Below are 465,277 nucleotides of genomic sequence, written 5' to 3' on the forward strand. Positions count from 1 at the left end.
AAAAATAAAAATACCTGGGAAAACTCAGCAGGTCTGGCAGCATCTGCGGAGAGGAACACAGTTAACATTTCGAGTCCGTGTGACTCTTCCCCTCCCGTAACCCCCCCACCCCCCACCCCCCGCCTTAAACCAGCTTATATTTCACCTCTTTTCTATTTTTACTTAGTTCTGTTGAAGAGTCATACGGACTCGAAAAGTTAACTGTGTTCCTCTCCGCAGATGCTGCCAGACCTGCTGAGTTTTTCCAGGTATTTTTTATTTTTGTCTCCCAAAACAATTGTTCTACTCAGAGCTTGATCACACCAGAAGACTCCCAGGAGGGCAGTGGAAATGCTTTAGGGATGTCCTCAAAGCATCCCTGAAGAGATCAAACATCCTCAACGACTCATGGGAGCCTTTTGCTTATGTCCGACCAAAATGGAGAAAGGAAGTTTATTCGGGAAGGCACCAAACGCATTTGGAGATTTTGTTGAGAACAATGCAAAGGCAAAGTCAAGACATTGGGAGACAGCATACAAATCTCCATACGCCTCAGCTGCCTGACCCTTCCAGCACCACCTGCCCCGCATGTGGCAGAGTCTGCAGTTTGTGCATTGGACTTATCAGCCAATTCAGAATCCATCGAACCGGAGTGGAAGCATGTCATCCTCGATCCCAAGGAACTGCCTAAAAAGGAGGCCTTCCTAGTTTGTACAGGACAGTCCCATTTACTTACTACGGTTGATCTTGACTTTGCATGACAATGTATGATAGGTGATAGCAAGTCAGCAGCCTATTGTCCATCTCTCCCGATTAAGTGCAATGGAAATATTATGATGAGAAGAGACGTTAATCGGGCTGCCATTCACTGTCACTCATTTTACACAATTGCACAAAGTTGCTCGAGTCATTGAGAGAGCAGCCAGGTCAAACAATGATTATCTTTCATAGTCTCACGTTTCTGTCTCATTTGAAGTCCATTCTTAAAAGAAGAACATGTTTCAGTTGCAAATATCAATGGAGACAACTAGCTTGCAGAGCACGTTAGATCACAAAGGCTGAGATGCTAATGGAGAGTGAGCGGCTGACATTTCAATTAGATACTCCAGAAAGGATCAAAGGTGTCCATTTCAACTAACCTGTCAATAGAATAGAAACAGAAGTTGGTGCAGTACCATGGGAGGCTTAACTTCCTGAGGTAAAACACAGATCACTGCATTGGTATAAAATTCCAGATATATTGAATCATAAAAACCTACATTTCAGTTAAAAGTCCCTCCAAGGCCTTGTTTCTTTCTCTCTCTCCTCCAGCCCTAAAGGGCAACACTGACACTCCATTTTACCTATTCTGTGTCAGCGGTGGCTCAGGGAACTCCTATTCTCACCTATGACTCAAAATATTGTGTGTTCACATCCACCCCAGTGACTTCAGCATATAATCCAGGCTGATACTCCAGTGCAGCCATGAGGGAGTGCTGCACTGTCGGAGATGCCATCTATGAGACTTTAAACTGAGGCCCTGTGTACTCTCTCAGATAGATGTAAAAGATCTCACAGCCATTATCCAAACAGGAGGAGGGAAGTTATCCTTGGTGTACTGCCCAATATTTATCCATCAACCAGGAAGTACATATTAATTTCAGGAACACTGCAGAAGCAGCCCAAGAGAAATATCACAGGGGACATTAAAAAGGAATTGTGCATTTTTTTCACTTTCTTTGACAGTTTCATATTTTTAGTTATTGGAGAAGGAGGAAAAGATAGTTTGATTGACAGATCAAGAATCATCCAATCAGGCAATGAGGAGGCTGTTTGCTTTGCAACTGTTGAGAAGGCAGTGTCGTACTGGGATGGATGCGTTGGGTGAACAACCAATAAATGACAGGACTGTGGGGAGTGAGACTTAGGGGGATGGATGTCAATGATGAGACATCTTGGAATACGGCCAAGCAGAGTTAATAACTTTAGCCTTGACTTCACCATTCAGGTGAATGATCGAGGCAGATCAATTAATCTCTGTGCCATAGGAACATAGAAAATAGGAGCAGGAGTAGGTCATTTGGCCCTTTGAGCCTCCCCTGCCATTCAATATGATCATGGCTGATCCTCTATCTCAGCGCCATACTCCCACTCTCTCCCCATAACCCTTGATACCTTTAAAGTTCAGAAATCTATCTATTTCCTTCTTAAATATATTCAGTGACTTGGCCTCCACAGCTTTCTATGGTAGAGAATTCCACAGGCTCACCGCCCTCTGAGTGAAGATGTTTCTCCTCATCTCAGTCCTAAATGGCCTACCCCATATCCTGAGACTGTGACCCCTTGTTCTAGACCCCCCCAGCCAGAGGAAACATCATTCCTGCATCCAGTCTGTCCAGCCCTGTCAGAATTTTATACATTTCAATGAGATCCCCTCTCATTCTCCTAAACTGCAGTGAATACAGTCTAGTCGGCCCAATCTCTCCTCATACGACAACATACCATTTGCCTTCTTAACTGCATGCTTGCTTTCAGTGATTGGCGTACAAGGATACTTTGTATATCAACATTTCCCAATCTATCACCATTTAAATAATACTCTGCCATTCTGTTTTTCCTACTGAAGTGGATAACTTCGCATTTATCCATGTCATACTGCATCTGCCATGTATTTGCCCACTCACTCAACCTGTCTAAATCATTTTGAAGGCTCTTAACACCCTCCTTATCGCTCATATTCCCATCAACCTTTGCGTCATCAGCAAACTTGGAAATATTACATTTGGTTCCCTCATCCAAATAATTGATATATTTTGTGAATAGCTGGCGCCCAAGCACTGATCCCTCTGGTACCGCACTAGCCATTTGAGTATGGCTGTGATCCCAGATGCATAGGTAGGAAAATATATATATTTGTACTTTCTGTCAAAAAAACTGAATTTGTCAAAGAAATGCTCCATTTTGATTGCTGACTGTGACATCCTCTGATATACCCCACAACCCTCACTGTAACACTCTGATATACCCCACAACCCTCACTTTAACTCTCTGATATACCCCACACCCATCATGTAACACTCTTTGTCATAAACCACATATCTCATGATATCAGATCGAACAATATTTCGCCACCAATGCAAATTGCTTCTTTCCTTTATGATTAGAAGATTCATCATTGTATCAGACCAGTTACAAACAGCACTATTTAAAATCTTGTATCATCTGTGCCTTGCACCTGCTAAATGGAGATGTGAGTACATAGCAGGCGATGGGGAATGGAAGGCGCTTTGGATGAATAAACTGTGGAGACTGAGGTGTCATATCTTTGGCCAAACAACTGTGACAGAATTAATACCTGGTGCTGAAGGGTCCTGTCACTAGAGTGTTAATGACTGGAAACAAAAGACAGTCTGGAAAAATAGGGATCACAGGTATAAGGTGGATTTGGAAGGGGATGCAATAACACAGAGATTTTTTTTGAAAAAAGCTCAAAAATTATCTATATATCTTAGAAGCTGCCCAGTGGAGGCAGTTCCCCATCCAATGAACTCACTCAATCAGCCGCTACCCTACAGCAGTGTCTGCATGAGTGGTTGAGAATGAGGAGAAGGAAGCCATTCAGTCCATCGAGTCTGTGCCAGCTCATTCAATGAACAATCCAGTTAGGCCCATTTCCCCTGCAATTCTGTTTTTCATTCAAGTATTTCTGCAATGCTCTTTTGAAGGTCATTACTGAATCTGCTTCCACTTCCACATCAGGAAGTGCATTCCAAATCCTAACCAATTGTTTAGTAAATATGATTTCCCTCATGTCGCCAGTGTTTCTTTTGAAAATCTCCTTAAGTCTGTGCCTTCTGGTTATCAACCATTCAGCAATTGGAAGCAGATTTTCTTTATTTACTCGATCTAAATCCTTAATGATTTGAAACACCTCTATCAGATCTCCTCTCAGCCTTTTCTTTGAGGAGAACAATCCCAGCATCTCCAGTCTATCCATGTAACTATCATCCCTCATCCCTGGAATCGGCGCATTCCTGAAAAAAGAGGCATGTCTAAGCTTTTCGTCTTGCATTCATCAGGGCACTCGCAAGAATACCAATATAAGGGGAAAACAACAATTTATACTGTATGTGAAGAGAGTGCTGATTGGTTGGCAAGTGGTGTTGCAAGATGAAAAGCTTAGACATGTCTCTTTTTCCAGCAATACTCAAGTTCTATCCTACCAGACAACTATCCCTGGCACTATTCTAGGTAATCGAGGAATATGGAGATAGGGAGGTGGAAGTGGAAGCAGATTCAGTAATGACCTTCAAAAGAGCATTGCAGAAATACTTGAATGAAAAACAAAATTGCAGGGGAAGTGGGCCTAACTGGATTGTTCATTGAATGAGCTGGCGCAGACTCGATGGACTGAATGGCTTCCTTCTCCTCATTCTCAACCACTCATGCAGACACTGCTGTAGGATAGCGGCTGATTGAGTGAGTTCATGCGAGTGGAATTGAAGGAGCAGATCAACCATGATCTTATTGAATGGCAGGGCAGCACAAGGGCTGTATACTCCTGCTCCTACTTCTTACATTCTCATGAGACCAGCTGCTGGATATGCCCAATGGAACAGGGGGTCTCCCTGGTCACCAGTCTCAGAAAAACTGGACAAGGTTCCCTTCTGGGTTTCAGCCAGCTGTAATGAGAGAGATGTATTGAGAGTTGGCACCAGTAACATGCCTCTCATACAGTAAAAGATTGGCTGCAATTACAGAGTGATTCAACCCTGCTTTCTCTTTACCAGCTGGTATCTGACTGCACTCGGTACAGATTCATCTTGTGACAGAATGAGATAGTGCTAAATTGCCCAAGGGAACGCCCTCCTAATCTCCTGGAGCTACCAGGGATAACTTGGACTTTGTGTGAACTCAGTGAAAATAAAAACTGGGGGAATTGTAAAACAAGCTGCTGTTTCACACTATTGCATAAAGTCCAAATTACCTCCATTAGCTCTTGTTGAGAGTTATGAGAGAATAAAGGAGCTGGGATTGTTCTCCTTGGAGCTGAGAAGGTTAATGAGAGATCTATAAATCTATAGATTTATAGGGAATGGAAGCATAGTGGTTATGTTATTGGGCTATTTATCCAGAGGCCTGGACAAATGATCCAGAGACATGGGGCTGGATTATACACTGAGGGTAGGCTCCCCACCCCCCAGCGTAAATGCCGGGAACGGGCCCACCTCCACTCAGTTGGTTCGCCCCACTTTAATTTTACATCCAACAGACCGTTAATTTTGAGACAAGCCTTCTGCCCCCATCCAGTAGGAAGTCCCACCTTATAGAGCTGCAGGCCAATCAGAGGCTGGCAACTCTGCAGTACCAGCAGCGCCACTAGGAGTGGTGGTCATTGTCAGTATTGCAGGAGATCCAGGAGGAAGAGCGACCATGGATGCCCGAAGCCCAGGAACTGAGGGGTTTGTGGGGGAGGGTGCCATATTGGACACAGCAGGGGTTGGGAGTGCGGATGCAAGGAGGGAAAACTGTGGAGGGGGTGTTGGGTAGAGGCCTCCGATTGGCACCGGGGATCCGGAAAGGAGGCGCTTCCCCTTTCAGTGGCCAGAAGCCCGTAGGGTCAAACTTGTTGGGCTGCAGGTTAGGCACAGGCCTCTCCTGCTGCCCATTAAATCAGAGTGGTGGCAAGATGAGGCCCTTTGATGGGCATTAATTGCTCACTTAAGGACCTCAATTGGGCCATGAGCAGGCAGCCCACCTGACACCTCCCCCTCTGCTCATAAAATCGCAATCCATCAGAAAAGATAATAGTAGCAGGAGGAGACCAGTCAGCCTCTTGAGCTGGTTGTGCCAATCAATTAGATCATGTTTGATCTGTTTCCTAACTCCATTGATCTGCCCTTGTTCTGTAACCCTTAATACCTTTGCCTAATGAAAATCTGTAAAAGTCCATTTTGAATGTTTTAATTAGCCACCAGCCTACAGAGCTTTTTACAGGGAGACTGTTCCAGATGTTCACCACCCTTTATGCTCCTGACATCACCCTGAAAGGACTAGCTCTCGTTTTAAGGTTATGCCGCCTTGTTCTGGACTCCCCCACCAGAGGAAATAGTTCCCCTCTATCTATTCCTATCAAATTCATTTTTGCTACAGAAAGGAATGCTAATGTAATTAAAAATACATCAAGGCACCAATCTCGTATCAGGCCTGGCCATCTTCAGAGTAGGAAGATATTTGGACTCCATAACATGCACATGGTATGTTACTCTCTTGAGCCTGGTCCTCTGGTTAATGTTGCTGCAAGGATTCTGAGGCCATGTAGACATCTAGTAAATCACATTCCAGGTTTTGAACTGGCCTTGGTTGCCTCAAATTGATGTGTTTAGATTGGATTCCTGCCACGACACAGTGAACTTCTGTCCAAATATTTAGCTTTAAATATTATTTTAAGTTTTTTCTAAATGGAGACCCCAATATTTCAAAAGGGAATGGACGAGTTGAGCACAATCAGGCTGTGTCTGAAGTGCCAGTCTGAGAACTCCAGGGCATCATTTACTGGGCCTAAATTATCCAAAGGATCACCGCCCATTTCCTATATTCCTGCACTGCATCCCGATCACCCCTGTCTTCACTGAGCCCCATTGATTCCCTTTACCCCATCACATGGACTTCAAAATCTCTGTGCACATTTGCAAATCTCTCTGTGGCCTCACCCCTCCACCTTTCCCCCTCTCCCGGGTTCTATGTGCCCTCTACACTTCTGACTCTAACCACTATGCATCCACTCACTCTGCTCCACCTTCAGAGACAGAGCTTCCAGCTATCTTTCGACTCCAAATTCTGTCCCCATCTCCCTATAGTTGCCTCTCCCCTCACCGTCAAAACGTGCTTCTGGTCACCTCATCTAACTCCACAGTTAATAGGTTGCCAATCAGATCATGGCGAGTCTGCATCTTGAAGGATATATTGGCCTTGGATGGAGTGCAGCGTAGATTTACCTGAATGATACCTGGACTTTAATTATGAGGGGAGATGACACAAACTAAGGTTACTTCCTTGAAATTTAGTCGATTAACTGATGATTTGATGTTTTCAAGATATTAAGGGAAACAGGGTGGATTGGACAGCACTATTTCCATTGGTTTGTTTGGGTGTCTAGGATGAGGGGGTCATAGACTAAAAAATTACAGCCAGACCTTTCAGGAGAGATCTCACCACACAAATGGTGGTAGGGTTGCCAAAAGTATTTAGGGTTATGGGGCAAAGGCGGGTATATGGAGTTAGATTGCAGATCAGCCATGATCTGATTGATTGGCGGAATAGCTTCAAGGGGCTAAATAGCTCCTATGTTTCAATGTTAACTCCATTCACCCACCTTGATTCCATAATACCCTCACCTAACAAAAAAATCTCAGTTTTGAAATGTTCAATTGCCACACCCTCACCCCACTTCCGCGACCCCATCACCACGCTCCCCCCCTTCACAATCTCAACAACCTTTCAGGAGATGAGTTCCAGATTTCCACTACCTTTTGCGTGAAGAAGTGTTTCCTGAAATCACCTGCTATTTTATTTTTCTTGTTCAAATTTCCTTCTGCCCTCAACCCTCCCCCCATTTCTGAAAACTTTTCAAATAGGGCCCCGTAGCTTTTTATCACTATCTTCTTATAAAGCTAATAATCCAGGTGACAGGAACCAATACGTTTCACAGGTCTAAAGGGGATTAACAGTAAACTCATTTAATGAACTATTTAGTTTGCCTTGTGCTCTACTCCTCATTAAAACAATCTGGTCAATACCACATCCAATACTGTCAGCTGATGGGCTCCTGACTGCAGTGTGGTGGAACAGTGAGTACGCGACTGTGGCAGTTCTGTCACAAAATGTCGCCCAATGACTGGGAGAAATTGACAGCGCAAAGCCTAAATCAGACAGATCAATAATTTGCGAATATGGGCCTGAAGATAAATAAATACGTGAGTTAGCTGCCTGTCTCTATGGATCAGATGATGATGGTTTGGGGGGGGAAGTGCGGAGAGCACATGGGCGACGGGGAGTGTAGTGGAATGGGTGATGTGGAAAACAATTTGAGCCTTAAAGGTATATTGGCCTAGATTTACCAATATTCTTGTGGTTTATGGCACTTGTTCTAAATTATTCATTTTTCCTCCCAGTACCATTATTTCCCACTTCCTAGATAGGTTCATACAGCACAGGAGGCGGCCATTTGGCCCATCATGCTTGCGCCAGCTCTTTAAAAGTGCTATCTAATTAGTCTCACATCCTTGCTCTGCCACCATAGTCCTGCAGCCTTTTCACCTTCAAGTATTTATCCAATTCCCTGTTGAAAGCTATGATTGAATCTGCTTCCATCACCTTTCCTTCCAGATCATAACAATTGGCTGACGAAACAAAAACTTGTCTCATCTCCTGAAACCTGTGTCCTCTGGTTACTGAACCTCCTGCCATTGGAAACAGTTCTATTTATTCTGTTATAGCACTTCCTAATTGTGAACACCTCTATAAAGAAAAGAAAGACTTGCATTTATATTGTGCCTTTCGTGGCCTCAGGATGTCTCAAAGTGCATTACAGCCTGTGAAGCACCTTTGAAGTACAGTCACTGTTGTAATATAGAAAATGTGACAGCCAATTTGCACACAATAGGCTCCCACATACAGTAACGTAACAATGACCAGATAATGTTTTTTTTGATGCTGATTGGAGGATGAACATTGATCAGACACTCGGGAGAATTCTCCTGCTCTTCTTCAAAATAGTGCAATGGGAGAGAGCAGACATCATAGCCAAAGTATGGAACATCTTACACTGTAGCACTCCCTCAGCAGTGCACTGGAGTGTCAGCCTAGAGTTTCTATTCAAGTTCCTGGAGGGGGACTTGAACCCACAACCTTCTGATTTGTTTATTAAATCTTCCCTTAAACCTCTCTGCTCTTTGGAGAATAGCACAAACTTTTCCAGCCTCCCCACATAACTGAAATCGCTCATCCCTGGTAGCAGCCTAGTAAATCTCCTCTGTGCGCATTCCAGCATTGACATCCTTTCAAATGCTGCCAGAGCTGCTGAGTATTTCCCAGCATTTTCTGTTATTTCAGATTTGCAGCATCCACAGTATTTTGCTTTCCACCTGGTCAGCTCTTGTTTACAGTATTGTGTCCAGCTTTAGTTCCTTCACAGAAACAAAAATAGCTGGAAAAACTCAGCAGGTCTGACAGCATCTGCGGAGAGGAATGCAGTTAACGTTTTGAGTTCGTATGACTCTTCATCAGGACTAAGGAAAAATAGAAAAGAGGTGAAATATAAGCTGGTTGAGGGGGGTAGGACAGGTAGAGCTGGATTTAAAGGTTTATTAGGAGGATCATTAGATTGCTGGTTAACTTAAAGGCCCACAATAGGTTTACTGAGGTGGAGTGATTTATTTCAGCCATGGTTCAGTTTGCAGAGCTCTCCCCTCTGAGTCAGACAGTTGGTGGATTCAAATCCCACTCCAGAAATTTGAGCACAAAAATCTAGGCTGATGCTCCAGGACTGTACTGAGGGAGTGCTGCACAGTTGGAGGTGCCGTCTTTCAGGGTGAAATGTTAAGCTGAGGCCCTGCTTGCTCTCTCAGATGGATGTAAAAGATTCTATGGTACTATTCGAAGGAGAAAAGGGGAGTTATTTCCAGTGTCTTGGCCAATATTTATGGTAAGTCCTCACTTTGAGTGGTTCACTTAACATAGTTTCATTTTAACATTGTTTATTCTTTAGGTTTTTCCAATTTGTGTTTCCATTTTTACTTTACATCATTTACACGCCAGCTCCCGCCACTTACCCCCCACTCCTCCCACCCCGCACTGCATCCTGGGTCAGTTGCCATGATGTTTTGCCGGAGCAGCCAATGCCACCACCAGAGGCCAAAGCTGCAGGGAGAAAGTAAGGGCCCGAGATCTAAGAGCAGGAGTGCAGGGAAGGGATCCTGACCCAGAGGCTGGGACAGTCACTGCCATTCGGAGTGGTGCTATGGCTGCTTGGGACCGGAAGCTGCCAATTGGATGCAGTGTGAATAACTGGGGCAGTTGGGGGTTGGGGTGGGGAAGGGTCTCCAGGTCAATCTGCAGCCCCCCCCCCCCAGCTTATTACGCAGCACTAACAGCACGCTTCCCCCTCCCACAACCCCCCGGCCCCCCCTCTCCACCACCCTGGCTGCCCAGAAGAACAGGGGCTCAGCCCCATGCAGCCTGTCAGGAAGGGGTCTAGACTCCGGGTCCAAGTGCAGCCTTGGACTAGGACTTGGCCAGAGAGAGGCAAAAGAGAGAGAGAGAGAGAGACAGAGTGGGAAAGGAGAGAGAAAGAGACAGAATGAGAAAGGAGAGCAAGCAAAAAGTTGAGCTGATTTTCAGGAATGTTGTGAGTGAGACACAGAAACTGTACTACTCAGGGCTTGTTTGGGTGATTTAGTGTTATCCAATTTGAATTTGTACAGTATTTCTGTTACATTCAGTGATTTATTTTATTTTGCATGTTATTCCAGCTAGGAATCCACAGTGCTGCACATGTACGGTACAGTATTTCAACTTGTACATTGGCTTATCCGGGCAAGGAATGTCCAAAGGAACCTCACTGTGGCTTTAAGATTGATTCACTTAAAGTTGTGATTTTCAGGAATGCAACCACAACTTTAAGTGAGGACTTATTGTATTCCTCAACTACGATCACTAAAATAGATTAACTGGCGATGATTCATATAATACACAATTGTTGTTTGTGGGGTCTTGTGTTTCCAACATTACAGCAGTGAACGAATTTCAAAAATACTTCAACAACAGAAATACTTCTTTGGCTGCAGAGTGCTTTGGGGTGTCCTAAAGTTGATTTATTAATGGAAGTCTTTCTTTCTCTAAAAAAAAGTGTCAACTTCGAGGAGATTTGATTGAGGTCTTGAAAATAATAAAAGGATTTGATTCTGTCCATATTTTGTAATTTAAATTAGTTTGGTTAGGGTGAACATGCTATATAGATTTAGTACTAGGTTAGATATCAGAGGTTAAGTTGTCACTCCATGGAAATATTTCCCAGCTCAAGCAGTGACTTCAGATTTACTGCAAACGTTCCAATGGAGCTGGATATGTTCCTGTCGGTAGCCAACATCACTACATATAAAAGGTAGGGGGGATATTGGGGACTATGTCTCTCTGTCACAATTATCTTCTGGAACTTGGCTGATTACATTTTGGTGTCAGAGAGAAATTTTGCCTCTTGAATATATTGAAGAATAGCCAGAAAATAGGGGTCATGTTCCAGTCATTACCTACTGCTCAGATCTTCTTTCCCTTCATTGTTGCCTCTCCCTTGTTAGTCTCTGATACATCAGCTTTGCAAAGGCTGACGTTGGGTTGAGGATCTCCAAAAACTTTCAGAGCTTATGTCATCCTCTCTCCTCCTGAAAACCTTCATCTTTGGCCAAGTTTTTGGTTGTCTGCCCTAGTATCATCTGACATGGCTCTTCCTGCAAAGCACTTCATGATGTTTGACTGTGTTAAAAGATACTATGTAAATGCAAGCAGATAAAAGCAAAATACTGCGGATGCTGGAAATCTGAAATAAAAACAGAAAATGCTGGAAAAACCCAGCAGGTCTGACAGCATCTGTGGAAAGAGAAACAGGGTTAACATTTCAAGTCCGTATGACCCCTTCCTCAGAGCTAAAGAGAAGTAGAAATGTGATGAAATTTATACTTCTTTAAGGGAGGCAGGAGCAGGTGAAGATGGACAAAAGGCCAGCGATAAGTCGGGGTAGGGGAGAGATTGACAAAGATGCCATAAACAAAAGGACAAAGGGAGTGTTAATGGTAGTGGTAAGGGCTAAATAAGGTGCTGATAGTGGCATAAAGGTAAGGAAACAGAATGTGTGAATAGCAGAACAAAGGTCAGCACTCAGTGAAAGAACAACATAGAACAAGTAACAGGTGGTCCTTTTGGGGGTGGGGTGGGGGGAAGGGCCAGTGGTTGGGGAGAAAAGGATAGAAAAAGAAATAATAAAGGGGATAAAACAATGAGTAAATGGATTTTCAAAAAAGTGACTGTCCCGGTAGACTGATTGTGTCAGCCTGTTCCTGCCCCACAGAACTCATTTCTTCCTGTCTTGACTCCATTCTCTCTCCCCTTGTCCAGTCTCTTCACACCTACATTCGTGATTCCTCTGATGCCCTACAACATATCAACAATTTCCAGTTCCCTGGCCCTAACCGTCTTCTCTTCACCATGTACGGCCAATCCCTCTACACCTCCATCCCCCACTAGAATGGTCTGAGAGCTCTCGAGCAGAGGCCCGAACAATCCCCATCCACTACCACTCTCCTCCATCTGGCTGAACTATTTCTATCACTGAACAATTTCTCCTCAAACTTGACTCACTTCCTCCAAATAAAAGGTGTGGTTATGGGTTCCTGCATGGGCCCCAGTTATACCTGTCTCTTTATGGGGTATGTGGAACATTCCTCGTTCCAGTCCTACTCAGGCCCCTTCTCAACTCTTTCTCCGGTACATCGATGATGGTTTCGGTGCCGCTTCAGGCTCTCGTCTGGACCTGGAAAAATTGATCAATTTTGCTTCGAATTTCTACCTCTCTATCACATTCACATGATCCATCTCCGACACTTCCCTTCCCTTTCTTGACCTCTCTGTCTCCATTTCTGGTGATAGACTGTCCACCAATATTCATTACAAGCCCACCGACTCCTACAGCTGCCTCGACTACAGCTCCTCACACCCTGCTTCCTCTAAGAATTCATCTCATTTTCTCAGTTCCTTCGCCTCCGTTGCATCTGTTCTGATGATGCCACTTTCCAAAACGGTGCTTCTGACATGTCGTCCTTCTGGAATCAAAAGTCTAATGATGATCATTGTCAATTGTCGTAAAAATCCATCTGGTTCACTAATGTCCTTTAGGGAAGGAAATCTGCTGACCTTACCTGGTCTGGCCTACATGTGACTCCACACCCACAGCAATTTGGTTGACTCTTAAATGCCCCCTGAAATGGTCCAGCAAATCACTCAGTTCTCAAGAGCAATTAGGGATGGGCAATAAATGCTGGCCCAGCCAGCGACGCCCACATCCTATGAATGAATAGAACAATCACAGAAGGCGCAACACCCACCCCTTTACTTCCTCCCACCTCACGGTCCAAGGGTCCAAACACTCCTTTCAGATGAAGCAGTGCTTCACTTGCACCTCCTTCAATTTGCTCTACTGCATTCGTTGTTCCCAATGTGGTCTCCTCTACATTGGAGAGACCAAACGCAGACTGGGTGACCACTTTGCAGAGCACCTTTGGGCTGTCCGCAAGTATGACCCAGGCCTTCCTGTCGCTTGCCATTTCAATACACCACCCTGCCCACATGTCCGTCCTTAGCCTGCTGCAATGTTCCAGTGAAGCCTAGTGCAAACTGGAGGAACAGCACCTCATCTTCCGATTAGGCACTTTACAGCCTTCTGGACTTAACAGTGAGTTCAATGCCTTCAGAGCATGAACTCTCTCCCCTATCTTCACCCCCTTTTTAATCCCTTTTTAAAACTTATTTTAATTTTTATCTACTTATTTTTATTTTCATTTTTTAAAATTCATTTATTCTTTGTTTTATCCCTTTTTAAATCCCTTTTCTATCCTATTTTCTCCAACCACCGCCCCCCTCCCCTCCAAAAGGACCAACTGTTACTTGTTCCATGTTGTTCTTTCACAGAGCGCTGACCCTTGTTCTGCTATTCACACATTCGGCTTTCTTACCTTTATGCCACTATCAGCACCCTTACCACTAACATTAACACGCCCTTTGTCTTTTTGTCCATGACATCTTTGTCAATCACTCCTCAGCTCCCACCTATTGCTGGCCTTCTATCCAGCTTCACCTGCTCCACTTTCCTCAAACAGTATAAATTTAATCACATTTCTACTTCTCTTTAGCTCTGAAGAAGAGTCATATGGACTCGAAACGTTAACTCGGTTTCTCTCTACACAGATGCTGTCAGACCTGCTGAGTTTTGTCGGCATTTTCTGTTTTTAATCTATGTAGATGCAAGTTGCGCTGTTACTGTGACATTCGGCAATAATTGTTCCTTATCTCTCTAAATTTAATTTCACAGAATCACAGAATTGTTATGGCGTAGAAGGAAACCATTCGGCCCATCTCTGAGCATTTTAACTTAATGCCAACCTCCTGCCTTTCCCCCGCTACCCTGCACATTATGTAAATAGAAACAATGATGCAATGCCCTCTTAAATGCCTCAATTGAACCTGCCTCCACGACAGTTCCAGGTTGTGCAAACCCTAACTACTCGCGGTGTGAAGAAGTTTTTTCTCACGTCGCATTTGCAGTCTAGATGCAGTCTCCTACTCCCACCACTGGTACATGCACTTGCATGTCCAGATGCGCACCTTGAACTAAGCTCAGACACTGGCCGCAGAAAACTGGGGCGCAAATCTTTGAGTCTAAAAACCAGCCATCAGCCAATCACCATAAATTATGCTAATAAGGCAACATTTAGGCTTCACAGTTCTAGGCTCACCCATGAAGAATGGCCATTGGTTGTGGTACTGGAGGGCTGTAGCCACCTGTGAAATCTTTGCACCAGTAATCTGAGAACTCTGGAGAGGAGAGGGAGAAGAACACTGGGGTAGGAGGAACCTGTTGGTGGATATTTCATCATCAGACAGAGAGGTCATGCAAGGCAAACTCTATTAGTCCAGCTGGACATGTCTAAACAAAGAACTGGAGGCCTGGCTGCCCCTTCCAAACTCAGCTTAATCGTTTTCTATCCATATTTAGACAATTTTATAACAGGATCGTTAAACAATTGTTAAATATTGAAAAATCATAGCATCATAACTCTTGTTAAACATCAACTAATAGTTCGCAACAAAGTGAAGGTCTCCCCAAACATGACCTGCTTGCTTAATTATCCGGTGTAGTGAACTTCCAACATCAACACAGCTTTAGTAACTACAGTCAACATTAATCATTCAATATCTAATGTCAACAACAGGGCACACCACAACATCAACGTTTGCCAGTTTTAAAACTTCTGAACGGGTAAACACACTGATTTATATATCGAGGTGTCATTCCGATGTAGGCCTGTGTTATGTGTGAGATTTAACACCACACTCCTGTTTCAATATTTATCTTCAGTTCATCAAATTAAGTCCCGGGTCACTCCAATGCCCGATAACCAAGGTTTATCTTGTACCTGAGGATTTGGGAGACTCGCAACATGAAGATTTTTTGGAAGAAACGTGATTATATAAGAAGCAAATACAGATGAGGACAGAATGTTTTTGCTGTAATTTTATAATCAAGGCTCCTCCCTTTCTCCTTTCAGACTCTTTATCCAGTGTTTGTCCAGCCCATTAACTAATCACTGCAATGCAGCTCCATAAGTATTTCCAGTATATCACTCAACAGTTGATCCTTGATTGTGAGCACCATAGAAACAGAAGAAGGCCATTCAGCCCAAAGAGCTTATTCTGCCATTCAGTTAAACCATTGCTGATCTCTAGCTCAATCCCACCTAGGTTCAGTAATCCTTAATATCCTTACTTAACAAAAATCTCTCAATCTCAGTTTTGACATTTCCAATTGACCCTCAGCTTCAACAGCTTTTGTTTTGGGATGGAGGGGGTGAAGAATTCCAGGTTTTCACTATGCTTTGTGTGAAGAAATGCTTCCTGACATCAGCCCCTGAACTGCTCCCTGATACTCACGTAGCACTCAAAACACCACCATGGCTGAGATCAGTGAACTCACCACAGACTGTGAATTGAACCTGGGAATTTCAACAACAACAATTTTGCATCTGTATAATGTTTTAATGTAGTAAAACATCCCAAGGTACCTCACAAGAGCACTATCAAAGGGATACGGTGGCACAGTGGTAATATCACTGGACTAGTAACCCAGAGGCCCAGGCTAATGCTCTGTGGACACGTGTTACAATCCCAGCTGATGTTACTACTGGACAAGTTAGATCCCAGAGTGGAACCTGGCTTGATAGATCCTCTTTTTTTAAGAAACCGTGAAGGAAAGTTGATATTCCTTTACCAAACAATATCTTTACATTCACAAACTAGTGAAGAGTTACCACTAGCTCGACACAAAGGCTCCTTGCTTGGGACTGGCACACATGCACATGTTTTTCTCCTGGTGAATTCTTCAGCATTCACTTGATGCTTCTCACCCAACTCATATCCAACTCATATCCCTCCCCAAGACACCCAAAAATAACTGCGCTCCAAACACACTGGCAGGGATTTTCCGTGATCGATTTCAGAACGGTGTGAAACCAGTTTGTGATTGTCCGCTCCGCCCGCCAATATATCAGCATATCATTATTAGGCCTGCCCACTGGAATCGTCCCCCCACCGCTCCATCATCCGCCTGCCCACATCAGTGGGAAAACTCACCTACATGTTTCACAACAGCACATAAGCGACGTGCACCTGGCGGGCTGCACTTCACTTAGGACTTGAAGGTTTGTTTGCCTACGTTGCTTCAGTCAGCACTCGCAGTCATCAGTGCCAGGCTTCACAGACAGCACTACATCACTGTTAGGGGGTGGGAGTGGTGGGCTCATGGCAGGTCTCTACCAACCAGACCAGCCGTGAGGTATATCTGACGTGTTACGAGGTGAAAACAGAAAATATGTTGGTTTAATATCACACATGGTGGTTTAGGTGCTTCTGATATTTCAATCACGGGGTGCAGGTGTCAGGTAAAAATCCACTTCAAAGCTACAAAACCATAATAATAATTCCTGAATTTCCCACATTCAAACATTACAATTTCAAAAACTGATGGATTCCTTCATCCACGATATACTTCTTGATCAAATCACAACTCCTCTTGCATTTCCTTACAAAGGAAAGAATGCAGATTTAACAAAGGTAAAGATACATCTAAAAATATAAATGATTATTGCTGCTGAATTGAAAGTGATAGAACTTTCATCATGGTTTTAGAGTGTTGGCACCGCATCTCCCACTTTATTGCACCTGGCAAATTTCCATTTTTAACCCCACCTCCAATTTTCCTCCTTTCCTTCTGAGGAAAGGCATCAAAATTAGAGCAAGGTCATTGCAGGGTGATGTCAAGAAGCACTTCTTTACACAAAGGGTACTGGAAATTTGGAACTCTCTCCTGTGCATTCCTATGTTTCTATATCCTGTTTCACTTGCTTCCATTCAAGTGATGAGAAAGGTGCTATATAAATGCAACTATAATAATAGCAATATAAATGTCAATCTGCCATTAAATTAACAGGTGGCAGCTTTGCTGACCTACTATGTAATCAGATCACAGAACAACTGCACAAAAGTCTTGATGACCTCAAACACAGATGCCTTTACTCAGGGGTGCAGTTCCTGCCTGGGCACTCACCATATCCAATTGCAGTTTCTCCCATCTCCTAAACAAGGCAACTCTTGACTCAGTGAGGACCATTTACCAAGTGATTTTCATTCAGTTGCACTAATTCTCTCATAAATCTCCAGGCCTGCCACTAACCAGAAAAGAAAAAGTGTGTATAATCTACAGGAAAAGAAAATCAGTCTGTAAAATTACCAGAAAGATTAACAATAAAAATGGAAGAAACTGCACATTATTTCGAAATAAAAATATCGAATATTGGATAGATCAGTCAGCATCTAAAATAGATAAAGGAGTTCAATTTCCTTTTGTTTGTACTGCTGTTTGAATGCAGAAATAAAAGCCCAAGTTAATGGTAAAATAACATACAATTCTTTAAAGTAGTGCATCACGAGAGGAAATTAAACCAAGATATAGGTTAACTGTTTCAGAGCTGGACCCTGCAGAGCTGAGTTCTCAGGAATAGTCCACACTGTTAACCAGTCCTTTCCCTCATCAGAAGCTGATCAGCCTGTTGCATACTTGCAGTATAATTTTTCTCTGAAGCACAATACCCGACGGAAAGACTTTCTTGATCTTTGCTGATCAATGGGAAGGCAATGGTGTAGTGGTATTGTCGCTAGACTAGTAATCCAGAGATTATCCCTAATGCTCTGGGGCCCTAGGTTTGAATCCCGCCAAGGAGAATGGTGGAATTTGAATTCAATAAAAGTCTGGATTAATGATGACTACGATTGTTGTAAAAACTCATCTGGTTCACTAATATCCTTTAAGAAAGGGAATTTGCCATCCTTACCTGTCTGGCCTACATGTGACTCCAGAGCAATGTGGTTAACTCTTAAATGCCCTCTGAACTAGGGGACTAGGGATGGGGTAATAAAATGCTAACCGAGCCAGCGATGCCCGCATCCCATGAGTGAATTTTTTAAAATTCCAATTACTTCCTGGTAATCAAAGTTTGATTACCTGTTGGTGCAAACTGTATTATGCTTTAATAAAAAAGGAAACATGGAATAATAAAAAAGGAAAACAGTGCAATGATAACTAATTTTGTAAAAAAGGCTCAAAAGGGAAATGAAGCCATTCATTAGGTATTAATAGAAAAAAGAATGACTGAGTGATTCCATGGAATCTCATACCAAGGTTCAGATGACAAGATATGACCCACACAGCTTCTGCTCTACGTGCTTCGTGTTGTCATCCAAAACCATCTGATTGGAGGGCTGGCATGTCATAAATGCCAGGTATGGGATATAGAATAATAGAAAGGTTACAGCACAGAAGGAGGTCATTTGACCCATCAAATTCATGCCCGCAACAAGAGCAATTCAGCTAGTCCCATTCCCATAACTCTGCACATTTTTTAATCTTTGGTTGTTTATCCAATTCCCTTTCAACAGCCATGATTGAATCTGCCTCCATTGCCCTGTCAGGCAGTGCATTCCAGTTCTTAACCACTCTCTGCGGGAAAAAAATTCTCATGTCACATTTGGTTCTTTTGGCAATCATTTTAAATGTGTCCTCTAGTTCTTGATCCCTGAGCCAAAGGGAAGAATTTCTCTTGATCTACTCTGTCGAGTCCCCTCATGATTTTGAACACCTCAATCAAAATTTTACAATTATTGGTGCATTATTTGATTCATTAACAATTAACTACATTGAATTTAAGGAACAGGAACAGGCCATTCAGCCCAAATAGTCTGTGCTAGCATTAATGCTCAACACAAGTCTCTTCCCATTTCATCTACCATCGCCTTCCTATTCTCTTTTACCCTCATATAGTTTTCTTTTGAAAGCCTCTAAGATATTTACCTCAAGTGCTTCCTGTGGTAGCGAGTTCCACTTTCTAATCACTCTCTGAGCAAAGCAATTTCTCTTTATTTCCCTGTTGGATTTATTAGTAACTGTCTTGTATTTATAGCTGTGGTTTTAGATTCTCCCACATTCTCGACATCTATCTTGTCCATTCCACTCAAAATGTTGAAAGCTCTATTTTCTGTGCACTCAGAGAAATCCAACAAGCGCACTTTTGCACCTTCCAAAATGAACACCTGATCCTTGTGTAACTTTGTCTGGAATTTTTGTCTTTTCACACAGGGGTTGGGTTTGCAGTGTATTTTAAGAGCCACAAAGGAGCGAGGGGGCTGAGGTGGACTGGTTAGAATGCCCACCTCGGTTCTCTAACACAGCAGCCCTGTTCCCAAAATCATTTAAAGGCTTCCTAAACTTCATCCCTCACCCCTCACCTGTCCAATGCTTTTTAGATTGCCTAGGCCATCTCAAAACCCCCACATGCCACTCCATGCCCCCCATGTACCTTCCATAGATACTTATCGAGTGTCCACTATGTACAATTCTTAGCAGCCATAAAATAGCTAAAATCCATAAAATGGAAATTACATTAAAATCATTAGACAAAAATTAAACCTCTAATAATCTAATAAAACCATGACTTCAAACCGGCTATCATCAATACTGGGGAAAAAGCTACTCCCAATGTAAAAAAAATATAATCCTTTAAGTGCCCATTAGGTTTATAAACAAACAAGAAACCACATCAAAGGCATATTCTGTTATTACAGCTTCTTACAAGTGCCAATCATTCTTGGATCAATAGAACACCTGCTGAGTTGAAGCCATTAGTAGCTTTTGAAACCCAGCCAAGCATTCATAATGGCTACAGGTGTCGCAACACGTTGCTTGAAACTGACAGAACAGAATGGTGTTTTGTTTCCATTTCAAAGCAGAGTACCTGTCAATCAATGGAGAGAAGCAGGTTCAGAGCTTTTTATCAACTTTCAAAAGCAGGGTTTATTTTTTAACAAGCAGAGCAGTCAGTCATTTAAGTCACAGCATAAAGATAACAGCAGAGGCTGATATTTCTTTTTTTTTTACATTTCTTAATGCATTATGGCACTTGCCTCAATGGAAAAAGTACTACATTACATGTCAACGCTCAATGTAAGAGTCAACTTACCTTTGCAAGACAGATCCATATGATGAATCACTGCACTAAAAACACAACTACATTACAATACAACATCTAATAGTGACATTTAAAGGTGTGCAAAGGAAATGTCACTTTTTTCCTAATATTGCTGTGGGATACTTTAAAGCAAGCTTGTGGGGACTGTGTTGTGTGTATATGTTTGTGTATATGTTTGTGTGTTGTGTGTGTGTGTCCCATTTAATTAAACTAAAGATGGTCAGACTGCAAGGTTTGAATCATCAAAGGGGTTAAATGTAAAAAACAGGCATTTTGAAATGGAGATGTGTAAGCTAGGATGAGGTCTCAGCAAATACAGTGTGAATGGAATTTGCATTTTAGGTAAATTGAGAGGTTTTTTGATTTCAAAGGGCATGATAAGATGTTTTGCAACTGGCAAGATAAATAAGGCAAAGTCACTAAGTTTATTTTTTCCCGAAGGGGCTGGCCATAAGGACAACATGAAAGGTTTTTATATTCTGGGAAAAGTAATTTCCAAAGCAAGGGTGAAACAAATGGATTTACAGGTCAAAAGGGAAAAAATATATTCAAAGAAAGATGGAAAGTTGTTTCAGGAGTGGCCCTGTGAGATATTGAGAGGTGGACTGTGTGAAATAGACCTGTGAAAAGCAGCCTCTAGCCACCTCAGAGAAGTGCTAGTTTGGCCCAGAATGCAAGGTTTTGGTAAAAGCCTTGAAGTTCCATTGTTGAGTGAGAGGGAGAGAGAAGCTGTGAAATACCTCCCTTATAGCAACAGTGGGTGCTTGTGGTAATATTGTTGGATGTTTTATAGATTAAGAGTCTATTCTGACTGTTGCCTGAAAGGGGTGTGTAGTTGGGAGTCTAGTTAAGTAGAAATCTTTTAGGAACTGTTATAAGGCGAAGTTTAACAATATAACTGTACTCTTTTGTGTATTTAATTTTTTTCTTTTCTTTTGTTAATAAATGTATTAATTTAATCTTTAAAATCTCCAAAGGTGGTAGTGGACTCTTTACTTCTGACTTCAGAGTACATACCTTCGCGTAATAAAAACAAATTGCAAAATTGTTGTGATAGCTTGACCAAGTGTCCCATTGAGATTTGGTCAGCCTGGCAATTACCATCTGCCATATCACAACAGGCATCAAAACATTTTACGCATACCTTTCAGAATGTTCCTGACTTCTCAGCAGGCTTCTTCGGATGGTCACAAACTCTATAAGGAGGTGCATTTTTTTTACATTCTAAAACCCACACCAGCACACGAAAATTGTGTGCAGGAGGAAATGCAGTTTTCCTGTAACCTTCACAATGGGGACCCCCCCGACCTTAGAAGAGGAGCGTGTGCGTTTTGCACCCAAGGCCTTTCTGACCCACAAAAAGGCCACACGAAAATGGTGTGAGATCAGGAAGGCAGAGGAAAATTGTTTTTCCAGCAACAGAAAAAAAAAATAAGTTCAGCATTTTGCAACCTGTTTGGCACCTCCATTGGGAGATGAAAATCCAGCCCGAAATCTCCTCTTAGTCTTCCCTTTTCTAAAGAAGTAGGCCCCAATCTGTTCCATCTTTGCCGATAACTGTAATCTCATTTATTTATTTTAGGTTGGCTGAGGGAGCCTAGTGGATGACATAGAAACAGGAAATAGGAGCAGGAGTAGGTCATTCGGCCCTTCAAGCCTGCTCTGCCATTCAGTATGATCATGGCTGATCCTCTAGCTCAACGCCATACTCCTGTGCTCTCCCCATATCCATTGACGCCTTTAGGTTTCAGAAATCTATCTATTTCCTTCTTAAATATGACAGCCTGGTCTAATCTTATTCAATCTGGAAACAAAGTACTGAACCAATGATTCATATTTTCTGATCACAATCCCTAATTCCTGAGCTACATACTTCTTGTTGGGAAACAACCCAAATGTCAAAAAAAAAATAATTGTGAACACAGATGATGTTATTTATCCCAGGTCCTTCTAGCCAGGGAAACCAAGGTTGCCAAACGCAATTTCTCAGTAAGGAGCTGAGTACATTGGCATTCCTGTTCTTTCCCTGTTCTTTCCCTTTCCCACCGCCACCACCCCCCCTCCCAACCCAACTTGTGCCCCTTTGCTGCCATTTTTGATGAATGGCCCCTTGTTTGTTGTGTCCCTACTTGTACTTCTCTATGTCTACCATTGTATGGGTGCCTCCTTTGCATGTTTCAACTGTGGCTCAGTGGCTTGTTTCTGAATCAGGAGGTTGTAGGTTCAAGCTCCACCCCATGGGTGGAATTTTAAGCCAGTGGGATTTTACGTTCCCAGCAAAATTAATGGACTTTTGAACGGCTCGTTGTATTTTACAGCCCTGCCCCCACCACAACAGGGCCGTAAAATTCCACCCCATGAGATTTCAGCACAAAAATCTAGTCAAACACTCCAGGAGGAGGTGCTGTCTGAGATGTTAACCTGCTCTGTCTGTCCTGTCAGGTGAATGTTAAGGTTTCCAAGGCACTACTCTGAGGAAGAGCAGGGGAGTTCTGTTATAAATCTGAATGACAATGAGGCTTACAACCTCATCATCGTATGAAAAGTTTCAACCAGCCTCCTTGGAGCGGATTGGCTGCCAGCTCAACTTCTGGCCCCAGTTAAAGGTGGAGATTGGTGAGCTGGAGTTGGGTTTGAGTTGGGAAACAGATTTCTCTCACTTGAAACACCACCCACCTCCTACCACCCAATCCAACCCCACTCATTTTCTTGGTTAAAGTACAGCCCCACATGTCTGTGCTTAAATTAAAACACATCAAATTGAACATATTCCGTGACATGGTGAGGTACGTCTGAAATCAGAATAGTGATTGTATATATCCAACACAATAGCAGGCCATTGGTGTCTCATTATATACCCTGAGTGTTATAATGCAAGGACAGATTGCAAAAGTGTCTAACACACTTAGTGGAACCATATCAATGCAAGACTAACAGGAAGGGGCTGCACACACCTTTCTGTGATGCATTCCCAACAGAGTACTGCATTCCACATGCTGCAGCATTCCTCTATCAGCACACATAGAGCTGGGGCTCAGGGGAGTAGTGCAAGCAGCACAGATGGCATTTCTATCAGGGACGTCAAAGTGCTGATAATGGCACATCCAAACTTAAATGCATCAGCAAATCCAGAGGGAGGTAAAGCCAGGGACTGAGGGCTTCAAACCTGCAAACACACAGAGGGAATCATTATAAAATAGCCTCTTCTTAAAGCTGAGCAGGGTGTTTGTCAGTATGGTCACTGTTTTTTTACATGACAGGAGATATTACAGATCTTGGCCTAGAATTAATTTGTGGTCTGTATGTTTTGTAGGCCACCTAAGGGTGTAATATGCTGCTGACTTAAACACGCCTACTCAAAAGCAGATATGCGTCACCTGCCATTTTGGTTTTAGGTTCCTGTGCAGAGCTGCAGAATCTGCACATGTGGTTGCTCCACATAAGAAGTAGGTTGCTAAAGGCTATAACAACACTTGCATTTAGTTCCTTTAACCTACTAAAATGTCCCAAGGCACTTCACATGAGTGTTATCAAACAAAATAACAGAGGTATGGACAGGTGACCAAAAGTGAGTCTAAGAGGTAGGTTTTAAGAAATAACTTGAAGGAGAAGAGAGAGGCTTAGGGGGAGAATTCCAGGGCTTAGGCCCTGGGCAGCTGAAGGCATGGCTGCCATGATGGGGCGATGCAAATTGGAGAGGTGCAAGAGGCCGGAATTAGAGCAGAGCAGAAACCTTGAAGCACTGGAAGGCTGAAGGAGGTTATAGGCATAGCAAGGTGTGACACCATGAAAGAGAGTTGAAAGACAAGGTTGAAAACTTCATTATCGAGGTGTTGTCAGGCCAAGAACCGACCTAGGTCAGCAGCTCTTGGGCGGCGATGGGTGAATGGGGCTTGGTGCGAGTTAGGATAGGATAAAGGCAGCAGTGCTTTTGCAACCCTCAGGATCCCACCCATTCTTGTGTGAGGCAGGATATTGAGTGTGAGCAAGGAGTTCACCATAGCCCAACTTGATTATGCTGTCTCCCTTCATTCACACATGCCAAACTGAGAACCGTGGCTGATCCTTCTCCTCTCTGGCCCAGAAGTCCAGAGTCCAAGGCCCTAATCCTTACTACTTCTTGTATCAAGCCATCAATCATTGCTTTGTTTCACAATGTCATTTTGCAGGCAATGTGAGTAATCTCTTTCCAACCAGCTTATGCTCAACATTAAAATTCTTTCCAAAGCCCTGTTGCTTTGTAAACCATCTAGCATTAACCAGAACTCATAGGCATTAGTGAAATATAGACTGCACATGTGGCAGTAGTGCAAGTACTGAAGAGGACAACAGCCTCCAATTGAAGTGTAAAGCTCCAAAAAACGAGAAATATCAAAGGGCTAGGATTGATCAGAAATCTCCCCACATCCTACAACAATCAAAGGATTTAGTTGGAACATCTGCAGTAAGTCAGATTTGAAGAAGTTACAGAGGGACTAGGTCATGAAATGTCAGCTACAGTGGAACCTGCTGTGGCAATGAATGTGGGCAATCAAGTTGATGTGGAAAGTCACACAGACAGAAAACAGCATTGAGGATACCATGATGGCTGAGACGACAGATGTAACTTAGTCATTATAAAGCAACACTGTTTTTCCCCGATGGAAAAAAGAATGCCTTATAGAGTCATAGAGGTCTACAGCACAGAAAAAGGCCCTTCGGCCCATTGAGTCTGTGCCAGTCAAACAAGTACCTAGCTATTCTAATCCTATTTTCCAGCACTAGGCCCATAGCCTTGTATGCCATGGCATCGCAAGTGCACCTCCAAGTACTTCTTAAATGTTGAGGGTTTCTGCCTCTACCACCCTTTCAGACAGCGAGTTCCAGATTCCCACCACCCTTTGGGTGAAAAAATTCTTTCTCACATCCCCTCTAAACCTCCTGTCCCTTACCTTAAATCTTGTACCAATGCACTAAGCATAGGTTTTGTTGCCAGGTCCTAAAGTAGACAGGAGGGCAGGACTGAGGTGGGATCATAGCAGAGCAAACATCAACACTCAAGCTAACAATCAAAATTCATTAAAAACAAAAACATCATTACCTTAATAACAAGTGCCATTAAAAGACAGAAGCAAAAGCAAAAAAGAAATAGGGAATTTTTACAAAATAATTTGGTGTAGCCTTGAGAAATCCATGGATAACCCATTCACTTATCAGACTCCAATAAACTGAAAAGCAGAGAAGTTATGTTAAACTTTTATAGAATCTTGGTCAGACTACATTTACTGTTTTGTGCACAGTTCTGGTCTCCATATTATAACAACTGTTTAGGTGCACTGCAGTAGGTACAAAAAAGATTTGTAAAGATGTTACCAGAAATGAGAAAGTATACTTATTCAGAAATGCTGAACAGGCTGCGGTTCTTTTCTCTAGAAAAGAGACAGCTGAGGGATGACCTTGCTGGTCTTTAAAATATTGAAGAGGTTTAATAGGGTAGCTGTCGAAATGTTTCCACTTGTGGGAGAGTCCAAAACTAGAGCTGGAATCTTCCAGTACCTGCTCCGTGGCAGGTTTCCCGGTGGCAGGGCTGGTGAGCTATTGAAATCCCTGTTCACGTCAGCGGGACCAGAAGATCCCACCAGCATGAGGGGCTGGAAAATTCCAACCTGGGTGCCATAAATATAAGATAATAACTAATAAACCCAGTAAGGAATTCAGGAGAAATTTCTTTACCCAGAGAATGTGGAATTTGCTCCCACAGGGAGCGGTTGAGGCGAATAGCATCGGTTTGATTGATGGTTTGATACAAGATGTAGTAGCTATAAGGATTAGGGCCTCGGGCTATGGACCTCTGGGCCAGAGAGGAGAAGGATCAGCCTGGTTCTCAAGTGGGCATGTGTGAATGAAGGGAGGCAGCATAATCAAGTTTGGCTATGGTGAATTCCTTGCTCACACTTACTACCCTGTCTCACACAAGAATGAGTGGGATCCTGGAGGTTTGCAAAGGCAGTGCTGCCTGTATCTTAACTTGCACCAAATCCCATTTGAGGAGGAGATAGAGAAGTACATGTGGGAGAAAGGAATAGAACATACGAACACACAAATTAGGAGCAGGAGTAGGTCACTCGGCCCTTCGAGCCTGCTCCACCATTCAATAAGATCATGGCTTACCCGATTGTAACCCCAACTCTACATTCCCATCTATCCCGATAGCTTTTCACCCTCTTGCTTATCAAGAATCTATCTAGCTCCGCCTTAAAAATATTCAAAGACTCTGCTTCTACTGCCTTTTGAGGAAGACTCACAACCCTCTGAGATAAAAAAAATTCTCCTCATCTCTGTCTTAAATGGGCGACCCTTTTTTTTTTGGAAACAGGACCCCTAGTTCTAGATTCTCCCACAAGAGGAAGAATCCTCTCCACATCCACCCTGTCAGACCCCTCAGGATCTTACGCGTTTCAATCAAGTCGCCTCTTACTCTGCTAAACTCCAGCGGATACAAGCCCAGCCTGTCCAACCTCTCCTCATAAAACAACCCTCCCATTCCAGGTATTAGTTTAGTAAACCTTCTCTGAGCTGCTTCCAGTGCATTTACATCTTTCCTTAAGTAGGGAAACCAATGTTGTACACAGTACTCCAGATGTGGTCTCCCCAATGCCCTGTATAACTGAAGCATAACATCCCTACTTTTGTATTCAATTCCCCTTGCAATAAATTATAACATTCTATTAGCTTTCCTAATTACTTGCTGTACCTGCATACTAGACTGTTGCGATTCATGCACTAGGACACCCAGATCCCTTTGCATCTCAGAGCTCTGCAATCTCTCACCATTTAGATAATATGCTTCTTTTTTAATTTCTCTGCCAAAATGGACAATTTCACATGTTCCCACATTATACTCCATTTGCCAGATCTTTGCCCACTCACCTAACATATCTATATCCCTTTGTAGTCTCTTCATGTTCTCTTCACGACTTATTTTCCTACCTTTCTTTGTGACATCAGCAAATTTAGCAACCATGACTTCAGTCCATTCGTGCAAGTCATTTATATAAATTGTAAAAAGTTGAGGCCCCAGCACTGATCCCTGTGGCACACTATTCGTTACATCTTGCAAACCAGAAAAAGACCCATTTATGCCTGCCCTCTGTTCCTGGTAGCTAGCCAATTTTCTATCCAGGCCAATATGTTTCCCCCTATACCATGAACTTTTATTTTTCACAATAATCTTTGATGTGACACCTTATCAAATGCCTTCTGGAAATCTAAGTACTGTGCATCCACCAGTTCCTCTTTATCCATAGTATATGTTACTTCTTCAAAGTCCAATAAATTGCTTAAACATGATTTCCCTTTCACAAAACCATGTTGACTCTGCCTGATTACCTTGAGATTTTCCAAGTGCCCTGTTATAATAATATCTTTAATAAAGCTTCTAACATTTTCCCTATGACAGATGTTTAGCTAACTGGCCTTTTGCGATTCATGCACTAGGACACCCAGATTCCTTTGCATCTCAGAGCTCTGCATTCTCTCACCATTTAGATAATATGCTTTTTTTTTTATTTTCCCTGCCAAAATGGACAATTTCACATGTTCCCACATTATACTCCATTTGCCAGATCTTTGCCCACTCACCTAACATATCTATATCCCTTTGTAGTCTCTTCATGTTGTCTTCATGACTTATTTTCCTCCCTATCTTTGTGACATCAGCAAATTTAGCAACCATGACTTCAGTTCATTCGTGCAAGTCATTTATATAAATTGTAAAAAGTTGAGGCCCCAGCACTGATCCCTGCTTTCTCTCTGCCTCCCTTTTTGAGTAAAGGAGTTAGGGTTGATAAAGTCAATTGAAGAGGGATGGGAGGAGGAATGCATGGAGCATAAACACTGACATGGAACGGTTAGTCTTTTGTCTTTTCCAATATCTCTGTCTTCATCTCGACGTAAATTTTTGTCTCCAGTCATTTCTCTGAGCGCCTTGGGACATTTTTACAATGTTAAAGGTGCCATATAAATGCATGAAGTTGTTGTTGAACTGCTGCCCAGGCTAAGATTAGCTAACTTAACAATGAGCACGAATGGAACTAGAGATCTTTTGTTCTGAATGACTTCGAGCAACATCATGTGATGCCTTTACCAAGCAAGCCATCAGGGAGTTGGAAAAAAAAAGAAATTATTTTCAAGTAAGGAAAAAGAAATGGAGAAATCTTTAACCTATTTACAATGAATACCTGGAGAGTTTAAAATAGATCGCCAAGGGACTTTTATATGACAGGGAATCATCAAAGCAATGCTGATGAAATCATAAATGAGATCATGCTCATGAATCTTACCCGAATTGCAGAATAGAATAATTCCTCTCGCTAAGCTCAATGCTAAGCTTTACCATGCTTTGTATCCTAGAGACCTTTCTTCATTTTAAAGAAACTGAATGTTAATTTATGTATTATTTTTCAAATAGTTATTTCTGATTATTATTCTATTAGTATTCTAATAATTAATTGATCTAAATTGTGAAATACCTGAACTGGGAATGAAAAATGAGATGAAGCAGTGCTCAACTTTTCAACAGTGATCCAGCATGGATTAAATAAATGCCCAGGATAAACAAAAATGTAAAAAGAAACCCACAGAATTACTGGAATTATGCTTTTTGAGCCACAACTCTGATTTGAGAAGTGATGGTTTAACATCTGGACTGGCACTATTTTGAGAAATTTTCACAGATGCAACACAAGACAGTTTGATGTTGAAACCTGTGTTTCACACACAGTCCCAGCACCCATTAAAAAGCTTCAAGCATCAGACTAATTCGACTAAACATTTTTTTTTTTTATTCACAGCTCAGCAAAGGTGCAAATTTGTTCCCAGTTCTGTGAAGGGTATTACAGAAAAAAGTTTTCAACCTGTGTAACTCCAATTAATTGCCCCAGTTAATTCAAATTATTGCAGATACATCCGCTTCATCTTGAAGTGGTTCATCCAATTTTTTTCCCTATGACCTATATTTTTTAAAAAATCCTTGACATAAAACTCTTAACTAACTAAATAGGACATACCACTGAAACCCAAGTAAGGCTATTTTTCCGATATGAATTCATAGGTGGGCCAGACCCTTCCCAATGTAATTCTGGCAAAACCAAAGTCACCCTTTTAGCTCTATTAACAACTTTCAGAGCATAGGGGTAGAGTAGGCCATTCAGCCCCTCGAGCTGTTCTGTCATTCTGAGAGATCATGGCTGGTCTGTATTTTATCTCCATCCAACTGCGTTGGCTCCACATCCCTTCATACCTTTATCTAGCAAAAATCTATTGACCTCAGATTTATAATGAGTAACGGAGCTAGCATCTACTGTGTAACCTGGTAACCAATCCTTCCGCCACTGGAACCAGTTACTCTTTATTTAATCTATAAAATCTATTCATGTCTGGAACAACTCTATTAAATCTCCTCTTAACCTTCTCTGCTCTAAGAAGAACAATTCCAGCTTCTCCTGTCTCTTCACATAACTGAAGTTCCTCATCCCTGGTACCATTCTAGTAAATCTCCAAGGCTTACCAGCCTCCAGGATTAAATTCTCAAACCTTTTTCATCCATGACTTTGTTAGCAGGAAAAGTGAACATTAAGTTGTTGGATTGTTGTAAAAACTCAACTGCTTCATTAATGACTGCTAAGGAAGGAAACTTGCTGTCCTTAGTTAGTCTAGCCTATATGTGACGCCATGTCATTGTGGTTAATTCTTAACTGCTCTCTAAAGTAATCCAACTGTGCTTCAAGAAAAAAGCCCCATCATAGTCTCTGGGCAACTAGGGATGGGCAATAAATGCCAATCTTGCCTAAAGCACACACATCTGGAGAATGAATTTTAAAAAGCCTTTCAATTTTCCATGTCTTTCTCTACCTTCAAAACACACCTCATTGGTTGAGATTCTAGTTACCTGCCCTAACTCTTCTCCCTGTACCTGCTTGATGACTGGTACCCTTTACAAAAGCATCTTGGGCATGTTGCTACGTTAAAGGTCCTATCTTAGTGCACATTGTCATGGTTACCTTTGGTGGGTGCCATAGTAACATTTACCGTGTCTGAACTGGTAGTCAAAGATGAACATGCATAAAATGGTGGACAGGAAAAGACCAGAGTCACACTCACACTCATATCTGGAGCCCCATGGAAAGAAATTTCCAACCTCACCCCCTAACAACCACCACCCCCTTTCCCCACATCCCCAACCTCCCCACCGGCCATCGGCACATAATATCCTGTGAGAGGCAAAAAACATGGGAAAAAACAGGGTCAATAATGGGAAACTGTTTCGAGAAAATTCCTCTCCAACTCCCTGAGGCAATTAAAACCAGTCTGGAGATTGCACGGACTACGCATATGTAAACCATCAATCCTTCAACATGATGAAATCTGTGCTCTGATCAAGAACCATTTGAGTTCCCTCTCAAAGGCATTCAGAGAGAAGGATGTGCAACAACCTTGCAAACACTGATCCTACGGCTGGAGTCTTGAGTAGCTATTGGAATTTGCCAGCATTACAACAGACAGTCATTTGACCTCAGTATCTCGTGCACAGCTGTATTCATAGTGGTACTTAAACAAGCTACATTACATGCATCTTTCGATCTCTGTGGTAGTGGAGAAAGCTGAATTGCGTGTCATTTACATGGCAATGATGTCCATTTAATATAAGAATATTTAATATTTATCAAATGCAAGTCTTTCTTTCTGAGCCTCTGACCCCATTTCCTCCCCATCACTAAAACTGCTGAAAAGCAAAATACTGCAGATGCTGAAAATCTGAAATAAAAACAAAAGATGCTGGAAAAACTATAAGACTGGAAACATTAACTCTGTTTTTCTCTCCACAGATGCTGCCAGACCTGCTGAGTTCTTCCAGCTCTTTCTGTTTTGAGACTGAAACTGCCTCATTCCATCTCTGTAATATCCCCCATCTCCAGCAATGTTCCCTTAAATTTCTCTGTGCTTGTTGCATTGTGCAGTCCATTTTCGATTGCCCGGGTTATACATGCATGCATCTTAAAGGGAGCATGTTTGTCCACACCCTGCTTATCCCCTGCGCAGTAAGTTCCTAATTGCTGCATGGACGTAGGCCTGTGCAGCTTAGAGGGAACATTGATCCCCATCTCTGCATCTGCTGTTGAAGCCTTCATGTATGCTCATGTTATCTCCAGTCTTGACTATCCCAATGCTCTTCTGAACATCCTCCCATCATTCACCATCGGCGAATGAGCTCATCCAAAACTCTGCTGCCTGCTTCCTAACTTGTACCAAGTCCTGCTTGCCCCTCGTTCCCTGTGCTCGCTGGTCTGCATTGGTTCCTGGTCCAGCAATGTATCAAATTTAAAATGTTCATCCTAAATTCAAGTCCCTAAATGGTCTTTCCTGCCCCCACCCCCATCTCTCTGACCTCCACCAACATTACAAACCTTGGATGTCTCTCTGCTCCTCCAATTCTGGACTCTTGAAAATCTCCCTCTCATTTAACCCCTTTGTTGGGGGTCGTGTGTTCAGTCAGCTGGTCTCTAAACTCTGCAATTCCCTCCGTATACTCTCTGCTTCTCTACTACTTTTTCCTTCTTCAAGACTCCCTTTAACCAAGTATCTCCTTATGTGACTATGTTAAATTCTGTCTGATTACGCTCCTGTGAAGCACACGTTTTATTACATCAAAGGCGCTAGATAAATACAAATTGTCGTTTCATGCAAAATAACATCAGATTTCTAATGCAATGGGTTTTCGACACAATATTTATATCCTTGTGTCTGGCGTGCAAAAAAAAAATTCGCAACATACATTTTTCACAAAGGCAGTGTCGCTTTAAAGAGGATAATTTCGGTAGCTGCGTCTGAAGTGGTTGGATCTGCCAATTCCGGTTTTATTAATTAGCAACTTGCATTTTGCATTGAATCCTTTGCAGACGCACCTGAAACACACAAGGAGCCACATTTAGTCAATTTCACTTTGTTTTTTAAAAAATTCTAGTATATATAATGCAGCTTGCTTGCAAAGTTTATGTAAAACCGTTCCAGTTTTTAACACTCTAACAAGATCTGTCCCGCTTACTTCACTTTCCGCTAGCTAGAAACAAAATTAACTACCGCGTTGTAACCATCCCGGACGCACGGTCCCCAAACTATGGCTATCCCCGAGGAGATCAGGAGATTGTTGGAAGGTAACGTTCAAATCTGAAATCGCAATTCATTTATTAAATTCTGGTCCTTTATTCGGATCAGGACAAAGCAATTTCCCTTGTATCTTTTCCCCCAAACTAAGAACAGTTTGCACCTTGTACGTATTGATAGAATTGCTCGTTAAATACTTCTTGGGAAGGGGGGAGTGGTCTAACTTTGTGACTGAAGAGAGGAATGTTTTTCTTTTTCTTGGAGGGGAGAGGGAAGCGGTTAATATGCCCAGCTTTCCACTTCCCTTCCGGAAGCGTAGTGAATATTTTTTTGCGTTTTAATGTTTGGTTGAAAATTATCTCTTTTTATAATAGTTCCAACAAGGTCACTATTCAATGCTGACAGTTTACAAATTTATTTAAGTGTTCATGTTGTGGGGGGGGGGCTCATTTGGATTGGTTCTTTTTACATGGTCTCTCATTAGGGGCATAATGAAAAATCTTCTTGCCTGTGGGTGGTTGTTGGTTTTTTTGGGGGGGCGGAGAGTTTCCAAAATGGAGTCAGATCAATAAAGAAATTCTACAATAACTTGCACTTAAAGTACTGCCTTTTGTCAGATTTTACACTGGGTTACCAGGGAGAATTTGACACTGAACTACATGAGGATGCTGGGAAAGGTGGCCCAAAGCTTGGTCAGAGATGTAGGTTTTAAGGATGTTAGAGAGATGGTGAGGTTTAGAGAGGGGGATTGCAAAGCTTAGGACCCAGGTGGCTGAAGGTGCAGTTGCCAATGGTGGGGTGATTAAAATTGGGATGTGAAAGAGGTCAGAATTAAGCAAGTGATCTTGGAGTGCAGTTGCAGAAATAGATGGGGTGAGGTTGTAGAAGGTTTTGAAAGCAAGGATGAGAAGTTTAACAACTCTTGGGTACATAGGGAACTACAGGCCAGTCAGTCTAACCTCAATGGTGGGGAAACTATTGGAAGCAATTTTGAGGGACAGAATTAATCTACGCTTTGAGAGGCAGGGATTAATCAAGGAAAGTCAGCATGGTTTTGTTAAGGGGAGGTCATGTCTGACCAATATGATTAAATTTTTTGAAAAGGTGACCAGGTGTGTAGATGAGGGCAATGCATTTGACGTAGTCTACTTGGACTTCAGCAAGGCTTTTGATAGGGTCCTACATGGGAGATTAATAACGAAGCGAAAGTCCATGGGAATCCAAGGCAAATTGGATCCAGAATTGGCTGAGTGGCAGGAAGCAGAGGGTGATCGTTTTTGTGACTGGATGCCTGTGTCCAGTGGGGTTCCACAGGGATCGGTGCTGGATCCCTTGCTGTTGTGTGTGTTTTGTGTGTGTGGTGTGTGTGTGTATATAAACGATTTGGACTTGAATGTAGGAGGGTTGATCAGTAAGTTTGCAGATGACACGAAAATTGGTGGGGTGGTAAATATTGAGGAAGATAGCCTTAGATTACAGGAGGCTGGTTGGTGGCAAATGGAATTTAATCGGGATAAGTGTGAGGTGATGCACTTGGGCAGGACGAACAAGGCATGGGAATACATGATGAATGGTAGGACCCTAGGAAGTACCGAGGATCAGGGGGACCTTGATGTGCATATCCACTGGTCCCTTAAGGTAGCGGGACAGGTAGACAAGGTGGTTAAGAAGGCATATGGTTTACTTGCCTTTATTAGCCGAGGCATAGAATATAAGAGCAGGGAGGTTATGCTGGAACTGTATAAAATGCTGGTTAGGCCACAGCTAGAGTATTGTGTGCAATTCTGGAATCCGCATTATAGGAAGGGTATGATTGCATTGGAGAGAGTGCAGAGGAGATTTACCAGGATGTTGCCTGGGCTGGAGTGTTTTAGTTATGAGGAGAGATTTTCCCTGGAGCAGAGGAGATTTGAGGGGGACATGATTGAGGTTTATAAAATTTGAGGAGTATAGATAAGGTAGACAGGAAGGAACTTTTCCCCTTGGTGGAGGGATCAATAACCAGGGGGCATAGATTTAAGGTAAGGGGCAGGAGGTTTAGAGGGTTGTGAGGAAGAATTTTTTTTCACCCAGAGGGTGGTGGGAATCTGGAACTCACTGCTTGAAAGGGCGGTAGAGGCAGAAACCCTCATAACATTTAAGAAGTATTTGGATGTGCACTTGCGATGCCATGGCATACAAGGCTATGGGCCTAGTGCTGGAAAATTGGATTAGAATAGTTACGTACTTGTTTGACCGGTGCAGACTCGATGGGCTGAAGGGCCCTTTTCTGTGCTGTAGACTCTGACTCTATAGTGTGATAACCATACAGTGAAGTCTTAGTGATGGATTTGACCAGTGGCTAATTGATCCTAAAGTGGTAGTCATTTCCTGGTGAGGGTTCCCTTGTAAAAGTTGGATTTGGAGAATCTTGCATTTAATTACTGACACTAACGTTACCTCCTTTAAACTGGTGTAAACTGGCAGATGAATTTGAAGATTTTTTAAAAAAAAGGTTTGAATTGAATAATGCAGCATGAAAGGAGGCCATTTGGCCCACTACCTGTTGCTAACTCTTTGACAGAGCTATTCAGTTAACTGTCCTTCCTGCAAAGCCCTGTAGACATTTCCTTTTCTGATATTTATCTAATTATCTTTTAAATCTGCCCTGATCACCCTCTTCAGCCAGTGTTTCCAGATCAGAACTGTTTTTTTAAAATCTAAAAATAGTTGACGGGGATTGGCTGTTTTATCACCGTGTAGATGTTCTATTGGCTCTGGCTCTGTTTGGAGCCCTTGACTAGCTTGGGGGTGAGGTGGAGGGGATTGATGTGGCATAGTCCTAATGTTGTCCCTGGATATGTGAAGTCAAAAGACTTGGGCATGCTGTGGGCAGTATTGCAAGAATTCTGTTCTACGCTATTGTAATTGGCTTTTGATGCAATGGGTTTATATATTCTAGTTTGGTTTACTTTTGGGTATTGACATTTACATTTTTTCCAAAGTTGGGAAAGGGATTGTCCACAGGATTTCAATATTTGGAGGGTTTCCCTACACGGCTGTCTGAATCATTTCCCTTGTGGGCTATTGAATCAGACCAATCACCAGACATCCTGTCCTAAAGATGAAAACTGAATGTTGAAAATATGCAGCAGATACTTGTACTGAAAGATGCTCTAATCTGAGCAAACTGATCAGAATTCATCTGAAACATCAGCTATATGTCCATATATTTAAAAAAATCATGCCAATAGTATGCTGTTTGCATTTAAGGTGATACACAATTCATTATTCTGCTACGTGGTGAGAGTTTATGCATGCTTTTTTGCTCTTGAGGGAAAAATCATGCTGATACTGGAGTACGTAGAAACAGGATTTAACCCCTCAAGCCTGTACTGCCCTTAGGGTTAGAACCTGGTCGAACTGTATCATAACTCCATTTACTTGCCTCTGTTCTGTAACCTTTACACTTATCAGTCATTTTGACAATTTCAATTGACCATAGCTCCTCAGCTTTTTGAGGGAGTGTTCCAGACTTCCAATGTTTTGCATGAAGAAGTGCATCCTGACATCACTAGACTAGCTGTAAAGGTCATGTCCTCTTGTTCTGGACTCTTCTAGGAGAAGAATAGTTCTGTTTCTGTCTCTCTCTCTATCCTGTTTCTCTATCTATCCTATCAAGTTGTTTAATCATTTCTAGCACCTCAATTTAAATTACTCTTGATGTTCTGTGCTCAGCAAAATGCGCCTACTCTTTGCATCCTGTCCTTAACCCTTTTGGTCCCATATCTGTTCTGTACTTTTTAAGATCCATATCACCTTCCTGAAGTGCAGTGTGAAGACCCTTCAGATAGGGTCTAACCAGAGCAATGATGACATATTTTTGACCCTGTTCCTTTGAGATGAAAGCTAACACTCCACAATTAATTTTTTAAAAAAAATTCTTTCAAGTTATCAACAGTCACAGATTGCAACTCTTTCGAGTACAATCACAGTTCTTGGTTTCCGGGAGTGGGACATGAACCCACAACCCTCTGATTCAAAGGCGAGGGTCCTATGAACTGAGCCACAGCTGACACCTCTACAATTAATTTTAATGGTGGCCATTAGTTTTTGTTCAATTGCTGTTTGCAGATTGGCAGTTGCTTGAAAAAATTACTAGCTTCAAGTTTGTGGTTGGGGTGGATATATGCTTTAGTGTTTTATGATTGAGGGTGTCATGTGACACTTCTCTCAAAGATGAGAGAGGCACAAAGGTTCCAGGAGATTGGGAAGTCCAGTGGGTGTTGAAATTTAAAATTAGCATAAATAAAAACACACAATGCTGGAAAACCTCAGCAGGGAAGAGTCAAATGGACTCGAAACGTTAACTCTGTTTCTCTCTCCACAGATGCTGTCAGACTTGAGGTTTTCTGTTATTTCAAATTTCCAGCATCTGCAGTATTTTGATTTAAAATTAGCATGTTGCTTAATAGCACTGGGAACAAGTCATTTTCACTTTCATTGTTTGGGCAGCAAGCTGATGAAGAGGATGGTCCGATTTGGAAATGAAAATCAGTGTGATTCTCATTGGCACAAATGCATCCTGTGAATTGTAGTCCAAGTGTCACATGATGCGTTGAGGCTATTATTTGGCATTCACCTCTTCACTGAGACAGAATGCAAGGCAGTGGGCAAGACCTCTTTCTTTTCCCAAAGAATCCACTTGCATTTGGAGAACCTTTTGCAACCTAATGATGTCCCAAAGTGTACACTTAGTGCAGCCACTGTTGTAATGTAGGAAACATGGCAGCTAACTTGTAGACAGCAAGTTCCCACAAATGGCAGTCAAGTGCACATCAAGTATCACCATGTTTTAATACTGAAATTGCTTTATAATAATTTATTACTGCCTCATGAGTTGTGTGACACTTGTGAAGAAAAACCAATTGATTTTACTGAGCCCTGATCATTGGCAGGTATGTACTTCCTGTTGATTTTGTGATGGGTTGTTTTCATACATTAATGGTGTTTCATTGAACAGTTACAAATTTCTGTTGCTGAAAATTGAGCCAATAGTGAATGTCACGGAAATATGTTTTCAGTGACGAGGTTGATTTTGTTGGGCGGGGAGAGTAAACTACATATACTCTGAATCTTGAAATGTTTGTGGTAATTCAGGGACGATGCTTTTTTGACAGGAAACTTCACCAGTATATTTTGACGTGTTAGTGGTATTCTGCTTCTTGATCTGTGTAGACTGAAAGACATTTCCAGCTTGCTGTAACAGCTGCTTGTGCAGTTGGCGTATGCTCTGCTTGCTGACTGCACAACAAGACTGTCAGTGAGCTGAGAGAGCAGAACTCTGGTAATTTCAAACATATCACTGATCAAATCTTTCTGACTTTGTGTAAGTTTTTTTGATTTGGTCTCTTGTTTCTTGCTCTCCTATTTTCATTGACTGACCAATTTTATCCCTCATCTGTTTTACACACTCGCGTTAATGTGCTCACATACTCTCTCTTTCTTCACCTTTTTTTTTCCATGGAGTTATAGGTTTTCCCCAAACGTTTATCCCTCAAACAATCCAAAGCAGATGACCTGCTCATTTATTCCCTGTTTGTGGAGCTGGCTATGTTTCTTATTGTCAGCACTGAACAGCCAATGAAGAAATTGTGGTGTTGTGAAAGATGCTATAGATATGTAAGTTTATTGTCTTTACCACTGTGTGCCTAAAATGTAGAGGGAGTGAAGGGTAAAGCTACCCTGGTGTCATGCTTTTGTTCTGGCTCTTGGCATGAAGCTAGTTCCAAGCACAATGTAGTGTATTCTTCTATTATCAGAACTGTAATTAATTAGATTTTACAGTGGGATAACCCTAGTAATCCAAGTAGCTTTGAGCAACAAGGTCCAAGCTGAGCAGGTGTCACTTTTTATTTGGAAAGTTTGAGGTCTGTTTTTTTTTTTAAATGCAAAGAAAGTTTATTGTGAAGACAACTTTCATTTCTACAGGACCTTTCACATCCTTGGGACATTCCAAAGTGCTTTACAACCAATTAACTAGAGTAGTCACTGTTTTGGAAAACTCAACAGCCAATTTGTGCATGGCAAGGTTCCACGAACAGTAATCGCCAGAATCTGTTTGGCTGAGTGATAAATATTAGCCAGGAGAATTCCTCTGCTCTTGAATAGTGTCATGGTTTCCATCTGAGAGTAAGAACTTTGGTTTAACATCCCCTCTGAGCATGGCAACACCAGTGTAGCACTCCCTTCATATTGCACTGAGTGTCAGCGTAGATTTTGTGCTCAATCTCGATGAGGATTGAACACAACTTCTGACTTTGAGCTTTTGTATTCTATCTCAAAACGTTATCTCATTCTGTTTCTATCATCCAACTCTTTTCATTTTATTGGATGTGGGTATGCTGGCTAGGCCAGCAATATTGCCCATCCCTAATTGCCCTTCAGAAGGTGGTGGTGAACTGCCTTCTTGAACTGCTGCAGTGCATATGGTGTAGGTGCACCCATAGTGCTGTTAGGGAGGGAGGTCCAGGATTTTGACCTAGTGACAATGAAGGAACGGCAATATATTTCCAAGTCAGGATAGTGTGTGGCTTGGAGGAGAACTTCTAGGTGATGGTGTTCCCATGTACTTGCTGCCCTTGCCCTTCTAGACGGTAGCAGTCATGGGTTTGGAAGGTGCTGTCTAAGGAGCCTTTGTTGAGTTTCTGCAGTGCATCTTGTAGATGGCACACACTGCTGCCACTGTTTTAGTGGTGGAGGGAGTGAATGGCACCTCTTCCAGAAACAATAAAGTGGGCTGCTTTGGCCTGGATGGTGTGGAGCTGCTTGAGGGTTGTGGGAGCTGCACTCATCTAGGCAAATGGAGAGTATTCAATCACACTTCCGACTTGGGCCTTGTAGATGGTGGACAGGCTTTGTGGAGTCAGGAGGTGAGAATCTCTGCAGGATTCCTAGCCTCTGACCTGCTCTTGTAGCCACGGTATTTATATGGCTAGTCCAGTTCCATTTGTGGTTAATGGTAACACCAGGATGTTGATAGTGGGGGAATTAGGTGATGGTAATGCCATTGAATGTCAGGGGGTGATGGTTAGATTCTCTCCTTTTGGAGATGGTCATTGCATGGCGCTTGTGTAGCATGAATGTTACTTGCCACTTGTCAGTCCAAGCCTGGATATTGCCCAGGTCTTGCTGCATTTGGACGTGGACTGCTTCAGTATCTGAGGAGTCGTGGATGGTGCTGAACATTGTACAATATTCAGTGAACATCCCCACTTCTGCCCTTATGATGGAGGAAGGTCATTGAAGCAGCTGAAGATAGTTGGGCGGAGGAGACGATGCTAGACTTTCCTTCTTGCACTCTTCCCAATGAATTTGATTTAATTAACCAAGAATAACATTTCAGAAGAAGGATTGCTCAGTCTCAATGCACGGTTTGACCTGATCAATTTCTATTATGGAAAGTGGCTCTAATGTAAAGGCATTTCACTTCTGAGTGAAACTTCTGGATGCTTATTAACCACTCCTTAGACACGAGGCAACGTAACAGTTTCAGCTGCACTTAACCGCATGAAATGTTAGCTTCAATTTATTCCAGTCACATTTTTCCTTATCTCTGATGAAAGCCCTTTCAGAAGGGGACACTCCAGCAGATAATATTTGAACAATACAGTGTAGGAGCCCCTAAATTAGTGTAAAGAAGGATTTTCATTTATATGGTACTTTTCATGTTCATCGGAGTCTGGAAGTGCTTTTATAACCAATGAAATACTTGGAAGTATAGTCAATTTTCCAATCTCAGTTGTCTTCTAGCAACATACTAGTCATTGCACTGGCAAAATTTGAGGTGTTGGTCTGTCTCCAGTTACTTAACTCCCTTGTCTGTACTTTCAAGCACTGACCCAGCTAAAAATCTCTTCCTGATACTAAGCTGTTAGCCCCCAGCTATGAGGCAAATGCCACAGATGGGTTCTTACAATCTTCTCAGCAGGCTTTGTACTGCTGGCCTAACCAAAACTCTCTTGGGTGGAATCATCACAATTTCAAACTGTCTGCCTTTCAAAATACATTCCTTGCCTGCTTTATCCCATCAATCTGATCGCCAGACCTAGGTTTGAAACAAGGCAACAGGCCAGCGTCTAAACCACTCTGCTGGTCTCCTGTGTTTTTTAACATAACTCTGAAACTTGGCAATCTTGCAGCTTAATTTACAAAAAATACTCTGCCTGGATAAATATTTGTTTGTGCAAATTTCAACTAAAAATAAAACTGATTTGCAAATCTTTATACTGGAATAATTTAGTCATTCTTCCACAACTTGGTCCAAAAAATACATTGAGTTAAAAACACTTTTTAAAAAATTTTGTATACATTGGGAGATTTTTTCTCAAGTGGATTGACTGTGCTTAGTGAAGTGAACATTAAGTACTTGGCAAATGGACCAGGATATAAATGTTTAAATGTGTTTGGGTCAGAACTCTTTCCTGCTTAAGTGAATAGCTAGGGATCTGAGCCACCTGGAATTGTGCAGTAGAAGTCAATGGGAAAGGACTTGGGCTCATTGGGATTCTGCACAATAGTGAATGGAAAGGGTTTAGGCCAGTTGGGATTCTTTACAAGGGGAGTGAAGAAGAGAGCTAAAACAGTCATACCATGTGTTTGACTTTTTTACACTGCCATCTGAAGTGGGCTGGCAATTGCTCAGTTGGCTACTTTGATCCACCACTTTGGAGAAAACCCACCCCTTTTAGGGTAATTAAGGATGTGTGATAAATGCTGGCCTTGCCAGTGACACCCACATCCTGAGAATGTCATGATTGCTGCCCCATGGCTTGGGTTAATCCAACTTGAAAATGTAGCATCTATGCATTTATGTTCTTCCATCAGTTGCAGCTGTCCTGTTATAAACATTTTTATCCACATCTGTCATCTGAATGTTTTAAATTTGTTTCTGGCTTGTTTAATTGTTCATTTGAAATAACTTCATTATTCTCAACATCAATAATATATATTATGTGCACCCAAGACAGAGTCTTAAGGGGCTGTGATCTGTCCAGGCCTGCACTCCTGCTGAAAGGCAATTTATTGAGCTGTTCCCATGACCACTTTACTAATTCAATAGATTATTTAGTAAACTAGTTGTCCTTCTTTCTGAAGTTGCTATTTTCTGTAGTTGATTTGACTGACGCTGGTTGCCCTCTGGTGCCAATACGTGCATGGCCACTTAGTGTGGTGGGGTAATTGGCCATATAGCAGAGGAGATTTGATAGACGTATTCAAAATAATTGTTTTAGTAGACTGAATAAGGAGAAATGCGTGCTCTCCAGTAGAAAAAAAGGTCAGTACCCCTCAAACAACATCACCACTAAAACTGGTCATGTGGGAGCTTGCTGTGTACAAGTTGGCTGCTGCTTTTCTTGCATTACAACAGTGACTACACTTGAATGAACTTCATTGGCTGTTAAGTGCTTTGAGACATTGTCAAAGGCAGGCACTATATATGTTTTGATTAAATCAACAAAATGCTATCTTAAAATGGCACATGTTAAGGGACTAACACAAACTCTTGAATTTTTCTTTTCTCTCTCTGGCCAGACTCTGAATACTTTATAGGTGAAGTTCTACATGGTGAAAAGCTTAGCAAAAAGGCAAAAGAAAAAAGAGAAGCACTCCTAGAAGGCTTCCATCTGGTGAAACACAAGTAAGTGGAATGCTTCATGGTAAACTGACTTGTCACTCTACATAAGTAGCTTGCGGCCTAAGATTGAAAACTATGGGTGGAGTTGTTATGACCCAAAATCCCCCTTTTGTTTGCAGCAGCAGAAACCACAAATATGCCAGTTGCCATTTGGTGGAAAATGGGGAGGGGAGGATTCCCTTTATCTGTGGATATACAACTGCTGATGAATCTGTGGTGCTGCCTCTCATTCTTGCCTGCTCTCTGCTGAATTAATAGAACTTGAAGCACAGAATTTACAGCACAAAACAGGCCATTTGGCCCAACTAATCTATGCTGTCGTTTTAAGCCTCATGTGAGCCCTTTCCACCCTATTTACATTTTTTTTTGTTGTACACTACAACTCTCCTCAAATGTGGCAATGCTATTTGGTTTACTACTCCATGTGGTAGTAAGTTCTACATTTGAGTAAAGGAGTTTCTCCTGAATTCTTCATTGGGATTAACTTGTGACTATCTTGCATTTGTGATTGCTCAGTGCTGGACTTCCCCACAAGTGGAAACATCTTGATCAATATTGTGGTATCCCTATTCAACCCCTTCATGAATTTAAAGACTTTGTGGGTCACCCTCACAGTTTTTTTTCCTAGAGAATTGGTTCTGTACTCTGGTTTTTGTCTCTTGACAGAGGTCAAGTTGCTCTAAAGCGCAGTGAGCAGCATGTTGATAACAGAACAGCTCAGCTCCACTAATCTCACTATCCAGCCTTTCAATGCCTCTCGTCCATGCCTAAACCTGTCTATGCCTTCTGGCATTCTAACACTTCAGAAATGATGTTCAAGTGACAGATACTTTTATTTATTTAAACACATTTGCTCCTGACATACACCTGAGTAAAATTCAACAAAGGCAAACTGGGGGAGGGGGAAATATTGACAGCTGAACTATAAAACGAGTCAACTTAAGTGCAGAAGTGTCAAATGAAGTTCAGTACGGGTAAAAGTTACATATTACATGCTCATACACAAGTAGTGCTGCCAAATCGGTAATGAATGAAGATTTGAAATAATACTATTAGTTGGTTGGCTTTAATATAAAACAGCAATCAATACCCTTCCTTCTATCAATTCTTGTCTGATTTTACACTCTTGTGAATGCTTTGGATTATTTTCCTACATTTAAGGACACTATGAACATGCATTGTAATGAATTAGGTACTTCAATGTGAGACAGCAGTTAATTTTCATATGCATCACCAAGTCAACAGTTTTCTTTTTTTAATTGCTAAACTTTGCATGACTTCCTCCTGTCCACATCCACCATAGGAACTCCTATCTGGTGCTCAGATCAGGGTCCATTGCTGCTAGGTGCATTGCTTTTGCTGAAATGCTTGTTTCTGTTGACATTGTTTCCATAGCCATGACTGTGTTACAGTCCTCAGCAAGGTGTGTTTAATGCATTTCCCATTATTAAAATATTAGAAAACGAGGGGGGAGATTTTTACCTGTGCAATAAAACTACATTACGTGCTTACAATTTTGCTCATGGAATAGAGTAAGTCTTTGTCCAGAGTCATCTCTCAATGGAAGAGTCAACAGATGTCCAGATTTCAATTTTAATAAATTAATTCTTGGCATGTGGACATCATGAGCCAGGCCTAGTCCTTTTGTTGAAGGCTTTAACATCGAGCTGAAATCCTGGCATGTGGACATCACAAGGACTAGGCCTGGCTCATGTTGTCCGCATGCCAAGAATTAATTCAGCCCAATGTTAATGCCTTCACCACAAGGACTAGGTCTGGCAAATGATGAAGGCATTAACATTTGGGCTGGATTAATTGAAGGTGTTTGGTTCATGACACCATGTCATATTACTAGCCAGGGACAAAGCCCACATCCCAGGCATGTGTTGTCTTTTGAATTAGTACCCAGCCCTCTGGCCATGACCACTCTTGCTTTAGAGAAGCACTTAGTCTAACATTGATACCCTCTGTGTGTGGGTTGATCACGTTGATGAACTTATGTTTTAGCACTGTAACTTGCACAGAATTGTGACTACTAGGTCACATTGGCAGTGTTAGTATTTTGTTTCTTCTATTGTGCTCCTAAAGGTGATAAATCTCTTTGCTGTATACAGGTCTACAGGCTCTTCAACTTGCCCACTTGCTCATCCTCTGTTCAAATGTGGGCTGTTGAGTGGTGATGGGCTGTTTGGCTGTGGGATGTCATATCTGAGCCCCAGTAGGTGTTTTCTTTTAGTGCAATTATTTTTTTCAAGAAGGGAATCTGTTACCCGGCTGCTGCCAGAGGTCAATAACAAAAGTGAGTTTTAAATTTGTATCATTTGGATACTCTTGCTGCATATGACCTGGCTCCCATTTTGTACCAATTAAGATGGGGGAATCTGAAATGGTTATTGCTCCCCCAACCACCACCTTAGCTATATTGAAGAAGGGCAATATTAACTAATTGGGTATAATTTAAGGGGTACAGAAGCAGATTTAGGGTGTGTATGCATCTCTGGAAACAGTAGGACAAGTCAAAGACATTGGTTTGTTGCAACTGGTCCCCAGGCAAGGTCTCCAATTTTGTTATTCTCCCAAGTGAGGAGGGATGAGCTGGTTCCCCTTTTATCCAATGCCCTCGGTCACAGCAAGGTTAATTTTAAAAGGGATCCCTTTTTCCCCCCCATCCCCATGGATATCTTTTTTTCCTAGTCCAGATGTATTTATTATTTTAGGAGCCAAGTTAACCAGGTTTTCTTAGGTCAGAGAAAGTTTTTTAGTTACTGAAAACCCAAGGCCGGTGGGGTGGAGAAAATTAATAAAAACGCAACACGTGCATCAGGAATGAGAAGTTAAGAGCCTGAATAAAAGTTGGAAGACATACAAATAGGTCTTTGGCTTGTCTGTGAGGCGTAGATGGTGAAACATTGCAACAGTTAAGTTGGGTGATTCCAGTAGAACTGACATTGGCAGTTTTGCAGCTGGTTTGGCGACACTTTGTTCTGCAGGTTGGCTGAAGAAGCTTTTTCCTTTTTGATTTGTGGCTTCTGCTAAGCCTTCTCTTCCAGCAACAGAGAGACTTCACCTGCAACTGCGGGAGGGACTAGTTGGTCGTTGTCTTGCTGTCACACTTCGCATACTAACACTGTTCTGCAGCTAGCTTTTTAACCCATTTTTCTCTATCCCTGTAAGGGGTGGGGGAAAACCATATCTTGTGCCCAGAGTCTGTTTCCTTTGATCTCTGACCATTTTACCCATTGAGATATAAATCAACAGGAGATGGATTTTAGATGACTGCTGAGATGTGGTAATCAGTCTTGGCCTGTTTCCACAGTCTCTTGCATTTTGCCTATCTCCCTTTTCAAGTGTGTCTGCTTGAAGAAGGCCATGACATCTTTTCAGGCGCAACATTCCATGTCCCCTCAGGACAGGTCTGTCAGTATATCCACAAGAATTTGACAAAGTTATCACTTTACATTATCAGCCATCTTCCTTTTAAAGTTCAATATGCCTAGTAATTTGTGGCTGTAAATCAGCTTTCGTGAAAGTTTAAAGCCAAGAATCCCTTTTTTTTTATTTGAAAAGCCAAGTCATCCTAAAGCCTGGGACTCTGCTTGGGTAGTGTTCAATTCTACATGTGGCACTTCAGGAAGGAAGCCAAATCCCTGGCATGGGTGCAGAGGAGGATTACTACAATGGTGCCAGGAAGGGAGACTTCAGTCACACAGAAGCTGGGGTTGTTGTGATCAAAATAATTTGATGGAATAAAGAGAAACTATTGTCAGTGGCAGAAAGATCAGTGCAAAGGGCACTGAGCGTGAGGTGACTGTCAAAGTTAGTGAAATGAGGAACTTATTATGATGTGCTATATAGAATATTAATTTGTAATGTCATCTGTTGGAGATGTATATTGAACATTTTGTGCTAAACAAAGGACACTGGACTAAGTAGCTAAGTTGCATTGTGAAGGCCCAAGCTACTTTTATAGGGTCTACAGAGCTCAGACACAAGCCTCAGATTGAAAGGGTAATTCATGGGGGCAACATCCTTAAAGGAGGATTCCAATTCGGCACCACTGAATCTTGCTGTTCAAGAGAAAACAGTCGACCAGCCACAACTGCAGCATGAAACCCAAGTACCAGCAGCCACCATGAAAAATGACTAGCTGTGAACAAGCATATGGATAATACATCAGTTTTTCTGACTTTACTTTTTTTACTTGGCCAAGTTTTAATGCCCGGTACCCTGTGAAAGTTTTAAATTTTGTGCATGTCTGGGGAAGTTGTGGGTATGTTTTTATGCATTTGTGAGAAGTTGGGCATATTCATACATTTTAAACCTTGTTAATTTCTGTATCTTTACTGAGTTTTTAATAGAACTAACTTGTTCATTCAATCTGGCTGGCTTGGTGTAACAATTAAGTACATTGACCTGGCAATATAGCCTCTTTTTTTAAAATTCAAATTCTCTACTAACCAAGAGGAGTCAGTTCATCTCTCCTAACCTGGTTTTAATACTAGATTTTTCTATAAATGATCCGAAATGGTGGAATTAGTAGATTCAAAGTGAATTGGATAAATAAGCTGAAGGGAAAACATTTTACCGGGAGTGGGATTCAGTAGCTACCTCTTGCTAGCAGCAGACATATGGGCTGAATGGCCTCCTAAGCTGTATCTGCTCTGGATTGTTGCTAACTCTCAATCTTCTCATTGTCTGGGATGAGATCAGTGAATGGAGCACATGGGCTTAACTTTAATCCTGGTCTGTGCAGTAAGATTACAAATTAAATGTTAGATATCCAGTGAAACCACTCACTTGCAGTTTTCACAAAATCCAATCCAAGGCACCAGGAAATCCCAAACACTTAAACTCCATTTCATTTAACTTATTAACATTGTGAATTAGTGGCTGCAATTATCCCCACACGCACAAGTTTCCCTGTTATCAAACAATGCATCCTTGCTCTTCACGAGCAATGCCATGGGAGATTTAACTAGTAAATGGATTACCTATGCCCCTCCTCCCCCTCTGGTGTCCTATGCCCCTAATCTCCATGTTTATATTTGCAATGGCAGCTGCCTCTGTAAACTTGCCATAATGTTACTTCCTTTGCAGATGAAGTCTAAAACAAAAGTTGTAACTCTGCTGTACAAGGCCATTAAGGGCAGCCACAAGGGAAATAGAGCAGCAATAAATACTGCCTTGCTAGTATTGCTAACATCTAACAAAATTGTAGTACAAAAGTGTTTCACAGAAGCATAATCTGGAAAATCCATGATGAGCCATAGGAAATGTTTGATCCAGGAGAGCTTTAGCAGAAGAGATTTGGGAGGGAATTAGGGCTTGGATGGCTCTAGACATGCTGTGGATGTGGAGGGTCAGTCATCTCTCCAGTGCAGCGTCAGTGTCCATTTTGCTTTTGTTTTTTCATTCATGGGATGTGGGCATTGCTGGCTGGGCCAACATTTATTGCCCATCCCTAATTGCCCTTGAGAACTGGCTCACTAGGGCATTTAAGAGTCAACCACACTGCTGTGGGTCTGGAGTCACATGTAGGCTTAAACCCATTACTTTATGACTGAAGTGAAGGTGCAAATGGCTACCACCAAACCAAAGTTGATGCCTAACATCTGAATACATTCTTCCTGGGCCTGTCTGGTTCACTCTTTCTTCAGGATGTCAGATGTGATGGACATCCAGATATAACATCACTGCTCTAATCTTGCAGATGCAGTAGTTATAATGTTTAATTTATTTGTTCATGGGATGTGAGCGGTGCTGGTTAGACGAGCATTTATTGCCCTTGAGAAGGTGGTGGTGAGCTGCTTTCTTGAACTCTGGCATCCCATGTGTAGGTACACCCACAGTGCTGTTAGGGAGTTCCAGGATTTTGACCCAGTGACAGTGAAGGAACAGCAATTATACTTCCAAGTTAGGGTAGTGTGGCTTGGAGGCGAACTTGCGGTGATGGTGTCCCATGCACCTGCTGCCCTTGTCCTAGGCAGGATGTTGCAAGTTTTGAAGATGCTGTTGAAGGAGCCTTGGTGAGTTGCTGCAGTGCATCTTGTAGATAGCAGCAGCAATGTGTACTGTATGTCAGTGAGGTGGAGGCAGTGAATATTTAAGGTGGTGGATGGAGTGCCAGTCAAGGGGGCTGCTTTGTCCTGGATGGTGTCGAGCTTCTGGGTGTTGTTTGAGCTGCACTCATCCAAACCATCACACTTCTGACTTGTGCCTTGGGTAGATGGTGGACAAGTATATACATATTTAATCTAGGCTTGTAAGAGAGCAATTGGGCTAATGGTAACTTTTTTAGATAATTTCTTAGTAACAAAAAGCTACAACTTCAGCATCGTCTTAACAAGTGTCGTACACACTTTTGCAAACCATTTGGTTTTTTTTTACTTGACTCTGGAGTGCTACCAGAATTGTATCATGCTCCAATTGGAGTTTGGAGCTTGTCCCTTGAGATGTTTGGCCACATTCAACTGATTAGCAGCATTATGTAGAACCTGTTTGAATTTACAAAGGGGTTAAGACGTGAAGAAATTGGACATTGAAATGTAGAAGTGATTTGATGTTTAATGTTAGTGAACAGGAGGTAAGGTTGGTGTGGTTATTTATGTACTGTACAGACTGTCCAATTGAGCTTCTAGCAAAAGCAGTGACAATTTTATAAGGCTACCATATTAACTGACTTTGTTCCAACAATAATAGTGCAGAGAAGTTCATAGCTTTTATTGTACTAGAAAGAGGCTCCAGTTCGTGCCCTGGCACCTTTTACAAAAAAAAACAACCTTTTGGTAGCTTGTAGCGTAAGTGTGTCTTTAAACAGCTTTCATGCTGACACTGTGGAATGCTTTCATAAGTGATACAGCTTGCAATTTATTTTTTCATAAAGGTCTAATTTATTTTTTTGATTGCAAGTCATTGGAAAGGGTTCAGAGAAAGGGCCCCAAGGGTGGCAATGGGCCATAAACCAAAAAGCTATGAAAAGAAGCTGTGAGCTAAACTGGCTGATTGGGGAGGGGAAAGAAATAGATTTGAAGGGGAAAGATTAAAAGGCCAACCTAAATAATTCTTTGTTTGTCTTTCAGCCAACTTGTCTGCACAACTTGACACTTGGTTTTCATGTGAGTTTTGTGTTTCAGATGAGAAAGGAACACTTTCACTGTAGCTGGCATTCATAGTCCATCCTCAGGTTACCCTGAGAAGCTGGTGGTGGTGAGCCACTCAAGTTCATGCAGTGATGTTCCGCTGTTGAGGGATTTTTATTTGTAGTGGCTTTATACTGAATAGTTTGCTTGGCTGTTTCATAAAGCAGTTAATCAGTTGCATGGATGCAGATCTAGTAAGGGTGGCAAGTTTGCTTCTCAAAAGGTATTGAACCAATTGTGGGGCGCAGTTATGACTTGCTGAGACCAATTTTCTAATTCCAGGTGTCTGAACCATTCTCTAACGGTGGAGCAACCCAGTGTCTGTCTTTTTGAGCTCATGTTAAACTAGCCTGAGAATCTCTATATGGGCGTGCCTACCAAACTCACGGCTCACTGATTTATATTAAATGGTGCCTTTTCCATATATTCACCCAAATACATGTCCACCATGTTGGATGGGAATCATTGCCTTTCTCTGGTGGTAATTGTAGCTTTAGGTAATGGGTTACCTCTTGGACCCTAGGGGCTGTGTGGTCATGGAAGGGTAAAATTGAGAAATGCTTCAAAAGTATGTTTATGGTAAGGTTGTTAGAGGAAAAGCACTTCTTTGGGTAACCCTCAAGCCAAGTTAAAAATGATACTAGTCAGGAGTAACATGTTTGTGCCAGTCAGGGTTGTATTTGAATAGGTGCCAGTGTTCCTGGGCTAGTGAATAATCCTATTGATTGCTGTGTTTTTTATAGGTGTTGGAATGGTTAGTTTGGCTGCCTGCACCAGGAAGGATAGGGAAGGGGCAAAAGTCACCTAATCCTAATCCTTTACAAAACTTGTGCTGATGTTAAAGGAGTTGGTACAATGGGGAAACCCTGTTTGATACACAATACAATGAAAAATATCATTGACTTTTATTTCTAAAGTGAACTTTTTCTTTCTTTTACAGATATCAACAGGAATTTCAGTTGAAAGGTAAGTGAGGCAATACCTAGCTTGAGTTTGAGATACTGGAAAATGTTTTGCTTGCTTGAGTTTATGCTTCAAGTGAGGGGTGTTGATGCTGATGCAGGCTGTAAAACACCAAGTATTCTGGATCAGGTAGAACATGATTTGGATGCAAAATAAAACTGCCTGCTCCTCCACTACAATAGTGCTTCAACCCTAACACTCAATACTATCCCTATCCTACTGTCCCAGTGGAAGATTTTTATTTTCTACATCTTGTGAAAACCACAGGTTTGTAATTTCACATGTGGGTTAAAAATTACTTGATGCAAGGACTTAAGCAGACAACCTTGGGTAGACAGGCAATCTTCTGTCCCACTCAGTTCTCTCTCCCTTGCTCATCACTGAAGGTAGGAAACTCTCCAAGCAATTAGCTCAGTGGAGGAATTGGTCATGGCTGAAATTTTTTTTTTTAAAAGCCAGGCATAACAGACCTAATTACAATGTGCTAAATTAAGGTAAGAATGCAATGAGCCTGCAGACTTTGAAGGGCCAGGTTACAGAAAATGCTGATAGGCCTCTAACAACTGTTAAGGAGAGCTGGACAGCCTGCCAGAGTCTGTATGCAATGGCCTGAGGCATGGGGAAGTCCAGCTCAACTTGTCAAAGCTTAGTGCAGAATATGGGAGAGAATGGGTCCTATTGATCAACACTGACTCCCACCAAGTTGGCTGTCCTGGAGGCTCTGACGGCTGAGGCATAGTGCAGGCTTCTGGCTTGAATATCAGATGGCCCTCAGTGACAGTTTCAAGCCAACCGTAACTGCTCCTGAAGCATAAACCTTGGACGTGTAGTCCACTGCAGATAGATCTCTGTGCTCCTCGCACAATGTTGCCTGTGGCTTAGTGCAGCAAAAGACTAAGCTCATTGACTCCCTCCTTGGTGAGGCAAAGGCATCTTCTGCATCACACTTAGATAAAAAGTTGAGTTGGAAGACATGCCTGAATTGAGGGTAAAATTCCCTTGCACAATGTTTGTTTGTTCTGCTGGAGTGTTTGGTTTTTCTGGCATCCTGTAGGACTGAATGCAGCCTTGAGTGTCCATCCACGTGTACAGAGACAGCATCTGACACATGCCAAAAGATCAATATTTGCCTAAGCAGGTAAAGGGAAGTTTGTATATACACTCCTTTGCAAATCAAGCCTGATCCTCCTTTAACACTGCAATTTGATTACATTACGTGGGATGGGATAGGATAAATGGCACAAACAGACCATTCAGGCTAACAAATCAGCACTTGGCAGGACCATCATTTGAGAATTGAGGAGTACCACAGAACTTTTATAGGAAATAGAGACAATTCAAGTAAGTTGTATTTGTATTTTTTTGGGTGTTAGGAATGAGTTTTAGCTTGATGTTTTGTTTGATTTGTATTTCAGAACCTGTTAAAGGCCAAATTGCATTTTAATTTTCTTTTTAAGGCTTGCATTTCTAATGAGTTTTATGACTTAAGAGAAATTAAGTAAACATGAGTAGAAAAAAGTGCTGTTGCCTAGCAACAGGGGTCCAGAGAGGTAGGTCCCTCTCATACCAAAAAGCTAGAAACAGCAGTTTGTTTTGGAAGCTGTTTGAGCTCAGCTGTTTTGAAGATGGCTCCCAGGGAAGCAACCTAGAAGGGGACAGATGGCCAGTCCCAAGCTAAGGAAAAGACTCCAAAATCCAGGGGAGTGGAACAGGGGAAGTCCCAAGCAGACTCTCTGGGTGGGGGGATGGGGGGGAGGTGAAGGACAAGAATCTGGAAAAGGTCCTGCTAAGAGTGAAGGACAGAGAGCAACTCAAGTTTCAGAGTTACAGACAAAAGCTGCAGAAAGCAGATTTAAAGTGAACAGCTTGCAAGAGGCAAGAAGATCCAAAAAGATGACAAAGTCTAACTCTTTGCTATGGGCATGTGACGCAGTGGTGTACTGTTAACTTTGAGTCGATGAGTGTGTGTGGAAGACAGCTTGGATGCATGTGGTGACCCAGGGAAGAGGAACATCAGAAGGAGAGTTCGCCACCTTGGAGGTGACCCCTTGCAGAAGGTCTTTGTCAGTTTGGGAGAAGATTCCAAGGAGAGCTCTTGGAAGAATGGAGATTGGAAACCCTTGTGTGAAAGCCAGAGTTCAGTGAGACTGGTTGACTCATTGTGGGACAAGCATCTGGGGGAGCTGGTGAGATCCATAGCAACTGTGGCATCTATCACTTGGTTTCAGAGTATGGTGTGTCTGACCATAGGGTGCCTTTCGGTTTACAAGCACTGTGTACTTACTGTGAACATTAAGATAGCTTTTATAAGTTATCCTTACAAACCTGTATATATCTATAAAAAGTATAGTTGTGGGTGAAGGAGTAATATAGTTCATATTTTGTTAAATGTTTTATGCTTTTAAAAGTTCATCAGCTGACTCCTGTGACTCTGTTCAGTAGCTACTCTCCACATATCTAAACAAGCAGATAAAAGTTAGGATCTAGCAAGCTGGGTTCCACTCTGGGTTCAGGCTTGTACAGGGATAGCCTCACTGGGATCATTTTAAATTTTAACAGTGCTGCCAAGTGCAACTAATGAACTCAGCCTGAGGTGTGGGACACACAGGAATGGGCAACTTCACTGGGGATGCTGAATCTTTCACTTTTTTTCCTTCGAAGGTTTACATTTCTAAATACAGGTGACCAGGTACGATGTGAACTTGCATAATGCAATTTCACTTCTATTAAAGGCCCAGCTCACAGATGAAGAGGGAGGTCTGATTTAATGAGTGGTCCCTGGATGTATTGGGTTCAGGGAGGAGGGCATCTTTACTAACAGTAAGTCAAAAAAAAACCTGCCACCAGCATTGGCTGAAGTAAATGAGCTAGTGCTTGACAGAGTACCTGGATCCACTGTAGGGGGTGTCTCAATTACTTTACCAGATAAGAAAAGGTAAACAAAGTTGCAGATTCACTTAGACAAAGGCAAAATACTGCAGATGCAGGAAATCTGAAATAAAAGCAAAGTGCTGGAAAAACTGAGCAGGTCTGACAACTGTCTTTCTCTCCACAACAGCTAACGTTTTGAGTTTGACCCTGTAGTGTACCTGGCCTGGCTCCTTTGCCAAACATAACTCTAATCACAGTATTTCTCTCACCAGCTCTACTTTCAGCCACACGCCTAATTCTGTTTCACTGCACTTCCTCACTTCCCCAGTCCTTGCACAATCTGACAACATCTCAATCAGTACCCTCAATTCTCCATGCGCATCCATAAATGATACCAGCTCCTTCCTCAAATGTACATCAACAATGCAGCTGCCTGATTAACTTTCCCCCTTCCCCATCCTCCATAAATACACTGGATTAATAGATACTCACATGCCTTGGAGCCACTCCTGAGTGCCAAGAAGTGGTCAAGAGGCAGATCATGATGCATTATCCAGCAGAGGAAGAAACATTGGAAATTAGCTGCATATCAGCCTCCCCCAGCATTGCTGATGACAAGATTGTTGTGACTTGGAACAGGGTGACCAACTTCCATCTCCAAGACACAACCAACTTCACTTAATTAAATACAATGATCTGCATTTCAACATTTTTGTACAACTCCATGACTGAACATAAATTAAAACAGAAAATGCTGGAAAAACTCAGGTCCAGCAGCATCTGTGGAGAGAGGAACAGTTAACATTTCGAGTCTGTATGACTTTTCAGAGCCCAAAGGCATAAATTATGGGGCATATGCACAGCTTGGGCATAAATGCAAGTGGATTCCTGGATAGACAGCTAGGTGGGATTGACACGGCACAAGTGAACACTGGTGGGCAGGACAGCTGTGGGAGCTCATGGAAGAAGACGCAGCCCCCTCCAAGCTCTGCTTGGCCAGACAGAACTGAACCTGGGGAGCTGTCAATGAAAATGCATAGCTGCTACAAATCATTGTTGGCAGTTCTGGATTCTCCATTTAAAGCACGGAGGATGGCCAAGTCCAACTGCACCATCTGTGGACAGGTGTCATAGCTCTGCTCTAGTCTTTCCACTTGAGAACCTGGCCACCCCTAGAAGTTGACTCTCAGCCACTCCAAGTCAGTAGTGACCTTGCAAATTTTTTCCAGCAGCATTTCTACCGCCTTGTGTAGATTGGCACAGAGACCAAACATGGTTATGAGACATCTCTGATCTGCAGAAGAAGGATTGATGCTTTATTAGGTGAGGGAGAATGGCCAAAAGGAGATGAAGGTGAAATCTTATTTGCACATCCCACCAGTACCTGAAAAGCTGCCTCTTCTCACTGGTACAGTCTGCAAAAAGGTGCATTGGAGCAGTCTTTGTCAGGGCCCATTGCAACCTCTTGTGTTGGAGCTTGTCAGCCATGAGGACATCAGTAGAGGTTGTAGCAAGCTGCTTGGACATCTGAAGTGATAGGCCATAGCACCATGTAGATGTGCCAGAGACAGGAAAACAAAGCTTCATGGTACAGATGTAGATGGGTGTTTTCTGGTTCATTAAATTATATTGAACTTATTATTTTGCACCAATTGCCCATGTTCTCCATTCTTGAATTGCCCATGTTGGTGAATGCAATCCACTTGATCTTTAAATTGGCTTAACAGTCATCCTAAAATTTGGATGTCCTGGTGTCCGCTGCCATAGTTTTGTTTAAAGGTAAGTATTTTGGAGTTGTTCCACAAATTACACTACCCACATAACCTTCCCATAACAGGTTATTGAATTTTGCGGCCCACGCTTCACTTGTTTGAAAACACATGCTGGCCTATAAACTCTGTAGCCTGCTGTGCAAAACAAATTGCACATGGTAGACTTATTTTTTGTGGGGGGGATGTTAAAGGGAAAAACTGCCCAAGCTCCAACATTCCCCTTGCTTCATACAGTAACTACTTTAGCTTAAATTATTATCACATGGTTTGGCAGTGGTGCTCAGGATGAAATTCCTGTCCACAAAATTCAAACTTATTAAGCTGACATTTGATACACAATTTTGTTCAGGTTTTGAAATATGATTCTAATTTCAGGTCACAGCAGTCTTGCCAGGAAGGTCAAGTAATTGAACGATAATTGGTCCTTTTTTTCCCCCTGCCTTGAATTTGCTGTGCTTTTTGGACAATGTACAACTGAGTTATGCCAGCACTCAGACTAATTCAACACACTTAAGCTTTTTTTTTCATTCAACATGTTTTTTTCATTCAGCATGTTTTAAACTTTTTTAAAGGGGATTATGGTTTAATGATGAATGGTTTACTTAAAAAAAAAAGGCATGGTAGCCTAATGGCTCTTGTACTAAACAAATAGCCCAAAGGTTGTAAGTTTAAATCTCTCAATGGGAGGTTGTGAAATTGAATTTAATAAATCCGTTAATTTGTGGAACTGACCATGAATGCTATTGGACACCATAAAAACCTAATGGGCTCACATAATGCCCTTCAGGGAAGGGAACCTGACACTCAGCCTGGCTGCCATGTGACTCCAGTAGTGAACCCCTGATGTGCTTCAGGTAATTATGGATTGGCAATAAATGATGCATCATGTCCCCAAAATGAAACTTCCTTCTGCCTTTAATAGAAAGGGACCTTTATGGGGGCAGTTCAGAGGCTTTTCTTGTCCAGTTAGCTTTCATATTTCAAAGTTCACCCATTAAATGTGTTATGAGGCCAAATTCTCCTGCTAGGACTTGGACTGACTAGTAGTCAGGGAGCCCAGTAATGATGGAGCAGACCTTAAACTTGAACCCAGCCATGTATTAGCATCCTGCTTCTGGGTTTCCTGAACAAAGATGTGGACATGACACTCACCTGTCATGTGAAGGATCCTTAAAAGGAACTCACAGGGTTTAAATGACTCCATTGTAGCTCTTCAGTCTGATTACCAGAAGGATAAGAGCACAGTGGGATGCTGTCCATCATCCATCCACTGCTAAAACCAGATTCTGCTTCCCTGGAGGTCATGTGTGCACATGGGAGGAAGAAACCAATCCCACAAACCAAATGAGTGTGGTTGAAAGTGCTGACATGGTGAGCAACCATGTAGCTGAATTCGCTGCTGTAGGTGGTTCATTGAGTTCGAGGTCAGGTGAATAAGTGGCACTGGAAATGGGGGATTCCAACACCCCCCTCAGACCAGCGCACCTTGCAGTCCCACTCATTCCTGTCTCCACCTCACACTGCCTGTCTGAGCAGCCAGTACGGGCACATGGCCTCATCTTGGTGCCATCTCGCACCTTGAATACATTCCGCAGTGGAGCATCCACTACCCTCCGGGGTACAGAATTCTAAATATTCATTAGCCTCTGAGTGACTGAAAGTAATTTCTCCCCTTCTTAGTTCTAAAGGTCTAACCCTTATTGTGAAGTTGTGTTGCCAGGGAAACTACAATGGGTTTAGTGGCAAAGATGCAGGTCTCAGTGGTGGCACCAGAAGTAGCAGCTGTTTCCATTTGATTCAGTGGCTGGCCAATTAACTCAAGGCATTGGAGCCAACCTGCTGAGGTCCAAAGGAATGTAGCCAGGCAGCTTAAGTTGGCATCAGCAGACATTGCTACAGTGGCTGGCGCCATGTTTAAAACAGATGCAGCCCTGCATTCACTGCCATCTACTTGTTGAGGAGTCCCTCACTTGTCCTTGGTTAGAGGGTACAGTCCTGATTGGAAGGCTGCACCAAGAATGGCAGAAGGAAGTCCTCAGTTGTCCCCATGGTTCAGTAATACCTCCCTGCAGGCTGCAAGGGCAAGGTGAAATTTCCTCTCCTCCAGGATGGGAGGAGGAGAGGGCTCCACCTGACTCAAAGTCTGGGCTGAGATTACAGAAGTGAGTAGCTGGGAGATAGCGCTTTTTTTTCCCCCTTCTTTCCGTGCGAACAAGGGTTTAGCAAGCAACATTAGGATGGGGAAACCCTAATTAAATGTTGGCTGTCTCCTGTAGATCCGGTTTACAGTGAAGGGTACAGAGCTGGAGGGACTAGGATACAGTTGGTCACCTCCTGAGGAGCCTCCATCCTCATCCTCCAGGATGCAGTGTCACATCATTCCCTTGCACCCTGCACCAGTGCAGATACACACTCATTGGTGGGTATGCACTTGTGATTAGGTCCAGGGTCACAAGCTGTACACCACACATGCCAAGCAACTGACGAGTCATCCACAAAATAGCAACTGCTGGAGCTGCAGCAATAGGTGAATATCTGGCAGAGCTTTCAAAGGCATTGCACACCCATACTAGGACCATGGAGCAGGAAATGGGCGTTATCTTGTCTCTGGAGTGTGCACACGTGGCTTCCTCCATTGAGAGAGTGGTGACCTCTGGAGAGCCTGTTCCAGGAAAACACTCAATGGATGCTGGAGATTTGTGCAGACCTGCATGCCATGTTGTCTGAGCTCAATGCACCAGTGGCGAGATGAGGGGGATGGAGGTGCCTAGATTCTCCACCAGGCCCTTTCCCTTCTCAGGTCAGTAGAGAGATACAAGTGTGCCTTGCAAAGGAGGAGCATCAGCTGAGCTCAACTTCTGGGGGCTCCTCTCAGGGGGCTTCTGATGTGGACAGCAGCTTCTCAGTCCCTCTGCCAGTGACACCAGCCCCTCAAGTCACTGTGATAGGAGGCCCCTGCACCCATGCAGGAGTCCATCAGCATGCTGGGGTCCTCGAGCGGCCAGAGGCCAGCTGCCCAGGTCATTCCAGGCCACCTGGCAGTATGATCAACAGCCTTAAAAAGCACTTTTAAAAGAATTAAGAGGAGCACTTAACTGCACTTGGAGTTCACAGATGAATAGAATATGTAGATATTAAATCTCATTTTCTGTGTGGCTCAAATCTTATTCGAATTTTTGATGCCCCATGAGATCTGACCTGCACCCTTGCTCTCTCAATTTAACTTTGAACCATTCCCATGTCTGTTCTAATTCTTCACTTTATCTCCCATAAGTCCTTAATGTGACACTGAAGCAAGAGGAAGCACTGCCACGTGATTCATGTGCCCCCTTCACAAGCTCAGATACACATACCTGAGCCTTCAAGGAAGGAAGTTAGTTGGTCACATGAAGCACTGATCACAAGTGAGTGAGAGCAGGTGTTGGAGACTTCACTGTTGTCTGAGCCTCCATAGGCACAGGACCCTCAACTCTGATCCAACTGGATGTAGATGTTAAGTCTTGGGGTGGGGGATCATTCTTGAAAAAGAAACTCGTGGCGAAACAATGGAAAATGTGTGTGGCTCTGTTTGAATTTCCAGAGCACTGCACACTCTCTTGGAGGGACATCTTGAGTGCCATGATGTCTAGGGCCTTTCCATGGAGTTGGACATCAATGTAAAGAATGGCTGCCTTCATGGAGAATCCAATTCTGGCAAGCAAAGAATTCATGCTGGCCCACAGTAATGGCTTGCAAACTCTAACAGTAGGATGATAGAACTTTGATTTGGCCATTCAGCAAGTCTTGCAAGTGCAGCCAAGTATTCACTAGCTCCTGACCCTCTTGCTGAAATGTGGATGAGTCATGAGAAGGAAGATTAAGAGAAGGCATTGGAAATGGGGTCTCTTCTCAGCTTCAACTTTTCATTCCTTGTCACTCCTCCTTATTCTCCCACACACCCCAGCCCCTGTGCTGCTACATTAGTCAGAGCTTTATGGGCTGCCTCTTTCTTTAATAATTCATGGGATGTGGGCATCACTGGCTAGACAAACACTTATTGCCCATCCCTAATTGCCCTTGAAGGTGGTGGTGAGTTGCTGCCTTGAACCGCTGCAGCCCCTGTGGTGTAGATACACCCACAGTGATGTTGGGGAGGGAATTCCAGGGTTTTGACCTTGCCTAGATGACCAAGTCTGCCCCTGCACATGTGCAAGAGGAGCCCCAACACCCAGAGGACATTGAAAGCCATTATGCCTGTGGTCGAAGTAGGAGAATGAGCAGCCTGCTTCCAGCACTGCTGGAGCCATGGGTCCAATACTAACTACACACCATTCACTTGGGTGTTTTTAACAATTCACTTTAATATATTTGAAAATGTAAAGGAATCATGCCCTTTATTTCAAGTCTCTATTGTCCAGTTATCTCAATTGTTACCTTCAAAATGGGTGTTAGCTTCAAGATTGGGGTGAGTGAGACTAAGGGATTTTAGACTGTGGAAATGATGTGTCCTGACTTCATTTGGAGACCAATTTAAATCAATCCATTTTATAGATTGCTTTCCTCCATTTTTAAACCCATGTGAATTGGGTCGTGAGCATTACTTTTTTTGCTGGGGCAGACTGATATGGAGTTTCTGTCCAGAACCAAAATCATTAAAACTTCTGGGGGAGATTGAAGGCTTCTGTAGCATCTTGTTGACTATTCAAGCTTTGCCTTGATTTCATTTTGAGCACCTGGACTAGGTCACTCTCCCATATAAATCAGAAGCTACTGAACATACTCCAGTTTGAGCCTATTTCCCTGGATTTACTGTGTGACTGATGCTACAACATAACTCATGAATCCAACAGTTTATGGATTTTTGATGGTTAACAATTCATGCTGACAATTTGGCAGTTTCTGCATTTAAATTGAAGATTTTTGGGCATTGTAGGACTCCTGTGAGTTTTCAAATGTCTGCTTACCTATAAGTTACAACAAATAGGCCACGTGACCTAACTGGTGCACACAGGTGCTTGTGTTCCGTGTCCCGTTTATCCTTTGTTGATGTGCTTGAATAGCATCCCCGCTATCTAACATTCCAGCCTGTAACTCACTGGCTGGGTACTATTGGGAATTTAAGCACAGACCATCTGAAACCCCTGATTCAGTTCCTAACTTGGGGATTTTTTTTCAATTAGTTAAATCAGGAATCCTCAGTAATGGTGACCATGAAATTATTTTAAAAATCAGGTTCACTAAGGAAGGAAATGTGCTGTCCTTAACTGGCTTAGTTTGTGAATCTAGGCCCACAGCACTGCAACTACTTGCCAAGTCGCCTTTGAAAAAAATAGCACATTTGGAAGGTGTATCTACCACTTAGCAGGACAAGGGCAGTAGCTGCATGGGAACACCACCACCACCTGCAAATTTTTCTCCAAGCCACATCATTCTGACCTGGAAGTATATCAAACAGCGCTCTGGGCATACCTGTACCCAGACTGCCAAGGTTCAGAAAGCAGCTTACCACCACCTCAAGGGCAATTGGGGATGAGCAACAAATGCTGGCCTTGCCAGTGATCTCATCTCTTTAACTTTGGGGTTGGTTGTTCTTTTAGGAGTTAAGCCATAAAGACCCCATTGTCAGGTTCTCATCTACCAGTACAGATTCGTTAATAGTGAAAACTGAAACTCTGCCACTGTTTTTGCTTGATGGATTTAAAAATGGTTCCCTAAAGGGTGGAGTTCAGAAAAAGCCCAGCCAAAAGGTTGAGTTCAGCCAGCAGAGGCCTGTAAATGGGGATACTATGTTATGGCTGTAAATTTGATGGAAAGGGCTGCACAAGTGTTTTTATCAACTGCCAACAGACAAAGTAGTTTGATTAGTGGTTTCTGAGGAACAAACATGTTTTGTTGGATTATCAACATAGTCAGTGATTTATTCCAGCCACCCTGCTATTATTTTGGTGTTGCATATTAGCAAAACTGTGTTCACACCAGTACACTTTTTTTGCTGTCCTCTCATTTCCTTAGCCCTTGAGGCTTCTCATTAAAGGTGAGTAGCAGGGAAGAATATTTTTTTTTTCTTTTGTAAGTTTTTGAGAAGTTGTAGTTTAAGGTGATGCCCAAATGTGGTCCATCTACTGTGTTGCAGAGTGGTGGTTTTATAACCTGCAGTTCACCAAGCAATCAATTCTAGTTATTGACACTACTATCTGGGGCAGTGATCGTGATGAGCTGTATCCATACCTATCCCTAAATCATTCAGACCTGTTTTCAGACTTTTAAGCATCTCCATTTTTTTTTTTGGAGGACATAAGTTATTAGCTGATTTTTTTTTTCATTCATTCATGGGATGTGAGTGTCGCCTGTTAAGCCAGCATTTATTGCCCATCCCTAATTGCACATAAGGTGGATGTGAGTTGTTGCCTTGAACTTCTGCAATCCATATGGTGTCGGTACACCCACAGTGCTGTTAAGGAGGGAGTTCTAGGATTTTGACCCAGCGACAGTGAAGGAGCAGCAATATTGAGGGAGGTGGTGGTATTGTCACTGGACTAGTATTCCAGAGACCCAGGGTAATGCTCTAGAGACTTGGGTTCAAATCCCACAGCAGATGGTGAAATTTGAATTCCAATAAAAATCTGGATTTAAAAGCCTGACCCTGAAACCATTGCCGATTGCCATAAAAACCCACCTGGTTCACTAATGTCCTTTTTAGGGAAGGAAATCTGCCACCCTTACCTGGTCTGGCCTACATGTGACTCCAGACTCTCGGCAATGTGGCTGACTCTTAAATGCACCCTGAACAAAGGCAATTAGGAATGGGTGATAAACGGATGGTGAGTGATTTGGAGGGGGACTTCCAGGTGGTGGTGTTACCATGTGTCTGTTGCACTTGTCCTTCTGGATGGTAGTGGTCGTGGGCTTGGAAGGTCCTGTCTAAGGAGTCTTGGTGAGTTCCTGCAGTGTATCTTGTAGATGGTACACATTGCTACTGTGTGTTGGTGATGAAGTGAATGACACTCCATCCACAATTAATCAAGCGGATTGCTTTGTTCTCGATGGTGTTAAGCTGTACACATCCAGGCAAGTGGGGAGTATTCCATCACACTCCTGACTTGTGTCTTGTAGATGGTGGACAGTCTTTGGGGAGTCAGGAGGAGAGTTACTCACTGCAGGATTCCTAGCCTCTGACCTGCTCTTGTGGCCACAGTATTTATATGGCTAGTCCAGTTCAGTTCCTGGCCAATGGTAACCCCAGAATGTTGTTAGAGGGGGATTCAGTGATGGTAATGCCATTGAATGACAAGGGGCAATAATTAGATTCTCTCTTGGTTATTGCCCAGCACTTGTATGGCGTGAATGTTACTTGCCACTTGTCAGCCCAAACCTGGATATTGCCCAGGTCTTGCTGCATTTTGTACATGACTCCTCATACTGAAGCAGTTCATGAATGGTGCTGAACATTGTGCAATCATCAGCGAACATCCCCACTTCTGATCACATGGGGGAGGGAAGGTCATTGAAGTAGCTGAAGCTGGTTTGGCCTCTGAATCATAGTCTACTGCACATAAAAAGGCCCAGAAAAAAACTCTCCAGCCTAGGCAACATCCTGGTAAATCTCCTCTGCACTCTCTCTAGTGCAAGGCCTAGGACACTACCCTGAGGAACTCCTGCAGTGATGTCCTGGAACTGAGATGATTGACCTCCAGCAACCACAGCCACCTTCCTTTATGCTAGGTATGGCTCCAACCAGCGGAGAGTTTCACCCGATTCCCATTGACTCCAGTTTTGCTAGAGCTCCTTGATACCACACTCGATCAAATGTGGCCTTGACATCAGGGGCAGTCACATTCTGCTCAGAGAATTTATTTTGTGGTTTATGAGGTCAGTTAAGTAGATTGGATGGAATGGTTTAGTTTTGGTGCTGTTAACACAGTTCAACATGACACAACCTGAGCAGGGCAAGTAAGTGGAAAATTAATCTCTCCTTTTTGGAGATCATTTATAAAGGGATCCAATGGGAATGGTACACATCAATACAGAAGGAATAACGCTGTGGAAACAGGGAGCAGTAGGTAATTCATATTAAAATGTTAGAATGGCAGTGTTTATGGCCCAGGTCTTTTTTGATATTGAGCAGTATTCTTTACCACTTCCTCCTCACCAACAAAGACGGTATCATGGTACTAACGAGAATAATTGAGACTTTTTTTTGGAAAGAATTCTAGACTTTGGGGGTAGGGATGTGGGGTTGGTGCAGTTTTTAGTCTGTTTCCTTGCCACAGGAACCCTGACATACTGCTAACTCGTGCTGAAGAGTTTTAATGCGTCAAAACTGAGGATAGCCCATCTTGTACTGGTACTCCAGTTTTTGTTGGAATTATTTTGTCCCTTGATTTCCTAAACACAGTTTTGACAGTCTGAGGTGACCATTCTCTGAGCTGCACCTAGAGCCTGATGTGACCTGTAATAGGTTCTGTGTAAAACACCAAAACGTTTCTATAAATATTTACATGTGAGCCATTAATAATTAACCCACCCCAGTTTATTCCCATCAGATACGTTTGTCCTGCTTCTGTTGCTAGCCTCTATCCTATTTTGGCTAACTGTTTGGACAATCGGATAATTTTCATATGGGTTTTATTCCTTTTAATTTACACGCTGCAATGTGGAATCAATTCTACTTTTGAAGCTGACATCAAAGGCCAGCTAAAAATGCTGTCTGGTCACATGACAAGTGCTGAGTAACACTCCATCTTGCTCTAGTGTGACCACACAGCCCAGAATAGCACTGTCTACTACACTAGTGTGAATTTCCTATTTTCACTCGTCAGCTGGTTCTGTGGCCTTCTGAGATAGGCTCTCAGTATTGAGCTGTGTGGTTAGTTGTAGCCAGTGGGTCAGTGCCTGTGAGTGAGTGATTGGTTCAAGACTTCCATTTACTACACCAAACTCCTCATGAGACTGGTAGGGAAGAAATGACTTGTAATTATTTAATGCCTAATGCATTTCATGATATCAATGAGCTATTTTGGAATTGTTGTCACTGGCTGTCATGTTCTCTACATTAGAACAAGTGCAGAATAAGGTTTAATGAACAACAACGTGATGGCCAAATCTGTTTAAGGTATGAAACTAGGTCTACTGCATTTGCTGCTCCCAATGCGGTCTCCTCTACATTGGGGACACTAAATGCAGACTGGGTGACTGCTTTGCAGAACACCTTTGCTCAGTCCACAAACATGACCCAGACCTTCCTGTCACTTGCCATTTCATCACACCATCCTGCTTTCATGCCCATATGTCCATCTTTGGCCTGCTGCAATGCCCCAGTGAAGCCCAATGCAAACTGGAGGAACAGCACCCCATCTTCTGATTAGGCACTTTACAGACTTCTGGACTTGATATTAAATTCAATTTTCTTCCCCAACCAACAGGGCCATCTGTCACTTGTTTCTATGCTGTGCTTTCAGAGCGCTGACCCTTGTTCTGCTATCTTGCCATAGTACCACTATCAGCACCCTCTTTAGTCTTTAACACTACCATTAACATGCCGTTTGTCATATCCATGACATCTTTGTTGAATCTCTTCCGAGCTCTCATCTACCCCTGACCTTCTATTTTGCTCCACCTGCTCCATCCCCTCCTTAAACAGTATAAAATCCATCGCATTTCTACCCCCCTCAGCTTTGAAGAATAGTCATACAGACTCAATGTTAACTCTGTTTCTCTCCACAGATGCTGCCAGACATGCTGAGTTTTTCAAGCATTTTGTTTTTATTTCAGATTTCCAGCATCAACAGTATTTTACTTTTATGTTGATCTGTTTGTGTTGGTTGAGGGGAAATTATTCCCCAGGGCACGAGGAAGAACTTTGCTGCTCTTCAGAATATTGGAACAGGATCTTTTACATCAGCCAGAGCCTCAGTTTAATATCTTGCCAGAAAGAGTGCCTCCCACAGCTTAGCACTTTCCCAAGTACTGCACTGGGAGTGTCTGCCTAGATTATGGCCTCATGTTTGGAGTAGCAGACAATGAAAAGACAAATCTCTCACCAATAGTACTAAATTCTTGTGAATTGTTTCATGTTGTTCAGAATGTTACCATTAATGGATGTTTGAGTGTGAGAGGGGTATAGCATTAATTTCCCACTTTAGCCTGACTCCATCATTGTTCAGTGACAATGTCTGGCAGCCTTTTAGAATCAAAATTGCAACAACCCCCATTTGTCTTCCTTCAGTTCTCTGAGCCAAAGGCAGGTCTGACCAACAGTGCCACAACCTCCACCATAGACAAGGAAGCAGCTCTTAAATCTGCCCCAGCCCGAACAGGGATTGACCCCTGTGCTGTTGGACCAATCTGATCCACACCCACCATCCAGCCAACTGGACCCCTAGGTCTGTAGCAACATACACTTTTTTTTAATATTCCTGTTGTAGCCTGGAGCTATGAAAAGTGATGGTTGGGATTCTGTCAAATGGCTGACCAGGAATCTCTCCTGCCCTTACCACCTGCCATTGATGTATTGTGGAATGATTTGCATGTTGATACTCAACCTGTTTGGCCTTATGAGTGCACCTTCCTTGGCCATTTGAGTCATGGAGTGAGACTTGAACCTGGAGCTACTGGCTCAGAAGCAGAGATACTACCCACTGCAACACCAGAGCTCCTTCATGGAGTTTTTACTGTAGCAATGAACTTCCCAAGATGCTAAACTTAAAACTCTTCTCTTCAGCTTGAGGGGTTTTGAACTTCAACATTGGTTGTGACTGAGTTGCTAGGTCCCAACTGCAATAGAAAAACTATTTATCTGAGATTCCTCTCCTGCATAACTTTGCAATTATTGTCTTTGAAATCTTGGTTAAAAATGCACCAAGTAGGTTTTCAGACATCCAGCTGTGCAACGAATCTCACCCTCATCTGAAGGGCAAAATTATCAGGCAAAGATGCAAGACAAATGAGGACCGAACTGACAATTCGAAAGTTGTATGGGATAGCTTGCCTGGCTTGGAGCCAGTAATGTCACAAAGAAAATGCATTATGATCGCAGGATATTAAAGAATAATAGTATTTGCAAACCAGAGTGATCTTATTTGTTATCTGGCCAGTGCAGTAACAGAGATGTGTTTTTAGTAGATAATATATTTCTGTAATAAAAGTTTGGATCCCTCCCAGTAGGTTTGGCAGAGGCCCACGGAGACTCCCTGTTAAACTGCTGCTGAGAATGCTTGCCTTCACAGCCTTGCCCTCATTTGTCTTTGAATGCCTCTAATAATATCACTCTTAAATAGGTCAAGTATCCAAATGTGGATGGCATTTAACCCTCTAAGCTTCAAAACATTAAATCCTCTGCTTCTATCTGGAGCAATCTAACTTGCAACTAAAAATTATTTATAATAAGGCAGCTGCATAGGGACTGGTCCAGAGGAAAAAAGAGGTTTCACCTAGATATTCACTGCCCAAAGTGTGGAGTTGAGGCAGGATCAATCGAGGCATGAAGGGGGGAATTGGACTATTGTCTGTAAAGGAAGAATGTGCAGGGTTATGGGGAGAAGTGGGGGAATAGCACTGGCACTGTGCATTGCTCATTCTGAGCGCTGGTGTAGAAATGATGGGCTGAATGGCCTCCTGTGTTGAAATGTTTGTAATACTCTGTTCTTAATGATACTTTGAGAGAGATTTTAAATTGGTGCCTCTGTCCAGTGACGATAAGATTAGGAAGCTGAGTGAAACACTTTTTAAGGAAAATATACATTTGCAGCCTACTTTTATCTTGGCAGTCCTTCTCTCCATTGGCAAGCTCTTGTGCTGTCTCAGACTTTCTAATTCTGTCCTAGCCATGGTTCAGTGGGTGGCACTTTTGCCTTCGAGTCAGAAAATCATGGGTTTAATTCTCACTTGAGACATGATCAGAAAAGCCGGCCTGATACTCTAATGGAGTGCTGCCCTGATGGAGGTGTTGCCTTTTGGCTGAGACGTTAAACTGAAGCTTCATCTGCTTTCTCTGGTCTCGATCCTATGTTCTCCATGTGTCCTGACCAATATTTTTATTCTTTAATCATCACCTCTGATTATCTAGTCATTATTAGTTGCCTGTGAGAACTTGCTGAGTGCATATTGGCTTTCACATTTTCTACGTTACAGCAGTGAGTGTTTTTTACACTTCAGAAGTACCTAATTAGCATTGAAGCACTTGCATTTACATAACCCTTTTTTCACAACCTCTGGATGTCCTCAAGCACTTAGCCAATGAAATACTCTTGATGTGGTCATTGGCTGTTCTTTGTCTACATTACAACAATTTAGGCACAGCAAGCTCCCACAAATAGCAATGTGATAATGACCAGGTAATCTTACTAGTGTTGATTGAGTGATTCAAATAGGGTCCAGGCCAATTTGAAAACTTTTGTCCTGATGTGAGTGCCACATGGGAATAGTTGAGGTCAGCCATGCCCTCTTTCTGACTGGAAACTATACTATTACAGGGAGTATGGTAACAAAATGATTGTTGCTGGAGCAGTAATTTGAGAACAGAACTAATGGTCCAGAAACATTCAAATCCCACTGCAGCAGCTGGGCAAATTTAAGTTTAATTAAATAAAGCTGGAGTCAGTAATGGTGATCACAAAATGACTGGATCACTTAAATCCATCTGGTTCACAACCTTCTTCTAGGGAGGAGAATCTGCCATCCTCAACCTGCCTGGTCTAAATGGGGCCTCCAGGCCCACTGAAATAGCCTCATATGCCACTCAGTTGTATTCAAGAAGGCAGCTCACCATCACCTTCTCGAGGGTAATTAGTAATGGGCAATAAATACTTGCCTTGCCAGTGAGGCCCATGTCTTGTGATAAACTTCAAAAAAAAAATTCCCAGCCAGTCACTAGTATTCCCTCTTAAGCTGTGTGATTGCACAGCAATCTGGAATGTACCATACAGTGCAAAAAAAACTGTGCAGAACAATAAGATTAAGAGGGAATGGGACCAGTGATATTTTATCTTTGGTGATATTGGGCTCCACTAAGGCTTCAGTTATTAATGATCATAGAGACTAAATGAGCCTTTGGATTTGGGACTCCTTGCTGAACTGAGTTCACAGGTTTCCTCAGCTGGGAGCTATGAGTAAAGGACAAGAACAGTGCTGGGAATATGAAGAAGCTTTGTTTGACAAAGAGCTAAATATAAGTCTCAAAGAACTGTTATGGGAACTATTGCCTACGAGTTAAGAACAATTGATTATCATAGTTCCCTTGTCACTTGCAGCCTTGACTGCAGTGACCTGAAGAAAGTTGAGGTTGTGAACCTTTCTTGAGTGAAAGCTTTTGAGTAATTTTGAGCAGAGATGCCTGCTGATTTAGAATTTTGGGAATCATCTCCGCAGTTCTCAAATTATCCTACATCAAATCCTGTTAACGTATCACCTGTGCTCGCTGGCCTGCAATTGGCTCTAGTCAATTAAATTCTTTATCTGTTTTCAAATTCTTCTGATGCCCTGCCCCTCCCTATCATCTCCTCCTCCACCACCAACACCCACGATCTCTCCACTCCAATTTTAGCCGCTAGTGCATCTGTAAGTTTCATCGCCACATCATTGGACATGACTTCAACCCCCTGGGCCCTACACTCTGGAAATCCATCCTTAAACAACCTCCCTCCCCAAACAATCTCCTTTTTAAAAGCTACCTCCTTGAACAAGCTTTGGTCACCTGTCCTAATTTCTCCTTGTGGCTGCCAAATTTTGTGATAATATTTTGTGGAGCACCTTGGGACATTTTACAACATTTGTGTTACATAAATGCATGTTGAGGGGAGATGGTGGCATAGTGGTAATGTCACTAGACTAGTAATCCAGAAACCCAGGCTAATGCTCTGGGGACATGGGTTCGAATCCCACCATGGCAGCTGGTGACATTTGAATTCAGTTAATAAATCTGGAATATAAAGTTAGTCTCAGTGAAACTATCATCAATTGTTGCAAAGACCCACCTGGTTCACTAATGTCCTTTTAGGGACATTGTGTGTCCCTATGTGACTCCAGACCCACAGCAATGTGGTTGACTCTTAATTGCTCTCTGAAATGACCATTCAAGGGTAATTAGGGATGGGCAACAAATGCTGGCCTTGCCAGTGATGCCCACATCCCGTGAAAGAATAAAAAGCTGTTGCACCCTAAACTGAACCAATTTCAAACTCGCCCCCACCATGCCCACTCTTGAATGTGATTGACATTGGGGGAATCGAATGCTTATTTGATGTCAATTTCGTGGAGTTAAGATACAAATTATTTTCATTGGTATTTCGTTAACGTTGACCTGGAGTTCTAGATATTGTCGTTGTGCTTGGTCATCAGTTAACTATCTTAGTGAGTTTGCAGCTGAGACCGATCAGTTCAGTGTCTGAGCCTCTTGATTCAATGTTTTCATTTTGGGGGCAGTGCAGGTTGACGTATTGGACAATGTGCCAGACTCATGCCCCTTGTTATTTCGTTGAAATCCACCTTAGTGGGAGGGAGTCTGTAACTATGCGAATGGGGTGCTTTGTTCCTGTGCTGTGTACCAAGCCATACAGAGCAGGAAGCTGCAGGTGCAGTCTGCTGGGATAAAACAGGGATGAGGGACTTTGGTTATGAGAGAATTCCGAAGCTGGGATTGTTCTGAGCAGAAGATTTTCCATTTTGGACACTGGTGAGCGAGATGGCTCTTGCTACAGTCCTCGGAGGAACCAAGTTCGTGGCACCACGGACACCTCAGCTGCACAGGAAGGGGGGAGGAGGAAGAGTGGAAGTGTTATAATGGTGGGGGATTCCATAGAGGAGCAGACAGGCCTTTCTGCGGCCATAGATGTGACTTGAGGATGGTACATCACCTCCCTGGTGCCAGGGTCAAGGGTGTCAGAGTGGCTGCAGGATAATCTTTTGGGGGAGAGTGAGCAGCCAGAGCTCATGGTCCACATTGAGACTGATGACATAGGTAGGAGAAGGGATGAGGCCCTAAAAGCAAATTTCAGGGAGCTGGGAAGGAAATTAAAAAGCAGGACCTCGAGCGGTAATCTCCGGATTACTCCCAGTGCCACATGCTAGTGAGCACAAGAATAGGAAGATTGAGCAGTTCAGTACATGGCTGGATAAATGGAGTAGGAGGGAGGGCTTTAAATTCCTAAGGCATTGAGACTGGTTCTGGGGCAGGTGGGGCCTGGACAAGAAGGACGGGTTACACCTTAACAGGACTGGGACTAATGCCCTCGCGGGGAGGTCTGCTAGTGTTGTTTGGGGGGGTGGAGGGGGGAGGTTTAAACTGGATGGGAAGGGGGCTAGGGACCTGAAGGGAAATTCAGGGCAGAGAGGAGAAAAACTGGTCGTGGAAAGTAGAAAAGTATTAACTGCTGAGGATATATCAAGATAAATAGAATACCTTAAGAGTTAGAGTAGGCAACAGTAAGCCATTCTGAGGTCAGAGTAAGGGGCTAAAGTAAAAAAAGCTTAAATCAGGGTTAATGCACATGTATGTGAATGCACAGAGTGTGGTTACCAAGATTTGTGAATTACAAGCACAGGATGACAAATGGAATTATGATATTGTTATAACAGAGACCTGGCTCAAAGAAGGGCAGGCCTGGGTGATAAATATTCCTTGGTACAAGGTGTTTAGGAGACAGGAAAGGAAGAAAAGGGGATGGGGGTGGTGGGGAAAAGCAGTATTGATTAAAGATAGCATCACAGTATTGGAGAGAGAGATGTTCCAGAGGGGTCAAGGACTGAATCTCTCTGGCTAAAGGTGAGGAATGAAAAAGGTGCAATGGCATTGATCGGTGTAGTATATAGACAGCCAACTAGTGAAAGGGATGCAGAGAAACAAACTTGCAAAGAAATTAGAGGTGTAATTGTTATAGAGTAATTATGGGGAACTTCAATTATCCAAACACCAACGGTTATTGCAGAAAATAAAAGCTGATGGTGTAGGGGGTAACATATTGGCATGGATAGATGATTGGCTAGCTAACAGGAAGCAGAGTTAGCATAAAAGGTCTTTTTCTGGCTGGCAGGATGTGACAAGTAGTGTGCCATATTGGCAGAAAACAATAGGCCACCTTCAAAGAAAAAGTATCGCAGACAATGTCAAGGTATATACCCTTTAAGGGGAAAGGTTGGCCAGATAAATCCAGAGCATCCTGGATCACCAGCGAGATAGAGGTGAAGATGAAAAGGAAGAAGTGCATGTACGACAGATGTCAGGTAGAAAATATAATGGAGAATCAGGCTGAATATAGAAGGACCAGAGGGGAGGTGAAAAAAGCTAATGAAAGCAAGGAGAGCACAAAAGGAGACTGGCAGTGAACATAACAGAGAATCCCAAGGTTTTCTATAAGCATATAAATAATGAAAGGGTGATAAGAGTAGGACCAATTAGGGATTGAAAAGGGGGGACTTGCACTTGGAGGCAGGAGCAGTAGTAGTAAACGAGTACTTTGCATCTGTCGTTACAAAGGAAGAAGATGCTACCTAGGCCAAGGTGAGAGGAGGTAATTGGTTTATTTGAAGAATTTACAAATGAGAAGGAGGTGGTGTTAGGCTAGCTTTCCTTAAAATAGATAAGGTACCAGGACCAGATGAGATGCATCCAAGGGTACTGAGGGAAGCGAGTGGAAATTTCAGGGGCACTGGTGATAATCTTACGGTCTGCCTTAGACACGGGTGGTGCCAGAGGACTGGAGAATTGCAACCGTTGCACCCCCTTTTTTTTTTTTACGTAAGTGTAAGGATAAAGCCGGCAACTGCAGACCAGTCAATTTGACTTCAGTAGTGGGGAAACCTCTGGAAACTCGTTCGGGACAAAATCAATAGACGGTTGGACAAGTGTAGGATAATTAAGGAAAAAGTTGGCATAGATTTAAGAGAAAATCATGTTTAACTAACTTTGTTAGAGTTTTTTGAGGAGGTAACCGGGAAGGTTGAGGGCAATGCTGCTGATGTGATGTATATAGATTTTCAAAGGCATTTGATACACATAACAGACTTGCGAGCAAAATTCTAGCTCATGAAATAAAAGTGTGTGTAGCACTTGGGCAAGAAATTAGCTGAATGACAGGAAACAGAGTAGTGATAAATGGCTGTTTTTCAGATTGGAGGAAGGTTTGTAGTGGGGTTCTTGGGTCAGTATTGGGGCCCTTGCTCTTAATTTTTATTAATGACCTAGACTGTGGTGTTCAGGGCATGATTTCAAAATTTGCAGATGATACAAAGATTGGAACCATCAACTGTGATGGGGATAGCCTTGAACTTGAAAAGAACATAGACATGTTGGTGGATTGGGCAGAGAAGTGACAGATGAGGTTCAATGCAGAGATGTGTGATTCGTTTTGGCAGGAAGAATATGGAGAGAGAGAGAGAGTATAAAATAAAGGAACAAACTCTAAAGGAGGTGCAGGAGCAGAGGGACCTTGGTTTATATGTACATAAATCATTGAAGATGGCAGAACATGTTGAAAGAGCAGTTAATAAAGCATATAATATCTTAGGCTTTATTAATAGGGGCATTGAGTTCAAGAGTAAGGAGGTCATGTTGAACTTGTATAAGACACTAGTTAGGTCTCATCTGGAGTACTGTGTCCAGTTCTGGGTGCCATACTTGAGGAAGGATGTGAAGGTATTGAAGAGAGTACAGAGGAGATTCACAAGAATGATTCCCGGATGAAGAACTGTAGCTATGAGGATAGATTTGTGAGGTTGGGACTGTTTTCCTTGGAGTAAAGAAGGCTGAGAGGAGACTTGATAGAGGTATTCAAGATCCTGAGGCATATGGACAGGGTAAATAATGAGAAACTGTTCCCACTCAAGAGAACATCAAGAACTAGAGGGTACAGATTCAAACTAATGGGCAAGAGTAGAAATGATGTGAGGAAAAATGTTTTCACCCAGAGGGTGGTTGGAGTCTGGAATGAACTTCCTGAAAGGGTGGTGGAGGCAGATTCGGTTGAGGTATTCAAAAGGGAATTGGATGGCTAAAAAAGAAGTGTGTGCAAGGTTATGGGGATAAGGCAGGAGGGTGGGACTAGGTAGAACGCTCTTTCAAAGAGCCAGTGCAGACTCTGGGCTGAATAGCCTCCTTCTGCACTATATAGATTCTGAAGGTTATGGGGAGATTTAATAGACGTGCTTAAATTTGAGGGGTTTTGGCAGGGTAGATTTGGAACTGTCCTTAATAACTGGAGGGCTGATAACCAGGGGGCACACCTGAAGGGCAAAAGAACCAGAAGGAAAGATGAGGGTTTTTTTAAACAGCAATTTGCTATGATCTAGAATGCACTGTCTGAAATAGCAGTGTAGCAGTTACAATTGTAACATTCACAGCATAAGAGCCCATGAAGGTCATTTGACCTCTGCCATTCAACAAGATTATGGCTCAACTGCACTTCTCACATTATCCCTATAATCCCTAATTCCCTTGGTACCCAAAAATGTATCGACCTCTCTCAAATATACTTGATGTCTGAGTATCCATAGCTGTCTGGGGCAAAGAATTTCAAAGATTCACAACCCTCAATGAATAAATTTCTCCTCGTCTCCATTCTAAATGGCCAACCCCTTATTCTGAACTGCCCTCGTGCTTTTAATTCCCTAGCAAAGAGAAACTGCCTCCCAACATCTACTGGCTCAAGGTGCTCAAGAATTTACATGTTTCATTTAGATCATCCCTCATTCTTTGAGACTCCAGGGCATATAATCTACTTGATCTTTCCTCCACAGAACAATTCTCTCACCCAGAAACCACTCTCCCTCTAGCTGCTCTCCCTCTAGGGCAAGCGTGTCCTTCCTTTATGTACTGAGACCAAAACTGCCCACAGTTTCCAGTATGGCCTCACCAATGTGCTGTATGATTGGAGGAAGATTCTTCTATACTCAAATCTCTAACAAAAGCTAGCAAACCATTTTCCTTCCTAATTGCTTTGCAGTATCTGCACATTTATGTTCTTTAATTCATGCGCAAGGGCACCAGGATGAACACTTGAAGAGGAAAAAATGACAGAGCTATGGGGAAGGAGGGGGTGACTGGGACTAATTGGATAGTTCTTTCAGAGACCTGGCACAATGGAGTAGATGACCTTCTGTACTGTACGATTCCACAACTCGAGACACTAGTGGTTGGAGGGATGCCAGTAATTTGGCTCTTTCAGGGTGATATCAACAACGAATGCTCCATGAAGGGATGGGTTCTTGTCAGTCTGCTTTTACATCCACAACCTCTTCCATCCCGACACTTTCCACCTCTACTCAACGCAAGTTGTCATTGGTACAGATTTTTAATCCGCTTTTTAATATCAACTAAAGAGAAAATGGTACAGCAGGCTATTACAAGTTTGTCTGTCAAATACCAAGTGTTCAGATAATGTCAGTACAGCTGGCTTGAGATTATGGTAAATTTTAATAGTCTTAACGCAAATACTGCCTGTCTGCCACTTTAAAATGTCAAACGGGCTGTTCTGCCAGACTCCCAAGAGGTTCATGTTATCACATTTTAATATAGAGTACCCATAGCCTTTTCTTCCATAATTGCTTTGAACCTATTGTTTGTGCCCTTGCATCCAGTATTAAACATCTGGTGTTATTAAATTACTTAATAAAATGAGCCCATTTCATTTGGGGGGGGGAAAGCGATTTTGCAAATGGCCTGAATACAAAATGAATTTGGAAAAAGCCCTTTCCACAGTAGTCCTTTCCACCCTTTGTAGTGATATTTCGATACCCTTTTCCATATCAATAAATATACATTTAATCCCAGATTTCAATTTTGTACAAATCAGTTTGATTAAATTTAATTCTGAAGGAAGAGCATTTCTTGAGATTTCAACAATAACCTATTTTATAAATTGTATAAATGTATCTTTAATGTGGCAAGGTGTCTGATTAAAATCAAGCCACATTGACGATATTAGGACAGGTGATCAAAAGCTTGATGAAGCAGGTGAGTTTTGAAGAGCATCTTAAAAAGAGAGAGGCAGAGAGATTTAGAAAGGAAATTACCTCAGCGGTTGAAGCGAATGGTATAGATGCATTGAAGAGACCGCAAGATAAACAAATGAGGGAGTGGAGGGTTATGATAGATTTAGATGAGGAAAGATGACAGGAGGCTCAGGCAATGCATAAACATGAGTTTGGATTGGTGGGGCTGAATGGCCTGTTTCTGTGCCAAAAACCCTATGAATTCCAGATCTTGGGGACTAAGCAGCTGAAGGCACAGATGCCAATTGCAGAGTGAAGAAACTTTTTAACATTCATTTACGGGGTGTGGGCATCACTGGCTAGGCCAGCATTTATTGCCCATCCTTAATTGCCCTTGAGAAGGTGCTGGTGAGCTGCCTTCTTGAATCACTGCAGTCCATGTGGTGTAGGTACACCCACAGTGCTGTTAGGGAGGGAGTTTGAGGATTTTGACCCAACGACAGTCAAGGAACAGCGATATATTTCCAAGTCAGGACGGTGAGTGGCTTGGAGAGGAACTTCCAGTTGGTGGTGTTCCCAAGTATCTGCTGCCCTTGTCCTTCTAGATGGTAGTGGTCGTGGGTTTGGAAGGTGCTGTCTAAGGAGCTTTGGTGAATTCCTGCTGCGCATCTTGTAGATTGGGGATACACAAGGCCAAAATTGGGGGAGCATGGATTATTGGGAGTGTTGGAGGCGTGATGGAGATGAAAGATAGGGTTGAGGCCATGGAGGGGTTTGAGAAGAGAATTTTTAAAAGTGAGGCTCCATGTTGATGTAAGCAAGCACAGGTGGTAGTGTGACTGAGGATACAGGGGCAGGGTTTTGGAGTTTAGTGGTACAAGGAAAATGAGTGCAAGATTGGTGATTTTTTTTTTCACCCTCTTCGTGCATGATTTTTCCCCCCCTTTGCATGACTTACTTTAACCTTTTCTCTGTTCTCTGCCCTGCACAATGTTAAATGGTGGGGGGGTGGCTGGTGGAGATGTGGAAGTGGGGTTAAAATTTGAGGATGACTAATCACCTGCTTTGTGATGCTTAAACACCAATTGTTGGCCATTGCCTTTGTTTGGGAATGCTGAGGCAGACAATGAAATCTATCCACATTGCAAATAGAATGAGAAAAAGCCATTTTACCCTATCAAGCTCATTCCTTCCATGGGTCACAAAGTTGCTTGACTGGGGACACTGGCCATAATGTTTTGGCTGACACAAGCATTGACTGGGGCTGGGCTGTTCGAGGCAGGAGGTCCTGCAATCATATAACCTCCAGAATTACATCGCACCACCTTTTGAAAGCCTTAGGCGTAACTGCAAGTTAACTGGTCATTCTCACATTGTGTGAGCGAGCTTGCTGTGCGCAAAATGGCTGCCATATTTCGTACATTACAAAAGTGACTATGCTTCAAATGCTTTTGAAGCCCTTTGGGACACCCCGAGGTTGTGAAAGCAGCTTTGCGACACATTCTCTGGCAAATTGAACTGCCTGTCTCAAATCTTGCAGAAGTTTGTCCAATTTTATGCTTTTATTACTCTGTGGTGTGAATGTATGGGAGTTGTTTGGAAGTGGTTGCCTTCTGTGGAAGGTGAAGCTATGTTGCTACAAGGAATGTAATCATATCAGCTAATGCATCTGATCCCTTTTTTTAAGTTAAGTTCCTTATCTCTATGCATTAATTGCTGAACAAGAAGTTCAAAGTGCAATATAATGAGATAGTAATTGTCAATACAATGTGAGAAATACCGCAATAAGAGTTGATGCAATCTGGTTGCGGTCAGGACAGTGTAGAGGGAGTTTTACTCTGTATCTAACCTGAGCTATACCTGCCCTGGGAGTGTTTAATTGGTCAGCAGTCAATGTGAAGTAAGAGTAGGAGGCATCCAAAGTTTTTGTTTCGTTACAGATATAGTTGCCGTCACAGTCAAGTAACATTTGTGCCACAAGTGCCAGGCAATAACCATCTCCAGAGAGAATCTAACTGTCTCCCATTGACATTTAGTAGCATTACTATTGCTGAAATCCCCCACATCCTGGGAATTACCACTGACCAGAAACTTAACAGGACCAGCCATGTAAATTTTGTGACTACAAGATCTGGTCAGAGGCTGGGAATTCTGTGGTGAGTAACACATCCCAAGATGCTCCACAAAACCTGCCCACCATCTATAAGGCCCAAGTCAGGAGTGTGATGGAATACTGTCCACTTGCAAGGATGAGTGCAGCTCCAAGTTTAACATCATCCAGGACAAAATAACCCACTTGATTGGCACCCCATCCACACCTTAAATATTCACTCCCTCTACCATCAACGCACAGTGGCAGCAGTGTGTATCATCTACAAGATGCACTGTAGAAATTTGCCTAGGCTCCTTTTAACAGCACCTTCCAAAGAAACAGCCTCAACCCCTAGAAGGACAAGGGCAGCAGACTCATGGGAGCAACAACACCTGCAAGACCCCTCTAAGCCACTCACCAACCTGACTTGAAAATATATCGCCCATTCCTTCACTGTCGCTGGGTCAAAATCCTGGAACTCCCTCCCTAATAGCACTGTAGGTGTACCTACACCACATGGACTGCAGTGGTTCAAGAAGGCGGCCCACCACCACCTTCTTGAGGGCAAATAGAGATGGACAACAAATGCTGGCCTAGCCAACAATGCTCATGTCGTGAATGATTTAAGAAAAACAGAAGCAGTTGTCCTGAGTTATGGTTAAAATTTGCTTCCAAATTGCTGTAATATATAACGAAATAACCATTTTAGTGTCTGTCAGCCTATTTATCAGCACTATCTCTATGTAAAGGAGATATGGTTGATGCTTCATCTGTGGAAATTCTGTTGTATGTGTACTGTTTTATTTCTCTCTTATCTGATCCTGCATATAACACTGAATTAATTCTTCCATTCATAGTTATGTTGCTTCAGAAAGACTTTTATTCCAAAAGGCATAAATGCAGCCATAACAACCCAATTTTTGTCCACTTCTTGCAGCTTTGTTTATCCTGTCACCATTCACTATTTCTAAACCATTTTTTTACCATTTCATTATAAGTAATGAACATAATAAATCTTCCCACGTTTATTGAGAATGTTGCAGACATGTATTGACCAGAGAACAAACAAGTAGCCTGTTTTGTAGCATAGGACCTTCCCATTCAGCCCACCATGTCTGTGCCAGCTCTTTGAAAGCGCTATTCAATATTTCCTTATGCAAAAACACAATGTATTTTCTCATGTTTACATATATTTGAGGTCAGTGTAGGTTAACACATTCTCCATTCACTTTGCTTGCTTCACTCCTCTTGTTGCAAGCATCTCTTGCTATTAGTCACCTCCAGTTGTAGTGTATTTCAGTGGAAAGATTTTAGAAGGTGGGATGGAATCAAAAGAGGAGCCAGCTGTCAGCTGATGGTCGAGGAAGGGAAGTATATTTCTTTGGAGCTCAGAAGCACAAGAATAATGACCATGAAAGCAATCATTTATGTTTTATATATTTGCTCACAGGATTTGAGCAACACTAGCAAGGCCAGCATTTATTGCGTAACTCGAATTGCCCTTGAAGGTAGTGGTGAGCTGCCTTGTTGAACTGCTGCAGTCTACAGTGAAGATATTCTCACAGTGCTGTTAGGGAAGGAGTTCCAGGATTTTGACCTAGTGACAGTGAAGGAACAGCAATGGAGTTCCAAGTCAAGATGGTGTGAGACTCGAAGGGCAGTTTGCAGGTAGTGGTATTCCTGCTCACCTGCTGCCCTTTTCCTTCTAGGCATTAAGTGCTCACAGGTTTGGCAGGAGCTGTTGATGAGGCCTTGGCAAGTTGCTGCAGTGCATCTTATAGGTGGCACACGCTGCTGCGACTTGTGTTAGTGGTGGAGCGAGTGGATGTTTAAGGTCATGGACACTCAATTAAATTGAGAGAGAGACAAAAGTAGCAAGAGGAAAATTGTAAGAAGGAAAAGCTGAGGAGCTTCACGGTGTTGGAAGTCCTGGAAAAGCATAAATTAGAGGGTACAATGAACGATTTCAACACAGTTGAACTATTTGATGTGGTTCCTTGAGTTGGGGCCAGATTGAAAATATCTGAATCGTTAATAACATTTTGCATTGCGTTTATGGTGATAGAAAATAGCTTCTCTGTCTAGAGAGGAAAATCATGGCGCCATTTTCTTGGCAAATGTCTCCAACATCTGCACTGAAACTTGGCTGCCTTACTCCTGGGAGTAGATAGAAGTAAGAAACTACTGTGACAAAATATATGCGTGTGTGTTCCTTTTAAGTGATTATTGTAAATCATGCATTTTCAGCAAATTTCAAGTCAACTGATTTATTGAAGACATGGAATTTAAAATGTGAAATCCTCTAGGCTACTCCATTTAAAACTATCATCAATGCATGCCCCAGAACTGCAGAACAGCAGGGTTCCTTCAATAGCAACATTCTGTAATTTACTGAGAGAAAGATGGGCATTAAAATTTCATCAGATATCATTTTGGTACAAGGTTAGGCACCAAACAACAAGAGCTTTCATTTCTGTTGAAGGGTCACGAGGACTCGAAACGTCAACTCTTTTCTTCTCCGCCGATGCTGCCAGACCTGCTGAGTTTTTCCAGGTAATTCTGTTTTTGTTAAGAGCTTTCATTTGGTCAGTGCCACGTACGTTTAATATTCCATGCATCATTCTGCGGTGGTGAACTGAAATGGGCATTGTAGAGTTAGCCCTTTGAACCTGCTGAATGGAGTTGTATCCAGTATCTGTGTCAGCCATAGTTCAGCTGGAAGGTGGGGTCAACACCCACTCCACAAAATTCAGACTGTTCCTGGTGCAGTATGAAGGGATTGCTGCGCTTGGAGGTACGACCTTGCAGATGAGACATTAAACCAAGGCACTGTCTGCCTCTTCAGGTGGATGAGAGCAATCCAGTGGCCCTATTTTGAAGAGCAGTCGTGCTCTCTTTGGTGTCCTGGCCGATTATTTAGCCCTCAACCAATATTACAAACAACAGGTCATCTCGTTGTCATAACCCTACTTGTGGGAGTTTGCTGCATGCGAATTGGCTGCCATGTTATATTACAAACAGTAACTGCACTTCAAATAGTATTCCATTGGCTATAAGAGTGCTTTGGGCTATCCTGAGATGGTGAAAGGTGCTATATAAATGCAGGTCCTTTTTTTTCTTTAACCTGTCTCGGAAACATAACATGCAGCAGCAATGATTAACTTGTAACAGTCATGTAACATCGACAAACGTAACTGCCATTTGATGTCTCTCATACTTTGGTTTTGTTTGAGGGAGGAATGTTGGTTTGGGTCTCTCCTCAAATAGTCACTCGGTATCTAGAAATGTCTGCCTAAATCACTGGAAAAGTTAGATATAGCTTGGTTAAACGTCTCATCCAAAAGATGGTATATTTGACAGTGCAGCCATACTTCATTGTTGCACTGTCCAGCCCATGTTATATGCTCAAAGTCCTGGAGTGGGACTTGAACACAGCTTGCTGACCCAGAGGAAAGGACACTATTGACTGAGCTAAATGTTAGGTTAAGCCAAATTTAAGCTGTGAACTGGAATTCTTGTTTTTGTGGGACTTTAGAGAGTGTGGGGAGGGGGAGTTCAAACAAGAACTGCAGATTAGTATAGTTTTCACTTTTGGAAATTGGAAGATGTAAGTTAGAGATTTTTTAAAAACTTAATTCTCAGGATGTGGGCTTCGCTGGTAAGCAACTCTTCCTCCGAGCTGCAGGGGTGAGTGGCCGAGCAGCAATCAGGATTTGTTTTTACATCGGTTCATCGGATGTGGGGATTGCTGGCAATTTATTTCCAATCCCTAACTGCCCTTGAAGATGAGGGTGAGTCGTTGTCTTGAACCGTTGCTGTAGGTACACTCAGTGCTGTTAGGAAGGGAGTTCCAGGGTTTTGACCCAGCAACAGTGAAGGAATGGCTATTATAGTTCTAAATCAGGATGGTGTGTATCTTGGATGGCAATTTGGTGGTGGGTTTCGCATGTGCTGTGCAGAGCACAAACAGGCTATGTACAAGTAACAGTCTCTTCAAGAAATATGTTTGGCTGTGCAGGGCAACAATGGGCCGTTCATAGCTCAGGGAAATTAGATGGAATTTTGCTAACGAGGCCAGCATTTATTGCTGACTCCTGGCAAGGTGGTGGTGGGCTTTCCTTGTGAACTGTTGCAAACCATGTGGGAATTCTCCATCCCCCTTGCAGTGGTTTGATACAATCCAAGTTGGGGGAGGACTTGCTCAGCTATATTTTTCCATTACATCCAGTACCTATTATTAAAACGGAACTGTGTGAACAGGGGCAGTCATTCTATCCTTTCAGTTAAGCAATGTTGAAAAGGTGCAGCCAATTATTTGCGGAAAATGAAGAGGGTAGGTAGCGAAGAATGTGTAGAATTGCAGAACCAGAGTAGTTACTAGTCCAGTAGCAAAACTACTGCAGTATGGGTATGGTAGTAGTGTGTAACTGGAATAGTAACCCTGAAAACATATGTTCAAATCTCACAATTGCAGTTTTGAGCATTTGAATTCTGTTTAATAAAATATGGAAATGAAAAACTGATATCAGTGGCTGTAGAGCTTTGAATTGTTGTTTAAAAACTCGACTGGTTCTGACCCTGAAGGAAAGGCTTGGCCTATATGTGACTCCCGTCCCACATTGACATGGTTAACTCTTCATTGCACCCTGAAGTAGACAAGCTACGCAGTTGTCAAACTTCTACAAAGAATTACAAGAATAAAACTAGGCCTTGCAGCACCGAGTGAATCACTGCACAGGCTGAAGCTGTTCACTAACGCACTAACTTCTCAAGGGCGTCGTGGGATGGGCAGTAAATGACGGCCTTGCCAGCGGCACCCACGTACCAGGGATTTTTTTTTTAACAAGAAATTTATTTTGGCAGGATGATTTATATCCAATTAGAATTTATTAAGAAAATCTGCCCCTGTAGTTGAAGAATAGTGAGAAACTGAGAATTTTCACAGTCTAGCGAGAGGAAATAAAAAGTAGCAAGGTTAAACAAATTTAGCTTCAAGTGAAACATTTATTAGTGACTCCAAGACAAATGAAATGGTTATTGTGTTAATTCTTTAAGTGCCATTTTATTCTTTTTAATGTGCAGTAAATCAAACTCTTAAGAGATCGTGTTTTTTTTGAGGGAATGGTGTTGGTGCAGAGGCTTTGCAGCTTCTTAACCGTACAAATGATTGAGGGTCAGTGCTGGCTGAATGTGGCTTGAGGTGAAAGGATGTTGAGTAGTGTTTGGGAATGACTCCAGTATAAAAAAGTTTAAACCTTGAACTGTACTTTTTCTAGCTTAGTTGCTTAAACAGGAAGCTGCAAAATAGAATGAAATATGTGACAATAAAACGTTACACTTTAAAAGCTGACAGTATAACGGACTTAATGTATTCATTAATTTCAAATTTATTTATTACTGTCTGTGCTAGTCTCCAACAAAGCAGGAGGCTAATAGAAAGAACTCCCCAGATAACAAGAAATGTAGACAACGAACAATAAAAGACAGATTAATAGTTACTCGCTAAGAGTGGAGCACTCCAAGTGGCTGCCTTGTGAATCATAGACACGTTTAATTGTGAATTATACTCAGATTTAAAGTTGGTGCGAGCACTGGCATGCCACTCAGCTCAGATCTGCAAACACTTCCCAAACTCTACAATGGAACTTTTTTTTATTACATTTGTACATGTCTATTAACAGAGGAAATGATCTTCACTTTCCTGGCTGAGTAACAATGATTCACTGAAAAATAAAAAAACTTAGCCCACTGGAGTGAAATAGTTAAGGAATTCTTGATATTCGGCTCCATTCCAGAATTAGTTTTGACAACATGCGCTCTCTCTCTCTCTCTCTCTCTCTCTCTCTCTCTCTCTCTCTCTCTCACTGTCCCCCTTGCACTCACTCTTGCCCTCTCTTTACCCAACCCCACTCCACACCTACCCTTGAGGCACTGAGGTACCTTGTAGCTAACCAGATTCCCAAGCTTGCTAACATAAGCTAAGCCATCATGAGACAAATGAGAATTCCACAGCAAGTAATACAATGAGCAAAGCTTTGATTCCATCTTGGTCTGTCTATCTAGAAAGAACTTAAACCCCTAACTCCATCCAATGAGTCGAAAGCTATTCCAAGGATTTTGCTTCTGTTATCTTGTTGGGAAATCCTCTTCAAATGTTGATCACTCTTTGCATAAACAACTTCCTGAGTGAGATATTTATAGTAGAGGAAGAAACTAGCATTCCAGAAACCCAAGGAAATTAATATTAAATCAGGGCCATGGAATCAGCAAAACAAGACTAAGCAAGATAACGGTATTGAGGAAAATAATGGCACTAAAGAGTGACAGATACCCAGGACCAGATGGTTTCTAACCCAAGATCTCTCACAAAGTAGGTGAGAACTTTGCAGATGCCCAAATAATTTTCCAAAATTCTCTCAATTTGGGGGAGCTGTTCCTTTTAGATTGGAAAATTGAGCATGTCACAACACCATTTAAGAAAACCGGGGAATTATAGACTAGATAGCCTAACATTTGTTGTTTTGAAATTACTGTATAATCAAGGACCAGTGACTGAACATCTTGAAAATTTTCAGTTGATCAGAGAGAGCCAGCATGGTTTTGTAAAGGGTAGATCATGCCTGACACATCTAATTTAACCATAACATAACTAATTTAACACCAGGGTATATTTAAGGCCTTGATTATTCACTGGATTTATTAACAACTTAGATAATGGGATAGAAAGCTGCATATCCACATTTGCCAATGATGGGCAGCATTGTAAGTAGTGAAGATGGAACATAAGATGGCAAAATTGTGGCAAATGGATGTCAATGGTTGATAGCTCTGGAATTATGGCTTAGCCTGCTCAGTAAGTAAGTGGATTCTCCCTGGGACAAGGAGGAGAAGAAAAGCGTGAAATACAAGGGGTATAGCTAGAGAAGTGAAGTTTGAACACATGACAGCTAATTAGTTGTCCTAGCCTTGGTCGACACCAATCTTTTACACATTCCTTCCTAGCAACTGGATCAAACCAATGTCATTTATTCTTTGGGATGTGGGTTTCACTGGCAAGGCTGACATTGTTACCCATCCCTAATTGCCCTTGAGAAGGTGGTGGTGAGCTGCCTTAGTCATAGAGTCAGAGTTATACAGCACAGAAACAGGCCCTTCAGCCTACCGTGTCCGTGCCAGCCATCAAGCACCTATCTATTCTAATGCTATTTTCCAGTACTTGGCCTGTAGTCCTGTATGCAATGGCATTTCAAGTGCTCATCTAAATACTTAAATGCTGAGGGTTCCTGCCTCTGCCACCCCCTCAGGCATTGTGTTCAAATCCCCTCTAAACTTCCTGCCCCTTACCTTAAATCTATGCCCCCGGTTATTGACAACTCCACTAAGGGGGAAGGTTTCTTCCTATCTATGCCCTTCATAATCTTGTATACCTCCTATCAGGTATCCCCTCAGCCTTCTCTGCTAAGGAAAACAACCCTAGCCTATCCAGTCTCTTCATAGCTGAAACGCTCCAGCCCAGGCAACATCCTGGTGAATCTCCTTTGCACGCTCTCCAGTGCAATCACACCTTCCTATAGCGTGGCGACCAGAACTGCACATAGTACTCCAGCTGTGGCCTAACTAGCATTTTGTACAGCTCCAACATAACCTCCCTGCTCTTATACTCTATGCCTCGGCTAATAAAGGCAAGTATCCCACATGCCTTCTTGCCCATGTTATCTACCTGTACTGCTACATTCAGGGATCTATGGATATGTACACCAAGGTCTCTTTGATGCTCTGTATTTCCTAGGGTCCTACCATTCATTGTGTATTCCCTTGCCGTGTTAGTCCTCCCAAAATGCATCACCTCACACTTCTCAGGATTAAATTCCATTTGCTACTGCTCTGCCCATCTTACCAGCCTATCTCTACTGTCCTGTAATCTAAGGCTTTCCTCCTCACTATTTACGACACCACCAATTTTCATGTCATCTGCGAATTTACTGATCATACCGCCTAGATTCATGTCTAAATCATTAATGTACACTACAAACAGCAAGGGTGCCAGCACCAATCCCTGTGGTACACCACAGGCTTCCAATCACAAAAACAACCTTCGACCATCACCCTCTGCCTCCTGCCCCTAAGCCAATTTTGGATCCAAATTGCCCTGGATCCCATGAGCTCTTGCCACCTTGACCATTCTCCCATGCGGGACCTTGTCAAAAGCCTTACTGAAGTCCATGTAGACTACGTCAACTGCACTACCCTCATCTACACAACTAGTCACCTCCTTGAAAACTTCAATCAAATTTGTTAGACATGATCTCCCCCTGACAAAGCCATGCTGACTATCCGTGATTAATCCCTGCCTCTCCAAGTGGAGATTAATCCTGTCCCTCAATTTTTTTCCAATAGTTTCCCTACCACTGATGTTAGACTCACTGGCCTGTAATTACCTGGTTTATCCCTCCCACCCTTCTTGAATAATGGTACCACATTCGTTGTCCTACAGTCCTCTAGTGCCTCTCCTGTGGCCAGAGAGGATTTGAAAATTAGTGTCAGAGCCCCTGAAATCTACCCCCTTGCCTCACAAAGCAACCTGGGATACATCTCATCTGGGCCTAGGGATTTATCCACTTTTTTAAGTATGCTAATACCACCTCCCTTCTAATGCTAATTTGTTCAAGTATATCATGGTCCCCCTCCCTGATTTCTACACCTACATTATCCTTCTCCATAGTTAACACAGATGAAAAGTAATCATTTAAAACCTCACCTACATCCTCTGGCTCCACACACACATTGCCACTTTGGACCCTAATGGGCCCTACTCTTTCCCTGGTTATCCTCTTGCCCTTAATAATATTTATAAAATGCCTTGGGAATTTCTTTTATCTTGCTCGCCAGTGTTTTTTCATGCCCCCTCTTTGCTCTAATAATTACTAACCTAAGTACTCTACACTTTCCATACTCCTCTAGTGCTTCTGCTATTTTCTGCCATAAGCCTCCTTTTTCCTTATCCAGTCCTCTATATCCCTTGACGTCCAGGGTTCCCTGGACTTGTAGGTCCTACCCTTCTTGAACTGCTGCAGATCATGTGGTGTGGCTACACCCACAGTGCTATAAGGGAGGGAGTTCCACTATTTTGACCCAGTGACAGTGAAGGAATGGTGATATATTTTTCAAGTCAGGATGGTGAGTGGCTTGGAGGGGAACTTGCAGGTGGTGGTGTTCCCCTGCATCTGTTGCCCTTGTCCTTCTAGGTGGTAGAACTTGTGGGTTTTGAAGATGCTGTTGAAGGAACCTTGGAAAATTGCTGCACTGCCTCTTGTAGATGGTACACTCTAGTGCTACCCTCTGCACTGGTGGTAAAGGGAGTGGATGTTTAATGAGGTAGATGGGGTGCTAATCAAATGAGCTGCTTTATCCTGGATGCTGACGGGCTTCTTGAGTGTTGAGTGCAGCTCCATTCAGGCAAGTGGAGAGTAATCCATCACACTCCTGACTGTGTGTGAGTGAAGCTAAAAATTCTTCTCTGCCACAGTCAAAATGATACTAAGATAACTGTGTGTATATCCGATCTCTGTCCTACTTCCATTTATGGGGAGTTTTATCTTCCCGCCCTGTGGTTAGGTCACATTTTACTTCCAGGGAATTATTAATTTATATTTCAGTTTATAATATTTTCATTTTTATTCATTTTTGAAGCTTAGAAATGACTTTGTCCAATGCAAATAATTCCTCAGTCTCGCTTCGGAGTCAGAAGGCTGGGGGTTCAAGCCCAGCTCCAGAAAAACCTACTTGACCTCGGCCTCACCTGTTGTAGATGCATCTGTCCATGACAATATTGGCAGGAGTGACCACTACACAGTCCTTGTGGAGACGAAGTTCCGATTTTTCTACTCAAAACCAGGGCATCCATGAGGCGCTGTGGGCCATTAACAGCAGCAGAATTATATTCAACCACAATTTGCAACCTCATGTCCTGGCAAGCTGGGGATCATCCCTGGTTCAATAAAGAGTGCGGGAGGGCATGCTAGGAACAGTATCAGGCATACCTAAAAATGAGCTGTCAACCTGGTTAAGCTACAACACAGGACTACTTACGTGCCAAACAAAAGCAGCAAGTGATAGACAGGGCTAAGCGATTCACAAACAATGGATCAGATCTAAACTCTGTCGTCCTGTTAAATCCAGCCATGAATGATGGCGGACAATTAAACAACTAACAGTAGGAGGAGGCTCCACAAATGTTCCCAGCCTCAATAACGGGGGAGCTCAGCACATCAGTGCAAAAGATGAGACTGAAGCATTTGCTACAATCTTCAGCCAGAAGTGCTGAGTGGATGATCCACCTCGGCCTCCTCCGGAGGTCCCCAGCATCACAGATGCCAGTCTTCAGCCAATTCGATTCACTGCATGTGATATCAGGAAATGGCTGAAGGCACTGGATACAGCAAAGGCTATGGGCTCTGACAATGTTCCAGCAATAGTACTGAAGACTTGTGCTCCACAACTTGCTGCGCCCCTAGCCAGCCTGTTCCAGTACAGCCGCAACACTGACATTTACTTGACAATATGGAAAATTGCCCAGTTATGTCCTGTGTACACAAAGCGGGACAAATCCAACCTGGCCAATTACTGCCCCATCAGTCTACTCTTGATCCTCAGTAAAGTAATGGAAGGGGTCATCAACTGTGCTATCAAGTGGCACTTACTCAGCAATAACCTGCTCACTGATGCTCAGTTTGGGTTTTGCCAGGGCCACTCAGCTCCTGACCTCATGTAAGCCTTGATCAAAACATGGACAAAAGAGTTGAACTCCCGAGGTGAGAGTGACTGCCCTTGACATCAAGACAGCATTTGATCGAGTGTGGCATTAAGGTGCCCTAACAAAACTCAAGTCAATGGTAATCGGGGAAAACTCTCCACTGGTTGGATTCATACCTAGCACAAAGGGAGATGGTTGTGGTTGTTGGAGGTCAGTCACCTCAGTCCTCGGTCATTGCTGCAGGAGTTCCTCAGGATAGTGTCCTAGCCCAGCCATCTTCAGCTGCTTCATCAATGACCTTCTGTCTATCATAAAGTCAGAAGTGGGGATGTTCACTGAAGATCACACAATGTTCAGCACCATTTGTAACTCCTCAGATACTGTCTGTGTTCATATGCAGCAAGACTTGGACAATATCCAGGCTTGGGCGGACAAGTGGCAAGTAACATTCATGCCACACAAGTACCAGACAATGAGCATCTCTAACAAGAGAGAATCCAGCCATCTCCCATTGACATTCAATTGCATTACCATTGCTGAATCCGCCACTAACAACATTCTGGGCATTACCATTGACCAGAAACCGAACTGGACCAGCCATATAACTTTTGTGATCACCTGCAAGATGCATTGCAGCAACTCACCAAGGCTTCTGAGGCAGCACCTTCCAAACCTGCAACCTCTACCACCTGGAAAGACAAGGGCAGCAGAAGCATGGGAACATCACTATCTGCAAGTTCCCCCTTCAAGCTAAACACTACCCTGACTTGGAACTATATCATCGTTCTTTCACTGTCGCTGGGTTGAAATCCTCAAACTCCCTCACAGAACTGTGGTGTCCCTACACCACATGGACTGCAGCAGGTCAAGAAGGCAGCTCACCACCTTCTCAAGGACAATTAGGGACGTGCAATAAATGCTGGCCTCGCCTGTGGAACTCACATCCCGTGAACAAAAAGTTTTTAAAAAAATCTCCTCATATATAATTGAAGCTGATACTGCAGTGCAGGACTGAGGGAGTGCTGCATTGAGAGATGGTGTGCTCTGAATGAAATGTCTATACCAAGTCTGTCTACATCTGCGGTCAGATGTGAAGGATTCCCCAACACCAGTCAGAAAATAAGGAAGAGTTGTTTTTGATATCTTGGTCAATGTTCCTCCCCTACAAAACACATTAAAAACAGAATAACTGGTTGGGAGCCTGCATGGGTTATCTTTGCATGGCGGTGGGAGCTGGTGAGGAAGAATTTATTTTTTTAATGCTGCCCAAAAGATCATCCATTTTGAGAAATTGAAGTGGGTGTTTGTGAGGGGTGGGAAAGACAGAGCTTACATTTGTACAGAAGAACAAATGAACAAAATGCAATTTCTATTGTGCCTTTAAAGCAATCTAAGAATAGCCAATGAATTACTTTTGGAGTGTAGCCGCTGTCGTAATGTAATGAAATAGTTTTATATCAAAGCTAAATGTTATTATATCACATCTGACCCATCTAAATGAGGCGTTGGTGGCTGTTATTCATTCTGTGGGCGAGTTCTCAGCTCTGGTGGGACATATTCCTGGAGGTTTCATCACATTGAGCACCTTTTCTCCAACTGCCCCACCCAGCCAGACAGCTTTTTTTTACTCCTATCATCTCCAATATTATTATAACTGATTCAGTGAAAGCGTTCAAAGAAAATTGGGGGGGGAAACACACTTTTTTGGCTAATGCTCCTATGATTTAGTGTCCTGGAGATTAATGTTTAATTTCGGGAGACTCCAGGGCAATCCTGGAGGGTTGGTAAACCTCTATTGCAGGGACCCATCGAAAATCTAAGAACATTAAAAATATAAATAGGAGCTGGAGTAGGCCATTTGTCCCTTTTGCGACTGTTCTGCCATTCAACAAGATCACGGTTGATCTATCTCGCCTCCGCTCTCCTGCACTATCCCAATATCCCTTAATTCCTGTAGTCCCTAAAAATCTATCAACTTCTGTTTTGAATATACTAATTGAGTCAGCATCCATTGCTTCCTGAGGTGTAGAGAATTTCAAAGATTTACAACCATTTTGAGTGAAGAGATGTCTCCTCATAGTTCTCAATGGCTGACCCCTAATCCTGAGACTGTGACCCCCATGCTGTAGATTCTCCGATTAGTGCACAAAGGTCATCTTTGATTCTTATGTGATGCAGTGAGGCATTAATTTCAGTGCACCGAGATATCACAGAGGAGGAAAGGTGTGTAGGACAGAGAGTGCAGGTTGGTGTCGGGAGCCCTGATTTAAATCCTGCATATGTGTAAAGTATCCCTAACTAATAGGGTGAAAGGCTAAATACCCTCCTGGCTTGTTTTTATTAAAATTGCAAGTCTTAATTCAATTTTCATTTTGTGCTGCAGGTTTGCATACTCCAGCAAACCTTAATATCTTAATGGAAATGATCATAGCTTAATGATGTGTAATAACAGTTGTCAATTAATGATGGCTGTGCTGGAGGGGGTGTGGTGAGGCTGCCCTTTATCTAATGGACTACGCAAGCAAGCCATGTTGTAAAGTTGCTTGGTTTATTAGCTGTCCCTTCTCATCTACCCAGCTTTGCCCAAAATAATGGGAAACGATGATGTGAGAAAGTGCTTGCACCTTATTACGTTTATTGAGTTACCCCACAGCACTTTTTATAACCCATGAATTACTATTTGAGAGGCAGTCACTTATGTAGGTAAGTGTGTCAGCTGCTTCATACTCAGCAAGGTTATTGAAAGAGTAAATAGAATTGTAGAGCATAGAAGGAGGACATTCAGCCCATTTTGTCTGTTGGCCCCTTGAAACAGCTACCAATAAGTTGTCCTTCTCCGCTTTTTTGCGAAATGTCCTGTACTTGTTTTCCTTTTTTGAAATGTAGTGGTTTGTGTGGAGCATAAATGCTGGCATGAATGTGTTAGGCCAAATACCTCTATTAAATCTCTTCTTAACCTCCTCCTGCTCTTAAGTTAAACCAAACTCAGCTTCTCTAGTTGAAATGAGGTGAGTTTTTTTTTTTGCTGGCGTTGGTTGAAATTCCCCCAAAAAAAGTCTCACATCATCCCAACATTGATATGTTTCGACCATTCTTTCATCGTCACTGGGTCAAAATTGGAACCCCCTCCTTTAACAATGCTTTGGATGCACCTACGTCACATGGACTGCAACGATTCAGGAAGGCAGCTCACCACCACCAGATGGATTACACCCCAGAGTTCTGAAGGAGATAGCTGAAGAGATAGTGGAGGCGTTAGTGGTGATCTTTCAGGAATCACTGGAGTCAGGGAGGGTCCCAGAGGACTGGAAAATCGTTAATGTAACCCCCCTGTTTAAGAAGGGAGTGAGGCAAAAGACGGGAAATTACAGGCCGATTAGCCTGACCTTGGTCATTGGTAAGATTTTAGAGTCCATTATTAAGGATGAGATTTCAGAATACTTGGAAGTGCATGGTAAAATCGGGCAAAGGTTTCATCAAGGGGAGGTCATGCCTGACAAATCTGTTAGAATTCTTTGAGGAGGTAACGAGTAGGTTAGACAAAGGAGAGCCAATGGATGTTATTTACTTGGACTTCCAGAAGGCCTTTGACAAGGTACCGCACAGGAGGCTGCTCAAGATAAGAGCCCATGGTGTTAGAGGCAAGGTACAAGTATGGATAGAAGATTGGCTGTCTGGCAGGAGGCAGAGAGTGGGGATAAGGGGGTCCTTCTCAGGATGGTGGCCGGTGACTAGTGGAGTTCCGCAGGGGTCAGTGTTGGGACCATAACTTTTCACTTTATACATTAATGATCTAGATGAAGGAACTGAGGGCATCCTGGCTAAGTTTGCAGATGATACAAAGATAGATGGAGGGACAGGTAGTATTGAGGAGGCGGGGAGGCTGCAGAAGGATTTGGACAGGTTAGGAGAATGGGCAAAGAAGTGGCAGATGGAATACAACGTGGGGGAAATGTGAGGTCATGCACTTTGGTAGGAAGAATAGAGGCATAGACTATTTTCTAAATGGGAAGAGAATTCAGAAATCTGGAGTGCAAAAGGACTTGGGAGTCCTAGTCCAGGATTCTCTTAAGGTTAACTTGCAGGTTGAGTCAGTAGTTAGGAAGGCAAATGCAATGTTGGCATTTATTTCGAGAGGACTAGAATATAAAAGCAGGGATGTGCTGCTGCGGCTTTATAAGGCTCTGGTCAGACCACATTTAGAATATTGTGAGCAATTTTGGGCCCCGTATCTCAGGAAGGATGCTCTGGCCGTGGAGAGGGTCCTGAGGAGGTTCACGAGAACGATCCCAGGAATGAAAGGCTTAACATATGAGGAACGTTTGAGGACTCTGGGTCTATACTCGATGGAGTTTAGAAGGATGAGGGGGGATCTGATTGAAACTTGCAGAATACTGAAAGGCCTGGATAGAGTGCACATGGGGAAGATGTTTCCATTAGTAGGAGAGACTAGGACCCGAGGGCACAGCTTCAGAGTAAAGGGAAGATCTTTTAGAACAGAGATGAGGAGAAACTTCTTTAGCCAGAGAGTGGTGAATCTATGGAATTCATTGCCACAGAAGGCTGTGGAGGCCAGGTCATTGAGTGTATTTGAGACCGAGATAGATAGGTTCTTGATTGGTATGGGGATCAAAGGTTATGGGGAGAAGGCGGGAGAATGGGGTTGAGAAACTTATCAGCCATGATTGAATGGTGGAGCAAATTCGATGGGCCGAATGGCCTAATTTCTGCTCCTATGTCTTATGGTCTTACCATCTTTTCCAGGGGCAATAAATGCCAGTGATGCCCATATCCTGACTTTATTTTTAAAAGTGTAGGAATATTGACTATGATGCCAAGAGAAATCCCAGCTTTACTACATACACTCCAAGCGACCTTTCAAAGGTTGACCTGATTCATCAGCATAGACACCTGGAGCCTCTGTTAAATTCTCACTGAATGACGGTGTCTCTGACCATGCAGCGCTCCCTCAGCACTGCCCAGGAGTGTCAGATGGAGCTAAGTGTTGGGATGGGGGTTCAATCCCATAACATTGAGTCAGATTGAAGAGTCCTTCCAAATGAGTGAGGCTGATGTTCTGACCTTCCTGGCCACGGGTTCAGATTATTAGTATAATATACAGAGGGTATGATGTTCCTCTTAATTGGCAAAAATGGTAAAAGCCTTGTGAGCATTTTTCACAATAGTGAATTTCTAAGCAATTCCTTCAAGACCAAACTACGCCAACAGGAGCTGGTGATGTCAATCATGCAGCCACAGTCAGATGCCATCAATTGAGTAATAGATCTACGAACAGTCTCTCACCACGCTCACCTCTGTGATAATCATTCCAATCTACATGTTAAATGTAACTGGCAAAATAACCCCTCCACTCCACAAATTATGAACTTATTAGGTATCAGACTGTCAAACAGTAATAAGATAAAGACTCAATAATCTGTTACAGTTGATAAAAGCAAAATACTGCGGATGCTGGAAATCTGAAACAAATAGCTGGAAAGACTCAGCAGGTCTGACAGCATCTGCGGAGAGGAATACAGTTAACGTTTCGAGTCCGTATGACTCTTCATCAGAACTAAGAAATATAGAAATGAGGTGAAATATAAGCTGGTTGAGGGGGGTGGGACAGGTAGAGCTGGATAGAGGGCCAGTGATAGGTGGAGGCAAAGAAGAGATTGCCAAAGATGTCATAGACAAAAGGACAAAGGGGTATTGACGGTGGTGATATTAGCTAAGGAATGTGCTAATGATGACATTAAGGGTAGAAAGCAGGACGAGCAAGTGACAGCCCTAGTAGGGGTGGGGTGGGTGAAGGCATCGAAATAGGCTAAAAGGTAGAGATAAAACAATGGATGGAAATACATTTAAAAATAACGGAAATAGGCGGGAAAAGATAAATATGTATTAAAAAAATATAAAAATTTTATAAATGATTGGAAAAGGGGGGATCAGAAAGGGGGTGAGGATGGGGGAGAGAGTTCATGATCTGAAGTTGTTGAGGTCAATATTAAGTCCGGAAGGCTGTAAAGTGCCTAGTCGGAAGATGAGGTGCTGTTCCTCCGGTTTGCGTTGAGCTTCACTGGAACATTGCAGCAGGCCAAGGACAGACATGTGGGCATGAGAGCAGGGTGGAGTGTTGAAATGGCAAGCGACAGGGAGGTCTGGGTCATGCTTGCGGACAGACTGAAGGTGTTCTGCAAAGCGGTCACAGTTGATGTTGGTTGATGAATAAATATTGGCCAGGACACTGGGCAACAGTCCCCTGCTCTTACAGATGAGAAAACTGGAATGATTACAGAAAGGGGAACATTCAGTCCATCATATCTATGCTGGCTCTCTGCAAGACCAACTCCCCTTTTCCTCCAGCCCTGTAGACTTTTTCTCCTTTTATCCTTTTTGAAAGCCATGAATCTGCCTGTACCACATGCTCAGGCTGATCTCACCACTCGCTGCACAAAAATGTTTGTTCTTCTGTCGCCTTTGGTTCTTTTAGCCAGTCACCTGAAATCGGAGTCCTATGGTTCTCGACCATTCCATCAATGGGAATAGCTTCTCTCTACTCTGTGCAGACCCCTCTATCAAAACTCATTTCAACCTTCTCTTCAAAATAATGTCAGGTGATCTTTTACATTGACCTGAGATGGCAGAGGGGGTTTTGGAAGACGATCTCATTGAAAAGACCATCAGGTTTCATTACCTTAAAGATTTTTGCTTAAAAAAATATAGGGGGAGGGATGGGGGATATTGTCACAAATTAGCAGATATTGTAACGCTGCAACTATGAAAGTACAGGAATAATTTCTGTGGTTTCCAGCAGCATTATGGTGATAAATATCACTTTGTACTTTTATTCGTGGAACAATAACCATGTGATATAGTGACAAAATGGAACATCATTCAACAGTTTGTCTGAGAATTAAATAGAAGGCAACAGATGTTGTCAAGGTCTTGCAAGGCACTCATCCAGTCTAGTGTCTGTGTTATCAACCACCAGAGTGAACCTCAGATTTGTGAGATTGGATTACTGCTTTAAACTGACTGCCAGGGATCTTGATAGTGTTATATTGTGGTCAAAAAGCATTGCTTATTCAGACTAGGAGCTCCCAGCTTCAAACAATACTCTGTTCACGGAGTTAATTTCAACCGGGGCAATAGGTTGGCACAATCATGCGGCTCACTTGGGCTAGAGAAGGGGTAAATCAGTAAAGGTTCTGATGCCTTATTACCATCCAGCAATCAGTGCGTTGCGCATGGACAGAATCAGGCTTGGCTGTGATGCCCCTTGTGGTTCAATAGCCTTTTGACACTCATGGTCTCAGCTGTTGTTGGATGAGGGATAAATATTGACCAGGACACCACCAAGAACTCTCTGTTGAAATAATGCTGTGGGATCTTTTTACTTGCACCTGAGAGGACCTCAATTTACCATCTGCTCTGAAAGTTGGCGCCTCTCACAGTGCAGCACTCCCTCACGATTGCACTAAGTGTCAGCCTGGATTGTATGCTCAAGGCTTTTGAATGGATCTTGCATTTAGAGGCAAGAGTACCACACACTAAGCCATGACTGACGAGGTTAAATCTGTCCCCTCTGGTTACCGACACTGATGTCAGTGGAAAGTTTCTCCCTATCTACGTATGATTTTTAAAAATCATTCTTCAATGCAGAGTAGTACTTAACATTGTATGGCCCACTGGGTGTTGAAAGGACCTCTAGTAAAAGTGGCCATTTTTCTACATTAAGTAGAGAAAACTACACCACAAGTCATCATGGGTCATGTTGCGCACATCATCTAGACTGATTGCAATATGATTGTTGCACGAGTTTTAGGGGTGAGCTGCCCAGCAGAGGAATGATACTGAAGAAGCAAATCAAATGAGGCACAGTTACATTTTAAGAAAAAAAATTATAGAGCAGTGGGGGAGGGGAGGGTGGTGGAAAAACTAGAAAAGTTTTCACAGACCCAGGGCTGGAAAGAAAAATTAGCGTCACCCACTAATTACCAGTGTCACCTGGCACCAGAGAAAATTGTATTTGGGCCTTTTTGAAAACTCAACCTGCTTCACGAAGTGAAAGGGAATTCTGTCTTTGGAAGCTTAGCTCTGATTACTGCTGTGAAATCCTTGAACTGAATTGACATAAAATATGTTCAGCTGTATGAGGGCAGGCTGCCTGGAACACAGAACGACTGTGTTGGCCAACAATAGCAGGACTGTAGCTCGCCAAGATTTAGTGGAAGTCTCTTTGCTTTAGAAACAGCTCTCCCTACTGGTCAGACAAGAGAAGGGAAAATGCACTGCTCAGTTTTCAGACAATGTCCACAGATTGCGATTGGTTTCCCATTGACCAGTCGGTGAAAGAGATTGGGACTGATGCCTGAATAGTCAATGAGGCTATTATGCAAAGTGAGCTTGGATACTCTGAAGGGAGTTGAACCTCTGTTTATACACAGAAAGAATTAACACCTAACCTCTAGGTTTCAGGTCATTGACTGATATTTGTTTTGAGATGGGGTTGCTTTCTTTGTCTTGCTCAAACAATCCACCCTTTTCCATGTGAATATTTTTGTTATTTCCTTACTCACAAGCATTGAGTGTAGATGTAAATGGAAATTACATTTAACAGTAAGGTAGGGTATGGGATTTAAATTATGATCTATTAAAAATCATACAATGGTTACAGCACCCAAGGAGGCTATTTGGCCCATCAAGCCCATGCTGGCTCTCTGCAAGAATAATTTTTAGTTAGTGCCACTCCCCTATTCTTACCCCATTAGCCCTGCAAATTCTTTTCCCTTCTGGTGCTAATCCAATTCCCTTTGAAAACTTTGATTGAATTTGCCTCCACCACACTCTTAGGCAGTGCATTTCAGATCCTAACCACTTGCTGCTTGAACAGATTTTTCTTCATGTTGCCTTTGGTTCTTTGTGCCCCCTCATTCTTGACCTTTCTGCCAATGGGAACCGTTTCTATCTACTATGTTTAAGCCCCTCCTATTATTGAATATCTCTGTCAAATCTTCTTTCCTCCAGGAAGAACAATCTCAGCTTCTCCAATCTATCCATTGAATTGGCACAAACTCCCTTTTTTAAAAGGTGAACTGTTGGCAAGACCCAGTCTTGCTGGTGGGTAAAGGTGGTTTTCAACATCTTTGATTGCAATGGCCAATTTCACAAATGCAGGCTGAGGAATTGTAAACAGCAAGATTCTGATTTCTCTGTGTCACCAGTGAGTAGGGCAGATGCAACTTTTATATGATTGGTCCAAATGGCTGCAACACAGCACTCTTAATGTTTTATGGTGCCCAGCATTTTTGTAAATGGAAGATCTCTTTTTAAAGAAAGAAGCAGAGATTCATCCATGCAGTTGTTACCTCCAGACTCGATTATTCCAACACAGAGATAAAAACAAAGAACTGCGGATGCTGGAAATCCAAAACAAAAACAGAATTACCTGGAAAAACTCAGCAGGTCTGGCAGCATCGGCGGAGAAGAAAAGAGTTGACGTTTCAAGTCCTCAGTTCTGTTGAAGGGTCATGAGGACTCGAAACGTCAACTCTTTTCTTCTCCGCCAATGCTGCCAGACCTGCTGAGTTTTTCCAGGTAATTCTGTTTTTGTTTTCGATTATTCCAATGCTGTCCTGGCCAGCCTCTCTCCTTACACTCTCTGTAAACTTGAGTTACTTCAAAACTCTGCCCAGATCCAAATGAACTCACACCAAGCCCATTCACCATCACTCGTGTTCATTGAACTACATTGGCTCCAGGTTCAAAAATGACGGTATTTCAAAATTCTCATCATTCAAATCTCGATGTTCTCACACCCCATCTCAATAGCATCCTGCAGCCAGAGAACCCTCTGTGATCTCTGTGCACAGCCTCTTGCGCATCCCCGATACTCACGGCTGTGGAGAATTCAGCTGCCTGGACCCTAACCCCTGGAATTCCCTCGCTAAACCTCTTTGCCTCTCTTTCTTCCTTTTTGACTACGCTTTTTAAAATCTCTTTGACCCAGCTTTTGATCATCTGTTCTAATATTTCCTTATGTGTCTTGGTATCCATTTCATTTGGTAACCATTCTTGTGAAGCACCTTGGGAGCTTTTACTGCCTTAATGGCACTATATGAATGCTGAAGTTTCCACCTTGAGACCAAGAAGGAAGCTTGTATTCATAAGAATGCCTTGCACATTTTCGGAAGGTCCCAACTTGTATTTGCTAGACCATGCAATTAGGAGTCAACCACATTGGAGTGAGGCTGGAGTCACATCTAGATAAAGAGAAGAGATTCCCTTTCCCAAAGGACATTTGGGAATCGGCTGGGTTTTTACAACAATTTGACAGCTTCATGGTGACCTTTGCCAAATGCCAATAATTTTTTATTTAACCAAATTCAAAATCTCTCCTCATGCAGCAAGACCTGGACAATATCCAGGCTTGGGCTGACAAGTAGCAAGTAACATTCGCACCACACAAGTGTCAGGCAATGACCATCTCCAACAAGACAGAATCCATCCATCGCCCCTTGACATTCAATGGCATTGCCACCACTGAATCCCCCACTATCAACATCCTGGGGGTTACCATTGACCAGAAACAGAACTGGACTAGCCATATAAATACTGTGGCTACAAGAGCAGATCAGAGGCTAGGAATTGTGTGACGAGTAACCCACCTCCCGACTCCCCAAAGCCTGTCCACTATCTATAAGGCACAAGTCAGGAATGTGATGGAATACTCCCCACTTGCCTGGATGAGTGCAGTTCCCACAACACTGAAGAAGCTGGACACCATCCAGGACAAAGCAGCCCACTTGATCGGCACCACATTCACTCCCTCCTCCACTGACTCACAGTAGCAGCAGTGTGTACCATCTACAAGATGCACTGCAGGGATCCACCAGGGCTCCTTAGGCAGCAACTTCCTAACCCACGACTACAACCACCTAGAAGGACAAGGGCAGCAGAACGATGGGAACACCACCACCTGGAGGTTCCCCTCCAAGTAACTCACCATCCTGACTTGGAAATATATCACCGTTCCTTCATTGTCGCTGGGTCAAAATCCTGGAGCACCCTTCCTATCAGCGCTGTGGGTGTACCTACACCACATGGACTGCAGCGGTTCAAGAAGGCAGCTCACCACCAAGGACAATTGGGGATGGACAATAAATGTTGGTCCAGCCAGCGAAGCCCACATCCTGTAAATGATTTTTAAAAAAAACTTCACTTGGCAATGCTCGGGATGATTGGTTGTGTTAGGCAAGGTGGGAGAATAAGATTTTGCTGACAACATGTAAATACATCTGCTTGCCGAGGACCCATTGGAGGGGAGTGCTCCTCCTTGCAGGACAAACACCACCAAATTGAGTAAGTCAACAAATGCAGAAATCTGATGCAACAAAAATCTGTTGACCTGTGGGAACCCAAGTTTCCATGTGCAGTTTTGTGTTTAACTGTTCTGAAGGGAGTAAAGCCACGTACTCGTATTCCAGGAATCAATGAAGCTATACAGTTTCACACTTTCTAGGAGATTTATTGCAAAATTATTGTGTTCAGCTACCAGTAATCATTAGTTTATATAAAAAAATACACAACACTGATACAGATGTCTTGAGGTTTTAATGAAACCAGTTTAGCTTTTCCCTTGTGGGAAATATGAAGTTATTTATGAGCATTGGAAACAAAATAGAATCAGTTCTTGTTAAAGCATTAACTGTGGTGGGAGCTGGTGCAGAGATGAGGCAAAGATATTTAGCGAAAGACAGCCAATAGAAATGACTAAAAGTTGTGGAATTATCAACAAGGCCTGGGTTTTTGAGTTTGTGCAGCTACACATTTCACTTTGCAATGGCATCATCGCGCTACTGGAGCCCTTGCATTTTTGTGGGAGAAGCACATAAATGGAGAGAGCGTGGAATGCAAGATAAAAAGAACTTGTAATGAAATAGCAAGATTATCAGTCACAAGACATCCCAAAGAGCTTTACTGCCAGTGAAGCACTGTTGTAATGTAGGAAACGCAGCAGCTAAATTGTGCACAGGAAGATCCCACAAGTGGCAATGAGATTTTGTTCTAATGATTTTGGTTGAGGACTAAATATTGTCCAAGATACTGGGGAAAACTCCCCTGCTCTTTGAAATAGGGGCCGTGGGATCTTTTACATCACTTGCGAGGGCAGATGGGGCCAGTTTAACAGAATCTCAGAATTGTTACAACACACAAGGAGGCCATTCGGCCCATCATGTCTGCACCGGTTCTCTGAATGAGCAACTCCCCTTGTGCCATTCCCCCACCTTCTCCCTGCACATTCTTCCTTTTCAGATAACAACAGTCTATTTCCCTTTTGAATGTTTCAATTGAATCTACCTCTACCACACTCTCAGGCAGTGCATTCCAAAGCTGCATGGAAAAAGTTTCTCCTCGAATCACTTTTTTTTTTGTTTCTTTTACTAATTACTTTAAACCTGTGCCCTCTTTTCTTGATTTTTTTCATGAGTGGAAACAGTTTCTCCCTATCGACTCTGTCGAGACCCCTCATGATTTTGAACACCTCTATCAAATCTCCGCTCAGCCTTCTTTTCTCGAAAGAAAACAGTCCTGACTTCTCCAATCCATTAGTATCTCACCCAAATATAGCACCTCCAACAGTGCAGTACTCCCTCAGTACTGCACTGGCTCTGTTGTTAATGTTGAAATTGTGCTGCGGTTGAATACATGCTTTAACTTGGTAATCAAGCACAGCTGTTCCCGATTGGGGAAGGATTAGGGAATCATTGCAGGAGTATATAAACCAGTTCGCTCTGGGCGATTGGGAGAGTTTATGAATTTGCTTTGCTGTATTGGAAATAAACCTGTTTTAAGGTACATGCTTGTACTTCCTTAACATACAATTATTGGAATTAACATGTGTCGGCCTGGATTATGTGATCAAGCTTCTGGAGTGTGACACAGTATGATCACCATTTTGTGCAAATAAGGCAATGTGTTTTTCTTTAAAAAGTTAAAAACTTGTATAATTTTATGGCAGCATAATGAGACTTGACCTTCAGATGTCACTGAGCTACTGTGACGTCAGCGTGAGCATTATAACTCATGGCACCGCTGATTATAATCAGTCATAATTAGTGTAATTAAAAAGTGCCATGTTAATGAGGCTCAAAGCATGGCATTCCAAAGCCCAGCCCAAATTGATCCACTTTCTCTCCAAGATCAGAATGTCTTCACATCAGTCTGTTAACTATGAGCTATCCCATTTTATGCTTTGTTTTGGAGCACACAAGGATTGTAGTGCTGACCATCACACCTCGCATCATTTTTTAAAATCCCAAAACCCCCAAATGATATGTTTAATTAAGGTAATAATACAAGATTTAAATCCACCGTACCACAGTAAAGATTGGATTTAATCCCATATAGTCCCTTCTTTCTCCTTAAGTCTTCCATATTTTTATTATTGATATATATGGAATCCCTTTTGAACATTACAATTGAATCTCTTTCTACCTTTCTTTCAAGCAGCAAATTCTAGCTATCAACAACTCACTGAACTTCTCATCTGTTCCTTTTGCTAATTATTCTAATCTGGTTTCTGACCTTTCTGTTGCTTTCTCCTTATTTACTACATGAAAGCCCATCGTAATGTTGAAGACCTCTATTAAACCTCCTCTTAACCAAGGACAACAATCCCAGCTTCTCCAGTCTTTCTACGTTAGCTGAAATCCCTCATCCTGGTTCCATTCTAGTAAATTCCCTCCGCACTCTCTCCAAGGCCTTGACATCCTTCCTAAAGTGCGGTACTTAGAATTGGACACAATCCTCTAGCTGAGGCCTACCCAGTGATTTCTAAAGGGTTTACCTTAATTTCTTTGCTTTGGTGCTCTTGGCCTCTTTTTATAAAGTCAATGATCCAATGTACTTTTTAATAATGTTTTTTTAATAGTTTTATTTTAACTAGTGTAGATGTGTATAAACACCAACAACAAATTATTTTTATATACCACTTGAGAATTGTGTCCCACCCACTGAGATGTTTCAGTTCTAACTTGCACACCATACAACATTGAGCGAAGTGAGCAATGATTGACTAACCACAAGCAAAGCAGCTCCTTGGGCGGCCAGGGTTTGACAAATGGGGCCCATATTCACACATCTTCACTCAAGGTGCCGAGTGGAATTCAAGATCAGAAAATGGTCTAATTTTTGGGGACCTCAATCCTGCCACTGTTTCCTTTGCTCCACCGCTGGTGCCGTGTTTTCAGCTGCCTCTGCCCTGAGCACTGGAATTCCCACCCTAAACTTCTCCACCTCTCTATTCTATCTCCTCCTTTAAGTCAGTTCTAACCTTTATCTCTTTGACCAGGCTTCTGGATCACCTAATCTCTCCTTTATATGGCAGTGTGTCAAATATTTGTCTGAACATTCCTGTGAAGTGCCTTGGTACTTCTTTTAAAATTCTTTCATGGGATGTGGGTGGTGTTGGTCAAGGTTGGCATTTGTTGCCCATCCCTAAATGCCCTTGAACTGAGTGGCTTGCTAGATCATTTCAGAGGGCAATTAAAAGTCAGCCACATTGCTCTGGTGTCGCCTGTAGGCCAGGCCAGGTAAGGATGGCAGATTTCCTTCCCTCAAGGGCACTAGTGAACCAGATGGGTTTGTACAACAATCAATGATAGTTGTCATGGTCACTGTTACTGAGACTAGTTTTATATTCCAGATTTATTATTAATTGAATTTAAATTCCTGCCAGCTGCCATGGCGAGATTTGAATCCATATCCCCAGAGGATTAGCCTGGGCCTCTGGATTACTAACCCAATGACATTACCACTACGCCACCTTCTCCACTGTTAAAAATGCTATATAAATGCAAGTTGTTGTTGTTTGGGCTGTCTGCCTTTTGGATATTTAAAGTATGAGTCATCCGTTTTTGTTTGTTTCGGTTGACCTTTAAACATTTATTTTTAAGTGTTGCCAATTTATATCGCCTGGGAGACAGTTTTGGAGGAGTTACTCGAGTCCATTAGTGTGAGAGAGCTGAATTAACATCCGTAAAGATGTAAGCATGACCTCGGGGGGGTGTTTTAGCTCCAACTGTCTGCGTGTTAATTAATCTCCCTCGCACTGTTGGGACCAGCAGTTCCTTCATTGTGTCATCAGCACTTGCTTTTGGAACAAAAATAGTCTTGAAAAATTAGGATATCGTAACATGAGACAAGTTTGGGGCAGTTCCAGGACAGTTCCTCATGGCTGTGAATCAACAGCTCAAAACTGCACATAATTCTGTACTAATTGGCAGAGAACTCAAAATCTGTAGAGATAGCTGATGAAGATAAGAAATATCAAGGTGGTGCATTAGGAAATGGCCACTTTATTTTGTGATTAAGACATGTTGGGGCTTTATTTTGTAATTAATTCTGCTGTACATGGCCTTGGAGTGTTTGATGGGGCAGTATGTGTTTTCCAGTCCATTGCGGGGTTTTACTTGGAGCTGGTGTACTTGGTCACCGCCTTTATCCCTTCCGACACGGCGTGCTTGGCTAGTTCCCCGGGCAGCAGCAGGCGCACGGCGGCCTGGATCTCCCGGGAGCTGATGGCGCTGCGCTTGTTGTAATGGGCTAGGCGGGAAGCCTCACCCGCAATGCGCTTGAAAATATCGTTCACAAACGAGTTCATGATGCTCATGGCCTTGGAGGAGATGGCGGTGTAGGGGTGAACCTGCTTCATCACTTTGTAGATGCAGATGGAGTAACTCTCCTTCCTTGACCTTCGCTGCTTCTTTCTTGGTATCTAATCCGTTCTGTCCCTACCCTGGGAATGTTTGGGGACAGTATGGAGGGTGCTTTACTCTGTATCTAACATGTACGATAGCTGCCCTGGGAGTGTTTGATGGAACAATATTGTGGGAGCTTTACTCTGCAACTATCCCTCTGTTTGATCTGAGTGTGTCTGATACTGACTCTGTGGCAAAAGTACAACAGCGCTGGAGTTCTGCATTCAGTACAATGGGCATTCACCCTAGATATTCAGCATTGCTCCATGATGCATCACTCTGGGGAAGGGAAGAAAGGATATTTTCTTAATGCTCACACCTTATGAGCACTGAAAGAGTATATTTGGGCAACAGCACAATGAAGAATAAAAATCTAACACTCTAGAGTGTCTAATAGGTGACTCTACATTGTGGACAGTTTTGCCTCCCCTTCCCCGTTAAACAGTCACTGATTTGGATAACCAAATCACTGGATGTAAATTAGATTTAGAAATTGAAGGTGATTTTAGTAACAGCCCCTCCTAAACTCCCATAAATGTGTTGTAAAATCCTCATTATGTTACACTGCACACTGGTTCCACATATGGGAACAGTCAACGTAATGAAGAGCATGGATTTTCAAAATGTCTGTTTCAGATTGGTGCACCCTTTAAGTAGCAGGTCCTGAGGGTTTACAGTTATCCATGATTAGATGCAGTTAGTTGGTTTATTGTATTTGTAGAATTGTAGACATTTCAGAATGAAAGCGGTCATCGTACCGCTCTGGAGTTATTTAATCCCGATTCCTTGCTCCTTCCGTTACCCTTAAATATTTTCTCCTTCATCTAATTCACTATTAGATGTCAACAATTGACTCAACTTCTGTAGTCTCTTGTGGCAATGTGTTCCACATTCTAAGAAACTTGTAGTAAAAAAAGGCCTTCTAACCCTCAGCCTCTATATTGACTGGAAAATGAGAGTGGGTGGGAGGAAGAAAGAAACGAAGAACTCCCAGTTCTACAGTGCCTTTTGTGACCTCAGTCCATTCCAATAAAGTACTTTTGAAGTGTAATCACTTGTAAGAAATGTGGCAGCCAAATTGTACAGAGCAAGCTCCAACAGTCATGAGCTAAGGCACCAGAGAATCTGTTTCACTGATGTTGTTTGAGGCATACACGTTGAACCGGGAAGAACTTGTAATGGGTTTAAAATGGCACCTTGATATACAGTTAACTTTATCCCTGAATTAATATGTTCAAAACTTACTAAAAGTTCTTTTCTTCACAAAGTTTCACACAAGCTGTTTCTAGCCCAGTTAACTTCTCATTCAACTGAGGAGAGAAGTCTGATGCCCAAGGATGGGAGAAAATCAAGTTAAGAGTATAGGAAGGAGCTGATTGAAATGTAGGCAATATTCAGTGGTATAGGTATGGTAGATGGGGAATACTTTTGGAGTTATTTCAGCCCAGTGAGACAAACCATCAATTTAAAATAGTGAAAAGTTAACCTAAGTTGGATCTCTAGAGTTTCTCGTCATTCAAGTGTAATAATCCAATGGGTTAATGCAGTAAACACTGCATTGGAGAACTTAAAACAGTGAATCACAGAATAGTACAGCACACGGGAGGCTATTCTGCCCATCATGATTGTGCCAGCTCTTTGAAGGAGCTACCTAATTAGTTCCACTCCTCCTGCTCTTTCCCCATAGCCCTGCAAATTTTTTGCCTTTTCAAGTATGTATCCAATCTCCGTTTGAAAGTTGTTATTGAATTTTCTTCCAGTGCTTTTCAAGCAGCATGATCCAGATCATAATGACCATTGATGCTAAAGTGAGGGAGTTGCGAGTACTGGGAGAGAAAATCATTGGGCCAATAGGTTAACTTTTCCTTCCATTCTTATTTTCAATGTTGAGCCAGAGGAGATGATACTGGATCCAGTCATTGCTGCCCCTCTGATTTTAACATGGCTGAACTTTGTCTGGGACTAAACAGCATCCCTAGCCCTTGTGCTGCTTGCATTGTTGCTGCATGCTCTATACCAGCAGTTCTAGATTGTGAACTCTCCCTTCTCACTGTAATATGTTCTTAAACTAGCTGTTGGGGAACAAGTCTTTGTTTTAGTGGGAGCATTCCTGCCTGGGAGCCAGAAGGTTCAGGGTTCAAATCCCACTGTAGACAGTCCCAGTGATTGTGAAGACTGGAATTCTGACTCAGAATTCAGGGTTGATATTCTGTGGGTTCCTTGCATCTGGTAGGTGTGATTGACTCATCTCTCCCCAGCCCCCCAACCACCACCACCATGTACCCTCCTGTCTTAAAGCACTAACCCCCTATCGGCTGATATAAAAGTGGTTATGGCCATGGAAAGAGTGTTCATGTCGCAGCCTGTCAGGCCGTTAATCTTTCCCCTGCCTCTTACTGTTCTCCAAAGGAAGATTACGAAGATACAATAACAATGGACGGTTCATTTAAATAGAAAATCATGAAACCTGGTTGAAGAGTCAGTGTACGTTGCTCTTATTAAGGTTAAGGATGTTGGAGAATGGATCATTTTAATTTTCAAATTGAGTATTGGTTCCATGCATTCCCGGCTCAGGCGCACAATGAATCGGATGCAAAAGAACACAGCCTGCACTTGTGAGGGAGTACATTCAAAATTAATCTGCGGAAGCATTATTTCAGTGAGTGAGTGATCAATCTGTGGAAGAGATTCCCAAGGGAGATCATGGAAGCAGTTTGTATTGAACCATTCAAATGCAGATTAGAGAGATTACTTTCAGAAAACAACATGTTAGGATTGAGTATTACTTGAGACATGACATGTCGTGAGTGTAGCGCATTTGCGAAGAACAGGTGACTTTGGACCATCTCTGCTTTGGGACGAGTTAGGGTAAGAGCAGTGATGTTTTGGATGGGTTCCAGTTTATGGCGTGACTAAAGACTTAACACCATCCTAAACAGATTTTTTGAGCAGGGAACGTTGGCCAAGTCACCCAGAGAGGATCTGAGCAACAGAGAGCTACTATGGGACCTTTTATTGCTCCTTGAACTGGCAAGCCGAACCTTCGTTTCATTTCTCGTCAACAGTTAGAACCTCCAGCAATGCAGCTCTTTTGATTTGTGCTGGAATGGGACTTGATCTCATGACCTCCTGACTGAAAGAGCAAGAGTGCTTCTGTCTGAGACCGGTTTTACTGGTCAGAGCAGATTCTTGTGGCTCCCTGACATTTTTTGGGTGTTATGCTTATGATTGTATCCGAATTCGCAACAAATCCTGTTCACCAATCACCCCTGTGTTCGCTGACCTACATTTGGCTTCTTGTCTGGCAATGCCTGGAATTTTAAAATTTTCATCCTTGTTTTCAAATCTCTTCATGGCCTTGCCCTCCCTATTTCAGTAACCTTCTCCAGTTCTACAGCCATCCGAGATCTCTGCACTCCCCCAATTCTGACCGATTGCACATCATATTTTATTGCTGCACCTTAGTGGCTGTGCCTTTGGCTGTCCTGGCCCTAAGCTGTAGAATTCCTCCCTGCCCAGTGAAGGATGCTTTTGTTCATTTGTCCTAATGTCTCCTTGTGTGCCTTGGTGTCAAATTTTCTGTATTAAAATTCCTGTGAAGCACCTTAGGATGCTTTACTATTCTAAAGGTGCTATATAAATGCAAGTTGTTGTTACTGTACATGGGAAGGGGGAAAGAGAGGATTGTTTTCGGATACACAGGGTTCAGAGAGACACTTACTTCCTACTTGAGATTCACAAGCTGTGACAACTTTAAACAGATGATGGAATAAGTATATTTGTTGTCTAGTTTGCTTTAAGAATTGGAATTTATTAGCACCTTGTACATCTTCCAAGTCTTGAAGGCCATCGCTGCCAGTTGAGTTTTTTCAGTGATACAGTAACCATTGTTTTTCAAATGAATTTGACAAATCAACTTTTGCACAGCAAGGTCCCACGATCAGAGAAATTAATTGACCATTTAAATCTGTTTCTGGTGCTGATTGAAGTGAGAGTATAGGGCAAAACACTGATAATAACATTGAGATACCCCTAAACTGGCAGATGGGGATCTTGATTTAATATTTTATCTCTACTGCCCAGGAAACCAAGTGTTTTACAGTACTGAAATCCTGGAGTAAAGCTTGAACTGCAAGCCTTCTGAGCCAGAAGGAAGATTGCAGTAACATCCTTTTTATATTGATGCTGGCATTTAAAAAAAAAAATAATGCATGCAAATTATAACACACAGGCCATCACAGGCTAAAGTGAGGTAGCTGAATTCACTTTAACAGAAATGCTGCTCTAAGCCATCACTGCTTCAATAACTGTGCGTTTCAATTTGGCCTTTAAAACTGTTTCAAACTTGCCTACTCATTCTGTAAATTAAAAGATTGCAACAAATGGGACAAATGCAGTTGATTTGAGATCATTCAAATTCCTGGCGGTTTTTAAAAATATGACACTCCCCGGCTGGTAACTGTTAATAATAACACCCCAAACTGCTCTGCAATTACTCATGAAAACCAAGTTCGAGAAACCCAATTGTTGAGATTTATTCTGTTTGTTATTTGAATCTCTCAACTTGTTCAGTGTAAAGTTTTTAATTCACTCTTTTTTTTGTTCCTCTTTTTGTCGGACAGGAGAATCTGGTGACTCCTACTTGGGATCAAGACATGAGGACAGTTCTGATGATAGCCAGAGTTTGAGCCATGTTCCATCAGGGCTCTCGGACAGTATTTCAGTGGCCTCCGATAACCAGGATGAAGGTATGTATAATTTCTTTTCTCTCTGTCCTCACATCAGTATGTGAATCTGGCCGTCCGGTCTCGACCTTGTGTGCTGTTTGATGCTGATCTACCAGGAGCCTGATAAGAAACTAGCTGTCAGCAGCAGAGTTAAGGGATGTTTATCTTTGTTAACGGGAGGGGCATGGAGAGATAGCAGCAACTCTGAAGCTTTCTGGACTGGTTCCAGGAAAGCTGTGACGTGTCACCTCCACGAGGCAGGAGAAGGGAGTGGAAATTAAGCAATGGGATATCCTTGGACCTGAATTGTTTTGCAGGGAGGGGAATAGAATAATCGATTGATAATCTGCCTTAATGGCCAGGTCTGGTCCTTTTTCTAACACTGGGCACCATTCATTTGTCTCCAAATAACTAAATTGCTGTTTGCTCTCAATATTAGTTTGGAAAACGTGACTTGATCTGAGAAATAGCAAAGAATGACTATTTATCAATTATGTGCAATTCCAGGAAAGTGACGTAAATGTTTCCATCTCTCTCTCTCTCTCTCGCATAATGGTTCTTTTCCCTCCCTACTTTATACTGGGTCTGGGAAACTGGTCTCTTTCTATCCAGAGACTAAACATAAGGGGGTTAGTTTTCCCCATGTTCATTAGGAGCTGGGACTGCCTTACCCCAACAGTGCAATTGTACATTTGGCACTTCAGTCAGTCTGGGTTGGTCTAGCTTCCTGAAGCCTGGGCTTGTTTATGCTAAGAGGGCCCAGCCAATCAAAGCAGACTTGTGTCTGCAGTTGCCAGCATTCCTATAGTGTAAAAATTGACCTAGGAGTAAAAAGAACATGAGCCCAGTTTATGTGAGTTGTAGTTGTCCTCCTATGCAAACATACGAATTAGAAGCAGGAGATGGTCATTCGGCCCCTCAAGCCTATTCTGCCATTTGATAGGATCATGGCTGATCTGATTGTGGCCTCAACTCCACATTCCACCTACCCCCGATAACCTTTGACTCCCTTGTTAGTCAAATCTATCTACCTCTGCCTTAAAAATATTCAGTGACCCTGCCTCCACTGCTCTCTGGGGGAAGAGGGTTCCAAAGATTCACGACCCTTTGAGAGGAAAAAATTCTTCTAATCTCCCTTAATGAGGGAGATCCCTTATTTTTAAACTGTGTCCCCTCGCTCTAGTCTCTCCCACAAGGGGAAACATCCTTTCAGCATCCACCCTGTCAAGTCCCCTCAGGATCTGACATGTTTCAATAAGATCACCTCTCATTCTTTCAAACTCTAATGGATACAGCCCAGCCTGTCTAACCTTTTCTCTCAAGCATCAGTCGAGTGACCTTTCTCTGAACAGCTTCTAATGCATTTACATCCTTCCTTAAATAAGGAGACCAAGACTGTACACAGTACTCTAGATGTGGTCTCACCAACACCTTTTACAACTGTGGCAAAACATTCCCACTCTTATACTCCATTCCCCTTGTAGTAAACAACAATATTCCATTTGCTTTCCTAATCACTTGCTGTGTCTGCATACTAACTTTTCCTGATTCATGTACCAGGACACCCAGATCCCTCTGTATCTCAGAGTTCTGCAATCTCTCTCCATTTAAATAATATACTATTTTTCTATTCTTCCTGCCAAAATGGATGAGTTCACATTTTCCCACATTATATTCCATCTGCCAAATTATTTTTCCCACTTACTTAACCTATCTGTGTCCCTTTGCAAACTCATGTCCTCTTCACAATTTACTTTCCTATCTATCTTTGTGTGATCAGCAAATTTAGCCATCATACATTCGGTCCCTTCATCCAAGTCATTGATACAAATTATAAACATTTGAGGCCCCAGCACTGATCCATGTGGCATTCCACTTGTCACATCTTGAAAAAGACCCATTTATCCCTCTTCTCTGCTTCCTGTTGGCTAACCAATTCTCTGTCATTGCTAATATGTTACCCCCTACACCATGAGCCCTTATTTTGCGTAGTAACCTTTTGTTGTGGCACCTTGTCAAATGCCTACTGGAAATCTAAGTACAACACATCCACAGGTTCCCCTTTAGCCATGTTGCTTGTTACTTCCTCAGAGAACTCCAATAAATTCGTCAAACATGATTTCCCTTTCACAAAACCATGTTGACTCTGTTTGATTGCATTGAGATGTTCCAAATGTCCCGCTAGAACATCCTTAATAATAGATTGCAGCAATTTTCTCTAGGCCAGATGTTAAGCTAACTGGCCTGTAGTTTCATGCTTTCTGTTTCGTTCCTTTCTTGAATAGAGGAGTCACATTTGTTATTTTCCAATCTGATGGGATCTTTCCAAAATGTAGGGAATTTTGGAAAACCAACGCATCTACCATCTCAGCAGCCACTTTTTTAAGACCCTAGGATAAAGTCCATCAGGAGCTGGGGACTTGTCAGCTTTTAGTTCCAATAATTTTCTGAGATTGTCTCTGAAGTCCTTTTTTTAAAGGTGTGTTAAGGTTACATCTGTCTTTGCTTCTTATAGCCTTGTCTTAAGAACACAAGATAAGAAATAGGAGTAAGCTGTACAGCTCCTCGAACTTGCTTTGCCATTCAATAAAATCTTGGCTGAACTTCTAATTCAACTTCACTTTCCTGCCTTATCCGCAGATTCATTGATTCCCTCAATGTCAAAAAGTCGATCAATCTCCATCCTAAATGTACACAATGACTGACAGTCCACAGTTGTCTGCAAAGATTTTCAACCCTCTGAGTGAAGAATTTTCCCTTAACCTGAGTCCCAAATGATTGACCGCTTGCTGAGACTATGACCCCTAGTTCTAGACTCACCATCCAGGGGAAACAGCCTCTCGGTTTTTTGACAACTATCTTACATTTGGTGGTCTCTGGTTACAAATCTTCCAGCCAGTGGAAACAATTTCTCCCTAACTATTCATAATTTTGAACCCTGCTATTGAATCTTCCTTTAACCATCTCCACTCTAAGGAAAACAACTGCAATATCTCTAGTCTCTCTATGTAAAAGAATTTCATTGTTGGAAGTGTTGCTGCTGTTGCAGCCGATGTTGAGTGAGTGCGGAGTCTTCGTCATGGTGGAATGGGGGAAACACAAAGGGATGAGATGAGGTTGATGGCACTGAACCTGGATCAAGGAACAACTTCAGGTAATTGTGGAGGCTTATGACAAATAATATGCTCATGCTCTTGGCCAGGGTTATTGTTTGACAAGCAAGTCCTAAAGAGAGAGAGAGAATGCGAGAGAGAATGCCTTTTCCAAATGCAATAGGAAACCAGATATGCAAACACCAAATATCGAGCAAAATCCCTTTCAACAGCACCGACATTACATTTGCATTTCCCACATCTGTCATCCAGGTGACCTCAAATGGTTGTTGTGAATGTGTATGACCCAAGGCATTAATTTGAGATTGGCCAGTTATAGTCTGCCTCGAAACTGGAGGAGGCCATTCAGCTTCTCGAGACTGTCCCCCATTCATGGCTGATCTGTATTTTAACTTCATCTACCCACCTTTGTTTTGTAAACCCATAATACCATGACCTAATAGGATGTAAGGACTCCACAATTGAGCTAGGGTAAGAGACAGTGCATAAGAGAGCAGGAGAGCAGGTTTTCAGTGCTGAGGATATACTTCTGCTGTTGCTCAAGGTCACAGGAATAGTGTTAAATGTAAAACTCATATTTGAAGTATTCTAATAGCCACCTTTTCTAATTAATGACCCCCAATTCACTTGGATTCAGCAGCCCCATCTGTTTAAATGGTGGATTTACTCATTTTTGTAAATTGAATACTGGAGAGAGAGGGAAAAAGGTGGCATCTGAAATGATCACCTAAAATTAATACTGGAAAAAAAATGAAGTAATGACAAAGTTCAAACATAATTACCTTAATCTACAAAATGTGACATTTAATTAGAAATTAACTTTTAAGAAACTGTCCTCATAGTTCACCCTTGGGGCTTTTAAATAAAGAGTTTTTAAAAAATCCTTGGTGCTGAAGCTAATTAAACAAGGGAAAATGGTTTTGAACACAAGAATTAGTGCATGCAGTGTACTGAGAGTTCTCATTGCTGCTCTGTGACATGGTTCTGTGGCATTACATGAGGTGGTAGGTGGTGTGAAAACTGGGTGAGTTCGATGCAAAACACTTGCACGCCTCGTCCGGGAAGACTGACTGAAAGATCTCAGTTATTTATTTGATTCTTTATACATTTTCCCCCAAAGAAATCTGTACATGGGGCAGAAAAGTAAAGCTGGTTTGATTTGTGTAGGTCATTTAAGGACTCGCCCTGTGACCAGGGTGGGGGCAGATAACAATTTCTCCATGTTTGTCTATGCAGCAAGTCTTTATGATCTGGTGGGACAAGCTGCCTGAAAGGAAGGTGGAATCATTTCGAATTAGATAAATACTTGAAATGGAAAAAAATGACATCTCTATGGAGAAAGAGCAGGGGAGTGGAACTAATTGAATAACTGTTTCAAAGAGCCGGCACAGGGAAAATGGGCCAAATGGACTCCTCCTGAGCTATAAGAGCCTATGTCCTATGATTGGATAGCAGTTGTTGCCTCAGTCGGTGTACAGATCTTCAAGTTGCCCTTTGGTATGACACTGCAAAGTTTTTGTGCTAATTAACCCCATAGCCTATCGGAATTCAACTGAGTTTCTGAAAACCTGTTTACTTGGGAACCTCTGGGCCTTTATTGGATGACAGAAACTTGCAAATCCTTTCCTTTAAAGTGCTTTTGCGTAATGTGATGTAGGGAAATACAGCAGCCAGTTTGTGCACAGCAAGCTTCCAGCAATGAGATGACTGACCCGATAATGAGTTTTTTGTGCTATTTTTATGAGTGATAAATATCGACCGGGCCAAAATTGCTATGGGATCTTTTACATCAACCTGAGAGGCCAGATGAGGTTTCAGTTTTGTCTCAATGGAAAGGTGGGACCTCTGACAGTGTCAGCCGGGATTATGTGCTGAAATCTCAAGTGGGGCTTGAACATATGACCTTCTGACACTGAGGTGGGAGTGTTAGCACTGAGCCAAAGCTGACACCCTTGACAAAGCACAGACTGTGATGGGTGTGCACCATATCTGTTGGCTATAAGAACTCTGAGTAAAATTGGCTTGGGCCAAATAGTGTTAAGTGTCTGCACCCTCAGGTGGATGTAATGGATCACATGGCACTGTTCAAAGAACAGGGCAGTTCTCTCTGATGTCCTAGCCAATATTTATTTCTCAAGCAACATCTGATCATTATCACATTGCTGCTTGTGGGATCTTGCTGTTGCATTTCCTACATTACCATAATGACTGGCTCTTTGTAAAGCTTTTTGAGACATCCTGATATTGTGAAAGGTGCTATGGTAATGCAAGGTTTTTTTCTAGTGCTGCACACCACATTTTCCCTCCTACTGAGTGCTTTAAAAAAACTTGCATTTAAATAGTGCCTTTCATGACCACTGGATAGCTAAAAGCGTTTCACAACCACAAACAGCTATTTGATAATCACCAGATCATCTGTTTTAGTGATGTTGACTAAGGGATAAATATTGGCCTGGACGATCTCCCCTGCTGTTCTTTGAAATATTGCCATGAGATCTTTTATGAAAACCTGAGAGGACAGGTTTTCTTTCCTCAGTTTAATGTTTCATTTGAAAGGCAGCAATGCCAACAGTGCAGCTCTCCCTCAGCACTGCACTGGTAGTGCCAGCCTCAATTTTTTTTGTGCTCAAATCCATGAACCTGGAACCTTCTGACTCTCAGAATCACAGAATCTCACTGTGCAGAAGAGGCCCTTAACTGAGATCTTATTCAGACAGGCCACAGGATGGCAGGTGTGCAGGGGTGGTGGGCGAGGGTGCAGATGCCACAAGGGGCTCTTCTGAGATTAGGACTGAAGCAGATTTTGAGGTTAGAGGGAGCTATGCTCTGCTTCTGACTACAACATTACTCAAGTGGGAGTGCTTTGTGTTGACAATACCAGGAGACATCAAAGAAGAAAGTGTTCCATCCCCCAGGCCTATCATTCCTCACCTTAACTAGCACAAATTCACAAGAAGAGACAGAAATACGCAAAATCTTTTAAGTTTCAGTAAGATTCATCTGCCTTGCTACAACTCCAAGGCACCTTTAGTGCAGAGTGTGGCCTGCATACTGGCAGAGATAATGCTTTTTGTTTCACTGTGTTGTTCATTAAAGGGAGTAATGACTGTGGAGGTGAGAGCCACTTTGCAAAATGTTTATTGTTATAGGTAGGACAGACAGATTATAGCTGTCTTAATACTGACAGAAACTCAAAGAGCTGTAAGAATAAACTTAACCAATAAATTAAGCTTAATTACTTTGTGCTGCAGTCCAATCTCCTAAAATGCTGAGGTTTGCTGAGAGGTTTATGCCAAACTTAGATTAACTATCACATGCAAATTCAACAAACAGCATTTGAAAATTGTAAAAACACTGAGGTGTAAATGCAATTGTCTGATTGTACTGCCTAGAATTGTTATGATCCATCCATACCAGTGTTGTATCATGTTTAACGGATGGCCTTTGCTGAGGTTAGCTGCCCCCACCTTCTAACCTCCAATAATCTGATGTCATCCAAAACACTTTGTGTACACTAACTCGCACTTAGTCCCATTCATCCGTCACCTGCCCCTTGCTCACTGAAATACACCCTCCACCGATTTTAAAATGTTAAATTCTCATCCATGCTTTCAAATCCCTCTATAGCCTTGCCCCTCCTCCCTTCGTAACCTCATCCAGCCCATCCCTAATTGTCCTTCAGAAGGTGGTAGCGATCTGCCTTCTTGAGCCACTTTGGTCTAGGTGGTGTCTTCTTCTTAGGCTGTCCCTTGGGATCGAGGATGACTTGCTTCCACACTAAAAATGAGTTCTCAGGCGACAGAAGAGTCCAATGCACAACCTACAGTCTCAGTCACAGGTGGGGCAGATGGTGGTAGGGGGAACGGGTGGGTGGGGTGCCCGGGTTGCCACGCGCTCCTTTCGCTGTCAACGCTTGGCTTTAGCTAAGCCCTTGGCGATGAGACTCGAGGTGTTCAGCTACTCCCCGGATGCTTTCCCTCCACTTCGGGTGGTCTTGGGCCAGGAATTCCCAGATGTCGGTTGGGATGTTGCACTTTTTCAAGGAGGCTTTGAGGGTGTCCTTGAAGCATTTCCTCTGCTCTCCTGGGACTCGCTTGCAGTGTCGAAGGTCCAAGTAGAGCACTTGTTTCGGGACTCTCGTGTCAGGCATGCGGACGATGTGTCCCGCCCAGCGGAGCTAATCGAGTGTGGTCAATGCTGCGACGTTGGGGATGTTGGCCTGAGCAGGAACACTGACGTTGGTGCGTATATCCTGTTATCCTGCCAATGGATTTGCAGGATCCTGCAGACACAGCGCTGGTGGTATTTCTCCAGAGTTTTGAGGTGCCTGTTGTACATAGTCCATGCCTCTGAGCCATATAGGAGGGCGGGTATCAATACTACGTTGTAGACCATGAGGTTGGTGCCGGGTTTGAGGTCCTGATCTTCAAGTAGAAGTACTCTCTTCCTCATGCGGTCGAAGGCCGCGCTAGCACATTGAAGGCAGTGTTGAACCTTGTCGCTGATATCTGCCATGTGGTGTAGGTACACACACACACCACACCACACCAATGAATTTTTTGTAGTGAACTGAGTGGCTTGTTAGGTTCAATTAAGAGTCAACTTCATTGCTGTGGATCTGGGGTCAACTATAGGCCAGACCAGGTATGGATGGCAGATGCCCTTCCATCTTCCTTCCTCCACCACCACCCCCTCTCCCCTGGACATTAGTGAACCAGATGGACTTTTTACACCAATCTGGTAGTTGCAAGATCATAATTAATGAGACTAGCATTTTCTTCCCAATTTATTAATTCATGGAATTTAGATTTCCCAGTTGCCTTGATGGGATTTGAACTCATGTTTCCGGACATTAGTTTGGGCCTCCTGGATTACTAGTCCAGTAACATTACCACTTTGCCTCCCATTCCCATAACTTGTGTTTATAAAGCACTGTTAAAGTACTAAAACACCCCAAAGTGCTTCAGAGAAACTGTTAGGAACAATATATAGCTTTAAGTTTAATTTATATTTTGTATTTGGGTGTTAAGAAAGGTGAAACCTGGTTTTAGTTTTATTTAGAGATTTTTGTGAGCTGAGTGCCAGGAAGCCTGGAGCCCTGTTTGTGTACATGCATTTTTAATGAGGTTTTACAACTCTTGTGAAGAGATGGGTTACCGAGAGGTTAGTAGTTTAAGTTTTAAACCTACACTATCAAACAAAATTTGACACCAAGATGCAGCAAATGGTTTTTGGGCAGGCGACTAAAAGCTTGGTCAAAGGGTTAGGTTTTAAGGAATGCCTTAAAGGAGGAAATGTGGTAATGAGGTTTAGGGAGGAAGCTCCAGAGCTTGGATCCGAGGCAGCTGAAGACATGGCCACCAATGGTTGAGTGATTAAAATTGGGGATACACGAGGAGGGCAGGGATCTCAGAGGGCTGTAGGGTCTGGTGCAGATTAGAGTTATGGAGGGGGAGAAGCCATGGAGGGATTTGAAAACAAGGGTGAGAATTTAAAAATTGAGGTGTTGCTTAACTGGAAGCATGGGCCAGTGAGCACGGGGGTGATGGTATTTACAAGGGCAGCAGAGGTTGGATGGATTCCAGTTTTAATGAGGGTGAAATATGGGAGGTTGGCCAGGAGTGTGTTGAAATCGTTGAGGCTAGAGGTACTGAGGCTTTTAGCAGAAGATGAACTCAGACATAGCAGAGTTGAATAATGATATAGAGGTGGAAATAGGCAGCGTTAGTGATGGCGCAGATATGTGAATGCAAACTTCTCTGTCTTGCCTGGCACATGAAGACAAGGCCACACGTTCAAAGTGAAGGAAGGTCTCTAGAAATGAGTGACCAGCAGCATGACCCAGCACCTTCTGTCGGGAAGGGCTAGGTTGGGAATTCTGATGGATAATTAGCCCTTGTTAAGATTACAACGATGCCCTTCTATTGCTGGTGGCCATGGCAGTTTTATCTTTTCAACAGTCATGTGCTTTTGTAGAATGTGTCCCCAAACCTCTCCACTGTTTTACTGCATCAGTAGTTAGCTGCAGTGCAGATAGAATCTTCTCAAAACAGTTTAAAACTGCAAAGTGCGGGTGTCCCTGAGCTGGTGTCGGTGTGGTGTACAAAGGGTTAAAACAAGGTCACTTTTTTTTTCCCATTTTGCCTTTAAACTGAAATTAATTGGTTTAATTTTATGGTACTGAGAGGGGGGAGAAATTAACTTCCAAAGAAACCCGATGTAATCCTTGGAGGCCAATCTAAAAGATTTATTGGGAAATGAATGAGGTATTTTTTTAAAGGAAACAGAGGTGGAAGGAAAAAGTACATTATTAAATTTTTTTGTTTGTACTTTTTTGGGGGAAAGAAAAAGTAACAAACAGCCAGATTATTAAAGAGGAAAAAATAAATAGTGGCGTTCCTTACTACATCATGATTTCTCTGCTCTGAGAAACATCTTAACAATGACCCATGGCCCTTTTTTACCCATATTTTAATATATAATTGCACTGTCTAATTATTAAGCTGGATCAATGAGCAATGTACAACTTTTAGGATGAGTAATAAGCGTGAATAAATTGTTTTGGAAGTGATTCCCTCTTCAGGGAATAAGCACTTTGAATCACATTTCAGTGGCCTTCAGCCAGCTGTTTCTGACCCTGCTATATTCCTTTCCATGTATTTGCAGCAAGTGTGGATGGCCTGCAGACCCAAGACCACTGCAACCGTTCCCCATTGGCAAAGGCCACTTCTTTTCCACATTTTTCTCCTAATCACTCCCTATGGAGAGCTGCTTTTGTTCCAATCAAGCCATGCTTCCTAAATGATCCAGAGCAGGATGCAAAGCAAAGATTGAGAGCTTGGAATGTGAGGAATCACAAGCCCGGCTGTACAATCTCCCGCCTAATCTAGGCAGACACTCTCAGTGCCAGTACTGAGGGGGTGCTGCACTGTCATAGTGACCATTACACACAAGTCCCAATTACCCCCTCAGGTTTACGTAAAATACCCCTTAATGCTAATTCAAAGAAGAGCAGGGGAGTTCTTCCTGGTGTCCTGGCCAATACTTACCCCTCAACCAATGACTCCTAAAACAAATTATCTGGTCATTTGTCTCCATCTCAATCCACATTTATCTGTTTGTGGGACCTTGCTGTGCATAAATTGGCTGTCGCATTTTCTTGCGTAACAACAAGTTACTAAGCCTTAAAAAAAACCATTTTGCTGTAAAGTGCTTTAAGACATCCCGTGAAAGGCACGATATTCATGTAAGTTTGTTCATTTATTGTCACCTCTTGTAATGTTTCCTCTGTTAGCTCGGCCAGCTTTTGTCTGAGTCTGTGGACCACCTTGGGACAGTTTTCCAGTGTGTGATTACCACCTGTCTCCACAATGAATTGTGGATTGACAGTGATGAGCTTGCAGTTATGTTGCACGATGTGTACTGCTGTTAAGACAAACCTACTGTGCAGCAATGCAAAGAGTGCTGTATAATTGCACTCTAATAGAACATAATTTAAACTAATAAACAATAATTATTGACTCTAGATCCTGTCAGCTGGTAGAATTATTAGAAGGCATGACCACAGCAAGTTCTGAAATAAGATTGAACATGTAAATATACTTTCCAAAAAAAATTCACTTACGGGATGTGGGCATCCTTGGCAAGGGTAACATTTATTCCCTATTCGCTGGTTGCCCTTGATTGAAACATGTAAGACCCTGAGAGGTCTTGACAGGGTGTATGTGGAGATGATGTTTCCTCTCGTGGGAGAATCTAGAACTAGGGGTTGCTGTTTAAAATGGGGATGAAGTGTAATTTTTTTGAGGGTCATTGTTCCTTGGAACTCTCTTCCTGAAAAGGCTGTTGAATAATTTTTAAGGCAGAGGTGGACAGCTTCTTGGTAAGCAAAGGGGTGATAGATTATCGGGTGTAGGCAGGATGCAGATTTGAGATTACTATCAGATCATCCATCATCTCATTAAATGGTGGAGCAGGCTCGAGGGGCCGAATGGCCTACACTTGCTCCATGTTCATATGGTCGTATGTTTAGAAGGTTGTAGTGAGCCACCTTCTTGAACTGTTGCTGCCTCTGTGGCGTATGTGGACTCACTGTGCTGTGGGTCAGGTGTTCTAGGATTTTGACCCAGCAGCTGTAAAGGAACAGCCAATATATTTCCTTGGGTTGATGAGTGACTTGGAGGGAAATTTGGACATGATGGTGTTCCCATGTACCTGTCCATGTCTTTCTGATTGTTGGAAATCTCGGGTTTGCTAATTTGTGGACTTTTTAAAAACTTTTTCACCGATGTGGGCTGGCACGGCCAGCATTTATTGCCCATCCCTAATCGCCCTTGAGAAGGTGGAGGTGAGCAACCTTCTTGAACCACTACGGTCCATGCGGTGTAGGTACACCCCAGTGCTGTTAGTAAGGGAGTTCCAGGATTTTGACCCAGTGACAATGAAGGAATGTTGATAACTCTTTCGAGTTATCAACAGTCACAGATTGCAACTCTTTCGAGTACAATCACAGTTCTTGGTTTCCGGGAGTGGGACATGAACCCACAACCCTCTGACTCAAAGGCGAGGGTGCTATGAACTGAGCCACAGCTGACACCTCCAGGAATGTTGATACTCTTTCGAGTTATCAACAGTCACAGATTGCAACTCTTTTCGAGTACAATCACAGTTCTTGGTTTCCGGGAGTGGGACATGAACCCACAACCCTCTGATTCAAGGGCGAGGGTGCTATGAACTGAGCCACAGCTGACACCTCCAAGGAATGTTGATATATGCACTTATTTAAACAAGGTACCAATCATTGTTATAAATACATGGAATTTTGCAAGTAACCTGTTCAATACAACTTCATGAATGCAGTGCTTTATTCAATTGTTTAAACTTGAACATTTTGCTGCATACTGAAAATCTTGTGTATTCCAGTTTTCAGCGTTTATTTTGCGTGTTACTTTTGCTTTGCCAAATTGAGTGGTTTTAGTGCAGCTTTAATTTTTAGAAGGTTAAAATTGACATTGAATGGTATTTTAGATGTTTTGGATATAGTGTAATGTTGTTATTTTATGGCATCAATGGTCAGGAGCTGCAAGCTTGAGGTTTATCTGTCAAAGGAGCTAAAATTGTCAGCCTGTTTTTTCTATTTATAATAAATATATATATTAACATAGACACACATCTGATTTTCATTGCTGTACCAGTTGGCCGTTGTTCCTTTAGCTGCCTAGGAACTAAGCTCTGGAATGCCCACCTTAAACCTCTCTCTTTCTCTTCCCCCTCCTCCCTCTCTCTCTCTCTTTCCCCCCCACCCTCTCTCTCTCTCTCTCTCTCTCTCTCTCTCTCTCCCCCTCCCTCTCTCCCCCCTCTCTCTCTCCCCCCCTCTCTCTTTCAAACACTCTCCTCCTCCTTTAAGATGCTTATTTAAAATGCTTATTTAAACTTACCTCTTTAACCAAGCTTTCAGCAACATATCCTAATGTTTTCTCATGTGGTCAGTGTCAAATTCTCTCTGATAATGGTCTTATGAAGTGCCTTGGGACGTTTTACTTTATTAAAGGCACTATACAAGTGTAATTTGTTGTTGGATAAGCCATTTTACTAGAATCTCTAATTGGAGCTTAATTTTCCTAATTCACTTTTTGGGTCTGTATTTGTGCAGGCAGTGTATTCCATTTAGACTCTCTCACACCGCTCTACGCTATCACTAGGGAGAGTAAGGGAGTGAGATTGATTGGCCAGTTCTTTCAAGGAGCCAGCATAGGTACGATGGGCCGAATGGGCATATGTTTCCATGATTCTCTTGTGACAATGTGCATATTGGTCTATTAATGAATATCGGGAAATTATTTATGTCTGACTACTGTGAAATGTTACATCCTGTGCATGTGTAACCTTGCCAATCATGCACAGCTTCTCATACATAATAGATTGTTGGACAAGTGGTACAAACTAGCTTCCACAGTACGGAGCCTGAGGAAGTGATACTAGACATCTTTTCAAATGCTACAATTGCCTTCTTAATCACTCCCACAATGGCATGTTTAAAATTGCCTTTATTTGTGCATTATTATTTCAACTGTTCATCTCTAGTGCTGTCTTAATTTCTGAAGAGATTTCATCAGTGTTGCATGTAGAACAAAAGCATCTCAAATGGCACATCAGTAGTAAGTCACAAACCAGCCAGGGATTCAATGCATAGTTAAAACTACAAACTGTCTATCCAAGTATGCAGTCGGTGCAAAATTAGCTTTGGAGCGCTATTCTCACCAACCTCCCCTCCCCATGCTAATAGATTCAATCCAGGCCGTATTAAACTCACAGCAGCTTGGGCTCAGGATGTTCAACACTGGTTCAAAAGTTCATGCAATTCCCTGAAGACCCTCTTCCACCCTCCCTCCCCTCCCCTCCCCTCCCCTATGGCCGTGACTTCGTCTCACATTGTGGAGAGAGTGCAATGAATACTTGGAAACTGAGACACATTAGTCACATTTCTGATTGCAAGTCACCCACGCCTCTGCGTTGAGGGTCCCTTTTATTTTTTTCATAGACAAAACCCTTTTACATGTAATGACAGAAGAACCTTACTAGGTTGCGGAATGGTAAATAGATTGTGTAAATTACAACCCCACCACCACCCCCACCTCCCCCCTTAAATAAGAGGGAAGATTGGCAAAAAATCACAGGCCCGGTGTCACTAATCTGCCTCCTGGCTGTCCACTGCACTGACTAATGACAGAACCATAACTGGATCTACACTAAAAGGAAGAGTTCATCCAAAGGTTATCGTTACCAGGTACCATGTTAGATGAGGTTTTGATTTTTTTTTGTATTGGACTTTGCTGCATTAGATTAATGGAATTTCAATTACTGCTTGGGTGCCCCAAAGCTTTGTTCACAATATAAATGGAGATTCTATAGGCGTGACAGCTTGCTAGTGCAGAACGCGAAGGTGTACATCTCTACAATGCTGGGTGACTGCAAGAAATTGATTTTAAGGAGCAATTAAATCCGCTTCATTATAAATGATTGATTTTAAATGTTTTCTTCTTTTTGCATTTTTGTCAAGTGTTCTTTTTCTTGCTGTGTATCTGTCTGTCTCTCCCCTCGTGTCGGTCTGTCTCATTGTCTCTCTGCCTGTGCATGTCTGTTTTTCTCTCTCTCTCTCTCTCTCTCTCTCTCTCCAATTCTTCTTTCTCTTTCTATTAATCTACCTTTGTCTCTAATTTTATTCCATCTCTCTCTATCTATCTCTCATTGCCTCTTTCTCTTTCTATTAATCTTTGTCTCTAATTTTATTCTTTCTCTCTCTCTCCTCTCTCTCTCTCTATCTATCTCTATCTCTTTTTCTCTCTCGCTATGTCTCTGTCTCCCTCCCCCTTTCTCTCAGTACCATGTGCAAAGTTACGCAAGGCATTAAAATCATTCTTAATCATTGTCGTTGTCACAATTCTGTATTAAAAGATTTCAGCTTGTTGGGGAAACAACATTTCTTTATTGCACACAACAGAAATAAAACGTTGGAATTGTCCAGTAAATCAGTCAGCATCAACTGAGAACCTTTCATCAGATCTGGGACTGACATCTTCCTATAAAAGTAGAAAATGTTCAAAATACTCAGCAGGTCAGGCAGCATCCGTAGGGGAGAAACAGAATTCTGACAAAAGTCGTTGATCTGAAACATTAACTCTCTTTCTTTCTCCACAGATTCTGTCTGACCTGCTGATTTTGAGCATTTTCTTTCTCTATTTCAGATTTCCAGCATTTTGCTTTAGCAGTAACATCTTCCTATCCTGAATATAGCCCCATTCTCTTTAATTCCCTCATCAGTTTTCTCCCCTATTCTGCTGAAGGCGTCAATGCCTTGCCAAGCCTGAGTTGCTGTGTCTAACCAACTTCTTCTGCCCGCAAACAAAATAATTGACATTCCTCTCCCGAGTACTAATTAATTCATTGCAGAATCTCTTAAGTGACGCCAGTGAAGACCAGACTAATTATTCATGGGCTGTGATTTGCAGGTGAGCTAAAATGCATCCCAGAACAAAGAGAAACTGCTTGGGATAAAGTCAGCCTTGTCTGATTGATTACTTTTTAAAATATTTTTGCATTTTTCTCTACTCCCCTTAAGGCACAATTCACCCTGGTGTTCAGTTCCATAGATATAGCAGGAGGGGTTGCCAACTCTCCTGATCAGGATTGCTCTGATCATTAAAAATTGATCTTCTGGACTGGAGGAACAGCGTTGGGGTGTTTTTCCTTTAAATCTTTTCCCATTTTTGTTGACTACTATTGTTTGTTCTTCATTAAAAAAAAATTTGAAAGAAGGGGAAAAGGTTGTTTGACAGTCAAGAATCTTTCAATTGCATAACAAAGGCAATTTGTTTTCCATTTGGCTGTGGGAAGATGGGACATTAGGAAGATGAACATGTCAGGTGACTAATGGCAAAGGTGTGGGTGGGGGAGCAGCAAATATAGGTAGAAGGGTCATATGACGATGCCTCTAGGGGTGGTCAGCAGTCAACTACACATCATACCTCATCCACTGGCCAATTCCTTAGCTGCGAGTTTAGAGATTGAGGAGCACTCTAATCTTTGTTCAGGAGTCAATGGCGGATCAGAGATTGGCTAAGAATTTGTCACTGGGGGGCTTTTGCTCTTGATTTTTGTCTTCCAATTATCTCCCCCTCTTCCTGCCCCCATCCATCTGGGAGATGCAAGGTATCTTTGGCTGTAGACTGACTAGCCTTGGCAGTGATGGTTTCAATGGTTGGATTGCCTGCTGGCTCTCACACAGGACCTGCTGCCCAGGAGGAGTTTAACTCCCTTGGGATGAGTGGGGATGAGGTCAGGGGAGAAAGTACCAGCAAAAAATCATTAACAAAAACAATGCTCCAGATGCTGGAAATCTGAAATAAAAGGGGAGATGGTGGTGTAGTGCATATCTGGTAATCCAGAGGTCCTGGCTCTGGGGACATGAGTTCAAAGTTCAAATCCCACCACGGCAGCTTTTGGAATTTGAATTCAGTTAATAAATCTGGAATATAAAGCTAATCTCGGTAATGGTGACCATGAAATTATCATTGATTGTCCTAAAAACCTATCTGGTTCACTAATGTCCTTTTAGGGAAGGAAATCTGCTGTCCTTACCCAGTCTGGTGTACATGTGACTGCTGACCCACAGCAATGTGGTTGATTTTTAACTGCCCTCTGAAATGACCTAACAAGCTACTCAGTTCAAGGGCAATTAGGGATGGGCAGCAACTTTTAGCTTTGCTGCGATTCCCACATCTCATGAAAGAATTAAAAAAAAACACACAATGTTGGAAACGATCAGGCAGTGGTCGAGGGGAGAGAAACAGTTACCATTTCATGTTGATGACCTTTCATTCCAACTAGGTGAAGTTGGAGATTGAAAACACTATGAGCAGGTAAGAGGCATAAAATGGGGATGGTGAGGTAGGAAAGAACACAAGGAAAGGTTTGTGTTGGGATGGAAGTCGGGAGACCTTTTAATGATGAAATGGATGACGCAGCAAGGGAAAAAGGGGGTGAAGAAGTGGGAAACAAAGGGTAGGTGCAGAGGAGGTGTAAATGGCAATAGCAGAACCATTAGCAGCACCTGCTGTCTGAGAACATAGGAGTGGAGGTTGTGATCTGAAATCACTGAACAGTGTCAAGACAGGTTTTCAATCAAAACGAGCTTGAGGCTGCTAAACCTGGTGTTAGATGTAGTTATCTTTTACTGTCTATAAATGCCAAGGGGAAAATCTTCATTTTCAGGCAGTCTGCTTTACTTATTATCAGTCCCCGTTGAGTTAATGAGTCATAGAGTTGGAGGATGATTATATTTAGCTGAGGAATGATGCAATATATCTTTGTGTATTGGGTTGACTTCAGTGACACTAGCATGCTGTTAGTCAAACTTTACTTCTGGGTTGGTGAGGAATGATGGGAAGGTCATGGAAGCAGAGATACTGGAGAAAGTTGAGTAGCTTGAATGTTTTTGACCAGAGAAGGGATTGTTCTCCTTGGAGCAATGAAGGTTAAGGTGGGGAATCAAATAGAGATGTTCAAAATTATCAAAGGTTTTGATAGGGTAAATACAGAAAAATTTGTTTCCTCTGGCAGGAGGGTCAGTAAGCAAAAAAACACAGTTTGATAATTGGTAAAAGATCCAAAGGGGCAATCAGGAGAATTTTTTTGACATCGCGATCTGGAAGGACAGTGGAAGCAGATTCAATAATTACATTCGAAAGGGAATTGGATAGTTTTTAAAATCTGCAAGGCTATGGGTAGGAGGAGTGAGACTAATTGGATAACTCTGGTTGGCACAGGCATGATAGACTGAATAGCCTCACTCTCTCTGCTGTATAATTCTTTGAAGATTGGCCATTTACCTGAGGTCAAATAAATGTAGAACGTAGGAAATAAGAGCCATAAATAATTCAGCCTGTAAACCCTTCACTGTCATTCAAACAGATCATGGCTGATCATCTACCTCTGCGCCATTTTTCCCCATTATCCCCATATCCCTTGATGTCATTAGTATCCTGAAATCTTTGAGCATGTTTAAGACAGAAAGCCAATGATTGAGTTTCCACAGCCCTCGGGTAGAGAATTCCAAAGATTCACCACCTTCTGAGCGAAGAAATTCCTCCTCACCTCCGTCTTAAGTGGCCTACCACTTATTCTGAGACTGTGCCCCCGGTTCTAGATTCACCAGCCAGGGGAAACATCCTATCCACATCTACCCTGTCAGGCCCTGAAAGAATTTTAACGTTCCAATGAGATTATCTTTCATTCTTCAAAACTCTAGAGAATTCAGGCTTGGTTTCCTCAATCTCTCCTTAAAAAAGCAATCCTGCCATCTCTGGAATTAGCATAGTGAACCTTTGCTGCGCTCCTTCTATGGCAAGTATATCCTTCCTTAAGTAAGGAGACCAAAATTGTGCACAATACTCCAGATACAGTCTCGCCAAGGCTCTATACAATTGCAGTAAGACATCTTTGTTCCTGTACTCAAATCCCCTTGTGATGAAGCCAACATATCATTTGTTTTCCTAATTGCTTGTTGCACCTGCCAGCTAACTTTTAGTGACTCGTGAGCAAGGACACCCAGGTCCCTTTGGACATCAACACGTCCCAACCTCTCACCATTTAAAAAATACTCTTGCCTTTTGGTTTTTCCAACCAAAGTGGATACAAAGTTCACACTCATTCACATTATATTCCATCTGCCATGTTCTTGCCCATTCACTTAGCCTGTCCAAGTCTGCTTGAAGCCTCCTTGCATCCTCCTCGCTACTCACATTCCCACCTTGGTTTTGTGTCATCAGCAAATTTGGAAATATTACATTTGGCCCCACATTGAAATCGTTTATATAGATTGTGAATAGCTGTGGCCCCAGCACTGATCCTTGTGGTACCCCACTAGTAACAGCTTGCCACCCTGAGAATGACCCATTTATTCCTGTCTCTGTTTTCTGACTGTTGACCAATTCTCAATCCATAATATGTTACCCCCAATTCCATGTGCTCTAATTTTGTTTACTAGCCTCCTGTTTGGGACCTTATCAAAAGCCTCTGAAAATCCAAATAAACCACATCCACTGGTTCTCCTTTATCTATGCTACAGGCAACACCCTCAAAAAATTCCAACAGGTTTGTCAAACATGATTTCCCTTTCATAAATCTATGTTGACTCTGCCCAATCATATCATTATTTTCTAAGTGTCCAGCTATCATGTCCTTTATAATGGATTCTAACATTTTCCCCACTATTGACGCTAAACTAACAGGTTTGTAGTTCTGTTTTCTCTCTTCTTCCCTTCTTAAATAGTGGGGTTACATTTGCTACTTTCCAGTCTGCAGGAACCTTTCCAGAATCTCTAGAATTTTGAAAGATGACCACCAATGCATCCACTATCTCTATAGCCACCTCCTTCAATACTCTGGGACGTAGCTCATCTGGTTCTGGTCCAGGGGATTTATCAACCTTCAATCCAATTAATTTTTCGATTACTGCCTCTTTATTAACACTCATTGCTTTCAGTTCCTTATTTTCACAAGTCCCTTGGTTCCCAAGTATCTCTGGGAGATTTTCTGTATCTTCCTCCATGAAGACAGACGCAAAGTAATTGTTTAGTTTCTCTGCCATTTCCCTATTCTCCATTATAAATTCTACTCCTCCACCTGTAATGAACCCACATTTGTCATCGCTAATCTTTTCCTTTTCATGGACCTAAAGAAGCTTTTACAGTCCACCTTTGTTATTCACTAGCTTGCATTCATATTCTCTTTTCATCAGTTTCTTGGTCATCCTTTGCTGGACTCTAAATTGCTGTCAATCCTTGGGTTTACCACTTTTTCTGATGACCTTATAAGCCACTTCTTTTGATTTAATGCGATCTTTAACTTTTTTTGTTAGCCATGGTTGAATCAACTTTCCTGTTGGGTTTTTGTGTCTTAGAGGAATGTATATTTGTTGTGAATATTTTGAATTCCTTCCTTTAATAAATAGCCAACAGCACAGCTTACATCTGATGATAAATTCATTAGAAATGATGCTACCAAATATATTCAGCCTTCATAGTCCCCTCTGACATGCAGACCAGCCCTCTGACCACAGCAGATCAGTTTTCACATCTTTTTAGGTCTTCAGCAAGAACTTGCATTTATATAGCGCCTTTAATGGAATAACATGTCCCACAGTGCTTCACAGGGTTGTTATAGCATCCAACCACCAGAGGATGGGGCATCATAGAGGCACTAAGAAGAAGAGAGCCCACGTTCATATAGCGCCATTCACAAACTCAGGACATCCTAAGTCTCTTTATAGCCAAGGAAGCATTTTTGAAGTGTAGTCACTGTTGCACACAGCAAGCTCCCACAAACAGCAATGTGGTAATGATGTTGATTGAGGGATAAATATTAGACTCCAGACAGAACTCCCTTGTTCTTCAAAATAGCGGCTACAGGATATTTTACATCTGCCTAAAGAGGGCAGACAAGGCCTCATTTAACATCTAGCCAAAAAATGGCCTCTTCAGTGATGCATAGCTCCCTCAGAACTGCTCTTCCGACAGTGCAGCACTCCCTCAGTACTAGATTTTTGTGCTCAAGTTGGGGGAATGGGGTTTGAACCCATGACTGGTGAGTCTGGTGGGAGTGCTACCCACTGAGCCATGGTTGACACCGTGAACCTTAACCTGAAGCTCTGTCTGAGTGTTGAGGTTTGGGTTGCATCATCCTCAAGTTTCAGGCTCCTAGGATGCCATCCGGGTCCCTCAATTAGATTTCCGTCTGAGTCTTACTCCAGGTTATGTACCAATCTCAGTGTAAGCTTTAAACGCAGTAATTTGTTGTTGAAAACCGCTTGATCTAAATCCGTACCAGTGATTAGAGTTAAGACACAGCTGACCTTATTTGGTAAGATTCTCAAATGTAAATCAGCAATGGTACTGACTTGTTCCATCTCAGTGTTATTTCATTTACTCTTGAGAATCTGCCTCTTTCCTCAGTTGCGTTCTCCTAAACTGGATCTTGTTGTTTTCCAGGGTAAGGACTGGGGTCAATTACCCACTCGTTGTCAGCTGGTTTAGACAGTGCCCTCCTTGACCATCTCATGAGCTGTTCTGGGATTCCTCCAGAAGCTGAGTCCCAAAAATCCATATTCCTTGATCGAAGTAGGGCCACCTGGACCACACCTCCGACCACAGCAGATCAGTTTTCACATCTTTTTATGTCATTCAGCAGAACTTGCATTTATATAGCACCTTTAATGGAATAACATGTCCCACGGTGCTTCATAGGGTTGTTATAGCAGTATGAGACGTAAGGAGAGGTGACCAAAGCTTGGTCAAAGAAGTTGGTTTTAAGGAGCCTCTTAAGATAGAGAGATGGAGATACTTAGGGAGGGAATTCCAGAGCTTAGGGCCCAGGCAGCTGACGGCACAACCACCAGCGGTGGAATGATGGAAACCCTGGATGCTCGAGGCCAGAATTGGGGGAGCACAGAGAACTCAGGCAGTTGTGGGATTGGAGAAGGTTACAAAAATAGGGAGGGTTTAAAATTTAAAAATTTTTTTAACTTAAAAACGCGGATCTTCCCCTGATATTAGGGAATGGGCAGAATGAAAAAGCCAACATTCGTGTAGTTATTGTAGCGTTCTTACTGGTGCTGGGAATTTATCTAGTCACGTGAAGAGAGCAGTCTAGAAACACCAGCAAACCCAGGCACTAGACTCAGCAGAAGGTGCTGTCACATTACAGGGAAGAGAGTGGGAAGGCAGTGGGTAACAGAGTTTTCCTCTGCTGTCTTCCATCCTGCAAATGGCCGCTTAGCATTTGAGGAGCTGACAGTATTATAGGCTCTTGAAAATGTGGGCAATAAATGTTGTTAGTTTTAGCAGGAGTCAGCTGTGACTCCGTGAGTAGCGTTCTCCACTCCAGAGACACAGGTACAAAATCTAGGCTGATTCTCCCAGTGTAGAAGCGAGGGAGTGATGCATTGTCAGAGGTGCCACCTCTTGGATGTGATGTTAAGCCAAGGCATTGTCTGCCCCTTTGGATGGATATGAAAAGTCCCATATTTCAGTGTTAAGAACATAATAATTTTATGTTGAGGAAGAATGAGTCTGAACTAGCCTGTGCCTTAAATCAGGATTATTTTCAAGACAACAAAGTCCCAGTTCCTCCCAGATGCTCAGAATGAACTGGTTTATATACTCTCACTGTGATTGCCTAATCCTTCCCCGACTGGGGGCAGCTGTGCTGAATTACCAGCTTAAAGCATGTATTCTGCTGCAACACAATTTCAACATTAACAAGCAGGAGAGAGTTCCCCAGTGTTCTGGCTAATATTTATCCCACAACCAATATCACGAAAACGAAAACAGATGATGTGGTCATTATTATGTCTGTTTAGAGGGGCCATGCTGTGTGCAAATTAACATTACAACCTTGGCTCCAGTTTAGGGGCGCCCTTGAGGTGGTGAAAGGTGCTTTATAAATACAATTTCCTCCTTTCTTCCGCTTTAACATGGGGAGACAGTTCCACTTGCTTATACTGGCAGCTCCTGTATTGCAGAGCAGAGGCCTGCTGGCTGGCAGCAATCTGCTCCTGGCACCATGAGGGGTTTGTGAATGTTTCACAAACTGCATCTCCGTCTACCAGTTAAACACTGAAATGAAAAAGCCTGAAGAAGGATGAGATCAAATGATACCAAGGGACCCCCCTTGTCCAAATCTCTTGTGGTCTTGCCCTATCTCCTCTGCACCATAATTTGACATTATCCAACATGTCAGGATTGAGTGACGGGACTGTGTACATGGAATAAAGCTAGTTTACATTGAGGAGAGAGAGGGAGGGACCAGATTTTCACAGAATTTCAGAAATGTTACAAATTGAACCAAAGGCTCCCCTAGCAATGTGTGGTAATAGTCTGGAGAGCCCATCGTGGGATATATGTTTCCTCATCCGTCAAGGACAACAGGAAAAGGAGCAAGGGAGGAAAACCAGGAGAAAGAGGGCAGCACTTTCAGCCTCTCAGTCATTGTAAGGCAGCGGGGATTGCTAACCTGACCTTGTGCTCCACATGCTCATTTACTCATACAAACACACAGGGCTGGATTTTACCAGCCCCCGCTGGGCAGGTTTTCGGTAGGGTGTGGGTGGGTGGGAGGGGGGCAAGCCATGTAAAATATGACAGGTGACTAGCCCACCACCTTCCTGCCAACACCCAACTCAGCCCCCATAATACAGTAGGGGGTTGGAGGTCAAAATTGTCAGCCTGCTTGCCATTTTGAAAATAATCATTAATGGGCAATTGAGCTTGTTAATAAGCCAGTTGACCTGAATATTATGCTGCCCACATGCTGTAATGCAGCCGCATGGGCAGCTCGCAAAGGTGGGGCTTTTTTGTAAAGGTTGATGGGGGGATTTGTGAACAAGACAAAACATCTCCCCCGTGAAACTCAGTCCACGCCAGGGTGACCAACTCTTAGGGAATATAAACTAAGGGACACTTTGACTGTGGGACTGGGTGATTTTTTGGGGGGGGTGGCGGGGGGGCGTGGATTATCACAAACACACCCCCCTCCACCCCAACCAATGGAAAACGGCCACAGTATGTGAGCTCACACAATAAAAAGAGGCAAAGTTTGCCATAGCCTCCAGGGCTATGGGCCAAGCTCTGGAAAATGGGATTGGTGTAGTCGGATCTTTGGCCAGCGCTAACGCGATGGGCCGAATGGCCGCCTCCTGTGCTGTAGATGTCTGAGTCTATAGCCTATGAGGTAGAAGGAGACTCAGACTCAGTGCCTCACAGGCTGTCATTGAAATAAGGGGCAAAAGACATTCCTTAAGGGATATGGGACAAATGGTCAAAATAAAGCACAATCCCTTAAAATAAAATCCTTGGCCCTGCACATACTGACCCTCAATTTCAGTCACTTCCACAAACACGCTCAAACACACTCACATAGACATCCCCACATTCTCACACTCTCACACACTCACACTCACTCACACTCACACTCTCTCACACACACACATACATGTTGAAAAACACACACACCTATTTGTAAGCAGTGATCAACATAATTGCTCTGCTTGTGCCTGGTAGAATGCAGCCTGATTGCACATTAGGGAATACTCCTGAATTATCCAGGATAAAAATCAGTTTTAGGCTAAAGGTTAAATGGATCCTTGAGTATGTCAGGAGAGACGGTGTACTTGCTGATATTTTCCATGGGAGTGTGAGAGTCTGACTGGTCTGGCAATCATCATATTTCTAAGTCAAAAGTGTAAACATTTCTTCCTTTTGTAATTCTCGGCCTTTCAAATTGTCCTGTTATTTTTTAACATTTTTCAATCCTGCTTTAATGCAAAATAAGCCAGAGAAAAGAATACACCACAGTTAAGCATTTGTAATATAATAACTGCAAATGAATATCTGCACACTGCCCCATCGGGGGGTGGGTGCCGAGGGGGTGGCGCCCCGTCGGGGGGGTGGGCGCCGAGGGGGTGGCGCCCCCTCGGGGGGGGGGGGGGGGGGGGCGCCGAGGGGGTGGCGCCCCGTCGGGGGGGTGGGCGCCGAGGGGGTGGGCGCCGAGGGGGTGGCGCCCCGTCGGGGGGGTGGGTGCCGAGGGGATGGCGTCCCGTCGGGGGGGGTGGGTGCCGAGGGGGTGCTGCCCCGTCGGGGGGTGGGTGCCGAGGGGGTGCTGCCCCGTCGGGAGGTGGGTGCTCAGCAGGTCCGTGCCGAGGGGGCACCGCCCCGTTGGGGGGTGGGTGCCGAGGGGGCGCCGCCCCGTCGGGGGGGTGGGTGCCGAGGGGGTGCCGCCCCTTCGGGTGGGGTGGGTGCTGAGGGGGCGCCGCCCCGTCGGGGGGTGGGTGCTGAGGGGGCACCGCCCCGTCGGGGGGTGGGTGCCGAGGGGGTGCTGGAATTTGGATGGGTTGTTAAATCCTGTCTTCCTTTTTATGAACTTTACAGATTGAAATTTCTAAGTGATGCTGCTTTGCTCTATTTTCTCCTCTTCCTTCATCCCCACCATAGCATCCAATAAAACCCTGAGCTCCGCACTGGAGGCCTGGAGAGGAATCTTTCTTGTTTCATTTAGTGGTCAGGCTAAGCCTGAGCAGCACTAATGTATCAGAGCTCAAATTTTGTTTGAAATCCCAAAAAGGTGCTATGAAATAATTGTTATTATTCCTCTCGTTCCTTCAGGGCCTGATGAATTTTCAGAAAAGAGTAAAGGCCATTGGCAAAAGACACAGGAACAGGGGGCAGGAGATGATATCATTTTCATGTTTCTGAATTGTATCTCCTTCAGGATACGGGCCGTTTCCAACATGACGGAACATGATATTGTTTTCATTTTTTCCTGCAGTTCTTTTATTTCCTAGAGCCTTAAAATGATACAGCACAGAACAAGGCCATTTGGCCCATCATACCTGTGCCAGCTCTTTGGTGAAACTATCCCAATTAATCCCACTCCTCTGCCTTCTCCCCATAGCCTTGTAAATTTTTCCCTTTCCGGTATTTATCCAGCCCTCTCTTGAAAGTTACTATTTAATCTGCTTCCACTGCCCTTTTCAGGTGGCGCAATCCTGAAATTGAAATCTCATTGAAACCTACAAGAATCTGAAAGGGTTTCACAGGGTTGACTCTGGTGGCGGGGGGGGGGTTGTTTCCCCTGATTGGGGGGATCCATTAAACGAGGGTGCAGTCTCATTTATTAGTGATGGATCATTTAGGACTGAGATGAGGAGAAATTTCTTCACTTAGAGGGTTGAATCTTTAGAATTCTCCACACCAGAGGGTTGTGGATGCTCCATTGTTGAATGTGTTTAAGGCTGTGATAGACAGATTTAGGGGGTCTCTGAGTCGAGGGATACGGGGAGAGGGTGGGAAAATGCAGTTGAGGTAGAAGATCAGCCATGATCATATTTAATGGTGGAGCAGGCTCGAGGGGCTGAATAGTAAACCCCTGCTCTGAATTCCTATAGTATATGTTACAACTCACTGAGTAAAAGAACATTTCCTCCTTATCATCTTCAATCTGTGTCCTCTGGTTACCATCCCTCTGCTACTGGAAACAGTTTCTCCTTATTTACTCTATCTGAACACCTCTATCAAATCTCCCCTTAACCTCTCTGCTCTAAGAAGGGCAATCCCAGCTTCTCCATGTAACTAAGTCCCCCATCCCTGATTGCATTCCAGTAAATCTTTTTCCACACAGTCTCCAAGGCCTTAACACCTTTCTTTAAATGTGGTCAGAATTGGACACAATACTCCAACTGAGGCCTAACCAGTGTTTTGTAAAGGTCTAGGAACAATCATCTTGTTTTAAGGTTTTTTTTTCTCTATGTTATACACCAATAGGAATCTGATGCTTTTTCCAGCTCTCTAGGCCCTATGCTGAGTTTATAAAGCATGTGCCTATGTGGAATAGGCTAAACCCTTTGAATAGAAAATTGTGCTAGAATCAAAGCTGACCTGCTGTCCATTAGAGAGAGCCAGTTTCACCCCACTACCAGACATCCCCTAACTTCTGAAGCTTTGATGACACAGCACCAGGGGGAGGCCATTCAGCCCCTTTGAGCATGTACAATTAAATTGTGTCTGGTCTATAACTCAACCCCATTTACCAGTCATTGCTCCACATCTAAAGCCACGGTTCTATCTATTGCCACAGAGCAATGTTCAATTCTCGCTGGCTTGAATGGGATTTGCCTGTCTTTCCAACCAGTAATTACTGTTTACAAATCCTCTTTTCATGATGCTTCCTCAGAGGTTGAAGCAAGCGACAGATGCAGTGCCAGCATAAGGCCGGTTGGATCCAAATGGTCTGTTTCTGTGCTGTAAACACTGTGTAAAAGAATTTTGCTGACCTCATCAATGCACCAGTTGTCATATTCTAATGGACAGGAGTTCAGGCAAGTGGGGAATAAATGATGGTTAGACATTGAGCTTTGGTTTGCCTTTGCAGCTAATCTAAATGTCTCTCTGACTTCACTCTCTTATAATTCCCTCAGAGGCATAGCTTCCCCCAATTAGAATGTTTATATTCTAGCCTGACACTTGAGTTCACCAATGAGGGACTGCTGCATTGCTAGACCACTGCATTGTGGAACTGCCCTTTAGACTGAGTTCCTGTCTGCCATTTGTGGTCCTTCAAGACTCCACTCCACTATTTGAGAGAGGCCTTCCGGTTTTCTGGCAAACATTTGCTCCTGAACCAACACCACCAATGGTGAGACTCAGTGGGCGCAGGACGTGTTGTTGGTGGGACCTTGTCATGTGCAAAGGTTGCTTCAGTGCCTGCATACATGTCAACAGAGCCTGAACTCCACAAACAATTCATTGTCTGTGAAGCACTTTGAGATGTTTCTGGAGCTTCTACTCCATAGTGCTGTGTTACAAGTTCATCTAGGTATAAACGGGCAATGGCAGATTGGCAGCATCTCCACCCAATGGAAGAGAAAATCAGGCAAAACACAAAACTTGCTGGTGATTCTCCACCACTCATTTTGAGCTCTCCCTGAAGAACTTGTACCCTTGCATCTTGTCTTTAATCACTCATTAGTTTCTGTTCTTTCTTGGGGACTAGGGGAATTAAGGGATATGGAGGTAGTGCAAGAAGGTGGAGTCAAGCTAGAAGATCAGCCATTGTCTTATTGAACTGCTGAGCAAGCTTGAAGGGCCAGATAGCCTACTGCAGCTCCTATTTCTTCTGTTCTTAATCCATTCTAAAATCGGTCAACCAAGTTAGGAATCATTTAAAAGTACTTCATAGATCCACTCAGCCACTAGCCTTGTCACCCTCCTGGGTAACTCCTGTTCTGCTCTCAGTGACAAATTGCATGTGGCACGCGATTCAATTGAGTTAAACACCTGCTTTCATCCCCAGCAGGAGAAAGCCGTAGCCAGAAGTTACTTTTTGCTAAAAGGATAAGATGTTTGCTATCTTGGAATGAAAGCAACAAACAAGCATGAGTTTAAAGTTTTGGTAATAGGTGTTTGTTCTGAAAGATGGAGAGGAGTTACCATCTCCGTATCTCTCCTCACAGCATTTAATATTCTTAATGTTTTTAAAACTAAAATGTTGTGATTGTGCCTGTGACTGATAATCACAAAAAGACTTGGTTCTGTCACTGTTGCTCCTGCAGTTGTTAAAAAAGAGAAATGAGCTGTGTGAATGATTGCATCGTAAATGTTTACTGTTACTGATACCAAACACATAAGGAGGCAGCCCTGGGTGTGTGAGGGACACAGGAAAAGGAATGCAGGAATTGTAACGAGGTTTGAAATGGCACAGGAGCAGCACCATAAACGCAGGAGTGGAACGGCCAACATTGTCTGAATGGCGAGTCAGCTGGCAGATGTGCAGCGGTAGTTATCGTAAGAACGCAGGTGAAAAGGTTACAGTCTGGCCTCATTATGTCCATCTCCTGAGAGGGTAAAAGGTCATTTGCACAATGACAATTTTTTTTGTCGTTTGAGGGAGTGTTGGGGTGGTTGGTGGTGGGGGTGGGTGGGTGCAGGGAAACAGCCGCCTGCACGTTTTGAATTGTTGAGGGCCAGGAGAAAACTTCTCTTGGTGGGTGCTGGTGTTTCTCAATTATCAATAAACATGAGGCATGGGCCCTGGTGATGCTACAGGCAGTTCCTCTGGGTCATTGGTTGTGTATTTTTTTTATTGGTGGCTGTGGAGGAGGGTGGGGGGCATGTGGGGGAAGAATGCACGGCTAAGAGAGGGCGAATGGTGTGTCAGACTCATTAGAATCGGGGGTCAGTTGGCGGTCAAAACCAAATAATTTGAGATTGTTTCTATGTTTGTGGCTGGTGGAATTTGCTTGTTGTCAGCGAGGCTGCTGATTCTGGCCATCTCCGGCTGGGGAAGATCTGGCATACTTGTTCCTTAGCAACTGTGTTCACACAAACACGCAGCATTTAAACTGCCCTTGGGTTTCACCAGCGCAAAGGCGCACAATGGCACTTTATTGCTGATGAATAGACAATGCCAGTCGCCGTAATACTGCGCTGCTTTCCAGGAGAGAGAAATTCAAATGCAAGATTCCTTCATCAATTTTTTTTTTAAAATACATAAATTCTGGGACGAAGGAATCGATTGATTGGATAAAATATTACTTTTTTCTAAATTTTCAATTTGTAGCTCATATATTCCATTATTCTCCAAAAATTCCTGGAAGCCCTGACAAAAAAATGTAAAGTTTCCAATTCATTCCATTTCTCTCTTTTGTTTTTTTTTAGGAAGCCACCTTACATCTGTATAATGGCAGTCGCAGACTATGTCATTACTGCCATCTACTTGCCAAATGCAGGTTGACAGCTGAAAGCTGTACTGCAAATGGACTTTATTAAAGTTGGTTCCATGATTGAGATTTGTGAAGTATGGAAAAAAAGTTCCTCCCCGACCAAATCCAGCTTAACAGAATACCATCAGTCTATTCGCAGTTTTTAAAATCTTCCCCTCCACTGCCAACTAAATAGAACCGATTTTTATGCAATAAGGTGAATCCTTCAATCATTTAATTTTATTTTCCATTCCACAAGATTCATCACCTTGATATGAGTGAATTTTTGGAATACAGAAATTGAGTAGAGAATGACACCAGATTTGGTTGGTGCACCTGTCACCAAAACGTTTAGTGTTATTAATATTTGGAGTGCCTAGAAAGTTCCAACTAACTCGATGCTCTTGCCAGCGACCTCTGCATTCGCACGGTTCCCCCCCCTTCCAGTATTTTTTTTCCTTTTGGAAGGTTCCGTCTGTTGCTTGGAAACAGCTGATGGCTGTACTCTGGCACCTAAACCAAGCTGCTATATTTGCAACCTGAGAGTGTGGGCAGGATATTAGCCGAGGGCAGTTTTGATAACTGGGCCAATGCACCACTCAGTTGGCCTACCCCATTTCGCATACCCTCCCCTGCAACTCCCAAAACACTCCCCACCGCACAGGCTAACTCTCTATAAATACACGCACACGCCTCAACACCTACCTGAGATCAGAAATATAGGTGTGTGTTTTTTCTTCCTTTCCCCCATCTTAGCCAAAGTAAGTTATCAGTTTGTGAATGAGAAATTAACAAGGACTCCTTAACATCAGTAATTATTATATCAGTGTTGCAGTTGGTTAAATCTGGACCAGAAAAGTGTGCAAAATGGAGTTTGCATGCTAGTGCTGAGATAGTATACAAAATCATGTTTTCAACCAGATCAAATAAAGTTTGTTTACTTTATTTCCCACTGGTTAATTAAAAACTCAAAAAACAATATCTATAATACATTTAAATTCTTGCCGACCTATCAAACTTTATTTCCTATTTCCGCATTTATATCCTCCCACCAGTGGAGGTGCTACTGCACCACATTCAAGCTTCACACTAACTCCTCACATCCCACCCCACCGAGTCACATATGTTATGCCTAGATTTCTGCCTCATATTTCGATCTGATTGTGTCTTAATTCTTCATTCCAGAAAATTGTCATTCTGACCAGTAAGAATTTGGGGGGGGGGGAATTCTTCATTCCAAGAACAGCAAGAATTCAGAAAATTGTCTTTCTGACCAGTAAGAATTTGGGGGGAAAAGGGTTAACTTATCATAGAGTTGCATAGACTGGGCTTGTATTCCATAGCGTTTAGTAGATTAAGGTGTGATCTCACTTGAGGTGTTTAAGACAATTAAAAGAGTTGATAGAGTAGTTGGAGCGAAACTGTTTTCTCTGGTAGGGAAATGCAAAACAAAGGGTGTAACCTTAAATTAGAGCTAGACTGTTCAGGGGTGATGTCAGGAAGCACTTCTCACATACATAAGGGCAGTGGAAATCTGGAACTTTCTTTCCCCTAAAAAAAGCTTTTGAGACTAGGGGGTCAATTGAAAATTACAAAACTCAGTTTGCTAGATTCTTGTTAAGTAAGGATACTGAGTTTTTACAGAACCAAAACAGGTAGACGGAATTAAGAAAAGATCAACCATGACCTAACTGAATGATAGAATTAGCTTGAAGAGCAAATGGCCTCCTGTTCCTAAGGCTAAATATCTGTTAAATCAAGCAAAAACCAAATGAATCAACTATTTTTGTATCTTTTTTGCTGCTACATAATCGGAATTCTGCAACCACAGAGATTAAAATCCACCAACAAAAATGTAGCAATTGATCCAATTAAACTCAATAACTTTTTTGAAAACCTTTTCTCTAATTTCCTTCCCCTCAACTCAAAATCCATCAAGAGTCCAGAATGTGTTTCTAACAAAATGAAAACCCTAGAATTCCTCTCTTGTGTCTTTGAAGACCATCAGGAACTTTTTTTTCCCCCACAGAGAGGCTACTGTCTGTCTTTGGATTTGATAATTTCCCCAGAGTTACAGGCTGTCAGCCAAAGGGAATTATTAGCTACCCTGTACCTGTGATTCCCAGGATATGATGCTCCGCCCTTGTCCAATTTGCCAGCTTCAGTCATTATAATTCTCTCCGTGCTGCTGCTGCGACTATCTGTTGTATGTTTTCTTTTGTCTATTTTCCAAATGACTTTGGAAACAAGGTGGATAATGAACTTTAAAAGCAATTTGAGATAGGAAGACTATTATCGAGTGCTGATTTTTCACAACTGGAGCCTCATGAAAGACTTAAAAGAGCTTGCATTTATATAGCACTTTCTGCAACCTCGGGTTGTCTCAAAACATGTTACAGCCAGAGAATTGCGTCTGAAGGGTGGTCACTGTTATAATGTAGAAAACGTGGTAGCCAATTTGCACACAGCAAGATCCCACAAAAAAAATAACGGGATAATGAGCAGGTAATCTATTTTTTTTCAGTGATGTTGGTTGAGGGATTAATATTGGCCAGGGCATTGGAGAGAACTTCCCCTGCTCTTCTTTGAATAATGGCTATGGGACCTTTTACATCCACCTGACAGGGCAGACAGAGCCTCGGTTTAAGGTCTCATCTGAAAAACGGCACCTCCGTTAGAGCAACACTCTCTCCGTGCAGGCAATGAGAATGTCAGCCTGGATGTTGAAGTTTCTGCAGTGACTTGAACCCATCACCTTCTGACTTGGAGATAATGCTATTTACTGAAGCACAGCCGATACCTGATACAGATAGAGAAAGGGGATCATTTGAGATTATTTTACTTCTGCCCAACATTTAAAAAGAGATCTTTATGAAAAGTGTGTATATTATTGTTGATGGAAATGTTGATGTGTCCTTGCTCAGGCTTTGAGCACATTAGGTTTGTTCTTCCAAATTATCTGTGAATATGTTGGGAAGATGAATGTTAAAAGCTCTTAAGAAGAAGCTTCACGGGAAAACTATTATTGTGTTAATTTTTACTTCAGTGAAAAGAGGTTAGCTCAGAAGAAGAGAGTTGATAACAGAGCCCCATTTTGTTTTGCTGATATTGAGAATTGAGAGCAATGATTGTTTAACGATGGAGCTGTGTTGGATATTTGTTAATCAAGCCGCAGAGGGAAAGGAAGCACAGAAACACAGGCCTGCTGCAATATTCCAGTGAAGCCCAACTCACACTGGAGGAACAGCACCTCATCTTCCGACTAGGCACTTTACAGCCTTCCGGACTGAACATCGAGTTCAACAACTTCAGACCATGAACTCTCTTCTCCAACTTGACGCTTTTTTAAATCCAATTTAAAAATGTTTTATTTATTTTTTATCTATTCATTATTTTCCCTTTTCTTAACCGCTTTTATCCTTTTTCTTAACATTCCCCCCACCCCAAACTGCCCCACCCAACAGGGCCATCTGTCACTTGTTTCAATGCTGTGCTTTCACAGAGCGTTGACCCTTGTTCTGCTAGTAACACATCCTGCTATCTTACCTTTATGCCACTATTAGCACCTTCTTTAGTCTTTAACACTACCGTTAACATGCCCTTTGTCTTGTGTCCATGATATCTTTGTCAATCTCTCCTGAGTTCCCACCTATCCCTGACCTTCTATTTTGCTCCACCTGTTCACCAGCCCCTCTTAAACATTATAAAACCCGTCACATTTCTACCTCTCTTTTTAGCTCTGGAGAAGTGTCATATGGCCTCGATGTTAACTCTGTTTCTCTCTTCCCACTGATGCTCACTGATGCTGCCAGACCTGCTCAGTTTTTCCAGCATTTTGTGTTTTAATTTCAGGTTTCTAGCATCTGCAGTATTTTGCTTTTATATTTGAACAATCGCATTCTTGCTCAATTTGAAGAAGCTAAGCCCTGGGCTTGATCTCATTTTCCCCAAGGGTGTGTCAGAGATTTGTAACCAGCTAACAACATAGAGATAAGCTACCCCCTGCAGCAGTTATTAGCTTCAAATTGATCTCACTTCATTGGGAGATTGGAAAAGATTGCAGAATAACTCTAGCCTACATTGGCTCCCAATCCAGCAATATCCTTATCTTAAAATTCTCATCCTGCTTTCAAATCCATCCATGGTGACACACCACCCTACCTCTGTGACCTTCTCCAGCTTGACAATCATCCATGATATCTGTGCTCATCTAGTTTGGGCCTTGGGGCTGCAACCCTGGATTCCTTGCTCTGCCATCGGCAGCCGTGCCTTCAGCTGCCTCAGCCCTAAACTCTGGAATTCCCTTCCTAAAGCTCTCTTTCCCTCTACCTCTCTCTTTCCCTCAAAGTCGTTTCTTAGAACTTCTTGAGCAAGCTCTCTGTCACCTGTCTTTATATTTCCTTATGTGGCTCCGTGTCAGATTTGATCTATAATGTTGCTATGAAGCATCTTTGGCCATTTTTCTGTCCTAAAGCTGCTATATAAATGCAAGTTATTGCTACAATTGTGGGTGGTTATGATAAACTTGATGGCACAGTCAGGAGCAGGTATACTGTCAAAAGGAAGGTGTGCAGCTTACGACACATCTGAAGACGATGAATAGTGCTGCCATCTGTAGTGGTTCCAGCTGATTTTAGTTCATAGCCTTTGAAAATTTCAATTGAATAAGAGCAGGGCTCACATTACACGCTCAAAGTTTCACAGAATAAAGAAACTCTATATTACTATAATCAACTCTGAAGGATCGTGCTGTTAACCAGATGCAGCACTGCGGTTGTGAATTGATAATATGTTATCCCAGCTATAAATGCAAAATAAAAAGGGGATGAAGGAGTTGGGAGACCATAAAGGAAAATGGATGAACTGAAGGAATGTGAACTCCTTAGTTCTCACTGATAAAAGAGAATGGTAAATTGCAAATCTTGTTGAAAGGCAATATCTCCAGCAGAATGCAATGATAGCAGTTTGCAAATGCAAAAGTCTACTGGATTCTGGTAACCGAGTCTGTATGAAGCAAGTTTTGGGATGTTCAGTGCTCATTGTGTTAGGCATAGTTTCTCATCTCTTCTGCCCTGCCTAGGCTCCACTCTGCAAATCCATCACAGAAAGTGGTCCATGTGATATATGAGCTCAGACACAGTGTGTGACATGACTGTGTGAAGTTGGTCCAAACAGGAATGTGATGTCAGACCCTTGGAAAGTACTTCCAACTTAATGGACTAATTAAGGAAAATGTGGGTTTGTAGTTGACATTTCTGGCTGCCCATTGCCAGGATAGAATTAAGTACAAAAGCCTCCACTGTTCCGTGTTGCTGCATCCACTTAGTCCTTCTGTCTGGTGTGAAATAAAGAAATAACTTGTGATTATGCAGCACTTTTCACAACTTCAGGATGTTCCAAACTGTGTCTCAGCCAATTACCCATTTTGGAATGTAATTGCTGTTATAATGTAGGAATTATGACAGCCGTTGTGCACAGCAAGCTCCCACAAACAGCAATGTGTTGGTGACCAGGTAATCTGCTTTTCCCAATGACATTGGTTGAGAGATAAAAATTGGCCAGGACACTGCCGGGGGTGGGGGGGGGAACTCTCCAACTCCTCCTTCATAATAGTGCTGTGGGATCTTTCACGTTCAGCTGAGAGGGCAGATGGAGACCCATTTAACATCTCATCTGAAACATGGCAGCTCCGGCAGTGCAGCACTCCCTCTGCACTGGCACTGGAATGTCAGCCTGGATCCTGTATTCAAGTCTCTAGAGTGGGCCTTTAATGCATGATCTCCTAACTCAGGTGAGCGTGCAAGCGACTGAGCCATGTCTGACACCGATAAGTTCAAACTAAAGTTTTCTTAGAGAAAGTATAGTCAGTGAGTGGAGCTGGAATGACAATAGGAAGAAACATGGAAAGTATAAGGACACTGCTCATGCAGGTCCCTGGTTCACAAGGTCAGTGATCCTGAAAGCACAGTAAGAATGTCAGCTGATGTCTTCCAGACAGGATTGGAGACTGTGCTGCAGCCAAAGCTTGATGTTTGATGAAAACCCATCACTGATGCATCACATTCATTGACTATGTGGAGCACACATTAAAGAGGAATGAGTATACATTATGTTGCCTTGCAAAATGTCCAGTCAGTTTGTGGTTGTTATTCCATTAATGCCACAACCATTGAATTGCTCTGTTTGTGGAATGTTTTGAATGATTGTCCATTACGAATGCAAAGAATGTTGATCAGGCTACACAGGTATAAACTAAAGGTGTCGCACACACCTGGAAACATAACCCATCAAGAATGCAAAACACAATGAAAAACTAATTTGAGGAAACGTAAGCTTATGATGACTATGTGCCTATATTCCCTGGAATTTACAAGAATGAGAGGTGATCTCCTAGGAACATAAAATGTTTAAAAAGTTGATACAGTAGATGCTGGGTGGGTGATTCCCCTGGCTGTGAAGTCTAGAACCCAGGGCCGCTGACCCAGGATAAGAGGTCATCCATTTAGGACTGATGAAACATTTCTTCACTCTGAGGGTTGTGAATCTTTGGAATTCCAGAGAGCTGTGGGTGCTCTGTTAAATATATTCAAGACAGAAATCGATAGATTTTTGGATACGAAGGAAATTGACGAATCTGGGGATAGGACTGGAAGGTGAAGTTGAGGTAGAGGATCATCCAAAAACTTAATGTAAGGTGGAGCACGCTCGAAGGGCCAAATGCTCACGTGCTGATCCTGTTTCTAATGATGTTGGCTATTAGCAGGGATGGCTACAAATAAAAGGATGCTGGAGAGTACTGGAAAAGATGAGCTAATCAGTCATTCATGTAATTTGTGAAAAATGGTCTACATGTTCTCCATGACTCTAAGTGTTGTCAGACATGTTTGAGACACCACGCTACAGAAATGTCTCTCCCTCTGTCTTTATTTCAGAGACGTAGAGTATAAGGCTGTAAGAGTGAAATTCTTGTGTAAAGAATTCTTCCAAAAGTTTCACATGAAACATGGAGAAGTGTAAAAATAAAGCTGGTATGTGGGGTCATGGACTGACCCAAATAAATCAGGATATCACTTTCATGGAACAAATTACTCATTCTGTTCAAAATCTAGGCCAGACCAATGAGCAAAACCACTGAAACCTCTGGCAGTGCTGCATCAACAGAACCAGGAAGCTAGCACACCTTAGGAACATGGGATCAGGAGAAGGCCATTCAGCCCCTCAAGCCTGTTCCACTATTCAATCAGATCGTGGCTGATCTGTACTTCAACTCCATTTACCCACCATATTTCCATAACCCTAAATACCTTTACCCAGCAGAAATCTGTGAATCTTAGTTTTGAAATTTCAATTGACCCTCGAGCCTTAACAGTTTATTGAAGGAGAGAGTCCCAGATTTCCATAACCCTTTGTTCATGGGACTGGAGAAGGCCCCACTGGATGATTGCTGGTGATTATTGAACTTACCCAAAAGTCTGCTCAATACACAATAATGATAAAATAATGATAAAACCAGCCTTTCCAGATATGGAATACTTATTGATGTTGCTTGCTTATGCTGGACCATAGCTTGACAAACTGTCTCCAGTCAATACTTGCAAAGAATAGACTTTTGTTTGCACAACTTCAAAGACAAATTACTGATTTACAGTTTGACTTGTGGAGAAGTCAGTACAAAGAACCTGAGAAAGAAATCATGGTGGAATAAGATTGAAGTGTGGAGACATCAAGTTTACTATTGGAGAATAAGTGATGTCCAATACAACTACTGCCCAAAAGGAAAACACGAACTAACCAGCTATCCATTCAAAGAAGTCAATGATTAGAAAAAAAAAACAACTTTAAGACAAAATGCACTCATCCAGCAGTAAAGTCTTTAGTGAGGCAGCTTGACCCATGTCACGAATACAGTAGAGACTAGCGACTAACACAAACAGGATGTATTAATTGGATGTAATATCGGAGGACCAAAATGAGGAATTGGATTTCTAATGACACGCTACATACAAATATTTATCCTAACATCATCTCACTTGATCAGTGGTGATTTAAAACAGATGAACCCTTGTTATGGATTCTCCAAACAAAAGAAATAATTGTGGCTTATTTGCTCTTTCACAACCCTTAGTAACTGAAAAGAAAATCCCTATTAAATCCCCTATTAGCTTTCTCAGTTCCAGTGCAAATAACCTTATCTTGAGACTCTTTTCATGAATATAGTTTCTCATCCCGGGCATGGTCCTATATGTTCTTATATGAAGCACGTTGGTTTAACTTCCATTTTTCTCATTGCTGTTAAGCTTGACTTGTTAGACTGTGGTTCCTGGGACCTACGTTACTTTTTGGAAAGTGTGTGTTTTACCAAGTTCATATCCAAGTGCAACTTCACCTGATGATGCTGCGTTCCCAGGGTTGCTTTTGTGAGGAAATCTGATCAGTTTTCACTGGCTACTATTGGTTGAGCTAATTAGCGAACAATAAGGATCTTCAAAAACAACCAAATTATTGTACTTACACACAAAAATGATGAGCAGGAAAAAGCCAGCTGGCTCATGAAGCCTGCCTCTGCTGGAACATCATGACTAGATCCTTCTTCCCTCTCCCCTGATCCCTGAAGCCAATGGAATCTCACAGGTGAGGCAAAACACAGAGAAAAACCCCAGAACCAATACTCTGGAAAATTCCTCTCTGGCTCCCATTGCCTGAGGGAATCAATCCGGGAGCTTGCAGACCAAGTGTCTCTAGAAAGGCACTTCTACATGATGTGATCTCTGCCTCAGTCAGGAACTGGTCTAGCCCGCCCTTGAAGACGTATAGAGTCAGCACCAGCCACACCAGGAACACATTCCAGAGGCTCTCAGCTCCTTGGGATAAGGAGAAGCTCCTCTGACATCCAGTGAAAACATGGTGAAATTGTTGGAGAAAATAGCCTTTCAGTTTTGATACATTCCTGCAATATTTTAATTATTCTGTACCTGTTTTGTGAAATCCCAGGGAATTCTGTTGGAAAAGATGTAGGTGCCTGTGTTTGAGCCTGAAGCACAACACACAGGAATAGCTGACTCAGAGAGTCAGACAGTGATTCAGTTCAAACACTCTAATAACATTCCAAATTACGCAAGTGAGGTTTGAGTGGTACATGAATGTTGTGAGCTATTGAACTGTTGTCTTAAATTCCAGGCCAGAAATCTGCTGTTACAGTCCATGTGTTAAGGTTATTGCTGCAGGACTAGAGCGAGAAAAGGAAATCGGTGAATACTGGAAATGTGAAACAAGAATACCAAATACACCAAACTAATTGGTATCTGAGAAGGATGGACTAGTAAATGCTTTATTGGGACATTAGGAAGAGCCTCTCAAGTGTGTTCCACCATTCAGTTAGTTCATGACTGATCAGTGTCTCAGCAACATATTTCCTTGATGCCCTTATTTAACAAAAATCTATCAATCTGTCTTAAAAGCTCTAGTTGACCCTCAGTATCCACAGCCTTTTGGAAGAGGGAGTTTCAGATTCCCACCACCAATTGTATAGAAGATTCTCTCTGATTTCACTCCTGAATATCCTAGCTTTAATTTTGAGGTTCTGTCTCATGTATCTTGATTCCCGTCATTAGAATTGTGGACAGAGAGACGTGATGTAGATTCAAAAGGTAGCAAAAGCTATAAAGCTTAAAGAGGAGGCAGTCAAGAACAGAAAGACATTGGGAGTTTGCATGCACAAATCCTTGAATGTGACTGGGGAAAGTTGATGAGGCTGTTTTTAAAATAAAAAATGGAACCCTGGGCTTTATAAATAGTGGCATAGAGTACAAAAGCTATGAAATTGCGCTAAACCTTCATAAATCACTCATTAGGTCTTGCTGCAGTATTGTGATCAATTCTGAGCACCACACTTAAGGAAGGATGTCAAGGCCCCTGGAGAGCGTGCTAAGGAGTTTAACTGGAATTGTACCAGGGATGAGAGAATTCAGTTATGTGGAAAGACTGGAGAAGCTGATGTTGCTCCTCTTTGAACAGAAAATTTTAAGGGGGAATTTAATAGAGGTGTTCAAAATTATGAAAAGTATGGATAACGGGTGGGGGGTGGGGGGTGGAGGGGGGGGTGGGGGTGGTATTGGAGAACACAAATTTAAGGTGATTAGCAAAGGAGCCAACGGTAGATGAGAAGGAATGGTTTTGCACAGCAAGTTGTTGTGATCCAGAATGTATTGCCCGAAAGGGCGGTGAAAGTGGATTCAATAGGCGCTTTCAAAAGGGAAATGGATAAATATCTGAAGGGGAGGCAATTGCAGGGATAGAGCAGTGGGAGTGAGTCTAATTGGATAACTCTCTCAAAGAGCTGGCACAGGCACAAATAGGTTGAATGGCCTCCCTTCTGAGCTGTAGGATTCTATGAACCGTGAGATATGTAAATTGGAAATGTACTCAAACGCCTGGGAACTGGATCTAAGGATTCTATGAGCAGACGAGGATGATCAAATATCCTCAAGGACATGATGGCCTTTCTGCTCCAGGACTCTGTCGGGAGGTGGAATTTTTGTCGGTGCAAGATAGCAGACCAGGATTTGGACAATCTAAACTCTGTTACAGCCCATAACTATGCCTAATTCAACACTACACACAAAGGGTAAGGGAAATCTCTCCCCTTCAAAAAGCTGTTGAGGCTAAGGAGTCAAAATTACAAAATGAAGACTGATGGATTTTTGATAAGGGTATTGAGGATTACAGGACCCTCAGCTTTTAAATGGAGCTAAGGCACAGATCAGTCATGGTCTAATTGGATACTAGAACAAGCTTGAGGAGCTAAATAATCAATTTTAATTCCTGTTATCTAATGCAGCACCAAACTGCACACTTGCTCAAAATGGCTGGTGTTGAAAATTGTAATGTCATGTTGACAAGTGAGGGGCTGAGATTCAGGCATCCTTGGGCCGAGCTGAGGGTTCTTCGCCCCAGACCGAACCGTGCTTTGCCTGAGCTGAAAACGCTTGATGCTGACATCACCCGGAGTTGCTTTCCCCAACGCAAAACATTGCTAATCCCAATGAACAAAGAGTACCAAAATCATTTTCAATATTTTTAAAAAAAAAATAGAGCTCAGGTTCTACAAGTTGTCAGGTTGCGATGAGCTTCCCTGACCTCAACATTTGTAATTTAATATTCTACATATCAACAAACGAATTAGAAGGTGGAGGAGACCATTTGGCCCCTCGAGCCTACTCTGCCATTTGATAAGATCATGGCTGGTCTGATTGTGGCCTCAACTCCACATTCCTGTCTGTCCTCCGTAGCTCTTGACTCCCTTGTCTACCAAAACTCTAACTCAGCCTTAAGAATATTCAACGACTCTGCCTCCATTGCTCTCTGGGGAAGAGAATTCCACAGACTGATAACTCTCTGAGAAGATATTTCTCCTCATCTCTTTCTTAAACGGGAAAATATTCTAATTTCTAGACTACTGCGAATAGTAGGTGTTTGGAGGGCAGCTTCTTCTACAATCCCTTAACATGAGGTGCAGATACAGTGCGACTGCCACAGAACATTTTCTCACCGAAACACAGAATATTTGAAAGAGAGATCCATGGTTTATGAGTTACAGCTTGAGTGGGGGGTGAACAGGGGGAGATAAGATAAAAGACTGTATCACATTGAGTCTTTTACGACATCCCAGGGCTAGCGAACAACAGGATAATTTCTGTATCCCAGGTCTTTATCTCTTTTTATTTTCCCTGAATGTAAAATACTTGTGTTCTGTGAATGCTGCCCTGATGAACAGCTCTGGGAAAGGCATTTACAACCATCAGTGGCAGACAAAGACTAAAATGAGCACCGAGCCAACAGGCTAAATGCAGGAAATGTTTATGGAGGCCGTTTACTGTGAGTTGAATGGAAAGGCATCAGTTTTATTACTTTGTGCCCTCCTGTGGTATTTTTCATTTGTCTTAAAACCTTTTTACATTGAGGTTGTTCGTAAAATGGCTCAACAGGTTTGAACAGTTGATTGGTTACCCTTATATGCAGCAGGACAATGGGGGTGGGGGGGGGAATATCCTTTTCATGAGCAAGATAATGAGCGAGAACCTCTGTGCTAACTTTCTCTGAAGCGCTATCTTTTACTGTGTTTTTAACTCTATGGGCTTTCTCCAGAAATGCCCGTCTCTGTGGGGGTGGGGGAATTATTGTTCCCCAAGCCACGGAGAGAATTTGTGATTTTCCTCACTTGTCAGGCTTCTTGAGAAGACGTGAAGGGTAAAATTGAAAATCGGAGAATAATTCAAATTATGTTCATTCACGCCATCTTCTAACAGTTGGATTTAAGTTGGCACTGGTTTTGTTTCATGGCCTGACCTCCTGGGTTTGGTGACAATGCCCGGCATTGAAAGCGACTAAAGAGGAAAATGGGGGTGTTGGAAACAAGAATGTAGAATTCACCGATTTGTTTGCACACTCGCACACTCGCCAAGCAATGCCCAAATAGCATTCGGCCACACTCATTACAAGGCTCCCTTGTAACATTGTAATACTGTCTGTTTTACAAGGCTGCATAAGTTCCCAGTTACCGTTTTGGCCCAAGCTCCATTATAAGGCATGATGGAGAAAGTAAATTTAAAGTTTGCTTTCAGATGCAGCAGCATGAGAGGGTATGGGGTCACGATTCTGAAGAGAGGCGCCAGGAAGCATTTCTTTACACAGTGAGCAAATGCTGAAACAGGTTTGGCAGGGAAGGAAGGAGGTGGCCAGAGGCCTTATTTGGGCTGGATGCAATAACAGGGAGAGGGAGGTTAATATTTTGGAAATAGGAGATTAAATTAGCCAAATGGGTACCCTTGCCCATATCTACCTTCTGGGAGGATTGCTGCAGCTTGCACCTTGTTGTAACATGCAAGACTATTGACTTTCTGTCTAGGCCACACTGAGAGTGAAATGTGTGCTATAAACCATAAAATTTGCACTCGGGAGGGGGTGTTTTGGCCCATAGTTCCAGTGCCAGCACTTTGGCAGGGCAATTGATGGGGGTTGTCTATAGACCCCCAAATAGTAATGGAGATGTAAGGGATGGCATTAAACAGGAAATTAGAGAGCATGCAATAAGAGTACAACTGTAATCATGGGTGGCTTTAATCTACATATAGATTGGACATACCAAACTAGCAATAATACTGTGAAGGAGGATTTCCTGGAGCGTGCATGTGATGTTTTTTTAGGCCAATATATTTAGGAACCTAGACTGGATATTGTGCAATGAGAAAAGATTAATTAACAATCTTGTTGTGCAGGGTCCCTTGGGGAAGAGCGACCATAAAAGGATACAATTGTTCATTAGGATGGAGAGTGAAGAAGTTGAATCTGAAACTAGGGTCCTGAATCTAAAAGGGAACTATGAGGGTATGAGGCTTGAGTTGGCAATGATGATTGGGGAACCTTACTAAAAGGGTTGACAGTGGATAGGCAATGGCTAATATTTAAGGAACATATGCATGAATTATAACAATTATTCATTCCTGTCTGGCGCAAAAATAAAACAGGAAATGTGGCTCAGCCATGGCTTACAAAAGAAATTGGATAGTATTAGATCCAAAGAGGAGATATATAAAATTGCCAGAAAAAGCAGCAAGCCTGAGGATTGGGAGCAGTTTAGAATTCAGCAAAAGTGGACAAAAAGATTGATCAAGAAGAGGAAAATGGAGTATGAGAGTAAACTTGCAAGGAACATAAAAACTGACTGTAAAAGCTTCTATAAATATGCGAAGAGAAAAAGATTAGTGAAGACTGACATAGGTCCCTTACAATCAGAATGGGGAACAAAGAAATGGCAGAGGAATTGAACACATATTTCGGCTCTGTCTTCACAAAAGAGACACAAATAATTTTCCAGAAATGTTAGGGAACCAAGGGTCTAGTGAGAGGGAGGATTTGAAGAAAATCAGTATTAGTAAAAAAAATGGTGCTAGAGAAATTAATGGGGTTGCAAAATCCCCAGGGCCTGATCATCTACATCCCAGAGTACTAAGGAAGCGGCCCTGGAAATATTGGATGCATTGGTGGTCACCTTCCAAATTTCTATATGGATCTGGAGCAGTTCCTACAGATTGGAGATTGGCAAATGTAACCCCACTATTTAAAAAAGGAGGGAGAGAAAAAACAGAGAATTACAGACCAGTTAGCCTAACATCATTAGTGGGGAAAATGCTAGAGTTATTATAAAAGACGTGGTAACAGAAGACTTGGAAAGCATTAACGGGATTAGACAAAGTCAGCATGGGTTTATGAAAGGGAAATCATGCTTAACTAATCTACTGGAGTTTTTTGAGGGTGTAACTAGTAGAACAGATAAGGGAGAACCAGTGGATGTAAGGTCCCACATAAGAGGCTAGTGGGCAAAATTAAAGCACACGGGATTGGGGGTAATATACAGGCATGGATTGAGAGCTGGTTGACAGACCAGAAACAGAGTGGGAATAAATGGGTCTTTTTCCGGGTAGCAGACTAGTGGTGTACCACAGAGATCAGTGCTTGGGCCCCAACTATTCACGATATATATAAATGACCTGGATGAGGGAACCAAATACAATATTTCCAAGTTTGCTGACGACAGAAAACTGGGCGGGGTTGAGAGCAAGATGAAAGGAGGCTTCAGGGCAATTTAGACAAGTGTGTGTGTGGGCAAATACATGGCAGATGCAGTTTAACGTGGATAAATGTGAAGTTATACACTTCGGTGTGAGAAACAGAAAGGCAGAGTATTATTTAAATGGTGATATATTGGGAAATGTGGATGTACAAAGGGATCTGGGTGTCCTTGTACACCAGTCAATGAAAGTAAATAGGCAGGTGCAGCAAGCAATTAGGAAGGCAAATGGCATGTTGGTTTTCATTGCAAGAGGATTTGAGTTCAGAAGTAGGAATGCCTACTGCAGTTATACAGGGCCTTGGTGAGACGACACCCGAAGTATTGCATGCAGTTTTGGTCCCCTTGCCCTATACTTGCCATAGAGGGGGAGTGCAGCAAAGGTTCACTAGGCTGATACCGGGGATGGCAGGACTGTCGTCTGAGGAAAGATTGGTTCGACTGGGTCTGTATTCACTAGAGTTTAGAAGAATGAGAGGGGATCTGATTGAAACGTATAAAATTCTAACAGAGCTAGGCAGACTGGATGCAGGGAGGATGTTTCCCCTCATTGGGGAGTCCAGAACCAGGGGCCACAGTCTTGGGATACGGGGTAGGCCATTTAGGACTGAGATGAGGAAAAATTTCTTCACTCAGAGGGTGGTCAACCTGTGGAATTCTCTGCCACAGAAGGCTGTGGAGGCCGGATCACTGAGTATATTCAAAAAAGAAATTGACAATTTTTTGGATATTAGGGGCGTCAAGTGATATGGAGAGAAAGTGGGAATATGACATTGAGATAGAGTATCAGCCATGATCATATTGAATGGCGGAGGAGGCTCGAAGGGCCGAATGGTCTACTCCTGCTCCTAGTTTCTATGTATCTATATTTCAAAGAACCCATCTATCCAACCCTTCAAGCACCACCTGCCCCATTCATGATAGAGTCTGCAGATCACACATTGGACATTGTTTTCAGAACCCATTGAAACAGAGTGGAAGCAAGTCATCCTGATCCTAAGTGACTGCCCGAGAAGGAGACGGGGATCTTGTGTATTCTTTTAAATTCCTGTGTTGACAATGCTTTCCAATGCAGTGCAAGGGAGCTTGTTCAGTTGCTGCTCCACTGAGTAATTCTTGGCTCATTCATCCATCCTCATGCTAAACAAATAGCTTGTGTTCAGAATGGGACACTCTATGTAGTTTCAATGTGTACGGATATGAAGATCATTTAACAAAACTTTAAAATTTTAAAAACGGCAAATATACCTGAAAATGGTCACCAACTCTCCACGATTGTTCTCTAGCAACTAAAAGGTTAATCTCCTGAACACTACTGGGAGCAAACCTTGGAGAAACATTATTTTGGCATTAGAAAAATGTGTTTTTTCATTGAACACATTCGTTGATTAGTTTTGTATATTTAAAAAATGGAGATACAAAGGCTGCTTTCGTCCAACCAGAGTTGGCAACAATGTGCACTTAAAATCTTGCACTGTTCCTGATTTGCAGCGCAAACAAGATTAAAACACTCTTGAGCTCTCCCGAATAAGGATTAAAAAAGTCCAATATTTGGTTATCTGTTCAGTGTTGCTTCACCAGTATTGAGACATTGCACCAAAAGTATCTGCATTCACCTGCATTAATGTAACAGAGAAGAGCAGCTGATTGTTCTATATGGAGGAGAGGTAGCTACTGAGAGGGTGCCTGGAGGGAAAAGCAAAGTCAAATTGAAAAATACTAAGGGCAGAATTTTTCGCTCGGTGTGCGGGCGCGCACTGGACCCACTCGAACGTGAAATAGCATGTGATGACATTGGGCGAGTGTCCCAACGTCATCGTGCACTCGCGCGATATTTTGCTTGGCGGGCACGTGCGTGAGTCGGAAGCGCGCCCGCCAACAATTCAGAGGCCCTATTAAGGCCATTAAAGTAGCAATTCATTGAGATTTTTCATTGGTCGTCCATTGTTACGGTTGGCAGGTCAGCAAATTGTCCAGGTGGCCTTTGCAGTTTTCAGGAAACCTCATCCATGGGTAGGATGAGGTTTTCGATATTAATTTTTAAAAAATGGACAAAATTTTTATCATATGTTCCGATGACTGATTCTGATGCGTGGGCATTTTTTTCCCCAGTTTTTAAAATCTTTATTTTTTTGTATTTAAATTCTTTAGCTCCCTGAGGCAGCCCTCTGCCTTCAGGGAACTTTCATTCTGCGCCCACACTGACTTCAGCACTCGCCCTCCTCCCGCTCCCAACCCAGCAGCGCTAAGCCTTTCAGTTAATTAGCCAGCTAGCATGAAATCGCAGTCAGGGGTCCGTTCCCTGGCCACTCCCTGGCCCACCGATCACGGGCACCCGCCAAACTAAAAATCCTGCCCTAAATCTTCAGGAGGATTTTAAGGCACAGTGGGAGCTGGTGAGACCAATGGTTAATGGAGAGAGTTAGAGGGCAGGAGAATTATGGTTGAAGGATTGGGTTGCAGTAGTGGAACAAATGGAGTGACAAAGAAACAGTCAAGAGGTGTGGATGTTTTGAGCTCACAGATATGACTGAAAGTAAGTTGGGGCAAGGCCGTGAAGGCTTTTTGGAAACAAAGGTGAGTGAGCACATTGAAGTTGATTTGCCAAGACATGGAGTCAACAAAAGACCAATTGGGGAACTCCTCATGCAAGTCCAACTGAGAACAATCGACTGCACACAAGGATGGGCCATCAATTATGCAGGGAATAAAAGGTTGATTGGTGTATGGCACAAGTTGGATGTAAGTTCTGAGACCTTAAACTGTGAAAGAAAATGACATCAGCCATCAGGGATCTGAACCATGATGTTCTAACTTTGCACAGAGCCTTAGATCAGGCAAATGTCTGTTCCCAAACAAACAATTCCAATGCTTTTAATTCAATGAAGAATCCGTGATGTTCTTTGCTTTCTTTCCTCTCTGTTTCTCTAACTTCCTCTCCTCCTCTAAAAAGATGCTCCTTAAACTTCAGCAGTTTGATTAGTCTTTGATTTCATACCCCTTCAAATAGCTCCTCTTTTGGCATCCAGTTTTTTCATGCTGCTGTGAAGCAGCTTTGGACATTTTATGTTAAAGATACAAAGTAAATACAAATTCTTCTTCAATATTATCTTCAATATCATGTTCTTCAACATCAGCATTGTCAACCTCCACATCACCCAACATCAGCATCCACTTTCTTCATCATTTATTATCTTGCGAGCATATGCAAAAGATGAGGCCTTAATTTTTCCCAAATCATCTCCAACAGGCTCAAATGGGAGTGAAGGTAAAAGATCTAAGTAAAGAATGGGGCAGGGAAGTTACTTTGTCAAAGATGATCCCCAACTGGTACAGGCAATAAGCATGACAATCCTATATAGGTGCAGTGATCATGGCTTCATACTTGTCATGGGCAGGTCAGAACTGATGGTTCCTCTGTTGTAGGCCTGTAATCACACATTTAGTGTATAAATTACAAAAATTAAAATGCCACTAATTCACCTCAGAAGACACCTTTTAAACAGAAAAGCTCCATGCGATAGTTTTACTGAGCCTAGACTTCTGGAAAACACAGAACAGATGTGTTTCACATTGTTCAGATTATACACTGTTGAAATACTCGTGTATTAAATCACAATTATGTCATCCATTTGGACAGGGGTTAAACACAGATTAAACCCATTGTGTGGAACATAAACTGTGCTGCCTATTTTTTGGAAAAAATAAATAATTAGTAGTTTGAACTTGAAAATAAATCACATGGGAAAAGATAACTAGGCCTTTCCAATTGCAGCAGTCACGCTTTCCTCCAAAGTTAAGGAGTTGCCTTTTGGGACAAAAAAGTCTTATTTTTCTCCCTCCTTGCCCTGAAGGTACAGAGCAGTGCTGGGATATGGATCCCTGCTACTTTATTCTTCCTCATTCATGTTGTTATTCTGTTCGTGTAGTCTATATAGAGGCAGGCTGCTCACTGAGTGAGGAGGGGGCTTCACATCCAGGCTTGATCCTGTTGTCTGCCGATGTGATACACAAGAATTGCACATGGAAAGCGAGTTATGATCCAGGAGTTCAACCAGTTCAATTAACTGGTCAGTTCAGAGGTAAATAGCTTTGAAATTACTCCTTCGTGTGCAATTTATTACTACAATTCCCATGAATGCAAGATCACCACTTGAGTGTAATCTTCTCTTCGCTGTTAAGGAGATGTTTCTTTGGTGATTCTGTGTCTGCTTGTCATTAGAACAACACAGACTATGTGGCAGTATAATGGTGTTTAAAATGGTGAGATCTTGGGATAGGGTAGATCAGAGCCAGCTGCTCCCACTGGAAGAGGGGTCTAGAACAAGGGATATAAATTTGTATGTAAGAGATTGCGAACAGAGTGCAGGAGAAATCAGTTCGCACAGTGCATTGTGAGGCCGTGGTATTCACTTCCAAGGTTAGTGGTTGACGTGGGAACTGTCAACATTTAAGTTTAAATTGGATAGGAAGATGAAGGGAAAAGTCAGGTGACGGGATGTGGAGTCAGGGTGGGTGACTTGATGATCCATTCAGTCAGATGGTAAACCCAGTCTTGGACTGGTTGGCCTGAACGTTCTGTTTTCCATGTTGCAACTGTAAAATATTGTTTTTTCGGTATATTTATGAATTAACTTCTAAGAAGGACTGGATAAATATTTGGTTGAGGATGAGACTGGGAGTTAGAAGAACAGGTGCGGACAGAGATGATTAAGTAATCCATGGAAAGCTGATGGCAGCCAAGCTCCTAGAAGTGGATATTATCCATGAGGAATAATGGGACAGAGGGTTGTGAATCTCTGGAATTCTTTACCCTAGAGGGCTGTGAATGTTCCATCATTGAATTTATTCAAGACTGAGAGAGAGAATTTTGGTCTCTTGAGGAATTGGGGATTATGGGAATGGGCAGGAAGTGGAGTTGAGTTAGAAGATCAGCTGTGATCATATTGAATGGCGGGGCAATCTCAAGGGGCTGAATGGTCTACTCCTGCTCCTAGTTCTTATGTTCTTAGGATAGTGTTAACGTAGAGATATGGGAACTCAGTTGAACACACTGTAGTTTTTGCTTAACTTAAGGCATCAGCAAGTATTATTACAGTGCTGTATCCCTTGGAGATTAGATGGATGGGATAAGTTAAATAACAGGATTAAAAAAAGAACTCCAATTTATATAGCACCTTCCCCAACCTCAGGGTATCCCAAAGTGCTTCACAGCCATTGAAATGCTTTTGAAGTGTGGTCACCGTTTATAATGGCAGCCAATTTTACGTACAGCAGGATCCCATGAAAGCAAAGTGATGTTAACAAATAATTGGTTTTAGTGATGTTGATTGAGGGATAATATTTGGCCAGGACACTGGGGAGAACTACCCTGCTTCAAATTAATGCCAAGAGATCATTTAGGTGCGCCTGAAAAAGTCGATGAGGCCTCAGTTTAATGTCTGGAGGTAACAAAGACATTGAGGGTTTCCCAGGTGGGTTTGAACAGTTACTTGAGGCTCATCAGGGAAAGATTTTCAGATATTGAGAGTGGGTTTTGGGGGTAGGGGAGCAATAACGATGCAACTTTTCCAAGCACTGTATCGGCTGTATTACGCATACGGCACAGGTAGGAAATCTTTGCAGTTTGGAACTAATGTTGGGTGGAGAAGCATGACAGCATTGCTGGACAATTCTGTGGTTGCTCAGGGGTAAACAGTATCAATTTAGAAGTCACTGAATTGTGATGAATGGTGTGAAAAAACAATTCTGACCTGACCTTTTGTGTAATGTACATGCTGACCAAGGAGCCCTGCTTCAATTTAGTTTGATGTATATAGGAATCGTTTCTTGTTTTCTAACCCTCTCCTGCCGAATAGAATGCAGTTTCCTTCACATGGGAAACTACTTCGACATGGGAAGCTTTAGGAGATGGTCATCTGAGCAAGATGTTCTCCAGGTGCAGGTTGGCCTGAAGTGCGTGTACTCCACAATCAATCTCGCCAACCCCCCCTCCAATTGGTGTAATGTTGAAATCTTACTTAAAGACTGAATCAATGGTTCATGCTTTGATGTACTTTAATCAGGCTTCATGAATTAGCTGGCCAGTAGATTGGGGATTGGCGGCGGAACGGGAGAGTTTCCATTTCAGAATAATCACTGGAACAGGAGGAGGCCATTCAGCCCCTCAAGCCTGTTCCACCATTCAGTGAGATCATGGGTGATCTGTGACCTAATGCCCTATTTGCCGCTGTGGCTTTGTGCTATCTCACTTGGTGAAATCGACATCTGCCTGTCCACAAGGTTCGCAGAATCCAACAAATATGATCATTGAGAAACTACAGTACCTGTTAAATAGGGATAGGGGGTTGGGGGCTGGGTGTGGCATGTTGTACCTCCAGAGCTGGCTGGGAGCAGGCATGAAATGAGGCAGTCAGCTGGTCAGATTTCTTTTCCCCATCTTCACCCTCTGCACCCCCCTACCCCCCACCATTCGGACAGGCCTCATCCGTTATGGTGAGTGGCTACCTTGGCCTGGCCAGGCCAGGAGCAGACACGAGAGGTGATCCTCCAACCTGCTCTCACCCTGCCCACACCAGGCAGCCAAAGACCAGGAGTGTGTGGGGACAGAAGTGAAGTTGAGTGTTGAGCAGCAGCAGCACCCCCCGCCCCAGGCCCTGCTTCAAATAAAACAGAGGCTGCGACTTCTCACATGCTTAAGAAAATATGTAATGCCAGAATTATCTAGGCTGCAAAGATATAAGGATTGTTGCCACTGTTTATGGCATCCCAGGGGAGCCCTTTCCATTTCCTACAGATGATGTCCATAAATTCCTTCACAGCAGCAGATCAAAGAGGGGAAAGTGTAGCCATTTTCTTCAGAGTTACGAGATCTCAGGCATTGTTAGGATAATGCTGTGCCCCTCAACCAACCAGTTTGCAGCTGCGATGTTCACAGTGCAATATATTCATGAGTGGCAGATCCTTTTGGAAAAGCATTATTGATAATTGCAGTATTCAGCACAATTATCACCTCCACTCTAATGCAATTTTTCTCCAGCTTAGAAGATTTTGTGTCAACCTTTGCGACCAACCTTTACAGACCTGAGGTCAAATAGCTTCAGAATTTCAGAATTACCTGGAAAAACTCAGCAGGTCTGGCAGCATCGGCGGAGAAGAAAAGAGTTGGCCAGATTGCTAAAATTGGACATTAAATTTACTGCTTCTTTTTGGGGGGGGGAAATGGTAAATTGAGATTACACCAGTAAGCAACTTGTGCACTGCGCTGGGAGAAGGTTTAGCAAACATACACATATTAAGGGATTGAACACAGTGAATTGAAAGAATTAGATGATTGTGCACAGTGGATTGAGAGGCAGACACTGGTGAATAAAGAGAGAGAGAGAGAGAGAGAGAGAGACGTACACTCAGTGATTTGAGAGAGACACAGTAAGTTGAGAGAGGAAGGCGTGTATATCATAAACTGAGAAACATAAGAAATAGGAACAGGAGTAGGCCATTAGGCCTCTCAAGCCTGCCGTGCCTTTCAATACGGTCATGGCTGATCTTCTGTCTCAACTCCAGTTTCCTGCCTGCTCCCCACTCTGATTTTCTGAGACAGATTTTTTCTATCTCAGTCTTGAATATATTAAACAATGGAACATCCACAATCCTCTGAGGTAGAGAATTCCAAAGGTTCGCAACCCCCTGAGTGAAGAAATTTCTCCTCATCTCAGTCCTAAATAATAAGCCCCTTATCCTGAGAGGCAAACACATTTGGTTGATTGAGAGGAGTGAAGCATAGTGGTTGGAGAGAGAGGCATGCACACCCTGTAAATCGAGAGATTCACACTGTAAATTGAGAAAAAATGTGTCAATTCATGAGAACATGATGAGAAAGAGACATGCAGAGAATGATTGGAATGAAAGGCACACAGACCCAATGAATTGGGGGAAACATGTAAATAAAGGAAAGTGACAGGAAAACTCCAAAATACTAAAGGTAGAGAATATGTTGGTAAGATGGCAATAGAGGACCACAAAGTGATGACTTTCTAACAGCAGAGATGAAAATTCTTTCTTTCTGTGTAATTACAGTATCTGGATCAATGAATTTGAAAGCTGGATTTGTTGTTTTCTGGACCAGTAATCCAGAAAAATTATGTTTGACCCTGAGTCAAGTTGCAGTGCAACATTGATTTAAATAGAACTTCACGGGCACTTGTGAATGTTTTCCGCTTCTAGCTGAGATTTTCTGGTCTCTTTCTCTGTCTGCTAACATAACAGACTCAAAGGGCTGAATGATCTTCCCCTGTGTTCCTCACCACCTCTGGAATCCACATACGACTGAGAGCATCAGGGGCTGTTTTGCTTGGCAGCTGCGTAGTTACTCTCTCCATCGAAAGATCTATCTTGGCATGAACGGAAAGATGGCAGTAGTTTTCAAATTTATAATCTTGCTGGTTGTGCCCAATCACTGTCGTTTGAGTTCACTTCAGTATAATGAAGGCCATTCCCGTCTTGAGGGTTTGGTGCTATGAGTTGCTCCCAGTATGAGGTTGAGGATTAATGAACAGTTTTAGTTAAAATGAAGTTGGGTTAAATGATTAACGCAGGGAAAGGATTCCGTTTCCTGCCGTGACTTTGAAATAATTCCCCAGCCTAGATTACTAATTGAAACCTATTTTTTAAAATTAAATTCCCCATTGTTAAACATCCTTTGTAAAGTCCAATTAAAACGTCATGGGGTTTAGTTTTCTTTTCCACTGAGTCATAAAATAGAACTTTAGAATCTTAGAGCAATGAAGGAGGCCATTCAACCCATTGTACCCATACGGGCCCTTTGAAAGATCTATCCATTAAGCCCCACTTTACCCAGCTCTTTCCCCATAGCCCTGTAATTTTTTTTCATTAAGTGTTTATCCAGTTTCCAATTTGAAAGCTGCTGTGGAATCTGCTTCCACTGCCCTTTCATACAGCGCATCGGAGATCAGAACAACTCAGTGAGTTTAAAAAGAAACTCTGCATCTCCCCTCTGGTTCTTTTGTCAATTATCATAATGGGATTTGGTACAAGCGAGGTTTCAAGGTGAGAGGCTGGCCAGGAGAGTATTAGAATAGTTGAGTCTCGAGGAAACAAAGATGTAGATGAGGGTTTCAGCAGTAGGTGATGTTACACAGGGCCAGATGTTTTGTCTTTACACAGTGACTTGACGGACAGATCACTGGTGTGTTGTAAAACCTGTCCAACTTTCATTCCAGACAATGACCCAATGCACAGGATTATTACCCGAGTTAAAAATGAAGATTCACACCCCAGGAGTGGCCAAGATGCAGAAAACAGTTACTGCTGCCGGGGAGTTTAGAAGAAACTTAGAGGAGGATAGACGGGGTAAAAAAAAAAGACAACATTCTTGAGCTGAATTTATGCTGCTAGAGGCTGGAAGATAATGAGCAGAGAGATGAGAAAGCGTAGATATCCCTGGATTGTTGTATAGGAGAAACTAGATTTCAAGGAAAGCTCCGGGGAAGCTGACAAAAAAAGAAAATCATATTTTCCAGCCGTACCCTGGTATCTAGTGGTTGCTAAGGTTGGAAATTAATTTTGAACTTGGCTAAGATTGGATATATTAAAATTGAATCCATGAGCGTCTTGGCTCGCACACTGGGACTAACATGACCAATAGAGCTTTGTGCTCTCATTTCCGGAGGGTCCTGCTGCTGATGGTGCTGAGGTACTGGATGCCAAGACCCGTGTTCCCCTGATGACAGCACTGAGCAGAGCTTTGAGTGAAAGGATAACATTATTACAGCAATATATTTCCCTCCCACAGGGTAGAGCTTCAACACTTCATCTCATAATGCAACAGCACATCATACATAAGTGGATGCAATAAGCTCCTACCTCTGTTCATTTGCTGCTGAAATCCTCCTGCGATCTCTAGACTTGACTATTCAAACACTCTGCTGGCCCACTTCCCAGCTACCACCCTCCATTAACTTCAGTTCATCCAAAACTCTACTTCCCATATCCTACCTTGCAGCAAGTCCCGTTCGCCCATCACCCCCCAGTCCTTGTTGACCAACATTGAATCCTGGTCTGGCAACACATTGATTTTAAAGTTTTTACCCTTGTTTTTCAATGCCATGACCTTGTCTTGCCCTGTCTCTGACTGCTACAGTGCTCAGAGATCTTAGTGCTGCTCCAGTTCTGGCCTCATGCACAGCCCCAATTTTCATCACACCACCATTGGTGGCTGTGATTTCAGCTGCCTGGGCCCTAAATTCTAGACTTCCCTCCCTAAATATCTCTCCATCTCGGTCTCTGTGTGTCTCTCTGTCTCGGTCTCTTTGTCACTATGTGTGTGTGCGGCTATGCGTGTACGTGCGCCACTCCTCTCTAAGATGCTCCTTTAAAACCTACCTCTTTGATCAAGCTTTTGGTCACCCATCCTAATATCTCTTGAGGTTTGGTGTCACGTTTTGTCCAATAATGCTTCTGTGAAATGTCTTGCAATGTTTTAGTTGATAAAGGTGCCATATCAATGCATGTTGTAGTTGTATCTCGTCTCTGTGACTAATTGAGAGGTAAGATCCGAAGACGGAATATGGACCTGGGTTGGTTGATATCCCCTGCTCTCAATCTTGCCCCTCCTGCTCTGAGAGCAGTTGTGTACAGGAATACCGGTACCACGACAGCGTTGTGTGACTTTGTCCAATTGCCTGTACTTTGTCGTACATCAGCTGTGGCTGGGTGGGTAACGCTCTCTCCTCTGCACACAAAAAGGTTGACACTCCAGTGCAGTACTGAGGGAGGCGCTGCACCGTCAATGGTGATGAGACTTTAAACCAAGGCCTGCTCTCTCAGGTACTTGTGAAAGATCCCATGGCACAATTCAAAGCAGAGCAGGGAAGTCTGGTGTCCTGGTCAATATTTATCCAACATCACAAGAATAGATTATCTGGTCAGTACCTCATTGTTGCTTATGGGATCTTGCTGTGTGCAAATTTGGCTGCTGTCTTTCCTACATTAAAGCAGTGGCGCACTTATTAGTACTTCATTAGTTCCAAAGTAATTTGAGACATCCTGTGATTGTGAGAGGCACTATATATTTATTATATTCAGGCCATGTGGGTGTCATTGGCTAGGCCAGCATTTATTGCCCATCCCTAATTGCCCTTGTTGAGGGCATTTAAGAGTCAACTACATTGCTGGGGGTCTGGAGTCACATGTAGGCTAGATCAGGCAACGACAGCAGATTTCCTTCACGTTAGTGAACCAGATGGGTTTTTATGATGATCAGCAATGGTTTTATGGTCATCATCAGACGTTTAATTCCAGATTTTGATTGAATTCAAATTTCACCATCTGCTGTGGTGGGATTTGAACCCAGAGCATTACCCTGGGCCTCTGGATTAATAGTCCAGTAGCAATACCATTATGCCACCAACTCCCCTAAATGCAAGTTTGTCTGTCTTTATGGGTGAACAAACAGATTTTTGTAGGCAACGTGAGCATGTGGATATCCCAGTCAACTCAACATTCTTGTTCTCATCTGATGAAAGTATACACATTCTGACCGGAAGATGCCAGAATCCTTGGCAATTGGGAGTGGGAATAATCTTATCCTACTGAAGGCCTCCTCTGATGGTTCAGATGGTTGCGACATTGACCCATACAGTCCCATGTTCAATGTCTGCTCTGTTAGCTTTTCTGATCTCAGTAGTTGGGACACCACAATTAGTCTCAGCACCCTTGGACTAGTGAGAAGGAGAATCGACCTGCATTCCCACCCCTTGCCTCAATCCAGAACATCTGCTAAAACCACGTGCCTGGATGTTGGGTGAGGGCAAGTTGAGCTCTCTGTTCTGTTGTGGTGAAATACCCTGTGGACATTCACCTTCCAAACAAAGCAGCTCAATTGACCAGCAACCCATCCGCCACCTCAAAACTCCTCCACCACCAGTGCACTCTGCCTCTACAAGATATACCGCAGCAACTCGCTAAGGCTTCTTCAACAGCACCTCCTAAACTCACAGCCTCAGTCACCTAGAAGGACAAGGGCCACAGGCAGATGGGAACACAATTAACTCCAAGTTCCTGGCCAAGTCACTCTCACATTCCCAATTTCAACACAAGCGGCCGTTCCTTCGTTGTGGTTGAGTCAGAATCTGGAACTCCCTCCGTACCGGCACTGTGGGAGCACCTTCACCACACACAATGCAGTGGTCCAAGAGAAAGGGCAGTGTTGAAGAGTGGAGGACCAGGGGATGGCTATGAAACTGAACCTCAGCAAGATTCCGTTGTTTTAGGGAAAAGCTGGAGAATGAAAAACAAGGTAACTTCAGGACACAGGATCTTGGGTAATTAGCATAGTCCACAAAGGACCATAGGCATCTTTGTCCAGGAGAGAAAGGTAGTTGGTTAGGTATAGCCTGAGGGGCACAACTCCACAAGCCATGGAGCAAGATAAAGAGGCAGGCCTCCATGAACTACCATGGGTTAGTTCCCGAGTGTAGGGATTGAATCCAGGCCATTGGCATCATTCTGCATCACACTCTAGCCAACTGAGCTAACTCCTGGACAGCATTAATCAAAAGATATATTGGCCCACTGTGGCATTAATGAATCATCCCTGTGTGGCACTCTGTAGATGAGGTGTATATGAGACAGATGGGACTCAGTACAATGTCATAAATAGGTAATTCTATCCCAATGCAGAGCAGAGAGGTCCCATAGAAAGCCTGGAGGGTCAATGGATGACCTTCAGGGAAGGGTTAGAGATCCATCAGTAAATTCTGCCCATAGCTGATTGGAAACTAGCACTGGTTCAGGTTACAGTCATTCTGAAAACACTTGCCTCAGTTTGACCTTACATTGATGCCCCTCTGTTGTTTTTGAAACGTAAGGTACTTATTTTTAACCAATATTCTCTCCTTCTCTTGCTGGACTCTGACACCTCCTGGAGTCCAGGTTCCATGGGTACAGTCACACTTGCCTTTCCTTGTCTAAATGGCCTTCATGTGTGAGCCCAGACCGAGACGATGCTGAATATTACATCACGATGTTCCGTTCACCCATTATCCCTGTATTCACTGATCACTGGCAACACCGCAACAAAAATCCCCCTCTTTGTGGTCAATTCCCTCCATGGCCTCACCCTGCACCACCAACACTCCCCCCTCCCCCGCATCTGCCCCAATCTCCATAACCTCCCCCAGTCCGACAACTTGCTGAGATCTCTGCACTCCTCTAAAACTGCTCTTTTGCGCATCCCAATTTTCGTCACTCCCGCTTGCGGCCGTGCCTTCAGCTGCCCGAGTCCTAAGCCCTGAAATACCGTCCTTCAGCCTCTCCGCCTGTCCATCTCTGCCTATCCTCCTTTTAAACATTCTTTTAAGACCTACTTGTTTGATGGAACCTATCTCCCTTCTGAGGCTTGGTGTCAAGTTTTGTTTCATAATACTCCTGTGAAGCACTTTGGAATGTTTTACTATATTAAAGGTGCTACATAAATGCAAGTTGTTGTAAAAGACCAAACTAGGGATTGCAGCATGAACAGTGCATTGGAGGAGTCAGGTCTGAAGTGGACGAGCACGTTCACAAAGAGCAATTTCCAGAAAAGGTCTGTGGGGAGTAGCAGCTACTCTGGCTGGTTTTATTTTCTAATTCCTTAGTCACAGGGACTGAAGGCACATTGTAGAACAACGCAGCATGGAAGGAGGCCATTTGTCCCATTATTCCTATGCTAGCTCTTTGAAAGAGATAATAAAGTGCTCTCATTGCCTGTACTTGTTTCCCATAGCCCTGCAAATTTCTCCTTTTCAAGTATTTATCCAACTGCCTTTTTATAAGTTATCAAATCTGTTTCTCCACCTTTTTTCAGCAACACATTCTGGATCACAATAATTCACTGTGGAATTAAAAAAACTCTTATCTCCCACTTTGGTTCCTTTGTCAATCATCTGAAATCTGTGCCCCTGGTTACTGACCCCCCTGCCAGTGGAAACAGTTTCTCTTTATTTACCTTTATCAAAATCCCCTGGTGATTTTGAACACCTCTATTAAATCTCTCCTTAATTTTCTCTGCTCCATATTTCTTGTCCTCACTGAGCTCACCCAGTGTGCAGTTGTACCAATCTGAAGCCCTTAATAACTGAAAGGCTTTTATGTTTTAACAGCTGCTTCACAGCACACAAGTGAATAATTTGCTTTGAGGGAAGTTTTACAAGGGCAGAATTTGAAAACGTTGGAATTCAGGAAAAAAATGTGTATCCATATTGCCGAGAGCTGGTGCTGATTATCAGACAAAGAACGCGGTCACAGTTCAGTGGGATTGAGCCTCTGTCTCACATTTTAAGCTAAGTCGTTGACAACAGCACTTAAAAATGGAATTTTCTAGATTAATCTCATGTTCCAGAGCCTGTGAACAAAGGCGTATAGTTTGCATTAAAGATATTTTTGTGTTCAGCTCCCACAGATTCAATTACTTGGTTAATGCATCGTTTGGGCTGGAGGTTTTGAGGAACACTGGATTCAGTCTTTTTGTTCTTTCTCTCTGCCCAAGGTGCTGACTCTTTGGGCTGTGCTCCCAGTCCCAGTCAATATTTTCTATCTCCTCTGCTCATTGCAAGGATCCAGTGTGAAGTGTATTTTGGGGCAATTCATAGCAGACACAGTACAGAATTACTACGTACATAGGAACAGGAGGAGGCCATTAAGCCCCTCAAACCTGTTCCGGTAATTTATTTTGATCATGGTTGATCTGTATCTGAACTCCATCCAACTGTCTTGGTTCAATATCTTTTGATGCCCATACCCAACAAACAGCAACAGCTTGTATTTGTATAGCATCTTTGATGTAATAAAACATCCCAAGGTGCTTCATGGGAGCATTATAAAACAAAATTTGACACCAAACCACAAAGGAGATATTAGGACAGGTAATCAAAAGCTTGGTCATTAAGGTAGGCTTTATGGAGCATCTTAAAGGATGCGAGAGAGGTAGAGAGATGGTGAGATTTAGGAGAGAATTCCAGAGCTTGGGGCCTTGGTAGTTGAAGAACGGCCAACAATGATGGAGCAATTAAAATTGAGGATGCTTAAGAAGCCAGAATTGGAGGAGTGCTACTATCTCAGAGGGTTGTTGGGTTGGAGCAGGTGACAGATGTTAAAAGGATCCATGCCAGTTGGTGAACTAGGAACCAAGGCACAGAGCTTTTCTTTGAGATAGTTTATTCACTTGTTCAGTCTCAGAGCTCTCCTCCCCCATTACCCAGTGTCCCAGCTATCTCCTATTTATATGTGCTTGAAGCAATTAATACCCATCACCTGATTCTCTTAACCTTCACAATGGAATTGACATTAACAAATCTTAACAATGTAATTGATGAGACATTGACGACTGAGATGGGGAAAGGCGAGGCCATGGAGAAATTTGAAACAAACATGAGAATTTTAAAATTGAGGAGCACAAAAATCTATCAATTTGTCATAAGCACCTTAACACTTCAGTCAGGTAACTCATAACATACTTCATCTACAACAAATTACTGTCAGTTTTGCAATGTGAACAAATATAGCAGCCATTCTGCACATTGCAAGCTCCCAAAAATGGCAGCAAGGTGAATGAGCAGGCAAGATCATCTCAGTGGCATTAGCTGAGCAAAGAATGTTGGCCGGTTCACCGGGCAAACTTCCTCTTTGAGATGGCACATCTTAGGGATGTGACATCCACTAATTACCACACCAGATCTACATTATCTGCTAGTGCAACTGCACTAGTTCTGCCGGGGGCTCAGAGAAAAGGTTAAGGTTTGACATTGGATTCTCTTCATTGTGGCGCAAGTTAGCGATTTTTGTTTCTTTCTCTCTCTCTCCCCTTTTTTATGTTGCATGCTGAGTTTCTTTCCATTAATCAAATGATCTTTTGCTTTATGGATGGGGATCAGTCTGAGACTCATTTGCTATTCCTAACATCTGTCACTTGGAACTCAAAAGGTATAATCATCTGTTAATGCTCTGGCCCATTGTTGTAATGTGAAAGAAAAACAGGGGTTTTACGATGATGGTTTGCTCAGCATTGTTTTACCAAACTCTCAGTGCAGGCTAATGACATAATTCTTCATCTTTAAGGTAATTATATCTGTTAACGATAGAACTCTGCGCTTCCATTTCTTTTAAGTGTATATTCTCTTTGTTTCGGAAGGAGGGTAGGTTCACGAATCAATGTCAATTGATCTGCGTTTTTATCATACACTCATGTACAGATCTGATTTTCATAATGAACACCCTCGCTGACCCCTGCATTTTCCAGAACATTCTGCTTCACCTTGCTAAAAGTTCATGCAGGGGTCAGCCTTGGTCCTCGCTTCCTGTTGGTGTTGGGGGTGAGAGAGGGGGGTGTGATGCTGGGTTAGGGTGGAGAGCAGCTGCTGCTTCTTCAACATGGAAATACGTGGCTGTGGTCTGGTGTTAAGTCATTTCAATCACCACAGGCCTGGTTTCTGCCCAGGTCATCTCATCTTTAGCACATTTATCACGATTCAGAAAGAATAAGGATTATTTTGCTCCAAGACAGCCTTTTTAAAAAAAAATATATTTCTTTTGGAGTTGCTAATCCTGCCTGGGTCTGTTACACGGTGTCACTGACGCTGAATAGATAATGTCTTTGACGGCTTCCAACCCACTTTGCGAGGCGGTGTGTTTTTGTTGGTTTGTTGCTCGGGGAAGGGAGCTGGAGCGGTCTCCAATGGAGACAGGAGCAATCTCTCTGAAGCGGGCTGGACCTTGGAGGTCATGTTCAGTGCACGGAAATCCATCGGCAGGAAGAAAAATGGGGCTGATCGGGAAGGAGGCGATTGGCAAATGTGCCGCTAAACAGGAACACAGGGACTGAAAGGCAGGGAGAGTCCTGGATTCCAGTCCCGAGTTTAGACACCTGGACACGGGCTGAATCTGCTTTCAAGACAACCAAGTAGAATTCAACAGAGATTTAAAAACCTGCTTTAAGCTCCTTTTGGTAAATTTTCACTTAGAAAGATGGATGTTCACAATTGAGTGGTCATTTTCCTATCTGCTTCATGCACTTATGCTGCAGACCACTGGACACTGTATGTTAAAGACGAGCTTGAATCTGTTCTATTAGAAAGGGTTAATGCTGTATAAGTATGAGCACATTGAATATTGAACTTTATCAATTGGGACAATGGCCTGTGAATGCACATATGCATTTGTGCAGTTTATTGTAAATTAATTTTTTGTTCAAGGTTTTGTCTATGCACTAATTTGAAAACTGTGTAGTGATTTGCACATGAACCATTAACATAAACCATAAATGACACAGGAAACAGCCACTGGGTAAAATATAGAGAGTAACAGATGGGCCGGAGCATGTTACAAGACGAGTGTACTCGAGGGGCTTTGGATAATGCTCAAAACTGAGTGCAAAGCCTCATCAGTTGATAAAGTTGTCAGAACCTCTTGAGAGCTTTCATGGCCTTGAACATACAGCAGCTACTTTTCTCTTGTAATAAATCTGCAGTTTTTGGAGTTGGATGTTTTTCTCTGCTCTCTGCCCCCACTGCCATCCTCTGACAACAGCACTATGGCTACTAGGTTTGCCCATGTCCCTCAGCACGTATTGTTGAAGTACTGTCCCTCACGTGAGACGTTATACAATTCCTAGTGTCTGCTTGCCCTGATGAATTCAGGTGGAAATCCCACAGCACTATCCGAGGAAAAGCAGGGAATTCCTTGAGTGTCTTTGCCAACACTCTTCCCTCAACCAGTACCAACGGCAAAAGATAAATTGAATGATCCATCTTATTACTGTTGCAAAATATCTGGTGCGCTAGCTTTCATAACAGCTGTGTCTGTACGTTGAATTCATTTATTGTTTTTGAAATACTTGGAGATGTTTTCAGAGATGGGTTAAGGTACAAGATAATAGCGATGTTCTTCAGCTATCTACATGAGCAATGCATCCCAACATTGTGGTCTCAATCTAGAAGTCCTGGTGAAGTTTCTCACGTTGCTCTTAGCCAAATAGCTCATCCTTTCAGAAAGTATCGTCATCTAAAGTTTACTCCTTGTACACACACACCTCAAACAGCATTCGACATCACACCAGTAAATGAGAAGATGAGGTCATTCAAATGCAGTGTTTTAAGATAAAGTAGAGGGGAAGGGTGGCTTAGAGAGGGTGTGCATGAGAGTTACTAGAATGGTACCAGGGATGAGGGTCTTCAGTTGTGTGAAGAGACTGGAGAAGTTGGGGTTGTTCTACTTAGATTGGAGAAAGCTAAGAGGAGGTTTGATGGAAGTGTCCAAAATCATGAAGGATTTTGATAGCGTAAATAGGGAGAAACTGTTTCCAGTGGCAGAGGGGTCAGTAACGAAAGGAAAACGATTTAAGGAGATGATGACATTAAGAAACCTGTGTTTACACAGTCAGTTGTGATCTTGAATGTGCTGCCTTAAAGGGTGATGGAGGCTGATTCAGTGGTAACTTTCAAAAGTGAATTGGTTAAGTACTTGAAGGGAATAAATTTGCAGGGCTATTGGGGGGGAAAGTAGGCAGTGGGATTAATTGGATAGCTATTGAAGAGCCACATAGGCATGATGGGCTAAATGGCCTCCAACAATGCTGTATCATTCTGGTTTAAGGGGTGTAAGGAGCATTGCTTGGTCCTGGGGAAGAAGAGGCGCAGTGGAAGGTTTTGTGAGAAGGTTTGGTTCTAATACAGAAGGAAGGGAAGGAGGGTAAGGCACCATGTTCCCTTTTTAGGATGGACAAATGAAGAGAATTCACAGGAACATTGGCCATAAACTTATCGACAAATAGAGGCAAGGAATGTTGCAGTAAAGAGAGAGATTGGAGGTTAGAGACGAGTTAGGATGGTCTGGGTATAGTGGATTTATTTATCTACCTCTCCGGAAGAAAGAAGGACAAACTTTCATTTCTGGAGCACCTCTCGCAACCTCAAGATGCCCCAAAGCATTTTACAAACAAAGCACTTTTTTGAAGAGTAATCACTATTATAAGTTAGGCAGCACAGCAGCCAATTTACACACAGCAAGCTCCCACAAACAGATGATCAGATAATCTCTTTTAGTAACACCGGTTGAGGGATAAATATTGACCAGAATTACTGAGGAGAACTACCCGTTTCTTAAAAATAGTTTTGTGGGATATTTTATGCCTAAGTGAGAGGGCAGATGTGGCCTTGATTTAATCTTTTATCCAAAAGACCTCTGACACTGCAGCACTGCCTCAGTACTGCACCAGGAGTGTCAGACTCCAGGCACTAGAGTGGTAGCTTGAACACAATAACCTTTTAACTCGAGAGTTAAATGTGCTGCCCACAGAACCATGGCTGACACAGGAAGGATTTAACAATCCCTGAGGCATGGCTGTAAATCATCAGTGTGAACCCAGTGTTCCATTACTCTGATGTGCAATGCCGCTATATCCCTGATTGTAACTATATCCTCGCCACTGATTTGAATTGAAAGAATGCTGTGCCTGAATTTATGAAAAATAAATTCACATTTGCACAACCTGCTTTGCAGTGACCTAGATTTAAGCAGGGGGTGTTCAGTCGTTTTTTTGTCAATCAATGCATGGGCTATATTTAGGGAGTATCCTGTTGCTGTATTAATCAGTCTCTCTGCAAATTCCTCGGGTTTTTTTTTGTCAGGATTGCAGGATCACTTCCAAGAAATGTTCTGGCGGCCTCCATTCCACACACTTTCCTATTGGAAATAAAGGAGAGCCTGCCCTGGAAACCAGGGAGCAGTTCTCGTCAATGTTTGGATAGATCTTCTGTACAGCATAAGAGAGCAGTGTAAATAAATATGGCAGCAATTGCTGGTCATGTCTACTTGATACTTTCCTTCTGAGGGGAGTTTTGTTAGAAGAACAGACGGTATTAACACAGTTATTTTCTCATCTCTCCCGTCCCTGCCCTTGAATTGCTGGTTGTTGCGAGGGTTTGGTTCTGTGGCACCAACTCCCTCTGACAGGTCAAAGCAGCCATGTAACTGATATTGATTTTCAGCTGAGTTAAGGATGAGGTGGTGCCTTTTGGTAAGAGCATTAAAGAGACACCTACACCTTGAAAAATAAGGCACGAAAACCTGAGCACAGGAGCTGGAGTTTCAGGTTTTTGAGTGGGATTTCTTTTATATTCATTCACAGGATGAGGGCTTTGCTGGCTGGGCCAGCATTTATTGCCCATCCCTAGTTGCCCTTTGAGAAGGTGGTGAGCTGCCTTCTTGAACCACTGCAGTCAAGAAGGATAAAGGAGTCCACTTGGAAGGTAAGTCTAGGGCTAAAGAGAGGGAAGATTGTTGCTAGCTCCAAGCATATGGAGCTCAGAAGCCTGTGAGGAGCTGGGACTCGAGTCCAGGAGCAGTTGATAGCTCTGGGCTGCTGGGCTCAGAAGGCCATGGAGAGCTGGAGCTAAGATCAGCCCCAAGAGTAGTTGTTGCCAACAGTGTGGCTGAGGAGCTGGAATCATGCCTGGGTTTAGATGCTGGGGTGTAACCTGGCCAACTCAGTAGGCTACAGTCTCAGAAGTAGGTCAGCTCAGCTGGAAAAGAAGACCAAGAAGGCTGGATCTGGGAGCAGATCTGAGTAACATCCGGAATAGTGTGTCTTTTGGTGAGGATTGTACCTGTGGAACTCAGTTGGAGTATGAGGAAGATAGAGTTTTATCGGACTTTTTTGTGAATAACAGTGATCACTGATGTCTGGGAGGGTTGCTGAGAAAAACCGTGGGATTTGCCTTGGTTGTGTCTGCTGTTTAACGTATAGTTTGTGGTGTATTCAACCACAGTTTGCCTGTTAATTCATGCTTACCTCATGTTAACTCTGGATGTTAGAGTATGAGATAGATAATATTGACTGTTTACTTTGTTTACACTTTTATAGTATAATTTCTTCTGTTTATTTAAAACTGTGGAATCTTTATTCTCTTAGTAAATACCTAGGATTTCAAATTTTGTTTACTTTAACCGGATCCTAACAATGTCCTCTTCTTCTGGCCTAAATGAATAGCTAAGTGTTAATCTCTTGGGTCTGTGGTCATCCAACACTCTTACTGGTCACAAGGGAGTGTTGACTCCTAGTTCCCCGATTGTAGTGAACTCTCAGGAAAACGGTCCTGTGCTGTGAAATACTCTATATTGATTTATGTTGCACATGTGGTGGGAGATAGTAAATCCGAGAAGGGAAATGGGAGTGGTCTTACTTGAGGGGGGCAAGGGAGGGAAGCTCTGGCACATGGCATGGGGCTGAGCATGAGGAGATGAACTGTAAGGAATGATATGTGTCTTGCCATGGGGATCCATTGTATTACTAGCACTCTGTGTACTTCTCCCCACACCGTATTAATTAACCGCCTTGCATGTCAGTGACATCTGCTGAGAAGCTGTTAAAATTGGCACAAGTTGTGGAGGCTGCAGAGTTAACTCTTTGTGGGCTATGTAGCATTTCTTCTAGAAACTTTCAATACACATTCAAGGTGCTAACTGTTTCACATCTTTACACATTCTCTGGTTTTAGGGTTTTCTTTTAAGGCTAAGACTGCTTTGAAGAGGATTGACCAACTGGGGACTATCTCAAAGAGAGACTACAAATTTCACTGTCAGAACCTGGCCACACAAATGGTCTCTGACCATCTCTTAATGCCAGTAAGTTTGTGTGCCACCATCCCTATCCCCTACCCATGCCCCACTCCCTTGGCATCTGGTGAGCATTCCCATAGTGATCGGGATCAGGATCTCAGTACTTTGGAGGGGGTGGGGGGAGGACTTGTGTGAAATCCCTCATCCCACCACCTCCTGAGTGAGAAGGTTGTGTGTTCAAGTCCTGTTCCAGACTGATGCCCCCGCTGCCAGTGCTGAGAGGGCACTGCACAGTTGGAGGTGCCAGCTTTTTATGGGGCCTTAAAGTGAGTCTGCCCTCTCAGATGGACATAAAAGATCCCATGGCCACAATTTGGAAGAAGAGCAGGAGAGTTCTCCCTGTTATGGTGACCCAATATTTATCCCTCAGCCAACATCACAAACAGATTATCTGGACATTATCACGTTGCTGTTTGTGGGATCTTGCTGTGTGCAAATTAACTGCTGCATTTCCTGCATTACAACAGTGACTGCATTTCAAAAAATACTTAATTGACTGTAAAGCTCTTTGAGGTGCCCAGAGGTTCTGAAAGGTGCTATAGAAATGTAAGTCTTTCTTTGTTTGACATGTTGCTACATATTGATATTCCAATACAGTGCAACATTCTGTTGCAATGCAATCTGTTTGGGGTTGAAGAACTGAGTTAGTCTTTCCCTTGAGTTGATATTCTGATCAATAGTCCTAATTGTGACACATGGATCGTGAAAGGAGAGGGCACTAAACCTACCTCTGTTAATCAGCCAACTGAAACAGCATGTGAAGGAACCAGTCAGAGAAGGTGCTTCACTCCCTCTTGGATTGGGAGTACATTTGAAAAATACTATCATCTTAAAAATAATACGGCTGAATTACTTGGCACACGCATACACTGTACATATAGAGCACACAACAGGGACCATAGTTCATGGGAAATAAACCATTTGTGTTATAGCTGCTATAATCCACTGCTGCTTATAGTGACCTGGACTTGAATGGCTGCTGACACTTGATGTGTATGATCTGTAAGCTGCTATTCCCTGATGATGTCTGTATTATTTCTCTAAATTATGTCCTGCCTATCCCCACGCTGTGACCCCATTTAGTTTGTAAAATAGTTTTTAGTTCTTTAATTTACAGCCATGATAGGACAGGTTGGCAGTTAGCGCAGTCTTTTTATTATTCGTTCTGCAGATGGGAAAGAAGCAATCCTCCATGTTTGCCCGGAGAATCTGGTGATATGGATCACGTTTAAAGGGTGTTGGATTCTTTTTATATCTTCACATCCTTTCCTTGGAGGACAGTGAGAAGGAAAGGAGGGAATCGCAGGCCAATTAGCATTGTGACCGGTAATAACATGAACACTCCTTCCATGGCCATAATTGTGTATCCCAAAAGATGGGGAGGGATTTTCCCTTTACAATGGGTGGTTTATTTGGGCTGTACAGCCAACAGGAGAGACCAACCACCCAACCACCCATCCACCCACTGGATGTCAGTAATCCAATGGGTGTCAACCCAGAATTCACTGGGAATGGGCCTTGAATCCTGCATCTTCTGACTCTGAATGCTCCCACTGATTAAATATCCATTTCTAAATATGTAGTGGGAATTAGAATTGTGCATTAGCCAGGATGGTCAAGGGTGGCAGACTCCCTTTAAAGGAGATTAGTAAATTTACCAGCTTGACTTCCTTGGCATGGTTTGCACTGTGGGCTGCCAGCTCATCACTTTAGCCACTATACTGCTGTACCCATCCTGCGACAGAAATCATTCACTGTTGGTCCTGCCTTGAACGCCAATGGAATGGGACTTTTGTTTTTGCCCAGGAGAACTGCAGCAGGCTGCTGGCCAGCAAGTAAAGCTTATGATTTTTCCCTGTGTAGTTTTTTTTTCTCTTGTAAAATGAACTATAAGAGGCCAGTTTTGCTGCACAGCTTTAGCCAACACAAAGTGGTTTTGGCTTCTGCTCAAACTGTGTAGAACACCAGAATGTAGCTGGCCAGGTTGACGAGAGACCACCACAAGGAACAGGACTGCAGCTGGTGAGAAGCAAACAACTAGAGAATGTTTCCAGATGTTTCATTAAGAAAGTTGCCAAAAATAAGTCCTGTCGATTCCCTTTCCTAACATTGAATTTAAGCAGCTTTTGGATCCCAAATTATGGGGCAGAACTGTGCGGAGAGTTCTACCCTATTGGCAATACTCTGAGGAAGTGTCACACCCAAGCTGTGATGATGTTCAAAGTCCAGTAGTTTGCATACCTTTCTTCCATATTCCTCAACCAGAGGAACTCCCTCCCCTCATATAATCCTTGCGCACAGTGGATCAAACTGAGCAGAAACAGATCTAAACCTTAATGCACAAATTTTATTTTCAAGCCTTGAGCCAAGTAATTAAAAAACTTATTTATCTCAATTTTCCACATCTAAGCTGAACTTAACTGCAATGTTTAACGCCATCAAGAAGCCTGCTCTTTATTATCAAAAAAGCCACAGCTAGATAATAAATGGCCAGTTTATTCTTTAACTAAACAAAATCAAGCTGCACATTAATTTTAACGTTTTGTGACAAGACCACAAAATTGTTGCTTGTTATTTTCTGCTGTTAAGGATAACAAAATGTTTTGATTGGATATGAGGGGGTGCAGTATCAAGTAATTCACAAATTTTCACCGTATTTACTGGACAATGTATCATGGACTAAATGTTTGGTATACCTAACAGTTTAAATTATGTAAAATAGACCACAGGGACCACGACATAACAAAGTGGCTGAAAGTGAAACAGAACCCTGAGGAGGAACTATTCCTTCAGCTCAGACTTCACATCCACTGTTGTTTTGAAAAAAATTACTTTGATCTCGCTGCAGTAATTGCAGGAGGTGGAGCTTGACAGGTTAGATCAGTGGTTCCCAAACCATGGGTTGCAACCCCAGGTGTGGTCGTGGGATGAGATTTTGGGGTCGCGAGTTCCGAGACACTAATGGCGGCTGCGGAGTGGAGACTCTGTTCAGAAAGTCCTGAGACCAGCTTCGAAGTCCCATGTGCTCGATTTTTTTTTTTGTTCTGACTTGCGGTTTGCTGGGAGGGGAGGGTGGGGTGGACACATTTTGCACGGGCAGCCTCAGTGTCTGCCATGAGCACGTCCGGTTACTTTTTTTAAGCCCACTGATCTGCATCAAATCTCAATATTGATCAAACCTGCATGTCACACTGGAGATTACATGCAGGGTCTGGGAGAGTGGGGTGCGGATGGTGTTAATCACCGGGGCCCAAGATCGGACAGCACCACCACTACCTCAGATGGCCATCTCATGCCCTAGGAATAGTGAGTGAGTGCCAGGGGCAGGGCTCGGGCTCAACTTGCAGTTGTCCTCGATTCCAGGTTCTCCTAAACTGACTGGTCTCCACGTGGCTTCTATTCCCTGTGGCAGTGGTCAAGTGGTGTCACTGGGCAGCAGGTAGAGGTGTGGATTAGGATGCAGTTTGGCGAAAAACCTGTATCACTAATCTTCCGGGCTATTGGAGAGAGTGCACGGGGAGGAATCCCTGATTCCGGGAAATTCTGCATTATTCCCGGAGGGCTGGGAATCCCAGTACATTAGCTTATGACAGGCTGAACCCCAATCCAAATCACTGTTACCCACCAGAGCAGAAGATGTGCAGGGTCTCTCCACATACAGAGAAAAGCAACCAATGGCCCTGACGTGAGGAGGGGACTGGTCCAGACAGAGAATGGGCTGCAAGGAAATGAATCGAGGAAAGAACAAGAGAAAGAGGGGGGAGCATTTAAACACCTCTAATTAGAAAGGATATCCAAGTAATAGAAAAGGGGCATTCTAGGTTCACTAGGTTATAATGAAGAACAAGGAGACAGAGTTAGGATGTGAAACTTGAGGAGTTTGGGCTTTTTCACAAAAGCTGCAAAGAGTGAGTGTGAGTGTGAGCCCTGAGACTGGGAGTGAGCTGGACACATACGCATGCACGCACACACCATTTTACCCCCCCCTCCCCAAAAACCTATCCACACACCAGGCTGGGGGAGGAGGAAAACCCAGGCTGAAAGGCAACCCACTTCCGAGCCCCACTTTCATATGAATTCCACTGAGGCGAGCTCAGAGTGTGTGTCACCAAGAGGCAAACGCAAGATCGGTGTTAGTTAAATCCAACTCCTTAGCTCCGCCCTGGCTCCCTCCCCCTTCGCTGGTGACCAGCACTTGCGGCCTAGTCTCTCTCTCTCTCTCTCTCTCTCTCTCTCTCTATAGCTCTGCTTTGTAAGTGAAAAGGCAAAAATCATTTCATTTGTTAGCTCTGCTGCTTGGCATTTTTTAATGGTCATTTTTATTAATTCCAAGGGGAGGACCCACCATCCTTGGCTGATTAAAGAAGTTAAGGAAAGCATCAAACTTGAGGAAAAAGCATATAACTGCGCAAAGATGAGTGGCAGGTCAGATAATTGGTCTGAATATAAAGAACGGCAGAGAATGATTAAAAGGTTAATCAAGTGAAAGAAATTAGATTATGAGAGGAAGCTAGCTAGAAATGTAAAAATGGGTAGCAAGAGTTTCTACAGGTATTTAAACAGAAAAAGAGTAAGTAAAGTGAGTGTTGGTCCTCTAGAGAGTGAGAATGGTAGATAATAAGAAACTGGCGGATGAAATGATCAAATATTTTGCTTCTGTCTTCACTATAGAAGATACAAAAAACTTTCCAATAATAGCTGCAAATCAGGAGGTAGAGGGGAGAGAGAAACTTGGTGAAATTACAATCACTAGGGAAGTGGTACTGAGCATATAATGGAGCTGCGGACTGACCAGTCTCCGGGTCCTGATGGGTTTCACCCTGGGGTTTTAAAAGAGGAGGCTAATGAGGTAGTAGATGCGTTGGTGTTAATTTTCCAAAATTCCTTAGATTCTGGAAAGGTTCCATCAGACTGGAAAGTAGCAAATGTAACCCCTCTATTCAAGAGGGAGGGAGGCAGAAAACAGGAAACTATAGGCCAGTTAGCTTGACACCTGCCATGGGGAAGGTGTTAGAATCGATCATTAAGGAGGTTATAGCTGGGCACTTAGAATAACTCAGGTAATCAGGAAGAGTCAGCATAACTTTGTGAAAGGGAAATCATGTTTAAACAATTTGTTAGAGTTCTTTGAAGGAGTAACACGTGCTGTGGATAAAGGGGAGCCTGTGGATGTACTGTACTTAGATTTCCAGAAGGCATTTGATAAGGTGCCACATCAAAGGTTGTTACCCCCTACACCATGCGCTTTTATTTCCCGTAACATATTAGCATGGATAGAAGATTAGCTGGCTGGCAGAAAACAGAGTGTGCATAAATTAGTCTTCTTCTGATTGGCAGGATGTGACGGGTGAAGTCTCACAGGGGTCTGTGCTGGGGCCTCAACTTTTTACAATTTATATCAATGACTTAGATGAGGGGAGCGAAGGCACGGCAGCTAAATTTGCAGATGACACTAAGATAGGTAGGAAAGTAGGTTGTTAAGAGGACATAAGGAGGATATAGATAAGTTGAGTGGGTGGGCAAAAATCTGGCCGATGGAATATCATGTGGGAAAATGTGAAGTTGTTCACTTTGGCAGGAAGAATAAAAAAGCAGAGTATTACTTAAACAGAAAGCGATTGCAGAATTCTGAGGTGCAGAGGGATCGAGGTGTTATAGTGTGTGTGTCACAAAAAGTTAGTATCCAGGCACAGCAAGTAATTAGGAAAGCTAATGGAATACCATCCTTTATTATGAGAGGAACTGAATGCAAAATTAAGGATGTCATTTATGCTTCACTTATACAGGGCATTGGTGAGATCACATCTTGAATACTGGACTTTTAGTCTCCTTATTTAGGGAAGGATGTAAATGTGTTGGAGTCGGTTCAAAGGAGGTTGACTAGATTGCTACCTGGAATGAGTGGGGTGTCTTATGAGGAAAGGTTGGACAGACTGGGCTTGTTTCCACTGGAGTTTAGAAGGGTGAGGGGTGATTTGATTGAAGTATACAAGATCCTGAATGGCCTTGACAAGGTGGATGTGAAGAGGATGTTTCTTCTTGTGGGTCAGTCCAGCACTAGGGGGCACTGTTTTAAAATTAGGGGGCGCCTTTTTAGGACAGAGATGAAGAGAAGCTTTTTCTGTCAGAGTCGTGCAACTTTGGAACTCTCTTCATCAGAAGGCGGTGGAGGTGGGGTCATTGAATATTTTTAAGGCAGAGGTAGATAGATTCTTGTTAGGCAAGGGAATCAAAAGTTATCAGGGTAGATTAGAATGTGGAATTAGAAACACAAACAGATCGACCGTGACACACTCTCACTTGCTCAGTCTCTTGTGCTATCTTTACCTTTTCCTCTGCCTCTCTCTTTCCCCCTCTCGGGAATTGTGAGACAATCCAAAAGAACACACTGTTACTGATTGGTGGGACACAGGCCCCGCCCTGCAGTTTCCGGACACTAGTGAATTTAAAACTGAGAGAGAGGGAAGGGAAAGTTTGAGGCCATTGAGTTTTTTTTCATTCATTTACGGAATGTGTCCATCGCTGGCTGGGCCAGCATTTATTGCCCATCTTTTATTGCCCTTGAGAAGGTGGTGGTGAGCTGCCTTCATGAATTGCTACAGTCCATGTGGTGTAGGTACACCCACAGTGCTACTAGGGAGGGAGTTCCGCGATTTTGACCCAGTGACAGTGAAGGAACGACCGATATATTTCCAAGTCAGGATGGTGAGTGGCTTGGAGGGGAACCTCGAGGTGGTGGTGTTCCCATGTGTCTGCTGCCCTGGTCTTTCCAGATGGTATGGTATCATGCGTTTGGAAGGTGCTGCTAACTCATTCTAAGTTATTTTCCAGTGACTTAATTTACAATCAGTTTGAAACTTTGCCAATAGCAATGCCAGAGTGACCAATTGTCCTGTATTTTAAGGGATTGCCCATTACTTTGACTGCTTGCCCTGTGTCTTATTTCTAAGACAGCCGAGGAGAGACTGAACCTGGAAGTCCTCACTTGCCTTGCCTCGTCATTTTGTTTTTGTGTGAGCATGGGCACTGTGGCTGCTGGCCACTAATGGGAATTATGACCCACACCCTCACTCTTATAGCCACATGGCCACCACCACACCACGCCTCTCCTTCCCCCTGTACTCCTGTCCCACAAAGTGACCCTCATTTTATTTCATAAGACTCACAGAATGGGTTACCATTATGCCTGATCACTATTATTCAGTGTGCTCAGTATCTGATCTCCACCCTCAGCACCCCCCCCCCCCCCCCACTACATCCCCAACCCTTGTGCAGCATCTTGAGAACATTTTGTTGTATTGAACTTTCAAAATACAAAATGTGATTTGTTCTTCCTCGGTAACTTAAGAGACTGTAGTAGGCAGGAGGAGTTCGGAGAGCCCGAAGTAAATTGAACGTACAGATGGATGGGGTGAGCTGAATCATTGCTTGCACTCTGGGGCGAATTTTCACTCAAAGCCAGTGATAATGAAAATTGCAGTGTGTGTCGCACAGGCAGCTCATCCACCATTGTCCGATTTATGCTCAATAGCCAGAGTGAAAATTTGCCCCAGTGCAAAAGCGAGATGTATTTTCAACCTTTCAGCCCCATCGTCTTCATTTACTTCCGAGGGAGGGAGCATGTTGCTATTTGGTTGAAGTTCCTGTCTCTTGTGAAGGAAGATGAAAGCTCTGGATTGTCTGAAGAAAGTGGAGTTGGGTCTCGGAGATGGTTAAATGGGAGTTAAAATAATGCAGTAACATTCTTTTGCGCATTCACACAGGCATATTTATGATTGACTTCAGCATCAATTTACAATAACCATAATTTAATACAAAATGTCTTTAGCTGTAAAAATATTAACTCCTCAAGGGTCATTTTCATAAATCATTGCATCACTCCCAGCACTAGGTTTAGTAGTGGGCTGTTGAAATGTTAATTTATAGCAGGTACTGAAGGAAGCTGCTGTATGAGAATAATGAGGAGGGTGAAGAAGGGGATGAATTTACAGCCTATCTGACAAATTGGACTAATATATTTACAGTGTTGGTATGGCAACAGGAGAAAGTACTTTTGCAAGGAGCCATGGCCCTACGCAATTGCTCTATGTCAGAACTATCAGAAATTGGGGAACATTATCTTTAAATTTGATGGGAAGAAGTGGGGGAAGGGTGGCTATTGCTAAAGGTTCTTCCTCAATCTCTGAAGGTGTTAGAGTGGGAATCAGCTGGTTCAAGGAATGATTGATTGCAATTTCCATTTTTCTTCAGTTTGGGGCCTGGGCCGAGACACATTCATTTTAAAAAATGGAGCCTTTTATTTTGATTTTCTATTTTAAAGAAAGTTCTCCAATAATTTATTGTGTCTCTTAAACCAACAACTGTCTGCACAGGACGCAAACCACTTTGAGTAGAGTGCGTTGAGTTTCCTGAGACCATGTACTCCATGTGCCTAAAGCAAGATTGGGAGGGTGGCCAGATAGGAAAGGGAAGTCTGTATACAAAGCAGCACTGTTTGACTATGGTTCCCCACCCAATATCCAGAATTAATCATCATTTTTTTTTAAACAGCCTCTTCAGTTGAAAAAGAGGAAATTTGCTGGGCTCTGTGGAAAGAAAAGGGTAGGGGACAGGAAGATTAATTGGATAACTCTTTCCAGGAACTCTTTCCAAGGACATATATGATGGGCTGCAAGGCTTCCTTTTGTGCTGTATCAGACTAGGTGTAATGTATCCAAGTTTGCTGACGATACAAAACTAGGTGGGAAGGTAGGTAGTGAGGAGGACACAAAGTGACTGCAAACGGATATAGACTGGTTCAGTGAGTGGGCAAGAAGGTGGAAGATGGGTATGATTTGGGGAAGTATGAAATTATCCACTTTGATAGGAAGAATAGGAGAGCAGAGTATGTTTAAAAAGGTGAGAGACTAGTAAATGTTGGTACTCAGAGGGATTCAGGGGACCCTGTCCATGAATGAAAGTTAACTTGCAGATATAGCAAGTAATCCGGAAGGCTACTAAAACTCCCTTTTACTGCAAGGGAGTTGGAATACAAGAGTAAAGAATTGCTGCAATTATATAGGGCCATGGTGAGACCACACCTGGAAGACTGAACACAGTTTTGGTCTCCTCACCTAAGGAAGGATATGCTTGTCTTAGAGGGTATGCAACAATTTTTTTTATTTTTTCACGGAATGTGGACATCACTGGCTGGGCCAGCATTTATTGCCCATCCCTAATTGCCCTTGAGAAGGTGATGGTGAGTTGCCTTCTTGAACCGCTGCAGTCCATGTGGTGTAAGTACACCCACAGTGCTGTTAGGGAGGGAGTTCCAGGATTTGATCCAGCAACAGTGAAGGAACAGTGATATATTTCCAAGTCAGGTTGGTGTGTGACTTGGAGGGGAACTTCCAGGTGGTGGTGTTCCCATTTATCTGTCAGTGGTGGAAGGAGTGGATATTCAAGGTTCTCCACTAGACAGATTCCTGGGATGAGAAGATTGTCCTATAAGGAGAGACTGAGTAGACTAGGCCTACATTCTCTGGAATTTAGAAGAATGAAAGATGTTTTCATTGAAACGTTTAAATTCTTAAGGGACTTGACAGAGTAAATGCTGATTCTCCTGATTCAGAACTAGGAGTCATAATCTGAGAATGAGGTTGGCCATTTAGGACCGAGATGAGAAATTTCTACACTTAGGTGGTTGTGGACCTTTGGAAATCTCTAATCCAGAGAGCTGTGGATGCTCATTTGTTGAATAGATTCAAAGCTGAGATCGATAGGTTTTTTTGGAACTCAAGGCATCAAGATACATGGGGATTGGGGAGCCATGATTTTATTAGAGTGGGGTAGCAGGTCCGAGATGCCAAATGGCCTACCTGCACTCTTATCGTCTTTTGATTGCAGAGCCATTTCAGTCGCCCAGTGGTCACTTGCAACTCAAATTCAATTGAGGAAGCACTCCCACTGGCAACTCACTGTCCGACCTGAATGGAGAGTCTGTTGATCTCACCCGGGGCAGGGTGGGATTGGTATGAGGAGTGAAGGTGCTCCTATTCAGTCTCAGCTTCACCAGGTCAAACAAGCAGAGAGAAACAGTCTGGGCTCTTTACTCCATGGGATAGAGTTTCCACTTTAGTCACAATCAGAAAAATTCCCCCAAAAGTGGGCTGGTTAGGTTACAATTCATGTTTCTGCTAAAATTCATTCGCATAATCATCATCTTCAACATGTTTAACAATGTTGGTGTTCATGGCTCCACAGCTTCACTGTCCTTGATAGCAGCAACACCTCGGTGGTGTTCTCAAATCTTGTACCTGTTTTGCTTCATAAATGGGTGGTGTATTTCCTCCTTTATCTACCTTTTGCTCTGCTGCTCTCAATTTTACCAGTTACTGTCAGATGTTCTAGTTTCTCTCTCCTAAGTACATGCCCAAAGACATGTAGCTGTCTCTTGGTGATCATCTGCAAAAGTTCGTCTCGTGTGCCTGCTTTCCTCAAATTTTCCTCATTAGTCGTGTGTGTTGTCCAACTCATCCTCATCTTACATCTCAGAAACTACGTCCCTATTACCTTTTAATTTATCTTCCATTGTCTTGCTTATATTCCAACTTTCGCATCTATATAGTGACATTGACCAGATGTAGCATTTTAGTCATCTCATTCTGCTCACCATAGAGATGTTCTTATTTCTATGGAAGTCGGACATTCTGTGCAGGGCTTTGCATCACAAATGTAAAATCTTGCATGGAGTAGCCCAATTGGACAGTGCAATAGAACAGAATTGGTACTTTTAATTGTCTTTCCATTAAGAAGTATTCCCTGATATATTTAGGAGGGTTAGCCTGGCGTTTTTATTAATATAGCTGAAAATGAGTTTATCATCCAAAAAAAAATGAACCTTTTTAACTAGTGTCTAGTTCCTCATCTGAGGAGCCTGAACTAAAATCATGAAAAACGACTCTTTTGAAAAGTAGCTCTGCCATGTTTCATTGGGGTACGCTAGTCAGTTTCTTAGAAATTTAAATATTTTTGGATATGGAAGAACTTTTTTAGTCACGCACACTAGTGCCTCTACCATAAAAAAAATGATTGCAATTTGAAGAGATTTTCAGTGCAAAGTCTCCCTGATGTGGCCAATTTTGTGGGTAGGGCCTGATTCAGATAAATTGAATCTTAAACCAGCGTATAAGATTGTGGAAATTATGATCATAAGCATTTTTAGCCATGACTCATTCGTGTTTAGAATTCCTCGTTGCACTGGTTCAGCCAATTATGCCTGGACTGTGATGATATTCTTGGCACGAAAGGATCAGAAACTCGACCCGCTGGCCATTATCCATCAGGCTCCTTGTTCCGTTATAAATTCCCCGCTCAAACAATGAGCATTTTAAAGACATCTTGCAACGGATATATTGTGGTGTTATAGACTGGGGATGCTGCCCTCCATTTAACTGGGGAAAGAGGCTACAGCTTCAGGTTGACCCAGAACCTCCATCAAACATGAGAAGAACAGTTCCAACCTGCCGTTCCTCCAAGAGTGAGCATTGCAAATTCCCAGCTCACAGTCCTGCAGCCTAATTGGCTCCAAACACTGGAATTGGGCAATTCACAATGTGCTGTCCGGTGTAATGGGATAGAGTGTTTACCTGCTAACGAAGACCATTCATGATGGTGAAGACTAATTTGAATAAATGTTGTTTATACTTGTGATAATGATAAAAAGACCTTCATTTCTATAGCACCTGTCACAACCTCAAGACACCCTAGTGTTATAGCCAATGAAGTGCTTTTTGAAGTGTAATCGCTATAGTAACACAGGAAATGTGGTGACCAGTTTGTGCACAGCAAGCTCCCACAAACAGCAATGTGATGATGACCAGGTAATCTTTTTATTGAGTTGGTTGATGGCACAGGATATTGATATTGGTGCAGGACACTGGGAAGAACTCCCCTGTTCAGCTTTAAAATAGTGTACATGAGATCTTTTACATCCAAACGAGAGGACAGTTGGGGCCTCGGTTAAAACTCTCATCTGATATATGACGCCTCCAACCGTGCAGCATTCCCTCAGTACTGCACTGGAAGTGTCAGCCTGGATTGTGTTTGCTGAAGTCTGTGGAGTGGGTGCGAGTGCCCATTGAGCTGTGGCTGAGCCAAATATGATCTGTCTGGAAGCTTGTTGATGGATGCAGTTTTTTTTCTTTATTCTTTCATGGGATGTGGGTGTTGCTGACAAGGCCAACATTTGTTGCCCATCCCTAATTGCCTTTGAACTGAATGAAATGATGTGGCAAGCCAGAGGTCAGTCCCTCACATTGCTGTGGGTCTGCAGTCGCATATAGGCCAGGTCAGGTAAGGATGGCAGATTTCCTTCCCTAAAGGGCACTAGTGAACCAGATGGGGTTTTTACAACAATCGATAGTTTCCTGGTCACCATTACTGAGACACGCTTTCAATTCCAGATTAATTAATTGAATTTAAATTCCATCAGCTGCCTTGGTGGGATTTGAGCCTATGTCCCCAGAGCCTGGGCCTCTGGATTACTAGTCCATGTTGAACAGTCTAACTTCAGAGCTTTTACCATACTTCCATATTCAGCGAGTGCCTGGCTGTGAATCTGCTGGTTATAGAATTTCTTTTTTGCCGAACACTCATCCATCGAAACAACAATGGGAGAATCCATCGTAATGAATCCATCGTAATGAATCCATCGTAATGCATGGGCACGTGACCCTGGTAGAAGCCCCCGTCTGTCCCAAAGGCTACAGTCCATGGTCACTAATCCATGAGGGCCATTTATCCCCTGTCCAGCAAAGGTAGCGTTGATGGCCTATTCGACTTTGGAGGGCATCACAGCTGAGTACCACCATGTGGTCAGCTGGTATTCCCCCTCCAACATCAAACTGAAAACTGATTGGTGCTGAAAGCTGCCACTGAGCCTCTTGCTGTAACTATCCCAGCATACAGCTCCAGCTGCATTTAAATTCAGCAGAATCTTACACGCAAGACAAGCCACGTTTCAGTGATACTGAATCCTGAGGTGAAGAAAAGATTTCTTCCCACTTCGAGCAGCCCATTCTTTCTTTTTATTTTCTAAGGAATGTCTGAGCTCATCCTGACTCTTGCTGCAATATTAGAGCAGGGGATTAATAACTGACAGTCCCTGACTGATATTACGTACAGTCCTGTAACACACATTGCATCCCAGGAGACTGAGACAAGCATGTTGCTGTTTGTCAAAGCATATTGGCATTATTGAGCTGGGGCTGGTTCCTGGAATTATTAATCCCATTTTACTGATGACATGACGTGAATGGATGTCGGAACAAGCTATTGAAAACCCTGCAAGTGGAGTTCATCTGCAGGTTATCATCATCAGGAAGAGAATGACGGACAGAGCAGTATGCATCCTGGCAATAGCTAGGTACTTAGCGATTAAAAATAGATAAGGAAACTGGGGTGTGTGTGTGTCTGCTGACGTAGAGTTTGTGTGGGTGAGGGAGGGAGATGTGTGGGGTGAGGGACGGAGGCATGTGAATGTGGGGTGCGAGGGAGGCGTGCGAGGGTGGGGTGCGAGTGCGAGGGTGGGGTGCGAGTGCGAGGGTCGAGTGCGAGTGCGAGGGTCGAGTGCGAGGTGCGAGTGCGAGGGTGGGGTGCGAGTGCGAGGGTGGGGTGCGAGTGCGAGGGTGGGGTGCGAGGGAGTAGGGAGGCGTGAGAGTGTGGGGGGTTGAGGGAGGGAGGTGCATGTTTCCACTTGCTCGTGCTTATGTTAATCCTTGGACTATTCTATTTTTAATACTCTTAATAGAAATATTCTACTTAAAAAAAATAAAATCATCCCTCCCAAAACTGGTACTTGCTAATAGGGTCACCTATTAAGATGATAGTGATGGATTGGACTGGTCACTCTGTGGCGGCTGTGGCTCGTGTTTATCTACACATTGACCCATCAGATGGTGAGCGTACAGTCCTGTTAAGGGTCTTCCGTGGTGACATTGGCCATATATCATTCCAGCTGTGGCCTTTGATTACTGCGAAGGGTCCTGGGACATGATTAATAGCCAGAATCGATGCCTCTTCCCAGGACATGACTTTCTGTCACAACCTGCTCACCTATTCCCATCTGGTCAGGAGGTTTCAATAAGTAAAGGATGCGATCTATCATCTTCCTATCAGAGAGCTTCTGTTGTATAGAAAACCAGTAAAAGTTGACTTGCAGGAATGATTCCTCCATCACATTAATAGAGAGGCTTAAATGCCAGTAGGTAGGAAACTTACAGCTGAAGAAGGCATCCAGACGGAACATAGATCGAATACAATAGTTAACTGGATCACCCTTATTTATTAGAATTTAATTAAAGAGTTGAGCAACTGTGTGTTTGAAATTTCGGAACTCCTTTCCAAAATCTCAGTGGAGGCTAATCAGAGCAACTGAAACGGCAACAGATATTTTACAGTTGAGGTTTGACACAGCAAATATTTTATTTACACAGGTAGAAACTCAATTTCTCCCATTCTGGCTGCCGTTGGCTATCTCTGATTAATCTCTGATATATGCTAGAGGTTTTTTTTTTGAGGGGCTGGGAGAGTGCCCTGTAAATTATCTTTTTCCAAAATATTTCTTATGATTGCTTGATTTTTAAGCAAGTGATCTCCTATGCATTTAATGATAGAATTTGCATTTCTGTAATTCCTTTTCTGACTTCAGGACATCCCAAAGCTCTTCACAGCCAATAAAGTACTTTTGGAAGTGTCTTCACTGTTGTAATGTGTTGGTTGAGCGATAATTTTTAACAAGACTTGAATGGTGGGTCAGATAAGGTACTAGGAATCTATCAATGCCCCACTTCCATTGTACTGTGTTTGAACCTTAGAACATGCCACTTTGATAGTTCGGGCCAATTGAATTATACCTTTGAGGAGGTCAGATAACTCAATGCAGAATGGACATTGAACCATGTTGCTCAGCTATATCTCATTGCCCTCTACTTCCATTTTCCCCATTCCCTTCCTCTCCAGCTCATGAAAGCTTCTCTATGTCATGTCTTCTCAGACTGGAGAATAAGCCTGGAAGGCGATATGTCTTTTTTAATCTATTCGTTCATGAGGTGTGGGCATCATGGGATAGGCCCATCCCTAATTGCCCTTGAGAAGGTGGTGGTGAGCTGCCGCCTTGAACCGCTGCAGTCCATGTGGTGTAGGTACACCCACAGTGCTGTTAGGGAGGGAGTTCCAGGATTTTGACCCAGTGACAGTGAAGGAACGACGATATATTTCCAAGTCAGGATGGTGAGTGGCTTGCAGGGGAACTTGCAGATGGTGGTGTTCCCATCCATCTGTTGCCCTTGTCCTTCTAGTTGGTAGAGGTCACAGGTTTGGAAGGTGCTGTCTAAGGAGCTTTGGTGAGTTTCTGCAGTGCATTTTGTAGATGGTACACACTGCTGCTACTGTGCATCGGTGGTGGAGGGAGTGAATGTGGATGTGGTGCTATTCAAGCGGGCTGCTTTGTCCTGGACGGTGTCGAGCTTCTTGAGCGTTGTTGGAGCTGCACTCACCCATGTAAGTGGAGAGTATTCTATCCCTTGACTTGTGCCTTGTAGATGGTGAACAGGTTTTGGGGAGTCAGGGGGTGAGTTTCTCGCCTCAGAATCCCCAGCCTCTGACCTGCTGTTGTAGCCACAGAATTTATATGGCTAGTCCAGTTCAGTTTCTGGTCAATGGTAACCCCCAGAATGTTGATAGTGAGGGATTCAGTGATGGTAATGCCATTGAACATCAAGGGGCGATGATTAGATTCTCTCTTGTTGGAGATGGTCATTGCCTGACACTTGAGGCACGAATGTTACTTCCACTTATCAGCCCAAATCTGAATGTTGCTGCATCTGGACATGGACCGTTTCAATATCTGAGGAGTTGCAAATGGTGTTGAACATTGTGGAATCATCAGTGAACATCCCCACCTCTGACCTTATGATGGAAGGAAGGTCAAGGAAGATGGTTGGGCCTAAGACACTACCCTGAGGAACTCCTGCAGTGATGTCCTGGGACTGAAGTGATTGATTGCCAACAACCACAACCATCTTCCTTTGTGCTAGGTATGACTCAACCAGTCCCATTGACTTCATTTTTGCTAGGGCTCCTTGATGCCACACTTGGTCAAATGTTGCCTTGACGTCAAGGACATTCACTCTCACCTCACTTCTGGAGTTCAGCTCTTTTGTCCATGTTTGGACTAAGGCTGTGATGAGGTCAGGAACTGAGTGGCCCTGGCGGAACCCAAACTGAGCGTCAGTGAGGAGGTTATTGCCGTTTGAGTAAGTGCTGCTTGATGGCACTGATTCCATCACTTTGCTGCTGATCGAGAGTTGACTTGTTGGGTGGTAATTGGCTGATTGGATTTGTCCTCCTTTTTGTAGATGAGCAAAAGGGTATTTTTTCCTAACTCATTCACAGGAAATGGGTATCATTGTAAGGCCAGCATTTATTGCCCTCCCTAAATGTCCTTAACTGTCTGGCTTGCTAGGACATTTCAGAGGGCAGTTAAGAGCCAACCAAATTACCATGGGCCTGGAGTCACATGTAGGCCAGGTAAGGACGGCAGATTTCATTCCCTAAAGGACATTAGTGAACCAGATGGATTTTTACACCAATTCAGTAGTTTCTTGGTAACAATACTGATACTAGCTTTTTATTCCATATTTATTTATTAACTAAATTTAAATTTTCCAGCTTCTATGATGGGATTTCACTTCATGTTTCCAGATCATCAGTCCAGGCTCAAGATCACTAGCCCAGTAACGTAACCACTAACACTCCCTTGTTTGGAGTTTGGATTTGGATCTAACTGATCCTGGCGCAATGCATCAGAATGTCATCTTCTGGAGTTTTATTGCAAAAATGTCATGATAAGGGAAAGCAGACTTTCATACCACCTCCTCACAGCACACCCCAATGCTCCCTTTTTCACCCTTGCCTCCTTGAAGGTTCTGAGCATTGCCAGAGTGTGCTGCTGTGGGCACTGCCAACTCCCCAGTTCCATGTGACCTCACAGTGCCTTTCTGTATCCGTGAACCTCACTGTCAGCATCAGGCACTGCTCATCCACCAAAGGATTTCACTGACAAGCCTGAACTTGTTCTTGCCCAACATCTGCTATGGGCTTCATGAGCCGAATGCCACCTTCTGTGCCACAATGAATCTTTGACATTAGTACATATACACACGACTCTCTGACATTAGTACATATACACACGACTCTCTGACATTAGTACATATACACACGACTCTCTGACATTAGTACATATACACACGACTCTTCTGACATTAGCACACATCCACCTTGCAGGAAGGGGATGACAGGGGAGGGAATTTGCTGGAAACCTTGGTTGTTGTTTCCTCTCCCTAATCCAGGACATATGAAGCGAGTTGGAGAGACCCAACTGTTACCATGGCAGATAACTCGATGCAGACTGGGAATGGAACCTGCAACTTTCTCTCCTTAACACTCAGTTGTATCTCAGGCAATGGCTTGACCCATAGAGACATTAGGGGAAGCTACTACCTTGTCCCCGTATATTAAAAAAAAACCCGGTTATAAATCCAACCCTGAAAAGGTCCCTGACACTGGAGTCAGTCTAACTTTCAATGCAGCATTCCACTTGCCTTTTCTACCTTTGCCGAGGATTGATACTGGAGTATCTTTACAAATGACTTATTCCTTTATCACGGTTCAACAGTGTTCCTATAATACCAACCAAACTAAAATATGCTATTGTTAACTCCAGTTTCTTGCTTTTTGCATTACAAATTGTTAAAGGCAATTATTGCTCAGGGACTGTGTTCAAATATGGAATTGAAAAAGTCCATTTCACCCATGAAACCCATTTAAACAACAGGCACCTTCTCCAGATTAATCACACGTTCATCAATAGGAAATTCTACTTAACAAACCAGAACATTTCTGATTGAGCCTTGTCCAGATGAATGCTTTGGAAAGAGTAGACCAGTGCAGTACTGAGGGAGTGCAGCACTGTCCGAAGTGTTGTAAGTTCAGTAGGTTTCACAAAGAGGTTTTGAGTCTTGTTTGGTTGAACATTAAGAGTTTAATGATAACACACAACTTTTTCATATATACAGGGAATAGCCCAAGCTATAAGCTAACTCCATGCTTGCTGCTACACAGGTCTCTGCTCAGTCCACAACTGACTCTAGTCTCGGGTCATGTGTCTCTTTACATTACATTGTGGGTGGTACGATTTCTCAGTTCCTCATTAACCCTTGCTATGCCAGCTGCCAGATAACTTATATTACACCTCCCCCCAAATCTTTACCCAACTTATTTACAGAACAATTGTGTCACCCCTTCCACCCCCCCCAAGTCTCTGACTTTATAAATTCAGATGGTCTGGAGGCTTGACAGTTCTTCCAGATCTCGTACTGGTCACATTCGGAGGAATGGTAGGCTCTGTTGATTTGGGCAACCTTTGTTGGTTCAGAGTTTGAGTTGTAGTCTGTGTTTCTGGCACTTGGCTGTCTTCTGATATGCCTTTTCTGGTCCTTGGAGTTGAACCTCCCTTTGCCAACTCCCCATCTGCTTTGCTCGGGGACCACTGGCTTGCCATGTTCACTCTGCTCCTTCCTGGTATGAACCCGATTTTTCTTTTTCCGTGTGGTCTGCTGTGATCTCTGTGGGAGTTGAAGGTGTGTCTCTCTGTTGTTTGGATGTTCCTCATCAGTGGACTCACCTTACAGTTCGGCTTTTATTGTGACACTGTCCTTCTGTGTGTCTCCATGCTTCACTCCATGCTTCTCCATGTGCTCTGGTGAGTTGATGGTTGCTAATTCCTTGCTCCAGCAACATCTTGCAGCTTTGCACGTTGACTGGAGGTTACAGTGTCTGTGCTGTGTGCTTACAGATAGTGTGACAGCAGCTATTGGAACCTGGGGTTGGGGCTCATTCTTATGTTGCTGGTCGTTTTCCTGTGTGTCTTCCACTCGAGGTACAGTGGAAATTATCTGAAGGATTGGCTGGTCTGCCCAAAGAGGAGCTTCTGCCGCCTGCAAAGAAATTGGACAAACGGGCTCTGCGGAGAGTAAAGACAATTGAGAGTTGAAGTCCCTGTCAAGAGTCTCTTTACTGGTGGCCTCTCAGGAACTTGTAGTTCCGTGTTATTGACGACAGAAGTTGTCTTGACGTCTTCTGCCATTTTAAGAAGGTTAAGGGCAACGTAGGCATCTCACAGGCAATCAAAGGATTGTTTATGGATGACGTAAAAGACTTCAAATATCTGCTTGTTGCCGTACCTTAGTGGTTCTAGGCTCAGACCCATGACAGCCTATGATTCCTCCATAGAGGAATGTGTCTGCCGTTCGTAGCCAGAGGTGTCTCAGCCACTGCTCCTTATCTGAGAGGACTGTAACACTGGCTCCCATGTCGAATTTGAAATTGGTGAGGTGACCATTTACAGAGATGTCCACATTCCAAAAAGAGAATCCAGGATCCTTGACCTCACCCAAGAAGCACAACTGGGTCTCTTCCAGGTGTGGTACCTCAGTCTCATGGATTGCCTTGGGATCCTCCACCCATCTGGGTGTCTTAGCTTTGCATAGCTTTCCGAAGTGTCCCAGGTAGTTGCAGTTGAAACACTGCACTGAGATTGCTGGACATTGCTCTTGCCTGTGAGTTCGTTTTGGCTCCACAGCACTGACATGGTTGCGCACCCTCTTGTGATCAGTTTGGGTATTTCTTGCCTTGACCTGGGGGCTTTCTGTCCCTTTGGCTGGAATTTTCCAACACCCACCCCGCCCCCCACCCCCACCCCCCACCCCATGTGGCGGGTTCCCCCACGGCGGGGCCTGTGAGCCATTGAAATCCCCATTCACATCGGCAGGACCAGAAGATCCAGCCGGCATGAGGGGCTGGAAAATTCTGGCCGTTGTTGCTTTACTAGCTGGTAGCTGGGGTTGCTCTGAACCATGGCTTGCTTTCACCACATAGAATGGATTGGTGCTGTTGGTGAATTTCAGACTGCCTGACTATTTGGATGGCCTTTTCCAGAGTCAGATCTTCCTTGGCCTGTAGTAGATCTGAAAGGGTATCGTCAGCCACTATGACAGCAGTTATGTCCTTTTTGAGTTCCGACTTAAGGTCACCATAGTCACAGTCTTCAGCCAATCTATATAATTCATTTATAAAAGAGTCAACTGGTTCTTCAAGCTATTGGACACATTTGTTGAATTTCACTCTCTAAAATGTTGTTACTTCTTAGATTAAAATACATATCTAATTATTTCAGAATTTCATCAAATTTATCTGAGACTTTGTTTATTCCTTGCCTCGCAATAATATCATTGGCTATTGAACCTACTGAATAAAGTAGTGTATTCACTTGTTAAGCTTCTATCTTTTTCTCAAATCCTGAAGCTATCATGCATCTTAAGAATCTTTTCTGCCAAAGCCCATAATTTGGTGTTTGGTCCGGCTCTTGGATCAGTCCAGATTGGTCTGGTAATGTTAATTTGTTGTCCATGGTTGCTTTCAAGTTCAGGGGAGGACAGCTTTAAATGCTGTGCAAGTTTTAAAGATGGCGCCGCAGTAACCGCTTTTTCAGAGTCTTGCCGCACTTGTCATGTTTTGGCAGGCTCCCCTGGTGATGGCGGTGCCGACCTTGTTGCCTTTAGCTTTTGTGCAGCGATTCACTCAGTCAACTATTGTGGGCCTTCCCTGTGATATTGGAGGATTTTTGGGTGTTTTACAATTGATTTCTGGCCTTGGCGGAGGTTTTTGAACCTTCCGCTTCCCTCTCTGCTCTCACAATGAGTTCGCTGCCATGTGGTATGGTGGTGATTCTGAACCCGGGCTGGCCCTGGTGCTTTTCGAAAAGCTCTGAGTTTTTTTACAGTACTGAAGCTTTTTTAACGAGCCCTGGCTTACAACGGATTTTATTTTTTGTTTGCTCACCCTTGCTGGGCCCTTTGACTCTCCACTCTTTGGGCATTCACAATGGACCTCCACTAGATCTTGTGGAGTCCCAGCTGCAGAGTTTCTTTCAGGCGATCTCCCTCTGTGCCTTCACTTCAGGTACTTTCAGTCAGGTCAGAATGCTGTCACTTTAATTTTCCAGCGTTTGAATTTCTGCTCCAGCTTCTCCGAGGTTCTGGCTTTTACCATACGTTGCCACCATGTTGTATGACCAGTAGGTCTCATGAAGAGGTTCTGAGTCTTGTATGGTTGAACATTAAGTATTTATTGATAACACATAACTATTTACACATATACAGGGTATAACCCAAGCTTTGAGCTAACTCCACGCTTGCTTCGACACAGGTCTCTATCCAGTCCACAACTGACTCTGGTCTTAGGCCATGTGTCTCTTTACATTACACTGAGTGGAACTGTTTCCCATTCATACATTAACTGTTGCTGTGCCAGATACCCTTATACCAGAGGAAGCATTAAACAGAGACCTCCTCTGCCCTTTCAGTAGGGCCTTAAAATTCCACTATTTGAAAGAGAATAGAGAAGTTCTCCCCGGTGTCTGAGCCGATATTTATCCCTCAATCAACATCACTAAAAAAAGATTATTTGATTATTATCACATTGCCATTAGTGGGATCTTTCTGTGTGCAAATTGGCTGCCATGTTCCCTACATTACAACAGTGGCTTAATTGTACTTAATTGGTTGCAAAGCACTTTGGGACCTCCTGAGGCTGTGAAAGGTGCTGTAGAAATGGACATCTGTCCTTCCTTCATTGTTACCTTCCTTCTTTGCTTCTGTTCTTCATTCATTCATTAGTGATAACATCCTACTTTAGTGACAATGTTGCTTGACTAACTGTGTAACCAAAAAGGGTCTGAAATAGTTGTGCTGCATCACTTTATGCTGAAGCTGTGTTTCTGTCACTATACCCCCACAGAGTGTTGGGCATCTGTGTGCGATTGAAACTTCCTGACATGTTGAAAAGCTGATTTTGGGGTAGGGTCTGGTGGGAATGTGGAAAGGGAACTGGATGATTCCCTGTGAGAGGGCTTGAATATCAGACGCTGAATCTCCTTGAAATGCCTTTTGTGCAACTCTCAATGAGAGCCACAGATTTCCCCACTGATCGTGGGAAATGGGGCATCCATCAGGGATCCAAAGTCATGTTTGCAGCGGCTCGAAATTTTAAAATGCTTTTTTTGTTAAATATTGCTGTTTATCAATATCACAGCGAGAGAGTCAAACACTTTCCAATTTATGCCATCTGCTGCCAGGCTTTAGCACACACATGTCCCCATCAAACACTCCCAGGACAGGTACAGCACGGGGTTAGATACAGAGTAAAGCTCCCTCTACACTGTCCCATCCAAACATTCCCAGGACAGGTACAGCACGGGGTTAGATACAGAGTAAAGCTCCCTCTACACTGTCCCATCCAAACATTCCCAGGACAGGTACAGCACGGGGTTAGATACAGAGTAAAGCTCCCTCTACACTGTCCCCATCAAACACTCCCAGGACAGGTACAGCACGGGGTTAGATACAGAGTAAAGCTCCCTCTACACTGTCCCCATCAAACACTTCCAGGTCAGGTACAGCACGGGGTTAGATACAGAGTAAAGCTCTCTCTACACTGTCCCCATCAAACACACCCAGGACAGATACAGCACGGGGTTAGATACAGAGTAAAGCTCCCTCTACACTGTCCCCATCAAACACTCCCAGGACAGGTACAGCACAGGGTTAGATGCCTCTACATGGTTGAAACAATGTTCATTCATCCCAAGTCTAGAGGAACACTCCTGATGGCAATTGTCTTTGGAGTTTGTTACTGAAGTTGCCAGTGTTACATCATTTAAGAACATGCATTGTCAGCATCTATTTGAGAGAATCTGTCATGATGCATTGGGTTAAAATTAAAATGAAATGGAGGGACTATTGTGAATAAGGTGTGTGTCTGCAGTTTTGACTGGACCCTGTGGTGTGTAAGGATCTGCCTGAATGTCTGCTTCAGATTAATCAACTCTTTGAGTTCCAGTTCTGTGAACCTGGCAGAGAGAATGACTCTGACTCTGTAACATGTGTCTGAGCTGGACTGAAGCACAGGCTCCTGAGGGAGAAGGGAAGCTGAGTAATCTCTTCCACCAGTAAACTCCATTCCATTACCCCTAAAGAAGTCAAACTCACAAGAATCCAAGCTTTACAGATGGTAATCTGATCTGAGTGATTTGGGAAGCATTAAGGTATTCTGTGTGAAAGGTCAGAGTGGAACTGTAATGTAGGAGTTGTTCTTTGTAGGTGTGGGAAAGGTACTTTGAGATCCCAGCAATAAGAAAATTAGAAAGACTTGCATTTCTATAGCACCTTTCACAACCCCAGGATGTTCTAAAGCACTTAAAAGCCAATGAAGTACTTTTGAAGTGTAGTCACTGTTATAATGTGCCAATTTGCACACAGCAAGATCCCACAAACAGTAATATGATAATTACCATTTCATCTGATTTTAATGTTGTTGTTTGAGGATAAATATTGACCAGGACACCAGGGTGAACTCCTCCACTCTCCTTTGAATAGTGCTGTGGGATATTTTACATCCACCTTAAAGGATAGATGAGGCTTTGGTTTAACCTCTCATCCAAAAGTCAGCATCTCTGACAGTGCAGCACTCCCTCAGTACTGCAGTGGTGTCAGCCTGAATTCTTGTGCTCAAGTTCCGAGAATGAAACTAGGAGCCACAATCTTCTGACTCAGAGACACGAGTGCTGCCCATTGAGATAATGACGATAAGAAATTAAACTACAGTTAACCTGTCACTGGGGCTGTTGAATTGTTTTTGCATAAATCAAGCTAAAGCCTCATAACACAAAAGAGCGAAATAAATCTTTTCACATTTGATCTTGCATTTGAAGTGTGAGCATGTGCAGAGTGCCTCTGTTTTCTCAGTAGCCCTCCCTTGAATTAATAGTTTGTGATGTTTATATCCTCTCAGCCTGTACACCACACAGTCACAGACTTGCTCTTTCATCTTCCTATGTGGAAGATTATTCTCAGAAAACAAATACATTTTTATGACCCACTCTTGCTCGTTTGAAAATGTCTCTTCAGTGGCCTCGTGGTTAAAGGGCATGAAGCCAGGCATACCAGCAATCTCTGCTGAGTGAGCGGATCTTGTCTGGGTGGGGGTAGGGACACAGCAATTCACCTCACAGACCCCAAACTAGTGAAGGGAAATTTGTCTGACCTGCTCCCTCTGGAAAAGTGCCTGGAGATTAGTTGAGAAGAGAAACAGTCTCAGCTGTGATGAAAGAGAGACAAACTTGGATTTATATCAGGCCCTTCACAACCTCAGGACATCCAGAATGTATTACAGCCAAAGGAAGTGTAGTTACTGTGTATGGCCTCACCCCCTCCTATCTCTGTTAACCCCATTCAGCCTGACAACCCTCCAAGACCTCTGCATTCCTTTAATTCTGGCCTCTTGTGCACCCCTGATTTCCATTGCACTACCATTGACAGTTGTGTCTTCAGCTGCCCAGGTCCTAAGCTCTGGAATGCAAATAGAAAATGCTGGAAATACTCAGCAGGTCTGACAGCATCTGTGAAGAGAGAAACAGAGATAACGCTTCAGGTCTGTGACCTTTCATCAGAAGTAAGCTTTAGAATTCCTTTAAACCTGCCTCTTTGACCAAGCTTTTGGTCATATCTCCTAATATCTCCTTTAACTGTTTGGATTCTTTAAAGAAGTAAAGGATCGTTAAAGTCATTGTGCTATTTTTTTGAAATACAGTGGAAGCTGCAGTTAAGAGTTTGAGGCTGGGCTTTTCAATGAATTCAAATCAAATCAGTTGGATTCTTCCCTTGATGGACCTTGAGCGCCTCACCTGTTTAATCTAAGCAACTGCGCCTCCAAATGTTTACATTCAGAAACCCTAATCCCAATTTGCCCTGTCAGTATTGAGGGCAAATTTCCCTCTGTTACTCTTGGGTACAGATAATTATTTGGGCTGCATCCATGGGGGAATCTAAGGCCAGGGGCCAGGGATTAGAAAGTGCCTTAGTGCAGGCAGCCAGATGTTTTGTGTGTTATCTTGAAGCCCCTTCAATGCCTATCTCTCGCTGCTGTGATTCTGCAATGATCGTCCACACTTTGCATTGCCAGGGAATTGATTGCAAATTTATTAGTGATTTAAAGTGATTGACAAAAGAACCAAAGGCGACAAGAAGAGTTGTGGAATGGCAGGGCATGGGTCACATTAGAGCATGGTACAGTGACTTGCTCAGTAAACTCTCAATCTTTATCATACCATAGGAGACTGGCACTGAGCAAAGTGGCAACTATTCCCTCACCCAACAAGACAGAATCTAACCATCTTCCCTTGACATTCAATGATATTGCCATCGCTGAATCCCCCACTATCAACATCCTGGGGGTTACCATTAACCAGAAACTGAACTGGACCAGCCATATAAATACTATGGCTACAAGAGCAGTTCAGAGACTGGGAATTCTGTGGCAGGTAACTCCCCTGACTCCCCAAAGGCAGAAGTCAGGAGTTTGATGGAATACTCTCCACTTGCCTGGATGAGTGTAGCTTCAACAACATTCAAGGTTTGACACCATCCAGGACAAAGCCACCCACTTGATTGGTACCCCCACCCACCACTTTCAACATTCACTCTCTCCACCACCACCGCACACACACGCAGAATGGCAGCATCTACAAGATGCACTGCAGCAACTCCCCAAGGCTCCTTCGACAGCACCTTCCAAACTCGTAACCTCTGCCAACTAGAAGGACAAGGGCAGCAGACCGATGGGAACACCACCGCCTGCAACTTATCTTCCAAGTCCCTCACTATCCTGACTTGGAACGATATTGCCGTTCCTTCACTGTCGCTGGGTCAAAATCCTAGAACTACCTCCCTAACAGCACGATGAGTGTACCTACACCACAGGGACTGCAGTGGTTAAAGAAAGCATCTCACCACCACCTTCTCAAGGGCAATTAGGGATGGGCAGCAAATGCTGGCCCAGCCGCGATACCCACATCTGTGAAAGAATAAGAAAAAAGCCATCGCCCATTGTCACCTCCAACAATCGGGGGGAGATCTGAAGCAACTGTAAAGCCAGAAATTGCTGCCACTCGCGAGTGGAATCATGAGTTGATGCTGGTTATGTGGTTAAAAAAACAATTGAGGCTCTTCAAGCTTTATGATGTAATGGAACCCTCATAGGAGGCAAGAAAAAACAGTGGCAAAGGTGTGTTAGAAACATATTTCTCAAGCTTGCTTCTGGCTTTCATGCATCTTGTTAAAGCACTTTTTATAAAAAAAGAAACCTGTATACAATAAATCTGTACGTTAAACAAATGGAAAGTGTGTCTGAGGGCACTGAGGGGTCGTGCAGACATTGACGAACTGTTTGAGCTTCTCCCTCCCAGTTTATCATCCCATCTGAACCTCTAGACATGAGTACCTTGTAACACACTCCTACCTAGCACTCCTCTATTGCAGCTTGCTCTAAGCTATCTATTATCCCTGTTTAATGTGGGTGTGAAATGGCAGCTGCAGCAAATTGTTTGGTAGCAAATTGTCGATAAATTACTATCGAGAGGTAGTACAGGCGCACTGTAGTTACAAGCTGAGGAGGCTGTTATTTTTCCTGCACTGTCAAAGGGACATGATGGTAGTACTAACCCTGTTTAGAGCCTGTGCTATTAGCTTGACAGCAGAGACATTGCTCAGATCAGCGTAATGTGTCTGGGGCAGCTCCTGATAAATTGCAGGTTAGCCCAGGATGGCATTGTATGGATAAGACCAATCAGACCTGTCTGCAGTTCACCAACACACAATCAAAACATTGCAGAAATCTCAGCACTGTTTGTTATTTAAAAGTATTAGAAAGAGACACTGTCACAACTGTTGCTATTACGAAGGTTTTGTGCAAGTAAATGACTCTTGTATACATTAACCCACTCTGCTCTGATTTTGAGATATCCCATATTGATCGTTCCAAACTGGGGAAAGTCGTTTCCCCTGTCCTTTCCTGCCTTCAGTTTATTTCTTGTTCTCTGCAGGCATCCTCTGGTTTCTGTCGCTTCACTACTGGGGACTGTGCCTTTAGCCTACTCGGCATTCAGCCCTGGAATTTCCTCCCAACCTCTCCCTCCTCCCAAAATGCTCCTTAAATCCTAACTCTTTGACCAAGCTTTTGGTCACTTGTCCTTTGTCAAATTTTGTCTGATTTACACCCCTGTCAAGTGCTTTGGGCCATTTTATTTTAGCTGAAGACTGCCAACAGGGGAGTGATGAAAATTGGGGATGTCTGAGAGGCCAGAATTGCAGAGGTCTCCGGGTGGTGGGGGGTGTTGTAGGATCGAGGAGGTTGCACAGATTGGCAGACAGGGTGGGTGCATGAGGCCACAAGGATCGGGGTATTAAAAATCGATACATTGCCTGACTAGGAGGTAAATTCAAAACTCAACCAGATTAAACTGTGACAGGAGGACTCATGTTCACATTCATGGTCGATGACCAAAGCGGTTCTTCATGTAAAGGGGCAAGCTGTAGTATAAAGGGTTAATGTAAAGTAAGTACATATATAATCTACATCATCAGTGACAAGATCACAGGACAACAGAACATGGAGAGAGCGAGAGTTCTATGTGGAGCCTCGTGCAGAGTCTACCTTGTGAATAATTAGAATAATGTTCAATAAAAGATAGAATTTGCTAACAGTATCTCCTCCAGCATTGCTTTTGAGTCTAGATCCATGACTCCACACCTAAGACCACAACACAATAACAAGCAGACAGTAAGTGTACTTCTGGAGTGGAGCAGGGAAGCAAGATGCTCAAGAAAGAGGTGGATGCTATGACATTTCTTTCAGAATGGCCATGTTAGGGTGGCTTGAGCAGCCTTCCCCATCTCTCTTATGGACAGGAGCAGTGAGATACAGAAGTACTTAACAATGGCATTGATTAGGTTAGGCTCGAATGTGGAGATTGATATTTAATTGTTGCACATCAAAAGCAGTTGCCTTGGATATTCCTGGCAAAGGCACATTTTCTCTATCCAGTCTTGACCTAATCATGGGCAGCTCATGAAATATTGAACTATCAGCATATCTGCTCTTTAGTTTTGACCTGACATGGTCCAGTGAATTTGCACTATAATGTGTGTGTCGGTGTGGAGTTTTTTTAAATGTGGCTTGTCATTGAAAATCAGTCATGGATGATGAACAGTATCTGATCTGGGACAATTTCAGTCCATGTCCAAATGCAGCAAGACCTGGACAATATCCAGGCTTGGGCTGACAAGTGACAAGTAACATTCGCAGCACACAAGTGTCAGGCAATGACCATCCAACAAGAGAGAATCCAACCATCATCCCTTGATGTTCAATGGCATTACCATCATTGAATCCCCATCTATCAACACCCTGGGGGTTACCATTGACCAGAAACTAAACTGGAACAGACATATAAATACTGTGGTTACAAGAGCAGGTCAGAGGCTAGGAATCGTGTGACAGATAATTCACCTCCTGACTCCCCAAAGTTTGTCCACCATCTACAAGGGACAAGTCAGGAATGTGATGGAATACTCTCCACTTGCCTGGATGAGTGCAGCTCCTACAACACTGAAGAAGCTGGACACCGTCCAGGACAAAGCAGCCCACTTGATTGGCACCAGATCCAAAAACATTCACTCCCTCCACCGCTGATGCACAGTAGCAGCAGTGTGTACCATCTACAAGATGCACTGCAAGAATTCACCAAGGCTCCTTAGACAGCACCTTCCAAACCACTACCACCTAGAAGGGCAAGGGCAGCAGATCGATGGGAACACCACCACCTGGAAGTTCCCCTCCAAGTCACTCACCAACCTGGCTTGGAAATATATCGCCGTCCCTTCACTGTTGCTGGGTCAAAATCCTGGAACTCCCTCTCTAACAGCACTGTGGGTGTACCTACACCACATGGACTGCAGCAGTCCAAGAAGGCAGCTCACCACCACTTTCTCAAGGGCAATTAGGGATGGGCAATAAATGCTGGCCCAGCCAGCAATACCCACATCCCATGAATGAATAAAAAAAAATTCATCCATTCCTCACTATTTCCAACATCTTTCAGGTAGATTTTGGCCTGGTGCTGTTCTCAACAACAACGCATCCTAACTTCATCAGTGTCTCGTGGGCTGTGGGTGTTCGCTGTGCCTTCGCAGTGTGGGCACACCAACAGCCCTCGTATGTATTGGCAGAATGGGTATTGGGGGCGGGCTAATGGGTAGCAGTGTGGAGAACACACAATCATGACTCCTGTGGATTTGGGAAACAGCCCTGCTCTTTCTGGCTCAACAGAATCGGTTTGTTTCAGAAAAACTTTGGTTTTTTTATCCCGTTGATGTCCTCTGAAGATTCCTGTGCAGCACCCCTAAATTACGTATCTAAGGGGCCTGACACAAGAAAAGACCTGCAAGAGTTTGGCAGTGGGACCAGTTAGCTGCGAGGATTGGGCAATGGGCTATCTGATTGTTAAATTGGGAGTCTTTATGTCTAAAGATTGGGCACAGTGCATTCCGATTTCTGATCTCCTTGTATTGTATAAAATGGCTGTCGTGTTTGTCAATCTGACAGATTAACTAAATTCACTTTGGGACATTTGAGAGGGGCAATAAAATGTGACATAAATGCCAGTCTGCCTCACTCCAGCTTGCATGAAAGATGTTGATGGGGGTCGATTTGAAACTGAAGCAAAATTCCAGGGCTGAGGTCACGATGTTTTATATCCTGACATCTAACCAGCTTTATTTGAAACCAGTGTGTAGAAGTTGAAAATCCTAAAGTTGCTGCTTCAGTGCAATTGGTTAAATAACATTAATTGCCCTCCTGAACCGGCCCTGTGACTGATGTCGGGAGCTGGATACATAATGTTTGGCGGTGCAACCCTGATTGAACCCGAGCTGACACGGAGAAACGAACAGCAACATAAATTTGGCCATAAAACTGCGAATCTCCAGTCGCCACAATGAAGCTTTTCTGACTGTTATTTAGTGGGCTGTAAAAGGTGAGTTTTCATCTCCACCTGAGTCAAGCTCAGTGCCTGGCCTGGAATTCGACCTCCCTGCTCTATCCAAGGATATCATAGAACAACCTGACCGTCATGGCTCTTGTGAGGGTTTAATGACTGTTCATAAGGGATAATAAATCAGGCAAATGCCGCATGGAAAGAAAATGTTTCCGCTGTGGAGCTTGTGCCTGTTAGTATTTTTTTTCTTTCTTTTCATTCCCCCCAGATTTTATTTTATTGTAATATTCAGTGACTGTCGAGAGTTTAATTTCCATCTTGATTGGCGTCTTTAAATGTTCTGCCACCTCCCAGAGTTCAGGGAACGTGGAATTAAGTTGGTTGCAACTTAGCTCTTAGCAGGAATGATCAAAAAGAATGCAAAGCAAATGCCTTTACGTAGCGCCTTACACAGCTTCAGGACATCTTCACAGCCAATTAAGTACATTTGAAGTGGGGGCACTGTTGTAATATAGGGAACTTAGCAGCCAATTTGCACACAGCAACAACAGGAACAAGAACTTGCATTCATGTAGCAGCTTTACCATAGTAAAACATCCCAAATTGGTCCACAGGAGCTTTATCAAATAAAAATTAACACCAAGGTCCATAAACATATATTAGGTCAGGTGAAAAAGGTAGGTTTGAAGGTGTGTCTTAAAACTCTGAGGGGGAAGAGGTGAAGTGGTTTAGGGAGGGAATTCCAGAGTTTAGGCCCCAGGTAGCTGAAGGCACAGCCAGCAATGGTGGAGTGATATAAATTGGGGATGTACAAGGTGCTAGAATCAGTGGAGCACAGAGATCTCAGTGGGTCATAGGGCTGGAGGAGATTATAGAAAGTGAGAGGGGTGAGTCTATGCAGAAAGACCTGACAAATGTGATAAATGTTGCAACACCTGAAAGACAGCACCCCTGACAGTGCAGCACTCCCTCAGCACTGCAATGGGAGTATCAGCCTGGAGTTTATGCTCAAGCCTCTGGAGTGGGGCTTAAACCCACGATCTCTGACTCAGAAGCAAGAATAAAATGGCTGACACCTTACCAATCAATAATAAACATGAACAGTGTTTCCCCCACTAAACTTTTCCACATCAGTGCTCTTCCCACAATGTTCCCTAAACCTCTTTGCCTCTCCCTCTCTTTCTGTCTTTCGGACGGTCCTTAAAATCCACCCTTTTACCAAGCTTTTGATTATCTGTCCTAAATGTTGCCTTAAGCAACTCAGTAAAGCTCCCAAGAAGCGTCTTGGGCCATCTTTAAGATGCTATATAAATGCAAGTTGTTGTTGATTAACCTTATCTCTCCCACCCCCACCCCCACCCCCATCCCCATTCTTCTGAAGATTCTTAAGACGAAGGTTCCTCATTAACAAAACAATTTGGTTCCTGCATGAGCTCAAAGTGAAACATTGGAGTCTACCAATTACAGCAATGAGGTACTTTGCATAATCTTTTTTTTTTGAAACCTAACCTCCTTTCCCAGTATTCTTCTGAGAATTAAGATTTAAAAGGTTCTCTGTAAACTTATTGAAAATGCAGGACAGGGGTTGGGAACTGTCTGGTGCCTAAAGTGGTTGAGCATTTGACACTCCATTACAAGGTCATCAGCTTGAGTCTCATCACTGCCCCTCGCTTAGACTCTTTCTTCAGATCTGGTCATGTTCCATCTATTCTCCTGTGTGGCTCCAAGACTGCACATAAAGGGAAGTGTGCCATTCCTCGGAGTACAAGGTCCTGCCTTAACTCCCATTAAATTGAACCTCATCTCGCATCCCACCCAGGCCTATTCCTGTGGTCACAGTGATATCCAGAAACCAGACCGAGCCTATCTGACCACGGGCTGATAGCTGTTGCTGATTTCCCGAGGCTGTTTTCTCACACTTCCCCAATCCTCCCCACCCTTCAACAGCTGAGAATGGGTGAAGAGGTCTGCTTTAATCCACCCATTTTGTGGAATCATAGACTCCCATGGCACAGCGGGAGGGCATTCAATCCGTCGTGCTGGCTCTTTGAAAGAATTAATCACGCTCCCCCTGCTCTTTTCCCATAGCCCAGCAATTTTTTTCCTTTGAGTCCAATCCCAGGTATAATTCCAGCATCTTGAGCATCCTTGATTGTAATCGCTCCATCATTGATGGCCGTGCTTTCAGATGCCTGGGCCCTAAGGTCTAGAAATCCACCCCCCCCCCCATAAACCTCTCCTCCTTCCTTTTAAGAGGCTCCTTAAAATTGCTCTTTGACCAACTTGTCTTACTAGCTCCTTATATGGCTCAGTGTCAGGCCTTGTCTGATTTATGTGCCTGCTTTGGGATGTTTTGCTACATTAAGTGCGCTATATAATTGCAAGTTAAGGGGAGGCAGTGGTGTAGCGGTATTGTCACTGGACTAGTATTTTAGAGACCCAGGGTAATGCGCTGGGGACCCAGGTTTGAATCCCACCACGCCAGATGGTGAAATTTGACTTCAATAAAAATCTGGAATTAAATGATGACCATGAAACCGTTGTCGATTGTTGTAAAAAAACCCATCTGGTTCATTAATGTCCTTTAGGGAAGGAAATCTTTACCTGGTCTGGTCTACATATGACTCCAAACTCACAGCAATGTGATTGGCTGTTAATTGCCCTATTTCAGAGGGCATTTAAAGATGGACAATAAATGCCAGCCTAGCCAGCAACACCCACGCCCCGTAAATGAATATAAGAAAGAGACAAGCACCTGGTGAGCTGCACTTCACTCAGGACTTCGAGGTTTGTTTGCCGACCTCGCTTCAGGTAGCGGTCATCAGCGCCAGGCTTCACAGACAGCACCATATCACTGTTAGGGGGCTCACGGGCAGGTCTCTACCTACCAGACCAGCCGAAAGGCGGGGATGGCTTTTCAATGGCTGCAGGGCGAGGGCTGTACTGGGGAAGGGGGAGAAGTGGCTGCAGGGTGAGGGCTGTACTGGGGGAGAAGTGGCTGCAGGGTGAGGGCTGTACTGGGGGAGAAGTGGCTGCAGGGCGAGGGCTGTACTGGGGGAGAAGTGGCTGCAGGGCGAGGGCTGTACTGGGGGAGAAGTGGCTGCAGGGCGAGGGCTGTACTGGGGAAGGAGGGTATCCCAGGGCGTGTGTGGGGGCACATGTTGATCTGTGCAAATGGCTTCAAGATGGGGATGAGGAGGCAGTCTCCAGAGTAGATGAGGCCGGATGGAGATGTGAGGATATGTGTGCGTGCAAGTGAGTGGTGATGTCCCTTGAGCTGGCAGTGAGTGAGGTGCCAGTAAATGTGTAAGTTCAGAGTAATGAGATGGTTGTCTTACCCTGGCAGCATGGATGAGTTCATTCATCCTCTTTCTGCACTGGATGGCCAGCCTCTCCTGCACAACATTGGCACTGACCACCTCTGCCACTACCTCCTAAACCGGAGTGAATGGTGACACTGATGGGCCTCCTGCGGCCAGAGCGGAAGTAGAGGACATTGTGGCGGGCTCCATTGGTGTCCAGAAGGTGCCCCAGGGATGTGTCACTGATTCAGGGGCTGCAGTCTTCTTGCCTTTTGGGGCCATGTCTTTTGTGCAGCAGATCTGGGCTGGGAGCACTGAAAGGTGTGTGTGCGCAGCTACACTTTAAAGAGGGCGCCCATGGTGAGGAAGCGGTGAGGTGATGCGTGGTGGGTGAACGAGAGCCCGCCCGCCATCGAAATGGTGTTTTTCCTGGGAATGCATGATTAATGAGGCGATATTGGGACGATACAGTATGAAACGCTGGCATTGCAGCCGGCAGATAATACATTCTTTTTCCTGCCCGCTACTGGACTTGGTGCAAATCTGAGACGATTCTGCCCTCGGTCTGTTTTTACTGTCCTAGTCCCAGTGCTACTTCCTGTCCAAAACCTCTTTGAGAAAGAAAAAAATTGAGGACAAACTGGGAAGAGAGAAATCAATTAGCAGAGAAGGGAGGCGATGGGATTGTGATTGAAATTTATGGGCCATTATGATAATTTTCCAGTGATTCTGAGTTTCGCTATCTAACTTCAATATTGTTATTTCATTATTATTATTTTCAGTTGAACTCTCCTGTGTAATTTAATTGGAAAATGGTCATTTATTCCTATTTAAAGAGCCATTTTCATATTTATTAATAGCAAGTAAATCAAATTTAAAAAAAATATAATCACTCTAAGATTTAGATGCATTGTGACTGGTGTAAATTTTAATCCATGTTTGAGATGAGCCTGTTTGTGACATGGATAAAATTCTGAAATGCATATCTAGTGCTGAGTTTCCTTTTCCTGTTTTGCGTTTACTTAGCATTTATATCCTACTGAAAGGTTGGAAAAACTCGCATTTCTCTAATGCCTTCTACAGAATCACAGAATTATTACAGTGCAGAAGGAGACCATTCTGCCCATCGTGTCTGCACTTTGAAGCATTTCACCTAATGACATTCTCCTGCCTTCTCCCCGTAACCCTGCACATTGTTTCCTTTCAAATAATCATCTCGTTCCCTCTTGAAAGCCTCGATTAAACCTGCCTCAGCCACACTCTCAGGCAGAGCATTCCAGACCTTTAATCATTCGCTGTGTGAAAACGTTTTTTTCTCGTATCGCTTTTGCTTCTTAAACCTCAGGATGCCCCAAAGTGCTTCACATAAAATGAAATATTTATTGAAGTGTAGTCTCTGTTGTAATGTAGGAAATACAGCAGCAAATTTGCATGTGGAAAGCGTCCACAAGCAAATGAGATAAAGGCCAGATAGTCTGATTTTTTTCGGTGATGTTCGTTAATGATAAAAATTGAGAATGAAAGAGAAATCCAGAGGATTCCTTGTTCTTCCTCAGGTTTGGCCATGGTGTCCCCAGCATCGACTTTAACCAGCAGCACAATCAGCAAGGAGACTTCATTTAATGTTTCATCAATAGGGCAACACTTCAGACAATGTGGCACCTGCTTAAAACTACAGAGATTCTGAACCTTGAACCCAAGTTGGAAAGGATGGGCAGGCAGCCTGCCTACTTCCATAGGTGGCACCACATGGCCATCTTACTGGCATTGTAGGAGCAATTTTCAATAGGGGTCTCACACATTCCACTCTTTGCCTCCCAATTGTTACTGTAGGTGCGAGTATGTGTCTGTGCGTCTGTGTATATTTGTGCGTGTGATCTCATTTGTGTCCGTGCTTGTGTGTACCCACACAAATGAACGCCTGTGCCTGTGCGCGCCTGGGCCTGTGCGCGCCTGGGCCTGTGCGCGCCTGGGCCTGTGCGCGCCTGGGCCTGTGCGCGCCTGGGCCTGTGCGCGCCTGGGCCTGTGCGCGCCTGGGCCTGTGCGCGCCTGGGCCTGTGCGCGCCTGGGCCTGTGCGCGCGCCTGGGCCTGTGCACGCGTCTGTGCCTGTGCGCGCGTCTGTGCCTGTGTGTATGTGTGTGTTTGATTTTTTTAAAGTTTAGTAAAATTGAGGAAGTTTATACAGTTATGACCAAACATTCTAGGTTTGATTTAAGGGAACAGTAGCTACCTACAGGGCCGGGGACAGTAACCTGGGAATTCCTCCCTCTCCATCTCCCCATCACATATTCACATGTGAAGACACGACTTTCTGTCTCTGAATATGTGACCCAGAGCAGCAGAGCTGAGATCAGGCACTCAGTGAAGAGACAGGGAGTTGAAGGAGGGGTTGGAGGAAAAACAAAGTGAAAAGAAAGGGGAGAGATTTGGGGTCTGGGGGTAAAGTAGGGAATGGGAATGATGAGCCTGTTTCTGTAACGCGTTTGTTTATCTTGTGTTTTTTTTTTAAATGCTTTCTCCGATAATTGATTCCTTTCTTTCGCAGTGCAGTGCAGTGGCAGATGATAGTAAGCTGTTAATGGCAGCAACTGCTGTGCCTTCCTTTACCTTGGCTGTAGCTGAGCCGAGGATTGGAAAACTGCCTGTGCAGCTGATGAAAACTCGGTGACAATCTGAGCAACTGCTGGAGAGGTGTCCAAACTAGACCTGAGGGTGCAGACACAGCCCTAAACTCTGACTGTCCAACCTGCACAGATGTTCTACACATTCCCCGCAGCCTGCTCCTGAATCCGAGGCTTCATTCAAACACATAGTTTGTAACTCAGCCTCCAGGCTGTTTCTAATGGCTCTTGAATTTTGGCATTTTGTTTTATAACCCTGCGACTAAATGGTACAACTAACCTGAATGTTCAGGCACTCCAACTACAACCTCCACATTACAAGATCTAGAAGTCGAAAAGAGGAGTTTTGATGGACTAAAGAAGAAGAAATATAGATTTAAGATAATTGGTAAAAGAAATAGAGGGGGAAATGAGGAGGGGGATGCAGGGTTAAGGGGAAAGAGCAGGGCAATTAGGAAGGCAAATGGCCTGTTGGCCTTTGTTTCAAGGGGATTGGAGTACAAGAATAAAGAAGTCTCACAGGGTTTTGGTGAGACCACATCTGGAGTCGTGTGTGCAATTTTGGTCTCCACGTTTAAGAAAAGGCAGTACAACAAAGGCTCACTAAGTTGGTCCCTGTGATGAGGGGGTTGTCCTATGATGAGAAGCTGAGTAAATTGGGTTTATATTCTCTGGAGTTTAGAAGAATGAGAGGCGATCTCATTGAAACCTACAAAATTCTGAAGGGGTTTGATAGGGTGGACGCGGAGAGATTGTTTCCACTGGCTGGGGAATCTAAAACTCGGGGGCACAGCCTCTGGAGAAGGGGCTGATCATTTAGGACTGAGATGAGGAGAAATTACTTCACTCAAAGGGTTGTGAATCTTTGGAATTCTCTACCCCAGAGGGTTGTGGATGCTCCATCTTTGAATACATTTAAGGCAGAGAGACAGATTCTTGGTGTCTCAGGGAATTAAGTGATATGGGGAACGGGTGGGAAAGTGGAGTTGAAGCTGAAAATCAGCCATGACAGCATTGAATGGCGGAGCAGACTCAATGGGCCACGTGGTTTACACCTGCTCCTATTTCTTGTGTTCTTGTGACTAATTTGACAGCTTGTTCAAAGAGCTGGCACAGGCAATGGGATGAATGGCCATTTCCAGTGCTGTATCATGCTGTGATTCTAGTCTTATATTGTTGTTTACAGTTGAGATGTTTTCTAAGTGTTTCGTCCAAAACTGGGTAAGTGGTGATTCCAACAGTGATTCGTTATCATTCATTATCTTTAACACGGAAGAATGTTCTGAGTGATTTACAATGAGGTGAGAATGTCCCGAGTGGGAGACGGAACAGACTGAGGGGAGATGATCAGACACTTTTTTTGTTCATTCATGGGATGGGGGTATTGTTGGCTGGGCCAGCATTTATTGCCCAACCCTTGTTGCCCTTGAGAAGGTGGTGGTGAGCTGCCTTCTTGAACCACTGCAGTCCATGTGGTGTAGGTACACCCACAGTGCTGTTAGGAAGGGAGTTCCAGGATTTTGACCCAGTGACAATGAAGGAACGGCGATATAATTCCAAGTCAGGATGGTGAGTAACTTGGAGGGGATCTTCCAGGTGGTGATGTTCCCATCCATCTGCTGCCCTTGTCCTTCTAGGTGGTCGTGGGTTTGGAAGGTGCTGTTGAAGGAGCCTTAGTGAATTCTTGCAGTGCATCTTGTAGTTGGTACACACTGCTGCTATTGTGTGTCGGTGGTGGAGGGAGTGAATGTTTGTGGATATGGTGCCAATCAATGCTGCTTTGTCCTGGACGGTATCTTCAGTATTGTAGGAGCTACACTCATCCAGGCAAGTGGGGAGTATTCCATCACACTCCTGACTTGTGCTTTGTAGATGGTGGACAGGCTTTGGGGAGTCAGGAGGTGAGTTACTCGTCGCAGGATTCCTAGCCTCTGACCTGCTCTTGTGGCCACAGTATTTATTTGGCTAGTCCAGTTCAGTTTCTGGTCAATAGTAATCCCCAGGATGTTGATAGTGGGAGATTCAGTGATGGTAATGCCATTGAACATCAAGGGGTGATGGATGGATTCTCTCTTGTTGAACACTGTTGATGATCTTTTCCATCACTGATGATCAAGAGTAGACTGATGAGGCAGTAATTGGCCGGGTTGGATTTGTCCTGCTTTTTGTGTACAGGACATACCTGGGCAATTTTCCACATGGCCAGGTAGATGCCAGTGTTGTAGCTGGACTGGAACAGCTTGGCTAGGGGTGCAGCAAGTTCTGGAGCACAAGTCTTCAGCACTGTTGCTGGAATATTGTCAGGGCCATAGTCTTTGCAGTATCCATTGCTGAAAACCAGCATCTGTGATGCTGGGGACCTCTGGAGGAGGCCGAGATGGATCATCCACTTGACACTTCTGGCTGAAGATTGTTGCGAATGCTTCAGCCATATCTTTGGCACTGTTGCTGTGCTGAGCTCCTCCATCATTGAGGATGGGGATATTTGTGGAGCCTCCTCCTCCAGTGAGTTGTTTAATTGTCCACCACCATTCACGACTGGATGTGGCAGGACAGCAGAGCCCATTGGTTGTGGGATCGCATAGCCCTGTCTATCAATTGCTGCTTCTGCTGTTTGGCATGCAAGTAGTCCTGTGTTATGGCTTCATCAGGTTGACACGTTATTTTTAGGTTTGCCTGGTGCTGCTCCTGGCATGCCCTCCTGCACTCTTCATTGAACCAAGGTTGATCCCCTGGCTTGATGGTAATGGTAGAGTGGGGGATATGCCAGGCCATGAGGTTACAGATTGTGTTCAAGTACAATTCTGTTGCTGCTGATGGCCCACAGCGCCTCATGGATGTCCAGTCTTGAGTTGCTAGATCTGTTCAAAATCTATCCCATTTAGCACGGTGGTAGTGCCGCACAACCCGATGGAGGGTATCCTCAATATGAAGCTGGGACTTCGTCTCCGCAACGACTGTGTGCGGTGGTCACTCCTACCAATACTGTTATGGACAGATGCATCTATGGCTGGCAGGTTGGTGAGGATGAGGTCAAGTATGTTTTCCCCTCTTGTTGGTTGCTGCAGACCCAGTCTAGCAGCTATGTCCTTTAGGACTCGTCCAGCTCGGTCAGTAGTGGTGCTACCGAGCCACTCTAGGTGGTGGATGTTGAAATCCTCCACCCAGAGTACATTCTGTGCCCTTGCTACCCTCAGTGCTTCCTCAAAGTGGTGGTCAACTTGGAGGAGCGCTGATTGATCAGCTGAGGAGGGGGGTCGGTATGTGGTAATCAGCAGAGGCTTCCTTGCCCATGTTTGACCTGATGCCATGAGACCTCATGGGGTCCGGAGTCGATGTTGAGGGCTCCCAGGGCAACTCCCTCCTGACTGTATACCACTGTGCCGCTACCTCCTCCGGGTCTGTCCTGCCGGTGGGACAGGATATACCCAGGGATGGTGATGTTGGTGTCTGGGACATTAGCGGGTAAGGTATGATTCTGTGAGGATGACTATGTCAGGCTATTGCTTGACTAGTCTGCGAGACAGCTCTCCCAATTTTGGCACTAGCCCCCAGATGTTAGTAAGGAGGACTTTGCAGGGTCAACAGGGCTACGATTGCCGTTGTCGTTTCCGGTGCCTAGGTCGATGCCGGGTGGTCCGTCAGATTTCATTCCTTTTCTTTGTTACAACTGAGTGGCTTGCTAGGCCATTTCAGAGGGCATTTAAGAGTCAACCAAGAGAGTCACATGTTGGCAGATTTCCTTCCCTGAAGGGCATTTGTGAACCAGATGGGTTTTTATAACAGTCGACAATGGTTATTATTTGACTTTTAATTCCAGATTTTTATTGCATTCAAATTCCACCATCTGCCGTGGCGGGATTCGAACCTGGATCCCCAGAGCATTACGCTGGATCACTGGGCCAGCGACAATACCACTACACCATCACCTCCCCATATGGTTGAACAGAGAACTTAAAAGAGATTTTTGAATGGAGGGAGAGAAGGGAAGTCTAACTTTGAGGGAGAGTCTTTCAAGTCTAGGAATGTGTTAGTGGAATGGCCGTTCTGTGAAGGGTGAAGTAGGCTGCATGTGAGTGAGCGACAGTGACATTTCAAATCAGCATTAGGGTTTACACTTCACCCAGTATACCTGTGACAATGGGTAACACTCCATTCTCTGGTTCAGTTTTGGGCTCAAAGCCCACTGCAGAGACTTGAGCTCAAAACTCAGTCCTAATGCTCCAAGTGCAGGGATGCCATCTTTTTGATTAGACATTAAACCGAGGCCCTGCCCACCCTCTCAGGTGGATGTGGTGCCAATTCTAGGAAGTGCAGGGGAGTTGTTCCCAGTTTGCTGGCCAATATTTATCCCTCACCATACACCACTAAAAAAAAATCACAAAACGCTGGAAATACTCACCAGAACAGGCAGCATCCTTGAGGGAGGTGGTTTTGTACCATTGAAGGAAATAGTTCAATTGATGATATATCTAATTGCTGTTTGTGGGAGCTTGCTGTGTGTAAATTGGCTGCCATGTTCCCCACAGTGACTACACTTCAAAAATTACTTCACTAGTGGTAAAGTGCTTTGGAACATCCTCAGGTTGTGAAAGTTGCTACAGAAATGTGAATGTTGTCTTTCTTTCATTACTGTGTAGTGGTTGTGCTGCCTTCTGCCAAAATGGTGAACAGCTAAAGGGCGAGAAACTTGAATGATTCAGGAGATCGATGTCATTTACCACTTACACCAGGGGTGGTATTTCACGTAGGCAATGGGAGCTTCACCCACTGGCTGATGAGCTGGCAAGTGCCCCACATCTCGTCTTTTCGGGAAGGCCCATCGCATTAAGCTCCAATCAGCAGCGGCTCTTCCATGGGATCAAGGACACCAGGGGTGGAAATCCCATCCCCTCCCCCACCCACCGAGAGCTGCCAGCCAATCAGAGACCGGCAAGCTGTGCATTGCCACTGTGGGGGAGCCGGTGGCTGCTGCTGGTAATGCACCCACCTGAGGCCCAGGATCGCAAAGGGATCCAGGACACAGGTGAGTGATGGCGAGAGGAGGGGGTGGCAGGGGAGGGTGGGAGGGGGTGAGAAGCAAGGTCAAGGAGGTGGCACTCAGTGGGGTCCCCCTTCCTGATGCCAGGTCCCTCAATCAGGTACTGAGTACCTTCGAACGAGGGACTCCCTCTCATCAAAAGCAGGTGAACAACCCCAACAGTGTTTGCTTTTCCGGCTTCCTGCAGGTGAGTTCCCATGTTTCAGAGGAAACAGGGAAATTTGTGTAAAAAAAAAAGCTATTTTACACGTGGTTGCTGGACAACTTTTAACGAGAAAAGACAGTGTGAAAATTAATAAAATTAAAAGAAACAGATCAGAGTGTGACCAGGGTTAAAAGGATTAAATTGTGAGGAGAGGTTGTATAGACGAGGCCGGCATTCCCTTGAGCATAGGTGATTTCACTGAGGTGTTCAAGATGATTAAGGAGATGATAAGGTAAATTGAGAGAAACAATTTCCTCTGGAGTGGGTGTTGAGGGAGGGAGGGGGAGGGAGTCCAGAACAAGGGGCAGAACCCTAAAATTCGAGCCAGGCCATTCAGGGTGATGTCAGGAAGCATTTCTTCACACAAAAGGGAGGGGAAACCTGGAACTTTGTCTCCCAAAAATACTACTGAGGCCGAGAGTCCATTGAAAATTTCCACACGGAGATTGATAGGTTTTTATCGGGTGCAGGAATTACAGATTAGTAACCACAGCAGGTAGATGGGGTTAAGGGACAAATCACCCATGATCTAATTGAATGCCGGAACAGGCTCGATGGGCTGAATGGCCTCCTCATGTTCGGATGTTAGCAGACATGGGAGAGCAGTAATCCTTATGGTAGAAAGCTCTCAGAAAACTTGTTTTTGGATTATCTTCATTTAAAGTTCCTTGTGGAGAGCGATAGATATTAACTCACCTTGTTGGCTGATTTATCTGGTCTGTTGCTAATCTGTGTGTAGCCTGCTGTTTCTAGAAGATCTGTTTGACGTGTTTGCTTTGGTAATACTTGTGCATGTGCTAGGATGGGGGGCCGGTGGTGGGGGGGCGGTGATGGTGGGGGGGGGAAAATAAAGGCAAGTTTTGAATTTAAATAAAACCAGACTGCTTCCTCAGTTCAACTAAACCTGGGCTTATACTGCTACCCAGTGGTGAAGAGAGGAGGGTGCAGCTCCAAGTGTTTTTCAGTGTTTTGTTTGAGTTGAGTTCATTTAACTCTTGCCTCCACTGTAATGTTCCTTCAGTCAGTTCACCAACTGCCTTCAGACAGACACGAAAGGATGATGTGTGGGCTTGTTGCGGGGGTTAGGTTGGACATTTAAAAACTCCTTGCTTCTGTTCACAGAAGAGCAACACATTTTTCCTGTAGGCCAATACAATATTATTCCTTCAACGAATGTGCAAAAGGCAGAGGGGTTAGATGGTGGCATAGCAGTAATGTCACTCGACTAGTAATCCAGAGACCGAGGTTAATGCTCTGGGGACAAGGGTTCAAATCCCACTACGGCAGCTGGTGGAATTTAAATTCAATGAATAAAGTCCAGAATATGAAGTTAGTTTCATGGTCACCATTACTGAGACTATCATTGATTATTGTAAAAACCCATCTGGCTCATGAATGTTCTTTAGGGAAAGAAATCTAACATCCTTACCCGGTCTAGCTTACTTGTGACTCCAGACTCTCAGCAATGTGGTTGACTCTTAACTGCCCTCTGAAATGGCCGAGCAAGAGGATAATTAGGGATGGACAACAAAAGCTGACCTTGTGTCCAGTTGCAATTTGAAGGACTTTTACTGTGTGTGCCGAATGCCTTCAGGATTTGCCAATTGTCTTCAGGATTTGTCGATTTAACAGCAGTCACTGATCTCAAAAATAATTCAAGGTGTCAGCCGTGGCTCAGTGGCACTCTCACCTCTGTATATCGGGGTTCAAACCCCACTCCAGAGACTTAAGCACATAATCAAACTGACACTCCCAGTGCAGTACTAGGAAGGTGCTGCACTGTCAGAGGTGCTGGCTTTCGGACTTTAAACTGAGGCCCTATCTTCCCCCTCAGTCTTAAAAGACCTCTTGACCACTATTTTGAAGAACAGCAGATGTGTTCATCTCTACCCACCCACCCCCCTCCCCCCACCCCGGTGTCCTGGGTGCTGATATTTATCCCTCAACTATTACTGTTCCGTAATATAAGACCGTCACTGACAAATCCAGTAGGGAATTCAGGAGAAATTTCTTTACCCAGAGAGTGGTGAGAATGTGGAACTCGCTACCACAGGGATTGGCTGAGGTGAACAGTATAGATGCATTTAAGGGGAAGCTAGATGAGCACATGAGGGAGAAAGTGAGAGGAAGAAGGGTGGGAGGAGGCTTGTGTGGAGCATAAACACCAGCATTGACCAGCTGGGCCAAATGGCCTGTTTCTGTGCTGTAAATTCCGATGTAATTCTCCGTTCCCATGCATTTGCTCTGCGGTCAATTTCAAAACAATCACAATGGCCGGTATATTGTTTAGAGCAGTTAGCTCAGTTTTGTTAATGACCAGTTTGAGTTCCTGATCCATGTAAATGACTCTGGAATTACAGGGAGAGTCAGCAATCCCTTTGTCTCAGTGCCTGGGACAAGCAGCAAGAATGAAAACCTCAGAATGGCAGCAGATCATTATAAATCACTCGCAATTCCTGTTTCTTTCGAAGAAATTGTGGTTCAGCCCACGTGAAAGTTGCATCCTGGCAAATGAACACTTGCCTTTCAAAGGAGAATCAAGAACTAGCTGGATGATGAGCCCATTAAACGGCTTTGGAAGCCGTTGCAATAAATAGCCCGTTGAAGATTGAAGGGACAGTAACTCACTCTGATAGGGGAGAAGGAAAGACTTGCACTTCTATAGCACCTTTTCCTGATTGCAGGGTGTCCCAAAGTGCTTTGCAACCAATGAAGTAGTTTTAAAGTACAGCCACTGTTGTAGTGTAGGAAACACAACAGCCAATTTATGCACAGCAATACCCCACAACCAGCAATAGGATACTGATCGGATCACTTTCTCTTTTACTGCTGTTGATCGAGAGACAAATGGGCCAGAGCACTGGGGAGAACTCGTCCTCTGCTCTTCTTCAAAAGAGTGCCATGGGATCTTTTACGTCCACCCGAGAGGGCAAAGGGGACTTCGGTTTAACACCCCACCCAAAAAACAGCACCTCTGATTAGTGTAGCACTCCCTCAGTACTGCACTGGGGGCAACCTACCGCTAATTGTTTGGCTAAGAGCGTGGCCCCTTTAAATTTTCTTCTACAGACATGTGGTAAGTTAAAGGGGCTAACTTGTTTGTGTTGCTGCTTGGCTGTGTAGCTTAGAGGAAACATTGGCTCAGACCATTAACCTGGATTTTATGCTCAAGTCTCTGGAGTGGGAGTTGAACCCACAACCTTCTGACTCCAAGCTGAGAGTGTTACCCACTGATCCACAGCTGAAATTACACTGATATTGCAAGGTCGTTTGTTACATCTGCGTTTTTGCAAAAATTGATTGGAATTGCTCTCTCCATCTCAATCCATTCTTTATTGGCAATAGGAAGTGTGGAGAGTGAACATTTGGAAAATGTCTAACGGTAATTATACCATTGGACAAAGCATTAAACAAGAAATTATTGGAGCTTGTAACAAAGGCAATGTAATGGTTGTGGGAGACTTTAATCTCCATATAAGCTGGACCATTCAAATTGGTAAAGGTGGCTCTGAGTTTGTAGAATACTTTCCTGACAGTTACTTGGAGCAATATGTTGTGGAACCAACTAGGGATAGGGCCAATTTAGATCTAGTTTTGTGCAATGATGCTGGATTAATTAGTAATGTCATAGTAAAAAATTCACTGGGAAATAGTGATCATAATATAGTCTAATTTCACGTTAAGTTTGAAAATGACATATTCCGATCACAACAAGGATCTTAAATGTAAACTAAAGCAAGTATATAGGTATATGGGGAGAACTGGCCAAGGTTGATTGGGTAAATAGACTAAAATGTTATAGCAGTAAATAAACAGTGGGAAACATTTTAAAGAAACAATTCAAAATGTTCAACAAAAATACATTTCATTGAAAAACAAAAACTCAGCAAGAACGACCCATCCATGGCTCACTCATGAAGTTAAGGATAGTATTAGATTAATAGAAGAGGCTTAGAATGTTGCAAAGAATAGAAGTAAGTCTGAGGTTTTGGAATGTTTTAGAAACCAACAAAGGGCCACCAAAAAGCTGATAAAAATGGAAAATATACAATATGAGAGTAAACTAGCCAGGAATATAAAAACAGATTATCAGAGATTTTTTAAGTATATTAAAAAGTAAGAGAGTAGCTAAAGAAATGTTGGTCCCTTAGAAGTAGGGACAGGGGAAATTATCATGGGCAGCATTTTTTCCCATCGGGGTGGGGTGGGGTTTGTGTGGGAGCGGGCGCGAGCGGGCAGGCTCCCGATCGGTGCCCCCCGGTCACCACCATTTTACGCGGGTGGGCCAATTAAGGCCTGCCCAGCATGACGTCTGCCCAGAAGTGCTGTGCGCTCCCTGTGCGGGCAGCGGGGGATTCCCTGAGCCAGGAGTGCACATTCACGAAAGAGCGCACGCATCTCCCTGAGGCAAAGTGCTGCCTCAGGGAGATCAGCTCAAGATTCAAAAGTTGATCAAAGGCAGAAAAAAATATTCTTGACATGTCCCCTCGTGACACCGTCACATAAGCTGGGACGTGTCAATTTCTTTTACTTAAACATTTGATACAAAGTTTAAAACCCTCATGAAACCTCCTCCCGCCCGTGGATGAGGTTTCATGTTTTTTTCTGAAGGCCGCCTGGGCTCTTCGCCCGCCCGCCAACCTTAAGGTTAGACGGGCAGCTCCTTTAACTGTTTTAATTATTTTTCAATAGGCCTTTGACAGTCGGCTGTGCGCCCGCTGAACTGAAAATCTAAATGACGCGCGGTGACATCGGGACACGCGCCCGACGTTACCAGGCGTCATTTTACACGTTGGTGAGCGGGCCCCACCCCTACTCACCGAAGGGAGAATTCTGCCCCATGGGAAATGAAGAAATGGCAGAAACTTTGGACGAATGTTTTGTCTGTCTACACAGTAGCAGACACAAGTTACATACCAGAAATAGAGGGAAACCTAGGGGCTAATAAGAGTGAGGAAATTAATATCAACAGAAAAAAAAAACGGAGAAATTCAGGAGACTAAAATCTGACAAATCCCCAGGATCTGATGGCCTATATCCTAGAATTCTAAAAGAGATACCTGCAGAGATAGTGGATGTACTGGTTATGATTTTCCAAAATTCCCTAGATTCTAGAACAGTCGCAGCAGATTGGATGTTAGCAAATGTAACGATGCTATTCAAGAAAGGAGGGAGAGAGAAAACAGGAACTACAGGCCAGTTAGCCAAACATCTCATTAGGAAAGTGCTGGAATCTATTAAGGAAGTCTTAACAATGCACTTAGAAAAGAATAGCATGATTAGAGCAAGTCAATATGGCTTTACAAAAGGGAAATCCTGTTTGACAAATTTAGTTAAGTTTTTTTTGAGTATATAACTCTTTCTCCGACCTTCGAGGTGAAGGTAGAGTTCCGGTGGGCACTCGGGTAACTGCTAAGTCCGTTAGCACCAGAAAGGTTCTGCTGCACATAGGACAGGACACCACAGATGTTTGAATTTTAGATGAGTTGTTGGCTCGGGATTTCCTCCTGTTTTCTCTCTGTCACTGAGATGCTCTTGTTTTTGAAGGAGGCCGCACTGTTTTTTATTTGGGCTGCGCCGGGTGCAGTGATCCTGGGTGAGTTTCTCCCAGGGCACAAAGTCAATATCAGAACTCCTATGTGAAGCCTTCAGTGTCCCTGTAATGCTTCCTTTCACTGGGTATACACTGAGAGTGTACCGCAGACTCGCTGCCGTGAGAGTGTACCACGTACTCACCGCCATCAGAATGCAGCCCAGACTTGAGCTCCCCCATTGAGTAGGGTAGATAAAGGAAAACCAGTAGATGTAACATATGTGATTTCTAAAAGGCATTTGATAAGGTACCACAAGCTAAGGGCTCATGGTGTTGGGGATGATATATTAGCGTAGATAGAGGCTTGTTTAACAGACAGGAAGCAGGGAGTAGGGATAAATGGGACATTTTCAAGTTGACAGGCTGTGACTAGTGGAGTGCCGCAAGGATCAGTGCTGGGGCCTTAGCTATTTACAACCCATATTAATGACTTACATGAAGAGACAGAGAGTAATGTATCCAAGTTTGCTGATGATAGAAAGCTAGGTGGGAATGCCAGCTGTGAAGAGGGCACAAAGAGGCTGCAAAGAGATAAAGACCGATTCAACGAGCAGGCAACAAGGTGACAGATAAAGTATAATAAGGGGGAGTGTGAGGATTCACTTTGATTGTAAGAATCTTCATTTTCCTGCATCTAGTAGCACATGAGACAGAAAAAGCACACGCTTATGTCTGTTTTCATAACTAGTTTTTCCTGGAACAGCTCACTAGCCTGTCGCCAGAGGCTGTAGTTTCAGCAGTGCCTCTCCATATCAAGCATGGCTGACCAGGAGACTCTTCCACTCTTGCTGCCTGCCATAGGCATATTGGAAGGATTTAGTGGTTGATAATCAACCTATTTGGCCACATTATGAACTCACCTTCCCTGGCCATCAAGTCCTGGAGTGGGATTGGAACTTGGATGGAGCTCCTAGCGTAGAGGCAGGGACGCCACCCACTGTGTCACAAGACCTTCTCATTTTAAGTGTAGAAAAGCAGAATGTTTGTTTTTTTTTAAAAGGTGTGAAACTTGTAAATGTGAAGGTTCACAGAGACTCATGCAGAAAACACAAGAAGTTGGCGTGCAGGTACAGCAAGTAATTAGGAAGGCAAATGGCATGTTGGACTTTATTGCAAAGGGGTTTAGAGTATAGGATAAAGAAGTCTTACTACAATTGTACAGGACTTTGGCGAGACCACTCCTGGAATACTCGGTACAATTTTTGTTTCCATATCTAAGGAAGGATATATTTGCAATGGAGGCCGTACAGTGAAAGTTCACTAGATTGGTCCCTGGGATGAGGAGATTGTCCTATGAACAGAAGCTGACTAAATTGTGCCTATATTCTCCAGAGTTTAGAAGAATGAGAGGTGATATCATTGAAACGTTTGAGATTCTGAAGGGGTTTGATAGGGTGGATGCTGAGAGATTGTTTCCATTGGTCGGGAAATCTACAAAGCAGGGACATAGTCTCAGGAGAAGGGGCTGATCATTTAGGACTGAGATGAGGAGAAATTTCTTCACTCAAAGGATTGTAAATCTTTGGAATTTTCTCCCCCAGAGGGTTGTGGATGCTCCATTGTTTAGTATATTTAAGGCTGAGATAGACAGATTTTTGGTCTCTCAGGGAACCTGTCCTAATATCTCCTCACATGGCTTAGTGCCAAATTCCATCTGTTAACGTTCCTGTGAAGTGCCTTGGAATATAATACTATGTTAAAGGTGCTATATAAATGCAAGTTGTTGTTATTGTTCTGCATTGCCTTCTCTCTCTAACCTGCTTTAGGTACTGCTTAGCCACAGAGTGCACAGAATCCCAGGTTTAACTGCTCTGTACTGTAGAGGAGATGAGACTGGTGACTTGCAGAAGAGCCTGAAGTGTACAGTTAGGAGTGGTTTTAGTAATTTCAGCATTTGTCATATACACATCATAATACTTGGATAAACAGTTGGAGAGATGGTAAGAAAGGTTCACAAAAATTGACCTTTTAAACCTAGGCATCAAAAACACAAACCGTTATTAATAAGCTCTCCACTTCAAAACTGGTTCTAGATCATTGTAACTTGGTGTCTGGTTTTATATTCACTGCAGACGTACAGAAAGCAATTTTCGAGGCAGCTGCCTTTTCAAAAAATAACAAAATTAAAAGTGAAGTTGCTCTTGACAGAAAGAGGAGGATAGCAAATTGTATCTTATAGGTTGCTGAAGACTTTGCATGTTCCTGGTGATAAAACCCTGTATATTACGTTGTTTCTGTGGACAGAATGACACGATTAGATAAAGCACTCAATGCCAGTGATGTATGAGACTTTTATCAGGCATTTTTGGCAAAAAGTGTTGGCAAACTTTTATCCTTGCTCCAAGATAACCCTCATCCGGAAAGTTAACACACTTGACAACTTCACAATGGCTACAAGTGCAGTGTGAAGGTCAAAGGGGAGTGGGTGTAATGTCACTTCCTCACTAAGCACAGCTCACGTCTTGTGTTGTGTCCTGAACTGTCCTGTTGTCCACAGGATACACGCGAGTATTTACAGCTTGCCCTCTCATTGACGTAAACATTTCTCTCTCAACAATAATTTGCATTAATACAAAATCATAGAATGATACAGCATAGGAAGAGGCATTTGGCCCATCCTGCATCTTCCGGCTATCCAATTAATCATATGCAGTGCCTTTAACATAGTAAAGCATCCCAAGGTGCTTCACAGAGAGAGAGAGAGAGTCAGAGAGGTTTAGGGAGGAAATTCCAGAGCTCGGGGTTCAGACATCTGAAGGCACGGCTGCCAAGGCTGGAGAGATAAAATTGGGGATGCTGAAGGGACTCTAACGTTTAGAAAGACTTACTCAGTGTATTTCCAATTTGCGACACTGCTCGGGCAATCTGCTAGGTGGATGAAAAATTGTTCTTGTGCGGAGTTTAAACAAGGGTGATGGCAAATCGCACAATTTGCTTTTCCATTAAAATCACTATTACGCATTGTGAACTAGTGTCTCCGACCAATTTGTGTCCATTGAACAGGTCTCAAACATTGTTACATCCACCTGAGGAGGAAGACGGGGCCTGGATGTAACATCTCTGAAAGATGGCATCTCCACAGTGCACTAGTACCCCAGCATTGCATTGGTGTGTCAGCCAAGATTGGATACTCCAGCCTCTGGAGTGGGACGTAGATTAACTTGGGTAGAATCAATACAGTTCCTAATGGTCATGACCTCTTCCCTTGCCACCAAACTGGGAAGGGACTGGGTGTATTTCTTCAACACTGTTTACAGCACTTACATTCCTGTGTGCTCAATTTTAATAAAGTTGTTAACCCATTTAGTTTCAGTGACTTACTGACTGTTAAAATAGCTCACACAGGAATTTGACATGGAGACACTAACTAGTAAACTAAAAACAGCGCACACTGGATTGGCTGGGTGAATTTTTTTATAAATGTTCCATGGGAGCAATAGCAGTTGCCACATTGATGGGGACAGTGTAGAGGGAGCTTTACTCTGTATCTAACCCCGTGCTGTACCTGTCCTGGGAGTGTTTGATGGGGACGGTGTAGAGGGAGCTTTACTCTGTATCTAACCCCGTGCTGTACCTGTCCTGGGAGTGTTTGATGGGGACGGTGTAGAGGGAGCTTTACTCTGTATCTAACCCCGTGCTGTACCTGTCCTGGGAGCATGAGCCTAGATTTTATGCTCTCATCTCTGGAGTGTGTTTTGAAACCATGACCTTCTGACTCAGAGCCAGTGTTGACATATTGGAGGCCTTTTGGCACCTGGAAAGCCAGGTTCTGTTTTTGGACATGTAACCCATCAGCAAAGCGAAAGATGAAAAGATTTATTAACCTGTCTCCTCTTGAGACTCAGACAGAGATTTCCCGTGTGTTTTCAGCAATTTTTGCCTTAATTTGATTTTTTTTCCCCACTTCCTCTTTCTATTCCTTCAGTTTTCTATTTTATCTGCAAACGTAATAATTGTTTATTCTGGAATATTCGGTGTGGTCAGAGAAGGAAAGGCTGTGAGTGAAGAGCAGTGGTTGTTCATGGCTCCCAGTTGCATGCAAAGCTGGATAGGGTTAGATGGATTGGTCATGGCAGATCTGCCCTTGATGGGCAGGTACCTGGTCCAACCCTAGTGAGTGATTTCAGAATCCAGCGCAGAACTGCAGAAATAGCCGTGTTGGCTTGTTGCCTAGGAAACCAGCATCTGCTCATCGCACCACAGTGATTCTTCGTAGCTGAAATTTATTCTAGCAAAAATGATTTTTAATCTGGCAATGTGCCAAGCGTTGCCATCGATAAGAATTATTACTTAACAGAAAAAGATGTACATCCAAAACTCGTTTCCTAACTCCTAGAAAAACATCCCAAGGCACTTTGCACGAATGTTATCAAAGCAAAATCTAACACTGAGCCACATAAGGAGATATTAGGGCAGGGAACAGGGTAGGTTCTAAAGAGAGTATTAAAGGAAGAGAGAGAGAGAGAGGCAGATAGGTTTTGGGAAGGAATTTCAGAGCTTAGTTGAAGGCTGCCAATGTTGGAGCAATTGAAATCAGGGATAAAAGCAAAAAAACTGCGGATGCTGGAAATCTAAACCAAAAACAGAAACAGAAATACCTGGAAAAACTCAGCAGGTCTGGCAGCATCGGCGGAGGAGAGCACAGTTGACGTTTCGAGTCCTCATGACCCTTCAAAGGTTCTGTTGAAGGGTCATGAGGACTCGAAACGTCAATTGAATTCAGGGATGCAGAATAGGCCAAAGTTGGAAGAGTACAGAGATGTGTGTGTGTGGTAAGGATGTAGAAGGTTAGAGATTGGAAAGGGGTGAGGCCATGGAGGGATTTGGAAACAAAGATGAGAATTTTAAGTTAGAGGCATTGCCAGTTGCTGTATCACCGGTGCATGGTAGCGAATACAGGCCAATGTGCGGGTTTTAGTTCATCAAAAGCGCAGGTACTACTCCTTTGGAACATTCATATTTTTGGTGACTTTTTGTGCTTTAGAAGGGAGTTGTCAACACTCTGTAATGTGGGGCCAGAATCTACCGCAGCAATATGCCTCAATCCCAGCTTTCTACCATCCCGGTGTGATATTTACATTTCCCGGCCCGAGCTGGGCCAGACTCCTTTTGTCCTGACTCTTTCGCATGGTGACTTCCAGACTTTTCTCTGTCGGAGGATGGGAGCCCGGCTGATATCAACACACTTCTGGGGTCCTGTGACAAACCTTTGGTGAACTGCATATCTTTAGCCACAAAAGACAGTGTTAACTTCTCAAAAGCAAACTGTGTGTCATTGCAGATGGTGAACAGAGTTAACATGTTAACATAAATACAGAAATGCCTTCAGCACTGGACATTTCGAGAAGCTGTCCCTCCCCGTGTGCTCTGTTTCCCCCAAGTTAGACACAAATCTGATGATGTGAGACTTGCAGGGCTCTCTGTACCCAGACTGGTTTCAAATGAATAATCAAGAAAAGTGTGTACTGGCGTTAGGAATCTTCCATTCCCTCCTTGGAATGGCTTCTTGGCTCTTGTCCATAATCATACAAGTATTTCCCTTTCCAGTGTAGATCCACTTCCCTTTTGAACGTTACAGTTGAATCTGGTTTGTCCAGCTGAGGTATGCTCTTGGTGGGATTTGTAAAGGGAGGGTCATCCAACATGTTCCCAGTTAGATTATCCTCTGAACCAGGTAAATGATGGAGGAGCCGGAGTGGTTATTTAATGTTTCATCTGAAGGGCAGTCTGTAGCAATGTAACAGTAGCACACTGTATTTGTACCAGTAAGTTATTGCACCTCCCCCTGTGCCCCACCACTTGCACAGCACAACTGAGTTAGTCACCTTGCTGTTTGGCTAAATGGTGAGTGCACAGTTGAGTGCTGGCACTCTCTGCCCCTGTGCGGTACTGTGCCAAAGACCATTACATTCAACCACCTTTTTCTGCTACATTTAATAAGAGTTGGCACGTGGTTGGCAATCTGCTATCAAGCTGTAGCAGATGGCTTCTTGTTTCTGGCCTGTGTTTTTATATTCAGTGTTTTATTGTGGAGCATTTTGCTGCCAATTTAGGTGGATTTTCTTTTAATGGTGAAATAATGTTACATATTAGAAAAAGTAAAAACTCTCCATTTCAGTGAGTGTGTCAGTTGGTTAACCCTTACACAGCCAAATCAAACAGCAAGGAACCGTTCCCCTTCCAGTCTAAGGTTAGCAGGGATAAACAAATACCCTGTCCCAAACTGTGGGACAAGGTCATTAGCAGTGCCAAGGTGCATCACTTGTGCACATGTGTAGGTGATGCTCAAAGTGACAGAAGCCCCGGAGTATCAGAGATACTCCAGCACAGCACGGGAGGATCAGAGATAGGGTAGCAGAAGTCTTCAGCTCCCAAAGGAGCCCTCAGCCTATCCATGTAATCAATTCTCACTGGGACTGACTGCCTCTGAGTCAACTTGTTACCCAGACATAGTCCATTGATGTGAGGAGGGGCTCTTCCCCACCCTTTCCTCCTCAACACCAGCCTCCTCTGCATGGGACAGAATATTTCCCATTTTTTGGTTGCCATTTCATCAGAGTTGCACAGGCCCAGGTTGGAATTTTAGGCCCAACTCTACATTTGAGCAGCAAGGAACCCTTATTTTGCTGAAAAACCAGAACTGTAGAGTTACACAGTGAATAATCCTTACCCTGCTGAATAAACCAAGAACTGCACAGAGTTACACAGTGAATAATCCTTACCCTGCTGAATAAACAGGAACTGCACAGTGAATAATCCTACCCCTGCTCAATGCACAGGAACTGCATAGTTACACAGTGAATAATCCTTACCCTGCTGAATAAACCAAGAACTGCACAGAGTTACACAGTGAATAATCCTTACCCTGCTGAATAAACCAAGAACTGCACAGAGTTACAGTAAATAATCCTTACCCTGCTGAATAAACCAAGAACTGCACAGAGTTACAGTAAATAATCCTTACCCTGCTGAATAAACAGGAACTGCACAGAGTTACACAGTGAATAATCCTTACCCTGCTGAATAAACAGGAACTGCACAGAGTTACAGTAAATAATCCTTACCCTGCTGAAGAAATAGGAGTTCTGGCCATTTACACGGTGAGTAATTCCTATCCTGCTGAATAAGCAGGAACTGCATAGAGTTGCATAGTAAAAAATCCTTACCCTGCTGAAAAGAGTAGGTTCTATGTTCCTGTGTAAAAATTGTGTTGACGAGCTTGAACGCATACAAGATAGTGGGATTCGATACCTGGGGGCGTTCAGTACGATCTCTGGCTGGCAGATGACTCTGACCTGTGAAAAACTTTTGTTTTATTGTACGAAATATCCATAAGGGTTATATGTACCTGAAGTAACCAACGAAGTTCTCAGTGTATTAATGCACTCTCTTACACGACATAGCTCAATGGTTAGCAGTAGATATCATCTACATTGCCGACTGTCAACACATAACATGAACTGTGGTGATGCTTAAATAAATAAAAGGCAACAATTTTTTTTAAAAAGTCCTCGGTCAGGCAGCTGGATGGAGTTGGCATCCAGCAGTGATATCTTCTGGTGTTGAAACGGGAGGTGGAAACGGATATCATCCAGTACAAACAGCAGTGCCAACTCTTTGATGGTGTGAATTGAGTGTTAGCCAGGGATTCCTCTGGGCTTTTACCGCTCCACATAAAGGAGCACTGGCGGAAATCCCCTTTGCCGTGGCTGAGCAGGAGAAACCCTGAGGAAACTCAGTGATCCTTTAATAATTGAATCCAGTGGGATAGGAGTTACTGGGATACTGTCCAGGCCTGTTTGCCCTGATATGTGCCACGTTGCGGTTAGTGATTTGTAGTCTGACATGACCACTGGCTGATGTGTTGACAGGTGAGCTCTCCACTGGAGAAAACAACAATTGTCAGACACTTTCAGGAATTCACTTGTGGCTCTTGTTCCAAACTTAAGGTTAACAGATGGGTGGCCTCAGCTCATTTCCATCCCTTGCTAAAGGAACAAGAATTACTCCAGTAATTTGTCATCTTGCAGCGAGCACCAGAACTTGATTCTTAAGCAAATGCCATTAAGTGACTCCCTGTGTGAGGGTTAACTTTGCTTCATCCTTTCATGCTTTAGTTTCAATAGGAATTTGGGGATTAGCTCCAGACTGCTCCATAAATGACATTTATTTACGAACATTAGCATTTATTAACTCAATTTTTTAGAGGTGTCCGGCTTGGCTGAGCAGTGACTTGTGGGTCTGAGTCAAAAGGTCATGAGTTCAGGTCCCTCTCTAGGAGACTCCAGAATCCTGACTGGCACTGTCAGAGGGTCAGTACTGAGGGAGTGCTGCACTGTCGGAGGATAAGTATTGAGGGAGCACTGCGCTGTAAGGGGCGGTACTGAACGAGTGCTGCACTGTTAGAGGGCCAGCACTGAAGGTGTGCTGCACTGTTAGGCCAGTACTGAGGGAGTGCTGCACTGTCGGAGGGGCGGTACTGAGGGAGTGCTGCACTGTCGGAGGGGCGGTACTGAGGGAGTGCTGCACTGTCGGAGGGGCGGTACTGAGGGAGTGCTGCACTGTCGGAGGGGCGGTACTGAGGGAGTGCTGCGCTGTCGGAGGGGCGGTACTGAGGGAGTGCTGCGCTGTCGGAGGGGCGGTACTGAGGGAGTGCTGCGCTGTCGGAGGGGCGGTACTGAGGGAGTGCTGCGCTGTCGGAGGGGCGGTACTGAGGGAGTGCTGCACTGTCGGAGGGGCGGTACTGAGGGAGTGCTGCACTGTTTGTGGCAGATTGGAAGTGGCACTGCACTGAGGGCCAGTAGTGAAGGAATGCTGCACTGTTTGCGGAGGTACTAAGGGAGCGCTACACTGTTAGTGCTGCGGATCTGAGGGAGTGCTGCGCTGTCAGAGGAGCTGTCTTTCAAGTGAAACATTGAACTGAGGCCATGTCTGCCCTCTCTGCTGTATGTAAAACATCAAATGTTGCTATTCTGAAGAGGAACAGAGGAGTTCTTATGGGCGCCGTGGCCAACATTTATCCTTCGACAAAAATCACGAAAAGCAGATTCATGTCTCATTTTGTGTAGTGCCTTTCCCAATCTCCCAATCTCTGCATGCCCCAAAATGCTTTACTGCCAATGAAGTACTTTTGAAGCTTGGTCACTTGTAATGTTGGAATTAGCTGATCGTTATATATTGCTGTTTGTGGAATCTTAATGTGCTCATTAGCTGCCACATTTTCTATATTAAATCAGCGACTACAATTTAGAAAGTACTTTGGTGTTAAAGCATTTTGGGATGTCTGAGCTTCCCAGTGTAAAACTGGCATCAGTGATTAGACCTTCCCCCCACCATTGGCCGCACCCCCCCCTCCCCCCCCCCCTACTGCAATCAGGCCCTCCGACCTCATTTAGTGCTCAAATAGCCTTGAGGATCTAATCCTCCATATCTCGGTGATTGGCAGGGTCAGTCACTGATAATAGTGGGAAGTACAAAGTGGGGGAATGAGAAGAACAGAGAGTTTAGCAGAATGGAACACACTGCCACCAGAGGCAATCAGAAATAAGAGAATTGTATAAATATTTGAAAAGAAAATGTTTGGTGAAAGCAAGAAAATTTGATTGAAGTAGGGTCGGTCCAGCTCCTGCTTACCAGCACGAGTTCTACATGCTGAATGACCTCCTCCTCTGCCTCAGTCTTTATTAAAAAGCTTGCCGTGACTTGCTTTGATAACCTTGCTGATGTCCTGCACTCGAGGGCCTCAGCTGGTTTGCTGAGAGTTTCTTGATTTTAAAGCTAGAAGTTGGAATAAATCCTTGACCAATAGCCCAACTATCTAACATGATGGTTAATCTTTATTTCCACACACTGAAGTTGCACAGTCTTGGGAAAATGTCATTGGATGGATATTCCATCTTATTTAATGCTTTAGTTTCACGACTGCTCTGGACATGTACTGATTTTGTGCCCATTTGAATTAATGCCAGAATATTGTCAAAGGAATCTCATTCACTTGCCTTCTGGATTATATAATTTTCTGTTGAGGTTATATTTCAGGCGTGTCGTTGCTTTTTTTTTTAAGAGAGTAAAACACAATATTGTTATAGATGCTGGCCACTCACAGAGCAGTGAGAGTTGGAGCATTCTAACCATGCTGTGTTAACCTGGCTGTTTTATTGGTGCAAGAATTCGAGGTCTGAATATGAGTTTTTTTTTCTGCTGTTACCCACACTACACAGACATTTCCATCACTGCCTGTTTTTAAGGCTTCCCTTTGAGGTCATACAATCAAGTAGGATAGAAGGAGGCCATTCGACCCATTGTGCCTGTGCTGGCTCTTTGAAAGAGTTATCCAATTTGTCCCACTCCCCTGCTCTTTCCCCATAGCCCTGCAAATTTTTTCAAGTATTTATCCAATTCCATTTTGAAAGTTGCTGTTGAATCTACTTGCACCGCCCTTTCAGGCTGCGCGTTCCAGATCACAACAACTTGTTGCTTGAGTAAATTTGTCCTTGTCCTCCCTCCCGTTTTTTTGCCAATTATCGTAAAGCTGTGTTCTCAGGTTACCACCCAACCTGCTAGTGGAGAACCTGAAATAGTGAAAGTAAAAGAAAGGCCTGTTTAGAGAGCTCCATCACACTGTCCAGAAAGTGAAGCCACAATCAACTCGTTTGAAACACTTTTCAGGCGGAACTTCCCGCTCCCGCCAGTGGCAGGAATTGTTGGGGGGAGGGGGCACTTAATTTGGCAGGAGACAGAAAATCTGTTTCCCACTACAGGATGACCTGTTGGAATTTTGTTCTCCTGGCTTTCAAGGCGGGTTAAAGGCAGGTCGAGCTTCCCAATGAACAATGTTGGGAACACACCATTTGCAAGTATTAGCATCTCATCCATGAATTTTAAAAGGTCACCTCACCGGAATTAAGCTCACGCCAGCAAGAATTTAGGGCGTTCAGTTTTACAGCTGTGTATAAGTGGCATGCACCTGGTGAGCTTCACTTCTCCCATGACTTTGAGGTCAGTAGATGTAGCTTTCTCCTTCTTGGGGACCTCGCATAACTTCACGAGTGCCATTGGCAAACGCTGCGCCAGGGCTGGACGCAGGAGGCAGGCGAAGGCTGGAAGAGGGGTAGGGTGGAATGGTGGAGCCAAGGCTGGGCAGAGGAGGCAAACATGCGGGGGAATGGTGGGGAGAGTGCCCGGGGAAGGGTGGGGTGAGAGTGTCTGGGGAAATAGCGGGGCAGGGAGGAGGAGAATGTCTGTCTTTGAGGGAGGGGTTGGTGGTGTTGACAGTGGGACCCTGGGGCGAGAACTAAGGGTACTGGTGATAGGAGGCAACAGTCACAGTCAGAGGGGAGAGTGGGATATGGTAGTGGTGGGGGGCAGGTCCAGGGTGAGAGTCTGGTAGGTGAAGGTCTCATCAGGTGGGTCTTGGAGAGGGACAAGACGGGTAGCTCAGATAATGGGGGGGTGGGCGGGGCAGGGGTGCAGGTTCAGAGCGAGCATGGGGTCGGTAACGGGTGTTGGCTCTGAAGGGAGGAAAGGCATGTGGAGGTGGATCGGGATAAGATCCAGGGTGACGGGGGAAGGAAGGTTCAAGGGTGACAGAGGGGAGAGGAATGGCGATATCGGGTGGGTCAAGGGTGATGCGAGGAAGTTGGGTGACGGGGGAGGGTAGAAGGTGATAGAGCAAGTTTGACAGTTGATTTACACCATTTTTCCAAACTGACCCTGACCACGCAGTTAGTCAGTCAGTGAGATCCCTCGAGGTGGGAGGAGGGTCTTTTCAGGTGGGTGGAGTTCAAGATCAGTTGTGCTCTCCTCTCTACGGTGAAGCCCAGGCGGCAGCAGGTTTGTTCCTGACTCATGGGCCGCATAACTTCAAGATCCCAGCAAGGTGTGGATCTGCCGTTCATTTTGTGCCTTTTGCCATTGGCTGCAGTCAGAGGCAGGAGTGAAGGGAGGGACGGAGGGAGGTGGATGTCTCTAAGGGGCACGGCTAGTGGACGGCAGCCAACTCCCAACTCCAAACCTCCAACCTCCTGGGTGAATGGTCATGGCTGACAAGGGTTCGTGTGCTGCTTCTTTCTATGCTGCCAAGGCACTGGTCTCTCTATAGAGTCTTGAGGGTAGTGGAGGCAAAAGGAATAGTGTCAGAGGGAGGGTTCTTGCACATGGCTCTCATCACCCAGGTCAAAGAGCATTGTGTCCATGTGCAGTCATGTATGAACAGGAGGAACACCCATCTCTGATCCTCCACGACGTCCTTCATCTGGGATGGGTGGGGTGGAAATACCATGTGTAGACAGAGGCCAGGCAAGTGCTTAGCACTTGCCTGTTGGTTTTGAGATGGAGGGAAACCTGTAAAGGATATGCTCACTTGTATCACATCAATTCATTCACACATCCACTGAGGTGTCGATAATGCAGGCTGCAGGCAACCCTGCCTTGGTAATGGTTCTCATCCAGCCATGAGCAGCAAAGACCTGAACAACCAGAGGCAGTGGGGCCTCTACAAGGTCAAAGTGCTGGTGAACATGGACCACACAGCATCGGCGAGCATTGGCCTGACCATGAGTGTATCGCTGGCAGTGCTCTCATCTAGAGATGAGGGAGAGGCAATGCCGGAGACGCTCTCGTATGTCCCGGGATGTGGTTGCTCACATCTCCCAGCTTCCCCAGTACAAGCTGCAGCCACAAGGACTGTGGAGGAAGAGAAATGTGGAGTTCCTGGCCTGCAGTGAGCGAGGCCGTTTGGGTGCCCTTTAAATCTGGTGCCAGGACCTTCGACCCCATGAGGTAATGGCAGGGAGGGCAACTTTCTGCTGGCCCTGCCATGAGATTCGCTGAACTCCTCGCGGATGCATAATTAATGATCTGAAAAGCAGATCGCATGTGTTCATCCACCCCGCCGCCCAGTGGGAATAATGCTGACTTTCCCGCCTACCCACTTCTTGTCATGCAGGTGTATATGACAACTGTATGTGTATATATATGTCTATAGATGACAACTGTATGTGCACAGCAACAAATGGCAATGAGACAACAGGCAGGTTGAACTGTGATTTTGATGATACTCGATGCGGGGGAAGGTTTGGTCAGGACACTGGGCGAACTCGCCTGCTCTTAGGTTATGGTTTCTGAAAATCTGAGCCATTGGAGCCATCGGGTATCCACCTAAAGTGAGATACAGTTTTATGAAACTCAGCTTCGACAATAATCTAGAACAGGCGCATCGCATCTCAGGAAGGATATATTGGCTTGGAGGGAGGGCAGCATAGATTGATATAGGGGTGGGGGCGGTTGGGGAGGGGTGGGGGGGCGGTTGGGGGGGGATGGGGGTGCGGTTGGGGGGCGGTTGGGGGGATGGGGGGGATGGGGGGGATGGGGGGGAGAGTCCTAAATGAGGGGAGGGAACCTTAAAACGAGAGCCAGACTGTTCGGGGGTGATGTCAGGAAGCACTTCCTCACACAGGGGAGTGGAAATCTGGAACTCTCTCACCTTGGAAATTCAAGAATGGAGATAGATAGATAGAATGATTTTTAAAACAGAGAGTGCTGGAAAAACTCAGCAGGCCTGGCAACATCTGTGGAGAGAGAAACCGAGCTGACGTTTCAGCTCAATGACCTTTCATCAGATTTCATATTTGCGGCATTTTGCTTTTGTAGAGAGAGATTTTTGTTGGGTGCAGGTATTTCTGTTCCGATGTCAGGAAGGATAACCCCACGCACAGTACAGCGATTCCTCAGTGCAGCTTTGTGCACTCCAGCGCTGAAGCAGGATGTGCACGGTTAATCGATAAGTCAGAGGCGACGGTGCTACCCTGTGAGCTGAGCTAAGAGAGAAGGGATTGATTTGGGATTTGAAAACACTGGTGGGAGGTGGTGCAAAGTGCTTTATAGAAATAATGGGCAATGTCAATTAGAACAGTCAGCAAGCAGAATGGGAGATATCGTTCTGCTATAGTTGACTTCCCTGCTCATTGTTGACATATATTGATGGGGACAGCGTAGAGGGAGCTTTACTCTGTCCCTAACAAACACTCCCAGGGCAGGAACAGCACGGGGTTAGATATATGTAGAGGGAGTTTGACTCTGTATCTAATCCTCTGCTGTGCCTGCCTTGGAAGTGTTTTAATACCAGCATTGAGTTCAAAAAGTGAAAACAATTTCCATTTGTAATTCTGCAACTCGGGCAATTCTGCACTCCCTCCGTTCAGTTCAGCATCTTTAACAAACCTACCACTTTGACTCCTGTATAGGCCCAGATTACACACTGAAACCCTGGAGTAGAATCCAAACCCACAACCTCCTGTCTCAGAGGTGAGAATAAAGCAAACTGGTAATATGAAACAAATTACAAAAGAAACATTTTGAGCAATTTAATATCCATCTTTAAACCAAATTAATTTCTGGGTTTTGAGGAGGTGCCCCTTGAGATTCCTGAGCAGCAGATTTATAAAGAAGGAAAGCTTAAACGCATTTTATTAAGAGAAGCAATTAATTCCAGTCATGCATCGTAGGTAACTGAGATGATTCTTCCTTTGCTGGGTGTAGTGAAGAGGAGTTTTCAAAATCGGCTTGGGCTGAAGTAGAATTCCTGTCAAAATAATAATTCATAAGGTAGCTTTTAATATTTTTATTTATCTTTGCTGTGAGATTGACACTTGAGATTATCAGTTTATTTCATGCTGAAGGTTGTCCTCTCTGCAAAACTGGAAGTGTATCTGTGAGAAGCTCAAAGGTGTCTCTTAGAAGGAATGAGTTCAGTGTGGCATCAGTGGATTGTTAGGCTCAATAAAACCATTGGAGTGTAGAAAAAGCCAGAGGCCATTTAGCCCCTCAAGCCTAATTCGCTAATCAATGAGATCATAGCTGATCTGTGATTTAACTGCATATACCCGCCTTTGCCCCATATTTCTAAATACCTTTGGCTAACAAAAATCTATCAATTTCACATTTAAAATTAACAATTGATCTAACATCAATTGTGGCAGAGAGAGCATTCGAAGGGATGCTCAGCCAAATGCAAGTAGGAAGTCTTGCATCACTGCTCTTTAAAATTCCCATCCTTGTTTTCAGATTTCTCCTTGGCCTTGCCCCTCCCTATCCCTGTAATCTCCTCCAGGTCTACAATTCTCCGAGATCTCTGCGTTCCTCCAATTCTGGCCTCTTATACATTGCCGATTCTGAGCACTCCACGATTGGCGGCCGTGTCTTCAGTTGCCTGGGCCCTAAGCTCTGGAATATCCTCCATGAAGCTCTCCAGCTCTCTTTCCTTTGCCTTTCCTTAGAACCATCTTTTTGACCAAGCTTTTAGTCACTGGTCTAATATCTCTTTGTGGCTCAGTGTTAATATGTATCTGTCATGCCTTTGCAGTGCATTGGGTTATTTTACTCTGTTAAAGGGTGCTATGTAAATGCAAGTTGTTTTACATGTAGGCTTCTGATGAAGGGGGGAGATGGTACTCCTTGTGATGCCCCTAGAGACAAATAGCCACTCCCTTTTTTGGTCCCACATATAAATCCTGGTTACTTAAGTGAGGTACAGGAAGGTGCCCGACACCCTTATCACAGGCAAGTAGTCAACATATCTGAGAGAAGAGAATTTGTCGAGAAATTTTAAAACCAAAAAAACTTGCATTTATGCAGACACAGACTCAATGGCCAAATGGCCTCCTTCTGTTTTGTACTATTGTATGATTCTATACATCACCTTTCACAACCTCGGGTTGTCAAAAACTGTTTTATAGCCAATAAAGTACTTTTTGAATGTAGTCACTGTTGGAAGAAACATGGGATCCAATTTATGCATGGCAAGACCCCACAAACAACAATGCGATAAATGACCAGATTCAGTTGGCTCCTCTGTGTTGTAACTTTTAGTTATATTGCTTTCTTCAAAAAAAAAGAGGGAGTACGCCAATTGAAGGCTAGGTTGCCAGAACTTGCTTCCTTCTCTGAGTGAGTGAGTGATCTAGTGAATTATGAGTGCTGGTCCCAATATATCTATCTTATCAGTTCATCTGTGTGTTAGCCAGCATTGGTGTTTATGTCAAAGTGTAGCCATTTATAAGACTATATAAGTAGACTATTGGTGTAATTTTATTGTAGGATACATTATTAATGTCTGAACCCTATGTTGATATGAATGATTAAACTATATATCACAATGTCAATTTTTAAAACTTATTGTACTTTGTTTTACATTTAGCCACAGTGGGGTGTGTGGAGGTGACTTAATGGAATCAAGTGAAGTCTAATGTGTTGTAGCTCTGTGAGTAATGGTTGGTATTTAAGCACTGAATCCATTGAGATTGGCTATCCAATAGTTTTAAAATATCCTTTGAACCCTCTGAGATCTCTGTGCTCCTCCAATTCTGACCTCTTGAACATCAGTTTTAATTGCTCCACCATTGGTGTTCTTACCTTCAGTTGTTTGGACCTTAAACTCTGGAATTCTCTCCCTAACCTCTCTACCTCTCTTTTCTTCTTTAAGACACTCCTTAAAGCCTACCTTTTAGACCAAGTTTTGGTCACTTCTCCCAATAGCTCCATACGTGGCTTGGTGCCAAATTTTGTTTGATAACATCCTTTAAAAGCACGTTGGGCCATTTTACTGTGTTAAACGTGCTATATAAATGAAAGCTATTGTTGAATTCATAAAACTCGCAATAAAACTCAAGCGCTGATTAACACAAATGTTCTAATTTGGAGAGGGGGTTTTAGAATTACGGAAATGCAGCTAATGTTAGCTGGGTCACATTGTGCACTGGATTCTGGTGTGTTTCACAAATGGAATATAGGTCAGCGAAGGAATTGGGAAATGTTGGCAGTGACTGGATGCTAATTTGCAGAGACCTGTAACCCGTCTCAAACCTGTTACTTGACATTTGAGCCAAATTTCAAATCCCAAATTAGTTACAGCTGTAAGCTCTTAGATTTTGTGATCAGGCCCAGTACAGGTCAGAAGTCTCTGTTTCAATCACAGGTCAGTGCTGTGTTATCTGCTCTATGCAGGATTGCAGTGACTTCATGTTCTTGGGCTGGGAAAATGGTGGGGGTGGAGAGGGGAAATCAGGATCCTCCTACTTGTGTATCATCGGTGGCTCAGTTGCTGGCACTCTTCTGTGTCAGAGGATCATGGGCTCAAGTCCCACTCCAGACACTTGTGCACAAAATCTAGGCTGATGCTCCAATGCTGTACTGAGGGAGTGCTGCACTGTCAGAAGAGCAGTATGGAGACAGCACTGAAGTGTTGGAGGAGCACTACTGAGGGACTGCTGCAGTCAATGCTGCCCATCCAACAGTGCAGCACTCCCTCAGTAATGTCCCAATCCCTCAGTACTGACACTGCAGCACTCCCTTGATGCTGGACTGCAGTGTCAGCTTAGATTGTGTTCAAATTCTGTACTTGAACCCATGACCTTCTGACTCAGAGGTGAGAGTGCGACCCTCTGAGACTTAGCTGACACCTACATTGTTGAGGCTTTTTAAATCACTTTTAAAACTCAAACTGCACTTATTATCCGGTTTGGACTTCTCAAACCTTGGGTGTTTAATATCCATGAATGTGGATAAAGGAGACATGTTTTATTCACCAGCACAGACATTGATCACCATAAGTGTTAAAGTTTAATCTCCATCTCTTCTTGTCAAGAAGAAAACATAGAATCTCTTCAATTCAGTGAATATTTTGATGGAGGAAAACATTTGCGTTTTCAAGAGAGTGAGATCTGGTTCATTTTGTTTACATTTCATATGTTCCTGCAAAGAATGCTTAAGGGAAGCAAAATATAACAAGTAAAATTGCAGCACCCTGCTCTCAGACTGCTGAATAGAGGAGTGAGATTCTTGCCCTCGGTGAGTGCACAGACTGTGACAACTCTGGGAAACGAGGATCCACAGCCACTACATTCATTTCTCCCGAGATGGAGACAGAGCACATTACTAACCTTGCTGTTTTCTGTCTCAGCGAAGAATGGCTCAGTTGGTTAAATGGACCGTGACTCCATATTGGTTGAGATTTTTCGTTGCTGTTTGATAGTTTGCAAATGATTTGAAGAGAAATGAATATATACATATTTTTTTAAATGGGGAATGGAGATGAGGAATATAAAATATTTTCAATTGCTCCCTGCGGAGATGCATGGAAGAATTTTCATTGTTTATTTGAAAGTACACTGTGCCCTTTTGGAGTTGGGAATCAAGGGGCCAATGTAGGCAGCACCTCCAAAACAGGGTGTTCCAAACTATGGGTATTGAGCTATGTCAGGCTCCTGTGACTGGGAAACCCAACCTTTTAAAGCAATTTCAGGGCAATTTTATTTGTATTTCTTACTGGCCGGTTCATCCTGTTTGAATTTCTAGGCTTCAGTTAATGAGCGAGCTGTAGCTGCTCTTTGTAGTTACAAAGGTGACCACGCCAGACCTACACACACAACTTCCAACCCTCCAGGATTGACCTGGAGTCTCCAGCAATTAATCTCTGGGACACCGCAGCGAGAAACTTTGAGCAAAGATAGGATTCCGTAGAATATACAGCACAGAAACAGGCCATTTGGCCCAACTAATCCATGCTCCACTCGAGCCTCCTATCACCTTTTCTCACACAAAAATCTATCACAGTAGCCATCTCTTCCCTTCTCCCTCGTATACTTGTCTAGCTCCCCTTTAATGAATCTATACTATTTACTTCAACCATTCCTTGTGGTAGCGAGTTTAACGGTCTCACCACTCTCTGGGTCAAGAAGTTTCTTCTAAATTCCCGATTGCATTTCTTGTTGACTATCTTATATTGATGGCTGGAAGTGATGCTCTTTCTCACAAGAGGAAACATTCTCCTTGTGCCTACTCTAGTAAAACCTTCCATGATTTAAAAAAATGTCAATTAGAGTGGCATGAAAAATAATTTTTTTTTAAAATTTTGTTTAAATGTTCCTTGTTATTTGTTCTAGCAATATGGGAGATGGGAAAGAAAAGATTGGTTAAACCAATCAGGTAATGAAGAGTTTGTTTTTAATTGCCCCCAAGAAAGTGGAGCGGCAATGGATGGGTCAGGTGGCCAACGGTAGCAGGGTAGAGGTGGGGGCGGTTTGATGGAGGAGGTCATGTGACCACACCTCCAGGAATCTGTCAGACTGGAGTTGGCAGCCCTCAATGTGACATCTCCTGTTCCTGTGGTCAGAAGTTGAGCAGGAAAGCATAGCAAGCGATGCAAATGGAGCAGGGAACAGGATCAGAGTGAGAAGCAATAAGGAAACCAAAAAATGCCGGAAAAACTCAGCAGCTCAGGAAGCATCTGTGGAGAGAAAGAGTTAATATCTCAGGTCACTGACCTTTAATTCGAGCCTTCTGGTATAAGGTCATCACCCTGAAACATTAACTCTGTTGCCCTCTACAGATGCTGCCTGAGCTGCTGAGTTTTTCTAGCATTTCTTGTTTATATTTCAGATTTCCAGCATCCGCAGTATTTTGTTTTTGTCGGAGTGAGAAGCTCCTGGTGGCTGATGTACAGTCAGTCGGTACTGAGATTTCTGTGACCCAGTGAAACTTGCTCCTTTTTTTTGCAATTAGGCAACGACCCTTCATCCACCAAAACCTTTCGTAATAAAAACACATTCTTATTTTAAACTTCTCCCATATTTACCGGGCTGCAGATCAGATGAATATCCCCATAATTAGGAGGAATACCCCTCCCAGGCCATGGCTTGTTGATTCATGGCAATTTTATTTATTGTTTTGTGGATTTTCTGGCAAATCTTTGAGCATCAATTTCAGCAACTTAATATTTTGGTGACTTTTAAAAAATGTTGGAGCTGTTGTCAGATCAGAGCACATGATTTGAGCTCAATGATTCTCTTGGCTCTGAGATTCCAGGAATCACAGAATCTCACAGTGCGGAAGAGGCCCTTCGGCCCATCGAGTCTGCACCTGACCTACCTACCTACCTCATCCCATTTACCAGCACTTGGTCCATAGCCTTGAATGTTATGACGTGCCAAGTGCTTATCCAGGTACTTTTTAAAGGATGTGAGGCAACCCGCCTCCACCAGCCTCCCAGGCAGCGCATTCCAGACCGTCACCACCCTCTAGGTAAAAAAGTTTTTCCTCACATCCCCCCTAAACCTCCTGCCCCTCACCTTGAACTTATGTCCCCTCGTGACTGACCCTTCAACTAAGGGGAATAGCGGCTCCCTATCCACCCTGTCCATGCCCCTCATAATCTTGTACACCTCGATCAGGTCGCCCCTCAGTCTTCTCTGCTCCAACGAAAACAACCCAAGTCTATCCAACCTCTCTTCATAACTTAAATGTTTCATCCCAGGCAACATCCTGTTGAATCTCCTCTGCACCCACTCCAGTGCAATCACATCCTTCCTATAATGTGATGACCAGAACTGCACACAGTACTCCAGCTGTGGCCTCACCAAGGTTCTATACAACTCCAACATGACCTCCCTACTTTTGTAATCTATGCCTCGATTGATAAAGGCAAGTGTCCCATATGCCTTTTTCGCCACCCCACTAACATGCCCCTCCACCTTCAGAGATCTATGAATGATTATGTAGGCTGGATTTTTAAATCAAGCTGATGGATTTAGTTTAAAACCTGGTGTAAATATTGTGTACATTTTGTTTAGTTATTGAGAGCTGGGCGTGGAGGGAGCATATTGAAACAATGCATAATCACTGCAGAGAACTCAGAGGCTGCGTTGCAACGATGACTACACTTCAACAAGTACTTCATTGACTGTCAACAACAGCACCTTTAAAGTAGTAAAACATCCCAAGATGCTTCTGAGGGTTGTAAATTAGACAACGTTTGAGACTGAGCCACATGAGGTCTCTGGACAGGTGACCAGAAGCTTGATCAAACAGTAGGTTTGGGATGTCCTGAGTCCATGAAAGGTGCTATATTAATGCAAATTTTATTTACAATTTTGCTACAAATAGCAGACAAAGATGCTCCCTTAGCCTTCTCCCCCAGAGAGAATATTCTGTTAGTTGGCATCTTGTCCTGTAATTATAATTTATTTCAATAATGTTTTCAAATTAAATAGAATTTTGCCTACCTAAAGTTTTTAATCAGTTTAAAGCATGTACCTGAGCAATATCCTTCAAATACAGCCTATACTGGCTGAATGAAAGTGTCCTCTGTGATGCTGATATGGATCCTGCACGAAATGAGTTTGACAGTTTCAATCCAGTTCTTCAAGTGACTGCCGTGAAGATTTAAACTGCTCCCACTCTGGTTCTATTTCCCCATCTCCCTCGGACAGTGCACAGACCAGCTGAGGTACATGCTCCACTGATGCAGTATAGGAGTCCCTCTCTGAGATTGGAGTTCTGGCACATTGATAGAGCAGCATTGATGGAAGCTTTACTCTACAAATGTCTGGTCTTTGCTTGACCTCTGAGTGTGTGGCAGTGGTACCAAAATGCACTAACATCCTTCATCATTATGATCACAAGAATTGCCCAATTAATTAAAACCCAATTAGTATATACAATAACCAGAAGAATCTGGCAAAGTGTGATTGACTTATTAGCAAATTATTCCACTGTCCACTCCAGAATTCTTCCACATTTGTGTTGTATGAAGCGTATTGCTGAGTTGATGAACACACTTATGTGTCATGCATTCCTGAAATCCCAAAAGGATCAGTGAGTAAGGGCACAGCTTCAGATTGTACTGAGTCACAGACAGCAGGGAGATCCCACGTTGGATCCATGGCGTTTGTGGCTGGGTTAGTTGATCTCCGACAAGGCGACTGTGGAGATGCTGCCATTGGTCTCACTGCCATTGCGGGGCATGGCTCAAGGAGGACAATAACCAGCAGGGTTGCTGGATGGTGTACAGGAGCAGCAACCCTGAAGAAAGTATACCCGAGTGGCTGTGAGCAGGATGGGTTATGCCTGATTTGGCCTTGTAAAGTAAGACTTGCATTTATATAGCACCCTCCATGATCTCAGCATGTCCTAAAATGTCTTACAACCAATGAAGTACTTTTTGTAAGTGTGGTCACTGTTTTAGCAAACATGGCTGCCAACTTGCACACAACATCCTGCAAACAGCATGAGCAGATAATCTGTTTCTTTGTAAGGTTGAGAGATAAATATTGGCTGAGACAGTGGGAAGAACTCCCCTGCTCTTCTTCGAGCTAGTGGAATGGCATTTTGACGTTAAGCTGAGAGGGCAGACAGGGCCTCTGACAGTGCAGCACCACCTCAGCACTGCACTGGGTGTGTCAGCTGGGATTTTGTGCACAAGTCTTCAGAGTGGGACCCAAACGCTCAACCTTCTGACTCAGAGGTGCAAGTTGGTTGCTTACTGCGAGATTGCTGTTAAAGAGGCTGGCTGGCTAGAGCCGCTGGTGTAGAATGACTACAGGCATGAGTCAGAGCAGCTGGTACCCAAGGAGTTTATACTCCCAAGTTGGAGTCAGTGGGCTCCAGGACAGGAGGGGAGAAGACAGCGAGGGAATTAAATAAAATATGTTTGGAAGCTGGCAAGAAATTGTTGGTCTGAGTGCAGCTGCCCAGCTTTTATGTTAATCACAGCAGCCATGTCTGTATATTATATAACCCTGTGTGATTGCTGCTGTGTAGTAGCTCAGGCTAGTGTGGATTAGACAGCCAGCTGTTTAGTGAGAGAGGAAGGGGTTTTAAAACAAAAATAATAATAAAAAGCAGTAATATTAAAGAAATAACTAACTGGGTGTGCATGTGGGCTTCAATGCAACGTTTTGCTCGCATCATTAACCTGCACATAACAAAAGGGCCAATCAGATAAATTAAATGCGGAGAAAGAGGCAAAATGCTGTTAGTGTCTGTAGGGTTTGCAGGACCTTAATTGATCTTTTAATGGACCAGATGAAGCTTTCAATTCCGTGGCTTATTTCATTGAATTACCAGCCTGCGCTCAATGATTTATGCACTCGGAGGTTGTATGAGAATCACAGGGAATCTCAGCTCTGCTTCTGGAACTCAGCGAGTGTGCGCGCAATGAAATTAACCGCTGAAGCAACGCGCGCGGAACAATGTAGCTCCCCGGGTAATTCAATTCTGTTTAAACCATGCATATTGATGTGAGCCACATCAGGAGGGCGAAGGGAATATTTCCTCCCAGGCCCTGAGCAGGATATTGTGTGTGAGTTGTTGTACTGAGAGCGAAATTTGAAAGAAGAGAAATATATTTATTGCATCTGGAGAGAGTGAGGGGTGAGATATTGCTGCCCTGGTAATTTGCGCTCGTCTCTCCCCAGTTGCTCAGATGTACGAGCGTGCTCAGGAAGAGCTTTCATCCCAACACGACTTCCTCCTGCTTTTTTTTAATATATATATGACTCTTTGCGCATCGTCTGACGAATAAATAGAAGTTTAATGAGCCTCACCAGAAAAAAAAACCGCTCTTGCATAAGAAAGTTGCAGCATAATTCTAATGTGAATTTCAGCATGTTAACTCGACGTGCAAATGTGTGCTCGCTGGCCTGTGTCTTTATTTATCTTATTTGCAAACGGCCAATTCCAGCACGTGTGGGAGTAGATAAATAAAGCTTAAAGAGAATTGTTGTCTCCTACAAAGCCCCCTTTTGTCGTCTCCTCTCTAGAATGCCCCCACTCCTTGCCCTGACACAGTTTTGTCGGTGTCTGCATTCCTGGTGCTCTGTCCAAAATGGCCATTCATCACAGACCAGCTTTGATAATGAGTGCCAGAGGGGCTATTTGACTGCGGGATGCTTTGTAGAAAGCAAAAACAATCTTGATTTCATTTTGTAGATATGCAATTGCATATTCCAGCAAAATAACAATCAGGCACGTTTTTTTTTTGGTCTACCAACCACTCCAAAGGGGCCAGCCTTAGCTGCAGCCATCTGGGCAAAGTTCAGGGTTTTAACATTTTCTTTGTGCATTCATGGGATTTGAGCATCAATAACAAGACTAGGATATATTAAAAATTCCTTGAAGTGGTGAGCTGCCTTACTGAACCGCTGCAGTCCATGTAATGTCGGTATACCCACAGTGCTTTTAGGGAGGGAGTTCCAGGATTTTGATCCAGCCACAGTGAAGGAACAGCAATATATTTCAGGATGTTGAGTGGCTTGGAGGGGAACTTCCAAGTGGTGTTCCTAAGTATCTGGTGTCCTTGTCCTTCTAGATGGTAAAGATTGAGGTTTGGAAGGTGCTGTTGAAGGAACCTTGGTGAATTCCTGCACTGCATCTTGTAGATGGTTCACATTGCTGCTACTGTGCATCAGTAGTGGAGGGAGTGAATATTTCTGGATGTGGTGCCAATCAAGTGGGCTGCTTTGTCCTGGATGGTGTCAAGCTTCTTGAGTGTTGTTTGAACTACACTCATCCAGGCAAGTGGGGAGCATTCCATCACATTCCTAACTTGTGCCTTGTAGATGGTGGACAGGGGGGAGTCAGGAGGTGAGTTACTCGCCACAGAATTCCCAGGTCAATGGTAACACCCAGGATATTTATAGTGAGGAATTCAGCGACAGTGATGCCATTGATTGTTAAGGGGAGGTGGTTAGATTCTCTCTTGTTGGAGATGCTCATTGCCTGGCACTTGTGCTGGAAAAAGGGATGAGAATAGAGATATGCTTGATGGCCAGCATGGACACGATGGGCCGAAGGGCCTGTTTCTGTTCTGTATACCTCTATGATTCTATGATAAATGTTACTTGCTACTTAACTGCCCAAGCCTGAATGTATGGGAGCACCACCGCTGCAAGTTCCACTCCAAGCCGCGTATGTTGCCGTTCCTTCACTGTCGGTTCAAAATCCTGGAACTCCCTCCCTAACAGCACTGTGGGTGTACCTACAGCACATGGACTGCAGCGGTTCAAGAAGGCAGCTCACCACCACCTTCTCAAGGGCAATAAATGCTGGCCTAGCCAGGGAAGCTTATATCAGAGAATTAAATTTAAAAATATGCTTTTTACTACAAAATCTCACACTGAGATTTTTACATAATGAAATTTTTTGGTTCTTTGTTATGTTCTTTTATTGAGCGAGCGAAGGGAATTATTCTGTTTACTGGAAAATATTCGAGAATTCTCTGGGCACAGTAAGTGAGCTCAATTTTCCATCTCAAGTTTCAGTGCTTTGATGAATATTTAACTTAAAGGTGCCTCTGCCTTTTAAGAAGAAAAAAGTGAAAATGATTGTTACAGGAAGGTATGAGTCCCCTTCCCTTACTGTCTGTAATCAGTGTGTTTCTGAAAAGGAAGATGTGGGTGTTTCTTAACCCCTGAGTGTGTGATCAATCTGAATAATGAGTAAGCTTTTCTTGGATTTAAATAAAGAGAAATATTCATTCACATGTTCACCCTGAAAATCCAATGCCATGTCACTCAAGCACCAGACACACACACGCAAGGAAAATAGAGTTAATGAGTTTAGTGCACTTTTACAAGTTACAAACAAAGGAATAGTTTGTAGATCATGTGATGGGCTTGCCTTGGTGCAGGCTTGGTGAAGAAGGGTTCTTTCCCACTCTTGAAGTGTAGCTAGGCGAATTCAATAACAAAAGTCGTATACCAAAGTCATTGCAGGATTCCATCGAAGAGAGGGATTTATCAGCAGGTCACAAAGTTAGTTGTTTGTAGTTTCATTAGTAGGAGGTTGGTTTTCTGGTGGACCTGAAAAGGAACAGGCTTGGCTACCTTACGATGTTGCAGTCTCCAGTTTTAAGGCATTGATGTTGCTGCCTTTGCTGCTGTTTCTTACTATGTTGCCTTCAGGATCTTGCAGGATTCTCCCTGGTGCATGAAGCATGTAAGATTATCTAAAGTCAGTTTCGATCAGGTGACCACCTGATCAATAATTCTATTTTCCACCCAGGATGATTTGAAGTTCGAAGCCATTGCTACACCATGGGGAGTGGGTGGCGGCCATTTACATTTACTTATGATGAACTGGTTTCGCTGCAGCTCTCTTTGTTAAGTTTTGAGCTCGGAAACAGGGAGTCTATAAGAGTTCATAGAATTTGAGTTTTGGCTGAGTTCACAAACAATAGGTGGTGTGAATTCCATAAATGGTATTGCCTTGGTATGTCCATTCAAAGGGGGCACCCTACACATGGTCATTCAATGAGCAACTTTCCAGAGACTTGAAGTTGTCTGTGGGGAAACAGCAAAAGTCACCTCAGCAATCATCTTAGCCTTTTAATATCCATTTTTTAAAAAGACAGTTCCAGAAAATTCTATACTGAATCCAGTCCATGTTTAAAATTATGAATATGATACACTTTTACTGGGCATGTCAATGGTTCTGAAATATTCTGAATTCCTGGGAATCTACTCATTGTGATTTGTGTGTATGTCAGGTCTTCTGCCTCAAACCCCTCAAAAAGACTAGCATTTCCATAGCACCTTTTGCAACTTCAGGACATCCCAAAATGCTTTGAAGGCAATTAAGTACTTTATGAAGTCAAGCCACTGATGTAATATGGGAAATGTGGGAGCCGATTTGCACACAGCAAGTTCCCACAAACAACTGTGTGATGATGACCAGATAATTTTTTTTTGGTGTGATGCTGATTGAGGGATAAGTGTTGATGAAGACACCATGGAGAACTCCCCTGCTCTTCTTCGAAATAGCAGCTGTGGGGTCTTTTATATCCACGTGAGAGGGTAGACCTCTCAAGTTAAAGCTGCCATCTCTGACACTGTAGCACTCCCTCAGTACTGCACTGGATGGTCAGCCTAGACTTTTGTGCCCCAGTCTCTGAAATGGGCTGGCGTAGAGCATCCTGAGCTTGAATCAAAAACAACACATTCTTGATAAGTGTTCTTTTCTTATTCCTCTCTTACCTGGGGAATGGACTGAGCCTTTAGTTCAGTGGGAGTATTCCTGCCTCTGGGTTAGAAGATGCAGGGTTCGAATCCCATCCCACACAACCTCAGAGAATGGAGACCAGGCCTCTGGCTTGGAAATCTGGGGTTGACATCCAGTGAGATGCTCATGTCCAGCGACTGAGGGTAGCTCTCCTCCACCACTCATTGTACAGGTTCTGGGAGGCTATAAAACACCTACTGCCAAAGAGGACTGGCCCCAGATTGACTGGTGTAAAGATCCTAAAGGCCAAGTGACAGATTGTTCATGAAACTGTGAATCTTTCCACAACTTTACACCATTCTGTCCAGGATAAGAACATGAACATAGCGAAACACAGTGCAGGATCCGACCTGATTGTTCAAGGTTAGAGGAATCTCCTTATCCCATTTCTGCTGGTGGACATTTACAAGGAAGTGGTGAACAGGATCTCATTACTCAGATCTTGTAGAATAAAAGCTAAACAATGAAAGAGGCTGTGCAGATACCCAGGGAATCTCTGAACATATTATGGGATATTAAAAGGTCATTGCTCTTTGCATATGTCAGTGTTCAATATAATGTTCGAAGTCATTAAGTTTTCAGTGCTGTCTATTGTTTTTCTTAATGTGTATTTATTGTTCTCTTTTCCCGTCTCCCACGTGCTACACACCAGGAGGCTGCCTGTCAGCCTACAATGGTGTTCCTCTGAAGTAGCTTCTGTCGGGAGATGACTTCCCCCCTCCCCCTGTTGTTTTTCCTTACTCTTCAGTCTTCTCCCCCTCCCCAGTTTGTACCCCTTATTAGTCCTCTCTGGAAGACTGACTCCAACATGGTACAATTATCTAGACACCTGCAAATCTGCATTACCTCCCCAAAGTGGACATTGAAATGTTGGCTTAAATAGACTGTCAATATTGAATCTATCATAACCAAATCTGCTCCTGTCGTCATCCCCATCTGCCTTCCCCCTTCCCCTCCTCCTCTTCTTCCCTTTCCTCCACCTCCTCTCTGTCTTAAGAGCCTCATTCTTTTTCGGCTGTGCTCATCCAGTATATGTAGCCCTCTTCATGTCTTTTCCATGAAGGATTTTTTGCTGTATACTGAGATGCTGGCAAAGCATGTTTTTGATGATGACTGATAAAGAATCACTTATGCTCTTACTGCTTGCCGTGGGCATAGTGAAAGGATTAGTAGGTTGGTTATCAACCTGTTTGGCACGTCATGAATGCTCCTTGCATGGCTAGCAAGTCCTGGAGTGGGACTTGAGCCTGGAGCTTCTGGCTCAGAGCCAGAGGCATTACCCTCTGTAACAAAAGATCTCCAGAGCCTCATTAAAATATCTAAGTGACCAACCTGCATCTTGGGAGCCCGGCCCAACATCCCTACATTCCCCCTTCCCCCACCTTTAAAACCAGGAGTAGGTGAGTTTGGTTTGAGTTTGAGATTTTTAAATTTTAGCATCCCATCTGACCTCCAACCCTCCGGTTTCTAGGGGTTAATAGTTCACTCATAATTCCTGAGAAGACATTTATGTTAAAATTTTCCTCTGCTAAGACTGTGATTCTAATTTTGTTACATGGGAGCAAACTATTGATTTTTCTGCCTCTGTTCTGTTTTACATTAGTGCAATGTGGAGATATCGCAAACATCGCAGCTCAGGACCTGCCCAGCATTATGAAGCAGGGTTATTTGGAGAAAAAGCGCAGAGGTACAGAATAAAAAGAAACATTTCTCTCTCTCTCTCTTTAATATTTTCTCCTTGTGACCTTCTTGGAATTTAGGAAATGCATCATTTTTTTTCCTTCTGGTGAACATACTGAATAGTCAAATGAAGAAGTTGGTTTTTACTGTTTTACCCCCAGGACCTGTTTATATCCAGCTGAGAGTGATGGGGTGAAAGTTTTCATTCTCAGGATACCTGTGAAATGTCTGAAGAACAGTTTGAGCTCAGTCTCAGTGCACAGATTCTCAAAGTTCAGCACCTAACAAGCTGTTGCTCTTTGTAGAGCGTATAGATACAAGAGAGAATGAGAAAATATAACTCAGTCCATTGTACCCACTCCTTGCCATATCAGAATATTAGTAAGCATAAAATCGAGGAGAGGCTATTCAGCCAATCGCCCCCTTAAATTCCACTACCTTACCAACAAGTATCCTGAATGTTACCATTATCCTCCACGTCTTGTCATCCTTTGAGTGAAATAAGTTTTCCTGAAATCTGTTTATAATGACAGCTAGCATTTATAAAGCGCCTTAAACAAGAAAATTGTCCCAAGGCACTACACAGAAGCTTAATGAGGCAAAGATAAAGGTCAAGCCAAAGGAGGCAATATTCGGAATCTTGGTCAGAGGTGTGGATTTTATGGTAGATTTTAAATGAGGTGAGAAAGTGAATTCCAGTGCTTGGAGCCGAGATGGATAATGGCACAGCCAACAATAGTGGAACTAAGGAAATGGAAGATACACAAAAGCCAAAGTTGGAGGAATGCAGAGATTTGGAGGGTTTTAGGGCTGGAGGGAGAGATAGAATGGGATGGGGGAAGTCATGGAACAGAAAGGTGAGAATTTTAAATTTGAGGTGTTTGAGAAGCGGGAGCCAATGTAGATCGATGAGCAATGGGGTGATGGGCAAACTGGATATAAATTTAATTTTTCAGTAATTTAAATTTATATTGTCTTGTCCCTCTGGCCTGACTTATGCGGAAATAATATTCTGGATTCACCTTATCTGTACACCATTTATTCTTTTGTATACCTTGGTAAGACTCTTTTTAACTTCCTTTTCTCTCAGCCACAGAGTTTAATCTTCTCTAATCTTTCCTCATAACTCATCTCCTGTACACTTCCAATCGTTCTTGTTCCTTTCCTGTTGATTATCATCAATGTATGCGTGTTCTATTTAGGAGCATTGTAACCAGAATAATGTGCAGTATTCCATGTACAATCTGTGCTGTCACTGACTTTTCTCAATTCATTTAATCCTTAAAGAAAGCTACAGCTGTCATGAGAAGAAATCTGAAAAAAAATTTCTACCACCCCCAAAAAGCAATTAAACACCCATGCCAACATTTGAAGGACCTCACCTAGGGGACTGAGCACAGTTCTGATCTCCATATTATAAAAAGGATATTGAGGCACTGGGGAAGGTGCAAAAAAAATTTTGCAAGGCTGGTTCCAGAGGTTATTACTATCAAGAGAGACTGAACAGGCTGGGGCTCTTTTCTCTAGAAAATAGAAAACTGAGAGGTGACCTGGTAGAGATCTTAAAAAAAAAAATAAGATGGGGTTTGATAGAGAGAGGATGTTTCCACTTGAGGGAAACCAAAACTGGGGACCATAAATATAAGATGGTCACTAATAAATCCAATAGGGAATACAGGAGAAACATTTCTTTTGAGAAGGTAATGAGGATAGTGCATTTCATATAGTCTATATGGATTTTGGTAAGACTCTTGGTATGGCCCCACATGGCAGACTGGTAACAAAAGTAAAAGCCCATGAGATCCAAGGCAAAGTGGCAAGTTGGATCCAGTATTGGCTCAGAGGCAGGAAGCAAAGGGTAATGGTTGACATGTGTTTTTGTGACTGGAAGTCTGTTTCTAGTGGGATTCCGCAGGGCTCAGTACTGGGTCCCTTGCTTTTCTGGTATATATCAATGATTTGGTCTTGAATGTAGTGGGGTATGATTAAGATGTTTGCAAGCAATGCAAAAATTGGCTGTATGGTTGACAACGAAGAAGAAAGTTATAGAGAGCAGCAAGATATCAATGGACTAGCCAAGTGGGCAGAACAGTGGTAAATAAAGTTCAATGCAGAAAGTGTGAGGTAATGCATTTGGGAATAAACAATAAATGGTAGGATACTGAGAGGTGTAGAGAAACAGAGGGACCTTGCATGTATGTCCATAGATCCCTTCAGGGTGGTTGAAAAGGCAGATAAGGTGATCAAGATTGAGGTACCAGCAGAACGTTGTTACATAGTGGATCATTTATTGTATGTTATTGTTAAGGTTGCCAACCCTCCCAGATACTGCAAATACCCAGCAGAAAATTCAAAATGAGGTCAATGAAAGATTGTTTTTTTTTTGTAATTGTCTTTCAACCATTATTGTTTCTGACTTATAAAAAATATCAGACATAGAGAAGTAAAGGCTGCTTGTCCAACCGTCAAATACCATCCAGTTGGGTAGCAAAGGAGCACTCGCTTTCCAATTGGGCATTGGAAGGTGGGGCACCACGAGATGGACATGTTGGATGACCAATGGCAGGAGTGTGGTGGTCATACAAAGGCATCTCCAGGGGTACATCCAAACAGAGTAACGGCTGAGATAGGCAAAACTGCAAGTACTCCTTCTGATAAACACAAAACTCCTGAAAGATGTTTGTGTGGACACACTGCAGACAACTTGGATTTGAATTGTGTGATTCAACAGGCCTCATATTTTTTTTTAAAATTTTACTGGTTGATTTTAGAGATAATAGAGATCAGTAATATAAAATGTCTACAGTATTAGGCCGAGAACAGCATTTTTAGTTAATTAGCGCAATCTACCATTATCTGCAAGGTTTTATCTCTTGCAATCAAGTAGCTAAGGTTTCACAAAATTTCCCTGTCAGTTTGAAAGACACTCTCATCTGCCAGTATTTCCACAGAGGCCTCTTTTTCCCTAAGTGTCTTATATTGTTTCTTTGTGATCTACACAGTCCATTACACAGGAAGACATTGCTGATTGAATGTTGTGTTCATTACACAGGGGAGAACGGCCTTGTACAGGAGGGCGCCATCCTTTCTTAAAGTTAATTAAGATCAAAAATTTCAGGAATAAGAAAAGGCCAGTAGGACCCAGCCAACCTGTCCCTTTTTTTTCCAGTGTCCAAACCCAGCTACCTGCCTTCTCACCAGCTCCCTCAATCCCTCCTCTCTGACCAAACGCATCCAGGAACAGGAGAAGACCATTCAGCCCCTTGAGTTTGTTCTGCCATTCAGTTAAATCATGGCTGATTTGTATTTTCTCTTTATCTTTCTTTATTGGCTCTGTAGCCCTTAGTAACCCTATCCAATGAAAATTAATTAATCTCAGTTTCAAAATTGTCAAATGTCCTCCAGCCTCAATAGCTTTTTTAGGGGGAGAGTTCCAGATTTCCATTCCCCTTTGTGTGAAGAAGTGCTTCCTGACATCACCCCTGAATGGTCTGACTCTAATTTTAAGGTTAAGCTTATTCTGGACCCTTGTTTCCGGGTGGCAGGCGGTGACTAGTGGTGTACCGCAGGGATCAGTGCTTGGGCCCCAGCTATTCACAATATATATACATGACCTGGATGAGGAAACCAAATGCAATATTTCCAAGTTTGCTGATGACACAAAACTGGGTGGGATTGTGAGGAGGATGCAAAGAGGCTTCAGGGAGATTTAGACAAGTTGTGTGTGTGGGCAAATACATGGCAGATGCAGTATAACATGGATAAATGTGAAGTTATATGCTTCGGTGTGAGAAACAGAAAGGCAGAGTATTATTTAAATGGTGATATATTGGGAAATGTGGATGTACAAAGGGATCTGGGTGTCCTTGTACACCAGTCAACGAAAGTAAACAGGCAGGTGCAACAAGCAATTAGGAAGGCAAATGGTGTGTTGGCCTTCATTGCAAGAGGATTTGAGTTCAGAAGTAGGCATGTCTTACTGCAGTTATACAGGGCCTTGGTGAGATCACACCTGGAGTATTGCATGCAGTTTTGGTCTCCCTACCTAAGAAAGGATATACTTGCCATAGAGGGAGTGCAGCGAAGGTTCACTAGGCTGATACTGGGGACCGCAGGACTGTCGTATGAGGGGAGATTGATTCGACTGGGCCTGTATTCACTAGAGTTTAGAAGAATGAGGGGATTTGATTGAAACTTGTAAAATTCTAATAGGGCTAGACAGACTGGATGCAGGGAGGATGTTTCCCCAGGTTGGGAGGGTCTAGAACCAGGAGCCACAGTCTCAGGATATTTAGGCCATTTAGGACTGAGATGAGGAAATATTTCTTCACTCAGAGGGTGGTCAACCTGTGAAATTATCTACCACAGAAGGCTGTGGAGGCCAGGCCACTGAGTATATTCAAGAAAGAAATTGTTAATTTTTTGGATATTAGGGGCATGAAGGGGTACGGAGAGAAAACGGGAATATTGCATTGAGATAGAGGATCAGTCATGATCATATTGAATGGCAGAGCAGACTCAAAGAGCCAAATGGCCTACTCCTCCTAGCTTCTATGTTTCTACGACTCTCCACCCCCCCCCCCCACCCCCCCCAACCAAACCAACCACCACCCTCACTCTCTAATTTGAACCTTGTCTCCCTAGAATTTTCACTCTTGCCTATTGTGGAAAATTTGCTAGAATCAGCTTTTCCTGGGAAGGAAAAATCCTTTAGGTTGCTATCACTATCACCTCAAACATCTGGTCACAGGAAACAGATCATGCAATGAGCAGATAGTGATGGAATCTGAGCTGTGGGAATGTGGGAATTACTGGTTAAAAGACCAGGGCCCATCCTGTTCTCCTACCATCCTGTCAGTCACAAAATGCAACGGTAATGCAGTTGCTGCTAATCACAGCAATCAGTCTCTACCTGGGTAGGTCCCAGTTACTGCTGAGCTGCTGCCTCTTTTTGCCACCCAACAGAGTTCAGATGTGGTAAGGGTGGGCACATCATCAGCTAACCAGCTAAAGGTAGGTGACTGTGATGTCATGCTAACATGCAATAAAAAGACCGACCTGAATTTATATAGTGCCTTTCATGGCCTCAATGTCCCAAAGTTCATGGCCAATTAAATGCTTTTTACAGTCGCTTGTAGGAAACTCGACAGAAAGTTTGAGATGGGAACCAGGAGCAGGAGTCAGTTGGCCTTTTGAGCCTGCCTCAATATTCAATAACTGACGATCTACACTAACTCCATTTCCTCGCACGATCCCCATCTTATCCCTATGATTTCCTCAGTGTGCCAAAAACGTTTGATTTTGACCTTGAATTTACTAAATGACTGAACATCCACAGCCATCTGAGTGAAAGAATTCTGGAAAGTCCCAAGCGCCTGAGTGAAGAAACGTCTCCCCATCTCAGTCCTAAACAGCCGACCCTTTGTTTTGAGATTGTGACAGGTAGTTCAAAACTACCTAACTGGAGGAAATTTTCTCCCAGCATCTTGAGCACAGTAAGCTCCCACAAACAGCAATATAATAATCACCAGATAATAGGTTTCTTTTAATGATGTCAGTTGAGGTATAAAAATCACAGAGTCGCACAGTGTAGAAGAGGCCCTTCGGCCCATCGAGTCTGCACCGACCAAAAATGGGCCAGGACACTAGGGAGAACTCTCCTCTGCTTTGAAGGAGTGCCATGGGATCTTTTACGTCAACTTAAGAGAGCAGACATGACATACTCCAGTCACTGCCGCAGTTCAACAAGGCAGCTCACCGCCGCCTTCTCAAGGGCAATTAGGGATGGGCAATAAATGCTGGCCCAGCCAGCGATGCCCACATCCCATAAATGAATAAAAAAAATATATTTAATGAATATTCTAATTCCCACTCCCAGCTTTATTCTCTAGAAGCGATCAATTCCAGATAGTCAACACACCTTGAATTCCTCATCCAAGCCCATATTCTTCATGTCTGACTTTGACTGCTTGTTGACACAAGACTGTTCACCTGCTGAATCCCTCATTGCTGCCTTTGTTACCCCCAGACTATTCGAGCACTGTCTTGGCCGACCTCCCATCTTCCACCTTCTGTAAACTTGAGCTCATCCAAAAAGCTGCTGCCCCCACATCCTCACTCGTACAAAATCCCCTGTGTTTGCACCTGGTCTAGCAATGCATCAGCTTTTTTTTCAAAAACTCACCCTCGTGTTCAGTCCCTCCATGGCCTCATCCCTCCCTATCGTTGAAATCTGTACAGCCCCTACAACCCGCCAAGATCTCTGCACTCTTCCAATTCTGGCCTCGTGCACCTCCCCAATTTTAATTGCTCCACCATTGGAGGCTACAACTTCAGCCACGCCTTGAGATGTTTTACTACATTAAAGATGCTATAGAAATGCAAGTTGTTGTTATTGGAGGATATCAAAATCAATCCTGATCCTGTCCTCAGATTCATTGTGCTGAGGTGGGTGGGAGAGGGGTTGGTGGTGGACGGTTGGTGAATTGGGAATGGATCTGGGAGATGGAGGCAGGGGGGGTAGAATGATGCTGGTTCATTTTAACATCTCTCAATTAAATCCTTTTGAAAATTAAATTTTGACTGTTCTTCCATTTACTTTTCTTTAGATCACAGTTTCTTTGGTTCCGAGTGGCAGAGGCGTTTCTGTGTGTTGAACACAAATATGTTCTATTACTATGGCAACGAGAAAGGTATCAGTGAAACCCTTGCAATGTCCTCACGGTCTTTTACACGGGACTCCTGCTGAAATGTAGATCTCTTAAACCCCTTTTTACATTCACCAGAGATATGCATCTTAATATTCGCAGGATGTACTTGCCTCTGGCAAGGATGGCATTCATTGCCTGTTCCTTAATCGCCCTGAGGTTTTGTGCGACTGAATGGCTTGTTTGGCCATTTCAGAGAGCAGTAAGGAGTTAACCACTTTGAGGTAGAAAATGCTGTTGTCGGTTTGGATTTTTAGACCTCTGAGTTTTCACCGTGGAACTCTGAAAATGGGGAGATGGTAGTGTAATGGTAATGTCACTGGACTAGTAATCCAGAGGCCCAGGCGAATGTTCTGGAGAAACAGGTTCCAATCCCACCATGGAAGCTGGTGGAATTTAAATTCAGTTAATAAATCTGGAGTATAAAGCTAGTCTCAGTAATGGTGACCATGACAACTGTTATGATTGTTATTAAAACTCATCTACTTCCCTTCAGGGAAGGGAATCTGCCATTCTTACCTGGTCTGGCCTACATGTGACTCCAGACCCACAGCAATGTGGCTGAATCTTAACTGCCCTCTGAAATGACCTAGCAGTTCACTCAGTTGTCGAGGGCAATTAAGGATGGGTAACAAGCTGGCCTCGTTACTGATGCCCACATCAAATGAAAGAATAAAGAACAAGAAATGTCGCCCAGCTATACTTTGTTGCCGTGTTCCATTCTTTGTTCAGTTCGTTTCTCTGGTTTCTTGCAGATAAGCAGCAGAGAGGCGCCTTTTATCTCTACGATGCTAACCTGACTCCAATCCTCCGGAAAGATTCCAAGAAGAATGCCTGCTTTGAGATCATTAGTTCAGACAGGAAGGTGTATCAGGTACCGACTCCCCCGTTTTATGGAATATCTTTGCAACTGTGAGGATTTAGAGGTGAAAGTGTTCAATTGAGCAGCTTCAAAATATTTGGATGAAAGAAGGCCTGCATTTATATAGCTCTTTTCACAATCTCTGAACATCCAGTAGTGCTTTTTAAAGTCAATGAAGCATTTTGTAAGAATGTAATGCAGGAAACACAGCAGTCAATTTGCGCACAGCAAGCTCCCACAAATAGCAATTAAATAATGACCAGATTATCTAGGAAATCTCCCGTGCTTTTACTTGAAATAGTACTAGGGGATCATTTACATCCATCTGAGAGAGCAGGCATGACCCCAGTTTAACATCTCATCCGAAAGATGGAAACTCTGACAGTGCAGCTCTCCCTCAGTACTGCATTGGAATGTCAGCTTGGAATATGTAATGAAGTCTGTGGAGAAGGGCTTGAATATATAACTCTCAGTGGTGAGAGTGTTTCCCACTAAGTCATGACAACTAATAGATGGTTGTTGCTCATTGCAAGGTACAAATCCAGTTAAGGGCATAGGATGGCCACCATAATGCTCATCAACCCCTTCACCTTTAAGGGTGGAACGAGATAATGGTAATATTGCTATGAGATTAAGGTAATAGTGTAATATTTGTCCCCAGTGTACTAAAATAAAGTTGAGGCACACAGCCATTCTTCATGTCACCTTTGTGCCTCCCTTTCTTCCTTTTAAGATTCTCCCTAAAACTTACCTCTGACAAAGTTTCTGGTTATCTGTCCTAATATCTCCTTATGTGGTAATGGAATTTAGTGTCAAATTTTATCTGAGATCACTCCTGTGAAACACCTTGGGATGTTTTTTACTGTGTTGAATGTTCTAGATAAATGCAAGTTGTTCTTTGGTCGCTGAAACAATTAACAGAGGGAACCATATAAAGGGTGCTCTCTTTCTTTCCAGCGTTTGCAGTAGGAATGACACCAAAGCATCGCAGCAAGTGACTGACACCAGTGCTCTCCTCCCTCAGGCAGGGAAACACTCGGTACTATCTCCACCCTTCCCCTGTTTCACCTCCTCCTTAAGACGCTGCTGTGGGTAACCGTGGGGATCTCGCTCCATCGCAAACTTCACTGCAGTCTCCTGCTCCTCTGGGAATTGCTCCCCGTTAAAAGCAAAATCGATTTTAAATAAACAAGTTGAAATTTGTGTCTGCTGAGCTGTCTCTGTGGCTGCCGTATATACATTCACCAGAGTGATCCTTGGTGCACTGAATTAGATTCTCAGTGCATTCCCTGCTACAATATCAGATTCCTCTGGCGCCACCTCAAGCATCTATAAATTGGGTATAATTAGGTTTATAGTGAGTGTGATTATTAGCCAGAATGAAGGAGAGGCACTGGTGATAGATTTCTGTTGAAGATGTATAATATTTCAGGAGGTGGGCTAACTTCCTAATTGAAATGTTTAACTCTTTTTTTAAAATGGGGTGTATCTGCAATTTCTGCACAGTGCTGTGTATTTATCATCATCGTTAATGTGAGAACAGCAATAGGATGAAAGTTTGAAGATGCACTTAGTGTACAACTAAGTGTGTCGTCCATCTGTCTCTCCTCTTCCCAAGATTTTACTCTCAAAAAGAAACCACAAATTAAAGGGTCAAATATGAGGCCAGGTTGCACAAATATTACTTCTATTCCCTTGAGTTTAGAAGGTTGACAGGTGATCTAATCAAAGCCTTTAAAATAATAAAAGGATTCATAGAGTAGATACAGAGAAACTATTTCCTCTGGTGGACAAATCAAAAACAATTGGGGGGGATAATCGCCAGTCCTTCATTGTCACTGGGTCAAAATCCTGGAACTCCGTCCCTAACAGCACTGTGGGTGTACCTACACCACATGGACTGCAGCAGTTCAAGAAGGCAGCTCACCACCACCACCTCAAGGACAATTGGGGATGGGCAATAAATGCTGGCCTAGCCAATGACGCCCACATCCCAGGAATAATTATTTTTTAAAAACCTTAAAATTAGAGCTCAGCCATTCAGGGGTGAGGTCAGGAAACATTTCTTTGCTCAGGATCTTAATGAGACCGAACCTGGAGAACTGTGTATGGGGTGGGTCTCCTTACCGAAGAAACAATCTCCTAAATTCAAGGGATTCCTGGAATCGGGATTCTCCTATGAGGAGAGATTGAGTAGATTGGGCCGATATCCTTTAGCGTTTAGAAGAATGAGAGGTGATCTTATTGAAATATGTATCATTCTTAAAGGGTCTAACAGGGCTTTAAGGGGAGGCGATGCAGTAGTGGTATTGGCGATGCAGTAGTGGTATTGTCGTTGGACTAGTAATCCAGAGACCCAGGGTAATGCTCTGGGTTCGAATCCCACCATGGCAGATGGTGAAATTGAATTCAATAAAAATCTGGAATTAAAAGTCTAATTGTTGATTGTCATAAAAACTCATGTGGTTCACTAATGTCCTTTAGGAAAGGAAATCTGTCATCCTACATGTGGCCTACATGTGACTCTTAAATGCCCTGTAAACAAGGGCAATAAATGCTTGCCTAGCCAACAACGCCCACATCCAGCTGAGAGGCTGCTTCCCCTGACTGGAGAATCTGGAACTGGAGGTCAGAGTTTCATGATAAGGGTTTGGCCATTTCGGTCTGAGATTAGGAGCAATGTCTTCGTTTAGAGGGCTGTAAATCTTTGGAATTCTCTACCCCAGAGAACTGTGGATGCTCAGGCGATGAATATGTTTAAAACAGAGAACTGTTTACACATTTGTGAACTGAGGGAATCGAGGGATAGAGTGGGAAAATGTAACTGATGTGAAAGTTCAGCCATGATCTTATTGAATGGCAGAGCAGGCTCAATGGGCCGAATGGCCTGCTGCTGGTTCTTGTTATCTTTCTCTGCACAAAGGGTAGTTGATATCTGGAACTGACATCCCTGCAAAAGGTGGTGGTGCTGAGGTTCAGATGGAATGTTCAAGATTGAGATTGGAGAGATTTATGTTGGGTAAGAGCATTAAGGATTACAGCACCAAGATGGGTAGGTGGAGATAAGATACAAATCAGCCATGATCTAATTGAGTGTTGGAACAGGTAAGATGGTCGGGTCGGGGGCATTTGAGGTGGGGATGGGAGTGGAGGACTTCGGAAGATAGACCGGTGGTACGTTTGCCTTCTTCGATCCACCTAAAAGATCCCGTGGACCTATTTTGAAGAAGAGTAAGGCAGTTCTACCTGGTACCCTGGTCAATATTTATCCCTCAACAGATGTTAAAAAGAAACAGATTATCTGGTCATTATCTCATTGCTCTTTGTGGGATCTTGCTGTGTACAAATTGGCTGTTGTGTTTCCTACATTACAGTAGTCGCCACATTTCAAAAAAGTCTGCATTGGCTCTAAAGTGCTTTGGGACATCCTGAAGCTGTGAAAGGTGCTGCAGAAATGCAAGTCACCTTATTTCTCTACTGCATTGTGACATGTGGTATGTTCATTGATGTTTCTGTCCATATTTTAGTTTCTTGCAATTTCAGTTGTGGAGGTTAACGTGGTAAAATTGAAGTAAAATACAGGAGAGGAGATGCAGATTGTTCCCATCTGATAAATGATTCTTTCCCTTTCCAGTTTACTGCATCAAGCCGTCGGGAAGCCAAGGAGTGGGTGGATCATATCTCCTTCGTGCTCAAAGGTAAAAATGCATTTATCTGTTGTGGAATTCTGTAGGGAGGCAGAGATTGTCAGCTCCAAACTGTACTCCCCAGGGTAAATGGTGAGTGTGCACTCTCATATCCTGCTGGTAAACATCTCCATGCCAACTCCAGTACACATTTGGGTGTGTGTTTGGTTGTTGGAGCTGTGTGCTCAGCATAGTAGACAAGCTGATACATAAAAGGATTGAGCAAGCTATTGCGTGACGAGGAAAAACATGGCATTTATTCAACACCTAGAATGAGGGTGGCTACAATGACAAGTCTCCTGCATTATGCTTCCATGAACAGCATCCTGTTTTTAGCAAGGCAGGTTGTCTGCACATGTATGAGTGATCGGCTTTTTAGATCAGGAACATTGCCTGTCTCAGCTCATCTGCTGCTAAAACCCTCACCCATGCTTTTGTTACCCCCAAACACAACTGTTCCAATGCTCTCCTGGCTGATTTTCCCATCCCCCACTTTCAGCAAACCTCAGTTCGTCCAAAACTCTGCTGCCAATATCCTAATTTGCACAGAATCATTGTCCCCTAAGCTCACTGATCTACATTAGCATCAGTTTGGCTATGCCTCCATTTCAAAATTTCCACCCTTGTTTTCAAATTCTTCTGTGGCATCGCTGCTCCCTACCTCTGTAACCTCTCCAGCCCTAACACCCTCCAAGATCTCTCCAATCCTGGCCTCCTGAGCATTCACGATTTTGATTGCTCTGCCATTGGTGGCCATGGCATCAGCAGCTTGGGATTCCCTCCCGACAGCTCTCCCTCTGTCCAGCTCTCTCTCCTCCTTTGGGACGCTTCTTAAACCCTATCTCTTTGATGAAGCTTTTGGTCACCTGCCCTAAAATTTGTTTCTGTGGCTGTGTCAAATTTAATTCAATGATACAGAAACAAACATTTATTTATTTTTATTCATTCATGGGATGTGGGTGTCGCTGGCTGGGTCAGCATTTATTGCCCATCCCTAATTGCCCTTGATAATCATGTGGTGGTGAGCTGCCTTCTTGAACTGCGGCAATCCAAGTGGTGTAGGTACACCCACAGTGCTGTTAGGGAAGGAGTTCCAAGATTTTGACCCAGTGACAGTGAAGGAACGGTGATATGTTTCCAAGTCAGGATGGTGAGTGGCTTGGAGGGGAACTTCCAGGTGGTGGTGTTCCCATCTATCTGCTGCCCTTGTTCTTCTGGATGGTAGTGGTCGTGGGTTTGGAAGGTGCTGTCTAAGGAGCCTTGGTGAGTTCCTGCAGTGCATCTTGTAGATGGTACACACTGCTGCTACTGTGCGTTGGTGGTGGAGCAAGTGAATGTTTGTGGATGGGGTGCCAATCAAGCGGGATGCTTTGTCCTGGACGGTGTCAAGCTTCTTGAGTGTTGTTGGAGCTGCACTCAACCAGGCAAGTGGGGAGTATTCCATCACACTCCTGACTTGTGCCTTGTAGATGGTAGACAGGTTTTGTGGAGTCAGGAAATGACTTACTCGCTGCAGGATTCCTAGCCTCCAACCTGCTCTTGTAGCCACAGTATTTATATGGCTAGTCCAGTTCAGTTTCTAGTCAATGGTAACCCCCAGGATGTTGATAATGGGGGATTCAGTGATAGTAATGCCATTGAATGTCGAGGGGCGATGGTTTGGTTCTTTCTTGTTGGAGATGGTCATTGCCTCGCACTTGTGTAGTGTGAATATTATTTGCCACTTGTCAGCCAAAACTTGGATATTGCCCAGGTCTTGCTGCATTTGGACATAGACTGCTTCAGTATCTGAGGAGTCGCAAATGATGCTGAACATTGTGCAATCATCAGCGAACATCCCCACTTCTGACCTTATGATGGAAGGAAGGTCAGTGATGAAGCAGCTGAAGATGGTTGGGCCTAGGACACTACCCTGAGGAACTCCTGCAGTGATGTCCTGGAGCTGAGCTGACTGACCTCCAACAACCACAACCATCTTCCTTTGTGCTAGGTATGACTCCAAACCATTTGGCCCAACTAGTCTGCCCTGGTGTTTATACTTCATGAGATTCCTTTTCCATCTGTCTCACCTTAGTCTTGGAGCAAATCTTTCTATTCCCTTTTCTCTCTAAACTGTCTTGCTTTGAAAATAAAACCTTTAAACTATTCTCCTCAACCACTTCCTGTGGTAACAAGTTCCATATTCTAACCATCTTCTGGGTAAAGAAATTTCTCCTCACTTCCCTATTGGATATGCTATCTTGTATTTATGACCCCTAGTTTTTTGGATTCTCCCACAAGTAGAAACATTGGGCGGAATTTAATGGAGTGTGCTGGAGCGGGCATTAAGTTTGCCAACTCAGGCTGGACATATTTTGGGAGACGTTGACAGAAGTGATGTTACAGAAAGCTCCCGGTGGTGACATCATGAAAAACTGATGGTGTGGCGCAAGCGGGTGAAACTAGTTCCTCTGTTGGTGGAAATCAAGGAGGAGACAATAATCTTAAAGTTTGAGTTATACCCACCAAACGGGCACTCCACTATAATCCACTTAGTTTCAGATGGTCAACTCTTACACCAAGCCAGCCAACTGGGAGGGCTTCTTGGCAGTAATGTTCCCATGTGTGGCTGCACTGTAGCGGAAGGTATTGCATAGGCCTTGTTCCATGTTAAATACAGAGTGTGAGCAGCCATGCAAAAGTATTAAAAGAAACATCGCATTGAAGAAATTGGGCTGCACAACAACAACTTTTTAAGGAGAGCATGAATGTTTGGGGAGTGTATTTTGGAGGAGGGGATGCAAACAGGCTGGTGTTGAGCCTCCCTTTGGCCCCATCAAAAATCTACTTTTGAAAAATAGTACCTGATTACCTTTTCCTGAGCAGCCTCCATCAACCTCTTTAAAAATGGCTGTGATTGTTGCCATCGCAAGCAAAGGACTGAGGGCTCAGGCCCCACACATGCAGTGTCAGCTCCTGGCATTAAAGATGCCGCAGGCCAAAGGAATGCCCGCTTCCCTGCACCCTTCACTCTGCTTCCTTGCTTCCTTTGCCGTCCTACCCCCCCTGCCCTCTCCCTGCTTACCACACCCCCCGCGGGCCCCCTCCCCCCCCCCCACCCCACCCCCTGCGCTGCTGATGTTGTGGAACATGATGACATCTTAGCAGACATGCACAGGATGGATACAGGCAAACAAAGAAGCAGGCACGTCCCAATCTCCATGATTGATTTCTTTAGCCACCAGGAGATTGGTGCCACTGCCCGTAGACTCCTGGCTGTTCCGGGAGGTTTGGCAACCCTAGTGTATATGAATTGCAGGGGGGAGGTGCGGTGGCTGGGAGAAGTTGGTGGGAATCCCCGTGTCTGATTCCCAGCATGGGAAAACTGTCCCTAATTTACTTTTGGGTGGAAAGGCTCTGATGGGAGTATCCTTACCATTGGTGCAATATCAATTAGGCTCATTAATGTGTCACTTAAAGCCAATTATCCCTGAGCCCATCGGGATTTAACGTTTCAGTTTCTCCTTTTCTAAGGATTAGGTGATGTTTCTGTATTTCCTATCAAAGTGCATCTTCCTCCGTGTTATCCACACCTCCCCCCCCCCCCATTCCCACCCGAGTTTGCTACCATCTGCATAGTTTGATTTTGAGTTACAATAGTGTAAGTGACTAATGACAGTGGTCCTCAGACTGATCCTTGTGGAACACCACTTGCTACCTTCTAGCAGTCTGAGTAACTATCCTTTCATCCTAACCATCTTTGCCAATTTGCTATCCATTCAACTTCCATGTTTATCCTCTAACTCCCACGCACTAACCTTTCTCCTGAGCTTATCATGTGATTATTTATCAAAGGAGCACCAGAGCTGCTGTTTGTACTTCACGAAACTGCAACGACCTATAAACACTGGACAAAACAACAGCTTGTATTTGCTTAACTCTTTCAACATAGAGAAACATCCCACTGCACCTCCGTGGTGGGAGGGAATACAGATGTCAAGTCAAAGAAGGAAAGATTAAGTGGCGTTGGTCAGATTTGTCTTCTGAGGAGAGTCTGACAGATGAGGAGGAGGTAGAGACAGAGAGGTTTAGGGAGGGAGTTCCAGAACTTGGCAGTTAAGACATGGCCACCAGTGGTGGGGTGAGGGGCTGGGGGGCAGTGTTGGTGGCGTGGTGTGCTGGGGCTATACCAGGTCAGAGAAAAACACCAGCATTGACACCCCACACAAACTTGCCCAACCTGACATGGACTTTCCCACTCATTAAGTAGCAGCTGTGGCTTTGTAGGTAGCCTCTGCGCCAGAAGACCTATTTGAAGACTTGAGCACAATTCCAGACTGATACTGCCTGTGCCAATATCGAGGGAGTGTTAAATTACTGGAGGTGTTGTCTTTCAGACGAGACGTTAAACTGAGGCCCTATGTGCCCTCTGGTGGACATAACTCAACAGCGCTATTTCAAAGAAGAGCAGTGAGTTCTGGGCAATATTTATCCTTCAATCAACAATAAAAAAACAGATTACCTGGTCACTATCACATTGCTATTTGTGGGACCTTGCTGTGTGCAAATTGGCTGCCATTTTCCATTTGCAATAGTGTCTTTCTTGGCAGTAAAGCACATTTGTGACACCCTGAGGTCCTGAAAGGCACTATAGAAATGCAAGTCTTTGTTTATTGCTGGGAATGTTGTCCCAGATGTACAGTAACTCTAGTGTAGATATTAGCTTGCTCCTGCTGGAGCAGGAATGTGCCTTAGAGTATGTGACTTCAATGCCACAGTTTTTGACAAGTCTATCTTTACTCCCAACAGTGTCTAATTAATAGGACAAGTGTCCTTCCAACACTTACTAAACATTCTTAGAAAATAAACACTAATCAATCTCATGGTGCACAGCACATGGGGAGTTAATACCAAGGAGTAAGTCATCAGGTGGACCGAGGCAAGAAACAATTGAATCAGACAGTGTAGCCCTCTTTTTAAAATCATGCGTTACATAGAATGAGGTGAGAGTGACTGCCCGTGACATCAAGGCAGCATTTGACCGAGTGTGGCATCAAGGAGCCCGAGCAAAACTGGAGTCAATGGGAATCGGGAAAAACTCCACTGGTTGAGTCATACCAAGCATAAAGGAAGATGGTTGTGGTTGTTGGAGGTCAGTCATCTCAGCTCCAGGACATCACTGCAGGAGTTCCTCAGGGTAGTGTCCACAGCCCAGCCATCTTCAGCTGCTTCATCAATGACCTTCCTTCCATCGCAAGGTCAGAAGTGGGAATGTTCAGCACCATTCACAGCGACTCAGATACTGGAGCAGTCCATGTCCAAATGCAGCAAGACCTGGACAATATCCAGGCTTGGGCTGACAAGTAACATTCGTGCCACACAGTGCCAGGCAATGACCGTCTCCACCAAGAGAGAATCTAACCATCTGCCTTTGACATCCAACGGCATTACCATCACTGAATCCCCCACTATCAACATCCTGGGGGTTACCATTGACCAGGAACTGAACTGGACTAGCCATGGCTACAAGAGCAGGTCAGAGGCTAGGAGCACCACCACCTGGAAGTTCCCCTCCAAGCTACTCGCAATCCTGACTTGGAAACTTATTACCGTTCCTTCACTGTCACTGGGTCAGAACCCTATGGTGAGTAACTCACCTCCTGCCTCCTGAAGCCTGTCTACCATCTCTAAGACACAAGTCAGGAGTGTGTTGGAATACTCCCCACTTGCCTGGATGAGTGCAGCTCCAACAACAATCAAGAAGCTCGACACCGTCCAGGACAATGCAGCCCGCTTTATTGGCACCCCATCCACAAACATTCACTCCCTCCACCACCGACGCACAGTAGCAGCAGTGTGTACCATCTACAAGATGCACTGCAGGAACTCACCCTCCTTAGGTAGCACCTTCCAAACCTACAACCACTACCACCTAGAAGGACAAGGGCAGCAGACACATGGAAGTTCCCCTCCAAGCCACTGACCATCCTGAATTCGAAATATATCTCATTCCTTTACTGTCGCTGAATCAAAATCCTGGAACTCCCTCCCTAACAGCACTGTGGGTGTACCTGCACCACATGGACTGCAGCGGTTCAAGAAGGCAACTCACCACCACCTTCTCAAGGGAAATTAGGAATGGGCAATAAATGCTGGCCTAGCCAGCGACACCCACATCCGATGAATGAATTTTTAAAAATTGCAGCACAGAAACAGGCCATTTGGCCCAACTTGACTATGCCGTGTTTGTACTCCACATGAACTTCCTCCGATCTTTCATCTCATCCTATCAGAATATCCTGCTATTCCCTTCTCCCTATGTCACTTCTCCTTATCTGCATCTGTACTATTCACCTCAACCACTCCCTGTGGTATCGAGTTTCACATTCTAACCACTGTCTGTCATAATTTTTAATTTTTTCATTCCAAGTTCCCCTGTCTACATCTATATTGGGCATTTTCTGTGTAAACTGGTCACACTGTGATTTCACCCTCCTGCCAAGAGTGATGCTTCAATGTCTGTACTCATGCGAACACATAATTACAGTGTGCCATGTTTACTCAGGTAGCCTCCATTATGAACATGGATAGATGAACTTAGAATGGGAAAAAGCTGCTATGAAGTACCTCAGTTATCAGACCTCTTGCCCCTAAGGGGAGGAACTATTCAGGCGCCAATCCAGCGAGACATCAAAAAGCAACTGCCCATAATCTCTGTACTTCACCTCAACAAAGGGAATCAGTTCCAGAGTCACATCATAGAGAACCAGCTTGTTTTTATAAACAACAACACTTCCATCTGTCTACTGTACTTAAATATGTTTTAAATCACTCGTACCTAAATTCTCTGGTTCTTTTAAAAATTGTAATTTGACTTTTATTTTAAATCACATTTACTTTTCAATTAAATTTTAAATGAGCACAGTCCATCTTTGCTTCAAAACCCCAGTGAGCTGAATATTAGTCAGTGCTGAAAAATTCACTTTCTAATTAAACATTTCGTTCCACTGATTAAAGTAATAAAAGTTTGAAGTTTGTTGCTAATTAAAAACAATTTTTAGTGGAAGTGCCTCGCCCCATCACGCCTGTAGTTCATTTTCTTTTCCCAATGTTTTCCTTTGAAGACACTTAATCTTAGAGATGATCATTCTACAGCCGTTAGGCCCCAGTAACACGTTCAGAATCCTTGGTTTTATAAATAGAGACATAGTACAAAAGCAAGGAAGTTACAGTAAGCAATTATAAATCACTGCTTAAGCCCCAGCTGGAGAATTATGCCCAGTTCAGGGCAGTACACATTGGGAGGGAGGCCTTGGAGAGGGTGCAGAAGAGATTCACTAAAATGACACCAGGGCTGAGGAAGTTAAGTCATCAGAAGAGACGAGAGAAGCTGTAATTGTTCTCCTTTGAGCAGAGAGGTTAAGGGGAAATTTAATAGAGCTACTCAAAATTATGAATGGTTTTCACAGAGTAAATAAGGAGAAACTTTCCACTGGTATGAGAGTCAGTAACCAGAGGGCACAAATTTGAGATGGTTGCAAAAAATCCAGGGGGGAGATGAGAATTTTTTTTAACACAGTGAGTTATTATGGTCTGGAATGCGATGCCTGAAAGGGCGTGCAAGCAAATTCAGTGTTAACTTTCAAGAGAGAATTGAATAAATGCTTGAGGGGAAAAGTTTGCAGTTCTACGGGGAAAGAGCAAGGGGGGAATGGAACTAATTGGATAGCTGTTTCAAGGAACTGGCACAGACGGGCCAAATGGTCGCCTTCTGTGCTGTAAGATTCTTTGATTGTTGAATGAGCTGGATACTTGTTGCCAGCAGACTTCTGTACAAGAGCTGGAACAGTGGGTGGCGATTGGTGGGTTTAGAGCTGGAGTGGAGGGTCAATGTCAGAGAAACATCTTCTTCTCTTTGTTTCAAATAATCTGTAAAATAATAACAGCAACTTGCATTTATATAGCATTTTTAATATTGTAAAACATCTCAGGGTGCTTCACAGGACTTTTATTATCAAGTAAAATTTGCCACTGAGCCACATAAGGAGATACTGTTTAGGACAGCTGATTTAAAAGCTTGGTCAAAGAGGTGGGTTTTAAAAAGATTCTTAAAGAAAGAAAGGTGGGGGGAAAGAGGTGGAGAAATTCAGGGAGTGAATTCCAGACCTTAGGCCCCAGGCAGCTGAAGGTATGGCCACCAATGGTAAAGTGATTTAAATCAGGGATGCACAAGAGGCCAGAATTGGAGGAGTGCAGATTATCTCAGAGAATTGTAGAAAGGGGAAGACAATAACACGCACTGTAATACAGGTAATACTTAACAGCAGTGAATCAGGAGCCAAATACAGCCTTTAATTAAAATGATTCCAGCATAGAATCACTCCCTGCTCCTGGCCCATCCCCATCTACACCTGCCTTAGAAACAGTCTTGATCTTGTTTCTCTAATCTGATCAGGGCCTCGGCTGATTACTGACATTTCTGATTTAACGACCAGTGTGATTTTCATTGCTGCAATTTAAAGCTACACTTGGACATGAACTTGTCTGTGTGATAATTGCCATCTGCAATAACCACCTATGAGAGGGAGGTGAACGAAGAGGAAAACTGCAAACACTCGCTCCCTTTGTCCAGAAATACTTTGATCAGACAGCGTTTTATGATATTGATTTTGTTGAATTAAATAAAACGGAATCCATGTAAAGTCAAGGAATAAACTCAGAGCTGACTCAAAAGTAGCAAGCGTAGATTGATACAAATTAAATTTATGGGGTGTTTCGTGTCAATGTTGTTGAGAAACATATTGATTTTTTGCTTCTGTTTTATTGCTGTAAAATCATTTGGAGTGTTATTAGCCTGAGCTTGACTGTAAATATTTCTCAGACTTACCACAGGCACCACTCGCTGCTTTTTGTAGATACAAATTGGGAAAGTGTGACTGAGCAAAGATCCGATCTATAGGCTTGTGATAAGCTGCTTGGGAAATGTTTCTGTCCAGACAGTGAGAGGATGCATAAAACAGATGCTCTGGTTCCCCTGTTTCCTTAATTATCGGGAGCATCCCGCTGTATCCCTGATGGAGAGGATTTGGCACACAAAACCTCATCCGTGCCTTTGGTACATCTGTTTCCCACCTTCCAACCTCCATAAAGTTGTGCTCATCCAAAACCCTGCTGCTTGTAACCTAACTCGCACCAATTCCCATTTCACTCCTAGCTGTGCTCACTGACCTACATTAGCTCCCAGTTCATCTCAATTTTAAAACTCTAGTTCTTGTTTTCAAATCCCTCCATTACTCAGGCCTCCCTGTCTATGTAACTTTCTTCAGCCCAATAACCCTCCAAGATTCCTTCGCTTCTCCAATTATGGCCTTTAATGCGTCTTTGATTTTAATCCCTCCACCATTGGTTGCTGTGCTTTTAGCTGCCTGGGTCTGAAATCCTCTGCTTAAACCTCTCTGCCACTCTATCTCACCCTTCCTTTAAGAGGCTTCTTAAATTTGGAGAGAATTCCAGATTTCTACTATCCTTTGTGTGGAACAGTGCTTCCTGATTTTACTCCTGAACGGACTAACTCAAATTTTAAGATCATGCCCCTTCATACTTGGCTCCCCATATTTTCCAGGGGCGGGGAACTTCAGTTATTTGGATAGATTAGAGAAGTTGGGACTGTTTCCCTTGGAGAAGAGAAGGTTGAGAGGAGATTTGTTAGAGATATTCAAAATCATAAGGGGCCTGAACAAAGCGGATAGGGAAAAAGTGTTCCTACTGGTGAAAGGATCGAGAATGAGAGGGCGCAGATTTAAGATAATGGCAAAAGAAGCAATGATGACATGAAAAACCTTTTCACACAGGTTAGGATCTGGAATGTGCTACCTGACAGTGTGTTGGCATTCAAGAGAGAATTGGATTATTATCTGAAAAGGAAAAATGTGCAGGGTTATGGGGAGAAGCTGGAGAATGGCACTATGTGGATTATTCATTTGGAGAACTGGCACAGGCACAATGCGCTGAATGACCTCCTTATGTGCTATAACAATTCTATGATTACCCATAAAATCTCTGAACATTTGAAACAACTGTGCAGCATAGTGACATACTCTTCTCATTAATTTGCAATGTGACTGTTTTTCCTCACAGACATGAATTCCAACTTCATACCAGTGGAGGAAGAGGAGGAGGAGGAGGAAGAAGAGGCGAGGAATGTGGGAGCACTGCAGGAGGAGACATACGATGATGTAGATGCAGGACCTGGAGATCCAAGAATACCTTATCCGACAGCCAATATTGGCCAGGAGCCAGATGATGAGATTTATGAAGAGCTACCAGGTACACTGAGTCTTTCAGTGGATGTACACATGCCTTCAAATATCAGGAAATCAGCCCTCACTGATTTTCCAGAGGAGGGAGGTCACAGCTTGATAGTGGAAAACATTTTGCATCTAGTGCCACATCAAAAGCTTTTGCATCCAACTGGAACCAGACTGATACTGGCCCATTTCATGTAAGACACTTTACAGCCAGTAGAGAATTGACACTTTCATCCCAACAATCCAGATTAAATTTGAACAGAAATGCCAGAAAAAAGGGTGGTGCCCAATCCAAACTCTCTCTCAGGTGTTTGTGGTGAGTCAGACCTGTTCAGCACATTGCCACATAAACATCTCAAGTTTTTATACAGATAGATTTTTGATCACCAATTTAAGCAGATTATTGTCTAGTTTAAGAAAGGCTGGTAGTAATGTGGCGTGAATGTAATAAATATCTACCACTTCAAAGTGAAAGTAGAAATTGCCGGGCATTCTGAGGCCAGGCAGCATTTGTAAAGTGAGAAACAAAGTTAACATTTCAGGTCAATGATCTTTCATCAAGAGCTAGCCCCACCCCCCACCAGCCCCACCCCGCCAGCCCTCGCAAAATATTTTTTGAGATGGGACAGATCTGATTTTCAAATTCCATATTTTTCTGCAATATGTATAAAATGATGTGAAACTGGCCTTTGCCAAGAGCATAAATCACGCTCATAGCAAATCAATGGCCCCCAACCCCTCTCCATGGTCACCTACTTTTCCCCCATTTTCCCCAACCTCTGATCTCACAGTGCCCTGATTCCACCCCCCCCCCCCCGCCCCGGTCCCCGATCTCCTGCTCCCCTCCGATTTCCTTCCCCTTTGATCTCCTCTGTCCCTATCTCCCCTACCCCCAATCTCATTGTTCCCTGATCTCCCCTCCCCTCAAATTCCCTCTCCTCCCGATTTATCACCCCTCCCCTTTGATCTCCTCCTGCCCCCAATTCCTTCCCTCCTCCAATTTCCCACCCCTCCCCTGATCTCCCCCTCCTCCTGATTTCCTCATCCTCTCCCCTCTTCGATTTTCTTTTCCATTGATTGGTAATGATTGGCTTTGTAGAATGATTCAGCATAGAATTAGGCCTTTCAGCCCATCATACCTCTGCTGGCTCTTTGAAAGAACTATCTAATTAATCCCACTCCATTGCTTTTTCCCCTTCAAGGATTTTTCTAATTCCATTCTGCAAGTTATTATTGAATCTGCCTCCAACGCCCTTTCAGGCAGCACATTCCAGATCACAACAACTTGCTGTGTAAAAAATTGTTTCCTTATGTCGCCTCTGGTTCTTTTCCCAATCATCTTAAATCTGTGTCCCTCTGGCTATTGACCCTCCTGCCACTGGAAACAAGGTAAATAAAGAGAAACTATCAAAACCATTCATGATTTTGAACCTCTATCAAATTTTCAATGTAACCACCCTGCCCCTGCCCCTGCCCCACTCTGCCCAAAACTCTTAATTTTAAAATCAGAAGCTCATTGCAGCCATTCTTCACACTTGGTGCAATGCCTTATCCAGACCTTACTGTGGTTTCGAAGGTTTTTGAAGAATTTTTGTCAACTGGCAAAGCAAACCTTTGGAATTCAAGCACCGATTCCATCCACAACCAGAAACTGACTCTGTTTTTAATCAGCAATGAGCAGCCAGCACAAGGCAGCCAATCTGGCAAAGGCAACAGAGTTCCAAACAGAGACTTGAATTCCACTATTCTGACACATTGCAGACAGGGGGAATGTGCTTAATTAGTCTCTGTCCTAATCCAAACTGTTTTCAGAGGTCAGACAGAATTTTTCAACAATAACTACTTGCACTTATATAGCACTTTTAACATTAAAATGCTCCAAGATGCTTCAAAGGGGAATTATTAATCAAAATTTGACACCAAAATACAGAAGGAGAAATTAAGACAGGTGACCAAAATCCTGGTCAATAGGTAGGTTTTGAGTACTACCTTAAAGGAGAGAGAGTGAATATAGATGTAAGTGTTACCCAAAAGGTCATAGACTTGACTGAGAAATTGGCCAGAGGAAAATGAGGCTTGTCTACCCTTGATTATCGATGATTTGGGGTGAGCTAATTGAGGTTTTTAAGATGGTTAAAGGATTTGACAGGTCAGATAGAGAGAAACTACTTCCTCTGGTGGGAGGAGTCCAAACAAGGGCAGAACCTTCAAATTAGCGTTAGCCGCTAGTCAGCACACTGAGGGGTGGAAGGGAAGTGATACAGGCAACAAGAAAAGGTGGAGAGCAGACATGGAAACGTTTCTATTCCATGGACCACAGTTCCTCAAACCTCCGCAGTGAAAGAGTTAATGAATTAAAGAAGATACTGTTGTTCATTTTGTGAAAGAGTATTGCTGAGAATATATAAGGGACATTTTGCATCCCAAATGAGGTCAATTAGCATGGATTTGCATATGCAGATGAGCTTCAGTTCGCACTCGAGTTGTGCATTGCTTGTATTTTATGGGCTCCCACTTTGATCGTTTTAGATTTATCTAATTTTTTTTGTAATGTTTGTTATGATTAATATTTTATGGCATTCTCTGCTTTATTACAACATCCCAGCAGTGTAATAATGGTGGGACAGGTTTGATGCAGAGAATGTGTATCGGGGAAAGGCACACAACAGACAAGTCACCACAACACTCGAACACAATATCTATTGTTCAAGCCTTCTGCAAACTTTCATAAGCAATGTTTGATTGCAAATATTTTTAGAATAGTATAGAATTTAGAATATTTTTAGAGCTTGTAATATCGTACTCAAATGCTGTAATGTTACAGGTCAGCAATTTCTCCAAGAAACTGCTCTCTTTCCAAAACTTTGTATTTCTGTATCCTAACTCCCACCGAGCCCCATTCACTTATTGCCTCCTCTGCTTGCTAGTCTACATTGGTTCAATATCAACTTGATTTTAAAAGCCCTCATTCTTGTGTTTAATTCCCTCCTTGACCGCATTCCATCCCTATCTCTAACCACCTCCAGCCCCACAACCCTCCGAGATTTCTCTACTCCTCCAGTTCTGACCTCGTGTGCATTCCCAGCATTGCATCTCTCTGCCATTGGTGGCCATGCCTACAACTGCCTCGTTCCTAAGCTCTGGAAGTCCCTCCCTCTCCACCTCTCTCTTGTTCCTTCTTTAAGACAGTCTATAAATCCTACCTCTTTGGCCAAACTTCTGGTCGTCTGTCCTAGCATCTCCATATATGGCTTAGTGTGGAACAAAAATGTACTTTTTTTTGATGTAGGTCAGACATCAAGTGGCCAGTGAACAATGAACCATTTGTGCTCTGCTTTCCAATAGTGAGCTACATGATGGTGTTAAACACTCCTTTGACTGGACAGTGGAAATGAGGAAGTGAGGATACATTTCAAAATTAGAGAGGGGAGTGGAGTTTTGTAGCTGCTCACACTGTTGGGCATTAGCACAGATGACCCACAATTCTTCCATATATATTGGGACCCTGTTTACATTTAAAAAAATTTTCTCCGCCTGGCTATTTCCCGTTTTAAATATCAGATATCAGCTGGTATAAAGCTTTGGTTAGCCTGCATTTAGAGCTCTGTGTTCAGTTCTGGGCACTGAATCTCAGGAAAGATATGTTGGCCTTGGAGGGAGTGCAGAATAGATTCATCAGAACTGTACCAGGGCTAAATTGGTTGAATTATGAAGATAGTTTTCAGAGACTAAGCTTGTATTTCCTTGGCTATAGAAATTAAGGAGGTTATCTCATCAAGGTTTTTAAGATGATTAAAGGGTTTGATAGGGTAGGTAGAGATAAACTATTTCCTTGGCGAGGGGAGAGCCCTGAACAAGGAAGCAGATCCTCAAGATTATAACCAGGCTGCTCAGGAGTAATACCAGGATACATTTCTTCACACACATGGTACTGGAAACCTGGAACTGTCTCCCCCAAGAAGCTGTTGAGACTGTGGCAGGGGCAGAGTTGGAGGTATATCAGTTGAAATTTTCAAAACTGAGATTGATAGACTTTTGGTGGGCAAAGAATTAAGGTTACTGCACCAAGGCAGATGGATGGAGTTCTAATAGAGATCAGCCATGATTTAATTGAATGGTGGACTAGGCTTGAAGGGCTGAATGGCCTCCTCCTGCTCCTACATTCCAATAACTAATCCTGGGGTGAAATTTCATCGAGCAATGTTGGTGCTACAGTGAAGAGGCAACAAGCAAGCCTGATCTCCATTCGATTGTGTGAATGGTACAGGTTCCCTGGCCTGAACTGCTTCCTCTTTTTTAATCCCATCACTAAATCCTGATCATCGACAGCTTTGCCATTTGGAGGGGCTGTGTTTTTTTTTCTCACTTTGAATAATTTTCCTAAAATGTCTAATTGAATTGGCCTGGGGTTACTCGTTTGTTGCTTTATTACCTACTGAAGAGTGAGTACGCAGCGTTGGAGACTGATACAGGGTTTTTTTTAAATGCAATCCAAGAGGCACTTTGTTGAAAAAATAAATATAGATTTATGCGACAAAAAGGATTAAAATAAAGGTTTTAAGCCTTTGCTTAGATCCTTATGCATGGTGTTCAGCATTATTAAGCCCTCTGGCTAAATCCTCAAATGCTGTATGACAGGCTGAATGCAGTCAGCTGGTAAATCAGATTTTGCTATTGCCTGCTAATTCACTTCCATCAAGAACTGGATCTGAGGACTTTTTCTTTCTCCAAATAATGCAGTCTTCATACAGAAGGCTGCCTATGAAGCTTGCCCTGTTTCAAACTGTTCAGATAAGTGATAAGGAATTACATTTATTTAGCAACTTGTCTTGGCTCTTGAACTGCATCGTTTGCCATGAATTACCTTGAAATGTCCTGATTGTTACTGTGTGTCCTTTTGCACATGGTGAGGTCCCATCAATAGATGAATCATCAGTTCATGTGGTTTGAATTGTACAGGTTGAGGTCTTAAAAAAAAAGCACTGGGAAGTGTCCTGGAATCATACTATTTTAGTCTCTTGAAAAAATTGCCATTGTTTACCTGACTCTGGGATGAGAAGACTCCCCTATGAGTGGAGATCGAGTAGAATGGGCCTGAGTTTAGGAAAATGAGAGGCAATTGAAACCTATAAAATTCTTTGCCACAGTAGATGCTGGGAGGATGTTTCCCTGGCTGGGAAATCTAGAACATGGAGTCATAGGTACAGATTTTCATCATGACGGAGAGACACTCCATCGTGGAGAAAATAGCCGAACTGCCCGGAAACGGCAAGTCTGGCCCCCAAACATGGCATTTTCTATTAGTGCAGGGGCAGGAATGGGGGCAGGGCGTGTTTCAGGCAGGTAGCCACTTAAATCATCCATAGCCTCTACTGAAGCGGGATCTTGATAGACTTGGAGTCTGTTGCCCAAAGTGTGCTGAGAATTCTCCCGTCTCTGCACAGCCGTCTCAGGAGCAAAAATCTGGGCCAAATAGTGTCAGAATAAGCAGTCGGCCATTTAGGACTGAGATTAGGAGAAACTGCTTCACTCAAACGATTTGTAAATCTTTGGAATTCTCTACATCAGAGAAGCATAGATTCTCAGTTGATGACTATTTTCAAGACGGAGATTGATAGATTTTTGAATGATAGGGAATCAAGGGATATGGGAATAGGGTGGAAAAGTGGAGTTGATGTAGACATGGAGCCATGATCTGATTGAATGGTGGAACTGGCTCAAGGGGCCAAATGGCCACCTGTTGCTTCTATTTCTCATTCTCTTGTGGTGGTGGAGAGATGACCAGAGGACAACAGCAGACCTTGGGAGTGGTGTGGAACTGTTTGCTGAGCTCCTCAACTCCAAATCTGAGCAGAATAAAGCCAGCTCAAGAGAGCCCAATTTCTCAGAGGGGAATTAACAATCACAGGAGTGGTATCATACAAAATTTGACACCGAGCCACACAAGGTGATGGTAAACAGATGCCCACAAGCTTGGTCAAAGGGGGTAAACTTCAAGGATTGGAGATGTAACAGACCAGCTCATTTTAGATCAAAACCTTAAAATAACCCTAGAAAATGAAAAGCTTGCTTCACCGTCTCAACAAACGGAGGAGCATTCAAAGGAGGAGAGAGAGGCAGAGAGTTTTAGGATGGGAATTCCAAGGCTTAGGGCCTTAGCAGCTGAGAGCATGGCCGCCAATGGTGGAGCGATGAGAATTGGGGATGCTCAAGAGGCTGGAATTGGAGAAGCACAGAAATCTCGGGGGCTGAGAGGTTGCTGGAGATTACAGACATAGGGAACGGGCAAGGCTGTGGAAAATTTGAACATGAGGAGGAAAAGTTTTAAATGGGCGTTAAGCCACTTGTTAAGATGCACAAGGGGCATTGAGCTTGTTTTTGGGGGCTACCTTGATGCCTCAAAAATGCCCTGACCCAATATTGGAGCCACTCTCAGGCTTCCAATTGGAGCACAACTCGATGGTCCCCGATGTTGACCATCAAGCTGGTGCCTGAGGCTACACCCAGAAAGCAGGCGGAATGAAGTCCACTCTGTGCCTCGCCGTATCTGTACAAAGTCTACCTGAGGGAGAAGTAAAGCCATCTTTATTCACATTCCATACACCTCACTGTCTGGGACATACTCACTCCCTATGCAAACGTGTAATCAAATTTGAAGCACTTTTATTTTCTCCTCTTAAAAGAAATTTTTTTTTAAAGTACAAGTCTTCCTTTTATTAATGACTTTCGGTGGAGAGTGTTCCGCACTATTCCATGGTGGAACAATAAAATGTCACAGGTAATAAAGTTTCCAATTTTCCCATCAGAAGTACATAAAATCTTAAAATTAAAAAAGTGAATACAAATTGACATTTATGCCTCAATGGGCAAAGCAACATCAGGTGTCTTTATAGAGTGGAAAACTTAATGGATTGCTAAATCAGAAATGTTTGTTGTAATTTGCATTCCTTTGGGTACCATAACAACATTGAAAGTAGTATATTTGCATATTCAGTCCTTTTTAGCCGTGGCTTTTCATTGCCAGTAATTAGCTGGCGTTCGCTGGCAATTTTTTTCTGATCTGACTGCTAATAAATTTTTACGCACAGCTAGTCAGCCGATGCAAATTTGGAAAAGCGCCTTTTAGCAAGGGGATGCGCTGCTGTTAAAATACCCCAAGGCCTGAGTCTGGATCAATTCCGATTCATCCTGAGGGGGGCTTCTCTTTCAGAGCAATTTCCAAGCTTGGTCAGCATGAACTGGGCTGCATTAGATAAATGTGCTGAGGCCGAGTTTCCGCTTTGGTTGCGGTTGACAATCCGAATGTGAATTGCGCTGGTTTTTCCGAAGTGGAGGTTTCGTTCCGGTTTCCGCACAGGACTCAAATCACACGTGTAAAATTGCCTGTGACCCAGCGCAATCAGCCAACAGTTTGGAATGTAATTCTCTTTTCCCTCTTACATTAAAACATTCTCTTTGTATTTTAAGAGTGGTGACTTGGTGCAGGTTTATTAACACAGCTGAAAATGAGTTTATTGCAAGTAAAATAAACAGTTTAAATCAGTGTCCAGTCCATCTCTTGTGAGTAACCCGATTGTAAATCACTGAAATTGACTTTGAAAACTATACAGAGCCATTTGCTAGTCCCACTGGTGTACACTAGTCAGCTTCTTCGTAAATCTTTTTTTTGATATTTAAAAGCTTCTAAAATGTCTCTGCATTTTAAAACCCGGGTTAATTTGACGAGTCTCCTCCAATCATCGCAAAGGGCGCAATAAACAGAAACTCAGCAGGGCGATTAATACAGTCTGCGCGTGTGCCCAGTTTCCAGCGCGATTACTTTATATATAAACTAGCACAAAAGATTACAGAAACTCAATTTACACTCGACTGGCACTTGAAATTCTGTGATCTTTTGCGCTGGTTTTTGGCCAAGCTTGTCTGCCAGTAACAGCGCAACCCGGCAAAAACCCTACCGCAATGTTATAATTCCGCCCACATAGTGGTCAAAGTGTTGAAGGAGCATGTGTTTAAAATCTAGACATTGAATTTATAAATAGTGGCATACAAAAACAAACAAAAAAAATGTATAACTTTATAAAATGCTGGTTAGGCCTCAGCTGGAGTAATGTGTCTAATTTTGGGCACCGCACTTTGGGAAGGATGCCCAGACCTTGGTAAAGTTTCAGGGGAGATTTACTAGAATGGTACCAGGGTGAGGGACTTCAGTTGTGTGGAGAGACTGGAGAAGCTGAGATTGTTCTCCTGAGAGAAGATTGAGAGGAGATTTAATAGAGCTTTTCAAAAACTATGAAGATTTTTGTTAAAGTAAATAAGGAGGAGGAGGAGGGTCAGTGAACAGTGGACACAGATATACGGTGAATGGAAAAAAACAGAGGGGGTGTGAAGATAAGGATTGTACTCAGCGAGTTGTTGTGACCTGGGAAGCGCTGCTCCAAAGGGCGGTGGAAGCAGATTCAATTGTAACTTTAAAAGGGAATCTGATAAATACTGGAAAGGGAAAAATGCAGGGCTATTGGGAAAGAGCAAGGGAATGGGACTAATTGGATAGCTCTTGCAAAGAATCAGCACAGTATTTGGGCTGAAAGACTGCTATGCTGTATCTTTCTGTGATTAACATGCCTTCACTTTATGTAATAGTGTCTGGATCATCAATAGTCCTTTAAATGCCTGGATTTGGTTTCAAATACAATGCAATGATGGAATGGGATTCCACCTTCCTTGCATCTCCTCACTACCATGAATATAATAAAACAGGAAGATGTTATATAAAATGCACATTCTTCCTTGCACCATCAGTCCCTATTCCTTCAGCTATTACACCCTTCACTCCAGCTACCTCCCAAACTTCGGCTTCCTGCTTAACTTTAAAGTTCTCTTTCAACATCCTTCTCATGAAACTTTCCTTCAGCCTCCCTCCCCAAAGATCTGTGTTTCTTCTTTTCTCTCTCTCTCTCCTTTTTTCCACCAAGTATGTGCCAATATTTTTCTCCACTTTTCTTGCTTCTCAGAGCCATTAATGTCCCCCTTCTCAAACTATTACCTAATTGCCATTTAAAAGCTTCAAAAATGTGAATTCCACATTCTCACCACCCTCTATATAAAGTTTTTTTCTATTAATCTGTGCACCCCTGAGCGCTCACACCCATCCTTTGCATATAGATATATACATACTTCTTGTAAATCAAGATGTTAGTTGTGGTAAATTACAGGTGGATTGTTTGAGTAGGGAGAGGTTTGCAGTCGACCACATTTTCAAAGTGTAGCACTTCAATTTCCAGTGGCAAGTCTCCAACGATGGAGACAAAAGCTGGGATGCCTGGAAACTTTTTGCAGGTGCAATAAGATTTAGGTGGCAGTTTGAAGATTATTTGGTTCATGAGCGCAATTCCACTCCTGGGAGACATAAAAACCGCACAATTTGTTTTTATTTTCAAATGCAATCACTTTCCCGACTTGCTCCACTAGCCTTTAGCACTGGTGCATTATTCCAAACTATATTAAAATGGAACTGTTCTTTTTGAAAATTTATTTTCCTTGATTGTCCCCACACTTGAAAGGTAACCCTGCCCATTAACAACCCATCTCCAGCTAAAAAGGCTGGAAGTGAAATGCATCGTCTGCAGAGTATCCTGCCGCTTAATCATGTTCAAACCTTCCACAAAATTCTTGGGAGACTGGAAATCTGGTTTGGTCAATGCGTGATGTCCGGTCATCTCCAGGATCATGGTGTAAACCCAGCCCAGACCCAGGAGGTGAAAGATTCTCTTTTTCCTTTGATTATGTTTGGCACAATCTTCATTCACTTGCCATGCAGGATGAGGTCTGAGTTCATCATTTAGGACGAATTGCAAGTCTTGCTCAGAGAGACCAGAAGGATGTCTGACGTAGGCAATGGAAATGTCACACTGAGTAAATTCACAAGTCCATTTCTGAAGCTGCAGCAAACCCATGCTTTACCTGATCTAGAGAATAAATCAGGAGATAATGAGGGCATATAAAAAAGGCAGTACGTTAATCATAGGCGTCTTTAACCTTCATGTGGATTGGGGAGATCAAACTGGCAGAGGGAGCCACGAGCAAGAATTCATAGTGTATTTGGGGCAATTTCCTAGAACAGAATGGTGTGGATCTAACCAGGATCAGGCTATTTTGGATCTAGAAATGTGTAATGAGGCAGGTTTAATAAATGATCTGAGTAAATGATCCCCTTGGAAACAGTGACCATAATATGGTAGAATTTAGTATTCACTTTGAGAGCGAGAAACTTGGGTCAGAAGCAACTGTGCTAAACTTAAATAAGGGTAATTGCAAAAGAATGAGGTCAGAATTGGCTGGAGTGGACTGGGAAAGAAGTTGAGCAGAAAATATGGTTGATGAACAATGGCAGACGTTTAAGAAAATAGCTAATGACTCACAACAAAGATATATCCTAGTGAGGAAGGGGATAAACCAACCATGGTTAACCAAGGAAGCTAAGGATAGTATCAAATTGAAAGAAAAAACATACAATGTGGCAAAGATTAGTGGTAAACCAGAGGATTGGGAAAGTTTTAAAAACCAACAAAAGATGCCCAGAAAAAATAGAGGGAGAAAATAAACTTTTGAGGGTAAACTAGCAAGTAATATAAAAACAGACAGTAAGAACTTCTTTAAATATATAAAAAGGAAGAGAGAGGCCAAAGTGAACATAGGCCCCTTAGAGAATGAGGCTGGGGAAATAATAATGGGGAACCAGGAAATGGCAGAGGAGTTGAATAAATACTTTGCATCAGTCTTCACGATAGAAGACACTAACAGCATTCCAAAAATACTAAATCAAGGGGCAAAAGTGGGGGAGGAAATAAATACATAACTATCACTAGAAAAAAAGTACGAGGGAAACTAATGGGGTTAAAGGTCAGTAACTCCCCTGGGCCTGATGGGTTGCGTCTGAGGATATTAAAGGAAGTAGCTACAGAGATAGCGGATGCACTGGTAGTAATCTTCCAAGAATCCTTAGATTCTGGAAAAGTCTCAGAGGATTGGAAAACTGCCAATGTAACACTCTTATTCAAAAAGGGAAGGAGACAAAAAACAGGTAACTATAGGCCAGTTAGCTTAACATCTATCATTATGAAAATGTTAGAGTCTATTATAAAGGATGTAACAGCAGAGCATTTAAAAATGCATAATATAATCAAGCAGAGTCAACATGTCTTCAAGAAGGGGAAATCATACCTGACAAATCTATTAGAATTCTTTCAGGGGTTAACAAGCAGGATAGATAAAGGAGAACCAGTAGATGTAATATATTTGGATTTTCAAAAGGCGTTCGATAAGGTACCACACATAAGGCTACTTAAGATTAGAGCCCATGGTGTTGGGAGTAGTATATTAGCATGAATAGGGAATTGGCTAATTAATGGAAGACAATTGGGATAAGGGGGGCATTTTCAGGATGGCAACCTGTAACTAGTGGAGTGCCACAGGGATCAGTGCTAGGGCCACAATTATTTACAATATATATTAATGACTTGGATGAGGGAGTGAATGTACTATCGCCAAGTTGGCCGATGACACAAAAATAGGTGGGAAGGCAAGTGGTGAGGAAGACACAAAGAGTCTACAGAGAGACATAGGCAGGTTAAGTGAGTGGGCAAAAACTTGGCAGATGGAATATAATGTGGGAAAATGTGAGGTTATGCACTTTGGCAGGAAGAATAGAGGAGCTGAATATTATTTAAATGGAGAAAGACTACAGAAAGCTGTAGCCCTCGTGCATGAATCACAAAACGCTAGCATAAAAGTTCAGCAGATAATAGGGAAGGCAAATGGAATCTTGGCCTTTATTTCAAAGGCAAGGGTGTGTAAAAATAGGGAAGTCTTGCTAAAACTATACAAGGCCCTAGTTAGACCACAGCTAGAATTCTGTGAACAATTTTGGTCCCCTTATCTAGGGAAAGATATAGTGGCATTGGAGGCAACCCAGAGTAAGTTCACTAGGTTGATCCCGGGTATGGAGGAATTTTCTTATGAGGAGAGGTTGAGGAGGTTGGGACTGTACTCATTGAAGTTCAGAAGAATGAGAGACGACCTTATTGAAGCATACAAGATTCTTAGGGGGCTTAACAGGCTAGATGCTGAGAGGTTGTTTCCCCTTGTGGGAGAGTCTACGACCAGAGGGCATAATCTCAGAGTAAGGGGTGTCACTCATTTAAGACAGAGATGAGGAGGAGTTTCTTCTCTCTGAGGGTAGTCAATCTGTGGAATTCTTTACCCCAGAGGGCTGTAGAGGCTGGGTCGTTAAGTATATTCAAGGCTGAGATAGACAGATTTTTAATCAGTAAGGGAATCGAGGGTTATGGGGAAAAGGCAGGAAAGTGGGGTTGAGGATTATCAGATCAGCCATGATCTCATTGAATGGCAGAGCGGACTCAATGGGCCGAATGGCCTACTTCTCCTATGTCTTATGTTCTTATGATCTTGGAGTATTAATGTTTTTTTAAAAAAAGAAAAAACTTGCATACTATAGCATCTTTCAGGACTTCAGGACGTTCCAAACAGTTTTACATGCAACAAAGTACTTTTGAAGTACAGTCACTGTTGTACTGTAGGAAAAATGACAGCCAATTTGCGCACAACCACCTCCTAGCAATGTGTTAATGAGCAGACAATCTGTTTTGTGATGTTGATTGAGGGAAAAATATTAGTCAGAACACTGGGAAACTCCCTGGAATTCAAAATAGTGATGGGATCAAGAGGGCAGCTGGGTCTGAGTTTAACCCCTCATTCAAAGAACAGCACCTCTGGCAGTGCAGCACTCCCCTCAGGACTCTCCCTTTGGCAGTGCAACACTCCCCTCGGGACTCTCCCTCTGACAGTGCAGCACTCCCTCAATACTGACTCCCTGACAGTGCAGTGCTTCTCCACTACTGCACTGCAGTACTGCTTCGATTGGGTGTCAGCCTGCATGTTGTGCTCAAACTGAGGGACTGAAAATCATGAGGAACATGCCTGTGAGTGCTTGGTGTGCACACTCGAGGATGAAGCTTGGCTTTTTTTTCGTTTACGGGATATAGCATCGCTGGCTAGGCCAGCATTTATTGCCTGTCCCTAATTGGCCTTGAGATGGTAGTGCTGAACTGCTTTCTTGAACCGCTGCAGTCCGTGAGGTGTAGGTACACCCACAGTGCTGTTAGGGAGGATGTTCCAGGATTTTGACCCAACGACAGTGAAGGAACGGCGATATATTTCCAAGTCAGGATGGTGAGTGGCTTGGAGGGGAGCTTGCAGGTAGTGGTAGTGTTCCCATGTGTCTGCTGCCCTTGCCCTTCTAGATGGTAGTGGTCGTGGGTTTGGTGCTGTCTAAGTAGCCTTGATGAATTTCTGCAGTGCATCTTGTAGATGGTACACACTGCTGCCACTGTTCGTCGGTGGTGGAGGGAGTGAATGTTTGTGGCTGAGATGCCAATTAAGCGGGCTGCTTTGTCCTGGATTGTGCCAAGCTTCTTGAGCATTGCTGGAGCTGCACTCATTCAGGCAAGTGGCGAGTATTCCATCACATTCCTGACTTGTGCCTTGGTGGACAGGCTTTGGGGAGTCAGGAGGTGAGTTATTCGCCACAGGATTCCTAGCCTCTGACCTGCTCTTGTAGCACCAGCATTTATATGGCTAGTCCAGTTCAGTTTCTGGTCAATGGTAACCCCCAGGATGTTGATAGTGGGGGATTCAACCATTGAATGTCAAGGGGCGATGGTTAGATTGTCTCTTCTTGGAGATGGTTATTATCTGGAACTTCTGTGGCGCGAGTGTTACTGTTTTATATTCGTTTTACAGGACATGGGCATCATTGGCTAGGCCAGCATTTACTGGCCATCCCTTATGACCTTCAGAAGGTCACTTGCCACTTGTCAGCCCAAACTTGATATTGTCCAGATCTTGCTGCATTTAGACATGGACTGTTTCAGTATCTGAAGAGTCACGAATGGTGTTGAACATTGTGCAATCATTAGCAAACATCCCCACTTCTGACCTTCAGATTGAAGGAAGGTCATTGATGAAGCAGCAATGGTTGGGCCTAGGACACTACCCTGAGGAACTCCTGCAGTGATGTCCTGGAACTGAGGTGAGTGACCTCCAACAATCTCAACCATCTTCCTTTGTGCTGGATATGACTCCAACCAGCAGAGAGTTTTCCCCCCTGATTCCATTGACTCCAGTTTTGCTAGGGCTCCTTGATGCCACACTCGGTCAAATGCTGCCTTGATGTCAAGGTCAGTCATTCTCACCTCAGGAGTTCAGCTCTTTTGTCCATGTTTGAATCAAGGCTGTAATGAGGTTGGGGGCTGAGTGACCCGAGCAGAGCTCAAACTGAGTGTCAGTGAGCAGGTTATTGTGAAGCAAGTGCTGCTTGATAGCATGGTTAATGGCCCCTTCCATCACTTTACTCATGATGGAGAGTAGACAGATAGGGTGGTAATTGGCCTGGTTGGATTTTTTCTGCTTTTTGTGTACAGGACATACCTGGGCAATTTCCCATATTGCCGGGTAGATGCCAGTGTTGCAGCCATACTGGAACAGCTTGGCTAGGGGCGCAGCAAGTTCTGGAGCACAAGTCTTCAATACTGTTGCCAGAATATTGTCAGGGCCCCATAGCCTTTGCAGTATACAGTGCCTTCAGCTGTTTCTTGATATCATGTGGAGTGAATCGAATTGGCTGAGGACTGGCAACTGTGATGCTGGAGACCTCTGGAGGAGGCCGAGATGGATCATCCACTCGGCATTTCTGGCTGAAGATTGTAGCAAATGCTACATTGATGTGCTGGGCTCCTCCATCATTTGAGGATGGGGATATTTGTGGAGCCGCAGCCTTCAGTGAGTTGTTTAATTGTCCACCACCATTCACGACTGGATGTGGCAGGACTGCAGAGCTTAGATCCGTTGGTTGTGGGATCGCTTAGTCCTGTCTATCACTTGCTGTTTATGCTGTTTGGCACGCAAGTAGTCCTGTGGTATAGCTTCACCAGGTTGACACTTCATTTTTAGGTTTGCCTGGTGCTGCTCCTGGCATGCCCTCCTGCACTCTTCATTGAACCTGGGTTGATCCCCTGGCTTGATGGTAATGGTAGAGTGGGGAATATGCTGGGCCATGAGGTTACAGATTGTGGTTGAGTACAATTCTGCTGCTGCTGATGACCCACAGCGCCTCATGGATGCCCTGCCTTGAGATTCTAGATCTGTTCGAAATCTTTCCCATTTAGCACGGTGGTAGTGCCACACAACATGATGAAGGGTATCCTCAACTTGAAGACTTCGTCTCCACCATGACTGTGTGATGGTCACTCCTCCTGATCCTGTCAAGGACAGATGCATCTGTGGCAGGCAGGTTAGTGAGGATGAGGTCAAGTGTGCTTTTCCCTCTTGGTTCCCTCACTACCTGCCGCAGACCCAGTCTAGCAGCTATGTCCTTTAGAACTCGGCCAGCTCGCTCTGTGGTGGTGCTACCGAGCCCCACTTGATGGACATTGAAGTCTGCCACCCAGAGTACATTTTGTTTCCTTGCCACCTTCAGTGCTTCTCCCAAGTGGTGTTGAACATGGAGGAGCACTGAGTCATCAGCTAAGGAATGGGGAGCTGCATAGTAATCAGCAGGCGGTTTCCTTGCCCATGTTTGATCTGATGCCATGAGACTTCATGGGGTCCAGAGTCAATGTTGAGGACTCCCAGGGCAACTCCCTCCTGACTGTATACCACTGTGCCACCTCCTCTGCTGGGCCTGTCCTGCTGGTGGGACAGGACATTCCCAGCGATGGTGGTCGTGTCTGGGACATGATCTGTAAGATATAATTCAGTGAGTATGACTGTCAGGTAGTTGCTTGACTATTCTGAGACAGTTCTCCCAATTTTGGCGCCAGCCCCCAGATGTTAGTAAGGAGGGCTTTGCAGGGTCGACAGGGCTGGGTTTGCCGTTGTCATTTCCGGTGCCTAGGTTGATGCCAGGTGGTCAATCCGGTTTCATTCATTTTTCTTGACTTTTTTGCAGTTTGTTACAACTGAGTGTCTTGCTCGGCCATTTCAGAGGGCGTTTAAGAGTCAACCACATTTCTCCGGACCTGAAGTCACATGTAGGTCAGACCAGGTGAGGACAGCAGATTTCCTTCCCTAAAAGACATTAGTGAACAGATGGGTTTTTACGACAGTCAGCAATGGTTTCATGGTCACCAGTAGACTTTTAATTGCATATTTTTACTGAATTCAAATTCCGTCATCCACCCTGGGATCTCTGGATTACCATTCCAGCGACAAAACCATTACATCACCACCACCAACCCCCCAAATCCCACCCCCCCAAATCTGACTCCAAGTAATGTCAGCACTGTTTGGAGTGTTTGGGTTATATGAAGCGGTGAAGACCCTAAAGTTACAAAGAAAGAAGAGAGGAGATTGCAAGGAAGAAAGGGAATGGATAGCAAAGGGAAGGAGAAAGCATAAAGAAAAGAAGTTGGGTAAAATTAAACCCTGAGTTTGCTGATAAGCCAATGGTGATAATATACAATTAATATATTTCTATCACCCTCTGTCATCCTGTTTTAACAAGGAATTTTATTCACATATGCTGAAACATCTGAAAGATAACAGTGCATTAAACTTTAACCTGCAACCTTCCATATCGCAGTTTTTAATCTAAGACCCCAATATAATTTTTTAATAGGGCTCCAAATAACAATGAAACTGACAAGAGCAATGATATATTTTTGTCTCTTTGGGCAGGTGGCTGCTGCTGGGGGTGAGTTTGAAGTCTGGTGACCAAGGGGAATGTGACCAGAGTCTAGCCAGGAGCTCTAGCCATTATAAGTGTGGGACAGGTTTGATAGACCAGTCTGCCTTTGAAAAGAGTGGAAAATGGAATAATTGTAAAGCTTAACACTGGACCTCCATGTGGCATTCCTTTGGTACCCTTCTCCTCCCAGCTGCAATTGCATACCAAACACAGCTCCACTCTGTAATAATTCTCCTGTTGTCTCCCTGAAGACTTTTAAGTCGTTCCTAGTTTAGTTTAAGTAAAATAAGTAATAGGAGTAATAACCTTGTTTTCAAATTCAGCCCCCTGAATCTGCTTGACCATTCAGTAAAATGGCTGATATTCTACCTCACTCCAGTTTCCTGCTCAATCCCCATATCCCTTGATTGCCTGACTGTCAAAAAATCTATTAATCTCCAGTTGGAACATACTCAACAATGGAGCATCCACATCACTCTGGGATAGAGAATTCCAAAGATTCACAGCCCTCTGGGTGAAGAAATTTCTCCTCATCTCGGTCCAAAATGGCCGAACCCCTGACTGATTTTTCAGTTTGTGACGAGCATCTCAGTCTCAGTTCACCTGAGACCACCTGCTGAAACCTGAGCTTCAGATTGAACACTGACCCTTGGATTCTGCCGCTCTCTCCAAAAGAGGGAATGTCGAAGCAGTTTGAGCCAATCGCCCTTGGACTCCAACTGCAGAAGATGTGGCCTTCTAGAATGGATCTTTTCTGGAGTCTGTCAGCAGCCAGTTTCTTAAGAAATTCATTTTAATATAATCTGATAAATGTCACACTGATTTGATCATCTGCTGATGTGCTTGTCCTGAAACTATAGCATTAGCAAAAATCTCCTTCCACTCTCTGATTTGTATTGAACTTTGGAATGTGGTTACCCACATGTGGGTGATTTTAAAAGTCTCATCCTTGTTTTCAAATCTCTCCATGGCCTTGCTTCTCCCTGTCTCTGTAAAGCCCTTCAGCTCTACAGTCCTCCAAGATCGCAGCGCTCCTTCTCTGGCATCTTGCGCATTCCTAATTTCCGTCGCTCCACCATTGATGGCTGCACCTTCAGCTATCTGGGCCCAAAGCCCTGGAATTCTCTCCCTAAACCTCCACCTCTCTCTTCTACCCCCCTCCCTGTAAGATGCTCCCTAAAACCTACATTTTTGATCAAGCTTTTTGGTCATCTAATATCTCCTACTGTGGCTCAGTGTCAGAATTGGTTTTATAATCTCCTGTGAAACACCTTGTGATATTTTGTGATACTAAAGAAGCTGTATCAATGCAAGTTGTTGCTATGTAGATCGGGAAGATCCTGGGTTTGTTTTATGTCAGCCAATCACATCCGGCTAGCTTTGGGGTTGAGAGGGAGGTGCTAAGGGGATTGGTACTCAACTCAATTGGTATTTAGTCTTTTGCATTACAGGCTAGGCCAGCATTTGTTGCCCATCCCTAATTACCCTTGAGAAGATGGTAGTGTGTTGCCATTTTGAACCGCTGCAGTCCATGTGGTTTAGGTACACCCACAGTGCTGTTAAGGAGTGATCGTGGGATTGGAAGGTGCTGTCGAAGGGGCCTTAGCAAGTTACTGCAGTGTCACCCAAGGATAGAACACACTGCTGCACGTTGTGCCTGTAAGCGCAGAATCAGGCTCAGCAATGTTGCCTTTTGCAGTCAAATAGCCCAGCAACACTCATTGTCTGGGCCCACTCTTGAAGACCATCCTGACTTTACAGCTTTCCAGGAAGGTGGGAGGTAACTGTGGGATTCTACTTCGACAAGAGCTTGTACCACCCAGAGAGGATGGGAGAACATGGTTGACAAGAAGCAGACAGAAAAAGATGAGGGGCAAATGGAGAAACTGTCCCCTGTTAGCATGTGGATATCTGAGGGTAGAGTAATGAGGATCAGAGGAAAGAAGGTGCATTCCTATAGCACCTTACATCATCTCAGCATGTCCCAAAGAACCTTACAGCCAAAGAAGTGCTTTTTAAAATTGTAGGCACTGTTGTAATGTCAGAAGCACAGCAGCCAATTTGTGCACAGCAAGCACCCACATTGAGCTGCTTTACTTATTTTGGATGCAAAATACTATTACGTAGAACGTACAGCACAGAAACAGGCAGTGTCAGCATTTATATTCCACTCGAGCCTCCTCCCATCTTTCATCATCTAAAGCGATCAGTATAACCGTCTATTCCCTTCTCCCTCATGGGTTTATCTAGCTTTGCCTGAAATGCATCCATGCTATTTGCCTCAGCTATTCCCCATGGTAGCAATTTCCACATTCTAACCCCTCTCAGGATAAAGAGCTTTCTCCTGAATTCCCTGTTGGATTTTTTTATGACTATACTATATTGATAGCCTCTTCCCATAAGGATAATTATTGTCAGGAACACTGGGGAGAACTCCCCTATTCTTCAGTATGGTGCAGTGGGACCTTACACATCCACCTGAGAGGGTAGATGGGGTCCCAGTTTAATATCTCATCCAAAAGACACACCCTCCTACATTGCAGCACTCCCTCAGCACTGCAGTGCAAGTGTTAGCCAAGATTATCTGCTCAAGTCCTTCTGACTCTGAGGTATGAGTGCTATACACTAAACCATATTTGACTCTTCCTCAGCCCCCTCAATAGGGAGTTGTGAGAAAAATATTAAACAGAATCTGTAAGGTACAGCTTTCACTGCACGCAGTAGCTCTGCATTCAAACCAGGGTATGTTAATATCCACATCTGGACTGGAGACTGTGTACTGCTTGAACAGCTGTCACCGAGTCACTTGCTCCCTGCCCCCACACTCCAAACAATCATCCAGTTTCTTCCGCTTTCTGAAACCAAGTTTTCATCGCACAAGATCACTTATGTGGCCTGAGACACATTTCCATTTCTTCCTGTGGAAATTATCAGACAGGTTCCCCCGATTTAAGTGTTTCTTAGAGGCCAAATTGATTCCTTGTGCAAGAGAAAATATAAATAAAGAAATTTCTGAGATGGAGCAGAATCGGATTTCATAACATATGCACCATTTGAATTACTTTTCTACTGACTCCTGCAGGCAGCTTTGATTTTAACAGGGCTATTCCTTTTGTCAATATGTGTTTCCTGCATGATGCAATCATCAATGCAGATAGCTCCCTTGTGAAGTTCATGTCTGTTGAGCTATCCTGTATAATGAACTCTGCACTCTGAGGTAATCTATAAGACAGGCTCAGCTGTACTTATACAGATTTCATAAGCAGGGTTGGGTACCCTTTTCAATTTCCTCTTCATCTTAAAGTTAAGACTTACTGCACTGCCACGGACAAGATGTTAAAGCAAGGCACCACCTGCCTTTTCACATTGGATCAGGAAGATCCCACTATTTGAAGTAAAAACAAAAAATGCTGGAAAAACTCAGCAGGTCTGGCAGCTATCTGTGGTGAGAGAAACAAAGTTAACTTTTCAAATCCGTATAACTCTTCTTCAGAGTCATTTTTGCTGTTCCAAGGGATTTAAACTGCATTGTGAAAGTCATGAATAGATGGATAAGGTCTGTTAAACATCATGATCTGAAGCTATTTAATTCCCCAGCCCTTTAAAATTGAAGAAAACTAAGCTGTAGCTGTCGGGGTAAAAAAAAAAAATCAAACAGGCGCTGGTGAAGCACATTGATCGACAGGCTATCTGGTGTATCTGAGGTAAAGACTATTTCCATCTGCACCAGCAGGTTCAGTGGACTTAATTGTTGACATTTCCCAAGGGCTGTTACTTTAGCTGAGCCCATTACAAATGGTTGGCTGAGTTTCAAAAGTTCCAAAACCAAGTCTCTCAGTAGGGGAAGGGGATGGGATAGAACAGTGAAAATGGGGTCTGTTTAAACTTAGCACTAATTCCAAACGGCCCTGCTGAGTTTGGGTTTCCCGCCTGAGAGATTCATGCTCTTCCCACTGCCAGGAAGTCTTAAATTTAATATGAGGAGGAAGTTGAGAGGTGTGCCCAATCCAGCTTATAATATCTGTATAAGTACAGTCTAGCCTGTAAGATTACCTCAGAGTGCAGAGTTCATTATACAGGAGTTCACAATTTGATTGACAGTTTTAAGAGGCTATTAAAGGATTAGCTGTCCTTAATTTGGCAACTGAATATAAGTTTTTCTTTTTATACCAGATTTACAACTTGAGATTTAAATTCTTCAAATAGGTTTCGTGAATGAGAGGTTTTTTCTGTATCAAGTATGTATGAGTGAGAGCTCTTAGATTTTTAGACATTTGCTATTTTTCATCACCATGTGGCTCCTGAGGTTTGCCTATAGTGGATACTGGGTGAGTGGCCATTGAGGTGGCATGGGGGGCATGGAGGTTGCATGTGGGTATGATGTGACATGGATGTGTGTGAGCATAGAGGTGGCATGGAGGTATGAGGTGGCATGGGGTATTGGGTAACATGGATGCATGATGGGACATGGAGGTATGAGGAGGCTGTCATGGGACTATGAGGTGGCATGGGTTGAGGGGGCTGGGTGGGGGTATGAGGGAGCATGGGGTTGGTGGGGTGGTGAGGGCTAGAGAGCCTAACAGCCTTTTATAAAACTGGGCTGAAGTCTCAGAGAACTGAGGTGGACCTTCTAACTAGCCCACCTGGGCACCTGCCCGCCTTCAAACTGCCTCCAGAGGTGGCAAGGCCCTATCTCCTCGCCCAGGGCAAAAATCACGCATGCAGAGGTCGTTTCCATGGAAATGGGTATGCTGAGTCTGGAGATTTCCCAACTCGAGCTTCACGCCTCCATGGCGAAAATCCAGCCCAAGATGTCTGAGGGGTGAATTTATAGACTTTTGTAAGATAATTAAGGGGATAGATCCAGAATATCACTTCAAATTAAATTGCCAGAGTAGAACATGAAGGCACATGTTCAAAATAATATCAGGAAACATTTCACACAGAGCGATCAATACATCATGTGGATTTCCGTGTAGGATAAAGGATGTGCGTTCCTGGAATCAATTAAGAAGCAATTGGATGCTGCAAAGGGGAACCTTTAGGATCTGCCTTGTTGACTAGTCTGTGATGGGCTGAGTGGCCTTCTTCAGCCTTAATGATCTTGTGAGCACTATTTTTAAAAATGGAGCCTTTAGAGATGATAATTGGTACTTATCATGTGCTACCATGCCAAAATTATTAAATTGAGCCAAGTTAATAGGTTAGTAAACACTTCTAATCATGAGCCAATCTTGAAGTCATATCCAAAATATTTTTTCATTTATCTCTGGCAAGGCCAGCATTTATTGCCCATCCCTACTTGGCCTTGAGAAAGTCGTGGGTGAGCCACTTCTTGAATACAACTGAGTGGTTAGCTAGACCATTTCAGAAATGCAGTTAGAGTCAATAACATTGCTGTAAGTCTGGAGTCACATGTAAGCCAGACAGGAAAGAACCGCAGATTTCCTTCCTAAAGGACATTAGTGAACCACATTGGTTTTTATAACAATACAGTCATCCCATGGCTACCATTACTGATACCAACTTGTTATGCCGGATTTATTTAATTAATTGAAATTCCCAGCTCCCAAGGTGGGATTTGAACTCATGACTTTGGATCATTACTAGTCCAGTAATATAACCACTATACTTCATGTGTTCTGTGCCCAAAGGCAGGTCCTTGACACATTGTCTGCTGTTGCTTCATCCTGAGCTGTTTTCTTGGCAGTTTTTTGTCAGTGGTGGTTTGCCATTGCCTTTCACTCTCAGGAGGCTGGTCCCAAGGCTGCCTCAGCCAGAGCAGGATTTGAACCCACGCTGTTGGTGTTAATCTGAACCACATGCTAGCCATTTAGCCAACTGAGATAACCAGCACCCTAGCCACTCTACTACCAAACCCCAAATGAGACAAGAAGTGTGGTCACAGTAACTGGTGAGGAAGGAAAGGGTTGAGAAAACGTATTCATCTGCTGCTGGCTCACAACTTTCACACTGGTCTCCCACAGCCCTCCCCAGTTCACAACGCCTTCCTTAAAACAGCAGCAAAGGAATGTTGTACAACCCTGTTGTGTTTATCTGCTATTAGCGCCCACTGTCCAATCTGTCCCGCAAATCAGCTAAGTTCACATGGCCCCTTTAACTGAGATTCCGGAATCGCACTCTGAGAAATGGATGGAAAAATACACTTCCCAAAAAATTATTTGGACACACACTCCAATTTCTGTTGTTACAATTGTGTCTCCGTGCTTGCCGATTGCAACAGCTGCAATGCTTGTCAAGACACAGCTTCCTCCAGCTGAGTGGAGCCGCAGGCAGAGGCTGAGGTAAAGAGACATCTGGGCAAAGGAAACCTGGCATTAGCTTTCACTGCATCAGTGTGAAAGGTCACATAGGTTAAGGAAGATCTGCTCAGGCCAATTAGGATATCTGGTGGGTAGGGCTACTTATTTGGTTTAAGTTTAAAGTATACAGCTCAAGAATTTGGGTGCAGCGTTTGGCTCCCAGAATTTATGGCTCACACGAATATTTGTCCAGTGAAAGTAATTTGTGGTGGCCAGGAATCTAGACACTTTCTCCTATGCCAGTGTTCCCAACATCCAACAGCCCCCATCCTGCCCATCCCTTCCAGCAGGGCACTTTGCCCCAAGCAGTACAAGTGTAGCATTGTCACATTCACTGGCGGCCTCCTCCCAATTCCCCCTATTGGCTGGTGCTCTTCCCCCAATTCTCCCCCATTGGCTCGTGCCCTCCTCCAATTCCCCCCCATTGGCTTGTGCCCTCTCCCAATTCCACCTTTTGATGGCGCTCCCCCCCCCCCCCCCCACAAATCTCCCATTGACTGGTAACCCCTTCCTGCTCATGTTAAACTTATCCTTTGAATCCAAAGAAAAACAAAATGTACCTGTGAATATGCATCAACTCTGCACAATGAATAATCCTTAGCCTGAATAAACCATGACTCTGTCCACTGACACAGTGAGTGCCCCTTAAACTGGATTTTTGTGGAGTCATGGAGACCTTGTGCCTTATCCAAAATTGTGCCAGGACCCTAGATCCGAAAGTACAGCCCCCATTTCTGACGCCCTATTTTGCCAGCAGGGGAGGGGGGAAAAGGAGAGCAGGATGTGATTCACCCACGGGGGGGAGCCCGAACCCAGCTGGGCCATTTAAACTCACTGCTGAGTTCAAAGAGACCCCGTTTTTTCTGGAGCAGCGTCTGTTTCTCACAGTGTGAGACTTACGATTTTTAAGAGTAGATGTGAATTTGTGCAAGAGGTAGATAAAGTCTGTGGAACTATCAAGCTATTTAAAACCTCTGCTCTAAATTTTGAAGAGAAAACAGCTTGTGCTTTCAATTTTAATAGCTGTGTGTTTTTAATCTTGATGGCTAGCATTATTTGCTTGACTGCTTCCGCAACCTGTCATTATCACGGCGGGGGTGGGGGGGGGGGAGGTGGCTGTAAGTTCACAGTTTGATTGACAGCTCCAAGAGGTTATAAAAGGATTAGCTGTCTTTGATATGGGGCTATGAATACAAATGTTTGCTTTTATAAGGTATTAAGTACTTGAAGGGATCAAAATATATTGAATGGGCTTTTATCACTGAGTTTTTTTATACAGTGAAATTTGTAAAAGGTATTTAGAACTTTATTTTATTTAATCTCAGCATGGTTCGTGCGATGTGCCTATGGTGGATACTAGGTGAGTTGGCATGGAGGGTGTAAGGGAAAAGGTTGGTGGGTGGGGGTTCATGGGTTGGCATGAGTAGGCACTAAGTTGGCATAGTGGCTGTAGGGGGTCATGGGCTGGTATGGAGGGTATAAGGGGGCATGGGGTGGGTAAAAGGGCATAGGTTGGCATGGAGTGTATGAAGGTCCAAGGGGGTGGGTAGGGGCATAAGTTGACATGGGAAGTGGGTGAGAGGGGGGTGTGAGGGCTAAGGGCTAGAGGACAGTTCAGCTTTTATTATAGCTGCCTCAGTGTGAGGCAGACCTTTTAAACAGCCCGCCTCAGCACTCGGCAGTCCCTGTGGCTGCCTCCGAACTGTTTCCAGAGGTGATGGGCCCGACTCCAACACGCACCCAAACCCCCTGCCCCCCAGCAAAGAAAGATCCCATTATTTGGGGCTGTTTCTCCCAAGGCAGATGTGTGGAGCCGGGAAATGTCTTGACTTTGCGCACCCATCTCGGGAGCAAGAATGCGGGCCAGTGACTCTGTCCGGTTATACAGCGAGTGACCCTTACACTGAATTCTCACAGACATTCATATACATACATGCGCGCGCACACAAAAATGCACAGGTTCACACGCAGACTCATGTACGTTCGTACATACAGACACACACTACATGCGTCCAGACTCAAAGTGATAGGGTGGTTCTTTAAAGGAATTTTGTTGTCGAATTGTTCATCTAGTTCGGAAAAGAGGGAAGGGCAAAAAAAAACCGATGAAGCTTTGAGTGCCCTAACGGTTTGAGGTTTTTGTATCATCCCAGGAGGGCTGGACGTTTGGGAAACTTGCTTCCTCACCAGCACTGCAGGACCAAGCATGTTGATCCTGACAGGTCACATTCATCATCAGAAGAAGGTAGTTATGTTCTGCTGGTGAATTATATCCACTTAATTAAGATATTATTGTTCTGGATGAAGTGCTGAATTTTTGAGTGGCAGAGGTTGGCGTGACTCTGCTGCACAAGCACTGTCTGCGAAAGGCTAGCCCTGCTAGGTAACCCAAGACAGCATGAAGTGGATGCAAAAATAAGCTTGCAGACTAGTTGTCTTAATGTCTATAAATCTAGGTCAGTATTATAGACTATTACTGCCCTCCCCAGAGAGATTTCCAGTAAAAGAGAAAATGAAGCTCCTTTGGGACCTGTGATATATACAGCTGATGAGAAACTGCTGAACAGGGATGGGATAGAGACATCCTGGATTATATCCTTTTGTGATAATACTGCGCGCAACATCGTGACCTGTTTTCTTTCAAAGAAACGGTCAATTAAAGCACAAAGTCTGGGCCTTGCAGAATATTTGCCCTTAAACTTATTGTTAGCAGAATTGTGTCTCTCAAATTTGAACTGGGAAAACACTTTAAGAAGGGAATTGCTGACTTTGAAATTTCACTGAGCAAGCTTTGCAAATATTTAACACACATTCGTGTGAAATTCCTTTTGCCTACAACTTTGATAGAGATATTGACCCTGTTAAATGGCAGGTGAGGGAATTCGATGGAAACACATAATCATTACAGCAATGTGCAATTATATAGAACCTTTAACATAATAAAATGTCCCAAGGGCCTTTACAAGGTGATTATCAAAAAACATTTGACAGCAAGCTGCGTAAGGAAATATTAGGACAAATGAGTCCAGGTTTGGTCAAAGAGGTTGTAAGGAGTGTTTTAAAGGATGAGAGAGAGACAGAAGGGTTTAGATGGGGAATTCCAGAGCTCAGGAACGGTTGAAGGCACGACGGTTAATGGTGAAACGAGGAACCGGCTAAATTCTGACTGAGAAGCGAGTGTTGCTCATTGAACCAACTGACAACTGATATTATACTGATAATGTTCGTGTTTATTAGCCAAGTCTGTCTGCAAGAGTGATAGCATTTCTTTATCTTTTGAATGTTTTGGAAATGAAGGGTGTGTTGAGTGACAGACTGTACAAGTACTGCCCGAGCAGCTCACTCAGGTGAGGCAGATTAGTTTCACTGCTGTTCCTGTATTCAAATTGTGCTTTGGGCTGAAAAATACTTTTCTTGATTTAGAAATTATACCATGTGATCTTTAAAGGTGTTTAACTCGCACCCAAATGAAATTCCTATTTTGACAAAGGCATTGACCCATCTTTGTTAAATCATATAAAATCAGGGAATGGTTACAGCATACAAGGAGGCCATTTGGCCCATCATCTCTGTGCTGGCTCTCTGCGAGAGCAAGTCACCTAGTCCCTCTCCCGTACCTTTTCCCTGTAGCCTTGCAAATTTTTGCTCCTCAGCTAATTATCCAGTTTTTTTTGAATGCCTGAATTGAATTTGCCTCCATGACACTCACAGGCAGAGCGTTCCGGATCCTAACCACTCGCTGTGCAAAAACATTTTTTCTCATGTTGCCAATCATCTTAACGCGGTGTTCTCAATCATTCCACCAGCGGAATCCCTATCTACTCTGTTCAGAGCCCTTATGATTTTGAATAAATACCTCTGTCAAGTCTCCTCTTAATCATAGTATCTTTACAGTACAGAAGGAGGCCATTCAGCCCATCGAGTCTGCACTGGCTCTCTGAAAGAGCATTCCACCTAGTCCCATTCCCCTGTCTTATCCCCATAACCTTGCACATTCTCCCTTTTCAGGTAGCAATCCAATTCCCTTTTGAAATACCTCTATCGAACCTCTCTCCACCGCACTTTCAGAAAGTTTGTTCCAGTTTCCAGCCACCCTCTGGGTGAGAAAAAATTTCTAATCTTCTCTTCTCCAAGGATAGTTCCTGTCACCACACAAGGGATTTGGACATATACTTGAAGAAGAGAAATTTGTAGGACTATGGGGAAAGAGCAGGGGGAGTGGAACTAATTGGACAACCCTTTCAAAATGCCAGCACAGACACCATTGGCTGAATGGCCTCCTTCTGTGTTTTATGCTTGTAGGAACTGTTAGATTTTTTGAGAGTGAGGAACTGCATAAAGTCGAGGCCACCCAAACCTCTCTGCTGCCTGCACCATAACCTGCACTAAGCCTCATTCATTGATCACTCCAGTGCTCAACAACATACTGACCGGCCCAGCAGGCCTCAATTTTAAAATTCTCACCCTTTTCAAACTCCTCCATCGCCTCGCCACCCCCTCCACCCTCCATCTCTGTTGCCTTCTTCTGCCCTACTACCCTCTGAAATCTCTCCACTCCTCCAAATCTGGTCTCCTGCGCATCCTCAATTTCCATAGCTCCACCATTAACCTTCAGCTGCACATGCCCTAAGCTCTACGATTTCCTCCCTAAAAATCTCCAAACCTCTCTCCTCCTCTATGATACCAATTTGCACACAGCAAACTCCCACAAATAGCAATGTGATAATTGACAAAATAATTGATTTTTCTTTTTGTGACCTTTGTTAAGAGATAAATATTGACCGGCCCGTGGGTAAAGACTCTTCCAAATAGTGTCACTGGATCTTTTACACCCACCTGCGAGGGAAGCTGTGGCTTTGGTTAAATGTCTCATCTGAAAAGAAGCACCTCCGGGACTGGAACACCCCCTCAATACTGACCCTCTGATGGTGCGGCACTCCCTCAGCGCTGACCCTCTGACGGTGCGGCACTCCCTCAGCGCTGACCCTCTGACGGTGCGGCACTCCCTCAGTGCTGACCCTCTGACGGTGCGGCACTCCCTCAGCGCTGACCCTCTGACGGTGCGGCACTCCCTCAGCGCTGACCCTCTGACGGTGCGGCACTCCCTCAGCGCTGACCCTCTGACGGTGCGGCACTCCCTCAGCGCTGACCCTCTGACGGTGCGGCACTCCCTCAGCGCTGGCCCTCTGACGGTGCGGCACACCCTCAGTGCTGACCCTTTGACAGTGCAGCCTCAGTGATGCATTGGGAATGTCAACCTGGATTTTGTGTTCTAGAGTGGGAATTGAACCCACAACCTATTGAATCAGAGATAAGAATGCTATTCACTTGAGTCACATCTGACAATGTGGAAGGTCTTTCCCTGTTAAGGTTGGCGTTTCTATCTCACTTCGAGCTGCTCGCGGCCATGACTACTCGCTCTTGCTCCACCTGCTTTACCTCATTTACCTTCCTGCCACTGAGTTCATGGCTGCCTCGGAACAACGCAGAAATAAATGGAGCACAAGAGTGATGGCCTTTCACAGCAACAAGTGCATTGGAACAGATTGGGTTGCAATATTAATGTGAAACAAGACATTCCCCTGATGTTTGACAACCATAGTCTCGTGAGTTCCAGCAAGACGCGTCCTTTGAAATATACTCTAGTTGTCTTGAGTTATCAGATTGGCTTTTCCTATGTAACACAATGTAGTGAGGATTTTTAACTCCACCATCCACATCGAAAATGTTTTTATTGTTCTGGAAATTTCCATGCACATCCACCAATATCCCTCCCCCACCAATCTGACTGCCATTGGCTCCCAGTCCGGCAATGCCTCAATTTTAAAATTCTCATCCTTATTTTCAAATCCCTCATTGCCTCACTCCTTATCTCTGTCCTTTAAACATAGCCCTTTTATCAAGTTTTTTTGTCACCTGTTCTAATATCTCTTTGTGTCTTAGTAACAAATTGTATCTCCCTAACACTCCTGTGAAGCACCTTGGGATGTTTTTCTCTGGGAAAGGCACTGTGTAAATAAGTTGTGGTTGTTGTAATGTGCCCCACATGTTCATGATACTAGCTAACCTATAGGTTTGGAATAATAATCCAGAGAACAAAAATATCTGGAAATAAAATCCTGGATACTGTCAGATTGTCGTAAAAATCCAGTTGGCTTCAGGAAGGAAACCTGTCATCCCTACCCTGCTGGGCCTATGTGACTCCAGTCCCACATCATGTGACTCATTCTTAACTGCCCTCTGAAGTGGCCTCGCACGCCATCTGCTACCACCACCTTAGGAATATTAAGGATGGGCAATAGATGTCGGTCCTGCCAGCAACACCAATATCCCAAGAATATTCTTTAAAATGTCTTTAATTATAGTTCTTCCTGATCTTTCATCATGTAATTCCACATGACAGAAGACTTCACGGTGAGCAGGGGTGTCCCGGTCAATATTTATCACCAAAAACAGATTAACTGATCATTTAGTTAATTGCTGTTTGTGGGGCCTTGCTGTGTGCAAATTGGTTTTCCTACATTAAAACAATGAAGACACTTCAAAACATACTTGATTAGCTGTAAAGTGCTTTGAGACATCTTGAGGTTGTGAAAGGTGCTATATAAATGCAAGTCTTGTCGTCTTCACTAATTTTCACATTAGGAGGTAACCAGGACTTAGAGGGAGTTTGAGTTCTGTTCAAAGCTCCAAGGGTCGGTGTTTAATGCTGATCTGAGGATCGTACCCATCCAAAAATAGATTAGTGAACATTAGTGAAAAATGAGGAGATAAGCCAGCCTGCTCATTTGCTCATTAACATCATTAATGATAATGTTGTGCAATGGGCTGGAGCTGCAGTCAAATCAAAAGATGATTATTTAGTGAAGGGGAAGGTTTCGAAATACTGTTGCAATAGTGACTAATGTGACGAGTACAGAGGAGATTTCCGGGCCTAAATTTTGGCTGCAGCAGTTATTGGTGGGCAGTCAGGGAGGGCAGGTAGTAACCCAGAGGGTTTGGTGCCTGTACCATGAATGGCCAGCTAGGCAGGCTGGAGGAGTGGGGCATGAGGAGCCTTGTGCTGATCGGGCACCTGCTTCACAAAGATCGGCCGGCAGCTTACTGACAGCAAAGTTGTATAAACAACAAGTGAATGGCAGAGGCAATCTGTTTTGTTTAAGGAACGAATATTGGCCAGGACTCTGAGGAGAACTCCCCTGGTCGTCTTAGAATCACGAATAGTTACAGTACAGAAGAAGGCTGTTTGGCCTGTCATGTCGTATAGAAACAATGTGCAAGGGTACAGGGAAAAAGCAGGAGAATGGCACTAAGTCATGATGCTCATTTGGAGAGCTGGTGCAGACACGATGGGCCGAATGGCCGCCTCCTGCGCCATAACAATCCTGTGATTCTGATCCTGTGATTCTATGTCTGTGCCAGTTCCCTGCAAAAGTAACTCACCTAGCTTATTTTGCTGCTCTTTCCCCATAACCCTGGAAATTTTTTCCCTTCAGGTCCTTATTCAATTCCCTTTTGAAAGCCATGATTGAATCTGCCTCCACCCCACTCTCAGGCAGTGTATTCCAGATCCTAACCACTCACTGCATAAAAAAGTTTGACCACATGTTGCCTTTGGTTCTTTTGCCAATCACTTTAAACCTGTACCCTCGGGTCTTGACCCTTCCACCAATGGGAACAGTTTCTCCCTATCACTGATTGCGAATTCCTGTCAAATCTCCTCTCAGCCTTCTCTTTAAGGAGTACAGACCCAGCTTCTCCAATCTATCCATAAAACTCTTTTTTTTTCCTAAAGGAAAATGTTATGGACATTTCAATGTCGTCCTCAGTAGGTCTCAACCAGAAGACAATCCCTCAGCTTACAGCCCTTCAATGAAATGTCCACTCATCAAATAGTCAAGACCTGGGCTACAGCTTCAAGCCAGCACCTTATGACTCAGAGATGAAAGTGTTGCCAACTGAGCTAAACTGTAGGGCCACTTTGGACACCAAAAAATCCTCACTTGAAATAAATGCCCAGCATTTTACAAGGAAGCCGTGGTATCTTTTGAAGACTACTTCATGTTGTACTTATAACCAGAACTTGCATCTCTCTAGTGCCTTTCACAATCTCACGATGCCCCAAAGTCTTTCACAGCTAAAGAAGTAGTTTTTGAAGAGTAATCCTCATTGGAAGGTAGAAAATGTGGCAGCCAGTTTGCGCATAGCAAGACCCCACAAATAGCAACGTAATAATAAGATCATCCGTTTTTTAGTGATATTGACTGATGGATTTTTTCCAGGATGTTGGGGAGCCCTTGCTCTTCTTCGAAATAGTGCCATGGAGTATTTTACTCCAGTGGAGAGGGCAAACCAGGCCCTTAGTCTAACGTCTCATCTGAAAGACAGCACCTCCAACAATGCAACAGTTCCTCAGCCTAATGGTCTCACTTCCAGTGCCCCTGACCACCCAGGAGTCAAACCCACCATTATTACATCTAAGTAATAAAAACAAAGTGTTGGCAAATTGTCTAAATCTAGGAGCCAAAGCAAATGTCAATAACCAAAATCTGAAATAAAAAATGATAATCCCATCCGCTGCCTCCAGGGTCAGTTGGCGCTAAGAGACATTGAATTTTAAAAGAGTGTTGTGAAACTCCCAGGAGGATAGGAAATTAGTTTATGTGAATAGAAATGAAGAACCCAAACTATATTCAATCCATGTTCTTTTTCATCCACGTTCTAGTAAATGATCATGGATTGAGAATTGGTTAGCAGACAGGAAACAGAGAGTAGGACTAAATGGGTCTTTTTCAGAGTGTCAGGCGGTGACTAGTGGGGTACCACAGGGACCAGTGTTTGGGCCCCAGCTATTCATAATATATATCAATGATTTGCATGAGGGAACCAAATGTAATACTTCCAAGTTTGCTGACAACACAAAACTTGATGGGAATGTGAGCAATGAGGAAAGTATTAAAAGGCTTCAAGGTGATTTAGACAAGTTGAGTGAGTGGGCAAATACATGGCAGATGCAGTGTAATGTGGATAAGTGTGAAGTTATCCACTCCAGAAGGAAAACCAGAATGGCAGAGTATTATTTAAATGGTGATAGATTGGGAAATGTTGATGTACAAAGGGACTTGGGTATCCTTGTACACCAGTCACTGAAAACAAGCATGCAGGTGCAGCAAGCAGTTAAGAAGGCAAATGGTATGTTGGCCTTCATTGCGAGAGGACTTGAGTACAGGAGCAAGAATGTCTTGCTGCAGCTGTACAGGGCCTTGGTGAGATCACACCTGGAGTATTGTGTGCAGTTTTGGTCTCCTTACGTAAAGGATATACTTGCCATAGAGGGAGTGCAGCGAAGGTTTACCAGACTGATTCCTGGGATGGCAGGATTATCGTTTGAGGAGAGGTTGGGCTGACTAGGCCTATATTCTCTCGCGTTTAGAAGAATGAGAGAGGATCTCAATGAAACGTATAAAATTCTGACAGGGCTGGACAGACTGGATGCAGGGATGATGTTTCCTCTGGCTGGGTGGTCTAGAACAGGGGGTCACAGTCTCAGGATATGGGGTGGACCATTTATGACTGAGATGAGGAGAAATTTCTTCACTCAGAGGATGGTGAACCTGTGGAATTCTCTACCACAGAAGGCTGTGGAGGCCAAGTCACTGAATGTATTTAAAAATGCAATAGATAGATTCCTGGACTCTAAAGGTATCAAGGGGTATGGAGAGAGAATGGGAGTATGGCATTGAGATAGAGGATCAGCCATGATCACATTGAACGGTGGAGCCATTAAGATGCCGATCCTGGCTTAAACAAGAAAGATAATTGCATCCAAGCTGACACCTCCTCTCAACGATGCACCATGAGATTTCTGGTTGGTTTGATGGCATTGAACTGTTTAAAAACACTAGTTGTATAACGGAAGCAGAATTTTGGAAATCTATTATTATTGCTGAAAAAAGGATTCTTGAACACTCCAGGTCAGGTGAAAATTCGAGGCAGGTGACAAGTCCAGTTCTGCACACGTCTGAGAGTGTTTTTTTTTCTTTGAAGGTTGAATGCCTGATTATGAAAAAACTTGTTTGCAAACAGGAACCATAAGAATAATCGACTTAAATAGTGTAACTTGGGATACTGGTGGTCTTGTCCCAATGCCTTGGTGCCAACATTGTGGCTTTGAAATTATCGCACTCTGGATCCATTTACGAAGACACTTCAATATGGCATACATCAACATAAAACTGGACATTTTAGATCTCAATGTAATGATGCACTGGGCCTGGGGTCACAGTCTATAATCTTAGGTGAGATGTCAGTAACCATTGATGTCCCTGAGAAGAATCTTGTTTTCTTTCGCTCTTGACTCTGCAAGGAGCCAGAATTGGACTGGACACAACAACATGCTCCCTCAATTCTCTAGCCTCTTGCACATCCTCCATTTCCATTGCTCCACCATTGGCAGCCATGTCTCCTGTTGCCAGGGTCCTAAAATCTAGAATTCCTCCCATATCCTCTCTGCCTCTCCTTAAAACCCACCTCTTTGGACATTTGGTCACCTGTTCTAATATTCCTTTGTGTTTCAATGTCAGATTATGTCTGATAGCACTCATGTGAAGTGGTTTGTGATATTTTCACCATATTAAAGGCGCTATATAAATGTAAGTTGTTATTGTTCCCTGTGCTATTACTGACTCACATGGACCCATCTGTAGACTTGACCATTTAGGGGAGCTGGGTTAGAACTACTGTTCCATTACCCTATTCTCAAATATTTTAATTTAGGTTATGTTCCCCTGTGCTGCCTGCCCCCAATCCACCCATTTCCCACAACCTCTTTAATCATATTTGTGCATTGCTCCCTACCTCTCATTAACATTAATAATATCAAGGGTCACCTGTTGGAAATACAAAATGCAATGCAAAATATTCACCTTCCCAAAGAACTCAGTGTTCCTCATTAACTTTTTTACCAAAAAAAGAGAGAAGCTCGCCTTGTTGGCAAATGTAAGGAACTCAAGGACGACTTGGAATATCGCTTACAAAGAAAATGAGAAGTTTTTGCTGAATCATCGTTGGCAGGCACGCGGATTGCTGGAAAGCCAGCACTTAGCGAGGGCTGTGTGGTGAGATTAACTTTCACTTATTGAGAGGCAGACCCAGGAGAGTGCATGAGTTATAGGAGAGGTAATACGATGGAAGTTTCTATCATTCCCGACACGAGACGAGCAGGTGCCTTTGTTGAAACCAGTGTCTTTCTTTTCATATTTATCTTTGTTGATCTGACCTGTAAAAGTCACTGCTGTCTATTGCCTGCTGAGCTGGCCAGTTATGTGTGTTTTTTTCCCTTGTGATATATCTAGAGGTTACTCACTGGCCTTCATTCAATGATTAGAAATGTCACTACTGTGTCCTGATGACCTGATGCTGCAATTTGTCACAAAGTAAAAATTCTTAGCAACAGAAAAAGATTATTAGATCCAACAGCCTGTCCCTTGATAGATCTCAACCCCACCCTCTCACCAAAGCCTACTAAGTGGTGCAACTTTAGCACGTTACTGTTTAATGCTTTTGTATAAAGTTTGGTGCTTTAATGGAGATGTTAAGTGATTTTGATACTGCTGTTAAAATTGTGCGCACAGGAATTTCACTCAAATGTATTATCTGTTTACACAGTGATGATGTAGAATGAATTTCCTGGGTTCCTACCTCAAATTCCCTCCTCTCCAGAAATGCAGCTTTCCTCATCAAGACATTTAGATTGAATCCTTTAATACCTTTTCCTTTACACTGTCAGTTTGACTTAATTAGTAGCAGCCTGGCCTCTGGCTTCAAGGGTTGTGGGTTCAAGCCTCATTTTTGGAGGTCCTATCTGTTCAGTGGTTCAATTCACACAACTACCTGCTATAAGACTCAGGTCAGGAGTATGATGGAATACTCACCTGCAACACTACAACTGCAGCAACACACAAGAAGCTCAACACCATCCAGGACTGAGCAGTTCTCTACCTGACCTACATTGGCTCTTGATCAGGCAGGGTCTCATTTTAAAATTCTCATCCTGATTTTCAAATTCCTTCATAGCCTCACCCCTTTCCTGTCTCTGTAACCTCCTTTATCCTTACCACCCACTGAGATGTCTGCACTCCTGCAATTCTGGCCTCTTGTGTATCCCTGATTTTAATCACTCGTCCATCAGCAGCTGTGACTTCAGCTGCCTGGAAGTCTACCCCAAGATCCCTCTCTCTCTTCGGACACTTCTTAAAATCTATTTCCTTAACCAAATTTTTGGCCACCTGTTCTCATATCTCTTCATGTGGCTCAGTGTTGAATTTTGATTGGTAATGCTTATGTGAAACACCTTGGGACGTTTTATTAGACTAAAGGTGCTACATAAATGAAAGTTTTTGTTGCTGCGCCCGCTGTTTGACATGTCTAGAAGCAGCGAGCAGATGTGGAATCCTAGGCTGATCCCGATTCAATGGTCAAGGAATGTGTGTTGCTAAATAATTGAAGGCAAATTATTGCGCAGAGATGGGATAGCAGGCAGAAGAAACTGTTGACAGATAGGACACACAGTTTTCTCAAAGTTCTGAAGCAAGTATGCAGAGCAATGCAGACTCTCCCTGTCCCGGCGAAGCACACAGATGGCAGCTCACCAATCATTAACGAAACTTCAATCCTGCAAAGATGACATGAGCATTTTGACAATTTGCGAGATGATCCATCCCTCCAACATCAGTGTTGAAGCTGTGGCTAGATTGATAAATCAAACTATCCATCCAATTATAGATGGTAGAGGAAACTATCAAGTCTGGCAGGATGAGGGAGAATGGAAAGGCTCCCAGTGCTGACGGAATGCCAAGAGGAGGATTATAAATATCGGCACCACGTGCTAACTAGATGGCTTAACTTGCCTGTCCGTTAATGTGAAGATTTTAGATCCATCAGAATCTTTAACAGTTTAGTGTTGTCATTCTACACAATGGAAGTGGAAGCTATTTGACCACTGAATAGATTGGGATCCTCTGATCCATTGCCCAGAAGATTCAGTAAGTTTTAGACAGTCTACATTTTAGAAAGTCAGAGCTATCATCAATATGGATTTTGTCACCTGACAGACACAAGAAAAATGTAGCAAACGGATTTTATTGGCCTGCCCAAAGTTCTTGACGAGCAGAAGCCCTGGATTGTGGAAATTGCTTTTCAAATTTCGGTATACAGTAAAGTATGTTCATGTGGGTTTGAATAGCTGCCTGTTAGGATGGTTGGAGAGACAGAGCATTGTTGGTACCCTTTTGGGCAGGAACTATAGAGCTTTTCAGAGGGATGATGTGAAGAGGATTGTAGGTTTTTATTGAAGGACATGCAATATTATCGAATAACCTCCCACATCAGGAGTTTATACATTGTAACAATGTCAGTGACAGCGATCAGGAACTGGAACCCTGGCTGATTTTACCTTCCCTAGCCCAGGGCACTCAAACCCATTGTGCTGAAAGGGTGTTGGAAGCAGAATTAAAAATAACATTCAGAAAGGAAATTGGATAAATACTCAAAAAGGAAAAATTTGAAGGGCATTGGGGAAAGAACGGTGGAGTAGGAATTGGATAGCTCTTTCAAAAAGCTGGCACAAATACAAGGGGCTGAATGGCCACCTACTGTGCTGCATGACTCTATGGAAAGTGATAGCTTACATTGAAGTGCTAAAATGTGCCATGATAATATATCGGTGTGTCTAGTGGTGTGAACAGCTTTAAGATACCAGCATACCTTCATGAGTTGATTACTGCATCAAAATATTTACCCCCCTCGAGATATGTGTCCTTGAACTATGCAATATGAGGGAGTGTCATGTGTGGAATGCAGCAGATCAGGGTTGAGTAATGTTAAGAGTGATATCCTGCCGTACTTTCACTCAATTATCTTGAGGCTGTTTTATCTCCCGTTATCTTGCGATCGATGACACTTTCCTACAGCGCCCTTGCCCCATCAGAATTTTGCAGGACACTTCAATCGCTAGTGACCTGCAGCAGCTGTTTTGGCATCTGCAACAAGCAATAAGATGAATGACTGGTTAATCTGTCTGTATGTTTTTATGGTATTGATTGAGAGAGAAATCTTGAACTGGAAACCTCCCTGCTCTTCTTCCAACAGCACATGTGATGATAAACATGTGCCAGAATGGGCAGCTAGGGGCTTGGTCTGTCTCATCTTCAGGATAGTCCAACCATGCAGCTCTCCCTCAGTAATGCACCAAGCCTCAACCAAGTGCTTAATTCTTGTTATGGCAACAGTGCCTTCAGCTGCCTGGGCCCTAAGTTCTGGAATTTCCCCTCTAAACCATTCCATCTCTTTACTTCCTCCTCCTCCTCAAACACTCTTTAAATCTGGCCTCCTTGGACAAGTTTTTGGTCCCCTGTTCTCATACCTCCTTTTGTGACTCGGTGTCGAATTTTGTTTGATTCCACTCTGTGCAGCACCTTAGAACATTTTGCAATGGATCTTGGGGACAAGGCAGCTGAAGGCACGACCACCAGTGGAGGAGCAATGAAAGTCAGGGATGCACAAGAGGCCAGAATTGGAGAAAGGCAGAGTTTCAGGAGGGTTGTAGGGCTGGAGAAAGTTAGAGATAGGGAGGGGTCAAGGTCATGGAGGGATTTGAAAACAAGAGTGAGAATTTTAAATGACCCAATACAGATGTTTGAAAGATACCGAGGGTAATTTTCACTTTGGGTAAAGGCAGATGATTGGGCGTTAAACTCACTGCCCTACCTTCACCGAGCACACAGCCTCCTCCATAGAGAGAGTGGCAACTCTCGTGGAGAGGCAGCTCCAGGAATAGAATCTGGGGTCCTGGGGGCACACTCAACCTCTTCCTCTAAGATCTTCCGTTTCAGTGGCGTTAGTGGAAGTGGGCAGTGTATTTAACGGAAGGTTGTGATGCCAGGTGCCCTTTCGTGCCCACACAGAATGTGAAAGCCAACCCTGTTAAGCAGAATCGAAAAGCTACCTGCCAACATAAATGAGAGGACCACAAGAGCTCGGATACATTATGGGATCAAGGTCAGGAAGCACACAGGAATCAGCATTGTTTAATCTACTGCTTACTATAGTGTTGGAGATGGCGATGGGCTCAGATCTAAATCTAAAGATTGGAATTGAAAAGCAGAGGCGTTATGTTAAACTAGTGCAGAATCTTGGTTAGCCCACACTTGGGAGTTCTGTGCACAGGTTTGGTCTCCATATTATAAAAAGGATATAGAGCCACTGGCAAAGGGGAAAAAATGTATTAACAAGGATGCTGCCAGAATTGAGAGGTTATAACTATCAGGGAAGATTGAACTGGGGCTGGGGCTCTTTTCTCTGTAAGGAGATGGCTGAGGGGTGACTTGAATAGATCTTACTATGAAGAGGGTGATCGTGTGGCCGTAAAGGTGGTGTTTCCACTTGAGGGGCAGACCAGAACTGTTGGTCATAATTATAAGGTAGTCACTAATAAATCCACTGGGGAATTCAGGTGACACCTCTTTATCTAGGGAGTGGTTAGAATGTGGAGCTTCCTACCCCATGGAGTAGTTGAGGGAAATGGCATTGATGGGTTTAAGGGGAAACTAGATAAACACATGAGGGAGAAAGGATTAGAAGGATGTGTGTATGGTTAATTGAAGAGGATGGGAGGGGGCTCATGTGGAGCATAAACACTGGCATTAGGCCAGTGTTGCCAGTGGGCTGAATGGCCAGTTTCAGTGCTGCAAATGCTATGTAATTCTATGTAAATTGAAGGTATCTCCTTCCCAATGAAGATACGGGTGCTGATTTCCCTCACAGTGAGCTTCCATAGCTCTCAGGTCGAGAATTCCAAAGATTCACAACTCTCCAAGTGAAGAAATTTCCCCTTGTCTCATTACTAACTACTGACTGGCTGCTGATCCTGTGATTATGACTCGAGGAGAATCAGCTGGAGTCCTACTAATTGACATGGCCAAGCAGAAAGAAACATGGAAACAGGAGGAGGCCATTCAGCCCCTCGAGCTTGTTCCACCATCAGATCATAGCTGATCTCTATCTGAACTCTGTCTATCCACCTTGGTTCTGTCACCTTTAATACCCTTACCTAACATAAACCTATCAATCTCAGTTTCGAAATTTTCAATGGACTCCCAGCCTCAATAACTTGTTGGGAGAGAGAGTTCCAGATTCCCACCACCCTTCGTGTGAGGAAGTGCTTCCTGACATCACTCCTGAATGGTCAGGCTCTAATTTTATTCTGTGCCTCCTTGTTCTGTACTCCCTCACCAGAGGAAATAGTTTCTCTGCATCCACCTTATCAAATCCTTTAATTATCCTTAAGGCCTGGTTTCATTTCTTTTCCTTGTGTGAATCCAGGTCTGATTTGCAACACCATTGAGGTGATTGTCAAGAGTAGAAAGACTGTCAACGTAACCTCAAAGCTGTGGGGCAGACAGAATGACTGTAGATCACGTGGGCAGTTGCAGCCCGAGCAGAACGAGCATTCATTTGCCCAAATTTATTCCAAGTCAATTCTAATCAGGTTATATACGTTCACAAGCAGCTCCAGTCCAAAACCTGATTTGTTTTAAAGAGATCTGCTTTACAGCCTTACCCTCCCCTGGGTCTGCCCTGAGACTGACTCAACTGAGTTCAGATCAAATTTATAAATAAGCACAGAACCTTGAGCTGATTTGAATTGATTTCCATTCGAAAGAAATGCAGGGCGTAGAAGACGGGAGGTATATGAAGTAATAAAAAACATGCTTGAAGGTAAAAAAAAAAAAGGACTTAGTTTCAATAGTTTTTAAGGCTTCACTAATGAGTTTCCTTCTGGACAAAATGTTCGTGTAATAAAACTGAAAATCTCCCAGATTTTATATTATTAAAGATGGACTCATTGGAAATTCTGCTTCAAAAATACTCCCCTGACTAGCCTCTCAATTTGCATCCTACGCAAACTTCAACTCATCCAAAACTCTGCTGCTTGTAACTTAACTTGCACCAAGTCCCTCTCACCCATCACCTCGGTGCTTTCTGACCTGCACTGGCTCCCAGTCCAGCAACGTCTCAATTTTAAAATTCTCATCATTGGTACCTTCTGCTTTCCACCACATGCTCTCTGTTCACTGTAACTTCCTGCAGCCATCCAAGATCTCTGCACTCCTCCAGTTCTGGCCTCTTGTATATCCCCAATTTTAAACAGTCCACAGTTAGTGGCTGCACCTTCAGCGACCTGGACCCTAAGCTCTGGAATCCCCTCCCTAAACCCCTCTGCCTCTTTCTCCTCTCCTTCAAGATGCTCCTCAAAATCTCTCTTTGACCAAATCTTTGGCCACCTGTCCTAATTTCACCTTATCTGTCTTGGTTTTAATTTACATTGGATAACTGCAGTGTCAAGTCATGCAATACCTAAGATGGGCAAGCTCTCTACTTTTCAATGGGGAGGTCAACCTTCAATATTCCACCTAGGGATAAGATGTGCATTACAGATTGGTCGCCTGTTATAAAAAAACCTCCCAATTTCAGAAATGCAAGATAGTCACTAAGTAATCGAGGAGGGAATTTAGGAGAAACTTATTTACCCAGTACCACATAATGCACGTTATTCACTACCACATAGATGCATTTAAGGGGAAGGATATGCTGATTAATTGGAGTGGGAGGAGGGTAGGGCAGAGCATAAACACTAGCATAGAGCAGATAGTCCAGATGGCCTGTTTCTGTGCTGTATTTCTATGCAATTCTATTTAATACTGTGTTCATGCACACATGAGGTGTAGAGATATTTTTGTATCTGCATTATTGAATGCATCATCCCTGATCAGGATTTACTCAAACAATGAGGCCTCTCCCAGTTGACACTACAATGGGAGGCAGGTCCTGCATTGTGGAGGTTAGGCTGTTTACATTGCTGATTCTCTCACCTCAGTCAGGCTGCTGCTCCAACTGGAGATTAAGTAGCGAGAGAGGCAAATTCATCAGCTGAGACCTCCTAGGGCTGATAGGATTGTCCCTTCAGCTGGTTTTGGTATTGGGCTGGGAACAGCACAGTTGCCCATTTCAGATGGCTGTAGTTGGTGAAGAGGCTTGATTTGGCACCTCATACAACACTTTAAGCATTCAACCCTCCACCAACGACGCACAGTGGCAGCAGTGTGGACCACTTACAAGATGCACTGCAGCAACTCGGCAAGACCCCTTCGACAGCACCTTCCAAACCTGTAACACCTGCCACCTAGAAGGACAAGGGCAGTGGATGCATGGGAACACCACCACCTGCAAGTTCCCCTCCAAACCACGCACCATCCTGACTTGGCAATGTATTGCCATTCCTTCACTGTCGCTTGGTCAAAATCCTGGAACTCCCTCCCTGATGGACCTACACCACATGGACTGCAGTGATTCAAGCTCACCACCACCTTCTCAAGAGCAATTAGTTTTTTTTTAATTCATTTACAGGATGCTAAGCCAATATTTTTATTGCCCATCCCTAATTGCCCTTGAGAAGGTGGTGGTGAGTTGCCGCCTTGAACCGCTGCAGTCCATATGGTGTAGGTACACCCACAGTGCTGTTAGGGAGGGAGTTCCAGGATGTTGACCTAGCAACAGTGAAGGAACAGGATATATTTCCAAGTCAAGACGGGTGACAGGCAATAAATGCTGACCTTGTCAGTGACGCCCATATCCTTTAAATGTTTAAATAATTTTCTATTTTAAAGGGTGAGGAGACCAGAGAAGGAAAAAATCGGAGGAATCTACACCAAAAATTAAATTGAGTAAATAACCCATTTGGTATTCTTTCTTTCAGAGGATGACTTCCCTCCACCCATGCAGCCTGAGGAAGATGGTACCCAGTGCCCAGGTAATTTTATCTATAAGTGGTGGGGAATCCAGGTTTTGAACCAGAATTCTGCTTTCCAAAATACAAATCTAAAGTTTGGTTTCTGGCTTTTTTTTTTACAGATTATATCAGTTTCCCCCTCTCACTCCATTTAAAAATTTATGTTCCCTCTCTCCATTAAGTGCCAAAGTCACCCAGTGCATTGAGTGTTAACTATAGGTCGTGATGCCTCAATTATCAAGTACACTGCCTGGAATGGAACTAAGCCATGTAGATCTCTAAATGCAGCCATTCCGGTATCTTCTTCAGCTAATCAAGGGAGTGGCCTTGATGGATGTTTGAGCTTAACTGTTCCCCTTCCCTTCCCCCATTCTTCGCCCATATATAGGACAGAACACATAAGAACATTTAAAAGACATGTCAGATATAGAGCCATTTGGCCCATTTAACATTCTCCCATACCATAGAGCCTATCCACCTATTTCACCCTCTGAGGGAGTGTACTGTAGAAATATCCCTTGATTGGTCAAGGTTATCAGGGAAGATTCCACTGTATTCATTCAGTCTCACGTTGTCAGAGTTCAGTCAAAGTCCACTGTCCTCCACATGTTGCTTCTTCTAGACAGGTCTCTCAGCACCACTGTATATATCTATCCCTGTAACCACCATTCCTAAATACAGCTGGATCTTTATCCATGCAGACAGTCCTTTTAGCTGAAGAATAGGTTAAAATGACTTTAGATGTTCTCAATGTGCTAACATATGTGATCCAGATGACGGAGACACCAAAGTAACTGACTGTCAGAGACCGAGGCAAAGTCACGAGGCCTGATGCAGCAAACCTGTGGAATTTTAACTACAAATGCGGTTCGGAGAGAGATCCTCTTTCATGCCAATTGGCAACCAATCCACGGGTGGATTGGGACACACTTAGATCTCCAACTTGCTGACCCCGTTAATGGAGTCTGAGCAGATCAGATATCTGCAAGCCTGCCAAGCTTATGTTCCAATGGATCTGAAAGTCAAACATACCAAGGACTCAGGAGCGAGTGACTAGTAATCCATAGAAATAATCATCAGGAAAGACTGAACCACCTGGGCTTTTTTCACTAAGAAGAGGGGTGACCTAATAGATGCCGTCAATACTATGAAAGGATTTTGATAGGGTAGACAGAGAGGAGAATGTCCTCATTTGTGGGGGAGACCAAAACTTGAGACAAGATAGTCACAAATCCAATCGGGAATTAAAGAGAAACTTCTTCGAGAGAGAGAGAGTGATTAGAATATGGAACTGGCTACCACAGGGAGTAGTTAAGGCAATTAGCCTAGATGTATTTCAGAAGGACTGGATAGGTACATAAACTGTGATGGTCTCCCACAATGAACACAAGAACTAGGAACAGGAGTGGGCCATTCGGCCCCTCGAGCCTACCCTGCCATTCCATAAGATCACGGCTGATCTGATTGTGACCTCAACTGCACTTTCCTGTCTGCCTCCGATAACCTTTGACTCCCTTGTCAATCAAAAATCTTTCTAACAGCCTTGAATGTATTCAATGACCCAGCCTCCACTGCTCCTTGAGGAAGAGAATTCCACAGACTAATAACCCTCAGAGAAAAAAAATTTCTTTTCATTTCAGTCTTAATTGGGGAAACCCTGAATTTTTAAACTGTGTTCCCTGGTTCTAGTCTCCCCTACAAGGGGAAACATTCTCTCAGCGTCCACCCTGTCAAGTCCCTCACGATCTTGTATGTTTCAATAAGATCGCCTCTCATTCTTCTCAATTCCAATGGGTACAGGCCCAACCTGCTCAACCTTACCTCATAAGATAAACCCTTCATCCCAGGAATTAGTTGAGTGAACCTTCTCTGAACTGTTTCTAATGCAATTATACCCTGTCTTAAGTAAGGAGACCAAAACTGTACACAGACTCCAGATGTAGTCTCACCAATGCCCTAGACAACTGTAGCATAACTTCCCCCTGTAATAAACACCAACATCCATTTGCCTTCCTAATTACTTGCCTCATCTGTAAATCAACTTCTTGTAATTCATCTACCAGGACACCCAGATTCTTCTGTCCCATAGCATTCTGCAGTCTCCCTCCATTTATTTAATATGCTGCTTTTCTATTCATCCTGCCAAAGTGGACAAGTTCACATTTTTCCACATTATACTCCATCTGTCAAATTTTAGCCCACTCACTTAACCCATCTAAATCCGTCTGTAGATATTTATGTCCTCTTGACAACTTACTTTCCTACCTGTCTTTGTCATCAGCAAATTTAGCTGTCATACTTCAGCCCCTTCATCCAAATCATTGATATAAATTGTAAATAGTTGAAGTCCCCAGCACTGATCCCTGTAACAATCCTCCAGTAACAGCTTGCCAACCCAAAAACCCATTTATCTTTACTCTCTGCTTCCTGTTAGCTAACCAATCCTCTATCCAAGCTATTGTGTTACGTTCTACACCCTGGGCTCTTGTTTTGTGAAGATGTGGCACCTTGTCAAATGCCTTTTGGAAATCCAAGTAGACCACATCTACATGTTCCCCGTTATCCATGTTGTTTCTTACTTCCACGAGGAATTCTAATAAATTAGTCAAACACAATTTCCCTTTTACAAAACTATGGTGACTCTGCCTGATTGTATTATGATTTTCTAAACGTCCTGCTATTACCTCCTTAAAAATGTATTCTAGTATTTTCCCGATGACAGATGTTAGGCTACTGGCCTATAGTTTCCTGCTTTCTGTCTTCCTCCTTTCTTGAGTAGAAGTGCCACATTAGCAGCTTTCCAGTCTGCTGCAACCTTTCCAGAATCTATAGAATTTTGGAAGATCACAACCAATGCTTCTACTATCAATGCAGCCACTTATTTTAAGACTCAATGATGAAAGCCATCATGTCCAGGGGACTTGTCAACCTTCAGTTCTAATAGGTTTTCCAGTAACTTTTCTTGAGTGATTGTGATTGTTTCAAGTTCCTCCCTCCTTTTTACCTCTTGATTTTCAAATATTCTTGGCATGTTTTTTGTGAATTCTACAACGAAGTCAGACACACAATTCCCGTTCAATGGTTCTGCCATTTTGGCCATAACAGAAAACAAAGACAATAGTGATAAAGGGAAAATATTCTGATTGGTGTTCCCCAGAGATCTGCCCTGGGGCCTCAGCTTTTCACCATATTTATTAATGACTTGCATGAAGGAACAGAAAGGAACATCAGGGTTTGCAGATTACAGTAAGTTAGGAGGCACAGCAAGATATGCAGATGCAACTTACAAAAGGACATAGATAAAGTGGGTAAAAGTGTGGCAAATGAAGTTCAATGTGGGGTCATGTTAGGTCATTCACTTTGGTTCCAAGGAAAACAATGCGAATATTTTCTTGTAGATGAAAGACTAGGAATATTGAAGGAGCAGTGGGATACGGGAGTCGAGGTACACAAATTGCGAAAGGATGGCGCATAGGTACAAAATGCAATCAGAAAAGCTAATGGACGTTGGCCTTTTTCTCAAAGGGGAGGAAGTTGTGCTTCAGTTGTACAGAGCTTTGGTCAAATGCCCATCAGAGTTATCACATTCAGTTCTAGACACTGTGCCTCAGGAAGGATATATTGGCCTTGGAAGGGATGCAGGACCAGCGTGGATTCACCAGAATGAAACCAGGGCTTAGAGAGTTAAATTATGAGGACACGTTGCATAAACCTGGCTTTTATGCCCTTGCGCTTAGACCATCGAGAAGTGATCTAATTGAGGTGTTTAAAATAATGAAGGGGTTTCAGGGGGCATTTCCTCCAGTGCAGAATTCAGAACAAGAGAGTACAATTCTAACATTAGAACTAGGTTGTTCAGCAGCGAAACCAGGAAACGTTTTCCACACAAAGGGTAGTGGAAATCTGGGACTCTTTCCCCAAAAAGGCTGTAGATGCTAGGGGCCAGTTGGAGCTTTAATATTGAGGTGGACAAATTTGAATTAGGTAAGGGTGTGAAGAGAAATGGAAAAATGGCAGGCAAATGGAGTTGAGGTACAAATCAGCCATGACGTAATGGAATAGTGGAACAGGACTAAATGGCTACCTCCTGTTCCTGTAAAAAGAAGAATGGCATTTTATGGTTGCCTTATTTAGGTGGGGCTAAGGAAACCAGGTCATAGTTAGGTTTAGATTGTCACCTCCTCTTGAGGGCAAGTTAGATAGGAGTGTGAGACATGCAGACTCCCTAGTGGATCGTTGAAGTGTTATGTTCGGAAGTGAAGGTCAAGCCACCTTCCTTATCATCAACACCACATGCATCATCCCTAAAAGCTTTTCCAAAGAAAAGCCAGGGAGCTGTAGAGGAGTGTGCAGGCAGGAAACCTCTGTCCAGCTCTTTTTCCTATTCTAATGTGCGGAAAGGAAACAGGCCCCTGACATTTTGCAAGTTTAGAAAAAACCTAGAGGAAGCAAGCGGCAGGTTACTTCGTGGGACAAAACAAAGCCCGTCAGCTTCACAAGGCTGGGCAAGGCTGAAATCATCCTCAAGATTAACTCATTCTAATCCCTTAACATCAAAATAGTCCAACAGGTGCTTCCTCCTCCCTGTAGTGAACTGTCAGGGTAGGTTACTGTTTATATTGACTGGGTGTAACGAAGCACCTGGACAGGATGGAGACAGGACCATTCATTGGCTGGGAAGGTCCCATGCCAAACCCGGCCCTGCTTTCCTTCCATTGAGTTAATTCAGAGGCAAAGTTTATCGTGAGCCTCCAGTCTCTCTCCTGATTACCTGCTCTGTGTTCCAGGCAAATTATAGTGGTGTGTTTTCAGCAGAGAAACAGGTTATTTGGTCCAACTGCTCTACACCAGCGTTTATACTCCACAAGATCCTCCTACATGTCTGATTGCTGAACATTGATGGGTTAGATACAGAGTGAAGCTCCCTCTACACTGTCCCCATAAAACACACCCAGGTCAGGTATGGCACAGGGTTAGCTACAGAGTGAAGCTCCCTCTACACTGTCCCCATAAAACACACCCAGGTCAGGTATGGCACAGGGTTAGATAGAGTAAAGCTCCCTCTATATTGTCCCCATCAAACACTCCCAGGGCAGGTACAGCACGGGGTTAGATACAGAGTAAAGCTCTCTCTATGCTGTCCCTATCAAACATTCCTAGGGTAGCTTGGATTAGATGTGCTCTTTATTCTGTCCTAAGAGCAATTACTTAAAATCAAAAAGCAAGAACTGAATCATGCTGGAGAAAACCTCAGTGCAAGCTGGAGAGTGAGTGCAACTTGCTGCAAAATATGTCTGTATTTCTGACATTAAAGAGTTAAGGGACTTGCATGTTTAGGTTTGTTTTGCAGCAACATCTGCAGAACCCATTCCCAGTGCTGGTTGTACACAAGGAGAGGGATAGAAGCTGACTGGAAGGATTCCTGCTGCTTCATGTGTCAGAGCAGGCTCTGTGTGGTGTCGGGAACTGCATGTAGACAGAATCTGTGCCCCCCCCCCCCCCCCCCCCCCCCCCCCACCGCCTCACTGTTTTCCATCTCTCAGCTGTTCTGCTGTAGAAGTGTGGGGTGTGGGCAGGGAGGTGGGGGAGCAGAGCTTGTTCAACAAGCCTTGTATTTCCCCCTGTGAGGAGGATTACAACACAGATATGAGTGCTTGGGAGAAAATATTCCTTGTACTAACTGACCTCTAGCAGCTCATCCAGCTAGTCCAGCACTGAAAGTGTATTTGCCCTCTGGAGAGACTAGAAATGATGAGAAGGGGAGTGGAAGGGGTGATAAGAAATGAGTTCTCTTCAAAAGTAATATTTTCTGCTCAGAATTAACTTCCAATAATTATAATTTTATTTTGTAATTTTATTTTAAATCAATCCTAATAAATTATCATCTGCTTGTTACAAAAATTAAAGCCCATGGGATTAACACAATTGTGACAAAATTGATTAAGTGACAGAAAGCAGAGTTGTGGTGAATGGTTGCGTTTCAGATTGGAGGGAAGTATACAGTGGTGTTCCCTAGGGATTGGGATTGGGGCCAGTGCTCTTTTTGATATATGACCTGGACTTGGGTATAGGGGATATAATTTCAAAGTTTGTGATAACACAAATCTTGGGAATATAGCAAATAGTGAGGGGGATAGGAACTGACTTCAGGAAAAAAAAACACACAGACTGGTGAAATAGGCAGACACATGGCTGATGAAATGTAATGCAGAGGAGTGTGAAGTGATTCATCTGGTAGGCAGAATGAGGAGAGGCAATTCAAAGTAAATGATACAATTTTAACAAGGGTGCAGGAACAGAGTCCTGGGGGTCTACTTGCACAAGTCTTTGAAGGAGACAGAAAAAGCTGACAAGCATAAAAGCATATTGGGTCTTGGCTTTCTAAATAGAGACACAGAGTACAAAAGCAAGGAAGTATGAGGAACCTATGTACATCACTGGTTCTTATGTTTATAGAAACAGTATTCCACATGCTCGCACATAGAATTTATAAAAAAAAATTAAGCTACAGTGTACTGCCAACTGCTTTCTAAAACTACTGAGCACATTTCAATCTGTAACATTCCCTGCAACAATTAAACTCTGAATTATATGAAATTAGCTTCAAATTGCTCTAGGTCCAGCACAGCACTCCAGTGTAGTACTGAGGGAGTGCTGCACAATCAGCCTTAAACCAAAGCTTCTGTCAGGTGGATGTCAAAAGATCTCCGAGAACTATTTCAAAGAAAAGTGGGCGTGGTTCTCCCTTTGCCCTGGCCAATATTTATCTGTCGGTTAACATCACTCAGACAGATTATCAGGTCATTTTTCTCATTGCTGTTTGTTGGAGCTTGTTTGTTGGAACTTGCTGTGCACTAATTGGCTATTGCATTTCCTGCATTACAACAGTGACTGCTATTCACAAGAGTATTTCATTGGCAGGGCCAGTGCAACCACTGGGCAGTCACCTCGAGCAGCAAAATTTGGGGGTGGCAAAAACTGATTGAACTTTTCATGAAACTACAGAAGTAAACAAATGGGCATCAGTAGAATGAAAGTTCTAAATCTACTGATATACATCCACAAATACTGACGTCAATGTAGATTTCCATATATTCACATTGCAGTCTTTCCCAAATTTCATGTTATATTCCTCAAACTGTTTATGCAACAGCTTTGAAATTTTGTACATCTGCGTGACTATTCCAAAACTGTGAACCAGTGAATAATATCAAAGAACATCATTTAATCCAGCCCACTTGATGGTAATGATTATTGAGTGTGTAAATTGTGCATAAAATCATCTAATGACTGTTACATCATGTGAGCCATATTAAACATTATAATGTGCTTTTCATAGAGTACATATTCTGTGAAAAGTGTAGAACAGTGAGAATGTACAATCAGTATTACAATCTCTTTCATGAAAAAAATAAATCTGTAAAAAAAATGCAGATTTTTTTTATTCATACTAATGCCAAATATTCAGTTTCAAAAGTTCATTCTAGGGGGTGGGCGCAAGGCTGAAGGTTCGCCTAGGATGCCTAATACTCTTGCACCGGCCCTGTTCATTGGCTGTAAAGCACGGAAAAATTGTGAGGTTGTGAAAAGCATTATAGCAATGTAAGAACTTCTCCCTAACCAGAGAATAATATGTTCAGCATCACTTAGGGAAATACTTCTCACATTATAAAGCAACGTCATTGCACTCTCCTTGATAAATGCCACAGGAAATCCAGCAGTAATTTAAAATAAATTAATTTATCATGGCTTTGAAATAATACAGAAAGGCACTGATACACATGTATTACTGGATGAGGCAATGATATAGCACAGAGGGTACTGTGCCCATAGGAGGTTGGGATGATCTGCCATAGAATAATATTTAATCACAACTTTTTACATTTCCTTTATAGTTACAAATTTTGCATTCTTCCCAGAGATATGATTACCTTCTGGAGCACTGATTTCTGTGAAGGGTATTCCAGTACAGTACAGTAGAGCATGGCATTTGTACTATGTGTGATACCCAGATTCCCAAAAGAAGGTGCAGAATTAAAAGATGCACCATGGTTCTAAATCTCAATTTTACTTTTAAGCTCCATTCACTGGCCAACAGCCACCTCCAAAGTTATGATTTTATTCTTTCATGGGACGTGGGCATTGCTGCCAAAGCCAGCATTTATTGCCATCCTTAATTGCCCTTGAGTGGCTTGCTAGGCTATTTCAGAAGGCATTTAAGAGTCAACAACATTGCTGTGGATCTGGAGTCACATGTAGGCCAGACCGGGTAAGGAAGGCAGATTTCCCTCCCTAAAGGACATTAGTGAACCAGATGGGTTTTTATGACAATCAACAATAGTTTCATGGTCACCACTACTAAGACTAGCTTTTAATTCCACCAGTTGCCGTGATGGGAATTGAACCCATGTCCCCAGAGCATTAGCCCGGGCCTCTGGATTATTAGTCCAGTGATATTACCACTACATCACCATCTCCCCATATTGAGCTGGAAGTGAGCTACTGAACGGGACTTGGACCTGGATTTTCTGACCTCATCGTGGTGGGACCCACCGCGGGAGATTCGGTGGCCCAGCCAAAAGTCCATTGACTTTCATTGGGACCGAACGATCCCGGTAGTGGGCGGGGCCGGAAAATCCCGCCCTTGGTCCCAGGCAGGGTGGTGAGTTTTTTTATTCATTCATAGGATGTGGCTGTTGTTAGCCAGGCCAGCAATTATTGCCCATCCCTGAGTGCCCATTTCAGAGGGCAGTTAAGAGTCAACAACATTGCTATGAGTCACACGTAGGCCAGACTGGGTAAGGACGGCAGATTTGCTTCCCTGGAGGCCATTAGAGAACCTGATGGGCTTTAATGACAATCCACTAGTTTCATGGTCACCATTACTGAGACCAGCTTCTTATTCCTGATTTATTTAATTAACTGAATTTAAATTCCCCAGCTGCTGTGCTGGGATTTGAACTCCTACCCTTTGGGTCATTAGTCTGGGCCTTGGGATTACAATTCCCAGTAACAACTAGTATGCTACCATCCCCCATAAATACAGTGAGATAGAGGAGTCTCAGAAAGGCTATTATTCCTACCCTTCTTTCCCTGTCCGAGCTGGGGATTGTTGCATTCAGTTCAGAGCCAGATTGTTGGTATTTTTAACAGAAACAGGAAGAGGCCATTCAGCCCTTGAGTCTGTTCTGCTGTTCAATTAGGTCATGGCTGATCGGTAACTTAATACTTTCCACCCGCCTTGGTTCAATATCCCTTAATACACTTGGTGAGCAAAAATCTGCCAATCTCAGATTTAAACTTATTCATTGATTTTGCGTTTGAGAGAGAATGAGCTCCAAAATTTTACTATCCAATTGCATAAAAGCTCTGGCTCTGATACTAGATTTATGTCCTCCTGTCAACGACTTCTCTTCATAGTTCAAAAATATAATAAAAGCAGAGGGCAACAAAAGTTTGATATTTGTATCAAGTAGGGATTTTGTATCTCTGTATTCCAAGATGTGAAGATATTAATTGTGATGAACTTTGACCAACAACAGCCAACACAAGCCTCAATCCCATCTGGTTTTGGGGGCTGTATACACAATTCAATTGCTGCACCAGATACTCATTTCTCACTGCACCTCTGGAAGAACAACAAAATAGATTAATGACATATGTGAAACCTTAACTATTTAGTTTTTTTAGGATTCTGGGCACCTCAGGCAGTACAAAACCAAGGGAGTTATGATAAATCTTTATAAAGCATTGGTTAGGCCTCAGCTGGAGTATTGTGTCCAATTCTGGGCACCACACTTTAGGAAATGTGTCAGATTATTAGAGGGGACGTGGAGGAGATTTAGTAGAGTGGTACCAGGGATGAGGGACTTCAGTTCATGAAGACTGGAGAAGCTGGGATTGCTCTCCTTAGAGCAAAGAAGGTTATGGGGAGATGGATAGAGGTGTTTACAATTAGGAGGGCTTTTCATTGAGGAAATAAGGAGAAATAGTTCAGAATGGTGGAAGGTCCAGTAACGAGAGGCCACAGATTTAAGGCAATTGACAAAAGAACCCAAAAAGATGAGGATTTTTTTTACACTGAGGGGTTCTGATCTGGAATGCACTGTCTGAGAGGGCGTTGGAAAAATTCAATTGTAACTTTCGAAAGGGAATTGGATAAATACTTAAAAAGAAACATTTTCAGGACTATATAGAGAGAGTGCAGAGGATCCAGCACAGGTGCAGTGGGCTGAGTGGCCTCTCTGTGAAATCATACTACTTCTCTTCTTCGCCCAAAGCAAGTAGGCACCTTCATTAAAGTCATGCAGGAAGGAGTTTGTTATGAAGCATGAATGTGGCAAAGCATTGCATGCTCCAACAATACACACAGAAATGTCTCCTAATCTCTTCTCTCACTCTATGATAATCGTAAACTGATGATCCCTAATCAGTGCCTCCCCAACCACAGCAAATAATCTTTCCTCATATCAAAACCCTTCATAATTTAAAAACTTTGATTAAATCTCCTTGTCTGCTCCAGTGGAATTCGTTGCAGTCTCTTAGCTCTTGTCATAACTGTAGTTTAGCTTTCTTGAACTCTGCTCTATATTGGCTCGTGATTCTCCAATGCTTCATTTAAAATGATCATCTTCAGGTTTAAATCCCTTCTATATTCAGCCACCCCGAGATCTGTAACTTCCCCTACAGCCATCCCCTGCATCCATCTCCCCCACACCCAGAATTCTCCATTCCTCATATGATAGCCTATTATACAAAAGCAACTTGCATTTATGTAGCACCTTTTGCATAGTAAAACATCCCAAGGCACTTGACAGGAGTGTTACCACACAAAATTTGACATTGATACATGTAAGGAGATAATTAGGACAGGTGACCAAAAGCTTAGTCAAAGAGGTAGGTTTTAAGGAGTGTCTTAAAGGAGAAGAGCGAGGCAGAGAAGTTTACGGGGGGAGTTTCTGTGCTAAGAACAGGCTGCTGAAGGCACAGCCACCAGTTGCGGAGAGAATAAAATCGTCTATCCCTTCCTCCCTTAGGCCTGATATTAGTGGCCTTAACTCCAGCCTCCTATGTCCCAAACTATGGAATTCCCTCCCTAAATCATTCTGCCTCTCCACTTCCCACTCCTCCTTTAAAACCTGTTAAAAATCACCGTTTTAAGCGAGGCTTTGGATATTCCTCCTTTACAGTATTCATTTATTGGATGCTGTGAAGCATCTTGGGCAAAGTTAGTTTTGGGCAAGTTGTGGCTTTGCTAAAAGAACAGGACCTGCTCATAGTTGCTCAGTAGTTCTAGTAGCCATTTGGTGTGAAATGACCTTGTTTTGACTGCAGACTAGAGTCAATGTGCCAGATCGTGTTGTAAAATACTAGCCTTTATTAATGTGCAAATCAGACCGTAAATTCCAAAGATTAAGTGATATTCTAAAAGAATCTCATGAGTCACCATTTTCCTGCTGCAAACCTAGAAGAACCTGGAGAAGAGAAGAGATTTCTCTGCAGTGTCCTGGATGAACATTTATCCCTCAACCAACATCACTAAAATCAGGCTAAGATTATCACACTGCTGTTTGTGGGATCTTGCTGTGCAGAAATTGCTGCTGAGTGACTATGCTTCAAAAAGTATTTAAATAACTCTGGGATGATCATGAGGTTGTGAAAGATGCTAGGGAGATTCAAAATGTTTCATTTCTTTCCTGCACAAAGGGATTGAACTCCTCTCCCGCTTGCCAGGGGAGAGGGAGAGATGGGAACTCATGCTGATCTTGATCTCAGAGACCGTGAGATTCCTCTCGAGGAGGCAGGATCTTTAGGTGGCAGGCAGTTTTTTCCTGGACAGAAGAGGGGTTGTGAAAAGAGGTATCGCACTCCTGTCTGATCCATTTTCATTGCCTTAAAGCAGGAGAGTCAGGACGTTAAGATTGATTATGGTGTTCTGACTACAAATCCACTCTCTGGCACACTATTCAGTCTATAATCCTGCTTTAATCAGAATTTGTTTGTGGTGAAGAGATTCGAAGTGAATGGAATGGGATATATTTCTTCATCCTCTTGTATGTTTGGTGGACAAGTCTGAGTTTGATTACTGTGTCCATTCTCTCTCCTTATGCCAGAGTGGATACATTTCAGCCCTGGAGGGAGTAACATATGTGTATTTCCGATGGGAGGGATGGCCAGGCTGAACTGATGGCGTTTTTGTATGGACGTGACAGGTCCTGAGATGGAATAACTTTACAGCACTGACCACCCATTCTGCTTCCTGTGTATAATTTACCAACATTGCTTTTATCTCACTCTTTAATTTACATCAGTGAACGTTTCCATCTGTGAACTTTTGTGAATCCCAAATTTCGGTCAGTTGCCACGATCTGAACATTTCTTTCTCTACCTCGCTGTCCCAACTACCCTACTGTTGATGTCCCCCTCCCAGGATCTGTTCATTTATCTTTTTCCCTCTTTCAATCTCTCCCTTCTTCTTAATCTTTCCCACCCTTTCCCAAACACACTCTCCCTCTCAATCTCTTCCTCCCTCCCAAACACAGTCTTCCTCTCAATCTCTACCTCCCTCTTTCAATCTCACTCTCCTTCCTTCTCTCAACTCTATCTCAATTTCTACTTATCACCCTGTGTCTCACTCTCTTCTCGCTCCCTCTGCTAGCTATAAATTTCTGTCCATTTTTCCCTTGCTCTGTCTCTCTCTTTCTTTGTCATCACTCTTCCCCTGTCTATTTTTCCCTTACTCTATCTTTCTATCTCTATCTCTCTCCATCGCTATATCATGGAATTCATGCTGTATGATATTATTAAATAGTTGCTTTACATAGTAAATCCCTTTGTTTGCTATTTTAAACATTTGTTATCTGAATTATGTCAAAGAGTAACATCTCTGTTAAAACTGCAAATAAAGAACTTGCATGCAAACGTGTTATGTATGCAGTGTATGGTTTATATATAGGATAACAGATACCCGCGAGTGAGTTACAGACTGGAATCTAATCGAAGGGTTCGGGTGTTTATATTTAGAGTAACGGATACCCGGGAGTGAGTTTCAGGCTGTAATTGAAACAGGTTTGGATGATTTATATATAGAATAAGGGAGAGCAAGAAGCGACTTTTAGCCTTGGATTTAATTGTGGGCTGTGGGTGATTTATACAGAGAATAAGAGATGGTTTAACTGGGAGAGATTATAAGGCAGTGGTGAGTCCGCCGGATGTATTGTATGTAGCAGATTATGGGGTTGTGATCATTGCCAGCTGCAATGCAGGCAGTTTGATTTATCTCTCAGTAACCTGCTTCACCTCTCATAAGACATGATGACCTCTGCCCTTTGCTCCCTTGTCACCGATTCCTCTATTGTCCTTTCACAGTCAGGGTGTGTAGTGGTGAAGAAATAATTGAAGGAAAATTGTGAACTAATTGTAGAATCGTCCAGCTAGATGGAGGTCATTCAGCCCATCATGCCTGTGCCAGCTCTTCAGAGCTGTCCCATTCACCTACTCCTTACCCTAAGTCCTGAAAATTGAATTGCCTGCCAACATCCACTGACCTGGCAAATAAGCAATGCCCATGGACACCCAGCACAAGTCAGTGCCTTTCTGAGAGAAGAGGATAATTTAGGAGATACCTGTTCAGCCAGAGAGTGATGAGAAAGTGGAACTCAATACCACGTGAAGTATTTGAAGTGAAGAGCATGGGCACATTTAAGGGAAATCTCTAAGTACATGAGGGAGAAAGGAATAGGAGGTTATGCTGATAGGGTGAGATGATGAGGGATGGGAGAAGGCTCAGATGGAGCATATACACTGACATGGGCCAGTTGGGCTGAATAGCCTGTTTCTGTGCTGTACATTGTGTGAAATTGGTGGACAAAAAGATAGTTTTGAACTTCAGTACAATAATCTGACGTTTCTGTGCACTAATTAGGGTGCTCAACATTAAATGTGCGGTAAATTAGAATGAGTAAAAATAGAATACAGGAATGAAAACAAATCATTTTAGCTTTGTGTTTTGAAGCTATGTCGCAATTAACTGTCATGCCTTACACAAGAATCTAATAGCTGTTTCAAGGTCGATAAAGTTGCATATTAAAAAAAAAATAAAATTGTATTTCTCATGATGAATTTTTGCCATGTTGATCATAAAAAGAAAATTCGGATATTGTGCGCCTGTAGCCTGGGGCACACTCAGTATTCCACAGAGCACTGGAAAACCTGTGGGAGTCGGCAGTCGACATACTCTCTCGCACTTGGAATGATACCCAGGCAGGGACTGGAAAAGGCATTTCTTTTGCCTCAGTATCACTGATTACTTAATAGCTTTCTTGTCAGCTATTTAAGTTAATATAAGACAAACGAGCATTTTATGGTAATGCAATATGCCCCATGCCTCTGGATGATGGCAAATACAGTTCAAACGGCCTAATGACCCCAGACTTGGTTCTCCTACAGCAGAACAAAATGATAAAGAAGCAAAAACACTATGGGAAAATTGATTTTTTTTTTTTTTCAATCTACGTACTGTGAGAGAATAGAATATATATTTGCTTTTGAAGATTGTTCCATGCAATGTTTTTGACTCCAGATGTTTCTGGAATGTGGGCATTCTATCAGGACTAATCAATAAGAAATGTGCAGTTAAAGGCTTTCTTTGGCATCATTGCTCAACATTTGCATTGAATTTATATAAGAATTTACAAAATCAGGCCATTCAGCCCAACTGGCCCGTTCCAGTATTTATGCTTCACGCAAGTTTCCTTCTACCACCCCCTCCTTCACCTTGCCTTATCAACATACCCTTCTATTCCCTTCCCCCTTGTGTTCATCTAGCTCCCCCTGCCCTCACCACTCTCTGGGTAAAGAAGTTTCTCCTCCATTCCCCACTGGATTTATTGGTGATTGTCTTATATGGTTGCAGAGTATATCAGTGTGTTACAGTGAGGGGTATGGGGTATATCAATGTTACAGTGAGGGTTGTGGGGTATATCAGTGTTACAGTGAGGGGTGTGGGGTATATCAGTGTTACAATGAGGGGTGTGGGGTATATTAGTGTTACAGTGAGGGGTGTGGGGTATATCAGTGTTACAGTGAGGGGTGTGGGGTATATCAGTGTTACAGTGAGGGGTGTGGGGTATATCAGTGTTACAGTGAGGGGTGTGGGGTATATCAGTGTTACAGTGAGGGGTGTGGGGTATATCAAAGGGTTGCAGTGAGGGGGCTGGGGTATATCAGTGTTACAGTGAAGGGTATGGAGTCTGTTATAAAGGATGTAATAGCAGAGCATTTAGAAATGCATAATATAATCAAGCAGAGTCAGCATGGCTTCATGGAGGGGAAATTTGTTAGAATTCTTTGAGGAGGTAACAAGCAGGATAGTTAAAGGGGAACCAGTAGATGTAATATATTTGGCTTTCCAAAAGGCATTTGATAAGGTATCATGCATAAGGCTACTTAATAAGATAAGAACCCATGGTGTTGGGGGACTTATATTAGCATGAATAGAGGATTGGCTAATTAATAGAAGACAGAGCTGGGATATGGGGGAGGACATTTTCAGGATGGCAACCTGTAACTAGTAAAGTGCCACAGGGATCAGTGCTAGGGCCACAATTATTTACAATATATATTAATGATTTAGATGAGGGAAGTGAATGTACTATTGCCAAGTTTGCGGATGACACAAAAATAGGTGGGAAGGCAAGTGGTGAGGATGACAAAGAGTCTACAGAGGGATATAGACAGGTTAAGTGAGTGGGCAAAAACGTGTCAGGTGGAATATAATGTGGGAAAATGTGAGGTTATGCACTTTGGCAGGAAGAATAGAGGAGCTGAATATTATTTAAATGGAGAAAGACTGCAGAAAGCTGCAGCACAGAGGGATTTGGGGGTCCTTGTGCATGAGTCCCAAAAAGCTAACATACAAGTTCAGCAGGTAATAGGTAAGGCAAATGGAATGTTGGCCTTTATTTCAAAGGGAATGGAGTATAAAAATAGGGAAACATTGCTAAGACTATACAAGGCATTAGTTAGACCACACCTAGAATACTGTGAACAGTTTTGGTCCCCTTATCTGGCATTGGAGGCAGTCCAGAGAAGGTTCACTAGATTGATCCCAGGGATGGAGGGATTTTCTTTTGAGGAGAGGTTGAGTAGGTTGGACCTGTACTCATTGGAGTTTAGAAGAATGAGAGCGACCTTATTGAAACATATAAGATTCTTAGGGGGCTTGACAGGGTAGATGCTGAGAGGTTGTTTCCCATGTGAGGAAGTCTAGTTTCAGAGGGCATAATCTCAGAGTAAGGGGTCACCCATTTAAAACAGAGAGGAGGAGGAATTTCTTCTCTCTGAGGGTAGTCCATCTGTGGAATTCTTTACTGCACATGCTGGGCCATTAAGTATATTCAAGGCTGAAATGGACAGATTTTTAATCAGTAAAGGAATCAAGGGTTATGGGGAAAAGGCAGGAAAGTGATGTTGAGGATTATCAAATCAGCCTTGATCTCATTGAATGGTGGAGCAGACTTGATGGGCCAAATGGCCTACTTCTGCTCCTACGTCTTATGGTCTTATATTAGAGTGTTACAGTTAGAGGGGTGGGGTATATCAGAGTGTTAGAGTGAGGGGTGTGTGGTATATCCTTGTAATAAAGAGGTGAGAGTATATCAGTGTTACAGTGATGGGGGTGGGGTACATCAGAGTGTTACAGTGAGGGGGGTGGGGTATATCAGAGTGTTACAGTGAGGGGTGTGGGGTATATCAGAGTGTTACAGTGCGGGGTGTGGGGTATATCAGAGTGTTACAGTGAGGGGTGTGGGGTATATCAGAGTGTTACAGTGAGGGGTGTGGGGTATATCAGAGTGTTACAGTGAGGGGTGTGGGGTATATCAGAGTGTTACAGTGAGGGGTGTGGGTTATATCAGAGTGTTACAGTGAGAGGTGTGGGGTATATCAGAGTGTTACAGTGAGGGGGGTGGGGTACATCAGAGTGTTACAGTGAGGGGGATGGGGTATATCAGAGTGTTACAGTGAGGGGTGTGGGGTACATCAGAGTGTTACAGTGAGGGGGGTGGGGTATATCAGAGTGTTACAGTGAGGGGGGTGGGGGTATATCAGTGTTACAGTGAGGGGGTGGGGTACATCAGAGTGTTACAGTGAGGGGTATATCAGTGTGTTACAGTGAGGGGGGTGGGGTATATCAGAGTTGCAGTGAGGGGGGGTGGGGTTTATCAGAGTGTTGCAGTGAGGGGGGTGGGGTATATCAGAGTGTTGCAGTGAGGGGGGGTGGGGTATATCAGAGTGTTGCAGTGAGGGGGGGTGGGGAATATCAGAGTGTTGCAGTGAAGTGGGGTGGGGAATATCAGTGTTGCAGTGAGGGGGGGTGTGGAATATCAGTGTTGCAGTGAGGGGGGGTGTGGAATATCAGTGTTGCAGTGAGGGGGGGTGGGGTATATCAGTGTTGCAGTGAGGGGGGGTGGGGAATATCAGTGTTGCAGTGAGGGGGGGTGGGGTATATCAGTGCTGCAGTGAGGGGGGGTGGGGTATATCAGTGTTGCAGTGAGGGGGGGTGGGGTATATCAGTGTTGCAGTGAGGGGGGGTGGGGAATATCAGTGTTGCAGTGAGGGGGGGTGGGGTATATCAGTGTTGCAGTGAGGGGGGGTGGGGTATATCAGTGTTGCAGTGAGGGGGGGTGGGGTATATCAGTGTTGCAGTGAGGGGGGGTGGGGTATATCAGTGTTGCAGTGAGGGGGGGTGGGGTATATCAGTGTTGCAGTGAGGGGGGGTGGGGTATATCAGTGTTGCAGTGAGGTGGGGTGGGGTATATCAGTGTTGCAGTGAGGGGGGGTGGGGTATATCAGTGTTGCAGTGAGGGGGGGTGGGGTATATCAGTGTTGCAGTGAGGGGGGGTGGGGTATATCAGTGTTGCAGTGAGGTGGGGTGGGGTATATCAGTCCTTCACAAACATCCTGACTCAAGGATTTCAAACAGCTTGAGCAGATTCTAGTTGCCCAGGCTAATGGTTGGACACACTTGACTTACGAGACCTTAAAAGGTGATTATAAAGCAATAATGGGCGTGTAGGAGTCCCCTTGGTTGTATCTGCAGGGAAGGTGCCCTGGATTAAAAAGCTCAAGCCGTGCTTCCCGTTTTGCGATCCACTTTCCTCTCTAGTTACAAGCTGCCTAACTCCCACATATGTCTTATTGGTTGATTGAAAAAGGGCATTAAATAGCCTAAATAAATCTTTGAGTAGTTACAATGTCTCCTCTTTTCATTTTATAAAGGAAATACCAGCATCGATTATACAAGCTTCTACCAGGGGCTCTGGGATTGCGCTGGTGAGGAACCTGACGAACTGTCATTTAAACGAGGAGACCTGATTCACATCCTGAGCAAAGTAAGGCAATGAATCAATCATTTACTCTATTTGTGATTTGTGAAGCTTTCCGTCTTCTCACCTTCAACATCCTGATCATTGTTAACGTCCTGTTGGTCAGTGGCCAGATTGGCTCAGTGGACACTCCTTTGCCTCTGAGTCAGTAGGTCAGGGTTTCAGGGTGCACTCCACAGATTTGAGCAAATAATCTAGCCCAACACTCCAGTGAGGTACTGAGGAGTGCTGCACTGTCAGAGGTGCCATTTTTCAGATGAGCCATTAAACTGTGGCCCTGTCTTCCCTCTGAACATAAAAGATCCCAAGGTACTATTTCAAAGAAGAGCAGAGGAGTTCTCCCAGGTATCCTGGCCAATATTTATCTGTCAACCAACATCACTGAAAACAGATAATCTGATCATTTTTCTCATTGCTGTTAATGGGAGCTTGCTGTGCACAAATTGGCTGTCACATTTCCTACATTATAACAGTGACTATTCTTCAAAAAATATTTCAAAGCATTGAGGTTGTGAATGGTACTTTTAAAATGCAAGGCATTCTGTTTTTATATATAGCAGGGGTCATTGGACAGTGATAAGTAGCGGCATCCTGGTTAATAGCCTTACCTTCTGCAGCCCCCCGCCCACCACCGAGCTTCACCCAACCCAGACACCCTGATGTGAATGGTAGCGCCTCACATCACCATGTAATTTTATCTCCCTGTTGGGTCACAGGAAAAGGAGGCAGCAGTTGAGCCCCTCCAGTTTGTTCTCTTGTCCAATCACCTTATGGCTGACCTGGACTCCAACTCCATGTGCCTGGTGGACGGAAGGAAAGCAGTGGGGGTTGGTGGTGAGGATGGAACCAAGGCCAGATGGTCTTCCTGATTCTTCATCCTCATAAAACCATGACAAGCAAGTCCGTAGCTTTACCAAGCTCCTCCACTGTGGATTCGATATCCAACTCTACGTTGACAGGTAGGCTTTCTGTGGTGTCTAGAGTTTCCCTGGTGACAGTGTTCTCTCTAGAGTATAACTCAATGTGGTGTTCCACCCATCTCTCCAACTGTTTATAAACCAATGGATGGAAAGAAGGTTCCCCAGTGCTGGTGAGTTCCTCCCTATTTGACTTTCCTGTACACTCCAGGGAATCCAATATCCTCACTGAACCATGAGGCCTTGTTTAGTTCCATTTGTGTCTAATGGCCGCAGCAGCACTCCTGGACTCTAGCCCCTGGCTCGAGATCGCAGTGCGGCATTACTAATAACAGTGTCCTTGCAGCGAGCTTATTCAGAAATAATTAGCAATGCAGTACAGTACTGCTCTGTAGGTACAGGTTTAATGCAGCCATTGAGGAAATGATGAATAAATGCAAATGTTTGTTAAAATATCTACTTAAGCATCAGACAGAGAGAGAAAATCCATTCTCTCTTTCTCTGTCCCTGGACTGATTCAACCACAATGCCAAACCCCTAAAGGCTGTGAATAATCTCTTGATGAGTGCCGGTGATTTTACCGTCTTGAGCGATTATTCACCAGTTCAAATTCAGGTCACCTGTGCCGCTCAAAGGCTTGAATTGATTGGTCCATTAGCCTGTGACAGAAGACTGGCGGAGGAGATACACCACCGTGATTGGTGAGTTTGAGTAACTACTTGTGTTTCTAACCCATACAAGGAGCCTGATACTAACAATGTATCACATTGAGGTTGCTGAAACACAGCAGTAATTTCCCGATCATTATGCATTAGGACTGTGTGTCTCTCTTTCCCTCTCTCTATGTAGCTTATTCTCTGGGAGTTATGCAGAGATGTTATAGCAAAGAGACTTAATTGTGAATTCTGCCTATACATGCATGTGTGTACAGAGGTACAGCCTTATTAGAGATTTGCGTTATATCAGATGGTGGGTGTGATGTATTTGTGTGTTACTGTGAGGCATCAGACACTGATGTACATTTGCACTTAAAATTCTCTCCTAATTTTCAGCCAAAAGACCTGGAAAAAAATCCATGGCGCAAGTCTGAGACATCTCATCAGTTAATATGGCTCCCCAGATAATGGGAAACTTGACTTTTAATGTTCTTTAGCAGTTGCATTTGATGAAAGAAGCGCATGGGGGCTTGGAGGCAAGTGCAGAAGGAGTCAGGAAGGACGGAAACCAAGGAACCACCAGGGAGAGCTCATTAACACATCAGCGGCAAGTGGGTGAAACGAGAGCCTGAGAGAGATTGGCTGGAGGCTAGGAGGGAGAGAGCTGAAAACAGGAGGCTGGGGACAGGGCATGTAGATGGAGGTAAGATACAGATCAGCCATAATTTCCTGGAATGGTGGCAGAACAGGCTCAAGGGGCTCCTCCTGTTCCTAAAATGGAAGAGGAAGGTTTGGATGAGGTTTTTCAATGAAGGAAGGAAGGTGTGAAACTGGAATGAGCTGGACAAGGAATTCAGGGGCAAGAAGTTGGTGGCAGAATATATAGTGGAACCTTGAGAATGAGAGGCAGAGAGAAACCCAGAGTCATGTCAGCCAGAAGGAGACAAGAGAGGGTAGAGTGCAGCCAGACCATGGACAGAAGTGGGAATGACGATGGAAAATTCAATCACTCCACTGGAAGGAGAAGCTGAAGAGAACAGGGACCAATAACTATGGATCATTTAACCAAAGGTTTGCTTATTAATCAAACAGCCATGAATAACTTAATTTTTTATTTCCACTTTGACTAAGACGAGACAAATTTAAAACTGGTCAGAGAGTCCGTTTTTGAACCCTCACCCAATCCAGATTCTGTCCATACCTGAAAATGGCACCACCCAGGAGGAGTCATTGTGTTCATAGGAACAGCAGGAGGCCATTCAGCCCCTCGAGCCTGTTCTGTCATTCAGTCAGATCATGACCAATCTGTACCTCAATTCCATCCATCTTAGCTCCATATCCAAGTAAAATCTATCAATCTGCCAGCTCCAGTTGACCCCCAGCCTGAACAGCTTTTTGAGGGAGGCGGGGGGGAGGAGGGGGAGAGTTCCAGGTTTCTGGAGGTCTTTGGGTGGAGAAGAGATTCCTGATTTTGCTCCTGAATGGCCCGCCTTTAAATTAAAGATCATGTCCCATTGATCTTGATATCTCCACTGGAGGAAAAGTTGCTCCATGCCCTACCCTATCAAATTCTTTGTAACATTTTAAATGCCTACATCAGGTCACCCCTCAACCTTCTCACCTCAGTGGAATAAAAGCCAAGTTGACCCCTTCTGGTGCAGTGATGAGGTGCGGGAGCTCGAGGGATTGGGTTGCCAACTCTTGGACAGATTCCTATAGGTTTCTCCACACTCTCCCCATTGGTCACCCGATTCCCATCCTTGCAGTGCCCTGCCTTACTGTGGCCAATAAAAGAAAGTCTTGCATTTCTATAGCACCTTCTGCAACCTCAAGACATCCTAAAACAGTTTACTCCCAATGAAGTAATTTTGAAATGTTGTCACTGTTGTAATGTAGAGCAGCCAATTTGTGCACAGCAAGCTCCCACAAATAGGAATGTGATAATGACCAGTTTTTGTGATGTTGATTGAGGGATGAATATTGACCAGAACACCGGGGAGAACTCTCCTACTCTTTTTCAAAATAGTGCCTTGGGATCTTTTACATTCACTCTAGCAGGCAGTTGGGGCTTTGCTTTAATATTGCATCTGAAAGACTGCACCTCTGACAGTGCAGCACTCCATCCATACTGCATTGAAAGTGTTGACCTAGCTTTTTATGCTCAAGACTCTGGAATGGGACTTGAACTCACAACTTTCTAACTCCGAGGTGAAGGTGCTATCCACTGAGATTGTCCTGGGGGTTAATATCCAATGCCTGGAGACTCCAGGGGCAATCCACAAGGGCTGGCGGCTGCGACAGGGATCGATTGATGAGCCTGGGCACAGTCCTCCAGCTCTCACACTCTTGCCTCGGAATGGGGCAATTCTGGGTTTGACTCTCAGGCCATACTCTGCCCATATAAACTGGGCTGACACCCCAGGAGACGAGAGTGGTGCATTGTTCGATTGGCTTCGAGTTCGAGACCCCTGCCTTGCTCATTCAGGTGCTGAGGAGCCCATGAGGAAGATTCCCCCTGATGAGAGGCAGGGAGAGCGTTCTTCCTCTGCTAGCCCATTAAGGGGTGGGGGGGGGTCGTCCTTTGTGGGATCTTGCTGTGCGCAGTCGAAAGTAGCTTCCGCATGAGCTGCAGCTCATTCATTTTAGGCTACGCGCTGAGCCATGGCTGAGAGATGTGATAAAGCGGCTTTATCAAAGTCTTTCCCCCCCCCTCCTCTTCTCGCAGCTGCTGAATGAATCCGAGTTCAAATGAAGTACGAGCAGAATTCGGTGATTTAATGAGCCTAACTTGCAGTGAATGTCCGGGCCCCTGTCTCCCCCTCCCACAGTAAAATATTGGATGGTGGATGGTGGTGGGGGTGGAATTAGTGGTGCAGCCTTGTGGAGAGTGAGCTCTCTCGCTGATGTGCGCATTGCAGCAGAGAGGACCGGAGAGGTGGGCGCCGAGCTGGGGGCAAATTGGGAAGACAACCCCCGGCTTTGTCAGCTGGGTCATTGAGTGTATGAATGGTTGGTGTGTCCTGTCCGATCGAGCACCTCTGACCAGGACAGATTGTACTGTGCTGCAGACGTTAATGAGGCAAGACACAGAGAGAGAGAGAGAGAGAGACAAAGTGGACCCATTGCATTACAGTAACACGCTGCACCGCGGCTGCTTTGAGTATAATCCACACGAAGAGATAATCAATAAACCGAGGAAATTTGGCCTCTGCCGCACAGCCCCCAAAGCATCTCTCAGGATATGTAAACTGTGCCGCTTGGGCGGACTCATATTCCAAATTCTTGGAATTGCAAAAGAAAATGCAATCTTCTGCTTCTAAATTGGTCTCCTTTCTAAAACAGCCGATGTGTCTTGTCCAATCAGAGATATCGCAGCATCCATGGCGGCCACTCGACCCCTCCTGCACTAAGCCAGCTTTTCAATTGGAGCTGTCTTCTCCAGCCCCCCTCTCCCTGGCCTTTCTCCTCCTCCTTGCTTTTCAACTATTTCTCCGACTCCCTGTTTAAAGTAGACGCAGTTGGGTCACCAATCAGCCATGGGATCACTGAATGGGGGAACAGGCTGAAGGGACTGAATGGCCTCCTCCTGTTCCAATATTCCTGAATACTTAACAACAGGAGGGCCTGCATTTATATAGCATCTTTATCATAGCAAAACAAATCCCAAGGCACTTGGCAGGAGCGTTATCAAAGAGAGTTTATCACTGAGTCACATGAGGTGATATTAGGAGAGGAAACCAAAAGCTTGGTCAAAGAGGTGAGTATCAGAATCCTATCAAATGCCACAGCAAGTTTCCCCGTTCCTCAAAAGTCCCCTTTTGGTAAAGTATCCAATAACCCTCCAAGGGGGGAAAATATTCTCCACCTTGTTCTGGTGCCTCCCTAGGAATGAATCTTGAGGCTGTGCCGTGCCCCTTGGTAATGGGGAACACTGGGCAAAGTCCAGGGACCTGACTCTGCTTCATTAACACCACCAACAATATTCAGCTAACTCCAAACTTCAGATCTTGCTTCCCTCCAAAATCAGAAATAGTTCCAGAATGGACAGCAAGAAGTCTGGCTGCCTGAATGGCCTCGGTTATACTGTCAGGAGCCTGAGCATCACCAGTTAAACTTGTCACATCCTCATGCTGCCTGTTGACCTGTGCCAGTCCAGGTCAGGAGATGGTCAGAGAGCTCAGGAACTGGCTAGAATCCAACGCGAGGTTGTAAATAGCAGCAGGTCTCCAGCAGCTACCTCCCTCCAGCTCTGGTAGCAGCTCCTCTATCTGAATCTTTCAGTATCTGAGACAACCCTGTAAAAGTAAAAGGGACATCTAACCTTGAGCAAGAAAATTTCTGCCCATTGACTGGGGTCTCTCACTCCCCTTTCTCTCTGGGAGATATTTGTACACTTATTAGTATCGTGGAGTCTAGCCCAGTCAATTTGGCACACAGACTCTAACACAGTCCTGCCTGCTCAAGTATGGAATACACACACTTGAACATGTACACACAAATATTGTATTTTCACATACCCTCTAAACAATAACAACTTGTATTTATATAGCACCTATAATGAAGTAAACTGCCCCAAAGCTGCTTCACAGGAGCATTATCAAACAAAATTTGACACTGAGCCACATAAGGTGATATTAGGGCAGGTGACCAAAAGAGAGAGGTTTTAAGGAACATCTCAAAGGAGGAGTGAAGAAGTTGAGGAAAGGAATTTTAGAGCTTAGGGCCAAGGCAGTGGAAGGCATGGCTGCTAATAATGGAACGATCAAAAGTGGGGATGTTCAGAAGGCCAGAACTAGAGGAACACAGAGAACTTGAGGAGATTCCAGAGTTGGGGAGGGGTGAGGCCTTGATTTGAACATGAGGATGAGGATTTTAAAACTGAGGTGTTGCCGGACAAGGAGCCAATGTAGGTCAGAGAGTACAAGGGTGATGGATGAAAGGGACTTGGTGTGAGTTAAGGAGTTAAGATACAAGCAGCTGAATTTTGGAGGAGCTCAAGTCCATAATGGTCTTTCTCTCTCTCTCTTACTTTTTCTCCATGTCCCTCTTGCTCTCAGCCCTTTTTGATCTCTATCTCTGTCTGCCTCTTTCTCTGTCTCTCTTGCTCTCCCTATGTCTCTTTGTGTCTATCTCTCATTCACCTTGTCTCTTGTTTTCTCTCTCTCCCATGCTCTCGTTCTGTCTCTGTCTGTACTTTCTCTCTGTCAGTCTGTCTGTTTCTCTTTCTCGTTTTCTCTCTCCCTCTCTCTCTCACGCACACGCACATACACACACATAATTGAGGAATGCATTAGAGCCTTGTTCATCCAAGTGGATCATAATTTCATTTTGGAAGGAAAGTTTCAATCTGATCTCGATTAATTGGCGAATGAATCTTTCACTGTCAGAGGACATAACCCACAGGCATAGACTCTGTCCTGTGTTACCCTGTGCAACTGAACACACAATAGAAGCTAATAAAAACACACCCATCTGGCATTTATGTCCACAAGTGCATGAGGAGGTGATGAAATCTGACAGCTTGCACCAAAAATTCAAATAACTGCACTCGGAATGGGTCAAGTGGAAAAATGTACAGTGCCTGTTAGATTACCAGGGACACTGATGCCTAAATGAGGGAACTGAATGAAATGTAACACACTTGGATCTGACCTTTCTCTGCACATATTATTTGTAAAGGCTAATTAAGCAAACTGTTCTCTCTACTGTACTTAGATCCGTTGTACTCTAGATTTTGACGTTTATACAACAAGTGCAATAAAATACTCCAAATTACCAATCAGAGATCTGAGTTCACTGTGGAATGGTCTGTTTCATCTGTTTTATTTTTCATTAACCCTTCCCTCCTTATTGTATTCGTTCTTGTATGAGGGGACAGCTGCATTGTTATCCTTCTAGGATCTCTAAATTGTTGATATGTGAGGCTGAAAGTAAGGGCCCACATTTTTATATAGTGCCTCCCACCACCTCAAGGCTTTCCAAAGCACTTTACAGCTAATGAAGTTCTTTTGTAGTTGCCGTTGTAATATAGCAAACACAGCAGCCAATTACTGCACAGCCAGTTCTCATAAACAGAAATGTGATAATGACCAGAGAATTGCCTTTCTTGGTGTTGTTGGTTGAGGGATAAATATTAACCAGGACAATGGGGAGAACTCCCCTGCTCTTCTTTGCAATTGTGCCATGGGATCTTTCACTCGCACCTAAAGGAGCAGATGGGGCTGAGTTTAATGTGTCTGACAGTGCCACACTCCCTCAGTACTGCACCCACGCATCAGCCTGGATTACGTGCTTGAATCTCTGGAGCAAGACTTGAACCCCTGACCTACTAACTTAGAGGCAAGCATGATTCCCACTGAGCCACAGCTGGCACCTTAACCAGAAGTTGTGGTCCCTATATGTTGAAGTCTGTGTTTAATTGAGTAAGAGCTGAAACAGATTATCCCAACATTTATCCCATTGCTATTTCTGGGATCTTGTGTGCAAATTGGCTGCTATGATTCCTACATTCCAACAGGGACTACACTTCAAAAATAGTTGATTGGCTGTTAAGTGCCTTGAAGTTCCTGAGGTGATGATTGGTGCCATAGAAATGTAAGTCTTTCTTCCTTATATTGCCAAAGCTGGCCAATCAGATCAAGCACTATACATCCCCATCACTAACTCCATTTCCTAACCATCAAAACCATCCCCCTTACTGGCCTGATGGCGAACCAGACTGTTTGTCACCCTCGGCATTCTAGTTAACTCTCAGCTGAGTTTCTGACCCCCATATCCATGCCATCACCAATCCTGCATGCTTCTACCTCAATATCAGCCATCAGCTACTGTAACCCTCGACCATCCATTTGCCATCTCCAGATTTGACTATTCCAGTATCTTCGAGGCTGTACTCCATCTTCCGCCATCTATAAATTTCACCTCATCTAAAACTCTGTTGCCCCCATCCTAACACCCACCAAATCCCACTCACTCATCCCCCACCCACACCCAGTGCTCACTGACCTACATTGGTTCCTGGAACGGCAATATCGCAATGTCAAAATGCTTAACCTCGTATTTCAATCCCTCCAGAACTTCTCCCCTTCCTATCTCTAACTGTCTCTAACCCTACAAACCTCAGAGACCTCTGCACCCCTCCCTGTTACATTCCCATGTACCCCACACCCCATCGCTGTGCGTTCCTCCAATTCAGAAATTTTGCACATCCCCGATTTCATGCACTTATCACCGGCAGCCGTGCTTTCAGCTGCCTAGGCCCTCAACCCTGGAATTCCCTCTGCTGCTCTCCCCTCCATTCGAGCATTCCATAAACCTTATCTTTTTCACAAAAATTTCACCTTTGGCTTGATGCCAAATTTGGCTTGATAATCATGAAGCATCTTGGGACATTTTTCACGTGACACGTGCTATCAAAATGCAAGTTGCTGCATATCGGGGTATTACATTGAGGGGCTTGGACTATATCAGTGTTACTTTGGGTGTGAGGGATATCAGAGTTTAAAATGAGGGGTGTGGGGTATATCAGTGTTACGGTGAGGTGTGTGGGGTATATCAGAGTTTAAAATGAGGGGTGTGGGGTATATCAGTGTTATGGTGAGGGGTGTGGGGTATATCAGTGTTACGGTGAGGGGTGTGGGATATATCAGTGTTACAGTGAGGGGTGTAGGGTATATCAGTGTTACAGTGAGGGGTGTGGGGTATATCAGAGTGTTACGGTGAAGGGTGTGGGATATATCAGTGTTACAGTGAGGGGTGTGGGGTATATCAGTGTTACAGTGAGGGGTGTGGGGTATATTCGAGTGTTACAGTGAGGGGTGTGGGCTATATCAGTGTTACAGTGAGGGGTGTGGGGTATATGCGAGTGTTACAGTGAGGGGTGTGGGGTATACCCGAGTGTTACAGTGAGGGGTGTGGGGTATATCCGAGTGTTACAGTGAGGGGTGTGGGGTATATCCGAGTGTTACAGTGAGGGGTGTTGGGTATATCCGAGCGTTACAGTGAGGGGTATATTGGGTTATGACAATATGCACCAGTATGTTTACCATACTCTTTTATCTGTTGTGTTTTTGCTGATACCTGTGTTCTCCAGAAACCATCGGCTGAATCTATCGTTCCTGGGAGAGTTGAGCCCACTTGGCCTAAGATAACATAATTTAAATATTTTGTTCAGTGTTAAAGAGCCAAAGAAGAGATTTCCAGCTGCTGCTTATTTGATCAGATCTTTATCCAGATTTGGGATTTTTAATCAGTGATTCCTGTCTAGTTCATCAAATTACCCCACTTCCCTTTTCCATATTCCATTCTTTACCTTATGACTGTTTATTGGACAATTGGACATGGCATTTGCCGCAGAAATTGGAGCTGGACCTGATTCCTCCTCCCCCACCCCCCCCACCGCCCCCCCCCTGCCCCTTGCATCCCACCCCCTCACATCCACCAGCCCACAAGCTTACAGATACACAGCATCATACGTGTAGTGTCCAGGAACTGTCACTACCAGCGACAAGAGGTTCAAGGGTCAAATCTCGACACGCTGCTGAAGTCTGTGCCAAATCCCAGAACTCCTTGGGGTGTTTTACAACATTAAAGGTGCTATATGAATGGAAGCTGTTGTTGAAAGCGGAGGGAGGTGGGAATGAGAAATGAGTGAAACTGATCAATTTGCGTAGCAGAGAGCAGGTCAGTGGCCTCTGTGTTGATGTGGAGAGGGATGATCTTGTGCTGCAGGAGATCTAAAGGCGTTGGAGAGGAAATCACTTCTAATAAATGAAGTGGAGGAAATGAGACCTCTGATGGCCCATGCCTTGAGCTAGCTGACTGTGTTTGGAGAGAGAGAGAGAGAGGCCATTGTGAGTTTCTCGTTGCTTGAGCCCCTTGTAATCTGACCGCAGGGTCCTTGTAAATTGAGTGAGAAGTAAACTGTGAACTTGAACCTTGCAATTTGGAGCCGTGCAGTTTCCCTCTACCACTTGACTATGACCTCACTGCCACTTGGTAACACTGCATGACCTTGTAGCAGATGTCAGGGCCTGCAGGCAAGTTTGGCAAACACAGCACCCTTTGTACAGAGTATTTACTCAGTCCTGTTGCTATCGAGTGTGCAATATCATCCATTAGATTCAGGTTTGCAATGAAATACCACACCAATTACTGGAGGTATCTGTAATTCATCTAACCTCCATCAATCCACCTGCTGCAATACATGTTCCCAAAAAAAAACAGCTCCACTTCCAATAAAGGCAGAAAATTAATTATAAAAACAGAAAATGCTGGAAAAACTCAGCAGGTCTGGCAGCTTCTGTGGAGAGAGAAACAGAGTTAACGTTTCGAGTCCGTATGACTCTTCTTCAGAGTTTGCTCTCCTTATAGCAGAAAATTAATGATTTATTTTGCCCACACATTGCTTGGTGCTTTTTAAAAGCAAAAATGGGGGCTTTAAGTGGACTTTGTGGCGGCTCAAACGGTGCCTGATAGGAAAATGGACAGGGGCAGAAATCAACTGGAATTCCCAAAGCTGGTCACTGTCCAGTTCTCACTGGGGCATAGTACAGGGTAGAAAAATAGTCATATTCAGTTCCATTTGAAGTCCGTATTTGGGGCACATGACAGAGTTGACCCACGTGATTCTGGCCCCGCTTCAAGTTATCACCCTCGAGATGGGATTTCAACCCTCTAAACTTCAGGTGAGAGCAGTTTCAACCTTCCTGTGAGGTATTCCATGGTCGAACATCTGATGTTCACAGTGGAGACTCCCATGTGTAGATTGGGATAGTGGATAAATTTAGAATCCATATGCCAAGGGCTATGAACAGGGAAGAGAGAGACAGACGTGTGTGTGATCATTCAGTCGCGTGTGTGTGTGTGCGCGCAAGTGTGAGTGCACACTCACATGCCTGCATTTGTGAGCACGTGTGTGTGTGCCCGTGCATTCGTGTGTGTGTGTGAGATTAGCCAGTCACCTTTATTGGAGACAAATACCAATATATATCAATAAAAAAACTTAAAAGTTGCGTCAGTCTCCAATGTGAGTGAAACCCTGTGGCTCAGTGAGCCGTGCACTCATCTCTGAATCACATGACTTTGGGTTCAAGTCATCCTCCAGGGCTTGAGTATAGAAATCGAGGCTGACACTCCAGTGCAGTACAGAGGGAGTGCTGCACTGTTGGATGAGAGTTTAAACCAAGGTCCCATGTGCCTGTTTGGGTGGATGTAAGAGATCCCACGGCACTAATTTGAAGAAGAACAGGGGAATTATCCCCAGTGTCCTGGTCAATGCTTGTCCATCATTATCACAAAAACAGATTATCTGGTCATTAACACATTGCTGTTTCCTTCATAAATGTTAGTGGAATAGCGATGTTAGTCTGTGATGCTGACACAACAAACAGAAGCAGAAACATTAAGAGGCTTTGTTTGAATACATGGTGTTTCAGAAGGGGAACTGGTATAGAACACGCAAGATTTCCAGATCGTGGCACCCACTTGAGACCATCAACCTGACCGGACATTCTGACCCCTCGCTTCCCCATTATTGATGGTGCTGTGTTCATGTTGGCTGTTCTTCACTCTCTCTCACCTTAACCCTGGCCTTTGTGAGAGTGGACAAGTGTGCACAGCAAGACTTCAGAACTCAGCAAGAATTATCTATCAACTGTCAGTGCGGTTGATGGAGGCAGCGAGATCAGATTGATGGCCGTGTGGTTCCTTTAGCAAATGAAATTCATCTCATCTTGATGTTTCCTTCCCCTGTGGGGTTAATTGTCCATTGGTTTTCCCTGCTAACCTCTCATCCCCACTCTCCTCATTGCCCATGCCCCCACCCCTTAATCCCAATATGCCCCTCCCTACCCTGCTTTCCACAAGGTGCAGACTCCTGTAGTGGATCAGCTGATTCCTCACCCAAATGTCCAGTACTGATCTGCTGTACAAAGACAGCTAAGTTCAAACCTGCCTTCACCTGGGGGTTGCCAACCCTCCAGGATTGTCTGGAGTTCCCAGAAATTGTATTTAATCCCCAGGACACTGCCAGGAGCAGAAGTAAATGTGGGAGGAAAGGGCATTAACAAAATGATTTTAAATGTTTTGTGAACTTTTTTGTTTTAGTTATTGGAATATTGGAAATCAGGGAACAAAGTTGGTTGATTGACAGTCCAGAATCATCCAATAGGGTAACAGTCAATTCGCTTTCTGATTGACAGTGGAAGGCGGGACTGAGAGGATTGGCACCCTCTCCTGAGCCCAGAGAGACTGAGGTCAATGATGCCCCACTGAGATCATCAAATCATAGAACACAGAGAAGGCCACTCGGCCCATCGTGCCTATACCAGCTCTTCAACTTATCCACTTAGTCCGATCCCCGGCTCCTTTCCCGTGACCCAGAAATGATTTTCTCTTTATAAGAACGTGAGGAACAGGAGCCGGAGTCGGCCATTCGGCCCCTTGAAGCTGCTGCACCATTCAACAAGATCATGGCTGATCTTTTACATCAACTCCCACCTCCCCACGCTAGCTCTCGCTTGTTTCCCAAAAATCCATCAACCTCTGTCTTGAATAGACTCAACGACTGAGCATTCACAGCTCTCTGGGCTGGAGAATTCCAAAGATTCACAAGGCTTTGGAGTGAAGAACTTTCTCTTCATCTCGGCCCTAAATGGCCGAACTCTTTATTCTGAGACTTTGACCCCCCCCCCGAACGAGATTCTTCAGCCGGAGGGGAAACGTTTTCTCAGCACCGACCCTGTCCAGCTCCTTAAGAATGTTTAATTGGGATCGCCATCTTTCTTCAAGGGAATATAGGCCGAGCCCATTCGCTCTCTCCTCACAGGATAAGGCCTCTCATCCCAGGAACCAGTCTGGTGAACCTTCATCACACTCCCCAGGTGTGGAGGCCCCTGCGTAATTGTAATAAAACTTGTTTACTCTTATGCTCCAATCCCTTTGTAACGAAAGCCAACATACGATTTGTCATCCTAATTTATTCAAATATTTATCAAATTCCCTTTTGAAAGTTTATTATTCAGTCGCCCTTTCAGGCAGCGCATTCCAGATGACTGGCTGCGTAATGCCATTTCTCTTCATCTCTCCATTTGGTTCTTCTGCCAATTACCTTATATCTAGGCTTTAAACATCTTGCTGAAATTCTGTTTGTTACTTTAAAAAAAAATGATCAATTCCCTGCATTCATTTGAATAACAGGAGGCCTGTTGACTGAGGCTTGTGTTAAATTTCCACTCCACCTTTTAAAAGGTGGACGGTGGCGCCCTCTGCTGCTTGGTTCATTTTAATTTCACTTTTGATGAAATTTGTGTGAAAAGTTAAGAACCAGAGGAAGCGCATCTGATGTGTTTGCACTCCTGGGGCACACGCTTACAGAACAGCAGCCTACATCAGGAATTAAGGCAATCGCATGTGGAAATCTCATGGAGCTCAGTGCACAAATTACATGGAATTTGCAGCACAGAAACAGGCTATTTAGCCCAACTGGTCCATGCCAGTGTTTATGCTCCCCCTGTTCATCCCACCCTATCTATTCCTGTCTCCCTCATATACTTATCCAGCTTCCCCTTAAATGCACCTATTCCATTCACGTTAATCACTTCCTATGGAAGTGAGTTCTCAACACTCTCTGGTAAAGAATTCTCCTGAGTTCTCCCGTTGGGCTCATTAGGATTTTTTTGTTCATTCATGGGATGTGGGCTTCGCTGGCTGGGCCAGCATTTTTATTGCCCATCCCTAGTTGCCCTTGAGAAGGTGGTGGTGAGCTGTCTCTTGAACCGCTGCAGTCCATGTGGTGTAGGTACACCCACAGTGCTGTTAGGGAGGGAGTTCCAGGATTTTGACCCAGTGACAGTGAAGGAACAGCAATATATTTCCAAGTCAGGATGGTGAGTGACTTGGAGGGGAACTTCCAGGTGGTGGTGTTCCCATGTGTCTGCTGTCCTTCCCCTTCTAAGTGGTAGTGGTCTGGGTTTGGAAGGTGCTGTCTAAGGAGCCTAGGTGAATTCCTGCAATGTATCTTGTAGATGGTACACGCTGCTGCTACTGTGTGTCGGTGGTGTAGGGAGTGAATGTTTGTGGATGTGGTGCCAATCAAGCCGGCTGCTTTGTCCTGGATGGTGTCCAGCTTCTTCAGTGTTGTGGGAGCTGTACTCATTCAGGCAAGTGGGGAGTATTCCATCACATTCCTGACTTGTGCCTTGTAGATGGTGGACAGGCTTTGGGGAGTCAGGAGGCAAGTTATTCATCGCAGGATTCCTAGCGTCTAACCTACTCTTGTAGCCACAGTATTTATGTGGCTAGTCCAATTCAGTTTCTGGTCAGTGGTAACCCCCAGGATGTTGATAGTGGGGGATTCAGTGATGGTAATGCCATTGAACATCACGGGGCGATGGTTAGGTTCTGTCTTGTTGGAGATGGTCATTGCCTGGCACTTGTGTGGTGTGAATGTTACTTGCCAATTGTCAGCCCAAGCCTGGATATTGTCCAGTTCTTGCTGCATTTGGACATGGACTGCTTCAGTATCTGAGGAGTCGCAAATGGTGCTGAACTTTATGCAATCATCCGCGAACATCCCCACTTCTGACCTTATGGAAGGAAGGTAATTGAAGCAGCTGAAGATGGTTGGGCCGAGGACACTACCTTGAGGAACTCCTGCAGTGATGTCCTGGAGCTGAGATGACTGACCTCCAACAACCACAACCATCCTCCTTTGTGCTAGGTATGACTCCAACCAGTGGAGAGTTTCCCCCTAATTCCCATTGACTCCAGTTTTGCTAGGGCTCCTTGATGCCACACTCAGTCAAATGCAATCTTGATGTCAAGGGCAGTCCCTCTCACCTCACCTCGGGAGTCCAGCTCTTTTGTCCATATTTGAACCAAGGCTGCAATGAGGTCAGGAGCTGAGTGGCCCTGGAGGAACCCAAACTGGGCATCAGTGAGCAGGTTATTGCTAAGCAAGCGCCACTTGATAGCACTGGTGATGACCCCTTCCATTACTTTACTAATGAGAGTAGGCTGATGGGGCGGTAACTGGCCAGGTTGGATTTGTCCTGCTTTTTGTGTACAGGACATACCTGGGCAATTTTCCACATAGCCAGGTAGATGCCAGTGTTGTAGCTGGACTGGAACAGCTTGGCTAGGGGCGCGGCAAGTTTTGAAGCACAAGTCTTCAGTACTGTTGCCGGAATATTGTCAGGGCCCTTAACCTTTGCAGTATCCAGTGCCTTCAGCCGTTTCTTGATATCATGTGGAGTGAATCGAGTGGCTGACAACTGGCATCTGTGATGCTGGGGACCTCCAGAGGAGGCCGAGATGGATCATCCACTCGGCACTTCTGACTGAAGATTGTAGCAATTGCTTCAGCTTTACCTTTTGCACTGATGTGCTGGGCTCCCCCATCATTGAGGATGGGGATATTTGTGGAGTATCCTCCTCCAGTGAGTTGTTTAATTGTCCAACACCATTCACGATTGGATGTGGCAGGACTGCAGAGCTTAGATCTGATCCATTGGTTGTGGGATTGCTTAACCAGGGTTGATCCCCTGGCTTGATGGTAATGGTAGAGTGGGGGATGTGCCAGGCCATGAGGTTACAGATTGTGTTTCAGTACAATTCTGCTGCTGCTGATGGCCCACAGCACCTCATGGGTGCTCAGTCTTGAGTTGCTAGATCTGTTCCAAATCTATCCCATTTAGCACAGTGGTAATGCCACACAACACAATGGAGGGCATCCTCAATATGAAGGCAGGACTTTGTCTCCACAATGACTGTGTGCGGTGGTCACTCCTACCAATGCGACAGGCAGGTTGATGAGGACAAGTTCAAGTGTGTTTTTCCCTCTTGTTGGTTCCGTCACCACCTGCCGCAGACCCAGTCTAGCAGTTTATGTCCTATAGGGCTCAATGAGCTCGGTCAGTAGTGGCGCTACCGAGCCAATCTTAGTAATTGACATTAAAGTCCCCCACCCAGAGTACATTCTGTGCCCTTGCCACCCTTGGTGCTTCCTCCAAGTGGAGGAGCCCTGATTCTTCAGCTGAGGGGGGTCGGTACTTAGTAATCAGCAGGAGGCTTCCTTGCCCATGTTTGACCTGATGCCATAAGACTTCATGGGGTCCAGAGTCGAAGTTGAGGGCTCCCAGAGCAACTCCCTCCCGACTGTATACCACTGTGCCACCACCTCTGCTGGTCTGTCCTGCCAGTGGGACAGGACGTATCCAGGGTTGGTGATGGTGTCTGAGACATTATCTGTAAGTTATGATTCCGTGAAGATGACTATGTCAGGATGTTGCTTGACTAGTTTGTGAGACAGCTCTCCCAATTTTGGCACTAGCCCTCCAGATGTTCATAAGGAGGACTTTGCAGGGTCGACAGGGCTGTGATTGCCGTTGTCATTTCTGGTGCCTAGGCCGATGCTGGGTGGTCTGTCCAGTTTCATTCCTTTTTTGTGGTTTGATACAACTGAGTGGCTTGCTAGGTGGGTCTGTAGTCACGTGATTTCCTTCCCTAAAGGACATTAGTGAACCAGGTGGATTTTTTACAACAATGGTTTGATGGTCACAATTAGACTTTTTAATTCCAGATTTTTATTGAATTCAAATTTCACCACCTGCCGTGGTGGGATTTGAACCCGGGTCCCTAGAGCATTACCCTGACTCTCTGGATTATCAGTCCAGGGACAATACCACTACGCCATTGCCTCCCCAAAGTGACTACCTGATATTTATTATATTCTTATTGTGCCAGAGATCTAATTGGTCAGATCTGCTCCATAATGACAGACACGTCTAAGGTTGAAAACAGTTGAGAAGATGAATTAAATCAGGAAGCACTGTTTAGGTAATCAAGAAAAGAGAGGTTTGCATTTCTATAGCACCTATAACACATCACAGGGTGTCTCAAAGCCCTTTACAGGCGATGAAATATTTTTAAAGGGTAGTCACTGTTGCAATGCAGGAAATGTAGTAGCCAATTTGCACACAGCAAGATCCCACCAACAGCAATGTCACAATAATCTGTTTTTCTCATAATGTAGATTCTAGGACACCAAGTACTTTCTTCAGAAAGTGGCCATGAGATATTTTACATCCAACTGAGAGGGCAGATGGGGCCTCAGAAACCAGGGATGAGGGACTTTTTATGTAGAGGGATCGGAGAAGCTGGGATTATTCTCAGAGCAGAGAAGGTTAAGAGAAGATTTAATAGAGGCGTTCAACATCATGGAGTGTTTTGATAGAGTAGAGAAGGAGAAACTGTTTCCACTGGTACAAGGGTTGGCACCCAATGAAAACAGATTTAAGGTTATTGGCAAAAAATTCAGGGGTGAAAAGAGGAAACTTTTTTTGCACAGCGAGTTATTGTGATCTGGAATGCACTACCTGAAAACAGATTCAATAGTGACCTTTAAAATGGAACTAGGTAAATACCTGACAAGAAGAACATTGCAGGGCTAAGGGGAAAGTAGCAAGAGAGTGGCACTAATTGGATAGCTCCTTCGAAGAGCTTGCACAGAGGTGATGGACTGAATAGCCTCCCTTTGTGCTGTAAGATTCTGTGATTCAGAACTTAGGGCACTGAGGGAGACAAGGAGTTCTACAGTGTTTAGGAATCCAAGGAAGGATTGAGTTAGGTAATAAAGCAATGAACCTTGATTTCAGCACACCGAGGATGCGCATAGGAGGAAGAGTTCAGAGAAAAAAGGTCAAAGGAGCAGGGAAAAAGAGTAAGGGATTTGTTAGCACAGAAATCTGTTCATCGATCCCTGGTTCCTCCAGGCCTTTTTCAACTGGATTGTGACTCCCGACCAGAAAGCCACACTACACACAATTATAGAAGAGCATGGGGTGTGACGCACCAAGTCGGCTGCCTTAGCAATGAGCACAGGAGTGTTGAGAAAGCAGAGATAATCCATATTGTAAAGCAGAGAGGTCACTGTAACTTTACTCACCAGCCAGAAAACCCGTGGGATCAAGCGGAATGCAAGTTTTACACAAACAGGATATTAACTCTCCACAATTGAACAAGTTGCAGTAGTGACTGTACAGAGTGACACCACAAACAATTTTCAGCCAGAACACACATGATTGGGTAGTTTCCCCTGTCAATAACACCTAGCGACTGCACTGCTCTAAGTGGCTAGGATCGATTTACTGAGCATAATTCATATAATGAAACTACCCTCCACTCACTGCATTTTGCTGGAGAAATAATCCTGCTTTTATCAGGAGAAGTTGCTGTAGTTTTGGCCATGAGTTCTGTTTGCTGCAGTTTGTAGAGACTTTGTTTAGATAGACTTTGCTTTGCTGTAAAAGAGGCTTGTTTGCCGTCAGTCCTGCCCCATTTCAATCTCATTGACTGGCACAGTAGTGTAAATAGAAACTGTATAAAAGCAGCGTTATCTTTACCCTGTGGAGTTAAAATTGTAACCTTCCCCCGAAGAGTGTCACAGTTTTATATTTATTTGATCTGATAATGAAAAGAAATGATTGAACAGGGAAGAGTTTTCAATGGCTGTCTGTCTCAAGCAGGTTAATTGTCTGTCATTTCAGGCCTATGCTGCTGCAGCATCCCATACACTCCAAACTCTCTCCTTTTAATTGAACGACCCACTCGATGGAGCATAAACCCTCAGGCTGTGAACACAAGATAGATTTGACATCAGGTAGAGAGCAAAACTGTTTCCGACTGTCAGGTGCTTTTATTAAGTCAAGTGTTAGCCTCAATAAAATATTCACATCACTGTATGAGAGATGCTCCTCAGGCATTTTGATTGGAGAAGCCTTACAATTTCACTATCTTGGGTTGATCTGTGACATATTACAAAGAACTGATGTGACAGACTGCAGCTCTTCCCTGTGATTACAATAGTTTGCCTTGATTTGGTGACCTTGTTCTGAAATTGGTAAGTAAAGCATCAGTAAATGAAATGGGCCAAATCATGATTCCAGCTTTGGTTCTGTGGTTTAACACTTTGTTAAATTATCCTTAATGTAACGGAAGATCCCTCCACTTGCACTCCTTCCTAACCTTTCCTTCTCTTCCCCTCCCTTCCTGTTCATTCCCATTCTCTATCCCCTTCTGTCTCATCCATTCCATCAGAACATAAGCAATAGAAGCAGGAGTAGACCCTTGAGCCTGCTCCACTATTTGATATGGTCATTTGATCTTCTACCTCAAATGCACTCACCCGCCCACTCCCCATATCCCTTCCCATTCCTCCCCTATCGATCTCTCCCCATCCCTATCCATTCCCATCCTTTCTTTATCTCCCCCTGCTTTCCTTCTGTCCATTTCTTCCTTCCTTTCCGACCTTAGCCTGGTTCTGATTTTTATGAGGATTCATTCTCTGTTGGATGAGAATGATTGGAGCCAGTGAGTGAGCTTGGGGCTGCGGAGGGATCTCAGAGAAGCAGTAGTGTGTGTGTGGCTGGGGCAGAGAGAGACCCTCCCACTAATCGCTGCTGAAACCAAAGACATTGAAGGGGACCGAAAGAGAAGCAGCCTGGCTACAGGCAAAATAAATAATTTACTGTACATGATCGAGTTCATCATAAATCAGCAGCTGGAATTCACAAGCTGACATTTTCTCTTATCTCTTTTATTTTTTTAAATAGCTACTGTGTGGGTATAATTAATTTTTATTCAGGCTTTATAAACCTTGCCCCTCTCCAGGTTACCTGCTCTTCACTCCTGTGACACACGCTATCCTCCAATATCACTCTCAGGTGGTCACTTGGGGTCCTGGGTGATTTTTTGGCAACCTCTCAGACAAACATATCCAGGGTTGATCTAAGAGTTAAAAGGAAGCAACGACAGGCAAATGGAGATGCAGATCAGCTGTGATCTAATAACATGGTGGAGCAGGCTCGAGGGGCTGAATGGCCTCCTCCTGTCCCTGGCACAAGGCAAGCAGATGGATCTAAAATCACCAGGGTCTCATGTTGGTGACATTGGGCATATTTGGCACTCAGACCCACACTGTGTGCCCTGCTCCCTTACCCCACCTCACTTTCTGTCTCTGCACCCCAGCCCCACGCACCAACCTCACTCTTTCTCCCGCTCCCAGTTACATTTATCCTTTTACAGTTTTGTTCATTTTGGATGTGCCAACTGTGCGGTTTTATTGAACATTCTCGCTTCTTGTGACGGAGTTTGGGGTGAGTCTTGGGTAGTTTCAGGTTTGCATTGTTTGAAGCAATTTCAACTTAACCCAGCCATTGGTGTGGGCTGGGAGGGCCACATAGGATTGATAACTTCCTGATTTCACCCTCAATTGAAATAAATACTGGGCAGTGGGTAAAACCAGAGTCACTTTCTCTCTCTCTCTCTCTCTCTCTTCCCCCTCTCTCTCCCTTCCCTCTCTCTCTCTTTTCCCCCTATCTCTCTCTCTCTCTCTTCCCCTCTCTCTCTCTTTTCCCCCTATCTCTCTCTCTCTCTCTTCCCCTCTCTCTCTCTCTCTTCCTCTCTCTCTCTCTCTCTTCCTCTCTCTCTCTCTCTCTCACTCTCTTTTTCCTCTCTCTTTTCCCTCTCTTCCCTCTCTCCTCCCCCCCTCTCGCTCACTTCCCTCTCTCTCTTCCCCCCTCTCTCTCTCTCTCCCTCTCTCTCTCTCTTCCCCCTCTCTCTCTCTTCTCTCTCTCTCTCTCTCCCCCCCTCTCTCTCTCTTCCCCCTCTCTCTCTCTCTCTCTCTCTCTCCAACCTCCTTCACTCTGCTTCCAGCCCTACTCCAGGAATTTGAGCACATAATCTGGGGCTGGCTGTGTGCTGAGGGACTCAGTGATGCCGTCCTCAAGTGCGGACACATCAAATGGCCCAAATCTGCCCATTGCTTAAAAGCGAAAGATTTCCTGACAATATTCAGGGAGCAGCAGAGTGTGTCCTTGGGGCCTCAGCCAACAACAACAACAACAAAAATGAAACATCAGCTTTTTTAATCTCGCTGCTGTTTGTCGGGATCTTGCTTTGCACTGATTGCTGTGTTTGCCTCCACAACAGCAGTGACTACATTTCAAAAGCAAACAGTTGCCTACATTGAGGAGCTGGTTTTCCTATTCATTTACTTCAGTTGAGAGGGGGTATATAACAGGCAACAGATCTGTTACCCCCCACCCCCGACGAGGGTTAAAATCAGCCCGTTGATGCACCTGATGTTGGGATGAGCCGCTACAATAAAGCATTCTCGACATCTCTCTCTCTCTCTCTCTCCATTCTCAAAAGCCTGTTCCAAACCTGTCTCTTTGACCCAGGCTCCGATTACTTACCCAGGTTTTCCTACTTCTGTTCAATGCCCATTTATCCATCCTTGTCGCTCCTTTCTGAAACACACCATGGGGCCACTCAGGCGCTATATAAATGCAAGTTGTTGGCTCTCATTGAGTGAATGCAACTCAACTCTCGGACCTGACCAACCTCAGCCACAAACGATGAGCACCCGAGGGGTTTACAATTCATCATTCCAGCAAATCACCAAGCAGTGACTGTCACAGATGGGGTCATTCTGAGATGCATGAAAGCAGGCAGCAGAAATATATTGTAAAACAAAGAGTTCAAGTAAAGTTTAATGCCTTATTAGCAGATTAAATAACATTTCCCCATTACCACTGGTTGTGTAAGCTGCCCCCCTCGCCCCCTCCTCAACGCACCCCAGGGACCCAAAGAAAGCATTGCTTCAGTTTGCATTTTACACACTGCCTCTACTGTAGTTACACAGCCTCAGGCTCTGCACAGGGCACTAGCCAGATGCTGATCAGTAGTCGAGTTAGGAGAGGTGCCCAGGAGTAGAGAGAGAGACAAAAGCATGTTTTCAGGAGGGGAGGAGGCTGCTGGGGGGTTTTTGGAAACGTGTTCCAATGCTGACCTCTTTCGCATCCCCAATTTTCACCACTGGCACTGGTGCCTTTAGCTGCCTGGGCCCCAAGCTCAGGAATTCCACCCCCCCCCCCCACACTTCTATAACTCTCATTTATCCTTTAAAATGCTTCATAAAACCTATCTCCTTTCCTTGACTAAGTTTTGGATCACCACCCTCCTCCTCACCCCCCCCCCCGCCCCCTAACCCCATATATCTCTTATTGTAGGTCAGTGGCGATTTTGTCCTGATAACAGTCCTATGAAGGACCTTGAGATGCTTTACTTTTGTTAAAGGCGCTATATAAATTCAAGTTGTGTTGTTATGGCCTGGAGACCAGGGCTGAGCTGATTGACCACAGCAAGGTGAGGAGCAACTGGATTGTGGTTTTGAAGGTAATAATGTAGGAAATGCAGCAGCGAATTTGCACACAGCAAAATCCCGCAAACGGCTCTGAGATAATGACCAAATAATCTGTTTTTATAGTGATGTTGAGTGAGGATTAAATATTGGCCAGGACACCAGGGAGAACCCACCCCCCCTGCAAATACTGCCCGAGCATCCCTTACATTTACCTGAGAGGACAGACAGGGTCCACAGTTTAACATCTGCATTGTCACTGAATCAGGGAGTAGTTTTAATCATTCAGCCGGGCAGATCAGTCCCTGCAAACTACGTGACTGCACACGGGCTGAGGGAACTGTTTGCCGCTCCCATTCTATGGGATGGCTTCATGTTGATTTTTAATCCAGAATTACACAGCCGACTTTCTTTTCTGTATTTATTTTGAGGAGTTGCAGGGGAATGGGACAAGATGCTACCTGGAATCCGGGTAGAATAGATAGAAAGGCTTTCATTTTGAAAGTGCCTTCTCAGTCTCAGGGCAACCCTAAAACATTTCCCAGCCAATTAAAAGACCTTTTGAAGCATAGTCACAGTTATAACGTATAAACTTGGCAGCCAATTTGCACACAGCAAGCTCCCACAAACAGGAATGTGAGACCCTGTAAATAACTATATGATCTGTTTTTTTGTGATTTTGTTTGGGGATAGATATTGGCCAGAACACAAGGAGATAACCCCCCAGCTCCTCTTTATAGCAGTGCCAAGAGATCTTTTATATCCACTTGAGAGGGCAGACGGGACTCCAGTTTAACACCTCATCTGAAAAGACAGCACCTCCGACAGTGCAGCACTCCCTCAGTACTGCACTGCCGGTGTTAGCTTAGATTAAGGGCTCAAGTCTCCGGAGTGGGACTTGAACTCTCAATCTTCTGACCTGGAGACGAGGCTGTTGCCCACTGGGTCATGAGCGCTAGTATGAAGGGTGGCACATTTGAAATTGGATGAGAGAAGATTTGGAGTATGGGGTAAGGTTGATGAAGCAAAAAGAGGATAACAGTGGATCTCTACGCTGAGATTGGGTGTGTGTAGGGCGGAGGTGGGGTTGCAGTTTAAAGCCAGGATCACCCATCAGGCATGCATCTTTATCTGGTACTTATGGATGAAAGTGAGAAAAATGGTTGAAGGGTAAGGTGGAAACCACTAGTCTGGTGACTTAAAAGAGAAATGTTTTGAGACAAACCTCATGATCTAGACCCATATTGTTCTCCCAAATCCAGTCTCTACGGTGAGGCTCATTTCCTTTAGCCTCCAAACTTATCTCCATGCATTATGAATCACATCTATGCAAAGCTCAGCTCCCTAAAGGCTCTGTGTTGAATGCATACTGTAAACAGCAGATTAATTCCTGACATGCACCATTTATTTTCCCCCTCCTGCCTCCGTGACCTCTAAATGACCTTCCTTTGAGGGTAGGTTCGGGAAGAGGAGAGAGAAAAAAGAAGCAGGTGACTGGGACTGTCTGAGATCTGGGAGGGTAGGAGGGGGTAACCAGGAAATGAACTGCTGATTGGGGCCGGTTACCAAGGCGATCATTAGTTGGTCCGTGACATCATCTGCTCACAGATTGAGGCTGTTTTTTCACACTTCAATGGGGAAATCAATCTGCCTTTTACTGTTTGTAGTGTTGGGGAAATCACATACACAGAAATCACATTATCACAGCACTCAAGTAAGTCCCACTCAGCCCCAGAAGTATTGTTTCAATATAGTATTATTTTGTTTTCAGGAATCTAGCACATGAGAGGAACTTTAATTGTTTCTTAAATTCTCATCCTTCTTTTCAAATAACCCACCATGGCCTCGTTCAAACCCCTGTCCTTCTAAATCTCCTCCAGCCCCACAACCTTCCAAGAGCTCCACACTCCTCCAATTCTGGCCTTATGCACATCACAATTCCTATTACCCCACCATGGGCGACCCTGCTTAAAGCCTCCTGGATCCCCAAGCTCTGGAATTCCCTCCCTAAATCTCTCACTCTTTAACCTCATTTAAGATGCTTCTTGATACCTATCAGCTTGTCGGTCGTCTGCCCTTGTGTAGCTCAGTGTCAAAATTTTCTTTGATAATGTTCCTGTGAAATACCTGGGGCCATTTTACTACATTAAAGCACCATTTATTGATGTGTTCAAAATGTGGCAGCCATACATTTTTTCATGAATTTTATTATTACAGATGGTAACAGAAAGTGAGCAATGCGCACTCATGTGCATATACACAAGCACAAGGCAATTGGCATGACACATTCATGTACACATTCATGTGCCATGCCCAAGACCCGCACGTCCACAGATGCCATGCACACAGGCTTACAAATGTACATATCAATGCACATACCTACATACCAACAACACAGACACAGCTCTATTTGCATGCCTGTGCACATGACAGATACTGATATTAAATACAAACCGCTCCCTAGTTGTATCCTTGGGATAGCTTGGAGACCAGTGAGAAGCAGAATCCATAGAAAACAAACCAACAAAGTGAGAAGTTAATGGTGACATTAACAGCCAGTTGCTCCAGGTATCAGCTGTAGCTCTCTGGGTAACACACTGATCTCTAAGCCAGAAGGTTATTGTGGCTTCAAGTCCCACTCAAATCTTGAGTATAAAATCCAGGTTGACACATCAGAGCTGTACTGAGGGAGTGCTGCACTGTCAGAGGTGCTGTCTTTTGAATAAGACATCAAACCAAGGCCCCATCTGCCCTCTCAAAGTTGAATGTAAAAGACCCCATGGTGCTATTCGAAGAAGAGCAGGGGAGTTCCCCCTGTGCCATGGCCAAACTTTGTCCCTCAACCAACATAAGCAGTAACAATTTTAACTGGCTATCCATCTCACTTGTTGATTTTGGGATCTTGCTGTGCACACATTGCCTGCCATATTTGGCAACATAACAACAGTGACTGCGCTTCAGTGGTAACTCGATGGCTGTAGATTGGTTTTGATGACATGAGGAGGTGGCGAGATGCTTTGAGAATTCCCACAAGCTCATTTTGCTTTGGAGCGTCGCGGTTAAGACCATAAGACATAGGAGCAGAAATTAGGCCATTCGGCCCATTGAGTCTGCTCCTTAACTGAGGAGATGTTTTCATCCCATCAAACCCTAAGGCACTTGAGCATAAACGACCCACACAGCCTTCTCACCACCCCATTGCCCTAACTTTATCCTTTAACCTTTTAATTAAAAAGGACAAATTTACAGAGCTATGGTGAAAAAGGCTGGCGTGTGGGATTAAAAGGGTCAGCTCTTTTCTGGAGCCGGCACAGCCGTAATGGGCCAAAGGGTCGCCTTTTGTGCTGGAAGATTCCAAGAACCAGAGCGTCTCCTGTGGCTTTGCTGTCACTCGGTCTGAGGGTGAGGCGGAGGTTAGTGAAAGATGTGCTGAGGGAACCTTGAAGTGTTTTCTTTGTTGACTCGTGAGTAGGTTATTTTGTTCTGTATGTTTAATTTGAGGCTGAAGGTATCTCAGTATAGGAGGAGGCCCTTCAGCCCTTTGAGTCTGCTCTGACATTCATGTAGATCATGACTGATCTGCACCTTTGCCCCTACTTTGCCCCATATCCCTTGACGCCCTCACTGATTAATTACCATGGTTTTATTTTACTCATGCAAAATCTTCTCAATGGGAGGATATTGAGTTATGGGGGATGGTGGTGGGATGTAGCCTGAATGATTTGGTGTGATTCCTGTGCCCAATTCTCTGATCTCCTCTGAGTGCCCTGTTTAGACCTCCTTTGACCCCTGTGGGCTGGAGCCAGCAAGCACCTCCCCATTGAGAGGTACTGGTTGCCTTTAAGTAGCTTCAGAGATACCTAATTTTCCACACACCCCAACCCTCCCTCACCCTCAAAATGGACAGTCTGGCCTCAATGCCTGACTCATAATGAGATCTGAACACCAATTTAACAAGCTGCCCGGGACAAAATGATCAAGTTCCTTGATGGACCCAACCCCTCCCTAACCCCTGCCCATGTCTTGTCCCCTTCACCCCATACCCCCTTCCCCTCCCTGCCCTGCTCCCTTCCTATCCTCCGTGCCACATCCTCTTTGCCCCATTTCCCTCTGCCCTCCTTTCCCCAGCCCTGTTCTGTCTCTCTCTCTCTCTCTCTCTCTCTCTCTCTCTCTCTCTCTCTCTCTCCCCCCCCCCCCCCCCCACAACACCGGTCCCCCCACATCCCATGTGCCTTTTCCTCCCCATCTCTCCTCAGCCATAGTTGAGTTTCCCAGTGTCAGATTTCACAGGACTGGTGAAGTCACAGAATTGTTACAATGTAGAAGGAGGCCATTCGGCCCATCGTGTCTGCCCCAGCTCTCTGAGCATTTTAACTTAGTGCCAATCTCCTGCCTTTTCCCTGTAACCCTGCACGTTGTTTCTATTTAAATAATTGTCCAATGTCCTCTTGAATGCCTCAATTGACCCTGCCCCCACCACACTTCCAGGCAGTGCATTCCAAACCCTAACTACTCGCTGTGTGAAAAAGTTTTTTCTCACCTCGCGTTTGTTTCATTTGCAAAGCGCTTTAAAACTGTGCCCTCTGGTTCTCGATCCGTTTACGAGCGGGAACAGTTTCTCCCTATCCACTCTGTCCAGACCGCTCATGATTTTGAAAACTTCTATCAAGTCTCCTCTTAGCCTTCTCCTCTCCAAGGAAAACAGTCCCAAGTTCTCCGATCTTTTCTCTTAATTGAAGCGTCTCATCCCTGGAACCATTCCCGTAAACCTCTTCTGCACTCTCTCCAATGCATTCACATCCTTCCTATAGTGTGGCGCCTAGAATTGTACACAGTACTCCAGCTGAGGTCTAACCAGTGCCTTATATAAGTTCATCATAACCTCACTGCTCTTGTAATCTATGCCCCTTTTAATGAAGCCTAGGATACTGCATGCTTTAGAAACAGCTCTCTCTACATGTCCTGCCACCTTTAATGACTTATGTACATATACACCCAGGTCTCTCTGCTCCTGCACATCCTTTAGAATAGTATCCTTTATTTTATACTAGGCAAACCAGATATTGGGTTTAAGCTTTATCAGTTTGAGCTTCTGTTGATGACCCTGATGAGGTCGGGGGTGGGGAGAGAGATCAGAGAATCGGACACAGAAATTACCACAAATCAGGCACAAGCAGCCCCCCTCACCTAGACGAATATCCTTATGCCAAAGATTCTGTGTCTATCCCTTGGCACTTAATCAGAAACATTTTCCAACTGTTTTAATATTGGAAAGCTCTCTTGTTGGGTAACCCAGCTGGTTTATAAGATTATAAATCCAGCGCTGTAATTGTGATGTACAGTTTCATTATCCTACATTAAATAAGTTAATAAAAACAGAATAGATTTTCTTTTTGTGTGTGCTAAGCTGTGCAGGGAATCATTGAGAGAGACATGAAGGAACTTTTCCAGAAGTAGAATGTGGGAAGCATACGAGACGCACTTCGGAGAGACACCAATGATATGGACAGTGAGCAGGGAACTCTGCAGGTGCAAACCCTCTGCTCTGTAAGAGCCCCATTCACAATGAAAATGCAGCCTGGCCCTAGAGGCATTTCCACACAGTTTACGATTGATGTTGTTGAGATTTTCTTTTTCATTTGACAACGCAGGCCATCTGCATGTGCATGTGTTCACCTTATTTCTCTCGCACCTTCCCAATTGCTGGCGTTGTCAGTTTTAATGGACTTTCTAAATCACAATATACCAAACAGGAAACACTGAGCAACTGCAACAGCCCCAGCCTCATGTACCAAATAAGCGGGGAATTATATTGCATCGACCCAGGCAGGGAGAGGCGATTTCATGCATTATTTATAATCGGCAAAGAAAATGTTTCATAAAGAAAATAATAACTAAGTGGCCAGCAAAATGGGGTATGTGTTCAAGGTAATCAAAATTCATCAAACCTAAAAACCTCTAAATCTGTTTCATTGCAACAACAGCACCTTCCTGTTCTTTTATTACCCTCTGAGGCTTGAATGAAAATTCAAAACACTGGAATGGAAAGCAATGAGATGGTTCAAGCTATATTCATATATAATCCCTATTTCACTGGTCTTTAAAGAGGGGACCTTATTAGGAGCCGTCAAACAGGATGTTGGTTACAACTCACAAAAGAAACAGTACCCTATCTATCTACACAGGAATTATTCCTTAGCTTGCTGAATAACTTGCATCTCTGTCCATTGTGTGTGAAAAAGTGCCTCCTGACATTCCCCCCCTGACTACCCTGGCTCTAATTTTAAGGTTCTGCCCCCTTGTTCTGGACTCCCCTCCACCAGAGGAAATAGTTTCTCTCCATCTACCCATTTGAATCCGTTAATCATCTTAAACACCTGAATTAGATCACCCCTTTAATCTTCGATACTCGAGGGAATATAAAACTAGACTGTGCAATCTGTCTTCATAATTTAACCCTTTTTAGCCCTGGTAACATTCTGGTGAATCTGCACTCCTCCCCCTCAAAGACCAATATATCCCTCCTGAAGTGCAGTACTCTAAATGCAGTCTTTGTTTTGCGCCACCCTTAGCAACACTACAAAATAAACACTTCTGAAGAATTATGAATAACATCGGGATATTGTTAACTTGACAGTTCAAAGGTTATATTTGGGGTGATATCCTGTCCATTTAAAAATGTATAGCTGCAAACAGCCACAATTCACCTCATCCTGCCCTCCAGGATTAAGAGAAGGAAATCGGACAGGGTTTGTGCTCCTGATGACCATCCCAACCCCTTCCCTAAGTTTACATCTGCGGAATTCAGGTGAGGTAAGATGCGACTGGAGTGTGACAGTCCGCTGACACCGAGTGCACACAGCGGATCCACCACATGGATGAGGCACTCGATAGAAGTTGCCGTCCTGTATGTGCCAGTTACCTGCCACTTCACCTCTGAGTCACCAGGTTGAGAGTTCGGGTCCCATTCCAGAGACTCGAGCAAAAATTCCAGACTAACATTTCAGTTCAGTACCCAAGGAGCACTGCGCTGTCAGCAGGGCTATACCTAGGGAGTGCTGCACTGTCAGGGATGCTGACTTTTGGGTGAGACATTAAACTGAGGCTCGTTTTCCCTCAGCTGAACGGAATAGATCCCATGGCACTATTTCGAGGAAGACTTTACACCAGTTTCCAATATTTATTCTTCAACCAGCATCACTGAAAACACATTGGCTGCATCTTCCAAGGAGCAGCAATCACTGTACGGTTGCCACTCCACTCCTATTTTTTTGCACCATGTTGGAGCTCCGTGTTTCTGGCTGGGACTTCCAATCCCAGCTTCTTTATATTTTCTTTCATGGGATGTGGGCATTGCTGGCAAGGCTGGCTTTTGATGCCCACCCCTAATTGCCCTTGAACTGAGTTGCTTGCTAGGCCATTTCAGAGGGTAGTTAAGAGTCAACCACGTTGCTGTCGATCTGGAGTCACATGTAGGCCAGACCGGGTAAGAAAGGCAGATTTCCTTCCCTAAAGGGGCATTAGTGAACCAGATGGGTTTTTATGACAATCGATGATAGTTTCGTGGTCACCAATACTGAAACTAGTTTTATATTCCAGATTTATTAATTGAATTTAAATTCCACCAGCTGCTTTGACGGGATTTGAACCCATGTCCCCAGAACATGAGCCTGGGCCCCTGAATCCAGTGGCATTACCACAACACCACCATCTCCTCACTTCAGAGCTATAGAGCGAACCTTCAATCCAACTACTTCTTCGTAGCAGTGGATTGTTGGGGGCAGACAAGCCACGTCCCCTTTTTCCGACACTAGCTGCCATATTCTAGTAAGTGTTCACGAACACACTGGAAAGCTTTGGGACATTTAAACAGCTTTTCAGTGCATTAGTGAATGGGTGAGTGAGTGGGTGAATGTGGAAGTAAGTAAGTGGATAGGGTGGGTGAGGTAATGGGGTAGGGTGGCAGCTGGGTAATGTGGTGAGGTTGGGTCAGGCCAGGGAGGTGGGGGGTTTGAGTGGTGGGGGCTAGTCAGGGTGGGGGTTGTGGGGGGTACTTCAGTTGTATAGTTACCCAGGAGTTAGACTAGGAATTTCCTGTTTAACATTTCCTTGATAACTATTCAGGTAAGTAAGTCAGAACTGTCTGAAATCTCCAACTCTTAAGTCAGAGACTCTATCGGAGGGTCCCAGGGAGCAGGGGAATGACCTTTCGGAAGTTCAGACTTCCCGGGCGTTTCTCGCGGAGTCAGTGCGATAGGACTTCCAAGGGGTCCTGCAGCACATCTTGGGGGATAGGTCTGATCTCCAGCGATCTGGAGACCAGAGGATCTGGCCCATTACCTGGTCATTTACTTAACTGCTGTTTGTGGGAGCTTGCTGTGCCCAGATTGGGATGCTGTGTCTCCTATGTTACGACAATGACTGCACTTCCAAAGTACTTGTTTGGTTGTAAAGCATTTTGTCCCGAGGCTGTGAATGGCACCATATAAATGTAAGTCTTTCTTTTTGTTTGGATTGGACCCCAGTAAGAGTCCACACCTTCAAGAGAGATGGGGAAAGATTTTTTTTTAATGCTTGCAGAATAAATGATTTCTTCTGTTTCCTTCTGAGGGTTAGGATTGTGCACTGTTTAATAAACCCAGACTGCCGTCTGTTGTGGGCTGACTGTTGGTAAAATGTGTCCTAATGACAAGGCACACTCAGTTAGAATGAATAATATTACTCTGGACTGAGACTCTATAAAATGGTCGCATATAAATTCAATGCACTGAGATCAAATAAATGGACGAGGGAAACAACTTTTCACGCCACACAGCACAGATGAAGCTATCCTCATGTTGTGTCTCTCCTGACTGCATTGAATTATTTCCAAACTATGTGAGCCAAGTAAACAATGTAAACCACATGTATTCGTGCCAGTAATTGTTGAAACACAACCCACCACCAGGATTAGGCAAGATCATCAAAATGAGAGCCAGACCATTTAGGGCTGATGTCAGGAAGCACTTCTTCACACAAAGGGTGGTGGAAATCTGGAATTCTCTCCCTCAAAAAGCTCTTGGGCCTGGGGCTCAATTGAATATCTTAAAACTGAGGCTGATGGATTTTTAATAGGCATGGGTATTAGGGGTTACGGAACCAAGACAAGTAATTGGAGTTGAGGTGCAGATCAGCCATGACCTTTGGGATGGCAGAACAGGTTCAAGGGGCTGAATGGCCTCCTCCTGTTCCTATGCATCTGTCCATCTTAATTGAAGAGTGCTGGATAAAGTGACTTCATTGGTGATTGCAACAACAATGACTTGTATTACTATGGCACCTTAAATGTGGTGAAACTTCACAAGGTGCTGCAGAGGAGGAGTATTATCAAACAAAATCTGACCCTGAGCCACGTGAGGAGATATTGGGACAGGCGACCAAAAGCTTGGTCAAATTGGCAAGTTTTGAAGAGCGTCTTAAAGGAGGAGAGATGGGTTCAGGGAGGGAATTCCAGAGCTTAGGATCCAGGCTACTGGAAGCACAGGTGCCCGTGATAGAGCAATGAAAATCAGGGATGTTCAAAGGAACCAAACTGGAAGAGTGTGGCGAGATTGCAGATAGCTTTCAAAGTGAATGAGATTACAGAAAAAGGAAAGGGCAGTGTGACACCATGGAGGAATTTGAGCAAGAGGATGAGAATTTTAAAATTGACGCTTGGCCATTAGCTGCTTTCAGGAGACAGAAATTTGCTTTGATGTTCCCTGGACAATTTTTGGAAAATAAATGAGTGCCTGGGCACAAGGAGAAACAGAGAATTTCCTTGTTCCTGGAGAAAGTCAAAAGGATTTGTGTTAGCTGAATATTCCACAAGTTCGAGCCTTTGAATTTGTCACTTGCGGGGACATGGATCTGCACAGTGTGTGCTTGGAGGGTCAGTGGTGTTGGCAGGGAGGTTAGCATTCTCGCCTCTGAGTTTAAGTGTCATGCTTTGTATCCAGCCCAGATTAACATTATCAAGTTCCCCTGTCTCTGTGAGCTGTGAGGATCCTGAGAAAAATGAGTGGAATAAACGTGCACGGCCTGGGGCCCTGAACTGCCGATGTGGGAAATTAAAAATGTTCACATTGTGGCAATGTGTGCAGTTCTTTTTGCAGATGTGGTTAAAGTACATAACTGGGGCAGTGTGCAGGAATCTTTGGCTGCAACACAAAAAAAAAAGAGATGTTGACCAGGATCCTATAACATTGACAGTTGGTCATCGACAAGAGGAGTCCAAAACTAGGGGCCAAAATATAAGATAGTCACTGATAAAGGGCTCCACAAATATTCCCATCCCCAATGATGGAGGAGCCCAGCACATCAGTGCAAAAGATAAGGCTGAAGCGTTCGCTACAATCTTCAGCCAGAAGTGCCGAGTGGATGATCCATCTCGGCCTCCTCCGGAGGCAGCATCACAGATGCCAGTCTTCAGCCAATTCGATTCACTCCACGTGATATCAGGAAACAGCTGAAGGCACTGGATAGTGCAAAGGCTGTGGGCCCCGACAATATTCCGGCAACGGTACTGAAGACTCATGCTCCAGAACTAGCCACACTCCTAGCCAAGCTGTTCCAGTACAGCTATAACATTGGCATCGACCCGGCAATATGTAAAATTGCTCAGGTATACCCTGTACACAAAAAGCAGGACAAATCCAACCTGGCCAATTACCGCCCCGTCATCCTATTCTTGACCATCAGTAAAGTGATTGAAAGGATCATCAACAGAAACGTAGAAAAATCGGAGCAGGAGTAGGTCATTAGGCCCTTTGAGCTTGCTCCGCTTTTAAATATGATCACGACTGATCCTCTATCTCAACGCCATACTCCCATGCTCTCCCCATGCCCCTTGATGCCTTTAGAGTATAGAAACCTATTTATTTCCTTCTTAAATATATTCAGTGACTTGGCCTCCATAGCCCTCTGTAGTATTTAATTCCACAGATTCACCTCCCTCTGAGTGAAGAAGTTTCTCCTCATCTCAGTACTAAATGGTCTACCCCGTATCCTGAGACTGTGATTGTGACCCCTTGTTCTAGACCCCCAGCCAAAGGAAATATCATCCCTGCATCCAATCTGTCCATCCCTGTCAGAATTTTATACATTTCAATGCAATCTTCTCTCATTCTTCTAAACTCCAGTGAATATAGGCCTAGCCGGCCCAATCTCTCCTCATATGACAATCCTGCCATCCTAGGAATCTGTCTGGTGAACCTTCGCTGCACTCCCTCTATGGCAAGTATATCCTTTCTTAGGTAGAGAGACCAAAACTGCCCACAGTACTCCAGGTGTGGTCTCATTGAGACCCTGTACAGCTGCAGTAAGACATCCTTGCTCCTGTACTCAAATCCTCTCGCAATGAAGGCCAACATACCATTTGCCTTCTTAACTGTTTGCTGCACCTGCATGCTTGTTTTCAGTGATTGGTGTACAAGGATACCCAGGTCCCTTTGTACATCAACATTTCCCAATTGGAAGTGTTTGCCCTGTCTTCTCTCAGCTACTGCTGTTGTAATGTGCCTTTCAGGGCTAGCAGCGTGCCATCACTGGAAGGGAAGTGTGTCATGTGATCAAGTCTCAGTTTCACTTTGGCCTTTGAGCAGAAAATAGCACACAGTTCTGCTGATGTTGTCAAGCTTTCTATCCATGTATATGTGTTCTAGTTTAAATAAATGAACCCACAACATGTTTGCACAATCCCTTATGAGTGATTGGTGCTTTTATATCATTATGAAAACACGACAAATGCCCTGTTAACCTTTCCTAATTCACTCACTGCTTTTTCAATTAAATTGTGTAAATAAAAAAAATAATCTCCCCCATGATTAGATCGAGGTGTAAGCACTCTGGTATACGCTCACTCATACATGTTCACATTCAGTCTCACACTCCACTGCCATCACACCTCCATACATACACAGAGTCCAAACTCTCACAAGCTCACAGGTTTTGAAATTTTACATTCTGGAGGTTCTCACAAGGTTATAAGGCTTCGATATCTATCCCTCAACATCACTAGAATAGATTATCTGGCCATTTATCTTGTGGCTGTTTGTGGGATCTTCCTGTGTGCAAATTGGCTGCAGCATTTCCTACATTACAACAGTGTCTACACTCCTAAAGTGTGTAATTGATTGTAAAGCTCTTTGGGACACTCTGAGGTTGTGAACGGAGTTATATAAATGCTGGTTTTCTATTTATGACCCTGGTAAATCAATCTCTTAGCTGAGGAGAAAAACCCCCAATATCATTCAGAGGATGAGGTTAGAAAAAGCACACATGATACAGATATTGCATCTATTAGGGTTTCACCTTACAAGGTGCATGAAGAGCTAGTTAAGCTTAACAGCGAAGGATAGGTTGGGTTTCCAGTACCTGAGGCCTTCCCCCAGGTCAGTGCTGTCTGTCTGGGTGGGGAAGGCTCCTGGAAGTGAGATGAGGTCGCGCTTTAATGGGTCACCCACTCGAGCACCAGAGGCCAAATTTATTGAGGGCAGAATCTACTGAACGCCTTGTGAAGTTTAGCATCAGGATTGTAGAAAAGTCGATGTCAATAATCCGGATCAACACTCCCAATGCCAGTACTGAGGGAGTGCTGCGTGGTCAGAGCTACTGTCTTTTGGATGAGATATTAAATTGACACCTCGTCTTCCCTCTCAGTAAAAGATTCCATGCCACTGTTTTAAAGAAGAGCAGAGGAGCTGTCTCTGATGTCCTCACCAATATTTACCCTTCAACCGACACCACTAAAAAAAACTCATTGTTTATCTCAGTGCTGTTGCATATGAAGGTTCAGGGGTGATGTAACTAAGCTGTTTAAAATAATAATTGGATTCTACAGGGTAGATAGAGGGGAATTGTCCTCTGGGAGAAAGTTGTTAAAATTAGAGCCAAGCCGTTCGGTGAAATCAGGATGAATTTTCACATGTAGAAGAGTGAAAATCTGGGACTCTCTTCACCAGAAGGCTGTGAATACTGAGAGTCATATGAAATTTTCAATGAATATATTTTACTTGGGTACAAGTATCAAAAAATATGGAGTAAAGGCTGATGAATGGGATTGAAGGGCATATCAGTCATGATCTAATTAAATGGCAGAGCAGGTTTGAAGGGGCTGAATGGCTTCCTTCTGCTCCTAATGTTCCAACACACAGGAGACTGTAAGTACCTTCGCTGTCAGTACTAATGTCCATTATACAACACACATTAACACAGTGTTATAGCAGGATACAGCTTGGATTACATCACTGGCACTGTTGTGCTTGATATAAAATATGGTTATGTTATCAGTAAGTCATAATAACAGCAGTAAGCCTTCATAATCTCCAGTTCTTTTGATTCATAGTGATTCTCCTTTCATACATCAAATGCAAGGTGGTGTGCTGGTAAAATATTGATGAATGAGGGGGCCTTACTGTGTTGCCAAGATCTTTCAGCCAGCTTGCAAGCAGACAGGATGGCAAAAGGCAACAGCGGATGCAAGCATCAGCAAAAAAAATTATTGTATCAGCCACTCGTTCCTGGCAGCTGGTGCTGGAAGTCTGATAACACAGGATTACCTGGGAGCAGTCACTTAGCAACATGCCACTGGGGCGCTGAGACAGTTTGACAGCGTAAATTGTCGGAGCATCTCCCAGAAGAGGCTGACCTGCAAAGTGGTTGACTCGCAGGTGACACTTCCCTCCTCATTCGCGACTGGCCCGACGAAACTGAGAGACGTGGGTATTTGGACACGATGCTGTTAACTGATCAACCAAGAGAGCCTCACACGAACATCTATCTACCTGTAACTAAAGGGGCAGAGAGTGGAACAGGCACACTACAATCTCCAGGAAATTGGCACTGATCACAATTCCCGAGATGAGTTCAGTATATTACAAATTTAGTGTCATTAGCCAGCAGCTGCACAGTTTAATGCCAGCACCAATGTAAATATTCGAAATGGGAGCTTTAGGGTTTTACAGCTCTTCATTTTGCTGTCATTATGACCTTAGGATCATTGGCACCATGCACTGATGGAGAGAAGGGAGTTGCTGAATAATATGGTCTGCATGTGTTGCAATCTGTCCATTTTTCTGATTTTTCCCAGATACATACCCAACTCAAAGTCACATCATCGATAACAAAGGAAAAAAATGTCAATGTTTGGTGCAAGCCATTTTTCTAGGTTTCTTATTTCTCTTGCAACATATCTGTTGAAATATTAACGATCATCCATGTTCCAATCTATCTAGCATGCGAGTTCGGTAGTGGAGGAGAGATTTGTTTTTAGGTTTTCAAAGTCAAATCACATTAAAAATAAAGATTAGTTTGGATGAATAGCTCATTTGATCTTGTGGTTCCAGGATGACAAATGCACCCACTTCACATTATCCCTTTGTTAAAAGTTAGAATTTGTATTTATATAGCATCTTTCACAGTGTCAGGATGTCCCAGAGTGCTTTATAGTCAATGAAGTAAGTTTTGAAGTGTAGTCACTGATGTGATGTATGAAATGCAGCAGCCAATTTGTGCACAGCAAGATCCCAAAGACAGAAATGTGACAATGAGCAGATAATCTAGAGATGTGGGTTGAGGGATAAATACTAACCCTGATACAGGGGGAACCACAGGGTGAATCTCCTTTGCTTGAATAGTGGCCATGGGAACTTTTGCATCCATCTGAGAGGGATGGTGGGGTTTCAGTTTACTGCCTCAACTGAAAGATGATGCCTCTGACTGTGCAGCACTCTCACAGTGCAGCAGGAGGGCCAGCCTGGATTATGTGCTCAAGTCTCATGAGTGGGCCTTGAACCCACGAATTTCTGACTCAGTAACAGACAGATCTTAACTGGAGTCTCTTTATTCTTCTTCCCTTTCAGGACTACAGCCCATTTGGATGGTGGGTTGGTGAAACGAAAGGTGTAATTGGCATAGTACCAAAGGATTACCTGATGGAAGCCTATGAAATTTGAAAGACAGGTCTGTATTCTTAGCCTAAAAAGTCACTCAATATTGTTTTCAATGAATTAAGACATGCATAAGAATGCAAAATACTAGTTGACTAAATTATGGTACTTTCCACCTTAAATTAAAGTTGGAACCAAAGGGAGTGTTTTCCAATGGGGATTCACAGACTTTGGGGGAAAGGAGGGGGTCATTTCCCAGAATACACTGTTGTCAAGTCCCATAAACCCCAAAATGTAACTCTACCCATACAGTTCTTCCAAAATTAAAATTCAAGATAGAGACAAGTCTAAAATGAAAACAATTTCTTTGAGCCAAATGCCTTGGATCAGTAAACATAATCTGGGCAGATGTGTTAAATCAAAACAGCCAAACACAGCTAGTGAGCAGCTGGGGGGTAGGATTGGGAGAGGGTGCACCCATGGTGGGAGTGGTTTGGGTCAGTGAGCCAATGGCGCTGAAGGGAGGGGCGGGCCAGTAGGCGGGGCTGCCATGGGGCCAGTTGTGAATGCACAGTTTCCTCCCCAATGCTTAGTGCAAGCGAGTTGTTTCTTTTCAATTGTTTCAGATCGGGGAATCCACCCTTAGTTCTTGAGATTAAGAGAGAAAGAGAGGATGTACCTATCAGGAAAGACTGAACAGGCTTCAACTCACTTCTCTAGAAAAAAGGCTGAAGGGTGACCGGATGCATTTAAACTTATGAAGGAGTTTAATAAGGTCAATGTAGAGCAAATGTTTCAAAGTTTGAGAGAATGGTGAAAATATGGAACTCGCCACCACATTGGGGTGGTTGGAGTGAATAGTATGGAAGCATTCAAGTGTAGGTACATGAGGGAGAAAGGAAAGGACGTGTTGATCGGGTGATGTGAAGTAGGTTAGGAGGAGGCTTGTATGGAGATAAACAGCAGTTTGTCTGAATGATCTTCTCTGTGTTGTTTATTCTATATAAAGCAGCTCTGGATTCAGAGTTGAAATAAAGACTAGAATTGAAGTGGTTTCTAGAAAGAAAACAATATTGGGCCAAGTCAATTTACATCTGTGTGGCCTGAAAACAGGGCTGGGATGAGAAGGATTTATTGTTTTTCTGCCACTGTTCCCTTATCAAAATTCTTTTTATTCGTTTGTGGGGTGTGAGCGTCACCGGCTGGGCCAGCATTTATTGCCCATCCCTAATTGCCCTTGAGAAGGTGGTGGTGAGCTGCCTTCTTGAACTGCTGCAATCCATGTGGTGTAGGTACACCCACAGTGCTGTTAGGGAGGAAGTTCCAGGATTTTGACCCAGTGACAGTGAAGGAATGGCCGATATATTTCCAAGTCAGGCTGGTGAGTGGCTTGGAGGGGAACTTGCAGGTGGTGGTGTTTTCCTTATCCTTCAAGGTGGTAGAGGTCATGCATTTGGAAGTTAGAAGCATTTGACAATGGTTCAGCAAAGACCTACTAAATCACTTTCTGGTTTTAGTCCAGACATTAACCTGTTCATAACGACAGGGGTCTCATGTAGTGTTGGTGAATAGTCACTTCCAAAATGGGGAAGAGCATAAAGTCACTTTGACTAAATGGTGCCAGACAGATATAGACTGAGATACCTCAGCAATAAAGAAGGAACCTCAAAGCCCATACTGCCATCTACTAATTAGAGTCTTTCAGGGTAAGGTCAGGAAGCGCCTCTTCACACAAAGCATAGTGGAAATCTGGAACATTCTTCCTTAAAATGCTGTTCAGCCTGGGGATCAGTGGAAAATATCAGAACTGAGATTGAAAAGGTTTTGTTAAAGGCTACAGAAGCAAGATGGAGTTGAGCTGAAGGTCACCCCCATGATGGAATTGAATGATGAAAGAGGCTTGAGAGGCTGAATGGCCTCCTGTTCTTCTGTAAGGGAGGGCAATCTGCTCTAAGGACTTTGCTGTTTCCATGGAAATAACCACTAGGGAACACCTCAAGATTGACACTCAGTCTGACTCCCTCCCTCAGGCTGATGCTTGTGGAACTATGTCCCATGGATCAGTGTCTTCAGGAGAGTAGGGGAGAGATTAGCATTAATATGAACATTAGCAATATCAGAAAGCAGTAAAATGTCAAACGATCCCTTTATGGTTCCACTGGCAAGTAGTAACGAGAGGAATGCTCCTCATACCGCTCTGTTTTGATTAACGTCATGTACCAATATTTCCGTTCTCAATTTCTGTTTCTGTGCTGTGTCCTCTGACAGTGAGTCACTCAACACAGGAATTGCCCAGACCCTACATTTTAACTTGGACAGCCGAATGTTGGTTAACAGCACCAAGGAAGCTTCTGTGTGCTTCTTCCTCTCTCCAACTGAACTGGGCATCACATCTTCAAGCTAAACACGCCCAGACATCATCACTGAAGAAAAGAGGCTTTAAGCAGCGTCACCCACTATTCATCCTCCATTGCATGCTAATTAAATAAAGACATTATTCAACCAATTTAGGTCAATGTTGCTTTATTGAGTTCTGAAACTGCAAGACAATCCCATAAATCTTTCTCTGGACTATCCTACCAATGGCCGAGATTACCCATTCCATTTTCTCCCTCCCCTGAAAATTTGGGTTGGATTGGACCTGTTGGGGAGTGGTGGAGGGGACACTGGAGATACCAATCCTCCAGGATTGTCCAGGAATGTTCAATAATTAACAATTAATCTCTAGGACACTGCCGGAAGGCAAATCATTGGTTCATTAAAAAATTCGTAGAGTCTTACTGCACAGGAGGAGGCCATTTCACCCATCGTACCCATGCTGGCTCTTTGAAAGACTATCCAATTAGTCCCTGCTCTTCCCCACTACCCTGCAAATGATTTCTTTTCAAGTATTCATGCCATTCTCTTTTGAAAGTTAATATTTTTTTGTGTCCACTTCCCTTTCAGACCACACATTGTGTCTGTTCTTCATGTTCTTTGAACACCTTTATTAGTAGATGTTGCAGGAATGTGTATGTATACACTTCAGGGAAGGGTGAACAGGCTGGGTCTATTTTCTCTTAAGGCAGAGAGGAGACCTAATGTAGGTCTTTAAAATGATGAAAGGTTTTGATAGAATGGATACAGAGAGAATGTTTCCTCTTGTGGGGAAGAGAATAACTAGAGGCCATCAATATAGGATAGTTACCCAGAAATCTACTGGGAATTCAGAAGAAACTTCTTTACTCAGAGAATGATGAGAATGAAAGATGGGAGGAGGCTCAAGTGGAGCATGGACGGGTTGGCCTGTGTCTTTTCTATTCCTAGGTAGTTTTAAAAACATTGGTGCTGGTGAGGGTGACAGGTTTTCCAGGAATGGTTGGGATTCTCCAGGAATTGGCATCAATCTCCTGGTGGTTATTGAAAGCAAACTGGGAGATTTTAAAATGTTATTTTTAAGAAAATAAATTAATATGCACAATAATTCGTGCACAGAAGTTCATCGCTCATTGAGGAACGGTGATCTGATGGCATAAAACGTAAACCAGTACTGATGCAGGTTATGTACTTGTACTCGGTTCATAAACATCATCGCCTGCTTTTCCCCACTGGGTAGATGAAAGCTCACACATGTAGTCTTAGAGAAGAGCTTACATTAACTTGCCTTACAGTCAGAGGGAACTCCTCCTCGTTGTCTTGCACCCAGTAAATGTTCTGGTGTAAACTGTGAACCCTGTCCCAGTATCCCTGGGCAGGCACAATGAACGAGCTGCAGCAGGAGTAGCTGCAGAAGTGACTCCGAGTAACAGAGTGGCAAGCGGCATGTCTGTTTGCTCGGTAGGAGGTGTGGAGGGCTGCTCAGCAGCTGGAGTGTCCCTGGAGTGAGTGCGGTGTTGTTGAGGGGTGGGGGGGTGGAATTGGCATTTCTGCAGCAAGTGTGGGAAACGAGGCCATGGTCCTGAGGATGGAGCATGCACAGACAGATCTCTCCCTGCACGACATGGGAGTGGAGACGAAAGAAGGCAGCCAGCACCCCCTTCACCCTGTCCCAGCAGCACCAACCTACAGGTTGCTGAGGAGCTGGGAGAAAGCCGGATCCCATGGCCCCACATCCTCATCCCTTCCTGGGCAGTGGCCAAGGGTGAGTCCTGCTCCGCTCCCCCATGGCCTGGAGCCAGTATTAAACCACTTTGATAATCCCAACAAGGAGGACAGGAACCCTCCTGCTCAGAGCGTGTGACTGAATCACCGGGAAATTAAACTAAATTAGGCAAAATCCGCCCCCTGCAAGGATCTGCTACATTCTTTTCATTTTTTTTTTTTCAAAATTCTTACTCTAAAATAATCCCAAATTCACAGAGAAATCCTTCCGTGAATCTCGAGCAAACTGCATGGGGCAGTTAAGTTACTTGTCTCTCTCTGTCCAATGGCTCAATTCTTTGGAAAGGGAGGTCCCCATCGAGAAGTGGACCCCCTTTCCTAAAGTCAGTCTTCCCGTGTCATCACTTCTGCTGACATCTCCTGGAATATGACCAGCCAGAGTTGGCAGCCCTCGGGGGAGGGGTTGGCCCATAAATCTCTTTCACCAAGCAGAGCGACTGGAGGTGTGAGGTCATGTTTTGCATTTATTCTTTCATGGGATGTAGCCATTACTGGCAAGGGCAGCATTTGTTGTTCATCCCTAATTACCCCTGAACTGAGTGGCTTGCTCAGTCATTTCAGAGGGCAGTTAAGAGTTAACCAACCACATTGTACACTGATCCCTCAGTACAGGCCCTCCAACAGCGCAGCACTCCCTCAGTACTGACCCTCTGACAATGCAGCACTTCCTCAGTACTGACCCTCCAACATTGCTGCACTCCCTCAGTACTGACCCTGTGACAGTGAAGCACTCCCTGAGTATTGACAGTCTGACAGTGTGACACTCAGTACAGGCCCTTCAACAGTGCAACACTCCCTCAGTACTGACCCTCTGACAATGCAGCACTTCCTCAGTATTGACCCTCCCACAGTGCAGCGCTTCCTCAGTACTGACCCTCCAACAGTGCAGCGCTCCCTCGTACTGACCCTCCGACAGTGCAGCACTCCCTCAGTACAGGCCCTCCGACAGTGCCGCACTCCCTCAGTACTGACCCACAGTGCAACACTCCGTCAGTACTGACCCTCTGACAGTGCAGCGCTCCCTCAGTACTGACCCTCCGACAGTGCAGCGTTCCCTCAGTACTGACCCTCCGACAGTGCAACACTCCATCAGTACTGACCCTCCGACAGTGCAGCACTCCCTCAGTACTGACCCTCCGACAGTGCAGCGCTCCCTCAGTACTGACTCTCTGACAGTGCAGCGCTCCCTCAGTACTGACCCTCCCACAGTGCAGCGTTCCCTCAGTACTGACCCTCCGACAGTGCAACACTCCATCAGTACTGACCCTCTGACAGTGCAGCACTCCCTCAGTACTGACCCTCTGACAGTGCAGCGCTCCCTCAGTACTGACCCTCCGACAGTGCAGCGCTCCCTCAGTACTGACTCTCTGACAGTGCAGCGCTCCCTCAGTACTGACCCTCCCACAGTGCAGCATTCCTTCAGTACTGACCCTCCGACAGTGCAACACTCCATCAGTACTGACCCTCCGACAGTGCAGCACTCCCTCAGTACTGACCCTCCGACAGTGCAGCGCTCCCTCAGTACTGACCCTCCGACTCCCTCAGTACTGACCCTCCGACAGTGCAGCGCTCCCTCAGTACTGACCCTCCAACAGTGCAGCGCTCCCTCAGTACTGACCCTCCGACAGTGCAGCGCTCCCTCAGTACTGACCCTCCGACAGTGCAGCGCTCCCTCAGAACTGACCCTCCGACAGTGCAGCGCTCCCTCAGTACTGACCCTCCGACAGTGCAGCGCTCCCTCAGAACTGACCCTCCGACAGTGCAGCGCTCCCTCAGTACTGACCCTCCGACAGTGCAGCGCTCCCTCAGAACTGACCCTCCGACAGTGCAGCGCTCCCTCAGTACTGACCCTCCGACAGTGCAGCGCTCCCTCAGAACTGACCCTCCGACAGTGCAGCACTCTCTCAGTACTGACTGTGCAGCACTCCCTCAGTACTGACCCTCTAACAGTGTAGCACTCCCTCAGTACTGACCCTCTGAATGTGTAGCACTCCTGCAATATTGCGTTGGGAGTGTCAGCCTTGATTGTGTGCTTGAGTCTTGTCTGGGGCTTGAACCCACCACGTTCTGACGAAGGTGAGAATGCCACCCGCCGAACCCCTATCGTGGGTGGACTCTCTAAATGCCACAAAACACCAAGACAGCAACGAAATGACCTCTCTCTCTCATTGTTCATCATCTTCCCGGTCTGTGGAGAAATCCTCGTCAACTGATTGGACACAATGCTACAGACAGATGTTGCTGCATTCTCTGAAATCTCAAGCAGGAAGTAAAATCTGTAATGAAACATTAATTTAACCATTACAGCAGGCCGATGAAGCTGTTCCATCTTCAGTACCTCTGGTGGACAGATTTTAATCTCCCACATACAGAAGGAGATCTATCACTCTGATATTGTTCCTCATTGCAAAAAATTCCCAAAGTAGCTGGCAATGAAACCAAACATAGAAATGAGCTCCTGACAGTAATAAGGAGGGAATGTTTAATGCAATCCTCTAACATTCCTGCCCAGTAACAACAAAAAAACAGCATGTGCGTCTCTGCCCTTTTAGTTGGCAACCGATCCAGAATAAACTGGTCAGTGCTGGGACTGAAATAACAAAGAGCCTCGCCAACAGTGATAGTTCTTCCATCAGTGTTGCCAACCCTCTAGCCCTGGCCTGAAGTCTCAATGAACTGAAGATTAAATCTCCAGGACATTGCTGTGAGCAAATACATGGGAGGAAAATCACAGGGGACTGTCAAAAATGGTCACAATTTCCTTTGAACACTTTCATTTAATAGTTGTAAAAAATTTGGATGTAGGAAAGGCTGTTTGACAATTATGAATCATCCCATCAGGTAGTAAAGAGTCTATTTGTTTTGTGACTGGTTCGGGGATGGCGGACACCACGAGGGTGGGTGTGTTGGGTGACCAATGACGGAAGTGTAGCGACAAAACAAAGACGGGGGTCATGTGATTAAAACTTCTGGGAACACATCCAAACAGAGTTGGCAACTGTACATCCCATCCAGTGATGCTCCTAGCAATCTATAATGGATTAAAAGTCTTGTGCAAAACCATATTTCTTGGAAGCATCAGATTTACTTCTTGTAATATTTTCCCACTTTCATTGCTAACACCTTTTATTGTGATAAAGCAGCATATCCCCCATTTCAAAACCTACGGGATATATTTCTATATTAAGAACTGTCTGGCACACATGTCCCACTATGTTGCACTACAAATGATGCTAAACATGGACTGTTTTTGACCTCAATTCTGAAACCAAGAAGCAAATTCTGATCTGCAATGTTCCCTGACTAGAACAGCAACTAAATTCTGACTCAACAGAGCCTTTGTTTACTTAACCATCATTGGGCTCTATGGTCCGAAGAGAGACACAATTCCACCATTACATTATACGGAGAAAGTGCTTCAGTGACTGGACCTGGATATTGTGGTAGAAATAATTAATGGTGAGGTTTACTGTGCTCACTGTTACTCAAGTGTAAATTGGACAGCAAATTCCGGCATCCGCACAGTTAAATGTAGAATTCTGAAAGTTTTCATCTGAGTTTCCCTCTTCCTCCACAAGATTCACCATCAATGAGAGTCTTTGCATTGAAACAAATGCAACTGACATGACATTGGTGTACCTTTCTGTCATTTCCCCATTCATCTTTTGCGAACCCAATGTTTCACCTCCTTCTCACAAAGTTCATCTCTGTTATCTCCAGTCTCGACTATTCAAGTGTCCACCCGGCTGGTCTGGCACCTTCCGTGCTCTGTAAGCCTATCTAAAACCCTGCTTCCTGTACGTTAACTAACACCAAGTCTCATTCACCCATCACCCCCTGACCCACACTGACTCGGAGAGCTGCAATGTCTCAAATTTAAATTTTTCATCCTCTTTTTCAAATCCCTCCACAGGCCTGCTCCTCCCTATCGCTCTACCTCCTCTAGTGCTACAGCCCTCCAAGATTTCTGCGCACCTTCAATTGTGCCCTTTTGCACATCCCCAATTTTAATTTCTCTAACATTGGCAGCTGTGCCTCCAGCTGCTGGGCCCTAAGCTCTGGAATCCCTTCCCTAAACCTCTTGGCCTCTCTAGCTTTCTCTCCTTCTTTAAGATGCTCCTTAAAAGCTACCTCTTTGACCAAGCTTTTGATCACCTGTCTGAATATCTCCTTAATATGTCTTGGTTTCAACCCTCATTTGATAATATACGTGTGAAACACCTTGGGATGTTTTACTATGCATGTAAAAATTGCTATATAAATGCAAGTTGTTGTTGTTAAGTGCAAACTCTGAGATATGCTGTTAACTTCTAAACCAAGTCACAGTTCCCATGATCCTGACAGGATGTGGAGTTCCGGGAAGAGCTTACATCAGTGATTAATGTATAACGATGTAAATTCAGTCACAAGCTTTAATGTTGGCCACACCCCATCCTAGCGTTGCCAACATTGTGAAATCATTAACCATCTATTGATTTTGCCTGATTGAACTGATGGATGGTTTTTGGGACCAATCCTGCCTCTGCCTTTTAACCCTTGAAATCATACACCTCAACTCAATTCTGTAAAACTCATCAACAAGAAATGAAATTCAATGTATTGCAGAGTGAGCAAGAGCAGTGAGATTGGGATGGCAGCAGGGAGTATGATGGAGAACACACGCTCACAGAGGCTTCAGCTTGGGAAGGGCCCGCTCCCACTCTGCCAGGTGACCCCAACCTTCTCCTCCACATAAAGTCTCCATCCCCATAGATTAGGCTAGATAGGGAGCAAATCTTAATCTACACTGACTCATCAAACACTCCCAGGACAGATACAGCACGGGGTTAGATACAGAGAAAAGCTCCCTCTACACTGTCCCCATCAAACACTCCCAGGACAAGTACAGCACAGGGTTAGATACAGAGTAAAGCTCCCTCTACACTGTCCCATCAAACACTCCCAGGACAGGTACAGCACTGGGTTAGATACAGAGTAAAGCTCCCTCTACACTGTCCCCATCAAACACTCCCAGGACAGGTACAGCACTGGGTTAGATACAGAGTAAAGCTCCCCCTACACTGTCCCCACCAAACACTCGTAGGACAGGTACAGCACGAGGTTAGATACAGAGAAAAGCTACCTCTACACTCTCCCCATCAAACACTCTCAGGACAGGTACAGCACGGGGTTAGATAAAGAGAAAAGCTCCCTCTACACTGTCCCCATCAAACACTCCCAGGACAGGTACAGCACTGGGTTAGATACAGAGTAAAGCTCCCGATACACTGTCCCCATCAAACACTCCCAGGAAAAGTACAGCACACAGTTAGGTACAGAGTAAAGCTCCCTTTACATTATCCTCAACAAACACTCCCAGGACAGGTACAGCATAGGGTTAGATACAGAGAAAAGCTACCTCTACACTGTCCCCAACAAACACTCCCAGGACAGGTACAGCACGAGGTTGGATACAGAGTAAAGCTCCCTCAACATTGTCCCCATCAAACATTCCCAGGACAGGTACAGCACGGGGTTAGATACAGAGTAAAGCTCCCTCTACACTGTCCCCATCAAACACTCCCAGCACAGGTACAGCACGGGCTTAGATACAGAGTAAAGCTCCCTCTACACTGTCCCCATCAAACACTCCCAGGACAAGTACAGCACAGGGTTAGATATAGAGTAAAGCTCCCTCTACACTGTCCCCATCAAACACTCCCTGGACAGGTACAGCACGGGGTTAGATACAGAGTAAAGCTCCCTCTACACTGTCCTCATCATACACTCCCAGGACAGGTACAGCACGGGGTTAGATACAGAGTAAAGCTCCCTCTACACTGTCCCCATCAAACACTCCCAGGACAAGTACAGCACGGGGTTAGATACAGAGTAAAGTTCCCTCTACACTGTCCCCATCAAACACTCCCAGGACAGGTACAGCACGGGGTTAGATACAGAGTAAAACTCCCTCTACATTGTCCCCATCAAACGCTCCCAGGACAGGTACAGCATGGACTTAGATACAGAGTAAAGCTCCCTCTACACTGTCCCCATCAAACACTCCCAGGACAGGTACAGCCCAGGGTTAGATACAGAGTAAAGCTCCCTCTACACTGTCCCCATCAAACACTCCCAGGACAGGTACAGCACGGTGTTAGATACAGAGTAAAGCTCCCTCTACACTGTCCCCATCAAACACTCCCAGGACAGGTACAGCATGGACTTAGATACAGAGTAAAGCTCCCTCTACACTGTCCCCATCAAACACTCCCAGGACAGGTACAGCCCAGGGTTAGATACAGAGTAAAGCTCCCTCTACACTGTCCCCATCAAACACTCCCAGGACAGGTACAGCATGGGCTTAGATACAGAGTAAAGCTCCCTCTACACTGTCCCCATCAAGACCTTATTCAAGAAACTAAAGTTTCATGTCTCAGAGTTAAAAACCAGATTTGCATTTGAGACGTATCCTGATGGTTGAATATAAAACAGATGGGATTGAGGCCAGGTTGTTGGGATTCAGTTACCATAGAACCATAGAAGTTACAGTGCAGGAAGTGGCCATTCAGCCCATTGTGTCTGCACTGGCCAAAAAGAGAAAGAAACTAGCCGCTCATTTTAATGCCACTTTCCAGCACTTGGGCCACAGCCTCGCAAGTTCCAGCATTTTAGGTGCAGATCCAGGTGGCTTTTAAATGAGTTGAGCAGTAGTGTATGTGTCTATTGGATGGTGTATATATTGGTGCGTATTAGATGTTGTGCTTCCAAACTGTCAACTGCAGCTACTGCCAGTTTTACTGAAGAAGAAATTATATTAAAATCATTAATTCTCCAGTGAGCGCAAAATCACCAGCCAGTTATCTGAAACTCACTGACAGCTGGTACCAGCCCCAAACCCGAATAAAACACCCACAAACGGTATATATTATGAATAATATCACGTAGCAGGGAGTGATTCCAAAGCTGTAATCTAATCCCCAGGTTTGCATAATGGTTACAGCCCACTGGAGCTTTGCTCTCTTGCTTACTATCTGGAGCCTCCATCAGATTGCTGCCTTGTAATCACTCCCAGACAGTCATTCATTATTCTTTATTTCCAGACTGGAGAATATGATCATAAAAAAATAGCAAACAAACAGAAGCGTTAGTTTCCCGCAGTTTGCAGCAGCATTGTAAATGGGATTGAATTCTAATGCTGGGGGCAGCCTGTCAGGGCAAAGAAAAGGATAGTTTGCTACTTTATTATAATTTTATAAGCCGGCAAATTGTATGAATTTGTGGCAGACTCTAATTGCCAAGGTGTTCAAACAACATTCCACTGTTGACAATTCTGCCACCTGAAGGATTGGAGACAAAATTAAGTTAGCATCATCAGAACAGGAGGAGGCCATTGAGCTTGATCCTGACTGATCAGAATCTTAACTCAACCCACCCACATTGGTTCCTTATTCCTTAATACTTTTACCCAACAAAAATTTATCATTTTGGTTTTGAAATTTTCAATTGGCCCCCCCAGCCTTAACAGCTCTTTGAGAGAGAGAGAGACTTCCAGAGCTGGAGGTCATAATTATAAAATAGTCACTAATAAATCCAACAAAGAATTCAGGAAAAAATTCTTTACTGAGGGAGTGATGAGAATGTGGAACTCACTACCACTGGAGTGGTTGATGTGAATAGTGTAGATTCATTTAAGGGGGAAGCTGGATAAACACACGAGGGAGAAAGGAATAGAAGCTTCCGCTGAGGGGGTGAGATAAGGAAGAATAGGAGAGACTCAAGTGGAGCATTAACGTTAGCATGGACAGATGGACTGAATGACCTTTTTGTGTACTGTAAATTTTGTGTTATTCCAAACATGCAATTTTTAGTATCCTTTAAGTTAAAAAAAATTATTTCTAGCATCGCCCCTTAACGGCCTCACTCTAATTTTAAGGTAATCCCCTCTTGTTCTGGAATCCCCTGCTGGAGAAAATAGTTTCTCTCTATTGACCCAATCAAATTATTTAATCATTTTAAACACCTCAGTCAGACCATCCCTCAATCTCCTATAGTCAAGGGAATAGCAGTCTATGCAAAACCAAAATACTGCATAAAAGAACGGAAAATGCTGGAAATACTCAGGTTCCACAGATGCTGCCTTACCTGCTATGTAACCTGTTCTAATAATTTAACCTTTTAGCCCTGGTATCATTCTGGTGAATCTGCTGCACCCTCTCCAGGTTTACTATCTGTTTCTGGGGCCCAGTGAACTGAATGCTGTCCTCTAAATGGTGTCTAGCCAAAGTTCTATACAAATGAAGTATAACTTCCACACCTTTGTCCTACAGCCCCCTTGAGATAAGGCTGGCATTCAATGTGCTCATAACCTAATTTGTGCAAATGCAAATTTAACACAAAGAGAGTTGGCAAGAGGAAGAAAGGTTAAAAGTTCATCAAAGTTTTGAAAGGAGCCGTCAAGTTTAACTCTGCCCAAAGCTCTTCAGAAGCAGTCAGGGCACCACCTGGTGGAGGCTCCTGTTAACTACAACCACTCAATGCAGAAATCTTCAATAATGCACTGTCTATTTTATTACAAATCGTTAATGATTCAAAACCTATGGTGCAAGACAGCACCAAAAGTCTCATTTACCAAACACCCCTGTGCCTGCTAAACTACGTTGGTTCCCTGTCTGGCAGCACCTCCAGTTTGAAATTCTCTCCTTCTTTGCAAATCTCACCATGCTCTCACCCGCTGCCTATCTCTGTGAACTCCTCCAGCCCCACAAGCCTCCGAGATCTCTGTGTTTCTCCAGTTCTGACCTTGTACACATCCCCGATTTTCATTGCTCCATCATTGGCCATTCTTGGCCCAAACATCTGGTATTTCCTCCCTAAACCTCTCTGTCCCTTTAGCGTGCTACTTAAAACTTACCTCTTTAACCAAGCTTTTCCTAATAGCTTCTTATGTTTCTCAGTGTCATATTTTGTATGATCGCACTCTTCTGAAGCTCCTTCAGACATCTTACTGCATTAAAGGTGCTATATAAATGCAAGTTATTGTTATGGGTGCAGTTATGTAGTGGTTATATTACTGGTTACTGTATTATTGGTTATATTACTGGTTATTGTATTATTGGTTATATTACTGGTTATTGTATTATCGGTTATATTACTAGACCAATTATCCAGCAAATATGAGTTTAAATCCCAGCGTTTCAGTTTTCAGAATCTGAATTAATTTAAAATAGAAAATCTAGGAATAAAGTTATGGAGAGACTGGTCGCCCTTACCCAGTCTCACCGAGGCTCCTTTAGCAGCACCTTCCAAACCCACAACTTCTACCATCTAGAAGGACAAGGGCAGCAGACACATGGAAACACCACCGCCTGGAAGTTCCTCTCCAAGTCACGCACCATCCTAACTTGGAAATATATCGGCTGTTCCTTCACTGTCGCTGGGTCAAAATCCTGGAACTCCCTTCCCTAACAGCATAGTGGGTGTACCTACACCATTTGGACTGCAGCGGTTCAAGAAGGCAGCTCACCACCACCTTCTCAAGGGCAATTCGGGACGGGCAAGAAATGCTGGCCCAGCCAGTGAAGCCCACGTCCCGTGAATGAATTTAAAAAATGACTCCAATCCCAAACCTGGACTAAACTTCCCTCTGAGGCATCTTGGTAAGAAACTCAGCTCCCCTTTAAGGGATGGACAATAAATGCTGGTCTTGCCAGTGACACCCACATTATAAGAATGAATTCCAAAAAAAGAGGTAAATTAGGTGGAGCTTGTGTTTTCTAGAGGAAGAAGGTGAAGCTGAGGAAGATGAAGAGTTCCATAAGCTGCTGAAAAAGAGCAGGAGACCAAAGGGAGGCAAGGGTAATGAGCCAGTGTATAATCTAGACTAACTGGGCCAGTGTATATCAGGGAGTAACAGGTCTCATGTATATAGAAGGGAGTATCAGGCTGCATAAATGCTATATCCAGTCACAGGCATCGTGTATGTTATAGATGTATTAAAGGGGGAACTAGATAGAGAAGCTGGATGGAGAACAAAAATGGCAGGATATGGTAATAGGGTGAGATGAAGAGGAGTGGAGCAAAAAACCATTTGGACTTTCTTTGTCTTCAAACAGTGGCCATGGAACTTTTACATCCGCCTGAGAGCAGACGCGGCTTCAGTTTAACATTTCATCTGAGAGGCAGCACCTCTGGCAGTGCAGCACTCCATCAGTACTGCACTTGCAGTGTCAGCTTGGATTGGGACTGAAATCTCTGCACTGGGGCTTGAACCCTTTACTTTCAGAAACAGAGGCCACAGCGTCACCCACTGAGCCATAGCTGACACTGTAAGAGCAAATTTCAGGCTCATGTCTGATCTGAGAGTTACCATTGGGCTGAGAATAATCAATCAGAACCATCAAGGGCTTGATGTACATCCCACACAAACATGCACCGGTGCCTGTTACATTGTACAATATTTATGAGGTACTTTGCTCCTTTTCTCTGTTAATATGAAATGGTCACTGTTACCTTTGAGGAGTGGGGGTGGGAGGGGGCTGGTGATTGGCGAACTACAAAGGTGAGGAGGCTGTCACAGCCAAAAAAAATGACAGGCAACTGATGTAGCAGGTGCAAGGGCTGAATGGGTGTCTATAGCCAGAGGTGCAGACACATAGCCAACATGTTCTGACATAAGTAAGTGCAAGTTTCAAAGATGTTATTTTCATAAGCACACAGCTAACTTAAGGACCCCGTTATAAATTAGCATTACACAGAGGTTAGAGGCTCCCCAGGGATATGGAGACAGCAGAGGACGTGAGACCATGGATCACAATTCCACTGAGCTCCTTTTCTGACTTCAAGATGCCCCAACGTGCTCCACAGCCAATGAAATGATTTTAAAGCTTAGTCACTGTTGTAGTATCAGAAACATGGAAATCAATTTACACACAGCAAGATCCCACAAATAGCAATGTGATAAGGACCAGATAATCTTAGAAACATAGGAAAAAGAAGCAGAAATAGGCCATTTGGCCCCTCGAGCCTGCTTCGCCATTCAATATGATCATGGCTGATCCTCTATCTCAACTCCATACCCCCACTCTCTCCCTTGACACCTTTAGAGTCCAGGAATCTATTTATTTCCTTCTTAAATATATTCAGTGACTTGGCTTCCACAGCCCTCTGTGGTGGAAAATTCCACAGGTTCACCTCCCTCTGAGTGAAAAAGTTTCTCCTCATCTCAGTTCTCAATAGCCTATCCAGTGTCCTGAAACTGTGACCCCCTGTTCTAGATCACCCCCCCCCCTCCCCCACCCCCCCCCCTCCCCCACCCCCCCCCCCTCCCCCCTCCCCCACCCCCACCCCCACCCCCAGCCAGAGGAAACATCCTCCCTGCATCCAGTCTGTCCAGCCCTGTCGGAATTTTATGTGTTTCAATGAGATCTTCTCTCATTCTTCTGAACTCCAGTGAATACAGGCCTCGTCGGCCCAATCTCTCCTCATACGACAATCCAGCCATCCCAGGAGTCAGCTTGGTGAACCTTCGCTTTTTTTTAGTGATCTTGGCTGAGGGATAAACATTAGCCAGGACACTGGGCAGACTCCCTGCTGTACTTCCAGTGGCCTGAGAGAGCAGACACAGCCTCAGTTTAATGTCCTAATTGAAAATGACACTTCCAGCTGTGCAGCGCTCCTTCAGTATAGCAATTCTCAAATCTCTCAGAATGGGACTTGAACCCACAACTCCCTGCTTCAGGGGTAAGAGTGCTACCCAATGAGCCACAGCTGTCGTGGAGGTAACTGCTACAGCCCATTAATTGTGTAATTGTGAGAATCCAAAAGAAATGTAGAGATATTTATACATTTCTGTGAAGTGACTTTATTGGTCTTTTCAGGACAGTGGTTTTAAGTTATACTGTTAGCTGTTCCTCTCTCCGGAAGGTTTTGATTCACACTGGTGTACAGCTGCCAGGTGCTGGTTTGATGCCTCCTCAAGTCACCAGTTCTCCTGTGTTTGCCCATATGGTGAGTGTTGGCACACTATTTGTCCAAAGATGGCATCGTAGTCAAGTATGCAATTGGAGGATTGAACAATTCAGATACTTCAAATTTATGGTAGGGAGTGCAATGACAGGCAGGCTGAGACAGTGACAGACAGACGGAGTCGGAGACGATGACAAGCAGAAGGAGACAGTGACAGACAGATCGGCACAGTGACAGACAGGCAGACACGGTGACAGACAGACAGAGGCGGTGAAAAGCAGACAGAGACAATGGCAGGCAGGCAGAGACAGCGACTGACAGACAGAAACAGTGACAGGCAGACAGAAACAGTGACAGACAGGTCGAGACAATGACAGAGAGATCGAGACAGTGATGGACAGACGGACAGAGTGACAGACAGACGGACACAGTGACAGACAGACAGAGACGGTGACAAACAGACGGAGACGGTGACAAGCAGATGGACACAGTGATAGGCAGACGGATACAGTGACAAGCAGACGGAGACAGTGATAAGCAGACGAATACTGTGACAAGCAGACGGAGACAGTGACAGACAGACTAAGACAATGACAGGCAAACAGATAGAGAGGCTGAAACTGCTGAAGCATCAGATAGGAACAGTGGCTTCTGAGTTGGAGAATGGAGTCTATCTTTGGGATGATTGCCCAGTGTTAGTCTCACATGTTGACTGGAATACTCACTGCGATGATTAGAGAGATAAACCCCAAGGGGGGACTCTACCAGTGGCCCAGTCTAATACCCATCAGAAACACAGGCAAGAGAAATGATAGTCAGATAGGACCCCCTTCCTGTCAAGATATGTGACACCTGTCCAGTCACTCACAACCTGAATGTATTCCTGCAGTAAATCCGGAATTCTCTAACTCAAGAAATAGATCCAAGAGTCCAATAGAATGTCAGATCGTTAAATAGGGGCACAGAATGCAAGAGCCAATTACTAAGCATCAATAGGAACAGGAGGAGGCCATTCAGCCCCTCAAGCCTATCTTGCCAGTCAATGAGATCATGGCTGATCTGTGACTTAATCCCTTAGTACAAGATTGTTAATCTTGCACAAGGATCATTCTCCATAAGGCAATGATGAGACCACAGATGGAGTAAGCTCCCTATTATAGAAAGAGCACAGGGGGCTGTAATTAATGGAGGCAATGGGGCTCTCAACCGATGTCTTCAGGGACAGCAAGAGATCCATGTCGCCTCTTTTTGGGAAGGCCACCACATTAAGTGCCAATTAGGCACTTAACTGGGCAGCAGTGGGCCATTCCCTAGATCAAGGATACCCAGGCCAGAAATCCTGCCCTCAGGGAGCTGCCAACCAATCAGAGACAAGCAGCTGTGCATTACTCGACGCCGCCACCAGAAGGTGGTGGCTGCTGCCAGTAATACACCCATCCGAAACCCTAGATCGCCGATGGACCCAGGAGACAGGTGAATGGTGGCAGAGGGAGGGTTGTGGGGCGGAGGTCCCAGGAGAGGGGGTCGGCGGCAAGTGCAGAGGGGTGACTCTTGTGCCTTTGAACAAGAGACCCCTTCTGCCTCCCCACAGAAGCCTGCAAGCAACCCAGACAGGGTTTATTTTTCGGGTGAGACCCCCTCCATGGCAGTGATGGACATTAATTGCCCAGTTACAGGTCTCAGCTTGTGGTGGGGTGGGAAAGCTGACCATGAGCTTCACTGCCACGGATTTAATCAGGGCAGGGGCGGGCCCAGAGAATGGATTGCACAGATGCACCAGGATGGTGTCAGGAATGGGAAACAGAGAGAGGTCCAAAGTGTCTGGAGAAGGCTAAGAGGAGATTTAATTGTGTCAGTTTTAAATGAGGAGTTTTGATAATGACAAGGAGCCATCAATTCAAGGCTATCACTAAAAGAGTGAGGAGAGACAGGAGAAGAAACATCTTTATTTGGAGACATGTTGGAATATGGAATGCTTTGTTACTGGGAGTGAATCAGAGCCACTGCCCCTTTTAAGGGGTTTCAAAGAGGAATATTTGAAGCAGCGGATACAGGACTACGGGAGAGAGCAGGACAGTGAGGTTTGTTTGGTCTAGCAAAGAGCTAGAACAGACACGGTGGGCTGAATGGCCCTCCTCCTGTGCTATCCATGTCTATGTCTCCAGAATTTTTCCTATTATCGAGCCTTCTCCACCATTCTGTTAAAATCATTGGATGGTCACAGCACAGAAGGAGGCCACTCAGCCTATCATATCTGTGCCAACTCTCTGCAAAACCAATTCAACTCACCTCACTTATGGCCTTTCCCCATAACCCTGCAAATTTCTCATCTACAGGTGCTGATCCAATTAAGTCACAATTGAATTTATCTCCACCATCACACTCAGGCAGTTCAGTCAGATCCTAACCATTCAATGTGCAAAAAACTGGTTTCCCATCTCACCTTTGGTTCTTTAGCCAATTACCTTAAACCTGTGTCCTCTGGTTCTCAACCACTCCACTAATCAGAACAGTTGCTTCCTACCTACTCCACCAATCAGAACAGTTTCTCCCTACCCACTCCACCAATCAAAACAGTTTCTCCATATCTACTTTGTCTAGGCTCCTTATGAATTTGAACAGCTCAATCAAATCACCTCTCAACCTTCTCTTAAGGAGAACAGGCCCAGATTTTCCAATCGATCCACATAACTGAAGACCCTCATCACCAGGGCCATTCCCATAAAACTTCCAGGAATCTTGCCTGATCTGTGTCTCATCTCTACGTACCTGCCTTTGCTCCATGTCCTTTAATACCTTTACCCAACTAAAATCTATCCACCTCAGTTTTTAAATTTTTTGTTCCTGGGATGGGGGCTTCACTGGCAATTCCAGCATTTGTTGCCCATCCCTAAACACCGGTTTAGAAGGTGGGGGTGAGCTTTGAAAGCTTCAATTGAGCCCATCAAATCAATAGCTTTCTGGCGGAGAGAGTTCCAGATTTCCGCTACCTTCTGTGTGAATTAAGTGCTTCCTGACTTCACCCCTGAATGACCTAGCTCTCAGTTTATGGTTAAGTAACCCCCACCCACAGGGTACAGGTTCTCTGAATCTACACTATCAACTATTTAAACGCTTTAAAAACGTGAATGAGATCACCCTTCAATCTCCTATACTCAAAGAAACATAGGCCTAGTCTAATAGCATAACCATCTAAGCCCCAGTCCCACTCTGGTGAATTTTCACTGTCATCTCTCCGAGGTTTAGATTGTGCATTTAAGTGGGGCTCAAACCCCCAAACCTCTGGCCCTGAGGTGAGGGGGGTTATACTTGAAGCCAAGCTGCCCAGAAAGCGTTAAAAGTATCCTGCTGCTCCTTAGCTGCAGATTGCTACAGTTAATAAAGGTTCTTTCATTCACTAGTGTTCCACTTGAAATAACATCCAATAAATTAACAGTCCGATTTGATTCCATAAATAGTTACACTGTCTGGGGACAAAGGGAACATTGTGCCTGGTGCTAAAGGGAAGGTGAAGGTGCTGGGGGAATCGGGATAACTGGCCTCCAATTCAAACAGGGGCCGGCAACAGAACAGAGGAGTTTGTGTGTAACACCCACTGTGTCCCCTCTGACATCGCAGCAGGTCATGACCTCGAGCTGTTGAGAAGGGGATTACAACCCAGACCCTCCGGACCTGCATCCCCCTCACTCACAGAGAACATCGACTTATAGGGAGTAGATTTTCACCTTTGTCAAGTGTGTTGACATTTTGAATACCAACTTTATTTATTTCTTGGTTTACTTGTTTACTGGCGCCATCACTAGGACCGTCTATATCCACATCCCAAACATCACCCAACTCCACCCCCTGCCTCAGCTCATCCACTGCTGAAACCCTCATCTATCAAACACACTCCGACTGGCTTCCCACATTTCATAGGGAGCTCTCCCAAAACTCTACTGCTCACCTCCTAACTCACACCAAGTCCCGTTCACCCTTCACCCTCCGTGCTTGCTGACCTACACCACCTCCATTTTAAATCCCTCTGTGGCCTCATCCCGCTCTCTCTCTCTCTCTCTTTCCGTGTATTCTCCTCCAGCCCCACAACCCTCCGAGATATTTGCGTTCCTCTGCTTCTGGCTTCTTGTGATTTTAATCGCTCCGCCATTGGTAGTCATGCCTTCAGCTGCCTGACACCTAAGGTCTGCAATTCCCTCTGTAAACCTCCCTACCTCTTGCCCTGCTTTAGGATCCACCTTCAAACCCAACTCTTTGAGCAAACTTTTGCGGCGCAGAGACAAATTTTGTCCAGTAACGTGCCTGTGAAGTACGATGTTAAAGGTTCTATATTCTTTAAGGAAAAGCCTTGTGCCTTTTTGCATTACCCGGGAGCTTGGGGAGCCTATAGTTTCCTGCTGCATTCTCCATGACAACGTCTCGGCCAATTAGAACTGACTTGCCAACCAATCAGCACCCTTTTCTCCTGTAGTATAAATTGTTGTAATTGTTTGAAATTTGGTACTCTTGCATTTCTCCTGATGAGTGCGAAATGAAAAGCTTCAGCAACATGTCTCTCTTTTCAGCAAGATTCAAGTTCTTTGATACCAAGCGATTGTTCTTTGCTTTTTCCATCTCATTTGCTATCTTGTTTCCTGTGAAAAGATCATCACTCAGGCATCTCTTTCCCAAGCTGAAAATTCCTGGGTCACATGAGTCTTTCCTCATAACTAAGACTCTGACACTGGTCCAGCCTTTCTTTGTGTCTCATATTTGTGGTCTAACTGAAACTACTGTGAAACTAGGGTGCAGTTATGCAACCACTTCTGCGATTCCCCGAGGCAGCTCTGACAGCAAATCGCACCAAAGTACCAACGAAACCCCAGGGAAATATGGAGCGCGCAGAAGCTGAAGTTATACTGCACAGAGTGTGAAGTCAAAATGATGTTGTGATAGTCTCACTCCAGGTAATTTCACCAGGTGCAGTATAACTCCAGCTTTGAACTTTAAACCTTCCCTCCTGGACTACAGTCCTAATGTAATTAAGGAGTCATCAGAAACCCGTGTTTGAGACCACAGTGAAGTGTAGAATTAGCAGCATAGCTACTGTTTGCAAATGGTTGCTGCAGAACAAAATATTAAGAGAAAGGACTTAAATGTAAACTACCCTGGATCCTAACATGTCAGAAGTTTAATAGTGCACAAGAGTTGGTCTAGAGTGAGGAGCAACTCTGCCAATCAGAAAATGCCTCTTAAAGGAGTCAAAGTACCTGGTCCTTTGCTGATTGGATAAGAGACCAAATCTATTCAAAGTGAGAACAGAAGGTTAAGGGATGATTTGATCAAAGATTTTTTTCAAGATATTTAGGGGAGCAGATAGAGAGAAGATAGTTCCAGTAGTTGTGGGGAGTCTAGGACTAGCGGGCAGAGTCTAGTTTCAGGAGCAAAATTAGGAAACACATCTACACACAAACCACAATTGATGTTGATCAATTGTTAATTTTAAATCGGAGATAGATTTTTGTTAACCAAAGGTATTAAAGGATATGGGGCAAATGCAGGTCTATGGAGTTAGGTCGCAGGTCAGCCATCATCTTATTGAAAGGTGGAAGTGGCTAAAGGAGCTAAATCACCTCCTCCTGTTCCGATGTGCTTCTTTTCACTTATCCATAGGTGGCAACAGCACTCCATTTATTTCCTGGTTTCATTGTGAACCATGTTTGTGGCTGAGAATTAGATTATTTGGAACTATGGATAAAAGAAATTGGGGTTGGTGAGAGGTTGGGAGGGCAACAATTGAGTTTTGTGGCAGTTCTAAGTCCTTTTACCTCAGTCCCTCAGGAGGGATAACTGAAGCTGTGTTCCTGATTTAGGAGGTTGTGTGTTCAAGTCCCACTCCAGAGGCTTGAGCACAGAATCCAGGCTGACACTCCCAGTGCAGTACTGAGGAGCGCTGCACTGTCGGAGGCGACATCTTTCAGATGAGACCTGAAACCGAGGCCCCACCTGCCCTCCCATCTGGGGGTAAAATAAGCCAAGGCACTACTTCGAAGAAGAGCAAGGCACTTCTTCCTGGGATGCTGGCCAATATTTATCCCTCAACCAACATCACTACGAAATAGATCATTTGGTAATTATCACGTTGCTATTGGTGGGATCTTGCTGTGGGCAAATTGGCTGCTGTTTTTCCTACATTACGCCAGTGTACCAGTGTCTACATTGCAAAAGCACTTCATTGGCTGTAAAATGCTTTGGGACAGCCTGAAGGCATGAAAGGCACTAGATAAATGCAAGTCATTATCAGCCTTGGATACAGTTCCCCACGTCCCTCTGCTGTCTTTGTCTGGCCTAGCCACGCTTCATGCCAACCAGCTATTGGATCATAGAAGGCATCACAATCCTGTGAAGTGTTTAGTGACATTTGTGTAAAATGTTAAAGGAGCTTTAGGAATGCAGGTTGCTGTTGGCAGTGGGGTTATTTTATTCTAGCAAAGAGCTGACACAGATATGATGGGCTGAAGGCCTCCCAGGGAGCCCTAGTGGGGTTCTGTAAAATCAACAACCAGGGAACGCAAGATGCTGCTGTAAATGGGGCCTTTTCACTCTGTCACTCTCCACTGTTAAAAGTTTCAGCTGACAGGAAGCAGCTGTTTGACATTATTTGTAAACTAATGGCCAGGAAGTAAAGGAGAGAATGTTTCCATTTCTCAAATTAATAATTGCAATCTATTTATTACTCCGCATGGGAGTTTTATGAGCTCCTTGGTTATTGGGGGGGTCAGAGGTCACCCATTACGATATTTTTCTGTCAGATCCATTGCATTTATCTCTCGTCATTGGCCTGTTACACTGGGATGTGTGTGAGGGTGGGAGGACTGTGAGTGGGGGGGCTAGGGTGTGGGTGTGTGAGAGTGTGGGGTGTGAGTGTGTGTGTGGGTGTGGGTGTGGGTGGGGGAGTGTGAGTGGGGGGATGTGAGTGGGTGCGGGGGCCTGTGGGGTTGCGAGTTTGTGTGTGAGACTGTGGGTGTGTGTGGGGGGTGATGTGAGCATGAATGTGTGAGTGTGGGGTGTGGGGATGTGAATGTGTGGGTGTAGGCAAATGTGTGGGTGTGGGGTTGTGGGTATGTGTTTGGATGTATGTGTTTCTGGGTGTGTGGGTGGGCGTGTTCCTGGGTGTGTGGATGGGTGTGTTGGTGAGGGTAGGGGTGTGGGTGCATTTCTGGGGGTGTGTGTGGATGTGTGGGGTTATGTTTCTGGGTGTGTGGGTGTTTGTGGGGGTGTGTGTGGGTGTGTTTCTTGGTGTGTGGAGGTGTTTGTGGGTGCATTTCTGGGTGTGTGGGTGAGTGTGTGGGTGTATGTGTGTGGGTTTGTGGATGTATGGGTAGGTTTGTGGATGAGCATGGGGGTTGTGTGGGTGCATTTCTAGGTGTGTGAGTGTGTGTATCGGTGAGTGTGTGTGTGGTGTGTTTCTGGGTATGTGAGTGAGTGTGGGTGTTTCTGGGTGTGTGGGTGGGTGTGTGGGTGAGTGTGGGGTTGTGCGGGTGTGTTCCTGGGTGTGTGGGTGAGTTTCTGGGTATGTGGGTGAGTGTGGGGGTGTGTGGGTGTGTGGGTGAATGTGGGTGTGTGTGGGTGTGTTTCTGGGTGTGGGGGTGGGTGTGGGGGTGTGTGGGTGAGTGTTGGGGTGTGTGGGTGAGTGTGGGTGTGTGTGGGTGTGTGCGGGTGTGTTTCTGGGTGTGTGGGTGGGTGTGGGGGTGTGTGGGTGTGTGTGGGTGTGTGCAGGTGTGTTTCTGGGTGTGTGGGTGGGTGTGGGGGTGTGTGGGTGAATGTGGGTGTGTGCGGGTGTGTTTCTGGGTGTGTGGGTGGATGTGGGGGTGTGTGGGGGTGTGTGGGTGAGTGTGGGTGTGTGTGGGTGTGTGCGGGTGTGTTTCTGGGTGTGTGGGTGGGTGTGGGGGCGTGGGGGTGTGTGGGTGAGTGTGGGTGAATGTGGGTGTGTGCGGGTGTGTTTCTGGGTGTGTGGGTGGGTGTGGGGGTGTGTGGGGGTGTGTGGGTGAGTGTGGGTGTGTGTGGGTGTGTGCGGGTGTGTTTCTGGGTGTGTGGGTGGGTGTGGGTGTGTGCGGGTGTGTTTCTGGGTGTGTGGGTGGGTGTGGGTGTGTGCGGGTGTGTTTCTGGGTGTGTGGGTGGGTGTGTGTGGTATATTGCTGTGTATAAACTGCCTGATACATTTCCCATATGAAACCAGTGAGTACATTCAAAAAGGCTCACCCCATTGATTGTCAAGCACTGTGGGACATCCTGAGGTTGTGAAAGGTGCTATAGAAATGTAAATTATTTCTGCCAGTATTTGTAAAACGTTAGGATGTGTTGTTGTTGTTGATTGTGACAAAGGGGTTGCACAGGGAGCTGTATTCTGACACTCTGGGGCACCTCCTGAACATTCCCATCTCTGAGTCTGAGCTGAGACTTGTTAGGAACATCGAAACAGGAGGAGACCATTCAGCCCCTCAAGCTTGTTCCACCATAGATCATTGTAATCTGTATCTGGACACCTGCCTTGGATCTGTTATCCTTAATACTCCTACCCAACAAAAATCCACCAATAAACCAAAATGCCATGGATGCTGGAAATCTGAAAGGAAACACACAATGCTCAAAATACTCAGCAAGTCAGGCAGCATCTGCACTGGGCATTTCTGAAGAAGAGTCACATTAGATTCGAAATGTTAACTTTGTTTCTCTCTCCTCAGTTGCTGCCAGATCAGGTCAAAAATCTATCATTCTCTGTTCTGAAATTTTCAATAGATCCCAGCCTCGACAGCTTTTTGGGGGCAGAGAGTTCCACATTTCCACTCCCCTTTGTCTGAAGATTCCTGACATCACCCCGGAACAGCTTGGCTCCAATTTTAAGGTTCTGCCCCTTATTCTGGACTCCCATCCCACATCCCCCCCACCCCCCCACACCCACCCCCACAACCAACCCCCTCACCAGAGGAAATAATTTCTCTCTATTGACCCTATCGAACCCCTAAATCATCTTAAACACCTCGATTAAATAACCTCTTAATCTTCAATACTCAAGGCAATACAAGCCCATTCTAAGGTGCCTTTAACCTTCACCTTTTTAGCCTCACTGTAAGGCCAAGATATCCTTCCTGTTGTCCAGTTCCGTGAACACAGTTACTCCAGATGGAGTCTAACCAAAGCTTTACGTAACGATAACAAAACAAGATGTGATCATCGCTGACCTGCATTTATTGCCCATCCCTAGTCGTCCTTGAGAAGGTGGTGGTGAGCTGCCTTCTTGAACCGCTGCAGTCCATGTGGTGTAGGTACACCCACAGTGCTGTTCCGGAAGGAGTTCCAAGATTTTAACCCAGCGACAGTGAAGGAACAGCGATATATTTCGAAGTCAGGATAGTGAGTGACTTGGAGGGGAACTTCCAGGTGGTGGTGTTCCCATCTATCCACTGCCCTTGTCCTTTTAGGTGATAGAGGTTGTGGGTTTGGAAGGTGCTGTCTAAGGAGCCTTGGTGAGTTCCTGCAGTGCATCTTGTAGATGCTGCTACTGTGCATTGATGGTGGAGGGAGTGAATGTTTAAGGTGGTGGAATGAGTGCCATTCAAATATGGTGCTTTGTCTTGGATGGTGTCAAGCTTCTTGTACATTGTTGGAGTTTAACTACCGCCCACTATCTATTCCAGCCCTCCTTAGATTAAGGCAAATATTGTCCTTTTAATAATTTTATATCTTCCCACTGGCTTTTAGCGATTTCTGCACTTGCACCTTGAAGTGTCTCCCTTCCTCTACTGTTCTGAGTTTCTCACCATTAACAGGAAGCTTTCATTCTTAGGTCCAAAGTGGATGATCTCACACATCCACATACTTAACTCCATTGCCACAGTTTTACCCACTCACTTACTCTATCAATACACTACTTGCTGTGCGTGGTGGTGGTAGAATTGGTTGAAACAGGGCCGCGACATGAACACTTCTACCTTGGCCCCAGACTATGCAACATCTCCTGCAATGCCTATCACTAGAGGAACCCAGCACTGTTGCAGATCTTGCCGAATTCAACAACAAGACACAAAAATGTGTCCAGTTCTGGCTGGGCCATGTATAGACTGTCCGTGGACACGATAAGAAGAAGACTCTATCAATGTCGCTTTGCTGCTCTCTGTTCCCAGCTACACTGTTTGACACTTAACTGAGTGTCATTAGTAAATTTGGGTATATGTCTCCCTATTCCTCCATCTAACCCCCTGCTGGGCCTGTTGTGGCAGTATTTGATGGGGACAGTGTAGATGGAGATTTATTCTGTATCTAACCCTGTGCTGTACCTGTCCTGGGAGTGTTTGATGGGGACAGTGCAGAGGGAGCTTTTCTCTGTATCTAACCCCGTGCTGTAACTTTCCTGGGAGTGTTCGATGGGGACAGTGTAGAGGGAGCTTTACCCTTTATCTATATATTTTTCACTTGTTCAGTGAATGCTGAAGTAAATTTGTTAAAATAATGTTAATTTCAAAGTTTCTAAGCATTTGGAGCCTTTCTACAGATAGTCTAATGTGCTGTAAATGTTCACACTGATTGGTAGAACTGATTAAAAGAGTCTCCTAGGATGGATTTGAATTTCAGATTGAGAATATCCCCAGGGCATGAGAACAAAACAGGTTTCAGGCCTAAATCACTTTAATCAGGTGTTAGTTGTTACACTGCCTGACCCTATGCAATCCAGGAATTCTCCGAACAGCAGGAAATTTGCCCAGATCAATCACTAAAACATAGACGGGCGCCAGAATTGAGCACTTGTAGGTGTCTCTGCGTCTGTGTGCAAGCGTGTCAGTTCATTTGTTTGTGTGTCTTTGTCTGTGTCTATGTATGTCTGTCTGTGTGTGTGTGTGTATGTGTGTCTTTATGTGTGCGTGTGTCCGTTTGTATGTGTCCATGTGTGTCTTTGCCTGTGTCTGTGTCCTTGTGTGTGTCTTTGCCTGTGTGTCTGTGTCCTTGTGTGTGTCTTTGTGTGTCTATGTATGTCTGTTTGTGAGTATTTGTGTGTGTGTCCGTAATGTGTCCATGTGTGTGTCTTTGCCTGTGTGTGTGTGTCTGTGTGTCTGTGTCTTTGTGTGTCTATGTATGTCTGTTTTTGTGAACATGTGTGTATCTTTGTCTGCCTGTGTGTGTGTGCGTGTGTGTGTGTGTGTGCGTCAATCTCTGTGTATTTATGCCTCAGTGTCCATGAACTTTGAGGTCAGCAGACGGGCACGGCGGGCAGGCCTGGGAGCAGCCGGGAAAAGACCCACCACCCACAATCGGCTCCCGGCCACGATTTCACACTGGCTGCCCAATTAACGGCCAGCCAGGGTGAAAGGCAGCGCGCTGAAAGGCTCAACGCTGCCGGGGTGGGGAGCTAGAGGAGGGCGAGCGCTGAAATCAGCGCGGGCGCAGGGGAGCACTCACAGAAAGCTCCTTGAAGGCAGAGAGCTGCCTCAGGGAGCTGAAAAATTCAAATCCAATAAAAACAGATTTTAAAATCCATTAAAAAATGCCCACGCATCAGAAACAACATTAAATAAAAAAAATGCTTGCACAGGAATTTCATGACGGAAACCTCATGCCCTTGGATGAGGTTTCCAGAAAAATGCAAAGGCTGCCTGGCCGATTCTCCTGCCCGCCAACCATAACATTGGACAGGCAGCGAAAAATCCCAGTTAACTGCGCCATTAATGGGCATAATAGCCCTCTTAATTATTGGCAGGCACGCTTCCCAACGACCGAAATATCACGCTAGTGCATGATGACATCAGGACGCTCACCCGATGTCATCGCATGTATTTTACACCCAGCAAAAAACTCTGCCCCATTGCCTACGAATCTGTGTGGCTGTCACCTTTTCTTCATTAGAGATAGAGTCTACGTTTCATTGTCTGTAAGTTCTTGGGGATGTCCTGAGGCTGCGAAAGGTGACATATAAATGCATTATATCAATCTCAAGTTGCTGATTCTAACAGATCTCAATGTTCTGACTCACGGTTTATCCTGCAATGAAGTATCAGGGTCAGGATCATGCCTTCCCACACTGCCCAGGAGGAAGGCAAACCTGAGGAGATTGGATCTCGAGGGACCAGTTTCTGGGCTTAACTTGGACATTGCTGGGCTAGACTCCTGCCTGAAAAACAATCACTTGAGTGAAGGGCTGGAGGTCGGTGAGATTCCTGGTTCCTAATATTCAACTCCTCTCTGAAAGTTGGGGACTCTTTCCTGGGGAAGAAAATCCCAGGAAAACCCTTCAGAGGAGGAGGGAAGACAAAGAGTGCAGCTTGTACTCACTCTCCAAACTGCTCTGCAATGATCTGTGCCAGAGTGGAGGCCAGGTGAATACTGGATTAGCCTGGTCCATGATGCCACATCAGCTCAAATAGCCCACTGACTTTCCATGGCTTTTTTTATTCATTCACATGATGTTGGCATCACTGGCTAAGCCAGCATTTATTGCCCATCCCTAATTGCCCTTGAGAAGGTGGTGGTGAGCTGCCTTCTTGAACTGCTGCAGTTCATGTGGTGTAGGTACATCCACAGTGCTGTTAGGGAGTTCCAGGATTTTCACCCAGTGACACTGAAGGAACGGTGATATAGTTCCAAGTTAGGATAACGTGCGGCTTGGAGGGGAGCTTGCAGGTTGTGGTGTCCCCATGTACCCGCTGCCCTTGTCCTTCTAGATGGTAGAGGTCGCAGGTTTGGAAGCTGCTGTCGAAGGAGCCTTGGTGAGTTGCTGCGGTGCATCTTGTAGATGGCATATGCTGCTGCTGCCACCGTGTGTCAGTGGTGAATGGGATACCAATCAAGCGGCTGTTTTATCCTGGAGGTGTTGAGGTTCTTGAGTGTTGTTGGAGCTGCACTCATCCAGACTTGTGCCTTGTAGATGGTGGACAGGCTTTGGAGAGTCAGGAGGTGAGTTACTTTCTGCAGAATTCCCAGCCTCTGACCTGCTCTTGTAGCCATAGTATTTATATGGCTAGTCCAGTTCAGTTTCTGGTCAATGGTAACCCCCAGGATGTTGGTAGTGGGGTATTCAGTGATGGTAATGCCATTGAATGTCAAAGGGCAATGGTTAGGTTCTCTCTTGTTGGAGAGGGTCATTGTCACTTGTGTGGCATGAATGTTACTTGCCACTTATCACCCAAGTTTGGATATTGTCCAGGTCTTGCTGCAATTGGACATGGACTGCTTCAGTATCTGAGGAGTCACGAATGGTGCTGAACATCATCAGCAAACATCCCCACTTCTGACCTTATGATGGAAGGAAGGTAATTGATGAAGCAGCTGAACATGGTTGGGCCGAGGACACTACCCTGAGGAACTCCTGCAGTGATGCCCTGGAACTGAGATGATTCCAGGGACTGAGTGGGTCCCACTCTCACCTCAGCTTCAGAAGGTCATAGGTTCTAGGTCCACTTCAGAGACATGAGTGAATAATCCAGGCTGACATTCCAGTGCGGTACTGAGGGAGTGCTGCAAGGTCAGAGGTGCCATCTTTCAGACGAGATGTTAAACTGATGGCCCCCTTTACCCTCTCAGGTGGATGTAAAAGATCCCATGGCCACTATTTTGAAGAAGAGCAAGGGAGTTCACCCCCAGGTCCTGGTCAATATTTATCCTTCAATCAACATCACAAAAAAACACAGCTTATCTGGTCATTATCACATTGCTGTCTGTGAGATCTTGCTATGCACAGATTAGCTGCTGAGTTTCCAACATTACAATAGTGACTATACTTCAAAAGTACTTCATTGCCTGTAAAGTGCTTCAGCATGTTCTGAGGTTGTGAATGGCACTATAATGCAAGGTCTTTCTATCGAGCTGGGCTTGCGAATGAGGAACAGCCACTGGGAAAAGTCGGTCAAGATTTTTACTGCCCGTGGATTCTCTTCTCCAAAAGAGGCGCCACCTTTCAGAGGGGAGTTGAAAATACAAGATCGAAACTTAGGCATAGACACAAGTGAGGGTTTGCTGCCGGTGTGGAGATCAAATCTGGAAGCAGCTGCTGATTTGTGTGCTGCTCATAACAGGCATTGAGAGAATCAGCCCAAACTATACAAATTGTTTCTCATTACCGGCTGGCTGAATCAATGAAATTTGATGGACTTTTTCAAAGCTACTGGAATGAGCCACAATAGCTACATTAGATTCCTGTCAGAGCAGAAGTGTGAAGGGATGCCTCGCAGTGAGTGAGGGACATGAGGAAAAGTATGTGTAGTATTTGAGTAGAAAGAAACATGATGGAGGGAATCATTTTTACTCAGTGAGTTGTTGTGATCTGGACCTCGCTGCCTGAAAGGGCAGTGGAAGCAGATTCAATAATAAGGGAATCAGATAAATACTTGAAGGGAAGTAAAATGGCAGGGCTGTGGGAAAAGAGCAGGGGTGGGGGGGGAGGGAGTGGGACTATTTGGATAGCTCCTTCAAAGATCTGGTATAAGTACGATGGGACAAGTGGCCTCCTGTGTTATTAGATTCTATTATTCTAGAAATAAGGTCTGGTGCAAAGTTATAACTGACATCCAGTTTTAAACTCCCAGTGCAACCCCTCTGTAATTCACTCCTAGGTGATCTAATTGAGATATTTAAGATGATTAAAGGTTTTGCTAGGGTAGATAGAGATAAGCTATTTCCTGTGGGGGTGGACAGTCCAGAACAAGGGGTCAGAACCTTAAAATGAGAACCAGGTCATTCAGGGCTGATGCCTGGAAGCGCTTCACACAAAGGGGTGTGAAAATCTGGAATTGTCTCCCCAAAAACCTACAGCTGATTGGTGTTCAGATAAAGATCCGCCATGATCGAATAGAATGACGGAACAGGATTGAGGGGCTGAATGGCCTCCTCCTGTTCCGAGGTTTCTGTATTCTGTAACCTTTGCTCAGTTTTGGAAGGAGTGACTGAGCTTATAAAAGTGTCACAAGCACCAAACTGTGAGCCTGGTGCGAGGTAGGGCCAGGAGGGGGGGGGGGGGGGGGGTGAGAGGAAGGGAAAGGGCTGACTGGAAAAGGGGGAAGAGCTTCTGTCCCTTTTGGCCAGCCTGTGCAGAAATCCGCGCCCACAAGGTGAAAGGATAACTTCAGCCAGCTCTGAAACCCGCCCGCCCACAGGCAGACTGACCTCTCCAGTTGCCATGGGGGGTGGGAGTCTGGCTGCAAATAAAAACTTTTCTAGTCCGCCTTCAGCTAAACAAAAAACCAAAAAAAAAGAGGGGAAATGCTTCACGTGTTAAATTGGAAAGCAGCGGAGAAGAAAGGTGAATCCGAGCCCTCAGCAAAAGCCACCCGGAGATACATGGTTTCCAGAGGATCAGCAGAGAACTCCGGTGTATAAATCACACACAATGTTCGGAGATGGCAAAACAGCTCCGAAAATAAGAATCCATAAATATGTCAGATTGAAATACAGTCCCACGGAATGGTTTGTGATGAGTTTAAATTTCCCTGTCAGTTTTTGGAAAGGATCAGGGCGAGATTGTGTATCAAACACTCTGCACCAGCTCAGCAAACCTCACCCACCCCCACTCCCTCCCACTCCCACACCCACACAACTTGCCACTCACCACAGTTAAAGGCAAGACGACAATTTTTAAGCCATGTTGAGTGGACAGCAACAAAATCTACCCAATCCCCATTGACATCTTCCCCCCACACACACACACACACTGTTAAAAGAGAAGACAAGTTTGATCATAAGTTGATTCCACACAACACTCGGCAAGTGACCTGACAAGTCAAACTGTCCTATCAGGAAAGACCGAACTGTCGTGGGTTATGTTTATTTTGTAAATTAGTCACTGATTAATCCAATAGGAGAATGGGGAGAAACTCCTCTACGCAGAGGGTGGTGAGACTGTGGAACTCTGCCACAAGGAGTGGTTTGAGATGAATAACAGATGCTTTTAAATAGAAGCTGCATAAACACATGTGGGAGAAAGGGATAGAAGGATATGCTGATAGGGTGAGATAAATTAGGGCAGAGAATAAACACTAGCATTGACAAGGGGGGGCCGAATGGCCTGTTTCTGTGCTATACATTGAATGTAAACAGTCTTTTTCTTCATCTCCAATTTTTGTTATAATTAATAAACAAAACTCTTCAAAAAAATGAAAAAAAAATTCTATTTCACCGGATGGTTTTTCTCCCAATTTTTGTTCACAGCAGCATCTTGAAAATTGATCTTTAATTCCTGGAAACTCCAGGGCAGTCCTGGGGGAGTTGGCAACTTTTTTTTTGCGAGCAGGTAAACAAAGCTCAGGCCCGATGTGTTGTATTCGCGCCGTTTGCAGCGAAACGGATTGAAAGTGTGAGCACAAATCCAGCGAGCAAGGCAGGAGCTTCATGAGTATCCGAGGTCAGGGCACAAACCCTGGGCATGAGTATTAATAACAGCCCGGGCTCTGTGAACCAGCTCTCTCTCTCTCTCACACACACACACTCCCCTCTGCTCCCTCTCGCTCTCTCATTCACCCTCACTTAATGGAACAGAAGCAGGAATCCGCGGAGATTTCTAGCTGCCATGAGGAAGTTGCCAGAATTGGGGTGGGAGCGGGACACATCTGCAACACACAGGCTGCTCTTTCCAGTTTTCCGAGCGAGTGGAGCAGATGTGGAGGAGCTTTAGACCGTTGGATGCTCTGACCCACAGACTCGACTTGTCCACACTATGGTTTTCACCCAACCGCCCTCTCCTCACTCTACCCCCTCTCCCATCTTACTACCCCAGCCCTCACACCCTCTCCCATTTCCCATCACACCCACCCCTCCCCATAACCTCCTCCCTCCCCCACTCAATCACTACCTCCCTCCCCATCTCTCATCCCACCCACCCTCTCCCCTCCCCCTCATGCCACCCCCCCCTCATGCCACCCCCCCTCCCCCCTCATCCCACCTACCCTCTCACCTCCCCAACCCCCACCCAGCCTCTCCCCTCATCCCACCCACCCTCTCCCCTCCCTCTCACCTCCCCACCTCCCACCCAACCATTCCCCCACTTTCCTTTCCACTCTCCTCCCCACCCCCACCCCTCTCCTGCCCACCCCGTCTCCTCCCTCCCTTCACCTCCTCCCACTTTCCTTCTCTCCCTTTTAACTCACCATCCTCTCCAGCTCCGCTCCCTTCTCTCCACCCCCTCCCCCAACTCATCCCTTTCATGGAAACATTGTGGGTCTTGAGTTCCCCAGATAAGGTCGAGCTTGAGCTTGCAGTGCCCATCATGGACGAATAGTCCGCCAAGACAGTTCAAACTCAAACGTGAGAAATGGCTACTTAGGGCACTGGGGGGCTCCTGGCATCATGAACCTGTGCCACGGACAGGGGCGCGCCCTCTCAGGAGAGGAGAGCCCAGTGAGCCAATGGAAAGTAAGACTATATACAAAACCTGGGATAATATTGGTACAACAGGAATTCAGTGGCTCAGTGACTAGCACTCTCACCTCTGAGTCAGAATATCATGGGGTCAAACCCCATCCCAGAGACTTGGGTACAAAATCCAGACTAAGATTCCCATTTCAGTATCGAGGGAGTGCCACATTGGCAGAGGTGCTGTGTTTTGGCTGAGATGTTAAACAGAGGCCCTCTCAGGTGGATGTAAAATATCCCATGGCACTATTTCGGTCTCCCCAGTGCCCTGGCCAATTTTTATCCCTCAACCAACATCACTAAATAGATTATCAGATCATTATCACATTGCTGTGGAATCTACCTGTGTGCATATTGGCTGCCATGTTCCCTACATCACAACACTTCCAAAATTGTCTTCCTAATTACTTGTTGTACCTGCAAATTACCATTAATGTTATTATTACCTTTCTGAAATGACCCCCGTCCCTCACCTTTTAAAAAATATTCTGCTTGTCTTCCTATCAAAGTGGATAATTTCACTCTATCTGCCACCATATTGTCCAATCATTTAACCTGTTTACATCCTGATCTCAGTTTACACTGCCACTCAGCTTTGTACATCAGCGTTGCATTATATTGGTCTCCTCATCTAAGCCATTGTAAAGCTGAGGCCCAAGCACTGAACCTTGCAACACTCCATTAGTTACACTCTGCCATCCCAAAAATAGCCCACTTATCCCTACTCTCTATTGCTGTTCTTTAGCCAATCTTCAATCCATGCTGATACATTACCCCTAATCCTGATCGTGTGTAACAACCATTTGTGTGGCAACTTAGTGAATATCTTCTGAAAATCCAAATATGCCACAACCACTGGTTTCCCCCTTATTGACCCTACTAGTTACACCTTAATCTATGGATTCCACAAGCACTGACTCTCACTTGGATGCAGGTTCTGCAGGTTATGTAAATTAAAGTTCTTTAACATTAGGATGGGGCATGAACTTGTATCTGGTTCAGGAGCTGTTACCCATTGCTTGTGTATTTCATACTCCTTTATACATAGATTTTACAGCACAGTATGAGGCCATTCAGCCCAGCAGATCCAAGTTGGTGTTTATGCTCCACACAAGCCTCCTCTCACCCCTCATCATCTCACCCTATCAGCATATCTTTCTCGTCCTTTCTCCCTCATGTGTTTCTCAAGCTTCCCCCTAAAAGCATCTACGCTATTTAACTCAACCATGCCCTGTGGGAGCAAGTTCCACATTCTCACCACTCGCTGGGTAAAGAGGTTTCTCTTGAATCCCCAATTGGATTTATCAGTGACTATCTTATATTTATGACTCCTAGCTCCGGACTCCCTAACAAGTGGCATCCCAGAAGTTTGTCTCAGACCGGTATTGGATCAACTCTTAAAGTTCTCGTGTATCCCTCCCTCAACCCTCATCATCAGATATACCGATTAACCAGATACATTCTGTGGGATCTTGCTGTGTAGGTCCTATACATTGCATTTATGAGCATAACAAGTGACTGCCCCCCAAAAGATAATTTAGTTATTTGGTAGTACAGAGCTTGAGTATTGCTGAAAAAAGAGACATGCCTAAGCTTTTCCGGAAAATAACAATTTATTCTTTTTATGTGTAGAGAGTGCTGATTGGTTAGCGAGTGGCATTGCCATGGAGAATGCACCAGTGATGGTGACTGACTGTTAACTGCCAAGCATTGTTTGAAATTTAAACCAGGCAGCTTGACCCTGATTGGTCAAGGCATTTCCCCGAGGAATGAACCAGCGAGTGGCTGTCTTTATTTTGTTTAGCTGAAACAGGCGGAATGTGTGTACAAGTTCTTTCTGTCTGCAAAGAACAGGACCCTGTGTATTAATATATACAGCTTCCAATACACACAAATGCGCCACACTGAGGGTCCAACTGACAATCTTAAATTGGTTGTTAGCATAATTCTTAGCACTTTGAGGATTATTTAGCAAATGTTTCCCAATAGCAGAATCACATAGAATGTTGGACACTGTGTTTTGAGTTTCACAAGCATAGGCTGGGTACAGTCTGTACCTTGCCTGTTGCGAACAGCAGCTGGGACATGCTGTTTGATACGATCTGCCAGTCTTTGGGACATACGGCCTACATAACTAGCTGGCATTCTCCATGGCCACACCGCTTGCCAACCAATCAGCACTCTCTTCACATATAGAATAAATTGTTTTTCTCTTATATTGGTATTCTTGCAAGTGTCCTGATGAGTGCAAGATGAAAAGCTTAGACATGTCTCTTTTTTCAGCAAAAGGTAATTTGCTAGCAGAAATTAGGGAGCTGAGAAATAATTGCAAGGTGATTCTTTCTGACATGACACTGTGACTTACACAACAGAGAACAGAGAGAGCTATTCCCAGGCTCCTTTTCCACAAATGCTCTGCATTATTGAACAACAGAAAGCCTATGTCACCATTGGATTCCTATCTCTACCCTAACTCCACATTTTTCCCACTTTCTAGTAGCCCTGAACCTCCTTTAAATCTACCTCTTTGACCAAGCTCTTGGTCATATGTCCTAATATCTCCTTACGTGGCTCAGTGCCAAATCTTATTTGATAACGCTGCTTTGGAGACTTTGGGACATTTTACTACATTAAAGACGCTATATAAATGCAAGGTTTTGCTGATGAAGTTTGCCCACACAAAATGTGCCAGAAATTGTGGGATCTCAGATTTCCTTCCATCTAATTTTGGAACTCTGAGACAAAGTAACACACGATTAGTCCCATTCCTGTTCAGAACCGTTTCTATTACAGTCCAGTTAAATCCATTGCTTGAATATGCCAGCTGCTTTTAAGGGCTCAGCTGTGGAGCGATGTTTACTGAGCCTCACGGAGAGAATGAGATGATTTCACTGCAAAGACAAGATGGGGAGTTCTAATGAGGCTAAAGTACATAAGCCATCGAACACTCCTTAATTAGCAGGATTCTGTGACACATCCAAAGCTTGTCAGGTTAATTGATGGCATGCCAAGGCCCCTGGCCCCAGAGGCTCCATCCATCAGCAACCCAGCAAACCTTTCTTCCATCTGCATTGTTAAGTCTGACCTGAATTGGTTCATTAAGACGTGAGCAGCTCTCACTCAAACGTAGATCTATGTTAATCATTGCTCGGTTTATGAGGGGAGAAGAAAATGTCTGGGTAATATGGCAACTTAGCTCAAACCCTGTCCTTTCACCCTGTGGACCTAGGTTTAGATGGGCAGTAGGAGACAAGGAGTTTGGCTGGTAGACAGAGGGTAGGCTGGGCTCACTAACCAGAGCTACCAATACTGGACCACAACAACTTGCATTTATATAGCACCTTTAACATAGTAAAACATCCCAAAGTGCTACACAGGAGCATAAATCAAACACTGAGCCACATAAGGAGGTATCAGGACAGGTGACCAAAAGCTTGGCCAAAGAGGTCTTTTTTAAGGAGTGTCCTAAAGGAGGAGAGAGACGTACAGAGGTTTATGGAGGGAATTCCAAAGTTTAGGGCCAAGGCAGCTGAAGGCATGACCACCAATGGTGGGGCGAAGGGAATTGGAGATACACAATTGGCCACACTTAGAAGAGCGCAGAGAACTCAGAGAGTTGTAGAGCTGGCAAAGGTTTTGGAGGTAGTGAGGGGTGAGTTCATGGGGGGATTTGAAAACATAGTGCCTAAGATTCTGCAGTCAATTATATACCAACACACACATAAATGTGTTAAATCCACTGAGCTGTATCAGTCACACAGGCAGCCTAACAATGTTCATATATTGGGCAGAATTTTACTGATATTGTTTATAAACATGAGTCAGGGCCATTTTTGGTCACGACCCCACAAGGGGAATCTTATGGGAAGGAGCCAATTAATGCAGCAGATACGTTCCCAAGGGGGTAGGCCCAATAGGAGGGCCCACAGCGCTAGTGTCATTGGGAGGGGGGGGCGCTGCTGAGGGAGGTAGGAGAGCACCAGAGCACCTCAAATGGAGGTGCTGTCAAATATTTGCTTGAATATTATAAATAAGAATGCCTGCAGCTCTTAGGGTGGTCAGTGTGGAGGGGAAAGTCCTCCACAGGAAGGGGAATGGCCAAAGCCATGGCCTTTTAAGTCCTGTGGTTTGTTCATTGGGCCAGTGAGAGAATGCACCAATGGGCCTCTGGCCCCTGCTGCCAAGAGGCCACTTCCAGATGCAGGCGGCCTCTAGACTCAGCCGGGGCAAGGGATTGGGATGGAGGGGTATGAGGATACTCTCCGCATCTGAAACTAGCCTCCGAGTGGACATTAATTGGCCTAATTGGTTACTCATAGGGTTGCCAACTGTGATTAAATGTACTCCTGGAGGTTTCATCACATGACTGGCGCCCACGCTTCAGCCATTAGCCGGAAAACACGTCCATTCTTATAAGGCACTGCCCTCCTATGCCAGTTGGAAAGCAAAAACATTCATTATTCAACTGGATAATGCTTGACTGCCAGTCAAACAGCCTTTCTTTCCCCATTTTTAATATTTTTATATTGGTAGAGTAATGTTCAAAGAAAATGACAAAGAAACAATATTTTTAAATTCACCCTTGACTAGGCCAGCAATTACTGCCCATTCCCAATTGCCCTTGAGAAGGTGGTGGTGAGCTGCCTTTTGGAACCGCTGCAGTCCGTGTTTAGCAGTTTGATACAACAAGGCCGTTTAAGAGTCAACCACATTGCTGTGGTTCTGGAGTCACATGTAGGCCAGACCAGGTAAGGACAATAGATTTTCTTCCCTAAGGGGCATTAGTGAACCAGATGGGTTGTTAATGACAATCAGCAACAGTTTCATGGTCATCATTATACTTTAATTTCCAAGTTTTTTATTGGATTCAAATTTCACCTTCTGGCATGGTGGGATTTGAACTTGGGTCCCCAGAGAATTACCCTGGGTCTTTGAATTACTAGTTCAGTGGCAATACCCCTATGCCACCACCTCTGCTTTGGGGGATTTTCCTCCAGAGTTGCACACAGCTGTGTCCTGGAGATTGATCTTCAATTCCTGGAGACTCCAGGCCAATCCTGGAGCGTTGGCAACTGGGTCGCCCATCCTCCTGTAAGCCTCTCTTTGGAGGCAGGAACACATCAGGAAGTCAACCCAAGCCACAAGTTTCCAAATTCCAACCCCCCCCCCCACCCCCCGTCCATCCCCACCACCACCACCACACACCACCCCCCACCACACACACACACACACACACACACACCGCCCCCCCACCCCCATCCCACCCAACTTCCCTGGCAAAAGCTGCCTCAGTAGGGCTACCCAATCTCTTCTCTTTTCTCTTTTTTCTTTTTCTTTGTCTTTCTCTCTCTTTATTTGTCTTGTTCCATTTTTATTGATTTGATTTCTTACCCAAAATGGCATACAATGTTAATCGAGGACTTGTTATCGACACTAGAATAATTTCCCTCCCCCAGTGTTCAGACATGTGCACAAGTCAGCTTGGAATGGGCGGGCAAGTGGCAGATTAAATTCAATACAGAGAAGTATGAAGTGATTCATTTTGTAGGAAGACCCAAAGAGACAATATAAAGCAAAGAGTACAATTCTAAGGAGGGTACAGGAACAGAGGGACCTGGGTGCATAAGGTGCATAAATCATTGAAGGTGGCAGGAGAGGTTGAGAGAGCAGTTAATAAAGCATATGGCACCCTGGGTTTTATCTATAGAGACAGAGTACAAAAGCAAGGAAGTTATGCTAAACTCGTAGAGAAAACTAGCTCAGAAGAGAGAGTGCTGAAAAGATTCATGAAAATGGTTCCAGTGATGAGGAACTTCAGTCATGGAGATAGATTAGAGAAATTGGGATTGTTTTCCTAGGAGGAGAAAGGTGAGAGGAGATTTGATAGTGGTATTCAAAATCATGACATGTCTGGACAGAGTAGATAGGGAGAAATTTTTCCCATTGGTGGAAAGATTGAGAACAAGAGGGCACAGATTTGAGGTAATTGGCAGAAGAAGCAATGGCGACACAAGGAAAAGCTTTTTGATGCAGCAAGTGGTTAGGATCTGGAATGCACTGCCTGAAAGTGTGGTGGAAGCAGGTTCAATCGAGGCATTCAGAAGGGAATTGGAACGTTATCTGAAAAAGGAGAATGTGCAAGGCTACAGGGAGAAGGCTGGGGAGAGGCACTAGGTGAATTGCTCATTTGGAGATCTAGCACAGACACCAGGCCAAATGGCCTCCTTCTGTCCTGTAACCACTCTTTGTTTCTGTGAGCTGCTCGAGCCAACAATCTGCCACCAATTCTACTGGCTCACTGAGGGTGAGCCTGCAAGGCTAAGATAGGGATCATAAGCCATCAGTGAACCCACTGCCAACAATTAAACCCAGCCACTCACAAAAAAGAATCTTCCTCAACATGAGGTGAGACCAGATGCTGACTGTCTGGCAGAAACTCTTTCCAAATTCACTAACAAGATTTCAGCAACATGCATGCAGCTTTGAAAAGTGTGTTCCTGAGATTTAGGAGGTAGCTGATCACAGAAAAAATGACTATTCTTCCAGATTTTGTTGAAAGGAATTAATCCACTGAACTCACCCTACTGACTCTCCATTCAGCATCTTCTTAGACCCTGTACATCACAACAGTGCCTATGCTTCCAAAGGACTTCATTGGCTGTAAAGTGCTTTGGGATGTGATGTAATGGGCTATAGAAATGTAAGTTCTTCCTTTCTTTCCTTCTTGCCTCTTTCTACAATACAAGGATAGAATAGATCATCCTACCTTACATTTCAACATAATTCTCCACTCCATCAACGATATGGTGCATTACCAACCCAAGCTACAACACTCAGGTACTTACTGCCTGCACTGGGAAAAAGTAATCCACAGAAACCTTAGTCAAGCAATTCATACCCAGTCACTCAGGGATTCGGGTATGGAAGGGAAATGTTATGAACTTTTCAGGTGATAATAGTTCCTAGATCATAGTATCATATTGCTGGATCAGGACACGTTACTCTTACTAAGGACCCTCATTGCCAGTGAACATAGACTGTTTCAACCAGCCAGAGTCATAGAGTTATACAGCACAGAAACAGGCCCTTTGGCCCATCGTGTCTGTGCCGGCCATCAAGCACCTATCTATTATAGTCCCATTTTTCAGCACTTGGTCCATAGCCCTGTATGCTATGGCATTTCAAGTGCTCATCTAAATACTTCTTAGCCAGTCCATAGGATTCTTACCATGAGTGAGTCCAACACCAGAAGATCGAGCACATAGAATAGATTGGAATTCCCAATGCAGTACTGTCAGAGTGGCAGTACTGAGGGACCACTGCATTGACAGACGAGCAGTATTGAGGGATGTCTGCACTGTCAAAGGGGAAGTACTGAGGGAGCGCTGCACTGTCTTTCAGATGAGACATTAAACATAAGTGGCTCCCCCTCCCCTTCCACTGCCATCTCATGTGGATCTAAGAGATCCCATAGGATTTTTTGAAGAAGAGCACGGGAGTTCTTCCTGGTGTCATGGCCAGTATTTATCCCCCAACCAATATCATTAAAATAAAAATGAATTATCTGGCCATTATCACACTGGAGCTCATGTAAATTGGCTCCTCTGTTTCCATACATCACAACAGTAACTATCCTTTAAAAACAGTCATTGGCAGTGAAATGCTTTGGGAGATCCTGGGGTTGTTAGAAATACAAGTTCTTTCACTTGATTTGAAGTAAAGCAGAACAGACTTGAATGTTTGAGAATCTTCAAAATCCACTCCTCAGTAAAGCTCCAGCCCTGCCTTGTAATACTTTCTGTGACCCCTTACCAGGGTGAACTTGCATTATTAGTCCTATACACTGGTGGTCATTCATTTGGGACTCAACAATAGCATTTGTCATTTGAACCTACTGGGAGAGATAAGGCAGTAATTCCACTTCAGTGTGATAAATATCTGAGACTAATCATTTAAGAGTGATGCAAGAGCCTGGGTAAGTATCAGAGAGAAATTGCATTAACTGTTTCTCCCACAGACAGTGGGATTGGAATGAGAAGCATTCCATTCATCCTTCAAACCTTCAGCACAGAAGCTGGAGGCTGGGCTGTAATCCTCTGTGGTAACATAATGTTCTATTGACTAGAGATTGAGGTCATTCTTTGAGAGCTAGTTATAGGAACATCAGAACATGAGGAGGCCATTCAGCCCTTCGAACCTGTTCCACCATTCGATTAGATCATGGCTGACTTGAATCTTAACTCACGTATCTGCTTTGGTTCCGTAACCTTTAATCATCTTACCCAACGAAAATCTATCAATCTCAGTTTTGAAATTTTCAATTGACCCCCAGCCTCATCAGCTTTTTTGGGGACGGAGTTCCCAATTTCCACTCCCTTTTGTATGAAAAAGTGCTTCCTGATGTCACTCCGACTGGCCTGGCTCTCATTTTAAGGTTATGTCCCTTTATTCTGGATTCATCCCACCAGAGGAAATAGTTTCTCGCTAAGACCCAATCAATTCCTTTAACCAACTTAAACATCTCAAATAAATCACCCCATAATCTTCTATATTCAAGGGAACATAGGCCTAGTCTGTGCAAGTTGTCCTCATTATTTAACCCTTTCAGTCCCAGTGTCATTCTGCTGAATGAAACAGCGGGTTTAAGAGTTTTAGGGTGAAGTGTAATTCCCCCACCACCAACATTTCTCATCATTAACGAAATAATGTGCCTGTGGCTCAGTCAGTAACTGTGTTGTTCAGACTAGGACGACCCTAGTTTCCATCCTGGTCTTCAGTGAGTCAGCTGAACTCTGAAGGGCACCTGGCTTCACACTGGGGAAGGTCTCAATCAGCCAGAGATCTTCCCTCCTGCCTGTTAGTCCTTCACAGCAAGTCCCTTTCACCCAAAACCCCTTATATTCTCTGACTTGCACTAGCTCAAAGTCCTGCAATGCCTGCACATCCCTCCCTGACCTTGTTACCTCCTATCTCAGATACACCTTCCCTCCAGCCTGACAACCCTCCAAGATCTCTGCACTCCTCTAATTCTGGCCTTTTGACCATCCCTGATTTTAAGCACTCCACCATCGATGGCTGTGCCTTCAGCTACCTGGGCACTAAGTCCTGGAATTCCCTCTTTAGACCTTTCGTCCTCTCTCTCCCCCTTTAAGGAGTTCGTTAAAACCTACCCCTTTGACCAAGTTTTTGATCCCCTGTCCCAATATCTCCTTATGTTCATTCAGGGTCAACTAAAGTTCAAATGAAGTTCAATGTTTCCTGGGAGAAAGTTGTTACGAGCATCATGTGTGAGCAGCATTGGGAATCAGTGAGAAACTGCTCACGAACTGAACATTGTCGTTTTACTGACCCCATTATGTGTCTCTGACAAATTTTGTTTGATTAAGCTCTTAGTAGTGCCTTGGGACATTTTACTATGTTAAAAGTGCTATATAAATGTAAGGTGTTGTAGTTTGGGAGGACAGGATGGGGCACCCTGGCCAGCAATGGTTCACTTGGACAAATGATAGAACCTGGGGAGTGCTCAGGGGCATTGCACCCCAGTGAGAAACAGTGCTTTTGAGAGAGGAGGAGAGACAATGGGGTCGATAAAACAGATTTCAGTTAGCGAGCAGTTTCTCACCAATTGCCAACACTATTCACACACAATGCTTATTAGAAACTCAAACCTCCTCTCTCAGTAGATGCTGAACTTCATTTGAACTTCAGTTGACCCTGAGTGAACTTCAGTGCGACTGACGCTCCTTAATATACACCCATCTCAGAACAATAAAATAACATGGTCCTTGTGCATTTCTGCCCTGTTTGTTAAAGTGCAGCTACCTCCACATGGAATTTTGAAAATGAAAGGTTCTTGACAAGGTGACACTTTTACAAATGTTTAGAAGCTGTTTCAATATTTTTCTCACAATTAAAAAGGAAAATCTGATGGACCCCAGCTGTGAGAAAACACAGCAAATAGTCTGAAACCCAGTTGCATATTAATCCCGTGCTGTACCTGCTCTCGGGGCATTTGATAGGGACATTGTAGAGGCAATTTTACACTGTATCTAACCCCGTGCTGTACCTGTCCTGGGAGTGTTTGATAGGGACAGTGTAGAGGGAACTTTACTCTGTATCTAACCCCGTGCTGTACCTGTCCTGGGAGTGTTTGATAGGGACAGTGTAGAGGGAGATTTACTCTAACGCTGTGCTGTACCTGCCCTGGGAGTGTTTGATGGGGACAGTGTAGAGGGAGCTTTTCTCTGTATCTAACCCCGTGCTGTACCTGTCCTGGGAGTGTTTGATGGGGACAGTGCAGAGGGAACTTTACTCTGTATCTAACCCCTGGTGGACCTCCTTGGGAGTATTTGATGCTGATTCCTGGAATAAACATCGAAGCGTATAGCTGGTAATTTATCTATTGCTGTTTGTGATTTCTTGCTTTTTTTTTGTAAAAATATACTTTATTCATAAAATATCTTCAATCACATTCCAAACCATTTCAAAAACAACATTACAAGGGTACAATCCAGGTTAAACTTTTACAAAATGTATCACCAGGTGCATCAGTACAAACAATATTACAATCATTTACAGCCTTTCATTTTGATCTGTACAGCCCGAGGGGCTCTAAACAGTTCCCAGTCTCTCGGTGCGCTGTGGCAGAAAGGTCTTAGACAGCGACCCTTCCCCATTGCGCCTTTGCGGCAGCTGCCCCAAGCTTTAGTGCGTCCCTCAGCACGTAGTCCTGGACTTTGGATTGTGCCAGTCCGCAACAATCGGTCGGGGACAACTCTTTGTGCTGGAAGACCAACAAGTTTCGGGCAGACCAAAGCGCGTCTTTCACCGAGTTGATGATCCTCCAGCTGCAGTTGATGTTTGTCTCGGTGTGTGTCCCTGGGAACAGCCCGTAGAGCACAGAGTCCTGTGTCACAGAACTGCTCGGGATGAACCTCGACAGCAACCACTGCATCTCTCTCCAGACTTTCTTTGCAAAGGCACAATCCACAAGGAGGTGAACAACGGTCTCTTCCCCACCACAGCCACCTCGAGGGCAACGTGCAGAGGGGGTGAGCCTCCTGGCGTGTAGGAAGGATCTGACGGGGAGGGCCTTTCTCACCACCAGCCAAGCTACGTCTTGGTGCTTGTTGGAAAGTTCTGGCGATGAGGCATTCTGCCAAATGACTTTGACAGTCTGCCCGGGGAACCATCCCACAGGGTCCACCCTCTCCTTTTCCCTCAGGGCCTCTAGGACGTTGCGTGCTGACCACTGCCTGATGGACTTGTGGTCAAAGGTGTTTTTCTGCATAAATTTTTCCACCAGGGACAGGTGGTACGCCACGGTCCAACTACTTGGAGCGTTCCGCGGCAGCGTGGCCAGACCCATCCTTCGCAACACCGGGGACAGGTAGAACCTCAGCACGTAGTGACACTTGGTGTTTGCGTACTGAGGGTCTACGCACCGCTTGATGCAGCCGCACACAAAGGTGGCCATCAGTATGAGGGCGACGTTGGGCACGTTTTTTCCCCCTTTATCTAGAGGCTTGTACATCGCGTCCCTGCGGACACGATCCATTTTCGACCTCCAGATAAAGCGGAAGATGGCTCGAGTGATCGCCGTCGCGCAGGAGTCTGGAATGGGCCAGACCTGCGCCACGTACAGCAACAGCGAGAGTACCTCACACCTGATGACCAGGTTCTTACCCGCAATGGAGAGGGAGTGTCGCTCCCACATGCCCACTTTCCTTTTCACCATAGCCACTCGCTCCTTCCAGTTTCTAACGCATGCCCCGGTCCCTCCGAACCATATCCCCAGCACCTTCAGGCCGTCAGCCCTGACAGTGAAGGAGACAAAGGATCGGTCAGCCCAGTTCCCAAAGAACATGGCCTCGCTCTTCCCACGATTTACCTTGGCTTCCGAGGCCAGTTCGAATTGGTCGCAGATGTGCATCAGTCTGCGCACCGACAGCGGATCCGAGCAGAAGACGGCGACGTTTGTGATTTCTTGCTGTTGAACTATTTGCCATCAAAAGACACAGCCCTTCACTGTAATGTAATGTGTGTGGAAACAGACATCCCTCAGGAATGCATGGCAATGTCAGCCTAGGTTTGGTGCTAAAGTCTCTAGAGTGGGTCTCGAACCCACAAATTTCATCCATGGGCAGGTTGAAGTTGCCTGGTCAATTTTCGCAGCAGTTCTACAATTGCATCAACATTGGGCAGCTCCCTGAGCTTACTCTGTTAGAACATGGAAGGCAATGCGGGAACTGACCATTCACCTCATTGCTGGTGTGATCTTACCGTGTGCAAATTGGCTGCTGTGTAGCAACAGGAGCGAGTGATTCATTGCACAGGGTTAATACAAAAGCAAGGCGAGTAGATGGAGCTGAGGTACATGATCAGCCCATGATCACTGAGTGGCGCAGCAGACTCGAAGGGGCTGAATAGCCTCCCCCCGTTCCTTTGGGACAAGTGATGCTATATTATACCAGTCCCTTTCTTGTGCTTTGGATTTTGATATGAAATGTTAATAGTTCAGATTCCGATCAGCAGGAGGCGGGGACTCATTTGGCCAAAATGAAATTTGGAGCTGAAAACATTGAGAAACTAGTTCTCTACTTTTTTTTCAAATATAGAATTTTAGTGAATCAAAATTAAGGAATTATTTGCGTAAGTGTAGCACACCTTTGACAAGGACACAGTGAAATGTTCTTTGACTTGTTACTAGATTAATTATGACCAGGTCCTAATTAAACAACAAACGAGGGGGACAGGAACAAAGTGTCACCTCGGGGGCTGTTTGCAGTTTCTCATTGTGCTCCGAGTGTTTGCGTGAAGACTGCCCCCAGCAGTCTGTCAAATGACCTCCGTGAAAGATTTTGTTATATAAAAAGCGGAGTAATTGTTTAACCTGCACGTAGACAAAGTCTGTAGTGTGGTCGCCATGGCAACATTCTCTGTGGTTTTGTGAGTGGGGCGGTGATCGAGATCCGGGGGATATCCTGTCAAAAGCGGCTGTATTTACTCAGCCTTGAATCCGACAAGGTTAATACGAACAGTGAACGCTGTCCCTGGACCAGGAGCTGATGATTGCAATTCCCCCCAGGAATCCCTTGCTGTGTAATAGCACTGGGTCACTCTGATTCTTAGAGGAATAGCTCGACATCACAGCGTAGACAGAAAGAGAAAGAGAGAAACCCGCACAAATTATTATGATTGCATCTAGTGTACTGCATAGGAACAGGTCATCCAACCCAGCTGATTGATGGTTTAAATTGGTGTATGCTCCACACCAACCTCCTCCCACCTTACTGCATCTCACTCCATCCTTCTATTCCTTTCTTCCTCGTGTGCTTATTCAGCATCCCCCTTAAACATATCCATGCTACTCACCTCAAACACTGCCTGTGACAGTAAGTCCCACATTCTCTGGATAAAGAAGTTATATTAGATTTATTAGGGGCTACCTTATATTTATGGCACCCAGTTCTGGTCAGGCCTGGAAGTAGAAATATCTTCTCTACGTCTACCCTATCAAACCCCTTTGATAATCTTAAGATCTCTATCAGGTCACCCCCACAGCCTTTTCTTTTCTGGAGTTAAAAACCTCCATCTAATCAGTCTTTCCCAATTGGTATAAGCTCACAGTTCTACCTGACTCCAGACTCCCATTGGTGGCAAAAAAGGAAGGACATTAATCGTCTCAGCTTCAGTAGGTAATGGCTATTGTTTGGTTATATGTTGTTGGGAGCAGAGGATTGAGGTGGTGCAGTATTGTAGTGCTTGTATTACAGTGACCAATAATCCAGAGGACCTGAGTTCATATCCTACCTTGAGCAGTTTAAGAATTTGAATTCAGTTGTACAAATCTGGAAATTAAAAAGCTTGGTCTCAGTAAAAATGGCCATGAAGCAGTCAGATTGTTGTAAAAATGCAATAGTTCAATAGTGCCCCTAGGGAAGTAATCCTGCTGTCCTTACCTGGTCTGGGCTTACATATTACTCCAGTCCCCACACCAACATGATTGCCTTTTGACTGCCCTCCGAAGTGCCCTAGCAAACCATCATCCACCACCACTCAGGGCTTCTGCGAAATGAATTTTTTTTTAAATTCTTGCATTTTTAAACAGCCTAGTTTATGGTGGTTTAAAAGGGTCATTAACACTTGTCACTTCTGTGCACTCAGTGTGTGTGAGGTTGTTAGGTCTGAACATTTATGATGCCCCTACTATTGAGCAGCTCACTAGTATTGAACTTTGAATTCCCAGTGGCCAACTTAAAGGAATTAAACAACAAGATTTCAAGTTTTAAGACTTCTGCTGTAACAAACAAACTAAAAGCAACATTGACTAAACATTATTTCGTGAGCAACTTACATTCTAAAGAAAAATTCCCTTGTGAATGCTTTAATGTGACTGAAAATCTCCCTCCACAGTTATACTTTCCTCTATCTCTTAAGTAGACACTGTATTCTCCCAGAACCAGTTCAAAGTGATTCTTAGCTCCCGAGGGCTCTTCCCTTCTTTCCATGTTCCTTCCAGATAATTTATAATCCCCAGGCTTTTACAGTGAGGGTTACCATGGAGATTCCTCCCTCTAGCCAAAGCTAGGTGAATCTTAAAAATCTTATTCAAATCCTCACAAACTAGGTTTATTCAGTATGAGCATGAGCTCTCACCTGCATTCTAGCATTATGAACCAAAGATACTTGCTGCCTCTACCTCTGGGCTCTCTCTCTGTCTCTCAGATTCTTGCAGACGGAACCTGTCTGTGAGTTTCAGTGATGTTTTAAGAAAAACCTTGCAGGCTGATACTGCAATGGCTTCCCATGGATTCTCCCCTCTCAAAGCCCATCTCCACGGCAACATGAATCACACATGTCTTGTATTCCTAACACCTTCCTGGGGCTTTGGAGACTAACAGTCTATCCACTGTCAGCATAGATGCTTTGGTCATTGTTTACAGGTGTAAGCACATTACACCTTCTTCCCAGTAAAACAACCTGGGCCCCCTTTAAGCTTTAACCCCCAGGCCACCCAGGCTCGTTGTCAGCAGAATTCAGAACAGATCACATGACCCCTTTCAGTCCTCCATTTTACCCTAAATTAAAGAGACAGTCTCGAAACATAACAGTCTTATAAAACCTCGCATTTGTAACATGCCATTCCAGCAAAGAGGGTAGGAAGTAATAACTAAATATTCCACTTCTTTCAAAGTCAAAGATAGGAATATCTGTTATAGTTAAAGACTTTCTGTATTTGTATCAGATTCTACTCCCTTCCTTTCAGGAATGCACTGACCCTGTCTGACATTGTTGTGTATTTCAGTAGAACCAGCACAATGGACTGAATGGCCCCCTGTGAAGGAAAGAACTAGCCTTCGGTACCTCAGAATATCCTAAATGACTTCAAAGCCAATGAATTATTTTTGAAATAGAATCATTGTTGTTAACAAAGAAAAATGTCAACAAACCAGGAAAATCATAGATAAATGTATAGTTAATCTGATTTGTTTGTGGGATAGTTATGGGACCAGGGAGAACTTCCCTGCTTTTCTTCCAGTAGTGCCATGGCATCTTCTTTTCCTGTCCACCTGCGAGGGTAGACGAGGCCTCAGTTTAACATTTCATCTGAAAATTGGACCCTCAACAGTGCAGCACTCCCTCAGTACTCAATCTGTGTGCACATCTCTCTGGAGTGGAACTTGTGTCCATGACTTTCTGTCTCGGGTGAGAGAGCTACCCACTCGCATTGATACACAACATTTGTCCCATTGGAATAGGGGGAGGCCATTCAGCCCCTTGAATCTGCTCCACCATTCAATGAGATCATGGCTGTTCTGTACCTCAGTCACATCTCTACTGGTCTCTATGATTGCAATGATTGCCTTTTTCATTAATATCAGGCTACTTTATGGTAGTGCTTAAAGCACAATTAGCCCATGAAAACCATAAAAACTATTTCATTCCTAAACCCTCCATTTATACAACTTTGGCTCAATAGTATTGAGGTAAGTGGAGGGCTAGTAACAGTCACAGTTGAGGTGGTTTCGCCACGAACGTTTTGAGAGATCTGATTCCCCAGGCATGTTTGGAATATTCTGGGTTGGAGCAATTGCTGCATCTGTGTCTTTCAGACGAAGGATGTGTTTCATTTTCTGTTCAGCTCTCTTGATTAGTATTCATGAGAATTCTCCACCAGTGTTTGGGACTGCCAGCTCCCGGTTTACAATGAAGACCCATCCATCGCCTGATTATACCCCAGTGGTTTCATTTGTTTGAAGGAGAGAGCCCAGGCAGCATCATAACTCTGTGCTGCTGGCCCACCATAACAAACAACCAGCTTCTTCCCTCCTGCCGTTCAAGGCTAATGGGAAAAGTTTGGGTAAAGTGTAGTTGTAAATAGAATGTTAATTTTATTTTTAGAAAACAGAACTTTTCTAAGTGGGGATAGTAGGGGGAAATATGGGGGAAGCTGTTCAGTTGTAACCTCTTCGATCTGTGGTTGCCAACACTCCTGGATTGTCCTGGAGCCTCCAACAGTGCAGCATTCCCTCAGATTGTCCAAGAGTCTTCAGGAATTAAAGGTGAATCCTCTGCTGCAATCAAATCCCAAGAGAAAAATCCTAGGCGTTCTCTACAAATTGTTTTTTTCTTGTAATTTACTTCAAACATTTTTGTCCATTTGTCACAAAAATATTGGAGATGGGAGAGAAAAGTTTGTTTGACAGGTCAGTGTGGTTAGAGCTGGGAGGTTATACAATGAAATCTCCAGGAATATATCCAACCAGAGTTGGTAATTCAGGCATAGGCCAAGAAGCCTGGGATTTTCTGTTGTCATTGATTACTGTGGTACCCTATGAAAGAGGGTGGAGAAAGCTCTATCTGATGTGGTTTAAACTCAGTACAATTGAGGGGTTCCTCATCTAATTGATGCAGGCTCCATACTATTAATCTTCATAGAATCAAAAAGCACAGAAGGTTACTCAGCCCACCATGTCCATCCTGGCTCTTTCCCATCCATCCCCTCCTTCCAATCCCTTCCAACTCCACCAGAGTTGATTCTTGGCACCACCCCATTCTTCAAAGGCAGCTTTTAATGGCCAACAATGTATTCAAATATGGAGAGTTAAATATCAGATTCACACACACATACGCACATTTTCAGAGGGTTTCTGGAGGGGGCTGGAAATTGGGTATTTTGTTTCCTCTCCCTAAAACTAGGGTACTGTAGCTCCTACCTGCCTCCTAGCTGAGAGAAACTAAGAGATGAGGGATTAAAGGGGGCAGATTCCTCACCACTCTGAACAATGAATTTATCTATGAGGCCAATAGGTACAGCTCACATCCCACTCCAGACACTCCATCACATAATCTAGGCTGACACTTCCAGTACTGAGCGAGTGCTGCACTGTTGGAGGTGCTGTCTTTCAGATGAGACATTAAACCGAGATCCGTCTACCGTCTCAGCTGAAAGGGTCCAGGGCGACCGTTTTGAAGAAAGGCAGGGGAGTTCCCCACGGTTTCCTGACCAATATTTATCTCTCAACCAGCATCACAAAATCAGTTTATCAGGTCATGATCACATTTGTGGGAGCTTGCTGTGTGTAAATTGGCTGCCACGCTTCATACATTACAGTAGTGAATACACTCAAAAAGTACTTTGGCTGTAAAGCACTTTGAAACATCCTGAAGTTGTGAAATGTAAGTTATTTGTGTCTTTCTAACCATTTTCGAAGTGATTTAAGGTGCCTATGGCCTCTTATCCCAGAAGGAGACAGTGCCCCACATACTCGGGGAGAAAACTGGAGGTGGAGGCAAAAGAGAGATGGAGGTTTGACCTATCTGTCTGTGACACCAGCTCATTCCAATCAAAGCTCATCGTGAAACCCGTGCTGACAGTGTTTGTCTTGTAATTTGAGATGGTGTCTTACACCCAGCTCACTGCTGAACCCCTCAGCCAGATGAGTGACAACCCCTCACGCAAAAGATTAACGCGATCTCTGGGACTGTTGCATTAATGCATCTGTCACTGAACACAGTGGTCACAGATAGGCATCTAAACTTTCAATCAGTCGGATACCTGTAAGAGCAGCAAACTTTACTGGACTGAATCAGACACACAATTTCCGACACACAATTAATCAGTGATAGCATTAAACGCTGGGCAACAGGAATTTAAGCTGGTTAGAATTCCGTGGGAATCACCCTTATGTCTGAGTGAAAAGATTGTGTGTTCAAGTCCTATTCTAGAGACTGGAGCACATGTTCCAGGCTGACAATCCCAGTACAGTACTGAAGGAGTGCTGCATCGTCAGACCTGTTATCTAGATGACACTTTAAACCAGGTTCCTGCTTGTCCCCTCACATGTACATAAACAACTCCATAGTCATATTTCATAGATGAGTTAGAGGATACTCCACAGTATCCTGGCCAATATTTATTCCCCAGCCAACACCAAAGAAATACAGAGTATCACATCGCTTTCTGTGGGAGCTTGCTGTCTGCTAATTAGCTGCTGTATTTCCTACATTACATCAAAAAGTACTTCATTGGCTGTAAGACTCTTTGGATCATCCTGAGGACAAGGTGCTATATAAACGCAAGTCTTTCTTTCTTTTTCAGACATTCAATTCATTAAGGTTTTAGGTGATGCTTAAAAATACAACGGATACCTAGGAGTGAGTCACAGACTGGAATCTAATTGATAGCAGAAAGTTCCGGTCTAACCCGCCGCGGGACCGGAAATTTCTGCCCAAAGTCAACAGAACTTTGGCTGGTCCGTCAAATTTTCTGTCCCACCCACGGCAATTCCCGTCACAGGTTGGACCAGAATATCCCTGCTGAGTGGTTTAGGGAGTTTATATATAGAATAAAAATATTTGTGAGCGAGTTACAGGCAAATCTAACTGAGCAGTTTGGTTGTTTATATATATATATAGAATACCAGATACTTGGAGGAGTTACAGACTGGAATCTAATTAAGCACTTCGGATGGTTTATATATAGAATAACAGATACCCGGGAGTGAATAACAGACTGGAATCTAATCAAGGGGTTCGGGGGGTTGAAACAGAAAGTCTGGAACTAGGGGTTTGGAGGTCACAGACTTTAGAATTAACATGGAGCTAAAACTCCCTTAAACTGAAAAGGAATTCAAAAGCTCCAGCAGGGATTTCCACTCCTATGTGCTCAGCCAGTGGTGAATTGTCCCAGAAAGTGTGTGTGTGGAATCAGGCTTGGCAGATACTCCCTGTCAGTTGAATTGCCAAACTGCATTCATTAACTATGCGCTTGCATGAAGAATAACTGATGGGACAGGTTACTGTAGAAACAGCTGCTTTGATGTAACTGGCCTGCAGCAGTGACCAGGGTCTGGTAAAAACACAACGCTAATCTACCAGAACACCAATTAATAAATAAATAGAGGTTACCCTTTTATTCCTTTTTCTCTTGTGTGTTTATCCAGATTTCTCTTTAAAAATCATTTACAGTGCTTTCCTCATTCACTGCTTGTGGTAGTGAGTACCACATTGTAACCATTCGCTGGTTAAAGAAGTTTTTCCTGAATTGTCCGTTGAATTTATTAGTGACTGCCTTATATTTATTCCCCTGGTTTTGGATTCTCCTAGAAGTGGAAACATCTCTATAGGCAGAAATCTTTGGCCCCGTCACGGCAGTAAAATTCGGCGAGCCGTTGAAAATTCCATTGACTTTGGCGGGACTGTAAGATGCCACGAGCATGAAATTCCACCCCATGTTTACCCTTTAAAGATCTAACCAGGTCACCCCTCAGCCTCTCTTTTCTAGTGAAATGAATGATGGGGATGGTCAAAGGAGCAAGTTTCATAAATTTGTTGTGCCCTCACACAGTCCTTGTGAAGCCTTGCAACATTAATATTCATTGGTTATCATTTTAAGGTTTTATTATCCCTAATATCACACAACACCTGGGATATTTTAATTTTATTGTGGACTATCTTATTTCAAAGTGAACATAACATACATCTGTGATAAAAATGTTGTTGTAATTAAACTTTTAACAATCCATATTTATTTTTCTGTTTTCAGACATTAATAGGCTTCCAGATGGACATTTCCTACATGTTTAATTTAGTAAATAAGGACGCCTGGGGATTAAAAAAAAGCACAACTTTCAGAACCTGGGAGTGTGGAGAGGGGAGGGGAGTGATGGACTGGCGGAGGGGGAGGGGGAAGGGTGAGAACAATAGGGATGGGGGATTGAGGAGGCAGAGAGAGAAGGGAGGGGAGGATAGTGAAATGGGAGGGGAGGAAAAGGGGAAGAATGGGAGGGGGAAAGAGGAGAGAGAGAGAAGTGGGGAGAGCTAGTGAAGAGAGGAGGGAAGATGGGTAAGGGAAGAGGAGGGGATGAGGATGAGGGGAGTGAGAGGGAAGAGGAGTAGGGGGGAAGGGGAGGGATAAATGGGGAGGGAGAAGGTGAGAGGAGGGGATAGAAGGAGGGTTTAGAACAGGAAGGGGAGGGGGAGAGTCAACCTGTGTGGGGCACTGGGCAATTTCTTATTTCATTCTGATCAGGTTTCCTGGGCAATGGGTACCTGGAGATTGGAGAGGTCTCTCTCTCTCTAAATCAGTCATGGATAGCTCTCTCATCTTGAGTCAAAAGGTTAAGGGATTCAAGCCCCACTCCAGAGATTTGAGCACCTAATCTAGACTGATGCTCCCAGTGCAAAACTGAGGCGTGTCACACTGTTGGAGGTGCTGTCTTTTGGATGAGATGTTAACTTGAGGCTCTGTCAGGTCAGAGATCCCTTGGCAATATTTAAAGAAGGACAGGGAAGTTCTCCCTGGTGTCATGGGAAAATATTTATCCTTCAACAAATGTCACTAAAATCAATAACTTCGTCCTTTAACACAGTGCTGTTTGTGAGAGCTTTGTGTGTGCAAATTGGTTGCTTCCATTATACCAGTAACTACAGTTCAAAAGGTACTTTATTGGCTGTGAAGCACTTTGGGATGTCCTGAGGTTGTGAAAGGCGCTATAGAAATACAAATCTTTCTTTGTGCTCTCCCATTCTTCTACTTCTTTCTCAATTTACTATTGAATCAGCTTCCACTGCTCTTTCAGGAATTGTTGCTGGCACAGCCGAATGGCCTCCTGTACTGTGACACTCTATGATTCTATCCCAGGTCACAACAGCTCGCTGCATAAAGAAATTCCTCCTTATTTCCCAATTCTTTTGCCAATCACATTAACTCTGTGTCCTCTGGTTACTGACCCTCCTGCCACTGGAAACATTTTCTCCCTAATTATTCTCCCAAAGTTATTCCCTCATAATTTTGAACACCTCAATTAAATCTCCCCTTAACCTCCTGCTGTCTGAGGAGAACAACCCCAACTTGTCCAGCGTCTCCACATAACTGCAATGCCAAATCACTGGGACTATTTTAGTAAATCTTCTCTGTACCTTCTCCAAGGCCTTGACTTCCTTCTCAAAGTCTGGTGCCTGCAATACTGTGGTGGACACAATACTCCCAGCTGAGGCCTAAGCAGTGATTTACAACTTCCTTGCTTTTGGATATTGCCTCTATTTATAAAGTCCAGGATCCTATATGTTTTTTTAAACAACCTAATTATTGTCCTGCCACCTTCAAAGATTTACGTACATACACACTCAGGTCTCTCTGTTCCTGCAATAAAGGGTTAACTCATTCAAATTTACAGTTAGGAAGAGAATAATAAGAAATTAGGGGTTTTTATGGAGCTGAGAGGTTATAACTCTGAAATCCGATCCTGCTCAGGTTCACTTTGAGAACTAGCTCTCTAATCTGCATCTCTGGCTGTTCTCATGGTTACAGCTCCTGGAGCCCATGACACTCCCTGAGTTGAACTTATATCCAATGTATATTTATGAGTCAGAGAGAGGGGGGTGGGGGGGGAAATCGAGCTCATCCTTACAAGGACTCTCCCCTTTTATTCTACACCCCACCCCCCACCACTCCCCATATGTCCTGTGAAAACACGACTAACCCCAAGTTGAACTGTGACCGAAGAGTGTCTGAGCCAGAGGGTGTTACTCCAACGTCAGAATTTTAACTCCTTCCAGATCAGCAACATAATTTCCCCATCTTGGATGTCACTCTGGGCCACACTAAAACTGATTGTCCAACAAACTTTTGTCCCAGGGTCTGTGGGCTAAGACATTTTTGATGTTTCAGCAAAGTTAGTGAGAGTCAATGGCTGGGATTTCCCAGGCCCACCACTGGCGGATATCATTACGGGAAGAATGAGAATGTTTGGAGAGCCCTTGATTTTTACCGGCTCTCCAAATTTTTCCGCTCCGCCTGCGACAATGCCCGGCAGTGTCGGGACTGTAAAATCCCGTCCAAAGCCTGTGGAACTGTCTCCCAGTGAGAGTCAGTGTGTGTGGAACTGTCTCCCAGTGAGAGTCAGTGTGTGTGGAACTGTACCCCAGTGAGAGTCAGTGTGTGTGGAACTGTCTCCCAGTGAGAGTCAGTGTGTGTGGAACTGTCTCCCAGTGAGAGTCAGTGTGTGTGGAACTGTACCCCAGTGAGAGTCAGTGTATGTGGAACTGTTCCCCAGTGAGAGTCAGTGTGTGGAACTGTACCACAGTGAGAGGCAGTGCGTGTGGAACTGTACCCCAGTGAGAGTCAGTGTTTGTGGAACTGTACCACAGTGAGAGTCAGTGTGTGTGGAACTGTCTCCCAGTGAGAGTCAGTGTGTGTGGAACTGTACCCCAGTGAGAGTCAATGTGTGTGGAACTGTTCCCCAGTGAGAGTCAGTGTGTGTGGAAATGTACCCCAGTGAGAGTCAGTGTGTGTGGAACTGTACCCCAGTGAGAGTCAGTGTGTGTGGAACTGTACCCCAGTGAGAGTCAGTGTGTGTGGAACTGTACCCCAGTGAGAGTCAGTGTGTGTGGAACTGTAACCCAGTGAGAGCCAATGTGTGTGGAAATGTTCCCCAGTGAGAGTCAGTGTGTGTGGAACTGTTCCTCAGTGAGAGTCAGTGTGTGTGGAACTGTACCCCAGTGAGAGTCAGTGTGTGTGGAACTGTACCCCAGTGAGAGTCAGTGTGTGCGGAACTGTACCCCAGTGAGAGTCAGTGTGTGTGGAACTGTACCCCAGTGAGAGTCAGTGTGTGTGGAACTGTACCCCAGTGTGAGTCAGTGTGTGTGGAACTGTACCCCAATGAGAGTCAGTGTGTGTGGAACTGTACCCCAGTGAGAGTAAGTGTGTGTGGAAATGTACCCCAGTGAGAGTCAGTGTGTGGAACTGTTCCCCAGTGAGAGTCAGTGTGTGTGGAACTGTTCCCCAGTGAGAGTCAATGTGTGTGGAACTGTACCCCAGTGAGAGTCAGTGTGTGTGGAACTGTTCCCCAGTGAGAGTCAGTGTGTGGAACTGTACCACAGTGAGAGGCAGTGTGTGTGGAACTGTACCCCAGTGAGAGTCAGTGTGTGTGGAACTGTACCCCAGTGAGAGTCAGTGTGTGTGGAACTGTACCCCAGTGAGAGTCAGTGTGTGTGGAACTGTACCCCAGTGAGAGTCAGTGTGTGTGAAACTGTACCCCAGTGAGAGTCAGTGTGTGTGGAACTGTACCCCAGGGAGAGTCAGTGTGTGTGGAACTGTACCCCAGTGAGAGTCAGTGTGTGTGGAACTGTACCCCAGTGAGAGTCAGTGTGTGTGGAACTGTATCCCAGTGAGAGTCAGTGTGTGTGGAACTGTACCCCAGTGAGAGTCAATGGATTGCACTCTCTCCTCTGAGTCAGAAGCCAGGCATGAGCGTGCACAAAAACAGATTATCTGGTCATTAACACATTGTGGTTTGTGGGATCTTGCTGTGCGCAAATTGACTGTCACGTTTCCTATATTACAACAGTGATTACATTTCAAAATATACTTCACCGGCTGTAAAGCACCTTGGGACATCCTGCGGTTGTGAAGCGTGCTGTATCCTGATGTTGGTTGAGGGACAAATACTGGCCATGATACTGAGAAGAATTCCCCTGGTCTTCAGCCTGAGAGCGCAGGCAGGTTTAACGTCTTATCTGAAATGTGGCACCTCTGGCAGTGCAGCACTCCCTCAACATTTCATTGCACATCTTTAACCAGGAATAATACAGGGAAGGCAAACCCAGAACAAAATTTTTTAGATATACAAGGATGTCAGGGTTTGAAGGTGAGAATAGACATCAGGAAACATTTCTTTACGCAGAGAGCAAGGAACAGCTGGAAGGAGTTATAAAAACAGAAACTGCTGGAAATACTCGGCAGCTTAGGAAGTATCTGTGGAGAAAGAGTTAACGTTTCAGATCAAGGATCTTTCTTCAGAACTGAATGAAGATAGAAATGGAAGGGGTTTGCTAGGAATGGGTGGGTGAGGCCAAGGCCTTGCACTCGATGAGGAAAGACCAGGAGGTGAGAGGGCTAGTATTGGGCTAAAAATGAGATTGAATGGGCTGAAAGGTCTTCTTCAGCCAAGTACCACCTACATAGCCGGCGGGAGTTTGAGCATTGGCAAATAGGGTCTTCCTGAACGAATCACGTGACTGCTGGCCTCCATCTGCCCCGCCCCACACTCATACCAATGGTTGCTCGATACATCCATCCTCTTCCCTACAACCAACCAGAAAGTGAAGAGGCTTTTAATTTCCTAATTGGATGTTTCTTGACCGTCAGTCAATCATCCTTTTATTTTGCCACCTCCAATGTTGTTCTAATTAAAAAACAAAAGTTTTCAAAGAAAATGACAAAAAATAAATCTCCCTGGTTTTCTGTCCAGGGTTTGACTCCAGCTGTGGTATGGAGTTGAGTCTTCAATTCCTGAGAACTCCATGGCAGCCCTGGAGGGTTGGCAACCTCACTTTCCAGAGTTAATTTGATCCCCTTTTCACATGAGAGGTGATTTGATTGAGGTGTACAAAATTATGAGGGGAATAGATAGAGTGGACAGGATAAAATTGTTTCCCTTGATGGAGAGTTCTAGAACCAGGGGACATAGATTCAAGATAAGTGGCAGAAGGTATAGGAAGACATGAGGAAGAACTTTATTATGCAGAGGGTAGTGGGTGTCTGGAATTCGCTGCCCAAGTTGGCGGTAGAGGCAGAAACTTTAAACTCTTTTAAAAAGTACCTGGATCTGCACCTAAAGTGCTGTAAGCTGCAGGGCTATGGGCCGGGTGCAGGAAGGTGGGATTAGAAAGGACACATGGGTGTCCTCGGGCTGGCATAGACAAGATGGGCCGAATGGCCTCCTTCTGTGCTGTAACTTTTCTATGGTTCTGTGGTTCTATGAAAATCAGCTGAGCCTGTGAGACTTAAATAAAACTCCCAGTAGAACTGGTCTGTGTCATCCCTGTTTTTAATAAGTGTGAACACAATTTCTTTCTTAACCTAAAAGAGGAATTGGTGTGCCCTGAATCTCAGACTGTCTCTCTGTGCCTCACCTTGAATAAATGGGAAATACTGGATTCCGGGAAGGCTCCTCCACCTGTAGCTAATCTGCCCATGATTGATCACAGGTATTTCCAGTGTTTGTGTCTCACTGCTCCCTGGCACTTTGTGGAGGTCTTTCCCTAGCTAATGAGTCAGAGCAACGAGGAAATGTGACTGATAGGAACCCTGAGTCCTGCACTTTACCAACACAGAGCTTGTATTAAAACCGAGTCTCTACCTTCTGCCTGCGCATGCCCTTGAAAGATTAACCTTATAAAAATATAGGAAACTACAGCCTGGTTGGAAAGTTCCAGAACTCCAAGGGAAGTATACCCCTGAGCCTGAAAGTTGCCTGTTCAAGTCTCACTGCAAAGATTTAAGTACATAATCGAGGCTGGCGCACCTTGTGCAGTACTGAGGGGGTGCTGCACTGTTGGGGGTGCTGTCTTTCAGATGAAATGTTAAACTGAAGCCCTGTTTTTTCTCTCAGGTGGAAATAAAAGATTCCAGAGAACTGTTTTGAAGAAGAGTAGAGTTCTCCCAGTGTCCTGGTCAATATTTATCCCTCAATCAACAACACTAAAGCAGATTCTCAGATCACTATGACATTGCTGCTGTGTTTCCTGTCTTGCAAAAGTGACAACTCTTCAAATGCGCACTAACTGTAAAGTGCTTTGGGACACCCTGAGAGTGTGATAGATGCCACAGAAATGCCAGCCTTTCTATCTATACTGTATATCCAATCTCGTCCCATGTTTATTTCATAAAGACACTGACTTTCTCTGGGCCACAATTTCAAGCAACCTAACTGGTCATCCTTCATGTGTAAGTCTAGACAATGAGTACCAGTCTGCTATTTAACTTTATGGGGCATTACAGCTAAACTCTGTTTTCTCTGCATATGTGCATTTTGAAGCTTAAGTTACTAGATAGATCCCACCTCATGTTACATGCTTCTTAGCTCAAGGGTCGCTGAAGCCAATTAATGCAGCCCCTGTGCTTGGGTGAGATGAACCACCTCAGCACAGCCTTGGTATAGAGTGCAGGAAAGGCCAGTCTATGTGGTGTGGGGGGGGTTGAAGTTTGGGATTTGAATGCACCTACTTAATGGGTGTAACAGAGCCAAAAATAGGGTGTGGAGTCTGTTTATGCCGAGTTTTCACATTACATCCATTTCCAGCAGGTATATGGAAATCCTGCCTCAAACAGGAGCTCAAAATAATACTATAATTTGATTGTCCTAATTATATAATTAGATTATTATAATAATATTATTATAAGGTACAGAAGTGAATTCATTATATCCTGTGGCTTATTTACCATCTATTACGTTAGTGAACATTGGATAAAAAAAATCTTGTACATAAATGAGTGTCCAGGACTGCTGGGCACATACGAACATATGAACTAGGAGCAGAAGTAGGCCACTTGGCCCTTCAAGCCTGCTCCGCCATTTAATAAGATCATGACCTGAACTGATTGTAACCTCCTGCCTAACCCCAATAGCCTTTCACCCTCTTGTTAATCAAGAACCTATCTAGCTCTGCCTTAAAAATATTCAAAGACTCTGCTTCCACCGCCTTTTGAGAAAGAGAGTTCTAAAGACTCACGATCCTCTGAGAGAAAAAAATTTCGTCTCACCTCTGTCTTAAATGAGCGACCCCTTATTTTTAAACCGTGACCCCTAGTTCTAGATTCTCCCACGAGAGGAAACATCCTCTCCGCATCCACCCCTCAGGATCTTAAAGATTCTGATCAAGTCGCCTCTTACTCTTCTAAATTCCAGTGGATACAAGCCTAACCTGTCCAACCTTTCCTCATAAGACAACCTGCCCATTCCAGGTATTAGCCTAGCAAACCTTCTCTAAACTGCTTCTAATGCATTTACATCTTTCCTTTAATAAGGAGACCAATACTGTGCACACTACTCCAGGTGTGGTTTCACCAATGCCCTGTACAACTGACGTATAACCTCCCTACTTTTGTATTTAATTCCCCTCGCAACAAACGATAACATTCTATTAGCTTTCCTAATTACTTGCTGGACCTGCATACTACCCTTTTGTGGTTCATGCACTAGGACACTCAGATCCCTCTGAATCTCAGAGCTCTGAAATCTCTCACCATTTAGATAATAAGCTTCTTTTTTATCCTTCCTTCCAAAATGGACAATTTTACATTTTCCCACATTTTACAATCAGTTCAGGTCATGATCTTATTAAATGGCGGAGCAGGCTTGAAGGGCCAAGTGGCCTACTTCTGCTCCTAGTTCATATGTTCGTATGTGCCCGGCAGTCCTGGACACTCGCTTATGTACAAGATTTTTTTTATCCAATGTTCACTAACGTAATAGATGGTAAATAAGCCACAGGATATAATGAATTCACTTCTGTACCTTATAATAATATTATTATAATAATCTGATTATTTAATTAGGACAATCAAATTATATTATTATTTTGAGCTCCTGTTTGAGGCAGGATTTCCATATTGTACTCCATTTGCCACATCTTTGCCCATTCACTTAACTTATCTATATCCCTTTGTAGCCTCCCTACATCCTCTTCACAACTCACTTTCCTACTTATTTTTGCGTTGTTAGCAAGTTTAAAGGGACAGGTAAGATTGGTTTTTAAGGACACTGTGTACTTAGGTTTAATTAGTCCATTGTGACAATTGCTTTTTATTGTATCCTTACTGGCACTAATGGTTTCTCAATGGGAATTCCCCTGCCTGATGGGTTCAGTATAAGTGAAGGCTGGAGGGCAAGTACTCGCTCCCTCTGCCACCAGCACCCACTACCTCTTTGGTGGATGTTTAGAGCATGTGGATCATCCTGTGCCCAAAGGGAGGTATGACAGGGTCTCCTTCTCCTGCCCCCTTTGCAATAATGCTTCTGGAAAGTTCCAACACATAGTCATTGAGTGAGAGCAGGATTGGGATTGTTTCTGATGGGCCCTCATGGCCAAGTGGCTGCTAGTTGTCACTGCCTGGATCTCCCTCTTAGCTGAGGAACAGAAGGTTGTGGATAGTTGCAGGATAAACTTCCTTTGAGAGCAGAAGTTGCTTACTCTAACGAAGAGTTCAGCAGTTCTGAGCAGGTAGGTGGGTGTCTCTGTGAGCTGATGCAAGAGGATGCATGTGACCATTGGCCTCAGTATCCCCCTGAGCCGAACAAAGCAGGAGTCCATCCAGGATTCCCGCTTCTGATCATTAGCAGTGAGTGTGTGTGGAGGTCAGGTGAGGACTGGATGGGGTCCGCTGTTCTACCCCACCCCATTCCCTGTTGTTAAATAGCCACACGACAGTCACTGGCTCAGATCACACACAGTTAGTGGATACTTGAGCAGGGTGCTAGAACACTGTTGATGTTATTGGAACTGAACTTCAGCAGGAACCAGAACCTTCAGCAGGTGAGTGAGAGAGTGGAACGAATAAACATCATTTTTCAGACTTTTTATTATTCATTCACGGAATGTGGGCTTTGCTGGCTGGGCCAGCATTTATTGCCCATCCCTAGTTGCCCTTGAGAAGGTGGTGGTGAGCTGCCTTCTTGAACCGCTGCAGTCCATGTGGTGTAGGTACACCCACAGTGCTGTTAGGGACCCTAGCCACAGTGAAGGAACGGCGATATATTTCCAAGTCAGGATGGTGAGTGACTTGGAGGGGAACTTCCAGGTGGTGGTGTTCCCATTATCTGCTGCCCTTGTCCTTCTAGATGGTTGTGGTTGTGGGACCACTGGATCCTGGATCACATTTGGAAACAGAGGGAGTGAGTGCTCAGTTGAAGTGTTGTTGACATCATCACTGGCTCTGGCTCCAGTACTGTCACTTGTTCCAACCAAACACTGGCACTGGCTCCAGCACTTCCACTGGATCCAACAGTAGTTGGTTCCAGAATTGTCACTGGTGCTGACACTGGCAGCAAAAGCAGCACTGGCAGCAGCTCTGGCACTGGCTCCAGCTCCAGCACTGGCGCTGGCACTGTTCAGCCTAGTTCTGATCCCCTGCCCCAGAACAAGGAAGAGTGTCAGGCATAGAAAGAGAGACAGACAAACAAGCGACAGAACACAGAGAGAGAAAGAGAGACAGAGAGAGAGATGAAGATAAACATCGAATTTCAGTGCCTCTGAGGGAGAGAACTAAATAAGCTTGGGTAAGGCTCCAATACTTTTGGCCTATCTTTGCTCATTACCAGTTTTAAGATTAATTGTCTCACAGCCTCTCACAGTCCCCTGGCCTGACTGTTGATCCTACACAGGAGTGATGTTATAGCAGATACATTTAAAATGCACATGTAATTGGATCCTGCAGCCTGTAATACAGAAGCTTAAAGATCAGCTGGGGACACTGTGTACAAATGACAGCTGTAGCACACACACAAGATACTGGCGGTTTCATTAACATTCAGATGAAAGGCACCTCAAATGGTTTGCTGTTCCTGTCTGTCTGGGGACTGTTGGCCAGAGTTGGTATCTTTTAACTTTGACGCTCTTCGGAATTTATTTACACGAAGCATAAGAATCTGGCAGCAATGACCATTTTTAAAAAATATCTGGGTTAGCTACCTGCTCTCTCTTGCCACTGATATGCTTTTGCCTTTCCAATGAAAATTCTGCTAGTAGCGAGCTAAAACGAGGTTAAAACAATACTTTCTTTGTCACTGTAATATATAAAAACAGAATATATCAAACCATGCCTGTGGGAACGTTACACAGACCAGGGATGATGGGCTGTGGAGAGAGTGAGTTACAGAATAGAGAGAGTGAGGACTCTCTAATCAAACTAGTGATAAAGTCTTAACGTTTACCTCTCTCTCTGCAGAGCTGGCAGAGCAGTGTTGTGATGGTGTAACTGGAATAATAATGCTTTTCGCTCTTCCCCGATGGTTATAAACTCTCAATTCTGGTACCGGACTCTAACTAGGTAGCAAAAACGAACATTCATTGTATCAGCTTTAATTGGGAGTGTTTATTATTTCGTTTCATTCATTGATTCACGTTGCTGTTGGGAACAGGGATTTGAGGCGCTGCAGTATTGTTGTGGTTCTGTGGCAGGATAAATAATCTGGAGAGTTCAAATCCCATCATTGGAAGTTTGAGAATTTGAATTCACATTTTTTTAAATCTGGAATAAAATCTGATTCAGTAAAAGTGACCACGAAGCTGTCAGATTCTTGTAAAAACCCAACTGTTCCCTAATGACCTTTAGGGAAGGAAATCTGCCATCCTTGCCCGGTCTGGCCTACATGTGACTCCAGATCCACAGCAATGTGCTTGACTCTGAAATGGCCCAGCAAGCCATTCCTTCTATCAAACGTGCTAAGATTGCAGGAGTTCAAGAAGGGGGGGCCTCACCACTACCTTCTCAGGACAATTAGAGATGGATAATACATACCAGCAAGGCTCACAGCCCAAAAATAAAAATATATGATCCTTTAGTCTGAAAAACAGCAAAACACCCCACTGGCAAGTGGGTGGTGAACAGCGAAAAGGACCAACAGCAACTGGGAGACGGAGGAGAATGAGAAGCAGAGATGATAAATGTGTCAATGCCACTTGACTCACTCCTGTGATAGGAGAAGCTTGAAGTTTTTCCCTCTGACATCAAAAAGCAGACATCAAGGATTGGTCCAAAACTGTGTTTGGAACCAGCTATTGGATGAATACAGCTGGAAGAGAGACGGAGAGAGAAAGAGAGGCATAGAGAGAGAAAGACACAAAGAGACAGATGAGAAACTGAGAGAGAGGGACAGGCAGAGACAGAGAGCAAGAGTGAAGCAGACCACAAGAGAGACAGGCAGAGAAAGAGACAGTGAGAGAGAGCAATAGAGTGAGAAAGAGACAGTGAAGAGAGAGCAATAGAGCGAGAACGAGATAGTGAAAGAGAGCAATATATTGAGAAAGAGACAGTGAGAGAGAGAGAGAGAGCAATAGAGTGAGAAAGAGACAGAAAGAACAAGAGCTTTTTGACACCAGTGGAGGCTGACAGGGTAGCAGCTGCTGTTTTCAGTCAAATTGGAACCAAGGGAGTTGTGAGTCATTTTAAGGTGTGAACTCCCTCTGCTGATTGTGGAACAATCAGTAACACAAGGTTTTAATCAACTCCACCAGCTGGTAGATCTGCTACTGAAATCTTTCACTGATTTCAATACATAGGCACAGAGACCAGAACTGGTATCCTGTGCTGTTTGCATGGAATTTAAAATTCCCATTCTTGTTTTAAAATCCCTCCACTGTCCCTCCCTATCTCTGTAACCTCCTTCAGCCCCAAGAACCTCTTTGCTCATCCAGTTCCGGACTTTTGCACCTGCCCAATTTTATTTGCTCCGCCATTGGTGACCTTCAGTTGCCTGAACCTTGAGCTCTGTAAATCTCTCTGTCTCTCCACCTCGCCTTCCTTCTTTAAGACGCTCGGAAAGCCTAACTCTCTGACCAAGCTTTTGATCATCTACCCTAATCTCTCCTCATGTGGTTAAGTGTCAATTTTTGTTTGATAATGCTCCTTTGAAGCGCCTTGGGACATTTTACTATGTTAAAGGTACTATATAAATGCCAGTTGTTGTTGTTGAAGTTGCTTGCAGATAATTTTCACTTACCCGGGAGTTGCCATTACCAGTGGTTTGCACCATTTAATGAATAGGGGGAGCCTGATCAGATTTTCACCCCTTTGTATTTTCGTACAAACCATGAATAATATTGAAGCCAGAATGCACTGATCTGGAGTTAGAAAAGAAAAAGAATTTGTATTTCTATAGCATCTTTCACAGCCACAGGACATCCCAAAGTATTTTACAGCTGGTAAAGTATTTTTCTGATGCGCAGTAACTGTTTTATTGTAGGAAACAACAGCAATTTGCATGCAGCAAACTCCCACAAACAGCAAGTGCTGTTTAACCAGATAATCTGTTTTAATGATGTTAATCAAGGGATAAATCTCGGCCAGGAAGCCAGGAAACTCTCCTGCTCTTCATCAAAATAGTGCCATGGGATCATTTGTATCCATCTGAGAGGGCAGACAGGGTTTTGGTTTAACACCTCATCAAAAAGACAGCACCTCTGACAGTGAAGCACTCCCTCAGTCCTGCACTAGGAGTCTCAGCCTGGGTTTTATGCTCTAATCTCTGGAGTGGGACTTGAATCTATGGTTTCCCTTATTCAAAAGCTTACCGACTGAGTCACAGCTGGCACCTGGCCAGCAAACCAGGGATCAAGCTTGGGAAGAGGTAGGAATTCAAGGGGTAGAGTCAAGACAGGAGAGTAAAATAGGAAAATGAGAAATCAGGGTCAGAGAATGGCAGGAAGGGACAGAGAGAAAAAACCTAAGAATACATCAACAGTCAACACTAGATGTTACAAAAGATAACAAAGAGACTAAACTAAAGGCCATCTGAATGCACGTAGCATTCATAACAAAGTAAACAAATTGATAGTGCACATTGAAGTAAATAAATACGATCTGATAACAATTATGGATCCATGACTGCAGGACGACAAGGATTGGGTTCTGAATATTGAGGGATATATGAACTTCAAGAAGAATAGGAAGCTAGGTAAAGGTGGAGGGGTAGCACTGTTAATCAAAGAAGGCATTGGTGCAATAGTTAGAGATGACCTTGGTTTAGGAGATCAGGATGTAGAATCGGTTTGAGTGATGATGAAGAATAGTAGAGGAAAGAAGTCACTAGTGAGAGTGGTCAACAAACCCTCTAACAGTAACCACAGTGTAGGACAATGTATTCAAGAAGAAATATTGGGTGCTTGTGATAAAGGAACAGCAATAATCATGGATGATTTTAATCAACATATAAACTGGAAAAATCAGATTGGCAGTAGTAGCCTGGATGAGGAATTCAGAGAATGATTTCGAGATAGTTTCTTAAAGCGCATGTTGTGGAACCAACCAGAGAGCAGGTTATATTAGACTTGTTATTGTGTCGTGACAGGATTAATTAATGATCTCAAAGTGAAGGCACCCCCAAATAGCAGTGACCACAATATGATTGAGTTTTACATCCAGTTTTAAAGGGAAAAGAGTGGGTCTAAGACTAGTATCTTAAACTTAAATAAAGGCAACTATGTGGGGGTGAAAGCTGAGTTAGTTGGAGTGAACTAGGATACTAGGCTAGAGGAAAGATCAATAGAGAAGCAGTGGCAGACATTTAAGGGGATATTTCAGAGTATTCAGAATAAATACATCCCTACTATAAAGAAAAATTCTAAGGGGAGGACCCACCATCCCTGGCTAACGAAAGAAGTTAAGGAAAGCATCAATCTTAAGGAAAAAGCATACAACTGTACAAAGATGAATGGCAGGACAGATCATTGGTCAGAATATAAAGAACGACAGAGAATGACTAAAAGGTTAATCAGGAGAAAGAAATTAGAGTATGAGAGGATGGTAGCTAGAAATGTGAAAATGGACAGCAAGAGTTTCTACAGGTATTTAAAAAGGAAAAGAGTAAGTAAAGTGAGTGTTGGTCCTCTAGAGAGTGACAGTGGGGAGTTAATAATAGATAATAAGGAAATGGTGGAAGAAATGAACAAATATTTTGCTTCTGTGTTCACTATAGAGGATACAAAAAACACTCCAGTAATAGCTGCAAATCAGGAGGCAAAAGGGAGAGGGGAACTTGGTGAAATTGAAATCACTAGGGAAACGGTACTGAGTAAACTGATGGAGCTGTGGGCTGACAAGTCTCCAGGTCCTGATAGACTTCATCCTAGGAGGCAGAAAGCGGGAAACTATAGGCCAGTTAGCTTGACGTCTGTCATGGGGAAGGTGTTAGAATCGATCATTAAGGAGGTTATAGCTGGGCTCTTAGAAAAGCTCAAGGCAATCGGGAAGAGTCAGCATGGTTTTGTGAAAGGAAAATCATGTTTAACCAATTTATTGGAGTTCTTTGAAGGAGTAACATGCGCAGTGGATAAAGGGGAGCCTGTAGACATTCTGAACTTGGATTTCCAGAAGGCATTTGATAAGGTGCCACATCAAAGTTTATTGCAGGAAATAAAAGCTCCTGGTGTAGGGGGTAACATATTAGCCTGGATAGAATATTGACTGGCTGGCAGAAAACGGAGAGTATGCATAAATGGGTCTTTGTTTAATTGGCAGGATGTGACGAGTGGAGTCCCGCAGGGATCCGTGCTGGGGCCTCAGCCTTTTACAATTTACATCAATGACTTAGATGAGGAGAGCGAAGACATGGTAGCTAAATTTGTAGATGACACAAAAATAGGTAGGAAAGTATGTTAAGAGGTCATGAGGAGGTTGCAGATGGATATAGGTTGAGTGAATGGGCAAAGATTTGGCAAATAGAGTTTAACGTGGGAAAATGTGAAGTTGTTCACTTTGGCAGGAAGAACAAAAAAAAGAGTATTACTTAAATGGAGAATGGCTGCATAATTCTGAGGTGCAGAGGGATCTGGGTGTTCTAGTACAAGTCACAAAAATTTAGTATGCAGGTACAGCAAGTAATTAAGAAGGCTAATGGAATGCTATCCTTTATCATGAGAGGAATTGAACATGAAAGTAAGGATGTTGTGCTTCAGTTATACAGGGCATTGGTGAGACCGGATCTTGAATGCAGTTTTGGTCTCCTTATTTAAGGAAGGATGTAAGTACATTGGATTTGGTTCAGAGGAGGTTTATTAGATTGATACTTGGAATGAGTGGGTTGTCTTATGAGGAAAGGTTGGACAGACAGGGTTTGTTTCCACTGGAGGTTAGAAGAGTGAGGGGTAACTTGATTGAAGTATACAAGATTCTAAACGGCCTTGACAAGGTGGAGGTAGAAAGGATGTTTCCCCTTGTGGGTGAGTCCAGAACTAGGGGGCACTGTTTTAAAATTAGGGATTGCCCTTTTAGGACAGAGATGAGGAAAAATTTTTCCCCGGAGGGTTGTACGACTTTGGAACTCTCTGCCTCAGAAGGTGGTGGAGGCGGGGCAATTGAATATTTTTAAGGCAGAGGTAGATAGATTCTTGTTAGGTAAGGGAATCAAAGTGTATCGGGGGTAGATGGGAATGTAGAATTCAAAACACAAACAGATCAGCCTTGATCTTATTGAATGTCAGAGCAGGCTTGAGGGGCCGAATGGTCTACTTCTGCTCCTATTTCTTAGATTTTATCAAGATGAAAAGAGCTGGGTTTATCCTTTAAAAAGCACCTTGCTATCAGGCTGCTGCTCTAATTGTGATGGTTAAGGGTATTTTCTGACTGGCTCAACAGAGACACCCATGTAACACATGTGGAATGGGGGTGGGGGGTGGGGTGGGGATTTGGGAGGGAGTGGGAGATGTGCTGTTTTGTACAAGCTTTAAATTTGTGTATTCTTTAAATTCATCCTTAGGAGAGGGGTCCCACTGGTAAAGTCATCCCTAGTTGCCCCACAAAGGTGTGCGGGCCACTGAAACCTCTCTAGCAGTTTGATACCAATGAAGGTTTGATTCGGCCATTTCACAGGGTGGGGTGGTGGGGGCTTGTTAAGGGTCAATCAGGTTGGTGTGGAGACAGGAGTCACACATAGGCCCAGATTGGATAAGACGGCAGATTTCCTTTCCTAACGACATCAGGGAACCTAGTGAGATTTTGTGACAATCTGACAGCATCATGATCATTTTTACTGAGACCATCTTTTCATTCCAGATTTTCAAAATCCAAATTCAAATTCTCAAGCTGCCCACTACAGGATTTAAACTCCCATTCTCAGGATTATTAGTAACACAAGTGCTTCAATACCTCATCCGCTCAAAACTCTATTCCTAATAGCAATGTAAACCTCCTCATATATTTGTACATCTTTAATGAGCCTGAACAATAACCAGCACCTACTGAAGCTGAGTCAATGATATTCCTCCACCTTAGCCACCAATGGGACAGTCTGGAATCTGATATCAGAATTGTGCGGTTATAATTATCGGAAAAAGCCTTCTCCGTCTAGTAACTTTTTACTGACATCAGCTTTTTTATTCCCAGATGTTTTAAAAATATTTAATCTGCCATGGTGGGATTTGAACTCATGTTTTCTGTGATTGTTAGTCCTGTAAAATAACCACTACCCTGCACCTGCATATATACATGTGTATATGCATACCTGCTTGGATATGTATACATACACACACACACACACTGCAGATGTGTGTGAGTGTGTTAATCTGCACTGCAGGTTGGAGGAGTCCGGAGGCAGAGTAGCTGAACCTGTGATGTGTTGCTCCCCTGGCTACCTATTGGAACAATCAGCCTGTCCCTGTTCTGCTGTGAGCTGAAGGCTGTGCCTTGGGACTGACTGGTGACAGGAAGAGTGACATCTTTGGCAGAAGGCCAGTGAGGAGGCAGCTGCTGCCCTCTCTAAGGGTCACCTCCAGTGGGACTGCTTCACAATTAAAGCTGCAGCTACCTATGGGCTGCGCGAATCTGCGGCGTTGTGTGGAGGGACCGGGGTGGGTGGGTGGGGGGTAACCCAGGCCCTGGTGCGAGGAACAATCAATGCCTGGTTTCCTCACTGGAATACTCTTATCCCCATAACACCCACCATGTATTCTGAGCACTGAACCGATCCAGGCATCATAAACAGAACAAAGCAACAATGCAGCTTTTAAAACTACCTCCCAGAGGCAGCTTGCTGTACAGAGCAGCAGGAAACACAGTTCCCCTAATCAGACTTATACCCTTTACGTGGAACCTCTGCAAGGTAAGTTAATTTTAAATAGAACAAAATAGAATAGATTTTACAGCTCAGAAACAGGCCATTCAGCCTAACTGATCTATGGTGGTGTTTATGCTCCATACCAGTGTTACCCAACATACAGCCCGTGGGCCACAATCCTGGCTTCCAGACCTCACCCTCTGGCCGAGGACTCACTGTCCAAAATACAGGTGAGTGGAAGTGACAGATCTGCAAACAGATGCTCCTCCAATCACAGGCCAGTTCTCTCCTGTATTTGCTGCTGATAGGCTCACTGGTGAGAGGAACTGTCTGTGATTGGAGGAACAGCGAACAGTGTGAAGGTGAGTGGCCGTGGCGAATTCTTTCTCCACCTATAGCCGCTGTCTCTCTCCCTCCCTCGGCCTCCCCACAGGTGCTGGCCTCCTAAAGAAGGACAGAGGTCAAGATGACAGATTGAGCCAAGGAGGCCACGAGGAACAGCAGCTGCAGCAACAGCCCCTGCCCGGGGCAGCTGGAGTCTCTGACAGGGTGAGTAAGGAAGTGCACCTTGGCAGCATCACATTCACCACAAATTCCTCCTCAGAGGTAAAATGTGCAAAACCTTCTGGTCCGGGGCCGGAGTGAGTGAGTCTGTGTGAATGAGTGTGTGTGAATGTGTGAGTCTGTGTGAATGAGTGTGTGTGAGTCTGTGTGTGAGTGTGTGTGCGAGTGTATGTGAATGTGTGAGAGTGTGTGTGAATCTGTGAGTCTGTGAGTGTGAGAGTGTGTGTGAGTGTGTGTGCGAGTGTATTTGAATGTGTGAGTGTGTGTGTGAATCTGTGAGTCCATGAGTGTGAGAGTGTGTGAGTTTGTGGGAGTCTGTGAGAGTCAGTGAGTGTGTGAGAGTGTGTGAGTCTGTCTGTGAGTGAGTGAGTGTGAGTCTGTGTGAGTGTGAGAGAGTGTGTGTGAGCCTGTGAGTCTGTGTGAGTTTGAGAGAGTCTGTGTGAGCGTGTGAGAGGGTGTGAATATGAGAGTGTGTGTGAGTCTATGTGATCTGTGAGAGTGTGAGTGAATGAGTGTGTGAGAGTGAGTGAGTGTGTGTGAGTGTGTGTGTGTGTGAGTGTGAGTATGTGAGTGTATGTTAGAGTGTGTGTGAGTATGTGTGAGCGTGTGAGTGTATGTGAGAGTGTGTGTGTGAGTCTGTGAGAGTGTGAGTGTGTGTGAAAGTGTGTGAGTCTCTGAGAGTGTGCATGATTCTATTTGAGTGAGTGAGCCTGTGTATGCCTGTGAGTGGTGTGAATCTGTGAGGGTGTGAGTGTGTGTGTGAGAGTGTCAGTGTGTGAGTCTGTGAGAGTGTGAGTGAGTGAGCGAGTGAGTCTGTGAGTGTGTGTGTGTGTGTGTGTGTGTGTGAGAGAGTGTGTGAGTGTGTGTGTGAAAGTGAGTGTGTGTGCATTTGTGTATTTGTATGTGTTTGTGTGAGTGTGTGTGAAAGTGAGAGTGTGTGTGCATGTGTGTGAGTGAGTGAGTGTGTGTGTATGTGTGTGTGTGTGAGAGTGTGTGTGAGTGAGTGACTGTGTGTGTGTGTGAGTGACTGTGTGTGTGTGTGAGAGTGTGTGTGAAAGTGAGTGTGTGTGCGTGTGTGTGAGTGAGTGACTGTGTGTGTGTGTGTGTGTGTGTGAAAGTGAGAGTGTGTGTGAAAGTGAGAGTGTGTGTGTGCGTGTGTGTGAGTGAGTGACTGTGTGTGTGTGTGAGTGAGTGACTGTGTGTGTGTGTGTGTGAGTGAGTGACTGTGTGTGTGTGTGAGAGTGTGTGTGTGAGTGAGTGACTGTGTGTGTGTGTGAGTGTGTGTGAGTGAGTGACTGTGTGTGTGTGTGAGTGAGTGACTGTGTGTGTGAAAGTGAGAGTGTGCGTGTGTGTGTGTGTGTGAGTGAGTGACTGTGTGTGTGTGTGAGTGTGTGTGAAAGTGAGAGTGTGTGTGTGTGTGTGTGAGTGACTGTGTGTGTGTGTGTGTGTGTGTGAGTGAGTGACTGTGTGTGTGTGTGTGTGAGTGAGTGACTGTGTGTGTGTGTGTGTGTGAAAGTGAGAGTGTGTGTGTGTGTGTGTGTGCGAGTGAGTGACTGTGTGTGAGTGTGTGTATGTGTGAGTGAGTGACTGTGTGTGTTTGTGTGTGTGTGTGTGAGTGAGTGACTGTGTGTGTGTGTGCGAGTGTGTGTGTGAGTGACTGTGTGTGTGTGTGTGTGAGTGAGTGACTGTGTGTGAGTGTGTGCAAGTGTGTGTGAGTGAGTGACTGTGTGTGTGTGTGTGAGTGTGTGTGATGGCCTGAATCTTGCTTTCCGAGATCAGGCGTCTCCCAACCCGGGCGCACATAAAATTGTGCGAAAAGATGTCAGGCGTGCGTCCTGATGTCACTGCACGCGGGGGCAATATTGAGGTGGGCGGGCGGGCATGGGAGCCAGAGCAGTGCCCGCCGACAAATACAGGGCCAATTAGGGTCATTAAAAAGCCTATTGACTGTGATTTTCTGTTGCCTGTGCAATGTTTACCTCACTGCTTGGGCAAAACAAGGGCAGAATTCACGTTTTAATCATTTCCTCATCCAAGGGCCGGATGAAATCTCTGTTAGGATATAAAATAAAAAGAAATATCTCGGGACTGTTTTTTTATGAGGTCTGTTTTCAGATTCTTGATTGTGCTGCATGGACACTTTTTGCAGCATTTTTGGGCTTTCTTTTATTTGGAGGTCTGCAGCTCCCCGAGGCAGGTGTCTGCCTTCAGGGAGCTCATCGGAAGTGCTCGCCCGTGCCGCTGTGATATCGACGCCCGCCCTCTACTCACCCCCACTGGCAGTGCTGAGCCTTCCTCCGGGCACCTTTCACGCTGGCTGGCCATTAGTTGGCCAACCGGTGTGAAATGGTGATCAGGGGCCGATCACGGTCAGGGGCAAATCATGATCGGGGGCCTGTTTCCCATCCACTCCTGGGTCCACCAATCACGCGTGCCCAACGAGAGCAAAATTCAGGCATGTGTGTGTGTGAGAGTGTCTGTGTGTGTGTCTGTGTGTGAGTGTGTGAGAGAGAGTGTGTGTGTGGGAGTGTCTGTGTGTGTGTCTGTGTGTGAGTGTGTGAGAGAGAGTGTGTGTGTGGGAGTGTCTGTGTGTGTGTCTGTGTGTGAGTGTGTGAGAGAGAGTGTGTGTGTGGGAGTGTCTGTGTGTGTGTCTGTGTGTGAGTGTGTGAGAGAGAGTGTGTGTATGGGAGTGTCTGTGTGTGTGTCTGTGTGTGAGTGTGTGAGAGAGAGTGTGTGTGTGAGAGTGTCTGTGTGTGTGTCTGTGTGTGAGTGTGTGGGAGGGAGTGTGTGTGTGTGAGAGTGTCTGTGTGTGTGTCTGTGTGTGAGAGAGAGAGTGTGTGTGGGAGTGTCTGTGTGTGTGTCTGTGTGTGAGTGTGTGAGAGAGAGTGTGTGTGTGTGAGAGTGTCTGTGTGTGGGTCTGTGTGTGAGAGAGAGAGTGTCTGTGTGAGTGTCTGTGTGTGTGTCTGTGAGAGAGTGTGTGTGTGTGAGTGTGTGTGTGTGAGAGTGTCTGTGTGTGTGTCTGTGTGTGAGTGTGTGAGAGAGAGTGTGTGTGTGTGTGAGTGTCTGTGTGTGTGTCTGTGTGAGAGTGTGTGAGAGAGAGTGTGTGTGTGAGAGTGTCTGTGTGTGTGTCTGTGTGTGAGTGTGTGTGCGTGTGAGAGAGAGTGTGTGTGAGTGCATTTGAGCGTGTGTGTGTGTTTGTTTGAGTGTATGTGAGTGTATGTGCTAATGTGTGTGTATATATGTTTGTGAGTATATGTGTGTGTGAGTTAAGTTTGTGTGTGTGAGTGTGTGTGAGTGCATTTGATTGTGTGTGTGTGAGTTTGTGTGTGTATGAGTGTGTGTGTGAGCTCTGTGTCTGTGACTGTATATGAGTGTCTGTGTGTCTCTGTGTGTGTGTGCCTGTGTTTGTGTGAGTGTGGGTCTGTGTGTGTGACTGTGTATGAATGCGTGTGAGATAGTGTCTGCATGTGTGTTTGAGCCTGGAGTGTGTGAGTGTGAATGTGAGAGTGAGTATGAGTGAGTGTATGTGTGTGTGTGTGTCTATATGTGAGTGTGTGTATATATGTTTATAACCTTGTGTGTGAGAGAAAGAGCGAGTATGTGTGTATATAGGTTTGTGAGTGTGTGTTTGAGTGTGTGTGAGTGTATGTGTTAATGTGTGTGTGTATATATGTTTGTGAGTGTGTGAGAGAGTGTGTCTGAGTGCATTTGATTGTGTGTGTGAGCTTGTGTGTGTATGAGTGTGTGTGTGATATGTGTGTGTGACTGTATATGAATGTCTGTGTGTGTGCCTGTGTTTGTGTGAGTGTGGGTCTGTGTGTGTGAGTGTGGGTCTGTGTGAGAGATAGAGTCTGCAGGTGTGTTTGAGACTGAGAGTGTGTGTGAGTGAGTGTGTGTGTGTGAGTGTATATGTGAGTGTGTGTATATATGTTTGTATGTGTGTGTGTGTGCGAGAGAGAAAGAGCGAGTGTGTGTGCCCTCACCAATGCTTTTGCACTCACACACACACTAACAGAAACACACACTCAAATGCACTCTCACACACTGTCTCACACACGCTCTCACACTCACACATACTCACAAACATATACACGCACACACATTAATACATACACTCACATACACTCAAACAAACACACGCACTCAAACACACACTCACAAACCTAGATACACACACTCTTTCTCTCTCTCACACACACAGTTACAAACATATGTACACACACTCACATACACTCACTCATACTGACTCTCACACTCACACACACTCTCAGACTCAAACATTTGTGTTTGTGACTGTGTGTGTGAGTGCATGTGTTTGTTTGAGTGTGTGTGTATGTGTTAATGTGTGTGTGTATATATGTTTGTGAGTATGTGTGAGAGTGAGTGTGAGTGTGTGTGTGCGTGTATATATGTGTGTGAGTATTTGAGAGTGTGTGAGGGTGTGAGTGTGAGAGTGTGTGTTTATATATGTGTGTGAGTGTTTGTGTGTGAGAGAGTGAGTGTGTGGGTGTGTGTGGGTGTTTGTGTGAGAGAGTGAGAGTGAGTGAGTGTGTGTGTGAGTACAAAGGCATTGGTGAGACCGCACCTCGAATACTGTGTGCAGTTTTGGTCTCCTTATTTAAGGAAGGATGTAAATGCATCGGAGGCGGTTCAAAGGAGGTTTACTAGATTGATACCTGGAATGAGTGGGGTGTCTTATGAGGAAAGGTTCGACAGACTGGGCTTGTTTCCACTGGAGTTTAGAAGAGTGAGGGATGATTTGATTGAAGTATACAAGATCCTGAATGGCCTTGACAAGGTGGACATTGAAAGGATGTTTCCTTTTGTGGGTGACTTCAGAACTAGGGGGCACTGTTTTAAAATTAGGGGTCACCCTTTTAGGACAGAGATGAGGAGAAATTTTTTCTCTCAAAGGGTTGTGTGACTTTGGAATCCTCTGCCTCAGAAGGTGATGGATTTGGGGTCATTAAATATTTTTAAGGCAGAGGTAGATAAATTCTTGTTAGGCAAGGGAATCAAAGGTTATCGGGGTTAGATGGGAAAGTGGAAATCGAAACACAAGAAGATCAGCCATGATCTTATTGAATGATGGAGCAGGCTCGAGGGGCCGAATGGCCTACTCCTGTTCCTCTTTCTTCTGTTCTTATGTGAGAGTGAGTGTGTGTGTGTGTGTGTGCGAGAGAGAGTGTGTGTGTATATATGTTTGTGAGTGTGCGTGTGTGTGGATGTGAGAGTGTGTCTAAGAGTGTGTGTATATATGTTTGTGAGTGTGAGTGTGAGAATGTGTGTGAGTGTGAGAGTGTGTACATGCATGAGAATGAGTGTGTGTGGATGTGTGTGAGAGAGTGAGCGTGTGTCTGTGAGGCCGAGGACCCTAAGACTGGGAGCGAGCCAGATGCGAACACCCTTCCCCTCCTCCTCCTCCTCCTCCGTCCCCAAGAACCTATCCACACACCAGGCTGGGAGAGAAGGAAAACCAGGCTAAAACCAGGCAACCCCAAGCCCCGCTTTTGTATGAATTCTGCTGAGGTGAGCTCAGAGTGTGTGTCACTAGAGGCAAACACCAGGTTGGTGTTAGTTAAACCCAACTCCTTTGCTCTGCCACAGTCCCCTCTCCCTTCACTGGTGACCAGGACTTGGGGCCTAGTCTGTCCCTCTAGCTCTGCTTCTTAAGCGAAAAGGCAAAAAAGGTTTTTTATTAGTTAGCGTTTCTCCTTGACGCTTTTTAATGTTAATTTTTAATTAGTTGCAGTTTTTAATTGTCAATTTATTGCTTTGACATTGCTTTTTGTTTGGAAATTCAGTTTAATGTTGTGCTAAACCTTGTCTTTCCGAATTTTGTTTATCAGTCCCCTGAGTGAGAAAACAATTGAAATGTGGTCCCTCACACAAAAACGTTGGACAAACTTGTTCCACATGAACCTCATCCCAGTTTCCTTCGTCTCCCCCATCACCATATCGCTCTATTCCTTTCTCCATCATGTGTTTATCCAGCTTCCTCTTAAATGCATCTATACTATTCACCTCGACCACTCTCTGTGGGAGCAAGTCCCACATTCTCCCCACTCTTTGGGTAAAGAAGTTTCTCCTGAATTCCGCATTGGATTTATTAGCGACTGTCTTGTATTGATGACCCTGGTTATGGTCTCACCTGCAAATGGAAATGCCTCTAATCTACTCTATTGAACCCTTACAAAATTTTAAAGCCCTCCACCAGGTCACCCCTCAGGCTTCTCTTTTCTAGAGCAAAGGGCCCCAGCCTGCTAACTCTTTCCAATAGTTTTAACGTCTCCGTTCTCAAATTATCCTTCTTTGCATCTTCTCCAGTCCCTGGACAAAAAGGAAATTCCTATAGTGCCTTTAACAACCTCAGAGCATCTCAAAGCATTTACAGCTATTCACACACTTTTTAAAGTGTAGTCACTTATTTAATGCAAGAAAATGCAGCAGCTAATTGTAAACAGAAAACTCCCACAAGTAGCAATGAGATAAATGACAAGATTATCTCTTTTTAGTGATGTTGGTTGAGGGATAAAGATTTTCAAAAACAGTGCAGCGCTCCCTCAGTATAGCCTCTCCGATAGTGCAGCACTCCCTCAGTACTGACCCTCCGACAGTGCAGCACTCCTTCAGTACTGACCCTCTGACAGAGCAGCACTCCCTCAGCATGACCCTCCAACAGTGCAGTGCTCCCTCAGTGCTGACCCCCCGCAGTGCAAGATTCCCTGAGTACTGACTCTCTGACAGTGCAGCGCTCCTTCAGTACTGACCCTCTGACAGTGCAGCACTCCCTCAGTCCTGAACCTCTGACAGTGCAGCACTCCCTCAGTCCTGACCCTCTGACAGTGCAGCACTCCCTCAGTACTGACCCTCTGACAGTGCAGCACCCCCTCAGTACTGACCCTCAGTCAATGCAATGTTCCCTCAGTACTGACCCTCAGAGTGTGCAGCGCTCCCTCAGTACTGACCCTCTGACAGTGCAGCGCCCCCTCAGTACTGACCCTCTGACAGTGCAGCACTCCCTCAGTACTGACCCTTTGACAGTGGAGTGCTTACCGCAGCACTGACCCTCAGACAGTGCAATGTTCCCTCAGTACTGACCCTCCGACAGTGCAGCACCCCCTCAGTACTGACCCTCTGACAGTGCAGCACTCCCTCAGTACTGACCCTTTGACAGTGGAGTGCTTACCGCAGCACTGACCCTCAGCCTGGATTATGCACTCAAGCCTTTAGAGTATGAATTGAATCCATAACCTTCTGACTCAGAGATGACAGTGCTATCCACTGAGCCACAGATAGCACTTGCTGCAGATATTGCTCGGAGACTGAATTCGTGCATGAATCGATGTCGTATTGTCCAGCTCACTTATCACAGAGAGAGGAAAGGAAGAGTTTGCCTCGTTTGGAAGAATAAAGTCAAGGAAGCTAAAACTGTCTCACACTCGTAGATTAAGATGAAGATTAGATATCTTTAAAATGTTGCTGTCGGCTGATTCTTTAATTACTCTTATGTTCGCGCTCTGTGCTTCTGAAGGTTTGTCAGAATCTAATTAGAAATTCTGATCATTTGTAGCGCAGGGAGAGTAATCCCACTGCAGCTCCGTCACACTGAGAGGTCATGGGGAAGGTCTGACTTTGCTACATGCTGTTTTCGGGGAGCTGAGGAGCCCCTGACCGTTTTAATTAAAGCTGCTGTTTTATTACTGAGCAGCAGCACAAGACACGAGCACAGTTACACCCACTGTTAATGCTTAACACCAGCTACCTTGCCCAACATCTTTCCTGGGTACGGTTCTGCTCTTACCTCCCAAAGTACTTTACTTACACTTCAAACGCCTAGGCTGATTATTCAACATCTTGATTTTAAAATCCTCACACTTGTCTTCAAATTCCTCCATGACCTCGCTTCCTCCTTATCTCTGTCATCTCCTCCAGACCCACAACCCTCTGAGATCTCTGTACTCTTCTAATTCTGGCCTCTTGAGCCTCCCCGATTTTAATTGTTCCACCATCGGCGACCATGCCTTCAGCTGCCTGGGCCCCAAGCTCTGGAATTCCCTTCCTAAACCTCTCCTCCTCTCTACCTCCCTTTCCTCCTCAAAGACGTTCCTTAAAACCTACCTCTTTGACCAAACTTTTGCTCCTCTGACCAAATATCTTGTTTTATAACACTTCTGTGAAGCACCTTGCAACATTTTATTACTTTAAAGAAGCTATACAAAATATAAGTTGTTATTCCTCCTTTTTCTCAATGCCTATCCCACCCGTACATACGGGAGGGAGGGAGACGAGGAACAGGAGCTCTGCTTGATGTGCAGCCTGAGATCTGCATTTCTCACCCAGGACGATGGGGGTGGTGGGAAGCTGATTGTGTTTTTATGGAAAGATGGGAATTGTAACTGCAGTTTCTGTGGTGGAGGGAATAAAGTATCTTCTGAAAACTCTGACGACACTGGAACCAGTTAAACTGACTTGAACATAAATCAACTCCTCAAAAAGGTGAGGTCAGCCGTAGAATGATAGCACAGAAAGAAGCCATTCAGCCCATCATGCCTGTGCTGGTTCTTTGAAAGAGCTATGCAGTGAGAAACAGTTCCCCTGCCCTTTCCCAATAGGGCTATCATTTTTACTTTTCGATTATTTCCTCAATTCTCACTTTGAAAGTTACTATTGAAACTGTTTCCACCACCATTTCGACAGCACGTTCCAGATCACAACTTGCTGTGTAAAATAGTTCTCCTCATCTCTCCCACTGCTTCGTTTGGCAGTATTGGGGTAGGGAAAAATTGCCATTTTATTATTTAATAAAGTAAATTCCCATAGCAGCCATGGTTTGTGTATCTGCGTGTGTTCTGTACATGTGCATTTCTGTGTCTAGTTTTGTGTACATGTCTGTGTATTTGTGTGTCTGCGTGCATGTGTGTGTGTGTGTGTGTGTGATTGATTTAAACTCCGCTCTGTATGAGACAGAGACAGTGTGGTGTAATTGCCTGTTTGAAAAATTAATGACACTTGCAGCCTCTACAGTCCCATCAAGCCTTCAGCTGGAGGGAGTTGATGGGATGAGAGAGCTGTTTGCAAATAGAGTTCCAACTCGGCATCCAGCTCTGCAGCTATCCCAATATGTGTCGCTGTCTGTGTGATTATCCAGCTATGAGAACGAGAGGCTTTGTTCCAGATAATGATCTCTTTTTATCAAGTTAACATCTTTTCTCTCCTTTCTTTTATTGTTAATTTTCTCAATCCCATTCCTGAAGGCGTTGACTCCTTGCTGGAATACAGTTTAAAGGATTATCCTCCACTAACTCACCCACGTGACCATCCATCATCTCTGAATGTGGATACTGATTGTGCAAATGCAGGGACATCTAGTCAAGTCTGATTTTGTTCTCCCTGACAATCATACACTGTGTTCCCAGCTTGTGCTGTTGCAGCCACACGTAGTGTCAGCCATGGCTCAGTTGGGAGCATTCTCACCTCTGCATTAGTAGGCTTGTGGGTTCAAGCCCATAATCCAGGCTGAAACGCCCAGTGTAATGTTGAGGCAGTGCTACGCTGTATCAGTGGTGCAGTCCTTCAGATGAGATATTAAACTGAGGTCTCAAGGAAGTTATGCAGAATGACTGGGACAACTTTTATCCTTCAACCAACATCACTAAAATAGATTACCTGGTGATTATCACATTGCTGTTTGTGGGATCTTGCTGTGCACAAATTGGCTGCCACATTGCCTACATCACAACAGTGACTGCACTTCAAAAAATACTTTATTAGCTGTAAAGCACTTTGGGAAATCTGTAGTTGTGAAAGGTACTATATAAATGTAAATCTTTTAATTGGAGGCAATATCAATTAAGCTTTGTAGTGGTAAAATCCACTTTCCCATTTGATGATTATTGCTGACCTGATATTCCTGATACAGTTTTGAAATACTGCATGAATTATTCCTGTTAATGACAACCTTCCCCAGCAGGGCATTAGTTTCTGATCCATCTTCCCCTTGCAGCAAATAAACTCGCACTCCCTGCCTCTCTCTACAAGCCTGTTCCACATGGGGAGCCGGGACTGATAATGAAAAGGAATTGGACTGAGCTGCAATAACAGAGGCAGCTGTTTGGGCTGTGTTTGGATGAGGAACCAGGTTGTGGTGAGGTAATTAGGAGAGGTCACTGTCCACTGGAGCAGACTGTGGTGTGTAATGGGGTGATTAGGCAGCCCGAAGAGAAATGGCTGCTGATGAGTTGTGTTTTATCATCCGCAGGCACTGTTTATCTCTGAACTGTTTCTCTCAGCCTTGCAACAGTCTTCAACCTGCCTGACACATGGCCTTGCATTAAAAGGCTGGACTGCAAACTGTTCTTTCCTTTCTATTTCGTTGTGTTTCCTCCCCTCCTTTCTCTAGGATGCTCACGACCCAATGCACTTTGCAGCTAATGAAGTACTCTTAATGTCCAGGCTCTGCGGTATTGTAGGAAATGCAGCCAATTTGTGCACAGCAAGCACCCACAAACAGCAGTGTGATAATGACCGGATAATCTGTTTTAGTGATGTCCAGGACACTGGGGAGAACTCCCCTGCTTGACCTCAAAATACTGCAACAGGATCTTTCATATCCGTATGAGCGGACAAATAGGGTCTCATTTTAACATCTCATCTGGAAGACAGCACCACTAATGTGTGGCACTCCCTCAGTACTGCACCGGAGTGGAAAGCTTGATTTTTCTGCTCAAGTTCTGGAGTGGGGTTTGAAGTCCTAACACCTGAGCCACATCATTTCTAGATTCAAGTTCCACTCGAGAGGCTTGAGCTCAAAATTCAGGCTGACTCTCCTGGTGCAGTACTGAGGGAGCACTGCACTGCCACTGGGTGCTGTCTTTCAGATGAGATGTTAAACCTAGGCCCCATCTGCCCTCTCAGGTGGATGTAAAAGTTCCCATTGCAGTATTTGGAAGAAGAGCAGGTGAATTATCCCCAGTGTCCTGGGGCCAATATTTATCCCTCAACCAACATCACTAAGACAGATTAACTGGTCATTATCACATTGCTGTTTGTGGGATCTTGCTCTGTACAGATTTGCTGCTATGTTTCCTACATTACAACACTTGAAAAATACTTCATTGGCTGTAAACTGCTTTGGGACATCTTGAGGTTATGAAATGTGCCTTATAACTGTTGTTTCTTCTTTCTGTATCCTCCAACTTACCACTAGTGGGGGAGATGGTGGCATAGTGGTAATGTCACTGGGCCGATAATCCAGAGGCCCAGGTTAATTCCCTGGGGACATGGGTTCAAATCCCATTCATGGCAGCTGGTGGAATTTAAATTCAATTAATAATAGTGACCAGGAAACCATTGTTAAAACCATAAAGAGGGAAGGAAATCTGCCATCCTTACCTGGTCTGGCCTACAAGTGACTCCAGGTCCACAGCAATGTGGTTGACTCTTAACTGCCATCTGAAATAGAACCATAGAAAAGTTACAGCACAGAAGGAGGCCATTCGGCCCATCTTGTCCATGCCAGCCTGAAGACACCCAGGTGCCCTTTCTAATCCCACCTTCCTGCACCCGGCCCATAGTCCTGCAGCTTACAGCACTTTAGGTGCAGATCCTGGTACTTTTTAAAAGAGTTTAAAGTCTCTGCCTCTACCACCAATTTGGGCAGCGAATTCCAGACACCCACCACCCTCTGCGTAAAAACTTCTTCCCCATGTCCTCCCTACACCTTCTGCCACTTATCTTGAATCTATGTCCCCTGGTTCTAGAACTCTCCATCAAGGGAAACAATTTTATCCTGTCCACTCTATCTATTCCCCTCATCATTTTGTACGCCTCAATCAAGTCACCTCTCAGCCTTCTTTGTTCTAAGGAAAGTAACCCCGACCTATCCAATCTCTCCTTGTAGCTACACTTTTCTAACCCTGGCAACATTCTTGTAAACCTCCTCTGCACTCTCTCCAGAGCTATTACATCCTTCCTGTATGCCCAAATGGCCTAGCAAGCTGCTCAGTTCTCAAGGGCAATTAGGGATGGACTATTCGCGACTCCTCAGATACTGAACCATGTCCAAATACAGCAAGACCTGGACAATATTCAGGTTTGGGCTGGCAAGTGGCAAGTAACATTCGTGCCACACAAATGTCAGGCAATGACAATCTCCAACAAGAGCCTGGAATAAATTTTTAAAAACTTTAAAAGAGAGGGTGTGAGTTTGCAAGGCTTTATCAGTGTTTGCCCACATTTAAACTGCTATCTGTAGGTAATTTGCCTCAGTAATTGCTCTCAAGTCAGTGAGCTGGGTGCACTAATTGGAGACAAAGATTTGTCTGATCTAAAAAGTGAAAATCTATTTTCAGTCTCAATTTAATCCAAAAACTTGTCAGAAGGTGAGAGCATGAGAGAGGCTGAAGTTACCAGGCAGGATACTTCACCCTGCCCCAACTGTGTTTGTGATCATCTGGGTAAGATTGATTCAGATGGGAGAATTTCTGTTCAAAATACTGGACCAAATACATTTTAAATCTCACCAAACCACCCCTGCACCAACCCCCACAACACCTTTCTTTCCTTCACACCAGGACATCTGACGCCAGGACACATTTCCAATTGTCCATGTCAGCTGAGACTCAGGGTGCAGCACTCTCCACTCTGAGACAGAATATCAGGATCTCAAGCCCCACTCCAGAGACTTGAAACCATAATCCAGGCTGGTAGTCCTGATGCAGAACTGAGGGAGTGCTGCACTGTCTGAGGTGCAGTTTTTTTAAATTCATTCATGGGATGTGGGCTTTGCTGGCTGGGCCAGCATTTATTGCCAATCCCTAGTTGCCCTTGAGGAGGTGGTGGTGAGCTGCCTTCTTGAATCGCTGCAGTCCATGTGGGTGTAGGTACACCCACAGTGTTGTTATGGAGGGAGTTCCAGGATTTTGAACCAGCGACAGTGAAGGAATAGCAATATATCTCCAAGTCAGGATGGTGAGTGACTTGGAGGGGAACTTCCAGGTGGTGGTGTTCCCATCTATCTGATGCCCTTGTCCTTCTAGATGGTAGTGGTCTGGGGTTTGGAAGGTGCTGTCGAAAAAGCCTTGGTGAGTTCCTGCAGTGCATCTTGTAGATGGTACTCATGGCTACTACTGTACTTCGTTGGTGAAGGGAGTGAATGTTTGTGGACGTGGTGCCAAACAAGCGGACTGCTTTGTCCTGGATGGTGTCAAGCTTCTTGAGCTGCACTCATCCAGGCAAGTGGAGAGTATTCCATCACACTCCTGGCCTGTGCCTTGTATATGGTGGACAGGCTTTGGGGAGTCAGGAGGCGAGTTACTCATTGCAGGATTCCTGGCCTCTGACCGGCTCTTGTAGCCACAGTATTTATATGGCCAGCCCAATTCCGTTTCTGGTCAATGATAAACCTCAGGATGTTGATAGTGGGGGATTCAGTGATCATAATGCCATTAGTACATCAAGGGGCAATTGCTCTTTGGATTTGCTCTTGTTGGAGATTGTCATTGCCTGACATTTGTGTGGCACGAATGTTACTTGCCACTTGCCAGCCCAAACCTGAATATTGTCCAGGTCTTGCTGTATTTGGACATGGTTCAGTATCTGAGGAGTCGCGAATAGTGCTGAACATTGTGCAATCATCAGCGAACATGCCCACGTCTGACCTTATGATGGAAGGAAGGTCATTGATGAAGCAGCTGAAGATGATTGGGCTGTGGACACTACCCTGGGGAACTCCTGCAGTGATGTCCTGGAGCTGAAATGACTGACCTCCAAAACCACAACCATCTTCCTTTGTGCTAGTTGTGACCCCAACCAGTGGAGAGTTTTCCCCCTGATTCCCATTGACTCCAGTTTTGCTAGGGCTCCTTGATGCTACACTCTGTCAAATGTGGCCTTGATATCAAGGGCAGTCACTCTCACCTCACCTCTCGAGTTCAGCTCTTTTTCCATGTTTGAACCAAGGCTGTAATGAGGTCAAGAGCTGAGTGGCCCTGGCAGAACCCAAACTGGGCGTCAGTGAGCAGGTTATTGCGAAGCAGGTGCCACTTGCTAGCACTGTTGATGACCCCTTCCATTACTTTACTGATGATGAAGAGTAGACTGATGGGGCGGTAATTGGCCGGGTTGGATTTGTCCTGCTTTTTGTGTACAAGACATACCTGGGCAATGTTCCACATAGCCGGGTAGATGCCAGTGTTGTAGCTGTGCTGGAACAGCTTGGCTAGGGGCACGGCAAGTTCTGGTGCACAAGTCTTCAGTGCTATTGCCGGAATGTTGTCAGGATCCAGGGTCTTTCAGATGAAAAGTTTCCCCTCTCATGAAGGTGAATGTAAACAAATCCTTTGCACTATTTTAAAGAACTGCAGAATTAATCCTGGCCAGAATTTATCCCTCAACCAAAATCACTAAAAACGCAGATGATTTGGTCATTATCATATTGCTGATGATTGGAGCTTGTTGTGTGCAAATTGAGTGTTGGGTTTCCTCAATGACAAAAGTGATTAGGCTTCAAAAGATACTTCATTGGGTGTGAAGCACTTTGGAGCATCCTGAAGTTCTGAACTCTGTAAAAACCCTTTATTTTTTTCTTTCAATGTCTGCTACACAGTTTAATAACCTGCTAAATGAAGTCAATGCTTCAAGGAGGGAAGGAGATTTGCCCTCCCCGAAAAAAAAAATAATCTCACACCCAGGAAAACATCCATTGTTACTAGTGGGAATGGTGCATTTTTATTTAAATATTAAGGACGCTTCTACAGTATTTGGTGAGAGGTTGTGTCACCTGAGATCTCATTGTTTGCTTCGGAATACTGTTGGGATTCCTAATTTTCTATAAATATTCCCTGTCTTGTAGGAGCAGTGAGGCCAAAAGTGTTGAGGCAGCCATCAGTCTGCGGCTTCCTCTCCCCGCTCAGTAATGTAGCTGCCACAGGCCACGGTGTAATTTCAAACTGTTACAAGCCATAAGCAGAACAATTCATTGTTGCCAGGGCTAATACCAGAACTGTCAGCACTCAAATGAATGAGTTCAAAAAACGAATGTGCACTCCTGCGTGACGATCAGTGTCTCCGACTGGCCAATTAATTACACACACACAAAAAATCAATTCATAAGGTATTTCAGACTTGGTGATGCTTTTCATTACAATCTGACAAGAGGTCTCCTCTACATGCCCTCACACTTCATATTGCATAGCCATTCATACTTAGTCTTCCAATCTAGTGGGTCTTTGTAGCTGCGTCTGTGCAGTTTATTTCGCAGCTACCCACTGTGTTATTGCTCTCTGTATTTTATTTTTCTCTCTCTCTGCATGAACCAGAGGCGCGCAACTGAAGGCAGCTGATTCTGCACTTGAACTCACTGCCGACATTATGTCGAGTATCAGGCTTCATTCAGCCCTCCTCCTGTGTAAACAAATAAGAAAACAACAGGTTCACAGACCACTGTATAGGAACCTTATGGTCTGGGTTAGAAATGTTTTTTTTTAAATCTCCCTTTTCTCCCACACTCCCTCTCCTCCTGACTGGACACTGACTTCCAATGTCTGGTCCACCTGATGGGAGGCGACAGTCAACATCCAGATCCTCAGCCTCTTCAGCAGGATAGTGGCTGCTCTGATCAAGCAGCAGGAACCCTGGCTAATTCCCCCACCCCATCCTGTCCTGTCCTGTCCAACAGGTAAAGCGGAGTGTAAGCGAGAGCATCAGAAGACTTATTTAAAGGTTGTGAATGGAGAGATTTGTGGATGTCTGGGTACACTCGGGACTGAGGATAGTATGGAATTTAAGGGATAATGTAGGAACGTGGAGTTGGGGTAGAAGATCTGACATGATCCGATTGAACGGTGGGCCGAATGGTCTAAACATCTAGTCTTTACGTTCTTTTTCAAAGATACTTTTCTTTATTTTTTAAGCCTCTCACTAACGCTGCTCTTTAACCAGCCAGTAGAGGGCACATAACAGCCGCACAACATCTGGGCAACTCTCCCTGTGCGGGAGCCACTGGTCCCAATACAGAATCTTCCTCAAACAATTCCCCTCCCCCAGCCCCATCAGCGTGGACTGTTTGCATAATTCTCGACACACCAGCAGCTTCTCTGCTACCTCCACACAGAGGCCAGTCTCTCTCTGGTCAGCTAGCCAACCTACCATGTTGTGCATTGTGTTTTCGTGCTGATGCCGTTCTAACCCAACATTCAGAAGTGCACTCTGCACAAGTCGAGGTCTTTGATTCCTCGCTTCACTAGTATGTTGTAATGAAGTGAGGGCCAATTAAAATACACCTACTGTTCTCACCCATACTTTGTTACCTCTAGACTTGCTCCACCATTCTCCTGGCCCCCCTAAACTTGAGCTCATCCAGAACACTGTGGCCTGTATCCTAACTCACACCAGATCCTATTCAAACATTACCCACTGTGCTCACTGACATTGGCTCCTGCTCTGGCAATACCTTGATTTGAACATTTTTCTTCTTGTTTTCAAATCCCTTCACATCCTTACCCCTCTCTGTGTAAGCACCCTCAGCCCCACAAACCTCCAAGATCTCTGCACTCTTCCAATTCTAGCCTCTTGTGTAAACCCAATTTTAATCACTCCACCATTGGTGGCTGTGCCTTCAGCTGCCTGGACCCTAAGTCTAGAATTCCCTCCTTAAACTTCTTTGCTTCTTTATTGTTCTTTAAGATGCTGCTCAAAACCTTGTGTCATGACCACGGATCATAGCCCTGAATTACTTATGGACATATTGAACTTTAAGACATGTGTTTTTTTAAAAAGGACCTATAAGCAAAAGCTGGTTGAGACTGTAAAATAACCACTTGCCGGAAAATTCCTATGTAGATTACATGTGACCAACTAGTCCAGAGAGAACAGAATGTCACACCTAAAAAGGTGTCAATGTCTCCTATAGGCAGAGACACTTCAAAGGAAGGGATGGAATGCAAAAAAACTGATTACCATCTCAGAAGAAACCATCTCCTGTTGAGTTATACCCCAAACTGTGGACCTGATCTGAGTTAAAAGAAACCAGTTATTGGGCAAAAGACATGTTTGTTTTTCCCTTCCAGGAATACACAAGAAAAAGGGTTAAAAGCCAACTGCAACCCTGGTCTCTGTGTGCTGGTCTGGTGTTCTAGTTCTACTGTGCGAGTGTGTGCTATGAAGGTCACAGCTGAAGAACATCAACTAGGCACCCCTGCACTGCAGGTAAAAAAATCTCTCTCTCTAATTGGTGGAAGCAAGTCACAAGTCAGCAAAGCTACCATCAAAAAGGAAACAGGACAACTCCTTTCATCTAAGCTGCAGAACCAAGAATCTGCATGACCACTGCTCAACTGCCAAAGTAAGCTGTACCAGAAGCACCCAATTTAATGGCCGCAACGTTTCACCATCTACTCCTTATGGACAAGCCAAAGACTGACTTGTATATCTTTTAAAAATTTTATTTCTGGACTCACTTCTCATTTCTAATCTCTGTGAATGTATGTTGCATTTTTATTATTTTTTCTCACGTTTTAGTAACTAATAAACTCACTCTTTCTTTGGCTCAAGAAAACCTGGTTAATTAGGCTCCCTTTAAAACATTAATATATTTGGACTCAGAAAATGTACCCATGAGGGAAGGGATCCTTTTTAAATTAACCTTGCTGCAACTAACCGAGGGAGTTGAATAAAGAAGGGGAGCCAGTTCACCCTTCCTCACCCAGGAGCATAAGAATTTGGGGGTGCCTTGTCTGGGATCATAACAGATTGGGAGAACCTCACCTGGGGACCGGTTGTAACACTAGCTCACCTGTGCATATTTGCCTTGGTGTCAAATTCCTATTGAAGTGCTTGGAGCATTTTACTATATTAAAGGCACTATATAAATGAAGGTTATTGTCATCGACTGGAATCAGCTAATTGAGGACTGATCATCGACTGGTGCCAGATTTTCTGGTTAGCTGGTTCCTCCCTGAATGATGCATATAACTGAGTTATACAGGCAAATACTTGACAGCATGTCTGGAACCAGGAAATGATGGCACAGTCCACATTAAGGTACATGCCAAGTGTTAACTTGATCCCAGGGAGTAAACAGCAACCTTTAATTACCCCTCCTTTATCTGTCATTTTTACAAACATAGAACTTGGAGACTTGAAATGTGAAATATGCAAAACAGTTAAGGTTGGAACCTTTTTTTTAATGTGATTTGGGTGACCTTGGCTAGGCCAGTATTTATTGCCCATCCCTAATTGCCCTTGAGAAGGTGGTGGTGAGCTGCCTTCTTGAACCGCTGCAGTCCATGTGGTGTAGGTACACCCACAGTGCTGTTAGGGAAGGAGTTCCGTGATTTTGACCCAGCGACAGTGGAGGAACAGCGATATATTTCCAAGTCAGGATGGTGAGTGGCTTGGAGGGGGATTTCCAGGCGGTGGTTTTCCCGTACCTCAGCTGCCCTTGTGCTTCTAGATGATAGAGGTCGCTTTTGGAAGGAGCCTTGGTGAATTCCTGCAGTGCATCTTGTAGATGGTACACACTGCTGCTACTGTGTGTCGGTGGTGGAGGGAGTGAATGTTTGTGGATGTGGTGACAATCAAGTGGGCTGCTTTGTCCTGAATGGTGTCAAGCTTCTTGAGTATTGTTGGAACTGCACTCATCCAGGCAAATAAAGAGCATTCCATCACGCTCCTGACTTTGCCTTGTAGATGGTGGACAGGCTTTGGGGAATCAGGAGGTGAGTTACTTGCCACAGAATTCCTAGCCTCTGACCTACTCCTGTAACCAGAGTATCTACATGGCTGGCCCAGATCAGTTTCTGGTCAATGGTAACCCCCAGGATAGTGGGGATTCAGCCCCCTGAAAGTTGTGGACAGAAATACTGCCCAATGTGTTCTTATTTCTTGCAGCCCTGAGATGCCAGGTTTAAATATGCAGCTTTAAATATCATACAAGATAAAAATAATTATCTACATTTTAAATAACCACTGCACTATTTTTGTAGAATGCTATCTTTTTTTTCCCCCTGCTTCTATTTCCACCTACTGACAGTATAAGAGCAACTGAACACTTTGATTTCCCAGCCTTATTTTGGCTGTATATAGTGACACCACATGTCCCAGCCACAGATGATTGGGTAATTTCCCCTGTCAGTCATGCCCAGAGACCACAGTGCTGTAAGTGACTGGGATGAATTTTTGGAGCAGAATTTGTATGTAAGTATCCTTGTCTCACTGCTAATTGCTGGAGAAATCGCCCTGCATTTATCAGGAGGTGATGAGTTTAATTTGCTGTAACTTGTATCGACTCCTGTTCAGCTAGACACTGGTGTAAAATAGGTGCTTTTTTCTGTAAAATGGGCACTGTTTGCTGTAAATACCACCTCACCTCCAACTCATTGGCTAACACATAGTGATGTCAAGTGAGAGGGCAAGACAATATCCTGCTTGTGACCCAGAGATTCTTGCTGGAGAGGTGATGGCTCAGTGGTATTGTCGCTGGACTAGGAATCCAGAGACCCAGTGTGATGCCCTGGGGATGGTGGAATTTGAATTCAATTTTTAAAAAATCTGGAATTAAACGTCTTATAATGACTATGAAACCGTTGTCGATTGTTGTAAAAACACATTTGGTTCACTAATGTCCTTTAGGGAAGAAAATCTGCTGTCCTTACCTGGTCTGGCCTACATGTGACACCAGACCCCCATCAATGTGGTTGACTCTTAAATGCCCTCTGAACAAGGGCAATTATGGATGGACAATAAACGCTGGCCTAGCCAGCGACGCCTACACACCATCATGAATTTTTTTTAAAGTATATGTGTTGGCTGTTGAATAAGGGCTATGCTTCTCACCTGTGCCAAATAGTTTGGTAACATTCACTTTCTTGTACCTCTGGGAACAATGGGTGAGGTGCTGGCAGAAATGGAATCTACCTCACTGCAGACAGCAGAATAGATTATTCTTTCAACTCCTATGAACGCCCTATCACACCATTTATAGAACCCGCTTGATTTTCAACCCATTGAAATCAATGGAATGAAATTCAGGAATAGAGGAGAAGTTTTGCTCACCTTAGTAACATCCATGCTTACTGTGCACAGTTCTGGTCTCCAGATTACAAAAAGGATTTCCAGGCACTGCAGTAGCTGCAAAAAGGATTTTTAAGGATAATATCATACTCGGGCCCCAGCTGTTCACAATTTGTATCAATGATCCCAATGTGGGGACCAAATGTTTGAGGATAAACTAGGTGGGGATATGTTGTGAAGATGATGCAGAGGCTTGAAGGGGATTTGGACGTGCTTAGTGAGTGAGCAAGAACATGGCACTTGGAATATAATGTGGGTAAATATGAGGTTATCCACTTTGGTGGGAGGAATGGAGGTGCAGAGTATTTCTTAATTCTAAGATGTTGGGAAGTGTTGATGTCCAAAGGGACCTGGGTGTCCTTGTTCATAAGTCACCTGAAGTTAACATGAAGGTGCAGCAAGCAATTAGGAAGGCAAATGATACATTGGCCTTTATTGCAAGAATATTTGAGTATAGGAGTAAAGGTGTCTTGCTGCAATTGTACAGAACTTTGGTGAGATTACATCTGGAGTTTTGTGTACAGTTTTGGTCTCCTTGCCTAAGGAAGGATATACTTGCCATAGATGGAGTGCAGTGGAGGTTCACCAGACTGATCCCTGGCTGGGATGGTGGAACTGTCCTATGAGGAGAGATTGAGGAGACTGGGCCTGTATTCATCAGAGTTCAGAAGAATGAGAGGTGATCTCATTGAAACTTACAAAATTCTTACAGGGCTCAACAGGGTAGATGCAGAAAGGATGTTTCCCCTGGCTGGGGAGTCAAGAACCAGGGGACACAGTCTCAGAATAAGGGGCAGACTATTTAGGACTGAGATAAGGAGGAATTTATTCAGTCAGAGGGTTGTGAATCTTTGGAATTCTCTACCTCAGAGGGCTGTGGAAGCTCAGTCATTGAGTATGTTCAAGACAGAGACCAATAGATTCCCAGATACTAATGACATTAAGGGGTATGACTGGAGTCATACCTAACACAAAGGAAGAGGGTTGTGGTTATTGGAGGTCAATCATCTCAGTGCCAGTACATCACTGCAGGAGTTCCTCAGGGTAGTGTCCTCGGCCCAACCATCTTCAGCTGCTTTATCAATGACCTTCCTTCCATTGTAAGGTCAGAAGTGGGTATGTTCACTGAAGATTGCACAATGTTCAGCACCATTTGTGACTCCTCAGATACTGAAGCAGTCCATATCCAAATGCAGCAAGACCTGGACAATATCCAGGCTTGGGCTGACAAGTGGCAAATAACATGCGCGCCACACAAGTGTCAGGCAATGACCACCTTCAACAAGAGAGAATCTGACATGGTGCAACTCCTGTGGATTCATCAGGGGTAGAGGCAGGCTGCTCAGATCACCATTTTGATTTCTGAGGTGCTCACACACAGTGACCTGTGAGTTTGAATCTTGTGAGGGACCTGCCAAAGACTGTTTCACCTGTACCTGTGCAAGTGCAAGCTCAGCCATTGGAAGAGGAGGCAGGATGTCAGGTACTGGCTGGACACAGGTTGGGAAATGTTTAAGATATGTAAATGCTTTGAGTAGAGTTCCCACTTATATGCCCCCTTTCGTCACCATCCCTGGGGCAGCAGCATATAACTACTATCTCTCTGCTGAAGAGCAACTTGGAGTAGATGGGTGATGCCCTTATTAGGCCATGGCCAAAGTATCTGTTATCCTGCTTAAGGTAGCAGAAATGTTGACATCTGTAGTTTGCACAACATGGTCAGCGAGGACTGATTAGTTTGGCAGGATTCAAGTTCCACACAGGAGATAGCCCTATCCATGGAAGTTCTTGGTGTGCAGGGGACAATTTCAAAGTTTGCTGATGATACGAAACTTGGGAGTGTTGTAAACTGCGAAGAGGACAGTGTGGAACTTCAAAAGGACATAGACAAGTGGTGGAGTGGGCAGATAGGTGGCAGATGAAGTTCAATGTGGAGAAGTGTGAGGTGATGCATTTTGGTAGGAAGAACAGGGCAGACAACATAGAATAAGGGGTGAAATTTTGAAAGGGGTGCAGGAGCAGAAAGACCTGGGTGTATATATGCATAGATCATTGAAGGTGGGAGGACAGGTGGAGAGAGCAGTTAATAAAGCATATAGTATCCTGGGTTTTATTATTAGAGGTATAGAGTACAAGAGCAAGGAGGTTATGCTGAATTTATATAAGATATTCATTAGACCTCAGACCTCAGCTGTACTATTGAGTACAGTTCTGGGTGCCACATTATAGGAAGGATGTGAACACATTGGAGACAGTGCAGAAGAGGTTTACAAGAATGGTTCCAGGGATGAGGGACTTCAGTTATGAAGTTGGATTGGAGAGGTTGGGACTGTTCTCCTTGGAGAGAAGGCAGCTAGGAGGAGATTTGAGAGAGATGTTCAGACCATGAGGAGGCTGGACAGAGTAGATAGGGAGAAGCTGTTCCTGCTCATAAAAGGATCAAGAACGAGAAGACACAGATTTATAGTCTGGAATGCACAGCCTGGAAATGTGGTGGAGGCAGGTTCAATTGAGGCATTCAAGAGGGCATTAAATGATTATTTGAATAGAAACAATGTGCAGAGATACAGGGAAAAAGGCAGGGCAATGGCACTAGGTCATAATGCTCATTTGGAGAGCCGCTGCAGACACGATGGGCCGAATGGCCTCCTTCTGTGCCATTAAAATTCTGTGATTTTGAGATCTCCCCTTGATGTTCAATGGCATTACCATCACTGAATCCTCCACTATCACCATCTTGGGGATTACCATTGACCAGAAATTGAACTGAACTAGCCATATAAATACAGTGGCTACAAGAGCAGGTCAGAGGCTAGGAATCCTGCGGCAAGCAACTCACTTCCTGACTCCGCAAAGCCTGTCCACCATCTACAAGGTACATGTCGGGAGTGTGGTGGAATACTCTCCACTTGCCTAGATGAGTGTATCTCCTACAACACTCAAGAAGCTCAACACCATCCAGGGCAAAGCAGCCTGCTTGTTTAACATCCCATCCATCACCTTAAATATTCACTCCCACCACCACTGATGCACAGATCTACAAGATGCACTGCAGCAACTCCCCCAAGGCTCATTCAACAGCACCTATCAAACCCGCGATATCTACCACCTAGAAGGACAAGGGCAGCAGATGCATGGGAACACAATAGCCTGAAAGTTCCCCTCCAAGCTACACACTACACTGACTTGGAAATATATCGCTGTTGCTTGAGTGGGTGCAGTTGTGATTAACCATAGAAAAGTTATGGCACAGAAAGAGGCCATTCAGCCCATCATATCTATGCTGGCCGAAAAAACTAGCCGCCCGTTCTAATCCCGCCTCCCAGCACCCGGTCCATAGCTTCGTATAATTTGTCTTTCCCCAATTTAGAACTTTTACTCCTGTTCTATTTTTATCCTTTTCCACAATTATGCTAAATCTAACTGGATTATGGTCACAATCTCCAAATTGGTCACCCACTTCTACTTCATCCTCTTGCCCAGCTTCATTTCCTAAGGCTAAATCTAGAATTGCACTCCGTCTTTTTGGGATTGTTATGTGCTGGCTAAAAAAAAGTTCTCTTGAATGCAATTTAAGAATTTTGTGCCCTCTGTGCCCTTCACACTGTCATATCACAGTTGATATTATGGTAGTTGAAGTCCCCACCTTTTACTGCCCTATTGTTTCTGCACTCAGAAACTTGCCAACATATTTGCTCTTCTATCTCCCTTTCGGTATTTGGGGGTCTCTAGTGCACTCCTAGTATTGTGGCTGCCCCTTTTTTATTTCTGAGCTCAGCCCATATAGCCTCACTTGATGATTAATTTAGTATGTCATCCCTCCTCACAGCTGTAATTGATTCTTTAACCAATAATGCTTCACCCTCACCTTTTTTGCTCCCTCTCTATCCTATCTGAACACCCTACATCCATGGGTGTTGAGCTGCAAATTTTGTCCCTCTTTAAGCCAAATTTTTGTTAAAGCGATGATATCATGCTGCCATGTGTCTATGTGTGCCCTCAGCTCATCGGCTTTACTATACTCCTTACATTTAAATATATACCTTTTAACATTGCCAAATTCCTGTGCTGTAAACCGTTTAAGCTTTGCTTCTTTTGTCTTTCAGAGTCACCGGCTAATTTTCTGTCTCCCGCTCTCGGTTCTGAATTTTACTTTTGAGGCCCTGCTCATTAATCTCTTTCCTAACTCCCTAAACTCAGCCTCCAGGACCTCATCCCTTTTCCTACCTATCTCATTGGTACCAATGCAGGCCATGACCTCTGGCTGTGCACCCTCACCCTCCAGAATGCTCTGTAGCTGCTCGGTGATACCCATGATCCTTGCACCAGGGAGGCAAAATACCATCCTGAAATCACGTCTGCGACCACAGAAGCGCCTGTCTGTTCTCCTAACTAATGAATCCCCTATCACTACTGCTCTTCCCCTCTTCTACCTCCTCTCCTGTACAGCTGAGCCATCTGTGATGTCACAAACTTGGCTCTGACTGCACTCCTCTGAGGAACCAATGCCCTCACCAGCATCCAAAACGGAAAACCAATTAGCCAGCGGGATCTCAGGGGTCTCCTGCACTACCTGTCTGGTTCTCTTGGGCTGCCTGATAGTCATCCATTCCCTTTCTGCCTCCATGTTCCTAAGCTGCGGTGTGACCACCGCTCTGAATGTGCTCTCAGCCTTGTGGATGCACCACAGTGACTCCAGCCGCCACTGGAGCTCTGAAACCCGGAGCTCAAGTTTCCACAGTTGGTGACACTTCCTGCACATGCGGTCATCTAGGTCACTGGTAGCGTCCACGACTTCCCATATACTACAGGAAGCTGTGACTGAGCTGCCCTGCCATGTCTTAACATTATTTCATTGACATAATTGCCCCAAAGTCTCACTGTTTAAAATGCCTGAAGTCTTGCTGTTTAAACTACCCTGCAGTCTCATTGTTTAAACTGCGCCGAAGTCTCACTGTTTAAACTACCTGGTCTCACTGTTTAAAATGCGCCGAAGTCTCACTGTTTAAACCGTGCCGAAGTCTTACTGTTTAAACTACCTGAAGCCTCCCTGTTTAAACTGCGCTGAAGTCTCACTGTTTAAGCTGCCCTGAAGTCTCGCTGTTTAAATTGCCTGACTACATTCAGGTGCTGCGAAATAAACACATTTCTTTTTTAAACTTATGAGAAAACCTGTCTGTTCTTGAGAGTTGCAGCACTCAAGGGGAGATGCTGTCCTTACCTGTTCTGGCCTACATGTGACTCCAGACCCACAGCAATGTGGTTGACTGTTAAATGCCCTCTGTCGTTGTAGTCAGTCGAGAGGTGGAAAAAGGGGAAACCATCCTATCATCTCTCCCCTGTCTGTAACACTTTCAAAAGGGAATTGGATGAATATTTGAAAAAAATTGCAGGATATGGGGGAAGAGGATGGGAAAAGTGGACGAAATGGATTGTTCTTTCAAAGAAGTATATTGAGCTGAATGGCCTCGTTCTGTGCTGTATGATTTTACGATATAAGTAATTATTGTGATAGCATCAGTACTGAGCAACACTGTGACAAATTTCACAAGGGAGCATAGTAGCAGGATTAATGGATACCAGGGAGTGATTGCAACACAGTAACCTAATCTTCTGGATCTTAAAATTAGATTACTGGGTGGAAATCTCTCCTTGCTATCATTTATAACATATACTGGAGAACCATTTGTTTTGTTTCTTGAGTGTGTATCTTATGTTGGCTGTGTGTCAGTCGATAGCAAGTGTCAGTGTGTTTCCATCTTGCTGATGTGCAATAATGTTCACAGTTGATGGATAAATGACTGTGACATCGTCACTTCAGGTCTAATTGGGAAATAATTTGCCGTTACTAGGAAAATTATCCAGCCAGTTGATGATGTACAGGCTTTATTTTACAGCTGCACATCCCACAGATCATATATCACAAACAAATTCACTGGGATTTTCA

The 465,277-nt window shown here is 44.0% G+C and overlaps 1 protein-coding gene across 3 annotated transcripts; it reads left to right on the forward strand.

The window, feature by feature from the left end:
* Window positions 1-32,280: 32,280 nt before the first annotated feature.
* skap1 (src kinase associated phosphoprotein 1) lies at window positions 32,281-370,688 on the forward strand. Of its 3 annotated transcripts, XM_078529453.1 has the most exons (13): window positions 32,283-32,554; window positions 42,078-42,183; window positions 50,260-50,285; window positions 108,056-108,181; window positions 248,566-248,649; window positions 255,251-255,334; window positions 256,105-256,223; window positions 259,846-259,909; window positions 270,014-270,202; window positions 312,083-312,136; window positions 330,395-330,507; window positions 368,156-368,255; window positions 370,455-370,688. In XM_078529453.1, exons 1-12 carry the CDS (start codon window positions 32,518-32,520, stop codon window positions 368,246-368,248), a joined length of 1,095 nt encoding a protein of 364 aa, XP_078385579.1. In that variant the 5' UTR covers window positions 32,283-32,517; the 3' UTR covers window positions 368,249-368,255; window positions 370,455-370,688. The 3 variants fall into 3 exon arrangements, with proteins under 3 accessions (XP_078385580.1, XP_078385579.1, XP_078385581.1); XM_078529454.1 differs by lacking the exon at window positions 312,083-312,136 and having other exon boundaries at window positions 32,281-32,554; XM_078529455.1 differs by lacking the exons at window positions 32,283-32,554; window positions 42,078-42,183 and adding an exon at window positions 49,474-49,542.
* Window positions 370,689-465,277: the final 94,589 nt, after the last annotated feature.

This window comes from Cetorhinus maximus, chromosome 25, assembly GCF_964194155.1.
Source record: "Cetorhinus maximus chromosome 25, sCetMax3.hap1.1, whole genome shotgun sequence".
NCBI lineage: Eukaryota > Metazoa > Chordata > Chondrichthyes > Lamniformes > Cetorhinidae > Cetorhinus > Cetorhinus maximus.

Coding starts and splice junctions, on each gene's coding strand:
- skap1 (XM_078529453.1), top strand. CDS start 32,518: ATGGCTATCCCCGAGGAGATCAGGAGATTGTTGGAAG. Junction 32,555..42,077: donor GATCAGGAGATTGTTGGAAG/GTAACGTTCAAA, acceptor CTCTCTGGCCAG/ACTCTGAATACTTTATAGGT. Junction 330,508..368,155: donor TGATTCACATCCTGAGCAAA/GTAAGGCAATGA, acceptor CTTCCCTTTCAG/GACTACAGCCCATTTGGATG.